This window comes from Plectrocnemia conspersa, unplaced genomic scaffold (genome assembly GCF_051122295.1).
Source record: "Plectrocnemia conspersa isolate PC_06_02 unplaced genomic scaffold, ASM5112229v1 ptg000008l, whole genome shotgun sequence".
Taxonomy (NCBI): Eukaryota; Metazoa; Arthropoda; class Insecta; order Trichoptera; family Polycentropodidae; genus Plectrocnemia; species Plectrocnemia conspersa.
The window spans coordinates 19,421,869-19,998,584 of record NW_028277172.1 but is presented as its reverse complement, the minus strand read 5'-3'; the positions used below and the strand labels follow the sequence as shown (position 1 = coordinate 19,998,584).

The following is a 576,716-nucleotide window of genomic DNA, read 5'->3' as shown; positions in this document are numbered from 1 at the left end:
CCTGTTATAAAAATTTACAAATAGACAAGATTTCTTTGATGCATACGAAATCACATATATCGTACACAAAAATAACCCTAATAACCAAACCGTTTGTTTTTGATTAATGGTGTTTGCAATTGGTTGTTGTTGAAGGTTGTCATATTTCTTTATATATAAAAATAATAAATAATAAAACTTGATAGCAAGATACGATGTTACATTTAACTATATATAATTAGATGTATAATTTATAATATATACATATTCTTCTTCTTCTTCCACGGCACTACAACCGGTGATCGGTTTTGGCATTTCCACCTAATTTCTTGTAGGGCTTCTAGATATATCTTGAGTTTTAGTATTTCTTCCGCTATTGTTTGCATTTTTCCTGGTTGTAATATTGCACATTCCAGCTTCCAAAATTGAAGTCCAATCGTTTATCGAGATTTCGATCGTCTAGGTCATTATGAATCGGGGCGGATTTATTATTTCTTTCAGGGCTGTGGAGTCGGAGTCGGAGTCGGAGTTGGAGTCGTGGAGTCGTGGTGTTTTGGCCGGAGTTGGAGTCGGAGTCGGAGTCGTGAAAAATGAGCGACTCCGAGGATTTTTTTAAATTATGAAATTTATGAATTTTTAATTGCGTAATAATGAATGTGTATAGCGTATGAATATTAAACGTGTAGAAAAACACCAAAAATACCTGATAAAATTAAACTTTTTTGAGTCGGAGTCGAAGTCGGAGTCGGAGTCGGAGTGGAGTCGTGTTGTTGGTAAATATCGGAATCGGAGTCGGAGTCGTGTTTTTTTTTAACGACTCCACAGCCCTGATTTCTTTGTGATTTTTTCATAACTATTTGGATTTATCCACGTTGGTTGGTTTGCTCCATGATAGAAACCCTCCTCCTATATCCGGGCTTGGGACCGGCAAGAGTGCAACATATCTACACTCCAGGCGGAATATGTAATATATATACACACACACACACACACACACACACACACACACACACACACACACACACACATATATACAATAAATAATAAACTTTTCGACCATCGTGACGCATTGGGGTAACCTGTTAGGTCACGATGGTATTAATTTAATGTAAATAAATAAACACATTACAAGAAAATTATAAAATAATAGAACAAGTGAAATAAAATGATTCTACGACAAGGAATCGTTTTTGTTATTATTATTATTATTTAATATTTACTTAAGAGTTAATATTGATATTTTATTAATTATATCTTATTTATATTTATTAATAAGTATTTAATAGTAATTATTATTATTATTATTTAATTATTACAAACAATAAAAACCAATCACAAAAACAGTTAACAATATTAAAACAGTCGAAATAACGTATAAATATATTCACAAGTATTTACAAATCACAATTATCATTGAATTATTAATGACATAATTTAATTTCGATTCATAAATTAAAGTATAAAAAAACGAATTTCCGCGATGCGTTTGTGCTAACCCTAAAAGTGGTCTAAAGAAGCACGATCGAAACCGCGCGCGAAATACAAACGACTAAAATTAAGGCGTGACTTTATAATTAAATATACCACTGTTTCATCGCAAATTCTATATATAAAATCACTGAAATCGTTTACTAGGAACTCTAACTGATTTTTAAAACATATATTGCCAACTTTTACTTTTCCGTTTCTTTAAAAAACGAAGGTTTTAACGAGCGCATCATATCATGCGCTTGGCGTTAGACAGTAGATTTAGTTGCGCATCATATCATGCGCTTGGCGTTGAAAGGATTAAAAAAGCTATGTAAGTTGATTTTTTTCTTACCCGTTAATTTTTTGTATAGTATTAAGAATTCTTTTTCTGTTTTACGTAAAATGTTATTCTTTCATTACCATCTTAAAGAGAGTTATAAAAGAAAAAGACTTAAAACGACAGACTAAAATAAATTTATTTTTAAAATTGTTAAACTAATGATAAATGTCAAATTTTTTTGTTGGACTATAAGGATTTTATTTTATAAGGGTCAATTGAATCCATGTAGTTAGTAAAAGGACTGAGAAAAATTATTTATCTCATCTTACCCATTTCTGTTTTGAAAAAAAAATCTAAAAAAAACATTCTTATTTTGATTAATAAAAGATTCTGGATTTTGTAAATATATCAGTTAATGACATTTTTATCTTGTTTATTTGTTTGTTTATTTTTATTTAAATTGGCAGTCGAAATTTTAAGCTTAGATCTGAACCAATGTTTTCTAATTGTTTCAACAAAAAATTTAAAGCCCCTTCGGCTGTCTGTAATGTAACATACTGCTGTACTTTACATTGATCATTATAGATTTAAAGTCTTCAATAATTGTCAAAGACTCTTTCACATATTACATATATTGGCTAATTCGTAAAAAGCAGTCCAGCAATTGTGTTCCATCTGGTTTTTACATCTAAAACTAGGTTAAATAATATTTTTCAAATTCAAAAAATTATTTTGTAAAAAGCCCTTTTGTACGATAGTTCGTATAATACAGAGATTAAAGATTGCAAAATGTAGCAAAGGACGCGAATTAAAAATTTACAAAATACATATTTAGGTACTAACGGCCAAAGCACGACTGACTGTTAAAACTTATTTAAAAATACGACATTTTTTTCAGGATTACCTAATATATTAAAACTAAGACATTCATATCACATATGATATTGCTCAAACTGTGATTAAATTGAGTTTCTCATGATAATAAAAAATGAATACCTTACCAAAGTTTTAGCCAATCAGCACATTTTGTGAGAAATGAGAGTAAATACCAATAATTTATAGACAACGAATGTTTTACTTAGAGTACCGTAGACATGAAAAATATATGTATTGTATGAAAAGTTTTATGATTCACGTTATTTATTTTTATTATGTAAAAATAAATTTGTCTAGTGGCAATAAATAATAAGTGCTGATGTGATTATTATAATAATTACTTTGAAACGTTATTCCTAATAATATTTAATCGTACGACGAAAATAACGATTCGCGTATCATATAATATTCAAAGTATATAAATTATTACGCATGATCAACGAGCCATAAGAGACGAAACTATGTCTCCCATAAGGCTTTCGCGGATAATCTCACTTTTCAGACACACAAGTCACATTAAGATGCCAACGGTGCCGAGTGAAACGTCATTATCGCCTCGGTTATAGTGTGATAATATCACCGCAGAATACTAATATTAGAACATAATTAGTTTTCATTACTTGGTATCACAAATTAATTAAGCAGACGGAGCAGGTATTATGTTATACATCCAATTTACTCGACTATCCTCTAGCCTAGTACCTATTGCGATACATATTACTTCATAATTGAGTTGTTCAAAAGCAAAAGTAGTCATTTGAGTTTTTACTGAAATTGATTTTGGTATGTGAAAAAAAACATTAAAATATTTGAGAGATTCTTTATTTAAAATTCACATTTTGCACAAAAGAAACGGTATCTATACTTTCTGAATATCTCTTGTAGTATCAATAGAAACATTGACTCGAATTCTAGGCTTAACATTAGAGCATTTAAAGATATAGCGTCTATCCACATAATATATATATGTATATACAACAATTCAAAGGAGCATCCACAGACAATTTTATAAAGCTAGCACTGAAATGCAGATTGGTTTTAAATTGAGACGTTCACTGCATAAATATCGACATAATTAATCAAAGTTAACAAGACCGCGCAGAGAATAGAGTTAGGTCATAAATAATAATTTTCACTGTTAATTGTGCGGTTTCGGATACGCGCGTGCGTTAATTTCATGCCAGTTCAAAACATCACGTGTCAAGTTCCGGTATGAAAATTATGAAATACATTACACGCGGGATAAAGCGACAACCTAAGCATATAAACATGTAGCATGTTTCACCTGCGTACGTATACGATGCGATAATATTAATTAACCTTTGATAATGTTCATATGAAATTAAGACAGCGATAGCTAATCGCATCACTGAACGTATCAGAATATTTTGATGTAATACATTATTATAATTAAAGTTGGTTACCGGGAATTGTCTGTTTTAAATGTATGTTTTATGTAGTAAATGTATGTTGCTGTTGAGATTTTGATATTTAGTTAAAAGCACCACAGTCATTTTGAACACTTTGTAGTCGCTCGTCATTTCGTAGTATTTTAATTGTTGTGTGGAAAATAAAAAGCTTTGCGAGTAACTCAGGGTTGCCATTTTATTAGAATTTTATGCACGCAAGTTTATTTTTACTATTATAAAAAAATAGTTAAAACCGTTAGGTAATAAATTAACATACATTTTTGTTGGTTAAGCTTTATTTAGATTTAATAATTTTTAACTGTGGAAGTGCCAATTTGTATAAATGTGTGTAAACACGAAACACGAGTGTTAATATTCAGCACATGTGTGAAAATTTGGATATTGTTTTCCCGATACCTACTTCTAAACTTTTTTTCGGAGATCGTTATGTAATTCTATCAAGTGTTTTCATATTTATATTATAGTAAAAGATTTTTTCAGATCTGTAGTAGAAAAAAATATATAAATAATATCACATTAGCATGTCTTGGAAACATCTATATAAATATATTTTATTCGTAATTTGTAAAAGAAATAGATTTTATATTTTTAATATCATCTAAAAAATCTTGAAACTTATTATTCTTAACGTCGGTTTTAAAATTTATGAGCTTCTGTTTTTAATTATAGAAAATTTTGCTTAGTTGTACTTTTACAGTATGTTTATAATATTTGTTAAAATTATAAAAAATCTAGAAGTTAAACACATTTAAAATCAAACAGTGCTTTAATTTTCTTGAGTAGCTTTTTATATGTATTTTCAAATATTTTATATTAAAAGGTTGTATCTGAAAATATTTTGCCCAAATTTAATAAATTTTGAGTGTATTATCCAAAATATCTTTAATGAAAAAGGAATTATACAGGTAAAACATTGACAGAGATTAGTAAACATATATATTATTATTTGCTAACTAAACCAGAGAAGCATTCTTGAGAACACTGCGCACATTACTATATTTGCGTTAACATAGTCAGTTCGATAGCACATGATACGGATATATGTATACACGATATACTTATCATTACTCCTGTTTATATTTTAGCAAATTTATTGAAATTAAAATCACTACTATATTTTTATATGTATCAATATTTTTATATGTATCAATTAATCAAAGTAATGCTAAGTATACCGAATGTATATTCGTATCGTGTGCTTTAGAGCTAATAGTAGGGGCGTAAACCCAAACTTGCCACCTCTTCTTCAATTACGAATAAAATGCATACACTGACTGTGTTAACGCAAATATAGTATAAGTGATTTTACAAATTACACAGTGTCCTCGAGCTCAACAAATTATATTGCAAGAAAAACTCGCTTTTGAGGCTTTACTGCATGTGTTTTATATGCTGATGGAATCTGTAGTTCTCTTGGAATGGTTTCTTACATTGTTATCCAATTTTTAATAAGAAAAACTTATTATCAATTGGCGATTCAGATAAATTCATAATATTCTATTTGAACTACTTTAAATGACACTGACACCTGCATTTTAATTAGTATTTGCTATACACAGGACCTAAAACTTTCAAGTTTATAATCGTGCCTTTTAAGATTTTCTTAACTTTTTTTTTATTTTCTGATTTATTTTTTATATGAATTATTATGACTGTAGTTAGCACGCTTTAATGTGATGTTATTGGTAAAGTTCAAGTTTAAGAGTGCATAGTTAAATTGCTAAAACGGTTTATATTGTTTCCAGTCTTTAAGATAATTAGGTTATCCTAAAAGATGCGGTTATTTGATCGTAACTGTGAGTCTAAAAATAACATAACTGTATTCCGTCCGCTCTACTTATCCAACCTCGCCTTTTAATTTTATTATAATTTCACAAATAGAACAGCGACGCAACAAGAAGCATTTTGCTGACATTGACGAAGTTAAACGAGAATCTTTGGTAGATTTTAACAGCATTATAAAAAATTACCAGCATTACAGCGTTTTTATAATTTAAATATATCTCTTACTATAAACCACTTTTACACGTTTATTACTTATAAAAAAATAATATGGAATCTTAACATTATTTAGGTATGTACTGCAGTATTTCTTCCTTGTGTAACATATTCATTTTTTTCATGCGCATAATGAAATAGGGTCCCAGTTCATTAAGAGCAAACGTTCGAATGTAGGAGCTGTCAAAGAATAGTCTGAGAAGTCTCGGTTATATCGCACAGATTAATCTAGAAAGTTATTTTAATTTACGAGCACCAACCCCGCCCGAGTGTTCGCGGTAAACAGCAATCAGGGATATTGCACGGATGAAGGGCCGCAATCCGGGCCTAGGTCCCTAATTTTCTCGTATTCGCCGGATGCTCCAATTAAATAATAAGAATACAATATTGATTAGCATTTTGATTGCTTTCGTTTTTGAAAGTAATTCTCAATTCCAAAGTGCCTTGCATATTTTATTAGCACCGCGAAGAATTGCGAGCAAGAAGCTTTTTATAATATAATAATATTATAATACTGTCAATTCTCTTTAGTCAGTAAGTCGCGAGAGTGCTTTTTAATAACGCATTAATAAAATCTTTACTTCAGTTTCAGACTATGCGATAGATCATAAAAAGTACCATTAAATCTATATTATTGAATGCTCTCTGCAGGTTTTTCTTCGTATATTTTTTTAGCATTTCTGCAATGGTATCTAAAAATGTTTTTAAGAAATTGCACTTCAACATTATTTTATCTTGATTTTCCGTTACAGTTTATTTTAATTTGAAACATATTGCTTTATCAGCTTGCACACAATGTTTTTAAATATCGTTGTTTATTTTTGAAATGATCAGTTGGTTTGATTCTATTTAACTGTCCTTAATCAATAAAAACACTACTACAGTGGCTTAATCTGTGTCTAATTGCCACCCGTCTCCATCTGTCACTAAAATACATTTTTTAAAATCCTCTCTAGATACAGTAACCTTTATTAATTCTTTTTCACATAATAATTAATAATTTTTAATATAGTTGTCACTGATTCCCAGACTTTCAGTCTAGTGGTAAATGCTTTGTTGTAGGTATTCATTATGTGTGATTGACTTACATATTTGGTACAGATTTATTCCGTTGTAACGCATTGGGCAAACGCCTGTCAGGTTACTACGGATTTACGCAATGATTATAATATTTTTTGGTAGCAAAATGGCAATGTTATTTGATTGTCTTGCATTATTGATTGTTATTGTTACTCCACACCGAGCAAGCATATGTCAAAATATTTCTGATAAAATGTTTTTATAAAAAGATTTTATTTTTTGTATTAAACGCGCTTTTTTTGAGGGCCGCAATGGAAATAAGCTCTCTAAAGCTCTCTATAATTCTTAAATATGTTTATTAAATTTAATCTTAAAGTCCAGATGTAAGACTTTGTATTTAACGCTAGATTTTCATTTAACGTTACTACCCCGTTCGCTTTAGAGAGCCTGTGGCAAAGTTTGTATAAGTTATGTGAATATAATTAACTTAAATTCTTGTTGATTTACATTTTTCACCTTATGTTCTTATATGAAACGGTTAATCTTTAGCTAAAGGACTTAAAAAAAAAAAAGCACTAAAACAAGTTCAACTAAAATCCGATAGAAGCACTTCAAGAAGACAGCCATACAATTTTTTTGAACTCACATATTCTACAATAGAACACTGTAATGTAGGACACCTAATAATAATTGTAAATTAAATATTTTTTTATGATGTACTAAAATTTAATGCAAACCATAACATTTTAGTACATCATAAAAAACTTTATTTTGTACTACAAATTTTTCGGCTATTCTGTGATTTTGATATATTTCGCATGTTTCTTTTAAAACCAAATGATTTAAGATTATTTGATTTCTTAAATTATTGGTTGCAATCATCTTGATTAGAATCATTAAAGAGCATTGTAAAAATATTGCTCTGTAGTAAAGCAACTTGCATCGTTTGTTAAGAGTGAATATTCCAAATTTGTTTCACTTATTTGGTACAAAAGAAAGTATAAAAAAAGCGTTGAGTAAGTAAGTGAGATTTGTTATTTCGTTCTTGAAATATTATTATATTATAATACTTACAACAGTGATTAAATCGAGATATTTTAAACTAATTTGTTAAAACAGTTTAATAGCTGTAAATATAATAATTGGAGTAGTATCTTGGTATTACGTTTTACTGAAAAGTATATTATATACAATTCTATTTACAAATGATTTGCGTGTTTTAAGCTTAAGCTTTCTGAGTCTATAAGATCGATCATTATTAAGATATTAGTAAAAAGCTTTTTATTTGTATGCTTTCTAATTATTTCTTAGTCACACTTATTAACGCTTTTCATTAAAAATGATTTGATTGTATCAAAGTTAAATTTAGAATAAATTGTAAAGTATATTACAATAATACGAAAAATATTTATTTACTTTGTAAAAAAAAAGCGCAATAATATAGGTTATATATTTTATCTCAAAACAAAAAATTATGAAATGTTCAATCTTTCTATTTAATACATAAAAAAAGAAATAATGCAATAGTGAGGCGAATGCTCTCTGATGGTCGAACCTTTAACGAAACGACGCCCTTTTTTCATTACGACGCCGGCTTCCAGTAGTTTGACCTTATAATTAAGCGCTACTTTCGACAGGCGAGTGTCGACTTAATTTTATAAAAATGCTTACTTACCGAGTCAGTAAAAAAGTGTTTAATGGCAAGTTTTTAATTAACAAACCGCAACCGAGCGGCTTATAACTTGATCATACGTCGAGAGTCTGCGTCGAAACAAGTTAATTCTGTAAGCATTGAATAAGTAATTAACGTCGAAAGCGTTGGAGGAAAAAAGTTTTTTGAAACTGTTGTTGTTTTTAAGTCAAAGTTTATTCGCAAAAGTTAAGGTACGTCAGAATGAGTAAATTATATTTATATTTTTGTTGTAATGAAATTTATTTAAAACGTGGCAATAATGCTGATATCTAATGAACCGTTAAAAATATGTTTTTTTTTCATTACAAACCCTTTATATTTATGATTTTAAAACAACAACAAAAAAATATAATAGAGCTGAAGCTAAAAAAAATATAAAAATGTATTTCAATGCAAGTTTATCGTTAGTTATAATTAATAATTATCATGATCAAATAAATAATTAAAAATATATAGTGAGATCTTAACCATTTAACTATTTGTTTATGTAACAGTAAAAAACAAGTCTTTTTCAACCCTGTCACATTTTCCCATTATATACACAAAAGCGTGGGAGACAATAACACGCGTGTGTTTTGCGAACGTGCAAAAGTCCATCAGGAATGAAGTGTTTTTTTTTTGATATCCACAGTGTAATGGTGTCGCAGTTTCGCACGTATTTTATATATATATCAAATATTCAAATGTATATTTATAGTGATGCTTAAAAAAAGACTGGCTTAAAATGTAAAATACAAAAATATATTTTCACGGAATAGTGTAAAAGTAAGCTTTTATTACTAAGAGATTAATTTTAATCTACATTTATTCACATCAGATAAAGATCTACTTTATTTTAATTTTGGGCGGTCATATAAATATCACAAAACTTATTTTAAAAGTAGTAGTTTTATATTACACTTGTATGTAGTACAGCAATGAAACCACTGGAATTCGTCGACGATCAAATATTTTCAAATCAACGAATAATAATTTGGGAGCAATTTTAAATGCTAATGTGGAACACTAAAATCAGTACAGTATACGATAATCTCAAGATTCATCTTTGATCTGCTTAATCAATAATTATTCGAGGTTTTAATTTCATGTTATTTATTTAATTAAATTGTATCTATAAAGAGACTCATGGTTATCTTAAAAGGATGCAAGATTTTACAGGTACCCCCGTCACAAAGACAATACGCAGGATACTATGAAGTCAGACTATAAAATCTGGGTTTTTTCAGTTCCGCAACCTTTCCAGCGTCTTTGTACATTACATCTCGAGCGGAAAACTCTTTGGATAATTGATAGCACGCACGGCATACAAATTATAATTTTATAGCATAGGTCGGCGAGACGAGGGTCATTTTGTTTTGTTTCTGTGCGTTTTTGCCCTTGCCCCCCGCCATATGTGGGTCTGACAGTTTAATTAGCGACTGAGCCCCTTTTCAAATAAAGGAAACGTATTAAAAGCTCGTTTACCTCAGACAATTGTTGGCAAACTGTGATGTACGGACAACAATAAAATGTAAATAAAGCATTACCGGTCCGACATACAAATTGCACGCGATTGAGCATCTGGAAAAATAGTGCCGGTCGTGAAACGGGACGAGCAGACTATTTGCAGTGCGATTTATTTACATGGGTCTGGAAATGGATTGCTGTTTGTTAACCCTATTCATTTTAAGAGCTGTGTAAACTGTTCTATTAGTTTATTAAATAGGACATCATAACAATCTCCGGTAATAAGCAATACGGTACAATACAATCAAATACATATTCATCAAAATTCGCAACAATTCCACTCGTGATCAGAAAATAAATCTACAAGATCGAAAAAATCAGATAGTGTGTAAAAATGTATCAATGTTTTTCAATTTTATTTATATTTTTAACCATTTTTTTAACGAAGTTTTCAAATATTTAAATATTCGCTATTTGAAATAAAGATGATAATACTAAATTACTTTAACAACCACATCCTGTTACATTATGTATTTTATTAGAAGTTTTTGTGGATAAGATTACTGCCGTAGTTTTATTTAGATTATTCAAAATTATATTTATATTAAAATATTACTAATTATTTAAGGACGAAATAGTGTAGTCCGTAATGTCTCAGACTAGTAACTCTGAGGTTTCAAGTTCGAGCCCCAGCAGCGGCACTCAGACTTTTATTTATAAAAAATGCGCTATTATTAAAAGAAATCGGCTTCAGCTGTAGTGATATTTATTGATGTTAATTATGATAATAATTGTATTGCACATAATAATTTATAATTAATAATATAAATGTCATTGATTCCTAGATTTTCAGTCTGGTGGTTAATACTTACTAGTGGGTATTCATTATGTCTGATTGACTTACTAAGTTGGTACAGATTTACCCCGTTATAACGCATTGGGCTTACGCCTGTCGGGTTGGACCAGATTGAATTAAATAAATAATTATCATGGCAAATAATCCATTATTAATTTCATTTGTCATCATAGTTCAAAATAAAGGATATTTCGAAAATAAAAAAATATTTATTTTAAGAACACATTTTTAATATACATGTAAATATACAAAACATACCATAATAAATGAACCTTACTTTTTCTTGCGAATTTTTAAAAAAGTAATTTAAAATTATTAGCCCTTTCCACGCTATGCGCACCATATGATGTGCTGCCGATTCGGGTCACCAACGCAAAGTTATATATGACAGGCCGTAAAACTGCATGTTTTTTTAACAAAACTAGAAGAAGATAGTTGTCTATATAAACTTTAAAAATCAGTTCGACTTATTGGTAAATGATTAAATTATTATTATTAACAATACAATTAGAAGTAGAACAATGAAAAATATTAACATATAATAAAACATTTATTTTAGTCCCTTGAATTTTATAAGAGAAAAAAGGCATCAGCGTGTTTTAAATTTGAGGGCAAAAGTGTTTTATAAACTATTTTTTAGAAACATGGTTTATAACAATTTTTGACAGCACTGCAACTGCCGTGAATTTAATTAGTTTTAATTATATAGTGACAGGTTTTTTTCAATAGATCTTATAAATATCACCATAAGTTTGTTAGCCACTTTCATTCGCAACCATGTTTTAAAATGGCAGCTGTTGAAAAATACAGATATATTTTGCATATTAAAATAAGTAATTTTAAATTAACTTTTTTGTAAAAAAAATATTTATTTCTTATAAGCCACCATTTTGAAAAAAACGCTGCGAATAAGAGTTACTCACGAACTTAGCTAAGATAAAAACTAGATTTAATAAAACTCAAGCAGTTATTTTGGCAAAGGACGTTATATCTTAAACCTAGTTGTGTCAGTCCATATATTAAAAATATGGACATTATTGACAAAACGGATGATGCTCTCTAGTGTAAATTATCATTGGTACAAGAATGTTTTCTTTTATGTTGTTGCTCTTTATTTTTTAAATTCATACGCAAAATATTTATAAAAATATAAAAAAACTGTGAGTTCAGTTTAATTTCACGTTGTACGACAATCTTCGTAAAAGTTTGCAGAATGTAAAGCCACATTAGTGAATATATTTTGTATCACACCAAAAGTAATTGAAAACCATATTTTATAACTATGGTTAGGTTAGGTTAGGTTACCAACGTATTTTTTTTTAAGTTTACTTATTAAAAAAACAAGTTTTGCTTATAAATACAATAAAATTCAATATACATATAATAAAGTTAGAAATGTCACAATAATAAAATTTGATTAATTGTGAAAAGAGAATTTCATCGATGCAAATGTTAACCGTTTTTTAAAATTAGTATACATTTTCATAGATACGTGTTATTAGTATAAAACTCCATATAATGTTTATATTTCAAATAGCACTTAACAACACATTCGTCCCTAGGCGTCCGTTAACACAATAAAAAAACTACCCTTTGTTTGTAAAGGATGCGCGTTAGATAATGCGTTCTACCTTGCGCAAAAGTACTGATGTTATTTTTAAACCCTTGCTAACGATCACTATACCGGTTGTCTTGAAATTTTTATTTAAAGGACTAAACATGTTTCGTGGGTGTGTCCAAAATTGACGATGCATTATCCTAATCTGCGAATCACAAGAGCTGTCTTGAATCTGCAATATAAAATATGCGACACTTGGTCGCAGGAAGGCAGACGAAGAAATCCGCTAGGTTCAGTCTTGTCTTGAGTCTTGTTAAATCTTGGAGTTGCGAGGAGTCAAAGCATCATCACAAAAACACGTAACGACAGATACTCGCTGCTCCATAACAAATCACAGCCGACGATAATTAATCTGGTCACTTCAGTAAAGACCATTTTGACCTCACCTCCAACTTTTTATATATATTTAGTAATTATTATATGCTAATGATTTTTTTTCTAATAACTATTCCAGCGGCTATTTTGGCTGCAAAGTTCTTCTTCGGCCTCAAAAGTCAAAACTCCGATACTTTTTTTATGTATGTATTTTGATTATACACACCTTTATTATCATAAATTTATTGTATTTAAACAATTTAAATGTATATTTTAATTTAAATAAAAATTTAATAGGATTTTTATCTTGATTTTAAAGACGATGAAATAATCGCCGCGTTACGAGAGCAAAAGTCGAAATGGAGTGCCGCGTAGATATGGTTAATCATATAAATGAACATATTTTTACTACGAAAATTAAATAGCACTCTTACTATTTCTTACTATCTTTATTTTTTTATGTAAAAGAAAACAAATAGCTATTTATTAAATAATAAAGTAAACATGTCAGCAAATTCTAGTTAGACTACAATATAAATAATAAATTTAAGGATTACTGAGACATTTATTTGTAGTGTTTTTTATATATATTTTTTTCATGTTTTATTTATGCTATATTGTAATAATAATATTAAAAATAAAACTTTGCTCAAAATTAATTTATTATCTACAGTGTTGCATGATAATGTAGGACAAACATATTTTTATGTAGTTTACACAGCAAGTCTTGAAAAATAAATAACAACGACGCGAATATGCACATATTTATGTGCATACTCGTGAGATTAAGATCAGCGATATTTTTACTGTATTTTTCCATTTTTTGTGTTTCAAAAAAAAAATACTTGTTTATTACCATACCATATTTTATTAATATATAGCTTGAAATAAATTTATAAAAAATTAGAGTATTATAGAAAATTATAATATTCATAAAAATCTCAGATAAATATTTATATTGCTATCCGTACCAGTATATTATTCATGTCTCCAATTCAGGAAAATCAGACGCTGAATACATTTTTCCATACGCCAGAGTTATATATCGTATGCAATAAATATTCTGAAAACTCTATATTATATTTTTTTCATTTTGTTAAGAACTTAAAAATACATTAGAATGTTGTATATATTATCAAAACATATATATTTTTAATATAATGTTTATACCATTGGAAACGTGTTACATAGTAATAATAATGCGAGACAATTAGTATGTTATGTAACGTTAAATTATAGTCATGATAAGATGCTACGCTACACAGGATTTATGAATCTGTATTCAAACAATCCGTGATTGTTGTTTGATGTATGTATTTAATCGTTTAATTGTAATATACATATTCATTTAGGTATGCCGGTATATACATATATTCGTACGAAACTATGAGCTACATGTAATTGGTAGTATATTGTTCTCAATCTGCTTAAATAATGTAGACACTTATTTGTTATATATTATTATCGTAGTATTTTGAATCAATGAAAAAGCAAATGTATAAGTATATGAATGTATCTAAGTTTCAGTTTCGAATACTGATAATTTATGTTTGTCTTATATCAAGTTTGAGATTTCAATCGATATACGAATTTGTTAACTGGTTTTTATACGCAATATGTAATTATTTATAAATTTATATTGGAAAAAAGTAAAAAAATGGCGTTACAGTGAATTATTTTAAGTGAAAAATTAACACATGTACATATTTATATAAAAGTTGTAGGGTAAGAATCGCCCCAGACACGATTTAATTAAGAAAGGCTCTTTCTCACAACTGCACCCGGCTAGAATTACATTATGTCACATTCAAAACGGAGGGTAAGAAGGGAAAATACAAGTGAAAAAGTTTTTCACTCCCAACATCACGGCATATTCTCTCGAGAAAATCCGAATTTATTTATATAACAAGGTCGTTGGAATGAATGAAGCTCAAAGACAAACCGTATGGTCGTTTCGGTGCCAAGGAGGGGATGACGAAAAAGGTGACCGTTGAAATAAAAGTTTAAGAGCTGCCACTCTGGTGCTGTGTGCGCTCGTTAAATATACATTAAAGAAAATGGTGCTGGACAATTATGAAGATCAACCAGTGAGGTCGCTCAGTTTTTGAATTGAGTCATAAGCGGGCTCTCTAACTTGAAAAATTTAAATAATATTTTTTTAGGTACAGGGTTTACAAAATAATTAAAAGATAACAAATAACTTATATAGTAGCTTACCGTGAGAGATAGTATTTGAATTTATACATGTTAAAACTAATAGGCTTTCGCAGAGGTCTGCAAATTTAGTACGTAAATCCTCAAAGTTTGCTTCGAGAATGCTTAGCTATGTTACGCCAAGCCCGTACCACTTTATAACTAATAATTAATCAGCGATATACGTTTTATACGATATGCTAGTTTGTAGTGCTCTTGAATCTGTCTTTCTCTGGAATACTAGTGAGGTGAGGTAGAGGCCTTGTTGTTAGATAAAGAGTTTACAAATATCCCTAATATAATACATTTTAAATAAGTTAGGAGCAGTTTTGTGCCTAATTTAGTTTTATAAGGTTCAAGTTTCACTCGTCTTTATATAAATATTATTAATAAAAGTACTTAAAGCCATATAATATACGTTGATGATTCTTAATAAAATTAATGGTTTGTTAAGTTTTGATTGGTTTAATAAATTTACAGCTCAAAAAGCAGATAGTGTATTTAATAGTGAGATCATATTCATGTTGATATTATGCCGTTATTGACTTACTGGCAACTATCTGTTATTATTTTGCCAATTTACTAGATAATAAATATCTGTTTAAGATTTCTGTTTAACATAATTTATTATATGATATCTAATGAACCGTTAATGACATTAAATATAAGAGCCATAAAAAAGTCCATGCATCTCAACAAATATGGTATTTTAAATTACATATATGATATTTAATCGCGTACATTTAAAATTAGCGTTAAAGTTTCTGACAGAGATTTATTCAAAGCTGCGGTTTTCCGCGCACAAACCGAAACTAAAAAACCACAGCAAAAATTTGCGTTTTGCCGTTTTTAAAAAAATATGCTGCAAAATGTAAAAAAAATATAGCAACACAGCGGTATAACAGAGTATATTAAAAAAGAAACAATGTAAATCGAGGAACTAAAAATAACATCCAATTACAATATATCGGTTAGAATGATAACGTAATATAATGTTTACTTTTAAAATTTATATAGAGCAGTGTTTTTTAACCAATGGTCCGTGGAAAACTGGTGGTCTTTATAATTTTTTTAGTAGTCCATAAATATTTGGCGTCCATTTAAAAATGTTATGAAAAAAATACAAAAAAATAAGCAAAACATGTGCACCTGCAAGTTTTGTCATATTTTATAACTAGCTGTCGGTACCTCACTATCGTGAGGTACCGAAGCTAACGAGTGTGCGGATACCGGACCCTCAACTTTTTGCGTTTTAAATATTATTTTTGCTTCGTTCTGATTTAATAAAATTAAAATGAAATGAGTTCTGATTTATAATTATTAAAATTAAAATAATGTTCAATTTAAACAATTATTTAAAAAAAAATTTAATGGTTCAAATTAGACATTTTTATTTAGGATTTTCCATGATAGTAAAAATGGTTTAATCTATAAAAAACTACTTAATATTTTTAATTCATTTGAAAATAAGTTTACAACTTGACTAAATATTTCCAGAAAAAAACATTTTATATTATTTAACGTTAGATTTGAAACTTAGATATTAAATGATAAATCTAAATATTGTATATCATTTATGAATAGTTTTAAAACTTAGCTGGATAATAATAAATTAAAAATTGTACAGTGAAATCTCAATATAGCGAAGCTCACGGAACCAATGAATAAATTTCGGTGTACTGAAGAAGAAAGATAATATATTTTTATTTTATTTTTAATTACCATATTACTACAGCATCAAAATAACCTCTTATAAGGTTGACAGATCGTTTTTTGTCCATGTTTAAAGATTTAAAGAAACACAATAAAATTTGTAAAAAAAATGTTTTATGAAAAAAGTTTGAGGGTCAGCGAAACACCTGTAATGTCGCTTTTGAACACATCTGGCACACACCAAGTCAATGACGAACTGAATTCTTAAAAATATTTTGTCAAGTTATAACGTCATTCTTAAATTCGGATCAAAATATTTCGTTATACTGAGATCAGTTTTCGTTACAATGAAAACATTTTGTATGAAAGTTTTTCGGGGACAAATTAAAGATTCGTTATACTGGGAATTTCGTTATTTCGGTATTCGTTACAAATAGATTTCACTGTATTAATTTTTAAAATAGAATTGTAACTTAATTAAATATTGATAAAACAAAAAAATACCAAAATGTTTTCAACATAAAAATAATATTAAAACGTAACATTTTGTAATATTTAAAAGTAGGTTTACAGTTTAAATAAATAATAATAATAATAATAAATAGCATTGGTTACACATACACACAATCGATCACCTATAGTTGGTGCAATGTGAGCGATTATAAGTCATTGATTGTGTTTTAGTCTTAAATAAAATTTTTCGTGGCATTGTTTTAAAAAAAATTAATTCCATAAAAATTAAATTAAAATAAACAAACATTCTCGAAATTTAATAATATCTTTAAACAAAATATATACTATTTAATAAAATGCTTAAAAATATTTAAGGCTTAGCTCATAAAAAACTATATTTTTCTAAGCTAATAATAATCTTAAATGATATTTTTTTTCGTCAAGTAAAAAAGAAAAATCTCGAAAAGCAGATTTTTTTTCATAAAGACTTTTGATTACTGCTTTCGACAAAAGATTTTTTATTGGTTATAGCATGATAGACGAGTGGTTTAATTGACCTTGGATTAAATCTTATATGAAGCCTTATGTTTTTTTATTTATATCGTTATTTTGATATATAATTATAATTTCGATAATTTTCCTAGATTTTATAAAAAAAAAATCCTTTCCTTTACTGCTTTTACATATATTATTTAGTAGTAATAAAATCTAATTTAATATTACCAAAATACATACTAAAAATAAACTATTATTTAATATTAGAATAAACATTATGATATGACATAGCTAAAAAAAAATTAAGAATTAAATCAAATTAACTAAAACCTTAATAATTTTTCTAGCGAAGTAATACAAACAATATAATACGTGCTTAATACTGAAAGTGTATTATATCATATACTTTATTTCATTTTTAATTTGATCAAACAGTTTTATAATTATTTGTAAAAATCATCATATATATTATAGAATCAAAAAGATAACCATTGACAAGTGTTTCATATTTATTTACCAATTTTGAGATTTTTGTTAAAAATATCATATTTATCAGAGATCATAGTGTCTTATTAATCTTTTTTTTGTGTCGACTAGAATGTTTCACATAAAAGATACAATAAAGCGAGTGTATTGCAACGGTTGTAATAATGCGATTTTCGTGTAATCTCGTCACAAAGTTTGTGACGTCTGACCGACGCACTCGGTCGAAACTTTCTTAATTCTCGTCCCGAAAGGTCACTTCAACAAATTAATTTGTGCCCAACACTAACCATAAACAGTTCAAAGCGCGGTCGTATATAATAAGAAAAGTTTCAGACGTCAGATACTCGGAGAACAACAACAGCGGTCAAATAACGAGTTCGAATATTTTTCTCAAAAGTCACCGCGATCAATCTTGATGATCGCACCTGTCCGAGGGGTGAAAAAATCTGAGGTAAAAAAATGTCACGCATTCGCCAGACGTAATTTCTACATCAATCTAAGGGTTATGGGACGCCTCCAATCTCCCGAATACACTCCCGAAATGAAAATTGATGAAGCGACCCCACTATGCAAAGGGTTTCAGGCCCTCTTTATATATATCGACTTTTAATCTAGCGTAAAAATCGTATTAGCTTATGTAAATACGCTCGCGTTGCTCAATTTTTTATATTGGGTGTCCAAATTGTTTGATATATAAAAAAAACAATTAGGTTTCCATATTTCTAAACATTTATTAATAATAATACTATTAATGTGAACCGTATATTAAATAGTTATTTATTCATGCAAAAATGTTAATTAGAACTAGATATAATATAACATTGGGAAGAGTAATTTTTTTAGTAATATTGATCTGGAGATTTATAACCACAATGTCCCTATTTTTTACATTTTCATTCGTGGTCGATATGCTAGACTACGCATCTCTATTATAATCTTTTGCAAAACATCAATAACTTGAAACTCAATTAAATACTGCTTTTGAACATTTCTTAAAATAATTTAAAACTGTTCTAAAAAAATTAAAATATAGTGCATTTTTAAAAAATTGTAGATTTTTTAGAAAATATCGGCTAATATTATTTCGATTAGTTTTTCTAAAAATCTAATATTATTTTTTTGAAACTTATCGACAATTTTGACAAATCACACGTTTCTGAGTGCTTCGAAAAACCCCTCTTTTGTTGTTAAGCGCTAAGGATATCAAGATTTTTGAAGCTAAAAAATTATTGCTATTAAAAATATCTTTAAATAGCAAAGAAAACAAAGACTTTTGGGATAGATGAAAATATGATAAATAAGTGGCTGCTTTTTTAGAAAATAAATTATAAAGGATTACATGCACTTTTTAGTACTTGGAATACTTCGATTAAATGCAATGTATACTTAATTGAAACACACAAATTTCAACCATTTATTGCATGAAACGTGAAATATAAACAATCAATATCAAGCAAAACCACAATGCTTTTACAGCATCGCTTGATTTATGCGGTAACAATCGAACCGGTCATCGAAACCGTAATTTTAACCGGATTTGAATACATTTGCTTAACCGAATTAAACATCCATATACGAAACCAGGCAATAGTTTTCGGCATCATTGTTTAAAGCATAGAACGAAGAGGAAGTCTTGCCCAAATATCAAATTTTGCATGTAATTCATGTAATAGTACATATATTCGGCTACGCAACGTTCTTTATTTCTCCTTTCGGATAAAATTCTAGTCACGTGTGTTCGCATTTAAGATATATATCACATTCATAAAGAGGTCTTCCGGGCGAATATCATATTTAAATGTAATCTCCAGAGTCACCCACCTATGCATAGGTGTTCCGTGACATTGATATATGCGTGCCCACGTATAGATAATTTATATAAAATATACATTTATGTATCATGTAGGTTAGTATATATTACAATACATTAAAAATATGGTGGGCTAATAAACAATGAAAGATAAAAAAAATAAAAATACAATTTTAACTTCTTATCTCATTCTTGCGGATATTCTACACTAGATTTTTTTATATAATTTTTATTATGAGGAATGCCTTTCACTTTGACGATCCGTCAGTTATTCCCATCCTCTATGACACCTTAGTTCGTGGCAATCTTGAATCATGATCTATAATTTGGAATCCCCGAATAGCCAAATATTCCCTTTTAGTGGAAAAAATTCAAAAAAGGTATTTAAGATACCTTTACAAAAGGACACTTGGTTATTATCCGTACTTATATCCCAGCGCCTTTCTTTTAGGAACGTTGTGATATGATTCGCTGAGTTCTCGCAAAAAGCTGTATGTCGCTAAGCATTTTTTCAAATTACTAAAAGGTGCTGTTGACAATCCAGCTATTCTTGAGGAATTCCAGTTTTGGGTTCCGGAACATTTTCGAGAATCACGATCGCGACCTCTTTTGATGGCCGTTAGGGCTAGGACATCCGCACTTTCCGACTCGCCTATAGCTGTGACCATCCAGCTCCTTAATACGCTGGCATTACAAATTGACTTATTTAATGTTAGCTACGAGGATCTGATCCAGTTTGTATCATTTAATTTTGATATTTTATAATTTTTTTGTTATACGTTTAATACGTTTTTTTATATTTTATGAATTCAAAATTTGTTTTCGACCATCGTGGCGCATTGGGGTAACCTGTTAGGCCACGATGGTCTTAATTTAATCTAAAAAAAATAAAAAAAATAAAAATTATAAAGCTCCAATTATTGATTTTTATATGTCAAAATAAAAAATGCATATACTTCTATTGAGCCAGTTTTAGATGCTGATTCATAACTAATGCATTCGCAGTCTAATTTAGTTTATTAAAATTAAACTGCTTTGCAAGCCTCAAGTCGTCAATGCAGAATTTTTATCCGGCACATCTGGGATGAATTAAAAATATTTACAATTTTACCCGCTTAATTACTTAAACATTTAACATATCTTTGAAAGACGCTCAAACCATATTTACCAAAATTAGATTTTTTGTCAACTTTGATGCTTTTTTTACGCAAAACGTTTTTACAATGTATAAACCATTTGTTTAGACATAATCCTCAGTAAAAGCCTTTTTGTAGGATTTGCGTTACTTTAGCGTACTTTATTTTACTCTTATTAATCATTTTACAATTAATAAATACATCACAGAGAGTAGTACCATATCTAAAAAAGAGCATAAAAAATAAATATAGATTACAGTTAAATGAAATTACAAAGATATTACTCAATATTTATTAAAATGAAATTGCTTCTCTATGTAATTTATTATTATAATAAAATACCCAATGGTGGTAACTATTTTATAAGATATTTCATTTTTTTTAATACAGCGCTCCTTATTTAAATACAGCTGTATTCGAAACACAACAAACGTTCGAAAGATTTCCGCTTTATTTATGTTCTCTTTAAATACATTCGCATTGGCAGTAAGAAGGTTTATCGGCGTTTTGTTTTTGTTGTGTAAATAAGGCTACGAATCAGAATATTGCTTGGCAACGTTCGCAAATCTTTATATATAATATATACATATTTATATATTCCCCGAAAAGCGCAAATGTTCCAATTGCGGAGCCGACTACAAAATGGTATCATATGGCCACATTATCGTCGCATATATCCTGACTTCAATTGGCTATTAACGTCAAATAAAATCCTATGCAGTCGACTACTTCTGGTCTGTATCATCACTCCCAGTTAATTAACGCTTATTAACATCAATTAAAAATGGGTCACCATTGATACAATTTCAAATAAATTAAACATTAAAAAATAAAATAATTTTGACTTAAACAATACAACATACTTATGCCATCACTGATAATAATATTTCACGTCAGTAGAATTGGGTATTATTAATTGTTTAATTATAGAGTTTGAGAATAATAAACCTCAAAGATAGACTTTTAATTATAGCTTTTTGTGTCTATTATTAAACCTTAAAAGCATGGAAGACTTGTGCCAACTGTGCGATATGATTGTTGTCATTTCATTCGCTGCTAATTTGACGATGGCATGCGTTCCGTTGAATTTTTCTCAACGTTATTACGGAAATGAAGGCTTTAGAAAATATGACAAATTGCGGAATCGCGGTTCGGCCGCTCGTAAACCGGCGCAAGTTTTTGAGTTTCTCTCTAAATGAATATTAGAAAGGGGAACGAATGTGCCATTAACGTTATTATTATATACGTTTTTATTGCGCGACCACCAAAAAATATTACCACATGAAAAACAAATTAATTTCAATATATTTTATACATGTACATAAATGGATAATATATTATATTTTAGGGCTATTAAATAATACTTTGACATACATATATTTCAAAGAAAACATTTTTTAATTGCGTATATATATGAGCTACTGTTTATTACTTGATAGGTAACAAACCTAATATAAACGCTTAAATAATTATAAATTGTTATTTCTTATTTTTTCGAAATTTTACTGAATATATTTGTAGCAAAAATAAATATATATAAATTCAATCATTACTGTGGTTATATAACAGTATTTTTTTTAAACGCATATAAAATTTATATTATATAACATCTAATTATTATTTATATATTTTTTAAGAATCTATTTTAACTTATAAGTAGTACAACTAGTAAAAAATACAAAAATAAAACAATAATATATCGTCACAGTATGTCAGCTTGGTAATTCCAGTAGCAAAGAACAATTTAATTTTTTTTCCTCACAAAAAGTGATTCAACTATTAAAAGCAGCAGTAGTCAGTTGATGTAAGGTCTGTAAAATACGGGTTTTGACAAATAGTTGTCATTTTGTCAAATATGTTATAGTAGACATCCGCTGAAAGCAATTGATTAGGTTTTAATAAAGTATATTAAATAATATTACTGCTGGACTACGATACAAACATTATTGGTTTCGATAGTGCTTTCATGGTTTCAGACTTATTTTCGGCAGTTCATTCTTTACAAAATAGAGTGCCAAATTCTTTCAGTTGTTAAAAAAGAACAATTTGTATCATATATAATATTACAATGTATAAATGAAAAAATGAAAAGCTTATTGTGCTATCTACTTAATAATTTCTCCACGACGCAATGAATTTTTGCTTATATCTTAATATTTCATAAAACATAATTTAAAAAATGAAAATTGAAGAAGGTAACAAACATCGTAAACTACATTTAAAGAGGTGATGATGAACCTTTATAATAAATAAGAAACGTGAAAATATTTTAAAAGTTTTAACTATTGAAAAATAAAAATATTTTTATAAAACATGTATTGTAAGCAGTAATTTTAAATAATTTGGACTTTAAAACTGATCAATTGTTTAAAAAAATATTGAATTATTATTATTAAATTATTATTGCGAATCATATCGTTGCAACAAAAATTTTTGCAAGAAGCCTATAGAACTAGTATCGTTTATTTATGATTTTCTTAAAAAAAATTTCATCTCTAAAAATGATCATAGCAAAATATACGGTCGGTGCCAAAATACGATGGAATGGGCTTATATATATTAAGTCTAAACTGGTATATATAAACTCAATAGTATATAAACTCGCAATTGCGACACACAAACAAATTCCATTAATCTTTACGACACATCAGAAAGTTGGTAAGCCTTTGCTATGCCAACTAGTGCATACCGTGCGTGACAATAAAAAGATCGATTTATCTATTAGGTATTAGTCAGATACATAACTGATCCATCGTGCTAATTAAAACAAATAAAATTACATTTTAATAAGTTTTAAATTCCTTTACCTTTCACTACTCTTATACTGATAGAAAAAAGGTAAATGCGCCTTACCTAAAAAGGGTTGAATAAAGGCGTTAATGAGGGTAAAAAGTAATTTTGTATAATGTGTAATAATTAGGGAAAAGTACTCAATATGAGCTTTCATTAAGTTTTATTCAGTATTTATATTATATTCACATTTAAACATGTTTTTGGCAACCTTGCGTATTAAATTTGTCATATGAGAATTAATAATTTAATATTAAAGTCAGAATATATTGTTTTTAAATTCATCCATTTGATTTATATATTATATATGCATTATTGGAAAACACAAAATAGTGTCTTGGAAAATTCTTGAATCTCGCCAGATTATTAGTTTAGTAGATTTACATTTATCAACTGGGCGTGGATCGGCGTTGTCATAAATTATCGTCGAGCGAATTGCGTTTACCCTCCAGGATTGTTGCTAAAATCCCGCAATTCCTTAGGGCTCGGTCCGGGTAGGCCGCAGAGCTTCAATCAATATTGCTAAGTTTTCTTCCTTTCGCATTCACTGATTATCTACTGGGAAAAGTCGCTTCTGTCTTGGAAGCTGTATAAATGCGGTTAGAGCACGCATGAGATAGATTTACAAAAATAATAACGTTAGGATGGAAATATGATTTATAAATTAAAATGTATTTATAAATTAAAAATAATATGTCACATAATTCGGCGTTTTATTATTAAGTAGAACATGAAAGCCCAGTTTTTTTCAGTCAGAAAGACTGTTTCTCATATATCTAGTAGCGTTACGCGCATTGCTGACTTCATTGCTATGGGTTGTGTGGCGTAAACTAGCTGGCGATACGTAAGCCAAAAAATGCATATTGATTTAGGTAGTAACATATCTGCGTTTTTCAAGTCATTCAATAATTTATAATGTAATAACGTAATAAATAATAATCAGTATGCTTAAATAGATATAGGAATTTATTTTTAAATATTATTAAAATAGAGCCATCTTTCGAAATTATTTTATAATAAAATAGATTGTCAAGTTAGTAAATCACCAAAAAATAATAAATTGTTATTAAAAATGCTTCATAAATATTTAAAATAAAAATTAAAAAAAAATGTTCATAATAAAAATGAAGAAAATACAAAATAATTTCCCGTTTATTATTTGATGAAAGTAAATAATATAAATTTAATATTTTATATTATAGCTATAATGTATTCGTTTATAGATTTGTTTCCCTTTTAATGTATTATACATTGTTTATATGACAACAAAAAAGGGACGTTACAAATCTGAAACGTAACAATATTCAGTAAGCGGATTTGAGGGTTCTGCGTTAAATCTTATTGCTCTGGCAGGCGTTGCAAACTTTTTGTTGCCGCACAAATTTACTACTTATCCTTAATGAGACTTTTTACCGAGTCCGTCATGCGGCCCTCGGTTTTTGTTCGCGTCCCCTGGAATTGGAGAGAGGGTACGGCACCTGTCCGGGATCGTATTCGGCCCACGTACACTCCGAGTGAGCAGTAAACCATTTGCAAGAACCTTATCTTGCATGTTAAGAAGACCTGGAAACAACATCCTAAGACCTAACGCCCAAAGCCCACCGCAAAGTTTCCCTTATGAACTGTAAAAAAGGCAGTTGCGTCCCACGTCGAAGGGAATCCAACTTCCGTGTCACTAATTCTCTAACCCCAACGGGATAAGAATAGTCTTTGTTATTTATATATGTATATACTTGTAATCAGTGGCACTTCGTGGTAAAAATGTTAAAGGTGAAATTATAATATGAAAAATATTAAAAAAAAAAATTATATGGATTTATACTAATAAAACCAAATTATATTTTTGATTGCTTTTTTATCTAACGGATATTAAATGGGCTCAATCGATCTAATTTTTTTTACAAAAACGTTAAATATAAAATACTTTAAAATATAGATTATGTATATGTAAAAATATGTAAAATAAAATATAAATATTTTTTTTTAATCTTACTCCTATTTGATTCAGCTTCAAAAAAATATATTTTAATTATAAAAGATCTAGGGTAAAAGTAAACTGATTTTAAACATTATATAAGTCTTATTTTTAAATCAAATTTATCTTTCAGAATTTTTTAAATCATATTACGCACTTCTTTTTAAGAATAAAATTCATACACAGAATTAGTTTTCATTAACTTATAAGGCACGTTTTTTAAATCAAATATAATATAATAAATCTATCTAGTCAGTAAATCAAATTAGTGTTTATTAAATAAACTACCATTTAATTCACAACTGGACCCCTAATGTAGTGATTAAATCGGCAAATATAAAAACAGTCAATACGTTAATAACCAAATTAGAATCTAGGCGTTAGAATCTAAATATTATGTTATAAAATCATGAAAAGGACCAGTTCAGCGTGATATTTATAAAGACAGGTTTTAGTTATCCAAGATATAAAAAGTTTCATTTATAAAATGGAGCACTACCATGAGAAAACTATTTAACAGATAAATCCAAAAAGTACTAACGCTTAATCAGAAAAGATAAGTGACAATTGTTTCAAAAAAATATTAAAGTATAACTAAAATATAAAAACTGGATGTAACGATCTTAATTATTGCAGAAAATAATAAATAATAGCAAACTATAAGTTTGTCTTAAAAAACAGATTTAATCGCACTGACACAAAGACCAGGACAATTATAATGAATAAAAAATATTTTTTTTAGATATAATACATTTAAACAGCAGGTTCAACTTTCATTAGTTAGCTATAATTCAATACTAAACAATTTTTTACTTAATTTATATAAATATTAAATAATTCAATTTAATTAAATATTGATTTTTAAAATACTATGTCATCAACTCCCCGGCACTCTCTGACTCAATCGCAATCTATTGTAATCAACGTTTTTATGGGTCAGATTTCAGTGCAACTTTAGTCAGAGCTTTAACGTTTCTTTCCCTTTTTTCACAAGGGGCGTCTTATGTAATCTTTATTGTGTCATTTAGTAATGTGGCAATCTGAACATGTTTTATTAGTAAAATCAGAGCAGTTGATTTTTTCTACTGATCGCGTGCCATAAAAAACGTTTTGGCACAATAGCTCATATTTATTTTGTGTGATAATAAATCATATATAAAAGTTTATAGACTATAGTAATAATTTATTTTAATTAAATTATGAATATCGTAATCTAACAGGTAATAAAACAAAGGGAAGTGTATATGTTCTTAGCAAGTTTCTATATTTGGACGTTAATATCCGTGCTGTAACCAAGCACAAAACTACCGCAATAAAAATATTTCATGCTTGAGATATTAATTTGTGAAATTAGATTGTAAATCCAATAAACGTTTATACCACACATACAAATCTCACATCTTAAACATTACAAAGTGTATTGTCTGTCGTGTTATATTTCCGTTTATTATTTATTAAGTACAATGCTAGCTTTCTAATGAGTGGTTTATGAGATCAATAGGAGTGAGGATTAGACTGACATATTGTTAAGAATATACAATAATAATATTTTACGATGATAAATAACATTTAAACCACATCTATACGTGATACTATAATCTTGTGCAAAGGTTATGACAGTGGATGAAATATGCAAATATAATATACATAGAGAATATTACTTAATAGTGCATATGGAAATGTGCAAAGGCGTGCGAGTATGTTGCCCTAGGGTATATGCTATATACATATATATAATATATTCCACATACGAACAATACACCCTACAGTGTTATTAAAATTCAAGGTAAAATGCCAGGTATTTGATATTGTCATACATTATTAAAATTAAACAATACTTAATTGAAATTAATATACTGCCAAATATAATATGTATGGATTGAGTAGTACAAAAAAATGGAAGCTCATTAATATTACGTTTATTTATGCATATGAGGAGAAAACAATCACTTCAAAAAAAGGTTAAATTGGGTCGTGTTTTGAATAATTTATTTCACTTTCTTTTCTAATCCATCAGAGGCTGTATATTCGATTACGAGTCCGAAAACTCTGCAGGTTTGGGATTGTGTGCCGGATGAGTCTGATATGAGATAATTTTTGTTTCGTATCCATCGATTTTTAAGGTCAGAATTACTACATTTATTTAAAAAAAAGTCACGATCTTATATTAAATATATTTTTTAATTAAAATTACTATATTCAATATTTTAAAAGTCAGACAAAGCTAAATTATCAATTACAATATGCTTGTAAAGTAAAAAAAATAATTTATGAGCATCATTTTTTTTGCATTTCAGAAAATGGTACCTATACTAAAAATACAGACAAAATCTCCATATTCGCTATGTTAACGAATATTATTAATGGTATTTTTCTTGACACGATCAAAGTTGCAAATAGATCGACTTTTATATTATCGACATGCAAACTTCTGAATTTATCACAATCTCAATAACGAAGTATATATTTAAATATAAAATTTATTCTGAAACGTTAAAACAGCAAACCAAAGTCTTAGCATGTTTTTAAACGAAAGCGGGACTTTCCAATTACCTACAGTATACATACATATATACACATATGCATATGTGTATATACATCCAGTTTTACCCCAAAGTCCTCTAAGTGAATTATGCAAGAGGTCGGAGATTTGAAACGGCCCATTCTCGTGCAGGGTAACCATAAATTCTTATTTAATTTTGTCACGGTCCTATTGCAGCAAGGCGTATCAGAAGTAATATTAATTCAAATTAATATATTATGAGCAGAAGTGTCTCTAGGTTAAGCGAATAGTGGCGGTTGGTGCAAGTTAGCTTTTGTAAAAGGTTCGCCTCCTTTGATTACGCTTGACCTTTTCGCTGGAAGGGTTGAATATTTCAAGCCCATAGTGCCAAGAAGTGCTTGTAAATTAAGTACTTGGCCTAGATTAAGGGGAAAATGTATTCCGAATCAAAACATTCTTTTGAAATCAAAACAACAACTTTGATAATCGTAAAAATGTGCTATATTTTATGTCTCTAGATATTTTTCAATAATATAAATAATATATAAAAATACTACAATCAACTAAAATATTTAAATTAAGCTTAAGCACAAAGTAAAATTGCTTGAAGTAATTAAGTAAATATATTGTATAATCTGTCTTTGAAATTTTTCCAAGTTTAATCGTTTATGTAATGTGAAATAAAGTTTTAACCGAGATAAGTTAGCTTTATTTACAAATTGTTTAGAGAATTAAATAAAACATATCAGCGGTAATTTTACGGCTGTTATTAGCAATGGGGAATTTTACACAGCTTTCATTAAACATTTAATATTTATTTGCAAAGCTGTAATGTGGAATGAGTTATAATAGCGGTTGGTTAAAAATTCATTTATGGCTGTTATTAGCAATGTTAAATTTCAATCGGATAAATAAAATCGTGAATTATTATAAAATATTCCATATAATTTTAACAAAAGCCGCGAAAGATACTTATAAAGTAAAAGAATGATATACAATTTAAGTGAGTTTTGATGTATATTTTCAACTTGTTATATAAATGGATATCTTATACTTGACGGCTAAAAGATACTTAGTCTTATAGAGGGTTGCAATAACCTGCGATATTAATCACAATATACACCATAACAACCACTTGAACAACGAATCTTCCACACTAAATAATCACCAAAGCTTAAATTGCACATCACATGAGTTAAAAAATCCCGTTACTACAAAATATGGGCGTCAACAATATTAAATAATGTGCGAACAAGCAAATAGCAAAATCCATCCAAAAACGTTAACCACATATTATCACTGTAAATAAAATCAACCATTTGTGTGAAACAATACGTTTAATCCTGCGCATATTACCATTGTTATTTAGACTCCCTGACTCCCTGAAAACGCGCGCCAGACAATACATTTGACCCCAAATCTAATACCAATGTTTTTTGAACTCCAATGTTTTTTGAATCGCCGTAGTAGCCACCTGACCAACGTTTTCTCGTAATGTGTGAACATTTTTTGGAGATGGTTTTAAGAAGCAAAATACTTATTTAAAAAAAAATCATCTGCGAGCTGTTAAAACATTAACTGAAATATGTGATAGTTGGTCAAAGAAGTAAACTGCAGCACCTGCAGAGTATCGCACAGACACAGCAGAGAGCTGACCGTTTAATTAATAAGTTTAAAACGGTCGCTAAATATTTTTAACTTGTTTGAATTATGGCAACTTCGAAACCCATTTTTTTGCTTCTCAAAGATATTTAATATAAGAAGAAAGTCTATTGTGACACTTTTAGTTTATTCCATCTATTGTCACGTATGGTCCGCACTGGCCAGCATAAAAAATGATAAGTGAGTTAATGGGGCTTTTAATGCGTAAGAGGTTTTGTTTTTATTGTCAGTGCGTCAATTTCAAAGAAAGCTTTCAAAATTGTTTTGTTTTGAACTGTGATCACTGTGGACCATATAATTTTATTAAAAAAAGTAATTTACAATATATGTAATCATCGTTGGAACATTGAATTATTTTGCAGCTAATAACTTGACTTAATAATTGCATAGCTAACACCAGATGTTGGTTTGGGCTTTCTTAGAAAAAAATAAATAGGAATATAATGAAACAAATAAGTACAAAAATTGTAAATATATTAAAAAATTTCCGCGGAACACCAAAATTCTCTCGTTGATCATCAGTGGTCCACGGATTGGTAATCATTAATTACGAGAGACATTAGCAGATCGTCCAAAAAGCTTAGCTACTTAGCCAGCACACAAAATAATGGGAGATTATAAAAATTTCTATTAAAGAATGCTTTTATTTTTATATTTAATTTTCTGTTTATAAGATTTTTATTAAAATATTTTTCTTATTATAGAAAAATTTCCTTTATTAATTAGCGGTATTAAAAATTCCATAAATTAATAGTAACTAAATATATGGTTCTTCTTTTATTGTATTTAGTAATAAAATAAATATTATGTAATTAATTTTATTTAATGCAATAAAATGGACTTGTGTTGTGTTGTGCTCTGAACCCTTCCATATCTGTCACTGTAGGCCTTAGTCAAACACGCTCAAAGGGTTTCTTTGCGTGCGTTTGCATGTATTTGTCTTCGTTTTCTGTTAAATTAAGTCCTCGCGTTTAAACACCGTATTTGTATTTGGGATTTTGTTGGCCGAGTGAGAAGTTTCCTGTGGAAAAATGAGAAATAAGCCGTCGGTAATGCCCCGAGCTTTGTTGCGAGCTACTACACATTTTTGCAACAAACTTTGACGAATTTTATAAGAGATTTTTAAGTAGTTGCTAGCGAACCGGTAAAACAAATTCGATCGCTGTTCAGCCAGTTCCAGGGTCAGAAAGTTTAAAGGAGAAAGGGCAAAAGATAATATAAATTTATTCTAGCTATAATCATGTTTGCAGTTATCTGGACTGTCGTTAGTGTCTGCTAAGACACTATTTTTTATATATTGACATATATATTTATTTACTATTGTATATCTTTTTTATGTTGTATTATATTTATATAATGCGATATGACATACAACGCTGATTTATCAGTTCAACTACTATATATGACATCAGAAATTGTTATTTTGTATGTTTTAAATAAGACTACCTTTTTCAGGCATCGTAGATTACAAATTAGATTTTATCGTTTTCGAAAGCGATTTTTACCCTATTGCAGCAGCGGAACGAAGGCACTTTGTTAAACTTAAACGCGACAATATCGTTACGCCTGTAAGTGCACCTCGCAACGGGGGAGCCAAGATACTTTGTCCCCAGCTGAAGCTTTCTTCAGTCTTTATTCGTCTAATTAGGGAGATTTCAGAAGGAGAAGTTTTTCAGACCCGGCCTCGGCTCAAGACAAATAGTTCGCGCTCAACATTAAGTGGACACGATTGTTTAGCGTCTGAAGGGACAGAGGCTAAACCCCGACAGACGCTACAGTTTAATTAAGCGTGTGTTTCCTTATTTCCCTGCGAAAGGTCTTGTACATATATATGTTCATATTACGTGTATAATTCTGAAATATATTGTAGCACGTTAACAACACATATTATTATGTGTCAGTGCCTTGTTTAAATATGATTGCGCCGTTATGAGCAGCACGAGTTCTAGGAAAAGGGTTATCACAATGACTGGACGTTGTTAGTGTAAAGTTTTCGAGATTGTTAGTTCCCTAAGCGAATTAACAACACACGTCAAGGTTTATTGTTTGAAAAGTGTTGTATATTTACTAGATTTTTCTGGTGTGTTTTGTGCGAGGCAATTTTTTTGTATTGAATTAAAATAATATTATAATAGTCACATATTTTTTATTACACATTCAAACTTTGTTTTCAGCTTTATAAATTTCATAATACTGAACACTTTTATTCAATCAAGGCTTTTGTAATTTATTATATACAACTAGAAGACTGATTAGTGCAAGCTATTTAGTTCGATGAATATTTAGACTATATGTACAGTATATATACGCCATGTGAATAAAAAAAAAACAATACTTTTTGATGTCAATTGGTTGTGTATGAAACGAATGCAAATACAAATCAATCAAAATATCTATTTAAAACGATAAATTACTAAGTCGCAAGTCTTATCCAAAACCATAGGTAATGAATGGCAGTTCAGAAAACTCCATAATAGATCTTGCTAAAGTAGCAAAAATATGAAAAAATTATTGCTCAAAATTATTAAAAGTAAACTTTTTAAAAATTTAGCTTTGAAACAGATATCTTATATGCAGAGATTTATAAAGCTATTAAAAAACTGAATATGAGCAAATCTTCAGGTAGCGATGAAGTTCCAGTGCAAGGGATTGACGAACATGGAAACAAGGGTAGTGCTGTATTGAGTGATATATGCAACAAAATATGAAAAAGCAGAATATAGCGTCAGAATTGAAAGAAATTCATATTTATTCCCTTGCACAAAAAATATCTATTAAACAATTGCGCTTGTATTGCATACCAGTAAAATACTATTATATGTAATAAAATAAAAATTTCATAATTAAAATGGTTGGCAAATATTGAAAAAACAAGCTAGATTTAATAAAAAAAAGTAATAAATTATAGTGTCTACATATTTACCAATCAAAAATTCAAGAATGCATTAATTCTTTATTTCCTAGACCGGCTGCTAAGCCAGTCGACCGTGATACTATTTTAAGTTAATCTAAAATGAAAAATAGAAAACATACCAACAATGTACCCAAATATTAATAGCCCAATTTAATTAATATTATTAAATTTATAATTATTACCACGAAAAATGGAAACATGATTATTTTTTTTACCATGACTGAAATAAATGTATGCTGTTGCTTAATATGTAAATTTTCTATTGCGATTGCAAAAAAAGGAAATGTCGAACAACATTTTTAGACAATTCATTCCAAATATTTATTATCCATTTTTAGACAATTCATCTATTTGCGGATGACACATTAATGTATTGCATAGGTGATAACATTAAAGAAATTGTAAATAATTTAAATAATGAATTAAGTATATTAGAAATATGGTTAAAGAATAATGTACTTAAATTAAATGAGAATAAAACTAAATGTATGTTTATTAATTATAAAAATGTGTTAGATAATAGTACCAAAATAGTAATAAATAACTCTAGTATAGAAATAGTGGATAATATAAAATATTTAGGAGTAATTGTTGATACAAAATTAAATTTTAAAGAACATTGTAATTACATATTAAAAAAAATTAGTAGAAAAATAGGTTTATTTTCTAGATTAAGAAATATATTAAGTATAAATACAAAAAAAATAATTTACAATAGTATAATATTGCCCCATTTTAATTATTGTGCAACACTGTTAAATATGTTAAATAAATTAGATAAACAAATGTTGCAAAAATTACAAAATGGGGCAATGAGAGTAATCTTAAATAAAAATAGAATAACTAATTGTAAAAGTATGATTGATAGATTAGAATGGTTGAATGTTCAAGAAATATTGAGTATGAATGTTTTAGTATTTATATATAAGTTAGAAAATAATATGTTACCTGAATATTTTAATAAGTATTTAATAAGAAATAAAGATGTACATAAATATAATACTAGAAATAGAGAAAATTTAAAGATAATTAAGTATAAGAAAACGAGTACGGCTAGGGGAATTATGTACGGAGGTTTTGATTTATATAATAGTCTTCCAAGAGAAATCCGAAACAGCAAAAATATAACGGGTTTCATAAATGGAATAAAAAAACACCTTCGTACATATAGAAATAAATTATAATATTAAGACTTTATTATTGTATATTTTTATTTTTTCTTTCTGTTATGTATTTTTTATATATTTTTATATATGTTTACTAAATTTGTTAGATGTAAAGATTAGCTATTAAGCTAAATAAATTAATAAAATAAAATAAAATAAAATAAAATATGCATAGAATATAATAGTTAAGGAATACTGAAATACGCATAGCAAAAATTAAATATTTAAAATTTCATTTATCATTGCAGCAAAAAATGTTTATGAAAGCTATAAATAAACCATTGCATGTCGATACGAAACTTTTGTAGGCTTAACAGAAGTCAATTTTAGAATTATTAGAAAATATAAAAAGTATTTTTTCTGATAGAGGTAATAGTTACAGACAATTAACAAAGAAAAAGAGGTGATTGAATTTAAAATTCTTAGCAGCCTTCAGCCCAAAACACGTTGATTTGCATCCTTAATTACAAGGCAAAGATAAAAATATTAAATATGATAATCACGATAAAAGCTTTTCAACGACTTATATTTTTTTAAGCAAAATTAAAAGTACTTAGCATTTTCCGTGCACTGAAAAATATTTTCGTATATCCCTTTATTGGGCAAAAAGTAAAAAATGGTTAATATAATCACTACGGTCATTACGGTCTACATAAATTCTATCTATAATAATATTACCTTTAACATCTCAATACGTTGCCGAGGAGTGTCATTGGATAATATATTAACCATATGTCGTGAAATTGGCGTTGCTTGCAAAAAATTTATGTTTTTTAGCATTATCATTATATTAACCATCCATGACTGTGTGACGTTGGGATAAACACTTTATCGATCAAGACGATACACTTTGAAGCTCAATTTTTCAAGGGTATTCTGATATTTTTGGTAAAAGACATGTGTTATATCATTTACTATATATAAGTAAATTATATTTAAATGATAAAATGTATAAATTAGTTGCATTTATGCTGTATTTTTTACAATTTGATTGAGGCACAGTAGACATACCATCAAAATTCGAATTCGAAAAGCTGACTTACAAAATTATTCTAAATTTCAATAATTGCTTTTCCAGTCAAATATTTTATTGATTTATTTATGTTAGATTATGTTGTATTATATTTTATTTTTATTATTTAATTATTATACAATATTTAGGATAGAATTAGTTCTTAATTTAAATGCTGAGAAAGAGTAAAAAATGAAAGAGCAAATTTATTTTTTATTTTTTCATTGGAAATGATCGAGTTCAAACTAACTTGAACCAAAGCAGAAGCCGTACATATTCTGCAAGAACCTGTTTTTGTGCTTATTGGGTATTCACTGTTCTGACTGACCTATTTAAATTTTAAAACAAATTTGTGTACGTTTTAAAATTTGAACAGGCTAGGTGCGAACGAGCGGCAGCGAGTGAGCTTTGATCAAAACAGTAAATAACTTTCTAGAACGAATCTACTTAATAAATAAATATTTTTTAGAATAAATTTTCCCCCCTCTAACAGGAACATAGCAGTTTTAGAACCTCACTGTATTATATTTATTTTTCAACCTTTTTTTATTTAATTATACCCTATACGTTTCAGGCAATATTAATAAAAATTAGTATACTTTTAATGCGATACAGAAAATGGATGAGGAAAATCTAATTTAATTAATTGATGGCATAACGGATGAGCAAGCTATCGATTTAGGCATTTGATGAGACTCGAATGCCGACGATATTGTGGAAGAAAGACGAAAAGTTGTTCTTTTGGCTTCAAATGTTTCAGAGCCTAATATAACAAAGAGGAGAATTTAACAATTTTAAGTTCAATCTATATGCTGATATTAATACTAAGGTCAATATAGTAGAGGATTTTTTATTGTATTTTTCATGCATAGTTTTTTCGCTAATTGTAAATGAAGAAATGAAAATCAGCATAAGGGATTACAATTTTTATATGCGAGGAATTGATCGATTTGATTAACGACATTACAAAGAAATCTCGCCGTTGATAAATAAGTTTTTTTATTACCTTATTGATAGTTGTTTATAATTTGCGTGAGTTGACAATAGTCGGCATTTCATAAAGTTTCTGTTAATCCTAAGTAGAAAAATATTTTTGCTGTTAACGATATATTGGGACGGGTGAGTCATTTAACGTGTTTTTACAATAAGCAAATGCATATATTAAAATTATCCCACGCTCACGGACAAAAGCAAAATAAAAGTGGTTCTGAAATATTTCTTTGCCATCTTTTTTATCTTACTTTGGTTTTATGACAAAATTCAATCTTGATTGTGGACAATGTAATACAAGTTATCAGATCGTTTATCCGTTATTCTAGACATATTTTAAAACAAATAAATTTATCTTCCGTTGTAATTAATTTTGAAATACTAATTTTAAGCAAAATTTTATTCTTGAGGTTTAAAAGTTTAGGAACTTCTTCTTCTAACTTATATATTTTATTGAATATTGCAATTTTAAATTTATCTGTATTTTGTAAATAAAATTCATAATTACACATATTTTTCAAGGAATCATAAATGTAGTTGGGAATATGTTGTGGTCTCTGTCTATATGTATGTCATTAGTTGCTAAAAAGACTACACTACAATTAAGTCGTTATGAATATAGGTTGTGGCACTAAATATTATAGAAAACCTTCAATGTTTTATTTATCCATATTTTGGTCAAGGATGTATAATCTAATCAAAAATTTGATTATTTTTCATGGTTGGTTTATGAGCAATATCAGACCTTTTTTTAATAATATAGTCCTCGATTAACAAAAAAATATAATACGCACGTACTTATGTAATGACCTAAAACTAAAAGCCAGACACGTCCGACTTAATGGTGCGCACTTACCCCGCCGTCCGTAATTCGCTGGCTTATTGGAAATTCAAATTTTTCGATCGGTCCGCATGTAAATTGCGAGGTAACGTTATAATAACGTTATTTGAGAGACATAACAGGAACGGAATCGATTCGCGCCGCCTTGGGATATAGGTGCGCCGCTTCGAATTCAACATCATCCATCAAAGTCTTTCAGCGACTGTGATGTATATTTTGCTCTCCCAGGCAGGGAGAGAGAGAGAGAGAGATAGCCTCTCGGCCATGGCAATGTACCGTGTAACACAATTTTCTGAATTAGCACACGAGCGCGGCTGTCTCACTGCGTTTTTGCTCTGTTTCTGTTTCGTTTCTTTGTGCGAGATGTAAATTTAAAATTGAAAAATATAGATACCCCTAATGCATATGTAACTAGAAATGGTATAATTTTGTGAAATTTCAATTTTTCTGTAAATTTATGTGCATTACATATTATACACGATAACGTGATGTGATGGTAAAGACTAAAATATGTCAAAAATATATTTATATTCATAAATTTCACAAAAATATACTGAAATATTTAGAACACAATACTTGACAAATCTTACTGCTACTATTTTTAAAGATTTATTTTATTTATTGTAAATTAAAAATGTATTGTAATTATGTTATATATTTTTTTTAATATATTGTACATTTACAAATAGCATCATAAACTTGTCAATAAAGCAGTATAAACTGATCTAACTTGACTGAAAATATAACAATTAATCGAAAAAAACTATATGTATTTGAAAATAAATATAAACTGAATCGTTATAAATAGTTGATTAAAGAGCTAATTAATAATACCAGAGAAGGGTTGCATGAAATTGAAATAAATTGGTATTCACACAGAACCAGTTATTACGAAATAATAAAAGTTTGTCAAAAATTAAATAAATTAATTCATCCAGATAATGTATATGTTACATTAAATCTTTTTTTAAATAAAATGTATTTTTACTAGTAAAAATATAATTTTGCTGACAGGTGTAGGTGAAATTATATGGTTCTCTAAACTGTGATTAAGCAGGAGTAACGTCTACCGTTGAAAATGTATTCCGATATGATTTTACTAAAATACAAGTAAAAATATATTTTTACTAGTAATACATATTCACTGTAACATAAACATCAAACTGATGAATCTGTTAGAAAGCTATCAAATTAACCAAATCCTTAACTTTGACAAAATATGAAAACAGCTTCAATAGTAAATAATTTGCCTTAATCCATCTTCGTTACTCTACCTCAAAAACTCGCAATTCGGATAGCTCTCTGAAAAATCATAATAATGCACAATCATTGCACTTGTTTATTCAACCAACAAAATATGTTCATTTACATAAAGAAAGTCTTTCGAAGGACGAATTGTGCAACGGGCTAAATGTAGCTAAGCGTTGCTTTTTTGTCATTCAATGGTGTATTGTTTCCGCAACCCTTACATAGCAAAGAAATATTTTTTCTCTGCATCGGAGGATAGTTACAACTGTTGTTTAATTGCTTCTTCCCCCCCTGGATATAACAAGAGTTATTTATTGTGGTTGTCCGTTAAATTACGGTCATATTTATAATAACTGTGAGCAACTTTAAAGAAGAACCCCTAAATGTAACCATTATTGTATAAGAATGTCTGGTTAAAATTGCATATATGTTTTGTAAATTTTCGCTTTCTTAAAAACTTGTATGGTTAATCAAATAGCAATGCTAAGAAAAAAAATTGTTTAAATTTGCTTAGATCGGCGATAAAGAAAGCAACTTATAACAAAATTTAAAGATCACCTGCTACACACATACAGCTAGCTATGTAAAATATAAGTATTACTAGGTTAAACACTGCCTATGATATATTAATATAACATTGATACCCATCACCTATTCATATGTAAAAAGTTAATGAATTACACGATACGAGTATCCAAACTCTATGAAGAAATGAAGTCTTTGACCTTCCTTGCAAGCTTATAAAAATTGTAGATAATTAAGAAGCCATCACGGACTAAGGCAAGGTGATGCCTTAGAATATATCTTATTTAATATCGCCTTTGAGAAATCAATTAGAGTTTTCGAGGTCGAAACGGTCGGCAAAGCAATATTTAAATGAATCTAAATTCTTACAAATGCGGACGATATTGACTTCGTTGTAAGATGCTGAAAAAAGCTTTTCGATGTATTAAACAAGCAATAAATCAATAGTATACATATATATATTCTTCACATAGCAGAAATATATTATATATTATCTACGAGAGAGCGTTTCCTTGACGTAATCAGAGTGCAATCAGTACTACGTCAAAGAGACGCTTTCTTTTTGCTTGTTTAATACAATATAAAAATTAGCTTTTCGTGTATATCTAACATATCTAAGTTCCAATAATATAGGGCTGTATTTTATATATAAATTTAAAAATTAAATTTCTTTACTGTATAAAAAAGTCTTTAGTTAGTTTGGGCGTTTAATTATCGGACGACAGCAAAAGAAGGGAGAGCTTTGTTGTGCTGTGTCGCTTTGGTTGTTTAGTTCGTTCTCAATGGAGATGCTTTCCGAATTCAATTTGTAACGTGCAACGGGAACACTCTGACCCTGATAATTGGAGCGGAGTGTTCTTGATTGCAGATCCAAATTGGAGCTATCGATTTTACCCAATAGGCCACTGTCTTAATAGTGTCAATATTCATCAAAATTATGCGTTCTTAGGCAAGCAAAATTATTTTAAACATTAAGACGAAATATTTTTAAGCACTATTAATTCGATAAATACTTATAATTTTAGGGTTTAGGATAGCATTAAAAATAATAAGGACCAAGGCAATGTTATTAGGAAGTAGAAGTATAGAAGATCACGCATCGCGTGTTGGGTTACAATTGTAGTAAATTTTAGATATTAATATAGCATAGTGTAATTTACTATATTAACCTTGATGTTTAAAGAATATTATTATTTTATAAAAAAAATCCTTGTTGAGTCTGCTTTTAATATTTCTAACGCCTTACATGGATATAACATTTTTTGAATTGTATTTAAGTGCTTTTATGACATTCTTAAAAATATATATTTTTAAGAATGTTCATATAACAAAAGTGTAGTATAAACTATTGATGAGAGCTTTGAACAAAAGAAAGCTCTACTTTAATGTAATAATAACTATAGTATCCATTGTAATGTTTTTTAACCTTCATACATCGTCACTAAAAGATTTAAAATGATAGTGTTTTAGTTCATAGCAATATTTAAAAATATATTTCTTTAAAGCTTTTCTGTATATATTATTTAAATATATTTATTAAAATCAATAGGTGTAATAAAAACGTAAATAATATATCATACACATTCATTTATATCCTATCAGATAATCAATCAATACAAATAATACTACGCTCATCAGCGATTTACAAAAACCAAACCACCATTCGGCTAATTCTTCAATTTGTATCACATCTCAAGGGAATAGTATCCATTGAGTCGCAATTTGTTACTGTCAAACGTATTTATACCCATCGGCGTTGATGATATCGATTTATCACTGCAATAAATCTCAATAAAAATATTTCACCACACAATAACAATTTTTCGATCGATATATACTTTCGAAGCCGCAGTATTTTTTAATGCTCCAAATAAAATTCTTGAATATATATTTTTTAGGGCGAATGCGAAAATTTGGGATACTACCGTTTTCGAGCAGAGTGCCAAGTTATATTTATTATCAATGCCCTTGCACATATTTCAGCAAGGCCTCGGTCGTTCGTTTTTATTAATTTTCTCCACTGCGCCAAAAAGGAAAATTGGTCGATGCACGAATTTTTCCTGGAAATCGTCAGCTCCCTTCTTGTGTATTAAATTTTAAACAATTAGAAAGTTTTTCTCTGGCTCGTTTAATTAAGATTTATTAAGGGTATTAAAGTAAACTCAGCAAATTTGTTTTAAAAAAGTATGAATATCTTCAACACTTTCAAACGTTCGACTAGTGTTGTGTTTGTGTTTCTGTTCTTCTTTTTTAAAATAAAAATATCATTACTAAAATGAGCTATAACTGTCTAAAGCAAAACTAACACATATAAAAGTATACAAATAAGCTAAAATAAAATTAATCATAGTTAATATTAAACAGATCAATATAAAATACTGGCATAATATGAAGATATATTTCTGCTGATATAGATGAGGTAGAAACTGCGGATCCTCTCGTTGAAACTAGCTTTTTAAGTTGCTCGACGATGTTCTTGATCCTATAGATTTTTTGCAGGGTTAATCACAACTTCTTCTAAAAAATTTAAATTATTTTATCGTCCAGCCGTTAATAAGTTGTAGCATTTTGTTGCCACGTGACTTTAAGTATTTTTTTAAAAATGCTTGGCAATGTAAAAATTTCTACGAGATGCTCTTATTTGCAAGATGCCAAGATAGAGTACGCTCAGGATAAGGATTCCGGTTTGTTATTGTGTGTGTGAACTGTGTGGCTCAAAACAATTTTGTTCAGAATATTTAATTTTTTTATTTTAAAAGAAAATATATGTTTATTTAACATACATACATCTGAGCTAAGTTGGAAATTTCAACGGACAATTAAAAATATATTATATAATCGAAGAAACCAGACATTGATGTCTTTAATTAAATATTTGCAAAATTCAAAATCTTTCACTAGTCAAAAAAATAATGAAGTCTTGTATTCGCAGATTGTTTAATGGCTCGACGACTCTATTAAATCATTAGAATCCATTGAATAAATTAAAAAAATATCATTGGTGCAACGATAAAAATAATAACTTTTTAGGCCTTACGTACGGATTAATGGAAAAATATTTTAATCCACGGGTAAGAGAACGAATAACTTACAGTGTATATTTGAAGCCTTGATATCAATTAATCCAGATATGCCCAAGAAATTTTGTTCTCTTAAAATTTCATTTATTAATAAAAAACAGTGGCACGAGTTTAGTGACCTACCCATGGGACAGTGGGCATATCTGGGTTAAACCAATATCAACACAAAATTATTTAAAATAAATCACTAGAGAAGATCGAACTTCTGTGCCACACTGCACTTTAATAACGAATACCAGCGTTGACGAATCAGCGACTGTCCTTAAAAGAGAAAGCGAGACAACGAAGTACACGCTACATCGCTTCTCCCTCTCATATACATGTACACGCACACAGTAACAAACCGGCATCCTTATCCAGAGCGTACTCTACAGAAAAAAATAATTTATTCATAAAGCGGTTCTTAAAAAACTTTTCTGAATCTGCGAGCCCTAATATTTAGAGGATGTTTGAACTAGCAGGGATTCAAAATTGTTCAAAACAAATCCGAACATTTTAGAAAACTTGACAGAAATTAAATGTTATTGTAGAGTCTTAATATAACAGAAGGATTTGCAGCATGAAGATTGTATTTACTTAAACACCTGTATCAAGAGATTTAGTAATTAATGTTGAGAAGGATATAAATTTGTTGCCAGTAGATCAGTGATCGTAAATATCTGAAAAAATAATTTGCGCAAAAGACTAGACTATATTTGTTTGGTTTGAAATATTACATTTTAATGAATCAGTGTGAATTTTTTGCATTTTCACAAATAAGAGAACAATGATCTTTTGCGAAATTGCCAAGTTGATTTTACATTTCAAAATAAAACCTGCAACCGTGATTGTTCCGGAAGAGCACTTAGCTTTATTTTAACTGCAAGTAGACAAACTATGATTGTGACTACATTGCGTGACATCAGAAGAATAAAAAGACAACCATAACTTAGCTCAATTAGGTGACACTTGAACACCTAAACATAGAATAAATGAAAGATTGACAGTATTGATGCATTCGGATACTCGTAGAAAAGATATAAGATTATATGTTACAGTAATGTAAAATTATTTTTAGTACAGATATAATTTCACTAACGGTTTCAGTAAAATCATATCTAAATTAATTTTTACTTGTCAACATATATATTGAGTAGACAAAATTTAATTAAATTAATATGTACTAATGAAATTATATGTTCCTTTAAAATTTCTATGAAACTCAATTTGACAGCTGTAAAACGTCCATTTGCTGTTAAAACCAAAACCCAAAGTAATAAAAGTTCAAGAACTATAGTTAGTCTTAAAACTTTTATTACATATTATATTAGGTCAATTTGATATTGGTTAATTTGTTTAAGTTACGATTAAGTTTAAACAGAAAAGGGACGTTTCGCACCTATTACAGTGATTATGTATTTTTATTGAAGTATAAATATAATTTTAATATCGTAATCATACAATTAAATTAAAATTTAATTCGTCAATATCAGTGAAACTATATATTCACTGCACGCATGATTTGGTACATCTACGATTGGAACATTTTTGCCAAATTAGGTGATGAATAAAACGAAATTTGATGGTGGCGTACAGTATTTAACAAGCGGAATTTACATTTTTCAAATATCAGTTTAGAGCAAAAATATAAATCTACTGGGACTTTCCAGAAAAAATAAAATTTTACTAGTAGAAATAAATATGTACTAGTGAAAATAAATTCTAGTATGATTTCCCTGAAATAGAAGTACGTGTTTTTTACTAATAAAACACATTCAGGGGTATGTACTATTTTTTATCATTTAAGGGTATAAGATAAAAATAGTTTAAAGACCACTGACTCAGCCCGAAAAGTTTTATTTTATTTTTGTTACAAATTCATTGGTATAATAATACGATTATTATATTCAACGATACATTTAACGATAAAACCAAAAGTACTTTAACTGTCATATGCTATCAGTTTTATTTTATTGTATAAACATAATATTTTATGATTAGATTAACAACCTTGTATAAAGAATATTAGATAATATACTTTATGATTTGGTATCCTATAGCATCAAATGCGTTCCGCCTATCGTCTTCTTAATCTTTGTTGATGTCTTAATGAGTTTATTACTAGTAAACTCGTATAATATTGTAACATAGATTATAAAAATATGCTTTGACCTTTTTAGTCACCGTGATAATAAAAAAATCCAAGAAGAAGGAATTAGTATTATAATCGAATTAATCGTATGGCTACTATTTTTTTTGTTATATTAAAGCTTTTCATTAACCTCAAAAAATGCGATTTTTAATAATTGTATTCCGGTTGTTCGTTTTTATTCGTTTCAATCTAGGCCTTAAAAATAAAATAAATTGGTCAATGAAGGAAAATTTTCTGGAAAAGTCATTCTTGGCCAGGCGCTAACTTTGGAAGCAATTTTGAAGCTTTACGACCGCAGTGCTTTGAAAGTCGAATCACTATTTAGATTTCTTTCAATTATGACGCTTTATTATTATTATTTGCATCCGAGCCGAGAGAAAAACGTAGAAATTGTAACTGGCGATTATGCTAAACAGGCTTCGTTCGGGTTTGGGGCACAGAAGCGCCGTTTCATTTCCAGACGTTTTCGTTAATGGCGGAATTAATTTGAATATAATTAATACATTCTCCCAAATTAATAATACATCTTGCCGGAGCGATTACACTTGATAATTCCGAGGAAATTCCGCGTTCCATTTAAGTGTGTATGTGTATGATTCTCTGTGGGAATCCCGTTTTGTCACGGCTTTTCACAAATGAACGATAAGCACGAATTTACTGCTAGTGATTTCTGAGAAATGTGGTGTTTATTATGGGTTCCGAGAAATTCGAATTCGCATAAAAAATATGGAGCAAATAGTTTCTCAATTGATGTAATCAGTTAGATAATTTATATTTGTGACATACCTTTTCGAATTAAATTGCTACTGTAAATAATGTTTGACGAAATAATTATTTAAAATAAAATGTTAATTAATTTTTATATTAAAATCGATATTCTTATTATAATTGCAAAAAAATTGTTTTACCATAGCGTCATTAAATTATACATTTATAAAATGTTCTCTTTAATTATTTACGTTATCTTCTTCTTCGGTATGTACATTTTCATTTCCAGGAATGATATTTAATCTCAGTTGGTAAGTGTGGGTTTGAGCTCTTGAAGCAGAATACATTTTCCAATAAAAGGTTCAAGTTTAGCTTTTAATAAATTATTTATAGAAATGTGTTGATATGTGTTGAATAAGATATAAGTCTATATCATATATTTTAAGATATATTGGTTAGAAACGCAATTTTTGTATAAAAATAAGTGTTACAATAATCAGTAACCAATTACGTGTGATGCTATTCATTTAAATTGCTTGTTTTTATGAAGCTCAAGGTTGTTATATCTTTTTTTTTATATTTTATTTGAAACAAAATTATGTATCTTTTATTTATAAAAAGGTTGATATCAAACGAAAATATATCGAAAAGTAAAAATTGTATAATATTCGTATGGGTTCGCTTTCAATAAAAAAAAATATGATTAATAGTGATATTAAAAAGTAAATATGAACAATGCGTTATGTATCTAAGTATATTATTTTAGAAATTACAAATATATTCATATAAAAGTGCCATAAAGAAAAAGCTTACTAAAATATTTAGTTAATAACGCGCACATAAATACAAAATAAACATAGAAACCGTTAATAAGAATAATAATATTTGTCGCAGGCTATTGGCCTAAGATGCTAATTGACTAGTTGTGATCTCGATGCAGTTTTTGTCTTGTAAATTCAGTGATTATACCCGAAGATACGTGCATTGGAATTGTTCCGGCGTAAATCGATTAAAATTTACAAGAGACGGAAAAATATATTTAGTTTTAAAATATATTTGTAAATATACAAACATAACATTTTCTTTAAATATGTTTTTAAATAATATATATACAGAGGCCTTTATTGATTCTACAAGTTATATTGTAATCCGTCGACGATATATTGTATGTAAGTATGTTAGTTACGTACTTATACGGTCTTAATTCCCCTTCGAGCGGACGGGTTGGTGATTTTGCAAAGTATCCCGTTGCAAAGTTTATTCCTTTGATTAACCTTACTCCGGATTAAATACATCTCCGTTTTTTTATTCACTTAACTGAGTCACTACGCGGCGGCGAAAGCCGAGCAAAACTTTCCCAAATTGGATTAAATACATGGAAAGAATCGGAAAGAGGCGGACTGGCATTTTGTTGTATTGCGAACGAACAAAAAAAAACTCCTACGAAAAACTCTCCGGGCCATTTTGCTTAATGCGGAACGACTTTGATTCGCTAATATTTATAAAAAACTTTAACTAAGTCTATTCTTATTAATACTGCAACGGTGTTTTGCTTTCGAGCTTGTTCGAGCGTGCGGTATTTCGATGGGAAGTTGGTGAACAAATTCGAACAAGATTTATTCCATTGCTAATCGAAGAAGTTCCCTTTTCGTCCTTTGTGCTGCCGGGAAATGCGCGAGAAAAGTTGTAAAAATTGGAATTATTCTGAAAGGAGATGCATTGTGTTATTGCGAGTTGGTGTAAGATATGCTAGTGGGTTCGTGTTGTTAATAGCTAATCCTCTTTGAAAGTACGAAATTCATGCCCGTACTGCTCTGCACTGTTTTGCATTAATCTGTGTTTATAATCTCAAAGGTAATTGCGCAACAAACCGAGTGTAAATATAACATTGTAGCACACAAATAATTTGTTAAGATATATCAAAATATATAATTTATTTTTAAAATTAAAATAAATAATATGTAAAGGTCCTTGCATTAGTTTGCAGCATATTATCTTTTATATACCCAAGGTGTATATGATTATTTGGTTTTCCTAATCCCTATTTTGACTCAAATCACAAAGTATTTTTTATTTGCTTTACCAATAATTAATTATTTTACCAATAATTATTTAGCGATATTCTAACAATTTATAAGATTCTAAAAAAATAATATATTATTAAAGAACTAAAATAGTAACTATTTTAATATCATTATTTAACATATTTTTATAATAATTAAATATACATTTGGTTTTATTCTCATTTAGTTTAGTTACATATATTTTTATTACACTTAAAAAAACTTCAACTTTTTTAATATTATCACCTATGCAATATATTATTGTGTCATCTGCGAAAAAACGTACTTTACATTTTTAATATTATTAATTTTATCATTAATTAATATATACTATAAACAGCATAGCATTAGAATACGCATAATTTATTTTAACTATTTGCTTTCTTTCTTTTGAATAAATATTAAACCATCTTTAAACTATTTAATTTTTACCGATACTATATTTAGAGAAACACACAATTAATTTTAAAATGTTTTAAAACTTAGAGGAACATACTATTAATTTTAATAATTTTAAAGAATAAACTTCTTTGCCGTTTTACGAATTTATTAAATTTACATTTAAAGAAAGAGACTTATAAATAATTTTTAATAGTTTTTTTATACGAATATTATATTTTTCTGCTCAGAAACTTTTTTTTGACAAATATTGCTAAAAACTATATTATATTAAAAATAATTTTAATAAAAAATATTGTTTTTGCAAAAATATACTATGAATATTTAAAAAAAAAGTTTAGTAAACTTTAATACGTTTTATAAATATTTTTTATTTTATTTAAAAGTATAAACATAAATCTGCGTTATTAATACAGAAATTAAAAAAATCCAGATTATTTTTAAAATATGGCATATTTATTCATATAAAATACTCACAATTGATGACCGTGAAAATGCTAAGCCGAAATCGTTTTATAAATTTATATAGTCAAGGTTAAGCATAATCATCATAATATAATAAATAATTGTGCGTCAGAAAGGGTCACGTAAAGAACTCTCTTTTAATAACGTGAATATTAATCGTTTACTTTCTTTAAATCATAAGCATTATTATTTGTGGTTAATAACTATAAATGTCAGCTCAAAACAATATTTACTAGTTAAGGTTCACTATAGATCGAATTAAACCCGTTTACCATAAGTCAAAGCCATGTTATAAAATATTTGCATAAACTTACCACGATCACTTATTTTGAGAGGCATCGACATATTCTTTTCAATGACTTTGCCCTTTGACTTTTATACTCCACGACTTGATCTATACTTATTTAAATTGTGACATCGGATTTATTTCTATGTATCGGTATGTTATTTAAATAACTGTATTTTGCCTTTTTCGTTTATCATTGTAGTATCACATACAATGGATTTATTTTACATATGTTACAGTACATGTATGTTTTATAGTGAAGCTATACTATTACAAATATAATTTTACTAAACGTTTTAGTGTTATTATACCAGAATACATATTAACTAGTAGATGTATATTTTTACTAGCGAAAATATATTATAACTGATGAGCGCTAGTTAAATTATATACTGCTCTAAAATGTCAATGAAAATTAATTTTATAGTTTCCAAACGTCCATCTAACATCTGACCTAAATTAATGCACCAAACTAGATATTAAATAAAGGGTTTGATTAATTCGACACTTGAGAGCAGCATATAATTTTACTAGCGCATTATCAGTTAAATTATATTTTCGCTGGTAGAATTTATATTTACCGTTGAAATGTTTTAAGATATAATTTCACCAAAATGCGAATAAGAATATTACTAAATATATATATATATATATATATATATATATATATATATATATATATATATATATATATATATATATATATATATATATATATATATATATATATATATATATATATATATTTGTTTTTACAAAACTTTATTGCGTATTCTAATTTAAAAATAAAATGTAATTAAAATTATCTCTATACTACAATCTGTTTATAGTTCCCAAATGTAAAACCTTTGAAACACTACAATTGACATTTATTATAAAAGCTTACGAATTGCTAACGATATTAATTAGCAGTAAATGACTTGTAATTAATTTCAGCATTGAAATATCCATATACACACAGAGAGATACGATAGCAAAATGCGTTTGACATAAATGATTTCATTGCTCCCTCTTTTCAGTGTATAGACTCTCATCGAGACGGCGCGAGTAAATATATTTGACCAGAGTCAATTGATTGCTTTTCTTTGAGACGCGAATAAATCTCATTCAAGGATTGATTATATTACCGCGAATCACAGGTACGGACACCTTAACATTCAGCTTCCAAGTGCTACCAATTTGTCGTCGCGAAGCACGGAGGCAATAAGTCGTCCGGATCGATTCCCACGGGAGGAGAGAGGGAAGAGTGAGATCCTGCATCTTTGAAATGCTTTGGCAAAGGCCGGGACAGTTTAATAATGCACCGTTTCACACAGTGCGCTTGTGACCTTTTGGCTCGGTTGGGGTGCACGTGACCCACAACCGGGTTGACCGATATGACCCACGGCGTACTACCGTTTCTGGGGACTAAATTGAATAAAAATCTGATAACTCATATAGTTCAGCGTAGATAATAGTTTATTTCAATTGCTGTTTCCTAGAGCTTAAGACACGTCCTTCTTAATCGGTTACCTCAACACCGAGGGTCGAGATTTATCTATCTTATCACATCTCGTCGCAGATTTTCCTTTGTATCCCTCGACATTTACGCAACTAGCCACTTCACGTTTATTATATTTCCTTCTGAGAACGAAAACAAAGATCTAGAATACCTCTTTCAATAACACTTTAGACAAATATGTACGCTTTATTAATATAATAATTGTTTGTCATTGCCGATTAATTTATTTAGAACATGTTTATATATAAATAAGGCATTCAAAATACTGAAGAATAAATAAACTCATTAAAGAAATCCCATTTTTAGATAATATTAAGGACCGACTAAACATATATGTTTAATCATATTTTGGCAAAGTCGCGTTATAAAGTGTAAAAAATCCATCATATCCGCAGTTAAGGTATATTTTTTATTTTATATGACAAAGTATATTCTGATCGACTTTTTACTTTATCACTCTTTAGAGTCAGTTAAGTTCGTTTCAATAGAATAATTTATTAGAACAAATATTACAAATATTTCTATTTGCTCTGCTTTGATTTTTTTCTTTTTGATTATTTCTATCATTATCGTAATTTACCATTTAAAACACATGATTACCACATTATCTTTTTATTTATTATTTAAAATAAATGCTTAATACGCTTTCTTAAAATGCATGTGCTAATAATTATTAGCACACCAAATAACTAGTAACAGTTAAAAAAACTGTTACTAATTATTTTTATTTGATTTTTATCATAAATAATTATTTATGATAAAAATCAATTTTTTTTAACTGTTCTTAATGATAAACTTTGCTTTGTATTAATTTAAGAGGAAAGCAAATATCTGTTTTAATTTCTCTGCTATATACTTTTTCATCGTTAAATAGACTCAAAATAAACTTTGAAGTTCTTTAATACAGACTATTAAAATATATATTGTTTTATTTTTTAAATAGCTAAATCTATATTTTCCCTAAAAGTATAAGCGAAAAAAATTTTTTTTTATTAAAATTAAATTTACAGGATTTTTATTATTGTTATAAATTATGTAGTAAAACTTTTGTATATGGGCGATTTATTTACATGACAGCAGTAAGAGTAACATGGAATGAGCTTTTTAATCAATCATTGCTTATAATAAATATTTTTAAACAACTGTTATCATCTTTTTTTTATAGGTATAAATAAAAAACAGTATTTAAAAGCTTGGATATATGATTTATTTAATATCTAACAATAATATAAGACAAGCTTTTAGTTTCTACTCAAATAAATGTTATTATTTCTACATTTTTGATAAAACGATTACAGCCATTGAACTTATAATTAATTATTATTATTTAAAAATTTAAGCGTCTAGATAAATACAAACATTATTTATGTAGTTTATAAATATATTTATTTAAAAAGTTAGTTTTTATATAATATATACTAAAAGAAAACTTGAATCTAAAACGACCAGTCTAAATCATCGCGTTATTAACATAATTAATTGCCACAATTAGTTTGTATAACATGCAAAAAAAAAATGCTAGAAATAAAGTAGTCTTTGTACATATAATACGTTCTTTCAGAAAATATTTTCAATGACAATGTATTAGCGATATGACACTAAAAATTCCTTTTCCTACGTAAAATAAAACAATCTAATTAATTAAAAGTGTAAATATAGTACTGCTTAAAATAATCAAAAAAGCAGAGAATAATTTTTCTCCAAATTTCTCCGATAATTCGCAAGTTGGAACCCCGCTTCAAAAAAATCAGTTGATATTTATTTTTAACTTATTCACTACTTTACTCATTACTAATGCCTTTAACTAAAAAAGTAAAAAAGCACAACCTTAAGCTCACTATACACGCACAGACGATTATGTTACAGCCTAGAGATAGTTTGATACTAGAACTTATTAAAAATTGTCTTTGCACTTCAGATTTGATCAGGCCGGTATCATAAGTCACTAGTAGTTTATTTAAGCTAAGAGATGAATAACAAATTGTAAAACATAATGCACAAACGATCATAAGAAATGACTTATGCGCTAGTTATCTTTTGCAGAAGATTGTATTTATTGTGCATATTTTATGTTTTGCGCAAATACACTCTATACAAACCAAAAGTACTTTTATCCTGTTAGCATAATGATAATCTTCATCAATGTGAACAAATCAAATATAAGAGGTCTGCTTCGCTGAATAGCTGAAGGCGGAGAAGGATCAGCGTTTCCGTTGCACACAAAAAGAGGGTTAGAATAACTGAAAATAGGTTTGAAAATTTAGTTAATCGGAAGCCCTACACGCACCCTTCTGATGTTCAGCCGGATAAACGGGTTAATGGTGGTGCCGGTGCAGCTTTTATCCGAGCAAAAGAAATTGAACGCCATAAATTTGGGTCCGATGACACGAGGCCGACGTTTTGGTCGGAATTGGTTGCCATTGCTAAGGCATTAACTTGGATCATCGCCAGTCGACTGGGACGAGAAAAAAAAGAAGCTCCTTCTTGGCGTCTCCGCTCCGGCTTAACCCCTGCGCTACCACAGGACTCGATTGGGTGATAATAATAATTTGGCTCGGTCTTATTGCTGCTCCGAATGATAGAATATGCTCGCCGACCATTGCAGCAGTAAAATTTCGATTAGACAATTACGCTCGAGTTAATCATGATAAGTTTTAATTGGTCGCTTTAAATAGACGATTTGTCAAACTTTTTTAGTCTATTCACAACATTCATATAATATATACAATTTTTTTTAATTTTAATGTTTTTAAAATAAAAAAAATATTATGTAAACCAATTCCTAATAGATCTTATATGTGAAAAATCAATAGATTTCAACAGAAGCTGTATACATTACTTAACATTATTTATGATTGAATCAATAAAAAAACTTTATTCGGTTTGTCAGTTGAATTAGAATTCACGATTTATGACGAGTTGACGTTGTGTGTTTTTTTTACAAGAGATATTACGCAATTTAATTTATTTAGTCTGTGGCGCACTTAACGCCAAGATAATTAAAATAACACTTTCGAAAGTAAGAAAAATACATAGCAACTCATTTAGACAAAAAGTCTAACTAACAAAAAGATAATATTAAAAACCATTATTTAGTTATTAACAGAACCCATTAGTATCTCCGTTAAACGCTTGTTATTACCAGAAAAACTATTTTGTGCGTGTCAAAGAATGCAATAGACAATGCGTCTCACCTGTATAAAAACCACCATTGTGATATACGCCTCTGCAATAACGACATTAAAAATATGTTTATCTTAAAAAATCCCTTATTTAAGGCATTATTTTGTTTGTCGAATATACCATATAAGCAATGCCAGCTGTGTGTATAATATAATATAAGAAATTGAACAACTAATTTTTGCATTTTTGTAATTCACTGGAGACATCTCGAATCAACAATATAAAAGGTCACATCACCGATGATGATCTTGCGAGAGGATCAGAGACAGTCAACCCTTTGATAGCAGAGGACCACGATTCGAGACAAGATACATTATTTACCAAGGTGATCACTTCTTTACTAGCAATCAATCTACAATATACGTTTTTGGTAAATTGTTCAATTTAATTGAATAAACTGTAACCAGGTTTTCGGCGTCTATTTTAGTTGCAAAGTCACAAACATGAGTTAAAATAAATAATAAAAATACTTTAGATTTTAAAAAAAGCTTTGCTTTATTTATGTATATAATTTTTGTAAATTTGCATTAAAGAAAAATATTTATAATAAAATAACACTATTAATATAATTCATATAATACATATATGTATGTAAACATTTATAAATTGATTCGCATTAACCATTTATTCTCTTGTATTTTTATAATTCAATTTTCAAGCAGTACCAGCCAAAATTCAGTTTAAGAAGCTCTAGTCGGGTATAATCTCGTTGGTTGTCACTCTTTGGCTATTAACAGCTAAAATATGTGCGCGGCTCGCGAAAACTTTCGCGATTTATTTTTCTTCAGACGCTCTCGTGTTTCGTCCTTAATTACTTTTGGGTCGTCCTCGGTTAGACAAGCCAACGACGAGTAATTGTCCGTTAAATTTCATTCGAAACGCCAAATGTCACTGTAAGACCTCACTTTAACGATTTAATTCGATTTTAAACTTTTGAAGATTATGTAAAGAGTAATACACGAATATTGCTATAAAAATAAAAATGATTTATTTATAAATCATCTAATAATTAAAAAATATATTCAGATACTGAAATTCATGAAAGGCAGCTGTATTAAATCTCGGCCTATCATTCATGTGAATGGTCCACTTCCAAAGCCTGCAAATCCTCTGAATCCACACAGCACATAATGACGGCAGCCGTATTGCCTGTAAATCTGAGAATATGCATAATTATTAAAGTGCTGGGTAAGCTTGGCAAACAGCCTCCGAAGGTAGTACAACTAAGGTGTATACACACGTCAAACTGGCTACTGCTACTGCTTACCCAATTTGGTCCTTCGCCTTTATGCCTAAGGATCTTAGCTGAGAGTTAAACCCGAGAGTTAGACCCACACGTATAACGTTAACTGCTAGATTTATGTGCAGTTTATTATTATAATAACTTTTAATTGTTTTAGAAATATAAGTTTTGTAGTATAAGCCTCTGTCAATTCAATAATATAATTTGGTATACTTCTGCTGATTGACCTAAATTATTTGTTTCTTGTCTGTCTTTTTTTATTTACGTAGAAGCAATAGTGCTTGGATGTTATAGACCTTGATACATTTATTCACTGAAGGATATGATTTTAAAAGTAAGCCTAATTTGACTCAATCACGATTGGCTTCATCTCTAATTCTTAGAAATATATTTTTGATATTATACATTTACACATTAGCTCAACAAATCGAAACCTTTTATAAAAAAACATTTATCGAAAATATGTAACGACTTTTTAAATATATATTTACTATCGTTAATATATATTTATGACACAATAATGTGTAATATATATAAAAATAATGTATATAATAATATTTTAAAATATCGTAACATATTTTTTTATATTTTTTGTAGCCTAATGCGTGACGGGTAAATTTATAGCAACTAGGTAGTTCAATTAGACATTATAAATACCTAAAAATAATTATTAACTACTAGAATGATAGTCTCCGAATTGGTGGTCATTATATTTACTTTGCAGCTGGGGTAGGTTTTTATTAAAAAATCAATTCTGCTGCGTTGGCTCGAGCCCGCGGCCTCTGAATTACCAGTCTGAGATCTTACAAACTACGCTATCCCAACCTTAATATATCAGTACTATAAGTTTTTTTTTAATAATAACTTCGTGGCTTTTGGAGTTATTTTTACTAAAAAATATACACTAAACCACTTATTTAAATACCCAAATATTTTTATTATTTTTATCATGGTTTATATGGATATAATAATATATCAATCATGCTTTAGGTTGTGGTATAAATTGTGTACAATATTTACTTTAAAACCAGGCGTATTATAATACATAAATATTAAGTAAATATTTTCCTTTTAACGCTAAGTATTTTTCCATTCTAATTAATTATAACAAACTGCAAAGTAAACTGGACTTTTTTTAATTACGGCGATATGAAAGGCGTTAAAAGTAAATAAAAAAATATTTTATTGCTGCCGTAATAAAAAGTTTCTTTGAAAACGCTCTTAAAGGCCTATATACACTCCAACTAATAGATACGAACGAAGAAAACTTTCAACACATTTTTCTCTCTTAATAACATAATATATATAAATATAATAATAATAATAAAATTTTATATTGACGATTCATCAATGATGTCTCGCATAAGAGCGCATATGGTTAATATACCATATAATATATGCTACGCAGCTTAGTAGCTACGGTTATGACCTTAAATATGCGCAGAGAGTTTTACGGCTTGCGGTTTACGATTGCAGAAGATAAACGAAAGAGACCAAATAATCGTAATTATGATGAAACCATAAAACGCGAAAAGATCCAATTTGCATTTGATAACGGTGTGCGTAAAAATATTTTATGGACTTTGTGTGTATCTAGGATGTGTATGCAATAAGTGTTATATTGTTATATAATCTCGCGGGATAACATTCATCTTCGGCTCTCTAAATAATTAATTGTTTCTAAATAGTACTTATGAGATAATGCGTAAGAAATGCAGCGGGTATTATCAATAGATTATGCGTTTGTATAAATTTGTTAAGCGCGATGATAAACAAAGCTCACCGATAATACTGTTAAATCTTGAGCTTTCAACGCAAACTTTGTTCGCTCTTGAACGGAGAAAATTTAATCTGAATATCCGTAGGAAACGGTCAAATTTATCACACGGGATTACAACGTGATTTGGATGCTGGATTACAGAGAGAACTTATGAAAGATAATAAATAATTTATACCAATGCTTCGGAATTGTTTACGGATCAAAGAAAATATATTGTATTTTTATTTATTACAACAATCTATTTCTAATCAAAACAACTATTATAAAGACTTCCTGCAAGCAAACTATCAAAGTGGAAGATCAGATATGCTCAATAACCTTCACGGCTATATATAAACTTCCACCTAAACGATTAAACAATTCCGCTAGTTTTTTTAACAATATGTATATATTTCGTAAAGCTTAGTAAAATAAGTGAAACGAGTAACTATTTTTTATGCTTTTTTTAAGAGTTTTTAAGAGCTTTTAAACAAAATTACACAATATGCTTAAGTTCCATACAGCTACTATTATAAATATTTAATTTGTTTACTAAGAAATTAAAAATATTTTTTTAAATATACATATGTCAAAAATATATGTATATGTGTATTAAAGATATGACAATGTTGTATGAAATTATTTGTTGTTTGTTTGTTGCAATTGTGTTATTTGAAGTTTAATTCTGCACAATCCGATTTAAAGTTGGTTAAATTTTAATGCAGCATTGGAAGCCCAGTTAGAATTTGTCAAATTCTATAAATTAGAACTCCACTGTTCCATTATACGTGTGTAAAATGGTCGCTGGTTTGCAATGCAATTTGCCAAAATATAACATAGGTTTCGTATAAATTTGCATATTATAGAGCTTCTGAATTAGTTGCTAATTATTCCATTACGTGAGCACTGATTAATAAAATGTGATAATTCAATCTACTAACCCGAATATTTTTTCACGGTAAATAATAAAAATAAAAATCTTTTGCACTTTTACATTATAAATAAATCGAGTTGTATGATGTTTGTACTGACAACTTTGCTGTACAGTGTTATTTAGGCAATTTCATTTTCTCTACCACACATTTCCTTAAAATACGTATCACATCTCGCAAATAGGCTTGCAGGAAGTATATCAAGCGATATTGTAATTAAATAAGCGACATAAGGAATAATTATAACACACAACGAAGCGACGCGAGGCGTTTATATAATTGGAATGGAATTTCCACGAAGCGCCGCAAGTCACTGGCAAAAGTTGGTCGCGAGCTTCGCACGCTATGAGATTTACAATAGCTACGGAATCAATGGATAAACGTTCTGTTTGCGTATTATGCGATAACAGCCGAGCTTTATTAATATGGCTGAGCATCCAAGGGTGGATCAGAAAGGAGCCAGTCACCCCCTGTAACGCACAGTGAGTGCATGTGAGTGCAAACATTCATTATTTTATATCAATATAGACAATCAAGCAATTAATATATATATATCTTGATAAAAAACTTTTCTTTTAAAAGCTTTCACAACATACTTTTAATTTCGGTGTTTTCCAACTATCTGGAAAACAAACAAAATTCATACAAACATAAAATCTAGTAAAAACGATAGCATGTTACATATTATTTTCTTTGCTTTGATTTGTTATTAAAATTGATTTTTTTGCACAACTTGCAGTTTTTCTGACTGCGTGCTTGAACATGGAAATGGAATAAACCAATATTTTTTTCATGGAACCGAAATAAACCTATATTATTTTTGATTTAGCTCCGATTTTTGTTCAGACAAAATTATTGTTTTTTTTTGGTTTTTCAGTTTATAGTTTCGGTTTGACGCCCTTTTAAAAATCATGCTTTAAAGAAAACATTTGAAGTTAATTAACGATGTCTATCATGTTCACTGATTTTTTTTATCAAAATAATCTCTATATCTTAGAGCTTCAAAACCGTTAAAAAATTAAAAACCGGCTTAAAAAAATCAGATATTTCGTATGTTTTAAATTATTATTCAAAAAATAAATATGTGAATATTTTTTTTAAATTATGCAAAAAAAAAATATTTTTATTGCTTATAAATATAGATATTTAAGGTCAACTAATTTGAAATATATAAGAAAATGCACGAAAAATATGTTATACATACAGTAGACACCACAATAATACGGTAAATTAGGAACGTGTTATTTGGGCGCGTGTAGTTGGAGGACTAGAACATACTCACAATTTTTGCAATACTAATCAAGCGCGAGATATCTTCCCTTTGGCTCGCTCATACATAAAGTAGCGGGCATCCAAATATCACGTCCTCAATTTACCGTGTTATTGGGGGGTCTACTGTACATATGTATACATTTATTCATTTTATTATTATTTTTGTTTGCAAATGAAATGAACATGAATTTTATTATTTTAATATTAAAATAAATATTATTTTAACATTTAAATAAATATTATTTTAGCATTAAAATAAAAAAAAAATATTGACAAGAAAAATATATCAATTTTGTGCATTATTTATAATTTTTGAGAATAAATATTATTTTTATTTTAATTTAAAATAATCGTAAACTAAGTTAAAAAACCAGTTTTGATTTTTCAAATTACTGAAAAAACCGTTTTTCGGTTTCGGTCTTAATTGGCTTGGGAGCTCTACTGTATCCGCAAATTACAATAGTAAATTGTGTAAGAATTACTTATACATAAATTAAAAATTTAAAAGTGAAGATAAAATCTCATCTTGATACTAGTTTTATTATAATTTAATACAAATTAAAATACCAATTTGGGTCCATTGTTGTTTTTATTGTTCATTATTGACATAGAAACAGCAATAGAGCATTCAGAATTTTTATTATATGCAGATGACTTGAAAATTTACAAGAAAATGCATTCGATTTCTGATTCCCTCGACCTACAGGAGGATCTCAACTCTATATGGAAATGGGCTTGCTATAACCAATTGCCTTTCAGTGTAAAGAAATGTCACACAATTTCATTTTCTAGGTCATTAACGCCGGCAAAATATTCATACCAACTAGGCGGATATTTTCTGGAAAGGTTTTCTTCAACTAAGGATTTAGGAGTGACTTTCGAAGAACGTTAGAAATTTAGCCAGCACATTGCAGAGACTCATAGCAAATCCTTAAAAATGCTCGGTTTTATCTTGAGAAATGCGCGTTACTTCAAGAATACTTTAGTATTGCGCACTCTTTATGATACTCTAGTCCGCAGCATACTAGAAACTAGCTCCATCATTTGGATCCCAGGCGTAATCAATCAATGTAATGAATTGAAGCTGGAAAAAGTGCAACGTAAATTTCTTCGATATTTATACTTGAAGGAATACGGGTATTATCCGTTCTTGTTTCCCAGTGCTTTTATTTTGGGAGCCCTAGGATACGTTTCTTTGTCGACTCGCAGAAGTGTTTATGTGATTAAACACTTCTGGAAATTGCTCAAGGGCATCGTAGACAATCCTTCAGTGCTCGAGCAGCTTCAAATGTGGGCTCCTGAAGGTGGTTATAGTTCTCGGTCGCGTCCACTATTCTTGCCTGTTAAGTGTAGAACTGGAGCACTTGCCAACTCTTCTCTGGCCAAGGCTATTTATCTGCTCAATTCTGTCCATAGTAATATTGACATTTTCTCTTGCACATATGGAGTTTTGGTTCAGTTCGTATGGGACAATGCACCCCTGTTGAGGTGATTTGTGTCTGTTGTTTTGTCTTGTTTATATTTGTATGTATTATGATGTATTAGTACTTTTGACTATCGTGACGCATTAGGTGTGCCTGACAGGTCACGATGGTTATAATTTTAATAAATAAATAAATAAACATGTTTTTTTAATAAGAAAAATCTGCTACTTTAACAATTTAGCTCGCTGTGCGTCCAGAGGGGGTACTCTCTTGAGCTACGTAACTTGAAAGCAGCCCAGGGAAGGCAAACTTTGGCACTCCGCTCACGAGGCGTATTTATTCACGGGGCGATACAAATCGTAACGCGGACGAGCTTCAAGTTAATAATAACACGTAGAGTTTACAACTGGAGGGAGCATAAACGCCAACGATTATTATATGGCTGAAGCGAATGTGACGTGGGAACAATCGGCGGTTGGCTGACACGCGCTCAGATATTATTCGCCTTCGCGAATGGCAGGATGCTCGAGTTTTGGGAATAAAGCGGCCGAGTTTGGATTTAAAGTTATTGCAGGCGATGGAGGAGGTTTTTCAGCTCGGGAAAACTAGGTCAAATGTGTCCTAACTTTTCTTCGACTACGACGACAATGGTTGTGTGTTTTTGAAACGGTGAAACCGATCGATTCGCGTAATCCTAGCGAGTGATCCTAATTCAGAAGGTTCCTGTGTTGTTTTATGTAATGAAATTGAATGCTACAAGATGTCCACCCATCTATATCTTAGATTACCTGCCATTTAACTCCACCACCTGATAGTGACACCTACATTTATCTGATATATTTATGTATGTTTATAAAATAAAATAGAATAAAACTAATTTTTTCGGCGTCTGTTTGGCTACAAAGACATACTTCTTCGGCCCCAAAACCCTACCGAAAAACCGAAAATTTGTAGTGCATTTTAAATGTAAAGAGCAAGCATATATTATTTACTCACATTCAAAGACACCTGCTCTTTGACAAGCATTGATATGATTTAAGATATAGTAGGTGTTTAAGTTTAGAACGTTTAATTAAACAAGTAAACAAGTCAAAGTCATGCGATAGAATTTACTAAATATTTTTAATTAAAACGCTATTTGTCAGATTGTTAGGCAGATTTATAATTATATTGTAAAATAAAATACTAAAAATATATATTTATAGCTATCGTACATCACGTAAATAAGCGTGTCTTTTTGCTCCCGTTTTCCTCCAACTATATCCAACACCTTATCTGTACAGAGTAAAGTAACACTACGGAACACAATACGCAGGGCTATAAATTTTATCCGCGTAAAAAGTTGAAACCAAATTAAAAGTTCTACTGCAATTTGTTCTCGGTGGTGCTTTTTTTTACCACCGGACTCTCCGTGAATTTTTTCACGGTGCATACAAAACAGTTTTCACGTAAATGGGAATTAATGATATGCGAGCGCTCATGCGATAAACACACTTATATAAACGTGCACGCGGTTTTATATTGCATAATTATTTTTGCATTGTCCACATGAATAAAACAAACCGTGCAAATTACTTTATTACTTTTCGAAGAATTCCAAGAGTTCCCAAAGCCCTAGCGCGCCGTAACGCGATAAGCGTTTTATTGTGCGTTTATTAGACAAGTTTTCGTGTCTAGACACGTGTCGAGTCTAAATGCCGAGAATTTTCAGAATTAATATATCTCGCCCTATCCATCAAAGCGATGTCTTGTACACGTGGTTAATGTATGAGCAAACCCAGTGTACACAGAAACAAGATGCTTCAGGCATATGGTAATATAAAAATTGCTTGTTTTTAATCTTAAAATGTGTGTTTTTAAAGTTCCCTAAATAGTTGTAAGGCGTGCTCCGGAATAAGCCTAAAAATTTAAGATGTAAATATTTTTAGAGAAAACTTTGCCTTTATGCTTTAATTTTAGTAAGATAATATAATTCTTAAAATTTGTTTCTATGCTTCTTTACAAAAATACATATTTTATTATCACTTAACATATTTACGCATCTTATTTATAATTGTTCTAAGCCGCTTCCTCTTTAAAATGAAACATTATATGCTCAATTTTCTACTTTGCAAATCGTACCGCTTTGTATGAAAGGCGTATAATAAATAATACGCGTAAACAAAAGAAATATATTTAATTATAATTAATAAAAATAGAGTTAGCACAATGATTTTCGAGCCTCTCTAATATATTCTTTTATTGTCGACTAATAAAAAATAAGCATTCAAATATAAAACAAAATGGCCGACATCAACGTGGCAACAGTTTTAAATAATTATTATTTATCAATAAAATTTTGCTAAGCGACAATAATTTTTATTAATTCGTTATGTGCGTTGTTCGATTTTACTGATTATAAATATCCAGATTGCAAATTAATTAGGCATGCTATAATTATAAACATGAAATATATACATAATGTGTGTAAGGATTATAATAATACATTGATTAAACTAGATAAACAATCATAAAACAATCTTCGTAATAAAATCTTTAAATTTTGAATTTCCGTCGACATGCTCCAAGGCTAAAAAGTGAGTTTTCCTTTTATAATATATACACATTATCATTACTGTCAATTTAATGCACATATACGTTAGACTTGACTTAACTAGGTACGTCTTAAACGCAAACCTGTAATATATAGTACTTAGTACGTATGTAAAATTAAGGTTAATGTCGATCAAACTGAATAAATGCTAATAAACGTATTTTTTTATTAATTGATATTTGGCGATACTATCTTTCAAGACGATCGCGTGATAATGATTGTGATGCAGTTGGTTATTTAGCTGAAAATGTTTGATTACAGCAAAATAAATTAAAACCATTATTGCAGCAAAAAAAAATTCACCTAGATCGTTCCGTTCCGAGCGACGACTCGCAATATACATATGTGTAGTATCTTATAGACTACATTTTACAATGATTATAAATATGTATGTGATTGCATACCTGGAATAATCGATGGCAATATATGTCATGGTTTTAATCAACTTTTGTTCTGTGCCATCATTCCTCTTTCGGAATAGCCAAATTCAAGATGTTCAGTTACATCAATCTTTTGTAGTATGTTCTTTATAAAAAGATAATATTTGCTGACAGTGACTTTAACATTAAAAGATTCACTCTTTGTTTATATATACCAATTCTACGTTGTAGCCATATAGGTCATCAAATTGTTCTATCATTGTTTCTGAAAAATAATTAAAAACAATAAGACTCTACCGAGAGTTAAACATTGAACACATTAATACTACTAATATAATCCATAAATTAAATTTAAACCACAACAGAAAAACAAAATTGACGGAAGTTGCTGTATTGACATCTGTTCTTCTTGAAAATTCTCGTAATATTTTAATTGTTTGCCATACGTAAATGTTAGTAGATCTATCATTGCTTCTGAAAATTAACTGGAAACGATACTATAGAGTGGGTAAAATGTAACTTTTTGTTTACACTAATATGAAATTTTTGTGTTTTGTATTTTTATATGCCAATTTAATTTCCACAATTATATAATAAATTCCGATGTTAAATTATTGTTATTCGATTCTAACGTGAATCTTATTTTTTAAGCATACCGTTAAATATTATAATAATAACCTAATCATGATGAATCAAGTATTAAATGATTTAATTAATCATGAAATCAAGGATGGATGAAAAACGAGCAACATACATCACTTACTAATTCACAAATAAAATAAATAAAAAATAGGAATCAGGGTACAAAACCCAAATTGGGTCGTAGAGTCAAAAAATAAATGTTTGCTTTTTTAATGAATTTCAATTGAACTACCGCATTGACTTTTACCGAATCGTCGCACCACCTGTATATTTAATTATCATCCCCCCAAGCGTCCGTGGCTAAACACGGCCTAATTGTTTTATGCCGCTTTGATTTTTAATTGCGCGGCGCCCGCCCCTCTACAGGGGCGTAGTTAGCAAGTGTTGTTCGTAACGTGGGCGGTGTACATAGTTCGTCCGAAGCGTTTAGGTCTGCGGTCGTCGGTCGCTTTACCCCCATTTAACTTAGTCGATTTGTGGCAGTGTAATTTGTACGGCGCACCCCTGGGACTAGCTGGGGAGGCAGAACTTACGGCCCTTACAGGAAGGCTTACGGAGCTTTTCGGGGACGGCATTAGACGCCCGTTGAAGGATTACGCCTATACGCCTATGTGCGACTCTCTGCTAGAATGATGGATTGGATATGAGACTAGCTGACAATTATAAGTCCTTTTATCCTGCTCGTAATGTTCGGCTCAGCACTGAACTGATCGAATAATTTTCGCAAGACGGGTGTTTGTTTGTTTGCTGCTTTAGACATGCTTTGATTTTGTTAAATGCTTTCAGTCAATCTTTTGAATGTTTTGGTTAGGTACTTAATATATAATTAACAAAAAAAACTTTTATAAAATCTTTAAAGTATTCTGATTAACTGCCAAGTAATCACCTAGAAAAGGCAGTAGAATACCAATAATAATATTTCATCATAATCTCTAATCTTGTACTAATCTCATCATCTTTATTGTTATGTCAATACTGTTTTTTTAAACATCAAAATATTAACAAAAATAGATATAGCGCTTGAAAGGCACTATTATACTATTATTATATTTCATTCCTTTTGCCTAACGTAATTACTCGTACTGTTTAGACAGAAATACTTCGTCGATGACTTGGGAGTAATGTTCGAGCACAGATGATGATTTTTTAGGAACATTGCTAAAGATTTCGAAAGGCGTTGAGGATGCCCGGTTTCATTATGCGGAGCGCGTGTCGCTTATTTTGTATTGTTATCGATAACGAAGCGAAGAACTCATTGATGTTAAAGATATTATATCTTTACAAGAGAAAGTGTACATGTCGTATCCAATGTTCGCTCTAAGATTATTCTTCTGATTTTCAACTATATGAATATTCAAATAATTGATCAAATATTCGTTTAATATTTGTTAATATTTTCTTAAATGAAATTTGAAAAAATATTAGAATAAAACAATTTATATACTTGAACAACACATGTAGTTGTGTTCTGTCCCAATATATCTGAGTGATTAGTGCCGTTCCAAAATTTATACTGCAAAACAATGAGACGCTTCTTCTTAACAAAAAAGTGCTTTTACGCCTTCGAAAAACATTTTTTTATAGAATGTTTATTGGTGGTATCTACTATGACCGAAATATGCAAAATTCGTTAATAGAACGAATCAAATTCTTAACTTTTAACGCTTATTTCAAAAACAGGTGTGCGTCGCAAATTTTTGTAACGTTCGTGTTACGTTTTTGTATTTATAATTTTAAGATGCAAATATTTTATTTCAGTCAATTTGATTATTCGGTCGCAGTAAATTTATTTCTAGTTATTAAATCTGTATGAAAATCCGCAGAAAAAAATGCTGATACAATCCAAATGTGTATCAAACTATTATAAATACAAAAAATTCGAGAAAATTTCGTATTTAAATTGTTTTATCATTCAATCACAGCTGATCTTGATTCTAGTGATTTTAAAAAGCTGAAATGGGTTTTTCAATCAAAACGTATTTATTAATAAATTATTATTTTCATTTTGTCGCCCTAACTGATCAGTAATTCGCATAGCATTGTATTATGCATATTTTATAAAATTCAAAAAGGAAAGCAACTATGAAAGTAATTAATGAATAATTAAAATTATTAATATATACCAATATTTCATTTTTAATTAAATAATATTTACAGACAACAAAGTGATTTTTTGCACTAATTGATTGACTGAAAAAATAATTAAAAACCCTAGTCAGTGCACACTCTTTTAATCAAGACAAGTTACTAAAATTTTAATAATTAGATTTACTATTTAAATATTTTTATAAGTAATTTTTTTTTAAAACCAAGATTTACAAAAATGATTCGATATGTTAGTATTTGTGTATATCTTAAAAATAAGTAGAAGAGCTAGGCATCATTTTAGAAGGTACTAGTAGAAATAACAATAATAAGAGGAACCAACCGTAATCACTTTGACAATTTTTGGAAATGTGCAAAATAATTGTATCCATTTTTTTTAGTATTTTGAGTCATAAAACAATTTGCGAAAAGTCGCTTATATTACTAACGTAAATTAAAAAAATTAAAGCTTTTACCTAATATTTTCCAGTATTTTCTGTAATCATTCAATAAGTTCGGTAATCAGACTATCACCATCAAGATCACAGTTACCATCATCTCATTGAATTAATATTAGAAAAAAAATATATTTTTGCTTATTTCCTAATTTTCTTAAGAAATATGTTTTTAAATGTATCTAAAGTATTTACAGTTTTACTAAATCAATAAAAAAATAATAAAATTAAAAGAACATATAAAAATATAGAAAAAGAAAATTTTAAATAAAAATTAACGTATGCTTGAAAAATAACGTAAATCTCATTTTCAATAAAGTTAAGAGAAAACTATGTATAGGATCAGGGTATTATTGACAATTCTACAAAAAGCGATGTATCGGGGTTAATATTTTAATAAAAAAATCTGATTCAAGACAATTTCGTTTCTATAAAATAATAATAATGATAATTTTTTCCTGCAAATCATTTATTTGCCTTCTTTCTATAAACTGTTTATTTATGCTAACGCTTTAAATTAAAAAAAATAATATAAAAATGTTATATAAAACTTTTCCCTTAAGCGCTTTTCTATACATGAAAAATTAAGCATTTTAAGCCTCTTAAAAATAATACATTATATTTTTATTAAATATTTGTAACGAGTGATTTTTATAAAACCACAAAAAATAAATAAAACTATTTTCTTAGTTTTTCAATATTTATAGTTTGATAACCAATTTACTATACAAGTGATTTTTTTAGACAGGATTTCAATTGGACTAAAAAGCACCCTGTAATTTATTAAAATTGTGCCCTCAAAAATGGATTTATAGAATTTTGCGCCTTATATACTCCAATTTCAATACGTTATGGTAATTTGTGCTTGTTTTTAATTTATTTTTTTAATCTCATTTTGGTGTAAAATTTATATGTATTTATACTTTATTTTATGAACATTACAATTTTTTTTGCTTATCATTTATTGTTGAATTTTATTTGTTTAAAGGACAGTACAAGTAGTAATATTTGTTTTTCATCAAAAGCCATCGATATATCATTATAAATATATATTTTTACTATAATTATCTTGTTTCGATACGTTTCCGACTGAATAAATACAGCTACTTGATATGAAACCACCTAACCCTTCTAATATAATTTAGTACTTTTAAAGGCATATTCAGATTGTACTTTTAAAAGACCGTAAGTGAGAATAATATATTTTATCAAAAACCGCAAGTAAAAGGCGCAAAAATGTGTGTAATGTAAAAAAAACAATTACATATATACTGGTCACCTTATTTCAACTTTACTTTACAATTATATCTAATTTATTTAAATAGCAGGTTATCCTTAGATACGACTCTGCATACATATGTATTTATGTATACATATATAAATAAATTTAGCTAAATGTTTTGTATACCGTTACGTGGTTACGAAGTTGGCCGCACGCCCACTTCGAATTTGACACTCCTGCCTTTCCCGACCCTGTATTTGTTTAATCTTATAATACTGCTGCATAAAAATTACAATATAATATAAACGTATGAACGTGTTTTGCTATTACTGTTGCCAACTTTCATGTATAATGGATAGTCTTAGAAATTCGCGCACAATAAATAGTCAAAATATTCATAAAATCTATACACATTGTAAATAACATACACGTTAAATGACACAATAACTTGAGAAATATATTAAAATTTTTATGGTTTCATAAATTGACCAAATCATTAATCGTTGATATATCAATGGTTTGGCTCGTTAATGAAGCCTATAATAATAGAGGAGTTTGTGGCGCACGACCGAGCGTACGAATTGAACGACAAAGCGCTAATCTTGAAAAGCATACTTATATAATAAGACATTTATATCTTTAAATAGGCGCTTTCATCTTTCGGAAACAAATAAGGGTCGCTTTGTTTCCGACCCTTGGTCCGGTAAAAATGTTTAAATATTAAGAACTCCGGCTCGCATTGTTTCAACCCGGTGAATGATTTAACAACTTGGAGACTCGAACTCTAACTAAACAACGGGAATTAATAATTGTAAACCTCTTTCGCCCGCCAGGCCCGTTTTAATAAAGACGCCCTCGGCTGAATAAATCTGGCCAAAAATTTTATTGTTCAACGCAATAGGTATGCGCCGCATACTCTCGAACGTTTCTGTTCATTTTGTCCGATTCGTACATAATTCAAATAAACGCTTCTCATTTTCTGAGTGAAAAACATACATTTTGCCATTTTCTCGAACTACCGCATTTAATAATAAATGTCTTAAATTTTCTTCTACCTAAATGCTTTCATTATAATATACTTTGCTTAGACTAAAAAAATATTTTATTAAACAATTATTTTATAACAAATGTTTGAAACATTTTTTTAAGAACAAATTAAAAAAACTAGGAATATGTAATATACCTTATTTTATTACAAATTATATTATTTTATGTTTGCACAGGACTAACCTTAATCAGGTCCAATCAATGAGTGAGGGTTTTGAGAGCATACAAAGATATTCAATAGACTTTTCACTTCTATAGAAATAATAATTTATTTAACATTTTTCACGTGGCACTTAATTTCAGCCATTGGTCTCGTAACGTAGACGACATATGACGACAAAGATCTATATAATCGAAATAAATCTGCTAACAAACTTTTTTGATCGTATTATAATTAATATGCCACAAATAAGTAGCGTTATACACACATATTAATATAGACTCACACACGCACACGTACCCATAGGCTGGTATAACCTTATAAAACGTCTTATGATTATTAAAATTATATATATTTAGTACTCGTACAAATACAATTATTAATATACGTTTGGGTTATTTTCTGTGCCTGCAAATCAGAAGCTTTTATTAATCATAAAAAATGATAAAAATGGATGAAAAAATCGATTAAATCATGGCAATGGTTTTTTGAGTAACTAAATTTTGTCTGTAAAGTAATATTAGTACAGATTGACGTGTTATACAAGGCTGTCATATATTTATACAGTATCTTATATGTTAAACAGTTCTTATGAAATTTATTCCCCTTGAGTTTTATACTATTTTTAAAAAACGTTTGCATCGACAAAATTCAATTTTTTTGTTATGATATTTTAAATTCTATTATTAATTGTGTTTTATAATATTTATTTTTAAAATTTTAATTTTAATAAATATGCTTTAAATAAGACGTGCGCTTTCTTTTAGATTTTTTCTACTAAGTCAATCAGACATAATTAACATAAACAACAGACAGGGCTGCCAGTTGCTGGCATGCCAGTTGAATGTTGGCTGGTGGGTCTAGCAAGAATCGAATCATTAGGCAGTTATTTTATAACTATTTATTTAATTTTATGAAATTTAAAGATTCTTAATACACTTTACATCGCAATGAGAATCAATCAATTATATTATCATGTTATTGCTACAGTTAAAATACGAAGAGTAAAAAAGTACATAGTAATTCCATTGTCATTAGTTTGAACGTTTAAGGTCGCACACATTCCCAGTTCAGCTCAGAAAGTTAATTTTCTGTCAAGTTAAAACGCCGTATAAAAATGGTTTAAATGCTCTATTAAGCGAAGCGGGAGACCAGGGAGGTACTGCGCTTGGAAAGTGGCAATTAAGGTTTTTATGCATCAATCTTCCGGACGAGTGAAATTCTGGCCACTCGGCTGAAATTATATTACGGCATTTCGTCTACATTGTTTTCGGCAGGATGCCGACGCGCCATTGTCCCGGGAAGGGCACCATTGTGCAAAATTGACAAATAACAAAATGCTTCGGGGATTAACGGCCCTCCGGCTACGACAACGCTTTGCCGTGTCCAGAACTGGAACTGGAAATTTTTCGATATATTTTCAATCCGATAAAAGCGAAATATGTAACAATTTTATCGAAAAGATATGACGAAACATTTTAGGTTGAATGAAATTTCCCTGAAACGCCTTTCCAGGAACTAGAGTATTTTAAATTTAATATTTTGAAAAAATATTTTTGTTTTAATTATAGGTTCTGAAGCATGATATTATTTTAAAATTCAGGAAATTGAGACTTATTGAAAACATGGAAATCAAGATTTTCATACATATAATTCGGATTAAATTTGATTTTTATACCTACAACACAGAAGGATTATGACGAATCGTATTTGTTTTGGATCTGGTCAGTTCGGAAGGTCAGGTCGAAGAAGGACTAGCTATCAACTAGCTTTTAGGGTCGATCCGTGGTTTATATAATTAGCAAAGTTGATCTGTATTAAGTGGTCAAACACATTGGTTTTCTTTCTGTCTAGTCGATTGTTATTCCATCGAATATTTGTCTTTAAATATTAGGCATTAAATAATATGTTAAAACTTTAATGAGCTTATATAAAAACGGCATTAAAAAAAATAAACTGTACCATTTTTATTCCATGAAATAATACATATTTTTTTATTTATGTAATTGCTGTCTCTTATGTGATATTATAAGTGTTTTATGTAATTACTTTGAATTTTTCCAAGAAATTTCTAATAACCATTATCTCATGTTTACAAATTCGTCGCGCTTCAATAGTAATTGCGTTCTTGGTAAGACTCTGTACATAATTGCTTGCTTTTACAAGTATAAGATATTTCAAGAGTTTCTGGCATATACCTTAACTTTTCACAATACGGTCTTTTGTGTATTGATTAGCTTAATTGCTATGTAAAATCACATTTTTTTAATAATAATAAAATTTATATTACAATTTTATTTGCATTTAAAAATAAATTTACTGTAGTGTACGTATGATTTTTAGGAATATACAGTTGTTATTTATAGATAAGTTAAAATAAAAATAAAATATTAAAATCAATTCAATTTGTATATTTTTTGGCACCTGTGTTCTAAATGAGCAAGGCAGGATAATATTCTGGAACGTCTTTTCTATGTTTCTACGTGTATATACGCGATAAACCGCCCAAGGTTGAACGTTGGAATTTTTCATAATGTCTAGGACATCCGTATTTAAGGGTCGAATATCTCGATGTTTATTTCCGGGAAAATCTTTTTCATAATAATCCCGTCAGATCTCCTGGGAGTGTCGGCGGCCAACGGGAGCTTTCTATTATGTGCGGGAATAAGCGGAACTCATTTTACACACAATATTAAAACATGTAAAAAATTCTGAAATTGGAACTTTTTAATGGATGCGCTTACAAAAAAAGCTGAAAACTTTTTAACATCCCACATGATGTAATTTTATATTTGTTACATTAGCAGAAAGGCGTTTACTACAGCACCAACAAAAAAATGATTAATTTTACATACATTAACAATAGTTTTAATCTCTCATTGTTGGGTTGTGAAATTTGAATTAGGTACTACTCGAAATCACATTATACCGTCCCGCTATGTGTTGATCTCAAGATAAACACAAATTGGCGAAAGCCAGTAGCGCTTTCAAGACGTCGATCTTGGTCAAATGCCCGAACTTTTGACCCTTTCATTAGGGTTAACCCTTTACTTTGTCCTTAGTGTAAATAGAGTGGGGCGCGATTGTACTTAATACTGAATAAATACGTGTATAGATAATGTTTAAATCATACTGCTAGAGAGTACAAGTGGGGTCGGAATATGAACTCTGGACTAACAATCCAGAGTCGTGAGTTCAATTCCCCTCACATAATTTTTTTTTTAAAGTAAAATTACGCCTAGTAATTAAAAGCTATAACACAATAGCTTACAATATAAAATAAATAGATTCCATTTATAACATTTATAAAAAAAAAATATTTTCTTAATAGGCCGTAATTTAACCAAAATTTGACGATAACAATTAAATACTAATGTAACAGTTTGTCATGTATATTAAGTAAGCACTAAAATACTATTTTATTGACTACAAATATTTATATATTAATGTTAATAGATCATATTAAAAATTAAAAAGTTGATACGTAAAATTGTCAGATGATTTTAAAGCTTTATATGAAGTTTTTTTATTATGGCAAAACCAAATTAAATAGTGTGTTTTAGTTTCATCCTAAATAAAAATATATGTTTAAAATTATCGGCAACATATATATCCTGCAAAAAAAAATAACGTTTAATATATATATATAAAAATACTTTAACTTATAATCTCTTCGTTCAGTGTAAGTAAAATTTTGAATAACAAAATTTAGACCTATTAGTTGAACTTTTTAATTATTAAACCTTCAACCGTATAGATTTTCAAGTATAAAGACGATATACAATTACTACAACCGACTAACAACCCTTTGCGTACTATCGAATGTCAAAACCGCATAATTAATTTTGTAACGGGCGAAATCGAATATTTTTTCATTTCCTCCTATTCCGGAAAATAATTTAAACTTTATTACACGAATCCCTGAAACCAATTGCCGCTGATGTAAAAATGAATAATAGTATAATATATGTATATTATGTTATAATGGTGTTTCAGCTTGCGTAACTAATTTTCAAGTTCTCGGTTCTGACGTCATTTTCGTTTGATATGCATCTATACTCACTATACACCCATACCTCGCTATACGGCCGCTCTTTATACGGCCTTTCGCTATAACGGCCCTCTTCAATTAAGGCACGTTTTCGATTTACGGCCTAAAATGTTTCGCTATAACGGTAAAAAAACTTTTTTTCGATGTCGATTTTAAAAAAAATTGAAAAATAGATTTTATTTGCATAATTTTAAAATAAAAGGTGAAGCAGCTAGCGCCGATGAGGCCGCATCTAAGAAATATCCCAACATTCTAAAGGGAATTATTGAAAGAGGTGGTCATAAACCTGAACAAGTGTTTAACGTAGACGAAACAGGGCTTTATTGGAAGCGAATGCCTGATTGCACGTACATTTCAAAAACCGAAAAATCTGCGCCTGGTTATAAGGTGTGTAAAGAACGATTAACTTTTTTACTTGGTGCAAATGCCGCGGGTGATTTTAAGCTAAAACCACTTTTAATATATTTGTCCGAAAATCCAAGGCCTCTTAAAGGACTAAATAAAAATCAATTACCCGTCATATGGAGATCCAACAAGAAAGCTTGGATGACTAAAGCTACTTTAGAGGATTGGTTCAAAAATCACTTTTGTACAGAAGTGAAAACATATTTGCGAGACAATAACTTAAGCGACAAGGCTTTGCTAATTTTGGATAATGCACCAGGGCATCCTACTAATTTATCCGAACTATCTGAAGATGTCATGATTGAGTACCTTCCGAAAAATACAACAGCTCTGATCCAACCAATGGATCAGGGTGCAATAGCCACTTTTAAGGCATATTACCTACGCCGAACTTTCAGACAACTTATAAGGGAAACCGATGGTAAATCTTCAATTAAAACATTTTTGAAAAACTATAACATCAAGGATGCTGTTGACAGCATCAGTGAATCATGGAAGGAATTAAAATAAACAACAATGAACAATGTATGGAAAAAAATATGGCCAGAATGTGTAAAAAGTACTGATGCAGAAGTTAATTGCCTTCCTGAAATTAGGCAAAACATTTTGGATCTGGCACATTATCTCGGCTTTGAAGGTTTGAACGAACGTGATGTGCTTGATCTACTTGAAGCTGATAGGGAACCCCTTTCATATAAGGAACTCATTCAGTTGCAAGCAGAACCGGCATTTGATGAAGAGACAGAGCCTGTTGTATTCAAACAGCTAACATCAAAAAATTTGTCAAAAGCTTTTTCCTATTTCGAACAAGGAATAAACATTTCACTGAACAATGAAAGAGACAAAAAGGCAAGACAAACAACGTTGGACAATTTTTTTAAGCCAGGCCCATCCTTACCAACGAAAAATGAGAACGACACTGATCTGCAGGTTACCATTTCTTCATCGTCTTCAGATTAAAGCCATTTTAAAAAAAAATTATGTGTGTATTCATACACAAATTTTATGTAACATGAAGTTGTTTCATTTTTGTTTATGGATTATTGTTGGTTTTTGGAGTCTGTTATTATTTTATGTACAAATGTATGTACTTGTTATGTATGTATTTTTGATTTAAATGAAATAAAAAGATAAAATGCATTTTAAATGATAAACCATGTTACATATTTAACAAATTTGGAACCGATCCCATTGAATTTGTATGAATTTGTATTAGAATAATTGATTCGTTATACGGCTTTTCGCTTTGCGGCCAAGTTTCGTGGAACGTATCTAGGCCGTAAAGCGAGGTATGGGTGTACTATGTTGAAGCTTACATACATACGCTGCAAGCAGCATTTCCCAAAAGCCTATTCATCTCTTAATGTTGGAAACGGTTTAATTGGATCTACTATATGCACATTTTGATATCTAAATACGATTAATATCCATCATAATATCATTGTATTTTACTTTACAAAATTTATAATACACAGATGTACGATTAATTATAATTAAATTATGTAACAGATGGTGCTATTTATCATTATTGTACCTATATAAAATAATTTAATCCAGTGAAGTTGAGATTCAAGAAAAAATTCGCCAAGAGGAGAAAGAGTTTAAAAATGATTTAAATTATACGTTTTTTGTGTCAACGCCTTTACTTATATATATATATATAGATAAACTTGTCACTAACTTTCGTTAAGAATTTTAATTGGATTTTTTATTGATAATTTTCGTTCTTAGTTGTTAAAAATACTTACATTAATTATTGTGTTATTTAAAATGTATCATTGAATTTTGATTTAATAAGTATTTTAATAACATTTTACAAGTTTGTAAGTTTAAATGTCATAGCGGAGTGTCATCTCATTAAGAGCTTTGAAACCATGAAGTAAATTTATTTATTTATAATACCGATGTAATATTTTTAGTAGTAAATGGTTTTGAACTCATTTCTAGTGCCTGTCATGATACAAAAATTGATCTTTGCACGTGGCAGAACTTGCCGTTACTAAGAAATTGTCTCATGGGGCAAAACTTCGTACGTGAATTTATTTCACTACCCGGTGTGTTAGTTTTGAATTAAGTGTGAATACATAGATATATACTGAACTTCTTTATCAAAATTATTCAGGTTCTCGTTCAGAATAATAGACCTTATTCATTATCGCATTTGGTGGCAAAATCAATATAGTCTGCATATTTATAATTAAAAAATATATTATCTTAACATATTTAAACACATAGTGCTATCATTTTTATTTTTTATTATAGGCGCGTAGTTTTCATTATAATGAATCTATGAATCAAAAAACTTCCTGCTTATGTTTTTTCAAACTATAAATCTTTATCTTAATAAATAAAATATAGAAACTCATTTTAACATTATTACCATAATCGTTATATTATATGCTTTCGCACTTTTTAATTTGTGTTATATTATTTGGTATGTTTTAAATTTTATGTTACACTAAAATATTAAACTAATAGTCAAAATATAAATATTTGAATAAATAGTCAAAAAGCATTTTAATAATTCTAAATTATTATTCACTAATTTATTACTTTAAACTAGAAAATAATATATATTTTTTACGGTGTCCTTGGCAGATCTTTAAAAAAAAAACTATATATTTTCCACGCACACTTTAAAGGTAAATTAACTTATGGCTTCCGAATTGCTAGTTTGTAGTAAAGCATGTTAATCCTTCGGGATTAATTTAACCTACAGGTGAAAGTTCGACATCAAAGATAAAAGTTTGTCTACAAAGTATATATTTCTTATCAACGGCCAGTATAATCCTAATCCTAAAAAGGTTTCGCGCAACTTTTTAATTTATACATGTTAGGCATGTCCAAAAAATATTAAACAATTTAAGAATGTAAATATATTGTTATATAAAACTTTATGGGTAGGGAAAAAGGTTTAAATTTTACTGCACACACGAGTAATGACTATCCACGTATTAGTATAACATTTTATTAAATTTTGTACTATACATATATAAACGCGGTTAATTTTTTTTTTATTAAAATACTAGTATTTTAGTATAAAAAATTCAATCGAAATACTTGGATAATATGTTTTAAAGTTCTTTATCTTATACATATTTTTTAAAGTATCATGTATGAAAAATTCTGACTCAATTTAGAAAAATAGTATTTAAAATCAAAAGCTTATCGACTTTTTAGCTCAAATTATTTTATACTTCTACAGGTAGTTGCATTAAAAAATTATACTTATAGTCGGTAGAAAAAGTTAAATGATACTTGGTTGATGTATATATTTATATGTGTGTGTATGAATATTATACGCTATATCTATACAAATTTCTTTACCGAGACTAAACCCTGGCAGCTTATTATGTTTTTTTTTGTTCTCTTCGAAATTAATTCTCACTTCAAACTTTTGGGCAAAACAAAGTTTAAAAGTAATGTAAGTTTGAGCTTAACCTCTCGAAGTTTTTGGTTGGAACTGGATGATTCGACCCCGAGTCTCTTTCGACTTAACGACACAAAAATTTTCCCTTCAAAAAAAATCATTTACATCAACTTCCCCTTTATCTAATTATAAGATATTTAATAAAAAATAATATAAATATTTTTGACAATAGTTGCAATATGTTGCATGTAATTTTTTTTCTATAAAACTCATGCCCGATTTTGAAGTTTGGCTTTTTAGTAATTCTACCAGAACGTGATACGGTGTCACGATTCCGATTCACCTGCTTGTCATCTTTCACAAAAAGGAAATGAGTTTTGGCTTTCTAAAAAGACCATCGAGTGACACACACGTGCCCCCATTTATATGTAAGTGTGATTTTAAACTGGAACGTTGATGTAAATTCAAACGTTAATGGAATTTTGATTTAGGTTTTTAAAAACTCTTACTTTTTACCTCATTATTATCTAGCTTTATTTAAATAATAATAGAACATCGTATACAATTTTCATAATAAATTATTTATTTATAAAAAAAGCATGAAAACTAATTTATTTTTAATTCTGCAAAAAAAAAATACGTTTTAGTGATTTTTAATTTTAAATTTAGATGAACAACTAAAAATAATAAAGTACGATTTTTGTTTATAACCTAAAGAAAATGCACCTTTCAAACCACTAGAAAGGAATAATATGGTATTATTAAACATTAAAGCAGATTTTTATTTTGAAATACAAAGATTGCTCAAGTCGTCGAGGAAGCTGTTAATCTCTTCTTAATATAAGCATGAAACGCAATCATATAAAAAAATCCAATTTGACCTTTAATTTCGCTTTTAAATTAAAATACACCCTGAGTTTACATCCAGTGGAGTTAACCAAAAATCACCACCTTCAAAGTCTAGTTAAAATCGATTGCTTTTAATTTGATCATTAAATGTGGTTTAACCAATCACATTTAAATTCTTTTTAGGAACACTTACAGACCTAATTACGCAGTTTTTATTTAGATATTTATATAATTTTTTTTTTAAAAATAATTTACAAATATTTAAATTTTAACTAAAAATTAATGTGAATTAAATCTGACAAAAGCAAATCTTGCTTAAACATATTTATAATAATTTATAAAATGTCTCTTCAAATCATTACAAAAAAAGGAGCGCCATAATTGCAAATCACTTTTAATAAACTAGTAAACATACTATGAAGGGTTCAAACTACTTGTAATTCTTAAAATATTTACTAATGTAGCTAATTAAGCAGCAAGGCAATTCACAGATGTTATATTATCATATGAGTCAGAAAGTGTTATAAACCTACAAAATAATTTGTGTAAGCAGTAGTTTAAGATGCTGCAAGAATGCGGTTTACGGTTCTGGTTATTTATAAATATGTAATGTTAAAGACCAAGTAATAGGCTTCTCGTTTTTGATCTTAAGGTTTATTAAGAAAAGCTACGCAAGAGCATTAACAAAATATACTGCCTCAGGGAAATGATTTTATGTCGCAAATAGATAATATAAAATCTTCTTGTAATACAAAAAAATCTTAGATTTTCTGCAAAAGCCTTAAATAAAAATAAAATTGAATTTAAATATATTATAACAAAATTTCACAGAATTTTATTTTGTCTACAAATACGTGACATATTTTATTATATTAAGTTTGATGACTATTAATTTACTGTTATCATTGAGAATCACATTAGTTAAATTGGTACTTTACTGATTTTGTAAAAAAGTTATTATTTTACACAGGTATAGTATTAACATATTGATTCATATATATACAAGGGCCTTAATCATACAATTTAATGTGATACGATCTAGTCACCATTTATCACACATTAATTGTGGACGACAAATTTAGTCTAACTCAATAGTTGCAAAATAATTATGTGCCGGTGAATTAATAACTTAATAAAGTATACAAAAATATAGTGTGTTTGAAAATATGTGTATTACAAATTTTCTATGTATATAATAATATTGGTTTGTTCGTATTATAATTTATTCGATTGCGTTGGCAAATACTTATACTCAATAATAATATAATTAAATTTATTAAATTCTGCGTATTTTGCATAAGTTTGAAAGGCCACAATTTCATGAATTATTTATGTTTTCGTTTTCACTGGAAATGAGAAAAATCACTGAAGAATATTATTTTAATAATATGCAAGAAAAATTTAAAATAAAATATTAAGCTGAATGAGAGGTGACACAAAATTATTATATTTATTTACGTTTGTGTGACTAGTAATACAATATATAAAAACAACACTGTTGTGTAGTAAATTGTACACTGCATTTCCTTGTCTTGCTCTTTGATTATTTTATTTCGTTGTCTTGGAATTTATTTACGGTGTGTTAAACGCGCTTTTGGCGCTTGGTAGCGTTGCCAAAAGAGTACAACAGCGAAGCAACGTTTGCTCAATTTCCGCATCGTCAGAAGTAAAAATTTTAAAATCGACAAAAGGCAATTATCGATAATTCTATACGTTCGTAAAAGTAGAGTGAACAGTTTACGTGGATGGAAAGAAAAACTGCAGACGGTGGAAGGATAGCAAGCTAGACAAATTTAGCACAATATATCACAGTCGCGCTTGCCTCTGGCGTATTGCAGTAAAACGTTCCTGAACGCATGGCTTTAAAATGCAATGGTATAATTTTAATAATACTTTTATTTTAATATATATAAACAGATTTTATTTTTCCTTTTTTAATGGTAGTGAAAATAATTTGTAATGTCTTGAACACGGACGTGCGAAAAAGTTCTAATATAATTGCTATTCCAATCACATTAACCCAAGCCCTCATTAATGTGTTACATAAAGCAATCATTGATATATAATCCGTTCTCTAGTAATTATTGTCAGCACTAAATCCCCTTTAATTTATAAACTAAGCAATTTTCCTACGACAAGCTAAATAACGCTACACTAAAAAATATATGTGAGAATCTGGGATAATATTTTTATAAATTGTTAAATATTATATTCAATTACGAAATGTCATAAGAACCAATAAATGTTCTATATGCTTTGCTACAAATATGATATAATTTAGATAGTGCTATAAATTATTTTTATAGCTTTATTTTAAATGATAATTTTAACTACTGATGTTACTTCACCCCGAGCAAAAATATGTTATTACCGTTCTATAGAAAAACATATTTTCTTATATAAAAATTTTAAGTTTCAGCGTGTTGTAAAAAATATCGATTTAGTTTTTTAAATGTTACATACACCAAGATATTTTACGCTTACTTTTTATTTAACGAAGTTTAAACTCTATTTTATGATAAATACCCTAACTCAGGGTTTCCCAAACTTTTTCAGCGACGGAACACTTGGCAAATCTGAAAATTTTGGCGGAACACTTAGCTTATTTTTTAGGCTGGGTAATTCATAATAAAATAAAACATGTTATTAAAGAAATGTTATTAAATTTATTTAATAAACATAAAAACACAAATAAATAAAACTCCTATTGACTGATGATTTTGGGTTTTTAAATAACAATTTTTTTATATCAGGCACAATTTTGGTTAGTTGTATTTTCATATCTGCCGTGGCGTGGAGTCTATTTCTGTATTTAGTTTTTGTTGCAATATACTTAAAAAATCCCACTTCGCATAAATATGTCGTGAAAAACGGAAGTAAACATACCAGAACTTGTTTTGACACCTTGGGGAACTCTTCAGTCAGACTCGCCCAGAAATTATTTAATGGTTGATATTTTTGTTTCAAATCAGAGTAATGAACTAAATTCTCCTAATCCCTTAAGCCCACTGGTTTTACTGTTACGGAAAATGGATTCCGAACCCAGGAATCATCCTTACTAGTTTTCGGAAAATATTTCGAAAGAGTTATTTTCAAGTAATATAGGTGTTCTAAAAATACTTGTGAAACTTTTTTATCTACTTGAAAATTCAATTCATTTAAACATTCATATCCAAGACAGGAAAACAATCAGAATTATTAGATTCAACTGATAAAATCTGAAATTGTAATTTTTTATCAAAAGATTCAATTTTATCTCTCATATTAAAAATTGTAATACTTTTTTCTTGAAATTATAAGTTAACATCATTTCACTTTGTAAAAATATCCGCCAGATATGCAGATGCATCAACCAACAAGGATTTGTCAAAAATTTTATAAAATGATGTTGCAAATTATTTTGTGCTTTCAAGAAGACTAATAATTCATTTCGAAGTTCATAAAGTCTTAATAGTACTTTTCCTCTGGATAGCCATCTCACTTCAGTATGTAATAAAAGTGCTTCATGTTCACTACCCATTTCATCGCACAAAATTTTAAATAATCTAGATTGAAGTGGTCTAGATTTTACATAGTTTATCATTTTCACGGCTACTTCATAACATTTTTTAAATTTGTGGAAATTTTTTTAGTCAACAGTGCATGCCTATGCAAAATACAGTGACTGCTAGTAGCATATGTAGTCACATAAATAAAATTCGTATAACAAGCACTAATATTGTGTGATTAATTAACAAAAAAAATATTGTTTAAATACGATCAAATTTTAAAGATAAAAAAAACAACACCGACTTATGAAACTTTTCCCTCCAGATTTTATACACATCAATGTTGAATATTTAACACATATTTTCAAGCTTTTTTATCAGATTTATGAACAATTTTTATGTATTAGCAAGACTAACAATTTTTTTAATCTACTCTAAATTTTTGTGAAATATCTATTTAGGCTCCGCGGAACACATATTTTGGATCCGCGGAACACCAGTGTTCCGCGGAACATAGTTTGGAAAACCATGCCCTAACTAATACAAAAGCTTCCTCATACTTAATTAACAGTCGCGCTCCAACAGCCGAGCCGAGCGCCACGTTTGCGCGTGCTCCGCCCGAATCGCCTATAGCAGCCGACAACCAGGGCTTACCCAGCCCAAACTCGCCAGAGAGACAGCTGAGCCAGACCCGAACCGACGAGAACAAACTGAAGCCGATTGGAAAAGGATAAGTCGGCCAGAACGCGGAAGTATCTTTCTCCGGCCCCGCGTCGCGGCCGGAGATCGCGCGCGCAGATTCCCGATCACCGGGCTCAAACACGCACAGTTTGAAGCCCAAGCTAACAATTAACATCGGTTTCGATCCGACCGGACCGCGATTAGTGACGCCAAACCCGCTTACGCGACGCGCAGCGTCACCATCGTTAACCCCCACCAGCCGGGCGACCGATCGCGAACCACCGCGCCGTCTCCGGCACTTCCGCCCCTCGGGCCCAGACAAACTCGGGAGCCCACGTGCTCTCAATCTGCGGCTCTCCAACTAAAGATTGCTTTAAATAATTAATTTAACTTAATTTTTTTTATTTTTTATTCTTTGCTCTCACGAAAATCGTCGTGAACATGAACAAACCTACGGCTCCCCCTAAAAAGGGAGCCGCAAAACAGTCGGCCAAAAAACCGACAAAGATCCCAACTAAAACAGTTGAGATCACAAAACGCCGCCCCAGCCATAGCAGCAGCTTATCCTTAGACTCCACTCAGGAGCATATGGACACCACCTCCGATGTGGTCTCCCGAAAAAGGTCTCAAGCCTCACCTTCTCCCCCGGCACCAAAAAAAAGAGTCAGAGAAGAATTTCCGGCTCTTCCAGCCAAGCGAGACCCACCTCCCACTAGCAGCACAAAAAGCGACGCTACGGCGTCTGACCCAATTTCCCGTCTAAAAGACAGTTTCAACAACATTTTGGAGCTCATCAGCTCCGCAGACCACCTGACGGTCTCGGCTAGACGGGCTCTCACAGCCGCTACAGAGATGACTCAGTCTCTAGTCGCGGAGGAGTTCACTCCCCGAAACGCCACTCCCACCCTAAAAGGAGCTGAAGCATCACTTGCGGCGATACAAGTAGAGCTCGCCCTCAACAGTGAGGCAATTCGGCGCCTCGAGCGCAGAATCTCGCCTCCACAGCCCACTATGGCTAGCATAGTGAGAGAGCTCAGGGGCTCCCCCCCTCAAGCTCCGCAGCCCTCACCGATGACGTCAACATCGGTCGTCCGCATCACCCCAATCGGGGATAAAATAAAGACCTCCAAAGAGACCCTAGCAGCCTTTACCAAGGCAGTCGATCCTTCAGCCGCTAAGCTGCAGGTTAAGCGCATTCTTCCGGCTGCGGGTAACGCAACCGGAATCTTAGTATCCAGCCGCGCCGAAGCGGAAAAAATTATCGGGTACAATTCGGCTCTCGAAAAAGCCGGATTACGAGCTTCGATTCAGGGTCTCAAAGACCCGCGCGTAATTGTTCACGACGTGCCCAACGACCCTGGGGACAATAACGGAGTGGAATTTTTAACATCGATGTTCGTTCAGAACATCGAGGGGGTCGTCCCAGCTATCACCAAAGCTGATTTTCTCAAATCAGCCAAAGTGATAGTCAAACTACGGGCGAAGAGAAGGGATCTCACCCATGTGGTGGTATCCTTACCCGCCTCATGCCGCTCCCCGCTGGTAGACAGCGGACTTGTATATATAGGGCTTCAAGCCCACCGCATCCGAGACCACTTCCGAGTTCTGAGATGCTACAAATGCCACCTCTACGGCCACTCGGCCAAATACTGCAGGGCCCCCAAGGCTTCATGCAACTGGTGTGGCAGCGGAACGCATGAAAGTGCGTCATGTCCTAACAGGGACAAACCCGCAAACTGCGCCACCTGCTGTCGTCTTAAACGGCAGCACGAGTCCTCTCCCCATAGAGCGGGCGATCAAAGCTGCCCGGCTTACAAGGCTGCATTGGCGAGGGAAATGGCCAACACTAATGGCTAATCCTCAGCAGACGATACCTAAGCTGCTCTTTGCGCAGCAAAATCTCCGCAGATCGCGTGATGCAACAGCGGAATTCGGTTATAAAGCCGCCACAATGGGCGTAGACGTAGGACTTCTTCAGGAGCCCTATGTAGCGTTTGGCAGAACGGCGGGCATCGGCTCCGGGGCGAGGATCTTTGAGATCCAACCCGCGGGCGCCTCGATCGCTGTCTTTAACCCGAATCTCAGAGTCACTCTCCTGAGACACCTCTCGGACCAGTGGCGCACAACGGTGCATATCTCGGCCCCGGGCCTAGACGTGCACCTCATTTCAGCGTACTTTAAGTATGCGGACCCCGTTGAACAGCACTTGAGTGGGCTTTCGTCGGCAGTGGAAAGCCTCCGCGGGCGGAACCTGGTCGTGGGTGCGGACTTAAACGCCCTATCCCCTCTATGGGGAGAAAAATCTGAGACCAGGCTTAACCGCAATCCGGCTAGGAACCATCAGGTCGTCGACTTCATCTTGGGCTCGAGCCTAGATGTTGCGTTCGATGAAACGGGACCCTCAGTCCCAACCTTTGCCTCCCCGAATGGAGAATCGTCGCCGGATGCGACCCTGCACTCTCTCGTAGATCCGCTAACAATTAAAAATTGGAGAGTTCATTCCGAAATGTGTCTCTCCGACCACAGATTAATTAGTTTTAATTTACAGCCAGCCTATCGGGATCGGGCCCTAGTGGATCGCGCTACTCCGGCGTCGCTGCTACCTCGACGCTTCAAATTTGGAAAAGCCGACTGGAAGAGCTTTGAAGTGGACCTTCAGAAGGAACTTGACAAAGCAGCTAGAAATCTGGGTCCAGATGTGGAAGCTAAAGCCGAAGCACTACAGATTGCGATACTGGCGTCTGCCGAAGCGAACATACCCAGAAGCAGACCTAGACCTCAGAACAAAAAGCAGCCCGACTGGTGGTCCCCAGAGATCGCAGTCGCCAAATCGGCGGCTAAGAAAGCTTACCGCATCTACGCTGCCGAAGCGAAGGCGCGTGGATCTGGACGCATTGACTCAGACACCCCAAAGGACGACCCATTCAGAGCGACCAAGAAGGCGCTAAGAAAAGCGACAAATAATTATAAGTACCTTATCAGAAACTCAAAGAGGAACCACTGGAGGGAATTCGTCACAAACGAAAGCTCAAACAATGTATGGGGTCGCCACTACCGCATAGTCAAAATGTCAGACAGATCCGCCACTTCCATGTCAGGAATCGTCGACAAGAACGGCATCTGCGCTATAGATTCAAAAGTAGCGGCCGAGAACATACTCGAAGCTCTACTACCGATGGATCCGCCTTCCGAGGACACTCCTCGACAAGCGGAAATAAGAGCAAACTCAGCGGCGCCGGAGCCCGCACGTTCGACCTCACAACCTTTCTCGCGTACAGAGATTGAGCAGGCCCTCGGCAGACTACGCGCCAGGTCTAGCCCCGGGCTGGATTGCATAACGAGCGACCTCATCCGAAAGGCGTGGCCGACCGCGGCCCCGATTTTCGAGATCGTCTTCAACGATCTTATTTCAAAAGGCATCTTTCCGGGCTGCTGGAAGCCCGGTAAGATGATAATACTGGCGAAGCCGGGGAGTAAAAACAAGAACGAGCCTAAGGCGTACAGACCGATCACCCTTCTCCCGGCGATAGGCAAGCTGTTCGAAAAACTGCTGGTGGAGAGACTTGAGAGCCACTTCAGAATGAATAAACCACTGTCAAGCAGACAGTTCGGCTTTCGCCCAGGAAAAAGCACAGACGACGCGTTACAATACGCCAAAACGACAGTCGACACCCTTCCCGGCAAGCATGTGGTAGGAGTACTTCTGGATATATCGGGAGCTTTTGATCACGCCTGGTGGCCCGGAATAATCGACAAGCTGAGGAAGCGAGGAGTCCCTTCCGACCTCACCAAAACTATCTCGTCTTACTTTAAGGATAGACGAGTGGTGATCGACGCAGGCGGAAGCCTAGTCTGGAAGACCCTAGAGAGAGGATGCCCGCAGGGCTCGGTCCTCGGACCGATGCTGTGGAATGTCCAGTTCGACGACGTCCTGGAGACCCCTCTGCCCCACCACTGCGACCTCATTGCGTACGCCGACGATCTGTTGCTCTTAGTGAGCGCCGATAGCCGAACCGGCCTAGAAATTAAGACCGAGACAGCACTGTCTACCCTGCTCGCCTGGGGCAAGGAGAATAAACTCTCTTTTGCCCCCCACAAGACACAAGCTGTGCTGCTGAGAGGATCCTTGGACCCAAAGAGACCCCCCCAAATATGCATGAACGGACACAAAATTAAATTCGAACTAAAAGCCCGCTATCTGGGGATGATAATATCCAGGAACTTTGACCCATGCGTTCACCTGAGAATGGCAGGAATGAAAAGTAGAAATGCAATGTGCAGGCTGCATCGCCTAGGCGGAAAACACTGGGGCCTTAACTTCAGGGCGAAGGTGATAATGTACAAAGCCATTTTCGTCTCGATAATCACGTACGCGGCAAGTGCGTGGGCCGAAAGATCTTCCCGCGGACTACCGAACACCATCCTGCTGAGAACTCAGACGTCGCCGCTGAGGCTCCTCACGTCGTCCTACAATACAGCTCCGATTTCGGCAATGTGCGTGATGGCCGGCGTCGAACCCATCGATTTAACTGCCCAGATGAGAGCCGCGGTCCACCACCTCGGAAGAGGCCGCTCGGCCTCAATAGCGGGCAAGAGGCTCTTCCCTCCAGTGGGAGAGCCTAGCCCAAGTGCCGCTCTGATGACTATCCGGCGCGTCACTCGCGCTGCGGTGCTAGAAGAGTGGCAAAAACGCTGGAACGAGTCCGCAACGGGACTACTGACCAAAAAGTTCCTCCCCCTGATCTCAGGGAGACTCGAGCTCAGGTGGTTCCGTTGTGGATTCCACACCTCACAGTTCATGACCGGCCACGGAGCTTTCCGGGCCTATCATGAACGTTTTTGTTTAAGAGATCGCTCCGACTGCCCCTGCGGCCACGAACTACAGACGTCCGAACACATACTATGGGACTGCCCAATGATGGACGAGGAGAGAGCAGTCCTACACTCCAACCTCGAAATCGAGGGCGATGGCCCTCCACAACACAGACATCTCGTGGCCACGAAGGGAAATCTTCTGGCGTTCGAGAGATACTGCGCCGCATATGGCGCCCGCACAGACGTCCGTCCTCAATAGGACCACCTATTAGCCCCTTAAGGGCCACCCGCGAGCTCTCTTCTCTCATCGGAGTGAGCTAGGCAGCAGGAAAAAAAAATAAGAAAGAGGAAATAAACAAAACAAGCACAAAGGATGAGTTGATGAAATAAATATTTTTCTTTCCAGGATGCGTAAAATCATTTCTCTCCCGTAGAGACCCCAGGTACGCGGAGCGCGACTGCCCGCATACCTTCCCTCCCCCCACATCCCCTATCCAACCTCCGTCTCCAAAAAAGATAGTGATGCCGGAGACCATCAGTAGATAAATCGCGACGGTCTACCCGTCCAGGTCGTTCACGTGACGACCTAGGAAGGAGGCCTGGTCTAGCGCCTGTATGCGCAGTATGCAGGCGCGAAAGCCAGGCTAGGTACATCCGGTCGCTCATGGGCCGAAACTCCTGAGCCTGATGCGACCGTGGAAGGAGGGCGTGGGCCCATGGACCTTCATACTTAATTATTTTCTAACTGGTAAATTCTTAAAAACATACTTATTCAAAAATATATATTTCAGTCCATGAAACGCCTTTCAAAGAACCTATCAAATTTATTTATTTTATAAAATGCTGTTATTAGTTTTTAACAAGCATTCAACTTTTCGAACATCTATTTTGAGCTTTCTCATTTATTTAAAATTTCAAGTAAGCAATTTTTATTATATAGACTAACTGCCAATTTTGATATTTATATTTTTCTAGGACTTTCTCAGTGAAAAATAATATAATTAATTAAAAACAATATTGATTATTTGTCTATTGTAGGTAAAAATATCATAAGTTAAATATTATTAATATTAAATAAAATACCATTTATTGTTTTTTGTATATAATTTTAAAATAATATACTTTTTAAAGGTTTAATTTTGGCCAGTACGAGTTTCTTACAAAGTATTTAATTATTTATTGTATTTAAAAAAGTTGTGTCTACTTAGAAATTAGCAACAGAAAGTTTTGAAATTATTTTTAGTGTGAAAGACAAACATAATGTCAAGTAAATTTAATAATATGTATACATATAAAAAGAGACATGCCACCCAATTGGTAACACATTATTATCATTCACGGTTGCAAACCAGTATTAGAAATCGCTAGAGTCCGGTACACAACTATATCTATCGAGAAGATGCAACTTATCTTGCTCTATGCTAACTATTCTATTCTATTTGACAAATTTACTTGCACGTGAATTCCCGCGTGATTCTACACACTAGTCCCGGAACGCAGGTTGATTTGTAACCGTTTGTTAAATTGTTACAGAGGGCAATGGGAAGCTTTGTACATAAACTCTTATATTATAAAATACCATAGAAATTAAAGCGTATTAAGATATTAAATTGTAAACAAAACATAAGCTGTATACAATACCTAAATTTTAAAATAAAGTCTTTCGGCATGCCCTTAGATTTAATTTTCATTTTGACTTTGTCTTAAGAGCGAGCGTCCCGTTTGTGTGCCCCTTTTCATAGAAATTCAATGAAAAAGTTTTTGTTTACAGAAAGCTTTTATTTCTCACCAACAGCAACGACGAGAGGAAGAGAACGAAAGCGCCGCGTGTCGGCGCCGTATAGAAAAATTAGATTTTCTCACGAAAAGCTCGCTAAAATGCATTTTTATAGTTAAGAAAATCGTTAAGAAAAGACAACCCAATTTCAAAATAAAATATGCTGTGAAATTACAATTATAAAAAATATAAATATTAATCTGTTATAGTGCCACATTCAAGGGTTATGATGATAGAGTGAGCAGCGAAAAAGCCTCAGGTTACAGACACGCAAATAAGTTTCTTCGAATACATCAAATAATATATATAACATAATATAATAATGTTATACTTTACTTATATTATTAAATATTCAAAATGTAAGGTTTTCAAGAATTATAATATAATGTATGAGTAAAATATTATTTGATCTTTACATACTATAAGACAGACTTATCTATTATTCTAGCCTAAAGTATATAATCCAATGTTGTTGTTGATATAGAATAATAAATTGACGAAATTAAGTTATAAAAATCCCAAATGTTTGACCTGATGTGAGGGGCTACGGTCCAACCGCAGTCGTGCATAATTATTCAAGTCTGCCCGATAAATCACTGCGGGCGAAGCTTTTAGGATCTAATTTATTCACGGCCGGGCCACCCTGTAGCTGTTTGTGCCTCGGCGTACAAGGTGGCCACGAAACAAACGGCCCAATCGCCATGAATCAACCGACCGTGAAAAATCCAATAATAACGCAAATAAACATTCATAACGGATATTGATTAGCGTTAACGACCCTGCAGCAATTATTTTTCATTTCAAAACACATCGGACAACGTCAAAAAAACAACACCCACGCGGTATATAAATTGTATGTATCTACCTAGGTTTAATCGTGAGCTGGTAAACCATCAACATTGAGCACATACGCAGAACATGTTATTGCTTACATTTTAATTTGGCACTGTTTTTTTTTTATTAATAATAGTGCATTTTTTATAAATATAAATTTGAGTGCCGCTGCCGGGGCTCGAACCCGCAACCTCAGAGTTACTAGTCTGAGACGTTACGAAATACGCTATTCCGTTAAAACTAATAAAAACATAAGTATAAATAATTTAAATAAAAATTAAATAAATAAAAAAATTATTAAAAATAAATATTAAGCTTAAGATTTGGAATCATATAAATTTATGCCTTTTCTAAAACAACTAATGCTATAGCATTTTTTATACATTAATATTTAATATTGCTTTTAATTGTATGTTTAGAATAATAATATAAGTGGATTATTATTTTTTTAATGTAAATATTGCCTGATTTTAATATATGCTGTATGTTTCTTATTATAAAATGTTTTAATTAAGCTTAGAAGAATGTATTCTATTTTTTATGGTCCAGGAAAATAGTACTATTTGGGTTACGTGTTTAAAGTAGGCTGATTAATTATTTGTTTATTACCATTTAATTTATAATAATAACACATCTGACTTTGGAAAATAAGTAATTTAATATGATCTTGCATAATATATTTTTTTAGTATGATTATGGCAGTATTTCTTTATTTATGCTATTCAAAATCTACCAACAAATTAAGTATAAAAAGGTGTGCTATATATTAGTAATATCGCTTTACTTTTAATGTCTGCGTTTACAAAAAAATTGGTTTTACTCAAAACCTAGCAAGCTAATGTATTCACTAATATGTTATATAATAAAAAATATTTTTATTGACAATAAGCTATTTCTGTTACATGTCGGTCTTCGGGTCATTTGACGGCAAGCTTTTTAGACTCCAAATTTCTAAATATATTCAATACAATTTCTTTGTTTATGTTTAAAAAACGGAATTAAAAATTATCTGTAAGTTGTGAATATTGATAATTTAGTTTTATCTTGCTTGATTTAGTTTTTTATTTATTAAAATAATTAATAAAATTTTGGTAAGATTTTAACGACTTAATTTGAATTGGTTTTCAACTTTGTTTTTAGCGTACAGCAATAAGTCAGTATTAAAAAAATAGGAATAACATTAGAGCATAGAGCAAAGAAGAACAAACTGAGCAAACTACCCTGCTGGAATTTTACGCGGTTTCGAGAGTTTTTTATTTAATAATAAAACTTTGTTTTAAACTTTTAGGTATGAGCATGTTTTCAAGGGCTTTATATTAAGACAAGTAATAAGCTAAGGTGAAAAAAGTTATTGGACTTTTAAAAATACATAAAATCATTATATGTGGATCATAGAGAAGCCATAACAAATGAGAAGCATCATGAAACGGGATCACTCATATTAAAATCTGAGGTAGAATATGCCATAAAATTAAAACCTATTAGTCAACCAGACCTGATATGATACAAGCAGAGCTTTTAAAAATCTAAATGCAAAAAACGTATTCCTCAATAAAATTTACTTCTCTGGAAAAATACCTTACGACTAGTTGCGATCGACATTTATAACCTTACCAAAAAATAACAATTTAAAAGTGTGCAGCAACTTTGGACTTATCAGTTTAATGAGTCACTCGTTAAAAATTCAGTTAAAATTAAACAATGAAAAATTCACACACGTTGAGAAGAAACAATTATCAGGGATTATTATTCATTTAAGAAAGACTTAGGTACACGAGAAGCACTCTTATACATGCAAACGCCACTCTCTTGATTTTTGCAGAGGGTCCAATTTCTATCGGTCTAGATCAAAGGTCTCGCGTACCCAAAAAAAAATAAATAGTGAGTACCCCTAAATATATACTTACATTGGTAAAAAAATCTAATTTATTAAAAATATATTCTGTCGATTCTTCTATGAGTAATTGAATGCATCGCAACAGAAAATTTATCGTTTATATATTGTTTTAAATTGTGTTATTATTACTTGACGTACCAGTTTATAGACCACTGGTATAGATGACAGAGATTTAAGACTTAACAAATCTGTATTGGAAGCAATTAGCAGTAATCAAATCGAAGATATTATAATAGAGAGAAGTGTCAGACTGGATGTGTATTTTATCCTACTCTTTTCAACGCATACTTCATAATCATATTCAAAGGAGCAATATTCGTTATTCTAATGACATGGAGTTATTTGCTGTTGACTGTTGACGATCTTAAAATATCCATTGACAGTTTAAATAAATTGTTTTTAAAGAAATGTCTATGAATAAACACTGGTTAAACCAAAATTACGGTTATAAGCTAGCTTCACATGATCCTGGTAAGCTAATTGTTGGACGGATATAAAATTGCGAGGGTAAAGCATTTTAAATATCCAGGTAATTGGGCCAATGGCGAAATGGACCCTGACGAAGAAATTAAAGCCCGCATTAAAATTGCTCCAAGCCAGTTTTTAAAATTTAAAGCCGGTCAGATCAGAATTAAATTTGTAAAATGGTATGTTTGTCACTGTTAGTACTAGACTTTTAAAATTATCACATTAAAATAAATAGATTCGAAGCGTTTTAAACGTGTCTAATGACCGAATTTTCTTAATGATAGGATGCAATTGCGAACTCTTTTCGACAATTACATGATGGAAGATGGCATTCCTCAGACACATAATTCGAGGTTCAAAATATGAGCTCCTTAATATTCTAATAATGGAATTTTTTTAAGAAATTGTAAAGAAAGAGAACAAGGCGTTCACTAACGTTTGAAATCGGACATGACATTAAAAGAAAAACAAGCATTTCACAATAAAATAATGAAAATGTGCTTAGTTATGCTGTTAAATGTATTACGCGAAAACCTAATTGTTAGTTTATAATTTTAATACAGAAAAAAAATTTAAGACACGGACTATGGTAGGATTGGCCTGGCAATATTCATATTGAAGCTATTTTAAATATTTAAAATTTCTCAATATTAGTTAAACATTAATGATACAACGATGCTAATTAGAGCGTTAGTGTGTTGATTAATCAATATTTGCTGAAAATTTCCACCCTATTCCATAGCAAAGTCAACAAGAATTCTAATGTAAATATAACAACGTAGTGAATAATTAGTTTATGCGCATAAGTGATTTGAGCAATAAAATTGGGTTAATTCAAATATTGACACGTCGATACACGTAGTATTTAAATAAAAAATTAAAAAAAATCACAATGTATATTATCTCTATTTTATTATTTGCTTAACTATTATACATACCTGTGGTAGCTTACTCTGAAATCTTCGCTGTTTACAGCTGTCACCGTCTTTTATGTGGCAAGTAACGTTTTAGCAGCTAGCGGGTATTTACTTGCTGCATAACGAGTTTGAGAATACTTTTAGCATATAATTATGCAAATATTGGACATTTTTTCATCATCCCACACCATTCGTATTTCATTTGCTAAAGGATGAATAAACGCTATTTCAGATTTAAAATTTAAAGTTGTTTAGCTCAGTTGGATGTGAGACACATCATCTTGATTGAAAGGCGAAAGCAAATAGTCTAGACATAGTTAATTAATTTATGAATAGAATAAATATGTTACGAAGTTCAATTTGACTGATTTAGTTAAATGTAATTAGGAGAAATGTAATATAAATCACATATGATACATTAAAATTATTATAAAATAAAATGAAATATAATTGTTTTATAAGCAAATTCGTTTGCAAACAATTTTATAGACTTTAGAGACAGATTTATGCCTAAGGTTTAAATTTAACTACTCAACATTGTTTTTATTAACAGCGATATTAACTCGACGTGAATTTTGCCCAAGAGCACCTGATGCCTAAAATTTATTACATTACATCTAAATTTTAACTTATGAATATTAAAATTAGTATTTGCTGATTAATTGGAAGCTTTGAATAATAAAGTTTTATCGCATTGAATAAATTAGTATATAACGACGAGAGTTATTTATTATTTTAACGCGTAGCAATTTAAAAATCTATTCTTTAAATATAATTATTAAAAATACTTACCATATCTATATATACTTATAAATATAGTATTATTCGTACATATGTGTGTATATTTTTATATTTTTGGCGCAATGCGCGAATATGCAATGTAGCATGCTGAACTCATTTTAGAATGTAAAGTTTGAAATGCTGTAAAAGTTTGGCTATGAAAAGAATATAACAGTTATTCATACAAAAGAACAATGTATATGTTTTTATATATACTGAGATATTTTTAAAAAATGTTTTAGGTCAAAATATGTCTTTTGAATAAATTTGTAAAATAAAACACTAAATAACAATTAAAATATAATTAAATAAAATCCTATTGTATTAAACATAGTATATTAATATTTGACTCAATAAAGAATTGATTCATATTTTTTGTATTTAAACTGTTATCAAATTAAAGTTTTTACGTTTTGTGTGTGTGTGTGTCTATTTATATTTTTAACACAATATACAACAAAGAGAAAAATTAAAGAATTCACTTTGCTCAAAATGAAATACGTGATGGGATTTAATTCTATGGTCTAATGGTTACTTATTGTGTCGCTCCGTGGCTTTATATTACAGTCCTTTACATTTTTATTATTTATATTAGAATAAGGATAATGAAATAAAACAGCACATTGTATGATTATTCATTTTATTATATTGATTCTTTCGGTGTTAATTATATTAACTAATTGTGTGTTAAAATAACCAGGGTATTTCATATTTGGGAAAATATAACAAAATTATGGTTAACAATATATAATATTGTTAAAACAATTTTTGCAATAAATATATATATATAATATAAATACATAGTTTGATGTTAAACCGTTTGTAAAAAAAAAATATTCAATACCCTTGACAAAACTAACATTTGTGATTTGTATATATACAAATGTCTATTACCAGTCATTCTCAACATTCGAGACAGTTCCTGTCTAAAATATTTATATATGTATATAAACTCTTATATATTATTTTTGTTGATAAAAGTCCTTTCGTAACTGTTAAATAATAATAATAATATACAATTTATTTAAATATATTTATATGTACACACAACTATACTTTTGATCTTTTTATACCTTTCATAAATATGCCTTTTATACGAGAACATCACTCGCTTTTTCCTGATCCTATGCTAAATTTGGCAGGAAACTTCGTGTTTATTCATATATAATTAATTAATTTCGGTCGGTCGTGTTATATATTTTCTTTTACTCGTTATGTACCGATAAACAGTAGTTTATTTAGTATATGCGTAATAACGACATAATATTTACAAATTTTATACAAAAAAGTCTTTCGGGACATTTTTTAATGCTGTTGCGTAAAATATAATATTAATCTGTTAAAATTTAATTTATTGCATAATTTTACGATTTTCCTCATACATAAGTTGGTCCGTGAATATTTACATGAAAAAATAAACTTAGTGAAAAAATGTACACATGATAACCAAATATAATAAATTAACGACATATAAATTATTAATATTGAAATGTATTTGCTATGATGATTTTGTGCTAAACTATTATTTTCTTCATATAAAAAAACTAATACAATTCGGTCGATATCGTATAGTATATATTCATTTCATTCTTATCGAAATTATTAAATAAAATCCGCCATGCGTATTTTTTTGCTAATACAGTATATTGATTAGTCTATTGAGTAATGGTATTTACAGGTGGACATCAAAATACAACATTTGCATTAAAGAAAGCGTATTATTTTGATTAAAAAAATGGTGCAGCAATGATTTACCATAATAAAAAAAATATTTATTTTACTGATTTTGACCTTAATCCTTAACTAGAGTTACAAATGTTACTAAATTATGTGTTTCTTGAAACATCTGTGTAAATAAATAATATCTTACATTATAAAAAAACTACTTGAATCAAGTACTTGTAAAAACATAATTGTTTTTTTTTTTTATTTTTATTAGTACTAGAAACATTTTAAAAATAAAATATAAGTTAAAAAATAAATTTATAATAAATTTAATATAATGTTAAAATTTTATAGGGTTTATGAAATTTATTAGAAGTCGAAAATCATGTTAGTTTATTATTTGTTATCTAAAGTTCACATGCAAAAAGAGACTTATTAGTACACTCATCATTCGATGTTCCAGGAAATATAGCATAAATCGAAACATTAACAATCAAATTCACGTGTAGCATTCACGTTTCTTTTAGTTATAAATAAACGAGGAAAATCTTCAGCGACACGTATGTACACAAAAAAAGCAACTCAAGACACTGTAAGTCGGTTCTATTATATTAAAAACTATAGAAAACCAAATATTTTTTCTGCACACCGCTTATTTATATTTAAATCAAGAGCAGTTTTCGTTACTAAAATTTAGTTTGTTCTTTAGTCTCTGAAAATATAAAATTTAGTATATTATTTCAGAGTCACAATATTTAATATATACTAGAGTACGCTCGGGATAAGGATGCCGGTTTGTTATTGTGTGCGTGTACATGTATATGAGAGGGAGAAGCGATGTAGCGTGTACTTCGTTGTCTCGCTTTCTCTTTTAAGGACAGTCGCTGATTCGTCAACGCTGGTATTCGTCATTAAAGTGCAGTGTGGCACAGAAGTTCGATCTTCTCTAGTGATTTATTTTGAATAATTTTGTGTTGATATTGGCTTAACCCAGATACGCCCACTGTCCCATGGGTAGGTCATTAAACTCGTGCCACTGTTTTTTATTTATAAATAAAATTTTAAGAGAACAAAATTTCTTGGGCATATCTGGGTTAATTGATTTATAGGCTTCAAATATACACTGTAAGTTATTCGTTCTCTTACCCGTGGATTAAAATATTTTAAGTATTTTTCCATTAATCCGTACGTTGTTGGTTTTTTACACTATTCTCTGTAAGGCTTAAAAAAGTTATTATTCTTATCGTTGCGCCAATAATATTTTTTAATTTATTCAATGGATTCTAATGATTTAATAGAGTCATCGAGCCATTAAACAATCTGCGAATAATTTTTTCCCCATTTTACATCTTTTTGCTTTTGAAGAATAGCTAAAGACTTCATTATTTTTTTGACTAGCGAAAGATTTTGAATTTTGCAAATATTTAATTAATGACATCAACGTCTGGTTTCTTCGATTATATAATATATTTTTAATTGTTCGTTGAAATTTCCAACATAGCTCAGATGTATGTATGTTAAATAAACATATATTTTCTTTTAAAATAAAAAAATTAAATATTCTGAGCGAAATTGTTTTGAGCCACACAGTTCACGCACACAATAACAAACTGGAATCCTTATCCCGAGCGTACTTTACAATTTTTTTATTTGTGAAGTATCAAATATTCACATTTCACGATTCACATAAAATAAACTAAAAAGTCCATATTACAACAAAAAGTATTTTAAACGATCATTCTGGTTTATTTATTATTTTATTTCGTATTTTTATGGTAACGTAGTTAAAAAGGCCTATAGTATTAAAAAAATATTATTTACAATGAGTCTCGTCAAAAATTAGTATTAAGTCGTTATGATTTTAATAAATTAAAGTAAATGTAAAAATTTATTTAACAAATTATTTAAGCGATCCTTCTTGTTTATTTACTTATCCATTTTGTACTATTAATATTATCGTTGTTAAAAAGTATAACTTCGTCAATAATTTTACTATTGTTCTCCCATGATTGTACGGTTTCTAACAAAGGGTTTAAGTAAAAAATTCATACGTCTTATAACCCTAAAATTGAGATCACAAGGTTAGCAATCGCTTTTGTAAGAATTAAAAATCTGCGATTACATTTTAAGTATATAGTTGTCACAAGTCTTTTCTTACGCTGTGGTCTGTATATATTACATTATGTTAATATAGATTTTTACCTTTATATATGCAAAACTCTAGTTAAGGTTTATTGTATATATTTTATCATATATGCGTTATTAAAATTTAAAAAAATCACTAATGGAGCAATGAGGTTTATGAATTTACGCTGCTTTTAATATAAATTGTAAAAATAGTTTTTTCATCACTTACACCATTATTCATTTAAATGATACGACTGTTTTAAGCACATGCATATTTTATGTCCATCCTGCACATTTTTTTATCGATTCACGCACTTAGTTCATTTAACGTCCTATTAATTTATTAGTAAGTCTCTTTATTCGCGTGCCTTACGGAGCAACTATATCACAGCAAGTTTTCGAATACACTTTTAACATTACCACACAGATTATCGTGCACTTTTTTCTCAGTTCAACAGTAACGAATCCTTGTGTGTATTAAAGGAAAAAGTCCTCTTGATGTCAAACGAGATTTTCGTCGCATCCCGACAGTGACACGCTGCTGTGACTGGTGCTGCGCCGTAATCACCCACTTTGGCGTCACACCCTCAACTCTTCCATGGTGATGTTGGACTTAGCGTTAAGCTGAGTGTTTTTCTTAGTCAAAGTACCCGTATTTATTAATTGTATACTGTGAGCGGCCAACAACGGCTGGTTTTCTGGCAGTTGGTTCGACGTCAGAGTGTTGATGTTGCCTTTGCCTCCCTTTGGCGGTGGAGGCGCTCTCGGCAAAGTGCCTACATTGTTCTGAGGTAAGTCTGCAAACTCTGGAGGCGGCAACTGGTGATGTGAGTGTGTGTGATGGTGCGCTAATATAGTAGCGGGATCGTTTTTTAAACTAGTCTGAAAATTTAAAGCGCTCTCGATATCTCCACAAATATTATTAGGCATCTGTCCGTTCTCTGATCTTTTCTTAGTGTTGTGACTCCCATTGGAATGACCATCGTGCCCGTTCAATCTGGTTTTATCTCTTTGATAATACACTCCAGCAAAAATCAGCACGTTCAGAATCAGCAATGAACAACCGATGGCTATGGTTACACTCAAAGCGGTTGAATACGCAGCAAAACCATCTTCTGGAGTAGATGATGTAGAACCCATTGAGTTATACTCATCTCTACTATTCGTATCTGATGATATATCTCTAGATGGGATCAGTGTGACTCCAGATCTATCTTTTCCATATCCTTGATTTGGATAGCTTATATTAAGGAATGGCAGTGTTGGTACTTTCGGTACTTCAACTGGAAGGACTGCTTTAGGTACCTCAGTTGTTAAAGTTCGCATAGTTCCTGGTACTTTTGGTTGATTTGGTGGACTATCGTCGTCATCTAATTGATGGTGTCCTTGCGGTACGTCGGCGCCGCCTGGTCGGTGCAAATCTGGCACCAGGTTCAGCCAGAATGACAGTCTAGGGACAAAAATAAACGATATAAATTTAAACAGCCATAAAAACAAATGCAAAAGTTTTATTCTGTGGGGTGGACCGACGCAAATTTACGACAATATAAGACATAAGTTTCTCAATGTTACATTTTAGAACGATGTGGTTCAGTACTAATTTTTATATGCATATTATTTATCTATATATAAGAGTATTAGAAACATAAAGATTAATTTGTTTTATTATAATTTAAACTATATAACAAAATTTATAACATGACGATAGAATAATAAAATTTATATGTACCCTAAGTTCTTGTCTATAATCCGGACTCGTATATAAGCCGGAGACCAAAAACCATAAGAATTTAAAAATAAAATTTACTTATAGATAAGCCGGAGAAGATCAAAACAGAAGATCAAATCGAATATGAAATTCCAGAATCCTTTAACGAGATGTTTGAAAATATTATGTTTTTTAAAAATGTGTAACGAGATGTTTTTTAAAAATGTGTAACTTTTTTAAAAAAAAATTTTTTTTTTAAAAATGTATGACTTTTTTTTAATAAAATTGATTTTGTGTATAAGCCGGACTTATGTATAAGCCGATATTCTATTTTTGCATTTTCACAACTTTTTTCCTTAGATAAGCCGCGGCTTATACACAAGAACTTAGGGTAATATTTTATGCTGGTTTCAGTTGTAAAAAGTATGACTAAAAAAAAAATAACAATCTTTTTCAACAAATACTGAAACAAACTTCTGTAACTATTTTCAAATGATTATTTCAAATACACTTTAAAGTAACAAACGTGAAGCCGAGTTTTATGCTCTATATTAAAATTAAAAACTATATTTGGTATAAAAGTCGTTGCTTGGGTTTTATTCTCAAATTATAAATTTAAGTTTTAATGTGTTAAGTGTTTATTAAACATTTAATAATCCCCATAAAAACAAAACATATAACTAAGTCTAAGAGTTTAGCTCAAAAAAGGTCAAGATATAGCACTTATATGCCAAAGAAAATGCTAGATAAATAAAAACTAAAAAAAATAAGATTGGGACTTTTACTAGTTCTGTAACAATTACTGTGTTATTTATATTCTAAGTTAATCAATAACTACAAAAATTAAACTTAATGTGCTAGTTACAATAAAACATTTGTTATGTATTTTTATTTCATAATTTTTTCCTGTTGTAGCAACTTTATACCGAGTTTAATAATAATACCGAAAATAATAATTATTTAGTACTTAAATTATAATATTTTAAAATATTTTTTTAATAAATATTGTAAACAGTCATTTTGATTTATTTACTATTCCATTTTGTACTATTAATGTGTACGTATTTAAGAATTAATAGTTAAATAATAAATATTTAGTCGTTATTTTTCTATTTAAATAAACAATTATTTTGGTTTACGCATTATTCCATTTTGTACTAATAACGTTAATTGTACTAAAAACGTGGTTATTAATAATAAGTACTTAGCAGTAATGATTAAAAAAATGCTAATATCAAAATTACTAAAAATATTTTTTTATGAATACATTTAAAAAAACTCATTTAAAGCTTAATTTTATGCTCTAAATTAAAATTTATAATTAGACTAAATAATATTTTTTTTAGTATAAAATCATTGCTCGGTTTTTAGTCACAAAATAATTCTTTTGAATTTAGTTTTAATATTAAAATTACAGAGTTTAATTCTTTAAGAAGGTTTTAAAAGTATGTTTTTACCCGTTTTATAATTTTTAAATATGACAATTTTAATCCAACAATACATGATTAGATTATTTTTATAAAATAATGTGCTGATTCTCAAACTGTTATCAGTTCAGACGTATTATGTATATTTTGTCGATTTTCTCATTTTTATGGTAAGTGTGCAATATTTAATAATCAAATTTAAAGAAATCATTCCTTAATTATAATTTAAAAAAATAAGGGTAATATATTTTAACGAATCTTATTACTTTAAATGTCAATCTGATAATTGTATCAGTATCAAAAAAATAATATTCAATGTTATATCAATAATTAACATTTTTTTTACATTTTCTATTTTAAAACTATGCATATAATAAAACGAAAATATTTTTAAAACAATATTATAATACAAAATCAATAATATTGCTAATTATGTAGCAATTTTTTGAACAGAAAATTTTATTTCTTAAATATTTATAAATATATGTATTAACAAAGGTGAAAAAATATATTTTTAAATTTATATAATATGTACTTTTTGAAAGGCAAAACAATAAAACGTCTAGTCACTTTATAATTAAACTTTATAATAAATGGTCAATTGATAATTAGCATGGTCAGCAAATTTGCAATAAATGGTCAATAACTTTTTGACAAACCATCAGTAAATCGATTAGAACTGTAGTATTAAAACTAGCTGTCTGCTTTTTATTATCGCGAGGTTATTATTTTGGATTTTAGGTAAAAAAAATAGTTTTTCTATTTATTGTAAAAATTGTAATAAGTACGAATAGAAGTAACATATTAAAAGTTGTACATTTTCGTTGAATTTTTCAAATTTTTTACATTTTCTGTTCTATAACTTTATGCACATATTAAAAAGATACAAAACTAAATTTGAAAACAATATAACACAAAATTAATAATTTTGTAGCAATTTTATAAACAGGCAATTTTATTTGTTATACTTAAATATTTATAAAAATATTATCAAAGGTGAAAAAACGTATTTTTAAATTTATTTAATATGTATTTATACTGAAATTATTTTGAAAGGCATCAAATAAAATGTACAGTAACTTTTTAACCAAACTTTTTAAATAAATGGTCAGCTAAAAATTAAAATGATCAGAAAATTTGCCATAAATGATCATACAGTAAGTTGATTGTAACTGTAATGTTATAACTAGCCGGGTGCTTTTCACTATCGTGAGGTACCGCAGCTATCGGGTGTGCGAATACCGGACGCTTATCTTTTTGAATTTTAAAAAAATTTTACTTTTTGTGTTTATTTGTAAAAATAAATACTGATTGCGTTAGTTCTAAAACACTAAAATATACTGATTGCTCAAGTCTTATTACAAATATTAAATTATTAACATGTTATGACTATACAAAAACTTAACAACTATTTGGTAAATATATTCTGTCAAAACATAGCTGTAAATAAATTTAAAAACTTATCTTTTCATATTACTGAGCATTTAATAAATTTAATTCATTAATTTGACTAATTATCAAAAGTACCGACCGTTCAATTAAATTACTGATTAAAATAAAATATAATTTTTGACATAAGTCAACTATCGATGGATTTTATAAAATTAAAAATATAAATAACTTGAATGAATGTGTATCTATTTAAAGCAATATATATTTATTTTGAAAAAAAGCATTTATATTCAAAAGAAATATAATGTTTTAGATTTTATTATTCGCTTATATAATAAATTAAAAAATATATATTTTATTAAATACATTTAAAAGCTAAAATGTAAATTTAATAATATTATATTAAATATATGTATATACCATACCTATGAGCTCTATAGTGGTTCTTCAGCTTAGGCTTGGTGTCCAAATTAAGATATTTCTTATGCACGGCTTCGTAAGCCGTCCATTCGATATTCTTAAACCTGTTCCTTTCGCCTCTCAATCCGTGCACGAGATCGGTGTCTTGAGGTTCGTTCGGATTTCTAAAAAGATAAGAGAACAAAGAAGAAAAGAGCATTAATTTACGAGCGCAAAGTGAGTGCGTATCTACTACTACTTTATATATATATAGTATGCGAGTTCGTTTTATTCCGATCGGTAATAGACATGTAATCTCTATCGGAAAATTGGAAATGAACAGCGGGACGGAATGGGACGTCGTTTTCCTTTCGTACGGGTACTACAATACCCACGATAAAGATTTTGCCCCAAATCCAATATAATATTAATGAACTGAATCGGAGATATGGGAGGAGGTGCATTAATACCCAAAAGTCCTATTTTAATCAAGTTGTAATGGACGAAAAAATGTCATGTTTTGTATAATGTGAAATTCATACGCAAATATCTAAATAAGAATAGAGAATTAAATCATATTAAATCAAATATTTTTTATCACCTAAGACTTAGGTGACAAAAAATAATTACCTAGGTCCTAGGTAATTAATTTATAGTTTTACCACGTACCTTTATTTTATATAAATACATTAATATAATTTCAAAAAGTAATATTTGAGAGGTAAATTAAATTATTCATGGGAGTTTAACATTTATAATTGTTTAATAGTTTGTTTAATATAAATTTGGTATATGTAATCGAATTACCCTTAACATGTTTTAGGTTAACTGTATTAATTTATATTTATATATAATTCAGAAAGGTAGAATTTTAGTATCTGTACAAAGGTCATGTGTGTCGTAGGTCTTTATTACTTTATTAAGAAAAGCATCTCTTAGAATAAATTGTTTTTATATATTAATAATAGTATATACCTTAAAATAAAAATAAAAGCTAAGCAATATGTTATGTATAAGTATGAAAATTGTATGAATACAATATAAATATATTAAATACTTTATTACAATAACTTATTAACTAATATAAATTTAGTTTTAAAATATTTAGACATTTATTTTTATTTTATTAGTCGAAACAGACCATATCAATGAAATAAAATAACAGGATAAAACACGGCATACAAAATTCTATATTAGGAAAATGTCTATATATATAAGCTCATATTCGCAGTCTCAAAAAATGGCTGTTTATATTAAGTGATTAGTTTTTCTGTGCAAAATAAAAAACTGCGGTCGAAAATGCTTTTAATTTAGAGCAATGACGTAAAGAACAGGCGAAATTGTGTCTCAAATTTTAGGTAGTAAAAAAAAGTGAGAATATAAGAAAAGAAAAAAAATATCTATACTTAGATATTTGTTTTCTTTTTTTTTCCGAATACACTTCTTTGGTAACATTGTAAAACAGGATAATTCAATAATATTGCATTTGCCTGTGAACCCAAATATGTAAGTTTACCTAAGGGTATGTGAGAGGAAAAACTTTTAACATGGTTTTAGTTATAGAGAACCAGTCAAGCGCACAAGCTGTCCAGTCCTCCGCAAGCAAAAAACAATTAACAAAACCAAGCGAGGATTGCTTTCTCGGTTGTTTGACGGGGTAAATATTTGCGGGAATGGCTGTCGCAGAGGTTACATAGGTCAACCTAAAGGGGGTCAGATCGATCTAGGGGGCGGTCTAGGTCTTCATTAGGTAATTCCTCCGCCGAGACCTTTCACGTCTTTATATTGGATTTTCAGTAGTTTCGGTCCTTGCCGCCGCGGTTTTCCAAAGTTGAAAACCGATAAAAAATATGACCGGTAACGTGTGTGTTGGACGATAAGCCGGTAGTGTAATACTGCGCGGAATGTACTTACCCGGTTCGAGCGAAGTTGCTCCAGTAAAGTATTACAGCTTCGGAGAGAAGGGCTTCACCTTTGGTGTAGTTTCTGGGAAAGTGCGCCAAAGGACCCGCCGCCAAAGGCGCCCCAAACAAGTAAGGCAATTCTTCCCCGTGGACACACCCTTGGCGCTGTAAAAGTTTAATACAATCAAACACATGTGTATAAGCTTGCGTCGATAATGCACAAAGAAATATGTAATTATAAATTATGTTAATGTATTTTATTCACTACACACGCATTTTGAAACCATTTTTTTATATAACCATTATATGTTAAAATGTCCTTTATTTTTTAATGTAATTATACTTTAAGATATATGTTATATCATCTGTTTCTATCTACTAATGATACAAATACAATGAGGTAGCGTGATTAACGTAGATAGGGTCAAAGGTTAAGTTAAATTGCCTGCTTCAATTTGTAAATATCATACTTAATTATTTAATAAAAAGATAAAGCGAAATGAAATGATATTTTTTAAATGAGATCATTTGAAATCATTTTGTAGCCGAATGCCATCGAAACCAGTTCTAAAAACCAGAAATTGTAAATAAAGTTTATTAACCAAAATAAATCAGTAAGTTCTTTTGTACCTTCCTCTCTTTTCTTTATCATAAAATCGTTTCTTTTTGAATATGAATAAATCTGCATTGCCTTTATCAAAATTCATTAAAATCTGATTTAAAATATGAATTTGTTCTAAATCTAAAAAATCGTTATAAGCCAAAGCAAAGTCATAATTTATAAGTCAAAGCTTACCAACTGAAGAAGAATGCATATATTAAAACTCTCTTTTAAAAACCTTAACGTAAGTGTACCATAAATAATGTTTTGATAATAAAGACACAAAAATAAAGAGCTAAGGATAAAAATATATTCATCTAGGTATAAGCAGATCAGAATATTATATTATTAAAGCAAAGGCAATTTTATATGCAATATATTGTAAAAAAACATATACAAGAATAAAGGCAATTTTTTTTTTATTATTGCCAATGTTATTAACAATGTTTGTCTACAATAAATATTGAGCCAATACAATATATCAGTGGTATAAGTCAGTAACTAATACATTAAGACTGTTTTTAATTTTTGTTGTTCATAATTATTGATTATTATATATATATCCAATTTATCATATATTAAGAATTTAAAGACTTTCATTATCTCATTGATGAATCAATAAAAATAAAATCGAGCTTTGTCGTTTTTAAAAGCATATATTATTTGTATGTTTTAATTACAGTTTAAGATTATTAAAATATATGTCACTAATATAATGATTTCAGTCTGGTGTCTCACAACTTTAATTCGCTGCAAATAATTTAATTAATAAATATGTAGTAAATGTTGAATAATTTGTATATCACTATTAAAATTAAAGAGGTATTGCAATTTTATATTAGATTACAGTAAAAATCCTACCGTTAAAAAGTGAAATATTTATTAACAAATGTAGTTATTTAGTTACAGTGCTTTAAAAAGTTAACCAAACAATAACAGTTATAGATATCAGAAGTAGATATTCGGTATGAATATAGCCAAATTCTGTGAGAAGCTCTGCTTTGCATTGATGATTGCGTCACTTTAATAATTTATTGGTTATTGATAATATGTATGATACATTAGTTCGTAAAGTCTTTGAAAATTACTTACATTGACTAAAATTCCCGCGAAACAAAATACTCAATGATTTTTTAGATCAAGCTATCTGATTTACATCTAAAAAAGCTGAAACAATCTATGTGTGATCTCTTCTAGATGAGTATATGAGTAATGTATATTGCGTTAATATAGCTAGTTCAGAGAAAAGGATGAATTATACTCTATTTGCGGTAACACAGTCAGTTCTAGAGCTATCCATTTCATTATTATTCGTAATTTAGAAAGATATGGCAAGTTTGGGTTTTAAAAAATAAACCGGAGTATTGATAAATATATCCGTATTGTGTTCAAGGCTGTTAAATAATCTTTAACTGGTAGAAATATATATCTACTGTTGAAAATGTAATCCGATATGATTTTACTAAAATGAAATATTTAAAAAAATATTTTCGGGATAAATTCAAGACTATATCTTGCTATGATTTTTTTTATCTAGTTGGGCCCCTCAAGAATAACGGGCACCGGGAATTTGTCCCCTCTCCCTCCTTCTATCAGCAGGCTCGATCGTGTGCTTTAGTTAAATAATGATGATATGGTAGCTCTCAAACTGACTGTGCTAACGCAAATAGAATGTAGTCGTCTCAAGTGGCTTGGGGGAGGGAAATTTGAAATAAATATCAAGTCCTATCTAAAACTTAGATTTTAAAATTGGCAGAAGATGTTTGAACTCTGGATTAACCACGTTGTACTTCAAAGCTTTTTGCCTGGTTTTTTGTGTTTAAATATCTGTATTTCTTAGACGATTTTCTGAGAAATATTTGCAGTTTTTATTGATCAAATATGTTTTTATGTGATTTATTTTTAGAGCTTTTATAAATTCATAGCGGCTTAAAGATAAGTGCGTCTCTTTTTAAAACAAATTGCGTAATTTATTTTCCGAAACTATTATTAGGCATTCCTAGGTTTTTTTTTTAATGAATAAATATTTGATTAATGATTTGCTTTTCTTTATGTGATTTTATGTTATTGCTGGCTCATTCTTTAAAGCTTATATAAATGCTATTTGCATAAAGCGATGTGTGTAATTAATTTTCTCTTCCGAGAATTAAACATTGCAATAATTTTAAATATTTTATGCAATTATGTGTTATTTTATTTACATAAAACTTAATCAAAAATGAAATTTAGCTTATTATTGACATGCTTAATAAGTTCGTAGAAATTATTTATTATTTTATAGTGCCTGTTTCACGTTTATTTTGAAAATAAGTGACGTCAGTTGAGCATTTAGAAATACAGATATTCATGTATATATGCATTCCTTAATGTTTAAGTGTTCTATTATATTGTATAATCCCTTAACATAAGGTGGAAAAAGTTTTAAAATTTTATGATTAATAATTATGTTCATAGAAATTCATGAAAGGTAGACCTGTCAAAATAAGTAAGCAATTCAGTTTTTTTCTTTCTCGTAAAGCTTATATTTTATACTCAATATCAATGTATTGTATCTGTAATTAACAAATATTTAATTGTGTTTTTTATCTGTATAAAATTATACTAAAAACATGGGTTCGTATGAGGTCTTACGATTTGTAAATTACAGCTTTTTTTTAGTCACTGGTGTGTTATTGTGTATTAATAACCCGTCAGGTTTTCCAAATTTTAAAGAATACAAATCTAAAATATGTACGAAAAAGTATATTTCAAGGTATGATCTCCCTCAAAAAATAGTACCCTCCCACATAATTACAGCTACATATGTCCCATAAATTGCCACGAAACACGTTCACGTATTTATCACATATTTATTATCACGCAAAGAAGATTTTGAATTTCGGCAATGGGGTGCACATCCGTCCGATCGGGACACCTACCCCGCGAAAAGCGCTCCCTCCGCCTCTATCTCTCTGGGCAATCCCAATAAAACGCTGGCCATATATTTCGAACAGGAATCTTCGCCCGGCGGAGGCTCGCCATTCAGAGAAATTGGTGGTATAAATCATAAACCCGGTTCTCGGCTTCCTTCCGTTCGCTCGTCGGAAACTTGGGGCTGTTTCTTAACCCTTGAGAGGTTCTCCTTCTCCCGGCACCTTATATGTATAGGAGCGCAAGCTTAACCGCCTTATCGATGCTTTCGCGGTAATTTTATTACGGCGAAACGATGAATACACGGATAGATTCGAGAGGATCGATTTGCATAGTGTTTGGGTGAGAAATACTGAAAAACTCAGTGTACTAGCATGATATAGCATATTTATTATTATATTGGAATCTTGAATCGGCAGAATTGGGAAAATATATTTTAATGGTAATAGTAATAAATTATTTGAATACATCAATTCTCGTAAATTTCCATAGCCAAATAAATTAAAGCATTCATTGCTTTGAAAGTGACCTGCTAGAGTATTACCAAGTTAAAAATAAAATAAACGATTGAATCAATACGCCTTAAAATAAACGAGTATAATTTTGAAGATACCTTTGTATGTATTCTAAACTATTGATAACGAGAGATGGTGGCAACAAAAACATTTAATTTCGTATATTAACTAAGTAGGGTTTCATTATATCTTAAATAATATCATGGTTATAAAGTTTAAACAAAAATCAAAAGTATATTTTAACACATCGATGAACAATTTTTATCAACGATAAAAGAAAAATTAACTATTTTATAATAAATATTTTTTTTGTAATATAAACATAGCATTTTTATTACCATTATAAAATATTTTTTTTCAACTTATAATTTAACTTTATAAGAAACAGAAAGTTGAAAAGTTTAAAAAGTAAAGAAGGTATAAAGAATATGGTGTTATTATTGGGTCAAAGAAAATATAAACATAATTTTATATTTTAAAAATGTATTGAATTTTATTAAGCAAATCTTCAAAAAAGTTTCTAATCCGCTGATTTATGATAAAATACAAACGAATTTTTTACCTTCTAATTAAAAAGCAAGAAGCGAAATTTTCAGTCTTGAAAAACGATTTGTTAGGTGATGTTAGGTGAGTTGAATTTTCGTTTTTTGTAATAATAATATTAAATTATTTTACATAATAAAATATGAATAAGTTAATTTTATTTTTAAAAACTGTTGAACCATCACTAGAACTGGTTTATAAATTTCCTGTCAAAGCACAAGCATATCAATAATAAGGGTAAGTAAAGAATAAACAAGAAAGTAGTTTAAACCATAAAAAAATAACACCGAAATTGGGCAATTGAAGATACATTAGATGGTTTCATAAATTTTACTTAAATATGAGTTAAAACCAATCTTTTTAAATATGCTTATGGTTAAATCAATGTAGCAAGTATTTGTCGTTTTTAATATACATATATTTTTATTTAGTTTTTAGACGCTTGAAATCTCACCAATTGAATTGTAAACAAAGTGGTAGGAATTGTTTGTATGTGTAAATTCCGTATGCATCATGATACTTAAAACGTTTATTGAGCACATTATCAAAGGGCCCAGCCCCTGGGTGACGCGTCACAATTGCCAAAAGTATAACATATATTACAATTTTAAAATACATACAAATATATACATATATACTTATACAAATATAAATATACGCACACACATACATATAAGTAAGAAACGAAAACAAGATAAAAGAACAGACACAAATTATCTCAACAGGTGTACATTGTCCCACAGGAATTGAACCAAAACTTGCTATGTGCATGAGAAAATGTCAGTATCTCGATGCATAGTATTGAGCAGACAAACGGTCTACAAACACAGCAGTTTCAGAGGGTTACAATGGGGGCTAATCTCCAGAAGATACGTTATAAAGGGCCCGACCGCAGAGTGAAAAGCTCAGTATTGACCCATCTGCGGTAAATTATTCAATAAGGGCAGCCGGCCAAGGGTGAAAAAACTTGTTTATGGTTGGTCTGTAAAAAGCATTTAAATGAAAAACTTTATAAGCCAATAATAAATAAACCCCGGCGGCAAACAAAAAATAAATAAAACGCACTGTCTCTCTGGTCGACGACCCAAGATCAACTGTCTGGCTTGGCTCAAAAATTTTATTATCCCTGGCGCTTATCAAAAGTGAGGAATTTTTTCGAAAGTACTTTAAACGTAAAAAAATACCACAAAATTTCGAAAAGTATATTTAAATTGGTTCCAAAAAACGTTAATAAAATGTTAAAAATTTTGGTCCTAAGAACGTCTTTATCTTGTTGGCAAAGAGTCGCCAATACGATTAGCTTTTTTTAAATAATAATATTTTTAAATAGTTAATTTAACACGACTGTAATTAATAAAAATTGTTTTAATACACACGCATATTAAAATTATATAAAAAAATATAGATCAAATAAAATATCATCAATTGATTACCAATATTTCACAGGATCGAATAGTATTATTTATTTATGTACGCATAAAAGTACTAGAAGTAATTGCTTATACATTTAAGAAAGTGTCTTTAAAACGTTTTAAGATTCTTAATAACTTTTGAAAGATTATAATTAATGATACAAATTATGATCTTTGGTGAATTTTTTTTAATTATGAATTATTATCAAAGTGACTATTTTAAATCGAGCCAGGTATAACTTATGTATACAAAATATAATATTTAGCTTCATAAAATATATATTTAGCAGCTGATTAAAGAAACTGTTACAGGATTAAAACTTACGACCCACGCGTTATTTAAACAAATATGATAACTCGCCTCTCACCTGAACCAAAATAGTAGGCAGTAGTTTCGCTAATTGGATTAATGCAAAGAAAAGCTTTGCTTTTTCGAATTGAAAAGTTTTCGCCGCCTAGCGCCCGAAATAAATGGAATTGTTTGTTAGTTTGCTTGCACACAGAAAAGAAAATTAACGAGCTCACGCCCAAGCACCCGGACGAACAAAAGTGATCGTAAAAAAAGCTCTCAATACTTTCCGAGCGAAAAGCTCTGATTTATCACCGTCGTCGTACGGACGCAAAATAATTTTAATTGTATATTTGCTTTTGGAGAACGGAATAGAAAATAAAACAAAGCCAAAACAATTCTGGGAAGCTCTTTCGGCGAAATATTCGCGTTAAAAGCTCCGAAAGCTCGCAACGATTTGAGTTAATCGCGTTCTTTGTTCGCTGATGTGTTGGATGTATTAGATGTATTTTTTCTACGTTTCCAATTTCGTGTTGTATCGTATACCCTCACTATGTATGTACCGATGTATTTATTTAACAAATACATACTAAGCTCTCTGCTTCAAATATATACAAACAGGAAGTTGTGTTTTACAACTGGAAAACCGAAACCAGAAAACACAGTATTTTTATATTTATTCAAAATCAACAGAATTTAAAAAAAATATAGACAAATATATACCCTAAAAATTAAAATTGTTGCTTCACAAATGTTCTGATTCAATATTATATAAGTTCAATTTTAACATAAAAGCTGATCTTACAAATATGTTCATGTTTATTATTAAAACAAATTTGTTTATGAAAGGAATATTATTTTGGTTCTGTGTAACTACACACATCTCAAAGCTTCGTTTATATTTTAATTCAGCAACGCATCATTCATAATTAAAAGCCAGTTGAATAATATCCATCGTGTTCATGTATGCATTGCAGTAGTTACTAGAGTTGTACACGTTCTGAACTTATAAATACAGTTGGGCCAATGAGTCCGACTCATTTTGCTCATTAATATTTAATGAAGTCTGGTAACTCTCTGCGGAAAGCTCCCTTCTCCACCGGCGGTACATTGAAGCTTCCGCTGAAAAGCTTTTCACCATACACTCGCTACAAGAAAGCAAGCAATTTAGCAACTTTGTAAAATGCGCGGATGACGTGTACACATCGTAAAACATCATCTTTCCCAACTCGACATACAAAGAACGCGATGAAACAGTCAGATCCTCTTTTTTTTAATGTGATTTTGATTAGTATCTTTCAAGAAAAAATAATATTTTTTATTTTATAATTAAACCAAACAATACTTTTAATTATTTTTAAAACTTATATTCTGGTACAATACAAATGATTTTAATTTTAAAAATTGCTTAAAAGTAGTTTGCAGTCTTTTTTTTAATTGAAATCTGAGGCATACACTTTAACTTAATATTTTTAATTTGAAGCAAACATATTATCTTTTACATATATTTTTATTACTATTATATTTTTATCAAACTGGAACAATTTTATATGAATTTATTGCTACATTTCTTTATTTTCTCCCCGTGCGATTTTCATTCCACTGTACTCTATCACTCTATATATTTTTAATAAAATTGTAGGAATTATCTCTCGTATACTTTTATTGTAATTTTTAATATAATTAATTATTTTTTTAATTTAACTTTTCAAATAATTTATGAGAATTAAATTCAACATTATGGTTAATTTACATTATTAATATAGCAAAAGTTTTGCCGTATTTTTTATGATTACTTTTTAAAGCAGCCTTGTGCTACTTGTGCTATGAAAATGCGTGAAAGAGTCAGAGAAGAATATCTCGCCGATTACATTGTACTCGGCTATTATTTAAGGCATACGTGTATAGTATGTTAAATATTTTTATATATAAATTATATGAACGTAATTAATATTTTATGGAACGAAGGATTCTGGTCACTATATATTAGCAAATAAATAATTCTTAGAAATAACATTTCAAACATTTATAAAAATACCTCTAGCATGTCTAAATGGCTTAAAATTATTTATATTTCACATGTATTTAATCGTTATAATTTTGCTTGATTCATATATTTTGTGTAGTAGTATTTTATGTCAAATATGTCGTATATCATCTTAAGGGGGTTTTTAGCTTTCATTTTTATTAATATGCTTGAATAATATTGCGGCTTATGATCTTTAGTTAAAAAACATATATTTCAGTTTTTTAAAGTAAGCATGAAAAGAATTGACGTATAACTTCTAATTATTTACAATTTTATTTTTATGGTTGTAATATTCCAGAGTTCTAGATTAAATTAAAATATTTTAGTTTGGTTCAGTTATCGTAAAGGAATATTTTTATTAGAAAAATATTTGCCAATATCTAAAATGAAGTGAAGCATTTTTGAGCAGGTTTCCAGGACTGTGAAATTTTTTAGACTTTATTCAACAGTCTTTACCTGGTTCTTTTCTACCAATTACGTTCCTGTACATCTTAGAAATTTTCTATTATTTACAGTTATGTACTATGTTATGTCTGTTAAATTTGTCCATATTATCGTTAAAAACTCGTTTTCTAACTCGTTTTTATCTGTGCCTTCCAAATTGCTAATTTTTTGAGGATGAAGAAGTGTGACTATGCACAAAAAAAAAACGTTTATTTTATCTTTCTGGATATTCCGCTGATGTTTCTCATATCAATTGCATCGCTTCTTAAACATACACTGAAATATGTTTACACATTGAAGTCAAAAAACAACAATAATAAGAACAAGATAGAATTTATTATCTGATACATATCCTTTCCAAACAAAGAGTAGTTTTTTTGGCGGTACTTATGAGTGATAAACGTCTCAAGACGAATATGCTATTATGTGGTTTTTTGCAATATTTCAAATTGGTATAACATTTATTTGATCAAGACTTTCGATACAGGTTGATTTTTATTTTTGTTTGTTTAAATTTTGCAGATGGGTAAAACCCCCACACATATTTTTAATGTGCTCTAAATACTTTATTTCTTATGATTTATAAAAGCTGGTATTTTTATCATGCTTAGTCAGTTTTATAAGTCTTTTTCAGGTTTATAATGTGTCCAAATACTATTTTATGAATTTTTGGTTCAAATGACTAGCTGTGTGTCTTATTTTTGTGTCAGACTCCAAGCATGTATGATGGTTTTATATACAATAAAATCATTTGTAAGTACCTGTACACATGAACTCACCTGTTCAGTCAATATGCATATTTTTATTTATTCTTCCATTTTACTTTGGAATTAAATATTAGTTTTAAAGTACTGGAAGTCTTCTATTCATGTGTATTGCGTTCCACTATTAAGTTGACGCGATTAAGTTTTAGATGCATTTAATTGTAATCTTGTTTACTTTTAATTTTTGAAAAACGGTTTAAGTGCAAGGTTAACTATTAAGGATTTAAAAACCCGAGGGTTGTGAATCAATAAACAATGAGACTCAGAGTGGAATCTAGTTAAAAAAATTTACCAATATTTACACAAGTTGCGACAAACGATTAATGGCGAGACGTTTTCTTCAAGCGGTGGTGGAGAAGTTTGCGCAGGGATGATGTCCTTGTACGATCCTCAGAATTCTTGAAGATATCAGCAGCGAGTGTCAGGAGACGGTTCCTCTTGCTGCAATGATCGTATTTGGGGATCTGCTGGTTTCTTTGAGTGGCTGTTGGTAACTTGTGAATTCGAGACTTCGATTGACTCTCTTCTCCATATCGGAGTCCGGGTTTATATATCCAGGGCTTGCTGATCAATCGCAATTATACAGCAATCATACAGCCAATCGGTGCAGTTGTTTTTTAGAACGGCGAAATAAGTTTACGCCTTTAGAAAGTGACGTTTGCTCGTCCAATGTCGTTTTTTCCACAAAGAAAATCTCTCAATGACGGAGAATATTAACTGTAAATGCTCGTGCTGTTTATGAGATTGCAACGAGGTCTATGTTGTCCAAAATCCTTTATGTTGTGTTGTTTCCTTGTGATGGATGATTATTTTGGTTACAGTAAATTACCGTAAGACAAAGACCCTTTCAAATCTAGTCATTTACAACTATTATTATTAATAGTGCATCACACTGCTTTACAAATGATTTAATTTTAAAAACATACGTCACCTATTTTGTAGGCAAACAACAGCATTTTTCTCTTCCAGATTAATAGTTGTACTTGCGGTATGAGTATCATATTTTGGTCCATAATAAAAGCCTGTTTTAAGTTCACTAGTAAAAACGTTTTTTGATATGATTTTTTCATTGTCTGTTGCATGATTAAAATTGTTAGATTTCTAACGTCTATGTTCTTGAATTTTTTTGCGTAGTTATAATTTAACTAGTTTTTTGTTTGATCATATTTATTGAAAAAGGACGCGTAATATATTTTTTATATTCTAAACTTTCATCCTCAGTACGATTATTTATAGAACCTATGTTTCTTAACCCCCACAAAAAACAACACCTACTACTCTATAACCAATTTAAAACTCATACATTTTGTTACATAGTTGAACTTAAACCAAAATTCATAACTGTATTTAATATTATTAAAGCATATACCAAACAAATTTACTTTGAAATAATAATAGTTTACCTGCTATTACTTTAAATCCTAATGACTATATATTTAAAGATTTAATTATTTCAACAATTTAAAAAAAAAACTAAGTTTGAGTTAATACTCGGATGAGTATATCTTATATTAGTTTATTTTATATGTACATTTCGTATTAATTTGTTATCATGTTAATTGAAAAAGCCACTCAAAGTGTATTTACAATGGATCGTTGAAAAGGCATACCATCTTCAAAGTTATCTAGTGTCTCTTTGGCCCGGAACAGGTACTTCGATGCTTATTGTGAAAAGATAAAATTTACAATTTCTATAAAATATACGACGTTTAACTTTGAAATGTAAGCAAAGAGAAATGAAATATAATGCTACATGATATATTAATGTATTATTATAAAATGCAGTAACGCTTATCTTTGAAAATATTCTCAGAGCCTATCAAATTATATATACATTAAATACAACATGTAAAAAACATTTCAAGAGAAGTATTTATTATAAGTATTACGAAACAGTCAGAACCTTTTGTTGTTTCTTTTAAATATATGTGATAAAGTGCTTTTGTATTCAAAGCCCTTATATTATAAGTATATTTTAGCGACAGTCGCGTATCATGATCGTCGTAAAACAGTTATATGTTAAAACGTGTTTTTTTTTCAATATGTAGTATATTATAAGTATGCAATTAATAATAAATGAAGTTGTTTGTTTCATGGTTCAGAGCGTGTGTAGTCAATAAATTTGAGAATGGGTATTTAATTGAATGGAAAATCGCTTACCTGAGGATAGTCCCCGAACTTAGTCTGGTAGTCGAAGACGTACAGGTAGGAGTTCCTCCTCAACGCCGAATGTAGATCCGCAGTATGAACTACAGGGGCCACAACTTGGGCGTCACTTAAGGCTTCGAGGGTCTCGTCCCTGTAATACAAAATTAATTAGTGCAGGTGTACTTAAATATATAAACTTTGTTTGTGGCTTTGTATTGTTCGAGCCCTAAATTGGTCGGGAGGATTTGAATAGATTTAAAACTCATGTAATAATATACGATGAAGATAATTTGAAAATATATAAAAAGTCTTACAATATAAAACATTTGTCATAAAAAGTAATTTTTGACAAAACCTTTAAGATCAAATACATACAATATTATATATTAAAACATAGAAAGATGTAACACTTCCACGATTTTAAATAGTGATTTTAACACTTTTTACGCAAGCATTGCCAAAAAAAGCTTGACTCTCCATTGTATTATAATAAAATAACTTTGCATAACTTCCGAAGCATACTTTACGGTCCCAAAAGCGGGACATAATGTTTGCATATTCAATTTTGATATTGTTTATTTACTCAGTCGTCTTTTTCTTATACTGCCAAAAAATCTCATTTTTAGCATACAATTATTTTATTCAGATATGGTAATAAGTCATTCAGTAAAAAATATTAAACGGAGTATGCTGACAAATAAAAAGATATCATTGCCAGAGCTTTTGAATTTTTAATTAAAACTTTATTGCGATCATATCTACATTTTAACGCTGAAATTCTTGTGTCACGGATTATGCTATATATATAATAATATATAGTAATAAACTACGAATCTATCCAGTAAATATATAAGCTTTGTATGATTTATTAAATAAAATATATACTATCTATGTATATACGTATTTATAGTCACACCTCGAAACAAACTTTATCAGCAGGCAACTTTGCAAGTTTATTGTTAAGCACAGAACCTATACAGTTCGGCATTTAGTTGCATAATGCCAGAGAGATCACGTGCAACTCAAACAAGCATTCTAGCTTCAACCGGACAGAACATATCAAGAATCATACTTATTAGTATATCATACATGAACGTATTGTCAACCAGAAACTCGCATGGAATTAAACTGGAGACATACTAGAGCTGGTGCAATATGCCCGATTGCAGTTTATTCAAAAGTTCACTCGGCTCTGTGCACTGCTGCTTGGATACTAATGAGCTAGTTTAAAGTGAGGTTTAAAGTCTTGGGTATGGAGAATAATAATAAAAAAGACATTAAGCAGAATGTGAAGAAACTAAGCAACGCCAGACAAAGGTAGAGAGTGTCTGGGTGGCTGGACTAAATTATTGTTAATTAAAAAGTTTAGAATATGCTAACGTCGTATGAAAGTAGCGGAGATATGGTTTAAATTTAAATATTTAATATTAATGAAGAAAAAGATACATATTATTGAAAATATTTACTATGACTAAAACTATCCAAAAACATAAAATTATTAGATTTAGGGAATGTATTTTTAAAATTTAATTTCATAAGAAAGCAAAGATACAAAGTCTAGAACATGTCTTAAAGCATGATATTTTGCGAATAATACATATGTTTATATTATTTATGAATATTATAGTATATGGTAGGTTTCTTATTTATGTTTCAATCTACATTTTTTCAAAACCCAATTTAAATATATTTTTGACACCATTTCCTATATAATATAACAGCTCTTCATAGTTATAAAGTTTACAGTTGCTTGTTAAACACATTTAATTTTTTTTTAAATATTTTTAATGAATGGCTTACTTTCTGTTTTAATCAAGAACACTGTTTGTTATATTATTGCCATGCACTTATAGCAGCATTTTTTTTCTTTCGAATACAAGACATAGCCCACTGTAAAACGATATGGCTACTTTTAACAGACACTAAAGGATACGTTGATTCTAATAAAAATATCAGTAGTGCCAACAGAGCTAAAAAAACGAATAATTTAATTCTTATAGTATGTTCTTGGTTATGTTATTAATGTTATAGTGTCATTCAAAATCAATAGAGAGTAGTTTGATGTGTAGTATGATTTCAATATATGTAAAAACTACAGTTAGGTACATTTAATTAGGAGAGCATTATATAATTTAATCAGTTTAAACGTAAGAAAATATTATTGTTGTGTTATGTAAAATAAGTATGTTTAAAATTTATTTATTTACTTTAAAATATAAATCAAGACAGCTATAAAATTTTTAATTATAAATTTATTTTCCTTGAACTATTTATAAAATGTGTTTTATTTCATTTTTAACTATTTATAAGTTATTTGTGTATGTATATAAAATATAGAGAAGAAGCATAAATCACTAGTAAATTGCATAAAAATAGTCTTAAAATATATTGTTTGCGTTAAAATGTACAAAAAAAAAAATTTGCATTAACTTTTCGTCGTCATCAACGATTTAACGTAACTATAATTACGTTGTTTTTAAAACAAAAAAAAATATTTAATGAAAGTCAGCACTTACAACACCCAAAATGCGCTACAACACAATCAATGACCTATAATTGATCACTCGGAAAAACGATATGTGATTTTGTTTATTTGTGTTGTGTGGTAGGTGAGGTAAAACAAAATAATTTTAGTGTCATATTTATGAGTCACTGTGTAGCATATGTTATTTAATATTATTATTTAACTAAGCAGCAAACTTATGTTGAAAAATACAAAATATTTTTTTGTTAATGTGGCAAACTTATTTTTTAAACTATGGATATAAAAAAATGATAAAATATTATTTACCATAATTGCAAACATTAACGTTTTTCTCAACCTCATCACACTTGAAATTTTATTTTTTGTGAATTATTTTATTAAGTAAATTCAAGAAGAATTTTTTTTAGATATTCATACACTCAAATATTTGTTTCTATTTTGTAATAATAAGGTGTACACTGTTATGTATAATACAAACAATGAAAAATTACTGCAAAAACAAGCAATAAAGTTATTGTACATTGCAATGTGCACTGGATCTAAGGAGGTTAATAAATATATAGCCTTAAGTTTTCAACCTTTTTAAAAAAATGTAAAATAGTTTTGTATAAATGGTACTATAGTATTTAAAATGTTCATTATTGTATTGCGCAAATTAACGCAGTAACGCGGTAATGGTAAAAAATGCTCTAGAAACATATCACATATTTAAACACATCTCGTTTAAATATATAATGTCAGCCATTAAATTGCAAAAATCAGAACGAATCAATAATAATTATAAAACTTAAATAGTTGCGGTTTTGTTTTTGCACACACGCTAGGTATTTGTACCTAGCGAGTGTGCAAAAACAATGAGTGAACTACAGTTAGTCATTTTTATAATGTAGCAGTCATTTAAAATATATTATGCTATAGGAAAACATATAAATAAAACTGTATTTTTTATTATTTATTTTTATTTTTTGGACAATATGTAAAAGATTTAAATTTTTCTATATTTTTTAACTCGAATGGTAAATATATTCATTATTAAAATAATGTTATATTCGTGTAAAGTTAAAAATTTGAGCCTGATAAATGATTTCTATCCAGGTGATTACTGCTGATGTACCAGCAAATTTCCAGATAAGTGTTTTTTAAATACAATTATTAGGATGAGGATATTAATAAAAAATCAAATTTTTCATATACAATAGAAACATAGTATTAGCACATTAAACATTTAGAAAATATATATAAAATTGTGTGTTGTTTATATTTATATTTATTATATATTTTTGATAACTTTCGTATGTAGTAATCTAGTATATCACGAGTGTTACAAATGTTTATATGTTTGTATTTTATTCGCAGCATGTGGTTTAATCATAAATAAAATACATACGATTCTTATATTTTATCGCAAAGTATCGATACATCTAAGAATATCATCTCACGAAACGTCTCTCGATACGAAAGAGCGTTAAACATAAAACGAAACAAATAGCGCATATTTCATTATGAAGTTGGGATTGGTATTGCTTTTCCATCTCTAGACAAAGAGAAAACCCACACGAGCGTTTTCTTATATGGAAAGCCTTAACATAAACCATAGTTTGCTGCCAGTTATGACTTCGATGCAAGAAAGAACATTTTCTCGACGGCGTTTATACTGTAAAAAGCAATGCCGTTATGGGTTTAACGCTTAGTATTGCTCAGACGCGTTTTACGACTGAGCTGCAACGTCCTTGGGTAATTGGAAAACCGTGTCGAGTACTTTTTATTAAAAAGCGTGAAATTCATCGTAAATATCGCGATGTGAAAATGCTTTCTAAGAACGTGATGTGAAATGATAAGTAACAGGGAAAACTGCGGAATTATATAATTAACGTTATACGCCTTATTATAAGATCATTTACAAGAAGTTATTCTAAGAATTTAAATTAATTTAATTGTAAAATATTGCTATGTAAATTATTACAAATTCGAAATAACGTATAAACGTATTTTGTAGAGGTTAAGTTGTGAAGTACCTATACTTTCCGCATTTTGCACAAAGCCTGCATTTGAATCGTTTAACTTTGCTGCCCTCTTTGCGACCTCAAAGTTGGCTGCAATGTTATTCTGTGTGGCATGTAAGCGTCTCTCAAACGTTTGTATAATAAATATAGTCTGTCAAAAGTTAACACATAAACATATTTTTATTATTGATTGTTTTTAAGATCGAAGAAATGTACGATTTCAAAAAGGCTTAAACACAACAATCAATAAATTTGTCGTTACGTTTTTATCTATTTTACTATTCAGACATTATAATCAATATCCATTAAAAAAAATTAAAATAAGAAGTGCAGTTGTGCTTATATAATAATTTATATTAAATATTTCGTTAGTCTGACCTTTACCGATTTTTTAAATTTAAATTCGAAACATATATTTACAGCATTAATTTTCCTGGAAAATCTTGAGCAAAAATTCTTAATAAGCAATTAGTAGGTACTTTATACGAATACACAATTAGACTCACTACATCATTACAGTATTATTATTATTATTTAAACACAAAACATTTGACAATCGTAAGATTAAACTGTCTAGCTAGCAATTTCTGTGTTAGATAACACCAAGTTTGTCACGGCTCTCTAGTGGTTGTGGTAGTACAATAGTTCCATCGCCGCATCAAGTGCAAGGCACAAGACCCCGAATTTCATATGCATGTTTAGGGTTTTCAGATTTTATTGCTCGGAAAATATCTACGGTCGTTTACCGCAATTTGCACAATGGTCCGTTGTTGTGTTGTGTATGTAAATGTGTGCCATGTCACTTTGCGACGCAAACCAAAAAGCAGCACACACACACAGTTACCCCTTTTGCTATTGTATTGTATTATTCGGCGTTTATTTAAAGACGCGACCATAAGCTTTTGTGACAGTTGCAGTGTTTGAATTGTATTATTTATTGTCGGGAATTTGCGTTTTGCTCCGCAAGCTGTGAAACACTACTTTAAATGCACTCGAAGGCTTATACAATAAGCTGTTTAATCAAAGAGTTATGCGGCTATTTAGTAGTTGAATTATGTAAAAATACGATACATGCGACGTACACAATAAATACACAAACTATTATATATCAGTAAGTATCTTATAAATAAATAATAAATCTATATATTAACTTTTTTTGTATAAATTTGTAAATTTGAAAAACCTGCTTAGATATTAATGTAAATATATTAAAAAAATCAAAACATTCAATATATTTATATAATTGTGCAGTTTTAAATTAAAATAATTTTTAATTTAAAAAAATATTTTTTAAAATTAAATAAAATATTACTAAATTCTCTTTAATTTATTTTTAAATTTATAAAACAATATTTGTAATTTATAAAACAATATTTCGGCTGGTGCTGCTTCGTTCACCAATCATTCATATCACATTATATAACCATATACCGTAATAAACAACTACTTTAGCGGTTCAATCTGTGTATAATAACCAGTCAGTCATCATTCATTTGCCAAATTTACATTTATTTATAAAGGTATATACTGTCATCTCTTGATAAAATTTACGTTCACACTAAATTTATATTATTTGTAACCTTCGAAAATGCGTTAATTGATTTATTTTGTGGAGATTTATATAATGGTAAAGTACGTTATTATTTTGTTGTATTTTTAAAAATCAACATTGTGTTTTAACAAAGAAATCTACTACTATAGTGATAATAAAAATATTGAAAACAATATTGCTGAATTATTATATGAAGCAAATCTTAATAATAAATAAATCGAAAAAACTATTAATAAGAACAATATTATAAACATAACACAATAATATTTCTTAGAAACATTAAGAAATATTATCTGACCTATATTTTGAATATTTAATTTAATTTTATGTAAATTAAGGAGGATTAAAAATATTGTTTCCTAGCTATATTTTAATATAAAAACAGATTAATAATATATAATATATGAGAAACTATTAATAGGAATCATATTTCAAACAAACAGAACATAAAAAATATGTTTCTTGAGGAACTTGAAGAAATATTATTTTACCTGAATTTTTAATATACGTGGCAGTTATTAAAAGTAAAATAAATATTTTTTTTTTCTAATATGATGCTATGAAATTTTTTAAATCAGTTTTTGTATAAAAAAATGTTTACTGGGCATTTGATATAATTTTTAAAACATATTGCCTAAAATTAATTATTAATTAAATAAGGTGTAATTATTATGTTGTAAATGTTAGTTTATTTAATTTATTTTATTTTTAATTATAGTATTTATTAGTATATTAGTTTTTAACCCAACCTTAATAGTAAGTAGTTAGGTTTTAAACTTATAACCCCAATTACAAAACGATCAAGATGAAGCTTGGAAGCTTTGTAATTAAAATATTGGAATTAAAAAACAATAAGTAATGTTAACTATATGTTTTATTTTTCATAAATCTTCTGTTGTAGCCTGACAAGCGTAAGCCTAATGCATTACAACGGGCAAATCTCTACCAACAGATATAATGAATACTTACAAGTAAGTATTAGCCACTAGACTGAAAGTTTGGGAATCAGTGACATCTATATTATTAAACATAAAAAAGATGTGCTATATAATTTTATATTCAATTGAAGTCACTGTAGCTGGAGCTGTTTTTTTTATTAATAGCGCATTTTTATTTATAATAATTCGAGTGCCGCTGTCGGGGCTCGAACCTGCAACCTCAGAGTTACTGGTCTGAGACGTTACGGACTAAGCTATTCAGTTCTTAATATATAAATAATCGTTTTTATAAATAAATAAGAATATAAATAAAGGAAAAAAACTCCAAACTTAACATAAATTTATCATTTAGTAATAAAATATATTGTTGAAAATATTTTTTTTACATTGCATATAGAAACAACTTCATTTAAAATATACTTAAAAGGTTTAAGAAATACACCTGTTATTATGCCATCAAAAAAAACAAAATGATTATTAACATCTGAAAAAAACATTCTTACATAGATTTTATTAATGATGTGATAAATTGCAGTGCTTTAATTTAATTTTTATCTTACACGTATATATAATTTTTAATAAGCTCAAGTAGCTCACGAATAAATATTTTTTATACCTTATATGAACAACCTAGTGTAATTTAAATTAATGCTTACGATATTCATCCCCGAGATTAGGAAAATCTACGAAAACATTTGTAGCAATCGATTTTAATTAAAATTATATAATAATCATTTATTTCATAATTCACATTTCTCTTCAATAATAAATACCTCTTATTAACTTTTTAAGCAATACATTATTTTATTCAAGTGTTTTAAAATTTCAAAGTTCTGAAATTTTTAACTAAAATTTAAAATTTTACTTTTGGCAACCTAGTTTAAACAAATCTCAACCCCCTACAACTGCTTATCTGAAACTATTTATTAACCCATTTCAATTACTCTCTATAGGGTTTATTGTAGAAAGCATGCAATGGAATTAACCTTTTTTCAATTTACTATTGCAGTTTTTTGTGCATTTTGTCCACTTTTTGACCATAACTCTAAACTTCATATTTTCAGCCAAAATTTAAAAATTGATGTGGATTATACTAAAAGATGATACCATTATTTTTTTTTGGTAAAATTTATGTTTTATTAAATGCTTCAGGGCATGAATTTTTCCACTTTCTGTTATCTGAAAGCGATGGACTGTTTATGTTATGTAAAATTTAATAAATATAAAATATATATTTAGGTTGTAATGAAGTTCGGCATCCACTTATTAGTTTTTTTATTGTCCTAAGCAGTTTTGTAATGTCCAAATCTGCTATATCATTAACGCCTTACTTTTGTGCACGTAATTAAATTGTGCATTGTTTTAATTTAGCCAACAATCTTCAAAAACTGAATAAGGATGTCTACTATATTTTTTTTGTTGCAAAACCTACACAAGCTGATTCTACTGCATGATAACCTGTACCAAACTTTACAATAGTCTAATTATAAGTAAGGAATTAAATAAGTTGTTTTATATATATTCATATTTATTATATAATGTATATCAATATACACATGTTACAATGAAATATGCTTCGTTAGTAGTATTCAATGTTTAATTGCTAATAGTAGTACTATGCATACTCCCACCTTGATTATATGCCAGTGCTCTTTAGTGAAGCTTTGCCTTTTAAATGCCTTTCAAAAACGCGAGCGAAGCGGTGCAATAATATTAATAACACTAAGTGAAGATGCAACGTAATAGACTGAAGAAACTGCTACATTACACCTTCCTTACGAGAGATCTCCTAATGCCTCCAAGAGGACAATGAAAACTGGGGACTTATATAATATAAACGTGAAAAGGGGACCAAGAAACCCTTTTATTATATAATAATGAATGAAGTTGCTTTTATTAAATAATAATTAATGAGAAGTTACTTACATTTAACTATTCTGAAATAATATTGCAATATAAACATATAAACAGATAATTAGATTCAGCATTTATATCAATATCATTGCTTCCTAATGTGAGATTTTTAAGTGGCTACATAAAGAACAGATATCAGGAAATTTCATAAATTAAAAAGAAGATGCAAGAAAGGGATTTAATTTTAGATTGGGCGTAATAACTAGAAGCATGAAATCATATTTAATAAATTCCGGTATAGATTTTTTAATAAAAATTCGCTATAGCTCGCGTGAAATTAATACATTATAAGAATAACACACGAATTAATAAATCACAAGGACGCGAACATTACGTAATTGGATAACACGACGTGCGTTTTGTATTGCGAAAATGCCTTATATTGTGTTATTATAGATATATCATAATATTATATAATATAATAAAAGAAAATCCAGTGTATAAGAATCGTTAAAGCGTGGCAGTCACGTCTCGTAGCGGCGACACTTGGACCTTTACTACGTTATTTACGGATATATTATTTATTGGAAAGCGAAACTTGGTTTTGTCGAGATTTCGTTTGATTTATTGTCAAACTTATTAACCTGATGTAGTAGCCAGCTGGACACTCGAGATATACGCCATTATTGTTCACAGTTTTCTCCGCCGCAAGTATGTGATATATGTACCTAAGTGTACTAGTATAGTAATATAATATTATATAATAACGGAAGTTTCGTTCCGAATGCAAGACTTCTTTCTGACTATTCCTTTTATGAAATATCGCATCGCAAGTGGCGCTTTGCTCGCTTTTAATATTTATGTTCTCGTATATGTATCTAATGTGTGATAGTTAAGTTTAAATATATTCATTAGGATTGTAGAAACACAGATTAAAAATGAATAGTTATGTAATTTAGAACAAATTATGACACAGAAAAATATGTTCGAGCAGCTACTTTTTTTCTCATATTTTTTAGTGGGTAAGATACGCTAATTTATAATTTAATAACATGTACACAACTATTGATTACAATAGACATTTTCATACATTATATGACTGTTATTTTGTTGGAAGGGCACTTTAATATTTTAATGCAAAAAAAAACCTTTAATAAATGCTTATATATATAGTATGGTAATAAAATGGTTTTAAGTGGTATTAATAATTTATTATTACATTAAATATGTAATTTTTATAGAGCTATAAATATAAAAATTATATTTGTATTTTGCATGTCACTCTAACTAATCCTCTGGTTGTCTGTAAAATACGAGATTATGGCGTTGAAGTGCCTTACTCAAATGTCGTTTCGTTTTATTATTATGTACATTTACACAAACAGTCATACACACGTACAGCTGGGAAAAACATTCGGCAACTTTTTCACGAAGAAAATAAAACGACTTGGTCTGTGGAAAAGTTTGCTTTGTTTATTTCCTCTCGCGTTTGCGACGTGTGCTGCAGATTTAGAGAAGGAAAGAACGGTTCATTATGTGCATATTGAAGAAAGTAAAAATGCTTGAAACTATATAAAAACCGAGATGCTGGAAGAAGTTTTTGCTTGGCATAAAAACTTCTCTAACGAGAGAAAACGTTTGATTTGCATAATAAGTACGGAGGCGAAATTTTAATTGTTCCGAGAAAGCGATTTAATTGGCATGTCCAATAGTTTGCGAAGGGTATGGAAGTATGAAACTGGTTTGTAAGTATAATTTAAACATTTATGCTTCAAAAACTTATTATTAGATTGAAATATCAAATTATTAAAATAGCATAAATGATCTAATATTTGTGGAATAAAGTTTATTTGATAGTTAAAAAATATGATTTTGTGTAAATTATATTAAACAGTTATATAAAATGAGCTGAACTACTAAAAATAAAATTCATGCTTCATATGTATTAATATACTTAAAACAATCAAGATAAATTAGAGAATATATTGATTAAAAACCTTCCTTTTGTTTGCTTTAAGTACTTAAATAACATTTTTAATTCATGCTTATCTTTTGGATATTTCCCAATAATCTGGAAAACGGCAAAAATTCATCCGATAAAAAAACCTGGCAAAGCAGATAACATACCAATTAACTACCGCCCGATAAGTTTACTTCCCTCATTTAGCAAATTATTTGAAAAAAATATATTATCTCGATTAAAGGAATCTCTTAATAGCAAACTCATTAATGAGCAATTTGGTTTCCGCGAAAATCACTCGACTACGCATCAACTTAATAGATTAACAGAGCACATATCTGCCGATTTTAATATGAAAAAAAGTTCTGGTCTTTTATTATTAGATATGGAAAAGGCTTTTGATACAGTATGGCATGATGGATTAATGTATAAACTTTTAAAATATGAAACTCCCTATTACATTATTCACATGTTACGGTCTTACCTGAAGAATCGAAGCTATGTTGTTTCGCTAAATAATACATTTTCGACACCGCGTAAAATACCAGCTGGTGTTCCTCAAGGAAGTATACTTGGCCCGTTTCTCTTCATTCTATATACTAATGATATTCCAATGTTAAAAAATACTAAACTCTCAATGTACGCTGACGACACTGCAATCCTTACTAGTTCTTATGGTCTTAAACCTATTGCAGTTAAACTTCAAAAATCCCTTGAAAACTTAAAAAAATATTTTATGAAATGGAGAATTAAAATTAATCAAGACAAAACAGAAGCTATAATATTCACTAAACGTAGACAACCCTTGCCTGCACCCATTAAAAGTGAACAAGGGCATAACATTGAATGGAGAGCGAGCGTTAAATACCTGGGTATACACCTGGACTCCAGACTAAAATTCAATAAACATATAACTGAACTCCGGTCGAAAGGGCTCGGCGCCATTGCGGCTCTAAAATCAATAGTTAATAGAAAAAGTGCGCTTACAATAAAAAATAAATTCTAGTCTATAGACAATTATTCAGACCTGTTTTAACTTACGCTTGTTCAGTGTGGAGTAACGCGAGTAATAGTAATTTTAATAAACTTCAAGTAATCCAAAATAAAGCCATAAAAATAATTTATAATACACCGTTTTATACTAACCTTAAAAAACTCCACACCAAACATTTAATTCCTACCATTAAAGAATACTGTTATTATCAAACCGAAAAATACTATAAAAGTATCTCGCGAGACCACGCAAACCCACTAATTTCAAGAATCGGTGATTACGACAAAGCAAAACTTAAATTTAAATACAAACATAAAATGACTAAGCACATACTGCTTTGATGCAGTTAAGCTCATCGCAGTGTCATCAGTTTCAGGTCTACAGGGCTAGATTTATTTACCTTTGTATGTGTTTTATTTTGTATATTATATATTATTTTGTATAATTTCTTTTTCTCATATGCTTCATTCTTTTCCAAAATTTTTTTTTTTTGGATTTTTTTAAATTTGTAAAAGGTTTTGTGTATTTTTCCTTTAATTTAGTATACTCTCCTATAATTTATTTTTATTTTTATGTTATTGTATAACTTAACAAATTGTAAACAATGTAAATGGTTATGAACCAGTATAGTGCATTTATTATATCTGTATGCTATTATACCAATGCCTATTTAAGAAATAAACTTTTATAAAAAAAAAAAAAAAAAAAAACAATCAAGAGCGGATGTGCGATACGGTCCTTAATTTTTTCAAACATACCAACTGTAATTAAATCACTAAATGTCGATGTTTTCACATTAAATTTTCAAAAACCATAATAAAAGTCAGAAATTGAAGGACTTTTGCTTAAAATAAATTCTGAAGTATATATTTCGAGTGCTTATTGGAATTTTAAATTATTCTTTAATTTATTTATAAACGTTTTATTTTTGTTAAATATCGGTTTTAGGGCCTAAGTTTTTCTAACCTAAGATCCATAATTGGTTTAGATTGATTTTAAATCTTATACTAAACAATCTGATGATTGTTTTACTCATTAATTTGAAAGCAATCTATATGTTGTTCAAATTTTATATTAGCAAACATATTTATTTAATTGTTTGTAATATTATTATTTTATTGCAATCGGTTGGCTGATACTTGAGTGAATAAAAATGAAGAGAAATGGTTTTAGAAAACCCTGCGGGATTTGTACCAAAATATAGCTTTACTAACTGTGATCTTATGATTACATAATATTCTTAATCTTACCTTATGTTGATTGGATGTTGGACAGGTCTCTCCCAATCTGTGTATTCGTTGACTATCGTGGCCAAAATCTCTGATAGATGATAGCTGTAGGTGTTCTTGACAAAAGTTCTTAAAATCTTAGATCTTCTATCAGCTTCAATCCCATATTGAACATCATCACCGCTGAAGGCAAAATAAGCTTCTGCTCTCGTGACTCCAAGCATAAGATCGTACCTAATTAACAACAAATATATTATTATAGTTAACAATTTATGATTTTAAAAGCGTATGATACATTAAATCATTTTAATCGGTTTATTTATCATTACATAAAATGCATGCAAATGAATTTAATTCCAAAATTAAATAAAATAAATTCGAATGCTATATCATCCTGTTAAATATGTATTTATACAGCTAATATTTTACTAAAAAACTAGTTGTATTGTTAAAGTCAAAGGCCATATTATGAAAGGAAATGTACGACATTTATGTCAGATGCAAGGCTGGCGTTAATAAATATAAAAGACGTTCAAGATAATTTTTTTAAGATTAATATATAATAAAATGTTGTACAGTCTGTACTATTTTTAAAGTGTGTCTGTGATACTAAAAACTTGAACGACATTCTTATCTTACTGCGACTTTCTAAGTGTACAGTTTTTTTATTTAAATAATATGTAGGTATGTACTTCTATATAAATTTGATTTTGGATTTTTTAAATCTAAATACACATTTTTATTGTAATTTATTTAGGATTTGACTTACTTGGTAAGCTGTGCCACTGCGCTTTTTCTCAGCAAAACGTGATTCAGTATGTTGATTGCATTCTGAGGTGGTTTGAAGCGGGAATGTGATTGTCCGTTTGATGAACTCATGCTGTTGTAGTCGTAAGCGTTATTTTCTTGCGCTAATAAATCACCAGTATCTATAGAAATATATATAATAAAACCTTAATTATGTTTTAAGTTAAACATTAAATATAGTGCAATCGTTCGGTGTTGATATATCTAATAAAAAATATACGTTAATCTTTCATTAAAGAAACACGCTTAGTTACTTTTGTTACATTTGGTTGCTGTATACAATATATTTATATTCAAGAGGAAGGAGTAGAGTTACAAAAACTCGCTGAAAACGTAACGAAAAAGCGACTAAGAATATTTCTTACGCATTTTGTTCACAAAACATTTTCTGAGTATCGAATTTAATTAGATTTGTAAGACACATGATACGTACATCAAATTTGATATTTTTTTATAAAAGTAATCGTTTGCTTAGATACTTAACCCAACGTATCTCAATTTCTCATTAGCATTTATTTTCTTTCACGTTCATATTCTGCGTAATTCAATACTTTTTTATTTAATTCAAAGAAACCTCCGTGCAATTTTTCATTGTTCGCTTAAACACTTCGATTTACCAATGATAGAAGCAGGAAACTTTGTTATTAGTTATCAAAAGTATTTGATTGAAATAGTAATTAAGTAATGTAGCCGATTTGTACATAGTAAAAAACGATTTTTTTATCTCATATACGCGGTTGTTTAGTTTTTTATAAGTCATATTGAATCAATTGATTCGATTCTTGGACTATTATGCATAATGGTGTTGACAATATACTAACTAATACACCCATACCTCGCTATACGGCCGCTCTTTATACGGCATTTCGCTATAACGACCCTCTTCAATTAAGGCACGTTTTCGATTTACGGCCTAAAATGTTTCGCTATAACGGCAAAAAAACATTTTTTCGATGTCGATTTAAAAAAAAAATTAAAAATAGATTTAATTTGCATTATTTTAAAATAAAAGCTGAAGCAGCTAGCGCCGATGAGGCCGCATCTAAGGAATATCCTAACATTTTAAAGGGAATTATTGAAAGAGGTGGTCATAAACCTGAAAAAGTGTAACGTAGACGAAACAGGGCTTTATTGGAAGCGAATGCCTGATCGCACGTACATTTCAAAAACCGAAAAATCTGCTAAGGTGTCTAAAAAACGATTAACTTTGCTACTTGGTGCAAATGCCGCGGGTGATTTTAAGCTAAAACCACTTTTAATATATTTTTCCGAAAATCCAAGGCCTCTTAAAAGACTAAATAAAAATCAATTACCCGTCATATAGAGATCCAACAAGAAAGCTTGGATGACTAAAGCTACTTTAGAGGATTGCTTCAAAAATCACTTTTGCACAGAAGTGAAAAATTATTGCGAGACAATAACTTAAGCAACAAGGCTTAGCTAATTTTGGATAATGCACCAGGGCATCCTACTAATTTATCCGAACTATCTGAAGATGTCATGATTGAGTACCTTCCGAAAAATACAACAGCTCTGATCCAACCAATGGATCAGGGTGCAATAGCCACTTTTAAGGCATATTACCTACGCCGAACTTTCCGACAACTTATGAGGGAAACCGATGGTAAATCTTCAATTAAAACATTTTGGAAAAAACTCTAACATCAAGGATGCTGTTGACAGCATCAGTGAATCATGGAAGGAATTAAAAGTAACAACAATGAACCACGTTTGGAAAAAAATATAGCCAGAATGTGTAAAAAGTACTGACGCAGAAGTTAATTGCCTTCCTGAAATTAGGCAAAACATTTTGGATCTAGCACATGATCTCGGCTTTGAAGGTTTGAACGAACGTGATGTGCTTGATCTACTTAAAGCTGATAGGGAACCCCTTTCATATAAGGAACTCATTCAGTTGTAAGCAGAACCGGCATTTGATGAAGAGACAGAGCCTGTTGTATTCAAACAGCTTACATCAAAAAAATTGTCAAAAGCTTTTTCCTATTTCGAACAAGGAATAAACATCTTCCTTGAAAACGATCCTGACGTCGAACGTAGCGCTAAAGTTTCTTGAGGAATTAACTCAGCCATTAGCTGTTATTAATCACTGAAGAACGAAAGAGACAAAAAGGCAAGACAAACAACGTTGGACAATTTTTTTAAGCCAGGCCCATCCTTACCAGCGAAAAATGAGAACGACAGTGATCTGCAGGTTACCATTTTTTCATCGTCTTCAGATTAAAACCATTTAAAAAAAAAAATATGTACGTATTCATACACATATTTTATGTAACATGAAGTTGTTTCATATTTGTTTATGGATTATTGTTGGTTTTGTTGAGTCTGTTATTATTTTATGTACAAATGTATGTATTTGTTATGTATGTATTTTTGATTTAAATGAAATAAAAAGATAAAATGCATTTTAAATGATAAACCATGTTACATATTTAACAAATTTGGAACCGATCCCATTGAATTTGTATGAATTTGTATTAGAATAATTGATTCGTTATACGGCTTTTCGCATTGCCGCCAAGTTTCGTGGAACGTATCTAGGCCGTAAAGCGAGGTATGGGTGTAATGTTCAACCAATGTACAAATAACTAGTGGCAGTCAGAATTCATTTTGCAACTAATCACTACTCGAAATGCCATACATGAGTTAAGAAAATGGACAAATGGGTATTGCAAGAACCGACCGTAAGGCAAAATCAGTACATTTATAAGTATATTTCTTATTAGTTCATAGAAACATTAAAGAGTCATTTTATTAGAATCATTACCAGCGGGTATAAATGGATTTTGTACAATAACCATAAGAGATCGGAAAAATAAGACAGCATTATAGTTATAAAATAAAAGCTTTTGATGTTTTCAGAACCTCCAAAAATATAATCAAGATTTTTAATCAGTCATTTTTTTTATTAAAGCGTTTTATATAATATTTTACTAAAAATCAATCATTTAATATAAAATAACCTAGTAATATGATATGTATATATTTAATTGAAGTGAATAATATCTTTAAAAGGGCGTTGAAAATGATATGGGTTTTATACGTCATATTTTATATGCAATGTTTAATATATTTAAATATAGATTGAAACTTGAAACACCCTAGTGCTATGATATATTATTAACTATTAGTAACGTTACAAATATTATGTTAATAATTATGAAATGTCATATTTCCGTTATTATTCAGTTTGAATATCCGTATCTCTAAAATTTGACTTTGACAATTTTTTTATTTACTGTGAAGGTACATTACTTATGTTTCAAGGATAAGTTTTGGTTTTTATTAATCTTTTAAACCAATTTATTTTAAATTGTTGTTTTTAAAACTATAGTTAAGTAACAAATTCGCAGACAATTCGAAATTTCTAGGAGGTATTTGTTGAATATATATTCTGGAAATGAGCCACGTGGGCGACTAAGACTAAGCTGTGGAGGAACCGGATACATCTTAAACTACGCGTGAATTAGCAACAAGGTGACTGCCGAATGAATTAATCGAGCATTAGAAAATAATTTATCTAAATTTTTATATAGCTGCATTTCATAAAATAGTATGTTTTGGACAATCGCAAGAATTTGACGCAATGGTAGGATAAAAAATAAAGTGCTAAAGTACGGTCTGAAACCAAATAAGCACAAAAAATAATGATGCTTGTGTAGTGGTCCAGCACTAGTATTTTTCACATCAGACTTATGAAACGTGATTAATAGATTCTAGTGGATGTCTAGAGAACTTGCGATTAAGGAGTTGAGATTGGTCGATACTCGATCTTGACCACCGTATTCATCAGCCAACTGACTACCACTGATTCTAATAATATCATCACTTCAGATTTCAACAAGCTCTCTAGGTTTCTTTACAGGCGGCATATACTATCTACCTTTAGAATAATAAAACTGCGCAAACTTTGTTTGATGATACTGTTTTTTATTATCAATACAACAAACAATTTTTTTAATTGAAAATCAGACAATTTATATTTAATTACCTTATATTTGTTAATATCTAAAAATGTTTTTTTTAATGAGCTCGAATCGAGTTTTATGTAATATTGATTTAAATAAGTATCGGTAAAAGCTCAAAGATATTCGCATCAATCATACACGATACGTGTATGGGTCGCGTTGTTATGTTTTATTGATAATAAATCATCGTTTAACCTAATGAATATTAATCGATCGCGATATAAAGGCCATTTCGGATGAATAACGCAATTATCCACCGAAATAAATACTCGTGTAACGATCATCGCATATTATATAATATATGAAAAATAAACGTCTAACCTAAATATTATTACGCACATTATGTAATTGATTGATGAGCGGCCATTGTGCTTATGTTGACGCGTGTGTGCATCGCTCGTTAGGCACCCCACACACGTTGAGCACACGTGAGATTTATGCGTATGTGTACACACGTTTATTGTGCGCAAAATGTGAAGAGTCATATTGTAACAAGGCCGAAGCTTGTCAGACAAATTTAAGACGCGTTAAAATTTAATAACCCGAGATGAAAAGTTTTTGTATGAAACGCTGAACTTGGGTTGGTTTTATATTATGAATACTTTTGATTCAAATTAAAATAAAATCGATCACCGCATTAAAGTATATCTACACACTAGCTTAGAAATAAGATAAAAGTTCACAATTTTAGTCAAAGCTGATAAAGTAAGGAATAAGACATTAAAGAATTATCAGTTAACGAGAAACATAGTTTACTGATGAAGATACTCACTTAGAAAAAAGGGGAGCTAAATATGAAAGGAAATATGAGCACAGAAGTTTTTCTGTTATCAGAAGATAGTACATTTTTGTTTAAATTATTTTCTACGTTATCAATAAAGGTAAACTTAAACCTGAGCATATTTTAGGGTTTTTATTATTTTTATAAAAAAAAAAAAAAATTAAATGCATATTACTATCTTTTAATGCAGAATAATAAAACAATAAAATAATAAGACATACTTTAAATAAATACAACAATAATTGCCTTAGATTATAGATTACGCAGAAATCTGCGAGCTTTCATGTGGATTGCGTTTCGAGTTTTCTTCATTATATTCTTACTCACAATATATAAAAGTAGCAAGATAAATTATTTGAGGAGCTTTGTGCAAATCTTCGTTTCTCATTATAGGGCAAAATACAAAAGGAATTCAATGGATCATTTGTTTTCATTAGTACTACGTTTTGCTTAGTAATCCATCGTGAATAAATATATATATATATATATATATATATATATATATATATATATATATATATATATATATATATATATATATATATATATATATATATATATATATATATATATATATATATATATATATATATCGAATAAAATAAATATAAGTAACTTACCTATTACAACGCCATCCACGCTAGGTCCAAAAGCATAGGCGAAATCCGGAGTTTGAACTGAAGCCGAAAGCAAAGCCTCCAGTGGTCTATCTCGTAAGCATTTTAAAAGATGAGGTGGTGGTAGTTCTGCATGAAGGACAAATAAAAAATATATATGAGAAATTATCAATTGACAAGTCTGTATGTCATAAAGGCAAATTTCCCTTTTTACTTCCTTTGCACGCTGACGTTTGACTGACGCGTCATAAAAGAAAACGTATCGTAAAACTCTTTTGATCTTTGACACCTGTCGACGAATTGAATTACGGTCATCTCCTTTCTGTCATTTATACGTAAATATGTATTTGTATATAATATTACAAATTACTTTTTAGAATATGTCCTTGAATCGCATTATAAAGATTTATAAGAGCAATAATAAAAGTTAAATACTAAAAAGTTGCACTTGAAAAATCAATTAAAAAAAATTGTATTATATTTTATATGTTAACATAACATTTCAAGAAGAACAAAATTTTAACAAAAAATTAAATTTTTATCTTATAGAAAAAAGTGATTTTATCGGATTATCTCGAAAATAGTATTATTAAATCCACACATTCGTTCTAAAAATTAATTAGCCGTTAATAATTTATTTCAAAAAAGTGCTTTTATATTTAATGTTTATCATTAACATTTAAACTAAATGGATTATTTCTGTATCAGATAATAAAGATATTGTACATTTTTTGATGTGTAAGTGATGTATTTGTTCGACAGACTTATTATACAACAGAACCATAAAATAATTTGGAAGGTGAAGTTTTCCATTTGAGTATTTAACTAAAATTGAACTTTCGACCTCGATACATTAATTAACGGCGATCATTATTAAACCGTGAAAGTGGTATGGTGGTCAACCTGAGGTCTCGGGGGGGTTAAGGAGAGGTTTTGAAGAGAGTTTTCACTTGAGCTTTATCGAATACGAATGCCTGGAAATGGCACAACGGTAAAAAACTTAACATTCAAAAGGAAAAAATGTAAAATTTTATATAAAATTCCACATATATAAATAAATTTATCTGATATAATTTACTAACGTTTATTATACTCGCAAAAAAATATTATGTGTGAAAAAGTTTTTAAATACAAACAAATTTTTACACTTTTTATATATAAAACACTTTTTATATATAAAAAATATTATATTTAATAATACGTTTAACTATATTTAAAATACGTTTAACACGTTACAAACACATTTAAACCGTTACTATTAAATTTTGTCAAATTGTTGGTAGCTAACATATGATGTAATATCAATGGTTCTTAAAAATATGTAATATGAAGCATAAAATATTATTGATTTATCATTAATATTTATTATTTTATAGCAATAATAAATACATTATTATTTACATACGAACCGATCACTGTAAATTGATATTAAAAAGGGATTGTTGCGACTTATGATGGTAATATTTTTATATATTATAAGTAATTATCGATATAAACTAAGATTATTTTATTAGTTTTAAATCAATGTAAAAATCTACTAAAAATAATGAAAAATACTGAAATAAATCATAAATCCGGAATACAATTTGAATTAAATGTTAATATTAGAAATAGTTTTTTTTTTAGAAAAATAAATAATAAATGCATTACCATTTTTTAAATTATTTAAAGGATTTGAGAATTGTTGAATTAAAACTATTTTACTGAATTTCATAGGTATTTAGATTTTTTATATTTTTTGTCTGTAATAAGAAAATGATATATTCTTAATATATTGCTTGTACAGTTATTTAGTTGTTTACATTGTATCATATTTTTATCGCAACAGTATTATTTGCTTAGGTAGCGTAGCTAATATATATTTATTATTTTATTAAGATTAAACTTAATTAAATATTTTTATCATAAAGTATAGTTATCTTGATTTATATATAAAAATATGTAGATAATAAAACAACTATACGTACAAATAGTAATATATGGACTACACTACGTTTTAATTGAAATATGTTTAAAGTAAGTACTATTGTATATCTAAGAGTTCTTTGCTAATATAATTTATTTATTAATTAATTAAAATAAAATATACGATAAATGTAAACAAAACAAATAAGATATTTTATTCTTTCTTAATTCGGTTCCAATAATTGAACCACTTCTCCATTCATATATGGAGGGGATTAGCGCACATCATAATTATAAAAAAAAAAACAGTTTGACTTGCGATAAAAGCATTTTAACAGTTAAAAATGGTCTTATTTGTCTTAAATGAAACACCGTGGGAGACCACTTAACAGATTAAGGTATATTACATTAAGAATAAAAAACGCGCAAAATAGTTTTTACTCAATTTCGTAGGCCATTTATTTCAAAGAAACTATGTAAAATACTGAAACCCTTGAAATTACAAATTATTTATAATGAGACATTTTGTTTGAAGACTTCCACTCAGACACTTCCGATACACAACTGACACTTGAACATCCATATCGGAGTTCAAGACATATAACTTAGACCGCAAATAAGAGGAGGTCGACTAAACTTCAGAGCAGCAAAGATCGCAGAAACCGCCGTTTCTCTTTTCCTATCCATTGGTCCAGCTAGACGTACGAAATCTAGAGCAATCGATTTAAGAGACACAATTTCTGATCTTCAGTATGGTTTTCAAAAATTGAAGGCAAAAATTAGCGGTTCCTGATTTTATTTCAGTTGTGTATTTATAGCGAATTCGCTGTTGTTTTTTTTTAACCTTTTGTCGAAAACAAATACTTTTTCCGGTGTATGTAAAATTATAAAAAAAAATATCATACATAAAAAGGTACACAAAAATTACAGGCAAAAGTTATTTTATTAAGTACTAGCCAAATTATTCAGAATTGTACTTCATAAGTATGCTCCCAACCATTTTTATGGATACTTGATTGACCAGCAGCATTATTTTTGTATATCGAGATCAGTAGCAAAAAATCTGCTGTGTTTTTTCAATTTTATGCTCAAGAATCTCGATATAGGTAATCAAAAAATAAAACATTGCTGGTTATTTAAGAGAAAAAAAAACTAGAAAACCTTTTAAAATTTAAGCAAAATTTAAGATCTTAAACTATTGATGTGTATTTTTTAGCCTCTAACTAAAGCATCTTGTGTTTTAACATTTTGTTTAGTATATTCTAATTTAAGGTTGTTCTTATAATAGTCTCCAATACACAAGATTAATGAGCTAGTGTGGATACGCAAAATATTGTTATAGTATTTTCTGGTATGAAAATGAAAGAGTTCTTGGATTGTTAATATTTGATTATGAAGTATTTTGAGAATAGTGTTTAAAGGTATACTATATATTATTTTTATAGCTTTATTTGGGTTGACTAGAAATTTAGAAAAAATATGAATTACTGGTATTACTCCACACCGGACAGGCATGTGTTAAGATGGATCTAGTATTTATTTTGTGTTCAAGTTCAGGTGTAAATCCAGGTATTTAAAGATAGATTTCTATTACTGCCCTATCCCCTGTTTGGAAAGGCAGTGACAAAGTTTGTCTAGGCTTCGTAAATATAATTGATTCTGTTTTATTCTGATTGATTTTAATTTTTCTAGTTTAATTATTACTATATATATAATAGATATATAACAGAATTAAACATATTGAGTTTTTCTGTGCATTAGCGTAAATGGATCAATAAATAAAAATAAATTTACTATAAATATGTCATAAGTAGATGGTAGAAACATTAAAAACAATTTTAATAAAAAACATACATATGCCAATTTAAAAAGTAAATAAACTTTTTTATTCTGAGTTCTTAAAAAAATACTTGAAGACGATCAGCTTTACAATGAAATCAATCAATCAAAATATAAACAACATACATACTAAATTATGCAACATATAATTTATTTATAAATAACAAATTCTTACCTGGTGAACAATTAACATTTTTTGCGACCATCGCCGCATATTTCGCAGGATCGGGGACGATGGCCCAAGGACTCAGGCCTGATCCTGACATGAGCACAGCTCTGTGAAATAGAAGTCCTGCGAACAAACACACAAACACATTACATTATATTGATTCTGGAAACGTCTACGGTGGATACTGCTGTTCGTAATCCACTTTAGCCATTTGCGACTTTGACCGGCTATACTATCCAAGTCCGAGTTGTGCAAATCGAGTTAGTTCTGCATTGTGAATGAATTTCGTCGTCTTTCGAATCCAGTCCAGAGGGGCAGATTGAAAATATAACGGACACAATGGAGGTACAAAGAGGATCGTGTCTTTTGAATGCAGCGTATGGTTCAATTCCGCGGTCGGCGTTGGCACTGCTGCCAGAGGTGCGCGCAATAAACTGAAGGGAATTCACTCAAAAGCTGCGATTGGAAAGTGCATTGTACCAGCAACACCGACGACGTGTCGTGGAAGCAACGATTGAGCCATTGTTACACGGCTATTGTCGACTGATTGAAATGGCTGGGCTCATCAATCAAGCCAGCCGGCTACATGGCGTATAGTAGCGCTGCCATTAAAACGTTATAGACAATCGGGTTTGATTAGTTGCGGCGGTGAAGGGGTGTTGGGTGTATTGTATCCGAGGGAAATTTAAAGTATCCTTTACTTGAAGGGATATTGTATTTATGCGCACGGAAGCTCGGTACTTGATACTTGGCCTAACGAACAATTTATATGAGGCATTGATAACATTAATTGCCTACTCAACGATGTGTGTTTTTTATTTCATAATAATACTGATTAAAGCTCTGAGAACAATAAATTCTAGAATAAACCTATGAAACAATAAGTGTAATTGACTCTTCATATTAATATAATTCTTCATATTTATAAGCTTCAAGTATTTTAAATTATGTATTCTATTATAATATAATGTACGCTCGGGATAAGAATTCCGGTTTGTTATTGTGTGCGTGAACTGTGTGGCTCAAAACAATATCGCTCAGAATATTTAATTTTTTTATTTTAAATAAAAATATATATTTATTTAACATACATACATCTGAGCTAAATTGGAAATTTCAACGGACAATTAAAAACATATTATATAATCGAAGAAACCAGACATTGATGTCATTAATTAAATATTTGCAAAATTCAAAATCTTTCACTAGTCAAAAAAATTAAGAAGTCTTTAGCTATTCTTCAAAAGCAAAAAGATATAAAATGGGGAAAGAAATTATTCGCAGATTGTTTAATGGCTCGACGACTCTGTTAAATCATTAGAATCCATTGAATAAAATAAAAAATTATCATTGGCGCAAAGATAAGAATAATAACTTTTTTAATCCTTACAGAGAATAGTGTAAGAAAACCAAAAACGTACGGATTATTGGAAAAATAATTAAAATATTTTAATCCACGGGTAGGAAAACGAATAACTTACAGTGTATATTTGAAGTTTTGATATCAATTAATCCAGATATGGCCAAGAAATTTTGTTCTCTTAAATTTTCATTTATAAATAAAAAATAGTGGCACGAGTTTAGTGACCCACCCATGGGACAGTAGGCATATCTGGGTTAAACCAATATCAACACAAAATTATATAAAATAAATCACTAGAGAAGATCGAACTTCTGTGCCACACTGCACTTTAATGACGAATACCAGCGTTGACGAATCAGCGACTGTCCTTAAAAGAGAAAGCGAGACAACGAAGTACACGCTACATCGCTTCTCCCTCTCATAAACATGTACACGCACACAACAACAAACCGGCATCCTTATCCCGAGCGTACTCTACAAACAAATATGTTGCTTATTTGCTTACTAAATGATAAATAAAGAATGAAAATTTGATTGTTCCATAACAAAAATTAGTTTTGGTAGCAATATAAGTTTATTTTAACAATGCAGATAGATGTTTACTTATCCTCCATTGACTTAAAAGGGCCAAAGTACAACATAGAAGAATGATAGAAATATAGCTGTACAATAGGGATAGTAAAATTGCGATTTTTTTCCAATAGCACTTAATGACGCCTTTAAATATAGCTGGTTAGTTTTGCAAGTAAAAGGTCATTTATATTATTGCAAACAATGAGCAAAACAAAAAATGGGACTCGGAAATTATGAAATCAGGTTTGCCGAGAGGAGATCAATTCCCGGGAATCATTCTCCTAAAAATCTTAACAAGAATATATTTATAAAAAAAGTAAAAACCGATCTCAAATAATGAATCTGAATTAAACTACAGTTATTTTAGATGTACCTTTATATTAATGTATTTTAGGTATATGTTCCTTTAGCCATTTTTTATACATATTATACATTGCCTTCAAAAGCACCAACTTTCTAGGTAGTACTTGCGCTATAAATATTATTATTTAAAGGGACAGATTGTTGTTTTTTTGATGCGGCTCCGCTTGTTCTAAAATTTGTTTGTTTGTTTTGACTTTTGAACGTTTACAAAATTATAGATATAAAAGTATTCATCAAATATAAATCAGTAGCAGTAAATTTAGGAATTTTATTTAAAAATTCAAATCCAATGCCTAAGGAAGAAGAAAAGAATTAACAAAAAATCAACAACAGCACCAGCTGAATCATATAGATTAAATTATCGGTAGTTTTAGAACCATATTTAATGCAGAAAAATAAATAAATAGTACACTTAGTTTCATGTGCTTATTATGAGAAGAAAATTAAAAAAAAATACTCTCAATTCTATCCCAAAAAAATATTTTTTTAAAATATGTAATTTCAGTAAAATTATATCAGAATACATTTTACTAGCATATACATATACATATATATGTTTACTAGTGAATATATAAATTGCAAAGCAGGTGCTAGTAAAATCATACGATTTAAACTTTTTTATATGCAGTAATATATATATATATATATATATTTATATATATATATATATATATATATATATATAATATATATATATATATATATATATATATATATATATATATATATATATATATATTTATATACTTTTCATTATTTATTTACATTAAATGTTTAAATGTTACAGCAAATGTTTATTTACACCAATACATTTTCACCAGTAGATATATATTACTACTAGCGAAAATATAATATAACTGATAGGCGTTAATATGCTGCTCTAAAATGGCTATGAAACACAAATTTACATTTGCGAAACGACTATTTGTTGTTCAAACCCAAACCTAACAAAATAAAAGTTCTTAAAATAATTATAGTTTTAGAACTTTCATTAGATCAAGTCCAAAATACAAACTAACCAAACTCATCGCTCAGGGGAAAGTAAGCGGAAGAATAAGTACAGACAGACACTGCATTTCACATATTGTTCCACAGTGTTCTGCATTTTGATATTACACTATGTTGTAAAAATGTGATAGCTATCCTGACCGATATTACTATATACTTCTAATATAAGAGGACTGATCAAAGTAGTTTCAAATCAAACTTTAGTCAATAGGAGAGCTTTAGTCAAAACAATTATCACTTTTTAGAGAGCGAAAAATTCGCAGTGGGAACGCTCGGTTCTCATTCTCACGACGGCACGATTTTATTGCTTTTGACGTGAATTTTTCCGTAATCGTTAATATCGCATCACTAAAATTTTAACACTCGTTCACATGTAATTTTAAATATATATAATTTAATTTATTTGTCAATATTTGATTACATATACTACTTATAATGAATTTGCAGTTTAACCCTTTGGACGCGCTAATCAAAAATAATATTTAATTGTTTTTTTTAAAAAAATGCAAATTTTACCTTAATACTGTGTTTAAATGCTTTAATTTTTCAATTTTTATTGATTTAAAATGATATTTTATGTTTATTAAAAAAAAAGTGTTTTCTTAAAAATCTTTTTTTTACTGATTTTTGCGTAAAGAGATAAAAAAAATCAATTGGGCGACTTCAGTCGATTTCCGCGTTCAAAGGGTTAAATAAAGACTCGATTTAAAGAGTTTTTGTAGAGTACTAAATAATTGAAAGTGTCTTAAAATAATATAATAATTATTAGACTAAGAATTACATTTTATGGTACATTTGCAAAAAAAAAATTTTAATATGTATTAAACTCCTACTTTGATTGCGCTTTTCATAGAATGATAAGATGTATTTCAAACTTTATGAGGATCCCAAACCTATAAAATCTATAGTTTAATGGTACAAATTGCGTAGATAATTAAGTAAGGCAAACTACAAAGATAATTGTGATAATATAGAAAATTCCTTATAAGCTTTTAATGTTTAAAATATAGATTGTATATATTATTACATTAAATGTGTTTTACTAATAATATTTATTTTTACTGGTGTTTTACTGAAATCACGTTTAAATACATTTTCACTGGTAGATATATACATATTTATATTTCTACCAGCGAAAGTTTAATTTGACTGAAAGGCGATTGTGAAATTAAATGCTAGTTCTATTTGTGGTTCAAAGCCAAACGTAACCTCTACGCTTTTGCACTTTAGTTAGGTTTATTTTGGGCTAATTTATTTTAAATATTGTTATATTAGTTGAGTGGTGTGATGTCACAGTTCTGCGAATCTCTGATAATGTGAAAATATGCGTAACAAATCATTCGTTTGTAAACAAATTCAGTTTTACTGATATTGAGCAATATAATTGTAAATAAATTGATTAAAATGTTCCAACTAGTGTTAGTGAAATTATATTCATACTAGTGAAAATATAACTTGACTGGTAAAACATTAAAGCAAAAAATACTGTATTATATTCTATAAGCAATATACCAGTCAAATTTTGTTTTTTAAATAGAATGTATGTAAAAAAATATACTATTTGTGATAGCATTTTATGTAGGAGATCAACGCCTTATCTCAAAAGTAAAATCTGTCCCGATTTAGGATAAAACGCAAAACAGATACAATGTCAAAGAAGTTGCCAATGGTTATTGGGTATGGAATCTAAATATAAGTAATAAAATATATGATAAAGAGTAGTAGTTCATGATACATTTATTTATGTATTTAAAACAAGAATATGTGACGTTAATTGTGACTGATGTTTTGATGAGTGATGAAGATTAAGTGTTTAACGATTAATGCACTTCAAAAATAACGTTAAAAGTGTCCAGAATTCTTTTTTATTAAAGTGATGTACATATAAGTTGAAAAAATAAATACAGGGTCTGTTTTTTTGGTATAAGTTATCATAAAAAATATTTTCTTACCTTCAGGCACTGCTAGTGAGGTCAAAAGGAAGTGGACGCATGCTGCCCCAGTACCATGACCCACTAAGGTCACGTTGGATGCATCACCGCCGAATACAGCTATGTTCTCTTGGATCCAATGCAGGGCCGCTATTTGATCCATGAGGCCGTAGTTCGCCGGTGATCTGGGATATTCGTCTGATTTTGGATTCAAAAAACCTGAAAAGAAAAAAAAAATATTATTATTTATTGTATGTATGATGGCTACACATAAACATAGGATCATCGTAGAACTTATACTCATAAAACTATATTAACTATGAAATATATTGCCAATATGGAATAAAGTACATCATAACCAATTTTCAATAGATTTTTATTACATCAATTGTATTTTATCCGTTAGATAAAAGTAAACAAATAAATTTTGCGTCACAAATTATTGATTCTTATATACTCAAACTCACTTATGAGATTTTTCCACCATCACCGTTCAGGAAATAAATTAAAATAGAGCGCAAGGGGTTAAATTTGAATATATTTAAAAACCGATTCGAATAAATAACACATGATCGGCCACCTGAAAAATTCTGAGGTGAAAAGTTGAGGTGTGAGTGAAGGAACGGGTTAAATAACAAAGTGATTGGATTTCGCGCAAGCCGCGGGTCGGGAAGGGGTTTGTTAAGCGAGACGTGAACATGTCGATATTGGTCTAAGTGAAAAAAAAAAAAAAACGCTTTTATCACATACGTTGTATTAAGAATTTATGTAAATAATAATTTCAGTAGGTACATCTTTTATTTGGGTTCTCTTAATCAGTTTTATACATTTCATTGAATAACCACAGCACGCACTAAATCTAGGCATTTAATCAAGACCCAGTGATTCGATCAAGGAGATAGTGGTTTGTAAGATTAATGGCACGTAAACCGTGTTTTGAAATTAAGTGAATTAAAACTGCGAATTGGTGAAGTTAAATAATAAGTTTGTTAATCAATTTTGATATAAAATATTATAAATAACGATTTAAGTCGTGCTTTGGACGATCATAGTACGTTTTATGCTACATTTCTGTTTATGGACATCTGGATTCTATATTCTAATAAATAAAAAAAATATTTGGCTCTCAAATTGACGATAGCAGAATTTTCATTAAGTAAATAATTTATACAAAATTTTATGTTATATGGATTTTTTTGAGAAAAATTCCGCAACTTCGGCCACTAAAAACATTTATGAAGTAGTATGTGATTCATATAATGATGCTCTAAAATAATTCGAACAGGAAATTACTGAGTCGCCTTTTCACGAATATTTTATAAATGAAGATAAGAAATGGGTGATATACGATAAAAATCATTGTAGAAAACAGTGATAATTCACAGAAAAGATAGAAAATAAAATAGTAATTTTGTGTGTATGGTTAGATTTCAAAGATATTGTGCATTACCGCACTCCTTAACTTAGCCATATGATAACAACAAGCATATTTTATGATCAGCTAAGAAGTTAAAAATGAATTGCACTTGTTAATAGAAGTCGAATAGTTTTACAATACGATGCGTCATCATGTGGCAAAATTTACTCTAGACAAAATCAAGAAATTTGGCTAGAAGATTTTACCTTATCCATCGTTTTCTTCAGACCTTGCTCTTTTTAAATAAAACTTATTTTTATCATTGCACCAAAACGAAAAAAAAATGAAAATATAGACGATGTGAAAATTTTAAAATCATTTTACTCTAATGAAATTAAAAAAAAATACCGAAAGGGAGGAGAAGGTTATATCTATAGAAGGAAATGATATTTTTTTTTCAAAAATGAAGGTAGTAAATTTTTCGTTTCATTGAAAAACGACATACATTTCGCGATTACTTAATATTAGATAATCCATAAAGTTCTGTAAAAGTTTCATATTATTTAATAAACAGTAAATGTATTTATTTATAAATATGGTGTTAAATATTGCGCATTTTTTTTACTTACAATTTATTAAAATTACATTTATTACAACAAAATATATATTACGACACAAGTTTTAATATACTTGATAGCATGATTGTTACATAGCCAGAGAAGCAATCTAAAATGTCTATACGATCACTATAGCTAAAGCCATTACCACATTAAACAATCAATGAAATATTCATAGAAACGTGTAGCACGGTAATTAATTATTCCAATTTAAGATTAAAGCTACTAAATATGATAGACGTAATTGTTACATATATATATAAATTCACACCTGTGAGTAATTGTTATGGCATAAATTGGGCAATAATAGCATCTTTGTTATATATTTAGATTCTAATACTTGATTGTCCCACTTCTTTAAGATTTATTGAATTCTAAGAGATAATATTCTGAGAACAGATTAATTGTTGGTTATGTGAGTACTTCATTTTTTATTGTAATGCCATACGTTCTGTGATGTTTCTGCAAATAGAATATTTATTGATGTCTTTCTGAGAATAATAAATATAATTTTATTTAAATATAATGTATAATTTTATTTTCAGATGAAAAAATATTATTGAATTTCAACTTTATCCGATCGTGTTATTTTTTTGTGTGCGCAAAAAATAGTAAGAATTCTTTACAAAGCACACTTATCTTATTTTTTGCGCTTCTTTTCCTATGTGCTGAATAATGTCCGGAAGTCTGCGTATATAAATTAGCAATATCAATGGATTATATTTATAAACGCGCCTATAGAAAAGTCTTAACGATTACACGCATCGCTTAACATGTAGCGTCTACAAATATAAAAATAAAATATTATATAATATAAAAATACAACAAGAAATGTATAGTGAATAATTCATGATATGATGAAATGAGAGATTTTATTGTGTATTTATTTTAAAGATATAAATACATGTGTATAACAAATCTGGCTGTAAATTTAAGCGAAGATAACACAATCGATAAGCAGCTTTGGTCTCATTGGCAAACGTTCAGATGCAAAGTGCCACCCAAAACGCGGAGGATTCGGCATAAGCTCAGTATTAAGAATCGAATGGAACATTTTGGAGAGACGGCACTGTGTGCACAGTTTCCCTAAAACAACATTCTGTGTTTTCTGTTCAAACAATTGTCGGCAATGCACTTAGAACTAAAGCTAAATACTAAGCCGTGATCTTAGTCTCTTGACTCTTGTTTTTTCGCGGCTAAGAGATAAAAATATTTTTAAAAATACACTCGATTCCAAAGAAATACTTATGTATAAAGTATATTAATATTATTCTAAACCTTTCGTTAAAAACAGATGTTTTTCCATATGCAAGAAAAGTTTTAATTTATATACACAAGCTTACTTTAAATGAGACTTTCTGGTCTCTAGTGTAATTTTTTATTTCTCAAGATGCGGGTACTCTTATTTTAATTTATTGATTTTCTCGAAAAATTTGATAAATAAAAAATATATAATTTATAGTATGTTATTTTAATAATGCAGTAAAGTAGATATTTTTATATTATTGCAGCCTTTATATTGCAGTATTGTAGATGAACATTTTAATTATGTACGCAAATAATCGATCAATTTACTGCGATTGATTACAGAGCGTCGAGTTTTATTTATATCAAAATAGATTATTTTTATAACAGCTATTGCTACTTTTTTTATTTAATTTACAACAAAATAAACAGTAAAAATCCTCTTTTGGATTATTTAAAAAACGATATTCGACAATAAATATGTCAGTTTTATGGCGTAACTCTGTAGTAAGCCACCGCACATTTTTGCAGTGTTTTTTCATATCTGATTATTGATTAGAAAATTGTGAAAAAATTGTACTATTGAAAAAATTTCAACATCAAATGATTTTAAGAAAGCTTTTTCCGCAGTTGAAATAATGCAGCAGTCGTAAAATATTTAAAAATATTTGTGTAAATCTCATTTTCAACAATATAAAACTTTTAAGAAAATTTTCGATTTGGCATTTTTCTCGAGAAATAATTCTTTAAAAAAAACACTGTTTAAAATTACACTAAACGATACATGATAAATTACATTAAAAATCAGTTGCAAAGATTTTTTCAGTTTTATTAACTTACGCTACAAAACATCTTTATGTGGATGTTGTCTACACTAGAGTCTCCAATTACTCGAACCATCAACTACTCGAGTATCGAATATTAAAATTTTAAAACACTCGAGTACTCGAGTACTTTCGAGTATTTACCAAATGTACCAAAATAGCTATTATTCAAATTCGTGCACAAATAAATAAATTAATAAAATACTTAGTATGTTAATTTTTACAATTATTTTAACTTCACGAACATACTTTTTAAAAACAATAATGCAAAAAGTGTCTCGAATTTAATATTACTGCTAACCTTTGGTTTTATTATTCCCGTTATGGAAAAAACCCTTTCCGTTGCTGTTGATGTTGGTCTTATTGTCATTAACGCGTTGGATAAGGCTTCTAATTTATATCTGTTCGCTTTTTATAGATATAAAATTTTTTGAACTCTCTTTTTATGTTCTCTTCTTTCATTCCCTTCTCTGCTTTTCTCTTATTTCCTACAACTATTGACAAAATAGCATTTTGTAATTCTTCTTGAATAGATTTTTTTTCTTAACAATATACAATATTCTACTCATTCTGATTAATGCGAAGAATTTAAATCTATATCCTTCGAAGATGTATTTGGGTGAATCCCTTTCACTCTAGAGCTAAACGGTTCGCAAAGAACTGACTTTACTTTAAATGCCTTTAAAACACACAATTGTTTTGATTTATATTTTAAGCTGAGGGATCAGTATAAGCAATTTACAACACTTGACGCTACAACTGCACAGTCATAAAACCTAAAAATTTTTTTTTTGATATTTCATATTGTTCATTGCCATAAATTAGATAAGTCGGGACTGTCGAACAGAAAACACAAAAGAAAGTTCTCCGTCGTACCCACTAACATAGCCGACGACCGGAACTATGCAACTATGGAACTATGAAAAAATTATACCTGATAGTAACCGCTCTAACTCGGGACTTCGGGCATAAACGCCAAATAAAAGCAAGACGTTAACCTTTACCGGACCGAGTTAAAATTATTTTTGTTTCTGAAATATTTCAAATTTTTTTAATTTCGAGTATTAATCGAGTAATTTTCAAAATACTCGATTATCACGTACTAGAAAAATAGACAAGTATACTCGAGTATCGAGTACTCGATTACTCGAATTGGAGACTCTAGTCTACACTAATTTAAAAAGGCTTTGAACAAATTATATTTTTCCTTAAGCTTTAAAAACGATTAATTAAAACTTTTATGTATAATAGTTTAATGATCCTTTAAAATCATATGTTAACTTCTTAATTATATATATTAATAAGCTATTTTACATTTCTAATTTTATATATAATTAATTCTATGAACTTATAAATTTATGATTAAATTTTTGCTAACAATAAATTAAAATTTACTTAATTAATGTTTTTTTACTTATAATTAGAGTAATTTGAAATGATCTTAGTCTGTCCATATTTTACTTAATTCTTTAAATATTGATTTGTCCAATATAATAAATATTATTATAAATATATGCATATATTTGTGTTGACCTTAACAGCCTTTATTTAAATCTATTTGCATCATGACATGTGCTAGCTAGATGCGTTATAGCAAGATATTATAGCATAATTAAAACCTATATATTTTATTTAATAAATAGCTTTTAACCACTAGATGTCAAAGATAAGATTTATTTTTACAATATTTTTCTGTAAATATATACTCACTGTTTTCCATTCTATTAGTTGATTAAAATGAAAAGCTATATAATAAAGAACTATAAATATTAATAAAATATAATATTTTTGAAATAATGAAAAAACCTATAATGTCATTTACGTCAAAAACAGTATCAGTAACACAGTGAGATTAATATAATAAATTAAAATATAGTTTTACTACAATAATATAAATAAAAAAAGAATATTTTGAGATTTTTTAGTATTATGTTTTCAGTAAAACAATAATATTATGTAAATTAAATATTTTTTTTATTTTGCTAATTTGAATATATTTATTATTATACTTTACTTAATGGAAACACATCCCGTTATTTATTTGTGAGATTAAGAATAGCCAGGAAAACCTTATCTGAGGTGATCGATCGGAATTGTAATTATATTAATCACCAATTCCTATCTTTAAGCACGATAGAAATTTATAAACGTCGTTGGTTCATATGGGATTTAAACCCACGGCTTTCAATTTGATAAGCATGATTTATACCATTGTAATATAGTGCTGGTCAAAAGCTAATATAGTATAACTGAGTATTACAAACAGGGCCATCGAGAGCAAACCCAAGTCCTGGGAAAAGAACGTTTCCGAGCCTCATGAAAAAAATGCTATATTATAAATGTTTTAACATCGTAATACAATTTATTGAATAAATATTAATGTGTACGATTCATAAAATTAATATATAATTTTTCGTAATAGATTCGACATAATATATTATTTATTTTTTTATATAGACATAAATGTATTATTTATTTATTTTGCTGCAATAAATTAAGTTGTCCAATTACTGTTAATTCATTCTATAAACACATTACATTTATATAATTTAGCTAGTGTTGTTGTTGATTTTTAGATCTGAATTTTCAGACTGAATACCTAAATTAACTGCTATTAATTTACATTCGCTGAATATTTACACTTATATATAATATTTTTTAAATGTTTAAAAAGCAATAAGGTCAACAATAGTATGCAAATAAATTGTAACACAAGTAGAGCCGCCTCAAAAAAAACAACCTGTCTGCTTATTATGAAAGTACTAAATAGAAAATGGGTACTTTAGAAAGCAATGCTTTGCTCCTTTTATTTATTGTATAATGTGTATAAAAATGTATAAGGAACTTATACCTAAAATACATCAGTACATAAGTACATCTCAAACAACTGTAGTTTAGTTCAGATCCATTATTTGAGATCGGTTTTTACTTTTTTTTATAAATATGCTCTTGTTATGATTTTTACAGAGTTGAGCTCCTCACGAAAAAGGGCGCCGAAATTTATCCCCTATCCTCCCTATCTCGGCAGACCTGATTAAACATATATTTAAAAAATGATAAAACCTAATTTAATAAAAAGCTTTACATTCCAGCATAATTAAATTAAATTAATGTCTTGATTAAATTGAAAGAAAATTTTTCATACTTTATAATAATAACATTTATTTAAAAAAAAGGAAATAATGATTATATATATTTTTTAATTAAGTAGAAGTTGCTGGATTACTGCCATTTATTATTTACGATAAAATATGACCTATAGTAATAACAAGATAAAATAAAATTAAGTACTAATACAAAGGTAAATAAAAAATAAATTAAAATAGATAAAGTGATTATAAAATTATTAGGCCAAAAAATATGTAATTCACTTTAAATAATTAATATACAGTAAAAGTAATTTATTTATTGAAGCTTGTTATTTGTATTACTCCTGTGCTTTTCATGATTTTAGTGACTTTATTTTTTAATTCGCGTTTTTATTATTACTTTCTATTTTATAGATATTTTTAGTATGTGTATTAAAATAATATAAGAAATGTGGCACCTAAAAGTTCAATTAGTGGAATAATAATTGCCAAATTAATTTAAAAATGCGCTAAATGCAAATATTTATAACCATCTATGTTTGCAATCAGTGCATGATTTGTGCTTTACAGAAAAATAATGGAAATACACCATGTTCATAAATTTTCTAGTTAATAGTTTTAAAGGCTTTTATTTATAATACAATTTACATAAAAAAAACCTTTAGCTATTGTTAGGATTAAAATTTAACGCATTTTCCTCACAAATTTTCCTAAGAATTTTATCTCAAATTTCAAACAATCAAGGACTTATTGTAAACATTAATTAATCGTAAAAAATATGAACGTAGCATTATTAAAAACATTTTTTCGGATAACGAGAAAAATTAATAATCCGCCTTAATTGCGATACCCGTCCCTTCCGCGTTTTGGAACACGATTATACATCAAAAAGATATTTTTATTCAATTTCTATCCGAAACACAAACAGAGCCCTTTGTCTTCGAACGCAGAAAGGCTGATCGTTTGCACATTAATAATTCAAAAAAATGTAAGAAAGAAATGAAAAGAAAGAATAAAGTTTTCCTCGAAAAGCTGATAAAAGTTAAAATCGATTACGTGTGTACGTCGCGATTGCTTTTATTCTTTATTTGGATTTTTATTTATTATTTAATTATTATACAAAAATAAGTTCGAGTCACAATGTGCCTCGGTAGTTCATAACGGAGAAGCAAACTCTCCCTTTGTAAACAATTTGAAAAGTTTGTTCAAGAGAAGCAAATATAGGTCCACTCTTTAGGTCATCGTGTTCTTTCATACGCGCACAAGCGTAACATCGTTCGTTGTAAATTATGTAGCTTGCAAAATTTTTTTTAAAGTCACTTTGAATAATAACAGACATTGAGGGATTTTTGTTGTTCAATACATAATAACATATTTCTTTGTTGTATAATGACGCATACTTAGAAACGAAACTAATATAAATATTAAAGACGTGTTTTTAATGCTTTGTTGTATTATGGCATGAATTAGTATAAGCTTCTATAATTATACTCCACAGTCGAATTCAATAAAATACTAATAGAATTCGCTTATTTACAATAGAAAATAAAAATAATCACTAGTAATTATATGTGCAGGTATAATGAGCGCGCACAATACAATAGTGTTTTACTGAAACATATTCAACAGCAATTTATTTTCTCCCTTTTTTATTTTTGTATTTCTGAGACGATAAAGCTCTAGAGCAGAAATGCAAACACTCTATTAATTTTCCCAAATAAAGTAAAAATAAAAGTTTTGTTTGCAACAAAGGTTCAATACAAATATAAAAATATTTTTGCGCACTTATTTTAAAAGTATTTTTAAATTAGCCATACATATGCTTTGCTGAATTAAAAAAAAATATCTTAAATCAAATATTTTTTTAATTATTAAAATTATTTATTCAAAAATAAAACATGTTTTAACTGTGGGCGCTATCAACTAGAAATCAGCAGGTATAAATCTCTCAATAAAATTACTGCATTGACGTTGAGAAAAGATACTTGTCGCATTATTACGCGTTAAAAGTAGAGTAAACAAAAACGCCATTGTTTTTCTGATGAATACATACCGTACGCAAAAATATAATACTACAAAGAATTATCAGAAAACATTCTTTTAAACATTACTTTACATAGACAGGTTGTATGCAAAATACACAATTGCAGGGTTGCCAATCCAAATATTTCAATTGAAAAATAGTTAGAAATAAACAAATCTAATTACGCACCCAAATCTCATCGAAATAAGACGAGCATATAAATCTTTCTCCAGACGCATACACAGCGCTGATATTTAAATTTCACTAGAAATTTGCTCCTGTCAGCACTTCATTGAGAAATTCCACTTAATATCCTAGACTCAGAACACTATAGAATTTAACTGAACTTGCACAATAGAGTATTGACATAGACTGGGGAGAAAAAGAAAGCAGCTGCTTCCCTCTTTATGTCAACTACAACTAAGATACGACGTTTAAAAATCAGAGTTCAAGACGATCATAAGAGATGAATTATTTAGACGCTGACAAGATAACAATACTTTACGTTTATAAACAATAAAAACACAAACTATCACGTACAATTTGTTACTCAATATTTTTGCAAAATAGTAATAATTTATACCTTACATTTCTTAACATATTTTGCACTATTTTTTAAGAGTGTAAAAGGCGTAAAAATATTTTTATAAATTTTGTATGTTACTATTTTAAAATATCATGCAGTTTCACATAAAATATTTACATACTTTAAAGCCTGACTCAAATTTTTAAAATACAATTTTAATAACAGTATTAAGCTTTTACTTAAGGGTAAAATTTATAAAAAATATATTATTTCAAAAATTAATGATTTTTAGTTGCACAGCCAGATATATTTATTTAAAATAAATAAATACTACTTAAGTAATAAAATAAAAAATATTATTTCATGCACTGTTAAAGCTTATTCGTTACAAAAAATAATATTTTATTCACGAAACATCAAAAATTTTCAAACTACGCGGCTTACCATATTTAAAGCGCAATAACCTATTATAGTAATTTACAAGTGAAATATGACGAGCTTTTTCAATGCTAAATAAACACAGATATTTGTATCAAAACATTTTCTTAATTAAAAATGACTTAATATATAATGCCGACGGATTCTTACGCTCCAAAAAATAATGGTTTAAGCCTTTGATTTTATGAAAGATTTATAACCACTAATAGGACATGAGTTTGATATTACACATTAGTCAAAACAATAACAACATAGTGAATTTATAGATATATACAAGAACGAGAGACCAGTGGTGTAAGTTGCTGACTAATAGTTGAAAGATCTGGTTTCAAATTCCATATGAACCTTAGCTTATCTGAAAGATCAAAATAAGTGATCATCACGGGTTGGATTTTTTCTATCCTTAAGTAATCTCATGGGGAATATTGTGATGATTAATTACAATTAAGCTGGTCGTACATATTATATGTATACAATTTTTTTAGCCCATGAAGAATACTTTGTTTGCAAGAAATGTTGTATTTTCTGGAATTATTGATTGAATATCTTCCTAAAGGTTTAACAAAAAATGCCAAACTAGACCATAAAATAAATAAATAATTTAATGCTATTTTAAGAAGCTTACGGAATTGTACCACTAGTATATTTCTAATGTAGTAACTCTTATTTTTATTGAGGTGTTATATGACCAAAGTTTACTACGTACACCATTCACTGTAACAGTATCGCTAGAATCCCATACGAAATTGAATTACCTGACCATCAATAGATGCGGTAATGTGTACACAAACCCTTACTGTCTCATATACGGATGACCCAAAAGCGGCTATATCCAAATATTCGTCTGGTACTAAAACAGTATCAGTATGTACAGAGCAAACTCGGCTTTAGACTATACAATGGATGGTTTTACGAGCGCAAATTATGATATAATGAAATATAAACATTAATTATAAGTATTACGAATACATAGGCCCAAGCGCTCCGTAGTCACTCTTGAAAGGCTGAAAGCTAACACACCATTATTCAAATGTATACATTAGGGTCGGTATAGAAAAATTCGCATACATATTCAGGAGCGTGTAACGTTTTAAATAATCTAGATAATTTTGTATCGCACGCACGCTTCATATTGGTAACATTGTGTGAATGCGGAAATTCAATGTATAGATAACGTTATGCGTATAACGTCGATATTTATTTATTTAGTATCGGAAGCAATTCGTAAGAAAATAATCATATAGCCATTAATGGTTGTATTGTTATAGTACATAGTGTGGCAAAAACACACTTAAAAATCTTTGAAAGTGATATTTTTATTAATACACCCATACCTCGCTATACGGCCGCTCTTTATACGGCCTTTCGCTATAACGGCCCTCTTCAATTAAGGCACGTTTTCGATATACGGCCTAAAATGTTTCGCTATAACGGCAAAAAAACTTTTTTTCGATGTCAATTTTAAAAAAAATTTAAAAATAGATTTAATTTGCATAATTTTAAAATGAAAGGTGAAGCAGTTAGCGCCGAAGAGGCCGCATCTAAGGAATATCCCAACATTTTTAAGGAAATTATTGAAAGAGGTGGTCATAAACCTGAACAAGTGTTTAACGTAGACGAAACAGGGCTTTATTGGAAGCGAATGCCTGATTGCACGTACATTTCAAAAACCGAAAAATCTGCGCCTGGTTATAAGGTGTCTAAAGAACGATTAACTTTGCTACTTGGTGCAAATGCCACGGGTGATTTTAAGCTAAAACCACTTTTAATATATTTGTTTGAAAATCCAAGGCCTCTTAAAGGACTAAATAAAAATCAATTACCCGTCATATGGAGATCCAACAAGAAAGCTTGAATGACTAAAGCTACTTTAGAGGATTGGTTTAAAAATCACTTTTGCACAGAAAAGAAAAAATATTTGCGAGACAATAACTTAAGCAACAAGGCTTTGCTAATTTTGGATAATGCACCAGGGCATCCTACTAATTTATCCGAACTATCTGAAGATGACATGATTGAGTACCTTCCGAAAAATACAACAGCTCTGATCCAACCAATGGATCAGGGTACAATAGCCACTTTTAAGGCACATTACCTACGCTGAACTTTCCGACAACTTATGAGGGAAACCGATGGTAAATCTTTAATTAAAACATTTTGGAAAAACTATAACATCAAGGATGCTGTTGACAGCATCAGTGAATCATGGAAGGAATTAAAATTAACAACAATGAACCATGTTTGGAAAAAATATGGCCAGAATGTGTAAAAAGTACTGATGCAGAAGTTAATTGCCTTCCTGTAATTAGGCAAAACATTTTGGATCTAGCACATGATCTCGGCTTTGAAGGTTTGAACGAACGTGATGTGCTTGATCTACTTGAAGCTGATAGGGAACTCCTTTCATACAAGGAACTCATTCAGTTGCAAGCAGAACCGGCATTTGATGAAGAGACAGGGCCTGTTGTATTCAAACAGCTAACATCAAAAAAATTGTCAAAAGCTTTTTCCTATTTCGAACAAGGAATAAACATCTTCCTTGAAAACGATCCTGACGTCGAACGTAGCGCTAAAATTTCTCGAGAAATTAACTCAGCCATTAGCTGTTATTAATCACTGAAGAACGAAAGAGACAAAAAGGCAAGACAAACAACGTTGGACAATTTTTTTTAAGCCAGGCCCATCCTTATCAGCGAAAAATGAGAACGACAGTGATCTGTAGGTTACCATTTCTTCATCGTCTTCAGATTAAAGCCATTTTAAAAAAAATTATGTATGTATTCAAACACATATTTTATGTAACATGAAGTAGTTTCATTTTTGTTTATGGATTATTGTTGGTTTTTGTAGTCTGTTATTATTTTATGTACAAATGTATGTACTTGTTATGTATGTATTTTTGATTTAAAAGAAATAAAAAGATAAAATGCATTTTAAATGATAAACCATGTTACATATTTAACAAATTTGGAACCGATCTCATTGAATTTGTATGAATTTGTATTAGAATAATTGATTCGTTATACGGCTTTTCGCTTTGCGGCCAAGTTTCGTGGAACGTATCTAGGCCGTAAAGCGAGGTATGGGTGTAATTTAATTTAAACATAAATAGACATTAATACATCAGATAAATAAATTGTTCACGTGCTCAAAATATTACGTTGAAATGGCTCATACAAAGCGAAATATAAAAAAAATATATATGACAATTTTAAACGAAGACGGATGTTGCATTGCGATCCATTAAAGATCACTGAAAGGTATTCTTAGAGCTATGTAGTAAAATGTGTACAAGCGAGAGGTCGCCCATTTTATCACAAACAATGAGTAGAAGGGTCAAGGAAGTAGAACTCAGATTTTACAAAGCTCTAAATAAGCAATGGCTTAAATAGATGGTTGAAACATGTTTTGTAAGACCAATACTTGTCACTAAAAATAATTTCTCCTTAAATTCCACTGCCATAAATGAAGCACTGTGTTTAACATATGATTTTTGTATGATTTTGCACCCGTGATATATCTACTACATGGTTTATTTTATCATTTATTTTAACATAAATATAATATATATTTTTAAGCTCATTTTTGGTTTTAGTTTTAAAATGATTTTTATCCACTTATAATCTAATAGTAAAAAATGTTATTTGTATCAATAGTGTACTCTTCTATCTTACAGATTAGAACAATGCCCTCGAAACATTTTTCTTCCGGTTTATATAATATATTCAAACCGAATTTCACCACAGTCACTCGAGAATTAAACATGTCTAGAACCCCTTCAGATATATGTATTTTACTCTTGTAAATGTCGTAAAAAGAAAACATTTTTAACCACTCCATTGCTAACTTTACATTCGTATGTATTTTTTTTCTCTCGTCTGTATCTCTTCGGTTTGATAATGGTATTCATTGGACATGCCAGATGTCGCTGTAGCTAACAATGTTTGCCCAGAAACGGTCGGGGCTTAAGCTAATCGGCTCAGTGCTGAACCGCGGCGAGCCTAGGGACGAACGGTTACGGTTAAAAATCCTCGTGTTGAATGTGACGGTTACTTAATGTCGCAAAAGTTAAAATTAACAAAGTTCATCTGAATCCGAAGCGAATACACCGACATACGATGCGATAAGTTAGGCTGCGGTTATAGTGAAGCCGTTCGGATAATCAGCTTATATATTATACTCATCCCAAATTCATGATTATGAAGTGAATCGAAGTATGCAGTTATATTATACACAGGGGAAGAGGGGACATAAGTCCTCGACTGTATAAAATTTGATATAAATTTTTTAGGAAAATTTGTAAGGAAAATGCGTTAAATTTTAATCTTAACAATAGCCAAAGATTTTCATAAGTAAATTGTATTGAAAATAAAAGCATGTAAAACTATTAACTAGAACATTTATTATCATTGTGTTTTCTAATTATTTTTCTGTATAGCACAAATCATGCACTGATTGCAAACGTAGGTGGTCATCAATATTTGCATTTAGGGCATTATTTAATTAATTCGACTAATTGAACTTTTGGGTAATCAACTAATAGTGTCACATTTTTTTGTATCATTTTTATACACATACACAAATATGTATCAAATAGAAAGTAATAATAGAAACGCGTATCAAAAAAAAAAACAACTAAAATGACTAAAAAATCTTTGAAAAGCACAGGAGTAATATAAAGACCAAGATTAGTTTTACAAAGTACTTTTACATTATATTAATTATTTAAAGGTACATTTTTGCCGCCTAATAATTTTATAATAATTTTATCTGGGACGAATTCCCAGGGCTCAACTCTGAAAATAATTATAGCAAGAATATATTTATAAAAGAAATAAAAAACCGACCTTCAATAATAAATCTGAGTTAAATTACAGTTCTTTGAAATGTATTTATGTACTGATGTATTTCAGGTATAAGTTTAATTTATTTTTAATTTGCCTTTGTATTTGTTTTTAAATTTATTTGATCTTGTTTTTACTAAAAGACATGTTTTATCTTTTTAATTTCCTTTTGAAATTATAAAATAGTTATAATCTAGCAACTTGTACTTTAATATTAAATATATATTATTTAAAATAAACGTTTATATACATAAAAATAATAATATAAAGTATGCAACAATTTTTTCAATTCTTTAAAGAGATTAATTAAATTAAATTATGCTGGAATATATAGTCTTTATATTAAATTAGTTTATTACTTTGAAATAATTTTGTAATTAGGTCTGTCGAAAGAAGGGAGGGGACAAATTCCCAGGGCTCAACTCTGAAAATAATCATAGCAAGAATATATTTATAAAAAAAGGAAGAATCGACCTCCAATAATAAATCTGAACTAAACTACAGTTCTTTGAAATGTACTTATGTACTGATTTATTTAAGGTTTAAGTTTCATTAGTCATTTTTATACATATTAAGCAAGAAATAAAAGGAGCAGCACATTGCTTTCATAAACACCCACTTTCTAGGTTATTATTCAAAGGGACATATTATAGTTTTTTGACGCAGCTCCATTTGTCATAAAATTTGTTTGCAAATTATTGATTTTTGAACGTTTACGAAATTCTAGACACGAGAGAAAATATTCAACGAATATAAATTAATAGCAGTAAATTTAGATATTCGATCTAAAATTTAGATCGAATACTAAGGAAAGAAGCAAAGAAATAACGAAAAATCAACAATAGCATATTTGAGTTATATAAATTTAATGTTTATATAGATTGTATTATCGCTAATTTAATAACTAGATTTATTACAGAAAAATAAATAAATAATATATTTAGTTTCATGTCATTATTACTATTAGAAAATTTAGTAAGAACAGTTTCAAGTTTATTTCGAAAATATTCCGAATACTTTGATAAACTAAAAAGCAAACATCGCGAAAGAATAAAATGTTACTCGAATCCGTTGATAAACAACTTATATAAAAACTACTAGTTAAATGCTAAATAATAGGAAATACAAACAAACAATAAAAGGGAAGAAAGATTGTTTTTTTTTTCTTTTTCTTTCCCTAATAAAATAAAGTAAACGAAAGGTGAGAGAGGGAAGGAAGAAATCGATAAACAGGTAAATGGATTTATGCCAAGGAACTGGGAAATAAAATATTAGTCACTGTATTCCGAAAATATTTTGTTAATATATGTCATTTAGGTAAAATTGCATCGGAATACATTTTCACTAGTAAATATATATTTTTACAAGTGACAATATATATTTTTACAAGTGACAATATAAATTATCTGTCAGATGCTAGTAAAATTATATAATTTCAACTTTTCTATATGTAGTAATATATATATTTACATACTTATTTACATGTGATGTATAAATGTTACAGCGATGTGTATTTTTTGGAAAAATTATATTTTCACTAGTTAGGTCTAAATACATTTCACCAGTTGATATATATTTCTACTAGCGAAAATTTAATGCAACTGATATGCTGCTTTAAAATGTCTATTAAAATCAATTTGACAGTTGCGAAACGTCCATTTGCTGTTTAAACCCAAACCTAACCTAATTATAGTTTTAGTACTTTCATTTGATCAAGTCAAAAATATAATCTAAGTCAATATAATAAGAAAATAAGTGGAAAAAAGCGCATCTCACATATTGCTCTAAAGTTTGCCTGCATTTCGATATTACACTATGTTTCAAAAATATGATAGCTATCCTTACCGATATTTCAATACGCCTTTAATATAAGAGGGCGGATCAAAGTATTTTCAAACCGAATTTTGGTCAATAGGAGAGCGCAAAAACAATTATCACTTCTCTGAAGGCAAAAATTCACGTCAAAAGCAATAAAATCGTGTCGGCACCGTCGAAGTGGGAACGCTCGGTAACGAGCGTTCCCACTGCGACGGTGACGGCACGATTTTATTGCTTTTGACGTGGATTTTTGACTTCTGAGAAGGGATAATTGTTTTTTTGCGCTCTCCTATTGGTCAAAATTTGGTTTAGATGTGTTTTACTCGATTTTATTGTTTTTGATCTGCACTGGAAATTCATTATATGGCAACACTGAGCAGCAAAGAAAACACGATCAATTATTATGTAAATAATATGAGTAGATATTTTTAATTCCTATTTAAAATATTTCACATAAAATATGATTTTAAAAAATATGTAGCAAAGGTGGCTAATTTTTATATTTATTTGTATCATAAAAAGGGTTAACTCATACCTATTATTATTTATTCAAAAAATTATATTGTGATGTCAAAATATGTATAAAAAGGCATTTTTGTAATGAGGCCCGGAATCATTTTTTTCCCAGGGCCCGGGAGAACAGCGCAGTCTGATCTGCAGTCAGAAGTTCTGAAAGCCATTATGATAATTAAAAACTGTAAAAAACACAACTAAAATAGAACAACGCATTCTGATCTCGACACAACATAGTCAAATTGATTTTAGTTCTGTTTTTTACAGTTTTTTAATATGATAATGGCTTTCAGAACTTCTTTGACTATGTGCTTGGGCTTAAGCTTCAATTTCCGCCTCAGTATGACACACTATATTATACCCAGGAAGTAATTAAAATAGTTATTTAATATCTAGGTTATTATTTAAATAGGTTTTATGCTCACATCGGCAGAAACTTATGCGTGGTCCGATTTTTTTCCGGATAGCATTTATATTATTTTAGATCTGTCTTTAATAGTTATTGGAGTTATATGTATTTGATATCAGTATTTTGGCTAAATAATTAATATTAAAATACTAGTATTTCTATTGAGTGATATTATCTTAATCCTCAACTCTTCATTATAAACAAATGACAGGCTGGAGATTAGTGTTTAATGTAACTTATAAATTGCCGTATTTTCGTAGCAAAAAAAGTTTGTTGTACAGTGTAATTATAATATGTCGTTGAACAACTTTAATTAAAATTGTGCCCAGAGAAAGCTTTTGACGACGTGCGTAACTTTTTCAAAATTTTCACAATTTAACATGCAAAATGACAAGTTGAAACGAAATTAATGTTCAACAAAAGGTAAGTTTGGAATTTTGTCATCATACCCCCCGCGCCGGCAAATTTTCACTTTGTACAAAGTTGGCATTGATAAGGCGACCGTACCACAATACATACATGAGAAACCCATATTTTATGATTGCTACACAAACTTCGCGAGTTTCGTCGCCTTTGACGAGTCGCATAGAGAGAAAGTAAATATATCGAAAATGCTTAAAAGTGCCAAGGGGAGCCCTTGGAGGAGTTCTCCTTGATAAGTTGGCCGACTGAGAAACACGAGCAGTATATTGATTTTTGTCCCCGTTACCTCATTCCATGCCATTCAGACGCCGTGGGTCAAATCACGTGAAAACGTTATATATACAAAAGGCATTCATAAATATTATATACAATTTTCGGTGATTTGATTGGAAGAAATATATTGTGTTACGTACAGCGCGGACAAAAAAAGCTGTATAAGAATTAGGAAAAAATAAATAAATAAATACGCAGCTTTTTCTAATGTGATTTCTTATTTTTAGAGTGCCGAGCACGTACACCATATGCTTTCATTAACTTTAAAAATAAATACATTGCAAGTATAATCAAATACTGTAAAAGCTAAAAATCTTCTTGCAAAATATACAAATCATTTAAATAACAGCTTTGTTTATTGGCAATTGGGTAGATAATATCAATCTTACTGTTGAGACAATAAATTATTTTATTATTTACAATTTCCATATACTTTTCGGAATATGTTTCATTTATTTAATATACTATTAGCATTGAACCATAAAAACAAAGCCGTTTCTCTTCATCCTGTATAAATTTATACAAACAATATTACAAATTTAGAACATACGCTTTTATCTATTTACGTTGACAATACAGTCATTTTAACAAGTACTTACAGTGCTAAGAAAATTGCAAATACATTAAAAAAATCTATCAAAGCCTAAGTAATACTTTTGATTATAGAAAAATTAAAATAGCCTCTAATAAAAAATGGAAATTTTAATAATGAAACGTCAATAAACGTAGGAAACAGAACAGTAACTTGGACTAAAAGGCTTACTGACATTGCGGCTCTTATACCAATATTTAATAGAATTTATTTCAAATATAAAAACAATCAAGCGATCCTTCAAATGATACGTTGTGTGTACCTTTGAAGGTTTGTAAAATATATGGCAAGAAGGAGAGCATTTAAAATAATGCAGATTAAATTATGGGGTACCGCTAATTAAAAGTAATTTTGAGCTAGCTATACGCCGTAAAAGACTAGCAACATTTCAATGTTATTAAGTGAAATTTAACATTGATAAATAGTGATAATTGTAGACTGAGTGCTAGTGGAGAAGTAACATCATCTGGATGATCCACTGATCGTCTCTCGTGTAATACGGTTAATCTCGTATTGTCTCTGATGCCATCTGATGTCTGTCTCAAATCACGTAATTCTGCTTATGTGACAAACCGTCACATATATAATACTCCTAACTTAAAACACTTCTGCTGATCACAGATGTGGATGTGGGTGCGCCAATTGCATCGCGTGATTTTTCAACGAACAAAATATGTTTACTGCTAGGTAAAACTTTTAAAGATCGTAAATGCAAGGGGTAGATAAAAATAGCGACTTTTTCGCATTGTCTATTGCACATCCTTTACAGATAAAAATACGCAATTGTGGTATTTAGTATTCTTTTATATTGTTAATATGCCTTTTGGCAAAATATTTTTAATCATTGAAATGATAAATTTTATAACTTCAGTGCTAACGGTGCAGCTGGTTAGACTTAAAAAAATATTAAAAAACATAATAATAGAAACAATTAAAGGGCATTTATTAAGTCATTTGCATACTAAAAAAACTATATTATATATCAGAGACTACCTCAGAGTCTACAGAGGCAAAACAAACAATCTTATTTTTTTATATAAGCACAAATATCTAAAACACATATTGCTATAGAGCAGTGGTATTCAAAGTTTATATTAGAGTACGCTCGGGATAAGGATTCCGGTTTGTTATTGTGTGCGTGATCTGTGTGGCTCAAATTAATTTCGCTCAGAATATTTATTTTTTTTTATTTAAAAAAAAATTATGTTTATTTAACATACATACATCTGAGCTAAGTTGGAAATTTCAACGGACAATTAAAAATATATTATATAATCTAAGAAACCAGACATTGATGTCAATAATTAAATATTTGCAAAATTCAAAATCTTTCACTAGTCAAAAAAATAATGAAGTCTTTAGCTATTCTTCAAAAGAAAAAAGATATAAAATGGGGAAAGAAATTATTCGCAGATTGTTAAGTGGCTCGATGACTCTATTAAATCATTAGAATCCATTGAATAAATTAAAAAATTATCATTGGCGCAACGATAAGAAAAATAACTTTTTAAGCCTTACAGAGAATAGTGTAAAAAAACCAACAACGTACGGATTAATGGAAAAATAATTAAAATATTTTAATTCACGGGTAAGAGAACGAATAACTTACAGTGTATATTTGAAGCCTTGATATCAATTAACCCAGATATGTCCAAGAAATTTTGTTCTTTTAAAATTTCATTTATAAATAAAAAACAGTGGCACGAGTTTAGTGACCTACCCATGGGATAGTAGGCATATCCGGGTTAAACCAATATCAACACAAAATTATTTAAAATAAATCACTAGAGAAGATCGAACTTCTGTGCCACACTGCACTTTAATGACGAATACCAGCGTTGACGAATCAGCGACTGTCCTTAAAAGAGAAAGCGAGACAACGAAGTACACGCTACATCGCTTCTCCCTCTCATATACATGTAAACGCACACAATAACAAACCGGCATTCTTATCCCGAGCGTACTCTACCATGCCTCATATTTTAAAATAAAACTATTGTCCCTTCCCCTCCTGAATATATTAAATAATTCAAGCCAATTTAATATTGGAATACTAAAAATATGTATTCTTTTTAAAAATGAAAATAAAAACACCTAAAATAGAAAACAACAATAGTAATAACCATTTTCATGTTTATAATTGTATAAACATAGCATTAAAAACTTGATATGATTTAAAGAACGTATCATTTAATAATAATTTTATAAACATACATGTATTGTATGTTATGGTATGATTAAAAAGTTAATTATCGTATTGCAATAAGCATTTTATATGAATTTTTTTTTAATGAATACTGTATATAATTGAAATGTTTAAAACAACTTTTTCTACAGCAAAATTCATAATTGGAACGAGAAGTATTATTAATAGCTTTAAATAATATGTATTAGTAAATCAGGATTATAAACATTTTAATAGAGCTAACTATAAATATGGGAAATTAGCAATACTTTTAAAGGTCATGTATATCTTATTCTGAAAAATAAAAATTTTGGATTTAATTAAAACCATTTTTTTATTGCCTTGCGATCTTAAATATTTTATTGACTAATCTAATTTTGGTTCTAGTTTATATATAGTTAGGGTAAGAAGATTGTTTAAAATATAGCTAACCCTCCTTACCAGACTATCTAAAATACCATTTTTTTATTGGTAAGCTTGTTATTGAAAAAAAGAGTTTCTAGAGCATGAAACGATAAGTCTCTTCAAAAGCATAAACTTTCTAAAAAAATAAAATTGTTTGCTCCAACTTAGTAACGTAAAAAGGTCTGACTTAATAACTTAAATATTAGGATTTAACAAAAAGGTAAATCGAATTCAATTTTTGTATAATTTATCTGATTTTCAGAATTCATGCAAATTGAAAATTCAGGTGATGTGTTGCTCTCATGACACAAGTAGATTTTGTTTAGCAAATAACAACGTATACCCAAATTAAACGCTCATAGGGGTCTTTTGTAGTATAACCTAAAGTTTGACGTGTAACATTCTGAATTATGCCAAGCTGCAAATACCATTACTATAGAAAATGACCCAAAGCGAAGTATTAATGAGATCATATTGTGTACTTTTATAAATAGTAAATAATGATAAAATAAAACTATGAAAAAAATGTGTATTATATTAACATATGCTACTATTGATATCAGTAACTTAATCTTTAATGAAATTTAAACCACGTTTTCATATTATAAATCCTATCTAAATTAAATCAATTACACCATCACTAATTATTACGAACAAAACAAAAATGGCAGAGATAAACACATTCGGGTGTAGCACTGAAATATGTTATACATAAAATTGAAGCGCCATAATTATACTTATATTGGGTAGAACGTGGTTGTTAATATTCGCACTGGTCGCCGGTTTCGACAAACAAATCCGAGAGCTTTCGGGAATAAAAGCTCATGGAAAAAAAGCTTGTAAGCTGTACGTGAATCGCGAGCAAATTAATTTTCAGGCTATTCGCTTTACATACGCGAGCACAGCACGAAGCAAAAAAGATAATTCTAACGTGATTTCGAAAGAGTTCTTTATACCAAAAGAGAAAACGAAAATAACCGCATATTAGCTTATCGATATTTGATTTTTTCCTAGCAATTGAAATGAAATTGTATAAGTAAAATCGTTATTTCAGAGAGCTTTAATCGTTTAATTAGATTGCCTCAAATATAATCTAAGCTTCTTATTATCTTATTAAATTAAAAATAGAATTTTGAATATATTATATTTATAAACTTTATAGCAGATAATGTTGGACCTTAATCCACCTTATCCTATTAGTTCTTAAAGCGAAGGCATTTGCCGTAAACTGATTTTCCGGTGGTCTCTCAGTAATCTTGTTTAATCTTCGCCAGAAATAAATATTTTGAATTTTCTTTTTAAGTCCTAGCCATATAGAAAGGATATTTATATTTTATTAAATTAATCAATATTTACCTACTTTGCTACCATTTGATAATTAAATCTAATATATATAGTGAAATATTAAAAAAATTACACTTAAGATAAATGCAAAACTACTACACTAAAATCTAAAATACAGTTGCAAAAAAAAATATTAAAAAAAAACACTGTATTTGATAAAATTTCAGAAATTACTCATATATCCGAGTTATAAATTTGCAGCTGTGGATTTTCTTTATTACAGGAATTCATTTTTTGTCACATTTAAATCAATACAAATAGTATTCAAATAATTTATTATGGTAATATATTCTTAGCATACTGAGTTGTAGTTGCAATAACACATTGTTGACAATAAAGCCAGCAATTACATGTGTATTTTTGGCAGCAGAAATAGTTAAAACAAAACTGTCTTGATATTTTTCATATTTACTGTAAATATATGTATGTATAAATTAATATTTATTATTTAAACTGTATTATTCATTTTTTTATAACCATAAAAATATTTAATTTAATATTGGAATATTTAAAAAATAAAAATTAATTGATTTGCCATTGCCTTAAAAACTTTATATGTATTCATACAAAGTAAGACTCGTTTTATAAACACAAATTGGTTTATATTTATTTTTATTAAATCTTTCATTGTAACCTAACTGGCGTAAGCCCAATGCGTTACAATGGGGTAAATATATACCAACTAAGTAAGTCAATCATATTTAATAAATACATAGTAAATATTTACAACGAGACTGAAATTCTGGGAATCAGTGACATATATATTGTTAATTATAAATTATTATGTGTAATATAATTTATAGCTAATAGATTGCACTATAGCTAGGGGCGGATTTTTTTTTGAAAAAAAGTGACAAATCAAATCATTACTTTTACCACCTGAAAAATCAGTTGTTCAAGTGGCGTTATAATATAAATACAGATATTGAAAAAGCGTTTGATAAAATAAATCACGATTTATTTAAAAATATATTTATTAAAAATAGGATTTTCTAAAGAGCTCACTTAGCTATTTTTTAATTATTTGACAAATATACATAGTATAAAAAGTATAAAAACTAATATTTCTAACGATATAATATCTGTAAAGCAACTTAGGTCCATTGCTGTTTTAAATGTTACTAAATGACACAGAGACGAAAATAAATCAGTTAAATGCAGATTAGTAATTTTAAAAGACCCTTTTTTGGATTTAAAATTAAAGGTAATTCGAATTTAATTTTTATTTAATTTATCTGATTTCCAAAATACTCAATTCCGTAAATATATTTCATTGTCATAGTTATCGATTATTACAGGGCTTGCTCTATTAAGGACTGTAACTAATAAATAGTGTTTTAAGGAAAAATTGCGTCTAATTCTTAATCAAAATTAAAACCATAAGTTCATTAATTTTTGTTAATATATAAAAAACCTAATTTCAAGTATTTTTATTCCATCGCTAGACCCTTTTTTATTGTAATTTTCATGGTATTGATTCGTTGCATTTGGAGTGATTTTTACGATCCACTCTTTATATTCCTGTCATGGAGTACTTTATATTCCTACTGGGTATACGACTTCAAGTCAATCGAAGCACTGAGAGATTTGACCAGGGAAAGAAACACAAAAAATATAAAATTTAATTTACCGACGCATAATTCTGCGTATGATCGCTGCGTTGCATACTACAATATATTAAATAATAATAATATTAATTTGGCAAATTTAATCCGTCTGATCTATTGACCTTAATTAAATTTGATCATCTGGGTTTGAAGGAATTTAATCACCTTTCACTAATGAGATGTTATGTATAATACGTATACACAAAGATGCTTCACTTATTAATAAATAATTAAAAATATACTAATAAGTATACGGTGGGTTAATTGATAGATTAACGTTACTGATCTTTTTGATTTTTGTTTCAAAAGACACATAATTAAATTATCAAACATATAAGATGCTCACATTAGTGGAACTACCAATCAATATGAAACACGTCATCAGGGGCTTTGACGTGAGAATGCCCACTGAAGCATTGCTCTCGGCCATCACTAAAGCTCTTGATCGTATTTGGCATAGATGCATAATATATTAATTAATTAAATCAAATTTTACGGTTCTGTTTGCATTATTAATAAACTTAAAAATCATTTTTTAATCCCAGATTTTTATTTGCTAGCGGTCAAAATCCTTGTTATTTACTATAATACAAAGATTTCTCAAATCACGTCTTATGCATAATGTTCAAACTATACACACTAAACCCATTATTGGTTATTACTACTGTCTAACTTTAGATTCCAATTTTTCATTAAACAATTCACTAAATTGAATTTCCTGTATCTTTTTGATATTAAACATACATATATAATGTATTAGTAACCAATCAATATTTGAACATGCTACAGAAATTTTCACAAGACATCGCCACGTCTCACGAAAATTTATATTGACGAATAAAATTCGAGACGTTAATACCACGTGAAATATTGTCAGCGTCACGTTACGTATTTTTGAAATACGTTTCGAATACTTTGTCATGTCGAATCGCTAAGCGACGCTTCACCGTCGAACACGCAACCACTATCACTATATATAAAACGACAAACAAACACTGTGCGTATAATAACTCGAATGTCACACAAACGCACCGGGCTTGTTGATTTACTGCTTCGGGGCCGCAAGCAGACTCGACCATACGTAATGGCTCCGTCGTAACTTTTCACGAGTTGGAAAGCCCCTTAACGCCTTTCCTTTTTTAAGTCGCGCGTTGCATAGTAAATGCGGTGTGTGAGCAAAAGGCCCAGGTGAAGCCCCACATCTAGGCAGCAGCAAGTCCCTAAGGTCTCACGATAATGGAAGCCGAAAGGTCAGTTTAGTTGCGGCTCAGCTGCCCTCTGCGATAGTATAGATATATCACTAAATTTTGAATATACTCAATCATTTTTGACAAGTGTGTGATTTTATAATGAATTTATTCATTAGAATTATGGTGATCCTGGGCCTCTTTTGAATAGTGTCGATAGTAAAAATTGTTAGGTTTTAAAACAGGGTATCTTATTATAATCCATCATCACTTTACTTTTATGCGTTGATCTCATTGCAATATTTCTTTTTTAGTGGTGTGGTTTCTCTCTTTTTATTAATCATCACGATATTCTTCTGTGAGATAAAAAAATATTAGAAAAACCTAATCTGTGATGTTTTGAATTACTAATCTTGATCTTTCTAGGCACGAAAGAAAAAAAACTAGTTCTGATATTTGATTCAAATCCAGATCAACCAGATGTTATTGATCAAATAATCTATAGATGATCAATAAAATCAAGAAAAAAATTCTCTCATGCCTTTTTTCAAGAAAGATGTTGAGTAATATCTGAATAGCTTCCTGGTTAATTTAAACAAAAGGATCTCCTATTTTTGCTCACTGGTGAGTTTTAATCTTTATTTTACTACGTTTTTTGTGCTAACCGCCTGTTAGTTAGATCAATGTATGATTTTTAGCATTATGCACAAATTACTTGGAATTAAGTAAAAAAGAAATGCTTGCTTTTTACATTTAACTGTGAAATAGCATTCTGACTTTTTCTACAGGACTATGCTGATTATTTTTTAAACTCCTACTAATATATATTATATGATGGTATAAACATATTTTGCGTATGTGGAGGGTATTTTTCATATACTGGCGCAGTGTGTACCATAACCAAATGATAATAACAATATTGTATATAGATAATTGTATAATATGAACAAGGAACAATCAGCAAGAACACGATAGAAATGAAAAAACGATCCATTGTTAAAAACGAAAAAATACAGTTAATATATAACTCATTGCATTATTTGACTCAAGCAAATTTCACTGTTAAAAGGCATAAAAATATTTCTTTGGTCGAATATACAAGCGAAACAATTAGTTAAAAGATTTCTGTATGGGTATGATTCGCTGGAGACGTACCCAATCTACGATACATAAGGCTGATATCCAAGGGAAGAAACGACAAATAACTTTTAACAATAAAATAAAGATCTCAAAAACATTAATAGGTGTAACGGTAATATTGAATTTAAAAATTATGCAAAAGATAAGGCGATCTTAAAATCAATAGGTTGCTCATCAATGATTATAAATGAAATCATGCAAACGATAATAATAGGGTTTGGAATTAGTCATATATATATACATAGACATTGTGCAGCATACACAATATTTCACAATAACCACAACTTTCAAAAGTCAATAATAATCATTCTTTAATGGCTTTTTATTTTTTCTTAAATTGTTACTACCATCGTTTAATATTTAATTTTAATTTTTATTATGGTGTAACTAATAATAATGTAAACATGAAAATAGTAATGTATAAATTATTTTGTTTGTGAAATTTTATGTGGAATTAAAACGAACCTCTAATAAAAAATATTTGTATGGGCGTTTTCTGGGTGTCTTAAAAAAAACGCGACTACTTCTCAATTGTATAAAATATGTGACATGTAATCACATCGACACACACATCACCAGATCACAAAATTAGTGTAAAGATAAAGATGCACTTATTTGCTAATAGATCATTAAAGTCAATCCCTGAAGATCAGTGGTTGATCTTTCACTGTTTTGAGGCACCTCAGGTAGTTATATATTCACATATATAACTTAAGAAATAAAAGCATTATAGTTATATATTATTATTTTAAATTTTATTTACGGTAAATGATTTTATAGGAAATATTACCAATAAATTAATGAATACGAAATAAATTAACATAACAATATAACTGTTGTTAATGTTCGTAATTTTTTTATATGTCCCGTAGAAATGTACAAAATGTCTAGTTTTGATATTTTCGCCATTTTTACCATGTATAGAAAATCATATGATTTAATATCCTCGTTCAACCGTTGCAGTTTTATAGCTATACATATTGCAAGATGTTAAAACGTCTATTGCACTGACAAATGGTCAAAAAAGTACTCTTCTACTATGAAGTATAGCTATAAAAATAATCGTTAAAGTCTTCCACGTATGATATCATATATGAAATGGCGGTATTTTATCTGGCAATTTTTCATTTTTTTTTCTAGCCAAAAAACAATAAATCCGCTTTTGCTACTTTGACGAGAATCTTATGCCTGCACTAAATTACCTGGAAGTTGGCCAAGGTTGGCCAAGGTTGACGGAGAATATAGTGGGTTACTTCGGTCGAGCTCGGTCTAAAATCTCTCAGAAGTTGTCCGAGGTTAACGAGAACGGAAGGTAAAGTGACATGGCCAGCTTCGAGCGATTTCGAACACTGTCGGCAAACGGACTGAAGTCGGAGCTGCTCTTTCGAGCGCGATCGGTGAGATACTTGCCCCTTCGCTCTCTCGCGTGTTAAGTGACGAGAGTGAGAAAGATAATGATATGGTTTTTCGCAAACTGATATAGAACGAGTAACTCGGTTCAATTTTAGTATACGCATAAGCGTCCCATGGTTAACACGCACGTCGAGCGCTGCATCGTGGTCACGTGGTCAAATTATAATACCACATGCTATCGGGATCTTCAACAGACTCTTACTGACATCTTTGAATATTTTAGGGCACCAAAAGGGATTAATTATATTTTTAATAGTATATTCTTCTAACAAATATCGTTATTAAATTTTTTTTCATATAAAATTAAATAATTAGTGGTACTAGATTTTGTTAAAAAAATCGTTTCGAATATCCTTATATATTTTCCTAGATCGCTTTATATAAATGTCACACCATAACGAATTCTTATTTAGAATCGATGGCGACAAATTCTAGGATAGTCACAGATGTGGTGTTCGTATTCTGAAGTATCATTTTTATGCCTAATGTCATTTTGCAAAAGCCGACAAAGATTTTGCGTAAATTGAATATATACGACCGAAAAGTTTTCACTGATATTGTATTGGTGAGTGCCCGCCCACACTAACTTTTATAATTACCAGTAGCGTAAGTTTAATAATATGACAATTTAATAATTGCGATTATTTGGCACATTTTTCGATCGCACGCATATATGCCAGCTGCCGTGCGTACGTCATTCACGCCCGCCGTTCGGACGGCATATGAAATTTGTGACAGTGTGGCCGCTACTCGCTACGCTTCAGTTGAACTTTGGTTTGGACAACTTCCAGAGAGTGTAATGCAAGCATTACATTGTCTTAATTACATCGTATTTGCTTCAGAGTATCAAAATACATTTTTTAGAAATATTAATTTGAATTAGATAATACAATCATTTTTAACTGGTATTCTTAAAAGCTCGACAACCAGATCATTAGCTAATTACTTGTTATCGCATCTGTTGATATTATAATTTTAGAACTATGAAGTGTAACAGTTTTATTGTTTTTTTTTTATTATTATCTAAGCAGCATTTTTTTTAGAAAAAAAATAATGGAACAATAAAAAATTAAGCAGTGAAATCTCATGAATTTATGATCATAAAGTGATTCAAACAATAAATTAAATATAAAAATTTTTAAGTGTAAAAGTAAAGATAAAAATATTTAAAGTAAATGCTAAATAAAAATTAGGATTTCCACCCCACAATTCTTTTAAAATAAATGACAGCCCAGGGGTGTTTTTTTATGGGCAGAAAATTTTCGTTTTTCTCTACATCTGATATATAAACACAAGATCCCTTGGGTAGTGTACATGTTTCTATAAAGGAGTTTAAATCTCTATAGAACGAGACGGCGAGTAGCATGGATGAAACAATATAGTGTCACAAGGCGAGGATCGGAGCTTAGATCTGAGGAGCACTTCCATGGTCATGAATTTTAATGGTTGCTCTATTGTAATTTTGTTTTCTTTCAACCATGAACACACAAACATACACACCGTCTAGTAAATATATACAACTAAAAGGTAAAATCTTTAACATGGCTACGTTGTAAAACGCAACGCACGAAACATAATTAAGTATAAGGGTTAATACAGTTCGACTAATATAACTGTTTAGCTATTATGGCGCTTGGGTTACGCTCGATTTAATAATCATCGCGACCCTTTGGTACGATCACGCGAACGCCATTATATGGACCGGTATTATTTGAAAAGTCCTTCCTATATATTAGAAATGAAAATAAATTTCTTATTACTGCGCCCTAATGAGGTTTATGGTGTCTTGGAAACTAGCAGCAAACTAACCGAAACATTAACAAAACCCACGGGGTTTTCGAAAGTGAAACAACTAAGTGTTTGTGTGTAGTTATATTTTAAAGTTTTCTCGCTAGATGAGTGTTTAATACAAACAAAACTAAAAATTAGTTTTAAAGTCCATATTTTCGTATAATATAAAAGATCATAACCCTCATGATAAAGTATATAAACTTCTGCCTCATCTTTCTTAGTGAGAAGAACTATCAAGGATGTGACGTCAGAATAAATACAATAAATCAGAGATTAGATTTTTTACTCGTTTAGAATTTATTATTTAGTGAAATAAAGATTATCATTTAAATGAATAACATATAAGCCTTTCTAATCAATACACGTTTATGAACTGGGTTTAAATGTGCGCATTTATTAAACGGATCGTCCAGTTAAATCGTGCATATAAACTCTGCTGTCATCAAAATACAGTTTCTAAGCGTATAAATGCCACGTTAAAATCAATATTTGCCATATAACACACTGGCAGCTCTGCCGGAACACAAACGTTAAGCTCCGTACTATATATTAATTATTATATACATTTTAATATTACGGCCAAGTCTCTCTCTCTCTCTTCGTATCAGGCAAGCGATTTGTTGCCAGAAAACAATATAATCAGAATTAAACAGTTTCGCTTTGTGCACCCCAAGACAGTTGTTTGGCTTGTAAAATATTAACTATTTGGTTAAATTTCATCTGTGGCTATTGTTTTCGGCTCACAAACGCTAACGGGGACTGTTAAATCCGCCATAGGATACGCTCAATATGTCCGTCGGGGACCTTAAAATTAAGACCCACGAGAGGCTGGACCAAACAATGGGGGAGCTCTGCTCAATGGTAATAATGAATACGTTATGTTAATAATATATCCACAGGGGTATGGGGATGTGCTTGTAGATTTAGCTAATGAACTTTAACGAGTAAAATAAAAACAGATAGGTAAAATTTTTTTTTGAATTTTCACTCATATGAAAATGCTGTTTCCGTTAAGGTCAATGTGACGTAAAAGAGTTTAACAGGTTTTGTTAATATAGCCGTGAAAATTCATTAAGTATAAAATTAAAGACGAACACAAACAAGCTAAATATGGAAAAGTTAAATAGTGAAAAATCAGAGATAGAAACGTTTACAAAAAAAAATCATTTTAAAAAACGATGTATGTAAGAGTTTCAATGAAATATCACTTATTACTTTAGAATCGTTTCCAACGACGCTGTTACTGATTTAAAAAGCTTTAAAAATAACATAGAAAGTCATACACTACTAAAGCATTAAAATTATAGTTTATATAATATAATAATTTAAAAAATCGATAAAGATATAAATTATTTCGCGAGCATTTCAACGAATAAACATATTCCTAATAAAATTAAAGTATCTTTATCGATTTTTGAATATAAAAAATATAGATATATACATTAAGAAAGCAATGGCTAAAAATATTAGACTGCAAATATAAACTTTAATAAGTAAATTGAATATATCGTGTTGAGATTAAAAAATTAAAAAAATTCTGATATACCACCGCTATAAAATAAAAACAGTGGGCATTAAGTGATAACATTAAAGAAATTGTAAATAATTTAAATAATGAATTAAGTATATTAGAAATATGGTTAAAGAATAATGTACTTAAATTAAATGAGAATAAAACTAAATGTATGTTTATTAATTATAAAAATGTTTTAGATAATAGTACCAAAATAGTAATAAATAACTCTAGTATAGAAATAGTGGATAATATAAAATATTTAGGAGTAATTGTTGATACAAAATTAAATTTTAAAGAACATTGTAATTACATATTAAAAAAAATTAGTAGAAAAATAGGTTTATTATCTAGATTAAGAAATATATTAAGTATAAATACAAAAAAAAAATTTACAGTAGTATAATATTGCCCCATTTTAATTATTGTGCAACACTATTAAATATGTTAAATAAATTAGATAAACAAATGTTGCAAAAATTACAAAATAGGGCAATGAGAGTAATTTTAAATAAAAATAGATTAACTAATTGTAAAAGTATGATTGATAGATTAGAATGGTTGAATGTTCAAGAAATATTGAGTATGAATGTTTTAGTATTTATATATAAGTTAGAAAATAATATATTACCAAAATATTTTAATAAGTATTTAATAAGAAATAGAGGTGTACATAAATATAATACTAGAAATAGAGAAAATTTAAAGATAGATAAGTATAAGAAAACGAGTACGGCTAGGGGAGTTATGTACGGAGGTTTTGATTTGTATAATAGTGTTCCAAGAATAATCCGAAAAAGCAAAAAAATAACGGGTTTCCTAAATTTGAATTAAAAAGCACCTTCGTACATATAGAAATAAATTATAATATAAGGTCTTATTAGTGTATATTTTTATTTTCTGTTGTGTATTTTTTATATTGACTATCGTTATATTGACTATTTGACTATCGTGACGCATTGGGTTTGCCTGTCAGGTCACGATAGTTATAATTTTAATAAATAAATAAATAAATAAATATATTTTTAATATATGTTTATACACTTAAAGTTGTTTGATGTAAAGATTAGCTATTAAGCTAAATAAATTATTAAATAAATAAATAAATACTACTAATTTGGAAAAGTGTGTAGATAGACCTATATTAATAAGCATGATGAAAACAATAAAACAAGAAATGAGAAGAAATATATTAAGAAAGTAAAAATAATATTTGAATTTTCACTCAGTTGAAAATGCTGTTTCCGTTCAGGTCAATGTAACGTGAAAGAGTTTAACAGGTTTCGTTATTATAGCCTTGGAAATTCATTATGTAAAATTTTTTTTCTGTATAAAATTAAAAACGAACACAAAAAAGCTAAATATAGAAAAGTTAAAAATAGTGGAAAATCAGAGATTAAAACGTTCACTTTAGTAAAAGATCAACGATGTATGTAAGAGTTTATATGAAATATCACTTATTACTTTAGAATCGTTTCTAAAAAAAACATAGAAAGTCATACACTATTAATATTTTATAATATATAATAATTTAAAAAATCGATAAAGATATAAGTTATTTCGCGAGCGTTTCAACGAATAAACATATTCCTAATAAAATTAAAGTAGCTTAATCAATTTTTGCATATAAAAATAAAGATATATACAGTAAGAAAGCAATGGCTAAAAATAAAAGACTTTAATAAGTAAATTGAATATATCGTGTTGAGATTAAAAAAATAAAAAAAAATCTGATATACCACCGCTATAAAATAAAAACAGTAAGCATACTACTAATTCGGAAAAGTGTATAGTGCTAGTAAGTTATTTTTTAATGTCTTATATCTTGACACAAATTAATAATCACTAGCAAACGCAGTAAAAAGTTACATTTGTGATTTGTAAAATCATCAAATCAGTGCTAAATAATTTGGAAATTTACGTAGTGCACCCACTATAAATTCTATATTGTATAAAATATATAAAAAAACATTTTTTAGATAATATATTTATCAAAAAACACATTATCTATCTAACATATTTAATGCGTGCTTATTGGTAAGACATTTCGACACTAACTAGAAAACAGTCATGATTTGTTCAACTGAAAAACCCTAAAAATAAGATAGCATTTAGAGCAAAAATATTTTCAATAGACTAATACCATCGCTTAGTAAAATATTAAAGATAATAATCTTGTCGTGTTTAAAATTGTGGCCACCACACACAGATGCCTTATTTTCAAAACTCACGTTAATTCCCTGTGACCAAAATAATAATCTAGCAACAAGATAACAAGACAATAGCGTAAAGAATGGGATAACACACAAATAAGAAAAAAAACAAATAAGTGTTTTTACTGTAGATATTCTCCGTCATTAAGAGAATATTTCTTTGTTGCGAAACAGTCACGGATATAATAAATCACCTGATCCAAATGATTCTCAGTGCAATGCAACACGACCTTGGACAAATTCCATTATGCGAATGTCGCTTTCTAAAGGCGTATTTCTCTGTTCTAAGAAACGAGTACATCTATTGGCTAGATGATCGCTGCGTGATTGTGATTAGTCAGCAAGCTCTGCAGCCCTGCATACTTCAAGAGAGAGTAATCGCAAGCAGACACTCGAAGGATCAGCAGATGTCAACCACCCGCAGACAACATACTGTCATAGGCGCTCACATCCCGAGAGGAACTCCTCCATACGAGTACAGGCGTAGCAAAGAGGGATCAACTTCCGCTGTAAGCTCGCTGTCACGCCAACTACTAGACTTTTGAGGACCTGTCACGGATATCATCCCAGCGCCAGCTTCTTTACCAGCACCTGGAGAAAACATCTTGCCATTTATCGTCTATCGCAATTGTAATATAATCTAATAAAACTTGAACTTGATTCCACTAAGCGCCTCACTGGCTCCGAAATCACACCCCCCTGGTTCCCAAACCATTTGATAGTTAAATTAAAAACAAAAAAAACTATATTTTTGCTTAACTATATATAAAAAGCACAGAAATATTAATGTAAGACATAGAAAACTTATTCAATATGCCGTGGTAAGACAGCTTGATTATCTTAATCGCATTCAATGCTCATACCTGAAAGGTCGAAACAATGATGCTTTCCTAAATAAAAGCTGAATATCACCGAAACTTCTATGTGCCATTTTTATTTATTTTATATACCAATATATATGATATTTAAAAAAATACTGCCTTAAATAAATTGCAATTAAGTAAAAAAAAATATTTACTAAACATTAATAACTATGTATTTTATTGAATAAAAATATTTAAATAAACCAAGAGAAAACAAGAAATAATTTCACAACTCGGGAAAAGCCCTTGACATAACCTCTTAAAAGTAAATGATGAAACTGCATTAAATATAGAGTGGGCGGCAAATATGTGGGTATACATTTGGATTTAGCTCCTAATGACTTTCTGCCATCATAGACTTTAAAAATATATTACTTTATAAAATTTTACCAGAAAATTATGCCGGTAATAAAAAACGCTTGCAAGCTGTGGAGTAACACGAATAAATATTTTTTTATACACTACAAGTTATTTAAAATAAAATGATAAAAATATAAAACACAGCTTTATAGTATTTTTTTATTATTATCAATTTATAATAATATTTATAAATATTAAACTACTAATTCAAAGAGCAAACTTAAATAAGTCTAAGCATAAAATAATTGTATTTATACTTTCTTATGATTTTATTTATTAAGATCAATTAAAAAAAATCTAATAAAGAAATTGGGAAAATCTCTAGAGTAGTGAAATGAAAGTTTTAAACAGAACCTACATAAAATTGACATGATAATATATGTATAATATCAATTGGCTTATTAGTGTATATAATATTAAAATATCTAAAATAACATTTTTTTAACATAAGCAAGCAAAGTTTTTCTGTAGGTTTTTGAGTTTTTCCAAATTTTTTGTCAATGCTTATTGCTGTGGTGTTACTAAATTGTGGTGTAGCTGTAATTAAACTACTATAAAATCAAAGCTGTAAGATTTTTATATTTAAATAAAGAAATTTAACTTTTGTGCCACCTATATTCCATTATTATTATTATTACCTAACTCCATCGTTAACTTTTATTCATATAAAATTTAACTCACACCACTTTCATGAACGTTTGACATATTTACGACATAACACACTGCGACGTTTACAATGTGGCGTAGCGAATGGTTTCTTAAAAAAATAAACGTGGAAACGATTGAAAACACCTGAAGTGAAAAAGTAACTTGAAAACTAAGTAATTTTTGGTTTAAAATCGACGTTGATTTAATTCAACGATTGTGCGTGTCAAACTCGAGCAAAGTTCGCATGACTTGTGGTCTTTATGTAATTATTTCTTTATTTGCTTTCTTGAATGGAGAGGGTTGGTTAATGGTAAAAAAATTATAGTTCAATTTTTATATTGAAAATCGAACGCTTACAATGATTAATAACAAGTAGATTTTATTAAATAATATTAAATATGAATTGTGTATGATTTATTAAGCAGTGAATATGTACTACTAGTAAAGTGATATTTTCACTGGCGTTTTAATAAAATTATATCATATTCTATTAAAACCACTATTTAACTGATGGCGCTAGTGAAATAATATGGTGCTCTAAAATGTGACAATGACGAAACGTCCTTTTAATGAAAACTAACCTTTCAATTTGTTCAGGTTAGTTTTGATTAAATATATGAACATTTGATCATGTGGAAATATGCGATACTAATTAGTGAAATTGTAAATCAGTTGTTTAATTACATTTCAATTGTATTTATCCAAGTGAAAATATTAATCTACTGGTAAAACACATAATATATAAGGATTAATGCGATAAAGAAGGAATATGGATTAGGCCATTTAAAAGCAGTTATATTATCTAAAACATATAAGAATCATATTTAATTATTATGATAATGCTTCAGTTCAAACTTGTTTATTTATTTTTCAATTTTGGTAAAAAATAAGGATTGAGTAAATTTAAAGCAATTATATCATCTGGTTTAGATTATATATTTTATTTAATTTGAAACCATTAAAAGTAGTATCAATAGCATATTTTTTTAAAAGGCGTATGAGCTGGTAACACAAAAAATAAACAGGGGCTCAAAAATGAATAAAATCAAAATATGGCCAGTCATTAAATATAGATTTTAAGCCTGGAGTCTGATCCAAAAAAAGAGTCTTTTCAGTGAAAGATATTGAGAAAAATATTTGGACCGAAATAAAACGTGAATGGAACTTATAGGATTAAAATGAATCACTGTAAGAGCATGAAAAAATCAGTTTTTATAAATTAGAAATGCTAAGATGAGAATGGCACGTAGAAAGAATGCAAGCATTTAGGGCCCCAAAAACATTTACATAGAGAACAATGGGCTAGGATATGACCCAAAAAATGTGAAACGATGATACGAACAAAATAAGGGTTAGAGACTAAAAAAAACCATGGCGGAAAACCGGTGAAAAATGAGTCAGGCCTGTGAATAGTAGTCTAGAAAAAAAATTATGTAACTATTAATAAAAATAACTAATAATATTTCTTATATTATGTATGTTTTCAACTGTAATAGCAGTTTTCTGAGTAAAATGAATTTAATACATCAACATTAAAAAAACTTTGATGAGTCTAATCAAATTGAGTTGTTTTAATTTATTTTATGATCAAAAGTAAATATACTTTGACTGTGAAACAAGCATCACGTTTAATAAACATAATTATAAATATAGCTTTCAAGTCGCAAACTATTTTAATTACCCATAACTTTCAAAGATGGTAAAAGTTAGTCAGACATTTTGCATGCTCAGTAAACTGACATTAAGGTGTTGAGACTTATAGCGGGAAGGAGCTTTTACGATTAATTGAGTTTTTCATGAAACCCAACATTGTTAACAAGTATTTTTTTTATTTATGTATACACCTACAGTAAACTTTCAGCGATAGATTTAAACAAAATAAAATGACGCGTCATAGGAAAGGTTCTACTTTTTATGTTTTTAAAATATAACGACTCAATAGATAGTAGTCTTGACAGTGAGGTTGTTTGCGGTAGATGTTTACTGAATTTGTACAACGTAAAATCCTATCCGGTTATCGCTTATTTATCGTCTCAATATCGGGCTTTGCTCCGCTGTCCCTGATTTACGAGTATACACTCCGTGTAGTGGAAACCGGCTATTTGCATAGTGGACTATAGTCAGCGCCTAGGTTATTTGCACTGGGTTCAAACCGAACTGGATAATTTTACATATTATCCGCAGATGTGAATTTCATAAGCGATACACAAGCAAATGTAGTACCCACTACATAATAAGCTAAGAACAATCGGATTATCCATTCTGCAAATTGTGGCCGTCCTTGGTTTCGCCTTATCGATGTTGGCGTTTGTTATTTATGATTGTGCTCTAATTTGGAAGAGTATACACTTTTGGAATAATACAGGGTGTAGCATAGAAACCAATTGAATAGATTATAAACAATCTAAAAAGCAATAAAAAAATAATGCGCCTAAATAAATATTGCGGATGTGTGGATTAATATATAATATATTACATACAATTTGTATAAAATAAGCAATAGTGAGTTTTCTGAGAAAAATAACAATACACCTTCGATTTTTTTTGTATTATTGTAGTTATAGTCAAGTCAGTTGAAGTACAACAAAAAAAAATACCTCACGCGCATTATTTTTGGTGGCCATTCCGTATTCGTTGCGTAACACAACACATAAGAAAAAACCGTTTATAACAAATATAAAATAGCAACGCGTATGGGCCGCGCATATAATATCTGTATATACACATGTAAATGGCGGTCACATTCTGCGCGTAAATTTCAATGTTTATTACGTTTGTCGGCCGCGTTATTCACGAGGAAAAAAGTTATGACGAATGATATATACCGGGCGCTGGTACGGATCGGAAAAAAGTTTAGCTTTCTCTCTGTTTTATATCGGAAATTATGTAGACGGCGCTTTTGCACGCTCTCGAATAAAATAAATTCACCAAAGTTGAAGAAGTGGAAAAAAACGGATGGAAAGGAAGAGCTTCGAAAATTTCGCGCAACCTACATTAAATTCTAAACCCTAAAATAGCATTTTACTTACACATTACATGCAAGATGTTCATTCAGTGAGCCCCAAAAAGTCTTTGTTCCTCAAATAAACATTGAAAAAAATAAATTATTGTTAAAATATGTTTTTAAATTTAGATCTTGAAAGCATGACATTTTTTAATATTTCAAGATTCTTACCATGAGGGGTGTGACTTTGCAGCCAGTGAGAATTTTATTAGATTATATTACACATTGCGACAGACTATGATGGGCAAAATATTTTCTCCGAGGAGTGGTGGAGAAGCTGGCGCCGGGATGATGTGCGTGGAAGATCCTTAGAAATCGGATTGGTATAGCAGCAACAGTATAGCGAATAGTATATAAGCATCCATAACCGCATGTTGTCCACGGGCGGGTGGGTATCTGCTATTCTTTGAGTCTCTACTGGAGTCTGCCTTCTCCTCATTGAATACGAGGCTTAAGTATTCAGGGCTGCAAAGCATGCTGACCAATCATAATCATGCAGCGATCATCCAGCCAGTCGTTGCACTCGCTTCATAGAACAACGAAAAATATATACGCCTTTAGAAACTAACATTTGCTTGATGGACATATCCGAGGTCGAATTGTGCAACGGGAATGCTGTAGCCATACTGTGATTTTTGCTTTCCAGTGATATATTGTTTTATTTGACCGTTTCGCAACAAAGAAATATTCATTCAATGCACTAGAGGATCGTTGCGTGTTATTTATAAGAACTATTTAGTTTTAGTCGTAACGAGGGTCTTTGTATGATCCCACTATTGTCTAGTTTATCCTTACTGATTAATAAATTTTTTTGGTAGCATATTTTAACGCAAGTTTCAAGAATAGGATTTCCCACAAATACAAAATTAGTTACTTTTTGAATTATAATTAAAGTAAAAGTTTTATTGCTATTCATATGAAATATGTAAAAATAGTTCAGAAGAATACTAAAACATATTAACAGTAGATTAACATTAAAGACTATAAATACAGTCTGTTAATTGTCAAAAGTCAGTAGACAATATTATATAAACGCGTGATCAATGCGTGCTATTCATTTCTGCCTTGCGATTGATTGTTCGCCGTGAGGGATGCAAAGGTACGTGTATGGACACAAGCCTGTTCGTTTATTATTCTCAAGATACGATTATTGTAATCGTTGTTATTGTAAGCCTTTCACTTTATTTTTATACATAAAAATGTCTACTGCGAATTTTTCATTAAATTTGTTTAGTGCAAAAAATAGTGCGATCATTATAAAAATATAAAGGAAAATCTTATTAAAACTGTTTTTTAAACAATTTATCAAAGTCTTATTATGTAATTTTTATAAAGTATGCGATTTTTATTACACATATGTTCTATTCATAGAAATAGTGTCTTACCAACGATTTGACAAAAAATAAATTTCTTATAAATAATAATCTTTATTTTTAGAAATTGTAAGGTAGTTAAAGGCTTTCATAATATCACTCTGATTATTAAATTTCGTATTCTAAATAAATATGTCATAATATTTGTGAGAATGATAATCTGTAGGGTAAAGGCCAAGGGAATATGGGGGGATAAGGCATACTTTCCTATCCTAATTTGTTTAATTATTCAAAGGTAATTTAAAAAGTATTAGGTTTAATGTGAGATGTTTTACTGTTAATTTTCTATGCAAGACTTCTATGCACCCTACAACAACTGATTTAAAAAACGTGCAATAAAGAACTTACAATTGATTTGATTTTTTTCATTTCTAAAAAATCAGTTTAAATGTTCAATTTTTTGAGTGACGAGGCAAAATTTCCAATTCATATTCTTTTAATTTTGCAACAAAAAATAGTAAAGTATGTGGTCTCATAATATAATTGATGTTTAATGGTTCATTTCCATTAAATGGTTTTAATTTCTCTACAAAATGACTATGCAGCTAGTATGAGATCAAAGTACATATTCACCAAAATATCACAATAACGTTACCATACTTTCTTGCTGTCTAACCATTTATCTAATATATTCTATATAATATATAATAACATGGACAATATATTTATTATCGCAGGTAATTAATTAATGAATGGTTCCGGATTGTTTGTGAGACCACAAAAAATTGTAGTTTTTAATTTTCAGTCAGTTCGTTCGCTACCCATTAGTCCTAATTTTACCATTACTATGCCGTCCTAATGCTGTGAATCTGATTAATCTGATTGCAGAAAAAACTTTGAGGGCTGATAAATTGTTAAAACAGTGAATTTGTTTAAACAGTGTTAAACAGACGATAAAGTTGTTTTATGGGACTTATTTTAAGGTTATTATCGCCAATAAGAAATTTATTAAATCAACACTATACAGTTCCTTAACTAACATTACCTTCACTAAATCTTAAATATATACTTTTTAAAATAAACAAAAATATTCATTAACACAGCACACAGTCAATAATATTATTAAAGAGAATATTAAAAAAAATAAAGGGGCATTAAAATGATTTATTATGATTTCTTTACATATTTTTCTAATAAAAAGCCATATTAAAAATTCTTCATTTTTGTATTAAAGCAACTTTTTCAATATTATTAGGTCAGTTTTTTACCTTTTGTTTAAATTTTATTGCATAAGTAGAGAGTAAACATATCCATTCTGCTAAAATTTTTTTAATGAAATGAAAATTGAGTTGCTCGTGAAAGGGAAAAAGTTTTTAAGCCATCGCCGAAGAGATATTAACTTATTGTGGTAAGACATGGTCGCTTTAAATATAGTTATAAAATCATATTTTAATTTATATAATCGCTATGTAATCGTTTAATAATTTCACAGCAACGCTGTCAATTCGAAAAATAAATATAAGACGCAATTAGAAATAATCAATTACAAAAATAAAAATTCGCCACTAAAACTTTAGCATAACAATTGGAAATTCAAGGTTATTATCAAAAAAATAAAATGCCCCTGTAAAAGCAACGATTTGTTGATGCATGATAAATAAGATTTAGTGTTAGCTATTGTAAATATGTAAGTACGAATACTGGTAATAAATATTATTGGCAATAAAGCATGGGTTCATCAATATGCATGAGTCAATTCAGTGGCACTAGAATCGCACACAAAAGGCACATCTTAAGGTCACACCTTATTGTGTCAACATAACTCAAGTAAACTACGATAAAAAAACATTTTATGCTAATTAAAAAAGCTTTCAAAGAAAAACGTCGGGACGTCGGGGAAACTAGAGCGAAGCTAAAAAATATTTATATGCTTCTAAATAATCTTTTATTATTTATTAATTTAAATAAAAATCTATTTGTGATAAAAAATTCTGAGATGGTAAAAATTAGTTTATAATAATTGTATTGAAAAATAAAAATACTGTGCTTAATTAACCCCTCACCTTGAACCCTCTTATATATTATTAAATAATCAGTTGTGACAATAAAAATTCCAAAATTTTTGAAGAAAAAAAAAATGTTTTGCGTACAATTTAATATAAACAAGATTTTATCTATCTTTATATTTAATGTTAAGTGTATTTTACGTTGAGCAGTGAACCATTGTTAAACATAAATTTGTTGGAATATAACTTTTTATCAAGATTTGTTTTAATGTATTATTTGTTTACTTATAAGTATATTTTGATAAAAAACTACCTACTACAAGGGTCTGTGATACATATGAAATATAACTAATAATCTGATTTACGTTAAACTATTCCAAAATATGTATGTTGTTAATATTTTATTTAAATTTATTATTAAGCTTTTTCTTACATATGGTTTAATAAAAAAAATGTTAGTGAAATTACGATACCAAGAATAGTTCTGGAAGTAAGCGATTAACAAAGATAGACGTAACGTTCTAACTGCAGAAACAGGAGATAATTCTATTTAAACTAATTATCAGCTGGACGAAAAACTAAACTGGTCTGATTAAACAGTACATAGACAAATTGAGAAGATTGGGAAGGCTTAGTAATAAGGTTTATAGTTTCCACACGAATTGAGCGAAAAAAAATCGGCACGGATACGCACATCCATAGAGCTTATGCATCTTTAAGCTGAGTCGCTTTTTCTTGATCATTTGATAACCGGAGATAAGAAATTGGTGTTGTACCACAACAGTCGTCGTAAAAGACAGTGGTTACTCAAAGGCCAGGTAGATAAATCGACCTCAAAGCCCAGGCTCACTGTAAAAATAAATATTTTGTATCTATTACGAAACTCTTATACCTGGACAAAAAATTACAGCAAGGCTGTTTTGCAATAAGTTAAATCGTTTGCACGAAAAGTAAAAAAAATAGACAGTGCTTCTTTAAACTGACATTTTTTCGATCGATACAATACTTTCTAGACCAAAAATAATTCAAAATGCAGACGACGAGAAAAGAGTGCTATCACAATATTTTGAATCAGAGCATCCGATATTTTATGCTAATGGAATTCAAATATAAATCTACCTGATTCTTGCAGCCAGTGCTATATGGATTTATTGGTATAAATATATATGTAGTATATACTTATAAGCTAGACATCTTATTCCTAAGTTTTTAAGTACTCTCTATTAAAAAAATAATTGAGTACGTCAAAGCAGAAACAAATTGTTTGATAATAATGCTATATATCTTTTAGAGAGTATGTTATAATATATACAATATATAAATCTACTATCAATTATATTCTTATATAATAATTTAAGTATACATACATATAATAATTAAGTTACATATTCAACTAATCACAAATAATTTTCTTGCGATTAATTACTATTCATTGTATTAAAATAATATTAACTTTAACATACAATACAACATTTTAGTCACTTAATTATGTCAAGCAATTATATGAATGATAATTTTATAATAAGCCATTATCTTTAAGATTGCAAATATTTAGGAAAGCTAAAAATATATTATTAACTTTATGCTGCCGGCTATAATTTTTAAGCTAAATTCTAGTAATATTTACTATTTCTAGCAACTAACTTATTATGTTATATAAGGATCTATAATTTAAGATGTAAGCAGCTGAGAGATTTTTACCATGTTTTAAATATATAATAAAATCTAAAACAGTAATTTGAATACCGATATTTAGTTTTATTTGAATAACTTTTGACGATTATTTTAATGATGTAACACTGTCATTAAGAGGAATACAGATCGCTTTACTTCAAAGAAGACTTAATTAAAATAAAATCCCCGGATATTTAATTATAAAGGCTGGATACTTCGCAGCCTACCGCTATGTTCTCGTACCTATCATTATTTAAAAGCGAGGTGTTGTGTACCTTATAGTTCATTACATAGCGACTCTTTTATGGTAAAAAAGCTTCAAACAAAATATCGAGTATTTTCTACCTACGTCAGCTGGTGAAATTTAGTCTCTGTGCAAACATAGGCACCCATATACAAACATATATCTAAAAAAACGTTGGAACAACCAGTGGAGCAGAATTATCGCAGATGAGGTAACAGCACCTGTGTCAAAAGTGGGCGTTGATTGAAAATTCAAAGGTTTTCACAGACGGAAAAAAGGGAAATGCCGGGGTTTTCAGCCTGGTCGAATGAAAAAGTCCTCTCTCAGACCGGGGTCAGTGTTGCCATATGTCGCCGTGGCAACAATTCGTCCCGAAATAATATAAGTGTGACGAAATTTACGGTATTCGTCTTTGTGCGAAAAATCTGTCTAAAAAAATAAGACAAGGTGACGCCATATTACGCTGACGTAGCAATATCGAAAGGAGATTTTACGTCGTCGCGAGATGTTTCATTATAAAGCAAAAAAAAAATAAAGAATTTAAAATCTGATATTTAATGAGCATACAATATAATTTGTTGTTTATATTTAACATATATTAAAAATATGTCAAATAAAATACATATTTTAATCACATAACCATTGAAAAAGCAACGGAACATCGACGTAGTATAAATTACCCAAAAATATTCTATAACATTACAAATTTAACTACAATATATATTTTACTTTAAAGGTTAATAATCAAATTTAAAATATTTAATAACTACTAGAAAATATGTATGTATTATAAAATTAAAAATTAAAAATACATAAGACGAAAGGTGTGTCGTAGATGAAATTTTCAGTTACATTTTTAAACTGGAATGCACTCTACATTTTATTAACTACACTATCAAATTTCGTAATATAATTCTACGATTATCCAAACAGTAGATAAACAACTATGACATTGATTGTTTGATTACATTTTTGTAGTAAAAATATCAAAATATCGTTATACTTAAATTTAACAATTTTGCTCAAGTTTAACTCGAACGAGACACGTGCTACTGAAGCTTACGCATTATGTTTTATATAATATATAGATGAATTTTTCCCCTAAACTGGGTATTCGCCGTGATGATGTAGGGTCGTAAAAATATTTCCGCATACCCACTTTTTTTCCTTCTCTCCCCTACTGACCTCAATTTTGACGAGGCGGAGACATGTTGAAAATTAATTTTTAAATATTTAATATAAACAAGGTGGCCTCGTTGCGGCTCTGGATTTTTTGGCAACCCAGTAATAAAACATGTCGCGGCGTCATAAAAAAAATTGCTTCGATATTGCTATTTTGGTGTGGTATTGGGTTACCTTGTTTTAACTCTCGCACATATGCACGAAGTTCATATAAGTGATGTATATATCATACAATGTATTTTTTAATTGTGATACTATTATGTATTCTGTTTTGCATAATTCTACGTATTAAAAACAGTAGTTATTATTTATTTAGTAATTTACATATACAGACTAAATATGCATTTACCAAATACTGAGAAAAGTTATGTCGATTTTATCGATTGAACCATTCTTTTATCAACAATGTAAAAAATTAACCTTTACAATTAAATAATAAAAAGATAAATTCAGCGCGTGAAGAAGCGTTTTAATATTAAAAAAAAAAAAATATTTAATAAAATAGGGCACTACCACGAAAAACCTTTAACCAGCTTAAGTACCAAGGTAAACTGTCTTAATATTTGTCACCTTATGAAAAAATAACACGTGGATTCAGGATTGGGTTTGAAATGGACAATCGTAATATGTTTTAGGGGCCAACGGTAATTTGTTTCGAAAAAATGCCACCCTTTTGTAATTAGCTAGCTGGAAAAATATTAGAATAAAAATAACCAAAACAGATAAAATTTTAAATTCTTCGTTTTAAAGAATTTGAGAAATATAATATTATTATGTGAAAGTTCTATTGACACTTAGACATCATTTAAAACGCCATTAATTTAGCTTAACAATTAATATTAGAGATCAAAAAGCACAATAAATTGCACAATAGCCACACTGATCTTAACAAGCTATAAATTACCACAATTTATTTAATAAACTCTAAGAAATTTTATTTATGGCAATCACAAACAGATGCTCACGTTTAAAAGGGTCTTATTCTCAAAACTTGCGTTAATTTACTATGACAAGGAGATAAGACAATAGCGTAAAAAATATACCACACAAAAGCCCTCGTTATGACTAGAAAATTACATAAATAACACGAGCTTTGTTCTTACTGTAAATATTTTCCGTCATTGAGAGATATAATAAATCACCGGATCCACGAGATTCCCGTTGTAATGCAATACGACCTTGGACAATGCCCATCAAGCGAATGTTACTTTCTAAAGGCGTATATCTATTTTTAGATTATCGCTGCATGAGTGTGATTGGTCAGAAAATTTGGCAGCCCTGGATACTTAAGTCTGGACTCCGATAAGGAGAAGGCAGTCACAAGCAGACACAAAAAACTAGCAGATTCACCTCGCCTGGCAGACGACCTGATACGCCCGAATACGATTATCGCAGCAAGAGGAACAACCTCGAGACACGCTCGCTTCAGGCATCTCCGAGGATCTTTTGCGGACATCATCCCTGCGCCAGCTTCTCCACCACCCCTCGGAGAGAACATTTCGCCATTTATCGCCTGTCACAATTATAATATAATCTAATAATACCCTCATTAGATTCACACGCGTCTCACTGACTACGAAGTACAACCCTGAGTTACAAAACCTTAAATAATTATTCTTTGTTATTATCGAACGATCGCCTAATGTAGGCTTATAACATCTCTACTCAAAAGTTATTTTTTCTCAATTGACCTCATTTTTGGTCTATGCCTTCTCGAAGGACCATTATAAAATATGTAACACTAAGTCATATCACTAATCACTATGGATGGCAGCCATTCATCACCAATCAATTCACTAATAGCTATTCAACGAAATTTAAAAACTCCACTGCTTGCTGTTGTAAATATTTTTGGTTTAATATGTATTTGAAACAATCACTTTTTACAACTTTTCCAGCGTATAAATAGTTGTAAAAGTCACATCAGTCACTAATCTCGCAGTTCCATTAAATGCAAAATATACAAATGTGTGAGTGTGAATACAATGGATAGGTTTCAGTTCATCGGTATTTTAACTTTAACTTTTAAGGTACAGTCTTTTGGTGAATTTAAAAAATTTATAAAGTTTAAAATGTATATTTCAAATGATTTTAGAATACATTATTTATGAAGTTGTTATAAAAAAGATATTTTAAAAATCTCAAATTCATAAATCGAAATAGTATTTTTGTATAAAACAATACATATTTAGAATGTGAAGATACAAGACTAGGAAAAATAAAATATTTTATTTACTCTGTAGGAAACACAAGAGTTTTTGCATATGCAGTCTGCATGGCGTGACAATATTTATTATGTTTAAAATAAACTGTAAATATTTTATATGTATCTAAGTCAGTTCTTAATTCCGCAAAATACGCGGTTTCTTTAGTTATTTGCTTCTTTAGTATAACATATATTATTAAAAGCATATCTGACAAAGAAGGGAATGCAATACAACTTATTTTTTGTTTTTGTTACAACAAACTATCACTAATAAACTCACATAAAAATATAATAAAAAAATTCCTCTCTATTTATTTTAAAAACTATTTTTTATGAAACGATTTTCAAATGATGTTTGGTTTGTATTCGATAAAGAGAAAAAGCCTGAAACCGAAGCTCATCAAATATATTTTAAAAGTAAATTATGACTAGGTTGAAAAACAATTAAATGCTCTAGAAATATTTAATGGACCTTATATTCATGACTTTCTAAATATTTTAAGTAAGAAGCCATATATAGACCCTGATCTATTGAAGAAAAAATATAAGGCTAAGAACCTTACTAGATAAATATTCAATTTGACGAAGTAAGATCTTGGATCTTGGGTTTGTTACAATAATACATATGATTGTAACTAATAAGTAGATAAACACAGATTAATATAAATATAGACTTACCTAAAATTCCTAATCTGTAATTGATTGTTACGACTACTAGTCCTCCGTAGCTGGCCAACACCGATCCATCATACGGATTCCCCGAGCTCCACTCATAGCTCTCTCCGTGGATGAACACCATGACTGGAAACCGCGAATGCGAATCACGTGCTCCGACTGAAAATACAAAAAACGAAACACATAAACATTTTTTCCATTTCCGACGACCGAAAACAAATACACGTATGCGAAAAATCAAGCATTTTCCGAACGCGTCGGGCGTAATGCGATTGTGTCATAAAAATAAATATAGCCCTTTTCGCAACGTGCGCGTACCTGGAGGCTTATATAAACATCCATAATATAATCTGTCATATTCATCACAGTACCCAATTTCCAAACCAGTATGGGCCACCTGGGTCCCGAAACAAATCGCCTCCGACTCGCCCCCGGCTCTAATGTACTAGAAACCCGAGATTTTTTAGGCGATGCGAAGAACTAAATAGTCATCCTACGATTAGCAAACGAGAGAATAAAAAAAAACAATATTTTTAACTCATCAATAACCAATAAAATTAGTTCTAACAAAAAGATTTTGAGTCCTTAACATATTATATATTCTTAAACCAAATAATAACATTTTCCGTAGTCGAAATGATATTTCAAGCAAAAGTTTTGATGACAATGATTTCCTATGGAAAATATACGGCTAATAAACGATTAGGATAAAGGGAGGAGATCAATGTCTTTACTTAACCTCGATCTTTCAACAAAACATTGTATTATACATTTATAATACATCTATAACTACTTAAATATGCAATTATATGATAACCCGAAAATTATTATTTTGGTTATATGTGAAAATTACAGAGCTTTTTAAATGGAAATCATATATTTTTAATTACATTTGATCACATGTTTTCACTCAATTGCTATAAAAATTTCATTATAGTCTATATATAAATATATGTAGTATTTTTACAAAGCTTTTTCTTTTAAGCTTTAGGTACACGTGGACTTTTTAAAAGCTTTCACATCGAACACATATTATTTTTATAGAAAATATTATTTTTACACAATCGTAAGAGGAGCAAAAACGGATGGCGAATAAAAAATACAGGCCACACGTCAAACTATGCAGATTGGGAATTGCGAGTGTGTGAAGAAGAAGGAAAAATATAAAACGCTGAAAGAGGGAAAAATATTATAATGTGTATGAAAAGAATTTTTCTATAATGGATGTTTGTGTGTATATATTTTTTGCGAATTTCCAAACCATTTAAATTATATACGAGAAAGGTAATTTTGGCAGTACTATGAGTACCTGAATATCTTATTTTACACATATTGTAACTTGCTGATTTCTAATATATCAGTGTATTACTGTATAGTTTTAAAAAATGCCAATCCTATACATCTATTTTTTTTAAAATATCGTTTTAAATAATTATTTAATTTTATTATTAAATACATAATATGTTATTTTAATGTTCCTATATTTGCATATCCCTAGCAAAATTCTCATGAATTAAATATGTCGATCAAATTGTATCTGAATAATACAATAAATATTTATTTTTCTTCAACTATCATTAAAAATCTCTTTTGAAGCAAAAAATGTTATTCCAATAATAATCATTATCAAACCTTAAAAGCTCAAAGGCATGTATGTCATGCCCAAAATTGTTTCAAATACTATTGCAGTTCAAAGACATATCTCATACTAAATTAAATTTTAATTTTTAAAAGCATTTTTCAATTAATTGATAATGAAAACATTATTCGAATATTACAGTAAAAAAAAATGGTCAAATTAAATAAATTTACGTTAAAGCGATGACTTTTATAAATTTTTTTACCAGTCTGTTCCAACCGTTTGTCAAGGGTATTATTTCATGAGGGTCCAAACCACATATATAATAAATTTAAAAGTCATTTTTACGAGCATTTTAAATAAATAACAAGAAGTACTAACTTGTTTAAATCCCTTGTTATTATTAATTATTATCGATTGCGCTAATATTTATTATTAGCACAGCAACTATTAGTACTGAGGCGTAAATCACTCTTAAGCACCTAGAAAACTACTTTTTATTTAAAAAGGGTGTGCGATAGACATACGTTCTACCATACGCAAAAAGGATGATTGATATTTTTGGGTCTTTGTTAATGATGCTCAAAAATTGCAGTTTTATTTTTAACATATCCAAGAAACGATGCAATTGGCCCGCTAGCGTCCTAAACTGCGATTCGCCAAAGCTGTCTCGAATCAGCAATATAAAAAAAGCGACAATTAGTTAAATAAAATCAGACAGAGAAAGAATGATAACTTATTCGTTACAGAAAATTTCTGATTCATTGTGAAAAAATATTTTTGTTTGTGAATATAATCAAAAATTATGCAAATATTTTTAATAAAAAAAAACATAATACCTAATTAGATTGTGTCTGTGTCTCTATTGTATTCATTTATAAACTTTAAAGAAACGCTCTTGGATTATCGCAATGAAATTATGTAAATGTGAATGGTAGCGATGGCATTCTAAGACAACAACCATTATTCTTAAGTGATGAACGACTCGAACCAAAAATGCCGTTCAAAATAATGTTTTCAGAATTGCTTAAAAATAAATGCAGTGAAATAATTATAGGGGCAATATTACGATTAAAATTTTGAGTCTTTGAAAATTATAAATCAGCAGAAATTAAAATAAGGTAATAATTACAAAAATAAAAGCAGTTTTTGGGTCATTAATTAAAATAAATCTAATTCTCTTAAATAATATGTCTAATCTAAAAATATATTTTTAAAGTTCTTTTTTTAAAAACATCTAAAATATTAATGGTTTTGATGATATGATGTAGGATGGACAAATTTAGTCAAACTTAATGTTTACAAATATGTAAATAATTTTATTGTATTTTTTTGGTTGAAACCTCTACGTATAAATAGGTAAACAATATATAATGCAAGCAACTGGATCACAGTGAATTTAATATAAAAAAATTGCCTCGTATATAATTAAAATAAAATATATTTTTAAATAAGTAAAAGAAAATAATCAAATATATTATAAATATAAATATAAATATAAAGCTACATATGATGACAGTCTGCTGCAGAATCAAAAATAATTTAATCTTACTTAAATCAGCTGTGCATTTTTTCCTACTTATAAATAGCAGCATTAAAGACGTTTAGTTTATTGTCGTGACCTTGTTTTTCAGCAACGAAAGTTGCTTGCCGTGTTCGGGGGGCACAAAATTTGCAAGTTCAACCACCGCCAGCGTATTATGTAAATTTGCAAAATGATTAATTTGCACGTGACAAGTCTAGGGGGTTGCGGTAATCCCCGTGGGGACGAGTAACGAATTTCCGAAATGGAAAGGAGGATAATGCCTGGCGGAATCCTAAACGAAAATATTTAAACGTCACGATTTCCACGCAACCTATAAATAATTCACATACTAATAAGGATATCTGCAAAATAATAAATATTTTTTTTTTTTTAAATGATTCAAAATTTAAGTGTTTTAAATAAATTGGTTGCGCGCAAAAATATTGATTAAAAATATGTTAATATTTTAGAAATTCGCGTACGCCGTCATATTTTCAAAAGTGTATAGTGGATTTTTGAGAAACCGAAAAGTTCGCAACAAATCCGAAAGCTTTCCGCAAACTTTTGCCCCCGAGCGAAAACGAAAAGTTAGCGAGCGAAAAAATCTATGCATTGCCCGTATAGTTTGCGGGAAAAATTTTATATTCCATCAGAACGTGACATGTTCATATTTACATAATAAATTCCGTACACTTCCTCGTCCAAGACGAAATTAGTTTTTTTCCTTAAATTTTATTCAGAATGTACACGAGATTTACAGGTGGTTTCACGTTGCTTCTACATTATTTCGGAAGCATCTGAGAAAATTACATTGCTACGTAGTCTCATCTGAGTTCATATTGCTTCAGTAAGTCCAAAGATGCAATACACTTTGAAGTTTGGTAAACACAGCGTATGTGAAAAATTTAAGACATTAACAACTAAAATTAATACTGATTTAATTGACACTGTTAAGAAGTCTGTCATAAATCTCACACCATTTCGGAACTTTCTAGTATATTTATACATTTAATAGATAAACAACATCATGATGTTGATCAATCAAGTATCTTTCGGCATAGTTTGAAACATACTTATGAAAAATAAATACTTTGGCTAATGCTATGATAATTTACTTCAGCCTATAATGTATCATAGATTTGCTTTTCATTAATACATATGTATGAGAGTCACTTTCGTAATTTTTCATATATCAGAGAAACTATTTATTTTTAACAAAAGGTTAAAATCAAACACAGCAAATTTGCAATATGGTCATGAATTTATTAAAACCTGCTAAATGCTTCATGAGTGGTTAATGTCAGAATCTGAAATTGTCGGAGTTGCGTTAAAAATATTACAAATAACAGCGTGACTATTGTTATGTGAAATACCTTTAAAATTATGAGTCAATATAAGTCATATGCCTGCACTACACTCTCTGTAAGTTGGCCAAGGTTGGCCAAGGACGGAGAATATAGTGGGTTACTTCAGTCGGACTCGGTTCTGCCCGCTCTAAAATCTCTCGGAAGTTGTCCGAGGCTACCGAGAGCAGGAAGTAAAGTGGGGGTAATTCAGTCGACTTGGCCAGCTTCGAGCGTTCCGAACATTGTCGGCAAAAGGACCGAAGTCAGAGCTGCTCTTTCGAGCGCAAGCAGTGAGATACTTCTCCTTTCGCTCTCTCGCGTTTAAGTGACGAGAGTAAGAGAGATAATAATATGGTTTTTCGCAAATTGAGATAGAACGAGTAACTCGGTTCAATTTTAGTATGCGCGTAGGCGTCCTATGGTTAACACGCATGTCTAGCGCTGCATCGTGGTCACGTGACCAAATTATAATACCACATGCTTATCGGAGACTTCAACAGAATCCTACTGACATCTTTGAATATTTTAGGGCACCAAAAGGAATTCATTATATTTTTTAAAGTATATTCTTCTAACAGATTTCGTTATTATATTTTTTTCATATAAAGTTAAATAATTAGTAGTACTTGATTTTGTTAAAAAAATCGTTTCGAATATGTTTTTTCCTAGATCGGCTTATATAAATGTCACATCATAACGAATTCTTATTTAGAATCGATAGCGACAAATTTTAGGATAGTCACACATGTGATGTTTGTATTATGGAGTATCATTTTTATGTCTTATGGCATTTTGCAAAAGCCGACAAAGATTTTGCGTAAATTGAATATTTACGACCGAAAAGTTTTCACTGATATTGTATTGGTGAGTGCCCACACAAACTTATATAAATATCAGTAGCGTAATTTTAATAAAATGACAATTTAATAATTCCGATTATTTGGCACATTTTTCGATCGCGCACAAATAAGAAGCCACCGTCCGGACGTCTATGAAATTTGAAATTTGCGACAGTGTGGGCGCTTACTCGAAGTCGTAGGTCTGGGTCGACTTCGGAGTATTACAAAAATAGGAATTTTATTGTTTGTAATTGATTAAAAAATATTAATTATTTTTTTACAATTTTTACCTAAAAAATAATTTTGCATAGTTTATCTGCTGTCCAGATTTTAAGATTATATTTTTTTTATTTGGTAGTCGAAACACATCAGCCAGCTGGATGGGGAGCGGTCCGGAACGGCGTGGTGCCGCTAGATCGACATGATACAATAAAACCCCAGGTAAGCCAGACATATTCGCTTTATTGCTCATATAAAATTTAACTGATATTTGTGATACGATTGGGAATCGTCGGCGCGTGCATAACAATCATTTTTGGGCTGAAGATTTTCTCCTTTAGCACTGGTAAATCTAGCAATAATGCGGGAAAAACCGGCACCATTATCTTTTTCGCGTATCAAATTTTCCGTCGTATTTGAAAACCCATTTTTATGTAAGCCGTAATATGGGGGGTGGAACGATCTGTGTAACGCAGGGAAATTCTACACCACCTTTCTGTGTTTGCTCACTTTGATGGCATTTTTGCCAAAGAAAAATATATTGTTTTATATTATAATATATTGCCAAAAAATACGTCTTAGCATAAGCTACAAGGTTATTTTATCTGTGTTATACTTAGCTTGCCTTTTTCATTAGCTAAAAATTAATTAAAATACTTTAAAGTTCAAACTGTAAAATCAAAGCTGTAGCTGAGATCCAAAAAAAAGCTTTCTCTCTATAAAAAGATAATTTTATTTAATTATCTTTTGAAACCAGTATATACTGAAACTGGTCAGTCCATCATTTTTATAAAAATATATAAATTACTTATGAAAATGTCCATGTTAGAAATGTTTATGCGTAACATGGTAAGAAAATTTAATCTAGTGGTTTCATACGATGTCACCACCGACGGTGCATGTTCGAATATATGAGTTTTAGTTTTTAATATGATAGGGTGAGACTACCGACAGGGCATTATTAAGATGAAACATCCTTGGGTATGAGATTTGACGGCGATATTGACATTTTCTCTCTTGTGATGAAGGACGTGTCGCAATATGTAGTATTCATATTTATAAAAAAGGGTAAACTGTTCTAATATTTTTATTTTTGCAAATACAAAATATTATTTTTAATTTAAAAATAATATAAGACGCTAATTTTGTTGATATTAATTTAATTACACATGCGGTATATTACCGCATGGCTTATAAACTTTTGGAAGTGGATTATGAAATATACAATAATATGAGAAATTTAGTTAAATATATTATTCATCAAGGACTTTGAGTAATAGATATATCGAACTCGTATAATATTTAATATATGAACTAATAAATCATGTATTAACATTTATTTTTGTCAATTATTATTTATTAGTACAATATTAATATACATATGTATATGATTAGTGTATATTTTTAATGACACATTAATTGTAGTTGTATTAATGTTTCTTTAAAATATAAAAAATGTGTGTTTATATTTACATTTCTAGAACTCAGATAAAAAATTATTTTGCATGTACTTTATAATATATTATACACGTGAAATATGGTTTAAAGTATATAAAATATACTTTAAATCATATTTAATTTTACAAAATAAAAATTAGTTTTACTGTATGACTTTCATCTTTAATGCAATAAAGAAACAATTTATTTATAGTATTCACGACATAAATATTATCATAATAATCCCGCGACAGTAAATATATATTTTTGTACTGTAAAATACCAATAAATTATCTTAAAATTAAATTGATAGAAATTTTGCATATGTATGTTATCAATAAAATACCAAGCATCTGTAAAAAGTGAAACTTCACAAATTTCTATAATATATAGAAAAAATGTATAATGGCAAAAAATACGTATAAATGCTATAATACATATTCATATGAATTTCCTTCGTGCCTGAGACATCAAATATTCCCGGCAGGGCATAAAGGAAATATTGGCCATTTTTCGCGAACGCTGATTCGAATTTTTTGCCTACCGAAGAGTAAACGGGCCTGCCCTTGGTTGTGCCGGAATAAAGGTACGGGGCCAAAGCCTACAGGGCTAAGGGTAGATAAATATAGGGGCGAAACGAAGTGACAAAGTCGATATATATGTAAAATAGACGCGGTGCCATTCCGTCGTTACCTTCGCTCAGGTTTTACAGCTATTCAGATATGCTTTATGGTGACCCGGGCGGCTACCTACACATGCATATAAAGAATGTCTAAAAATTAAATTAATAATAAAATATAAAACTAATTAATTAAATTCCTTACTTTATCAATATCATATTTTATAAATATGTTATTAAAATACTGTAATTCGAATTGTTATATTTTTAATTTAATAACCTCTGTATTCATTGCTGAAAATTGTATATGAAATTCATAGAGCTTCTTATTAATAAATAATATATATCTATTCAAACTAAAACCCAATTTGGCAAGGTATTAACACCACACCATAAATAATTCATCATTAAAACTTTGATCCGTTTACTTAGTTCACTACACAGATACAAAGCGGCAACCTTCAAATGTTGTTGTTTGTTCAATAGGGACTTTTGTATTTTGGGAAAAGTTTTGCGTTCTATTCGGTTCACAAAGTATGCGAAAGCTCGCGCTGGAAGCTGTCAGATGCTGGATGAAGAGTCATCAATCTCGCAACGAGGCACGCGATCAAGTGCTCTTGAGCTCTCCAGAAGAATCTTTCGCTGAGAAGAGTTTAGCAGATTTCACTCAAAATTAGTGCCCATCGCCATATGCTTATACGAGTATGAATGCTAAAAACATATCTATATATAATTTATTACGCATCCGCTATCATACGCTATTTTTATTAGCCATTAATTTGATAGCGCTCGGATAATATATATAGATAACTGAGGAGATCTTTATTGTCGTGAACGACAATGGATAAGTGGCTTTAAGATGATGCTCTTAAGATTTTTTAATATTTTGATCCTTTTCCAATTATTTTTGAATGTACATACAAAAATAAACAGAGTGGTTCAATTAAACTGAATGATATTTTTAGTACTGAAATATTGTCCTTTAAGAAAATAAATAATTATCATATATTTAATAGTTGAAATACACAATATGATTTGCCACCATAGAAATATATTATTAACCAATAAAAATATATTAAAATTCATAGCAAAAGTGAAACATTTGAAAAAAAAGATCTGACGATTCAATATATGAGTCATAAAATCTATTTGCTATTTATAATCATACATATAAATCATGTGCCTATGCATATGACATATTAATTGCATGTCGATCCAAGTCACTAAGGACGTCATATATGTACTTGAGCTCAAAGCTAAATGCCCAAAATAAAATCAAATAAAAGATAAAAATTCGATTAATGGCTGGTAATAAATGTTTTCAATCGTATACCTGCTGAGCTTCAAAAAAAATAAGTAAAATAATCATAAAGCAAGGCTTTATTTGATTTAGAATACAGTTAATATTTTTTTAATACAAAAAGATACACGAAATAATATAAAAAATATGTATCATAGATATACGATTGTACATTTTTTTATATTTAATTACTTCTAGCAGTACACAGTTGTAGTAATTAAAAAAAATAAGAAATAATATAAATATTATTTACAACGTATAAATACAACGCAGCTTTCTTACCAACATTAAAAAACTTAATAGTTGATTTTAAACACCATAAATTATAAAACATTGTCATAAACATGTATAAGTACTTATTATGCGTGAAAATATTAATACACTAATCTTCAGAATTAATCATTACCATAAGAGTAAACTTACATAAATTTAAGTAAAAAAATAAAATTCCTACGCGTGTTTTGCTTTGGAGGCATAATTATTTTTTTACAGAAAGTATCGAGTTTGATATTTTAAATAACTAATTTATATTTTCCTGTTGTAAACTGGGTAAAGGATATATTATAATTAAAAATTTAAATATACATTCTCTTCTATTTAAACTTTTGAGAAAAGCTTATAAATGCTCAAAATAAAATATTGATAACAATTTCAAGAACTGATTATTAATAAAAAAGGTATTACAATTAATATGTATGTTATTATTAGTTTAATTTAAAAGAAAGAGTAAACCACGAAGATACAGTCAAAGAAATTATTAAATGAAGTAAAATTTGGTTCATTAAAATTTATTTATTATTCATAAAATTATTGCTACTTGATTAATAAAAAAAATCAATATTTAGTAAATGAAGGCCTTTTTTTAAATTAATAAGATAATATTTTAAGAATATATCTTAAACTTTTTATATTTAAATAATAAAATAAGTACATACAACTATTGAAAATTACGTAAAATTTACGCTTTTAATTATTTTTAAAGAGTTCTTCATTAAACATCTAACGTAAATAACATAATTAAGTTTTTTATTAGAAAAAATGCCATATTCTATAATTACACTTTTAAAGATGATGGTATTTTAAAATGATTGTTATGTATCTAATTTTATATTATTTTATTAGTTTGCATTATCAGATTTTTAGATAAGCTATTAATAACAATCAAAATAAATACAAGATTTTTTCGATATGATAATTTAATAAGCATACTAATATAATATATACAATATTTTATATGCAATATAATATATGCATTATTTGTATATAATGTTAAAAAAACGTTAATGGTTATAATTTTTTGGAAAATATAAAAACATTTTACAATATTTTGTAAAAAGAAGAGTAAAAAAGGAAAAAACAACAAATCAGTATTAATTTAAATATATTTAGTTCACGATAAAAGTATTTTAAATGTATTTTTTAGTCCCAAATTAAAGCCCCCAAATGAGATTTATCACATGAAATTGTATTCTATTCGCGTAAAATTTTTGTGAAATATTAATTTGTCATCTTTAGTCGCTAATCAATTCTAAATCGGCTCGTGTTTTTGTAGTTCTCTATAAAGCCACACATATGTCTGTTACTATTGACGAGTAGTTGTATTACAGGTATCTAATTTATTATTCAATAAAATATAATTTATTTAAAAAAAATATTAGCATTGAGTATACTTTTTATCATAATAATATTTATGTATTTTAATACGATAATATTTTGACAAACATACTATTATATGCAAAACATGGAATTAATGTATAAGCATTTCGTTATTGGCTATAGTGTAATAAAAAATAGGATAAAACAAATCAAGTTAAACTAAGTAAAGATCTCAAGGCATTGATATGTGTTCGGCAGCTTCTAAAGCAAAATTGTATGTGTCTTGGCAATTTAGGGTTATGTTGAAATTAAGGTTTTTCTATAATTTTCTATCGCAAAATATATTTTATTTCATTTTAACTATATTTTACATGATTTGAAATTTAAAAAAATAGTATTACCTGTGTTACTCAAAATAGTAAAAGTATAAATTAAAATGGGTCTTATTAATGGTTTGTAAAAAAATTATAATTACAAAAATGATCAAATTAGATTATTAAAAACAATAGTTTAGATATAACTTTGCCACAAACTTTCCTTAAAATGTATATTTTTGTAAAAACACAAATTTTATGTTGGGATTTCTAACTAAAACAAATCATTTTAATCTAAAGCTAAGACTTTGACTTTATCGAATAAAATCTGACGAAGCAACTAACAAAAAATTAGAGTAGCATAGATTTTTCAAAATATAGCAAGAATTAATAACAATAATATATATATTTATATAAATTAAAACCATTTAAAAAAAATATTGATATACATAAAAAAAATTAAAAATTATTTTACGTGTGCTTTTTTCATTTTCATACACGTTAAATATGGGTTATATTATAGTAATATAAAATATTGTTTATATTATAGTAATATAAAAAGTATAAATATATTTAGGATTAATAATTTTTGTAATATTAAATACACATTTTTTTAATATTATTTTTGTGAAAAAAAATTTCGATTTTCAACTAATACGAATCACTAGTTTCACATCTAAAATTTATCATTTGAATCAAAAGCAAAAACCGAGACTTTATAGAAAATAAGCTGACGAAGCGACTAATAAAATATTAGAGTAGCATAGAATTCTTAAAATGTGGCAAAAAGTTTTTACAATAATATATATATATATATATATATATTTAATTTCTAACTATTAAAAAAATATTAACATATTAAAAAATTTAGTATAGAACTCAATTGAAAACTTATTTTAAATATACTTTATAGTACATGTAAAATATGGTTTATTTTATATTATATACCATATTGTAGTAATATAAAATAAAAAATTGAGTTTTACCACATACATATATTTTATATTTAACAAAAACTACCGATAAACATTGACTTTGATCTTTAATTCAATAAAGTAACAATTTATTTGTAGTATATCATGACATACATATTTAGAATAAATATTATCATTAATATATACGTATTAAAAATTAGTATTTTATTGCGATTTTTATATTAAATAACGGTCGCAGGGTCTCAATGGCAGTAAGTTCAAAAATGTGAGAGGCAGTGGAAAAAATTGTCTACGTTTCATCAATATATTTAACTCGGTTTATTCTTGTTTGTTTTAAATTGTCACTAACATAGAAATATTTTACTTGCAATTGTATTGAAATCGTTGGAGTTTAGATGAATATAGATACAAAGTAATGGCGTGAGTAAACTTCCCTAAGGAACACCTTAATATTTAAAAAGCAACATAGCTTCTACCTTTCAGACAGTAACGTAGTAAATGTTGTATACAACAGGTGCCGTATTTGCATAGTTGAATACAAAATCATTTATATAGCAAATAATCTTTTAACCTAAACAATATAACATCATTAATATTGGTAATCAACAGTAGCAAAGGCTTTGTTGAAGTCATACAAAATCATCATTACAAAAGTGGTTCCTAGTATAGATTTAAGAAAATAGACTAACAGTTATGCAAGAATGCCGATGCAAGATGGTGAAGCCTTGATGATTTAATTATTGATAAAATCATATTTAGGTTATGTAAGTCTCAGAGATTGCGTTAAGTGTGTCATGTTGAAAAGATTGATGAAGGAAGCGCACCTAAGACAATGACTAATTGCGCTCTCAAAAGAAAAAGACCAGAAGGCACACTAAGAAGCAAAAGACTGAATATCAATGGGAAGATAACGAAAACTAGATAGGTATAAGAATTCCGACTGTCGTTTAAATAAAAAATACATAAAAAGTAAAAGTTTAAGATACCATATGTATATGGGGATCAATATCAAATCAGTGATGTATATATGTACATATATAAAATACATTAAGTACTGTTATTTGACCTATATATTTATTTTTTCAACTGTAATGATGAGTAATGAAGCTCAGGGATTGTCTTTGTTTTGGGTTTTTGATTTAGGCCGTGCAATCGAATCGATTTAAGGACAACGTCCACGAAAGTTGGTTAGCAATTTATTGGGCAGTTAACGCCAAGCCCTATAGTTTGGCTCGAGTTTATTAGAGCAATCGCGTGTTCGGTCCCGGGCCAGGGTTCAAATCCCGCAAGCCGTAAAAGCGTGATTTAAAATTGTGGGACTGTCGGGACAGGAGACACACCTACACACTATATATATATATGCCTAATAAAAATACCCATCCCTTCAGTAAGCTGCAACGGTGCGATCGGAGGTGTGCGATAATTGCCGCCAGAGCTTAAAGTATAATTTGCAGGAAATTAAATTTTCGCGAGTCGCAAATTGCCGCAGGCGACTTTTCCAAACGTATACGCAAATGCTGAATATATAGGTACGTATGTATAAATATTGAATTTTCATTAGTTACCCGTATCATACACATTTTTGATGTGGTGGAAAACCAAATAAAACATATTTAATTAAATTTGTAATTACATAACTTTTTATCAGATTTTAACTGATTATATATCTCTTTAGTAATGATACAGTATGGGGGAAATATATAGCAGTAACTTTGTTTTTAATTATCATGTTATCTTATCATTAAAACAAGCAACGTCTGCATTAACATGATTCCAGTATTTCACAAACATTCGGATAAAAGTTTAGCCCGACACGAAGAGTGGTTACGGTTTGGTGACGCCGCCTTATATCTACCTATGTTTATAGACATACCTTCAAGGTAGTGTATAGTAGTAGTCCTTGGCGGATCCGCGGCTGCTGTGGCATTTCCCCGGCTACAAGGATTTCTACTTTAACAAATGGCGCTTTTACACTTCTACACGAGTCAAAGAGATTGCTCAGTCCAAGTGATGCGCCATTTCTTCGAACACGTACCCGTCGCTATTTTATTTTATTTCTAGGCGCCAACGCTAACTCAAGACTTAACTGCAAATTCACACAACACAAAACACAGAGTTGTTTATATTTGTTACAGTTAATAGTGTTTTATTATAAATAATTATAATGCTCAAACAATTTTTTTTTGATTCCTAATATATACAATAAATCTATCATTCTGTATGTTTATAAGATTAATACCGGATGGTATATTAAAATGTAACAATAGCGATTATAAAGCACGGAGCTCAAAAAGCAATTCAAGAAGAAGCATATGTTCCTCTTTTATTAATTTATTTTTATTAAATGTTTATTTACTGATTTAAAACTTAAGTTTGAAATTAGTGTATCCTCTAAGTATGAAACGGTACACATCATATTTACCCAATCTTTTTAATACCGCATAAATTCCCTCCAACATTTTTACCACATGACCGTTATTACATAATCCTCTTATTTAAAGTTGAGTATGCTAATGCGAAACTGTAATAAATTTAATACGGATAAATTGTTAAACATTCAAACAACACCAAAAGTAAAGTAAGGTACACATGTATATATGCGGCTCAGCAAAAAGCCACTAGCATTTATTATAAACAGATATGTGTATATCTCAAAACGCGCTTTATTGTGTGTTTGCCTCTTGCTCCATTGAATTAAATCGTACACGCGATATAGCTTGTGTGTACAGCGGTATACAGAGGTATTTCGCCGTAATTGCTTGGGCAACGTCTGACGGTTCGTGAAAGTGCTAATGTCTAATTTATCCGTGCGCGTCCTAAGGGCTGAAATAACACATAGTAGGGGTAGTATGTTGTTGCAGAAGGCACCGGTTTGCTGTATGTATGGAAAACTGTAAAACGTGTGTCCCTTTGAAGTTATTTAGCCCGCGGGGCGCCTAGCGTATAAAGCCCCTTTTCACAAAGTTGACCCCTTGTGCGCGCGACCGGCGTCCTTTATCCTTTATTTATAACTTTCTTCTACGTCGCCGAACAAAAACAAGTTTATGAATGAAGAATTAACGTTTTTCCGATAAGCTACAAGCGAGAATTAAACGCGCGTATGAGGCGTGGATGAAAATTTGAATCTTTCCTGGACATGCTTCGCCTTAATCGAAATTAAAGTGAAGTGAATAAATTTTATATATAGGGGCACTGGAAAGATATCCATTATTTTATATTAAATCTAAAGAAAACCTTTTTTTTATATACAATAATTTATTCCAAAACATAACCTAACCTAATTTTTTAATCACTTTCTTATATAAAATTGCAGCTCTAAATTAAAAAATAATAATAGGTGATCTTCCACATCACGCACGCTATTCGTTTTTTCCCTCTTAATGTGTATTTCATGGATCTAAATAGGTAATAGTCCGAAAGAGGAAGGTCTAGTGCAGTGAAAGTCATAGTTTCCACTTTTTATCCAAAACAGACGGACGCTGTACTAACACAATCATACGTTATTACATTCTTTTTTGTGCGAAATAGGCCGAAATATTTATTTTTATAGCCGGATGTGACCCAGACGAAAAATCTTGAAATAAGCATTGCCACTTTAACAAGAACGATTATTCTTAAATGCATGCATAGCTTTTCCCTCGCATACATATGTAAAGGTAAACAATGCATTCGAATGTACATCAGGACGAATGTTTTAGTTGCATTTTTAAATAATATAACATACGCGTTGTAGTGACCATGTTTGAAAGGGTCATTGCTAATTACTGTAACCAAAACCGATAATTTATTAACAATGGTGACAAATACCATAATGGTGTAAAATAATTTGAGGATCGCACAACACAAGCTCACAGTAACTATTCTCCGTCGTTAAGAGAATTCCTTTGAAGCAAAACGGTCACGGATATAATAAATCACCACATCCGTGACCGTTTCCGAAAAATACAATACGACCTTCCACGAGCGAACGTCGTTTTCTAAAGGCGTAGACGTATTTCGCCGTTCAACAAAGCGACTGCAGCGATTGGCTGAAAGATCACTGCACATATGCGATTGGCCAGCAAGATTAAATCCCTAAAAGATATAAACCCGGACTCTGATGAGGAGAAAGCAGACAGTCCGAGACGGTCAGGGGCAGACGGTCAGAGAGGAAGACAGCCAGAGAGACAGACAGTCGGAGAGTGAGAGTCACCAGTAGGCACATGAAGCGAATATATGTGTATAAATATTAGAAGCTGTGACGTTTACTAGTAAATTAAACTTCTCAAACCAACTCAGTTTCATCACGTGTCATTTTTACTTTGTGAGAGCGTGCATTGTCGTGCAGAAAGATCACTCGCTTTCAATTGACCAAATTCGGACGTTTTTCTTGCAATTTTTTATTCAATCCTATCAATTGTTGATAATTAGCTTCTGCGCTAATTGTTAATACCAGTTTTAGTAATTCATAATGAAGTATATAGAGTAATTATCATAAAGATGCAAGTCTTTGTGATAATTACTCTATAGTTTGGCGAGGAACTGATTCCAACAGAGATTTTACCAGGTCATCGTCACGTTTCAAAGGGCGTGTTTTAAATCCCTGTTGCCTGATTTGAATAGTCTAAACCAAAACTGCCATCTGTTTACTGTCAAAACTATCCCATAAACTTATGTAATGAGTTCAGTGGCCATGGTGGCATTCAAGCCCCGATCGAAATAAAACAGCATACAATGTCTAACGTGTTATTTACGTGCTTCGGGCTGCGACATTTCACCCTTAACAATAAAATAAAATTTATGACACAAAAAATAAAGTCAAGAAACAAAAGTATAAAAAAAACTATACAAAGACGTTTGCTCCACTGTGTCTGTGCACAAATTGTCCTCAAATGTACAACATGTAAAACTAATGGATTTTTTCTGGTACCCCTATATAAACATATATTTATAAATATATTTTTTAATTGTTTAAATATCTCAATCATGTATAAATATAAGGTAATCGAAATACTCTTGTTAAAAATAATAAACCTCATCAATTTGGGTACCGAAATTTACATTCTACAATCCACCAGGTGCATCGCATCACTGATTTAATAAAAAAAAGCGCTAGAAGAAAAATATATTGGTTCGACTATTTTATTAGATGTTGCTCAAGCATTTGATTAAGTATCTTCAAAAACTCAACACTTTACTACCGAAATATTATGCAAAATTACTCGAATCGTACATTTCCAACAGATTGTTCAGAATTAAAAGAAAGAACAAATATTCTGAATTAAAAAAATAAGGGCTGGAGTCAAACAAGGAAGTGTCCTAGGGCCGATACTGTTGTACACGTACGATTTGCCATAAATACAGAAATAATGGCAGCGGGAAAATAAATAGAAAATACTACCGAAAAACTTCAACAACAAATCGATTGGAACAAAAAATGGAAAATAAAATTGAATAAATTAAAATCGGTACATATCAACTTAACTAATAAAAATATGCCTGATCAAATGCAAATTGTCATAAACGGCAACGCTATCCCATTTAGAAAACATTTGCATGACCTTGGGTACAAAACTACGGTGAAAACAACATATAAAAAAAAGAACTTGAAATAAAATATAAAAAGCTATATTGGCTAATGGGAAAAACTCCAAACTATAAATATAGAATAAAATCAAGATCTAAAAGCAAATCCAAAAACCATTTTGGGTCTACGGCATACATCTATGGGCATGTGCCAATCAGTGCCATGTTAAAATGATTAAAAATATTCAAAATAAACGTTTTGCTGCTAAATATGAAGCGAGGCTCCAACAGCACGTCAACATCAAGGCAACAAGCTCCTCAGTGTAGACAATTTGAAAAGACGGCTGAAGCCCTTCGAACTGGTCTAGTTATCATATAATGAAACTCATTTACCATTTGTGATTGTGTAGTTGTAGAACAGAAAAGTTTTGGACGCCAATGGACAAACCTAGTGTTTAAATACATAAATTATTAAACATTGAGTAAAATTAATTGTTTGTCATAAACAAGACCAATTTAAATATATATATGTATAAATCAATTTAATAAGCACATAGAAATAATCGCTAATAAGGTTACTGACTTAAGCCTCTATTCCAGTTTCGCTTCTATTTTAGAGAAAAATATTAAATAGCAAACATGCAAGAGAAACTCCTTGCCTCGATATTACGTTTGTGTCTCAGACATGTGGGAGACCACATATCATAGTTAATGAGCCCACTTTGCTTGCTGTTTGGCGTCTAAATGATTCCAAGCTTAGTCAAAATATTCTAGTTATTTTAATATATTTAAGTCGCCTTACTTTCTTCTTTAGATTAATTTATATTACATATACAAAAATATCCGTCGATCCTAATTGTTATTTAATATTAATTTTAAATAAATATTTTAAAATATATTTTTTTAACTGTCTTCCACAATATCCTTGTGTATTATTTTTAGCATTAAGTAATCCCTTTATTCTTTTATGCACAGTCAAATGAAAATAACCCGCAGGCAAAAAACAAGGGCAAATGCCTTCAAGTTAAGGGTTATTTTTAAATTGAAATTGCCACAAAGGTAAAAAAAGAGGCTTATTTAAAAATTAGTATTTTATTTTAATCAAAATCTAAGAAATAAATCCTAAAATTAGTATTTTATTTTATTCAAAATCTAAGAAATAAATCCTATCTAAATATAAATTGATTACTAATTCAGATTTTTTCAGTTAATGTTTTGCTTAATACAGAAATAATGATTGGTTGACTTTTAACAATTTAACTAACATTGAGATTATATGTACAGTTTTAAATTTATGAAACATAGATTTAGGCTATGAATACCATAGCATATTAATAATATTTATAGTCGCAAATAAATGTCTGTTTTTCTCATGTTTTCTTTTTAACTATATCATAATCTATCCGATTGGAAACTTGACATGTGAGATGGGTTGTCTATGGCAATTTGACACGTAAAAGTCAAGCCACACTAACCACCACAAAAGCAGAAATCCATGCAAAAAGGTAATGCTTTGTTTTATTTACAGAGGAATTTCAAGGGTATTGTGTAATATGAACTTTTGGAACGCAACAAAATTCAAAAACACCGCTTTTAAAAAGGTTAGACCTTAAATGGTAAGCAAAAAGAGTTTGGTTTTTCACTAAGACAATTTGCAACAATTGCATTTGACAATTTAGCTATATTATGCACCACCATATTTAACAGATCCTGCTCCTTCTGAATATTATTTGTTCTGAGCACTTTACAGTTGCTTAGATAATAAAAAATAGAAATAAGGACAAGTAAAAAAATTTAATTTATTTTCTTGCATGAAAGGTAAATAAATTCAATATTATTTGATTAAATTAAAATTAGCATTTAACATTATATAAATAAATTAATGTATATGTATCTTTATACCTTAAATACACGGTTTATTGTACTGATTAATTAATGTTAGTATATAAATAATTGAAATTTGTTACAGTAATTCGTTAATAATTAGATATGCACGTCATTGGAATAAATTGCACACAGGATTTATATAAATGTGGATATGAAATTGCTTTTGCACGCGAAACGTTCATTATAACCTAATCTGTTTGTTTTATAATAAATAATTGGTTTCAGGAAAACGAATATTGTTACAAATGTTTTAAGAAGCTACATGCAACCTCCAGCATAACTATTTCTGTGTTTTGAATTGTTTACTACAATTTCAAGGAATCATATATTTGACTAATTTAATTACTTACAAATATATTGACAACATATAATATACATATAATATGTCTTTGGCTCTTATCGCAAAAAAAAATTCTATCGCGTCTGGAATTAATTAATTATATACAATTTTAATTCAGATCCATCAGCATAATTTTTTTCTGAATTTTATTATACTCAGGGATAAATATTTCGTTGTAATGCATTGGGCTAACGCTCGTCATAGTACAGAAAATTTAATATAAATGTAGTGTTATTCCTCTCTATTATTCAATTACAACAATTTCTTTGTATTTTATATCTATGCATATTTTCAAAGTCCCTCAAAATTTTGTTTACCGTTACATTAAATATTTATTGTAACTGTAATTGTAACGTCATATTAAAACTATTTAAATGAGTTTATAATACTGCTAATATTTTCAATATTAAAAATATTCAGAATTAAAATTTCTAAAAATTGAAACAGCTTATTTTATCAAATAAATAATAGCTCGAGAATAACCGAGTTAAATCATCCGAGCAACCGATCGATTTATCGATTTATACGACATCTACTTGAATTCCCGGATCAAGATGTTATTATTTCAAAATATTTTTCTTTATTACGAAAGTTTATTAAACCCATATTTGATAAGAAAAAATGTGCAATAAAAACAAGCGATATACTAGAAATAGATATTTTAGATATATATATATATTTGATATTAAAAAACATTTAGTTTAATTTAATATTTGAACATAAGTCTTTTAGGTTTTAGTCATTGACATACCACGTTCAACGAATATTCTGTTTTATGTATTAAAAATTTTCATTGGATTTTTTTTGTTTGATTGTTTTTTTTATATGCTAAAAATATTCTATATTCACAATTTTTTTAATGATAACTTATGACAAACCTTGTCCAAGGCCTTCTCAAAATTTATATACAATACACATACGACGCACTGTGGGGTATTTGCCCGATCTGGGCGGCCAAAATTATTTCTTCACTTTAGTTGATTCCATAAGTGCTATTAGTCAAATATACAATATTATAAGTGTTAAAAAATACACTATAGAAAAATAAAATTTTTTTTTTTATTTTTAATGAAATAATTTTTACAATTTCATTTTAATAAGTATTTAAAGTATTTATTAAATTATAGGCCCGAGGAAGAGGAATTCCGTGTTGAACAGTCGTGCGAATTTCGCCGCGTCAAGTGTTCAAAATAAAAAATAAATTGTATATATCACAAAGTTTGATATCTGTTGTTTTTTAACAAGAAAAAGTATTTGACTAGTATTTTATCACACTCGGTATTGTTTTCATTTTTAAATATGTGTATATTTGGTGATTCTAAACAAATTTTTATTTTATTTTATTAGTACGCGATCCACAATTTTAAGTTTACTGATTTTACCATGGTGTTTATATTATTAAAAAATAACAATCATTATTAAACTGCATTTTAAATTTGACGTTAACACGTCACCTAATTAAAAAGTTATAATAGTTTAAAACGCTTAGGTCCTAACTTTCGCGACTGAGCCCCGTCCCATTTTTAAGAATAATAGTATGCAATGTGTTAAAAACCGCAAAAATCCGCAGCCAATTTTACATGTATCATAAAGAGAAATACCTAAGCTTTATATTGTATATAAAATCTACATAAAAAGTGGTGGGAAATATAATTAATGAACTCAAAATTAGAAAAAAAAAATAGGAAAAAACCCTAAAAAATGGTACTTATTCAAAACAATATTGTGTGTTTAATATCATATGACAGCAACTGCAACAAAGAGCTATGAAACATAGAAACACTTACCTGGTTTGGATTTTTAACTGTACTCAAATAAAATATTAATAATTGTCCAATGTACGAGTGTGCAATCGACGCCGAAAAAACGATGCGTGCACTCGAAGGGATGACTGACTTCCGACCGATCGTGGGGGCGCTAGCGTTATTCAAGGAGTGGGGGAATTGTTTATTATGCGCAAAATTATCAGCTTTACAGAGCAACTTTTATATTTTACCTGCACTTAAATTTTCATAATCGACTTTTGGCCGCCCAGATCGAGCAAATACCCCACCGTGCGACGCTACTTGAATTACCGCATCGAGAATAATAGATGTAACAATAGTACATCGCGACAACAGATGTAATAAAAACCAATTAATTTTAGTAAAATTAAATGCTTAAATTAATTACGCATTACTAAAAAAATAAGACAAAGGTTTAAAAATATTATTTTAAAAACACTGTTTTTTTATATGAAAAAAAAGCTTAATCAAAGAAATCAAAAATAATTCCATATGCAAAATATAAAGGTTTTGATCCTAGTGACAAGACGAAGGCCCAAAGATTAAGTTCTAGAACTTGCGATTTATAAACATCTTGAATCTCAGGATTCAAAAAAGTACTAAGCATCAGCATCTCTAAGTACAGGTAAGTATGCTACGAATTGTAGCTACTGTCTGTATTCGCTCGAGTTTATACATAATACATAATGTACTGTGTAATTAGTGAAAATGAAATTTCGCAATTTGTTTCCGTATTATTATGACGAGTCAACAAATCTCGTCGAATTTCCTACAGAGCCTACGGAAAGGGAAAATCTTTTACGCGAGAGAGAAAAAGGCGAGAGGGCCCTCGAGCTCTCGAATACTACCCGTCTCGTACTGCTGCTAGCGTCATAAGCGTGTAGCTCTTCAGCCGTGAAGAAATCCGTTTTTACACCGAAAAACATCGACTTTCGTCTATTTTCAGCCGAATAGTGCCCTCGACCTGAGAGTGGGGCACTTTTGTGCGGACGTGCAAAAATTATCCCGATCCGGGCGTAACGAGAGAGAAGTTCGTCTGGAAACCAACACCGGTTTACTACGTGTAAAAATATATACAAGAGGTAACTTTGAAAGCTTCTCGTCAGCGTAAGAATAATGTACCTTATTAAGGATTAATATATTTAGTACGACCAAATAAGTCTGAGCAATAAATGATTAGTAAAGAGCTTAAGAAGAGGCTTTATTAAACATGTTTCTGCATATGTTTCAGCATATACAAAAAAATATATTGTCAGATTTTTACGTGTCAATGTAACAACAATCTATATTTATATTTGTGGGCTACTAGTAATATTCTAGCTGCTTAAAATTATTTATAGTAATTTTGTGTCTGTAAAGAAAAATAAAGCAATAATATTCCTTATCTATCCATGACCTACTGCTGCATACAATGTTATTGTAAAACGCTATTTATATCGCATTTTAAACTAGCTTTATTAAAAACCTTAATTTGTGTACATTTTCGGACCCTAATACGAAAAAATCATTTCCATTACGACTAATACGTTTTGTTTGTAAAGCGTTTACGGCTCGAAGAAAAAATGGATTTTTAACGAAACGAGATATCTCCACTGTCCAAATTGTCGCGCCGGCCGTCCGTCTGAAGTTTTTAAATTAGCTTTAGAAACGAGAAGACGCAGAGTAAGAAGAAGAAGACGTAGAGGAGGAGAAAAAAACGTAGACGTATTCCGCTCAGATAATATTTTCATTCAGCGCAAATTGTCTTTCGGGAAGAATGGGCGACGGAGACGCCGAGAAGAATAGGACATTGTTACGCTATTAATTTTTCTTATCTTGATCTCAACATCCCACTGTCCTGGGAAATGGATGGAGTAAATAAAAAAAAGGCGAAAGAGAGTGAGGGAGAAGGCACCGCGATGAAAGCATGACAAAAGATCAAAGAATCACACAAAAGGGCCGGCGGGGGTGAAAATCTGAATTTTTGCACATCCCTACACCATCGAGGCCACCCTTACCGGGAGGCGTAGGAATTATTCTTTTGTGGTATTTGTTTTTGTAAAACCGGACCCTGGGTGTAGATTAATTGAGAAGCCGTTCAATGGAAATTGAACCAATTTTCATTAACGATGCGTTCGCAAGCCTTTACGCTGACCGGAAACAAACGGTCACCAAATGAAGCGGTTTGTTTATATGGTTTTAATTTACACCACAATAAAGGTATTGTGTTATTTTTAATGAAGCAGACATCTGTATCCATTTTATTCACGTTTTATAGTATTGATTTTTCATGTTTTTATAGACTTTTAAAATCCTATCATATTTTATTTAAAAAAAATGCGTGAATATTATTAATTTTTTTTTAGTATTCATAAACTGAAAATAAAAAAAAGTAATTTTCACGGTGTTTTAAAAAGTACTTACATATGGAAATGTAAAGTTGTAACATCAATTTTAATAATATCCCAGCCCGGAATAACAAATTACGACCCTCAGGCAAGAACTCTCCCCTGCGATATGTCGCGAGATACTTTCGCCGAGAAAAGTTTCAAACAAATCACACCGTATCTGACCGAAGTTGGATTTTAGCCTGAGCGAAATTAGAAAAGGATAATTTGTGTGTTTTCACGAAAGCAGGAGAGCGACCAATTTAGCTACTAACTCGAGAACTAGGTCACAATGTGTGTCGGTAAATACACAAAAAACCAGATCCATCACTTTAACAAAAAAATAATTTACGACTCAATTTATAATTTGAAAATTATTATAATATTAAAATTATGTATATTGTAAATTCTATAATACTAAGATAATCAGCTTAATACGTTAAAAAGAAAAGCTCTTAAAATGTCAAAATTATAATATAACATATTAGCTTTTCTTAATTAAGGATATAAAGTAATAACTTACATTTTACATTCACTTTGATACTTGTAATTTTGTACGTAAAAGTTGCAAGGTATATTTAAATATATTACTGAAACATACATATATAAAAAAATTATTGCATAAGTATATTTTATTTTGCAAAGTTATGACACTTTTAATTTTTACATTGACCGATATTTTGTAAAAAAAAATTATATATTTTTCTTACAAAACGTATAGGGGGTGCTCGGTAGTTCTATACGATACTAAAAATTTAATTTGTAATCTTTAAAACCATGCAGTTAAGAGCGTTAACTCTTCTGAAAGTCTTAAAATGGCTCGTATGGGGGTCCGATCGAACTAATACATCGCTTGTTTTGAAGCAAAAATCTATTTTTTTTATATTTTATTTGGATGTCTTTTAGGCTTTTAAACGTTTCATGTAAAGCGATCTTTTCGTTAAAATATAAACCTACTGAGCTACGAGTGTTTAAAATTTTATACTTGTCGCCATTTTGCAAAAAATTGACACATTGGATTTTGCTAACAAACATATACAGGATGCGCAAGAATTCTATACTGTCACAAAAATTCAACTTTAAATATGTATAAATGAGCTCACACTAACTTTAACTATATTGCAAGTCTTATGAGCGTATGTATGGTGAGTCGATCAACTTATAGCACTAAACGTGTTTTGGAAAAAAAAACTTTTTTTTTTATTTTAATTTTTTTTAAACGGTATCGTAAGTATATTCGAAAGCTCTATTTCGTATCAAAAATTCAGGTCTATATTTTTAACAGGAACCAAATACGAGCGTTAACTATATGCTAAGTCGCATAAAAGCTCGTTCAGGGCCCGGTCAATTTAGCGTAAGACTTAAAAAAAAAAAATTAAAAACTGTTTTTAAATGCAAATTAAGCTTCTAAACACTTTTTGCTTATGACATTTTTTTAAAGTTTTTAACAGACTAATAGTTAAAAACTAATGAAATGTAGAAGGAAACAAAATTAACAAATTAAACCATTGTTAATTGTAATTTTTTTCTTTCTAATGAAAATATTTTATACAGATTGCATCAATTAAAAAAACGCTATGAAGTCGAACTTATTAAGGTGTAGTTCTTATTAAACTAAACCATTGTCATTTTAATGATTTAGAATGTTATTGATAAAAACCCTGAAACTGATATATAAAAAAAAAAAAATATTTTTTCATGCGTTGGCAAACAATGTTTTTCGAGTGTTAATCAGAAATATGTTCCTTAACTTTTTTAACAACCTGATCTTATTGCAACTTTCAACTACTATTATTTTAAAAATAATATTAGTTAAAAGCCATTAAAAATGTGCCTATAAATTTAATTCATAATAATAATTTGCTAAAATTTCTAGAGAAATCAAATTACAAAAATTGTTCTTAAAAAGAAGCACAAGTTTTGCTTTAATTATATATTATTCATTACACATATCTTTATTTAAAAAATAAAGTAAGCAACACTAGATTAGTAGGATTTAAAAAAAATAAAGTTAGCATATAAATTAATTCGAAACCAATCCACTAAGCTTTTTAACTATGAATTTAGTTACCTTAAATATATAGGTTTTGACAAATGAATCATTATATTAGTAAATATTTGTTTGCCTTTGTGTATTCATTTATAGCTACCGCTATAAATAAATACAAGGGTAAGATTTTTTTATCAGTGAAATTGTGACGACCCACACAGATGACCACGTTCGAAAGGGTCTTTCTCTCAAAACCAAAATGATCATCCATCAACAAGGAAACAACATAATAGCGTGAAGGATATAAAGCACACAAGAGGTTACGATCAGAAGAAATCCCACAAATAACACGAATTTTGTTCTTACAGTCATTGGGAGAATATTTATTTGTTGCCAAATGGTCAGAGATATTTGAAATCATTAGATATACAACATACCCGTAGCAAAGAAATAAGACCTTGAACAATGCCCATCAAGCGAACATCGCTTTCTAATGACGTATACCTATTTCACCGTTCTAAGAAGCAACTGCAGCGATTGGCTGAGTGATCATTACATAATTGTGATTATTTAGTAAGCTTTGCAGTCCTGGATACTAGAAGATGGCAGTCACCAGCAGCTATGTAAAAAATAAACCAAATTCACCCCGCCTGGCAGATGCAACTCACCAACAGACGCAAATATACGATATGGGACTTCCAAACACGATCATCGTAGCTAGAAGAACTGCCTTCAGACATTCGCTGACTCCCATGGACATCATCCCTGCGCCAGCTTCTCCACCACCGCTCGGAGAAAACATTTTGCCATTTATCGTCTGTTGCAACATATGTAAATATAATGTTATAAAACTCTAACTAGAGTCATCACCCCTAGGGTTCTCAACCATTTTTTTAATAAAATAATTAAGAAATGTTGCAAAAATATTTTAAAATATTCAGCAGCAGTTTCTTTATTTACACTCAAAAACAGAGCAATGAAAGAACTGAGAACTTTAATAATAACTAGCTGCATTTATTATTATATTTGGATTTTAAGAAATATGATTTTTTTTACTAGGATATAAAATATAAATTACTCCACCTCACAGCAGTTCATGTTATTTATTTTAAACATCATTTTTGATGTTTAAGAATGATCTAAAAATAAAGAAACAAGATTTGTATTCGTGATAATTGACCCATAAAACAAAAATTTCAATGTTTTACCTAAATACTAAATTATATAATACATTTCAAATTTTCCAAATAAGTCTCCTCACTTTTCGATTCGCTCTGCTCCTGATATGTTGCGTGTCGATTATAGTAGACCCGAGCACGTACTATAATAACACAACCGGCACGTACATATATACCTATATAAGGCAGTGGACGATTTTCGGTCTAATTTCAATTTATAATAACGCTTTAGAATATTTATTAGTTATTATTTGGTCGATTATCGTCGATCAATCAAGCGGCGCTGGAAATATAATATCGCTATCACGCGAACCGCCGTGGAAACGTTTCCCGTTATTTATTGCAGCAAACCCATTGGCTTCCACTCTTAATGCCGAATATATGAATACATTACGTGTATGCACAGGGTGTCCCGTAAAATATGAAATTTAATAAATAGCATTCGGCTCGAATCAAGCTTAAGTTGTTAGATAACCATCGCGAGTTTCTTATAATAATCCTTAAGTTCGTTAATGAGATTAATCGGAATAATTAATTATAAATATTAGTTAATTGTCTAACGGTAATCTTTCGATCATTCCTAATCTTACGATTGTGCGATTTACCGAAGTCGAGCTAGTCTCTATGTAGATGTTTACTTAACATATTTCGTTTAATACATACATTATTTAGTATGTATGTATATATTATTTAGTATGTTTATTTGTTTTCGAAAACAATGTGGTCGATCTAACCGCAGATAAGCACCGCCGAAGCGAATTTGTGAACGATTTATATTGCAATTAATGTGATTTGATTTATCTGCACGGGAAAGAATAAAATGGCCTACTGCCACTGGGCTGCCAAAATTTGAGAATGTTTTCGGGTTAAATGTACTCATAAATAACCGCGATATTGGAATGACGGTTAATATGTGAGGGTCCTTTTTTATGTACCATGGAATGTTGGTTAAATAAACCGAGGTAATTCAAATATGTACTTTTGTTCTTTATATAATTTTTGTTAAGTATATCTGATCAAGATTACTTAAAATATATATTTATTTACATTTAGACTTATAACTAACGACTACACTCATTTTTTTAGAAATCATAAAAAAATTGTAAATAGCCAGTAATTTAATAAATACACACCTAAAATAAAATAATAATTAAGTAGATCGTAAAAGTTTATAGCTATGTATATTACCTTAAGTCTTTAATATAGTTTGAAACAGCGTTTTAACCAATCGAGATGCTTTGAGACGGTAGATTGTATGCTAATTGCGAAAATGTCAAAGATTTAACAGCTCGAATAGTTGAATTAACAATTCAACTTACAATAAGTATTAAATTTAACTAACAGTCTAGGATAATTAATCGTATTTTATATATATATATTAATTTATTTTTGCTCAAGTTTATGTATAATTAATTAGCTATAAAATATTTTTTTAAATTTATAATTAAGCTTCAAGGTAAAAAAAATGTGTACAATAAAAATACTTTCATGGAAAACCTTTTTTCTATTATTGTGAACGTGTACAGATGAGATTAGGTAACTATTTTATTATCATTATATACGTTAAGTTTAAATTTATATACAACTAATAAAAACAATATAATATACGCAAACTATTTTTTAACCAGTTTAATTAAAATACAGAATTTTTAAGAACTACTACTATTCTCTAATATGCACATTTTTAAAATTCTTATTTTTTTAATAGTTAAAAAAATCTTTTCATTGTCAATTGCATACAAATTACAATTAGTGTAATGAATCATCTTTATTACATTACTATTTTTATAAAATAGGACAATGCAATAAAATAAAACCTAATTTAGTTAAAAATAATCAATATTATTAAATATACATCTATTTATCTGTATTGGTTAAATTTTTTTTAGCATAAGCTAATCAACGCTTTTATTAAATGCTGCTTATTTAATGATTTTTTTTTAAATTATGCCTTTTCTGAGAATTTCAATATTTTTCACAAATCCTCTTATAAACATTAATAGTTTATAACCAAAAATATAAATACTACCGTTGAAATTTTGAAAATGAGTACTCTCTAAAATCTTAAAAAATCACAGCTGCATTAAGAGCAGGGATTCTATGTCGAGACAACCCGGGAATTCAAAGATTTTTTGCTGTCTCGAGTAACGGGAATTAAAAAAATAACCAGGGAATTAAGACTTTCCGATTCAAATCTTATTTAAATTACGAGCTTATGAAATAGCAGGTATTTTAATATCGTCGTTCACAGTAAAAACGATATTTTTAATTTAGGACTTTATATCAGAAAGATGTGATTCTTGTGAAATCCCAAGAATTGTTGAGAACCGGTTGAAAGATTTTAAAATTATTTATAAAACCGACATTGTGACAGTAACAACTGATGGAACTAGCGTTAAGAAAAAATTTGAACGTGAGAGTCCTGCCTAAATCATGTAATTCATCTAGCCGTTATAAACGTTTTATACCGGAAATAGGATGAATGTCAAACACATGAAGATTCCGATAAAAATGACAACGAAACCGAGCTTTAGTAAGGCTCTAAATGAGACTCGTAAAATAAACAAATTATTTCGAAAAAGTCCAACGAAACGACTTTAATAAGAAATACAAAAAAAATAAAAATGATTATTATTTGGCAAGGCTAGTTTCATAAAAACTAGAAAAATACTAAACCGACTGAATTATCGTCCTATTGTACTAGCAAGTAGACTTAAAACGAACTAACAGATTTAAATAGCATACTTATAATACATACTTTGTTTCCTAACAAGATATATTTACTGAAAACCTCTAGTAAAAGGTTTTCTAAGTGATGTTTTTTATTTTCCCGGTAAGCCATTAAAAAAGAAAATTATAAAAAATTGCTTGTTGTCCCTGGACTGCAGAAAAATTAAAAAGAGCTAATTGAAAAAAATATTTTATCATATAATGTATCTGCTATGTAAATCATACTATGAGACATTAATATTTTTTTCTAATTACGTTAAAAAATAATGTATTAAAAAATACTCTAAACAAAACTTAAATTGAAAATTTTATTCGGAACTATAAATAGCACCACGCATATTTTTTTTATTTTTAATGTAATGATTTGCTTTACGTTTTAATAATTACTTAAATATTTTTTGTGTTCTTTAATATTAAAATTAATTACTTGAATTTGATATAAATTCATAAATATTACCCTAAATTTAGTATAAGTAAAATTAATAATAAAAAATAAATGTATATTTATTTTATTGGCAATTTTTTAGAGTAAACAACGTAAAGTACATTAAAAAATTTAAATGTCAAATATTTTTTATTAGTGGAAAACATCGAGAAATAAAAATCCCTATTAACTGTGATTTATAAATATAATATAGATAAATCCTAGTTTGCTCTTTCAAACAATAACTAAAAGCTTATAAAACTAAAATTTTAAGTCTAGACCTGGAAAGTCTATGAAAAGTCAAAAGTTAGGTGGAAAGTTAAGCTAAACAGCGACGTAGTGCTGACAATCGATAACGTGCTACTGCCAACAGCTGAAGGAACTGAACAGCGACGCGCACACTGTGAAACTAAACATATTGTATATAGCTAAAAATAAAAATCAATTTCTAATATTAAAATAAAAAAGAAATTAAAATGAATAAAGGATGAGTTTGAATTTTTCTCACAGAGAAGAGTAATAAAACTCTTACACTAACATTCAAAAATGATATATTGTTGTAAAATAGTTACGTAAAAACCAAGTTTCGATAAAGCAAAATATGAAACGTAAATTGAAGGGCACAAATAAAATATTATGTATATTTTTTTTCAATAATACTTTGTATCTAATTTTGTTATAAATCATAAAAAAATATTTATTTATTTACATATAAGCTTTGTTCAATTGTATTTTTACAAAATTACCATTTATGTACCTCAAATTGTGAGTGTAAGAAAATCTTTTTTTTTTGTGAATTTTTTTATATGATAATATAGTAATTTTATAACACTATGTTTATTATACGTACAACATAATTGCTTTAGTGTATGTTTTACATTTATAATAATAATACTGTTTTTTGTAGTGACTTTAAAAGCCATATACATATAGTCCCAGCGCTATTTCACGGCATATAATTTTAGCTCAAATAGTTTTTAAATAATTATGTACATACATTTACTTCAAAAAGTAAAATTTTTGCTAATGACTTCAATTTTTTTTATTTCTTAGTGACTTAACATGTATTATATGTTAAATTCAAGCTTAATAGATTGTTTTATTTTTCGTAAAAAATAAAAACAAATAAGATCGCTTTACAGTAAGGTTAGCATATTAAATTACCGAGCAGGTAAAATAAAATGTTGGTAAATGAACCCGTCACTTTTTTCCCCCCATTCTCTTGGACCACGTTATGCTTTACACAAAAAATAAATAAAATAAAAATATTTTTCTAGGGTTTCTTATTTATACGCTATATTAAATTGCCTCTACGACATCACGTCCAACAAATTTCCTCGGCATACATATGTCACCCTGTAGCGGCGGTTGTTATTGTTTACTCGGTGATTCGAAAAAACGTCGAGTTCGGAAGTTAATCGCATTATCTCGTATTGTTTATTTTCGCGGTGCGGAAATATGGAGGAAGAAAAAATTACAGTTTCATCCGCCACCCCCGACGTTGGAAGCGTTCCGTATGTGGAATTGTAGGGGTGGTTTTGGGGGTGGAATAGCCGCAGATCTATTAACCGCCCGGAGGTGAGTTTTTTGGGATCGGGCCCGAAGGGCCGCGGTGGAATTGGGCCCGAAAATAACGGTGACCCTTTTATTGCTAATAAATTGTGAAGATGGGGTCATTCTCTGAAATATATAACGCGTCGGAAAATATTTATTGGAAAAGCGATGACGTATTTATTGACCGGGCCCAGTTTACGGATTATAACCTGCGTGCCTTTCCAACGGAATTTTGACCTTAGTTACGAGGGCTCTAAGCGGAAGCTTGGCGTTGTTCTCAATTCCTGACCTTTGCCACATATCTAAAGGGAAAGGGTGGCGTAGAAAATTAATTTGTTTGGTATTGGTATTTCAAACTCTTAAACGTTTCGGAAGATTTAGGGATTAAAATTTATTATATATCGATTTAGTTCTGACTATATATGGTATTTTTTTTATTAGGTTCATTTCAATAATATAATTAATTTTACAGACATAGTAATTAAATATAATATTCATATACATGTTACTGGTTTATAGCCATTCCCATGTTTATAATTGGTTATTAGCTAAATTCAATAAAAAATAAGAACATAAACCTGTGGTTATAATTTAGGGAAAAAAAATAAAAAACCTTTTACAACTTGGGAAAAAGAAAAATAAAAATACAGAAACCAAACAAAAAAACCCAATAAATTTACGGATGATTTGAGTACATAACATTAGAGAACTGGAATTATTCGTATGTTGTCTTTAGCCTCTAAAGCAATATTTTTTTTACGATTTTGTGCTTGTATTTAAATTTAGTGCTGTTTTTATCGTAGTCACCGATACACGAGATTAGTTGGTTAGTGTGGTTTCACGAGATATTTTCCAGGTACAGTCTAGTCACTCTATGCCTCACCCTTGGTTTTCATAAACGTTATTTTATTAATGCTTAGGCCCGGTCGCTCTAGATCAGAAGCAATATCGTCGGTGGGGATCTCGGGTAATCCTCGGAAAACGTATTTCACCATTTTTTCTTCTTTCGCGGAAAACGTGTGAAAGGCGCGTTATCCTAGCAGCCCCTTCATTAAGAACGCTCTATTTTCGAGCGACGGGCATTGTACGGAACGTTGCCTTTTCTGTTGTATCTTAACATGAAGTTAGCTGACTTGAGAATCGACTTAATCAAGTCAGTCGTGTGGACGTTTGTTCCCGTAATCAACATTATTATGGGAGGGATCTTTGATCGATTTGACGTTCCAATCACTTCTGGAAGCTTGGTGGATAGTCTCGCCGTTTTCTTTGGCAGTTGCCATTCTGAACACTTTTAGCATGTCCACTGCACCCTTGCAACTTATTCATGGCGCTGATAAGAGGCATCTCTTCTGTATTTTGTGATGTGGCTTAACTGCGTGAAGAGCGAGTCAGACCGTACGCGAGGCGCGCGGAGCGTACGTCCGCTTTCTACCGAAGCACGCAGCTGAATATCAATATAGTAGTATTAAAATTATTTATTCTAATCGACATTTCAAATTATGCAAGTTAAAACTGATTGTTTTAGATAAAATTATATTTTTGCATTTAAGAAACATAAAACAGCGTTTAAATTCAGTTCCCATTGATTTTTAATATGTAGTGTTTAAAATACATAAACTTTTTGCTATTGGTTTATTATTGTATTTTTTCTGTATATAAATTATTTTTAGTACAAAATAACCTTACTGATTTAATTTATAGCTAATTCATTCTATTGTGCTCGATGGTATAATATAAATTTGAGGGTTCGCTTGTTCCATAGGACAAACCCCATGAGAGTAACCATGAACAATCTCACGGATAAAATTGATCTCTCGTAGAGCAAAGACACACCCATACACAACTATCATGTTTATCGCCCTCTCACCGCTTCCACTCCCATAATAAATATGACCGTCCATAAATTCGTTCTCCAGAAGGAAGACAGAGCCGGAAAATTCGTCTTGGGAGCGTTTGAGGCGACCCAGGGCCAATTTATTCGTGCCGTCGTCGTCGTCGTGTGTTTCGTTAAAATTTACCGAATATCATATCTGTCCCGGTGAACACGGGTGAAAATTGTGAAAAGTGGCTCCGGCGCCGGAATGTGCCCGATAAAAATTCCCCTCAGCGCTTTTCTCTTCCCGGAAAAACTTACTGAAGAGAAAGAAGTGTTCGCGACGATAGCGAATTTCAATGGCCGGAGCATTTAAGAATTGTTGTTTAATACAGGAGAAAAAGGAAGAAGAAAATAATAAACGAAAATTGACTCTCGTAAGCGGCTATCACTCCCGCTTAATCGTAATTGGTATTGGGATTTAGGGGAACGAAAGCTATCTTGTAATTTATATACGCTAATATAAATAATGGTAATAATATATTTTATCTAATGTGATAACAATTAAGATAATTTGTAATCTACTTTGTAGAAATGGAAACACACGGCTGAACAATGAGCTTCTTGTTTGATCATTATATGTTGGCGTCAATGATAAGCATTACAGTAAATTGCAGCCAAAGTAAAAAATAAGCTATAGTATAAATCAAAATAAAGGACTTTAAGACTCAAAAATGCATTGATTCTTAGTATTGCGTAATTCATGATTAAGAGATCCAAAATAGCAATGAGTATTGACCTAACTAAAACAGTTACAAATAAAGCTTTCTTCTATATACAGATAATTTAAAATTCTTTATAAATAAACTCATTTTCTTTACAGTGTGATTTAATTTTTTTATCAAGATGGGCCCCTGAGTGTCGAAAAGTACAATATTATGTAATTTTCCTGATTTCGCATGGCTCTAGATTATTCCTATAGTATTCATAAAAACATTTTTTCACATAAAAAAAATCCTTATTATTTTCCTATATTTTATTTGTATTATAATAACACAATATATATTTTTTAAAAACATAGTGATGCATTGGGGTTACCTGTAAGGTTACGATTATCTTAATTTGATTTAAATAAATTAATATTTGAACAATAAAAATATTTAAGATAGCCATATAATAATATTTACCCATATGCCTGATAAAAAGAGTTTAATATCTTATTTTATAAAATATTATACCTTATCTGGAGACGACACAACATTTTAACAACTAATATTTTAGCTTCGTTTTCTCAGAACTCGTAGAAGTTAACGATTTGCGGCGACTCTTATCTGAATAATAAAATTTTCGCTTTCATTTCTATTTATTACATTTCGATGATTTTACACCCGGCCCCAGTGAGCAGATTTATGTTGGCTATTTTTATTATCGCAATGGAAATAAAAAATATTCAACGCACGCAGAAATATCCATTCGACTGGCGATGAATAGAACGAAAGGGTCTCGTCACTATATGACCATACCGCGACTATTTTTATTGGGGCCTTCGTAGAAACTTTCATGCGGCCATATGTAGTACATGTTTTTTAGCGTAAAACGCGTTAAACAAAATATATGCGAATTCAAATTACATTATAGTGATTTACGGGCGGCCATTATGACGCCGGGGAAATGCTCGGAGCCAAAAAGCTCATTTTCGTCGAAAATCATTACTAGACAGATTTTTCCGGGAGAATATTTTGCACGGCACTTCGCGTTCGCTGCGTGCGATGAACGAAAAATGTATTGTTTTTGTACCGAGACGGGAGAAAAAGGAAATTTTAGGGACTAAGATGTGGTCTTAATCAAGTTTTATAGAAAGTGGCTTCAGTGTGAAAGCAAAATATTCAGTCGCAATTTTCAGAAAAATACCACACAAAACAAGTCAATATGTTTTTATCGCATCTAAAAAACATTATTATATTTTTTCTCGACTAGAGCTTTAATTTTTTGTGATCTTAAGCGCAGTGAATATAATAAGAATATGTGAAATTAAATACAGTTTAACACGATATTTATACGATAATATTTGTACTTCAAAAATACCGGAGGTAATTTTTTAACTGAAAGAATACTTTTTCTATTCTCTTTCGATCATCATCTCGAATCTCGAGATAAATAAATAAAAATATAAAACATTAAGCTAAAATTTTGCAAAGTGAAAATGACAAAAACAAGTTGCTCACAACTGCGGACCGTGATCGTACCTGAACTAACCAGACGCGGCTCGAGAGACATGTCAAATAATAAATAATTGATGACTATAATGTTTTGGGGGTTGATTTTGCGGCCAGTTAAAACGCATGTAGAAACTAATGAGAATTTCGTTAGATTATATTACATATTGCAGTAGACTATGAATGTCGAGATATTTTCTTCTAACAGTGGTGGAGAAGCTGGCGCAGGGATGTTGTCCGTAAAAGATCCTTCTGGTTGGTATGGCAGCGACGGTATTGCAAAGTTTGATGCCTTTTATGTTATAGTGCTCGTATGGTGAAGTTGATCCTTCTCTGGTCCATGACAGTATTTTGTCAGCGAGCGGGCGGGCATCTGCTGGTCTCTTCAAGTGTCTTCCGGAGTCTGCCAGGTGACTGCCTCTCTTCATTGAAGTCTAGGCTTAAGTATTTAGGACTGCAGAGCTTGCTGATCAGTCACAATCATGCAGCCAATCGTTGCACTCGCTTCTTAGAACAACGAAATAAGTATTCGCCTTTAGAAAGTGTCATTTGCTTGATGAATATTTTCAATTTTGTGGCCTTATGGTGCTATTTGTCTTCCAGTGATATTTGCTTACCATGACCGCTTCGTAACATAGAAATGCACCGGAGAATCCTTGCGTGTTATTTATGGGGAAACCCTTTAGTTTTAGTTGTAACGAGAGCCTTTGTGTGATCGTACTATTGTTTAGTTTATCCTTATTGACAAATAATCACATTGCTCACATATTTTAACGCGAGTTCAAGAATAAGATCCCTCACAAACAAGTGCTCTGTGTGGTCCTTACAAATGAAAGAATTACATAATATTCCAATTCAATAAAATCAATTGAAAACAGAAAATAAAATCAGTCTTTATAAATATTTAGAGAAATCGTTTAAAGAAATAGAAGAAGCAACATTCTCTAGCGTTATAAAACAGACAAAGTACAGCTAATCAAAGAATGGACAACACAACAAAATTAAAACGGTAAGCATCAAATTCACTACAAACATATACTCAAATCACAGAGAAATAAATAAAGCTTAAAAACAGACCAACAAAAATACCAGCAATATTCGTGGAAAAAATCATTATTCATAAAAAAGATGGCTATGGGGAAAAAAATATACCCTAAGATCTCTCTGAACGTTGGACTGAAAACAAGCACGTAAAAATTAAACAAAATATATCTATTCGAGTTACAAGCCTACATCACTCATGCCCAGAAGAGGATATATTAAATGATCTGCACAGAAGATTCAAAATTAAAAAGGCTGAATCAAAACTATCATGGAAGGAGAAAAAACTCTTGATATGTTAATACTAACATTCAATTAAACTGAAAATGTAAACAGCATTTATAAATTCACAAGTATATACAACACTAAAATTAAAATACACCCAATGAAGGGCTTTAAAATGATCCCCCAGTGCAAAAAATGTCAAGCTTTTGAACACACCCAAGTCTACTGCAGTAAATATCCAAAATGCGTAAAGTGCGATGAAAATTAACTAACAGACAACTGTACTGTAAAGAAGATCGCCCATCAAGTTGCATAATAATTGAAAGCAATGCACAATAAACAATACAAAAACACAATAGAATTTATTTCTAGAACTCCGAAAGAATTTAAGCATCAAAACAGAAACAAAAATACAGAGAAAGTCGTTGAATAACCACGTGCATCAACTATATATAAGCAGCTCAAATATGTAAATGTAATAAAGCAAAGAATACCCGTAGCAAATTAAATAAAAAAAATGTTTACAGAAATCATTAAAAAACTTGACTGACTAAAATATCAATATAACACTATGGACCAGCAGAAACTTAAAAATCAGTTATAAATAATCTTAAATTATTGGCTTGGAACGCCAATGGACTCATGCACAAACGCAATAACAAAAAGATATTTGTTTTATATCTGAAACACATACCACACAAGATACAATTATTAAATTTAAACAATATAAATTATATCATGCTGATTACCGTGTAAAGGGGTAAGTGGTGTCCTAATAAAACAAAATATTTGATATCATGAAGTAATTAAAATTCAAACAGAACGTGTACAAATCATAATTATAACTAGCTAAACAAAGAAATTTCCCATTACAATTGCGAGCATATACTGCCTTTGTAAGTATAAGCTAGAAAATCGTGAGTATTCAGAAAGAAGAAAACTACTTGGAAACTGCTTCATACTCGGAGAAGATTTCAATGCAAAACATAAAAACTTATTTATTATTCAGTAGTCAGTACTAAAAATTACCGGAGAGTACTTAAGTACCACCGTTATAACTATGATATCATAAAAAAAGTGATAACATTCGTGCATCTAGATGTTTTTGTGGAATTTGAATTGAAACGATTTTGTTTGGCGCAAATCTGTCCATAACGTGACCAGACCGTTTAATTATATTATTTTCTAAAAGAACGCCGTTATCAGCTAAATTACATGATTTTGAACCGTTTGTTCGTGGAAATTAACCGACGTCATCTCATGTAATCGCAGCTAAATATTTATTAAATTTTATGCGCGTATAGTGTGCGGTCTTTATCCAAAGGCCGCATTTTTAATTGTACATAGCCATATTTTGTCTCAGGATTCTTTTGAATTTATATAACCTAATTTAATTGTAGATACCCCTATCATGATAATCTCATGAGCTTGGTTTATCTTTCTGAATTATTAAGTAGAGAGAATTGATGTTGCTGCAAAATAAATTGCTGCTGCTAAGAAAATTGCATATATTGTATTGATTGGTATCAAATCTCGCAAAAAATGTATTTTTTGAAATAGATATAATATTAAAAAAATATATATAATAGCTAAACGCCCGTGGATTCATATATGAGTTTTTAAAAAATGTTGTTTAATGGCCGTGAACTCAGACTTGAGTCATGCGTCATGCGTTTTATTTTATAAAAAAAAACGCGATACCATAAAGTTTGCCTCTATATGATAATAAGAGATGAAAGTATAATATCAAACAAAAAATATTTATATTTTACTTCAAATTTTTGTAAAAAGATTCTTCTTATCGCAATTTTAATTACATTGATAAAAAAGTTTTTCAACCTAAAATTCTGTATATTATTGCAAAATTTATACAGAAGATTAGTAAAAGCGATACAGTATATGTATCGAAATTAGATAACACAATAATCAAAGAACTTCCAAGAAATAGAATTAAATAATTTATGAACATTTTTACCGGGTGTTTGTAATTTTGATATAACCTCACTATTACAGATTAAGAAACTAGGGGAAAAAAAGTTACAATTCGGATAAATTATCGCCGTATTAGTTTTTTGTTAAATATAAAAAAAAATATTATTGCACTTAAAGGAATAAATTCCTAATATTTTGTGTAAATTGCAAATGGTTGCAATGGTTACGAACCAGTTAAATGTAATTTAATAATATTCTAAATGCTTCTTTAAATTTTTGTATATACAATATATGGAAAATATCCATTTTTAATATAATATCATATAATATGCACTCACCAATTTTTTCGGCGTCCATTTTCTGCGTACAACTATCACTGACACATTTATAAACTACACTATAAACTACACTATATCCTTATTGATATTTATTTTTATTATTTACACTTTTATAAAAACATTCCTTAATATGAAGAGGAATTTCACAACTGCACATGTATGCATACAGAACAAACTTATTACACGTACACAACAAACACAACATTTTCTTCTCACATATTTCTCCTCACTTTTTATTTTAATTAACTGATGATTTTTTAGCTTATCCGAAAGCCTTTCCGGTGGATTAATAGCACATGCACGGCAAAATGTGATAGAAACCGGTTAAATGTTTTAAGATTCGATAGATTGCACTGAATTATGTATCCATCCTTTAACCTCACCCAAAATAAAATCAATAAATTTAATTTTACTGTTACGATTAACATTTTGATAGACACGGAACGAATTAAACAATCACATTGAAATAAATAAAAAACAACTTCTTTTGTTTTTTTTTCATTGTTTTTCAAAATAATAGGTAACTAGGTGATTCAAAGGGCAAAAAGAAAATTATTTTTTAAATTTCTCTAATAATGAAAAAATGAATTGAAAGATTTCGAATGCATCTACTGATTTAAAAAGACGAGAAGAAAAAACATTAAAAAAATTAGATCTATGGAAATCGCAATTAACAAAGAAATATGTTTGACATTTTTTCTTTTTAAATTTACTTCTGTATTAAAAATTATATTAAAGTAAATAATATGTAATCTTTTAATTTAAGATTTGCAAGGTTTGACAATGCACTTTTCACATTATTTAAATACAGTTGATTACACAAAGTTTGCATCGGCATAGAATTTGTCGATCAACTACTTTTGAATACGAACACCTGTTATAAATATCTTATGATACTTTATTTAAATGGCGCGTCTCTGAGGGTCTGCGCTCTTAACTAATATATGATACATACCTGCCCGTGGTATTTGAGTATTTCATTTATTATATACCATAATGTAAATATAATTTAAAATGAAATGAATTGCGTCTGCTTTTGTAAATTTAAAATCCTCACATTCGTGTTAATATTTAAAATGTTAATTAATTTATATATCAACTTTGGTCAAGTTATTTACGTTACCAAAATCGTTTTAATTAAAATACCCCAGACAAAGCCATAAAAATGCATGACGCTAAGTATGTATTATTAAACTTCGCTGTGCGAATTATACGTACTCAGGTATACAGTGTACATTTTTGGTGGCGAGGTATTATAATGAATAGTCGGCTGCCGCGACCACTATTCCACGTGAAAAGCCGGTGTAAAATTTTCCTCTATTGAAAAGCCAAGAGGAGTTTTTCGCGCAAAAATCTTTAGACTATTTTTCGTTCTTAGAAGCGGAAAGCGTAATACTCCGTGTACCGTGCAGAAACTTGTGCCGGAATATGGTGAATGCGGAATATATGAAAGGGCGTCTTTGTGCTCGTTGAAAATGACTTTTTATGGCGTGCACTTCATTTCCTGACCACCCCATGGCTTCGACTATAAATCATAGCAGTATAATATTATCTAATAAATACACAATGTCAAGAATACTTCGCTTTGAATAAAAAAAAAGAATAGATTAAAAATAAATAAATTATTATTTTATTATAATTAGGAAAACAATAATAAAAAAAATTTTGCGTAAAAAATCATTGTCATATTTGTTTTATTATCACTTTTTACTAAGCCTTTCACCGGATTATTATATTATTTTCCGAAATAGAAAATCCTATTTTTCATTTTAAAAACTTTAAGCTTTTCTGCAAATGTTCTGCAACTTTGAAAGCGAGCTAACGACTCACATAAATCGACCCTTACAGCGTTACCGTTAAACCGTGTATCTTAGTCTTGAGCGGAAGACACATACCTCGCGGGATTATGCGCATCTCGAGTGGGTTATTGAGTGAAGACACAGATTAAAATGCATTTTCTATCGGTCCGCAATGCAGACCGGGTGGCAGAAAAACAACCCTCTCGAACGAAAGGCGGAAGAAAATGAGGGATGCAGAACGGACGCCAAACAATGAACTCTTGCTTCGCGAAACATTTCCCCCTACTTTTTACCCTTATTTTTTCACTTTTTTCTTAACGTCTCTCGATTTTTATAATATTATGTGTGTGTATGTATAAAAGCTTGTAATTAATTTCTGAATGCTTTTTCTCTCGGCGAACGTTTGACGTCAATCAAAGACAACTGTTCACGTCCTTGTTCGTATATTGTTTATTTCTTGTTGGCAATTTACAATATAGTTTCGACGTCACTTAATTAAAAATCAGTTTATAGAAGCTATTTCTAACAAAGGGTGTTTCTTGCTGTTGTCATAATTTATATTAAAAGTAATAAATAATTGTTGCAATACATATATTTAATAATTTTACCTCTCTATAACATATTATATGCAAATTGCTCATGTTACTATGTATAAAAGGTAATTTAAAACTAAAAATAATTTGGACTTTTCATACGAAATTATATTTTTATAAATGCTCAATAAAAAACTAATTTATTACTAGCTGTCAGTCTCTCACTATCGTGAAGGACCGCAGCTGGTGTGTGTACGAATACCGGACGCTTAACTTTTTGCGTTTTACAAATTATTTTTAATTTGTTTAAATTTTTTCGAATCTAGTTTTAGAAACTATTTGTATAAGTACACTATATTGTAAAGTATACGTAGGATAAAAATATATATATTTTTTATTTTCTTTATATTAGAAAGCTGTAACTATTTCAATAATACGATATAAATATTATATATAAATACTTACTAGGCCATTTTCTTACATTGTGCATCTTATAAAAATAATATTGTCTATTTATTACTATTGTACACAAAGAATAGCACATTAAGTTTCAAATTCGATATAAATATACAGATGTTTAATAATGCAGTAATTTAGATGTGATTATACAGTAGTTTATCTTAATTTAATTATTTTTATTTTTTAATTACTATATAAAACGTAACAAACATAGCTGAATTTTATATTTTAAATACGTTATTAAAAATTTAATTCATAGAAAATAAAATTGATTATAACCAAAAAGCTGTACGTGCTATAAAATCTAAAAATTGCAGTGAAAATATAATAACAGTGACTTAAAACTGCAGCAAAATTCTAAAAATAACAAGTCCGAATCTCAATTAGACCTGAATTAAATATATACGAGAATACAAAATACTGAAACAATTATAAAAATGTAACATTCAAGAATTGTATAAAAAAATAAATAAGTTTAATTTTGTTTAATTTCAGTAATCTTTTTTTTTGTATTTTTTCAAGTTGTGAGAAAAACATTTCATCATGTATATGCTAACTTTTTTATACAGTATTTTTTTGTGCGATCTATTGACAACCAGCATACTATGACTGAAATAGATCGCAAAAACAATTTTTTTACGCGTTAAAAGCAGCATAAATCGTTTTTGTACTGAGGCGCTCAGACAGTGTATCTCATATTATTATTATTGTGTATACAACTATTACTATTGTATACAAAGGATAGTACATTGCGTTTAGAAACGAGATCTACAAACACAAATCAACATATTCCAGTAAAAAAACATAAATATTCGTATTTGGGCATTGCAGTGAAAAGTAAGTGAGCAAACACTTCTCTTAGGCTGTATAAAAACAGATACAAAGCTTCTACTCGGAACTCACTTCCGACAACATATCAAGAGCTTCTCATCTTTGACATACAAGAGTTCATCAAAATTCCGTTCGTTATATTGAGAAGCCTGAAAAAGCCGCTCTTCTATTTTCTTTATTACAACTCTGGTCTAACTATTTTGAAGAATAGTAAATATTTAAGACGCAGACAAAGCTACGAGGACTTACTTAAATTAGTTCCTAATTTATTCTTATAAAAATTAGCGCCCTTAAATAAAGGTCAGGATTTTCGATAACTTTGTATTTGCTCTGAATTTATTGATTAGGTTTTGAACCAATCATTTGAATTAGAATGAAAAATATGCTAATAATTTCAAAAAAATAAATAAAAAGCAGTGGAAAAACAGCAATACTGCTCATAAACTAAAAATTGTTTGAGTTGTAGGTACTGTTAAGAAAAGTATAGTTCAATAACGAATTTGCAACTATTGTCATAAATCTAACAAATAAATGTACACTTCCATTCGGAATTCACTTCCGACGACACATTCAGAGTTTTTCAATTTGGCCACTTCTAGCTATTTCGTTAACGACTGGATTTTTTAGACGTAATATTCTCACATAATACAGATTTCTGAAATACAGGTCAGGATTTTTGTTAGCATTAGATTTTGTTGATAGATGTTGTAAAGAGATATTTTGAATTAAAGAAAAAACATTTTTTTTTGTAAATATCTTAACTAAAAAATGCCTTATGTGTGGGTTCTGGTAGGAAAAGTACAATGCAATGATGAATCTAAAACTATTGTGCTGGCGACAAGAGAAGGTCTTTAGCGTCCTTTGTCAGCCAAATTAAAATTAAAAAAATTAAATTACGCACAATAATTTATGAGCATGCACAGAAGTATGGTGTAGTATGCTAATAAATGGCTGCATTAATTGGACTATAAACTAAAAATCGCAGTGGATACCTCATGACAATAGAAAGAAGTATTCATAATGATTCGAGCAAAATGAAACACAAAGCAATTCGTAAAACTGTAATTCCACTAAAATAAAATCAGGACTAGAGCTTTTATCAATCCTGATAAAACCACGACATCATAGCCATTGTCAAAAAACCGCAACTTCTGGTCAATTTAAAGGATTTTTTTTGCACGACAATGCCGAACTATACATTTCGTTGTTATATGCAACAATGCCTCATTCATTATTATTTTTAAAATAATTCGCTCGTGTAGCATTTTGACAATTTCTTACAGACTTAAAAATTTATACCACATACATAAATAAACCGTTATTATTATCACAGCAACCTTATATGTAAATATATATTATTTGAATCAACGAACTTTAATTGTAAAACCACGGTTTACACAACTAATCTTTTGTGTTGGTATAATTATTAGTATGAATAATGTTTATATGAACAATCTTAACTATATAATATATATCATCTGAGTTTGAAGCATAGCATTTTAGTTTTACAAAGTGTATTTAATATTTTAATTGATCATGAAAATAAAGTTTAAACTATTTTTTCAAGCCAATTAATTTTACTAAATATATTAAGAAATAAATTAGTTATATGTATATTGCTATATATAAAATTTAAATCCACGGCCTTCAATTGCCAAGCCATGACTTATATAACTAATCTATCGTACTGGTTATATTAGTGAGAGTTAATGTTTATGTTTGCAAACTTCACGGTGGCATGGCACAAAGTCTACGGTATTAACTTTCGCGTATCGGGATAGGCAGACGAGAGCAATTTGATAGTTGGTGAACCGAAGCGAAGGTGAGAGAGGCACAGAATCAATATTCAGATTGTGTGATTTAAGCGGTGGGAAATAACAATAAAGCCTTTTGTGTGTATGAGCGGTTGAGTAATGATCTCGCAACTTGTCCGCCCCGCCTAGCTGTATCCATTTCGGTCGGAGGAGGTTTAAGGGTGGTCGGGCGGCGCTCTAGGGGTTGTAATTGGAAGGGACGAAGATAAATTACAGAAGAAAGGGCGCGGCGAACTTCGTCAATGTTTCTTGCGCGATAAGATTTGATGAACTTCGCGGGATGCGTTACATCACACATATAAAGGTAGTATCACACGTTACAACCAAGGTACGAAAGGCCATTAATTAAACGCTATGGCGAGTAGGCGTGTGATGCTGTTAGGCAATCTGAAGTCAACGAGCTTCCTTGGCAATGATCATGATTATTAAATTATGTATGAAAAATCTGTGTCGCGAATTAATCATAATTGGGAATATAGTTAGCCTGAAATTTAATTTATATCTCAAGTCAGGGATTAGTAAACATTTAGATGGAGATCAGCAAAACACCTTTTTATACTAATCTATATAATATTCAAATACCAACAACCAAAAATGTATTTCGCGTAATTACACTCACACTCTAATGTCGTGTTTAGAAGACTACGACATAAAAAATTTAAATAGAGATGCTGCCGACTATCATTAGTTTTACCTGTGGTCTCTTCTGCGAGGGACATGCAAAAAAACACTGAAGGATTCGCTTCATGCACATGGTTGAACTTCTTTCTTTAATATTAATTTATTCCAGAATAGAGAAATTCATGCGTCGTGCTTTTCTGAACTTCCTACACTACATTTTGAACGCATCTAATCTTCTTATATCTGCTGCCTTCACGGTTCATGTTTTAAACGCATTAAGGGATATGAAAAATATTAGGGATCTTACCAAATGAATTTTCGTTTTTGCTGAAGTACCCGTCTTTCCTAATTTTCACAAGGCATTGGACATTGCTGTTTGCTTCCTGATTTTTTCCTTTACATTATTTACCTAAAACTTTATAATTTAAATTTATTTAATGTTACTTTAATAATAAAAAATATTGTTTAAATATTGTATAAAAATCGTAAATGTGCAATAATTAAAATAAAAATGTATAAATATTATAAATCACATCTTAATTATATAAACTTAGTTACATTTAAAAAAAATATGTTGCATTTGAAACAAACAGCTTTTAAATTTAGTATGCATGTCTTTTTCTGAACTAACTTAAAATTAGTAAAATGGGAATATATATATTTATAAATATAAATCGGTAGTGGTGCTGTGAAAGACAATGTTTTGGGAGAGACGATGTTTTCTTAGATCTAGAAAATAAAAGATTTGTGATCCACATTTTTATTTAATTTTTTGACAATGTCTTTTTTTGACATTAACTAATGAAAGTATAAAAATAAATGGGACATTTTTATTGCCATAGCACAATAAAGAATCAGCGTATAAAATATTTTTAAAAGAACCTGAATGTAAAGAAGATTGTTTAAACGCTTCTTAGTGGTTGAAACACAAAATATTTATAAAGTCAGACGGATCATAAATTTCGGCAACTGAATTAAAAATTTGACATTCTTGTTTATATTACGAAAATAGTTACTACTAGTATTTCTAATCGTGAATTTCCCGAGAAAAATCTCAGAGAAATTTTACAAAGCATTTTTTATTATATAAAATTAAATTTGTACGAATATTTTAAAAGGTTCACAACCACTGCCTTTTTTATAACATAAAGGAGGGTTTAAGCTTAATGTGCATACTTTTTGAAAGGTTTGAATATGGGTCTGAAAATGTTTTTTTTTTTTTAAATATTAGCATTCGAACTTAGTAATAAAATAAGACACTAAGATAAGAAACATTTCTGAAAGTGTTTCTGACAGATGTTTAAAAATATGCATCCTTTCTCAAAAAATGTAAAGTATTTGAATGACCAACATTTTTTTCAATTTTCTTTCACTCTAACCGGCCGGCGGTTTTATCTTTGCGTTGGTGATCTAAGAACCCGCTCTGATAAGAATAAATTACGCATGGGAATCGGCAAAATGCAATGATTTAGGACTCTATTTTTAGGGTTTTTATATTATTTTTGTAAAGTAGAAACAGCTGATGTTGACAAAAATTTTTGTTGAAACAATTGAAAAATATCAATTTTGAACTCGAAATTTCTATGGGCAATTAAAGAAAAATTATTAATTGAAGAAAGCAAATTGATATCATTTATTAAACATTTGCAAAATCTAGAATCTTTCACCAGTAAAAAAAATAATAATCTTTGAAAGCAGAAATATGTAAGAAGAATAAATTATTCGCAGACTATTTAATGACTTAACGAATTCTAATGACCCTGGTAGTTCCAATAAATCGATTAATCTATTGAAAAAAAAAATTTTAAGAAGAAAATTTTTTTAACAAAAAAGATCGAGAATGTTAGATTCTACTTTAGATGGCATATGTTTTTTAAAGGGTTATTTTCAGAATAACTTTTTTTACATTCATCAAAATTTCTCAAGAACTCTTAAGAAATTTGAGCAGTGAAGTCGAGAATTCTCATTTTCAAAAATAGAAAAGAAATCATAATACTTAAATACTTAATTTATTATCTTGAAAAAAAATTTTCAATTTTTGAATCCTAGTATCTTCTTGCAAAATTCGCAAGCATGATTTAATATTCAACAATATATAACAGCATAATTTTAACAATAAAGCATATAGTTTGACTTTGAATGAATGAACGATACATACAATCAATAACACTTTAAATCATATTTTTTGCTATTTAATTGGGTATTGATGTTATTCACAATGTGCTCTAAACTTCTAAGACTCATAAATTAAAATTTATATATTTTATCAGAACATGTTTGCAACAACCAAACAAAAATGAATAAATTCTTCATTTAAATTGCTGTTTTAAAAAAATAAAAATTAATATGTTCATTCGGTTTAATTTCAGCTCAGGTATCATTAATTATTAATTAACTTTTACTTTTAATTTATAAATATTATATTTTTTTTAATTATAATTATATTCGAATAAAATTCTTACACAAAAACATATTTTAAAAATGAATGTATTTTTTGTTCCCCTAGCAACAAACAAACTAAAAAATCGATAAAATAACAAGTTACAAGAGCAAGTCGACGAATTAATTTACAATGACCCATATATGTAAGATCTACATTATTAATATTTATAGGGACATATTATATTAGGACTATGGTGTAGCATAAAATATTTCTTAAAAATAAATATGAGGAGAAATACATAATTTAATATATTAATGTGTTATTTATAAGTTGTTATTATTTACAGTTGCCTTTCGTGCTGACCTACTCGTTAAAAATATTCATGAAGCTCAAATACTTGAAACAGTCCAAAATCACGTTAAGATGATCAGGACTAGCATAAAAAATTGTAAGGTAACAAAACAAATTATGTATATAAATAATACATTTAATGACATTGCTACGGTACACTGAATCCCTAATCCGTGAATGATTTACACTTGAAAAAAACAGTTTAATTCTTTTTACCGACTATTTCAATTTTTTTACAAATGATCTTGGCTATTCCTGATTTTTTACATTTTTTTTATGGGACAATGCTCTTCTCCTACGGTCGTATTAAGCTCTGGAGCTTAGGCCCATGGGTGACCGGTTATTACCCAGCCTATAGTCTATTTATTTTCAAGAGTCAGTGCGCAAGAACATTGTTTAACGCGTAATCAAAATGTGCTCTTAAATTTCTGCCTTGTGCTTGGTCGTTCACAATGAAACGATTGATCTTACGGCGAACGACCAATCACAGGGCAGAAATTTAAAAGCATGTTATGATTACGCGTTAAACAATGTTCTTGCGCACTGACTCTTGAAAATAAATAGACTATAGGTATACAATTATTAATAAATATTATGTAAATACATTTGCTTGAATGCTATTTACATGTATACCAGTGGCGGTCGGTGAAATACTTTCCCTCTCGATCTCACGCGTGCTAAGTAACGAGAATGAGTAAGAGATAAGAGCATGCTGACTGCATGTTCTGAGCTCTCGCTCACTCTCATCACTCAACACGCGCGCAAATGAGAGGGAAATTATTTCACCGCCCGCCACTGATGTATACAAATATATTTTATTATTTTTTTTATAAATAATAAAATAGGATTTATGTTATTAGTTTCTTTATAATATATGTGAGACGAGTCAAGGCTACCGATGTAATAAAATTGCGTCACATCACGTCACACTGCGGCGGTGAAATCGTCGCGTTTCCGATCCGAGCGATACGTGTTGTTGATTGAAGCAATTAGTGTTCGAATGCCGATCACACGGGATAAGCTTGCCCAACAAATTACAAACCCTTTGTACCAGGGTCAAAATTAACATAATCCATATCTCCCCGGTGCTAGATAGCGTCTGATCACGTTCGACACGTACCGGCGCGGACACGACTATATTAAGCAATATACAGTAATTTATTATTCGTATATACGTGTGAAAAGCGTTAATAGTAATGTAATAATTCATAAATGGGTACAGATTATAAATATGGAGCCAAAAAATTGGTTTAAAACAGTAAAAATTAAAAAAAATTGTAGAACATGGTTTTAGCGAAATGGGAAGAATTGTAAAGCTATAATACATTGGGGGAATAATTATCATCATAAATACTCGATAATGTTATTCATTATTATATTAATAAAAAAAATATTTTATTTTATTTAAGCATGTTGAAACTATTATTTAAGTTTACTTCAATGTATATACGGACTATAAAACTAAAACAGTCAAATTTAACATGCTAAGCTAGACGATAAATTGTGATTTTAAGATTAATTATGAAAAACTTAATCACACTTAAGAGCCAAATTAAACAGCACGCGATGACGCATTAAGAATTCTAGACAAAATTTTAGCTGTTTTACATTATTTTGCTAAGCAAATATACAAAAGAAAATGTGACAGCAAAGTTTATTAATTACAAATTAAGTTTACTGAATTTATAACTACCAAATAAGCTTTAAAAATTATCTAAAAAATAGATGAAGCCATAGACAATATTAGAATATATAAAAATTATACACAATTAAATGTTGTGTTAAAATAAATTAATCAAGTTTTGGTTTCATACCAAAGCATTAGGCATCTTATGTTTAATAAATATAGTAATTAAATCATTCTCAACACACATGTTACATATTTTTAGAATAACTAAAAATATCTTTTTGTTAATTATCAATTTTACTATTGATTTTATTTTTTTATAAAGCGTTTATTTCACATATTTAACTTGGCTCATAATTAGTGTTTATCAATGAGAACAATTTTTTTAATCAATATATATTTATCTCTAGCAAAATTATTATTGCATTTTTTTCTCCCCAAGTGTCAATGATTTTTTCTGCAATAAATGCATAAATTTAAAAAATATTATGATACTCAAATTCTTGTAAGTTGGGGTTAATGCTCATGCTAATCCTTCAGACCATTTAAAAAATAAATTTTAGTACATTTAGATCAAGTCTTTTCATCCCAATACCACATCATTACTATAGCTCATTGAAATTCAAAATGCTTTACACAAATCATTATTTTACCTAACTTAAAATGACCAAAAGATACAATTTTATTTTAAAAGACTTTTGGATAAAATATTTCCACAATCATCGATAAAGCATGGGGTGGGTTTACCAAGGGAATCCTTAATTCTGATTAAAGAGTCTATTTTAGTCTATTTTTGTTGGTGGGATCGCTCATAAACAAGAGGCGTTAATTGTCAGTGGAATTGTGTTGAATGATGATGATATTCATGTAACTAGAGGAACATAGTTGGGAGCTTACCACTAAAGAACTAATAAATCTGAATCGCAGGCAACGGAGAAAATCTCGTCTAAATAATAATAAAAAGAGGCTCAAAAACCCCTCACTTCAAAAGGGATCAGAGATATCCGTGAAATGAAGAAAATAGTTTGAGAGACTGTAAAAATAAATCTGCGTTCATTCAAACAAAGATTTTAAATATTATGTTTAAAAATTAAGCCACTTGTTTTGACGAAAAGCTTAATCACAATATGAGTATACTTAATATCACGATTTCGTAATTATACAGACCACCCACTTACTAGCACTTTAACTACTTATAAGCACCATAAAAACTACCATTTATTTACGTAAAAACGCAGCATAAACAATGCGTCTATTTGCATAAAAACCGCTATTCTTATCTATCCGTTGCATTAACAATATTTGAAAGATGCAGTTTTACTTATTTAAGGAGTAAACATATTTCGTTGCTTGATTAATCAATTGGCCCACCAACATCCACGTATGTAATTCGCAAAAGCTGTTTCGAATCAAGATTTTATAAGATCTGAAACTTTGTCAAATAAGCTAACTATCACACGAATTAAAACGCGATAAGCACACTATTTAATACAATATTTTTCTTTGCATAAACCAATATTAAATTTTTACTGAAGCTGAAAAGTACCGGTATAAATATAATCAAGCACATATTTTTGGCTATCTTCATGTGTTGTTGTTTTTTATTGCCATAAAATACGAACCCCCAAGTAGTCAAATATTAAATATCAGTACTAAAACATAGGGCAATGAAAAATTTCATAGTTTTTATAACTATTTTTACAATTAAATTGCACTTTCTTGTGCAACTATTTTTATATATTGATTAAAATTTGACGATTTCATTATGTAATTTAACTTTTTATATTTTTTGCATAAGTAAATAAAACATACATTGACTTAAAAATGTTTTACAAAAAGATTCTTATAAATACATTAACATTTTCTAATCTTGTTAGACTATGCATTTAAAGATAAAATTTTCTCTGTATTGTGATTCGTTTTTATTATATAATACCTAATCTTTAAACCTATTTTCTTTTTAGTCTTTTTTAAATTTTACTGTGCAATGAGCAAAGTTATAAATAACAAATTTTAAATTTACAACTTGTAGATTTTTTTTTCTAAAAAGTCCACTGTGCATTATTTTTGTTTCTGTGAACTTAAAAAAACTAAAGAAGCTTTAAAATTGTAGTGTCAAAAATAAAAGATAGTGCTTAATAAAGTGCTAATTTAGGCACATTAGATTGAAGATCTAGAATCATTATTATTAGTGTTAAAGCTTCTAAATCCATATGAGCTTATAATTAAATTTAGGGTTGGTTTAATCATGAAGTTTTAGCCTTCCTAATTTCACATCTAGTGAGTAATTTTTTTTAAAGGTCTTATGTGGATTTTTGTTGTGTACAATCTGCAGGTTATATTTTATTACCAAGTTATCCATTAAACTACAGTTCTTATTTAATTTAACTATATTATAAGGATTATATATTGTATTTTAAAAATTATTCTAACTAACACTTATTAATTTACACATCTTCTTTATAGTAAATTTTAGGATGATCTTTACATTTTTGACATTTGATTAGCAAAGTTACAATTATTTGTTATTTGTATTTCTAGATTTTTTTAATGACCAAATAAAGATAAAATGGTTAGATGAGCTTAAAAATCTACCAACCATTTTTCACATTAACATAATATAGAACGAAAAAATTACATATATTATAAATACATTTTTTAAAAAAAACATAAAATTTGAATATTTGCTAATGTATGTCAAGCAAGTGACAGTTATCTTGATCTTCACAAAATGTTTTTTTTTTACCATTTTCCATGACATTTGGAAAAGTATCTTACCCAAGGGATAAAATTTCGACTCAAATTTACTCTTGCAGGTGCTTAATGATAATGGATTCTCTTTTTTAGCTTATACACATTAAATCATACTCTCATAAATCGAGAATTACAAATAAGTTAACCGTATCTTAAATATCTAAAAAGTTTTTTATTTTACCAAAAATGTTTATATAATATATAGATATATAACTAATAAATAAATATTTTGTGACGTATTAGTACATTAAACTGTAGACTTGATTAAGTAAAATTTTGGATCATAACTTTCATTTAAGAAAAAGTATCGTATAGTCAATCTTGGTGTGCACTGTTGCTAATTATTGTCGTCAAATATTATTTTCATTAGGTTTATCATATATCAAACCGAAGTAAATGTCTAAAAATATATTTTTCTTTATAGATTAACAGCATAATGAGATGAAAGTTTGCATATTACATTTTTCTCTACTAAAAAAAAAAAGAAAATATATTCAAAATTCTCATTTTTAGTGTAATTTTAAAAACTTATATTAAGCAAACTTTATGCGAAATGAAACGTTTGAGTTTTTTTAATAGATATTCGATCTGATGAAAGCATACTTTTAGTAGAGTATGTAAAGGATATACTATTATGGTAAATAAACAAGTATACAGATCCATAATCCAGTGATTGGATCTTGTGTTATACGATGCATATAAAAACGATTTTATGTATTTAATAACTCTGTGTTAAAAAAATGTATGCCTCATGCGACTTAATAGTTTTTTTTTTACTGATTTTTACTCGTTTTTATAATATTCCACATATATAATAATCCATAACCAATACTTTTTTTATTCTATTTTACATATATAATAATCAATAAAATTTCTAGAACTAGATTTATCAAATTGGATTTACCAAGAATAAAAGAGCAAACACGTAACTCTATATATTAATTGAATTTAACATTGCTGTTTGACACGTATACATTATACAATGGAACCAATTGTGTGTGGTTTAATTTATGGATTAGCTATTCAGGTCTCTGACGTGTAAATTAACGTTTCTTTTTACATTTGTTAAATCGTTACTTTACATTGACTTTTAAATAAAATATATATACTGGTGGAAGTAAATGAAACCCGTTTTTCAAATATGTTGATGATTTTTCGCCATTCATATATAAGGCATCGTTGTAGGTTTCAATGTAATTAAATTTTTAATTTTTAATCCATTTTCATCCAAAGTTTATAATTTGTTAATGTTTCCCTTAAATATTTTACATTATTCGCTTCAGGTCTTCCGAAGCTAACAAATGGCTTTGCGGCGTTTGATCCATTAATTTTAGCTCGACGCCGAAATAATTGTAGTGTGAAATTGACAAACTTGATAAACCCGACCTGTAAAGGTTAAGAACTCTCAATCAGCTGATGGCAATACAGCGAGCGCTAAAAACCGCTTTCTCAAGGATAAGAGAAAAATCTCCAGCTCAATATCCCTGGTAACCTTCTGAGTCGGGGCTAAATGATTTTCCTTCCTGGCGGAAGGGTGAATGAGGGAGGAGAAAAAATCTGAATAGAGAGTTTCGCCTTATCAAGCGACACCGAAAAGATTAACAAAAGCGAGCTTTTTATTCAATTCGCATCGTTTCTTCTTCACGGTACATAATTACAAACCTTTAAGATGTTAATTGAATTGTAAAGTCGAGTAGCTTTTTGTGAAATTTATTTTTTACAAAAAGCGCTACAATAATTAAAAACTTGATGTTATTCATGCAGTTAAATTTAAAAAAAATAATATTATTTTAAAATAATCCGACGATCTAAATATAACGAGATTTAATTTAAAATATTATATTTAAAAAGGGTTTTGGCTTGGAATTGCTGTACAGTCAAATAATATTTATTTTAATAAAATAAAAATTAAATTTTTGCGCATTTTATAAACATTTTATTTAAAAAATGTTAATTAAAATTTAGTCAAAACTTTTTAAGCTAGAAGCTAGATTGGCTATTAAATTAAGCAAATCAAACTAGAGAAGTCATATATATATATATATATATAAAGAGAGGTGCAAAATGAATTGCAGTTATATGTTCAGGCATGGACATAACATTGAGGCACCCCAATAAATGTGTTAGTATAACTAAAAAAATCGTGAAAATATAAATATAAACCGTCTATGGTTGTTTAAAGTTTACTTTTATTATTTAATAGGCCCAAGGTTAGCTTTAATTACAGCTGCAATCCTTTTTGGCATACTAGCAACTAATGACTTACAGGAGGACAGAAACAATTTTCTCCATTTCATCTGAAATTTTTTTTGCAGCCTAATTTTGGGTTGGCGATTGTGATTCTCTTTAGAATTTAGGTCTGGTGACTGTGTAGGCAAACTAACTTCTGCTTTTTTGTGAAGTATGGCATGAAGCACTTTCTTGCTGGAATCGGATACTAGTGACATTTATATTGTAATGTTTAAATCGATTGGATTCCAAGATTGAAATATAAATGTCACTATTCATACTACTAAGTGTACAGGTTTCCTACCCTTGCTGCTCCAGAACTTAACGCTTCCGCCACAATATTTGACTTTGGGTACTACGCAAGCAGTGAGATATTTTTATCTAATTTTTAAACGGCAACCAAAACTTAAAAAAAAATGTTTAAAAAAGTATGATTATCTTAAATTATTTTTGCTTTAAAATTCTAAACACAAATTAGGTTTTAGTTTAAAATTATCTTAAAGTTGGTTTCATCGGACCAAAGGGCTTTCACCTAATCTTAATATGTCTAATCTCGGCGTTTTCAGGACCACTCTAACCTTCGAGTTTTATTAATTTCTGAAAGCTACGGTTTGTGTCAAGCTTTACAACACTGACTCCCATATTATTAAGCTTTTTTTCACCATCCGCGAAAAAATGGATGGCCTCCGCTTGCATAGACTTCAGCAGCCAGTTTGAAGACATTTTTATCTTAAAAGACATCATAGATGTCGTGTATGTATAGAGAGAACCTCCACTTGCTCTCAAAAGTGATTTCAAGATCTTTAATGGAAGTTTCTTTAGGCAAAATGTCCCCACCGAAATTGTAGGAATTAACTGATGGCAAACAGGATCAATAAAATGACACAGTATGGATGTTATAAGAAAATTTTAATTTGTAATTGCCATATTTATGTCATTAATAATTATTATGAAAAGCAGAGAGTCCATATTGAAACCTTGGGAATCCCACAAAGAGGTGAAATACTCTTTATATGATCGCTCAAATAACTCGAGAATAATATTTTTATTAATAACTCAAAACAAACCTTGTCAAAGGCTTTCTCAAAATTTGTATATATGACGACTATTTGTGCCTCGGCATCGAAAGATTTTTTAATATTTTATTGAAAGACAAAAGTTTAGTAACAAACTTACAAAAAATTGGTGCAACAAAACTTACAGAAAGTAATTGGAGACCTATTAATAGATAATTACTTAGCAGGAGCTAACAACACTACAACGGGTCGCTTCATAAGATTCTCATATCGTCTGGACGAAGTACCGTTACACGAAATAGCATGCTTTATCTCTTTCTTCGTTGCGTGCGACACCCCTCCTACTTTTATTTCCAGGGGATCGGCGTCAGTTCTGGATTGTTAAATGAATAAATTTGATTAACCTACAATACCACTAACTTCATTTCATAATTTTGCTACTTATGTATCTAATTTTTTTAATTTTGCGCAGAATTTCAACGATCTTTTAATAAATATAATTATTATAGTCATTATTAAATGTGTTTCTACTACTTGTGTTCTTACTATGTTTCCAAAAGCAATAAAATATTTGTATTTATTATAAGAAAAGAGAATTATTATATAATAAAAATAAAATGGTGAATATTTCTTTAGAAGCGCAGGGTAACACCCCCACGGTGTATGGCTGAGAGGCAAATAGTAGTGGATTCTAATTAGAATGTAACGGTAAACCGTCGAGCTCGATAGGGAATCTTATGATGCCAACGGGTCTATAGTTCATATGCAAAATTTACGACTCTTTTGAAAAAAAAAATGATTTTCGCGTATTAGCAAAGTTAAGAATATGCTTATGTCTAAAAAAGAAGCAGCGAGCGCAACCATTCAAAATTTAATCGGGAACCAAATCAACCTAGTTTTTAAATTCTTAAAGCTGTATGTAAGATCTAAGCGTCTTTTTAGGTCAATATCGAAGTCCAAATGTACAGCAAGAAAGGATTATTGACAATATAATGAAAATATTGTGCGAAACCGACAACAAAATATATAGGATACCTGATGAAATCACAAATCACGACGCAATTTGCTTCGAGCTAGTTACAAGGCGTCATGACAGGTGAATTACAAGCTGAATATGATCCAATAGGACGTTTCAAATGAACCAGTTGTCAGGAGTCCCACGGGAAGCTTTTCCAAGAAATTGTGCCTTCGATGGGCAACGACGTGAAATACTCAACTTGACAACTTCTAGGCGGTAGCAAATTGAATTGCGAACGCTTCTATGAGACAAATCAAAAAAGAGACTCGACGACAGATTTTTAAAACATAGACGCTTTTCTTTTTGAAAATATATGGAATCTGTAGATAAGTTAATATATTTATCTTAGTGAGCAAATTGTGACTTTTTTACAAATTCTTGGAATATTCCAAATCGTAAAACACAGTTTTTTGCGTTCACACATACATATATTCCCATTTTTTATGAAGTTTACGATGCATTTACATTGTATGAGACAGATTTCTATTTCATATGAATTGTGCGTACGCTTTATGGACTTATGTGGGGTGGATTGTTGCGAAAATGTGAAAATAAGATCCAACCGCTTTATAGCGCCTTGCATCCCTCCGAGCGAGAAACACATGCAATAAAAAATAAAATAAAAACAACATATTGTATAAATGTAATAGAGCGGTCCCTGTGTAGCCTTCCGCTAATTCAACACAATGGTTTCTCGGAATGGGTCCGGGGAGATATAAGAATTGCACGTTGTATATTCAGAAATTTCATAGGGAGTATACGCTAATATAATAGTTCTCTTCATCGTTTTATAAATGTGTTTTTTACCAAGAAAATAGAAATATATTAGTGACCTTTTTTAGCTGAAAACAGTCAAAGCCCCTGAGAATGTATATATTTTTTTATAAAGAATAAACCTTCTAAAGTAAAGCTGTAGAATCATCCAGGCGTAGACAGATATTTTTTAGCCTTAAGGCAAATAATTCAGTTTATTTTTTATATCCATTTATTACGTCATAAATAAAGCATTTTATTATACTCTGATAAATATTATTATATATTATGAATTTTACATTTAAAATTTGCAAGCAAAAATATATTAATTTCAAGATGATTTTTAAATGAAAACCATAAATATAGAGAAAAAAAAAGCAAATGAAACTGTTGGAAAAACTGATTTTAAAAAAATATTAATAAAGTAGATATATCTAATTTATAAAATTTGATTTTAGTCTGGTGTCTCTCTACTTCCATAGCCTGTCATGCTGTCAAAAAATCCTATATTGTGTTTTGGGAAGTAACACAATAGTGCTGTTTACTAAACACATAAATATAGACCGAGTATCATGAACAAAAAAATAAATTTGCTTTGACATTTGACAAAAATAGTAAATACATTTGCATATTTTATTATTTTTTTATTTATTTTTTTAATGGATCAGATCATTTTTATTGCTTATAAATTATTAATATAATGTAAGTTAACGTTGAGGTTAAAACATGTTATTTTAAGTGTGAAAATATACGTTGAACACAGCAGTAATATAATCTTAAACCACTTAACTTTATTAGATTCTGTTCCATACAACATAAATGTAAATGTATTATAATAAAACATTGAGTAGCATGGACAAACAATATTCATAATAATATTTATTTTAAAGCAAATACAGCAATGTTAAGTTTAACAAAATCATACTGTAAAATATATAGTGTTTTTATTACAAGTAACCAGAAAGTAAAATGCACACTTCTTGACAATTGTTTAACATAGCGTTTCTGTTTTAATGAATATGGAATTGTATGTTAATGTTTAAATAAAGCATTTTCTTGCACTTGTTTCGTTGTCGTGATAATCTGTCAATGCTCGACGATTTTCAGCTGCGAGTTTTAGAGAGCTAGAGTCGTGATCGCGTCCCTCATTCTTACCGATGCGGCCAGGATGTCAGCTGTTGAAAACGCTCTTCTTGCACGAGCCATCTAGCTTCTCAATGAGCTTGCCAAACACTTGTTTTTGGTTATAGCTATTATGAGCTAAAATATATGTTTTATTTACATTTAATAATTTTTGCTCTATTTTTCATTTAAATATTTTTTTTATAATATAGCAGTTTCTTTAGTCTGGTTTAAAAAACACCTATACAGCTTTGCTACTCTAATAAATTTATGTTATGATGTAATTTTTTGTATATGTACGTATGTAAATATATGTTGATAAAAAATATTAAAAATCCTTTTTTATACTATATTTCACAGCGATAACTTTTAACTAGATTAAGCGCGTTTACTTCATTTTTTATGTAAAAAAGTTTTTTTCTAGAATGTCGTTGGTTTTAAGTAATCAGACTTAACTGTGCAATAGATAAAAAATATTTGGAGAGCGGAAGGAAAATTTGCGAAAGCCCTGCGGAATTTAGATGAGGGCCTCGGCCCAATAAAGAACATTGTCCCTTTCCAGTCCGAAGATAATGACAGGGAAAGGCTCAATTTTTCATTCCTTAATTCTCGTAACAGTTTGGCAATTATTTCTCCACTTCACTTTAGTCTACTACTACTAATACTACTAAAAAAAGAAAGCGAGACAGATACGATGGCGGACAGGGCTTACACTCGTTAAATGTAAAAGTAGATAAAAGTTTTGTAATCCCGGTTGTGCGGTTGCGTAATTTACTATAAATGATTTACAAGAACCGGCTTCGGATTAGCGTACATACGTAAAAGTTTCGTCTGTGGGGGGTATAAATAAATAAGTGAAAACGAAACAAACTCTCGTCGAAAGCTCAAAAAATTGCGTTCACCGAACGCATCAATTATTCAACAGATTCATCAGATTTGGTTTTTGAAAGCCTATCGGAATGGGGGCGCTAGAAAACTTTTAGCAACAGTAATTGAAGACGTTATATAGAATTTAAGGTTGCTTTATAAATCCAATCCATCAACTAAAATAAGATTTTTAATACAAATAAAATATAATAAAACTTCAAATTTATTTATCAATATTTTTGTGCTATAAATTATTCTTTTTATAAATAATAAGTAAAATTAACTTTTGCTCTGATTTTGTAATTTTGTATGACTGAATTAATCTGAAAGATGTCGTGCCGGAGTGTCGTCAGAAACTATTAGCTCGGATATCATTATTTGAAACAATGTGTTTTATTATTCATCGTAGTAAAAATATGCATGAATTTATAGATGATATTATATAAACGTAGTTGAATACTAATATGATTCATAAAGCTGCATTGTCCGACTCAAATTAATTGCTTGAATATTCATCGTAAAATATTTGAAGTACAAATAAGTATACGCCTCCGCCTGGAGACAAACGAGCTGAATATTATATACGTATATATTTTATTTATATAACCCTAAATTTATTCCCGGGGAGCTCTCAATGTTTTAATATTAATAAATACCGCCGTAGATTGCAAAATCGGCATCGTTATTAACAAGGATTACATGTAAACGAATCTCTTCGATAATTCAATTTTATTTCAATAATATTTAAAACTTGATACTATGTAAAATTATAAATTCCCACGAAATACAACTGATCCAATTACTCGAAGCGCCATGTCAAATTTGATATAAAACGAATCAAATTAATGTCGCGAATTCGCGAAACGTGCTTCGAATCGCGATGGGAACAAAAGGACGAAGCTGTGAATAAAAAAAAACAACAGTTTGACAGGAGTTGGAATAAGTAGACGATTGGCTTATTATTGTATGCTTTGAAATTTATTAAATAGCAAATTAAATAAAATAATCGATAAAAATAATTTTAGATCGAGTGAATCAAACGCAATTCAATTCAATTATAATATTGATTTATAAAAACTGATTTAATTACAATAGAATAAAATATGTAAAATAAACATTTTTTAAATACGCTACTATACACACAGCTTACTGAGAATATTAATTGGGGTGTAGACCCTCAGCAACGCGCGACTGATTTAGTTCTGTATATGTTCGCTAGCGAAATCCAATGTGGCAATTTTTTGCAAAATAGCGACAAGTCTAAAAACTTAAGCACTCTTAACTGAGTAGGTTTAAATTTGAACAAAAATATCGCTATATATGAAACGTTTATAAGCCGAAACTTCATCTAAATAAAATATTAAAAAAATAGTTTTTTGCTTCAAAACAAGCGATGTATCAGTTCGATCGGACCCCATACGAGCCATTTTGAGACTTAAAGAAGAGTTGACGCTCTTAATTGCCTGGTTTTTAAGATTTAAAATTAAAATTTTAGTATCGTAAAGAACTACTAAGTACTCCTCATACATTCTGTATGAAAAATAAAAATATTTTTTTTACAAAATGGCGGCCCATGTAAAAATTTTTAGTGTCATAACTTTTCAAAATCAAATCCTACTAAAAAATGTAATTTATAAAAAGTGTTCATAAGCTTAATTTGCATTTAAAAAAAATTAAAATATTTTTTTTTCTTAAAAACAAGTTTTATGGTAAATTGACCGGGCCCCTATACGAGCTTTTATGCGACTTGACATATAGTTAACGTGAGTAAGTGGTTCCTTTTAAAGATATAGACTTGAATTTTTGATACCAAATAGAGCGGATGAATAGATAAGGGCTGTTTTTAACGACAAGACAAAGTAGCGCAGACTCCTAGCTGACTTTCTATAAATGGTCTTGCTCTGTTAATGCAGATTTGGAGCTGGATCCATTTCTCACATACAAGTCTTGACCGGCCAAAGTTAAAAGCTCATACAAACTTTTCAAAAGCTTGACAAATTTCGTCCTGCTTTGATGTTGGTTTGCTAAAATACCTTCAATTAGCGATTAACTAGCTAAGAATTTTGGCCCTTGTCTCATAATTGAGAAATAAGCTCTCTTCTAAAAAAAATGTACGTTGTCTACTCTGGTCGACGACTCAAGGTCAATTGTCTGGCATGGTTCAAAACTCTATATCTCTGAAACCTTGCAAAAAAGTAATAATAAACGTATTACTTATCGTTTCTTTTTAAATTGTACCGTGTAACTATTAAAGCCGCACAAAGTTTATTCCAATAAGCGTTGTTATCTCGTTTGGCGAACGGTCGCCACAAAATAATATTATTTTTGTGAAACTCGGGTTAAGTGTGTTTTAGCTAATAGCTATGAAAAGCTAAAAAAAATATTTGGGATGGTGCTCATCTATTTGAAAACGTCGAAAAACGGTTAAAAATTATGTTCCAATAAACGTCGTTATCTTTTTTGGTGAACGGTCGCCATAGAATGTTCCAATGTTCTTCGAAAAAAAGCTGTTGATTTTTTCAATATTCTTCAAAAGTCACACTTCAATCCTTAACAAAAGACGATTTGTCTAGAATATATCCGCCGAGATGATAGGAATATTTTGCTGGCATCGATGACCTTGAAAATTAAATTGTGTGTTTTCACACTGAAAAGCAATTGGTTATAGCAAGTCCATTTTCATAAATAATTTGGATCCTCCTGTAAGTCCGAAATAAATTTCACTTTTTTGAAAATTTTCAAGTCATATGCATATAATAAAAAAATGAATGATTTATTGCTGTCATTAATAAACAATAAAAACAGCAATGGACCCAAGTACTTCAGTAGATGTCTTACTATATCGTTCTAGAAAAAAAAATTTTACACTTGACGAACTGATATCTATTGATCAAGTAATTTGAGAATAGGTTTATAAGACCTTCAGAAAGCTCGAAATTAAATCATTTTTAAGAAGTGAAGCATGATTAACTTTATCGAATGCCTTTTCAAAAGCTGTGTATATAAAATTTAGTAAAAATGATTTTTTAATTGTAGCAGTTATAGATCTTACACTGCGACAATAATCTTTAATGCTTTTTCTTCCACGTTTAAATTTAACATAGTTAAATTTTAAATTATATCTTGAATAAAACGAAGAATAAATTCTCTAGCTCAAAAACAGATTGTCTGATTTCATACGATTTTTTCATTGTAATAAATTATATATCATTCCAATTAATTGTAAACAAGTAAGCAAATTAATATTGCACATAGACGAGAGTTAGTAAACTGTAACAAGGGCTAAAGCAATTCTAAACGTCTGGCTATTCAAATTTATACACAAACATTTCCGCGTCTTCAAATATAAAGCTCGACGAGCATTTCAGGCTAATTCATTCAATATTTATGTGTCCCCTCAAACAATCTCTTCTCTGGATTCTTCACTTTGCATTAAAACAGCATTAGAATAAGACAAGGGGTTCATAAAAGAACCATAAAAATATTAGACTTCCCAACCCCAGCATAGTCGAGGTACTTCTGAAACGCGTCGCCAAGATAAATTTCCGCCATTGTTCCTCGGCTGGGTTGGGGAAGATTTTCGTTGAGATCTTACCATATTTACCAACGCAGAGCTGTGACGTCACACATACATTGATCTCGTCTCTAGAAGGTTGTAATGCCATTCACGGATGCGTGACGCAACATATCAATGACGTAGAAAAACAGCCGCGACACTGTAGATAAGTTTATCTACGAAGCGTAGATAAACATATCCGGATGAGGATTATGCGTTGTTGGCACGTAGGGGAAAATTTTGACATGACTGCCATATTTTATAAATATTTGACTTATAATAATATAATATTTATAAAAAAAGCAATAAATATTATATTCGTAAAATCTATTTTAGCATATCATGATTCAAGTTTTATAAAAAATACATACATATTATTTTTTAGGCTTAATCAAAGTAATAGTTTTTTTTATGAATCAAACTACTGCAAAAAATTCAACTGTACGATCATAAAAATACGTACCTTCATATTTTCATGTATTTAAATTTATACACACACGAACCGTGAACAAATCAAGTCTTTTTGGGTCTGCCCGCAAAGTTAACAGCACAGATAAGTAAAATAAAAGGCATCCGGGACCCGTACGTGATATAAAAAAAGATAAAGGTAAAAATCTAAGTCTCTCTATACATCTATGTATATACATATGAACATACATATATAACGTCCCTAGTTGGATAGTCGCTGTCTCCGATACGGAAATAGGCCGAAAAAATCGACATCGATTGATTGATAGATAAAAAGGGGTACCCCAGCTTAGGGTCACCAAGATATGGATTCAGGCAGAGGTCGAGTTGACTGGATGGAGATAATACTGGCTCGGGTAGTATGTCGTGTCAAATTGCTGAAAGTCTATATAGCAATAATATAGCTACAAACATATACTATTTTTTTGTCTATTCTTTTATAGTATATTTATATATGTATATATAAACTGGAATGAACAGTTAATTTCCAAACTTTTTAATTAAATGCACGCCGCTATTATTTTCATGATCGGGTGAGCATTAAGTGTTGAGTCCAAGTTGATTGTATAAAAGTAGCTGGAAGGCTAAAAAAGGGAAAGAAGAAAGAATGCCAAGCTTGAAAGAATGCAGACGTTACCAATTTCGCAAGGGTGCGGTTTCGATTCACCGACTAATTTCGCAGGTCTCGAATTAAGTCCAAGTTGAGAAAACTATTCCTACGCCCTCGGAGATAGAGTCTAATTAAAACATTCCGATCGCCTGGTGGAATTTTCAAGTAAACGCAAATCGGGTTTTTTCGGCCTTTGATCAGTATTGAAATATCTAAAAAGGGTCCGATAATTTTGTAATAAACAACTCGACATAGACGCATCTATTTGCCAATTTTTCGGATATATATAACCTTTGGATATTTTATGCTTGTATTTTAAATATATAAATTAAGGTGACTCAGAAATAACAATGTAGTTAATTAAATTATATACCTTGACTCTTTATGTAATTTATTCATTTGACATATTTTAATATAAGCAGTATAGACTTTGGAAAAGTAAACATTGAATTTTTACATTTTTCACAATTTTTTTTTTACTTTAGGTTGAAATTTTTACAGTAGCATCATTTTTAATAAGCAATTAAGACTTATACATTTAGATGCTCTTAAATGTTAAATATAACTCGAACAAACAAATTATCTGTGTGTCTATAAAAGTAATAATAATCCCAGCTTGTCAATAAGACTTTATTCTTGTCCTTAAATTGAGTATTATCCGTATTTTGCACAAATATTAAAATTTTAATCTGTTGAAGATTTAACTAATAACTCTAATACATATGATGTATTATATAAATCGGAGAAAGATTTTATACAAAAGTAATACTTTTTTAATTGTGTTTTTTTTGTTTCGCCTATTTAATTATTTTTTAATTAGTTTTACATTACATAGAAATTAAGAATATCAAGGGCGAACTAAGTGTCATTTGTTTTATTATTTTCCATATTTTTTAAGGCAATAACGATTTATATTATACCCTAAAGGATTTATTATATAACAAATAATTTACTGCAGGTAATAAATAAAATCGAGCAAAATTTAAAATATAAAGAAATGCATAATCTTTTATGTTCAACCTACTTATTATCGGGTGTTGAACTTTTCGTGTTTGTAGCAAGTCGGGGTCCACCATTTTCGGGATTCTAAGCCAGTAAGACGCAAGTGGAAACTAGTGAGAATTTTATTAGATTATATTACATATTGCGACAGACCATTTGTGGGGGAGTTTGTTTTCAACATTATTAATACCCTATATCCACTTGCTTTAATTACGAATGCTCTTTTAATACATAAGAAATAATTTCTTACAATAACTATTTATTCAAAATCAAAATTGATATAATTTTTGTAATTTTGCTGTAATTTTAATTGATGTAATTTTTGCGCTTATATAATATTTTATTATAATAACCTTCCTAGAAGTATAAAAATATTCTATTTTTAATGCCTTGAATATATAATAATTTATCCAAGGTATAGTTTTTTAGTAAAAAGCATAATAATGCGAGTTATTTACAAACGTATACATAAATATTTTGAAGCAAGTTTTATTTAATGTATTATGAGTCTATATATCTCATTAATTAAAATATAAATATTTTTTTGAATTCTCTGAAAAAGTTAGTTAGATTACATTATACAAAATTAAGTGCCTAGCTAAGTTATTACATAATTTATCTTTTATACAATAATTAAATTAGCTACATTGTATATGGCTTATGTTTATAAGAGAAAAGTTAAAAAAAACCTTTTCGCGAATGTGCAAACCCACGTATATGTCTGAGAATAAAAGTAATTTCACTCGACTTGTTTTACTTATAAAAAAAATAACATTATATTCAGTGGCGTCATGAAAACAACTCAACTCTTGTTGGGTTGTTTTTATTTATATTTGTTAAATATAAATATTATTGAGCAACCCTGCATTTTTATTATGTACTATTTTTTTAAATAAATCAAATAATTCATATGGATATATTTTATTTATTTATTATGACAAATTCATCATGATTTGACAGATTTTATTAATTTGTCATGATGGCTTTTATATATGTACTCATACATAATATTATGCACATCATATAAATATTGAAAAAAAATTGTGCACACTATTACACATACATTCTCCAGCAAGCTCGTTGAGGAGCTGATTAGCTTATGCAAGAGAAGCGTCCTCAAGCGTCCCGGCCGCGATATCAGGAATAAGGGACGCGATCGCGACTCTCTAAGACACTCTTAAGCTTGAATTTGAAATGGCAAGTAATAATGAATTGTTGATACTGTCTCTTAACAACGCTGTTACAAAAAAGGCACTAGGATACAAATTCGGTAATGACCCGTACTCCTTGTATCTTGCATATACATAGTTTTATCATTAATTCTTTTCGTCATAATATATTTTAAATTATGTATTAAAAATATTATAAAAATAAAATTTGGTATGCAATTATTTTGAATATTATAGATCTATTTTTCCTCTCTTTTATAATTCACACCCCTAATTATATCTTTGTAGATACACAAAGGTGTCCGTTTTATACAGTATTAATTAAACTTAATGCGCAAATAATACAATTTTCACCATAAAGTCGTACCAATTGAAAGCGGACTTTCCATCGTAGCAATTAGCGTTTTCGCTCCTAATGTACCATCTCGTGGGTCGAGTGACCCCAAACAGAATTTCGCTCTTTTATTTCACGCGCTGGATTTCTTTGAAGTGGAGTCCAAAAAAGACGTCGCAGGGTGTTCATGGTGTCGAAACATTGGCTCGAGTCGTTCGTTGTGAGTAAGAGAGGAAAAACCGCTGGGAAAATTGTAGGGATAAGGACGCCGCTACGTCTGTCAGTTTCCCGGCTGTGCGGGTCAAATCGATAAGGCCTCCTAGTGTCCCACATGCACGAGCTTTGCCAAGAGAAGGGCGGGTTTACGCGTGTACATTTTGTGTTATATTACATTATTTAATATTTGTTTTATGCACGTGTGTACATATAAAAAAGTATACAACTTCAAGTGTCGACAACTTATAAAATATTTTAATCAGATGCAATTTATGTTTATCTTTTATTAAAATATTTAAAAGATAACATACTTTGCATTTATATAACTAGTCTGCTAATAAAAATATTATTATTTATTTAATAAAATCACACAATAAAAACATGTATATGATATTTATTATTAAGAGTAAATCTCAAAATACATACACTTACTTTCATATTGTATCTAAATGTTCCCTTTAATTTGCAAGGGACGAAATATTCGATAAGTTTAATGATCTGCATCCAGGTGATTACTGATGTGATACCAGTAAATCCCCCGAGATTATGAGCGCTTAATGTTGCTTCAAATCCGCTTGCCGTTAGCTCTGGAAAGTTTAGAATAAAACGTTTTTTGACACAATAACTGGCATAGTTTTAATCAGATCGCTATCAATTTTAACAAAAATAGATTTTTTAAATATTTCAGCTAAGTTAATTACTTATTATTACGCGCTATATTGTTTTAAAATTGCGGCTAATCGAATTTAAAATTGACTAATAAAAAGTTGAATACAAATTGCACATTTTTTTGGCAAGATATTATACATTTTTGCCATCTGCCATTTATGTCACATTTAAATATGGCAGAAGAGGGTGGCTAATAAACTTAGCTGTGATATTCACAAAGTATGTTTTTTTAAAAGTGTCATTATATATTTGGAACTACGGCAGTTGACGTACCATAAAAAATCAATATATATCATATTTTATAAATCAAAATATTTTTTTTACTTTTATAAGACAATATTTTTTTAAGTGTTTTAAAGGCAAGTTATATTTTATATTTTTTTATATAGCCGCCATCTTGAACTTAGCTGATATATTTAAAATAATTCTAAATAAATTATCACTTCATAGTCAATATTAAATTAGTAAACAAAATTTGATTGTAGCAGCCCTAAGTAACACCCTTTTTTCTTACGCAAAATTCGAGTGACTAAGTTAAATGCTTAATTTTATATTTATATTTTGCATATAAAAATTATTATAATAAAAATAATAATAATGAAATATTTTACAAGTCAAACTAATTTTCAAGGAATATATGGACAACTATTTCTTCCTAGTTTCAGTAAAAATATGCAATTTTATATGATGGACATATGCGTGAAAGAAGCTAATAGTAAATATGTATCATCTTATTTCTATATTGTATAAACATGTTTGTGGCTCATTATTTATTGATTAGTTTTTTGTCTTAATAATTATAAAATAAAAATATTTTATTATAATGTTCCATAATAAAAAAACTAGTAAGAAATATAATTTTGTCAAATAAAAGCTGTTTCATTAATGAATATTAAGAAGAAATTTAAATGAATATATTAATTACAGTATGAAAAATGATCATGAAATAAAAATATTCTTAATATAAAATTAAAAATATGTTTATTATTTTATATAATCATAAAGCATTTTAATGATTATTATCTTCTTTATACAACGTTCTGCTGTGTAACAGCATTTTGTAGGTATGTATAAAAAGACATTCTCGAAAACACTAATACAAGAAAAAAACGGTATTGTAATGTGTCCTTTGACGACTATTCATCACAGCGAAATTACAGCGTCCTGTTTAAACATTAACATAAAAAGGTGATTTAGACCCTAAACCATGAAATTACCCCCCATCAGCTTTTCGTCGGCATTTAATAATAAAAACGCTGAAAATTTGCATATTATTTTCATTTTATTGTAAATTTTCTTACGGAATTCGTATTAAAATTCTACTGATAGAATTTCTCGAAAGCCATTCAAATAAATTGGCGTGAATAATAATTAGTATTAACCTTTATCTTTTATATACTCTTTCATGGGCATGTAGCGCAGTGTAACAATGATTTTGTTATGCCACAATAAGTCCATGGTTTGATTCCCGATTGGGTTTAATTAATTTATTTATTTATATATTACATTAAAATATTTTTTATATAAAAAAATAATAATTAACTTTGGCAAAATTCATTATATATACAATATACAAATAATTTTTTTTATAAATATTCAAGACTTGTCTTAGAAATAAAACTATTACTTTTAATTTATTTTCCAGAAAAACTCATTCGTATGTATTAAGTACAAAAAAAAATTGTCTTTTATATTTTAAACGAATTTTTAAAATTCAGTTTTTTTTTAAATATGATTATATAGCAAAACATCTTTTAAGAATTTTCAGATTTTACCTAGACCTAAGTTTTCTAAATCTTCAATGAAAATCTAAATGTACCTTAATAAAGTAGGTGCGAGATAAGACCCAAACTTTTTTCATCATCAATGCGTGAACTTGTGTAATAAGCTTTTTTTTCTATAATGGGAATTAAAAAAATAATAGAGTCGATTTTAACAGATAAATATACTATAGTTATTCCTAATCTTTCCTAAATAAATTTAATAGCCTCATTTTAATATAGGGATAAAAAATCAAATTTTATATTTACTAAAAAAATCATATTTAAATATTTTCTTTATTGTATAGCGAATTTTTCTATTTAACTATTAAATTTATAAGATTCTTGTAAAGAAAACATATATATTATATTACAAAAGTCGCTAGTAACAAAGGCAGCTTCTCAGAAATATATTATAAATAAACCTTGACTAAAATATCTAATAAATAAGGCATTACTATTTTTTTATAATATATTATGATAATATAACTGATATTATAATAATTTATATTATTTTTCGGTGAAGTTCACTTACAATAGTTATATTGTTTTTTATCCTACTGAATGTATACAAAACAATAATTGGTTACTGACATGTAAACTGATCACATTATATTTAATATATGGACTGATTTCAATGTTTGTATTAATACAGGATTAAATAAAATATATATATAATAATATATACTACGTTTATATATCATATACACACATGCATATATTATTGGTTTGAAAGTTTTCGTTGGATTTGGATACAAGCCAAAGTGGTCGTGCGGAACGATTTTCGGTGACATTCCGATGAAGGGTTTAAGCACCGCAAAAAATGGAGTGTCTTTAGAATTTATACAGAGTGGGTTTCAAATTAATCGCCCTTGTGTTTAATCGCTTTGGTCTTTGAAAGTCGGCCAAATTTTCTAAGGCGCAGCCTTCATTAAAATCAAGAGTATTTTTAATACACTGATTTCATAAATTTGTGCTAAGAAATATATTATATAGAACTATTGCCATTAAAATGAAAGCATTGAAACATTTTCAAAATATATACTAACCCTAAAAATCAATAGGCAAATTATAGTTATAACCGTTAATGGTTATAGTAATATTTTTTGCCGTTTTATATGGGATCAAGGCCGTATCGTAAGATTTTGGTAGGCGCGCGATGGGACCGCCAGATACGGTGCTCGTATTTTACTCGGAACGGAGTTTGGGGGGTAGGTAACTGAGTTTTCGTAGGGGTGGCCTTAAGGGCAGATATCGGCAGATGGTATCCCGTAGGCCGTCTTGTTAACATTTTCTTAGGAGCGAATAAATCTGGCATCTATAAAAAAATACCGAAAAAAAGTGTACCATTTTTACTTTCTTTCTTCAGGGCTCACCTGGCGAAGGAGCAATCTCGCCGCATGTGGCCTTAAAGGGGTATTAAAAATATGAGACGCAATTTGGAGGTCTTAATAACATAATGGAATCTCAGCGAGTTTTTCTTGATGAAATTGTCCTATGGAGGCGGACTTCCGCTGCGAAATCCACCCGACCCAAAAAAACAAGGGATGGGGGAATTAAATTAATTAATTTAAACGCAAAGAAGAGCATAAATATTGTTTGACCTACTTTTAAAGGTCATTTATTTTTAACTGAATCTTGATGCTAATCTATTCGATTATTTAAAAATAATATTAGACCATGACCAACATAAAAAAAACCTAACTTATATGAGGTAAATGAAAAATCCTATATTGTTCATTTCTGACTCATAACAAATTTTTGTTGTCGTGAGCTTAACGACCATTTACTCAGATGGTACATGATAAAGTCGTTAGATACATTTTATATGCTATTACTTTGATGAAAAATGATGAAAGGCTGAAATTTAATAAGTTATGTATACACGAGAGCGGTTAAATAGTTCATGGAAACTGGTAAAATAAATAATAAAGTGTAATAAAATACAATGTACACAAATATTTTTAATGAAATAAAAATAGTGTAAATATTTTTCTTTTTAGTATAACATATTAAAAAAAATATTTTTAATAAGTTTGGTTTGATAAAATACGAAACATTATTTTTATGATTATTATAAAACTGACAGACAAAATTTATTATGATTGAAAGTATTAAATTCATTATAAACTGAGTTTAGGCTTTATTTATATAGTTATAATATTCTAAAAATTCTCTTAAATAGTTTTTTTATTAATAATAAAATATCTTTAAGTGTATTAATTTGTATGCTAAAATATTTAAATTATTAACGTTTTTATTGACTGTATCATTTTTACGCTAAAAAGTAAATGAAATAGTTTTATTTTACAAACGCATTTTATGGGATAATATTTTATTTTATTAAACTAAATACTGTTTTTGCATACAAATTAAAAACCTGATTTATATGTAAATTTAAGCCATTGCAAAAATATTTTAATTTTGATTGTTTGTATTTTTTTTTACTATTTTAGTTTGTTAGTGAATCAGATGCAACTAAAACACAATCAACTGCACCTGGAGCCTACTAATAAATTAAGTTAGGTACATATTATTTTAAAGAAATAATTACATAAAAAATAGCTTAAATTATTTTTTCTTAATTGTTTCAATATCAAAATCTTTGTCTTAATTAAATAAACCTTCTTACCCTTAGGCCAGAAAAAACAATTTAAATTAAACATAAATCTGAATTATTTATATATAAATATTTATGTAATATATAAGTTAGTTAACATTTTTAAAAGTAATCTATTCAAAAATAAATAATATAGTAAGCTGCAAGTATATAAACTTTAGATTTATATTAAAAATTTCAATTATATTTCTTCCGTTTTCTGGAAAGAAAAAAACGTGAACGTATAATTTCCTACGATTGTAATACACTTTGCCAACTGGTGTTTAGCTTTGATTTATGACCGGGTAAAAGGTCGAATAACAACTTCAAAAATCGAAACTTTCCACACGCTCCATTGCGTGAATGCAACTCCAAAGTACTAAAAATAAAATAATAATCCGAAATAATCAAACCCATATATAAGGGTAAGTCTGAAGGTATGATAGAGATGTAGTTCAATAAAATATGTTTAATTATTTTTTTTACACATCTTCAGTATTATAAATGTATGGATCATGAATCATGCTATCATGTACATTTTTTTTTCTTTGAAAGTTCAATATCAAAAAAAAATAATATTGTTTAAGTGATTAATAAAAACTTCATACCGTTCACTATTTTTTTATTACGTGCAGTTACCGGTTAATGGCTAGATTAGAAAAAAAACAGTGTTATACAGAAGCGAAACAATGTAGACATAAATGTTCATCACTCCATTATGACCGATAAGACGTTATAAACGTCTGTCGAGGTTTAAAAGGTGACTAATAACTCGGAACCGCCCTCATGATAAAGGATAGAGGTATTTAGAACGTAATTAAGATAAGGCAAATCCGTATATAGCGTGAGCAAGTGCAATATAGCGGATCCTCCTCATGTGCAGTGCTCTGAGAAATTCTTGGAGAGTTTGCCTCGTATAAAATCCACAGGTTAAACTACGTTAGTAGTACGTGTTGGGAATTAAGTGAAACAATATTTTAATGAATTTTCAACGGAAACCATGCGATTACTTCCCTTCGTGCTGAAAATCTAATACAATTAAGTGGAATATGCATGCAAAAGGGAGTGCTCACACATTTTTAAACCAACAATTTTGCAAAAGTTAAGGTTGTAAGTGCTTGCTTGGAAAACAATAATTCGTTCATTAAACAAGAATTTGGAAACAACTACATATACAACGTTGTTAAAATAAATTTTATTTAAGAAAAAATATAAATATTGTGTTGATATTTGATTGCTTTTAAAATGAGCTAGATAAATAATTGATTATAAAAAAAACTGTATTATTTTAATAAATTTTGCTTTTTAATAAATATACGCTAAATGGGTTGAATTATTTTTATGTATATTTTCACCACGTACACCACAAATATGTATATTCAAAATAAATGTAGTCAACAAACGTCAGTTAGCAATGAATATTAAATAAAAGTAATATGGAAATATTTGATTTTATCTGTCGACAAAAAAAATGCTTTTAAATATCCAACAATTTTGGTTAAATAAAATACTATTTTTTATAACCTGTGCAATCAAACTACAATTTATATTCATGATTTAAAGTCCATATAAATAAATAAAAAACATTATATATTTGATTGACAAGCGTTATACATCTATAATAAATATGCATCATAAATTTATAAATATAATATATAAAATAATATAAATATATAATACAATTATATATTTTAATAAATTTTGTCAGTTAATTAAATAATATCCTCTGTTTTATATTTTTTTATCTGAATTTAATAACGTATTTTGAAAATTGGATGTAGCTAATTGACTAAGATATAAATAAAAAACATTTTTTGTTAAAGTAAGCTCCAAAGGTTTCAGTAAAATTTGCTTCGGAACTATGAATGGATTTTTTTTGTGTCTACAAAAACTTTAATTTTAAATGAATTCGAGGTACAAAAATAATTAAGTTGTATGTTCTCTTTAACAAGGTTTTTTTAACTGCAAGGTTTATTTAGTAATACATTTAGCTTATTAAAATATCTTAATAAATAAGCAAAATAAATATAATGCTATCCCTTTTCACTTATAAACTAAAGAAAGAACATAATAAAAACGCGGACAATAGACTTTTATGATACTAAAATTAGAAAACTCGTATCAATGCTCCTCTCATTAAGGTTTAAGGTTACTAAATAAAATCAATAAATGTGCGTTCTAAAGATAGTAAATTTATAAATAAATGCTTTAAAATAATCAATTCTTTACTTGATAAATATTTATTTTATTCAGTAACAATTATTGTAAATATCTGGCTTATTAATTGAACCACTACTCTTTTATTTTTAATTAGAAGGATTTCCTCATGGTTTTAATTCATTTAAAAAAGCAGTTCCACTTATGATAAAGTGTTTCAATCGTTTAAATGAAAATGGGTTTCTTTGTTAAAATATGACACCACCGTGTGAAACCTATAAACAGCTTAGTTTAAAAGGTATTTTATACTAAGTTCTAACTGAATTTCTCGTACCATTATTAAATAAAAATAAATAACAGTAAATTTGGAAAAGTAGTTTGCAGATTTATGATACCTGCTCGGCGAAAATATACGAAACTGACCTTTTTATAATAAAGTAAGGTCCAACGGTTGTACACAAATTTGTTTCACTATAAATGGATATCGTTAATGAACATCTGTTTGTGATTATTTTGTAATGTAAATGTATTTTAAGCTCGATTTATTATGGTATATATACTTTTATTTAAAAAAATTAAATTGTATGAAATCTGTATCTTTAAAATTATTGCTATTTACTTATTTTTAGATTAGTAAATACGACTTTAACATATAGTTCTAAAAAGTAAAAAATGAGGTATTTATGCTAGTTGTAAAGATTGTTACATCCTAATTGTATTAAGATGTGTAGTAACTGTTAAATCAAACATTCAACAATGTCATTAAATATTACTTCATGATTCAATTTTGAATAAATTGTATTTTTCTATAGTAAATCACAGTTATATTTCTGTAATGCTTATTGGTTCATATTTTATTATCACCGTGTATTTTTATATAATACTCGGGTAAGTAAATATTCGTCGCCAAAAGTGCGTAACGACGCCCTTCGCAAATGAGGCTCCTTTCGAAAGTAATCTGCATTTTTAAATACGTCGTGGGATTTTCATTTAATTTCCCGTCGTCTTGGGCCGCGGTTTGCGTTTTCCAAATTGACTTTTCAAATATTTTTACGCCTTGAATCTCTATATAATTGCATTACGCCCACTTAGGAAAAGCTCGCCCAACGTCCGCTATAATTTTATTTGGATTCCCCTCCGAAAAGTGTTGTATTTATTTTTTGTCAGGAAATATATTTGAATAACTTGAAAGCAGGGAGATGTTGGATAGTGGTAGTATATAGACGCACCGTAGTAATGATCTTAAAATGAGCTATAATTTATTTTATATATATATATACGTTTGTATCACTAATGAGGGAGCATATGTTTTGTATATATATATATTATCAGCTCACTATGAATTGATTAAAATTGCATTAAATATAGAATTTGCAAGGTTTGTTTTACCAATTGTGTTGGTTCGATCACACTATATTATATAAATATATCCGAAACGAGTTTTCCGACGAAAAGCGACGCTAGTACGGAAGGCGGCACTTGTGCCGCTTATCTTTTATCACGAAAACTTGAATGGCAAAACTTTGGGGCACAAGTTATTTTGTTTATGCGACAGCAGTTCGCAATTGTTCTTCCAAAGTGGCAGACTATTAAGGATCAACTGGGGGATGCTTCATATTTTTGACAAAAATACAAAAGCATTTATCTAGACATTTCAACTGCTGATTGACTTTGTAAACAATACATTTTTTACAAATCAGGCAACCGCGTTCTCTATGTGAAATTCGTGTTTTATTGTACGATATACTCTCTTGTAAGATTTTCGTTAAACGGTTAATTAATGAAAATTCCGCTTAATAGGATCACGTCAGATTAACTTGCTCCGATAACGTCTTAGGGTCGACAAAGGTTTTACGGCTACCCTCTATTTTAATTTCGAAACGTTCACCAAGACGCTGGTGTATAGCGAACTCTCGGCGATAAGAAGAATTTCGTTTGAACGCAAACATGCGCGAAACCTCATCTAGTTTATTTTAACGCGCATTCTTGTTTAAAATATATTTGGATTTTAATTTTTATGACTTCATTAGGAATACAAATAAATTAAGATTAAAAGCAAATTTCTATAGTATTTGCCTACAATCGTCAGACAATTATTTCTATATGATAGATTTGAGTATTTTGTGCAACAAGGATTAGTCTTTTTAAGTATGTTTCGTATAAAATCACGTTTTTGTTCATTGGTCAAATTTATTTTTGTAAAAAAACTCGAATTTTATGTAACATATTTAATACATTTAAAGCTATTTTTTGCGCTTTATTATAATTATGATTTTATTTGCAGAAAAAATTAACTTTTTGTATACATTTTTTATATAAGATGTATTTTTTTTTGGGAAATAATATTTGTCTTTATAGTTTAAAGATTAGCTTCAACGAATTTATAAATAAAGCTGTGTTATAATAATTCTTAAGCATTACAAAAATAATAAAACTAGTTGATGCTACTCTACTGTGTTCCTATAAAATTAAATATTTTGTAAAAAAAACATGCGAGAAAATGCCGTGTAGAATTTTTTTACTGATATATTACTTTAAAAATAATTATAATACACTTGAGCCTAAAACTTATATTTTAAAATTAATTACGGCTACACAATCATATCATAATCATAAAATAAATATTTTTGTCAAGAAAATACTTGACTCATAATCATCCTTAATATTAATTATTTTAAGCATGATTTTATTTTTAACATTACTATAAAAAATTCAATAAAGAAAAATATTTTATATCACACTTTGGTAACTAACGCAAATTTATACAAAATCATTGCTTATTAAATCGTCAGTTATTTTTTTAACTGAATTAAATTGGGTATTTTTTATTCTATTTTGTTATTGTTTCGATTTCGGCTTTATTTTTTTTATATTTTTTAGAGAACTCAATCAATCACGTTATTATAAGTAAATATTGCACGGACACCTAATGGCACATCCTACCTGAGACGTAAATACACCATTAGTAATACCAAAAACACAACTCTTTGTTTGGAAAGGACGCGCGATAGACAATGCGCCATCTGAATCGTTGCTTTCAAAGCGAAAACCCATTTAGGGTTGTGTCTAAGAAGTAATGCAATTGGCTCGCAAAAAATTGTCTGCTATTCGCCAGAGCTATTTCAAACTAGCAATATGAAATGTGTGAGATTTAGTCACACATTTCATATTGCTAGGAGCAAGAACGAGCCAGGAGATCATATTTATACAAACAAAAAACAGCAACGGATCTCCATAGAGTAACAGGAGCAGAGACGAGCTAGGAAACTCTATCTACACGAAAGATATTAGCGGATCATCTAGAAAACATCGCGAGTATACATCACGACAAATCCCAGCTGTTCCAGCAAAATTTAACCCGACAATAATGCAACTTAACACTCCAGCGAAGAATCGCAACTACAATAAAATTCGATAATTTATTTTAATTATAATATAACCAAACCATTATTACCAAATATTTATCAATATTTTCTCTAACGATAACAAAAATTATATTCCCGCCCAGAATCATCCTAAAGCATTTTCCAATCGATGTGGAGCTAAAAAAATCCATACATGTTCAATGGTTAAATAAGTTATTCATATCATTTAGAGCTGATTTTAAATCTTATATTAAATTATGTATCTGAAAGATACAAATTATTATTTATAGTTATAATTTCGATCGATCGTCACATATTAGGTTTTCCTAGATTTTCTAAATCTCACGGATAAATATCGTAAAGACTAATTTAAGTCGAGTTAGACGGAACATAAAAAAATATCTTATGATAAGCTATTTTGGCTTTTAAAATATATATTATATGTACACCAAAAAAGAAAAAAAATTAGAACCACCACTTTGCTCCTAATTTGGATTATAGAAAAATGCATCTAAACACGCACCGGAATTATAAGAATAAAAACATGATCTTTCAAGACGACTTGAAGAATATATGACGGATTCTACAGTAATGGACATGTGTGTATATTTATTATTGCAAACATTTTAGGGCAAATTTTAAAACTGATGTTTTACAAATAATCTCTAATATAAACTTATAAAATATATACGCATAATATACCTATAGCATATGCATTATATTTTATTTAATTAATATATAGCAAGACATTTATTTAATTTTCTGCTATAGTGTGAACGATCGATCAAGATTATGGAAAAAATAATTAATAATCACTAATTAAATATTCATCAACTTTTAGGCAAATTTCATTGAAAAAAACAATAAAACAAATATCATTTCAAGCTTTTTATAAAATGTTTTTATTTGTATATTTTTTTTTTGAGTTATATGCTACTTAACCCTAACAATTTTTTAACAGATAATTTATATTTTACCTTTATGCATTATATATTTAATATTAATTATTAATTACTATTGGATAGCTTAATTAAATTTTGCGTCAATACAACGTGTGCTTAATTAATGTGTTGTCTCTGTAATGAATACAACAAATATTGAATATATATTAATAAGTTGAAATATGTTATTTTACGCATTAAAATAATTCATCATATGTAAATTTGATTTTTGTTATTATATTTAAAATTTTAAAACATTGCTCTTACAAAAAATATTTTCTATCTACACAATATATTTTTTTTATACTCATGCAAAAATAATACGGAATTTTTAACCGCGCGATACCTTAAAATATTTTTATAACAATTTGTTTTCTAAGTTTGCAAAAAATAACAAAAAACTGTATAATCTAGAAAAATACCAAGAAAAATCTTCATTTACTAGTAATAAATTTCTATATCTAGCGAAAAATGGTAAAAACTAAAATTATTACTATTTAGGAAAATATGTGAATTAAGCGTTAATATAGAATAATAATTGATTGAATACTGAAAAATATGTTTTATATATATTTTTTTTATCAAGCTCAAAATTAATCTAAAAAAATATAAAATGATTTGCAACCAATTTTTTTCATTAAAAATGAGTATTTGTCATATTTATATTAAAATTTTAATTGCAAAAATATGCTAATTAATGTTATTTGATTGCCTTATGCGTAAACTTTGAAACGCTCCCATAAAATTTGACAATATAACTATATTTTATTTGCAGGAGTTTTGCAAAGCCTGTGACCCTCATAGTCGTGGGTCTAAAAAAAGGTAACAATTTCGAATCATGAAGCTCTGTGGATTTTATCTCGCCTTTGAGGCGTTTGTTCAAGCGGGTCAAAAACGAGCTCTCCCTTTCCTTGAAAAACGTTACCGAGGCAAAGTTTCGCAAACTTTGCAGAGGTTATCAACGTAAATTTTGCATTGCCCCCCTTCTCTGAGAATGGATTCATCTGGAATGATTAATTAGATTTAACAGAGAGCTGAGCTGCCCCTTCGTAATTTGACATGTCCACAATGCCGTGCAACGATAAAGGAATTTATTTTACAGCTGTAATCTGATTTCATCGAAAGTGTCGCCTTATTTCTGGTGCGGCAAGGCGACAGGGAAGGTTCCAAATTTAACCTGATTACTGACTACAATTTAATAAGTAAGAAGGCAACTGAGAGAAGTCACAGAAGACGTAACGATTGAGCGTGCGATACACTAGCAGAAAAAAACGTATGTTGGTAATGTAATATTATATAATGTATATCTACAATTTCTTACTAATATAATTTTATTTTAAAAATGGAAATGATTATGTAAATATTTTATGCATTAATTTTCCTAAGATTAATAATTCTCTTGAAGGTAAAAATTCTCATATAGATTTTTTTTATAAAGCTCATTATAGTCAACACAAAAATTAATAACATTATGAATTATTAAACACTGATTTATACATTTTTTTTTGTTTCAGTAATTTTCAAATTTAACAATTGGTATCTTTATAAATAAAAAGTACTAAAAATTGCGATCTTTTACTTTGTTATACAACAAATTATGTGTAATTTCTAGAAGAGCGCATCTTTAAAAGACCTCTGACTTACGTTTACTACATTAAACGCAAACTAACATTATAAAATACATTGGAAAACTTAATCTGATATTTTGCATTGAGAGACTTCTTAGGAATTAAGAAGTAAAAAGGCTGCAAATGTAATCTATTTATATTTGTAATTTCATCTAAGAAATTATTATTATATTTAAATAAATAAATAATAAAATTAATTTCTTAAATACAAATTGAAATTCTATTTGATTTTTTATTAAAATATTTTTAGTTATGCTGGGGTATAAATCTATAAAGTCGAGTCGACTTGCATACATGTAAAATAATCAGTTGCTGGTAGAAATTTTTCACATGAAACCTAGTTTATGAATTAAACTGAATTATTTAAACTTGCTATCATACGTATTATTTTAACTAATATTAAAAGTAACCTTAGAATAATATTGATCTGTTCTTAAATAAGTATTAACATTTGATAAACATATATTGTCTAATCATGATATTTTATTAATTTTTATCATACTATTTTTTTGTTATTGCATATTATTTAAAAGACTAATATATTTACATATTTTTAATCTAACAATTATTTAGTTGCAATCAGATTAATAACACAATATAACAAAGTTGCCCTAACTTATTTCTTAAATTATCAATGGCTAATTATATAATTTATTTTTCTTATCAATCTCCATTACGTGTATAAATTTGTTCGTGCCTTATTAAATTAAACATAAACTATTAGATTGTACAATAAATTATTTTTTGCCAACTCACACAACCAACCTTAGCATGATTTATATATCAAAGTTGTATCGAAGTTGGGCGAAAGCTCGAGTGTGTTATATATAATATAATATAACTAACGCGTTATGGGTTGACGTGCACACAATTTAACGTTAATTTAACAAGCGTATTAATTATGAAAATATTATTGCCAACCCTGAGACCACCCTACCTACATGCCTACCTACCCCTAAGCTAGTACATTTTCCGCGGAAAATTCTCGAACAATTTACGCGGAATGACATGACATAGACTAGGGTTTTGGGGAGCGCATAGGTGCTATATATAATGTAATATATGTGTGTGTGTATGTGTAACGTACAAAACTTTGAAACGTTTCCACCCCTTAGATAAAACACTAATTAAGACATCCTTCCGTATAGCCTAAACAAGACGAAACACGAAAGTGACTGTTTTCATAATTTAATATTACGCGGCGAAAGGATTAATCACTACTATTGTCGGTGGTACGATAAGGAATACTGCTAAAGTAATTCGACATTAAATTATACTATGTAAATATTTTATTGTGCTAAATAAAAACTAAATAGCAATATTAATAAATTTATGTTATTCTTACGAATATAAAATTATAGATCCAATAAAAATCTGGTGTACAAGTATTTTTTAAAAAAAAAAAATTTGCTTTGCAAATCAATATTTCAATAATTATATGTAACTAACATATATTTTAGTTAATAAAGTCTTGTGATATATTGTAGACGAATAATAAAATTGAATTAGGAAAAATAACCTAATACGACTGAAAGCAAAATTTAATTAACAATACTAATTTTATATTAATGATAAGCGAAAAGTTTAAATTCTATTTAAATACAGAATTTCGTATTATGTATACGCTTATATATTACAAACCAGAACAAGCCTAAAATTCTATTGAATTTTATGTTATACAAGTTTTATCCCCAATGCTTGAATCGGCGATACAGACTTCCAAATTGGGTTTAAGCGGAAATAAAGGTTATTAAGTGTTAAACTGAATGTTTGTAACGTAACAAATTTACGCATTAAAATTGTAAACAATTTCGACAATCTAAAAGCAAGAAATAAAGTTTTATATTTATAATATTACTATGCCTTATTATTAATTCTGATCGATTGTTATTTTTTCTCTTTTTTATGTATTTTTAGTGGATATTTATTACCAGTAAATTTATGTTATCACTGGCGTTTTAGTCAAATATATATATATTAAAAATAAAAGTTCATGGCATCATTTTTACAGTAAAATGATGTGGAAAGAGATAAGAAAAATATATCGAAATGTTAGCTCAGGAACATATGTAAAATATGCTACAAATTTTAGAACTAGTCAATATGTCATATGTTAATTTATCTTAAGTCGTTTCATCCAGAATTGGAGCCTTTGTTAATTGAACAAATAACGATATTAGGTCCAAAAACATTTTAATCGATAAATATAAATCATATTTATAATAGCGAAAATATAATTTAACTAATTATGCTGCTCTAAATCTCGTTCAAACTAAATTTAACAGTTGCTAAGCGTTCATTTTCAAACTCAAACTTAACTTAACCCTTACTTAACCTTACTATTGTACCATTATTAATTTCGATATGATTAGATTTAGGTTTAGCAACTGTGAAATTGAGTTTTAACTAATATAAGGCGATGCATCTAATGTTACGGTTAAAACGTTCCGATCGTACGTGTACTGGTAAAATTATATTTATTTTAGTTAACTAACTTGTTCAACTATATTTCGACTAATAAAAATATAACTAAACTAGAAGATTCACTGTGATAACAAAAATAGTTTTACGGTTACGTTACGTGACGTAGTTTTATCCAAAATTTCACTGATTTTACACTAACGTTTTTTGATTACGTGTCGATAATGATTTTTTTACTAAAAAATACAATTATCTTATTAAAGCAAATTTAATAACAAAAAAAAGAGAAATATATAATATTTTATTATATAGGCAATTTAGTATGTTACCAATTATATCTTTGAAGAGATGATCAACTATTTTTATTTTATCTAAGTAACGAAAATGTTTTACAGCAATTATATATACATGTTTCACAGAAGCTGTCAAAAATACATTGTAATATTTTATAAATACACTTCAAAAATAAATTTATCGAGCCTTACAAACCATTAGGACAATAATTCGTCTCGCTATAAAACAATTTGTCACATAAATTATAAATTAAATTAAATTAAAATCTAGAGAGCAATAATTAAATTTCGATCGCGATTATTTATGAGTCCACAATTTGCTCGAATCCCGGTCTCCCTATCTAGTATATTTCCGGCAACGAGCAAAGAAAGAGTACTTCCGGTCGCGAATTCTTGAAAGTATATTTTATCTCGTATAAATAATATCTATGGCGCGTATCGAACTATGAAAAATCAGTAAGTTACGACCGTAAGTAAGTAAGTGAACCAATGGAATTGTGTTTCGTCCACCTTTCGACTTTTTTCTATCGCCGGAGATAGAATAAATCAATTTTCGTAAATCCTTTCGCGCGGACGCACAACTGCCATAAATCTCTGGTAAAAATCTGCTGAATCTGACAGCGTCGGGTTGAGCATACATATTCCAACTTTTCAGGGAAAAGTTTGTTCGATCAATCTTTTTCGCAAAGAACAAATCGAATCGGGTTCCCTTGCATTGTTTGGGTTATTCGCCGTGGAAGTTATTTCGACCTGGTTTCAAATGCTAAATCTGTTTTAACGCCAGCATAAATCCGAGAATACCCGAATTGCAAAAGTGTTAATATTTTTAAAATTGAATTTTCGAAGAGAAGTGTATATTTAAAAATAGCAAAGTAAAAAAAATATTACGGGACGGTTCTGATTTAGTAACGAAAAAAATGGATTAATTATTAATGTCATATCTGACTGAAGCTTATTTTTATTCATGAAGCATTCATTTGTGCTAAAATAAAAGGCAAATAATACACAAAAAACGTATCGGTATATATATATAATTTATTAGATGGCGGCCATATTAAAATTGAATTAAACAGCATTGTAAAAATAAATTATGACTTGAAGCCTGGTAGCATTTTCCAAATTTAACTAGCGGTCCCAACAAAAAAACGATGAAAAAAATAATTTTAACTACATTTTCTTATTACAGAGTATAATTAAAAAAAGATTTGAATGTAAGACTACTCCTTGGGTTTTAATATATTTTTAGTAAATTGTCTGCTTGATAAAATATATTAAAAAAAATAGTATTAAAATAAAAACGGTCATATACAGTAACATGATAGTCGTAAGTCGAGAATTAATACCAAAAGGACCTTAGTTTGAATCTTATTTAAACTTAATGCCTGCACTACACTCTCTGGAAGTTGTCCGAACCGAAGTTACAACTGATGTCGGCCGAGACCTACGACTTCGAGTAAGCGACCACACTGCCACAACTTTCATATGCCGTCCGGACGGCGGCTTCCGTCACGTACAGCCGACATATTTGCCCGCGATCGAAAAATGTGCCAAATAATCGCAATTTTTAAATTGTCATATTATTAAAATTACGCTACTTGTAATTATAATAATTTGCGTGGGCACTCACCAATACAATATCAGTGAAAACTTTTCGGTCGTAAACATTTAATTAACGTAAAATCATTGTCGGCTTTTGCAAAATGTCATAAGACATAAAAATAATACTTTAGAATACGACCACCACATCTGTGACTAACCTAGAATTTGTCTTCATCTATTCTAAATAAGAATTCGTTATGGTGTGACATTTATATAAACCGATTTAGAAAAATACATAAAGATAATCGAAACGATTTTTCTTAACAAAATTAAGTACCACTAAATATTTAATTTAATATGAAAAATATATAATAACGTAATCTGTTAGAAGAATATACTATAAAAAATATAAGTAATTTCTTTTGGTGCCCTAAAATATTCAAAGATGTCAGTAAAAGTCTGTTAAAGTCCCCGATAAGCATGTGCTATAACTTGACCACGTGACTACGATGCAGCGCTCCACATGCATGTTAACCACAGGACGCCTACGAGCATACTGAAATTGAACCGAGTTACTCGTTCTATCTCAGTTTGCGAGAAAACATATCATTATCTCTCTCACTGTCGTCACTTAACACACGATCTCACGGCTCGCGCTCGAAAGAGCAGCTCCGACTTCGGTTCCTTCGACTTCGGTCCGTTTGCCGACAATGAAAAACAGAATTTGTGATTATTATTATATAATTAAAATTAATGGGTTACTTTTTTCTGTGTTTTATTATAATCTCACAGATAAATAATTTAATTTATTGTCATGCATAATAACATCTATCAATTAAAGTTAAAATAAGTACGTAAAAATGTTAAAAAACAGCGCTTTGCAAATCAATACTTGCAAGATAAATTTGTTATTTTTTTGTATTGTAATTCGTAATTTTTATATATTTATAGTTCCGATACGGTTTTCCTAGATTTTCATAATCTCATGGATAAAAATCGCGATATATAAACGATTTTAATGTAACTAGTAATTGTAAACTGTATTATTAATTTATCAATAATAAAATAGATATCACTGATTTTAGTGGTAGTTAATTTTGTGTGTAGTTGTTAAGCATTAAGCTGACGCTTGTTATGTCGCAAAAAATAGCAATAAAGAAATACTAAAATCTGAATTAAATTAAAATATATTTTAATAATCTAGTTTACAATATTAGTTGTTATTGTTTTAATGTAAAGTATATTGTTACATTTTGCTAAGAATATATATTAAATCGTAAAAAACCTTTAATGATTAAAAATTATATTAAGTAAGTTAGGAAATAAAAATAGTATATATTACAATTTAAAAAAAAAAGTATTTTTTTATTTTTGTACACACACTGTTTAAAATTTTTTATTTCTTTTTATTAATAATATATCTACATAAAAAATACTAACAAATAAATTAAGCCTTTTTGAAGAATAATATAAAAAATATTTTTAGATCGAATAATGAAACATTGAAATTTTATTTAATATAAACATTAGACTTTCTGAAGTGTTTGTTAATAATTCATTAAAAATTAAAAATTTATCAAAGCCATTCTTAATTTCGTCTTATAAAATAAATTAATTACAAGCAAACAACAAAAATATATATATAAAAATATATTTTTCATCAATATTTATATCCGTTCTTTACCTAACCCGAAACTCGTCCTTTCGTTTGTTTAATTTCTGTTAGTGAAAATCAAAAGCGTTCACTTGACTCAAATGTACATATATTTACACACATATGCCTGACGAAAAAAGACATAAATAGTCAGATAAATTCATGGGTATCATACAGAAAATAAAGACTGGTCCATCCGTATATCATGCGTAATTTATACTCGCGCCGCATAAGCCCTTTAGCGATGGCAAATGCGCCCCACGAAAACCGCATAACTTAGCCCGGGGGTCGCGGCCCTTCTTCTGCGCGGCTTTCCTGCGGCCCGTCGGCATTATTTTTGTTTCCAAAAGGGCCGTGTTCTGCTACGTTTTCGCGGTCAAAAGCCAAAGTTTATCTACGTGCGCGACCGACTCCGTCTTGGCGAGGCGGCCCTTTATCCGGCTAAAACCTATGGAATGAGGAGGATACGGGGCGTGAATAGAGCTAAAATACACATCTGTGTAAGGATGTATTATATGTGGTAAGAGTGAAAAATCTATAGACTGAAAATTGAAAAATCGTTTGATAAAGGTTGAAAGTGCTTTACGCATTTTAAAATGAAGTAGGATTTTACAACACTAGCGCCATAAAGACCAAACAACTCAACGGCAGTTTTATCCTGAAATGGGATAAAATGCATTGCAGTGTTCAGTGACGCTATATTTACTTTAAAGTAAAAATTCTATGAAAAACATTTTGGTTTAACTTGAGAGAGTAATAATGTATATGGAAGGCATGATATAAAGCAATAGTTGACTTTCTGTGATAGCTTTAAGCTAAAAAGTGTTTCGAGAAAAAGTTTATAAAAAGTATTTGTATAACAATAAACTATCATTAACTTTTTTTAAGTACTCTTTCAAAAGTATTTTAATAAAAAAGTAGATTTGTTATGATACTATCTTGAGAAAATTGATTTTTAATATTATCTTTATCATTATAATGACACATTTATGGCAGGGCTTTGGCTTCATTGAGAATTAAAATCCACCTTGCTCTGTACCAATATTATCTTTTTAAAAGCCAAACAGCTTAGCCTTAAATTTAGTCTTAAATTTAAAAAATATAAGTAAAGCATGAAATAGCCAAGAAATCAAGAAAATAATTTTTGAGCTTTAAGTAGTTAATAAATATAATGCAATGCATACATATATTTTTTAGAATATATTTTCAACAAGCATTGTTTTATTTTATTTACTAATATAATCAATATATGTAAAATATTTAGTATTTTAGGGGCCTATTTATTTGGCCAAAATTAGGGCGGCACTCTGGAAACACTGAAGTGGCGACGGCGAGCGCAACATTTTTATGGCTACCACGGTGGCCGGCGGGGCCTTGTCTACCGATCTCAATATTATAAATATTACTGCGACAGCGCGGCGTCATTGTCATTGACATTTTTAATCTGACTCCATTATGAGTGCATTATCACGTCATCGGTTGCAGTTTGGCAAACACAGACGCCGCTGCAGTGGTATTTATTAAAGTTAATTGGTAATAGTTGCTGGATGTTATGAATTAGATAGGCGAATAGGATCCTGCTGGCCGTCATGCTCCCGTCGTGGTCGCCAGAAAAATATGTTGCTCTCGCCACCGCCATATCAGTGTAGCCAGAGTGCCGCCCAGTTTGTGGTCAAATAGATCAGCCCCCACAATATCATATTCTATTCCGTTACCAAATAAAAAAAAATTGAAAATGGTTTACTTTGAACTGCTCAGTAATAAGCACATATAAAAAGTTGTTGTGTTATGGCAGAAAATATTAGTCTTAAGACAAAAAATACCCTTTTCTTAGATTGGCATCTTCTCAGAAAAATATCTAGGGAGCTATATATTGCATTATTTCATTTCAAAATAAATTTAACGGCACTGAAAAATTATTTGTGTTATTCATACTAGACAATGTCAAAGATAGTTTTAAAAAAATAGTGTTTATAATTTTATGGATGATCCTCAAGGTGGTCCACACAACTTGAGAGATGAAATAATCATACGACTTGAAATAATGAAGCATATATAATAGTCCCTAAGGAATAATTATTAAAGATAGACAATATTTTGTGGTCCACTATTAAAAATATAAGCAAAAACTGGAGTTTCCTATGAATTGTCTGACCACTACAGAACATCGAGGATCAACACTTCTATTCTTTAAAAACTTACATAAATTTCTAAAAAATCAGATCTTCAGAGATTAAAAGCAATTTGAATACCTGCATTTGGATTGCGCCCTATACAATATTTTATGATATATTACACTTTACGTTGATTAAGTAAAAAGGGACTAGCTCTAGTGAATAGACAAAATATTCTCTATTATGACAACACACTACCAAATTGACTCAGGATAAAATCTGCAGCAGTGATTAGGAATTTATATTGTTTCGTTCAATAAATAATTTTTTGAGTAAAAAAATCATAAATTAGAAGTAAAATCGGTTCTTTTGCAAAATTTTTATTTAAAAAAATAAATAAATAGTATATAAAAGAAAGTAACTAGTTAGTCATTTAAAGGTTAAAAGAAATTAAATACAATAATGAAAATTATATTAAAAAAAAATATCGAAAATATTTTAAAATATCTATGATTTATTAATAAAAACGACTTTACTTTTGGGTATTTTGAATACTTATGTAGGTACAAATAACTTTATTTTTTATTATATATATATTATTTTTTAACATATGCTTTAAACAAGCATATGTTTAAAAATAATATTTCTACATATTTAATATAATTTAATATTCTAATATTTTTTTATTGAAAAAAAAAACAGTACTAAAAATGAGTTTATTTCTCTCTCGAGAATTGACTGCCCTGTATTATTGTAGTACTCTTCAAAACTCTATTTAACCTACTTATTAAAAGTTAACCGATTTGCAGACTGCGGGTCGTCCACGCAGGACAGTTTTTTGGTTCCAATGCGTTACTTTTTAGACCTACGTAACATTTATACAACTATCGATGTTAGATAATTGCGTAAAAAATATACAATAGTAAAATAAAAATAAGATTAAAGTGAAGGTTGTTGGATTTTTTGCCTCTAAAGACATTTTATAAGAACTGATATTTCGTTAAGAAAGAGATATATGCTTTGAAAATATTAATTTTAATGAATAACACTTTTACTGAAAACTTCTGTACTTGTTTGATTTTTATTATACAGAATCATACGAACTATTTTTGGTTACCTGTATAATTTAAAAAGTTTAAAAAAATATATAGATAACTCTATTATTATATTTTTTTAAAGTTCTAGTGTCTTATATAATGTCAAAACATTTTTTCGTTTAACAAAATATTGAGTTTTATTTTTCACTATAATTTATAATTACTTTTTTTATATTATAAATGTAAATTAAATTTATTTAATGCTTAAATTTACGTTCTATAGAATATATATTTTATAATATAATATAATCACAAATTTTTACAACATAAAAATCGCTATAAAATTCCCTTATTAAATTCAATGACGCGGTTAGAATTCAGAAGTTTAACGCCATAGGCATTATGAAAAAAAGTAGGTACCTATATATAAAACTTTTCACAAATTCACTCATCCATAAAAATTCACATTGCTCACATGCTCAAGTCGAAACTTTCATTCTTCATCAAATTATATTACAAGCCATATAAAATCAAACTGCTCATTTACCCTAGAATAGAAATCCCACTCGAGGCCGGTGTCATGGCACTAAACCGAATCGGTCCTCAAACTTTTCGATCGCACCCCACGCGTGTATCACACTCGCACGTTCGTATAATATAAACTTTCTTATTTGCGAGTTAAACGTAACAAATTGCCCGCCATTCAGTGTTTATCGAGATCCCGGCTAGGTTCAGGGCCGCTCCGAGGCCAATGGGGTGCAGGGCAGGGCCGGACTGGCCGGCCAATAGGCCGCTTAAATCAACGCCTATTTGTGCAAGAGTCGGCGGATTCTTTAATTAAGACAGCGATAGTTGCAAAAGATAGTTCCTGGCAAACCGGGATCAATTCCGGCTTGCTGAACAATAACTTCATAAATCAGTTAACTTCGGAGTAAAATTCATAAGTCGGGCGCCCGGACGGCTTTCGGTAAACTTTGCGTAAGGGTAGCTCTATCATGTTACTTATACAAAATATATATTGTACATAGTGATTAAATAAATTATAATTACATTGAAACATAATCATAATAAAAAAAATACATATTAAAAATCAATATGTAATTTTACAATTTAAAAACATATTGGTCCATTTCAATCAATTGATTGTTTATCAAGTATATTTTCAATTATAAGTGAATAGAGTGTTTTAAATATAAATATTATTAAAGTATACATAACTCTTTAAAAAAGCACTTCTAAATTAGTTATAATGTATAAACTAATCTAATTAGGTTAATACTCACAGTCGCCTCTCGCGTTAACGCACTCGTTAAAAATATTCATGAAGCTTAATTACCTGAAACAGAAAACAAAGATCACGTTAAAAATTATTAGAAAACTTTCGCAGACCGGTTCACCGCCAAAATACCTAATGTCCCCTTTAATCTTGCGCTTGTGTCGTTTTTAGCTGGGCGTTTAACTCCGAGTCGGTTGTTACAGGGTTAAAATTGAACCCCGCCCTTACAATGTAGTATATCAATAGACGAAGTTTCCCTGGCGAAATTTTGTAACCGACTCAAGACTTTCGACCAGCATTAAACAAGCACTGGGGCGCACTATTCACGTTAGCTTATTAAAGGCGGGTTATTTTGTTCCGTTTAGTAATTTAATATTAAAATTAAAATCTAAGATTCATCGATATAATAAATAAAATTTAATCTATTGAAAAAAAATGTTTTCACCACTTCCTGAGTATTTAAATTAGTGAAACTGTAGATGACGTTTTTTGTTTTACCTCTTTCATTAAAATTTATACTTAAAAATACATCACTTTTAATTTTAAAAAATGCTTTAACCTTTCAGTTAAAAATGTATTATGCGGACAGGATAATACTTTAACTTTGAATTACTCAGCAAAAGTGATTTTTATTAAAACGATATATGCGTTGAAGTGAAATTAATTCTAGAATATATATATATATATATATATATATATATATATATATATATATATATATATATATATATATATATATATATATATATATATATATATATATATATATATATATATATATATATATATATATATATATATATATATATATATATATATATATATATATATATATATATATATATATATATATATATATATATATATATATATATATATATATATATATATATATATATATATATATATATATATATATATATATATATATATATATATATATATATATATATATATATATATATATATATATATATATATATATATATATATATATATGTGGTTGAATGCGTTTTCTCGGAGAAATATTTGGTTAATATTTCTAGGAGTCGGATTACTCCGCGTACTTTTTTGATTCCGTGTGGAATCATGGTCCCTACGTTTCGGCCAGATTCGCCCAGCCATCCTCAGGGGAAAATTGTGGGCAAAGCCCAGCATGTGGTTGTTCAGATCTGAACAATGATTCCACACGGAATCAAAAAAGTACGCGGAGTAATCCGACTCCTAGAAATATTAACCATATATATATATATATATATATATATATATATATATATATATATATATATATATATATATATATATATATATATATATATATATATATATATATATATATATATATATATATATATATATATATATATATATATATATATATATATATATATATATATATATATATATATATATATATATATATATATCATATATATATATATCATATATATATATATATATATATATATATATATATATATATATATATATATATATATATATATATATCATATATATATATATATCATATATATATATATATATATATATATATATATATATATATATATATATATATATATATATATATATATATATATATATATATAATTATTGTACTCAAGTTCACTATGCTGAATAGACATGGGAATTAAAAAGCAAAACTATGGATACTTAAGATAAAATACTATCTCAAATTTGAGTTTGACGACTCTAGTTTAACTTTCTCTTATTATTCTAAAACACTTGAATAACAGTAGTCGATTGACTCGATATAGGTATTTTCTAAGTTCGCCCTTCGCTTTATTCTAAATAAATATTTATCCCGATCTATGAGAAATTATGAAAGTATTTTTTTATAAATGAAAATAAAGTCCTAAGTCTACCTCTCAGTACTAGTCAAAGTATTGAAAATAATACTTCATTAGGATGCTTGAAACCATTTCGAAAAATATTTGGTTGATCAATAGCATAATTTTCGTGTATCAAAATCAATACCGACGAATCTGCTCTGTTTTTTAAATTTGTAACGAAAAATCTCAGTAGAGACAATTAGGTAGATATCATCCATACTGATTTCAAGAAGACTTTTGATGAAGTTTGTCATTCCTTACCTTATAAAAAAAAGCTAAGATTTTTTCTATGAAGTAGTTAAATTTTAAAATTAATATACACGTTCTAGACTTAATCAATATTTTTACTGATAGTTATATAATTAATAATAATAAAATTATTAACAATTTTAAAATTTTTGCTGATTTTTTTATAAATGGATTTATTGATGATTGTAAAATATTTCAATTTAATAGTAAAAAATATTATTCGTGATTATCCGGTAATAGATTACTATTTTGCATCTAAAGATGTCTTTCTATGACCTATTCTAGAGCTGTAATTCCTGCACTACACTTTTTGGAAGTTGACCAAAGTTGACCAATGACGGGGAATATAGTGGGTAACTTCGGTCGAGTTCGGTTCTGCCCGCTTTAAAATCTCTCGGAAGTTGTCAGAGGTTACCGAGAACGGGAGGTAAAATGGGGGTAATTCAGTCGACTTGGCCAGCTTCGAAGGCTTCCGAATATTGTCGGCATTTTTTCCGAGTCAAAAAAAACGAAGTCGGAGCTGCTCTTTCGAGCGTCAGCGGTGAGATACTTATTCTTTCGCTCTCTCACGTGTTAAGTGACGACAGTGAGAGAGATAATAATATGGTTTTTCGCAAACTGAGATAGAACGAGTAACTTGGTTCAATTTCAGTATGCGCGTAGGCGTCCTATGGTTAACACGCATGGCAAGCGCTGCATCGTGGTCACGTGGTCAAGTTATAATACCACATGCTACAGTGGGACGCATGTTAACATGCTTTTATGAAACACGATCTTCAATTTTTGACATTTTTGAATATTTTAGGGCACCAAAAGGGATTAATTATTTTTTTGACAGTATATTCTTCTAACAGATATTATTATTATATTTTTTTTCATATAAAATTTAATAATTAAAAATATTTAGTGGTACTTGATTTTGTTCGTATTCTGAAGTATCATTTTTATACCTTATGGCATTTTGCAAAAGCCGACAAAGATTTTGCGTAAATTAAATATTTATGACCGAAAAGTTTTCACTGATATTGTAATAATGAGTGCCCACACAAACTTTTATAATTATCAGTAGTGTAATTTTAATAATATGATAATTTAAAATTTGCGATTATTTGGCACATTTTTAGATTGCGCGCAAATATGCCAGCTGTACGTGACAGAAGCCGTCATCTGGACCTCTATGAAATTTGAAATTTGCGACAGTGTGGTCGCTTACTCGAAGTCGTAGGTCTTGGCCGACTTCAGTTGTAACTTTGGTTGGGACAACTTCCAGAGAGTGAAGTGCAGGCATAACAAACCTTAAATTTAAATATAAAATTATCACATATAAATGAAGACTGATTTACATCTTACTATTAAATACTTTTTCGTGTGAAGGGTGCATTGTTATACATCAGTTATTCCTGCATATATTTTATATAAATAAATAAAATATTAGCATTTTGGTTTTTATATAATCAAAATGTTAAATTTTTTTCTTGTTGTTGGTTTTAAACACAGTATTTCACAACAAAATATTATATATGTGTATAAAAAATATATATAAAATCTTTCTATCTAATTCTATTTCATCTGGTTTAAATATGTGCTGAGAGTTAATAATAACACGTCACTAGAGACAAACATTAAGAAGGATTTGAAGTATTTTATATGCATAAAAATATTTAGTATAATACAACGTCAGTAAAGCATTAAAACAAGAAGTTTTAGGTAGCAGTGCAAAAATCACATTCAAGTCAAAAGTAAAGAAAAAACTAACAATTGTACAAAGACTCATTAAACCCTGTTATATTGAAGAAAGTAAAATTTATTTTGATTCATATTGAAGATTTTAAAATAAATTATTTGAGATCACAGTAAAGTAAAGATTTAAATACTATATATTTATTTTATCTTAAAACTATATATCAGACATGCCCATATACGACATTTTGCATTTTTCTATTGTATTCTCTTTAAGTTGATTACATCAAAACTAATTTTGTATTTTTTTGATTATATAGTGTACTTAAAACTACGACAAAATATAAATATTTTATAAAGAAAATATTTTTTTTTAGACTAAAAAACTAAAGTGAAAAATGTGTGTGGGGTTTGAACGGACGGTGCAACTGTTATGATAGGGCCAAAGTCAAGATATCGAAAAAATATTAAAAGAACACCTTTACTACATAATTTATTCATATGCTTTTGCCGAAAAGATTACGCATTATCGAAAGTAAATGTTATAAATCAAATCTTTGAGTTGAAAGTTTGAATCAAGTCGTTTATGTAAGTGTAACCAACACATGACCAAGCGGCTTAATATTATGAAAAAACACGTTATATAGCTAGTAAATATATTTTAACAGTAAAATAGGTTTATCCTGCAACTAAGCCAAGAAAAAAAAATATTATCCCAATTTTGAAAATCTCAGGTAATTCTTAGATAAATAAATATTTTAATTTTTTTTTTGATTAAAGAACTATGCAGAGTGATCTATGCATCTGAAAGTAAATGCAATTACAACTTAAAAGAAGAGATTACTATATATATGAATCCTTTAAGAACAAACTTCAGTGTTTATTTCTTTGAATTGATTGATACGAAATTGATTATCTGCTTCCAGCATTCTCACTATAGTACAAAAATCTGTCAGAAAAACTTAATTTTGCTGCTTTGCTGATTCTTTGACACTTCTATGTATGAATCTGCATAGTTTTTTGTCAGTATCACAAGCTTCTAATTCATTTATCAATAAAACGCCTTAACTGTTTTTTATTATTTACAAACTAGTGCTAATATTATATTTGATTTATGATAAATTTAAAAATAATATTCTTGTTAGAGGGTCTTTTAAAATTAATAAACGTTAAAAACTGCTATTTAAAGTAACATGTAGATAAGAATAAGAATCTAAAAAAAAGTTTTTACATAAGATATATGTTACTTCAACTAAAATTCAATTTGCGCTCACTGTGCGCACATCCGTTTCTCCCGCGGGATTTTTATATGTGAACTCTCGCATTCTCCATTTTAGCATTTCTCGACCGTTTTATTTTATTTCCCGATACGTTATTATTTTCGCCACCATAACTGAGTGCGAACACGTACGTAGGCGAAACGCAGCAATAATAAAACATTTTTCTGTCACGCCGAACCGGGGAAATCAGAAGGCGAAAATTTATTCGCGCGCGAAGCGCCATTTTTTCATGCTTTTATTTTCCTATCTGACAAATCGCGTGTGTGAAATTTGCGACTGCAGAATTTAGCGAGGTCGAATTGCCGTTGCGGATGATTAAGTATTGATTGAAGCGTTTATGTTCTAAAGTATATAGCAATTCTTCAACTTTATACGATGTTATCGTGAGATCAATAGTATTTTTTCGTATCTTTCGGTGCCATGTTCATGTAAGTATAGTTAACGACAAACTGTAGAATTGACATTACAAATACAGCTAACCACTTTTTATTAAATTTAAGAGAATATTTAATTTCACACAATTATTACTAAGTCAGTAGTGAGACACCAGACATATATCATATTTTTTTAAAACCATTATTGTTGTGTGGAAAGCCGGAAGATGTTGTGTGGAAAGCCGGAAGACACATTGGCAATACTGTCGTAGCAGCGACAAAAGCAACACAATTAAAAATGACGGAAAAACGACGACTGGTGGCGCCTCGATCACCGATCTCATTCATAACATATAAATATTTATGAAACTAAAACTCAATAAATACTATAGTAAAGTGTTTTACAATTTAAATCGATTAAATTAATTGCGTAGTTTGTTCTCAAGCGCGCCCAAAACCGGGATTTCCCTTAACTCTCAAATTTGCTTACATGTGACAACTCTTCTGTCATCTGTCAAGCGCTCGCTGCGCGCAGTTCAGTGCAATTAAATAAACACTGAAATATGTTATAATCACCGCATTTTTCTTACAAAGTATTAATTGAAGATAATTTAAAATAATGTAGCACTTGGAATTAAAGACAATATAATTAAAACTATTAATTATGAGTGTGCCAGTAAGTGTTTGGTTATATGAATAATAAATTACGGTTATTCTAACAAAATTACCATAGACTTTCTATGATCAAATATTAAAAGACAAACAGTAGTGATTTGCCAATTAAAGGTATAAATACTAAAGTTTTGTAAACATATTACAATGGTAGTAATAATGAATAATGTCATATAAGTGTAAACAAAAAGATACATTTTACCCGTTGTATCGTTTATCAAAATTCTTAAGCTAAATAACTGACTGCATCACAATCAGTGTCACGCAAAGATTGTATACCCAAATATCAAATGATAAAAAATACGCTTTATTAGTATTTATATGGTTTGATCAATCTTCATACTAAGTATATGTTAAATGTTCACGTTTACAACGAACCTGGTTTAGTCAAATTTAATGTATATGTGCATTAAATCAGAAGCAATGATAATGTTTATGTATTATAAAAGGCAAAACTCACTTTTCAGCCTCGGAACCCGTCGACGGGAATTCAAAATTTGAAGATTTCATTACGATGATTGCCATGATTGTTTATCTAGTTTAATTATTGTATACTTATAATCCTTACACGCGTTATGTATATATTTCATTTTAATAGTTATAACATACCTAGTTAATTTGCAATCCGATGATTTATATTCAGTCTAATCGAACAACGCACACGATTTTATTAATAAATAATAATTATTTAAAACTGTTGTCATGGTACTGTCGGCCATTTTGTTTTATATTTGAATGCTTATTTTTCATTGGTCGAAACAACAAAATGAATTACCGGTGGTTCGAAAAGCAATGGAACAAATTCAATTATATTTAAATTATTTCCTTTGTTTACTTGTTTTATTATACAAGATGTATGATCATTAAGATAAATCAAGGGACCAAATGCGTTTGATACCACTGCCATGCATAATCTACTTCTTCAAAAGTTCATCAACTTTTCGACCAGTTTATTTCGAACTATTTACTTAGTAGTTGTCGATTGTGACATTAAGAAAACGTTATACGAAATACATCCTCACATTGTCGTCTGCATACAACTGTAAGTGTCAATCTAGTTAATTATTTACTAAAAAAAAGAGTAACGGAATAAATCTTTATTATATTTTACGTTGTACTGTATATTAATAAATTTTGATTTATTAAATCTGCAATCTGTTGTCAGTCAGAGAGATTGATTTAATTTTTTAAATGTCGTTCCAATACTGTGTCAAATGTGAGATTACAAATTGAATATTATCTAATCATAAATAAAATAAATTTATATTCACCTGGAATTTAATTTGAACCCACCGTATCGTAAGTCGAATAGCGTGACCGCGGCGATAATTCAAAACTGCCGTTATTTAAACCCAACGATTGTTGCTTATAAGCGACGATTGGAGGTCAAACGTGACCCTATTAATATTTAGCCAAATTGGCTTCAGTGTATCGCTCCATATATTTTATTTAATACGTGCGATCATGCGAATCGATAATTAATTTTCATGCGTGATAAAGCAGCGATAAAAAATATTATTTAAATCAAACTAAAATTTATTAGTATTTTTTTCAAAGCATTATTAATAGTTTTGCATCATAATCATACGTTGCGTTTTAAAGCATGTTTATGTATGTAATTTTTTAAATTAAATTCTGATGATTTTTTGGATTATATTGGTACACTTCAAGTTAATGATACTGTTATCCTTTTTACCTTACAATAAAATGCCAATGCTTAAATTTTATGTATTTTGTCTTTCAGTGTGACTGCACACTAAAAGCTTAAAATGGAATACCCTGAAATATAAATTACTAGGTTTATTTTACAGCTTCGCATGAAATAAATTTAACTTTGCTCTTTATTCATTTTAATTAATTTTATTCATTCTGTCATTAAAAAATATTTCAATACTTGGCTATATGCATTTTTTTAGTCTCTTGTCTATATACAAACCCTGTGACCTAGAAATATCAGTCAAATGCTACGTCGTTCTTGTGAAAGACAGTGTTTGTCTGTTTGAGTGTTTTTGTATTGCCTTAATCGTATACTTGGTGATTATTTTTTACATTACATTTAATAATATTTACATTTAATATATACTGTATGGATGGAAGTTTAGGGAAGTGGATTTTGACCACCTCAATGGTTTGCTGTCTCGTACGGATTGGACACAATTGTATCAAACAATTGATGTTAGTTCTGCTCTTGATGTTTTTTATAAATTCATTTATGGTATTTTTGATGAATGTTTTTCCAGAAGATATCCAACGACTAATAGAATTTATCCAATATGGTTCTCGAATGAGGTAATTACAATTCTTAGAAAGAAACAGGTCATACATAAAATCTGGAAACAAACACGAAATTCTCTCATCTATGAAGAATTTCGTACTCTGCGATCGCGTGCAAAATTGATGATTTGCGATTGCCATCGGAACTATATTGGAGACTGTGAAAAGTCGATAATTTTAGATCCGAAAAAATTTTGGAAATTCGTTAACTCAAAACGCGATGGCCAATCTTTACTGTCATCGATGAGTTGGAACAACATCAATTTTGAAGGTTCTGAAGAGATTGCAGATGAATTTGCTAGGTATTTTCAAACCGTATACCATAATGATGGGTCACATTTAGAGTTTAATTCTAATTACGATGAGACTCATCGTTCATGGTCATCTTTGTTATCAATCAAAACCTTTAGTTTGGTTGATATGGAATATGGATTTAGCAGACTAAAGTCCATTTTTACCTCGGGACCAGATTTTATTCCAGACTACATTCTGAAAGGATGCAAGTCTGGTATTTTACAGCCTCTAAAATTTATATTTAATTTAATTTTGAGATCCTCTTGTTTTCCAGAATTGTGGAAATGTTCAAAAGTCACTCCGATTCATAAAAAGGGTCCCAAATCTCAGATTGACAATTACAGGCCAATAGCTTTGATCTCATCACCTGCAAAATTATTTGAAATTGTTTTGCATAAATACATTTTTAATCATTGCAGGTGTATGCTTCTCGACCAACAACATGGTTTCCGTAAATCTCGATCCACTGTCACTAATCTAATGGTTTTGTCTAACTATGTTTCAAAATCATTGGACTCTGGTGTACAAGTGGACGTCATATACACAAACTTTGAAAAAGCATTTGATAAAGTTAACCATGCTTTACTTGTAAAAAAGTTATCTAATTTTGGGTTTTCTGAAAATCTCATAAATCTATTCTCAAATTACTTGACCAATAGATATCAATTCGTCAAGTATAATAACTCTTTTTCAGAACGATATAAGACCCCTACTGGAGTACCTCAAGGATCCAATTTGGGTCCATTGTTGTTTTTATTGTTCATTAATGACATAGAAACAGCAATAGAGCATTCAGATTTTTTATTATATGCAGATGATTTGAAAGTTTACAAGAAAATGCATTCGATTTCTGATTCCCTCGACCTACAGGAGGATCTCAACTCTATATGGAAATGGGCTTGCTATAACCAATTGCCTTTCAGTGTAAAGAAATGTCACACAATTTAATTTTCAAGGTCATTAACGCCGGCAAAATATTCATACCATCTAAGCGGATATTTTCTGGAAAGGTTTTCTTCAACTAAGGATTAAGGAGTGATTTTCGAAGAACGTTGGAAATTTAGCCAGCACATTGCAGAGACTCATAGCAAATCCTTAAAAATGCTCGGTTTTATCTTGAGAAATGCGCGTTACTTCAGGAATACTTTAGTATTGCGCACTCTTTATGATACTCTAGTCCGCAGCATACTAGAAACTAGCTCCATCATTTGGATCCCAGGCGTAATGAATCAATGTGATGAATTGAAGCTGGAAAAAGTACAACGTAAATTTCTTCGATTTTATACTTGAAGGAATACGGGTATTATCCGTTCTTGTTTCCCAGTGATTTTATTTTAGGAGCCCTGGGATACGTTTCTTTGTCGACTCGCAGAAGTGTTTATGTAATTAAACACTTCTGGAAATTGCTCAAGGGCATCGTAGACAATCCTTCAGTGCTCGAGCAGCTTCAAATGTGGGCTCCTGAAGGTGGATATAGTTCTCGGTCGCGTCCACTATTCTTGCCTGTTAAGTGTAGAACTGGAGCACTTGCCAACTCTTCTCTGGCCAAGGCCATTTATCTGCTCAATTCTGTCCATAGTAATATTGACATTTTCTCTTGCACTTATGGAGTTTTGGTTCAATTCGTATGGGACAATGCACACTTGTTGAGGTGATTTGTGTCTGTTGTTTTGTCTTGTTTATATTTGTATGTATTATGATGTATTAGTACTTTTGACTATCGTGACGCATTAGGTTTGCCTGTCAGGTCACGATGGTTATAATTTTAATAAATAAATAAATAATAAATAAATAAGTCACATGTGCAGACATTTATTGTAACATTTTTTTTTATTAAATTGGCTTAATAAATGCTCCATGAAAATTATAGTGCTCGATTTGTCGGCAATTTTTGTTTCTGTTATCGTGTTATATTATTGAAATTGACTTAAAGCTTTATTTTATTTTAAAGCTGAAAATATATTGAAAAGCAATTCCAAAGCGATGTAGACTTTTAAAATGAACTCAGTAAACATTCAATATTTTGCATCGCTATCATGCAACATGGAATAGTATCGGCGTATCATATACCTGGATTTTTAAATTAAATTCGCAGCTTTCGTGCCACGAACGGTAAAATTCGATAAAATACACGTTCGTGCGTTATATCGAATTTTAAAAATGTAACCAAAAATTTCATAGTATTATGCTCGCGTTGCTCGACGCCGCAATGATGAAAAAGGCTTAAATGCGTAACGCGCTCTATCATCAGCGAAACACGCATTATGCAAATACCTGGGTTTATTACGCGCGATTTAGCCGATTGGTAGGTGTAAAATATAAATTTACATAAATATACTAAATTTTGGTGGCAGTGTTTCTATCACAGACCAACACAAGCGATGCCGCAAAGGAAATATTATTGTAGCATTTTTATTTGCAGTCATTTTATAAGGAAATCAAAATTACAGAAAGTATTATAACTGCTATTTTACCCTATGCGTCATGATTGACAATAATCTAATAATTATTTAAAAAAAATATATTGTACAACTAAAAATATTTGCACCATCCCTCAAAAATATCTTCGGATTTTCAAAGCTATCGCCGAAAACTCGTTGAGAAGCTAAATGGTTTGTGCAAGAGATTCGTTTTTAAGCGCAGACTTCCTGGTCGCAATGGACAAGAATAAGGGACGCGATTACAACTCCCTTAGCCACTCTAAAACTCATTGCCGAAAGTCGCCGAGCACTAGCAAAAAGTTGAGACTGACCGTTGTTAATACGACACCTTGTAAATTTTTTTTTTAAAATTATTTTAAATAACAAGTAGTACTTGGCTTTATTAAAATTCCAGACAATAGGAATATTCTTATAACGCTACAAACTAATGTATTTTATTATACAGACTTGATTTACAGGCGGCCCTCGACTTTCGCACATAATTGGTTCCTGAAAATGTGTGCGAATGTTGAATGTACGAAAGTCGAGGGAAGTAAAAAAATTGAAATTGTGTGTATTTTAAAATATTTATTTATTACGTAAATTAAAGATGTTTAAGAGGTGTTTTAGAGACACGTTTAAGTGGGGTTTGCGGGTGTTTCCTTTGAAAAGTTACCAAAAGTTAACTGTTTTCCACTATTCTTTTTCTTTTCTTCATATAGTATTTTATAACATGCTATGTTTTTATTGATCGCTCCACGCACTTAAGATATGCGTTCTCCATTGGGATCACAATCTTCCATAATATTTAAAAATTTGTCAAGGTGCGTGAAGGCTTCATTCATATTTTTCATTGTTAAAGAGTTTTCCAAAATAAACCTGTCTCATCTACATTAAATATTTGGCTAGAGGAATATTCTACATCTTTAATAATTTTAGATAATTAGGAAATAAATTCTTTTGCAGCATCTTTATCCGCATCAGCCGATTCTCCAGTCAATTTAATATTATGAAAAGAATACCTCATTTTAAAATTGTAAAACCAACCGTTACTTGCTTGAAAAATCGTGTTAAAATATTTTTTTAGTCTATCCTTCCAATATTTGTGCAAACTAAGAGCCTTTGCTTGAATAATTGAAATACTCAGAGGGACATCTTTTTGATGTTAGTCATCGATCTACGATGACAAATATTTTCCATTTCATCCATGTTTTTTTTTGCTGTGTTTTTTTGGAAACATATCATTAAAGATTGTGGAAATATATCTTTATATTTCACAATTTTGAACGTATTCTTTAATTTTATTTTTATTTTGCATAATTGAACATATCGTAGACCTATTTGTATCATTCAAACGTCCAATTGAAGCAAAAGATTCACCGCTATCAGAACGTTTAAAAAAAAAAAAATTAAAATTGTTTTTTTTTTAATGTGCGAAATAGCGAATTGTGCGAAAATCGAACGTTCGAAAGTCGAGGGCCGCCTGTATTACAATAGCATGAAAATTAATATTTTTAAAATTATTGCATCATCGCAGCTAACAAAACAAAAATCTGGAATGCAGAATCAATGCTAAAATTATTATTATTTAACATGCACATCAAGACTACCATATAAAACCCATCAAAGACGCTTTAAATATATTCTAGGGTCAGCATTTAACATAAAATATTTTGGGTTAAAATGCGACATTAAACATTCAATATAAAATTACTTTTTCACAGACTTTTACAAATTATCGGTTGATGAGAGAATAATTTTCTCGTCGACCGACCCTAAAAGTCAGCTCAGACGCTACTTACATATACAGCCTAAACAATCCGCTCACTGACTTAAAAAAATACTCTTAACCAGTAATTCTTATATTTTTTTTGACACCCTCTTGAAACTGAAAATTCGTTCTAGCACCCCCTTGGCAATTGTGAATGGATTTATTTATTTAAAAAAATACATTTAGTGAAAGATAATTTACACGTACATACTAAGCAATTACTTAATTTTTAATAGCTAGTTTTTTCTTTTTCATTATCGTCCTTTTTTGTGTGTCATTACTTGTATTTATGTGACTAACAGCAGCAATTCCTGTTGATGTCAGATTTAGTGTCTCACTTATTATTGTATTACACACATACCAAAAGCGGACTGTAATTATCAATACTAGTTGACTCATCCTTCTTGACATGATCTCCTGCAGCTTCCCCGCTACGAAAAGCTCTAACAACTAAGACGGTTCATAAATTAAATTTAAAAATATCTTGTGAACATAAACGTAGTATATTCGATGCATACAATATTTTTCTATGGTACAAGATAATCATATTTCCATTGACATTTTTTAGGCATTATGTATAATATATTATTAGCTTACTATATACTTTTTAAATTGATAATAAAAAATATTATATAATGTTCACATTTTTTTCTCGTAATTGAATAAAAATGACAAGGATATTGATGATTGATAAAATAGATAAGACATGAAAGTATATCGTTTCATAAAATAATAGCATATAAATGATATTATTTTTAATGAAATACCAATGTAATTTATTTACGGTTACTTTGTATAAATTAAAAACTCGTTTTGAAATGAATCTTATTATTAATATTTTGGGTCGGACCCTCGAGACGAAAATTTGATATAATTGGTCTTAAAAAATAAAAATATATAAAACCTGTCCAATTCAGAGTCACACCAGGTGATTCAATTAACGTTTACCCTGTCACGGTCGATGTGCTCCAATTCGCCCCATGACCAAAATATAAATGTAAATTTTTCTCTCGTCTGGTGCAAATTTTCTTGGGGGTTGGAAAATCTGACCGGGTCAAAAGTAATTTACGCATTTTTGTCCGTTCCTGCGCGGCGTAAATTATGGGCGCGGATTAACAAAAAAAAATAGGGAACGCGGAGGAGTGTGAAGAAAGGATGAAGCATGTTTATTCGAGCAAATAAAATATACACCCTATCTATAGGGTGATATTTTAAAACATGTTGAAAATTAATTATAAAAATAATAATATTTTGCTTTTAAAAATCAACTGTATATTTTATTTAGAACCTGTTCATTTTTTTACTGATATTAATTGTCTTACTCTTAACAAATATATTTCTTTAACCACTAGTTTTGTTAAGTTGTATGGTATTGAACAGGCAAATAAACATAACATTAAAAAAACATTTAATACGAAAGATTTTATTTATTTTTGTAGTGAAAAAGTTACTTTTTCATTGTAATATCCACTAAGTACACCCACGTTTAAAAATTGATTATGCTATAATTTTTTTTTTATTATGTTTTTTAAAGGAATATATTTATTTAATATAAGTCTATGTTCAAAAATATATGAATAGTTAACTAAATTATTATTATTACATTTGGGTAACATTGTAAATAAGGTTATGGTTTCAAAAACATCAGAAGACATTTTTACTTAAGACGTTTCAGAAAAAAAGCTGATTGGTAAATACTAAAAAATATTGTGATATATATTAAAATAGTTTTTATTGTTTCGGATCATGTCGTATTAGGTCAAGTCAAAAAATATAAAAACAAGTTTAACATTTCTTTTGCACGTAAAAGCACTTTTGCTAGCTTTTATTTCCAACCACAAATATAATCTAGTTCAGAGTAACATAATTACGAAAAAACTAATCGTTACGTACGCAGGTGAGACATATACTTTGTCAGAGGGTAATAATGAAAGAACATTTGAACGAAGGGTACTTCATAAAATATACAACCCGTCGACAAATGACGGCAACGTATGTCGCTTTAATATAAATCATTAATTCGTTTGGGGAGTTAATTTTGGAAGTGGTGTGTTGTTAATTCTTGAATACTAAAACTAAATTCAGAAATATTAAGTCTAAAAATATGTTAAGATAATATTTAAAAAGTCACAAGAAAACCATTTTAAGAGGAATAATTTACAAAAAAAAGAATATTCCTATATAATACATTTTTGTAAGTCACTCTCTATATATTGCATTATAATTTATTAATAGGGCTTTAAACGATCCCGAGCGTAAAAATCTGTGGTCCGAGGAAAATACGAGGGAATATTACATAAAAAATGTTACATTTTTTGTTTCAACGTTATATTTACGGCATCTGCAAGCCAAAAATGTGAAAAAGAAAGATTTATACTTGGCGCAGGGGAATCGAAGAGATTTTTTTATAGGTTAGTATCGGCGAAGTTTAAAACGGCTTTATGGGTCATTTGTTTGAGAATCGATGACAAATTTCTTTCTGCGAAATAATAAAATACTGTTTAAAATTGTTATTAAGCCCTGTAGAAAGTCGGCCGCGGTCGTTATATTTATTTTTTACGAGCTTTCCGATTCCGTGAAGTATAAAATACGATACGCCTAATGGCCAATATATAATACAGATAATCTAGAAATAAAACGTATTACATTATATTGTATATATAAAAAATAAAATATAATAAAAAATCGCACCAATATGTATTGATACTTATATTGATTTAATTGCCAATTACCCAGAAAATATTCAAAAATACAGGGTTTGGTATATACTTTTTAAATAATACTAAAATTGGGTTTCTTTGCATAATATTAATTTAATAACAGATTAACCTTATGTGTTTAAGAGCAATAAAAACTGATTAATAGAAAAGGGGAAGAGAAACACAAATCACTGTCCATTGTCCTATACAAACTAAACTACAGTTGCAGTTGGACGGCTGCTGCCAGTAAATATTTTGCAAGTGCTTCACTACCAGTCTTTACAGACAATATCAGAGGATGCTATCGAGAACTGTGACGGAATTCTAGGGCCCACATTTGAAACTGTTCGAGCACTGAAGGCAATACAAACACCTTTAAGCAATTTTATAAAGGGTTTAATTACCTTAACATTTTTGCATTTTTGCACAATTATTTATATCCACCGCTTCCATATTAAAAGTATTGGGAAACAGTAATGGATAATACTTATAATTCCTTAAGTATAATTAGCAAATTAAACTGACTTACATTACGACAGGAATCTATTGAGTAAATCTAGTTTCTAGTATGCTGAAGACTAGGACATTTTAATGAGTGCGCAATAAGAAAGTATTTTTATAATTTCGCATATTTTTCAGAATAAATACGAGCTGCTTTATAAATTTACTGCGAGTATTTTCAATGTGAAGGCTGAATTTTCAATAGTTTTTAAACGTCACAATAATGTCCGTAGTAATGAAAGGTATGACGAAAATATATTCATCGTAAATGTAAGAGTATTTTAACGACTTTAATGACCTTGATAATGAAATTGTATGATATGTAATGACACTGAAAGGCAATCGGAAATCAAAAGTTCACTTTTATAAATAATTGAGATCTTCTTGACGATCAAAGAAAAACGAAATCAACTGCACTCTCTAAAAATATTTTAAGAGATCTGCATTTATTAAAAAGATTGTGTGATTAATTGCCGTTTCTATGTTGTTTATAAATAATAAATAATAGAAACAGCAATTGACAAAAGTTGGTACCATGTAACGGTAAATGGTTATTTTTTTATAATATTACCAATAAATATAAACATGGTAAAAAACATTAAAATACCTGCAAAAATGTTATTAATCTATTTATTTATATAAATAATCATAAAGCAAAATATCCGCGTGACGTAAACGAAAACCGTGAAATGCGACGGAAAATTCCCTTTGTTTAATAGATTACACAATTTCACCTTTTTTTCCTTATTTACAATACAAACCGCCTACCCTAGGTGGTAAGGGGCGGGGTCAGGCCGCGTTGCGAAAAAAATGTTTTGATTAATGACCGCAAACCAATGGTGTCTGAAATTGCCAGAAAGGGCGCCTCTACCCTCGGTGCACCCCTTTTCGCCCCTCGATCGGAACGTGGACCTTCGAACCGGCATATTGTGGCCCGCTTCGAAGATACGATCGCAGGTATGATCTATACGTAAGGGACGCTGGCCCCGATGGGGGCAGGTGTTAATTTAGGAAATGAAATGTAAAAAGATTCATTGTTCCGGCCGGCGGCGAACGGGTTATTAGGGGATTTAATTAAACGTAACAATATGACCGGCGATTTACGTTTACTTCCTTTTGCTACCTGTAATTTTTTGCAATTAAGTTATTAAATATTTTTTGTAGTAATTATATGTTTTTATTTAAATACTGATTTTTCATTGACTGCCATAGCTTCCAATTAAAAACAGGATTGATCAATTTGGACTTGGAAAACAATTTTAATTTTTATTTATTAAAATCAAACATGTATTTCTTGTTTACGTGTATTATTTTATAATAACTATACAAAACACTTCAATTTATAAAATGAAAAAAAAAAATTAATATTTAAATGAAAATAAAATATTAAAAAATCGATATTTTAGTAAAAAACGCTAGATTATTAAATTATTAAATTTAGTAATTATAGACGAGACTATCACCTAACTTAAAAAAATTAAATACGGACTAAAAGCATACCAAATTAAAATGGTATCAGCTCTGCAGCCTAAGTACTCGCGCCAAGCAAGTGAGTATATTAGTTTGTTGACGTATGTTACGATCGAAGATTAAGATAGCTTAGGTAAACGCATTCTCAAATGAACTATAAATAAACCAAGGCCGTTTGTGCCTTTACAAATGCTTGTATTTACAAGGGCCTACAAGCCAGTGAAATGCGATACATGAGATTCAAATGGCCAATTACAGTAATGTACAAACTATGTCGCAACCGATAAAAAATAAATAAAATTTCAACTCGATGAATAAATAAATTGTGTAGATCACATACATTATTAAAAACTTCCACTAGAGATTCCTGGCTTAGCTAAACATCGACTGAGACTTAAAAAACCAAGGAATCAGCCGCCTTCTACTTCACGTCAACCCAGAGTGCACCTTGATTTTCAGAGACGACTGGATACTACAAAACGCAGTTCAGGATATAAACACTCACACATTTTAGACGGAATTTAAAATTGGCAAGAATTTATTGTTTACAAAATAAATGCGTGATTGCTAGATTATAAATTGATTAAATAGTAATATTATTTTAAATAAATAAATATTTTACTATCCGATAAGTTAGGATATTTGCTTTAGTATTTGACGGATATATCTGCCATAGGCCCTATTTAGAGATTTGACTTTCAAAAGTTCTGTATTTGATTGAACCTAAATACTTCTATTGACAATTTTGTCAGATTAAAATGAGTTTGGCTAAACAGTTATAATGAATAATATACATACATTTTTAGAGGCAATGATATGCATAGGAAGTTAAAATTAAGACGTACAATTTGTAAGGAAAAATCACACATATGCTTAAATGTTTCAATAGTGTATAAATATATATTATTTTAAAGACTATTTTAGCAATGTATTAGTCATAACCATTTTAATTAACATATATATTTTTTTGACTTAATGGCTTATTAAATATATTTAAATATTTTTGCAAACAATACTAGAAAAAACCGTATGTCGAATTAGTGTTTGATTTTATATAAAATAATTACACATAAAAAAGTTTGTAAAAAAATGATCACATCTGCCATTATTAAAAATAAATATTATGTCTTAGAAATAAAATAAGGCACGTAGTTTGCCAAAAGAACAATAAATAACCTGATAATTATTAGAATAAAATTTTATGTGTTTTATTAAGTAATTTAAATATGTATTTAGTCTAACATGGTCGTGGCTAATTCTGTTTTACATGTTTGCTTCGATTTAACCCAAGTTTGATGGAAGGATTACGCTTTAAGCTCGAATAACTTGTACAAATAGAAAGTTAATTTAATTCCCTAAAGACAGATTGACAGAGTGGCTCAAAAAATCTAAACAATACTATGTAAATCGGTAATTCCACAGTTGTTTTTTTCATTAGATGATGTATTTTTTAGTCAACTTGTATATAATTAAATAATGTATGTATATATTAGACATATTCAATATTTATATATGTACATATAATGTATAAGTAAATTCGACTCGAATGAGTTTTATATTCATAAACACCAATTACGTATTGATTTAAACAAATAAGACATATTTAATTAATATAATTAATGCTATTATCAGATAAATTTAATGGTATACCGTAAAATAATAGGTTTGCCTTGGTAAATTATTAGTTTAATAGAAAAACGCTTATCAGCGTAAAATACGACATTTAAAAATAAAACGCTGTATATTTTTTCATATAATACTGAGTGAATCTAAAATAATGAAAATTTATTAATTGAAAAAGATCAAAGAATCAAGTTTTTTTCACGTAAAAAATACTTTATTGGTATTATATTATATATATAAAATATTGAATTTCCAACATGAATATGAAAATGGTTTAGTGAAATATTTATTTCAATTAATATCGATTAAAAAAAATATATATTTTATTTTATGTGAAAAGAAAAAAATAATTAATCCGTATTTAGGTCACAGAATATAAATTTATTTTCCCGTGCCCAATCCTTCAGAAAAAATTATTATCAATAAAATTTCATGTTATACGTATATTATTATCAGCATATCGTTTTATGTTGTCGTCAATCGATATTATTTTTTGCTTTGATCTATTTATATTGAACGAAAAGCGCTTTTTTGGCAAATTTGTCATGCGAACTCAATTTAAATACGATAACGAATCCCAAGCGAACCAATCTGTTATTATTGTTATAACGACAAATTGCCCGTGGATAATTTTTGCTTGACATGAAAATTTACAAATATTTCGACAATAATTATTTTAGAAAATATGAACGCGGTTTAGAATACTGTCATTCACAGAATTCATGAATAGCGTACAATGAAAACATACCGATTATTAATATTTTTTATTTTACCATATTTTTTATATTTTAACTTCTAAATCAATAAACGTCATGTCAATATATAAAAATATTTTTTTGTTCTTATTAAGATTAAACTAAGCTAACAAGATATTTTATTAAAATATTAAAAATAAATAAATTTAAGACGTTAAGACGTTGTGCATGAATTTTTTGTTTGCTTACTAAATAATGTAACTGACTCATATTTTCACATGGAAAGACTATGGAAACCGTTCTCTAAATAAAATAAGCGAATTCTTTTATTGCTTTTCAACGTTTTTTGAAACCACTTTTCTAAGATAATATAGTATAATTTAAACATTTAAAAAAAATATAGAAATCAAATGTTTTTAAGTGTCTTCAGAAAACCCTTGTTTTTCCCCAGACCCTTGAAACATCGAAAGTTTTAAGTCACGCCTCACAGTTGTTCTAGAATCGTCAACCAGAGTAGAGAGTAAGCGTAATGCCTGCACTACACTTTCTGGAAGTTGGCCAAGATTGGCCAAGGACGGAGAATATAGTGGGTTACTTCGGAGCTACTTCGGTTGAGTTTGGTCTAAAATCTATCGGAAGTTGTCCGAGGTTACTGAGAACGGGAGGTATAAGTGGGGGTAATTCAGTCGACTTGGCCAGCTTCAAACGCTTCCGAACATTGTCGGCAAATTGACCGAGGTCAAAGGAACCGAAGTCAGAGCTGCTCTTTCAAGCGCGAGAGGTGAGATACTTTCCTTTTCGCTCTCTCGCGTGTTAAGTGACGAAAGTGAGAGAGATAACGATATGGTTTTTCGCAAACTGAGATAGAACAAGTAGCTCGGTTCAATTTTGGTATGCGCGTAGGCGTCCTGTGGTTAACACGCACGTCGAGCGCTGTCAAGTTATAATACCACATGCTTATCGGGGACTTCAACAGACTCTTACTGACATCTTTGAATAGTTTAGGGCATCAAAAGAGATTCATTTTATTTTTAATAGTATATTCTTCTAACAGAAATCGTGATTATATTTTTTTTCATATAAAACTAAATGATTAAAAAATAATTAGTGGTACTTGATTTTGTTAAAAAAAATCGTTTCGAATATCCTTATGTATTTTTCTAGATCGGTTTATATCAATGTCACACCATAAAGAATTTTTATTTAGAATCGATGGCGACAAATTCTAGGATAGTCACAGATGTGGGTTCATATTCTGAAGTATAATTTTTATTCTTTATGGCATTTTGCAAAAGCTGACAAAGATTTTGCGAAAATTAAATATTTACGACCGAAAAGTTTTAACTGATATTGTATTGGTGAGTGCCCACACAAACTTTTATAATTATCAGTAGCGTAATTTTATTAATATGACAATTTAAAAATTGCGATTATTTGGCACATTTTTTGATCGCGCGCAAATATGCTAGCTGTACATGACAGCAGCCGCCGTGCGTACGTCATTCACGCCCGCCGTCCGGATGGCATATAAAATTTGTGACAGTGTGGCCATTATTCAGAAGTCAGCGACCTTGGCTGACTTCAGTTGAACTTCAGTTCAAACAACTTCCAGAGAGCATAGTGCAAGCATAACGATTTGCCTTTGAAACTAACTGTGAAGTAGCGTTTATATTTTTTTCACTTTCGTACTTATAGTTAGATGCATTTTGATTAGAGACTTCAGTCCGAATATTTCGATATGTATTAATCAAATTTATTTGCTAGTCTTTTAAACTATTTTTTATTCAAATATATATGTTCGTCAAATATTTGTTTACAACTTAACGGAATATTATTAAACCGAACTTAATAAACATGGTTTAAAAGTTCAGATAGTCAACTTTTCTTCCGATGTATTACTGCAGAAATAGTTACATATAACTGGTATTGGAAACGAAGAGCTTAAAAAAACAATAAATCGCATACAATATAATAAAAAAAACTATTTTAATTGCCAAAATTCTAGAAATTACTTATAATATATTTCAAAAATTGTTTAATGGCTATAATATTTTTTTAAATAATACAAATATTTTATCAATTCTGTATAAGGTTGTTAAATATGATAACATTACGCATTTGTAGGTACCTTAATTCACTACTGATAATAAAGACCATATCAACATAAATCCAACGAGTCTCTTTGGTTGCAGAAAAACTTAAAATTAAATATTGTACTTAATAAAAGCTTAAAAAATTAAATAAACTTAAAAATATGTATTTATTGATTATTTTAACTGTATTTTTTTTATTGATAAATTTACAAATATATCCAAATATGTTTAAGTTTACGATTGGATATCTGAAAAGTTAAAGAAATATTTAGAAACTCAAATTCGTGGTTTAGACGTTTTGATGTTTTATCTATATTTATTACTTGACTTTACTAATTTTAATATATTAAAAGTTCGAGCTTTTATTGTAATTAAATGCAACTGAAAATAAATTTAGTTATTCTTTTTATAAATGACGTTCGAAAAGTCGCGATTTAATAAAGAAGTTTGTAAAAGGAACAAAGTTTTAAATACAAAATAAGTCAATCGAACAGTAAAAAGGAAGCAAGTTGAAAGTAAAAATAAATCTAAATAATTATACAATATCGCTTAGCGTAAAAAATACATATCAGAAACTAAATGCATCATTGTTATATATTACAAAGAAAATTATAGCGCATGGACATGTGTGTGAAGAAATAATTTTTAAATAAATATGCACCATGATACAATAACATATAACACTAATAAATCCAGTTATTGCAAACCTAGAACTCTAGAATTTGGAACCAATATAGTCTGATTAATCATAAAGATCCAATCGACCCCCAGAGTTTGCCTATATTTGACCCTTCTCCGACCTTACCTTCTGATCTTCATTGTCGCAGAAATACCACCACCATGGACATGGTACTCTCAATATAGTATCTTTAACTGTTTAACTACCACCGAAGCACGTATCTTAACTTCGACACTCAAACTCGAATCGCCTTATTTTACAAAGCCGATCCATAAATAAGTCACAAGAGAAGCCGTCAGGCATGCTTAGAGTAAATATGTAACTCTATTTATAGTTTACAACTTCATCGACAGTCCACCTTAGCGAAGTTACAATAGCACTAACAACCAGGCTTCAACTCAAGTTTTTGTATATGACAAACTTCAACTAGTGATTTGAATCTTGGGGTATAACTTCCTCACTCATGTGAATTATCATTGGTCAGCTTATCAGGACTCAGCGCAAGCGATATAACGTTTATTTGAAAAAAAAATTAAAATTAGTAATTTACAAAACAAATCTGCGTAAATTTTTTTTTGCGTCAGTAATGTCTTGATAATTTTTGATTAAAGAGCTTTAAGTTTTACTACGCTTAGAAAAGATCTCCCTAGAAAATTAAAAAAAAAGCATGGCAATATTTTTCTTTCCAGTCGTAAAATCATTTATGCCGACAGTTTTCACATATTTGAACACCTGGTTTCTACATATGCGACTTTTCAGCATTATAAGAGTGGAACGTTGAACGTCCGCCGATAAATAAACTTTTATCTACCGATGAGCGAATATCGTCCGTTTTTGTATCGCTGCTCTCACCCTTTGGGTCATTCGTCGAGATTTATGGATTCGACATTTATTATTCAATGACCTGTAAATTATCGACATTCCACTTCCTTCCATCCGAAGCAACGGTCTTCGCATTATGTTTCCCTTTTTTGTCTGCAGCCACTGCGGTGAATGTAAAAAGTGAGAAAATAAAATTGCGGAAAACAGCTCGCGCGAGTCTGCCCACAAATCATGTCTATCTCAATTTCGACGTGTTAAATAAACAGATTTATAAGTTTGCTCGTTCTAGGTAGAAACGCAATGTTAACAAATGACGCTTTGTTGGAAAAAATAATATGTAGGTATATATAACACAAACATAGGCAATGAATATTAATAAAAACATTTTTATAGGAAGTGTATAGAGGATGGCTCAAAATGTAATTTATAGACGCTGATATCACATATATAATTTATGTTGTAAAAAATTTGTATTTATGATAAAAAATTATATTGCATTTTTAATTATATATCATAAGGATTTTTTTCAAATTTAATATAACACATATTTCAGTTATTTGTTGCTGATTATGTAATAAGTGAAACACCATTGCGAATATATATATTATATGTACTATATACATAACAAACGTTGAAGTATTCAATTCATACATTAGACTGGAATAAAATGTGCTATGAAATCGGTTAATTCCGCTGGGTTTTGGAGGAAGTATAAATCCATATAAAAAATATATATAAAATAAATGTTGTGCACTTTGCAGGCATTATAATTACAGCTTTCCATGTAATGGTTGCGGGTAAATAAACTAAATAAACAGTATAAAAAATTGCTATCGTTTTTTGTTATAGAGATCACAAATCTAATAAATTTTATAATGTAAGCAAAAAAAAATTATGCTATTTATTTTATTTTAATGAAAATAAATCACATTTGTCAAACGTAAGACGTGACAAAAATATTTAACAAACAGGTCGAAAATTACGCTTTGAATATCGCACTTCATCAGTCACAGTCTAATTGCTTTAATTAGTTGAATTACTTTTACAATATCTTTTGAATCGCCCAAAAGTGGGTCATCAAATTATATAAGATAATTTCGGATTTTTAGTTAAGAAACTTTAACAAAATATTACGTTGAATATCAGTTACTTTTTTATTTTTATAATTTAGTTATCTAAGCAATTTTAAACAATGTATACTTTTGTGATTTATTGTCACACAAATGGTCCGAAATATAATTATACTTTAATATTGTTTCTTAGTGTATTTTTATATTATATAACATTAAAACTTAATGTATAATAAAATTCAGTTAACGTGTAGCACAGTTAGCATTTAAAGATATTGATTTTAACATGATCAATTTTATGTGTTTCAAGTAAACAGTTATAGACACAACTTTAAAATCATGTTTTGTAATATAAAAAAACTATAAAAAAAAAATTGTAAATTTTTGTATTTTTAGATTCTATATTAGAGACATTCTGAATAAATTATAATTAAAACGAAAATTTTCTAACAAAATATATCATATTTGTTTTAAATAAGGTCTTTATCACACGTAATTTTTAATAATATTTTAATAATAGACTGACTGTTAAAATTTAAATTTTATTAATTTAGAATGCTGAAGCTACTTACAACTTACAGTCCATCCAAGATATGAACGCTCATCGTCACAGAATTAGTGAGAAAAAATAATAGGGTGACCATGTGAAATTACAAGTGCAATTAATTTTTACTTTTTTAATTTAATTTGTTGGGGAAAGTGTAAAATATCACTTTCTTACTTATTTTGTTTATTTATATACATATTTAACTCAAAAAAATAATTTTTGGAATCACTCTCCAGGTTAAATATCTGCTTAATATAATATTTTAAAAATACCAATAGAATTGTTTCATTGATTACAAAATTACATAATATGACAATAATTTATATTAAAAATAAAACACATTATAATTTTTAATTTAATTTTCAGCGTATGGTCATCCTACCCTTAAAACCGTCCTGATTTAGTATTGGTAACGTTCTCCTATCGGTGTAAACAAATTCGCGGAAAACTGTATATGTATGCATGCATGCGTACACGTACCCTTATTTCCAACACAAAGATGATGAGCGCTAACATCTTAGATGGACTATAAATGCCTATATGCAGATCACTATATTTATTGGACGGTTCGTCTCTCAATGCAATTTTAATAAACATACGTTTGTATCTGAACAGTAAGGCGTATAAATTTGATTCAACAAGATCAGTGAAAAATGTTTATTATTTTAATATTTTTATAAAGAGTAAATATTTATATATGGTAAATCTTTTTATATTGCGCACTTATTTAGAAAAACGCCTGTTTATTGATTTGCTGACTCATATGACAGCTGCAGTTGTAGCTTAAAGCTTTGAGCGGTCTGGCCGTACATGTACGGCGGTCGATATTTCACTGTTTTGAGGTACCAAGATAGTTACATATATACACATACATATAACCAAGAAAATAATAAATTAAAAAAATTATATTTATGTAATATATTTTTAATTTAATTCAATGTAAATGATTTTTATAGAAAATCATACACATAAATTAATGAGTATGTAAATAAACATAGCACAAAATATATTATATTAATATTTTAATATAATGAAAAAATATTGAGAGCATTTGAATTGATCCATAAAAGCTGAAAAATATATAAAAAATATAAGGACAGAATAGCGTAGTCCGTAACGTCTCAGACTAGTAACTCTGCGGTTGCGGGTTCGAGCCCCAACAGCAGCACTCGAATAAAAAAAAAATATACGCTTTTTTTAAAAATAAAATAAATAAAAATAAAAATTGACTTGAGTCAGTTGGTACGCCTGATAAGTTACAACGGAAGATATAATAAAAAAATAAAAAGAATATGTAAAATAAATCAGCGAAATTTAATATTAAAAAAGTGTTGAAATAAATTATTAACACACTAATACACAATAGTAGTAAAATAAATCAAAGCAATTACATGTTGGGAAACACTTATTTTTTTATATAATTGGCTATAAATGCAATATCAATAATAATAAATATATAACAAAAAAAATTATGGAAAAATACATATAGGTAACTTACTTAATGTGTTTAAATTTACTCACTACTCAAAAGGTTAAGGCTACAATGAGATATTTTCTGGCTTTTAAAATCGGAAAAACTATGAGAGTTTTTCTTATTATATATATTATCATTTTATTATGGCTTTACAATAATATATATTTTATCATTTTATTATGCATTTCTAAAATTACACATAGTAACTATTTTTCAGATTTTAAAAGAGCTAACCAGAAAATTTTTATGGGGATTCTCTTTGAGAACTATATCATAATTTTTATTTTTGCGAGTTTTAACCATTAGTGGTGACTAACAGTGAAATATTGAATTTTTACGACATACAGATTTTGCTAACAGGCAAATGCGGTCCTATCAATTTTCTGCTTCTGGTTTACACTGTCCAGATTATTTTTTATATATTGAATATGATAAATACTATTAGGTTTGTTTCGATCATGGTATTCTTACTTGTTATACATTTTGTTATTAGAAAAAAAAAAAAAAAAATAATATAATATAAAAGTATAAAATATGTCTGTTGGAATTTTCTTTCAATAAAAGCTACAAACAAATACTTATATTAATATATTTATTATTATTTTACAACAAAATAGAATATTTAAAACTTAATTCATTCGCTCCAAGCTTGGCACAAATTTTGAGAAAATCTTTTAAAGACAGCCTTTCCGCCGTGATTAAAGTGTTTCCTGTTTTTCATAATTAAGAACAGGTACACGAGCGAGCGAGCCGAGCAGAAAATCTACCCAAATTTGCATTTTGAAGCCCAAGCGACTTTTCTCCCTAAAATTTATATTGAAATTATCAACCGATTTAATTGGCGCGGAGAGAGTGAGACAGGAGAGAGGAGGCGCGCTCGAGAAACTATGTAATTGATACGATTCCGGAAATTGCGCCGTTCCGAAGTCAAAACTCTAAAACTTCGATGTGGGGGGCAATTTAATCGAATTTATAATAAGAAGTGATAAAACACTGAACAGCCGAAGCAACTTTCCGGGATTTGATTCAATTTTAAGCAACGACGGCGGTCTGCGTTTTAATCCGATGCAAATTTAATCGCAGCATGCACTGCGATTGGACGGTGGGAATACCGCACCCGGATTTCCGGGAAAACTACCGCCCTCCGGGCTTCATGCATTTCCCTGCTTACTAACTTTTTCGAAGATTGCTTTAATGGGAAAACCGCGCCGCGGCGCCTTAGGCTGTGGCGAAAAATTAAGTGCTTGTCAGCGACGGTTAGTGAGTAATTTGCATTTGGATCGCTAATCCGGATTTACCGGAAAACGCCTCCGGTAACTACACGCCTCGATGTTGTAATTTACGAGCTCGGTGTGTGTTGTGGTTAGAGGTTAAACACACAATTTAGAACGCTATGGTTCACGATACTGAAGGTGAAGATTGATTAGGCTACTTTTCATGCGTCTTTCCTATAGTAAACGTGTATTTCTTTACATGTTTAATACGTGTATATTTTCTGTTGCAAAAAAACATGACAGGGGTTATCCCGATGGTTACAACCGAGTGAACACAATCAACAACTACTAAGTTAGTACAAATACACTTTAAATCAAAATCTGTAAATGTGTAACATCAATTTAAAGTATTATCACGACTTAAATTCATTTTAATATACATAATTATATATGATTCATTCAAAATTATCTCTCAAACTCGATAAAATTTAGGTTTTAATCATAGTCAATTTTTCTAGTCCAAGTTTAATGCATATGCAATGATAAATTACAACTATGTTTATTTAAACTAAATTAAGACCATCGTAACCCAACAGTTTATCCCTTGGATGGTCAAAAACAATACATTGTATTATTTCAATAACCAAAAAATATTTATTACAAATATTACATAGAAAGAAGCAGATAAAAAAAATCGTAAAATATTAAAATTTTATTATATGAATCGGACCAGCTCCTCGTATCTGACATCAAACAGATCATTGTGCAATGCCAGCGTATTAATAAATCGGATGGCGACTGTCTAAGGGTCGCAACGTATTTAACACCATGTTTTAATAGACTCAGTTTTATTTAAATTTTACAATTTTTAAGTAATTAACTAGTAATTTAATACAATAAACACTTATTAATGTGTCGTCTGCGTACATAGATATAACATAGCTAATAGCAAATATCTTATTAAAAATGTAGACATTAATTAGCTATTTTAAGTACAATATCCATGTTGTTTTTTATACGATTAAAAAATACTGTCGTTAGAAAATATGATATATATATTATAGTTAGATAGCTATTATTGTATAAATGATATTGTCATTTAACTAAATTTTAAGAATAACCACTATAATTATTTTTAATGTGTATTTATTAATATTAAAAAAAGTGATCAACTAATCCTGATTAATATTTTCACAAAAAAAAAAACAATAAAATATTAGACTTTTTATGGCAAAATTTGCGCCATTTTGGACGCTTCGTTAGCGTACTAGCATATTTCATCCCTTCTTTAAAACATGACTGCAATAGAATTAATCTAAATAATTATTTATTTCAGGAGGCTTTCGTAATAATGTTATCCACGGTCGGCGCTGCTAGTATGACCCATTTTTTCTGCGCGAAAAATTTGTCTTCTTTTTTCTTCCTTCTTCTTCACTCGTGCTTCAGACAAAGCTGCTCGCCCTTCGCTTTCACCCTTAAAGTCGTTCATCCGTTCGCTCCTTTTGTACTTTACGCCGAACGCACCAGGGCGGGGCTGGGGTGGGTATCAATTTTCTGTGTAGAAAAATATCTTTCACGGCCACTAGAACCTGATGATGCGAGATCGTTATTGTTTTTATACCTGGAAATTTTTATGCCGAACAAAAATCACTTATTAAAAAATAGTAATATCTCCTCATTCGTGAAATAAGCGACATAATTTTATATTCTGTTCATTAGGACCTTAAAATTTATTAAATGTACGACATGTTCCATAAAATACGCTATAAATTTACAGTCAATTGCATTGATTCACATACAAATAAATAGTTATTTTAGAAATGAATACACATATTATTTCCAAAATTGATATGGGTTTTTAATCCAGATATTAGTCACTGACTATTAGTTAAAACTTAAAATTAAAATAAGATACTTATTCGTTAAAGAGCTGTTTATCGAATAAGTATCTTATAAAGCTCCAAATAATTCACTTGAATCAAAAAGCTGTTCTCCTATACTTTTAAATCAAAAATAATTTTATAAACACGAGTATATAAATCTTGCAATATTAACGTAGTTAATGCATTCCTTATAGCATATTTATAGTAATTTTATGGGACGTTATAATAAAGTAGTTAAAAGTCGGTCATTATTTTTTCTGTTCAATTAAGAAAAACTCAATATCAGAAGGTGATAATCGAGAAACTCGGTAAGAGAAAATATATATGATAAATATTTCTAATCATCCACATTTCCTGTGTTATATATTGCGGTAATCTCTTATGACCCGTTTCCCTCGTTTCAGATGCCATTTCCACTCTCATCCTTATGCCGCAGACACTCTCTCTATATATTGTATTATCTAACATCTTTGATTTCTTGTTCAACATCCTATCCAATTATTACAATGCGCACGTGTGAAAATACTAATATAATTAATTTTTGGTAATGCTAGTTATTATTTTAAATTAATTATTTCAAAGATTAATTTGACACGTCTGATAATTTACCATTCTATTTCTAGGTGTGAATGAGTTTATCACAGAAATAAGGTGAAGGGGATTTATTACTTAAGGAGCAACTCTGACACTTCTGACTTAGCTGGACAGTGGCTTTCACAATAAAAAATAGTTCTATTAAGAATAAGGGATTACCACAACACACTCGTCACGTTTCATCTAATTATTAAGTTACTTACAGAGTCTAGTGACTTTTATTATATTTTTTAACTAATTTTACTTATAATATTAATTTCATTAAAACCTTAGTTATTAAATTATATATTTAATAATTTTAGTATAAATACATTTTTACAAAAAATAGATAATTCAAGAAAACAATAAATTGAATGAAAACATGACTTATATAAATCGAATGCTTGTGAAAAGCACACTTAAAACTTTACTTATATGTGACTTTTGTGAGTGCTGTAATTTATTACGTTCTAATATAAAAAATATATAAAGTTTTGATTTATTAACTTTATTATGATAATAGTTCATTACTTTAGCTGTAAACATTATAAGAGAGTATAAAAAAATCTCCCTCGTTTTGAAGAGGCGACAAATACATTTTTATATGTTACTATAGCACCCAAACTTACGGCTGGGGCTCGAAAACTATAAATTTTGGGGTAAGTCGGTCCAATTATGGTACGAGTGAGCTTTTGTGGAGAGTTGGAATTCGGCAATGTGTCTTGTGGGCGGCGACTGTTAGTCGAAAATTTAGACTGACACAACTGGTAGCAGTAGTACGATAGCTAGCTAGTGCGATCCACACCGAACATTTCCTACAAATCCCCGATGGATTTAGGCTAACACGTATGTATGTATGTATGTACAGGAAGAACATGGAATGCTGAATTGGAACAACCGGTTTTCATAGACCGCAATTAGTTATGGAAGCACATAACGTTTTCGTTCATTACTCGTATGTGTTATTAATTATAATATTACGTTTTCATAATTGTAAGAGGTATTACAATAATTAAATAAAGGGACAAGTTTTTAACTTTATGTGTAAGTGTATGTAAAATTATGCGCTAAATATTAATCATTTATAAATGTTATAGTATGATGTACAGTGTATTTAAATTACATTGTACTTTATAGCAAATAATTTAATTATTACAAAGTATTTTTTATTACATATATATGCTTAAACACAGATATGTAATTAATTACCAAACTTTATAACCTTCTACATTAGGAAAACTAAGCGCTCAGATCTTTAAACGGCGCTAAGAAGTTAAAAACGGGGCGATCCTTTCAATCTGATTCAGTTCCAGATTTTATGTTAAAAATTTGTAAAGCCAGTCTTACTGTTCCTTTAAAACGTATTTTTGATCTGATTCTCAAGACGTCATAATTTCCTGATTTTTTGAAATGCACATTAGTTACCCTTTTTATTTATTGAGAGGTGGCAAATTGAGCATAAATAACAATAAAACGGTCGTAGTTTTTTTTTATAAATATTTTCAATCACCCCAAAATTTACGAAAGAGATGAAACATTTAAGAAGCGTTGTTCAACGCAGCCACGGCGTTTGATAAATTTTCTTTCATTCAGTGATAGTGATATTATCCCAGAAGAGGAGTGAATTTGATCCATCGAGCGATAATCAAAACTTCGAAGGGGTACAAGTTTTTCCCAAATATAGTGAAAGCATCGAATAAGTGGCAAATTTATTTATTAGCGATGATTTGTTTTAAATAATAATTTCAGAAATAAATTTATGTCACCGGCAAGCATCTCACAAATACAAAAATATAGAAAAAAATGGCACAATGAAACGATGTGCCAGTAAGTGAACTAAAAAAGTGATTTAATTTACTTACTATAATGGGTATAGTTCATAAGCTTAACAAACCCCATAATCGAAACGCCGTTATTTTCGAGAAACTATACCAAGAAACAGATTTAGACAAATTTTAACTTTTTTGCATTTTGTTAAAAATGCAACAATTTAAAATAGTACAGATAGCCTGGCGAAAGTGAAACTAATTGTTGATTATTTTTTAAAAAAATTCGAAAATTTTGGCAGGTCAAAGCAAAACATTTACCTGGATGAGGGAATAATTTCACGGTTAGGTAGACTTATTTTTCAGGTATTCAGTAGGGATTCTGTGTCGAGACAACCCGGGAATTTATTCCCGAGAATTCAAAGAATTTTGGCTGTCTCGAGTCCCGAGAATTTAAAAATTAATAACCCGGGATTCGAGACTTTCTGAAGTGCAATTTTACAAAAATATGTAAAGAGCGAATTTGATGTCGAACTTAATTTATATCTCGATATGAAGATAAGGTGGAATTCCTTATTACCCATGATCTCGTGATTTTGAATGTTACGAAATTGCATTAGAAAATCATTAATTGATCTTGGCATCGGCCAAATTTGGAATGAATCGAACATTCACGTATTGGAAAATATTTGTGAAGTACTCACTCCTATTAAACTGGCAGTTGAAGCTCTAAGTCGTCGAGATGCCACTATTAACTTCCGAAATTATTGTTAATTACCTTTTAAAAAAAATATTTAAAATCAACACAACTCTGTCGCACGAACCACCAAAATATTTCAACGACTAGAAATAAAAAATTAAACTTTAAAAAGGAGTTTCAGATATTAGACTCAACTATCAAGCAAACTCCGAATCTAGAGCTTTTATTCAAATCATTGCTTACAATTAAGCCAACATCTACAGAAAGCGATAGAGTTTTTCTACATCTGGAATATTTGCCACAAAAACCAGGAACAGGGTATGTGATTCATCATTAAACGCTTTGGTGTTTTTAAAAAGATATTTTTCCTTACGAAAGTAAAGGTTTTAACTTAATATTGATATAAATATTTCGATTAAAAAATTGTAATAAATTAAATTTAAATAAATATCGAATAAAGTGTTTTTAAATTGTTTCAATAAATTTTCACATATCGTACCTATAACACAAATAATATAAGTTAATAATAATAAATTAAAAAAAGTTAATAATAATAAGTTAATTAAAGTTAATAATAAGTTAATTTTTAACATAATTTTTTTTCATGATTATACGAAAAATAATCAAAGTCTCGAGTCCCGGGAATTACCGGGACTTTTAAAATTTGGGTTTCGAGTCCCGGGAATCGAAAAAACCCGAGACTTCAGAATCCCTAGTATTCAGTCCTCAACCAAATATGCAATGTTGAATAAAACGATTTGCGGATCAGATATCGGTAATATTTGTAATTTAAAATTATTTACCTGAAATGTAAGAATATTAGTAAACACATACATATCTAGACAAGTGGCACTGACAATTTTTTAAGTAACGTTTTACTCGCAAAATATTTATTTTTACGGAGAACATAGTTTTGTGTAACAATCCGGTAATATAGGGGTCTGATAGAATCGCAAAAATATAAATTAAGATCCCTACAGATGAAACATGGCAGAAAAGATAAAACGCTTATTTTAATAAGCGTTTTATCTTGTTTTCTAAATTTTAATTTAGAAAACAAATAAAAAAATAAATTTTAGAATGATATTTACTTTTCATAACAGCCAGATGATGGACACAGGATAAAAACCAGCACGACGGGCCTTACAATATATAAGCCTCAATGTATAATGGAGTGTAATAAATATATGAAATTTGTTGATTAGTTACCGAATATTTCGAAAAACAATGGAATAAATTAAAACTGTTTTTTATTTATTTTAATGCGTATTGTTTTATTCGTTCAGTGTCTATCAAAATTTTAATCGTGACAGCAAGGCTAAAGGATGGATGCAGAATTCATTGGAATCTATCGATTCTAAAGACAGTTCACCAGTTCCTAGCACATATTGCCGTGCCCATGCTGTCGATTCACCAGTAAGGCTTTCGGATAAGCTGAAAGACTATAAAAATAAAATGTGGGGACAAAAATTTAAGAAAAAAGTGTCGTGATTGTTCTGCACATGAAATAAGGAAAGATGCATACATGTGCAGAAATTGTGAAATTGAAAGTGTTTTTATACGTAGCAAAAAATATTGAAATAGTTAAAAAGTGTTAATAATAAAAATAAATATAAATAGTGATATAGTGTTGTGTATAAGTGCAATGATTAAAATAAATGTGTCTGTGAAAGTTGTATGGAGAAAAAGGACGCCGAAAAATTTGGTGAGTGCAAATTATATATATTTTTTACAAATCGTTTATACAAATATTTATATAAGCATTTGATCATACAAATTATTTAATTATAAATAACTGGTTTGCCACTATTGCATTTTACACAAAATATTAGGAATGAAAAATACATTATTATTTGTTCATGATTTTATTCTTCAGAAATTCTTTTAAGTGCAATAATATTATTTTGTTTTAATTATCTTACAATAAAATAATATGTTGATAATGAATCCGAATTGTAGTTTTTTCCCTGGTTTCTTAAATTTGTGAATCATTGCGGTTTTCCAAATGGTGATAAAATTTCAAAATAACAAACATCCGGTAAACATGTTCGTAAGTTAATGGATAATATTTTTTTGAAGCTCTTTGATTTATGTGTTATCTAATTAATATACATATACCGTAACGATTTCACTTTTTAATTTTGCAATAACATACAGAATCTTAGGTTGAAAAACGTTGTTAATTCATGTACTATCAACCGGGATGTTTCGATTTCTTTTGATTGGATTAGTTTGATGTTTACCTAGCCAGACAGTTTGACCCTGAAATTTATTTCTGTTGAAAAAGTATAGCATGAAATATTTTTTTTATGAAAAAAATAATTTTGGTTTATACATTTCATAAAATAAATTTACGTGCCCCAAATAAGACGACACTTTTTACAAAAAATTTAAGTAAAATATAACTTATTTTTTATTTGATAGTACATAGAAATATTATTCTACTATTTTTGATTATCATATAGAGGCCAACTTGATGATATCCCAGTATTTATTTATTAAAGAAAACGCATGACGCAGAACTAATGCCCGAGTTCACGGCCACTAAATAATGTTTTTTCAAGACTCGTATACGAGTCATCGGGCGTTAAGCTGCTAAAATTAATAATAAAATAAAAAATAAATCAATAAGTAAACTAAATACATAAAACGTATTTTTAATATTTCATTTATTATGTAAATATCTCTATTTAATTTAAAAAAAAAATAACTAATTAAACATTTCGTGTAAATAATCTGATAAGATTTATATTACTACAATTTTTCAATAATTAATATCAATTAAATTCCGTTCAATTATAAAAATAAAATTTTTATACAAAAAACTCTTATTTAACAATTAATAATAATTAAAATCTAGTAATTTATAAATAAATATTTATAGTAAAAGTATATAATTTACCTTCTAAAATTAATTATACCAAAATAAAATTTATTTAATATAATATACATACAGAAAGATATAATATAGAAGGAATCGATTTTTTTTAATAAGCATTTAATTCTTAAATTAAATATTTTTATTTAAAATTGTTCGGACTTAAAACACTTATTAAAAATTTTGGACAAGGGGATGCATTAAATTTGTCTCTACGTAGTGATTTAGATTTTCTATGGAGATCAAATTTCGTAAACTGTCAGCCATTTAGTGTCATAAATATTGTGTTATTTTATCGATGTTGTTTGTCATTAGATTATTTATAAGATATTGTTGGGAACGTTTTGGCTTGACAAATTTCCAGTAAAGACTTTGGAATTACTTTTGAGAATAAGTGGAGGCTCTGTATACACGTAAACGACGTCTGCAAAAACTCTTACAATATCCTTATCTTTGTTATGAGACACTTTAGTTCGCAGCATTCTTGATTCAAGATCAAAAATCTGGATTCCCAAAATAACCAAAAATTCCCTTAAAAAAAAATGTTTTTGAGATACTTTTATAAAAGGACGTTTATTTATTTTAAATTTAAAATTCTAACATCACTGTAGAGGTTTTTCTGGTGCGTCATAATTGTCATTGTACAGGCAATAATTATACAATTAAATATATAAAAATTAATAATGCTATCGCAGTTGTGTTTGGCAAGCTCGTTGAAAAAGTGAATGGCTCATGTAAGAAGAGGGCTTACAATCGCAGACGTTCTGGTCGCAACAGTGGAAAATTAGGGACGCGATCGCGACTCTCTAGGGCATTCTCAAACTTGTACTTAAAATTCGCTGAGTTGTTGACACCACCCCTCAGCAACTTTAAAACGTGCTTCATTAAGAAGTCCGTACGCTGAGAATGCAATAATATGTATCTCAACGCTCTTAGCAAAAATACACTAGGATATACATACGAATATGACCCGTACCCCTTCTTGTAAAAGTGTTTCAAAAAAATTCTTTCAACTCTTTTCAGCAACAATAACTTTGCATTATTTGGATTTCAGACAATAAAGTCATATTTAAGGACACTGTGTAGTAGCGTTTTGTATACACCACGAATTACCAATTTTATTTGTTTTTGTGTATACAAAATTTTATCCTTGCTCGAACGATACTTTAAAGACATTTACCATATTATTTTTTATTAAAAGACCTTCATCTAAACTGTAAGAGAAATTTTCTGGGCAAAGAAATCTAGAAAATATGACAACGTGGCACTTAACAATACTGAAATTCAGTCGATCGCCAATCGATCACCTCCACTGCAACTCCATGTCTTTTTGTAAAGAGAGTGAAAGCAAATTTGTGCGAATATTTGACAAAAGTTTTAGGTCTTCAGTCTTTAATAAATATTTCGAGTTATTAATTACCGAATGTATGTTGTTGATAAGGAGCAAAAGACCAAGATTAGATTTCTGTGGTACTCCAGAATGAGCAATTTCCGTAGCTTACATACTGATAACAAAAATGTTTGATAAACCAAAGTCGCCCAACTTCCAAAAAATAGCGTATGACAAACTTTGTCGAATGCTTTTTGCAGTTCAGTAGAGATTTGATCAAATTGAATTTTAAATTCGAGGGAAAGGCATAAGAGGTTAGTGACAATGGATCGACGTGGACAAAATCCATGTTGATGGTTTACTTACAGGTGGATATATTTGTAAATATTTAAATCTAACAATTTATTATGTGCCGTAGAAACCGCGAAAATATTTTTGCGTTTAAATAATTTTGTAGCTAGCATTATACAGATTTATGTATGATTATAATAACAGTCGTCTTAGTTTTGACTTTTAAATATTTATTCGTACAAAAAAAGAATTTATTAAATTACTTACATTTGTCAGTTGTAATATTAATATTAGGCGATAAAGTACCAAGCACTGCATTTGAAATTAGCCTAGGGCCTTTTAAAGGTCGAGTTGAAGGGCTCTCTTCCACCTGCCTCCTTGGGTTGTATTAATTTTTCAATTTTTAATTTCCCGCGGGCGTACCCGTTCTTTGACCCTGTTCGTTGGCCGTCGGGGGAAAATTTCATCATTCTCCCCCGAGGATTGATTTATTTATCGTTCGACAGCCTGAAATATGAACGAAAACCCGACGGCGATTTTCTCGGTTCTCTCTTTCTTCACATCTCCGCTTCAAGTTTTCCAATTATTCACTACGATGTTTTGGATGATGAACTTTTTAACTTTAACTCCTCATTATCGGCAAATCCGTTTTCATAACTTTATCAGGTCTAAAAAAAAACATAATAAATAGGACCTCTGCTTTAAAATACCAATTTGCCTGTTTAAAATGTACAAATATTTGCCATATTAAAAAAAAAATTGAATTATAAAATTGAGTCATTTAAGCATATATTTGACAAGTATATTATATTTTTACTCGCTGTATAATTTAAATGCTTATAAATCAGTATTAAATTAAATCTAGTTTATTGTTTAAGCTGTATTATATTTTGTAATAAAACCGAAAAAATCTCTTGCTTTGACAAAACATTTTTATTATAATTTTTATAATTAATAATAAAGCATTAATTATACAATATTTCGATTTGAGTTTTAAATGCTATATTATATTATTTCAAAAACAACGACAAGCTTTCAACCGCATTTATAGGACAAATAGGGTAAAAAATAAATTGGAAATTTAGCGTTAGATACTTAGACGTAAACTTTGACTCAAAGTTTAAATTTCTTAACATTGCTCTAAAAACTTTGTCGCCATCGCATCTCTTAGAATAGATATTTAAAGAAATCAAAACATAAATTACAATATTCAACTTAAATTTCTACTATGATAAAAACATATTTTTTTGAACGTTTATTTCATAATTTTAAAAACATACTAATTATAATAACTATACATGTACCTGGTTTATAACCATTTTCCTGCTTACAAGTTTTTATTAGCTACAATTTTATTAAAATAAGATTATTAAATAAACAGTTAGCGAAAAGCGTTAAAAAAAAAACAATAACTTAAGTAGCAATTAGAGAAGACTTCACTGTAGATCTGATTGATATGTTGTCTTTAGCCTCTATAGCAATATGATTTTTGGCATTTGATGCTTGTATTTATTATAAACATAGGGTTGTTTTTGCTAGTGTGGTTTTGCGAAATATTATTATAATATTTTCTGGTATGAAAATTACAGTGTTCTTTAATTGTTTGTATTTATAAACGCATTTTTTTAAGATTAATATCAATAAGTGTAACTGTATTATATGTATAGCTTTATTTTGATTGACTTGCAATTTAGAAAAAAATATAATTATTTTATATGTTAAAATAGGTTCAACTAAAATTTTATTTTTTATAGTTAGCGCGCTCTTTATATTAAATATAGGTCTAAGGATCGCATTGGCGGCAAGGCCTATAGAGATAAAAAGGTTAAAAAATATATATATTAAATTCAGCGCACATATAAATATAAACGCGTATGTTTTCATATTTCGTGTATCGTTCGTATACAAAATAAAGAGAAATATAAAATACACTGAGGAGCTTCAGCTGAAATATAACGTGGTATTGAGGTATCATTATTTAGTGAAATAAATAATAAAAACTAAAAAAAAGTTTTTTTTTACAAAATATATTCTTTAAACACGTGTTTCTTTAAAAATAGAAATTAAATTTTAGTAGTTTTTGGTCCTTGGCTAAATATATAGGTAACTTAGGCTTAGGATTTGTAACTTAAATCAATATTAAAAAAAAATGTTTACTCTTGTTTCTATTACTTAATTTATCCCGTCTTAATATTACTATTATTTTTATTTCATTGCGATGTATAAAATGATTTTAAATTACTCTTGGCACTTAATTTAAAGTATGTGTTTGTTTAAATTCTTATCTTTTTATTACAAGTCATATTTTATTTTATAATATTCAGAATTTATAACTACTAAATATTTAGTGTAGTAAAAATAATAAGAATATTGAAATATTGGGCTCATATTAAAATAACTTATATAACATTATTAGGCAATTAATTAAGTTGCGTGATGCCATTTCTTTAAAGTTTTAACCTATTGATGGATATAAAATCAAATTATATACTTGATCCTTATAAACAAGATTTTTCTCGACTTAAAGTAAATCATTATTAAAGTAAATGCATATATTAAACACAGTATTGATCATCAAATATATTGTAATATTTAATATTGATAATTTAGTATTGATAATATATAAATCGATAATATGTATTATATACATTTTTACATCATAAAAATATAGGCGAATTAAAAATAATCTGCTTTTCTAAAATACAACAATACAATATTTCAATATTTCTTAAATCAACGTTATATTTTTATTAGCTAAACTTTTTTAATGTGTGTTATATTATTAAAAGTTTTAGTTAATTTAGACCGATGGTTGCAAAATATGATATTTATCGACATTTTTGGTGGCTTATGCTAATTGTACTTTTAAATTGCGTATGCTACCAAATGCAACATCATTGTGGTAAAATTAAAGATACATTTATTTATTTTTTAATTAGTTAAGTAACGATTTTTAAGTAAGTGCTAATCAAATTTTAATTAACTGTCAGTATTTGAAATAATTTTACAGGATGGTCAATATAAATTCAAATAAAAACATATGCTTTGTACCGGGTGGTTAAATAAAGCATGTGTATTTTTGTAACAAGTGTAAAAAAAATATCTGTTTGCTTAATAGGTATAAAGATTACATTTTTTCAATATGAATTTACTTTTGTTGATTCAATGGATACGACAATATTATTTTTCTATAAATATGCTCTATATTAGGGAATATAAAGTTGGTTTCGAATCAAGTTAGTTAATATGGCTAGTTTTACATATAAATCAGTTAATAGTATGTAGCAGAAAACATGGAAATTGAGCCTAGTACTCTGCACCATAATCAGGGCGTTATTCTGGCCCATAGAAATATAATTTTCAGTGAACATAACATAAATTAGGTCTGGCATATAATAAGTGTGTATGTGTGTGTATTTTTAAACACGCATAAATCTCGCCCTCTTTTCTTATGGCCAAAGTGATGGTGGCCGAAAGAAAAACGAAATATTGTCGAAAGTTGGGCCGGCCGGCGAAAACTTTTGTCCGTATTTATTCGAAAGTTGGCGCTGAGTTGACAACCCCTACCGTTAGCGACCATATATTTTTCTCGGCCCATTTACCGAAGCACTGGCGAATCTGAGGCCGAGTAAGCCGCTTAATCTGGCCAACTTCGAGCGGGCGAGGGGAGGCGGCGAAGGGGGATATAGCAGATAAGCCCTTCGGATCAGGTACATTCGAATCTTGGCCCTTTAGGATTTTATCAGTTTCCCAGTTCTTCTTCGGCGCGGTTCCTGCTTCTTTTTTTTATCTCACCTTCGCAAATCCCGTGCGTTCGATCGATTTCAATATGCAAATCCGTAGCGAAATTTCAATGAAAAAAATGTAATATAAATAGGAAAGATCCGCGATTTAGGTATTGTGTTATATGTGTATAAGAGGCGCAATATCAAGGCTTAGCTGTCGCTTTAATGATTATGTAAAATAGTATAAAAAAAATAAAAAAAATTGCTATACAATACAGTACTTTTCACATACTGCTTTTCATAACTATAAAATAAAAAAAATACAAATAACCAAATTTGTATATTAAAAAATATCGAAAGTTTCCATTTCGCTAGCAGTGTCTAATCTGTACAGAAACTTAACCAAGTTTACTAATATAGTGTATATAAATGCAATTTGTCCATTTGATACATAAAATAATTTATATTTTATATTTTTTATTCTCTAACCTTTTTCCCGGCAACTAGATAGTTGTAAAAGAAAAAAATAAGAGTATCTCATTGAAAGCGTCCTTTAAGTAATTAATATACAATTTTAATATGTTTAGTTATCTCTATCTAAAATTATTTTTTATTGTAGTACTTTAGTTAATTAAAACTATTGTTAGTTTTACCATAATTACATGCTGTGTGTACGTTTGTTTAAAACATTGTCTGTTAGCAGATTACTTGCCAGTACTTAAGGGTGGATTTTTAACCTGTTTAAATATTTTTTACTTATCTTTTAAATTGTTTTTTTTTACACTGACACAGTTGCAGTCATATAATATATAATTATTAGGCACAAACCAAGGAGCACTGGTCATCAATCTGAGCTGGGACTGTTTTTGTATTAATAGCGTATTTTTTTAGAAATAAAATTCGAATGCCGCTGCCGGGGCTCGAACCCGCAATCTCAGAGTAACTTGTCTGAGACGTTACGGACTACGCTATTCCGTCATACCCAAAATCTTCATAATATTTATGAAGATTTCTTCATAATATGGCTCACAGAACTATTTTTTTAATAGTTCTGTGAGCCAGTACAGCGTTAAAAGTTAAAGCCCCAGATGTTTCCTTTTGTTCTAAATATGAATTACTCAGATCAGTCTACTGTTAAGGCGAAGTATCTATTGTAGTACCTATTTACCGTTAATGGTTACTGAAGGACAAGTGTCTTTGCTTAGCCTAAATGTTATAAATGAATTGATTCAATTTGATTAGCTCTGATTCGATATTTAAAGGGCCGAGCTTGAACTTTTGAGAGATAACCTTGCAATCCCTTCGATGCCATTTTTGGGTCAGTATCAGACGCCATTATTTTAGTATCATTTGAAAATGTAGCAATTTATGTTAAGTTAGTCTGAGGAAGATCTATTGTTTATTTAGAGAGTCAAGCTTTAATTTCAGAAATACTTACGGTTTTATAAAATAAAAGACGCTCCCCATGGTACATAATATTTATTTTATTTTATTATTTATTTAGCTAATATAGCTAATTGTATATATTTAAACATTGTATATTATATATATTTAAAATATTTAATTAGGTGAGCTTATTAATAGTAAAATATGCAAGTTTTCTTGAACAAATTTTTAAAAATATTCCACGGACTACTTATTAGCACATCCATCCCAAGACGTTAATCACCAATATGGACCGTCAAAAAGTACTCATTGTTTGGAAGGGACTCGCGGTTGACAAAACATTATATCTTGATCTACTATTGTTAATATACCCTTCGCCAAAGTAGTTTTCACGCGATGCGATCAGGAAGCGATGCATTTGGCGCACAAACATCCTAATCTGCAATTCGCCTAGTCTGCCTTGAATTAGCATTGTAAAATATGTGACACTTGATCACATCGGGATAGACCCACGGAGTCACAGCAGCAAAGATGAGTCAAGGGACTTGGAGGTTAATTGTACCGATTAAAATAAATTTTACAACTTTTCTAGTGTCTACTTGGATGCAATATTCATAACCATTTAGCCTCAAAGCCCATAATAATTGTTAATTTGCATTTTTCACAGTATTTTTTTTCTGGGATACACATGAGATTCGAATCTTGGTCTGATTGAGTTTAAAATTGAGTTACTGTCTGTCTCTGATCAAACGTTATTAAATTAAATGTGACTTTGAATATCAAATTTTGAATAAATTTGATAAGCTTATGATGGATATTTAAATAAAATGCTAAAACTGCTCTTTTACGTTTAATAAATGTAATTATTTTTAGTGTTATCCACTTTAAGACAAACAGCCTTTCATTATTTTGTATGTACTTAAATGATGTTCGCAATAATAACATTGTTAATACTAACTTCTAACGCCTTTTGTAAACCTCCGTGCGTATTTTCTTTCTCTTTTTAATTCATTGAAATGTTTTTTTAACATTTATTTAGCACAGTTATATTTATGGTGTTATATTTTTAATTAAAATAATATATATTTTTTATCAAGAACGAATTAAAATAAATAGACCGGACACCCCTTATTCAAAGAAATGGATAGTATTAATTATGGCAATTAAAAGACTATAGACGTTTATTTAAAGATACATTAAAATGTATAGCCGCTTTTGATTAGGTAGTAAAATAGCCTTTTGAGTGTTTCATATGTCAGCACGTTAATGACTTTAGTCTTATTAATTGCGAATTTTGCTGTTTTCTTCGTAATGAGAAACAACGTAATGCAATTATGGTTGTAATGTGATTCTATGGAACGTAAGCAAAATTATTTATTGTTCAAAAGCGAGAGTTTGACTGAAAGAACTATTTTCAGAGTACTATTTACGTGAACAATATATTTGCGTACATTTAGACTTGTTGCTATTTCAACCCAAAAATGCGTTAGTAAAATACAAATAAATTTATATAGAAACAACTTAATACGTATACAATTGATTGATGTGTAATATTAGTATATATTATACAATGTTATTAATTTTAAATTAATCAAAGTAAAGCAATAAAAATCACAATATTTTATATAAAACGTAATACTGACATTGAATATTTACCCAATAACCTTTTTAATCTTAATTTAAATAAATATATTTATATATCTATATTAACTTTAATTTAATTCGCTCATACCGCATCTAGGCATGCCTGTGGTTGTTTTAAGTAAAGAGCTTCTGTGTTTGCCTGTTTCAATTGACTATTTAATTTAAGTCTCGGCGATCGATAAATGCCAATGTAATTTAATACTTGAAAAAACTATAGTTGTATACAATAAATTTATAACTCGTTTTACAATCAAGATTGTATACAGATGGTGAACCATTCAATGTTCAATGATCATTGTCTCTAGAGATAAAACGCAAGTACCCAAATAAAAATATATTTCTCAAGATTAAAATTACGCAAAAGAAACGAAAACAATAAGACACCCCGAGTAAAACTTTATTATATCCGCTTTTATTTGAGTAATCCGCAATTCGTCCGACAATAAAAAAAAGGGGACGACGGCAAAGGAGAAGAAAATGTAAAAGGGCGTTAAACGAAACAAATCGGAAAATTTACGACCACTTTACTCGCACGATCCACTGTGGAGAAAAGAGTGATGTACGGATGAAAAACGAGTCTCCCGAAAAAAGAATGGTTATAAACGAGGTCGTTCCGATCGGGGGCGAACGCCTATTTAAATATTTTTGCACCGCGAGAGCTTTTCGTGGAAACGAGAAAGAAGAAGGCTGCCCGGAGAAAGAACTCGGGCAAAAGTGTTATGATAGCGTGGGAAATGAGGAAAAAATATTGAAAAGTTTTACCAGGCCGCGGAGAGGTGTGGTGTAGTAAGCACGCAAATAAGGCATTATTCCGAACCAAACTGCGGATTTTTATTGCTGGGGAATGTATGAAGTTTGTCGAGAGGCATTCCGAGAATTCGGAAAACGTATCGTAAATATATTCGCTGCGTTAAAAAAAGTAAATAATGAGTGAAATCGGGGAGAAAATTATTTCATACGCGCATTCTCACGCGAGCGGAGAAAAGTTTTTGAGTGACTGCTCTTGAATTGTTTTTACTCTTGTTTTTGCGAGTAATGAGTTTGCGTCTTTTTGATTTGTATTTTTATTTATATTTAAAACAAGTTGAAGTTCAAAAAAAAAGTATTTCGTATTGTATTATATTATTCTCAAATATTTATAAATACATACTGGGATTATTGTTGTGGTATATTCTGGATGATCCGCTGATGTTTATCATGTCTTGCCTTGAATACCGTTTGCCTATGTGACAAATATGTATACTCTTGATTCGAGCCAGATAAGGTGAATGTTAGTAATGCAATTACATTGCTTGATAATTCGCCTAACAAAATTTGTTCACGCCTTAAAGTAAAACTGCATGATCGTTATTATAAAATATGGATAACAATAGCGGTTTTTACTCAAGTAGACGCATCGTTTATCGCGCTTTATCCGATAGTGATGATTATGGGACAAATGTGCTAGCCTGGGTGGTCCGTATTTTTTTTGATTAATATGCAATTTTTTAGCCTTGAGCATTCCATTATATTGTTAAGCTTTTATGAGGCGAGTTGCTTATTTTCTTTTTGTAATATTTTAATGACCTAAGTTAAATGCGTAGCTGGTTGGACCTCCCACATTCCTTATTCCAAGGTCAGGACAGTTCACTTAAATTCATCAAAATGAATTTAATATTTTTTTATTTTATCAATGGGGGCCCGGGGGCCTAGTCAATATACCATAAGACTCGTTTTTTATTAAAAAAAAAAAATTTAACAATTTTTTTAAATGTAAATTAAGGTTTTAAACACTTTTAACATACAACATTTTTCAGTGAGATTTTATTTTGCAAAGTTATGACACTTTTGATATTTACATTGGCCGCCATTTTGTAAAAAAAAATAATATTTTTTTACAAGTAAGTATAGTTAAGCTCACACTGACCTTAACTATATAGCAAGTCATATGAGCGTATGTAGGGTGGGTCGATCGACTCATAACACTAAACGTGTTTTGGAAAAAAAAAACTTTTTTTTTTAATTTTTAATTTTTTTAAACGGTATCATAAGTAAATTCGAAAGCTCTATTTCGTATGAAAAATTCAAGTCTATATATTTAAAAGTAACCAAATACGAGCGTTAACTATATGCCAAGTCGCATAAAAGCTCGTTCGAGGGCCCGGTCAATATACCGTAATACTCGTTTTTTATTAAAAAAAATAATAAAAAATTGTTTTTAAATGCAAATTAAATTTCGAAACACTTTTTACATACGAAATTTTTCAGTAGGATTTCATTTTGCAAAGTTATGACACTTTTGATTTTTACACTGGCCGCCATTTTGTAAAAAAAAACTATATTTTTTTTATACAGAACGCTCGGTAGTTCTATACGATACTAAAAATTAAATTTTAAATTTTTAAAACCAAGCAGTTAAGAGCGTTAACTCTTCTAAAAGTCTCAAAATGTCTCGTATGGGGGTCCGATCGAACTGATACATCGCTCGTTTTGAAGCAAAAAACTATTTTTTTTATATTTTATTTAGATGAAGTTTAGGCTTTTAAACGTTTCATACATAACGATCTTTTCGTTAAAATTTAAACTTACTGAGGTCCGAGTGTTTAAGTTTTTATACTTGTCGCCATTTTGCAAAAAATTCACACATCAGAAAAACATGCAAAGTATTTATGAATATTTATTAGCCTACAAATTTTTTTGAAACAGATTTTGATTTTGATTAAAACAAATTTTCTTAGAAATGTGTATCGTTTATTAATTACGTATCAGATTTATATATGTACATCCATATGTTTTACACAAAGCTGCAATCACCATTTTTTTACTTAAAACCATGGACATAAATATGTGTTATATATCATATTTTAATTACTCGTTTTAGTAGTTCAATTTTAGCCCTATTTTTTACTTTCCATTTATGCCATTTTTATGTTTACTTTAATGGCAAAAACTGACAATAAATTATAAGTATAATATAACAGAAATCTTGGTAATTTATATTTTTTTCATACTCTTACGTAATTGATTCAATTTTATAGCTATAAAGAATAATTTTTAATTTTCCTGAATATGAGCTTAATATATCAGTATTATTATTACATAAAATATTCAAGGTTACTTTTCTGTATTAGAAAATTTCACGCTGTATCGAAATTTTAGAATTTAGTAAAATAAGTATTGCCGAATTATGTGAGAGAATATTTGGGAGTTTACTTAAATATATTATACAATATATTGAAACCTCGTGTCATATACATATGTATATAAAAAATCATAAATGAGCATATCGAATCTAATAATATATACATACTTATGTGACAAAGTAATTATTTATTATAAAGAATATTTTAATACATAAAGTTAGAAACAAATTAAGCTTAGTAAATCCATGTTTTGCGACAATTAGCTGTGATGTGTTAAAATTTAAACTAGTATAGCTATATTATAAGATATTTTCTTATTTTATAAACCTTAATGAAAATATTCTAAAAATCTTTTTTATTATAAAGTAATTAATTATTTTATTTATTATTCTAAAATGATTTCTATTTCAACTATTTATTTTTATAGAATTGTTTAACTAATTTTGATAAAATTAAAGAATTAGATATTTATCCTCACAAAGTTATTGACGAATACATGAACCAACAAATGTGTTAAATATACGTTTTCTTGAGAAATTTTTATCTTATGATTTTTTTTTTTTAATATTTAATTTTCAATTTTTGTAAAATAAATATGTAGTGTTTAGAATTTAAATACCCAGCAATTGAGTGAAATAATTCACACGAAAACCACACTCTATTGAACATTATATAAAATTATCGGTTAATTTTAAGCTCGAGGCCAGAGCGTACGCCATAAAATATACCATACACGCATTTTATACTCACATAGTTATCGCTTTTCCATAACGAAATGCGAAAATCAATACGCGGAAGTCGTTTTCGCAGTTGACCCATAAATATTTTCGACGGTGGATTTGGAGTTTGGGTAGCGTTTATTAAATCGAACCTACTTACTCCGCGGGACGGCCAAAGGACGCTGGGTCTAGGACCACGTAAGGAATCCCGATTACTGTCCTCTCCCCTTTTCAAAGGACCGACGGCCGTCGTGACGTAAACGGATGAAAACTTTCGTGTTATGAGCAGATTATTCCGTACGTGTTTTGGTTTGCGAAACATTCCTTCGGCTGACGAGTCATTGATCAAACGCACCTAACTGGAAAAGCTTCAAAAAGTTCCTTTGTGCCTTTTGCGGTAGGGTGCCGATACATGTCTTTGAACTGGGAATTCTGTCTATATATACCAGATAGTTGCGGATCCGTAGCAAAACACTGGCCGTCAAGACGCATAGTGTGAATACCGAACGTGTACGTTATTCATAATATGGACATTTTTTTATCCTTTTCGGGTTTAGTAATAAAAATATTTTTTAATTTGTCTTATAAACTAAACAGGAATTTTAAATCTGACATCAAAGTAAAAAACGTAATCATGACCAAAAACATTACTATTTTTAATCTATTAACAGTTATACAATATTTATAAATCAATTAGGTATTTTATTAAAAAAATTAAAGCATATTTTTATTCAAATATTTTATTAGAACTCTTAAATAAATTACTTTAATGAAAAATATAATAATGTAAATATTTTCTTTTCTCCTTGTAATATTTCATCTTGAATATTTTCTTTGACTCGGACATATTTTCTTAGCTTTAATTTAAACAAGATACGCACATAAAGTGAATAAATAAACATAAAAAATATCACATTTTACCTTAAATCCTGATATACAATTTCAATCGGCGAGCACTAAAGCTAATTTCTCCTTAATGAATGTTTTAATAATACAAAGTTAGCATCGTTTGTCATCTTATCGTCGATTGTCTGCGCTTTGATTGACTTCTTTCGTTGAGAAAGGGACTGTGTCTTATCTCAGTCTTCTTCGTCTAGAATCAAACGCGTCTATTCTCTCCATTAATCTCTCCATTCAGCTAGGGGTATTCAAGGACCGTGGTGTGGGGGTGTGGCGTGGCAAGTAGCGAGGCGAACGGAAGATGTGCCCAGATCATTATTGGATCGGAGTCTGGTCGTGAAAAAAATACATAGTATATATGTATACCTCGCAGCGAACACCAGACGTAGGTTAACGTATTTTCTCTCGTTAACGACTGACTGATGAACCATCTATCTTTGTTACGTTTTTCCCTTCCTTTTTTTTCATTTCAAAGTCCCTAGCTCGCATTACAACGTCTAACCGGCCACTTGTCTCATTTCGGCGCGGAGATAATCTGGGGGAGATATTTGCGTCGACGTGATGATTTTTACATTACTGAATGCGTACTGTATGCATTTATGCACATATAATTTATTTAATTCTTGAAATATATAATTTATAATAATGTAGCGCAATGCAAAGCTTAAATTCTGATTAGCTATCATTTGATAAAATATTTATAACAATAATCCTTGAATAAAATAAAAATATATATTTTGGCTTCCGAAAAAAATATTGTACAAAATATCAAGTTGATAATTTGACGGAGCATAAATGCGCAAAATTTATTATTAAAAAGAGTAGAGGCATTTTAATGTTAGATATCGAAAAAGCTTTCGACACGTTATGAATTTATTTTTGATTTATCATATATACAAATATAAGTACTCTGACTATCTGTTACGCCTAATACGCTCATATATTTAATTAAAAGCTGTTGTTTTATAACGATAAACCCGCGTAAAATTCCAACTGGAATTCCTCAGGAAAGTTTTCTCGGGTCGCTGCTCTTTTTCTTGTATACAAACAATATCCCAAAATTTTTAATTACGCTGATAATACAGAAAAGTCAATAAATATTTTGTGAAATTTAAAATTAAAATCAACTAGAATAAACCGCCATTTATTCTTTATTTGTACTACCTTAAATCGAATATACACTTAATTAATGTAGTTTTTGCTTTAAATCAAAATAAAAAAAATATTAGTATTTATTTTATTAGTAACATTATATTCTCAGTAATATAAACAATAGTAATGTATCAATTTATTTATTAAATACACGTATTAGATATATTTTGAGAATGTGCCTTAAAAACAATCTTACCATTGTAATGCATGTTTATAAACACGTGTGCTTACTGCTGATGATTCTAGAGATTTTTATATTTTATTTTGACTACTAACTAATCCCTCTTGTCATATGATATTTTATCAATAATTCGCATTCCAATGTTATCGAAAGCAAGTTTTCATCAAAACTAAAAACAATTTATTGAAAAGTCGCCTTAATCTAAAAAAACATTTAATTTATTAATAGGTGTACCGGAAAAGAATGTCGTTTTTTTTGTTATCGCTTTTAAGTGGTCAGTTGTGCTTCATCAGTTGAACTTTTACAACGTGTTCTGTGTTGTTTCTCTGACTACGTATACCTGGAGGTAGGATTAGGACTTTTAAACAAAAAAAATTACAACCCTATATACAATGGAGAGCTTTGTACCGAATGAGAAATTTATTCGAAATTTTATGCTTTACCATTTCATGAAGAAAGAAAGTGCAACACGTGTTACAAAAAAATATTTGTGATTTACTAGGAGATATTTTGAATGTTCGTAAATGCCAGAGGTGGTTTAAACAATTTAAATCCGGCAATTTTTATCTAAAAAATAACCCTGGAAGTGGTCGACCTGTTAAAGTGGATAGTGATGTTTTAACTGAGCTGATTCAGCAAAGTCCATCTTCAACGATTCAAGAACTCGCGGAGCAGCTCTGATGTTTATGGTCAAGCGTGCAAGAGCATATCAAAAAAATCAGCAAGACGTGGAAACAAGGAAAATGGATACCTCATGAATTAAGTCAAAAATCTAGGTGAGCGTCTAAACGCGTGCACTGAGTTATTGGAATTAAATAACAAAACTCCATTTCTACAACATCTTGTAACTGGTGACGAAAAATGGGTGTTGTATTCAAACCAAAGACGCAAGAAACAATGGCTTTCAAAGGGCCAGGTACCAAAACCCACCCCTAAGCCCGGGCTCACTGCGAAAAAAGTTATTTTGTCTGTTTGGTGGGACTGCAAGGGAATAATTTATTTTGAAACATTAAAACACGGACAGACAATTAACGCCCAAATGCATTGTGATCAACTAGAGCGTTTAGATGCAGAAATAAAAAAAAGACCTGCACTGGCTAATCGTTAAATGCACCAAATTGTTTTATTAAAAAAACGACATTCTTTTCCGGTACACCTATATATTAGTGAAAACAGTATTTCGCCATTTGTCTGTTCTTTCTTTTAGTTGAGGTTACTTCAGAATTAGCTGGCATTTTTCTGGTTTAATGGAGAGTGCTCTGAAGAACAACGCATTTATTTTTTATAAATGTATAAAACTAGAATGTTAATGCAACTCTCGATTAAGCAATATGAGTAAAATTTATGTTTTATTATTTTAAACAGTGCCAATCATAAATATTTTTGACTAAGTTCATAAAACGTGAAAAAGCTTTTAAAAGTTGCATTTCCTAATTTTAGTTGTTGACACAGATCTAAACAATCAAAGTATTTCACTAGCTACTTTTTCAGCATATAAATCTGTATTCCATACAAAATTTGTGTGCCATACTTTTTAGCACTAAATCCAACCTGCACGTCAAAATATATGATTTAAAATAATAAAAAAGCTTCTATAATATATTTTTCAGATAAGCACTTACCTGAGTTATATTTTTTTTTAAGTTATGAGATAAGTGGAAATATAATAAAAAAACAAGAAGGTATAAAAGGGCAGCACAAATATATCTAAACTCTTCTTAGCAACTATTATAATCTTTAAATTGCAAAATTTTGCAAAAAAAAATTATTTATTTGTCAAAACTATATAATCTCTTAAAAACTATACTTTTAAGAAGCTATTTTTTGCATTTGAAATATCAATGTAAACAAAAAATATACTTAAATTTATACGTGAATTCCAATGCGTCATTTTTAGCCCGAAAGGCTAGTGTTTCTTTTTTCACAGGGGTAAAACCACTGTTCGAATTTTTTCGCTTAAAAAAATGAAACATTTACAATTTAAATACAAAAATCACAAAAATATAAACATAAAATATTATTATTTTTAGATAAAGTATATGCCATACCAAAATCGTTACGGATCACAAAAGATCCGAGGAATGGATGAAGGTTAAGAAATGTAGACAAATTTTGCCACTGCCTCTTTAAAATGAAAAAGGCAGTAAATCTTAATGGAAATATAACTTATTATACATAAGCTAAGACCTAGATTCCAAGCTTAAATTTAACAATTTCATTACAGAAAATCACTGTAAAGGGTTTGCTACCATTGTGACCCTCAAACCGATATTTATTATTTAAAAGAACGCAAAAAAGTATAAAATCCGTATATACAAACATATGCTTTCCTTGTGTGAATTAATACGAAAAAAATATTTAAAATAAAGCTTTACAAATTAAATATTACATCGCTTTATACTAAAATGAAAAAAAAAACATAATAATTGTCTACAAATACTAACAAGTAAAAGACATGGTTATTTTCATACCAAAAACTACTATATAAATATTTTGCATAACCACACTTACCATTAATCTTATATATCAAAGACTACGATTAAAATAACCATAAATTCTAATACATAAGCACAAAATGGCAAAGCACATATTTTTTAAGAGGCTGATTAGCACATTTTAATGGTTTTAGATCTTCACGTAAATATATCTAAATTAACTTGATTAATTGTTTTATTTTTAATCTTAATAACTATTCCCCCATCAATTAATTTTAAATTCATATTTTCATTACATTGTAGCTATTAACAAAATTGTATAAATATATTTTTAAACCAGTAATATATTTATTATCATATTAAATCACGTCTCGAATATAAAACAACACACAGTCTTTCCCACAGCAATATAAAAATTGCGTCAATAATTGAAAATATTGTATGGACAACTTGATTGCATATGCACTTTGTAATGTCAATAAGTACTACTGAAAAACTACTATTTATTTGGAAAGGACGCTAGAGAATACTTTTGACCCTGCGCATTATACTCTTATTTTTCTTCTCTTTGATAACCTATTGCCAAAGTGATTATTTAGATCGTTTCTCATTTAACTATTTGAGTGTAAAAGAGCGCGATCGCGCTCCTTGGTGCACATGACAAAATTAACAGAAGCGCGATAGCGCTTGCGTTGAGCGGTTACATGTTTCAACATGTTACGTCAGTATCTCTTGACAGTTCCCGCAGTTGTTTTAGGTTATAAATATATTTCGCTACTGATTTTTAAGATAGCAAAATAAGTTTAATGACAGAAACAATTGAAAATGATGACGATACACTGAAAGATTTTGCGAGTAGTGCTGATATTAATTAGGAATATGAATCCGAAGATAGTTTCATTGCTACTGTTCGAAACAAATCCAGGGTCTTAATTTTCATTTAAAGTTCAGACAGCAATGAAATTGACACAAATACAACTTCCGGGTTTAATGATGTTAGATACATATTATCAATTAACCTCTTAATTTTTTTAATTGTATATAACATGAATCGATATACAAAGCAATTGTTATTACAATAAATACATAAGAGGTGTAGATATATCTGACTAAATGTTCTTATTTACTGAAACATACCGATGAAAAGGCCGACGATTTATAGTATTTTTTAATAAGTAAAAAATTGATAATATAGACACATATATTTCTTATTTATAGAGATGTAGACAATGAATTTATATTGAATCACTTTAACCAAGTACAAATAATTTGTCAGTTTGTGTGAAAGATTGAAATATAATTTTTATTATATATTTTTACCATTAAAGTGTTATATTTACAAACGTTATACCTGTATATATATTTATAGTTATTTATTATCTAATAGAGACCATAAAAAAATTATAGCGAAAGAAAAAAAAATCAATTAAAATAAGAAATGTTGTACATTAGGTATCTCCGTTGAAATATAGATAAACATTAAATTTAGCAAGGATCTTAAAACTAGAGAGTACTTATAGTTCAATTATGTGTGTCTGTTTTTGATACTTTGGATACTTACACAAACTAAAGTTATTTGAAAATGTATTCAACGAATAATACACAACTAATAATAACAGTGATGTAAAGATAAGATTTAAATTGTTGTATTATATAAGACTTGTTGTTTGATTTCATGGTAGGTCCGATTTATCCTAAGTATACCACACAAACCCCACACCACGCGCCGGCCTAGGCAATATATTTCCTTTATCAACGCATATCCTGAGCCCAGTTTTCTCATTTTTTCCCCGCGTCGGTCGCAAGCGTACAAATTACCCAGGCGCCTGTGACGCTTTTCCACTTACGCGAGCGTTTTCTCGTGTATTTTTCTCTCTCGGCTTGAGAAAAGCGTAGCCTCCTTTTGCCGTGTCACGCGTTGTCGCACATATCCGCCGATGAGGTAGTATTTTAACGGGATACACTTTTTTGTTCTTACGGATAAAGCCTCCGTGAATAAATCTTCTAAGAAAACAAAGCCATTTTTTTCCAAAAATAGAAATTTGAAAGGTCCTCCTTCATGGCACCAATCCAACTTATACATTTAGACGTGCATTGGATCTTTTATTTGTAGCTGTTTATTTTTGTGTCGACGATAGCGACTATCCGCAGACTTCTTTGATGAATTTTGTATACTGCGCTCTATTATTAACAAGCTTGAATAGGTGTTCTGCGCTTTGATCGGTCCATTTATGTTTCGAAGTCAGGAAAAGGTATTCTTTCCGACTCAGCGATTTTATAATTAGCAACTGAAAGATTCTATATTTAAGTCTTTCAAATGAGTTTGAAGTGTACAATTTCTCTGCATATAAATTAATATTATTCAATTAATAATTCCTAAAATATTATATTTTAATATAACTTCTATTACAGTGCAATAATAATTTTACAAACATACTGTTTTAATCTTACAATTTTTTTCTTAGCTTACAATTTTTAGAAATGTTGTTATCATTAAAATATATGAGAGTTTATGTTTAAATCAAAGCCTTGTCTTTTAGGTATTAATCACTACTGTTATGTGATTCACAAATTTTTATTTTAATTATTATATATTTTTTTAATTTACTTTAATAGCTATGTATATTTTTATTAATTTATTCAGAGAATGATTTTACAGTATTGTGGGTGGTTCTATGCTTTATCAATATTGTACTATGTGTGTAAAATAAGTAATTCCAAAAGGAGTGTTATTAGCAATGTCACAACCATTGTTACATACTAATCAATAATAATATTTTTATATTACTCTCGCTATCGGGTACATTTCCTCCCTCACACGTTTTTCATTCTCACACCCGAGAGGTTAAAGCGAGAAAATTGTGCTCGTGATATACGTTGATAAAGAAAATATATCGCCAAGGCCTATACATCTATCTGCGTGGATGTGGTGTGTGAGTTCCAAATTCCGAAAGGCGGCTCGTGATGGCGGTGGGTAGGGAAAACGGCGATGGAACCAAAAGTCGGCGTCTGAAAAGATTAATGAACCGACGCGACTCTATCCCGACGTACTAACGAAGACCCGTTTGCTTAAGACCCCTTGATTTCCGCTCTGAACCAACCCCATGCCGAAGAATAAACTTGGGTATGAGGTTATAAGATTCGAAAGGGATCGCTTAAACTCGGTTTTTATTCGCCTCGGTGGCTGGCGCGGAAGCCTTCGGCCTCTCTTGAGAGGGAAATGCCGCGCGTGTAGAATAATTGTGCATTGATCACTCGACTGGATGAAAATGTATATAATTTATTCAGGAATTTACTTGAAACTCGATCTCTTGAACCTAAACATTCGAGATCCAATCGATTGAAATACATAATAATTTCACTTTTTAAAAATGGTATAAGATGAACTTAAAATTATTTTTAGTTCCATCTATGATAAAAAATACTTTCGCCCAAAAATATTTTAATTGATATTAATAAAATATGTAATATTATATTAAAAATATACCAATAATCAGATTAAAGACAAAACAATGTTTTTATGTGGCAATGTTGGTTCAAAAATTTTTCTGTGGTGTCTGTAGTGTTCTAAGTATGTGCTTTGCTAAATTCGACAATGGTAACTAATAGAAATAGCTCATACACTGTAAAATGACTTACGTTGTCGTTCTCTTAAAGGTGGTGTCTTCAATGGGGCAAGCTGGCTAAGGACAAAAATTTAGCAAAGGGGGCCTTCAAGCCGAAAGTTAAAAAACTCAAAACAAAAGCTTTACTACGTAGTTAACGGCGCAAAATAGTTGCTATCTCAGCTAGTGGCAGAAAAAGGGAGTTTCTTAGAACTTTGCTATTACATGTAATTAAAAATAAATATTTTAGATTTTAGCTTAATGTTATTTTATACATAATTTAAAATTATGTTCATATAAAAAATATATAAAGACAATAAAATAAAATTATTTTGTATAAAGGTAAATATAAATATAAATCTTATCATTAGTCACTCTGTTGTCTCGCCTTGTTATTTGTGTGAATAAAATATATACACTACAACCCTTTAATAAAATTAATGTTAGGTGATTTGATTCATTAATTGAAGCCTTATATAATGGAAAAGGCAGGGGGTTCGTGATAGGTTGACGAAATTAAGAAGGTAATAGGGTTACTGACATTTTCACAGACGCGCGATTTGTTATTATGTGATTGCTTAAGAATAAATCTTTTTAAGTAATACATTTTTTGATAAATTATGATAAAAATATTATAAGGATATTGAATTCTATGGCTGCTAAAAACATACATATTGAAATATTTAAACATATTTTGTGTCGTTTTGTCAATTTGGGGCTTTGATACAAAATATTAAAAAAATAGAGCTATTATACATAAAATAATATTTGTCGGCGCTTCTGATTTTATATAAAGCAGAGTAAAATAAAAATGCTTTGTATGTAAACTATAATATAAAAATATTATTATGTATTTATTATATTCTTATACCTAATTTTTTGTTTACATATGTAAGTTCAGATACATTTTTATCTACCGGTGATTCAATTCACGTATTGTTTTGTGCACAACACAGAAGGCTGCCGCTTTTAATCTGAATTGTTGCCCATTATTTATTTGCCCAAAGTTTCCCATAGCAGCTTCCCGAAAGAGAACATTCTCAAAGAGATTAATTTCAGTTTTGCGTTTATATCGCGCGGCAGATTTGGAACAATAACGACCGGCAATTAATATTTAATTTAATCATTAAGCTGGCGAGCAAAGTCGAAGGTAAGCACTTTGAAACTTTTCCCATCTGTCGCCGCTTGCCGTATAATTAGCTCCTTTTGAAATATCGATGACGAAAGCAATAAATCAACAAAATACAATAGAGATTTTAGAGTGGATTGAAACGGGTAGTTATAGAAGGCAATCTATTTTGTAGTTAAACGCTGCATAACAAATTGCAAACATAATTATGAACTAAAGTAAAATATTTTAAATAGCAACACAAAAATGCATACACCCCCGCACCCACGATTTTTTGTTTTGACAATATCTATCTTTAAGGTTGGTCCTTTTTCTTAAAATACTTTGTCACAGACATCTTATTACTTAAATAATAAAATACAATTTTTGATAAGGTAAATTTTTTTGATATAATACTTTATGATTATTAAAAAAAACATTTTATGGTCTATGGTTTGACGCATTATGTATATGGATTTGCTGCTTGCGAAACTCAACAATCTCAGTAGCTCGTAAATAAAACTAAGCAATCAATCACAATAAAATGACATGATAAACGGTAGATTACTTGTGAATATTAAGGCAAACATACGCTCACTGTTATGTCAATGTCATATTTTAAAATAAGCTATATTTCTTAGCTAAATATGAAACTTAATATAATACAAAAATAATCAATGTCAAACATAGGGTTTTAAAATAGGATCATAGCTTTGGTATTTCTTTTTAATAACATGATTGATACATTGATATTTAAAAATTCTCAGTTTTTTTAAATTTATGGTTCATAAAAAAAACATACAAAAATAGATTTTATTTTTTAATATTTTTAACTGATAATTGCAATAGAACTTTTGATTTTTTGAATAAAAATGTCTTGTTTTAATAATTCGAAAGGACGATGTTTAGTAGTGTATCATATTAATTGATCAAAATATTTTTAATATAAACTTATTTTAAAGACTTCTTCTAGGTAGAAATATTTTTTTATTATTTTTTGTGTTCGTATCTAGTCTAACTAAAATCCAAATGCAGAAAACTTGTGTCCTAACCGTTTAAAAGAAAACTACAATAAATTAAATTCAAGCTTAAAACACGATTCAACGATATGTTGAATCATGTCCAAAAGATTTGCTCACATTGTGTCCCTGAAACCGATATTTAAAATAAACAGAATTTTAACTATAAAAATTGAGTTAACTATACATATATACAAATAATTAGATTAATAATAACACACGCTTGTCCAGTATAGAGAAACACTAAACTTTTTTTTTGTCATTAAAATAAAGGCAATACAATTAATATATAAAATAACAAGACTAAACTTAAATAAATACAAATTATGTTCTAGACTCTAAAAGAATACTTTTATTTTTTAGTTGCTTCAGGTTATAAATATTTATAACCTTTCTATAGACTATTTATTTTACCAATTTTTTTTTATATTTTACTTTCAACAAAGTTTTTTTTTTGCACTTTTTAGTCATTATTATTTATTAAGAAATATAGAAAAAAAATATTAATAAAAAGCGATCGGAATTAACTGGGATCTATACTTCTCACTGATACTTGGTAGAATACTTTTGTGCGTAAAAAAGAAAAACTTTTTTTTTTCTTAAGAAATTAATTTTTTAAGAAAAAAAAAAGTTTTTTAAGTAAAATAACAATATTATTAAGGTAAAAATAAAAATATAATCATTTATTATGAAAAAGATCAAAACATGGTGATATTTGTTCACAGTGGTACATCGCAACCTCTACACATGCATTTAGTATGTTTCGCCTTCTTTTTTACTCTACAAAGTCTACACCTTCTGTAAGTTTCACTTTTTAGAGGCATATGTTTACTTACAGATTCTAGGGGTATATTTTATGGTACTCAGGCATTATTAGCCATAAAGCTTGATGGTCTGCCACGGCGTTTCAGCGAACAAAACTTGCCGATCAACTGATTTGCTAGAGATATCCTAAAGGCTAATTTAAAATTTAGATCAAATCACCCCTAATGTATCACACAGTAAAAAAATGTCTTTATAACTCAAAATGACCGTCAAAATCCTTATTGTCCTAAAAATTTTAAAGTTTTGTTACAAATTCAACTTATCTCACATACGACACTCAAAATAACACAACACGTTTTATTTTAAACTCAACTGCCACTTTTAAGTTCAATCGATGAAGTTAGTATATATTTTATCGTAATACTCAATAATAATTCTAGATGGCAGTAGTGAATAAAATTGGAGAACGTGATTCCCACTGATCTTTTAAAGGCAATTTCGAAAGTTTGAAACCTTATTCCCACCATATTTTTAATTTCCTCTTATGAAATTAAAAAAAATATACCTTAACAACCCAATTTGATTGTATTTATCTTGTGATAAACGTTTATTTAAAAAATAAGCCATACGCTAAGCATCGGATTTGAATGACTAAGAAAACAGCCGCTTTCCTCTTCACTTTAACCCTCAGCTACAAAGTCCAAAATCTAGAGTTCTTGAAACTGATTTTTACAAAATACTATATTTTACGGTAACAGACAAGGCTTTAACTATTTATATTAATTACATTAACTATACGTGACTTATTAGTAATAATTTATAACATACTCTTGTTGCCTTATATAAAAATAAACACGCTAACGGAGGTGTATAGCTTAGTACAATTTTAATTTTAACGTGAATATCGTGATTTATGTTATTTGAGAAAAAATATTTTATTGAATTGAATTATATGGTGTTTTTACAGTCAACATATAATAGGGTGAAATTGGATTTCAACCACTTTTTATCTATATATTATATAAAAGTCATCAATAGCAGACCTTATATCTGTTTATATTACATTTTTTTATATGTGATATTATGAATTAGATTTGGTATTTAATACAAAATATATTTTGTATTAAATACCAGACTATTGTAAATTAAAAGTTTGTGAAATGAAACATTGAATAATTAAATGTTTTAATTCAGAACTGATATATTATGGATGTTTTTTATAATTATTATATTGAGTGAATATTAAAAACGTGAAGCCTTCTTTATACAAATATTATTATTGCATTAGCTTTATTTTAATTAGTATAAAAGGACTCAAAATTTTGATAGTTATATATATAAATATATATGAAAATAGTTTTAACTAAGAATACATAGTATATTTTTAACAATTTGCATATGAAAGCTTATCTTTTTAAACAAAATGGTTACTTGAACATCTAGCCACTGATATAACACTTGCAAAACAGTCTGTATATAATAATAATGTAGCGAAGATGTCCCGGCGTTGTTGATGGAAAATCGATAAGCGATTACGAGCGTCTTACGAAAATATGCTGCTAAGGGTGAGCTCGCCAAAATTGATTTTCAAGCCTCATTAAGGTTGTAAAATTTTATGCCTTATAAGTAACGAGCTTTTATACGACACGCGCGTATACACGTCATAAAATCCATATTAATATTTTCACGCAGGCCCGCGGGTTAAAGTTAACCGCAACGCTAACCGAATAGTGAGCGGCGGCGTTTGCAGAATAAAGTTAACGACACTCTTTGGCGACAAGACGCTTATTGCCCAATAAAAAATATGTTTGAATATGACGATAATAAACGCATATACGTTGTATGTATTGTTTTTCAATACCAGTTATAAAGTTTTATTGTGCGATAACGCCGAGTTTAACGTCATATATCGATCGGTAATACGCGGAAAAGTATAATGTATAAAGTAGAATGACTTTATTATGCGTTTTTATATTATTCCAATATTTTGGAAAGAGTGACAGCAGTGTAAATTAATAGTACAGTGATCCATTAATTATTATGTGTACTATAATAAATTACTGTTCCATTTTAAGCTAGGGAGAGATTTATAAAATTTTGATGGAGTGTAGATTTGGGTAATATCTTTAGTAATGTAGAGTACGCTCGGGATAAGGATGCCGGTTTGTTATTGTGTGCGTGTACATGTATATGAGAGGGAGAAGCGATGTAGCGTGTACTTCGTTGTCTCGCTTTCTCTTTTAAGGACAGTCGCTGATTCGTCAACGCTGGTATTCGTCATTAAAGTGCAGTGTGGCACAGAAGTTCGATCTTCTCTAGTCATTTATTTTAAATAATTTTGTGTTGATATTGGTTTAACCCGGATATGCCCACTGTCCTATGGGTAGGTCACTAAACTCGTGCCACTGTTTTTTATTTATAAATGACATTTTAAGAGAACAAAATTTCTTGGGCATATCTGGGCTAATTGATAATACACTGTAAGTTATTCGTTCTCTTACCCGTGGATTAAAATATTTTAATTATTTTTCCATTAATCCGTACGTTGTTGGTTTTTTTACACTATTCTCTGTAAGGCTTAAAAAAGTTATTATTCTTATCGTTGCGCCAATGATAATTTTTTAATTTATTCAATGGATTTTAATGATTCAATAGAGTTTTCGAGATATTAAACAATCTGCGAATAATTTCTTTCTCCATTTATATCTTTTTGCTTTTGAAGAATAGCTAAAGACTTCATTATTTTTTTGACTAGTGAAAGATTTTGAATTTTGCAAATATTTACTTGATGACATCAATGTCTGGATTCTTTGATTATATAATATATTTTTAATTATTCGCTGAAATTTCCAATTTAGCTCAGATGTATGTATGTTAAAGAAACATATATTTTCTTTTAAAATAAAAAAATTAAATATTCTGAGCGATATTGTTTTGAGCCACACAGTTCACGGACACAATAACAAACCGGAATCCTTATCCCGAGCGTAATGATAATTAATATATATTATTTTATATTGCTATATATTTTTTTTATATATTGAATATGAGAGTTTGTTTTAGTAAAAATCATACGGAGTTTCTCTCATTACCAAAATAGTTATAAAATTAGATTTTTCTTTGAAAAATATGCGACATTCTATAAAAAAGTCTGTAAAAACGTGTACGAAAATATAAAATTTTGCTACGTTAGTTATATAAATAATTAATTTATATACATGTGCTCTATGGGGTAAGATATTTTTTATAATAGTATTTATTTTTAATTATTGAAATTGTAACTAATATAATTTTAAATATGTGCCATATTTAGATGTATTTTATTCTAATTATTCGAACAATTATTAGATTCATATAAAATATATTTAATAATATAAAGTGTAGTGATATACGATAAGAAAGAAATTTATTATTTTTACTCACGTTTCTGCAGTGTAAAACGACACACACACACACAAGACGATAAAAGTGCTGTTATATTTACCTGTAAGAAGAAAAAAACGAAACATTACGTTTTTATTATGTAAGCAGTATATTTCGAAAAGTGTAAACATGATAACATTAATGGTAGCGGGTTTATAACATTTTTAGAACAAACTGAGCGAGAAAGTATCGAAGAAGTCATTCTAAGTTGCTGCCGAGTAGATATTGTTCAAGTTAAATTGCTCAGCGATAAAGAAATGAGTGCTTTCTGTATTTATACGTATCAGTTATTATTATGTACACGAATAGACCACGTAATGTTTGTAATACAAAATAAAATATATATTATAACAGCGTAATAGAATATATTTTTGTTAACGGTTACGGCTTTTAAAATAATAATGTATTTACCTCATCACATTGAAAAAAATATAAACATTAAGTAAATTAAAAATATTTTTTATTTTTTTGTTAAAAATATAAAAACATGGAGGCTGGCGTTGAATTAGTAATTCAAGGGAAATTATATCGCTCGAAAATTTGAATAAGGCTGTATGTATATTTTCAATCCTCTTTGTGTTTTGATTAATTAAGGTAATTTGAATTCTTAGAACAGAAATTCACAGTCGCCTCTTTTTTAAATTAAACCCTTTATATATTTTTTTTGGCTAAAGATATTTATAACTTGGCATAGTTATTAGTTAATTAATTTTAACGACGTTATTTAACCGCGAGCGTGTTGATAAAGCTTGCGAATTATCAAAATTAAAGTCACGTAAATTGGACGTAAATATATATATAACATTTAATTTCCTTCATTCAAAGGTTTAATATATTTTCACCAAAGGTCAATTTTGGATTTCATATGTATATAATTTGTTGTGCTTTATTGAATTAAGTCTCGCTTAGGGAATAGTAGATGTGATACATTACTGGTATTAAATGAAGATTAACATGGTTATAAATAAACTTTTCAATCAATGTACCATACGATAATTTAATTTTGCTAAGCTCTATTATATATTAAATAAAATATATTTATGAATTTAATTCAGTGCTCTAAATATATCTAAAAATATATTTAATCCACTAATCTCTAAAATAACAAGCTACGACAAAACTAAATTTAAATTTAAGTATAAGCATACATTTTAATTAGTGAAATAACACATCTTACTAAAGAGGCATATATTTGTTTATTAGTTGCTTCAGATTTTTAGTTACATAATTAATTAATTATATTACATAATATCAGTTATTTATTTATTTATCTTATCTTGTTATTACTGTAACTTTTAAAGAAGCAACTCACTCAAAGCTCATATTTTAATATATTCTGAATAAGCTAATAAACAACTTTATATACAATAAATAAAGCTTAATGTTTGCTTAAATAATATTTTCAAATAACATGAACGTAATATTATTATATTAAGTATGATATATGTCAAGTAGCTGAAAAGTATTAAAAGCAAACATTAATCATTTTATATCGTATCTGAAAAATTTAAATACATTTTAAATATTTTTTAAAATCAATTCCTACTAAAAAAATTTTTACAAAACATATAAAAAATTATCTAAATAAATCAAACAAATATATATAGATAAATAGTACATATTTAATTTATTTAAAGAATATTTCAAGAATTAAATTTATTTGTAGATGTTTGGTAGTAATATAATTTCTGAACCATTGAATTTTTTTTGTTGTAACATATATTTCTTTGGTGTTTGATTTAATTTTTTTTATTACGAGTTCTTTATAATTTCTTTGCTATCTTTTCTGTCTTCAGGTTTTATTAACATTATTTATGTTTCTTTAAAAAACATTATTTTTATAATTAATTTTATTATTTTTACCGCTAATAAATATAAATATTAATTTAAATTTTAGTAGTATATTTATTAAAAAAAAAAAAATTAAAAAAAAAAATTAAGAAATAGCAAAAAATACAGTAAAAGGGAAAACCGAGTAAACATAAAATTCATTAAAAATAATATTGCATAATCTACTTCGAGTTAAATAACTAAAAATGTTTTATAGTATCATTACACTATAACTTACTAATAACGTTTTTAATAAGTGATTTTATATATGTAATATAAATTAACTGGATTTTTTTTTATTTGTCACAAATGAAAAATATAGATATTTCATATTAGGTGTTAAATTTAAAACCCTCAATGTTGAGATTTTTATGTTCATATTAAAATGTGACAAGGTATTTTAAATATTGTACTAATCATTTTCGATATTTTTAATTCTTAAGGTAAATCACAATTTTATAACAATATGTTAAATTATGCTGTTGATTGATATATACTAAAAATCAGTAACAACCATATACATACATATTTGACAAAAAATAAAAAAATGTATTTTTATTTTTACCTACATTAAAAAAAATATCCCTCTAAATTTTATTAAATAGTCACATTCTTAAAAATACAGGTTAGGTTAGGTTAGGTTAGGTTAGGTTAGGTTATTTTATGCTTGTATTTTAATTTAACCGTTAAATGCATGATTTTTCCAAATGCAAAAATAAAAATATTTTTGTACTAAGATTATGCTGAAAATGACAGCAAAAATAATTAAAATAATATTAAGGCTTATTCGTGGATTATATTTATAAAAAATACTTGTTGAAAATATGCAACATCATGCAGAACGCAATCAAAGTATAATAAAGTTAAAAATATACAAAAAAATATTTAAAAGTAAAAATTCTTAAAACAATTTTTCTTCTTATTGAAACATAAGACCACACACCACATTTTTCACACATTGTTTGTAAAGTTTCATTGCATTTCGGCATTTTTCATCTGTTTCTCTTGGTCAATATGGTCCAGTGTTTATTTTATGCAACTATTACGAAAAATAAAATTAAAAAATAAATAAACAGTGGTAGACTAACCTTTTTGGAGTATATAAAATAATTTAACATCGTTTTATATCCACTATCACCAATAAAAACAAATGTTGAAATTCCCAAAAATGTGAAAAATTTGCACCCAACGAATTTTTGAAAAAATGGCAATATCACGCGTACAGACATCTATCGGAATAATTTGTAAACACAATGGCTCGGCATTTGTTACACATATGTAACATTATGCAATAGAGTTCCTTTATTGAACGCTTAAATAAATGGTTGCAGATTTGTAACACCATACATTTAAGTGTTAATGTTGTTTTTATCATAGTCATTGCCAAATAGGTTAGTGTGGTTTCGCGAGATATTTTTATAATATTTTTGGTATGAAAATGAGTGTTAATAAATTGTAAGCATTTGAAGGCATGTATGCAATTTTTATTAATAAGCATTAAGAACTGTATTATATATTATTTAGTCATAATTACTGTCATTAAGTGATTGCTTGAGAGCTTTTTTTATATTAAGCTAACCCTTTTCGTACTTGTATTAAAAATAATGCCACTTTAGAATATTTAATCTTCAACTTTTGTTTTACCATAAAAAGTTATACCTATCAGCCCACTTTAAAGTCTTCTAGTTAATAATGCTGCACTCATCATAAAGCACGACATAGTAAAACGAAGACAGATCGTAATTCCACTTTGCTTCCAGACAACCGAGGGAACAAGCGTTTCCACGCCATGTTTCGCCGTTAAACTTAACGTTAACGTTATTTAAGCTTGTGAAATATAAACTTAATGTTAAAAATCCAAGTTCAAAACGTCGAAAAACAAAGGAGAGAGCAGCCTTATCTTGTTTTACCCGCCGACGAAATGGGAAGTGCGCGCGCGGGGAAAAAACAATGTTGCGAACATTTTAAATGGCGCCATTCTCGCTCCGGGTGTTAATGGGTTAAGACATAAAATATTCAAACCAAAGCTCATAAATACCGCTATCTTTTGAGCGGCCCCTCGGTTTGCTGCGCCTGCGAATTTAATTTGTTCACGGCAACTTTTCGTCGAGAATCGGTACATTTTTAGCGTTAACGTAAATTGGGCTTTGTGCCGGCGACGCGTTAACGGGTTGGGTGTCGACCGGGGCCGCACTGGTGTGTGTGAGAGTTTTTAATAAATATAATTACGTTATGCTCATTTGGAACTGTGCGACCCAGTGCGAAAACAATTGTAGAGATACGTTGTTTTCGGGTGCGTTTATGTTCATTTCCCTTTATTTTAAAGGGAAGTATTGGCATAATTTATTCTTGAATTTTAATTAAGCATAAATAGTTATGATATCTTTACTTTTTAGCACAACATAAAAATAATATTTATTTTTGTACAATTGTACAAAAGCAATAAGGAAAGCCACTTGAAAATCATATAATACGCAGGAAATAATGGCAGATATAATAATACATACATCATTAGCTTTTATGTTGAAAAATAAATATATAAGGAAACTTATGTGAGAAAGATATTGCTGATTTAAAATATATTATTATTTTTTTTTTAATTTTTATAAAAAAGTTTTTAAAATATATTTAAAATTATTATCTGTGTCTGTATTAAAAGTGTGAAAATTATTAGTTTATATTATTTATTATTATTATTTAAAAATTATTATCAAAATGAATTATTATGGTTTCTTATACTTAAGAAGAATAAGAAACTTTTGCTTAAACATACATTTTACAAACTAACTTAATTAATTGTTGAAAAACTTAAAATTTTTTTCAAAGTTCCTGTAATAAAAAAAAGATATAATGGTAAAACTTGATAAAATAAATAGATGTAGTATTTTAAAATAAATAATAATTACACGTTTATTGAAACAATATTGCTCTAATTTGACTATTTTTATGTAAAAAGCTAAAAAAAGTTTTTATAAAAATGATATTATTACTAATGAAAAAAATATTTATTTATTTTTTATTAAAATATTGAGTTGAGAAATTATTATTATTAAGTATTGGAAAAACTCTGATAAATAATTTATATGCAATAAAATCAAAAACAAGGCATATATAAATACGCGAATCTTGCAATCTTTTGTATGTGCTTATATTGGGGAATTACATATAATTGTAAGCTTTTTATCACGAGGAATTTGTATGTAGGCTTTATTCGCAATTTCTCTTGAAATGTAAAATAATGTTTGTGTCTTGATTTACGGAAAGTAAATCAAGTACGTATGACTTTCAAAAACCCTTTTAAAACTGTCAATAACAATAAAAATAGAAAACAATAAGTATTTGTTCTAGAAATAAAATTAATTTTCATATCAAACCAAAAAAAAATGAATAAGAAACCATCCAAACATTTGGTTCTGGTTAATTTAAATAAAAAAAATGTTTTTTGATTAAATAAACAATTTTTTATATTAAATATTATACTTAAAACTACGGTTTTTATATAAATAAAAAAAGTATATTTAAGTTGTTACATAATATGTACTAAATTATTTTCTGAAATATGTTTAAAATTCAAGATTAAAATTATTTTTGCTGTGCAATAGCTACCATAGCTGCAATAGCTGTGTATTCCTTTCAGATTTAATTTTGTAGCAATTGTATATTTATTTTATCATATTTTTGGCTTTGAATATCGTAAAAGTATGTCATACATTGTAGTATAAAACGTATTTCTGGGGTGTTTAAAAAAATATTATAAATTTATTTAGACATTTAAATTTGGTACCGATTTTTATAATAATGACAGTAAGTTTAATAAGGGATATGAATTTTTCACTAATATTTATACTAGGATAAATACAATTTCACTAACAGTTTTAGTAAAATCATATTCGAATACATTTTTACTAGTAGATATAAATTTCTATTTTTTTATTTTTAATTGTGACTTAACATAAACACTTTAAACCTTAGTTTTTGAAAGAGTAAAATTAATTAACAACATTAAATTTTATGCAATAATATACTTAGTGATTTAGTTTTGCCACTTTGGTGAGTATCAAAGTAATTCAGTATAAAAAAATATTGTTATTAAAAATGTAAATACTAGTGTAGTACTTCAAGGGTTGTCAAAAAGATTTATGAAGAAATAAACAAGGGTGTATTGGTTTTTAACTTTATATATGTTATAGCAAAGATATATTTTTACTACTCTAAATATATTTTTCTCCTGTTATACACTGACTGGTAGATATGTGTTTTTACTAGCAAAAATATATATGTTAACTTATATACCCTATTAAAATGATATGCTGCTGTGAAATATCTATGAAACTAATCTTGACAGTTGCGATTCGTTCATTTGCTGTTAAAATCTAAACTTAACCCAACTAAAGTTACCTAAAGTTAGTTTTAAAACTTACATTAGGTCAAGTTTAGTTAAATTTTTTTTCAGGTATGGGTAAAACAACAAATATATGTTTGACACCTATTACAGTTAATATCTTTTTTAAATAAAGTTTAGTTTTTAATAGATTAAATATAATTTCACTAGCTAGGCCAATTAAAATGTTTTAAATACTAGATTCTTGATTTCACTAGCTAATATCAGTAAAACAGTATTTATTTATTGTGCGTATGATTCAACAAACGTTCTTTATAAATGTTACTTATTTTTTTGAAAGAAATTAACTGGTTTTGTACAAGATTTAACAACTCTTAGTGAAAGATCACCAATTACATTGATTTTTAATACGTTTAGCACTAGTCAGATAAATTATATTTTAACTTTTATTAAAAACATTCCATTGAAAACATATGTTTACTGGTAATACACACTCACTGTAACAAATATAATATTATAATACGTAATGTAGCACTTTTGTGTCACACTGCTATCTGCCTGGTATTCTTTAAGTCATTAGTATCAATACTGTCATATACATATAATGGCATATCGATTACTGTGATACGTTATACTTCCAAAGAGAGTAGCAAATCTTGGAAATAATGTTACATTACATATAAAATATATTTTTCTGGATACCTAAATAATCTGTTTAAAATAATGGACTGTGGGTTTGTATAAAAAAATACACATATTGTCAACAAATACTTTGTTATTTATCTCAATATCTCATTTCTTAATCTTCTGTCTAGATTTTTTTTAAAGCTAATCTTCGAGTGAAATTTTAATATTGAGAGAAAATTGGCGTTGTTCAGTCTTGTTCACCTAAATGTCAGTCAGACCATAAATATGTAAAACATGTCGTTTTCTCATAGAGCAAATACTTAAGTTTGCAAGCAATGTAGCTAAAATGAATAATACGCAATTGCTTATGACCGCAACTACGTGAGATGAAGCTCAGGGCTATATAAAACGGAATACAGGCTTTATATTTAAAATAATTTAAAAAAATTTAAATTGAATTATTAATTACTAGAGCTTGCTGTATATTCAATAAGCTGGATTTGTTGCCTTAAAATACAAATACGACCAAATCCGACGCAAGCCTACGAAGCGTGGTCGTCAGAATAATTCCAAATATAAACAATGCTGACCCCAAGCAAAGCCTCGTAAAACGCAACTTGCTTTACAGCAAACGCCTAAATTTCGACGCAAATTCGAAAGTGCAAACCGTGCGAAATAATCGTAATTCGATATGGAAGAAGAGATATGTACTATACACATACATTATTACACACGTATGTCGGCCCAAAGATAACGCCGAACCGCCAATAAATATGCAATATACACAAACGAGGGACCCCAGGGCAAATACGTAAAACCCCAAATTAGATTTTAATGCTTTCGTAAATAGTTGAGCACGTGAGATTCGGTCATGTGGGGAGAGAGAGATATAGAGCAATGCGAAGAAGTATACCATATACGTATGTGTGTATATTACCTATAGGGCGTCTTGCGGAGTGGAGAGCTTTGTGACGCGTAAAGTTCGACATCGAGAAGCTTTCAGGGGCGTAATGCGCTTATAAGCATCGAAATTGGAAACAGCTCAAAGCTCTTGGTACACTTTAAATTCATCGATGATTTAGATATAAATTTAATTTATTTCTTTGCGCGGCTCAAATTATTTGTGTCTGTGTGTTATCCAATTGTTATCGAATTAGGCTGCTCGTAATTTAATTCCCCACTTTTGATTCAGACGTTTATTGATATTGCTTATTCGAATTTTAGTTATATATATATATATATATATATATATATATATATATATATATATATATATATATATATATATATATATATATATATATATATATATATATATATATATATATATATATATATATATATATATATATATATATATATATATATATATGTGTACATTACAGCAATACAATTTTATTGTAAAAAAATTAGTGAAAAATATATTAAAATTTCATAAAGGAACAGCAATAATATTGGGTACAAATTGTTCAACTTTACAGAAACGACAAAAATCGATTTATTGTAGTTTATTTGTAGATTGAATAAAATAAGTAATATAAGTATAATTTGAGTTTATCTATTTTTTTTATTTCATACTGCTTTAAAAATATATTTGTTTAATTTTATAAAGAAGCTTTGTAATAATTATCTTAATTTTTTTAGATGGCTTAAATTATAAAAACAAAAAAAAATAATAAACGACGTTGACAGAGTAGTGACGCTAGTGAATTTATATTGAAAATGTGCAAAAGCTTAAAAACTCTTTCTTTCAATATCGGGTTTTTAATAACCAACACGATAAATCATTGATATATTATTTTAACGGTCGGGCTTTTAAATTGAACCACTTTTCTATTCAATCATGCTACTTAATTATAAAAAAGTCAATTCGCCGCGTTTTAATTATCTGAGAAAAAATGAGTTTCTGCGTTAAAATGGAACACCACCGTGGTGAACTATTTACTTGTTCAAGTCAAAAGGTACACGTTATAAAATAAAATATCAGAAGCGTGCATTTAGGCTTATCCCTAAAACTGTTGTTCATAATTTGTTTATTTTTTAACGGAAATTTTAAAAAATCACTACTTTTCTGTAATAAACCGTCTTACCTGAAAGAAGTAGACAATAAAATCTCTCGTAAAGAGAACCATGTATATAAATACGGGATCGCAGGCAACCAAAAATCATTTCTCACCAGACAACTCCTCTGAGATTTTCTCAAAAACTTCTACTGGCTTTCACACTTGAACATCTACTTCAATACCTGGCCGACTTAAGATCAGTGAAGATCGCATAAGCCGCCGCTTCTCTCTTCGCATCCACTGGTCAAGCCTGACGTCAGGAATTCAAAGTTTAGTTCGAATGCCTGGAGCCTACGGACGCACACATGCGCAACATATTTAATAATAATAACAATAAACTGTGTCTTAACAAAATAAGCCTCCTGATGTAAGGACCAGAATTTAACAATTTCTATCATATTTGAGAAATCAAAATTAGTGATTAATATATAATTACAATTTCGATTGATCATCGTTGATTAGTTTTCCCTAGATTTCCCTAATCTCTTCAAATCAAACTAGGTTGTATATTCAAATATTGGTTAAATATTGTTACTGAAATATATTTTTAAATATGATTATTAATTTTTAGTTAATATAAACATTGATAAATTAAATATCAAATACAATTAAATTATTTTATTATATTTATATATTAAAATTATGTATTTTTTCTTAAATTCCAAGTCATACTTAAGTTGTGTTTTGTCTTAATACTTATACTATACGACACAAATCTAACTTAAAAATTTCATCATTAATTTTTCTAAAACATACAAATGATATTTTTTATGAAGTAAAATAGATAATCATATTTATTTAATATGTATGACTTAGCTCTATTTTAATTTATCATTACTATATCCATCCCTAATAATAAGAAAATCTTAGTAAATCTAATCTTTATTGATCAATTGTGTTTTTAAATATTTAATAATCACTAATACGATAGAAATTTAAAAAAATCCTGTAGGTTTTTATGGGATTCGAATCCAGGTCTTTCATTCCAACTCATTTATATAGCACATCTTAATTGCTGTTAATCATCCATTATTCTTTAACAGCTTTTAACCACGTTTGCCCTGCATTATTTTCCATTACAAAATATGTTAATGAATGCCTTTTTGTGTAGTGGCTTTTTGTTTCATTCATAGTATAAGGGCCCATCAAGTTACTGTAACTACACCCACATTAATTTGCAGTAGTACCACAGGCGAGGTACTTATCCTCACCACAATGAAGTACTAGCAAGTACTGCTTCCTTCCTGCTAGTTGAGTATTAAATTTATCCAGGTACCCAAGTTTGTTGACTGACTTCAAGTTAAAGTCCTCTCTATTCAATTGGTTAGCCAATCACGTATATTGAGGTGTAATTCCTCGACGACCGATGGCTAAGCTTATTTGATAGATGTTTTTTCAATGTCACGTGATGTATTACACTACTTTATTTTTATTCAATAGTGACTTTCACATATAAAGCTGATTAGATAAAAAATCTTTCATTCAAAACAATCATTAATCAATTAACTTCTTCCCTAATATTAACAAGGATTATATGTACATATATCATTTATAAACAAGGCTTTTGATTAAAGACGACAATTAGCGAGAGACTGTAATGAAGTTATCGGAGAAATATAATCACTCTATTTCATAGTATGCTGAATATTACATTAAATTTTAATACATAAAAAAATAATGTATTTTTAGGTACTTTCTTTAGCTCGAGCTTTATATTAAATAAAGTCAGATTTTTTCAGAGCAACCTTACGTTTATAAATAGCTTTAAATATCCAAGCATTTCACTTTACTCAGATGTGTTTAGCAAGAATTAGGTTTTGGCAAAAAATACCTTGGCACGTTATTCGAAATGCCTATGGTGGTTAAGCGGATGGTTTGCGACGAAGGGTGCTGAAAAGTGGAGTGTAAAATTTCAGGTATTTTTTCAGAGATAAATCTACAGACGTATCTCGATGAATAAAAGAACAAGTTGGCCCCTTTTATTGTGGTGACTTCGCATTCCAGTCCGAATATCTCGTTCTTAATGGAAATACCACGATGAATCGAAACACGCTTAGTTTCCTTCCAAAATATACCAAGATATATTTAATATATATGTATAAAAGGGTAACATGAATACGATAAATTGTATGTATGACCAAAATAGCTTTAATCATTGTGGTAATTTACTTTGTGGCGTTATTTTTACTATATTACTTGAGCAAAAGTAAAACTAAATGTGATGAAACGACGTGAAATTTCTTTACATTGAAAAAAAAATTGCTGTTATTTTAGTGTAGTTTTACAGTGCATTTTATATTAATAAGTACATTATCTTAAGTTAATAAGTTTAATCTCAATTTAAATCAGAGATTTGTTTATTATTCTTGTTTTGAACGTCAAAAGTTATTCTGACAACTCTGTAATTACGTATTTCTTCCTCGAATACTTGATGAAAATTACTTTGAGGAAAATCAAATTTATTTTGGATGTCCTGACTTGCTTTCAGCGTTTTTAATATCATATATTAAAAATACATAAATGATGGGTTCTTATTTACCAGTGACTAATATTTTAACTGTATATAACAAAATTTAGCACAAAAATAAAATTACTTGAATAGTCATATTGATTGTTTAAATTTTTATACTATAACCTGAAGTTTTTTTAAACTTCTGTTTTCTAAAAAATATTTAGAATATAAAATGTTTACTTTTTATATTTGTTTTTACGCCCAATTATAAAATACATAAGTAGTCTTTTGAATACTTTAAAAGGTTGTATCGCGAACCTCTTTTAAATAATGTAATTTGTTATATACATATTACTAGCGTATATAATATTATATAATACATTACTTCTCATTTATAAGTTTGTTATATAAGTAATATCAGGCAAAATAAATTATTTTCCATGAGCTAAAGAACCTACTTTGAATTTAGATGTTTTAATATAATTGTAAAATTTATTAAATTATCGTTTAAAAATCATTCTGGCGATTTATACTTTTACTTCTAGGTTTTATTACTTTTAATATTATTTAATTATTTTTTTCTAATATTCTAATGACGTGAATGTTTTTATTGCCTAAATAATAATTTATGCGCAATAATATATACGCAAATTTAGTATTTCTGTATGCGCAAATGTGAATAAAAGTTTTTGTTTATTGCTGGATTCTAACTATATGAAATGGGGTATATTGATAAGATTTAGTAATCCGTGAAAATAAACATGTTATTCAGAAAATGCTTACAAATGCACTATACAAATTGTGTTTTTTTTCTGATGACAATAAGTTAAACTAGCATTGCTGACATCGGGCTATTGATAGATTATTGTTAACTTTTTAAAGCAAAAATCGCTAGTTTGCGTTCCGTGGATTTTATTTTTATACCGCTGTGCTCGGATGCTTTTAAAAGATTTTGATTACGTGTGTAATAAATACTAATTTTTAACTGAATTATTTTAACTGGTTTATCCCGAACGTGCCATATAATTTCGGTATTAATTAAAGTCCCAGTAGGTGTTATCTAAATTTAAAATTATACGCGAATGATACGCCGTGTCGTGGAATATGGGTTAGTTCGTGTCGTGAATATTTATGGCGGGACGAGTGGATAGTGAGGCGAAACAATGGACCGGTGGGGTCGTGGATGGAAGAAGACGAGATGAAAAATGAAATAGGGGGCGAAAACCACCCTCAAGCCCACTCACAACCGCCCCGAGATAATGTTATCAATTATTAAGGTACGCGGCCGTAGTGCGTTGTTCTGCCAGCCCTTCGATTATGGAATACGTACCGCGACTTTTGGATTTATGGACACTCTGAGTGAATAACATAATGATATTGGATAAGTTATTGTTACTATACAATACATTTTTTCCTGTAAAAAATAATATGTAAAACTAAATAATAATAAAGGTCTTCATCAGAGATAAATAAATTTTACTCCATTACATATGCTTTAAGTAACTAATAATAGTGGTTTACTTTGGAAAATTCAGTTGTAAGGATCGAAATGGAACAATTTTCCGTTACTCTAATCAAGGAGACGTCGTATCTTCCTTATATGCTCCATTGAACATGGTTCAGGATCAAAAGGAATTTATATCTTGAGATGTATGCTGCATGCATCTCAAGATACGACAGAGTACATCTACGAGCAGGTATGAGCAAAAGGATCAAAGAGGAGAACAACTTTATTGAACGTATTTTAAATCTCACTAATGTACTCAATTTTACAACTGAATTGTTATCCTTTTTCACTTCTAGATATTCTACTATGTATCTACCATATTTTCATATCATCAGTACCGAAACAGCGTTTCGATTTCACCGTTACACGTTTCGGTGCCACGTCGAGCTTTTCGAATTTATTAAAAATAGCATTGAATTCGTGCCGAGCATGCAATGTCTGAAATTTTGCTATATATTATATAACAGCCAGAGGGGTTGTGAAAAAAACTAAACGATTCTAAATGCACTGTGTCATTTTGTCTAGGCGTGTTTCGAACGAACGTGACTTTTGTTGCTAACAAATGCATTTGACAGTTTTTCCGAAAGCGTTGTTTCATTAAAAGTTAAAAAAAGCTTTTTTTTAAATATAATTACAATTACCCTCAAAATTTTATTTCTTAACTTTATTAAAACATTGAATTTTGTATTATGATTTTAATATTAATTAGAAAATGAATCATGGTCTAAAATCAATATTAAAACTAGCTGACGGTACCTCACTGTCGTGAGGTACCGAAGCTAGCGAGTGTGCGGATATCGGACCCTCAACTTTTTTAGTTTTAAATATTATTTTTGTTTCGTTCTGATTTATTTAATTAAAATTATGTATGATTAATTCACGTAACATTTTTATTTTATCTGAGCTTTTATTATTTTATTTAAAATAAAATAAATATTCTTGGTTATTCTATATAATCACTTGAATAAGGGTTAAAACAACTAGATTGAATCAAGTGTATAAATATTTTTAATGTATTTCTACAGTATTACACTTTTTAATTCCATATTTTGATATATTTTTTTTTTAATAACAGTTTCTTTTAAAACATAATAAAATGTTTTCTTTGAGTTTTTAATTTATTAAAATTTATATTTTTTAGAATAAGAATAAAATTATTTGTATCAATAATAAATATGTTTAGTAAGTAGCCTAAATACAGTCAGGTTAATTTAAAAAATAAATTATTTAAACCTAGCTCATCTAAAACAAAACTTTTTGCTCATATTTTTACAATAAATTCAGTTAGCATTTTCTCAAAAAAATTTAAATTTCAAATACACTACATTTTTTTAATATAAAAGTCAAGTATTGTGCGTTCAATAAAAGTGTTATTTAAAATATTGGAATAATACTGTATCATTTAAAATTCAACATAAAACACTGGATTTCTATGTTTTTTTTCAACCAGAATAATAAAAAATATGAAACTGCTTTATTCTGAAATTTCACCCATAGACTGAGAAACTGCTTTATTAAAAGAATAAGTTGTTTAAAACATTAGGGAAATACTTTACAAATAAATTTTCTTGTATGTTTTAAAATTTAAATTAATTTATTTTAAGTTAATAATATTTTAATTAAATAAAGTACGGTCATAAAATAATTTTATAACCCAACCACATTAGGATTTGGGGTCGCTAGTATGCGTCCACGTAATAACATTGCATACGGAGATATGAATAAAATAAATATAAAACCACTCGCACGCAACGACCCGTTTTTGACGCAAACAACCCTAAAATTTAGACTAATGTCTGCGATATATAACTCAACACGTAAACACCCTGTAGTCGGCGAAACATAATTTTGCGACGTCGCTCCTCCTCCGGACGGGAAAATGAATTGCGACGCATAAACACGTCATCGAATAAATTTTGCACACAATTTCTTTATAGTGGAAAATACGCGCTTATTTATACATATGTACATGCATACGTGCGGAGGAAAACGTGTTTAATTAAAAGGTTACGCTCGATGGTGTCATAATGTAAATTGCCCTCGCTGCGTGAATCCAGACGAAACTTAATATTAAATTAGAAAATCTAAAAGCGACAGACTCGTGTACAAACACTTTCCGCATCGGTAAATTGAATTATATTCAGAAAACAGAAGGAATTTTGAGATGTGAGATATGAATGTTAGAGAACAGACTATTTGACTTTCTCTAAGAAACGAAAGTTATGCATTTGCTAGACGGGCATTTGAAATTTGCATCACATTAGAAAAACGTCGTAAAATAAAGCTCAAAAATAATAATAAATGTGAGACAAAATTTATTGCTAATATTTTATATTTCAATACAGATATTAGCATTATTTTACTGCATATACATATATAATATATTTATTAAATTTTTACTTAAGTTCAATTGAATTTATCAAAAAAGTACTCTAAATCCCAACCGCTTATATTTTCTACGCAGTTTATGGGACGTCGCTTAAATTTAAATCTCTGAAGTGTTCATAAAAAAATTTTTATATGATTTATATCTAGCGACTCTAACAAATAGTAAGTTTTCTTTTCTAATTAGTATGTATATTATAATTAAAATTTCTTTGGTATACCGCTGGATTAAAACTGTGCTAAGCGTGAAAAAAATTGTAAGGTATTTTTAGGGGTGGATAGACATAATGACATTTCATCCATATTTCAACAAATATTTTTGTAGGAATCAGAAGCATGTGTCGATTTGTTTAGCACTAGTCAAAGTTTTCAAAATCATTCCTCATAAGTATGTTTCAAATCACATCAAAGGGTATTCGATTATCGACAGAATGATTTGAGTCTGATTATCAACAGGAACGAGTATTGATAAAATCATCTTCACTAATTTTGCAAAAGATTTTGATAAAGTTTTTCATACTTTTTTTAAAAAAAATAGACAGCTTTGGTTTTTCCCAGAAAAAATGCATAACGATGTGCTAAATTCACAGAATTATTGTTTATTCTCGATAATTTGTTGAAAAAAATGACAAATCAAAAATTTATATTTTATTTAGATTTTTTTGGTAAAAATTCAATTTACACAAATATTTTACAACTGCTGCATAAATAGAGGAAGATCCGCGCTGGATGCTTGAAAATATGTGTTCTTAAAATCTCTTATTTAAGGTTAGAAATATTTGCATGGCAAAAAAATGATCACGATTTTCTCATCTACTCTAATGAGCCTTATTATACTTGAGTTTTCTAAGACTTACATAAATAATCATATTTACAAAAACCGCTTTGCGTGGGAATCGTCAGATTTTGTAAATGTTTGAGGGCTTTAACGACAGTAAATTTGTCTGTCGTAGAACTTAAATCGCGTTTTTTCAATCCAAAGAGGTTTCTTAATTTTTATCTTGTTCGAAATATATAAAAAAAATAGATGTACTTGACTATTTTCTGGATAATTCAGGAATAAATACAGTAGCATGAAATTTCTTCGTCACTCGATGATCTGTAATCAATTAAATTTAATCGATCTGTTCTGATTCTTCGATTATTTGCATCCATTATGACATATGATCATTTTATTGAGGTTTTTCTTCTTTAACGAAAATATATCTAATCTGTTAAAATTAAAAATATTTTTACAATCTTATACTGTATTCATATAATCACATATTATAAGTAAGAATCAGAAATCTCATTTATCGATAAATGAAAGACATCTAGAAAACAGAATGCCCATACAGAAATTTTATTTTAAGAATATTCATTAGAAAATCAAAAAAATATGTAATAAAATGTTGCGATTTGTATTGAAATATGGGCTTTAATTAAAAAACACAAAGGCATTTGTGCCTGTTTAATCACATAGTTTGTGGTTCCTTCAAGCATGCATCTGTGGTATGCTTTTCAAAAAATACAATTGGCTTACTTTTGATTTAAAAAGTCTATTAAATATTTCAGACATTTGTACGTACAAGAATAAAAACATGATTAATTTTTATTTTTAAAAAACTCCTACAAGGAATGGTATATGATTCTTTCGAGTCGCGTTGACCTTGAAACTTTTTTAAGTAAACTCAAAAAAGCACACAAAAATGCAGAGGTTCTGGAAGAACATCATAATGTGCACTAATTAATTTCTAGTGGTTAAGTTCCCAACTATTACTTAAAGTACTGCATGAATAAACATGAATAACAAGCCTTAATAAGCAATACAGATTGTGGCTAAGCCTTTTTAGCTTAGCTTTTTTAATTATTTAATATTGTTCTTGTAAATATATTTTTTATGTACTTTTTAAGGATTTATTGCTTTTTTTTATATTTTTACTTTAAAATTATTATTAAATATTGTATCAAAATATAAGTAAATATCTTGGTCCTGTTATTTACAAAGCTGTAAATATGCTCTACATTGAGACTTTTTTTAGCAATATAAATATGATTTGTGAGGTATTTGGTTTAATAACTGTTCATGTTTTTAAATATTGTTAATTGGTTTTTTATTCATAAGTTTTGTTTTGATTTTAAGAGTTTTACTTTTAAAAAAATATTTATACAAAACTGTGAAAGCGTCATGACAGTCTTGCTTACAACCCTTTCCGCACTGAAGAATTAAATTAATTCTCGTAAATGATTTTAGCGATGGTGACGTGATGGAAAAGTTAGGGGTGGTTTGAGGGTTATATAAAAAGTCCGGGCCGTATCCCTTTGAAGGATCTCGTTATTGGTCCCCGGGTGCCCTGGAACGAAGTATCAAGCACGCAACGCTGATAAGTACTATGACTCAATCTTCGTTTTGTCTTTCTTCTGGACAAGAACGATGGTGTGAGCGGCGCGGATCCATTTGGGAAATTTAATACCAGCACTTTGAAGCAAGCTTTCTTTGATGGACCATTCAAGCATTTGATATGCCCTTCTATCTGATGTCAATAAAGCTGCGAGAGCACTCGAACGGTTGTACCTAAGCGGCTTTGGCATTTCGAAAAATTTTACAAAAAAAAAATATTCCAGACTATCATGGATAGTGAGAAGATCGCGTAACAAAACACTGTTATTTTAATATGCCACGAGTGATAATGGAAAAAATCTGAAGGACTTGACATTTGATATCCTTAAATCTTAGAAATTTCTAATATCTTTCACTCTATTGCATATACTATAAAATAGTATACATTTTAAATTAGATAATATAAAATTTAACAAAATTTGTTAAATGTATATATGTATTTATTTCAATCTATTCACATAAGATTTATCTTATACCATATCCATATGTCTTATCGCGTTCAATAATATCGATACACTTTTTCATATATATATTATTATTTGAGTATGTACTCATACGATCCATTATTAACCTTTCGAATCTGTCATTTATAACATATCTATCATATTTTCATCAATGGCATATTATGTCTCATAATAAATCCTATCGTATTCCAAAGGATTGCCTATACGTACTAATATAACATTGTGATGAACAGAAATTACCTCTCTATAAGGATTTTCATAGTCTCTTAAATATTGAATATATAATATATTCTAAAAAGTATTCTCTGTATTTAAAATATGAGTGACGTCTCTCAAAAGTAACCAAGTTTTCCATTAAAATTCGCATTCCGTAATATTCCGAGTATACATTCAAATCCTAATTGTTTTTCGAAAGTCTCTTTCTCAACTCATATTTCTTTGCATAATTGACGGATACTCGCAAATTTCCCAAATTCCAAATTCTCTGTTATTATTTCAGTTTCCACGGACTTTATTACAATATGTATAATGTATTTTGATATACATAATATATATTAATTAATGTTTATTATATTTATATTGTTGAAGCATTTCTTATTAAAATGTGGTAATTTTAATTGTCTGACATTTTTTGTACTAACAAAATAATAATAATAATATTACATTAAATTCATTTATAATATAACGCATTCCTAAATGTTATTGAATAACACAACAATAATATCATTTTATTTCATCTATGACGAATCATATTAGCTTATCTTGTCGTCCGTTTCAGCAATAAATGAAGTCGACGTTTTCGATAGGAAGTACAGTTTTGATTAGCTCAAATAGTTTATCTCCACAGAACCTCACTTTATATTGAAGGGTCATCAGGTAAATCTTCTTGCACCTTTTTGTAGCATAAAACTTCATCGTTTCCTGATTTGTAGATATATGAAAGTCACTACTATCCACAAAAAGGGTGATAAATCGTGTATTGAAAACTTCAGACCTTTCTCCGTTCCTTCGGCATCTGCTCAGTTGTTTATTATATATTTTTTAATATATATGATCATTGACCAACCCGGACTTCGTATGCGTCGTTCCATGGTCACTAACCTCTTGTACGTTTCGATTACATTATCCTTCGATTCAAAAATCTAGGTCGATGTAGCGCACACTGGTTTTTAAAAAGCATTGGACAAAGATTGACATTAATTTATAATTATAAAGTTAATCGTCTGTGGTACTCCAGAATGAGTATAACGCTCATTCTGGAGTACCACAGGGTTCTAATTTAAATACTCTGCCCTTTTTGCTCTTAATCAACAATATACAGAGTCTAATTATGAACTCGGATTTTTTATTATATGCTGATGACCAGAAAGTTTTTTAGAGTATTAGTTCAAATTTGGTTTCTTGAAGGTGGTCACGTTGTTACATTTTCCAGACTTACTTATCCGGCGGAATACTCACAGTTAAGAGTGACATTTAAGCAGTGATGAAGATGTAAGCACATTGCCTAAGTTTGCAATATGGCGTCAAAGATGCTCTTTTTTGTTATACGGAGTACGTGTCACTTTAATAATTTATTGCTAATTTGTGCTCAGAACAATATGCTGGTTTATAGCATCTACGACTATGGCTTTATTGTCTGAAATCTCATTGAAACGAAAAGAATTAAAAAAAATCTTTATATCTCAGATACAAATACAAGTATTTGTAGCTTAGTGCCTTTTTGTTATGAGCTTTTGTATTCTCAGCGTAGCGTTTATTTTTTTTAAGTAACTAGAAAGTGATTTTAACAATTCGTCAATGCTCAGATACATTCGCTATGAGCCTTAGAATACGTTAGAGAGTTGCGATCGCGTCCCTTATTCTTGTTTGATCAGGACACTTTTCTTGCACGAACTATTCAGTTTCTCAATGAGTTTGCCGAATACAAATATGTTTTTGGTGATAGCTATGAGGAGCTAGAAAAAAGTATGTGAGTTTGTGCTTATAACTATTTTTTAATTATTTTAAATTTAATGGTATAAATTAAAATTTCTTTTGAATCTGTATTGATATTTTTGATAAAGAGTGGGCGTATAGATACGTCTGTATATGAGTTGATATATTGTATATGTATGTATGTATATGAGATGTTAAAAATACATTTTTCTCTATAATGGCCATAATGACGCATTAAGAAAAGCCGTCAAGTTAATCTAATAGCCGATAAATATAAAAAAATGTACGTCATTTATTTAATAAAATCTCTAATAACTAATATTTTATTAACAAAAAAGGATATTTTATTAACAATTTTTTGTTATTAAAATAAGATTTTGAGAAAGTCTTTGAAAAAGAATGTCATAGATTATTTAAAAAAAAATAAAGTGGTTGCTCTGATCATTTAATATTGTTATTCCTAAGTTATTTTAGCGATCGTACAGTTTGTAACCTATGGTGACCGATTATCGAAAGAGCATTTCCTCAAGGGTTCAACATGGGCCCTCTGCTTTCTACCTTATTTATTATTAACACAAATACGGCAGTTAAAAGTTATAGTTTTTTTTTCTAAATGCAGATGATTTGATTTTTTTTAATTACTTTAATCTGTTATGCACTTTCTTAGTGATTTAGATTCTGTATTTTTGTCAACAGTCTGCTCTTTAGTGTCGGAAAGTGACATATTGTGTATTTTTCTTGCTCTCATTCGTCACCAGATTATTCCTGCGATCTTAGTGAAAAAGTTTTAACTATTGATTGATGCATAATCCTAGCAAAAAAAATTCTCTGAACTGTTGATGATATCTTTTTTTAATACGCTCTACTTTCTATAATATTTAGTTTTGGTCTAGCATTATTAGCATTTATTTGCATATATTTTTTTAAAATGTCGGTTGATAAAGTGCATTTACGTCACTATACTGTATGAATATCGTAAAGACAATACTGCGATATGTATGGAGAAGATTCCTGAAAACATATTTTAAGATCGTTTTTTATTTAATTAATGAATTTTCAGATTTTACAACATGTGTAAAATAATTTAAGAAAGAGCTTTCAATTTCTCTTAATCAAATAGAAATCTAACGCACGTTATCGTGAGATAAAAATCAGCGCTCATCGTTATCTTAACACTTAGCACACGAAAGTGTTGTTTGAGCCGTTTTATTGGGATGAGATTAAGATTCGAACACGCGCTAAACGATCACGTTCGCATGACGTAAGATGTAGTAACAAAAACGGATTTGGTGCGTATTAATTTAAGCACGTTCCCGGGAAATCCGCACGAAATTGCCCCGAGGAGGACTACTGCTTACACAGCGTTAGACTCCTTAATCCTGATATTTTTTTGTGTGTTACTTCACTTTCATCCTTGGGGCAAAGTCGCGATCGGCACGTGCTAGACCTGGCGCGAGCTGCGAACAAAGCGGCTGTGTATGGTCTTAGTCATTTTTCAAATCAAACAGCACAGTGGCAGAATGACAAATGACACGCAGACTCTTTCCGAAGTGTGGGTGGCGGGTGAAAGAAAAAAGTACCCGCCGGAAAAATCCCATCGCGGAAAATTAGATGGCGCTCCCGAAAAACACGGAAAATGCAGACGGTTAAAGTGGCACTTTCATATAAAATTGATGAGACCGACCTCCCGGAGGCTGTTTACACGTACGGTGCACGTGGATTCGTGTAGACGTACGTACGTATGAGCGTGACCCAGTTTTTTCCTATGGGATGCTGCTGTAGATTGCGGAAGATGGAAATCTAATGCTAAACGCAAGATGACGTCGCATGCTCGATATTTATTGTCGTCGGTGAGAATACTTCAAAGTTATATGATAGATGGCCAAGGGGGATAAAAATATGCTTGTTTAAGTGGCATATATTCTCAAGTTTCAACTTTGTCAATTTATCGCGGCGCGAGATTTAATAAGAATAAAAAATGACAGAAGTTTCCAAATTTCTATGTTCAGTACTAAAAATGTCGTTCCATCACTTGGAATTTATTTTTCAATATTCTTATTGCGCGGAATCTGACAGTTCACGTGTTTATTTTTATATGTAAAAATAAATATTTTTGTGATAATGAATACACGTGTCGTTTTCTATGTAGTACTACATATTTGTATTCACCAAGTTGTCTCGAAAATTGAGTGAGATCTCTTGAGATTCAGGAGACTGCTTATCTGGATCTGATCGAACGGTAAAAGTGAAAAATGAATACTTTTCCGTGCTTCTAAGGGTCGTCTCGGTCGATTCAGAATAGTACTAGTTATGAATGAAGATTCAATACGGCTTGTAGGTATTCTTGCTTATATATCCTTAAGAATTCGTAGAAATTCAACTTTCATATATTAACCCTCTGTTTTGATTTTATTTTTTATATATAATTATCTAAAATGCTATTTAAAGAAACTAAATAAATAAAAATCCATAAGAGCAAGGTCAAGCCTAATTGAGGGATGCTTAAGAAATCTACTCTTTAATACTTTTACATGCTTTTCTTTCGTTCTAATGATTTCATATAAACGTGTGCTTTCGTGTGTTTTAGATAAGGCATAAAAAGCAGTTTTATGTTATTGCGTTAGAGTGAATCAATTTTTATTTTTTTATATTATGTAATTTTTTAGATTTGGAATACAAAAAAAAAAAAAATAAAAATTTTTTTTTTGATAAATATTAAAAAAGAAACATAAAGTAAATTAATAAAAAAACTACGAAAAAAAATTTTACAAACTATTATTATGAATACGCAAATTTATTACTAAAATTATAAAAAAATTGACTATTTATTACCGTTAACTTAACTGAAGACTAAGGCTTCTAAATAAAAAATAGTGCAAATGAAGCAGTATGTGTATGGAAATTTTTTGTTTATACTTAAATTTATGTTTGGTTTTGTCATAGTCACCGATTCTAAGTGAAATGTATAATTTTTTAATATTTATCAGTATATTTATAGAGGCATTTGGCATTCTTTTATTCTGGATAAAAAATATCTATTATTAAGTTTCTAAAAGTTGGTATTTAAAGGTGTGGTATATATTATTTTAGATGACTTTGATTGGGAAAACATGGCTGGTGTTACATTATCCGCTGAAGAACGGGTCCCGCACATGTGCGGGATTTTCGATTTTTAAAGATGGAAATATGTATAATAATTTTTTTTATATTATTCAGATTTTATATTATTATATTATGAAAAAAATAGATTTTTTAAAAAAATGTTAAATTATTTTTTTATATTTATTATTCATACAAAAAAAACTTTAAAAATATATTTGGGGCATGAAGTGGTTTTACTTGGCTAGCGTATGTTATTTGCTATTTATATAGTAAAATTATATTTTTTTATGGATAATGCAATTTTTTTCTTAAATCTCGGTTTTATGGCCGCAATAGCAGTAAGCTCTTTGGACATAAGTATCGAGATATATTTAATGAATTTAAGCTTTAAATGTATAGAAAAGTATTTAACGCTTGCACTGCATTAAATACAGTTTCCTTATTTATTTTTAAGAAGTATAGGCAAAGGTTGTATTCGTAACGTAAAATAATTTTTCTTCAATTTTCTCTTGGTATATTTTATTTTACATTAAGTAAAATAATTGTTCAAATTTTGTAAATATTTTTCCTACTTAGTTGTAATAAATTAAAAAGCCTGTTTCGTCAGCGTACAGTATTAAGTCAGTATTTTTTAAAATAGGAATGTCATAAGTATATAGCATAGTTCTTCAACCCGTGTTCCCCAAAAACTTTTGAAAGGATTTAAAGTTTATGGATTATTTATACAAATATCCCTAACTCTGGATAACTGAAAGCTGTTTTTAATGATTGTGTTAAAATTGTAAGCTTTACTAAATCAAGGCCATTGAATGCAATAATTTTCATCTTAATATGTGAAAATATGAGTTGTTAATATGACACATTTTAAATTGTTATTTAAATTAAGGGTTCCTTGAAGAATAATATAAGCTATAAAAAAGTTTAAGACTTATTTTATATAGAATGAAAAAAAATTGTTTGAAGAGATTAACCTGCGGGACTTTGGTTGGAATTTCACGTGATATAAAGAGTTGATTATTTGTCAAAACAACAAAACTCTGAAATTCAGGTATGGGCATATTATAATATATATGTAATATATTCAGAAGCTTTATATTGAAATAATGCCAAGCCGTGTCCCATGCTTTTTCTATTTCTAGCATTAATGAGTACTTTTTTCTTGATTGTTTTTTTTTTATTTATAATAATTTTGCCTGTGATGCAAATAGTATAGAACTATCTAAATGATAAGCACGCATTGCATATTTTAAATAAATATGCTATGTAATATATGTAGCTTAATAAATTTTTTATTTTTTATTTTCTCATATAGTTCTGATTTTTAATGGCTTTTCTGCAAGCAGAATATTTACCTTTTATGTATGTAATTTTTCCAACGATTGACAGTATTTGTTTTTAATGTTTGTTTATCAATCAGGTTTTTTTCGCTGGCAAATATAAGCGAATGATGTAACGGAAAATGCTATCAATATAAGAGCAGTATTTATTTTTAGATCTCATTTCTGACAGACTACTTTGCTTAGTAAAATGCGAAAACGATTAATGCCTAATTAAGGCATAGTCATTTATAGTAGCAACTTTTATACAACATTTTGTACAATATTTGTTACTTAAGCCTTATTAATGTACTACATATAATTATTTTATAAAACTCTATATATGCTAACGCATTAGCTTAAGAAATTCGTAATATATATTTAGAAAAGCATGTATTATATTTAAATCATCTGACATGTCAAAAAAAATCTTTATAAAATATTTTTATTAAATCACGTTTTGACTAAATAAAAGCTTAGATTTTAAGTTTAATTATGTAATTTTAGATTCTTTAACTATTTCAGAATATTTTTTTTAAAATACGATATTTTTTATGTGATAAAGCAGGTTATTTATTATTTCTTGTATTAAAACTAAGAACGTCATTTAAAGTTGAATACAAATTTATTACCGTTACTATAAAGGTTTAATGTTCTTGCAATTCTGGATCATTGTTCATCACTTTAATAAAAAAAAATATTTTACTATATTATTCTTTAATATTATAATATTATATTATTAGTTAATGAAAAAATATGATATATTTAATGCTTTTTCATCGAAATAAATTGTTGTATAATTAACTACTTTTTATATTATAAACATGTTTTCAATTATAGTATTATATTATCAAAAATAAATAAATGACTTCATCGGAATCTATGATGACACAGCTATTTTTTCAAAGAAACAGGTATACAAAAAATGATAAACATAATAATATAGCTTCAAAAGAAAACGGAACCTTATTGGTCAAAAGAAAATCAAAGACGTTAGAAACATATCAAACGTCCGTAATAAAAAAAAAGAAATGCGCTGAGCACAATCCGAATCCAAAAACACACATACAAACATTGTCTGAACCCAAAAAAAATGAATTGTTTGGTATAGATAAACATGCCGAATATCTTGCACGCGTTTCCAGATAATAGATGCGATAAGAAACAAAGCGAAAGCGAACGTAGAAAAGCACACTATTGAGTTTTTATCAAGAATTGTGGGGACGGGGTGGAAGCACGATACGTTGCCGAAAACAGTAAATAAATTCTCTTCATATTACCAACACCCCATTGTCTTGGTAATAACGAAATATGTGGTGGAGGATATAATGGTATAAAGTTCGGTGGGAAATTATTGAGCCTTTCTGTACGTACATATGTGTGTGTATTTATCCATATATAATATAAATGTATGTTATTTTTTAGCGATCGTCTTGTTCGGCCTTTGTTTGATTTTTTTCTTGAGGATCTGAAATATTTGCAGTCCAATCCGGGATTGTCGGGTTCGGTTTATGTAACAAAGAAAACTTCCGACGTATATCAGCGGGAATAAATCTGCCGTAACGTGGCACTTATATTATACCGGTAGGTTCAAAAGTATCCGGCCCGACATGTTTCAACACGTGTAAACAAAAAAATAAATATATCATTGTACAGATCTGTCTTAGAAAGGGAGACTGAGGTCAATACATTTTTTTCATATTTTTTCAGTATATGTTTAAATCATATACATATACTATTTGTTCAAACTAAACACACAATCCATCATTGTCACTATTTGCCTTATGTTTGTTATGTGTTAATTAACCTTGCTACATTTTAAATAAAAAACAGAAAATATGTATTTAACATTTAACAAATTTAAATACATTTGCACATTTATATTCATTAATGCAGACAGATTTTTTGTAACGATTAATTATATAATTTTAACATCAAAACTATATTTATAAAATAAAATATATATATACACACTTGTGTAGGGTAAAGATGCTATAATTATTCAATCTGTTCTTGTTTTTTAATTACAGATAAAATATTTTTATTATAGTTTGATAAGATCTGATTATCACAAAGCTAAGATTTTTTAAAATATGGAAACTTCAATATCAATCGTAGTAGCTTAAATCTCACTAAACGTTTAAATGATACGAATTTATATTTATACTATAATCGTTTCCTAAAGATTATATATTGGTTATAAAATAACAAAAACAATTTACCTGTAATACATGACGTCTGAAATTGTATTTAGTCAAGATACTTATTATTTAGAAAAAAAAATATGTTTTATAATTAAATTTTGAAGATCGAAACTATAAAAAAATATGTCTACGTATTTTTTTATTAAAAACAACAATAATAAATAACAACATTGAATTGATTGCTACAAAATATGCTATCATTTTTAAAATATTCCATGAAAAATGCTATTTTTGTTCAAGTACTACTGAAAAAATATGATGTTTTTATTATATTTTTTCATGCTGATGTTTTTTTTATATTTTTTCAATAAAGTATATTTTAATATCTATTTTGAGAAACCCGAGAAAATCAAATAATTCGTCATTTAAACATTTAGGTACTTGTTTATACCACAACTAGGGATTCTGTGTCGAGACAACCCGGGAATTTATTCCCGAGAATTCAAAGAATTTTTGCTGTCTCGAGTCCCGAGAATTTAAAAATTAATAACCCGGGATTCGAGACTTTCCGAAGTGCAATTTTACAAAAATATGTAATGAGCGAATTTGATGTCCAACTTAATTTATGTCTCGATATGAAGACAAGGTGGAATTCCTTATTACCGAAAGTTACGAAATTGCATTAGAAAATCATTAATTGATCTTTTCATCGGCCAAATTTGGAATGAATCAAACATTCACGTATTGGAAAATATTTGTGAAGTACTCACTCCTATAAAACTGGCAGTTGAAGCTCTAAGTCGTCGAGATGCCGCTTTATTAACTTCCGAAATTATTGTTAATTACCTTTTAAAAAAAATATTTGAAATCAACACAACTCTGTCGCACGAACCACCAAAATATTTCATCTACTAGAAATAAAAAATTCAACTTCAAAAAGGAGTTTCAGATATTAGACTCAACTATCAAGCGAACTCCGAATCTAGAGCTTTTATTCAAATCATTGCTTACAATTAAGCCAACATCTATAGAAAGCGAGAGAGTTTTTTCTACATCTGGAATATTTGCCACAAAAACCAGGAACAGGCTAAGTGATTCATCATTACACGCCTTGGTGTTTTTAAAAACATATTTTTCCTTACAAAAGTAAAGGTTTTAACTTAATATTGATATAAATATTTCGATTAAAAAAAATTTAATAAATTAAATTTAAATAAATATCGAATAAAGTGTTTTTAAATTGTTTCAATAAATTTTCACTTATCGTACCTATAACACAAATAATATAAGTTAATAATAATAAATTAAAAAAAGTTAATAATAATAAGTTAATTAAAGTTAATAATAAGTTAATTTGTTAACATAACTTTTTTTTATGATTATACGAAAAATAATCAAAGTTTCGAGTCCCGGGAATTCCCGGGACTTTAAAAATTTGGGTTTCGAGTCCCGGGAATCGAAAAAACCCGAGACTTCAGAATCCCTAACCACAACTATTGTGAATATTACTGTTAATAAATTCAGCTTATTAGTTATCTAATATTAACATTATTTTTTGTTTAATTATTCATAAAATTACTTTAAACCATATTTTATGTTTTTCCTTAAAAAATTTCTGCCAAAAGTTTTCAACGAAATGCTCTGATTTTTTTGCATTTTCATTATTAATTTTGATATGAATTTTACCTTACATTTATTAATTTAAAAAAATTGTTTTTAACTGTATATATGTTATTTATATAATTTCATTACCTGTTTCTGTCCAAATTTATCTGAATATATTTTCACTTGTAGATATAAATTTTAACTAGCAAAAAATTATTTTCTCTGATAGACGCTAGTGAAATTATATGTTGCTCTATAATATCTATGAATCTCAAACCATTTAAATACTATTCAATTCAACCATTCCCATTTTTTTATTGTAAAAATATCATATATTGTTTGCTACTATTCTAACGCATTGGGTTAATCTGTTAGGTTACAACGGTCTTATTTTAATTAAAAAAAAATTATAATAGGTTTGCACTTTTTAATTATATTTTTTTAAAAGCTGCCAATTTAAAATATTTTGTCAAACTTTTAAATGATCAATATTTCAGATAAAACTATGGCATATGTATCATATGTATATGTGACAGTGAATATATATTTTTTAGTAAATTTATATTTTCACTTGAAAGCATTTGCACAAACTTTATTAGTTAGATCATACCGAAATTAATTTAAACCAGTATATATATATATTTTAACTAGCAAAAATATAATTTAACTGATGATGAAATTATATGCTGCTATAAAATATCTATAAAACTTAATTTGACAATTGCAAAACGTCCATTTGCTGTCAAAACCAAGCCTATTCTAAAAAAAATTATTTGTATTTTTAAATATAGAATTACTTAATAAAAAATTAAAAACCCTTGTTAGTTTTAAAAATCTTATTAGATCAAGATGGGTTGGTTAATATGTTTTGGTTAGGCTTAGAAGGTGGAATAGTAATTTTACGTTTCACAACAGTATAAAGCAACATATAATTTCACTAATTTTATTTTACAACTAGAAATATATATCTACCAGTTAAAATGTATTTTTATATGTTTCAGTAAAAATATATTAGTACTGGTAATACACATTCACTGTAACATAAACATATATATTGTCTTATTTGCGGTTAAAATTTCAAATTTTTTTGTCTATTTTTCTTAAAAACTTGAATAAGTTCAGACAATTACCCTTTGCTACATTTTAGAAAATTAAAAAAAATATTTCAGTTGCAGACAATATAATATGCATTGGAACTACTGCGTTTTGATGATTTCAACCAATACATATGTTTCTTAAAAACGTAGTTTCTAAAAATAGCATATATTCTGCGCTCAAAAATAATAATAATATTAGTCGATACTATTTTTTTCATTTTTCATCGACGTTCTTATACAAATATATATATATATATACATATATTTGATGCAGGTAACTTTCGACGCCACAAATAGCCCATCGCCCAGGATCTTCAACGTCCTGTCGTGCGGAAATAAGCTTTTTGCTGATTCCCCAAGGGATGTTTTCTATTTACTATCTATTCTTCATGCACGGTGTAAAAAGTATAGATTTTTCACCGTGACTTTGTAAAATATCATTCATACATATATACAGTATACGACTAAATTAAACAGATGTATATTGACTCGCTTTTGATATAATATCAATATAAACTTCAATGGAGTTGAATTATAAATAGCTGTGTATAAATAAACCCTTTCAAGCTTTATATTATATATAAGAAGAAAAATGATATATAACATTTCAATATCCGGAACAATTTATTTGTATTTAGTTACAAGCTCGCATTATATTTTATAATAAATATTTTCATTATAATTTGATGATGGTAGATTCACGGTTGATTTTTTCTGTCGAAACTCGTATGACTCACGTCACCGTTTTGAAAATTTATCGGAACCACCTTTTTTGGTTCATAAATCGCCATTTGTCAGATGCAAATATACCAAAGCGGCATTGTGACAAATTTATGATGAAAGCTTTGTTCGGAGCGCTTGTACAAAAAAATATAAGAATTAATAATAAATCACTAGGTGCGCGCTGAATATTTTAGATGAATTTGAGCGAATTATTCATTATCATCACCATTGTGTACGAAATAAAAATTAGGATGTATTGAATATTTTTAATGAAATTTGTTTGATCATAGACAATATCAAAGAGGCGACGCTTTTTCTCAAAGTTTAATTTTGCAGATCAGATAATTTAATTAAATTTCACAGATCGGATTACACTACATAATTTATTTTATAAAAAATAGTAATATAACTTTATTGATATACAAGTGGTATTTAAACATAATGTTATTTTTTATAATCATATACAATGATTGTAACGCAACTTAATTAAATACACATACATTTAATAATATATTCAATTATAATTGACTGATTTTCAAGTTTTTGTTGCACGAAAAAATACGATACAGGTTCTTGAGGTCTTTATTTTAATTAAATTTATACTTTATATACAAAAAAGAGACACCAACTACATTAGAATCAATATTGCGTTTGTAACGAAATAAAAATTAGGTACTTAAAATTAAAGAATAAGAAAAGATCTATTGCAAATTTTAATATAATAATAATAACACAAGTATAATTTATACATATTGATTAAAAACAAATATAAACTAAGAATTTAATTCCATTTGTGATAACGTAAAATCATACGACCAATTTTGCTATCAGATTTCATCTCGCAAATACGCGAAATATGGATTAAGTTCGTCGAAGAGCATAGGTTGCATGAACAATGGAAGGTATTATCGCAATATCGATTGGTTCTCTGAACTAATTAAAATATGGTAACTTCATCAGGAAGCGTAATAGACTTAATGTGGAGTCAGTAAAAGCCCTAATACTTATAAAACAACCCTAAAAGTAAAATTTGCTTATACGTATGTGTATAAAACAAATAATATAGCTTTTTAACAAGTACACAAATAAGTAACATACGAAAGTTCATATATAACATTTCATTTTAAATTAATTCAGAATATTACTTGCATATTGTTGCCATACTTTTGACTATGCATAGTTTAATAATTAATCAGTGTTTTATTTTTAAACCTGAAAATCATTTTAACGTATACATTTTAATGCAAGTTTTTTAAATTCACTGATAAAAGTTGTATATAAACCAATTAAGTTAATGTGTATTTTTTAGTAAAGTTATATTTTCACTAGTAAGAATATAATTTTATTAACTGTTTTTGTAGATCATATTCTGATTAATTTTCTACTTGCAAAAACATATTGTCACAACTTTCAAATTAAGCTTTATAGACAGTTTAGAGCAGCAAATATTTCATTAGCACCTGTCAGATAAATTATATTTTTACAAGTATATATCTTAGGGTGAAAATCTATTCCGATATAATTTTACAAAAATAGGTATTTAAATATGTCATGAAAATTAAATGTTAAATATTATTTATTAGCGTTGATTTACAATATTAATTATTAGCGTTGATTTAAAAGTCTATTTTACAATGATTTAATTTCATTTTAACCATAATTTTTTTTTATTTTGTATACCTCAATCTTTTTAAACCATCCTGTATATAAAAAAAATAGTAATGTATCACATAATATATGTAAAACACGCACATACAAAATCGTACATAAACAGCTCTAGAATGGATCCGAATTAGCGCAACGTCACGCAAAACTACTTTAGGTCGTCCGAAACGAATAAGGGTTTCGCTGAATTCGAATATTTACGGTTTGGAGCCGGGAACCCAGGCTACATGAATTACCGACAAAACTTCACGTCACACAGGAAGGAAGGGATTAGCAAATAACGGAATCGTGTAAAACCGGAGGCGCTAGGGCTAGGGCATAGTAAATTCTAAAAATGTCCCACAAGAAGAGCTTTAAGCTCGCGCCTATTTTCAATTTAATTGCGTTGAGCCCGGATTTGAACCGACATTAATGAACTGATATACTATACTTTCGCAAAAGGGAAAATTTGCATACAAGTTTGTCATATCGCGCAAATTTCGGACGGAACACGCGATTTGAATTGTTAACAGTGTTTGGTATAATGTTTGGGCCATGTTAAGGACAAAGGCAATTAGGAAAGGTGTTCAGTTATTTGTTTATTTACCTCAGCAACTTTACATGTATATTACGGCGCAATGTATATAATAATATATATTTATAGTGACATAAGCATTTAACTCTTCATGTACTTTACTTTACGGCTTCTTATTTTTTTTAAATGTATTTTAAATAAATACATATTATATATGTAATATCACAGTAACTGATTGTCAACTCTTACAGTATGATTGTGTTAGTTTAGCGTGCGTGTGTTTTGGATAAAAAATATAAGCTGTGAAGTTCACTGACCTAGACCGTGGTGTGTAAATGTCAGATGTGTTAAATCTTTCATGCGGGTTACATTATCTGACGAGAAATTTAAAATGTTATTAAAACTTGAAAAATAAAAAAATGTCCTGGAATTGGTAGGTTAGATTAAACACCTTTCTGGAATTTAAATACATTACTTAACAAACATCTTTATATATTTCATAACCGTTTGAAAAACCGCTAAAATTTATCCAAGAAAAAATCGATGAGTATCTTACAAATCCAATTAGTTATCATTCCATTATTTTATTACCGTTATATGGTAAAATATTTAAGAAAATAATCTCTATGCATTTAAAAGTATTTTTGGAAAATAAAATTATTATTAAACATATGCGCTAATTTCAATATAAAAAAGAGTATGGGACTTTTAATGTTTGATATAGAAAAAGCTTTTGACACAGTATAGCATGGTGGTTTGATTCATAAACTACACAAAAACACAACTCTTCATCATCTGCTACGCTTAATTCGCTCATACCTGAGAAGTAGACGATATGTCGTTTTACTAAAAAACACTCAAATATGTGTACAATTCCAGCTGGAGTTCCTCAGGGAAGTTTGCTTGAGCCGTTCATCTTTAACATGCATAAGAACGATATCCCAAAAATAAAAATACGCGTTTATCCATACACGCTAACGATACAGCTATTTAAACTTGTGCTTACGGTCTTAAACAGATAGTGAACAAATTATACAAAAGCTTAAATAAATATTTTGAGAGGTGAAAAATTAAATTTAACCGAATTTAAAGAGAAGCAATTGTTTTCAAAAAACGTAGACAAACTTTGTTACGCTGTCCAAGCTTAAATTCAATTAACATATTTTGTAACTTCGCTCTAAAGGGCATGCTGCCATTCATTATGCCTCCATTACACTCTCTGGAAATTGTCCGAATCGAAGCTACACTACGACTTCGAGTAAGCGCCCACACTGTCGCGGATCTCATATGCGTGAATGACGTTCGGACGGTGGCTGCTGTCACGTACCGCCAGCATATTTGCGCGCAATCAAAGAAAGTGGCAAATAATCGCAATTTTTTATTTGTCATATTATTAAAATTACGCTACTGATAATTATTAAAGTTTGTGTGGGCATTCACCAATACAATATCAATGAAAACTTTTTGGTCGTAAATATTCAATTTACACAAAATCTTTGTCGGCTTTTGCAAAATGTCATAAGGCATAAAAATGATACTTCAGAATACAAACATCACATGTGTGACTATCCTAGAATTTGTCGCCATCGATTCTAAATAAGAATTCGTTATTGTGTGACATTTATAATATATAAACCGATCTAGGAAAATACATAAGGATATTCGAAACGATTTTTTTCAACAAAATCAAGTACCACTAATTATTTAATTTTATATGAAAAAAATATATAATAACGATATCTGTTAGAATAATATACTATCAAAAATATAATTAATCCCTTTTCGTGCCCTAAAATATTCAAAGATGTTAGTAAGAGTCTGCTGAAGTCCCCGATAAGCTTGTGGTATTATAACTACGTGACCACGATGCAGCGCTCGTTATACGTGTTAACCATAAGACGCATACGCGCATACTGAAATTAAAGCGAGTTACTCGTTCTATCTTAGTTTGCAAACCACCACATCATTATCTCTCTCACTCTCGTCATTTAGCACGCGAGAAAGCAAAAGGGGAAGTATTTTACCGTTCGCGCTCGAAAGAGCAGCTCCGACTTTGGTCCTTTTGACTCGGAAAAAATGCCGACAATGTTCGGAAGCGCTCGAAGCTGGCCAAGCCAACTGAATTACCTCGGTAACCTCGGACTATTTCCGAGAGATTTTAGAGCAGTAACTCACTATATTCTACGTCCTTAGCCAACCTTGCCCAACTTTCAGAGAGTGTAGTGAAGGCATTAGACTGATATTTATTAAAAAGTGGGCGTAACTGAGTCGCTTTCTGTAGGCTAATAAATACTTTGGATGCTTGTTTACCGGGTTCAATTATATCAATAATATCGGCGTAGGTCAACCACTGAACAAATGGTTGTATCCTATCTACACATATTTTTGACTCTCTAGGAGCTTTTTCTAATGTAAAATTAAATAATAAACATGGCAGATAATCACTTTGCCTTGAACGATATGAAAGCTATCAAAGAGCTTATCCTATATGCGAACATTACATTTGACCTTTCTCATTGCAAATCTGGTGATGTTTATGAGCTCATAGAATTTGCTTTTATGACACTATAATATGCTGTTTTAAAGCCCACAAATATACGATAAGTGGCAATATTGTACTTATCGGATTTTTATTTTATCTATCGTAGCGAGTGAATCTGGTCGGTTGTGGAGCGACATACAAACCCACATTAATATTTTCCGACTGAGAAACGGCCCGAGAAAATTTACTTGAGGAACACCAGCTCAAATTTTATGCGGTATAAAGTATTTAATTTTTAGTCAAACAATATAGCTTCTAATTTCTAATAATATATTACAATAATTGTTGCTAAGTGTATTAGAAACTTTAGTGATAATAGCAAATGTAATGTATGTATGTTCAATATTTTATTATAACTGTATTGACAAATAGGTTTAATCAGCTGCTAGGTTAATTACATTTTATATATGATTTATAGCATGTTGGATAAATTTTCGTTTATTTTTCAACGTGTACCATTATTGAGTTATTAACCATCACTATTATAATCGCAATTTTATCAAACCGCTCGAATAGCAATTTTGTTGAGTGGTATTCATTATTCTGGAATTGCTTCACTTTAAAAATATACGATATACGTATATAAAAAAAAAGATTTACGAGTTTATATTACAAGCTGAAATATATTGTGTATACAAACAGTCGGTAAACAATCTGAATAATTCAAAAGCTATCGTAGGTGTGACTTGCTAAATCGAAGGCGTGGCTTTATTCCACCATGCAAAAATAACAACGTATCGATCTAATATTTTTATTAAACGTGTCTTCGATCTGAACACAATGCATATAAAAAAGTTAATCAAGTTGTATGTGAAAAGAGGCTTGCCATAAAAGTGTTGTACGATATTATATGGCTGGGGCGAGAATCAAAAATGAGAATCGAAATCAAAACTTGTGTGTGAATAAAAATACCAGAAACCTTATATGCTACAGGATGGATCAAATATACAGGTTTGCTCTGTCTCTTTCTCTATTTGTATACCTTTATAATCAATATAAAATATGTCCATTTAAATTTTTTTTTTTTTTTATAAAAGTTTATTTCTTATATAGACATAGGTAAATAGCATACAGATATATTAAATGCACAATACTGGTTCATAACCATTTACATTGTTTACAAATTGCTAAGTTATACAATAACATAAAAAGAATAATAAATTATACGAGAGTATACTAAATTAAAGGAAAAATACATAAAACCTTTTACAAATTTAAAAAATCCAAAAAAAAAAAAAAAAGTTTTGGAAAAGAATGAAGCAGATGAGAAAAACAAATTATACAAAATACATAATATACAAAATAAAACACGTACAAAGGTAAATAAACCTAGCCCTGTAGACCTGAAACTGATGACACTGCGATGAGCTTAACTGCATCAAAGCAGTATGTGCTTAGGCATTTTATGTTTGTATTTAAATTTAAGTTTTGCTTTGTCGTAATCACCGATTCTTGAAATTAGTGGGTTTGCGTGGTCTCGCGAGATACTTTTATAGTATTTTTCGGTTTGATAATAACAGTATTCTTTAATGGTGGGAATTAAATTTTTGGTGTGGAGTTTTTTAAGGTTAGTATAAAACGGTGTATTATAAATTATTTTTATGGCTTTATTTTGGATTACTTGAAGTTTATTAAAATTACTATTACTCGCGTTACTCCACACTGAACAAGCGTAAGTTAAAACAGGTCTGATTAATTGTCTATAGACTAGAATTTTATTTTTTATTGTAAGCGCACTTTTTCTATTAAATATTGATTTTAGAGCCGCAATGGCGCCGAGCCCTTTCGACCGGAGTTCAGTTATATGTTTATTGAATTTTAGTCTGGAGTCCAGGTGTATACCCAGGTATTTAACGCTCGCTCTCCATCCAATGTTATGCCCTTGTTCACTTTTAATGGGTGCAGGCAAGGGTTGTCTACGTTTAGTGAATATTATAGCTTCTGTTTTGTCTTGATTAATTTTAATTCTCCATTTCATAAAATATTTTTTTAAGTTTTCAAGGGATTTTTGAAGTTTGACTGCAATAGGTTTAAGACCATAAGAACTAGTAAGGATTGCGGTGTCGTCAGCGTACATTGAGAGTTTAGTATTTTTTAACATTGGAATATCATTAGTATATAGAATGAAGAGAAACGGGCCAAGTATACTTCCTTGAGGAACACCAGCTGGTATTTTACGCGGCGTCGAAAATGTATTATTTAGCGAAACAACATAGCTTCGATTCTTCAGGTAAGACCGTAACATGTGAATAATGTAATAGGGAGTTCCATATTTTAAAAGTTTATACATTAATCCATCATGCCATACTGTATCAAAAGCCTTTTCCATATCTAATAATAAAAGACCAGAACTTTTTTTCATATTAAAATCGGCAGATATGTGCTCTGTTAATCTATTAAGTTGATGCGTAGTCGAGTGATTTTCGCGGAAACCAAATTACTCATTATTGAGTTTGCTATTAAGAGATTCTTTTAATCGAGATAATATAATTTTCTCAAATAATTTGCTAAATGAGGGCAGTAAACTTATCGGGCGGTAGTTAATTGGTATGTTATCTGCTTTGCCAGGTTTTTTTATCGGATGAATTTTTGCCGTTTTCCAGATTATTGGGAAATATCCAAAAGATAAGCATGAATTAAAAATGTTATTTAAGTACTTAAAGCAAACAAAAGGAAGGTTTTAATCAATATATTCTCTAATTTATCTATACCTGGAGCCTTTCTATTTGATAATCGTTTAACAATACTAAGAATTTCTGATATGCCGACTTGGTTAATGGATTTTTTATCTATTGGAGTTGTCCATTTAAATGGTTTCTATGCTATATATGTATACAAATAAAAAAAATCAAAACTTATAAAGCAAAATAATTTTTTTAAACTTATATATGTAAATACATATTTGTTTATTATTTTGAATCGCACTGTACACAACATATATATGAAAAGCATCGGTATAAAATCTTGGTATAAATCAGAGTAGCAATAAAAGGAGAACGGCAAGAAAACGAAGAGGAGTTCGACTGTATGTATGTATATTCAAACATACAAATACACATACAATATACACACAGAAAAACGAATAGGTTTTGCAAAATAATAAACAATATTTTATTTGGCCCCGTGTCATCGAAAACGCGGCGTAAACACGAAGAATGTATGGAAATGGAAAACTGTAAACACGGCGAAATAAAAACAAACATGTGTGAGTATATCTGTTAGTATATTTCAGCGGTAGCCAACTTGTTTGTCACTTGATTTGATCGTTTTTTTCTTATAAATAGGAGTTAAATGAGTGATATTTGAGTATTAGTACATTAAATTAAATTTATGTTTGTGGTGACTAAAATTATTGATTCTGGACGTCGAGTTGGACCAGGGAATGCGAAGAGAGAAGCGGCGGCTTTAAAGTTGGTTAAGCCTTTTATGAGTCTTTGGATTCCGAAGTGGATGTTCAAATGTAAATGTCAATATAAACTTCAAAGAAAGTCTTGGAAGAGTGTCTGAAGAAGTGATCGTTGAGTGTCTGTATTAGTACCCAGGCTTCCTTCATAGACAATTCTGTTTTTCGCCCCTTTCGATGAAACTGCTAATTACAAAAGGGGTAGCCAATCAGCTGTTTGGATGACAATCCCGAATGCGCGTGTTATAATTTTTCAAGTTATTTGCAACGGATATTTGTAATTTTTCTAATTTATGGTAGGCATTTTGGCGTAATTTATAAAAATGTTTTTTCACGGTGGTGTCCTATATTTATTATATAAATTATTTAATAGCATTATTTTTAGATTCTCACGCCCGTAAATATTCCAAAAATATTTTTTTACCTGCCTCTTTAATTCCTTCATTGAGTGGTCCAATTATTGAATCATATGGTGTTTTAAAAAAATAATCTGACAATTTATTTTAAATATAATTATTATTCTATTTAATTTAAAATACACTATATATTTTTTTTCCAATATATATTTTTTTATTTATATATTTAGGTAGTATATATGTATGTTACTATATATGTAAAATACTACTTCTAGTGCTTGCTTTATTTTTAAATTTATAACTTAGAAAAATATTTTTACATGTGTATGATAAACTACAACATAATGCTTATAATAATAAAAAATGTATAATTTTTTATTATTTTAAGCATTTTCTATTATCATAATATTTAGATTTGATGCTTAAAACAAGGTTTTTATATCATGTTCTATTGCTGAGGAATAACCAAAGATTACCTCTCATTATGGTAATTAGGACGAATTCCAGTTTGGCTAAATAGATATTTTATACACCTTAAACTGATTTTATTAAATAAAGTGGTATATGTCATAAAAACAATTTTTAATAATTACAAAATGCTTGAGAAACTTGTAAGAAAATATATTCTTGACTTGTGTTTTTTATGAAGTGTTTTTTTTTTACTGAAAGCTAGTTTTTTATGTGAAGCTTTGTGGTTCTATTTATAAACGCATCTTGCATAGTAACAATAACGCTTACAAAGCAAATAGATTAACTGCACTGTTCAGAATATAAATTTGATTTATAAATAACTAATTTCTATATCATTATGAAAGTCCTTTAAATGATATGTATACAAAACTATTATGAAAACTGGCCAAATTATTGACGTCAAATATTGGTGGCTTACAGCTAAACTTTTCCAAGAAACCATGTATGCTACAATTTTATTTCTATAAATGCTTGTTTAACAATATAAACTATTTGACATAAATAAAATATCTTACATTAAACAAGGGTCATAAAATGTCAAAATAAAGCCACATAAAATAAAGTTAGCATTGGACAGCCTTCGAACTTATATATATAAATATATAATTTTAAGCGAAACTTTGTTGATATTATGATTCATTTTATTTCACATCTGCTTCACTACTTTTAGTACATTCTTTAGAGACTCGTGCAGACGATCTGTAACAAAGTGTTGTCGGTGAACTACGCAATGAATACAAAATACTTCTGGTACAAAACCTTTCAAATATTTATTGAATCCTATGTATCTACATTTTATAAAAGCAGCATCATAATGTACGCAAAAAATAATATTATTTTCATGTAAGTACATCTTTACTTTTAAAAGAAAAGTTTTTTAAAACGTTTTTAAAAAACTTTTCGTTTTGTTGACCTTGTAATTTCCTGTAGTAATTTTGGTAATTATATAGGGTAGTCCAAATAAGATTAAAGGTTCAAAAATATGTTCTTTATTTTTATTTGTAGAAAAAAATTCATGTTTCTTATTTCAGCATAAACGTTTTGCTCGAGTTATTGAATAGTTTAAGGTATGTTGACATATATGACCAGCCCTTTTGAATAGCCCAACTAAAAGTCATTAGGAGTTATCAAATCTAATAAACGACAAGGCAAAGTGAACTTGAAGTTTTTAAATTATTTTTTCATCAAAAAGTTCAGACATATCTTCATTATAATTTGCTTCATTATAATATATCATATATTTGGAATATTAAATATTTTAATATTCAGGTAAAACTTGCGACAGAGATGTTCTGAAAATGACCAATTGGATGAAACGATGACAAAAAGAGATCAATAGATTATTGTTTACACTCTGCCTTACAACCTCCCTAATTGCTTCAATGCGCACAGACACATGAGTACCTCTTTCTGAAAGATCTGCTACTGGGCTCTGTTCTTTTAAACTAAAAACTAAGTGTCTAATCAAGTTACCACTGGGGGCTATTTTGTCATAATATTCTGTCGGCCGAGCTCGCACCATTGGAGCTACGCTGAATCGACCGAGATGCCCCTAAGAAGAGCCCAAAAAGAGCAACTCACTTTGATCGTTCGATCTGGTCCAGAAAATAATGACGAAAAAATCTATAGAAATTGCACAGATTGTAAGGCTTTATCTTTAACATTTGATATTTAAAAAAAATATAAACACGTGTGGCAACCAGATACGGAATTTAGGTTTTCTCAATAAATATTTGTATTTAGAAAAAAAATATCTTCTAGGTGCTTACGGTGAAATACATTACCTTTCGCTCACTCGAGTGTTAAGTGACGAGAGTGAGTGAGAAGAAGTGTGCATGCAAAACGCATGTAACGCACGCCCTTATCTCTCACTCACTCTCATCACATAACACGCGAGCGAGCGAAAGGGAATGTGTCTCACCGTACGCGCCTAATGAGTATACGCTTTTTATTTGTAATCAATAGGTAGGGTCGCTCATTTGCAAGTTATGTAATAAAAGTTGAGTCAGTGATGAAAAACCTCACCGGTCATTGAATATTTTTTTTAGCATGCGAATGGCATTAGGCTAAAGTCGCGAAAAACCGTGTTTATGGACACACCGGATGGGTTTTCCAGGTTTTCGGGGTTGAAATTTTATACGACGCGGACACTGGCTGTTTTGTGCAGATGTGCCTAATATTTTATGTATAAAACGCGCCGCCGCGATTTTTTTTGATCCGGTGCCGGTATGTTTTACTTTAATAATACATCGAAAATTGCGGGTTTCCGTATTTTCCGAAAACCTGCTCTGTTTTTACCTTACCCACGTTTTTTGTTATCTTGTTGAGGTTCAATCGCTACGTTATTGTTATTACATATTCAGGAAAAAGTTCAGGAAAGCACTGTTACAGGTTCTGGTTTTGAACTTCATGCATATTAAATTATTTTTAATAAAGTAAATTTAAATATATGTATGTTATAAAAATAACTTATGCATTTGAAGGGTGGTACACTTTTAGTGGTCACATGTCGTAGCGGAGATTATTTTCGCTTAGAGAAAATTTTCGTTGCAAAAAATTCACACAATGTCACCTTAGTAGACCCAAATGTACGTTCGCTGGAAGGTTTATTATATTCGGCTTAGTATTTTTGCAAAGAGCCGAATTAAAACTTCACACGCTCGTCAGGATTAGGGCGCAACATCAAAAAGACTCGCGTTCCTTTGTGTCGCAGTTGCAGAGACTCGCAGAAAAGAAACAAGGTCAATTGTTTGAATATATAATGTTTGAGGGTCCATAATTTGCGGCGGCCCTTTCCATAGAGCTCTTGTGATGCTTTGCAGAGGGCCTATAAAGATGAGTTACGGTTTGTCGATAGGACCGAAAGGTGATGAATAGCCGAGTGTCAAGTTTCACAAATGGCTCTTGCATTACGTTCCCTACTAGGGCGTAGGGCGGTATGGGCATGCGCCCCCCTTCGATAATTTGAAAAATGTATGAAAAATGACGGGACATTTCTCGTATATTTTTTTTTTCTGCCGATGCCGAATCATTACTTTCGACCTACCCTGCTCACGAATGCCGCTTGGTCGTTACAATAATGCACGAATGGATGTTTGACAATATGTCAACCGGGATGAACTTTTCTTTGGTCCATTGTCAAGTAATCTGCCACTTCAATTTATCAAAAAATACAACACATGATTTATAATTTATTTGATTTAGATTCATCTAATGCTTCTACCGTGCTTAAAAATATATTTAGCTTGTCTACAGACTTTTTGTTACGTTTGTTGATTCAAGTTCTGATAAATATGATTAGTAGAAAGAATACAGCTCCTATAGTTTAAGCAGCATTATTTGTATAAATGTGGTTAAGCGTTTTTTTGTTTGATCAAATATTTGCTTCTCTTTATCGACACAATCTGGCTGCTTAATTGCAAAATTTTATATAATTTTGTGAAATTGTGTGGCGACCACACATATAGGCATATTTAAAAGGGCGATTGTCTCATTGGTAATGACCGTGACCAAAAACGATCATTCATTAACAATGAGACAAACATCATGGCACAAGAGGGATTTTTTTGACCACACACAACACGGTCGTTAAGAGAATCCTTTTGTGACGAAACGGTACGGACACAATCAATCACCACAATGAAAACCCTTTCCGAAGATTTCGAAAGTCTGGAGGCAATCAAAAAACTGGCTTTCGAAATACACATACGATTTCTCGAATTCTAACCACTGCAGCAATTGCCAGCTAGCGTGCATCCCCCTAAAAGATATAAGCCCGGACTCAGACGAGGAAAGGGCAGAAGGCCCAAGGCAGACGGTCCGAGATACGAGACGGCTGAGGCACGAGACAAGAGACGTCACCAGACAGCAGAGCCAGCGACGCTGATAACCAGAGAGCCAAGATCTACCAGCAGCCATCCGGAGGAACCAGCCACGCGCCCTCACCGACAGACTTGAAGATCACATGCAGCCATAGAGCCCTGAGACATCATCACCTGCACAGCTTCATCACGCCGTAATCGTTCATAGTCAAAATTGTATTTATAACTTAATAAACAATCTAATAGGATTCACCGAATAGTCTCATTGGCCGCGAGGTCAACCACCCCTAGGGCTACGTCCCCTAAAATTGGTTTCATGAAGCTGTAGTAGAAATTACGATTAAAAGTTGATCACCGTAATTTATTAAATATTTAAAAAATAATAAATTTGAGTTAAAAAAACTTACGCACGGATCCTTAAATTTATATTTTTACTTAAAAAACATCTTTACTGCTACTATTTAAGAAAACCTCAAAATTCACCTGATATAAATATTACAATTTCGACAAGTTATCGCCATATAATTTGTTTTCTTACTGTAATTTAATAAAATATTTTGAGCCATATTTTCTTACGCTTAAAAAATCTTTGCGCAATGAAATTATAAACGAACAATTCAGCTTTAGCGAAAATCACTTGACAACAAATTGTCGCTCTGATAAATATTTTGATTATTTTGGAGTACCACAGGGATCCAATCTGGGTCCTATACTTTTTATTAACGACATGCATGCGGCAGTTAATATCTCGGAATATTTATTATAAATGCTGATTTAAATGCAATAACGATAGAGTATATTATAATAATTTATTTTATAAGCAGTCGTATATTATAAATATTAGTATTAATATAAAATAGTCACATTGAATGTTTTATCATATATATTTTAAGTCAAGTTGTAAATTCATAACATTTTCCTGGAAGAAGTTATTTTGATATTATTGCAACAATCTTAATTTAAAATTTTTGGCCAATTTATAATATTTTGACTAAAGGTAATTAAGATGACTATACTTTTGTAATATTTAATAATTAAAATACACTAGAGAGATTAACTCATGCTAATTAATCATAATAAAATGTCAATTTCACTTATGATAAAGCGCCTTTACAGTCTAAGAAAAATAAGTCTTTGATAAATAGGACAACACAGTGAAAAACTTTTTCAAAGCTTAAGTAGCAAAGTACCTGGCATACATCATAGAGGATCGAAATATTCGTTGCCTATAGAAAAAAACGAGTGCATTCAAACCGGCCGTTCATTTTAATTTTAAGTTATTGAAAATTTTAATAATTTATTTAAAAAAAAACAAACAACCGGTAATTTATTAAAAAAAAAACAAGACACTCTTTTATAATGCCCTTTTGCCAAAAAGAAGCAGAAAATCAAAATCCCTTTAAAGTGGGTCATAAATATAAATATAGGAACGCGGGCGACCGAGAATTACTTCTCAGACGCTTCGTCAAAGAGCTCCTCTGAGTCTTTCTCAGAGATTTTTTCAATTGACATTCACACTTGAACTTTCACTTTGGAGTTATAGGGATCCGAATTTGTAGAGCTCTCTAACCTTAACTTTGATCAAAAGGAGGCTGACACAACATTAAGCCATTAAAGGTCGTAAAAGCCGTCGCTTCTCTCTTCGCATTCTCTGAATAAAAACAATGTTTTCATAACGATCGATGAACTTTATGAATAATTTTAGCTGCTGCCAGATATCTGTGAAGCTGAAAGCAAAAAACTCAATCACAAACTCACCAAATTTATTTTAAATAAATATAAGGCCATCTCAAAATAAAATAAATATAAGACCATCTCGAAGTATCAAAAATATTTTTATATGCATTTGAAAAATCACAAAATAAACTATTGAAAAATATACAATTTCATAGTGAATTATATTTAAACACACACTAATTTTAAATATATATATAAAGTTAATTTTCACTTTAACCCATATAAACCCATTAAAATTCACCAAGCGTAAGCTCTAATTTGGACCGGCTCCGTCGATTTCTATACAGATTGGAACCGTCTCAATAGAAACGTTATACCCTCAATAGCAAAACTGATTAGGCGAATAGTCAATGTTTCAAATCACGTACCCACACCCTGAAATTTCCGGTGAGCAATAAGTACAATTTGCGGTACGTTTACCGCAGGTTGCAGTCAAATGCATCGTTGCATTTTCAATGCACCGATTGACAACACGCCATCAAGTCAGCTTGTTTACTCCAATTACACTTAACTGACAATAAGCATTTACTATTATGGACATCACTACTCATAATTACTTGGTTAGTAGATACGCCCAGAGTGACCGAAGTCTTTTTAAGCAAGTAAATTTTAAGATATACTTTCATACCTGTTAAAAAATCAGGCAGGAACAAAAGTAAAATAATAAATCTTATAACTGATATCATTATTTAAAAACAACATCAATCTAACCTTACTGACATTACATCATAAATGCAATTGTCAAAGGCTAACAACCTAATAAAAACCGGTGTCCTTGTTACTGTAAGTCATCTGGACGAAGTACCGTTACACGGAAGAGCATGCTTTATCTCGCGCCACCACTCCCACTTTTATTTCTAGGGGATCGGCGTCAGTTCTGGATTGTTAAATGAATAAATTTGATTAATCTACAATACCACTAACTTCATTCCATAATTTTACTACTTATGTATCTGATTTTTTTTAATTTTGTGCGAAATTTTAACGATATTTTAAATAAATATAATTATTTTATTAATTAATAAATGTATTCCTACTATTTTTGTATCCAAAGGCAATAAACTATTTATATTTATTATAAACAAAGAGCATTATTATATAATAAAAATAAAATAGTAAATATTTCTTTAGAAGCGCAGAGTAACACCCCCACGGTGTATGGCTGAGAGGCAAATAGTATTGGATTCGAATTAGAATGTAACGGTAAACCGTCGAGCTTGATAGGGAATCTTATGATGCTTACTGTAAGGGGTTGACGAAGTGAATCCTCTTTGTTTCTCTTTTCTTTTTCTTTAATTGTTCACTATTTTATATCTTATATGAATGGACCAATGCTTATTAAGAAGTATTTTTAAACTCTATATACCATATCTAATAAAATGTGGGTATATTCTTAGGTGATCCATTATATATAAAAACATCAATATGACTTTCTTAGGTGATCCATTATATATAAAAACATCAATATAAAATAATTTTCGTCGAAGCAATGTTTATTCAACAGTACTCAATGTTTAGTTAAAACAAACGGTTAAAAAGTTTCGGTAACGGTAGTTAATGTTTATGATTTTTAAATATCTGTCACATTTATTGTTTACATCTTACGTCGTATCACTTTTTCTTGTAAATATATTTACAAGGCATTTATATGAAACTTCTTATAACACTATTTTGTAGTACTTTAAAATTTTGCATGACACTCAATTTGTATTTTAAACCTAATTAAAATACAGTTGAAATTAAGCTTAACAGATATTTTTTATTTATAAATATTAGTTGTATTTTTTTTGGATAACTAAAATATTTAATTTATTGTAAAAGAGTGTTGTTTAATTACATTTAATTTTAAAATTAGATTGTTTTACAGTGAAATTATATATTTGATAACAACTTTCACCTAAAATGGTATCTATATACAGGTATTATTATTTTAATTTAACTACCGCGTTGAAAGCAAATATTGAACATAGAAGCGAAACAATACAATTGGCGCTTAACAACTTAGTTAACGGTTCATTGATTTTAATTACGAATCTCAACATTTGCAAACCAAAGTTTCAATTTAAGTGTGTAGTTCAGAATGATATTAAATGTATAACTTTGATGATACTGCTATATTAAAATTTAATAAAATTAAAAAAATATATATATCTTCTCAATAAATTAGACATTGTATTAAATTGTGTATTTTAATTTAGATTTGATACCTTGCTATTTGTATTATATAGAATTCTACATTTCGAAACCGTAAATCTGCCGTATTATTATTCGCAGCATCCGCACGACGAAAATTTGTATTCACGCTCTGATCGTTTGGAAGTAAGTCGGTCGAGAGAGATTTAATACTGTCGACCGATTTGGAATTGTCATCACGCTCTTGCCGTAGTAGAATCCTGGAATACTATCTATCCCACGGAGGATTGGACGGTTCGAACTAGGGCTTAATAATATAATTCTACCGACCCTTTAACCAACCACCGCCCTAATACCTACAGTTAAAGAAATATTTTATATACGAGCGAGTGGTCTACCGCAAGGATCTTGATTGGTGCCATAATTGTTAATACTATATATAACAATTTCGCTTTACTGTATTTAAAACTTTCGAATTAAATATATACAGTACTTAAAAAGAACAGATAATCGTTGATTATGGTCCTTATATCTACTTTTCGATAAAATAAACTGCTTTAAAATTATAAAAAAAACTTACTGTTGACTTGATTGATTTAAACAAAATTACTGATATATTTAATAAAAATGTACTTTATAAAAAAAAAAAAATTGTACCTTACGTGTCAGTTTGAGAAGTCCAAGCCTAGGCTTAATTATAAGCGTTTCTATCCCTCGAGCGTCCACCCAGACACACACGCCATGTAATCAGTTGTTTCTTGTTTGTTTACAGGTGAAAAACAGAGTAGTGTTCTAGTGTCTAGACGGATACCTGTCGCCCTCACTTTGTTCTTTGGAGTGTGCTTTGTTTGAATGTAAACCAACGCGCTCTCGGCACTCGCCATCAAGTGCATTCACGGTGAGAGCATTTAGCGGCGACGAAAGAAACTGTGACTTGTGTGCTAAAATTCGAACGTGTGTGGGTCTCGAAGACAGACGGTATAAACGAGACGGTGAAAAAATATATGAAAAATGCTGAAAAGACGATAAACTAGCGCTGGAGAGAAAGCATCTCGTGTTAAATTTTATAGTAATGCATATACTGTGTTATTTTGTAGCTAACGAGCAAACTAAAGTTGTTATTGAGACTGTGTATGCTCAATCTTAAACTATTTTTTATTAGACAATAGAGAATAAAACTGATCTTTAATTTTGCTAATGACCAGAAATAAGGCATATGGCTATGTTCTTTCGCAATGGGTGGTCCAAAATTTAAATGTTATTCGTCTCTGAAATGGAAATGAGCCAAAAAGTTAGTATAGGCAATAAACTGAAAAGACGGGAACCGCATATTTAACGTTTTCGTGTAGGTTTTATAGTCATGAACATAAAACTACGCCTGTCACTTTTTTGCTTTATAACTTCTGTGCTAACAAACTATTGCTTGCAAAAGAAACATATTATTAAATGCAATGTATACATATTGTTATCATTATATAAATTTATTTACCTATACTCAACAATCAGACTATAGAACTTTTATAAATATAAAAACATACAATGAGCTTAAAAATAAATTTCGAAAGCAAATTTATTTGTGTGATTGTGTTTACACATTCGTGTACATGTGTTTTTGACATTCGCATATTACGTAACAACGCATAAAAAGTATTAAATAAGGAAAAACAGAGTTAACCTCTCGTACGTATAGTATAAACATATATAATATATATATATAGTTAAACGGTTATCACGGTTTGCTAAAAATATGTTATATATGATTAAAAAAATAATATTAGCAGATATTTTTATACATTGTAAATAAATTTCAAAATGCAGTCTAGAAAAAGCAACCGTTTCGTTTATTACGTGTCATATTTTAATGATATAAATGTATTTTATATACAACATACATATTTTACGATTAAGGGCTCAGACCTTAGGAATATATCGCAAGTATCTTATAAACTAGTAAAAGATGCCGTTAAAAATGGCTAGAGAAATGTCTGCAATTAGAGACATTTATTTTATCACAGACAGTAAGAAAAGGGTCAAGGAACTGAGATTCAAAGGTACCAAAGCTTTATATAAATTGTGGTTTTCAGAAAAAATAAAAAAGGTTAAACTTGACTCGGCATTATTAAGACTGGATACTTGATGATAGGGCGAAAGTAATTTGGTCTGACAAATTAACTTTTAAGATACGGTGAAAATAACCATTGTTCTTATATTCTAAATTAAGTGTTCTAAACCTAATTCCTCATATGTTTAAATTGAATTGATATTTTTTCTAAGTATAGTTTATGTGACTCAAGAGTCTAAGAATAATATTTTATTATATAAAAGGTCAAACATGAGGGTCAAAGCCTTATAACTGACAGTGTATGGCAGCAGCAGTAGCAGAAATCATAATAATGTGCCTAAATAACTATCATCAAACTTAAAAAAATATATTTATTAGTTAATTAAGCTTATGTGACTTTTAAATACCAGAATGACCCTTTACATGACGAAAATTACAGGGTTAAATAATTGTTTAAGATTTAAATTCAATAAAACCGTTTTAGCGATTTTTTTCCATAAAAATTTTTACGCTAAGAAAAATATATAAATTTGTAGCAACTGCTCTTTTAAGATAACTATGTTTTTCGGCATCAAATTTAAAAAAGTTTTTAACATTTATAAGAACCTAAAAATTACTTTAAAACTGCTTTCCGATAACGCTTTTTGAGAAATAAAAATAATAAATGCATTACGTTTATTATAGGTTTTCTAAAAAAAACTGCGAACTGCGCCAAGCCTTAGGGATATAAATGGTTCTTAGTCATATCCTGATACAGTGAATCTTTTAGTGCTCTCATCTAATGCCTCATCACAACAGCCCTTGACCAATCGCTTGTGTTATTTAAAGACTCCATTCAAAAATAGCATGCATCCAACTTTTTTACATGCGCTAGTCGGGCTCACATTTTAGGCATATTCTAGAGATGATCTTACTCGGTGACTTTTTGAGACTGGAGTCTTCAAAGCTGTATTTAAAAATTAAATCCTTATTTAAGGGGCAGTCAGGTGTCTTACTTTGTTTTCCTAAGAACGACGACAACTCGCAAATGGTGCGTCGCTAAGGGTCTGCGTTCCACAGATAAGATTCTATGTGAACAATGTACTCAGTGGTGTTATTATTATTAAATTACCAGTGTCTTTTTTATGTATATTTTTATACATGAATTAAACTTTAATGTAATTTTAAATAATTAAAGTGACACCACTAAAATTATTGCGATTAATATATATTATAATTTAGTGCCATTTAAATCGTTATTTTGTAAGGTTTACTTATAAATAAGTTTAACGTTTGCCATTTATATGTGAATGTGTCATATTTAATTATAGAAGTAAAAGCAGTCTATTTTCTATGAAGTTCGGAGATGTCTTTCTTGAGCTGTGGGAAAAATTGTAAATGCATGTCACTAGTTTTAACACTTACATGTACGGCGGTTGATCTTTTACTGCTTTGAGGTACCTCATATAGTTATATATTTACACATTTAACTTAAAAAATATTAAATAAAAAGCTTTATACGCATACATTATATTTTTTTATTTAAATCAATGTAAATGATTTATATAAAAAATAATATCGATGAATTAAAGAGTACGAAATTTTTAAAAATTACAAGAAAAATATATATTTATTTTAATAACAGTATTGAGAGCTTCTGAAATGATATAAGAAATCCATAAAAGCCGATAAATATATAAAAAAATATGTAAAATAAATTAAAAAAATTTAATAATAGAAAAGTGTTAAGAAAGTATTAATCATACTAATACAGAAAAGTAGTAATATAAATCAAAGCAATAACACGTTGAAAATCACTGTTTTTTTTTGATAATGCACTATAAATGCAATATATAATAATAATCAATAAATAAAAACAGAAATAATTATGTAAAAATACATAAAATGTATACTAACAAATTAACAAATGTGTATAAATTACAACTCACTACTTAAAATAACAACCAATGGATAAAGTTTTAAAAATATGCTTAAAATAACATTTTTTTTAAGTATTAAGATATATTACTTATATTTTTATATTTCACTGTAAATTCACAGGCGTGAACCCAATGCGTTGGAGCGGGGTAAATAATTAACAGCTGAGTAAGTCAATCAGACATTACGAATACCTAATCTATTTGACTGGGAATTAGTGACATTTATTTATTTAAATATAAACTATTATCTATATTATAATTTACAGTAAATATATTACACTTTGGTGCTGGTTTTTAATTTTATAAATTTATTAGAGTGTAACAAAATTTTGTAAAATATCTTACATATATATATGTAAGATATTTTACAATTTATTATGAAATGATAATCGAATCAATTGATTCAAATTAAAGATAGAGCCTTCATGAATTATCCCTTGTCAAAAATGCTAAATCAACTGATACATAAAGATGTACGTTCCCGAAACAAATCGGCAGAATTTTCAATAGACCTTCCCATTTATGAGGCGCACCTAAAACTCATTTATCATAATATTTCCCTTTTATGGATGTGTCCCATGACGCTTAAGTCATAAAGCCCGAAAGATAAAAATTATATAAATTATTTTACTAAAATAATTACTACATATGTATTAAAAAGATTTTATAAAAATAATAATAATCAAATTGAAATTTATTGGCAATAAAATTTTCACAGCATCTATTTATTTGTGTATTATAAATATTTGTATTTAAGAATTTATTTTATATATTTAATGTTTATTATCTATTTTTTAAATATTTATATATATATACACATATTGAAAGTGGGTCTTTCACATTTTTTATTGTTCGCATTTGCTAGCGTTTATTTAATCGAAAGAATATCAATTTTCAATGATGACAAAGCGCAAAGCACAACGAGTAAAGCTGTCAAATTGTATACAGAATCAAGGTATCAAATATTTACTTTAGGCGTTGCAAAAAATCGAATTAAAACATGTGAAAATATTTTATGTGTCACACCGGACATTTGTCAATTCGAAAGCCTTTCATGCGTGTATATTATAAATGGGTCATATATAAGAAAAAAAATATGATTTATTTTCTGAAAAAAGTGTTTATTTAATATAACATATTATGTTTTAAAATAAGCTGAGAAATATTCTTTACAAATAAAATACAAGGTTAGTAAAAATAAAAGTAAATTTATATTATATTAAATATGCTTTAGTCGCAGCAACTTTGTGCTCGTAGTGTGTTCTTAAAATAAGTGTTGAAATACCTAATCCTGTGTTTAATATCAGCAAGATTTAATAATCTTTTTTTAATGTATGAAAGGGAAAACTGCTCTTAAAATTTATTGCGAATATAAATTGTTGATATAAAAAAGTAAAAGAATACCGGTTATCGCTGATGAATCACGGTTAAAAAAAAGTTCTTGAAACTATTTTTTCTCAGATTAACCCAAACAAAATAAAATAAGCTAAGACCTATATGATAGTTGAATCAAAATTCAGATCAACGCTAAAGATTCAGTCGTTCAATACTATTTAAAACAATGATGATTTTTTTATGCCACCCTCAGACATTTTAAATAACTATTATTTTTTATTAAATTTTAAAGTGCAGCTTCAAACAGTGTTTCAAGCATCCAGTACCATTCAAAGAAATCATTTTACAAAAAATCCTTCTTTTTTCTTATTTTTAAATGCATTAAGAGTACTCATAGGACGTCGATTCATTAACGTCCGATGGACTCGGCACCACTTTAACATCGTCCAAGTTCAATTATATGCCGGACCTGAAAAAAAGGTATTAATGGAGAGCTAAAAAGCCGTCGAGGTGTTCAATTGTCCGAGGAGACCACCTCACCCCACACTTCAGTATACAGCATGGTATGAATGCTGGAGCGTACAACACCTACATTCCATCGATTTCTGCGGTTCGGTTTCAATTTGCCGATCGCGGTATTTATTGTGCCTCCCGCGGGCGTAATTGCCGCCCAGCCACCCACTTTCGAGATGGATCCTTTAATTTTTCACTGGTGTAACCACCCTCAGCCAAAGCGTAGAGGTGGTATCATATCTGACAATATTAATAAATATAAAGATTGCAGACTTTTTATTTAATTCAATAATAGAAACTAAAATTTAGTTTTATTTAATCTATAATAAATTAAACATCTCGAACTATTTTTATTTTAGCTGTTATTTTTTTATAGAGTTATTTGAGACACACTTGCTGATTATATTAATATCATTAAAAAGCCTATTTAATAGATAAGCTAAGTAAAAATTCAAGATAGACGTTACACCATGTCAACACAACCAATACATATTTTTTTAATTAGTATAAAAGGAATGCGATATATTTTAATATTTTTAATTTAGTTTTACATAGTACAATCAATAGACGTTCGACATATAAATAACACTATTTTTTCCCAAGCTTAAATTTTTAAATTATGTATAACGGTAATTATCAGTAAGATTAAGAAAATACTAAAATCAATCTAAGATAAAATTATATAATATTTAATAATTCGATCTTCCAGAAATAATATCAAATGTAAAACATTAGGGGCAATATAAAAATATAATTTATAGGATATTTGCTTCGCTGATTTATGTTGTATGGAAGATATTACTACTTAGTTATAAAAATAAGGCAGTTAAGTTTAGAGATAATTCACGCAAGCATTTATTTTTAACAAATATAACTGTGCTTTACCAAACTATATGTAATAAATATGCTATGAAATATATACGATGGGTTTCAACCTACTGCATAATTTGTTATAATTTAGAGTTCATTCTAACGACCGTTTCAAACAAACAAAAAAGGAAATCAACACGTCGCAAAAGCATTGCTAATCTGCTACACACAGTATTTCACACAACAATAAAAGATAGATCTTATCTTTATATTAATAATATTGTACAAATCACTTTATAGCATATAGGTTCCGAGACGGTAGTCACTCACAAATACTGTTGAAAAAATAATCTTTATTTGGAAAGGACAACACATTTTATTATGCGCATAATAATATTGTTGTTTTACAATTACGTAAATAATTTAATTTTAATAAGAACTCTTGTGAAATAAACCAAAAATATTTTGTTATTGTAAATTTTATTATAGATTACTTATTTTTATACACACAATATTATAAATATGTTCCTCTATCTATGAACTAGAACTACAGTAGAGTATCCATAAATAATATAAAACATCAAATACATTTATATTTAATACAAATAATGCTAATCTTAATAAGCAACCTCAAAACCTATTTGTTAAAGTTTTTTTCAACCACTCTTAAGACCGCAAAGTAAACCTAATATTACTAATTTAGTAATAAAATAGTTTCATCTTTGTTGAGTCTGTCTAAATTACTCAATGGCTTCTATCTAGTTATTGATCACAAATTGTGTACCTGTATTTATGTATGTAGATATGTACATACTACGTTGAGATTTTTTAGACATACATACGTCACGACGTCTGATAAAAATATCTTTTTGCGTGGATGCATTTTGTATGTATTTTTATATATTGAATAATTATATTGTATTAATAAACATATTTGCATTCTAAGACTAGTTTTTTGCAATATTTGTAATGCGTTTAAAACATATCTTTTGAATCGCGAAAGGTATTTGATGTGTTTGCTCTACATAATTTTTCATGGAATCTTATGTAAATAAAAGAGTTTCTAAAATTACTAATTAATTAGTAATTTTAAATAATATTTATAAACGATATATTACGCGCCCTTAGAACTGATTCCTAAGCCATGCCGCTAATACGCCACTGGATGAACTCACCCCATTGCTCCCCAAAATGCTCCTCATCACGCCTGGCGGACCCCCCCGGAACGGGTTGGTTCCGTATGCTTAAATATGTGAAGCCTCCGTTTTAACAAGGGTCGGCACAAGAAGAGAGAGAGGAAAAAATCGAGCACATTAATGCATAATATGAATATAAAAACGTTTAGATGGAACACTCTGCGTGAAAGAATAATGTTTCTTAATGATGGATCGATCTTGGAGAGCTTCGCCTGAAATATTGAGATAAAATTCATAATTTGGATATATCATTCTCGAAGTGTGCGTAATCGCCGCGGTTATGTTGAAGCTTCCGAGAGAGAAAGAAAAAAAGGTTTGTATAATGTGATGTATTCAAATAAGACGAATTTGAATATCTGTTTGAGGGCGTCGTTAAATACATGAGAATTTTTTAAAAGACCTGAATCAAATTATAATGATTTTATCAATTCAAATCAATTTAAACTATATCTATATTCTATTATAAAATTTGCGTAACTAATGAGTGTTAAACAGTTAATTAGGATGATTATTGTCTTTACGTCGCTTCTTTCCAATATTTATGATTGTTGTCTTATAATCTTGAGTTATATAATCCTGAATTCACTTTAATGTTTTTATGACTCTGAATCGAAGCTGAGTATTTAAGCTGGGTCTGATTTATCTAAAGCGTAATATTAGTTAATAATTCCTAGAATCTCTGTCTTTTAAAAATAATAATATTTAATGCTTATTATTATTGTTTTTTTTATAAATTAAAGCATATGATGCATTAATGTAATTTTTCACAAATTTTTTTAGTTTAATCAACCAAACCACTATTTAATTTACAATTAGACATAATAAAGGTTAGGCTATATACAATAGAAAAAGTTTTAAGCCAAATTTATTGGAGTATCTTAATATTACGCTAATTAATTATAAAAACTAATGATAAATCCAGCCTTGGCATGATAAAAAAAAAGGTTTTTTTTAGAATTGGACACCATTGTAAGACAATTTTTTAGATGAAGTAAAAATTCTCGTCATTAAACAGAAAAAATAAAAGTATGTGGCGATCATACACAAACACAAAAAATAACACGCAAGTGTTTTTACTGTAAATATTCTCCGTCATTGAAAATAGCGTAAAGGATTGGGACTACACAAGTCTTCGTTACAACCAGAAAAAAGGCAAGACCTTTTGAGGACCTTCCACGGACATCATCCCTGCGCCAGCTTCTCCACCATCGCTCAGAGAAAACATATCATGGTCTAGTGGCCTAAGATAATATTCTTTTGACACAATTGATGCTGATAGTGCATCTAGGCACATTGCTTATCGCTTTGCTTTCTTTTGAAAACTACTCCCTTCTAGGTCTTGCATTAATAGATTACCAAGATTAGAGTTTGTATAATACTTACAAAATATATAGCAAATCACATATATACATACTGTTTTTGATACACTATCGCCTATAATATATTGGTATTTAAAATAATAAGAACTTTTTTTCAACGATTTTTAAAATTTTCTGTGGCTTGTTTTTTTAATTAAGGAGTATTTATAATCAATAAAAAGTCAGATGTAGAATTTTTTTAGGTATAACAAAGATTATTAAACAGGCGTACTAAAATGTAAAATGCAAAGCTGGTTGTGAAGCTTTTACACTAATGAAAAAAATACCATAACTGCATATCTGTTTATTATTTTGCACGCTTTTACTGCTTTGGAATAATTAATTTATATTTTAATGTTTTTCTTATATTTTAAATGAAAACTTATATTAAAATGACTCATATTTACTGCTGTATATAAAAGAAGTTGAAATTATAAAATATTTATTAAAACTGAATAATATACTAACACTTTAATTTAATATTTTATTTAGATACACATACATGTGTGACATCAGTAAATATGAGTTGAAATTTATATTTTTAATTATATATATTATTATTATTGTACTTTTTTTGTGTATATGTAATCAATAACATTATATTTCCAGGAAATATAATTACATATATGCCATATAACTGAATAACTGAAAGGCAATCGCAAAATAAATAATTGGCAACAGATCCAAAGATTGAATTGGACGTTAAATTTTTTATTACTACTCGATAAATTATTGGACGTTTGCCATCGTTACAGAACGGAGGTTTTTTAATACCAATTGAAATTAATAGAATTTTAAAGCTTTATCAAACATTATTTTATTTAACTGTTTGATTTAATTTTGCCTTTACTTAACTGCCGTTAAAATACATGTATGTATACGATACACCTATATTAAATTTCGCATGTAATTATTTTAGTGAATGTCTAGGTATAATATAAAACATATTAGAGCGTTATCATCTCGCTGTCAACTAATCCGGGTCAGCAAAACTCTAATGAAAGATTCATGCTTTCATGTTAAATTAATGACGGCACATATGTGTTTAGTCACGACCGTACAGGAAAATCGGATTGAGTTTCAGAGATGATTTATTTAACTTGTGTATGTGTACCCTAATTTCGTAATAATATCATAATACATTAAACGCTACAAAGCAATTTGTGAGATACTATATTTTTATTTAATTTATATTTATATTTTTTAGTCTGAGATTGTCGTGTTTATACTAACTTACTGGTACCAGATCAAGTTTTTATATTTATAATAATATATATATGACTCAATCTTTAAAATCGAACGACCGAAAAATCGAAAACTTCAATTTTGAAACTGTAGTCTTCAAACATTACGGTGGAAGTATTTTCATTTCTTCCTTCAGATTGTTTGTCGTTCTGTGTTATTGCTTCTGAAAGTCACTACAAATAGCGTGCGCTTAGCTGTCTGAATACTTAACACAACTCATGCAATTTCGCAATAAAGTTTCGTGAGATTAAATTGCAAACGTCCATTGCCAGAATCTTGCCTTAATTGTTCCTTCGCAATAAACTTCGAGAACATTTGCTCGTGAAATAATTTCAGTACAGAATGTTTATCTCAAAACATAGTAAATAAAAAATGATCGTATGTGCAATAAAACATTTAAGTGTTAGGATGGTGTTTAGGGATTATAAAGGTTTTACCGTTAATAACATTCTGAATTATAGTCCAAGATTAGTCCATTCATAGTATGGTATTGTCAAGTAACTGCAGTACTGTTCCATAATTAAATTCGTTTAAAACTCTTGCTAGGTTCGGTTAATATGGTCGTGAATAAGGGATACTCAGACACTATGGACACTTAGGTCGTAGTATAGCATGGCGAGGGTCACATCCCTGAAGTGTTTAAATATTTCATCGTGCGATATGTTCATACTCCTTAATTTAAGAGCGTTGTGTTAATGAAATTTTGTGTCTCGTCGTGTAAGGCGACAGAAAACGTGCTCTGTCTAGAAAATTATGTATAATGACATGACGTCAAGATTCTAGATTTGAGCGTATAAAAGTAATATATCTATTTTTTAAAAGAATTGATCCTATGTTTCTATATAATTTACAGCAAATTAAGTGCCACGGAAGATTCTGCAGAATTATATTTTAGGATATTTAATATGTATTTATTAATTTTAATTAGTACTACTAAGACCTAAAACAGGTCATGATAATGAAAATAAATATTATTATATACATGAATTAAATATATAAACTTCGGCAATTTGCTATTAATAAATCTTTAAAAATGCTCATTACAATTAAAATATATATTTTTGCTGTTTAAGAACTATTTTGTTATGATTATAAAGATCTATATATTTGAAATAAATCTGTAAACAAACGCTTTTGATCATATCTACTCAGAGAAACGACATGATAAATATAAAAATTGGTGGAAATACACATATGATCCACATATAATAGTAAAAAAATAAATAAAAATAAAAACATTGCGAATTTAATACATCGGTTTAATAATTTAGTATAATACAAAACTGAAACATAAAATGTAAATCAGTAACTTGAAAAAAAATATCTTAATAAAAAAATGAAATAGGACTGATGAATTAGATGTAAATATAATTAAAGAAACTAGGAACCAAATTATATTTTTTGGTAAATAAAACATTCTCCGAAAAAAAAATACCTGATAATTTGCTACTATTATACATATACCAAAAATAAAAAATAGTGAAAAGATTGAGTTAATGAGACTAATTAACATGTTGTCTTGTATAGAAAATGTGATGTAGAAAGTAGTAATCAAACAATTAAAGAATTTTAATATTACTCAAAACATTCTATGTGAACAACAATCGAATTCAGAGTAAAACATTTCACTGAAGCAACGTTACAAGTACTTATAAATGATTGGTTGTTAGCCAAAGATACAAACAAAATCATTGAAGCGGTTTTCTTTGATTTCACGAGAGTTTTCGAAACAATAGACAGAATATTAATGTTGAAGAAATGAAATAATATCAGTATAAAAAGAGTTTAATAATTATTTAAAAGAAAGCATTAAAATAAATTACGCGTATTCCAAATATAAAATAACATCTCACGGTGTACCACAGGGTCTTTATTGGGACCATTGTTGTTTATATTATATATCAATGATATAATTAATAAAATAAAAAAATGTATAATACATCTCTTTGCGCCCGACACATAAATATATTGCAATAAAAAATAGATAATTTTATTATTAAACTAAGTTTAATATAAATATGTTTAAAAAATAATGTATTAAAATTAAATAAAAATAAAATTCAATGTATGCCTAATAATTATCAAAAATATGCTAGATAATCATATAAAAAAATAATAGATAACTTAACTGTAAGAATTTTTAATAATTAAATAAATTTAGAAGTGATTGTAAATAAAAAAATAAATTTTAAGGAACATTGTAATAACATTTAAAAAAAATTAATAGAAAAATAGGTATATTAATCACAAGAAAAAATATGTAAAGTATATTATTATAAGCACAAAAAAAATAATTAACAATAGTGTTATATTGCCCCCATTATACTTATTGTGCAACAATATTTGATATGTTTAATAAATTAGATAAAATTACATTACAGAAATTACAAAATAGGGCAGTGAAAGTAGTTTTAAATAAAAATAGATTTACTAGTTGTAAAAGTCTAATTGATAGATTGGAATGGTAAAATATTTAAGAAATATTGAAAATGAATTTATATGGATTTCTATTTTGCATACTTTTGCCAAAATTTTCATACAAAGCGAAATTTTGTTGAACTTACATTTTTTATGTGATATTGTTATAAATTGCATATGAATTTAACTAACAAAGGACAACAATGTGAAAGAAATCTTTATTGTACTACTTTACTCTTTTTCTTAAATAATTTATAATAAACATCTTGATGTATATTTTTATCGCTGCTTATCATTTTATTATATGAAATGATACAAATATTATATAAAAGACAGGAAAATAGTGACAGTAAAATAGGTAGGATGAAAAATAAGCTGCTAGTCCATTTAAACTTTGCAAAAGTTATTAGCCTATAGTTAAAACAACCCTTAAATAATCAAAATATTTTTTTTGTATTCTGCTGCAGTCATTTATCATGCTTTAGTCTAGAGTCAACATTTAATTTTGTATGATTCAACATATAACTTTAAAGAATTATTACAAATAGAAGAAAAATGAACACATTCAAGACTTAGATAAATTTTACTATTTTTTTCATTATTTATTCTGTCCATAATACGTCTCACTTTATTCTTTATTTACTTTTAATAAGTAATAAGAAATTATTTTTAGAACACTTTCAACAGAATTTGCATAAATTAATTGCAACTACGCGAATATCGGTGGTTGCAATAAGATTATTGATTGACATTACACAAACTAATATTGATTTAGTTACATAATTACGACTTTAGTAGTGACGCAATTAATAATTTTGCTATGACCAAAAAGTTGTAAGTATGTTATAAACTGTATTTGTTCAATATAAAGCATTATTTTTTTTATAATTGTTATGTTTATTAATGTAAAAAACTAACTCTTACTAAATATTTACACTGAGGATTAACTAAAATCGCTCAAATTGTTTTTCAGCAGCACTGTTAATTTCCAGCCCTTTTTATACAATAATATTATAACTTTTGTTTAAACAACAAATTAAACGCTTGTTTTTAATTACGTAACCCACCAAAACCCCTAACGAGCTCGTAAATCACGCAACCCTGGGAGGAAATTTTAATACTTTGAAGACCATAAAACAAAAACGAAACCGCCGAAGCCCGTTTTAGATTTGTTAGCAATAAAAGTGATTTTGACTTTGCGTGACGCAAACGCTTATTAATAGTCATTGCAAATTATTGTCGAACGACATGTATTTACGTTTTTACCCCTGAATATGAGAAAATGGCACGAAACGCGGAACGGTGAAGGTTAAAAGCGACGATCAATTCTCGGAGCTAATGCAATTACACAATGAGGATAAAAGGAGCGAAAAAAAACGTAATAAAAGAGATATATGAAGAAAAAATATACAAAGGCAGAAAATCATATTCTGGTGCATCTAAATTTAACCTTGACACAATGAAGTTATTTTTAAAACACTCCACAAAAAAAAATAATGCAAACATACAAAAGTAAAAGGATAAACGCCGCCGTGATGCCAAGCGAAAGAAAAATTTTAATCTAAAAATTCTTCGCTAAATAAAGTTTTCTCATAACTGATAGTAGACGAGTTGGAGAATTTAATAATCCTTAAATGGAAAAAGGTTTATTTTATTTATTTTATATGTAAAAAAAATAGTCTGGAAACTAATACGTGCTAAGAAAAAACAAGTTATTAGCGAACGTAATTTTTCCTCTACAAAAGTGGCTTTGTTGTTAAAGCATACACCAAAAAACGCTTTAAGCATTATATTACGATAAAGCGTTAGTGGTTGAACCAAAATGTGGCTTTAATGGCTTATTCATAGTTTGCACGCTATATTTATGTGTTTTCAAGTATAATATTACAAAAAAAAATATATAAAAACATTTCGACTAATTTAAATGTTTGCTGATAGGAAAATAATCTTAACTAATTAGGAATGTAATTTGTATTTATATTTTGATTAATTTTAGTAATTTTTTTTAATGAAAATGTTAATAGAATTCATTAACTTTGCGATTTTGTATACAGTAACAAGCACTAATTATAAATTAAATATCTATATTGTTGTATATATATATATTGTTTATAACTTTATTTAGGTTTATATAAGAAGTATGTACTTATAAAAAGTTTATAAAAAAAAATATGTTAGGTCCGACGCAATATCAACGGATAATTTTTGGCCTGCACTACACTCTCTGGAATAGTTGTCCTAACCGATGTTACAACTGAAGTCGGCCGAGACCTACGACTTCGAGTAAGCGACCACACTGCCACAAATTTGCCGTGAATGACGTCCGGACGGCGGCTTCTGTCACGTACAGCTGGCATATTTGCGCGAGATCAAAAAATGTACCAAGTAATCGCAATTTTTAAATTGTCATTTTATTATGTTTGTGTGGGCACTCACCAATACAATATCAGTAAAAACTTTTCGGTCGTAAATATTCAATTTACGTAAAATCTTTGTCTGCTTATGCAAAATACCATAAGGCATAAAAATGCTACTTCAGAATATAAACACAACATGTGTGACTATCCTAGAATTTGTCACCATCGATTCTAAATAAGAATTCGTTATGTTGTGACATTCGTTATGGTGTGAAATCTAGGAAAATACATAAGGATATTCGAAACGACTTTTTTTAACAAAATCAAGTACCACTAATTATTTTTAAAATATTTAATTTTATATGAAAAAAAATATAATAACGATATCTGTTAGAAGAATATACTATCAAAGATATTTTTAATCCCTTTTGGTGCCCTAAAATATTCAAAAATGTCAGTAAGAGTCTGTTGAAGTCCCCGATAAGCATGTGGTATTATAACTTGACCACGTGATTACGACGCAGCGCTCGACATGCGTGTTGACCATAGGATGCCTACGCGCATACTGAAATTGAACCAAATTACTCGTTCTATCTCAGTTTGCGAAAAATCATATCATTATCTCCCTCGGAATTCACCTGGACTCCAAGCTTAAATTTAATAAACATATAACCGAACTTAAATCTAAAGGGCTCACAGCCATTGCGGCGTTAAAACCAATTTTTAATCGAAAAAGTGCGCTAAATACTAAAAATAAAATTCTATTATATAAGCAATTAATCAGACCGGCAATGACTTACGCCTGCCCAGTGTGGAGTAATACGTGTAATACTAACTTTTCTAAGCTACAAGTTGTTCAAAATAAAGCTATAAAAATAATTTATAATACACCTTTTTATACTAACCTCAAAAAACTTCATAATAAATATTTAATTCCAACTATTAAAGAACATGTTCACCACCATACTAATAATTATTATAAAAAAATACCGCGAAATCATACTAACCCGTTAATCTCAAGAATCGGTGATTACGACAAAAACAAACTCAAATTTAAATATAAACACAAAATGCCAAAGCACATCTTGCTCTGACGCATAAATTTTATCTATTAATTTAACAGCTCCAGGTCCACGAGTTTTATATTAAAAATATATATTTATAATTTATAATTTTTTTTTTTTTGTTAAAGGTGTTTTTGTACTTTGACCTAAACTTAACGTATTTTATGTTCTTTTATTATTCTTATTTTTGTAATTCCTCTTAATTTAGCTAATCAATCGTAAATTGTGATAATGGTTATTAACCAGCAACCAATGAAATGTAAATATTTATGTTTATAAAAATGTATTATTTAATTATGTAATAAACAAAAATTAAAAAAAAAAATATCATTATCTCTTTCACTGTCGTCGAAAGGGAAAGTATCTCACGACTCGCGCTCGAAAGAGCAGCTCCGACTTCGGTTTCTTTGACTTCGGTCCGTTTGCCGACAACGTTCGGAAGCGCTCAAAGCTAGCCAAGTCGACTGAATTAGCCCCACTTTACCTCCCGTTCTCGGTAACCTCGGACAACTTCCGAGAGATTTTAGAGCGGGCAAATCTTGACAAACCTTGGTCAACTTTCAGAGAGTGTAGTGCGGGCATTAAAGTGTACATAAAAATATTTACATATATAAATTATTTTATATATAACGGGTAATTATAAATATATATGGAACTAGGCTTATGATGAAAATAATACGGATTAAAATGCCTAGCATATTCTGGATTATATATCCTTACTTTCCGAATATCTCTCGTATTAAAGAGTACCTACCTTTGGGTGACATGTGTCAGCACCATAATAATAATATGTGTCAAGTTCTAGTTAAAATAAAATGTGTCATATATAATACATAAATATTTTAACGCACAAACAAAGAGCCATATTAAACAGAGTGCCGGATATAGAGCAGGTCTCAGGGGGTTTTCCCTGTTTTTTCGATAGTTAGACCAAACTGAGTTATTTTTGCGCTCATTAGTTAGAAACTAGGCAAAAACTCGTCAGCAAAAACCTTTTATAGCACAAGACATTAGTAGAGTTTCGTAAAAAAAATCCATTCTCATGTCAGAGACGCATCTGCCGTGCGGGAAATTGGCGTCGAGTTTTAAACTTGCGCAATATCACACAGTCTCATGGCTCAAGCGAAAGCTCAAGAGAAAGTTCTCAGGCCGCTTTATTAGATTCGAAACTTCATCGACAACCACGTTCGAATCGAGCGAAAGATTTCCGCGATTTGCCAGGATACGAGGCAGCGAACAAACCGACAATTTGCCATATTGAATCGTTTAGCGAGAGTTTATGGAATTGCTTTAAAAAAATTGAAGAAGAAAACCTCGTCGATTGCAAGTTGAGAAACGGCGTTAAAACTTTCGATAAGAAGCAACCGACAAAATTTTAGTTTTGTTACTTTGCCTTCGATAGATATAAATTCGTTAAAATGAATTGTGAACATTAAACGATCAAAATTAAATGGAGTTTTAACATTAATTATTCACAAATCGTTTTTATATTAAATTCCGTAACTAGCTTTTTATTTGCTTAGAAAATAGTTTTATACTTCCTATATTTTTTTTGTGAGACTATTAAGGCATCAATAATATATTCAGATTTAGTTTTAATAAATAACACGAATAAGTAAAAATACAAGGTGTAAGATAGCGACGTTACTGATGAGTTATGGGTGAATTAAGCTAGTAAGAAGTAAAAGTGGATTTATGTTATAAAATTTATTATTAATATATATATATATTATTTTAATAATAATTTGACAATAATGTTATAAACAATAGTAGACTGAAATTTATTTTGTACATAACTTAATTGACGAATACACGACTTTAAAATTAATTATAAATGAGTTGCCATTATTTTTGTTTTATAAATATTTTCAAAACATAATAAAACGGTCAATTGACTGACCATTTAAAACAATATAGCCGTACTAACAAGTAATAAGTAGCATTTTTTATCGATATAGTATATGTTCAAATATTAACATTTATGAATTAAAATAATAAAAAAATAAATATATATTTGGTTAACTTTAGAAGCGTTCCAATGATTATATAGTAAGCGAATAATTATATTATTCAGTTAAATTTTATATTTGCAAAAAAAAACTACATTGCAAAAGAGTTTGGTAAACTAATATATATAAATACAAAACTTTACACATCTATCGTTTGTTTATTGTATACAATCCTTTTGAACTCGGCCCATTTTGACCGACGTAATCGCGTGGCATTAGTCTCCGAAAAACAGCCAAAAAGAAAAATTCGATCGTTTGGCAGCACTGGCCAGTATGAGGAAAAATTACCGCATTTTCTACCCAAAGTAAAGTTCAATTTGTCAACACGGCCGGACAATGGGCCCAATAGACCCGAGGCGACACGCACGCCGCAATTTAGCAATCGGTCAGACATGTCGTTTTCTCGTTTCTTCTTATTTTCAGAAGCCTCGCGGGGAAATTATCTTAGTCCTGGCGGACGCACGCAAGGGTCGGTCTTAACAATAGTTAAGGAATTGAGGGACGAGAAATTCACGACGACCCCCAGAGTCCGAAACAGTCAAGATATAGAACACGGCATTTGCTTCCGAAAGGTCTAGATTTATCTTCGAGAGGATCGAGATAAATTTCTGGCTCAGTTCCACCCCCTCAAGAGTACTACTATTGTTCTAGCCGTATGCAAATCGACGCTCATTATCAGTCTTGCTAATTTAAATTTATCATAGAATACATTTTAATATAAAAATATAATAATACAGCAAAATAACCAAATCAAACTACAAAATTATATAACGTTATTATTATGCAATTTTTCACTAAAATTGTTTTACTATACACATATCGTACGTATGACGTAATATAATTTATTATGAAAAATATCGATAAACCATTACCGTTTTGCACCACAGAATTCAGAGTCAGCATACAACACACACACACATGCGATTTTCGACAGATAATTTATAGTCTTGAGACATATGATATGCCAAATGTCAGAAAGGACGGGGCCAGAATGTAAAATCGGCTTTCAGGATATGAATATTTCATCAGGACACGAGTCAACAGTGTTTCCACACGTTGGCTCTCAGGACTTTTATACACGTAAAGTTGGCAAGGTAGAGAGAGAGAGAGAGAGAAATTCACGGTTGGAAATTTAATACGTCTCATAGCCGTGGAGGCATTTTGCTCACCTGCTTGACAAATGTTGCCCGAAAAGCGAGGGCGAAAGCTCGAACCGCGTTCAAATTCCGAATATCCTCCCTCACTTCGTCTTTTCGGTTCCGTTCTTGTTAAAGTAAAAAAAGGGTCTAAATAACACTCGTCACGTGTTGTAAACTTACTTTTCGCCTAAGAAAATGTAGGCCTATCTCTGAACCAAAGTCCGCAAAGCCTGAGATAGACCTATCGTTTGTTTGCAAAATCGATCAACCGGAAAGCTGTCCCCCTGATGTGCGTCAAAAACAATTTGCTCGACTTTAGCGTAATTGAATTTAACCATGGATTAAATTAGCGGTCAGATTAATTATTTTGGAAATATAGTGAACGCTAGGTGAGTTATTGTAATAGCACCATCAGTTTTTTACAAGTTTTAAATGACCAATTTAATTTGGCGAGTGCGTAAATGTTAGCTCTAAATGATTTATTAAGTAATGTAAATATACAACAAAGAAACCCTGAATAATAAGCGCTGCAATGTATTTCAGTAGTACCTTTTTAAAAAAAGTCACATTTTTTGTCACCACCATAATGCATGCATTTAAAAATACGAACAAAATCATTAGAGCAGTTTTCTTGGATTTCGACAGAGCTTTCGAAACAATAGAAATTTGAGAATATCGTTATAAGTGAAAGAGTTTCAAGATAATTACTTAAAAAAATAATGCAAAAAGTTAAAATAAATTATGATTATTCCAAAGAGAAATTAATATCTCACAGTGTACAAAATTAGAGCAGTAATGGTTATTTATAATATATATTAATGATATAGTTATTATTGTTAAGTTTTTTTACTATGAACATCACAGTTCGTTTCGGATTGAGTAAAAATCGATAACTTTTTATAAAACATTCTTATATATTAATGAAAATATTAAATCTTTTTAAAAGAGTTTATAAATATAAATTTAAGTAACGCATACTTTATAAAAATAAAAATAAGACAATATATTTAAATAATTTAGCATTTTTTATATAAATAAGAATTTATTTTTAGTTACATTGATTTTTGCTGTTGTAGCTTTATATAATTTTTATTTTGAAAAATTAATATTAAATACTAAAAAAGTATACTTTACAATTTTTTTATTAGAAAAAAATTAAAAAAGACTTAAATTTTATTAAAAATAAATAAAAAAACATTTTTTTTTATTAAAATTTATGAATTTAATATTCATAAATGTATATTTATTTACTTATGATTTTAATCAATTTTTAGAAAGTATTTAATATAGATCTATAAATATATTTATAAATTAAAAAATAATATCAAATATATAGTGAATGTATAAAAAATAAAATACTACCATAATTTATATTAATGTATATTAGTTTAATAAAAATTTAGACTAAATAGTCAGAAGTAATAATATGAAGTATTGCTTTTTTTTTTAATTTTTTTTGCTACATGTATTTATGTAGAAATAAGAAAATAATTTAAAATAGACGTCGATGTATAATAAATAAAATACTACCTAAATTTGTAATATTATAATTTTTTTTTTTTAAGACTTAATTTTCGCTAGTTTAATGTTTTTATGTTTTTTTATACAATATTTTTGTTATATGTAAAAACTATAATATTAGTAGTCAATCGCAAAAAAAATAAAACACACCATAATTTTTTGGCATCTAACAATAATAACTTCACACCTCATAATTTAATATAAGGATTTATAAAATTTAACCATTTTTTTGATATGTAGGGTAAAATAAATATTTCATTAATGGAATTATGTGTGATATTAAAATATGAAACTTTTATTGAATATATATTATACCTATAGTTTTTTTCAACGATACAGTAAATAGTTTTTCATATTGTAAGCAAAAACATGTTTTATAATGTTTAACTGTTAGAATAAAATACATATATAAAATATTATAAGGCAGAACAATTACCATTGCAATAATAATTAACTATAATACGATCTGGAATAAATTAAATTAATTAATATCATATTTTTATTTACCTTCAAAATAAGTTTGCTAATTGCTTTCAATCAGATCAGATCAGATCTAAATGACAGAATTATACAGAAGTGTGTTAATGGAAGTTAAAAATAATGCATATTAGAAAATCAGTATTTTACGTTAAAAAATTTATTAGAACTTAATATATTTATTAAAATTTCTTGCTAAGCTCTCAGATTTCCCTTAGCAAGCTTTTTCCTAGCTGTAAGACTTTTACGTATAAATTTTTATTTATTCGCCGCAAACTTTGTGCAAATATTGGACTCACTTATATTCATGTCCTGACTGTGTGTGGAACAGAAAAGCTTTCGCAGATCCCGATCCGTTTTCTTTGTTAAATTTCGAATTGTTAGCCCCGACTCGGTTCTCTTTGCGGAATTTAAAGACTATTTTTACAATCTCATTGTTTTTTCTGCTTTCAGCCAAAGTATCCGCAGATATTCAACGGCGGACTTCTACTTTATACCTTAGCTTTGAGAAGCTCTCAAAGGAATCGGCGAGAGAGCGGTGCGCGATAACGTTTTGACATGCTGGAGGGCTTTGGAATTACACTGAATCGACTCGATATGTTTTAAGAAAATTTTATTTCAAACAATGAAAATATTATTATGGACGTTTAAATTTTGCCTCTGCGAGATCGAGGGGAATAACTTATCTCTTTATTACCGAGGAAAGCCATCAGAGCTTTAAGGTAGTGTTTAAAACTGTCGCTGGGGAGCGTTAAATAATGGAGACTCTCCTTCGACAAATTTTGGCAAAACTTTTTTAAAAGATCAACCGCATTTATCAAACTTATGTCAAAAGAATATTTTATTTTATGGGACAAATTTTTATTAGCATATTTTCTAAGAAACTCCTCGACTGTTTCTATACATATTTATGTATTATATACAATGTTTAAGCTGCTACGTAAATAATTATAAATTACAAAACGGATGAAGATATTCAAATGCGCTCTTTAATACAGTCCTTTAAATAGATTAATTCAAGTCAGAAGATGGAAGATGTTTGCTTATTAATAAGGGTTGTGCGCGTCTCTCATATTTATACAACGATACGATCGCAAAATACAATAACTCTGTATTCGCAGAAAGGTATTTTCCTAATAATTTGCCTTGAAACATTTTACGCCAGTTGTGAAAAATTGTTTTTTTTTTCTATAGCACACATTATTAAACGCAATTTCGGTTATTCGTCCTTGAAAAACGAAATTCTGCTATATTCGGGATCTTCAAACGCGGCGAGCATACAACTGTCACTCAAAGTCGACGCAATAAAACTCATTTCGAGCTTTCGCTAAGGGTGAGAGAGCTTTCGCGATTGGAACAGGGAGTAGATACAGGGACGTAAAGGAAAATCGATTTTGTCGAAATTTATTTAAAATATTTTTTTTACTGCCAATACCAACCATATATGTATTGATACGAAACGCCACCAACAAAACCCATAATCAAGATATTTAATAACCGTGTCATTTGCGCATTAAAATAATAATTTACTATTTTCAGACAATTTATTAGCAGAGATGCTAAATATAATTGGGGATACTCTTATATTAAATTATTATAATAATACAAAATACAGAAATTAAATGTTTAATACATAAGAAGAGTGAATAATTGATATGCTTAAACTACACAGGTATAACATCATTAAATACAAATAATAATGATGATGATGTCATCTACACATCTTTGTTTGTTCTTATTTAGTTAACGTTACATCATTAATCAATAAACCCAAACCGTTACATCATTAATCAATAAAGATTTATTGTTGCCTGCTTATATTAAACCAAATACTTGTGATAGATTACTAACTTTAATCAATTTACAACATATTATTTATTTTATTTTTTAGAATAACGAACCAGGAATACGTTTGTAATCATAAATAGATTTTTATATGCTATCTTAAATATTTTATATATTTTTAACAAAATGTTTTATTGTTACATAGCCATATAATATTAAATCATTAAGTTATTCCTATGTTATTTTCTATATAACAAATTTTGATTAGGAGAAAGACAATAAATAAGAATATGATACAGCAGAAAAGTGTAGATATTTTAATGTTAAAATAAACTATTTTAATCTATAGATAGTGATTGTGACAGTATATGTTGTCAGTCATTTTATATCAACATTCTAAGTAAAAACTTTACACATGAGTTTTGCCTACAATTGCATTTTTTTTAACCTTCAATAATTTGTTATGATATATTTTTTTTATATGTATAAATAAAAAGATTTAACTTTATAGTTCAGCAAAAAAATATGATTACCATCTAAAAAATATTGAGCTTTAAATATTGTAGTTGCTATTTGTGATTAAGTAGCTATGTAAGAATTTATCCTAATATGATTATTTATATCAATAAACAGTTTAAAATTTAACTGTACATCAACTAGTAAGTCACAAAGTTAGTTGTTATGTTTGGTATTAAACAAGAGGAAGAAAAATTGTTTTTTTACATATGGTATTAACTGATGAGCTTAATGCCAATTTTTATCTTTTACGGTTTTTTCGCATACTAAAAATATTTAACGCTTAATATGAAATATAGTACATGAGAATAATACTTATGATTATATATTTTTTCTTAAGCAATATGCAATGCCTAGTGATACTGATATTTTTTAATTAAAAGTACAGAATAATTAAAATATAATAAATAAATAATTCAAAGATTAAATAATAAAATAAAGGCAAGTAAAGATACACATAATTGGATAATGCATAATACTTCTCAGAATATAAATGTATATAGAGTCTGTGTAGCAAATAATCTCAAAAGAGAATATTAGAGATCCTATAAATCAATAATTCCCTTTTTTATAAAAAAAAATGTTTTTTTATAATATAATACGGATTATATATAAAAAATTACAATATTATATTATATTATATAAAATATAATAATATATGTTTGTATAAGGGTTATGTAATATCACCGCCAGAGGTCACTCGTTACGGTCGCAAATATTAGACAAACGCCTTACCAAAGAATGGTTTTGTTTGTATGTATCGAAATCCCTTCTTTATGACGTTTTCGAGACCAGGTTTATCCCGCAGGGTTAGAATGGCCACCCGGACCGGTTTATGTGGGTATTCGCGGGTTAAAGCAATCCTGGCACGAGTATTCTGTTCCTTTTCCGAACCAAAATCGATTATATTATATTATAGATGGTTAGATGTGTTTGCGGCGTTTAGATTACCTTTTTTTATTTGTGAATGCTATTTAAATATAATTTTTTTTTCAGTTTTCAGTCGAAACTTCAAGCGAACATGAATTATGCAAACGTGTTTAAATTCATCGCGCGCGATCAAATATTTTTCTTCTTAAAAACATTCAACTTTTGGTATTTCATGTACAATACAAACATGAATTACGTACATTCTGTTTGTTTGCCTTGGTTTTCTGTGTCCAAGGGCTCTATTATGTACGTAGGGTTCAATTTTTGTGATTAAATTATTCGGTGTAACTTTTTATACCTGAAACAATATTAGGTTATCTTTTATTTGACGCAAAGCACTATGGTATTTTAAAATCTTTTTCAGCATAGTTATTATGCTAAAATCGCTAAGATAATCTTAATGTAACTATCGAGCTAATTTTATTGTCCTGACTCATGACCATTGCGTCAGTAATGTTAATTTATATTTTATTAAGGACAATGATTTTTGGTGCAACAATTAAAGTTGTCAAGGACGGTTTTTAAATATGTGTTTTACATGTAATGCAGTTTTTTCTGTGAGTGCGTCCTTAGGTTCTATGCGTTTATAAGGTGAGTTCAAATTTAGATTCCAGGCGTGAGTTGGACAACGGAATATGAAGAGAGAAGCGGTGGCTTCAGCGTTCTTCTAAGGTCCAAAGTTGGGTTGACTGAGTTTTGTTTGCACTAAGTGAGTTTAAGTTGAAGAGCTGTGGCGACTGGCGACCACCATGAATAGTAACAGACAAAAAAAGGGCAATTGTCTCATTGTTAATGCCCGTAACCAAGAATGTTCACTGTTAATAATGAGACAAACATCATGGTACAAGAGGGATTTCTTTTGACCACACAACACGGGTCGTTAAGAGAATCCCTTTTGTGACTAAACGGTGCGGATGCAATTAATCATCACAACAGCAAACCCTTTCCGTAGAATTCGAAAGTCGGAGCAAACAAAAACTCGCTTCTAAATATGCAACATCCGATTTCTCGAATTCTACGAAGCGACTCCAGCGATTGGCTAGGAGATCGACGCACAAGCGTGATTGGCCAGCAATGGTGCATCCCCCAAAAGAATATAAGCCGGACTCCGACGAGGAGACGGGAGTTGATCAGCAGTTGATCCGCAGTAGGTCCACAAGACCCAAGGCAGTCAAGCGAGAGACGAAACGCTGAGGCACGAGACAGAGACCAGACGCCAGAGAGCGGAATCAGCGGAAATCGATCTACCAGCAGCCTTCCTGAGGAACCAGCTACGCGCCCCCACCTGACACTCCTGACACCTGTCGCATGCAGCTTGAGCCATCCTGAGCATCATCAACTGCACGAACTCCGACATCACGAGAAACGTCACGCCGTATTCGTCCATAACAAACTTGTAAATATAAAATAATAAACAGTCTAATAGGATTCACCGAGGAGTCTCATTGGCCGCGAGGTCAATCACCCCTAGGATTACGTTCCCTAAAGAGCTCTTAAAGTTTTGTGCCTCAAATTTATATTTGAGACACAAAACTAATCGTGACCGGGATCACGGCCTTAGGTTTGGATCGTACGATGTGAAGAACTTCGTTGATGCACAGCTAGTGCTTTTTAATGGCCGGTGGTATAATTTTGCCTCCTCTAATAGGAGATTTTTAGGACAATTACATAATAATGGCGAGTTTTGGACCAGATTGAGGTTTGCTTTAAAAGCAGATTACAATTAAGTCATTTTCTGTGGTAAAGTTAAATTTTTGTTTCATGCTTTGAACTAATCTGCAAAATGGTTTTCTCACTATGGTGTCCCATTTTAACAAATAAAGCTTTTTTTGTCTTAAACGTTCACACCTCATATTTGTATATATCACATGCCGAAACTGGCTTTGTCACTGGGGCTTATGATTAAATAGCATAATATTTGGATTCCTAGGCCTATTAGGATTTTTTTTGTAAGTCCAATTATTGGATAGAAGGATGGTTTAATTGATTAAACCGACAGCATTTTTTTGATAAACACTATTATATAATTTAAGCACACCTTATCTCAAGCCTAATTAAATAACTTTTCGATGCTGTGGATTCTTGTAGTATGTGTTTTACTTTTGATAACATAATATTAGCTTAAGCTATCTAAACAATGTACTCACCTTGTGCTGGAGCGTAGATGTTCAAGTAGAGGCAGTCTTCCGATTGGTTGACCAGAAAAGGCAATATCCTTTTTAGGTACTCCAACCTGCCTTTGGACACCCTCTTCAACACAGCCGTTTCGTTCCTTATGTCCGGCAACACTTGCGGACACACCGGACTGAATCGATCCGCGACTTTGATACCGGACCACAGAGCACCAGATACCGGCGGCATGAATCTGAGCGATGCCAATGGTGGCGAAGCGTATGGGATACCGCGGAACACTTCCACTGGGTCCAGGTATCTGGACTCTAGAGTCACTATGACGCCTCTTAGGTCGCCGTATTTGGTCCTGACCACCCTCGATGAGAGGGTGCCTGATCCGGAGCCGGTCCGGTCCGGGCCGGGCCTCTGGTCCGATCCGGACCCGGACGCCGCCTCGCATTTCACAATGAAGTACTTAGAAGTGAACGGAGGCAGGGTCAGAATGAACACTATGTGAAATAGTAGCATGGCGAATGGCGAACGTTGATGCATTTGAAGGGTGTACCGTTCATGCCATCAGGCCTTGGTGCGAGTACGCGCCATTTCGCTACTTATTTACTAGACCATTTTGCTCCATCATCTCAATGCTGAGATCGGTGTGATTTTAGGCAATTTGTTTATTAGTTTTAGTATAAAATTGATTTTATATTTAGTTTTACACATTTTATTTATATTTTGGTTTACATCTTGTCTACAAAATCAGCATCTGAAACAAATAAAACATATATGGTTAGTGATTTAATAATTAAGAGTCAATTCTTTATTATATGTATTTTTTAAATTTACTGATACAAGGATAAAATATTCGTCTTGGTGACCAGATTCTGTGTACCACGGTAAACAGTAACGACGTGACATTTGCACATGTCATTTTGGCTACCATTTATAGGTCAAATGTGCAATTTTATTTTTTTAAGATTTAGTCGAAAGTTATTATAACATAATAAAATTAGCATTAGACGTGTTTTTAAAAATTTACTTATTGTTTATTACGCCAGTATCAGAAATTTTATTATTTTAATAACATATTTTATTATTATATTAATTTACACAATCGCAAAAAGTTATTTTTAAAAACGTTGCACGTACATAAATTTGCTTATTATTGTCAACTGTTGTTGTACAACACTAATTTCCCATCTCCCATGATTAATTAAATATATGAAAAGCATTTTAATAATATCGACAGATTTCACGTGTACGTTGCAATTATAACCAATTCAACCTTTTGCTGTAATAAACATTTAGTCATCGTTCCAGCAAACATTAATAAGACAAATATCCAGCTTCTTAGATCTGACCCAATAATTTGCCCGAGCAAAGATTTTATTCACCCCACGTTAGCTTCTGTAAGGGGTTGTAGGCACTGTGTATGTAGCACACAGAATGTAGTTAAGTGTTACTGGGCGCTTTAACCTTATCTTTGACGTCGGCATACCCCCGACGAAATTCAGGATACCATTCCCAGCACTAGAGGGGACTAATCAACATTACACATGTGTCTTTCGCCTTAGGGCGGGCACGTCCTATGGGCAAATCCCCCGAAAGCGTACGAGTATGAGTTCAGAAATACATCGTCAAAGGATTTTCATACCACTTTGATAATTACGATGAAAATTTTCTATTGTTACTCGTCCGCTTAACGAACCCAAAACAACTTTACAGGAAAATAAACTTTTTTTCGAAAGGGACTTTTTGATACGCGACCCGGTTGGATGTTTTTCAATTTTATGCGCGTGGGGCGGGAGTCGTTAGTTATGTTAATGACTTTTAAATGGTTTGTAACGTATTTTTTGTAACTTTTATTTACATTTAAATATATAGTTATTTGTAATAAATAAAGATTAAATGCTACATATGTTCACAAAGATTAATTTTAGTGCACACTTTCAATAAAAAATTGCATAATCTAATAATTTTTATTCAACATAATAAATATATATATATATATATATATATATATATATATATATATATATATATATATATATATATATAAATATATATATATATATATATATTTATATATATATATATATATATATAAATATATATATATATATATATATATATTATATATATATATATATATATATATATATATATATATATATATATATATATATATATATATATATATATTTAAATATTGTTTTGCACAAAAAAAAAAAATTTATGGAATAATATATGCATATATCTCTTAAAATAATCCCTGTTAAATCAAACCAAATTATATCTATGGAACATAGAAAATCTTTGCTACTGCCTCTCTAAAGTAAACAAGTTAGTATAGTATAATGGAAATCAAGCGTTAAATACCTAAGCTTTTACCAGGATTTTATTAACACATTTTAGAACTTTGCTTTAAATGTCTTGCTCCTATTGCAGGCTTCAGAGCAATTAAAAAATTGCTTATTACAAAAAATAATATTTTAATTTACAAACAATCAATTAGACCTATTTTTACTATATGCTTGCTCGGTGTGGAGTAACACCAATGATTTATTTTGTGAAGTCACCAAAAACAAAGCTAAAAAATCTTGAAAATCAACCTTTATATAATTGGTATTAGGCTTAAGTACTACAAAATATTTTGGGTAACTACAGTATCATACTAATTTCATGTATTGAAGACTACAATATATGCTTAAGCACAAAATACTCATGCATATATAGAAATTAAAGAACACATATCAATGATTAGAGATATTTACATAAATTGCTAAAAGATTTTTATTTATTAAATTGTAAATACTTATTTTACTTCTTGTACTTATTTTTTTTATTATATTTTATGTAATAACTAAATTATGAATACGAAAATGGTCATAAATCAATTACATGTATTGTATGAATTTGAAACTGATTAATTGTAATAAATTATAGGTTTTATAAATAAAAGTATTAAACTTAAGTAAATTAATTTTCTCTATCGATATTAAAGCTTGTAGCTTACTTTTAAATTTATTATTTGTTATAAAATTGTTTCACAGTAAATTAAATTACAATGACACTATAAATAGTACTAATCCTCATAACAATATGTATGTTTTACATTGTTACCCCAATGAAAATTATACTTCAACTTTTTATTGTTTCCTCTGCATGTGTAATAAGCGTATAAACCTATTGTTCATATTATTATTTTAAATGTATTTTGTGGAAATAAAAAAATTGTAAAAATATCCAATTCTGTATTCGGGTTTTGAAGTCAAATGGGTGTGATTTTGCAGCTAAAATAAACGCAGGAAAAGCTAATAACAGTTTATTTTATTATTTATGTATAAAATACCACATTTAAATGGAAATATCTGTCAGTAAAGTCTAAATAGCTGTTTTTGAAAGTTGAAGAGTTTTTAATGGAGTGTTAAGTTGAATTATTGTCGGCTGAAATCTATTGTAATGATGCTGATTTATACGCTGATGTGCTACGTGCAGTGACTCCTTGAGATTAGGTCTCTGAAGCGTGTTCCTCCATCATCCTGTCTGCCTCCTTGTGACCAAATTTTATATTATTATGTTGAATCAGTTCAGATAATAATGTTAGTAGACAAATTGCATCGTTTCTTAAACACACATATGTTTACGCCTTAAAAGTAGAACGTATACTGTGTGTGTTCATTATTAAATTTAGCAAAATAGCAATAGTTATTTTTGTGTAGGATAAAATGCATTGTATATCACGCATCCTTTCCAAATAAATAGTAGTTTTTTTGGTGATTAAGAGTGAATCACGCTTTAATGTGAATGTGCTAATAGGTGTTTATTATAAACAACATTTGTTTAGCCTCGAGATTTCTCTTCCCGATATTACATTGATATGTATTGTTTTGGAGACGAGTGGTTATCTCTTTTTATTTGTTTTGAATATTGGTTAGAATGTGAAGGTGGTTGAAATCTTCACAACGTTTATTAAAGATAGATTGGAAAACATTTAACACTCAATTTGAGCGACAAAAAAATTTTTATACATAAACATTATCTAAGGAGAAAAATATTTTCTTAGTAAGATACTCTTACGGTTATAATATCAGATAATAGTATAACCTGATGTTAATGTAACTGCACCCATGATTTTGAATGTAAAATTTTTTTCTTAAGTCAATGGTTTAAATATAAAATTTATTAATGTAATATTACATTAAATTTAATTTATAAAAAAAAAATGTACTTTCTTTGTAATAGTAATAAATAATAATCTTATTCGTATTTATCTTTATTGGATTTTGCATTACCTATATAATAATAACTATAAAATATTGTTGAAAGAACTTTTTTTTAAATAGAAATATTATTTTATTTTGTATTTTTTTATTCAGGATAAAAATAAATAAGTTTATTTTATATTGATTAAACATAATGAAATAATTAAATACAACTGTACAAAAAATGCATTTTTTCACTATGGTTTAAATTGATAACCAGATTTAAATATGTGTAAAATATTAAAGTACCTAATTGTTTACTTTATTTAAGTAGCTAATTTGCAATGCTAATAAATATTATTATATTTAATAAATCGTCGATAAAACTAAATTTATATGAGCTATTATATTTAGAAACAAAGGTCTACGATTTAAATGCAACATATTATTTTACTATATGATCCATAATGCAGTTTTTTTTCAGAAAAACGAAAGATATCAAATCAAATATAATTAAAATTATAAGTTATGTGTTAATTAAGAAAAAAATATACAACTTATATATTATTTATATTAGGCAACATACTATTTTATCCTTAAATTTTTAAATCATATTTTGATAATAATATAACTGGAAATTTAGTAATAAAATTAATCAGGAAAAAATATATTTTATATTCTCTTAAATCAAATTAAATTCGGGTTAAATTCATAACTAAGTCCAAAAATCATGTAACACACTATTAAATATATTTACTTTAAAACCTGCATTTAATAAATTGTGGCTATATGTGACTTCAGTTAATGACCTCATTCATGAATAAAATAACTATAACTTTCAATCATGATTTACAACTTTTATAATTCTAGTTTAAAAATTTAGATTACCAGTTGTTTTTTGATCAAAAGCAACCATTAACCTCCCTCCTTTTTCTTGTCCCGACCTGCTTATGCGCATATGTACACTGGAAAATGGCCGTTGAGTTTTCCAACTTTTTACGGCATTATTAAGTGCTTTCGTGTTGATATATGATTCGGGATCATATTTCTGAACTTCTCTAAATTGATTTTCTCCATAGTCGTAAATAAAAATACAGAAAACGTGATCGTTTGCGAGAGTATATGTGAACATACATATGTAAGGGGTGGTTGGGAGGTGGTTGAAATAAAGGCTTTCACGGCTTGACGGAAGCATATTTTTTATATGAACGACGTGTTTATGTGAAACGCTTTCGGGATATTTTTTTCTTACCCCCACCCACCGTAGATGGTTTGTTGCCTTTACCGTTTCCGTTTACATTGTCCTTCGAAACCCGATTCCCAGCTTTTACTGCTGTATATTTATTATACATTTTATAATACGAGTGTGTTCTTGCTGCTCTCTTTCTTTCCTTTTTTATTATTTCATTTACGATATAATGTTACGTTTTTCCCCAAATTCTATTTAGACCAAACGTAATAAATTATATCTCGGTTAAGTTATTATTATTATTGTTATTATATATTTTGATAAACGTATTTTATAGATGCACATTAGAGTGCGTAATCACATTCTAATTTAAAAATATTTTTTTGTATATATATTTTAATTATCATTAAGGTAAAGGTCGTTATTTATTTTATGCTAGTTATATTTAAACAAATAAATAAATCTTTTATTACAATGGAATCGTTAATCTAGTTCCTAGTCTTACTAATAAAAATACTAATTTGTAATTATAATCTAAATAGAAAACATAGTAAATAATTTAATTTTGTAAGAATACAAGTGGTTTTGTTAATTGTAATAATTAAAATTGCAACATAAATTAAAATATTATCTACATATATATTTTTGTAAAACAGAAACGATTTTTAAGATTACATTATTCAAAATAATCGCGAGAATATAGATTAAATTTATCAGCAGAGATTTTAAGTATCAATTCAACGTTACAATTAAGGTACTTCGTAAATGACGGAGATCTGCCAAGTAACAATTCCGTTTCTACATCTGTATTTGAAACACCGAAAACTTTATCAAGGAAGTAATTATTAATTATGAAAGTAATTAAACTAACCCCTCGTGCTAGCAGTTAAATCGCTCCGAGTGATACAACCATCGACCGGGCTCGATGGTTGTGGTTTGGGTGTATTAATTCTGACGATCGTTGTGCGTGTATACAGGTTTATTATTATGGATATTTAGGTTTCTAAAGAACCTTTTTAAAATACAAATAGTAATCAGATTAATATGAGTTTTATGGACAATTATTAGGTTGAATAGTACAAAACTGGAGCAGTTTTTTTTTAATTTCTCAGAATTTTAAGCACTGTTTTGTAGTCCTGTGTGTTGTAAATATTGTCACTAATGTCTTATAAGGAATTAATGTACTCGCTTAATCACTATTTTAGTTTATTAAGGTACAAAAAAACTATATTAGGATTTTTTTGCATATTTTTAAATATTACAATTTTTTTATAAAGTTGGAAAGGCACTGTAAATTATTATTGGGGAGTTGTATACAACTCTTGTTCTTGTATGCTTATTTAAACAATACTTAAGAACACAACCACATTAAAAGAAGTCATAATGTATACAAACAAATTAAAACATAACTCAGCACCTGGTATTAATGGTATAACAGTGAAAACAATCAAATCAATTAACAGTCTTATTGCTCCTATAATAACAAAATTATTCAATAAATGTTTAAAAGAGGAAATATTCCCCGAGAGCCTAAAAATTTCATAAATAATTCCCTTATATAAAGGTGATAATAAAAACAACACTAATAATTATTGCCCTATATATATTTTATCAATCATATCAAACATTTTTGAATCAATTATAGCTAATAGAATTAATGTATTTTTAAAAAGTATAAATTTTTTATCTCATTTACAATATGGATTTTGCAGCAAATCTAATACAAAATATGCTGCTTTTGATTTAATTAATGAAATACAACAAAATCTTAATGATAAAAATAAAACTTCAGCAATATTTATATATTTAAAAAAAGCTTTTGATACAGTAGACCATAACATATTATTAAAGAAATTAAATCATATTGAAATAGTTGGACCAACACTAAATTTATTAAGAAGTTATTTAAGTAATAGACAACAAGTAGGATTTATCTGTATGCTGATGATAAAAAACAAACTATATAATATTTAATGAAGATTTTAATATTTCTATTAGTGTGAATAACTCATAAATTACAAAAAGTGATAATATAAAATTCTTAGGTCTATTTTAAGATAAAAGCTTAAATTTTTATAACTATATTGATTATATAATAAAAAAAATATTACCAATGTCAAAAATTTTATACAGGTTTTAAAATATTTTATCATATAAAACTAGACTAAGCATATATAATTCATATATTCATAGTCATCCAACAAATATGTCTTGCTTCTGGGGGTTTACAAGTAAATTAAAAATAATAATCACTTCAGGTGATTCAAAATAGTGCCATAAAAAATTATTGAATTTGCCGTTTGAAACTCACACAAAAGACATATATATCAAAACATAAATTTTACCTTTAACTATTCTTCCAAAATATGAATCAATAATGGTAACAAAAAAAATGTTAGAGGAAAAATCAAATATAAATACTAAATCTAAATTAAGAAAAGAACAACATAATTATGAAATTAGATCTGCATATGATCTACACATCTCTCAACCATTTTCAGTAAAGTTTGGAACAAATTCTTTAAAATTTATAGCTTTCAAAACATATAATGATTTACCAATATAAACTAAATATAACTTTACAGAAATTAAAAAATATTTTAAAAAAAAATCATAGAACTTTAAAAAAATATGTGTATATTTGTATGTATATATGTATATGGATGTATATATGCATATGTGTATGTACATTGTTATAATTTTTTAAGTGTTTAAATGTGTTTATTATTCTTTATAATTATTTACGTTTTCATTTTTCATTTATAACTTAAAATTACAGTGTAACCGCAGAATCAGTAATTTTATACTCATGCGGAATTACGTTAATAAATAATTAAATAAAAAAAAAAACAAGTGACGCCCAAAAATTAGTTTTTTTAAGGCTTTTTGCAATAAAATACATTGTTGTCTATCTTATAATCAAATTTAAGTTGTGATTTTGCTTTTGAATATGACATAAGAGGACCTTTTTCGATGCTTAATGGTAATCTATTAGTGTATGACCACACATAGATTTTATAATCCGCAATGGAATATAGTTTGATAAGCACTTTAAGGTCATAAGTAAACAGTAGGAATTACGAATTACCAACAACTTGAATTATATCATAAATAAAAAAAAACAGTAATAGACTATGATCAGAATGTTGAGATTTTTATAATGCAAAAATATATTTAGACGACTTGTTTTGCATATTTAAAAAATATTGACGACGATTTAAAAAGTATATAGAATAAAGAGAAACGGATCAAGTATACTTCCTTGAGGTACACCATCTGATATTTTACGCGGTATGAAAAATGTGTTATTTAGCGAAACAACATAGCTTAGATTTTTCAGGTAAGAATGTAAAATGTGGGTAATATAATAGGGAGTATTCTATGTGAACAACAATCGGGATTCAGAGAAAAACATTCCACTAAAACTGCATTACAAGTAGTGATAAATGATTGGTTGTTGGCTAAAGATACAAAAAAAATCATTGGAGCAGTTTTCTTGGATTTCAAGAGAGCCTTCGAAACAATAGACAGAAAAATAATGTTAAAGAAAATGGAGAGTAAAGGTATAAGTGATATAGTTTTAAGATGGTTAAATAATTACTTACATAAAAGAAAACAAAAAGTTAAAATAAATTATGTATATTCTGAAGAGAAATTAGTGTCATATGGAGTACCACAAGGGTCTAAATTGGGACCATTGTTATTTGTATTGTATATAAATGATATAGTTAATAACGTAAAAAAGTGTAAAATTAATCTATTTGCGGATGACACATTATTGAATTGCATAAGTGATAATATTAAAGAAATTGTTAATAATTTAAATATTAAATTAAGTATATTAAAAATATGGTTAAAGAATAATGTACTTGAATTAAATGAGAATAAAACTAAATGTATGTTTATTAATTATAAAAATGTGTTAGATAATAATATCAAAATAGTAATAAATAACTCTAGTATAGAAATAGGGGATAGTATAAAATATTCAGGAGTAATTGCTTATACAAAAATAAATTTTAAAGAACATTGTAATTAATATACATATTAAAAAAAATTATTAGAAAAATGGGTTTATTATCTAGAATAAGAAATATATGAAGTATAAATACAAAAAAAATCATTTACAATAGTATAATATTGCCCTATTTTCTTTATTGTGCAACAATATTAAATATGTTAAATAAATTAGACAAACAAATGTTGCAAAAATTACAAAATAGGGCAACGAGAGTAATCTTAAAGAAAAATAGACTAGTTGTAAAAGTATGATTGATAGATTAGAATGGTTGAATGTTCAAGAAATATTGAGTATGAATGTTTTAGTATTTATATATAAGTTAGAAAATAATATGTTACCAGAATATTTTAATAAGTATTTAATAAGAAATAAAGATGTACATAAATATAATACTAGAAATAGAGAAAATTTAAAGATAATTAAGTATAAGAAAACGAGTACGGCTAGGGGAATTATGTACGGAGGTTTTGATTTATATAATAGTCTTCCAAGAGAAATCCGAAACAGCAAAAATATAACGGGTTTCATAAATGGAATAAAAAAACACCTTCGTACATATAGAAATAAACTATAATATTAAGTCTTATTAGTGTATATTTTTATTTTCTGTTGTGTATTTTTTATATATGTTTATATACTTAAAGTTGTTTGATGTAAAGATAAGCTATTAAGCTAAATAAATTAATAAATAGTAAAATAAAAAAATAATAATACAATAATCAAAAGCCTTTTCTATATCTAGTAATTAAAAATCTAAACTATTTTATAACATATAATCGGCAGATATATGATCTGTCAACATAACATTGGAAGATAATCGCACGCCTCGTTGATAAATAGAACCTAGATAGCGCGTCTCCAAAGGTCTGTGGCCCCAGGTAATGTGCTCTAAAAACTGTGTCTCTAGTGACGTTTTTATGCTCCATATTTCATTTTAAAATGTCAATTATTTAACTATTATGCGAACATAAGATTATCACAGTAGCATATGAATTCGATGAACTATTAATATAAAAATCTCTGATATAATAAATAAATTATGTATTATATTTGTATTTAAATAAATGAGAATATGCAATTGCATTTAAAAATAAACCCCTTCCCCCCGCATGTGTCCTTGCTTCTTGCGTCAAGGGCTTTTGCACTGCGTGGTTTTGTTACTGATGATACACGAGTGGCTACGCACGCAAACTTATTTTCTAAAGTAAATAAATTATGAAAAATGTATGTATAAGATTTTCATTTGACTCACCCTCTTATATGCAACTTTGAACATAAAAGAGAAAAACGCGATGATTTAGTACTTAACTTATTTATAAGACGCGAGTTTGTTCTTATTTTATACATATATGTTATATATTGTAAGCATAAACATACGCAATAAGTCATTCTCGCGTGATTTTTCCTTCGACTCCTAGAAATCGGCTCTATCCGCAATTCCAAATTGCGTATCGATAAAGAGGCAGTAAAACTTCGACAAAGTTATGGTTGTAGCAGCATAAAACGTTGAGAGGTTTACGGACGATAAGCGGTATACGACATTATTACTATAGAGCAAAGTACCGCCGACGTAAAATTTTCAGACACGCCCCTGACAACAATCGGTTAAAACCACCCCCAACCGCCACTCTCGAAGTAAGATATTTAACAGAGCCGCTTACTATGTGGCGCGTAATGCGACTTGAAGATTGCTCCGATGAATGAATTAGTTGTTGTTGGGAGAATAGGGGAAGTGAGGCAATTCAGAGGCATTACGGATGATGTTCAATGTTGATTTAGCTCATCCGTCGGATTGAAATGCTGGCAGTTTGATACGAAAGTTAGGCTTAATAAGGATTTCAGATAATTTATATTGCATTAAGACAGCAATAAAACTGCTGTAATATAGTAAAACTTAGTTCTGCTAATCGACTTGTGGGTTAACTGTAGTGATTGATAATAAAATATGTTACATTTAAGAAATATTTTTATGGTATTATATTTATACACTATAAATATATTTTGACGTATGAAAAATACTTTTAAACTTTAATTGAGCTTGGAGAATAGCCAAAAGTAACTGAAAATTAAATCAGGCGAGTAGAGTTGAGTTTTGCCAAAATATAGCAAATGAGTGTGAATAAAAAATATATTAAAATTACTACTCTTTTACCATCGTAATATTTGATAAGGGTTGCTCTAAATTTTAACAAGCATAAATCATATGATATTTATATATAATAAATAACAATAAATCAAAGTCAATAAATTATTCATATTAAGATAACATTGATAACTAAATTTAATCATGAAGCTTAAAACCAAGTTAGAGTTACATTTATGTGTGAAAGTCTATATAATTGTATTTTATATTTACACAATTGTATGTTAGATTATATTACACATTATTATGAACTAAGGTTTATAAATGTTAATTGCGCATGCTGTTTATTTTCGACAAGTAATTATAAATTTATAATAATCCTGCGATAGTTCAACATTTTGCTTTTATACGCATGAGCGCATATCCAATTATAAATTTAGTGCAACGCAAAAGATAAAAACAGCACACACATAAACATACTATATGTATGCATGCATAAACATACATACATACATAATCATACAGCGTTATGTAATATGTACATACGCGAGGGATGTTTGACCTACATGTATGTATATGAATATGAATAGAGTGTTCCGAAAAAAAGGTGAACACAGTAGAAACTACATCATCCAAAGGAGCAGATTCAATAATAGAAGCCATAAATGTCTTTTTAAATTTGTTAGGTCTCTTAGATTATACATAGAGCTAAATCATTGTATGACTATAGCTGATTGAAAATAAAGAAATTTTTATTAAGATTTTTTATATCACACAATTTATTGTAAAAATTGCTCCAGCAATAACTATAAAAATACTTGGTTACTTGCTTCACCTGTAAGTTACAAATTAAGTTGATTTATTATGTTGAATCGATTTATGTTTAATAATACTGTACTTTTGTAAATTATTTATTTATATTTAAAAAAACACATAAATAGGATGTTATATCATTGTAACATTATGTACATACATAAAATTCTTAGGAAGCGAGTTCTCACATTTTTTCATGACACAGCTCACTTGGGAAAATTGGCACATATTTAAATAAACATTCGTTATCGGGGGAGCCCAAAGCGTTTGCTTACAAGCTAAGGTTTTTCCTGAGCTTTGTGAACTCGATGACAACGGAGAGTATCGGAAAGGCGGAATACGCAATAAGCACCCTTCCCGAGTGCCTATAAACCTGTCCTTAAGTTTTTCCGAGAGTTCTGATAACAACAAATTGGATTACCCTGAGAGCGCGGGACAATACTGGGAGGATAGGGTGGCACAACGAGAAAAACAAGAAAAACACCTGCCCAGAACAACATTTTAAAGCAAATGAAAATGTCGAAAGTCTAGTTTGGAAATTGAATTTTTCAAATTATTTTCCAGTGACTTTATTATTATTTTTCATGTAAGTAATAATAATTTAAGTTTTCTATAACACAACTAAATTAAAGCATTGTTGTGGTTAATATCATATTTATATATGTATGTATATATATATAGTTTTAAACATTTGTAAGAAATGTGATAAAACTTTTATCCTAAATTGGAATATATTATATATGAAGTTTATTATTGCAAATTTTTATAGGGAATTATAAAGTTTAGTACAATACTCGTCCGATAATTTTTTTTGACGCATTTACTTGCTGTTAGTATCTATGCCTAAATATCGTTCTCTAAGTAACCACAGATCAATATACTTAAGGATCAAAATGGTTCGACAAGTTTAATGAACAGCAGTGCTGAAATTGTCTTGGTTTTTAAAAAGCCTACTGTTGGAATGGCAATTAGATTTATCTGCAGAGATCTGCGTTAATATTTACTTATTGAAATGGTTATGGTATTCAGAAGAAGTAAATATTTTTTTTAAAGAACATCTGAACCATTAGACACTTTAAAGTAAGGAGTCAAATCTTTCTTTTGTGGTTACTTTTTAAAGTTCTACCAAGTCTAAGAACAAATTTATCAGTGAATTTTGTGCAACACCTTCGATACAGTTATCTGTTGAAAAAAGAACCAGCAATCTTACTTTTTTAATAAAATATACTTTTACTGGAACAGGGTATTTTTATATTGATACTAATATGCTTGTAAGATGTTAAGAAATATACGTTAATCAAACATGATATTAACCATTTTGATCATTGCCAATATCTTACATAGAAAAACATAATCAAATTTATCATTTCTATTTTCTAATAAATTTAGTTAAAAGTAGGTAATATTTTATGTATATATATATAAGACTAATTTTAACAATTTTTAATACATGTCATAATTAAGTCAAAAAAATGACAATTAAATTTATTTTACTTCTCAAAAGTGTTATATTATATATTAAAAACTAATTATGAAAAAAAAAAAAATTTTTTTTAAGAAATTTATGATTTTATAAAAATATTATTATTACATAGTACAGTAAATTTTCTAATAACGCGGTAGATTATGAACGTGCTATTTGGGTGCGTGTAGTTGGGGAGCTATAAAATACTCATACAATATTTTGCAACACGTACGCACGAATCAGGTAGGTGTGGTGAGATATTCTCCCTTTGGCTCGCTTACATATAAATTAATGGGCATCCAAATAGCACATTTCCAATTTACCGTGTTATTGGGGGGTCTACTATACTTAGTATATATACATAGATCTCTCATAGCTTTACCTTATAAAAATAGGAGCATCTATTTAAAATAAATCAATTTTATTTATACAAATATAATTATTAAAACATAATTTCAATATTCTATAATGGTTTAGTTGTAAAATAAATATTTTATATTTTTAGATAAAACGTCATATGCATTTTTAATGTTACCAAAAGCACTTTAAGTGACATGTAATTAAGTATTTAATTGAAATTTAAATAATGCAAATATTTTTCTTGACATTAACTCATAAAATTGATTTGTTAAAATAAATAAATTAAATTAAAAATATCATGGTAAATTGCCATAAAGACTTTTTTTAATTAAGTTACAGTATGAAACTAGTTACTTTAATTACCAAGCTATATCTTATATTTATCTAACTATATTTTAAATAAAGATAATCTGTATCGTGTATCATATAAATCTATATATTTCATCTTTAATAAAATGCTGTCTCAAACAATATGCTTATAAAATAATATGTATATCGTATAGCTTCCTCATTTCCTAAACCATGTTATACAAATACAAAGACAACATATTTGATAATAAATTGAATAAATCTGGAACGTTTTATTCCGTACTTCCGTAATAGGTTTGTGTTTTTATATGAAATATGCCTGTTTTCCTGATCTTTTTTTTAAAGAGAACAGTCAATTTACTACAAAATGGTAGTTAACCCTTTGGCTACCGAAATCCGATATATCGGCTTTTGCTACACTAGCGAGAACTGCCGGATCCGACGGCTCCGAAATCGTAGTATCCAATACATTTGCAACCGTCTGTAGGGTAATTGATTCAGGGGTTTATAACATTTTTTCAAATATATGTTATAAATATATTATAATCATTATTTTTATACATATACACACACACACATATATATATATATATATATATATATATATATATATATATATATATATATATATATATATATATATATATATATATATATATATATATATATATATATATATATATATATATATATATATATATATATATATATATATATATATACATATATACATATATATATATACATATATATATATATATATATATATATATATATATATATATCTGTATATATATATATATATATGTATATATATATATATATATGTATATATGTATATATATATATATATATATATATATATATATATATATGTATATGTATATATATATATATATATATATATATATATATATATATATATATATATATATATATATGTGTGTGTGTGTGTATATGTATAAAAATAATGATTATAATATATTTATAACATATATTTGAAAAAATGTTATAAACCCCTGAATCAATTACCCTACAGACGGTATATATGTATATGTATATATATATATATATATATATATATATATATATATATATATATATATATATATATATATATATACATACATACATACATACATACATATATATATATATATATATACATATATATATATATATATATATATATATACATATATATATACATAAATATATATATATATATACATATATATAAATATATATACATATATATATACATAAATATATATATATATATATATATATAAATATATATATATATATATATATTTATATATATATATATATATATATATATATATATATATATATATATATATTTATATATATATATATATATATAAATATATATATATATATATATATAAATATATATAAATATATATATATATATATATATATATATATATATATATATATATATATATATATATATATATATATATATATATATATATATATATATATATATATATATATATATATATATATATATATATATATATATATATATATATATATATATATATATATATATATATATATATATATATATATATATATATATATTCAACAGTCTGTATGGTATTTTTACTTAAACCATTATTTAAAAATATCATATTTTATTAATTTACGAAAAGTTTTATTTACATTTTAAAAATAAATAACATATTATATATCATTGTTATGGATTCCTGGTCGGAGTTCGGCCGCTCAGATCTCGTAATTTTTAATACGTCATGCGATAATGACTCTTATTACAGCGCAAATAAGAATTAAAATAACACACAATCGCATATTCGTCATTAATTAGGTCAAGTTCACTGCAGACAGCGTCGCACGCCGCGACAGCATGTTTACAAACTAAAATACACATTTGGACTTTTTAATTATTTAATAAAAAGTCCCGGCAGTTCTGGAACATTTTTCCAAAAATGCCCGGCATCCAAAGGGTTAAGTATAATGGTTATATTAGACTAGTGCTTGTTTAAATATTTCAAACTATTACATATGTATATGAGGCCATATTATATATTTTTTTTTTTTTTTATTTACTGATTAAAATAAATAAACACTAAATTTTTAATAATAGCAAAATATAATATACAAATTTTATTTTATTCGTCTGCTAAGCAACTTCTATTTTAAAAACAACACACAGGATAAGATAAAATAAATGTTTAGTTGACGATAAGCAGAAAATTCAATGCATATTTTTATTGCATACGACATATAAAAATATATTTTTTCAAAAAATACCTATAATTTGATATGATGGTAGTAATTTGTCTGATACGACTATAAACATGTGTTACATATTACAAAAAAAATAATTTAATCCATTTAGATTATTTATTGGTCCATTTAGATTCATTTAATTCGTTTTTGCAAAAATTTACAAATTTTATTTGCTTTTTCATATATATAAAATTTGAATAAACCATATAATTTTATATATTAAAACAACTTATAATAGTTTATAAAACCAAGTATTTACGCAAGTAAACGTATTAATTCGGTTTTAGGGCATCATAAATTATTTAATTGCGTCCGAGTGATTCTCCTTAGAAAGAAGATTTAGAACATTTTTCAAGGCCTAAAAAAATATCTTTACCCATAGAGGGAATTTAATATGAGCTCAGATGGCCATCTGCGGCGAAATGCATCAAATTGAATCGCTACGCTAACGAGATAAGTCCCTGATTGAATTCACGAAAACGTATTGTATTAACCGTATAAATCCTTTTAAAGTGATTCTTAGCGTTGTTAAATTAGATTTTATCTACTGCCGAGATATATATTAGCAATTTCGGAGCACGCTCCCGAGCAAGATAAAATAATATCTTATAAAGAAAAGACGAACCAAGGCTTTAGCGGTTTTGTCACATAAAGAGATATATTACACAATATTATATATGTAATGAAAATCTTGATTAAAACTTTCCTACACGCTTCTAATGTGTATTATATATGCGGTATGGAGACGCTGAAAAACGTTAAAACGAGTGTTTATTGCTGTATTATATTAAACGCATAATGGCATATTAATATATTATACAATATCGTGTATTATAATATATAAATAAAACATTCTCGGAAAGGTCCGAATTTTTATTTGATACTCTCTCGTATATAACCGAGGGTCTTTTTATTCTTTTACAACCACACTGACACGAATGGAATTTCATCGAAATTACTTTTTTTTTAGAAGACTTTTTTGCTGGATATTATTTTAAATAATTGCAAGAGAGTCATTGTGAGGGTTGACGTGATAATACGTAATTACGAATTGTTATCACGTATAACCGTTATGAGAACCTCTGTAGGGATATTGTTTTGGTTAAATATTTTTTTTAGTCTAAATTACCCTGACCGTATTTAATATTGTAGATGATAAGGATTTTTTATTCTATGTAATTAATTAGACGTTTTTTATCAAAAATATTTTTATATAGTAAATTAAAGCAAATTAATAAAAAAATTATTTAATACCAATTAAAAAAGTTACTTTGATACATATTAATTAAAAAATATAATTTGAGCTCGTATTTCAATAAAAGTAATTAATTATATAAATTTATGGTAATATAAGTAAATTAATTTAAAAAAGTACAAATATATGTAAAACTGAATTGATTAGATATTTTTAATTTTATTATCCTTTTAAATATGTAGCTTACAAAATCATACAGGCTTTCTAAGGTATTAGCCCAAAGAGTAAAATATAAATTATTTTCATAAAAAATATAGTATTACGTCTTTTTTGTTCACAAAAACAAAGTTCTCTTATATAATTTATGTTGGTTTACTTTTTACTGTTATACATTTTGAGTTCTAGTGACATTAAATAAGATGCAAGATATTATTGAGCTTTTACAAGAAATCTAATTTATAACTATTACGAATAAAAGTAGATTATAAATTAAACACTAAGGCAAAACCATAAGATAATATTTCAAAAGCCAAATCTGGGATAATTTTGCAGTATTCAAAATGATATATTAAATATTATAATTAACACATAATTGAATGCTTGCTTAATTTATTTAATGTCTATAGTTTAGATATAGTGTAAATTTACATTATCTAAAAATTGTTAAAGCTTTTATAATTTTTTCATAATTAAGTCATAGTTTCTGGTTATAAACCAGCAACTTATTCTTTGATTTTAATCTTCTAACAAACCAATCGTCCCAATAAAAATACTGGAAAAATAAAAAACAAATCATTGAATAACTACTGTTTTTTTGTGTAAATATTTTGCTGCAATATGACAAGCGTAAGCCCAATGCGTTACAAATGCATCAACACAATCAACTATTATGTGAGTAGTAAGACACAAGACCTAAATCGGTGACATATGTATATTTAAATAAATATAAACAATGATTATAGATCAAAATCAATAAATATTTTAATTATTTTTTTAATAAATTAAAAAAATCTTTGAAGACCTAATCTATGATGATCGATCGGAATTATACCTAAATATAATATCACTTATTTCAGTCTTTTGAAGTTAATAGAAAATAAATAACAGTTTAAATCCATATATAAAGTGAATTTACGTATTTTAAAATATTATTCACTGGTCTTTCGAACTGGTCAATTACATTATGTAAAAATGGAATAATATTTTTTTTATTATTGAGTTTGAAAAATCGCAAAGTATTAAAATATAAATGAAATAAAAACTAAAAATCGTTTACAATTAAGCGAAACAAATAATATATAACCTAACATTAAATAAATTAATATTGACGTTAATTAAGGAGCACTGCTATTATCATATTTATAAATAATATAAAAACAAACATTAATATGTATACCAACACAAAATGCACAAGCATTAGAGATACAAATTAAACTTTTAATAAAAAATAACAAATTTATCTGTGATATTTTTTATTATATTTTGCAGAAAATGACATATTATTATCGTATGATTTAGAATCGTATCTATCTTAAAAACACATTAATGCTAAGTACTGAATAATATAAGCATTTTAAAGGCATTGATCCTTGTATTTTTATTTTTTCATTGATCGAATATGAAATGTTTGTTAATCATCATTCCTAGAGTCAGTCATAAAACTTATATTGTCAAACAGCAAAAAATTAAAATTTGAGAGTGAAAAATAGGCATATTATTATTTGGCATAAATTTAGAAAGAAGTTAAATTTTGAAGCAATTTTATAAATAAAAAAAACCCTAATTTTATAAATGAAAAAAATATAATATGTTACACATATTAAGCATACATTTATTTTACTTATATATTGAAAATATTTGACTGTAGAAATAAGTATTTCTAAAAAAAAAAATTCAGATTGAAGTTCTGTCATTTTAATAGCATAATTTTTAAAATTAATGAAAAAATATTGTTTTTTTTAAATATAAAAAATTCTCAGAATACACGCCTCACATAAACCTTTTTGTGAATTGTGTTGGAACAACACAGTTTCAATCGAAAAGTTGTTGGAATGAAAAATAGGAACAAACCGTGTTTTTCAGTCGTGACGTTCGTGACGCACCTCAAAGAGAGCTTTTGTGTTTTCTAGTAGTATATTTTATAATATTGTATGAAAAACTACCGTGGCGTTCAGATTATCAAGTATCATAAAAAATAAAACCAATATACAACACTTTTTATGAATTTCTATTAATATACTCTGTTAGTGCATGTATTTATATACATGTGTAAAAAATAGTTTGGTATATGTGTATCCATATAAATCAGATAGTTCCAGGTACGCGGCGGTATAATGTGTCTAAATTATTGCTCGAACCGTTTAATCGAGAACGAAGGCCGATAGAAATAAAATTATATTACTTTCTACTGAATGTTTGACGGTTTTTATTTGCGTTCCGTTGTTAGTATTGATTGAATTTTTGGTGCCTATATCAGTTCATATACCAGGTCACAGATAGATAGATTAAAATATTGCATTTTATGAAATTTTTATATTAAATAATAATAAAATAAACTTGATTACAATTAATTATAAAGATACAATAGAAAAACATATATTTTTTTTATTTAGATTGCAGTTTTATTTTTTATAACACATTGTTTATTTTGGCTTTTTATTTTATCTTAATAATAAATTGACTATTCCAGATTTTTTTCTGGAATGAAAAATTGTAATAAATACAATACAAACTATATACTTGTTAGAAAAATACACGTTGTATGCTAAATACATTATGACAGTAAATAAAAATATACAATAATATTTCTTTTAATATAAAGAATTGTGCTTTACTTTATATTAAAAAATTATAAAGGAAAGCCCAATTCCAATATAATTGTAAGCAATTTGAGCTCAATAGTATATTTTTATATTCACGGTGCACAAATATTTCAGATGAAATTTGCATTTCAAACAAACCTTTTTCGCACGTCTCAAAACAAATATTCAACAAATATTTTTAAATATCGATGCTCACTTTATAAACTTTACCATTGATATGGTAAAACAAATAGAATAAAAACTGTATCATTTTTTAATCTGATTTACAAAAACATATCAAACAGTTTACAGTTAAATTTCTGTTTCACTGACTAGCTACTTGTTAACATAAAACGCAAAATATTAATAATTAAAAAAGATACTTAAAAGCGTTTCATAAATACAGATTAAAATGAGATCAGTAACAACAAAAAATACTGTAAGACAAAAGTTAATTGCGGCTTTAGTTAAAGAAACGCCATTTAGAGCAGCAGATATCGCCCTATATATTTTAATTAAACCAACATTACCGGCGCCCTCTTTGAACTCTTTTTCATTTATAACCAAACATTAATTACTCTGACCGAGGATTCCAGGCAGAAATGCGGTTAATTTTTAAAAATCACTCCTACGACCGTGGGTGGTTCGAGGAGGCCGGGAGGTTGAGTAGGACCAGGCGAGAGTTTTGTATGTAAAAAATAAAAACAAATAGAAAATATTTTTAAAAGCTGAATGGGCTTAATTCGTGTTTGTTGAACGTAATGGCGCCGCTTCGGACACGATTTTTAACTCAAACACTTTTGGATTAAACGAACAAATCTGGGGCATGCGATCAGCGCGTGTGCTTATTTAACTTCAGGCTAACACGTAACAATTAAATAGGTACAACTGTACGTATGTGTAATGAGAGAAAAATCTGATGTAAAGCTTTTAAAAAATTTTACTGTTTTATTTATGACACAAGAAATAAATTACATTCAATAAACTGAGAAAACTCAGACCAAATTATCGAATTGAATATCCTCTTGAAATGCAATGAAGAAATAGAACAAGCAGTCGAACACTTAACAAAGGAAATTCAAGCAGCAGCTTGGAATGCCACACCCAATCTAAGTATAAATGAAAAACTTCACCCCATAATATTACATAACATAAAAGTAGATTACAAAGCGACAAAGCAAAATTCAATAAAGCTATTAAAGAATTACGGGCTTTATTGGACCACTTAATAATGATTCAATTCAAAATTGTTGGCCTCAAAAACCAACGATTATACGACATGAAAAGCTACATAAAACACTACTGATAAGATAAAGACTAAAGCTGCAAAAAAACTTTCACAGCTCACTTAAGGGCAGAATCCTGTAACAAAAACGATAATAGATGCAAATAAAATCGTATATTATCTGAAGGCATCCATTCAAACAAGTCAAATAATTAAGAAATTGAAAGGGGTAGTACAAGTGCTTTCAACATCGCTATCATTCAAAGATTCGAAAACAAGGTTTTGTGAATGAGAATTTTTACTTCCTGGTTTGTTACTAAGAAATCTATACACAGTGATAAAATTTAATTAATAAAAGACGAAATAACAGATAAATATGTGACATACGGAGATATGGCAATTAAAATACTCAACTGTAGATATCACAACATTAGAAGATTTAAAATATTTAAACCACTAACCAAAGACAACAGAAATGGCAAACAATTATTAAAAAATAGTGAAAAATTAATTAAATAAATTAGTTTTTGTATAAATAAAATTAAAGAAGCTTTCAATAAATTGTTTTCTCTACAAGACAATATAACAAACATAGAATAAACTTACTGTTACATTTATAAAAAGATCGTAAATAAATAAAAAGACATAGGTTTTAATTCATATAGATCACCATATTTATAAATCAACTAAATATAACTCAATAATGTGACTTTCTTACCGCTTCAAGAAAATTGTCCATCATTATTAAAAAAAAAGAGATAAATTTATTCCTTAAGAATAAGCTTTGATTTAATGTGGTACATATAATAAGTATTTTATGTTAGTACTGATGGACTAAAAATATAATTTAAGCTTAAAAAGTAGTTTATAATAAAGCTTTTTTGCAAAAATACACCGACGTTTATTTGCTAGTTAGGATTATAATAAACCATATTATAATTAAGTAAATAAATATGATAATAAAGGTTATACGTAATTTTCTAAGCTCGGGAGAATAGATTGGAGAAAAAAATGTGTGATTGACGGATAGCTTGAAATATAAAAATAAATAAATTCTATAATAGATTTTCCCTAATCATTTTTATATTAATAGGGTCAGTGTTAAATAGTATTAATTTTCCTGTACTTGAGCAATAAATAAGGTAAGTATATATTGTATTGATTATTTTTTAGCCTCAGACATAAAAAAATATAATAATAATATTATGTTTCTACATTAGGATATTGTTAATTAGGTAAAATTTTAGATATACATTGCCTCTTTAAAAAACTAGTGTCAAAAACCTGGGTAAACTAATAAACATATTGCAGTAGTCATATCCAAAGGGCTTGCTGTAATTAAAGCCTTAAAACAAATATTAAACAAAAAAATCAGATTAATAGTTAATTAGACTAATTTAATATAACATAGGTTTGACGGGTGTAAAGAAATACTAGTAATCAATATTTTAAAGTTATTTAAAGTAAAGCGATAAAAAAATAAACAACAAACCTTCCTATTTAAATATTAAAAAACCTAAAAATACTGTATAAATATTACGCAAAACCAAAGTAATTTCGCAATTTCTAAATTTTGATCGAATTTAAACTTAGAAATCTTAATTTAAAGGCAAAAAAAAAATATTAGTAGGTTTAGGTTCCTAGTTCAATTAAAAGTTATACATATAAAAGTCTTTATTTTATTAGAATAAAATATTTAATTTGTGTATTTTTTATTTTGTAAGATGTTTGCGTACTTTTCTTTGTTATATTACAATATTTAATTAAGTTATCTTATCTTGGTAATATAATTATCATTTTTTAATTTTTTAAATTTATTTCTGTATATAAGAAAATATTTTTTCATCTGCAACTTCTATTCTACTAATTATAATGTATGTACATATGTCCCTGTATCATTATTTTTATTCAACGTATATATAAAAAAATGAAACCCTTCAAAAAAAAGTCTTTCAGTTATCTTTTTTAATTGTTAGCTCTCTATTCATTTAACTTTAATAATAATTTATCATATTTTAGTGATTTTTAAATATATCATGAAAATTTAATATCAATAGGATAATAATTTAAAGATACTGTTGATTTATTTCAGACAAATTCAGACAAATCTCACAAATATTCAACATTTGTACTTTAATAATAAAAATACTGAAATACTTATTTACTTTATATAAGATTAAGATTATAAATATCAAAAGTTATAAAATATGTTTATAAAAATGCTCATTTATAGTGATTTAAAAAGTATTAATTATAAACACATTTTTAATCAATTAAAAATAATATTTTAGTAAAAATAATTTAATGAATACACTGAATACAATTATTAGCGACAAATCATTAATAACCAGTTTTATGTTAATACATTTTTGTTGCAGTAATATAATTTTAAAATTGATTATTACAGAAAAACCCTATTCTTACTCAAAGAGCATTACTAAAAAGGATTTTGTATCAACGTGTAACATCACATCCAAATCATGTTAGTTAATGTTTGTGAAAGTATCATCTGTAGTTAGGCAACTTAGCCCTTAAACAAATACGAAACACTACATGTACCAAAAAAACTATTATATAAATCGAAATTAATTAAAATAATTAATTTCACTAATATGCCATAAAAAATATGATGTAAGTGTATAATAAGTTTTCATATTAAATCTAATAAAAATTATGTATAAATATTAAAAATGCACTTTATAATTCGCAGCGATTTTTACCAATTTTTTTTATACAAAAGACATAAAACGTTAATAACATATTTAGATAATATAAAATCTCTAAGATTTTATGCTAATGAAATTATAAAAATGCCCGGAAGGTAAATATAGGTTATATCTTAAAAATAGAAAATATTTTAAATCAATAAAATAAAAATGAACATACAAAAATAATTTTTGTAAATTTAATAAAAACTTTTGAGATTACCTAATATTTAGTATAAAGCTTTTTAAAATTTTAGAAGTTTTAAAACAATTAATCATTCTTGATTATTTTATATACATTATTTATGAAATGCAAATAATATGTAAGTGGCTCAAATGTGTAATATATGCAATAATTTTATAAAAAAATGAGTTTTAATGCAAACATTTGATATAATAGATACCTAACATAAGTCTCTAATTTTTTTTACTATTCTCCCGTTTTTAGCTGACGCGTCATTTTAATGCGTAATAATGAGGAATTTCTGTACTAACTAGGTAAGTGTATCAGACATATTGAATACCTAAGTATTAAAACCACCAGACTCTTTAGTCTGATGCTCAATCGCATCGATATAATTAATTATTAATTAATATGATTATTTTAATTTATAATTATTAGATGGCATTTTAAAGCTAGACCTAATTTTTAATAATAGTGCATTTTTATAAATATTAATTCGAGTCTGCTGCCGTGGTTCGAACCCGCGGCCTCTGGGTTACCAGTCAAGTCAGAATGGATTACACTATTTCGACCTTATGCCTTATTATTCCGACATATTTACACTTTTAATAACAAGTTTTCTCTATAGGCGATATATAATGCATATACCAATGCTAATTAGTTCTGAAAAAGTGTACTAAAACTCTTTTAATTGATATTCAACTGTGAGTACAATGGTTAAATTAAATTATTGCGATCGCCTGCCTACAGGCGGTTTATTTTATTGTTGGTATTGTTATAAAAACTGAATAAAATTCAATGAATACATATTTTTTCAGTGAATGCACACCTACACAGTGGATAGTTTGTACGTAAATGATAAAGAATAGCTCTCAGGTGCTCAATATCGAAAATATAAAATCTGTATGGAATATTAGAGCTGGTTTTCCTCCAAAGTTAACAATCATTCCTATGTTAGATTTTTATATAGGTTAGTTGCTATATAAGTTAATTATTTTTATCAAACGATGTTCCTTATTGTACATATACCAGTTCGGAATAATAATATTAGGAACAGTTATATTTTATTGAAACTAATGAGTTGTTTTAGTACTCACATATAATCGCATCTTACACAAACAATATTTTTTTGGTAATGAATTTTGATTTAAAATTATAAATTTTTCTAATTATTCGTAGAATTTTGGAATAATAGCATACTAGATTTAATCTAACTGTAAAATATAACAACAAATCAAAAAAGATACATATCAAATATATTAAATAAATATTAAATATCTTAATTTTTCTTTAAGTGTATTTATAGAAATACCAAATATAAAAAAAGCTAAATATAATTAAATTTAAAATATCTTTCTCCTTGAATATTTTCGCACACATCTCACATTATGTAGATCGGTACCCAAGGACAGGAAGAACAAGGGGAGCGTCTTATCTATAGTGCTAAAATGCACGTATCGCAGATTCTATCGTCTTTATACTCCCTTAGCTACCTACCTTAGGGTCCTGCGGGAGGTCTTTGTCCCAGATATCCGCCGAAGTCGTTTCGGCTCGTGCCAATGGCACCGAAATTTCATATAATTCATAATTCGACCATAAATTCCCCGCGAGCAGAGTGCGAATTTATTGCTAACCGGAGGGATCCGTTTCTGCATTTTAATGTCCCCGACCGCTTACTACTACTTGGTTTCAGACTTGAGGCAGTTCTTTGGGGGAGCTAGAGAGTTACAATGGTTTGACTGTGCGGGCTAAGTTCAAGCCGATATTACGGCCTTAAAGTAGCCTTAAACGGTTTCTCAAGTGCACTTGTTAGAATCGAAAAACTTTGCGCGGCGTCGCTGTACCTAGAATCGTTTAAATAAATTCCAGGTCCAGGACGAAAACTAGCAATAAACGATTGCAGGTTTTAGTTGTTTGTAGTTGAGAATTAATTGCTCGATATTGTACTAGATGAACACAATTTTAGTACCTCATTTTCGTCGTAATTTTGCCCTATTTTTATTATATAGTAATATATTCCATACATACAATACACGTTTGTTCTATGTTACACAACCAAGACACAATGCGGTGTCCACCAATTCTGGAACGGAATAGGTTTATTGCTACTCCAAGGATAATTGTTGTGTGCGATTAATGTGATCACATTTATTAGGCATTTTTATTAGTCGGTCATATATTTAGTAGATACGTAGTAAAGTGTATTATCAGAAAATATGGGTTAAACTAGATATATGTTTACATATTATAAAAAAAACTTATCAACGGGAGCAAAAGTCAGGTAGTTTTTTGTATTAAAACTGTTTTTTATTTTAGTTTTTATTAAATTGAAAATTTAATTTAAAACATTTTTGACTTTTTCTCTATGAAAGATTTTTTAATAGTCAAATAGGATAATAAATCATTTATCTTAGACAGTTTTATGACAGTTTTTATGTTCTCAAAAACCCATTTCTTATATATTATATTAAAGATTAAAAATACATCTTATTTTTTTAACAGTTTTTCTTAAAAATTTTCTAATAAAGTTTTAAATAGCAGCTATCAAATCAATATTAGTAGAAAGTTCGTTTTTGGGGTCTTTTGATGATAGTCAAAGATCATGAATGTCTTATGATATGTTCTTTTGTAATATTTTTACTATAGAATCTACTTTAAAACATAATTGATTTAAGCAGATTGGAATATTAGTCAAATTGTTTTCACCTAAATAAATATATTTAAATATTATTGTGGGACGTTGTTCAAATCGATTTTATTTTATAAGGATAATCTTAATATTATTTTTTATCAAATCAAAGAAAAGACAATTTTTTAGTGAGAGATTCAATACTTAGTAATGTAATTTGATAATTGTTTTTAATCAAAACATTAAAGAACGGTGGAGTAGAGCACCCAGAGTTGCACAATAACCACGCATATTTTCAAAAGCCATAAAAAATATAAATACTTTAAAACTCAGTTTAAAAAAATATTGACTTTGGATCGAATAAACATTGAAATTATTGCACGTTCGCTAAATGCGATATCTTGAGACAAGATTTTACTAGGGGTGCATTAGGGGTATATTGCAAATATCTGTCAAATTTACTTATATATTATTTGTTCAAGCTTCTTAAAAGGATCATTAAAAAATATTGGATAGTACGTTATCGCATTGACTGAATACTCATCACTAGAGATTTATATTTTGAGCAAATTGTGGTAAATGGTGAAATTCATAAAATATGTAACCATTATATTTTTTTAACTATTAAGCTCGCTAGCTTTATTGTGTAATAGTAGTAGATATATAGACAAAATATTTCAGCCTATATACAAAATTATCGTTGCTTCAACAATAGCGCACACCCACCTTATCATGCTCTGAAGGCATGAACACTTTTGATCGAAGCTCGCGCATAGTACAACGCAACATTTAGCAATAAACAAACGTTTTACGACGTTTAATGGCATATCCGAGGGCGTGTGTATTTTTTTTTACTTCGAAATTGTATACATCATGGCAGAATGTGCCGTGACAAGTGGACGTTTCGCATACGGGAAACGTAAAACGGCCCGACCGGGATACGTATTACGTACAACGTATATAGTTAGTACATATATACGTACGTGCATTCGTACGTGGAAAACGTAATTGCTCTATAAAGTCGGCTAGGCGGATGAATTATTTAAAATATTATTTTAAAACCACGTACCGCCTTTTGCGCGCCATCTGAACGGCTCAATTGCTTTTTTTTTTGGGAAAAAAATTGTATTACATACATGTAATAGCGACTGAAACGGGATTGAACTGGTAAATGTGAGCGCAAAAGAAACAGAGGGCGTATGAAAAATTTAATATGATACAAAAATATGTTTAGCTTGTGTCTAACATCATCTGATATATTTGTAGTGCAGCTTGATTTTTTTGTAAAATGTAATACAAGAAAATAAAAAAATATATTTATAGAGGCTAATTTTGCGTAGCAAATTAATTTAATAATCATTCATTTTAATGTATAACATATAAGCATAATAATTTAGTTGTAATAAATTAAAAAAAATATGTTTTAACCGTTCCTAATTTGGGGTAGCTTCTTGAACAATAATTCTGTTAATATTTTTTATTTACAAATTAGTGGCGACCAAAGTGTAAAAATAGCAAAATTTCAATGCGAAGCAATAAAATATGACCAATCAATGAAAATTCTTGTGAGTCACCCATACGTTAAAATTAAATTTAAAACTCTTTCCAAATGAGACAGAAAAATACATAGGTAATAGTGTAAAAATAATAATAAAACAATTATCAGAGCTATATCATCAAAGAAAGAAAGCAGTAGCATAAAAAACATTTATTATTTTATATTTTAATAATTAGAAATAAGCACGCGACAATAGATCAAGTACATATAATAACTGACGATATTGAAAAAGCTCTTGAATAGAATATTTATAATTCAGAAGTTTTGAAGCGAGATTCTAAAACTGAATAAGAAGTCCCGCAATAATACCGATTGCAATATTACCGAAATTTTCAATACCGGTATTTTTAATTAAATTGACCGAAAAAATAATCCCAATACCGCTAGCATGATTCACTGCGTTTTACTGATAATAGCATAAGCAAAGCATTCGAATGCCCCGGCAAATATTTTTTCGATAAATAAAATATTTTATTTACAAATTATTGTAATTAAAAGATTTTCATTAATTACAGAAAAAATATTTTCGAAAATTAGCACATCAAATCTTTCTTCTTTTGGAACAATAAATTTAGGACAAACTCGTCTTTGATTGACCGCTTTTGAATGCCTCCTAAATTAGTATACAAGGGGCCAAAGGACCACTCAGAAATTTATTGCGTATTATTTTATTATATCACTTAATAATTTGTCAGTTATAATTATTCGTAAGAATGGGAAAAGAGTGCCTAGAAAATTATAAATCTAATTGTTCAAATTGCGAAATATTTTTTTATAAAAACATATTTATATCACTAATGATATAAATGTTATTAAGATGTGATTTATTTTATTTATTTTATTTTAGTTTTTACATATCATTTATTTTGGAATATCTCAATTATGTGTATTTTCGAAATAATAATCTTTTGTATACTTATTTTTTTATATACATGTTAAAAGTAACATTAATTAATTTTGAGTTATAAATTTTTATATCAATATTATAGAATAAAAAATATGTAAATATTACATAACCATTTTAGTCCCAGACAATTTGGCCCAACATATGCATTTTTTGTATAAACAATACATCATTTTTTCCAAAACTTTAAACATTTTTTGTATAGTCTCAATAAAGAGTAATATTATTTAGTTGTTACAACAATTAAAAATAAGATAACATTTTTCATATTTTTTTACTTAAAAAAATAAAAGATCAAGTTTGTTGTAAAAAAAAACACCTGTCACTACATTTTAAATATATGGTTTAGTACAATATATTTTCAGTTGGTAACAGAAAAAAATTACACTGTATTATTTTCTAATGAAAAATATTATTTTTTCAAAGAAAAACATACATTTTATGCAAATTTTTAAAATAATTTTAAACTTAAAAATAATTATTGCGATTTAATTTTTGCTAATATTTAACTACTATGTTAAGTGAAGCATACTCTGTGGTCTATTTGGGGAAATATATATCTGAATGGAGATGAAAATAGAAGATAGAATTTTTGTATGCAAAATCTAAAAGTAATGTAAAAAATGTAAATACTACAAGAAACAAATAAAGAATAATGTTATTTTTTAGGCTTTTAATAATGTTTTATTAAACCAAAATTATTTAAATTAATCTAAATATAATATATTTACGATAAAATATTCAAGTCATAGTAAACTTGACTTAATATATTTTTAGAAGTAATATCTTGTATTAATAAGAACAAAAAAAAAATTATTTACTTTAAAAAAAATATACGTCAAAAAATTTATTGTGAAGATAAATTTTACATTAGATTAAGAAATAATTATTAATAAAAATACAACACACTTTATCGTTAATAAATATTATTATTAAGCGCTTAGAAGGAAGCTTTTAATATTTTTATTAGATAAATTTCGATAAGAATAATTGTGTTGGTTTATTATGAATAAATGTTAAAAACATTATATAATGAAATTTATTAAGTTCCTAGAACTGCAATATGCACTTAAGTTAAACGAAATACTTTTCACTATTGCATTTAAATTTATGTTGCTGAATAATAATAAGTATTAATACATTTTACAATTTTAGATAGTATTTTTAATGATAGCTACATTTTAATTACACAGCTTTTAAATAATACATTTCGTGTTGCTAAAGTGTGCGTGCTTAACATAGACACTATAAATAATATTCATATCTTTTAATGTAGAAAAATATTATAATTTACGTTAGCAAGCTATTACACATTTTATCACGTGATATTGACTCATTATAGGATTGTTTATTTCTTAATTTTATGTACATAAATTTCGACCACTCCCTTTATAAATTCATATAAAAAGCTCACATGATTTGTTTTATTTGATAATGGTGTAATTCACTTTATTTTATTTTTTAAAAATAAACGATTCAATCAAAAAGTTATTTGCCCAAATCAAAATTATAATACATAAATCGATTCCCAAACACAATGTATTGTACATAAATAATTCATTTTCAGCGATTGTTTGTTCATAACCGCAGTATATACAAACGTATATTCATTACATGATTGGTATCAATATCCAAATATTTATTGTGGCATTAGTTATTTCAGTAAATTTGGTATAAAATAATTTATACGAAGAAACTAAGAACAGAGTTAAAAATGATAAAACAATTTTGTAATTTAACTTAAATCAGATTTTATAATGAATTAAATAACAGTATTAAAGCATGTGTTTTATTAATATTTATGTAAATAACAAAGCTGGGATTTTATAATTAAAATTGAATCACAGTAGAAAAGCAGAAGATGGCTTTACTTTAAAAATACATTTGAAAAAATACTCTCGATAGAATTTACATATTATTATTTAGCTCCGAGAATTTTTCCTGTTATGTAAATTGTATACGCGAATGAACCTTTATTTTATGTCAATTAGGAATAAAATAAACTGACGCTGACATCGAATAAAATGAAAATAGCCACACGAAGTATGGTATTTTTACCCTTTGCATATTTTATGCATTCCGTTTGCATTTACGTTTGATGCTCGAAGCATCGCTCATCATATATTTAGAAATTTATATTTATACATTTTAAAATATTACCTTTTAATAGTTAATTAATGTATGTTGAAATAAATATGTTTTTATTAAATGTAAACTTGCGATTTTTTACTAATCAGCAGTGCAGGATTATAATATACAACACTACTCAAAAGTCATCTAATTTATAATAATAAAAGTATTAAAGTAAGTTCACAAAATCTCCTAAAAAAATACCGATGTGTATTTAGGCAGGATAGATTAACTATTGACCAAAAATATGTGGTAAAAGCCGACCTAACATTAGGTTTTGTTAAAAAAATAACTTTCTTTTGAACAATGAAAGTCAATATTAAAACGCCTGACAGTTGCTATTGAGTAAGACATTGTCATACAAAATGTCAATGCTTCAACAAGTAAGAGTTATTTTTGGCGTAATTTTATTGCAAGAAGATTATCATTTATGAGGTATATCAATTTTATGGGATATACATCCAAAACATTTTTTAAACATAGGGAGCATGGTTTTACTGGTTGTGTGGCAGTTTTTCTTAAGCTAACGATTTGTAAAGATAAAGTATTTGGCGAATATTAAGTATTTGTTATTTAGTTCCTATTTCTTTAACTAATCCATCTCGTTTTGTTGATATTTTCCAACCTCTATAATAATGAAATCGTCCTTTTATAACATATAATATCATTTTACTGGTATGTGATATACGCAATTGTTCTACAGTGCATTTTTTGTTGAAATAAAGTTCATTAATAATTTTAACTCTAACTTCTAGAGATTTTTTTATCTTAGATTTTTTATAAATCTCTGCAGAAAAGATATCAGGTAAGATAAAACTCGCGACTCGTAATTTTATCGTTTGTAATAAATATTTAGTTTAATTTGTATTTGTATTTGATTCTATTTCAGCGCAAAAATTATGTATGTATTTTTTCTTGGCATGCTTACAGTTTTTCTTAACTTTTCTGTTAAGATTTAGATCAAATATTTTTTTATAAATATAAGGGGGTAATTTTGTGAGTCTATCTGATAAAACTGTTTGTCTGATTATAGATAAAATGGAATTTGTAAATGCAGGATTACAAAAGAGAGTAAGGGGTTGAAATGTACTTACAAACGATAAAAAAAATCACTTTTAAAATACTGGTATATTATATAAAACACAACAATAAGATTGTAATGCAATTTGTAATAAATGCATATATCATTACTTTCTTTTCCATTAATACAATATTACTTTGCCATAGTTTGAAAATATAAAACGAGGCGAAAATATTGCATTCGTGAAGGAATTTTGTACATCATTTACCGTCTTGGGCAAATAATAAAAAAGTTTGAGCAAAGGGGCAAGTACTCTATTGAAGCATCAGACCTAAAAAATACCACCCTTTCTAAATCTCCATTTCATTAAAATTTTCATGAACTTCCCTCTACTCCCTATTTTTTTTTAATATAAATCGTACATTAGATACATGCTAATCAATAAAATCGTTTTATTTTCGTCAATGAAAATAAAAGTAAAACGTTGCAGGTAACCAGAGAACCGAGAAAAACACTCACAGTTTCCCAATCTTTGATTCGTCCAAACACTGACTTGTTTTCCCTGTGCCAATTTGTCATGTGACTTTTTCAACCGGAGCACAAATCTAATTTATAGTTTGTTATTATGTTTACCAACCGCCGAGAAAATATATGGCCAGTTGACCAGCGGTAGGTAACGCGCCATCGAATAATAAATTACGACCTATACAGGGGGCGGCGAAAGTCGAAAGTGAAGACCTCAGGGGACGTGGATGGAAGAAAGGGCGAAGAAGTGAAAAAAAGTTAAAATTACTCCGGTCACGTATCGAAAACAAATGATGTACAATCGACCCAAAAAGAATACCCCTAGAAGGAGGTATCGGCGTAGAGAGATGGAAAAATGGGTGGTGAAGGAGCCGATCGGACTCAGATCGATACTCTAATGTATGCTAATGTATTCCTGTGTATTCTTGGATGTATACAAGTGCGTATATGTGCTTTCGGAATTGCATTTATTTGATTAATCGCGATATATTTAGTACGTGAAGAAAAATAATATTTTACAGTAGCTTAAAAGCAAAAATATCTAATATATATTGAATATTTTTTTTAACCATTTAAAACAAAATCTTAATGGTTTTCACCTAAACATTTTTGTAGTGATTTTTTTTCAACGATTACAATATCTACGTTGTCAGAATTATAAATAATAACAGGAAATAAAAAATACTTTTAGTTAAAAATATAGCTAGATCATATTGTAGATATGTATATATATATATACATATTTTATTTAAGTAAAATCTGCCTCAAATTTTAGTATATATATATGTTTTGTTATTGAATAATAATCGATACCTAACGTAAATATTTAAAATCATGCTTATTTATTATAAAATATATTAAAGGAAGTAAATTATGGATAATTATCTGTTAATGTAGCTGTTCATTTATAATTTATATATTAAAATTCGTTTATATATTTAATAGGTATAATACAAGTCGTGACACATTGTTTCAACAAATTTTGACATATTAATACGGCGTTAATACAACTAACCCAATTCAGAATCACGATGACAAGTCAAATAAACGTTTGTTGTTGATTTCTCACTATTTGTTAAGTTTATAAGAAGCTTAAAAGATAAAATAGGACTCATGTTTTTAAAATCCTACAAAAAAGTCAAATAAAAAATAAATTTAGTAATTATTTAAATTAATAATATATAGACTATTCATAAATTCACACTTTAAAAATATATTTTTAGTTTTTAGTGTTTATACTTAAATTTGAGTTTGGTATTGTCGTAGTCACTGGTTCTTTGAATCAGTGGGTTAATATTGATTCGCGTAATATTTTTTATTGCTATCTGCTTTATTTATAACAATGTTAGGAATTTAATAGAATTTTTTTGAAGATATGTTACATAATAATTTCTTTTGTTAAATATTGGCTTTCTGGCCGCAATAGCAGAAAGCTCTTTGAACCTAATTTACGCTATATGTTCAGTGAATTAAAGCTTGTCGGGATACATTGCTAAGTATTGAAAAAAATAGAAATGTCATTAGTATATAGAATTAACAGAAAAGTCTTAAATTTTACACTGTTTCGAGAAATTATTTTTTAGTGAAACAGCATATGTTGACCTTTGAAGTATGACCGGTTAAAATGTAGATAACTTATAAATTAAATAGTCGGACCAAATGGTGTCGAATGCTTTTTCTATATCTATCATTTATAATCCTGCACCATTTTTCTTTATAGTCGTTAAAAATTATTTTAATAATTAAACAAAATTATTTATTAGAAATTTAACCAATAAAATATTATTTCAGGCACGATTAGATATTTTTTGCAAGAATATTTGATTAATGGAACGTTAATTGTTCGAAATTATATTTTTTACCAGGTTATTCATATAAATGGAAAATACCCAAATATTTACACTTATTAAATATTTTAAATAAAGAGTAAAAGCTATTAAAAATAAGTTTTTGTATCCTGATGATGAATTTGTTTAAGTATATTTAAAAACCTTACATTTTTAATACATTAAATATATTTTTTAAGGTGATAAAAATAAAATAAAATATTAAGACTTCGTAATCAAAACCTTTATGTAAAAAAATATTTTTAGTTACTTATTTTTATAAATAAGTTTGCCTTAAATTAATTCATTATTTATTTTTCAAGCTATATATGTAATATATGCATTATATAAAACAGGTTTGCTTACGAACAGCGTTAAGAAGTGTTTTCTCAAGTTAGCACGTTGACGAGACTCAAGGAAATTATATCCCAGCATACCTTGTAAGAATTTTTTAGAAGGTATGAAGTAAAAAAAGATAGTATTAATATTTATAATACCATCTATCTAAGGTATCTAAGAAACATTTTCGGACCTTTTTCAATTAAAGTAATACAATTGCATAATTTGGCAACTAGACCAGAGAAGCATGCTCAAGATATTCTAGTAATATGCACTAGAATATTAAACAATATACATAGTGCCCTCAAGCAACTCAAATTCCTAAAACTTTAAGTATTGAGCGTATATTTTTTATATGCTGATGAAATCTGTTGTACAATTGAAATATAATATCTAAATTGATTATCACTTATGTGCAATATAGTATATTTATATTGATTTTTTTTAACATATTTAAGAGGTATTTTATCATTTTTGGCTGCTAAATAATAATCTATTGGTGGATGATCACATATATTTTAAACATCAATTAATGTATTTTACAGGCGAAAATTAGTAATTTAGATTTACGAATAACTTTATATTTATTAGCAATAAACATAACAAAAGACATTTTGGCGGATGGGTGATGACGCGTAGCAATTACTCACAGATTGCATTGCTGCTGTTTATTTTTTTTTAATTGATATAAATGATAAATATGAGAGATTGGCGGACGAGGCACCGCTAGTAGTCGTCTTCTCGTTGAGGCCGCCAAAGATTGTGCTTCTCCCGTCAGTGTTACCAGATTGCCATCTAGTTTTCGCCATAATAAATAAATAAATAGGCTCCCCAAAAAATAAATAAGACAAGATTAGAAATTTGAGTAAGTATGGATTTACCAATGTACATATTTAGACGCCCTTTCTATTTTTTTAATTAGGAAATGACTTTCCCAAAAATCTTTTTAAAATCATTATAGATGACATTTACTTGATTGCATATATTAATATTTTTCGTCACAAAATTGGAAAAATATAGCATATTATTTGCTACTGATCTATATACAGGTATACGATTTATTTTATTAATGAATTATACTTTGATGTGGTTAGAAACATATTTTATGAAGTAAAACATATTATTATTATTATTATTATTAAACAAAATTCCGCTTTGAATTACCGAATCACAGAACAAACCTCTCATTTGACAAAATCACAAAATATCAAAGGCATTTGAAACACACTGCCAGCACAAAATTGTTTAGGTTAAAGTTTGGTATAATTTTAGCGGAGATAAAAATATATTTTACTTAACAAATATCTCGCATTATTTTTGAGAATCGGTTTTATTTCATGTGATATGATCACTTATTTATTCTAGCTACAATATTTCATCAGGTTATTTATTTATATAAAGATAATTCTCAGGTGAAAACAGTTAGCGTTCAATATATATACAGAAATTTTATTCTGTGAAAGCATTTTTGGAATTCCACAGAGTGTACCGAAAAGGTCACCGATTTTTAGTATTTTTTCCCGTTGATAATACCCATTCCTGTTAAATTTCAAATACCCTAATGGTACCATTTCGGAAATCTCGCAAGCCTATTAAAAATAATCGTCGGGTCCGAGAACGAATATCACTTTTAATTAGGGTTCATCCACGCAAATGGCCCATTGAAAATGAGCAACACGAGAAAGCTAAGTGATATCGCGCCAAAATTAAATTGTGAAAAAATGTAGTGGCGTATATAACCCAGAAACCGCGAGGGCACCATAAGCGTGATTTATGAATGCTTTTTTGGATGACGTTTTTTTTTTTTTTTTAAAAAGGGTCATAATTTTTGGTATGAAAAAATCTTCGTGGCACGCCAACAAAACGCGAACGCTTTGTACAATACAATAAATTAATGTGCATACGCTGCGGTTGTGCAGATTATGTTTGCTTTAGTTAATGTTGTGTGTACGTAAAAATGTATTCGTACATGTGAAAATACATGTATGCAAGGTTCAGCTTGCTTTTGTAATAATATACTGTATAATGTGTACGAATACATTAAAATTATATTTAATTTTTTTTGCGTATTTTAGAATATTTCATTAGGCTCATAATAATTTAATTAAATATAAAGAACTCTTAAATAATTGAACTTTTTATTATTTATAATAAAAATTAAAAGTCGTTATGACTATTCCTTACATGTTTTAATAAAATAAATTTGTGTTATTTAGTTGTTGGGATCACAATTAAAACGCTTTGCTCAAATACGGATCATTATCGATTGTTATAAAGATTGAGTCAAATAATTTTTATTAATAAATTTGGTAAAATAAGCATCATAAAATAATAATAAAATAATAATCATAAAATAATAATCATTAAAATAAATTTGGTAAAATAAGCCTCAAAATTTTTAAAATGTAACTTGTCTAAGATAAGGTAAATCTGAGAATAAATCCTTGATTTGGAGGGATAGCAGCACTAATCACACAATTGTTTTAATGCTTAAGATTATGGACATTGATAACGATTTAAAATAGGCATTCACAGACGGAGTTGTATCAACAGTATGGCTGTGAAACTGTGGTACAAAAGGTGAAGGAAAACCACTGCACTAATCTCCCGAAAACATCCAGCATAACGAGTAAACCAAAAACTATGGCCCTGAGTGGACCCTTAAATGGGACAAGGGTGCAAAGAATCCCGGACTTGAAGTGGTGAATATTCAACGAATAGATACCTGAAACGTACGAACCATATTACAAGCGGGTAAATTACAAAATTTTCAACTAGAAATGACAAAAAATAAAATACAAATCCTGGGCGTAAGTGAAGAAAGATACTAAAACTAATGGATGTTTAACATATTATTTAGGACACCCAAAGAGCAAACATATAAATAGTGTTGTCATTATCTAAGGAGAAAATCTCAAAAATGTGTTAAAAATTTTATACCATTATCTGAACGCGTTATGATAATACTATCAATGTCAATAAAATACAGGTAAACGCTCCTACAGCTTATAAAGATAACGGGGAAATGAAAAAAATTATCAGGAAATCAGAGATTTATTCGAATATACTAAAAAAACTACTAAAAAAACATAAGTATAGGTGATTTTAATGCAAATTTTGAAAATAAAGCAACTCCGGAAATAACAGGATGTTTTAGATTAGGAGATAGAATTAAAGAGAAGAGTGATCAATTAAATTTAACCAAGAATATTTTTGTGGCGACCACACAAACAGGTCCACACACAAAAAAGGGCAATTGTCTCATTGTTAATGACCATGACCAAAAATGTTCATGCAATAACAATGAGATAAATATCATGGCACGCGAGGGATTTCTTTTGACCACACAACAAGAGTCGTTAAGAGAATCCCTATTGTGACAAAACAATCAATCACCACATTGCACACCCTTTCCGAAAAATGTGCAAGTCTGGACAAGCAAAAAACTCGCTTTCGAAAATGAAACATCCGATTTCTCAAGTTCTACGAAGCGACTACAGCAATTGGCTAGAATGCCGATGCACAATCGCAATTAAACAGCAAGCGTACAACCTCTAAAGGATATAAGCCCGGACTTCGAGGAGGAGAGGGCAGACGGCCTGAGGCAAGAAATGGGCAGAGACAGCCAACAGCCATCCGGAAAAACCAGCCACGCGCCCTCACTGACAGACCAGAAGATCATTCCTGGAACTCCCGAAACTACCAGACGCTCAAAGAGTCACACCTGACACTCGCCGCACGCAGTCACAAGAGCTCAGAGCATCATCTACGGCCATCACCCCCTGCGCCACCTTCACCTTCATCGCGAGTAATTGTCCATTTGTCACATGTAAATATCACTTAATAAAAAGTCCATCTAGATTCACACAAGAGTATCATTGGCCGCGAGGTTAACCACCCTTAGGGCTACGCCCCCTAAATTTAATTTTTTAATATGACACCAGAAAAAAAAGGAGAAGACATTTATTTCAGATTTAATAAAGACAATAGCCTATAAAAATCTTTGTGTACTGAATAATGATGCTTGTAAAAAGCAACGATGTTTTTTTACACCATTTTCATTAAAAAAAATATTAAAGACCATGGCAAGGTTTTCTGAAGGTAATACTTAAGATCAAATTACAATTGACAATGTATTGAACTACCACAATTTGTCACTGATTATGCACTATAGACGCTTAATTTGAATGTTATAAGACATCACAACTTCCTTCGATTCTCATTGATATATTATTTTATAAATTATCACAAGTAAATACATGAATTATTTATTCTAATATGTTTATTTATTTGATTAGCGTATATATTACACGCTGTATCAAAGACTTTTGATGTTGAAAAGAAGTAAATCTATACCTTTTATAATAAACTAGTCGGTAATGTTCAGCTGTAACACTGCTAAATACTTCTCACGAAAATTTAATTAAGTATTTTAATATCAAGAGAGGTATTTAATCACTTAAATATTATATTAATAATATTTTATAAGTAAAGAAGTAAATCTTATTTTTTATGTTTTTTTATAAGCTGACTTAAAACTTTCATTATTAATTTTTAAATAATAAAAGTCGGTATCAAAAATATTAAAATAAATATTTTATCTTTGGTAATGGCCAACAGTCAGAATAGATAATAGAAAGCTCTTCGAGTGTTTGCTTTTAAAGAGACGTTATCGTTTCTCGTTATTCGTTCGCAAAGGGCAAACGACATTGGCCGATAGTCGTAACGTGATATTGTTATCCTTGTTTTATATCACTGACAGACACACATCCCGGTCTGTATCTAAAGGACCTCAGAGGCCGTAAATTGACCCTAATTCGGTCGAAACGAAACTTTAATACGGGTCGATGTTATATAACAATTTTTTACGAATACGAAATAGCAAGCTGCTCTACGAGCTTTGAGCTTTGAGAGCTATTTATTTTAGTTTAGAAAAATACTCGAAATAAAATGAATTTAATTAAAGATAAATTAATTTAAGTGTTGAATTACATTGGTGTGTGTATAAGTTAATTTGTCACAAATATAGACATCGGTAAATAATCATAAATCACGCTAGTATATGAGGCATAATACGATACAGAATATTCATGCAAATTGCTCGGAAAATTTGAATGAAATTTATACATAAATTATGACAAGTTTCCTCGCGAATGTAACGACTGAGAGTTATAGTTGAACGAATGTAACGATTCGAGACATGAAACAAGAATTGTAAATGCTATTTTATTATTATTACGAGGATAATCATTGATCGTATATATTGGCAATTTAATTATATAAATTTATACTGTTTGCGTTGTAAAAAGTAATGTAAGTAAATGTTTATTTAGCATAATAAGACGCCGAAAAAAACGCATAACCTCTTACGTAAGATCCTTATTAAACATAAACGAAAGCAAAAAATACATATAAAATATAAACGTTTAAGGACAATGTTACATATGTATATGTCGTTTATTGCGATCCTAAAGGCTCGCTCACAAATGGCTCTTTGGGTATTTGAGTCCCTTCAATTCAACATTATAGTCAATAAACTATTTATTTATAGTTATTCCTATATTTGTGTGGAATGTTTTTGGTCAAATATATAGGACTGACACAAAAAGAAAACTATAATAAAGTAAGGCTATTTAGAACACTATCTTATTTCTATTTATAGAATGAACTTAAATAAATATCTTATATTAATAATATGTAATACAAATAGTTAGGTATTAATCACTTTCTATTTACATATGTACTCGCAAATAATATTTATTTTGGATTTTAAGTGTTAATTTAAATTACTTTACATTAATTTAGTCTTTGCAAAAAATTTAAACCTTTTTGTACATAACAGCCACGTGATAACTAATGAAAACAAATTGTTTTATTGTTAATACAATGCCATTAATGCTCATTAATTTATAAACATTATTTCGCTTGGCAAAACTTTGCTGTACATTTTTAATTTTATGTTCGCGTATGTGTGGTAAAATATGGTAAAAATAAATAAATTAATACCATACATTATAATTAATAAAAATATTAAATAATTCTTAGTGGCGATTTTTCTTTATATATTTAAATATTTATAATTTTAATACATAGCCTTAAACTTATTAAATATATAAACTGTATTTTAAAATTTATTAATAAATACTAAAATTTTATTTTTAACTAGTCATCTACATTAAAAATAAGATTATTATTTAATACAATATACAAAAAGTAATATTTACTGTAATATATAATAAATAAATTTGATCTAATGTTTAAAAGCTCAGAATAATAAATTAAATATTATGGAATTTTTTCTGCATAATTCTGCACAGTTTAAAATAAAAATTAAAACACAATAGAAACGTCAGATTTATAACGAAAATGGGAGAATTCAAGAAATATCTCGACTTCACTCCGAGTATCCAACAAAGTTAAAGTAGCTCAAACAATATCTCATCCCAAACAGTTAAGAGGTTATAAAGGAACGAGTGTCGTGCATCATATATGTATAAGTACTGAATCACTAACACTTATATAAAAATAATAAGCGTTTTATATACATGTGTGTATAAAATACAAAGCTACATTTTAAACTTCTGCGACTCGTTACGCTTAAGCTTTTATTTATTAAACGTAAACGCCAAAGTTTGGCACTTTAATTTTTCCGAGTCACACACACACTCTCTCGGGTTGTTTGTTCGTATATATTATAAAATACACCTACACAAATACACGAGTGGAGAAAATATTTCATTTGTAATAAATCAAGCGAACCAGCGTGTTCGTTTGGTGAGCGAACTTATTTTTTTCTTCGGGTATATTCCTTCGTTGAATCCCTTGAAGGGAATGCTCGCCGGCGGCGAAACGAAATGTAATGTATTCTAAAAACGTTTCAAAACGGCAAAATATTCAATTACGTTTTGATTCTGTAGTATGTCTTACGTTCTTTTCGTATATACCGTATACCACGCGGAGAAAAAGAAAGGGCAGCGTTGCGCTTTAATTGAAACGGTACGAGAACACAACGCCGAGAATTGAGAATAATAAAGTTAAATTCAACGAACGAAAGTAAATGCAAAAGTCAGAGTAAACCCTATTCACGCGTTTATGTGTATATGTGTGCGTATAAGTGTATGAATACGCTTAAGGTAGAATAAGCAGAGAATATTTTGCGCTAATACCCATAATAAAACAAGCGTTAAATAAGCCTAGACCAGGAGTCGGCAAAATGCGGCTCGTGAGCCATTTGTGGCTCATATGTTTTTTTAAAAAAAATTATCTAAATTTGAAATAAGCGTATATTTATTTAATAAATCATATATTTACTTATATTTACTAAAAAAAAAAATTATTGTCAAATTATGAAATTTATTTGATTACTATCTAGTCACTAATTGGATTAATTAAAATTCTCACGCTAAAATTTTTTCTCCCCTTCGCTCTATATTTAGCTACGCAGCAACAGTTGTGATGCTAAGTATTGAAAAGTCTATCTGTACCCATTCTCACAAATCCAGTCATGGCCTACTTGCGATTTTATATTTTTCATTTGTATACATATATGTACAGAGCATAACATCGCAAAAAAAAATACACATTTTTTTCTTCAATAATACCATGATGGTTTGACTATAAAGCGGCTACTAAATTTAAGTACCTGGATGGTTAAAAAGTCGTTTTGCTTTTGTATGTGATACTTAAAACAATTATATAACAAGCACTAATGATTAGATTGTACATTTGATTTTGTATGTAAGTTTTCTAAATTTCGGGATTAAATTTTTACTTTCTTAAGTATACGCGTCGATGGGTCTCAAGGAAATCGTATCACAGTATATATTCCTAAAATTCTAATAAAAGTAAGACAGTTGCGTTATTTGGCAACAAGAACAGAGAATCATGCTAAATTATACATGGACTGCAGTGCCCTTGAACTTTCCAATTAATACGCGTTTTGCAAGATGAATCACAACATCTTTAAGGGTTTATTGTATGTGTTTTCTATATGTTTATAAAATTGGTAGTCGATTTAAAAAAATACACCTAGGGCCTTTAAAACTGCTTAGCAATTTACTACATGGTTTGCTATTCAAAGTTTAATAATCTTTTTGTTTTAAAATATGTCATAAAATGGCATTTTTGAAGCTTATTTGTAATTTAATAACGATTTTCAGTAGCAATTTTTTTTTACAGTTCACAATGAAATATTTTTAAGGAATTAATATCATCGCTGAAAAATATATATTTGTAACTATAAATTGCCATATTACTTAATAAAAGTTAATGACTTTGCAAGATTCAAAAGTCATCACTCTGGAATATGATGTATGGTTTTTAGTTATATATTTATTGACGCCTATAAATCAAGTTTGAAATTTGATATATAATTTTAGAGACACTAGAAATCTGTGTTAAATTTACACGCATCAACCAGCGCGATTAAGAAGTATTATAAATCAGTAATTATTGACCTGAAATACCTGGGTTAGAATCCCATATGGAACTTAGTGTTATTTAAAATTTATATAGGGTCTTTATTATATACATATTATTGTGATATATTAAGGTCACTAAATAAAATATAACTTTCTGTTGAAAAATTGCATTTCACCATCATATCAGTTTCTGACTATTTAAAATAAGAAAGCAAATATTTAAAAAAACAGTATTTGCCGACAAATTATCTTTAAAATTCACTTATAAGAAATTGGTAGTTTTTAAAAATATATTAAGAAAATTGGTGTTAAGTTCTTAAGTGAGCTTTCACTATCAACAATCAACATAAATAATAATTATGAAATAAATAAAAAACATAAAATGAAACGTAAAGCAGTTAAACGTATCTATTAAATTTCAGTATTAATAATATTTTAAGAGCAAAATTTTAATTAAATATGTGCTAAGCAATTAATCAATTCTAGCAGATTTCAAAATAAACCGTTATTACTAATTAAACTTTAAAATAAACTATGTTTTTTAAAGCTTTAAAAGCAACTGACCTTTGTATTAAATTAACCTGATTAATACATATTTATGCTACGCATTTAAGCAATCTTAGTTTTGTAATATTCATTTTTGGTTAATTTAGTCAATACGACTTTTAAACTTTACTTCTGTATACAAACAAGGTATATTTTTATTAGGTATTTGCGAGTAAAAAATAAAACATCCTTCAGTGGTAAAAATCCTGCATCTCAGATAATACTAAATTCGTATTTAGACATGGCAAGCATTTTAAATAAATCATGTCTAAAATACTATGGAATGCAATAAAGATGATCATCTCATGGGTCCTTAAACTACTTTTATTTACAATATATTATAGTCATGACAGATAATCGAATCTACATTTACGAAATATGTAAGAAATGAGCAATATGTAAGAAATGTTTAAAATTGCTTCAAGATTTTTCGGTTGATCAAAAATGTATTTGCTTCTAGGCGTCTTTCGATTTATTTCTCTGCTATTAAACTGAACCTTATATTTAAAAAAATGATTTATTAAAACAGTTAAGGCATGACTTTACTATTATAACCCTAAATCAAAGTTAAAGCCTCAATTAAAAGCAGTAAATAAAATAGGGTTTAGGGTATATACTGTTTTTTGAACGCAAAGATATTATTGCTCAAAAAAAATATATTTATGAAAAAATATATAAATATATTTAAAGCTGTATGTTTTGTCAGGATTACGTTCCTGCTTACGATGGCTAAAATTTGTCAATGCGGCTTTAAAATTCTACTTCATTCTTTAATACCACCACTACAGAAAATTTCACAGACCAGAAAATAATATTTTATCATGACATTAGAGCATAGATGTATCAAGTGTCTTAGACAATCTACCCTTTATACTAACATATATTTCAAACTAAATTAAAGCTTATCTTATTAATTATATAAACTAATCTAACCAATAATTATTTTTAAGGAACTACATTTATTTATATATTTCGAATAAAAGTAACGGGTTTAGTTTGGTTTTTACTACTCAGCAATAAGTTAAGGTTATGTTTTGATTAATCAACAATATATTTATATATTTAAGTCACGTGCTTCAGGTAGCGATCTAATAAGTGTGTTTCTTCTCTATCTTACAAAAACGGAATGACCCGATATGTTTCCGACACGATGCTAATGTAAAGATACGTGCAGAATGAGACGCGTTTATTTAAACACTAAATTTTCATTTCATCTCTGATGAGTGAAACATGAGTGACTCATAAAAAAGTAAGATCGCTATTGCAAATGATCGCAATAAAAGTATAATAATATTCATATATGTACATATGTATGTATACAGTAGCGTGCCAAAAAAAAATCATATTTTGTATAAAACTATTGTTCGTGAATTATTATGTTTTTTAAACTGTAAATTTTTTTAATAAAGAATCATAAAAAAATTAAAAATAAAGAAAATTAAAATGAATGATATCACAAATTAATTTTTGTAATGATTGAAAAAAAATATAAAATATTATATGATATCATATACCAATAATAAACAGTAATTTTGTGAATTATTATTATATTTATGCACCCCCTTTAGCCTTTAGTAACGCTAAGACAAAAAAAGCACGGAATAATTAAACGATTCAACAAAATTTGTCATGATCCTTTCGATCACCTATATATTTTTTTAATAGCTCGTTTTTAATCAGTTGTATTGATTTTTGTTTAATATGATCTAAATATATTCTATTAATTTCATTAAGGACTTTTATACATTTCTGTTTAATTCTGAAATATTTAAGTAATGGTTACCTTTGATTTAATCAATAGAAAAACAAATATTTTTACTATTTTTACTTAATGACAAGATTCAAAAACAATTCTAAATTCAAGCGTGAGTACAAAAACCACTAAATAAATGAAAAAAATACCTGTTTTATAATTCAGCGACTTTACTGTTTCGTCGGTGAAATAGACACCTTCCATTCCGGAATAAAAGCAACACACCCAAATGATTGGACGGTTTATAAATTGCGCAGACGCTTTTTATCGGCTAATATTTTTTTTTACAGGTATACGACTGCATTAACCTTCTTTCCTAAGCCACATATAAGGATTAACCAATTATTTTTATCAAATGTTTTGAAATTATTTTTTTGCACTTAAGCAAAAATATGGATGATTTAGTATTATATTTTAAAATATTTAAAGGCCTCAAAATATTTTTTAACATAGTATTTAAAATCCTTATAATCTTGAGAAGTTATTTTTTTGCACCATAGTATTTTTACATTGACTATTTTACATTTAAATGGAACACTATTTTAGGAAAGATATAAAGCATGTTTTATCCTCACTCAATTACCAAATGAATATACATTAAAAAAAAAATCCTTATCTATGCATGTCTGCAATTATTTTATAAAAATATTTTTTAATCTTTACGAGGCTTTATTTATTTTCACAAAAGGTTTTTTGCTACAGTTAATATTTATGAGACATTCGCACAAAAAGTATATACTAAAATTAAATATGATCTAATATATATTTACATGCTTAGTCTTGCGTGTATCTAAAAACGAACAAATATGCCTTAATTGTTGTATTTTGCTTGCCTGATTACGAGCGACTAGCACGATATTATAGGCGCGTATGTGTTATTGAAAAATAAGTGTACATTTTGATAAACATTTTATCAATTTAACTAATGCAAAGCCTGGTGACTCACTGTATAAAATTTTATTTATTTATTACATATGCTTTTCTATATAAATGTATAAATACGTGATTGTATATGTATGAATATGCTTTATATATATACACATACATACATTGTATGTATTTGTACATTTACAGTTTTACCCTTCCTGTCCAAAAGATTTCGCAAGTTCTATTGTTTCATGTGAATTTGCCGTGACCATATTCTCTACATCTCGTTTTGGCAATGAACCAAATACCAGAAAATGTATAAACCAAATTTCTTATTAATGAAACCTTAAGCAAAATACTACACGCAAAATGTTCGTACATAATAAATATACCTATCTAGCTTTCAAGTTAAACTACATATATGTATGATACTTACGTATGCTGTAGAATTTATATGAACAAAAAGTAATACATTAAAAATATAAAGCTCATTACTTATGTATTTATGTGAATTTATAATAAGATTGATGTCAAATATTACTTAAATATTTTATAAAAACTCATACTTTTAAAGTCTGCATAATTATTATTAAATCTTAAATAATAATTTTATCATATATCTTATTTTACAAAACCTATATTATGATCTACCTTAAACTTTAATATACGAAACCTTGACTTTGCGTAATAATGAATTAAACCCAATGCTAACTGAATTATTTAATTTATAATTTTATATCTTTTTTAAGAATTACTACATGTATTTCAATTCCTCCTTTTATAAATTGACGCTGTCGTAGATAGGTTGTCCTACAAATGGTTGGCTGGACTTCTGATTGAAAGGGGATTCTATTTTACTTACAGCGTGAGCAAAAAAACCAAAACGATATTTCAAATGCTGAATTTTGTGAACTTATATAATTTAAAAGAAATCATAGAATTGAGTATGCAGAATATTCTTAAAAAAAAAAGTGTTTGAGTCAAGATTTTGTTAATATTTGTCAGGTAATTTTACGCGTAGATACGTCAAAAGCATTTTTGTAAAAATATGGAAATAATATCAATACAATGTTAACAATACTACAATACCAGAAACTTGCGTTTTATAAAAAAAAATATTAAAACATTTTTCCTTTACAATATATTTCGCTATCTTAGCTTAAATATTTTATTACTAGATGCAAGATGAACTTTGTATCACACTCATACAATCAATACTAATAGATGGGCTTAATTTTGTAAACTTAAATAGGTTTAGAAACGTAAATTTTAATGCGTTTTATGTTTTGCATATATCATATAACGTTAAAATCGAGTTATTATGTGGCAAAAATTGATCAATAAAAATATAAATATGCCTAAAATAACGAACCAAAATGTCAGCTATTAATTTGGTTACATGAGCCTAAATGCATATATTCGCTTAAATATAATTATATAAAGTTGACGTTGAAACCGTTACATACATATTTTAGAATTGGCAGGCATATGATAGGTTATGAATTTAGCAATTGCCTGTGGCGTTAAAGCACTTGCTCTGTTTCTAATATATACATATGTATACATGTAGTTTTTCGGTGAACTGATTTTTTATATATATTTTAATATATAAATATACATTTTCGATTAATCCCTATTTTTATTAATTGAATTTAGAAAAGCTAAGAAAACTTTATTCGTCGTGATCGATCGGAATTTTAATTGAATTATTTTCTAATTTCGTTCCCACAAATACAATATAAATTTAAGATTAAAACCCAGATTATAGCATATCGTTTGTATTTATTATCACTTATCGTTTTATAGAAAGTAAATAAATTAAAAACTCCGCCCCGCGATCTAAAACTTTGACGCTGAATTTTAAATACCTAATTTCATAATCACCTGATAACGTGCGTGTTACATCCAAAAGGTCCAAATTCGATAATCCTTAACGTTCAAGCGATAGCACTTTTAATGAATATTTTTTACGTATACAACTGCTTTCGATTATTAAATAACTAATTGAAAAGAAAAGAAAATACTTTCAGATTCAGATTCGACACGAAACACACACAGAGTCGCACAATTCGATACGCACTTTCACTATCCACGCTTTTTGTACTATTTATGTTTTCATGCTGCCAATATCGGATGTCACACGCCAGGGGTTGTGAACCGGGGGGTCGCGTTCCGAGACCCCCAAACCGCCGGGGACGCTCAGCGCGACGGCCGACGCCAGACTGGCTAAGCTGTGCGGAAAAACGCGTCGTTTGCGCAATCTGAGGCGCAGCCGTCACTTACTACCCTTCGCTTTCGCGGAGGAGCGTCCCTTTAACCTTTTCGACTAGGAAGAAAGTGCGTCAACTTTTAAGGGCCGTCTTCATTATTGACACTATAAAATCTTCAAGGGCACCACAGTCGATGGCACTCGAGGGAAATAACGTGTTGAGTTATCTGTCACCGGATGGTTAGCATTCTGAGGCTTTACATCCCGTTTTGATTTAAGAAAAAAGTAAGAAATATTTAAAAAAAATAATATGCGCTACAGAAAATAATATATTGACAAAAAAAGTATAAACAATATGATACTAAATAGATGAATTTAATAACATACAATATATGTATGTATTTTGAAAAGGCATTCGACAAGGTTATTAGTGAAAAGATTGTTAGATCTCAGTTGCTCAAATAACTCGGTTATTCTTGATCGTAGATAGTTCGTAACCAATGGCGTCCGATTGTCAAAATAATATTTCACCCCTTCCGGTGTTTCTCAATGGGAAAACATAAACCCTTTGATCTCAACGATATTTATTAATGACATAAATACGAGAGTTAAAAATTCAAGTTTTATTTTGTATGCAGACGATTTAAATGTTTTAAAATGCATAAGACCTGATGTAGATTCTCTTTCTCTACACTGATTAAGATTTTCTATGGAAATGGACTATCGTCAACCCTCTGCCTTTTAGTGTCGGAAAGTGCATAGTGTGACATTTTTTCGATCTTATTCGCTACAAAATATTTTTACGATCTCAGTGGGAACATTTTGATTTTAAAAACTTCGACAAAATATTTTCAGAATCACTTTTAAACACAAGTTAAGCTTAAGACGTTAGCGAAAAAAATCAAGATGCTCAGCTTTGTTAGGAGAAACGCGTTCCACTTTTAACGTTATGTTAGTTATTTGTGTCCTCTATTCTATGACACTATAGCTTGCACCATTCTGAATGAGAAAATACTATAGTTGTTTATTATCTATTCCTGTATCTTAGCGCCTTTTTAAATAGCATCATGATACTAATAAAGATTTTATTTAAACTACTGCAGGTTACTGTCGACAGTCAATTTATTATCGAATACTTTTGGGTTCCGGAACGGCTTCGAAAATCACAATCACGTCTTCTTCTGTTGTTTGTTTGAGCTGGGTCTGACCCGGGTCGACCCGGGAATACATGGGGTTGTCGATGCATCGAGTCCCGGGATTAGTAATAATTTTAGAAGAGTGTAAATAAAATAATTTCGTCCAAATTTTTTGTCTTACGACATCGACTTATAACGTCGGCGATTAATATTATGAAAATGATAACTCTAGGAATTTTTTTATGAGACCAAAATATGAAAAAATTCTTAAAGATACACGAAAAACCATAAAATTATTTAGAAAAGGTTCAACTAAAAATATAATACTTTAAAATTATGTCAAATTAGAGTTTATTATAGAACTAATATTATTATTGGGTATTAAAACATGGTGAAATTCACTTGAAATAAGCGATTTTTAACCCTGATTTAATCAATATTATATTAAAGACATTATGGAAAAATATTTCAATTTAAAGAAAATATTAGACGTATTTAAACTGACAGGAACTACTTTTGAAGCTTTAAGTAGAATATATACTAATATTTTACATACTACTTTTAAAAAAAAAAGATTTCTGTAGTATATACTTTGGGAAAAGAGGAGCTGGTTCTATTCATAATATTTGTTTTTAATATAATATGATTTTTTCGTTCCAACTATGTTCTATTTTTTGTATTGTAACAGTATATTTTTTTTACCAACGTGACACATTGGGGTAATTTTTTAGGTCACACTGATTAAAATTGCTTTTAAACAAATAAATATAATACATTAATGTAATGTATCAATATAGTTTAATTAAATAAATATAATATATTAATGTAATGTATCAATAGTTTGTATCAATTTTAATATTCACACAAAAATACAGTAAAAAAAAACCTGCAATGTCTAATTTGGTAAATTGTGTATCTATATTAATTTAAGATTATTTTAATTGTTGTCTTGTGCAGTTATATAAAATATTTGCATATTATATAATGTTGTTAAAATAACCATGATCTAATCTCAACTAAAATATTATTTTTGCTTTACTTTAGATGACCTAATGTCACTGATTTTTTTGTATATATTATGTTAATACTAAAAATTACAAATACATATATTTAAAAATAATATTAATGTTCCTAAATAAAATAAAACCATTATTAAAATAAACATAATAGATTAACAAATATATATTATATTATTACTTTAATTATTAAGTTTAAGACTTTCTATGAAAGTTTACTTAACGAGATACTGGAGCTAATAAAAATCAAATTTATGCTTCTAAAGCAGGGGTCGGAAAACTTATTTTGTATAGGGCCAGATGGTAAGTATTTTAGACTTGGCTAGCCAGGAAGCAAAAATTAAAGTGAGCTAAAAAAAAGTAAGTAATTGTTATATATAATCATTGTGTTTCCTTTTTTATTTTAGTTAAATAAGTGAAGAAATCCAATCATATTTACAGCAAAGGCGAATATTTAAAGCCATTTAGTATTCGATATTGATAGCTAAGGGCAGATTTTTTGCTTAGAAATATTTTAATCGCTCTTTTGAATTAAAATAATCTTAATTAAATTAAACCATGACTAATACATTAAACTGCTCATTGATAGAGTATGCTATTGGGCTTTTATTTCTAATACAAATAGTACAAGCCAATGAAGTTCACTGCTGATACAAAAAAAAAACTAAATATGTGTTATATTTGCTTCTATTTTTTTGCATAATATTTGATCTTGTTTATTTGCATGCTTATAGTTTTTGCCTTGCTTTAATTTAAGTAAGTTAAATTTTACAGTAAAAAATAAAATAAAAATATGTCATAAAAACACTCAATTATTCTGCAAATATAAATTTCAAAGAATAATCATTTATTTTAAGAATAAGGGACTTTACATTTATTTGTAAGTAAAATACTAATTAATTAATATGAAAAGTTGATAATTACATGACAATATTAATTGTTTATATACCGACAAAACGACGGACAGACGTGTTATATGAGAAAAGCAATGATGAAAAATTTTATATATACACATTCTATCAAAAAGCATACTTTGGACATTTTCAATTTAATCAACCCACAAAGAAATCAATTTTATGAATACCACAAATAAAAATATTAATATAAAAATATTTTCTACTTTTAATATACGTATACGTATCTTTAATGTTTTAGCTCTTAATATAAAATCATATTTCTTAAATATGATTATATATTTTTATATTTTATATATTTCTTAAATATGATTTTACGTCTAAATTATTAATTTTCAATTGTAATTATGGTTTAAGGTCACTAAAAAAAATGCTAAATATTTATTTAGGATTTTATTTGTTAATGATTATTTTTGATAAACTAAGTTTTATGAAAAAAATGCAAAAATATAATACAGCTGTTAAGCAATATTTTAAATTGATTTAAATACATATATTTAATAATTAAACTTAGGATACGTGCAAAATATATTATATTACATGCGAATTATTTTATATTATAACAATTTTATTACGTTTGTTATAACTTTTTAAAAAAAAAATAATATTAAGTAACAATTTATTGTATACTATCTAAAGTCATTATTAATAAAATTGTAAATATTATTAATTTAATTTAAAAAAATAACTAATGACACATAATTGCTCAAAGTGATTATTGATTGATATAAAAAAATGGTAAATGTATTCGGTTTTTTACAATAATTTAAAACTTTAAATCTAAGGGATATTAGGTATATCATTTATTTGCTGCACTCATCCTTTTTGTTTAACATAACGTTTGGCTAGGAATTGAAGGTTTCAACCTTTAGGATCCATGATCATTATTGACACTATAAAACCTTTAAGAGCGTCAACGTTGATAGCACTCGAGGGAAATAACGCGTGGAGTGTACCTTATCTATAACCGGTTGGAGGATGATGTGCTTTTCTGCTACTCAGAGATAGTAAGAGGGACGAAAATTCAATTTAACAAGTTACTTAACATTTAAGTTTAATAAAAAAGACGTATGAAACTTCGAATAACTTTACACTTTTATATAGTCATAAATCTTTAACGTCTCAATGCAACATAATTTTCCTGAAATTTAATTGTAATTATTAAATTTATGACGATAAAACAGACAATTTTATTATATGTCACAGTAAAGATAAAATATTGACTGGATTGAATTGAGAATAAATTTATTCACTATGTTAAGAATCGATCCTAGTACTTAACAAGCTATTCCAGATACAATATAATTGGGTTAATTATAGTAAACCTAATTCAGTTAATATAAAAATATTGCTCACGAATGTAGCATAAAATATATATATAGAAAAATAAAAACATATTTCAATACTACCGACAAGCATCTTGATCGCAATAACTAAAAATTTATTACGACTTGTTTTTTGCAGATTTATTACATCGCAAGTTACGCTCAAAGTAATAAAAATAAGTAAAAAAATTAGAGCGTGTTTTCAAGTAAGATTTTAATACGTCTTGCGTATTATAAATTCTTTTCAAAACTATTATGTCGCATTTTTAATGTAAAATGTACATAGAAGTCTCATTTTATACAATGATTGCCTTGAGCGTATAGAAAACAACTTTCAAAAGAAATTTTATTATGAAAATGAATTTATATAATAATTGTTGAAAGTGTTTTTATCTTCATCCTGCGTTAGATAGCATTTATATTTTTCTACTTAATTGAAATAAAATAATATATAACAGATTGATTTTTTAGAAGGTAAGGAGAAATAGACTTGTACTTGTATTTAAAACCAAAAAATACTAAATAAAATAAAAGGTTATAATTGATAAGCTAATCTAAAAATTAAATTCTGTAACATTATTTTTTTTACTTCGTATCTTTATTTCCTGTTTCGCCTTTGCAATAGCAAGCAACAAAAGGCTAACCAAAATCTTACTACATGATAATTGGTGTGTACAAAGGAAACAATTACAGAAACAGTGGTCACTGCGAGTTTTCAGCTAACAATAATTCCACTTTACGATTTTGTCTCTCTCGGTGAAGATAATCAAGTGTGAGCTTCCACGCTCGGGTACTTACGCGCAAAGGTCAAATGTCGGCAGAATACCGAAAACGGCTACAGACACACACATAGAGAGCGAGACCCACAATTTAACCGTGTCATATTTGTAGCTTCGGATCGTGCCCGGCAGGGAAAACTTGGGCGAAAATCGCGGTGTGTAGTAAGGGACTTAGCGGTGGCAACGAATAAGGGTTGGCCGGTAGGCAGGGGGTTACGGGGCGTAGGTTGTGCAGCCGACGAAAGAAAACGGGAGAAGAAAGCAGGGGTGGTGGAAACAGGTGAGGTGCCGCACGAAAAGCGGATGAAAGCAGAATGCCGAGTGAAAGAGATAGGAAAATGCATATTGCTAGAACTTTGGCGTGACGCTCGAAAAATCGCACCTTTTCTACCTGGCGAGTGTTTGCTTTCGGTGGAAAGTCGGATTGTTACCTACATAAATAAAATAGGGTGTTAGTGTAGAGTGCAAATCATTTAATGTTGATTTTGGATTTTAATTGTTAAATATAATTTAGAAGGTTCTTAACAATTATATTTTCATGTAAAACCAGAAATTATCTCACTATTAACCCTAAGTAAAATCTATTTTTTTAAATTAATTTCACTAATGTAACCTAACAAATACTAGCTGTCGGTACCTCACTATCGTGAGGTACCGATAGCTAGCGAGTGTGCGAATACCGGACCCTCAACTTTTTGGGTTTTAAATATAATTTTTGCTTCGTTCTGATTTTTTTAAATATTTTTTAAAATTTAATGGTTCAAATTGGACATTACTATTAAGGATTTTCAATAATAGACAAAATAGTTCAATCTATAAAAAACTACTTAACATTTTCAATTCATTTGAAAATAGGTTTACAACTTGACTAAATATTTCCAAAAGAAAACATTTGATATTATTTATTAGATTTACAACGTTAGATTTGATCGTTATATCGAAACTTAGATATTTAATGATAAATCTAAATATTGTATATCATTTATGAATAGGTTTAAAACTTGGCTAGATAATAATAAATTAAAAATTGTACTATGAAATTTCAATACAGCGAAGCTCACGGAACCAATGAATAAATTTTGGTGTACTGAAAATTCGTTATATTGAATGTAAGGAAGATGATATATTTTTATTTTATTTTTAATTACTATATTACTACAGCATCAAAATAACCTCTTATAAGGTTGACAGATCGTTTTTTGTCCTTGTTTAAGGAAAATGTATGAAACACAATAAAATTTGTGAAAAAAATGTTTTATAAAAAAAGTTTGAGGGTCAACGAAACACCTGTAATGTCGCTTTTGAACACATCTGGCACACGCCAAGTCAATGATGAACTGAATTCTTAGAAATATTTTGTCAAGTTATAACGTCATTCTTAAATTCGGAGCAAAATATTTTGTTATATTGAGATTAGTCTTCATTACAATGAAAACATTTTGTATGAAAGTTTTTCGGGGACAAATTAAAGATTCGTTATACTGGGAATTTCGTTATTTCGGTATTCGTTACAAAAAAATATCATTGTATTATTTTTTAAAATAGGTTTGTAACTTTACTAAATATTAATAAAACAAAAAATATCAAAATGTTTTCAACATAAAAAATAATATTAAAACGTAACATTTTGTATCATTTAAAAGTAGGTTTACAGTTTAATAAATAATAATAATAAATAGCATCGGTTACACATCCGCTCAAAAATATTACTGTTATGAAAAAATATTTTGTTACACCTTACTAACGCAACAACACAATCGATCATATATAGTTAGTGCAATGTGAGTGATTATAAGTCATTGATTGTGTTTTAGCGTATTTTAGGTGTTTTGAGTGTTAGTTTTAACGCTGCATAACACAATTTTATCATAAATTTAAATTTTCGTAACAAAAAAGTTTTTTGGTGACACCATAAGTTACTTTATAATTAAAAAAAAAATTCTATGTTTTATGTGTAAATATAAAAGTCAGTTTTTATTTACATTTACTAATTAGAAAGAAACAATAAACTAAAAATATCAAGCAACTAATCTGTTACTTTAGACCAAAAGTGCGCTTTAAAAATATTAATAATTTTGAAATCTTTGTCTTTTTTGATTAAAAAATATTTTGATTTACATATTTTTTAAAGTAAATGTTTTTTTGCGCAGCATTATATATTTTAATAATTCATGAGTGTAAAAAGTTTTCACTATATTTAAAATTAATACTAACCTAAAGATATTTAAAATCTATAATAAATTATTAATATTTAAAATCCATAATAAAATAAAAAATATTTTTAATGTTCAAAATAATATTTTGAATAAATCTTGAAATTTTATTCTGAAACTTTTAATTTAAAAAATATTTAAATTAGTGTTATACATTTTTGTGTAGTTTACTTTCAAAGGCGTCAGTAAGAGGGATTTTTGCAATATTAGTTGGTTGGTAATGAAGAGTACTTATTTTGCAACTTTGCCCCTTTTTGTTGAAAATATTTTTTAAAGCAAAGTTTTAAAAATTCTCTAAAAACTAAAACTTTAAATTGCCAACGTTCGCCAAAATTTAGGTACATATTTTTTCTGTATAGAGAAGCTAATACATATCCATATTATTTATATTATATTTTAAATCTATAAACTAAAAAAATATTTTAAAAAACATTTTTTTTAGTATTTTATGATTTTTATACATATTTTAATATATGTTATACAATTTAAATCGTTAAAATCAATTTCGATCGGTAAAATAAATTTAGTTCGTTCTCAAGTGCGGGACTTCCCAAATTTGCTTACATCTGACAGCTGTCACATCTGGTAAGCGCTCGCTATGTCGCTGCACCCGCTGCGAATTATGTTGTAATCGCGGCACTTTCCTTTCAAAGTGACAATTGAAGATGATGCAAGTGATGCAGCATTTGAAATTATAGACAAAACTATAAATTGTGGGTGTGCCAGTAAGTGTTTGGTTATAAATAAATAATATAACACGGTTATTCTAACAAAATTACTATTGACTTTCCAGGATCTAATATTAAAAGACAAACAGCGGTGATTTGGCAATTAAAGGTATACATACCGAAGTTAATTAAACATATTACAATGCTAGTAATAATAAAAAATATATGACATATTGTGACAATTTTGTAGAAGATGAAGATATGCCAATCTACGTGTTTAATCCTCTACAGTAAATCCATCAATTTTGTTCTTCGGTTGTCGTTTAAATTTAATTTATGGATTATATTAGTAGTAATAATGTGTTTAATGTTTACTCTTGATAAGAGTCTTATTGTTTCTTAATTATTTTTCAGAAGCAATGATGGAACAATTTGATGACCTATATGGCTACAACGTAGAATTGGTATATATAAACAAAGAGTTAATCTTCTCATGTTGAAGTCACCGTCAGCAAGTATTATCTTTTTATAAAGAACATACTACATAAGTTGGATGTAACTGAATATCTTAAATTTGGCTATTCAGAAAGAGGAATGATGGCACAGAACAAAAATTGTACATATTTTGCCACATCGGAATTAAAAATAACCCACTCTTAGATATTTTGGCTATCGATTATTCCAGGTATGCAATCACATATTTATAATCATTGTAAAATGTCGTTTATTAGATAACATCCAAGAAACTACACATTTATAAGCTGTCCGACAGCGCCGATTTGATCGACATTAACTTTCAATCCTCACATACTAAGGATATATTACACGTTCATGTTTAAAACATAACTGGTTAATTTAAAATTCTTAAAATCTCTCGTATATGTGTATTAAATCGGAAAGCAATGATAATGTTTAGATAATATAAAAGAAAAACTCACTTTTCGGCCTCGGAGCCCGGCGACGGGATTTCAAAATTTGAAGATTTCATTACAAAGATTGTTTTATGATTGTTTATCTAATTTAATCAATGTATTCTTCTCATCCTAAACACATTATGTATATATTTAATTTTCATAGTTATAACACACCTAGTTAATTTGCAATCCGATTATTTATAAAAGCAAAAACTCACTTTTAGGCCTCGGAGCCCGTCGCCGGGAATTCAAAATTTGAAAATTTCATTAAGAAGAGTATTTTATGATTGTTTATCTAGTTTAATCAATGTATTCTTCTAATCCTCAACACATTATGTATATATTTAAGTTAAAATAGTTATAACAGACCTAGTTAATTTGCAATCCGATTATTTATATTCAGTCAAATGACGAATTAATGAAAATTATTGTCGCGTAGCAAAATTTTATTATTAAATAAAAGTGTCGTCACGGTACTGTCTATTTGAATTCGAATGCTTATTTTTCATTGGTCGAAGCTATTTGAATATTTGAATGCTTATTTTTGATTGGTCGAAACAACAGAACGCATTACCGGCGGCTCAAAAATCAGTCGGAGCAAATTCAATTTTTATTTTTATTATTATTTATTATTATAATTAAATATATTTCCTTTGTTTACGTGTATTGTTACACACCGTTCATACAAAGCGATACGATTTACAGAGTAGAGGATTGAACGGAGAATGTTTCATTGAAAGTTATGCGCGTCCGGAAGCGACGACGGCTTAGAACAATTATATATAAGATTATTTACTAATAAAAGTAGTTTTTTTAAATAATTTAAAATTGCTAAAATTCCGCATAAAGTAATAATTCAATATAATAAAAGTTTTACTATTAAATAATTTTATGTCTGTAAGGAGTTTAACTTTGAGGTCATTCAAACGACCATTTCAAACTTATGAAAAGGAAGTAACTAACTTACCAGACAAAGGGCCAATCGAAAGAGGAGTTCACATGACGCTAAACAATTGTGTAATAATTGAAAGATTTCACGGACCTCCCGGGTTAGCTCATCCGTCTCGTTAACCACCTACAATTACCGGAAAACTACCCTTTTGTACGTCAAGGTCTATCCTGCGTATAATATCGCTATTGGCATCTACCTCTTGTAATAACAACTTCGGGGCGTAAACATATTTGTTTGGATCATTAAGCGATGCAATTGGCCCACCAGGATCCTTATCTCTGATACGCAGAGCTGTTTCGATATAATATTATTAAATATGTGACATTTTTTCACATCAGCAGACGATCAAACGATTTGAGACAAGAGATACTCAGAGATGAGATCGATACAGACGGCATTCGAGGCAGACCGAGAAAGATCCGCATTGACACGAGGGATATCAACGGATCGTCTAGACTCTAGACTTTAGAGGGTATCACGACGACAATTCTAGCTTTTCAGTCTACGGAATACAACATGACACTATTTCTCTACTGTGGTAAATCGTACATAATAAAAAAAATCTGTTACCAGATTTTACAGCGTCTATTTAACTTGCAAAGTCACACCTCTTCGGCCTTAAAACCTGATATTTCTATATTTTTATATTGATCTATAATATTTTATAAAAAAGTTAATAATATATATTATTAAGCTTTATATTAAAATTTATAATTAATACTACATTATTATAAGCCGATAGTTAATGATAGATTAAATTTATATCATTCATTAAATAATTGCTTTATACTAATTTCTCTATTTATAATTGTTAAATTAACAGTGTTTATTAAAGTTGTAAATAAAAAATGTGTTTAAAGTTTATTACTATTTTATACAAATATACTTATAAATACATCGTATATTTTAAAAGCTCGGTAGTTCTATAAATTTAAATGTGATAGCAACTCGGGAGATAATATAACAGTTGGATAGCTTTGATTTGACAGTTAAAAAATGTCACCAGCATGACGTAAAAAGTCATATAGATAATTATATAACTAATAATTTTATAAAAACTAGTCATTTAGATAATTCTATAACTGATGAGAAAAATTAGGTTTTTTTTTGGTTAAAATAAATCGAAAAAAATAAATGCTGAATTTTAAAATAGTTTTATATGAATAAAGATTAAAAAAAAAATATTTTAATTGAAAAAAACATTGTATAAAAATGTGTAAATGTAAAAAAATCTAAAACAAATATAACTTTAAAATAAGTAGGAAAACGAATTGCGAATAAATGTAATGGTAAAAAATTAATAATCGCCATAAGTCATATTATTCATAATAAACAGTAAGGGTGTTAATATTACTATTGTGGTGCTTATAAAAATAATAAATATATGTTTGTATAGTTATCAACAAAACACACACATAAGTACATTTAGTATATAAGAAAATATAAACTTAAATTCTTAAGTAAAAGTAAAGTTTGGTTAACGATCAGAATATTGCAAAATCCTGCTATAAAAATTATGACATTTCTTTCCATTTTCTTCTGTAGTTCATATAAAGCCACATAAAGCAATAAAAAATGCCTGACCTTGAAAAAAACAGTACTTTATTAGTGTAACATATTTTATTGGTATACATTTTCTTTGGATTTTTATCTTTGACAAAAATGTAGTTACATTGTAAGATACAATACACAACCGTGTTATTGTTCAGCTCTCCATATTGCTTTATATCTTGAATAATATTGAGAATACACAGAAAAGGACTAGTATATAAAACGTTAAGGATTCCATCCTTGTGCAATATTTCCATCGTATTAAAAAAAGGTACGCACCGCCGTGAGCCCATAAAGGTCTTGTATTCACCGCGTAAACAGAATGTTAAAAAAAATGAAAACCTCTCATCTTAATACGGCGTCCGGGCTACTCTACCTTGTTATATCATATTTAAGCGGGGCTGGAAAATTAAGAAGGGTAGCAAAAAAAAAATAACATTCTCCCATCCAGTTTTACGACATTCTCTTCGGGGCCCGTTTAACGGACACTCGGCCAAGGAGCGGCAGGGCCGAACTCGGTAAACATGGGTATCCTTCATAATTAAATTGTGGACGGGGGCGGTTTAATAAGCGAAAACGTGCAAGCAACTGGGGACTGTGTGACAGTTATTGCTTTTTAACGTAGAACTGGTAGGTGGAATTTTTTTTAACCTAAAGCACCTTCTTCACTTGTCTCCTTCTCTCTCTTTTCCAAGTTTATTGTGTTGCCCAAAGGCGAAAAGAACACGTTGAACGCGGAGAGAGCTATATAAAATTTTTAACTTTCGGTCTGGATGACTTTTCAAAAGATTTTATAGTGGTTGCGAAGCGGGGTCGTTACAAATTTTACAGTTTTATTTTTAGCGATCATGTCGTGGCAATTTCGCAGTTTGGCAAAGAGAATTAAAGAAAAATATGCTTGAATATAAAATTTTAAAATATATTTAAAGTCATGTACTCCATCTGTATAACTATGTTATTACAATTCTGTAAAATAGCTATACAAATAGTATTCATTTTTAGTGGGTTTATCATATTAGATGAAAAAAAATACATTATTTCATTGTTTATATGACAGTCTTTATTTATGTGACCCTGAGTTAATAGTACAATACAGGCGGCCCTCGACTTTCGAACGTTCGACTTTCGCACATTTAAAAAAAAAAACATTTTTTTTATTTAATTTTTTAAAAAATTAAAAAAAATAAAATATAAACATAAGTGAGAAACGGAAAAACTTGTGTTGATACGAATAAAAATAAATCAAGGAGTCATAAACTTCACACGATTCAAGACAAAGATGGAAATTATTAGACGTTCTGATAGCAGTGAATCTTTTGCTTCAATCGGACGTTCGTATGATACAAACAGGTCTACGATATGTTCAATTTTGCAAAATAAAAATATAATTAACACTTTACCGACCGGCAGTTTCACTACCAGACTTACGCTAAATACCGGTACCTTTTCGCAAATCTTCGCGAATTTTACCTTTTTTATTTAAATTTATGTATTTTTTGATACGGTCCGAATATTTAGTTGAATTTTTCTAAACATGTTAAAAATGTATCAATGCATCAATTTAAGTCATTATTAGGTGGTTCTCAACATGTGGATCGCCGGAAATAAAAATGAATTATTACATTTCCTTAGTATTAGATTTTTAAAATGATTATCTTGATTTTAAAATTATAAAAATGAATAACCTAGAAATTTAAATAAAAATAATTTAAATTGAGTCATCCAGCGGTTCTCAAACTTTTTCAAATTTAAAAAAACTTTTTTCAAGCACACTTTTTTTTCGTATTGTGATATTTTGTGCAAATGATTATCTACAAAAATGAGAAATGACATTTTTACTAATATGAGTTTACTGATATATAATTCAATTGCAATAAAATATTCACTCACCATTGTAATTCGCTCCATCGTAATGCGAAATCTTCCAGGCACATACACAGATATTGTACATTGTCTTTCACGTGTAAATCACTTTTCACAATAACTATTTATATAATGCAAGTTTAAAGTGCACTCACCATTATAAATTTCTCCACACTAATACGGAATATTTCAGGCACACACTTTATTATTATTCAATGTCTTTCCCTTGTAATTCACTTTTCACGATATTTAATTCTAAAATAATACCAATACGAATTATCAAAAAAATAAAATTCAAAATTCACAAACGTTATTTTTATTATTTACCTAGTAATGTTTCTTCAAATGATACGAGGAGAAACATTCACCAACATGTAAAGCTACTTTACATTCTTTGCACATGTAAACAGAATCTTTTCTTATTTTATGTGCGATACAAACTATGCATCTTCTTCTTTTACGCTCATTAGTAGATGATATCCTGACTAATTGGTTTTAAACTGCCTGAAAGCCTTTGAAAAGAGGGAGCAGTGGCGAATTTGGATGTCGGTTGTGAATTTTCAGACATTTCTGAAATTGTTGGTGTTTCTGTTTCTGGTGTTTTTTCCTCTATCCAATATTTTGCTATTTTCATTAAATAATCATAAAACTTTATATTGCTGTTTGAATTTACACTTCTATACACTGTAAATGCATTGAATAATGCACAGTTAAATAAATACATGGCCACTTTTTTCGTCCATTTTTTAGTTTTACGATATATTGGATAGTACGAAAGGTATTGATCAGCCCGATCTACTCCCTTCATGTATTTATTGTAATCAATTATACAAATTGGTTTTTTTATACGCAGCCCAGTTCTTCTGTCAGTTTTTTCAGTGTTTACAATATTTGTATTATGGATTGTTGATATCATTCGAATATCTCTACTCTTTACTGTTTTCCACAATTGTAATAAAATTTCCCCGTTTCGCTTATATTTACTTTCAAATATTCGTAGTTTAGCCTTTTTTAGAATATCCGGTAAGCCCCACATATTCTTATTTTTTTCTTGTATAATATTTTTAACTTCTTGTTTGTACTTATTCCAAGTTTGAGCACTGTATCTATTTGTTTCTTCTGCAATAATGCGGAACAGGTCATCACCGATAAATTTTTCGGCGATTTCTTCAGGGCGCGTGATATCAACATCAAAAGTTGCTCCCGACAATCCTTCAAATGGCTGGTTATGCCTAGGTGTATCAGTTTCACACCAATCTAATGGAATATCATCATCCTCAGTATCTTCTCCATCGCTAATAGGCATCATTACTCGAGGACGATTTCTTTCATGAACAATCGAACTTGTATCACTATCACTAAAGTTTTCGTTATCACTGGGAATATTTGAATCATTGTCCGCGTAATTTTCCTCTACAAAACTATCTTCTGCCATTTATTTATTTGGGTTATAATTATATTTAAATAAAAACTATATTTTTAACACTTTGTTATATAAAATACACTGTATTTATATTTTTATAGACACTATATTTTATAAAGAGGAGTAAGCGTAATATTTTTAAAGAATCACTGCAGCACAAAGTTCCTTTTATTTATTTTATTTTTTTATTATTTTTAGAATATTCACTCGAGCACACGAAAACAAGATGCGATTTACACGACAGCGTTAGCTAAACTGAATTATTATTCATATTTTTTTAAGTGCATCATTTTATTTCTTATCTCAAAAGAAATTCCCAATTTCAAAAAAAGAGTCACTTCTGAGAATCACTTCCAGTAAATCGGTGCTATCTCGTGATAGATAAAATTCACTCAATAAAATAAACGGTCGAAATTTCCAAATTACAGGACAGAAAAAATACGATATAATCTCGCTAATCTGTCAATTTATAAATTCGGGAAACCGGTACTATCTAATAGATTAACTCACAAAAAATGTTAGTGTACTTAAAAAAATGCAAAGTAGAAAGAATTTACAAAATATATTTGATATAAATATATATTTTTTAAATGGATTTTCGAATTTGTATAGATAAACAGTACCTGATTATATTATAAGACACAAGTAAAGAAATACAAAGGCAGCTCAATTATATTTAAACTATATCTTTATTATATATGATTTTGTTGTTAATTTTTACTGATAACACTGGGAAGATATTTTGCATACTTGCAAAACAAAAATACCGTCGAGAATATTTGGGAGCATTTGAAGAAGAGATTGATAAAATCGAAATAACCACTAAAAGAGAGCTAATCGAGAAGGTGATTCGAGAATAGAATCATACTTTGAACCTTCAAAAATTAAACAACGTTTATAAAGTAAATTCAGGCACTTATTTAATCTAAAGAAGGACATACAAAATATTTTAAATATAGTCCCGAATTGCATAGTGAAAAATATTTTTATTTTTGTTTTGAATTAAAAAAATAGAATTTATGACTTCTCACGACTAAATTAGTTCTTTTTCAATAACTAATGCTATAAAAAATAATAAAATAGCAAAAAAACGAATTTCTGCTTTAAAAATTATAATATATAAACAAATTATAATATATAGACAAACGTGTCTAATAATAAGGCCAGGCACAGTAATTAAATATTTTTTTTCAATATCAAATGAAACTTCATACTAATATTAAATTTTTTTCAAAAAAAAATCTTAAAAAATCTCTAAGCATATATTTTTAATTTGATAACGAAATCATAGCTACCGCTCACTCCATATGGCGTGCGCGGTATTTAACGTTCGGCAGGCTCGCACTCCATATGGCGTGAGCGGTCGGTAAAGTGTTAAGAAATACGTTAAAAATTGTGGAAAATAAAGATATATTTCCACTATCTTTAAAGATATGTTTCCAAAAAAGCACAGCAAAAAAAAAACATGGATGAAATGGAATATCTTTGTCATCGTGGATCGATGACCAACATCAAAAAGATGTCCTTCTGAGTATTTCAATTATTCAAGCAGAAGCTCTTAGTTTGCACAAAGATTGGAAGGATAGATTAAAAAAAGATTTTAGCACGGTTTTTCAAGCAAGTAACGGTTGATTTTACAATTTTAAAATGAGGTATTCTTTTCATAATAATAAATTTACTGGAGAATCGGCTGATGCGGATTAAGATGCTGCAAAAAAATTTATTTCCTAAAAACCAAAATTATTGAAGATGAAGAATATTCCTCTAGCCAAATATTTAATGTAGATGAGACAGGTTTATTTTGGAAAACTCTTTAACAATGAAAAATATGAATGAAGCCTTCACGCATCTTGACAAATTTTTAAATATAATGGAAGATTGTGATCCCAATGGTGAACGCATATCTCAAGTGCATAGAGCGATAAATAAAAACATAGCATGTTATAAAATACTATATGAAGAAAAGAAAAAGAATAGTGGAAAACAGTTAACTCTTGATAAGTTTTCAAATGAAACACCCGCAAGTCCCACTCAAACGTGTCTCTTAAACACCTTTTAAACATCTTATATTTACTTGATAAATAAATATTTTAAAATACACACAATTTCAATTTTTTTTACTTCTTTCGACTTTCGTACATTCAACATTCGCACATATTTTCAGGAACGAAAGTCGAGGGCCGCCTGTAATTAAGTATTTTTACTTTTCTTTGAATCACTAACGCAGACTTTAACGATATTGAAATCAGAAGTCTCTTCTAAGATAACGTTAAGAGTAATTTCCTAAAGCCATTCTTTGTATTTTATGCAAGAAAATACTTTTATTATGCAATGACTTATTTTAATTAAAATTAATAATTAAATATGAGTTATTATAAAATGTATGCATAAAAGTACAGTATATAAAGTTTATTTGCTCAAATTAAAATCTACAGTAAACAATATTTTAAATTAAATTTGCATATTTTTAATAATTATACTCTTGCCGCAATCACGAAAAATTTGATTATATAGAAATGTTCATCTGAAAATAATAACGATATAAATTGGCTTAGGTATATTTAAAATATTATTTTTATCAAACCATAAATATTAAAAAAGCTTGTATAAAATTTAAAATCATTTTGCAATAAAAACTATAAAATAAGCATTTAAAATATATAAATTGAATATCAGTGTTTTGTAATTTAAGCAGCTTCTCTGTGGTTATGTGAATAATATATTTTAGATAGCACGCAAGCAGCATACATTTTTAATAATTTTAAATATGTTACTGTAATAAATTTAAAATGTATAGGGTTTAATTACGTCTCATTCTTCATCACATTAGGAACTGAATATAGAAGAAGACTTTTATAGATATAAGAATAGAGAAGACTTTCATTGAAAGTGTTACTAAGAAATACCAAAATTTCCCGCCGCTCTTAGGTAAAAACATTTAGATCTTGTGACAAAAAAAAATATTGTTTTACAGATACGTTTTTTTTTATCTTTTACTTAAAAGACGTTATAGTTGATATCTTATTTTACATGTAAATTCTTGTCCATCGTCTATATTTTTAAGACCTTGCTACCAGTTTGAAAATATTATAAAAATTCATGGCAATGAGTAAATTTTAAATCGTTGAAAGTTTGTCCATACCTGCTTAATAAAATACATACACACATAATCGTCTAGGCTCTTACAGATTTTACAATAGTAGCTTCTCCTACGTCACATTGGAATATTTTTAATTATCGCACTAAATTAAATGCGATTTGGACCGCTTGTGTTTACCATGATTATATATCGGAAAACCATTTCGGGGACGATTTTTAGTAAAACTCCGCCGCAATTAAGGCTCAACATCTTGGGTAGTTAACGGCCGAGGCGTAATCGAGAGATATATTGGTGGCTGTAAATTTTATTGTTCAGGAAGAAGGCTTCGGAGGCGCAGTTAGCAGAAGGAGGAAACGCGGTGATAACAGGATACGTCAATTAATGTGGCCTTCCGACAAGGCCACTGCTTCCTGCTCTAACCGTATACACGAGCGCGACGGGAAAGGGACGAGAGCAGAAAACAGGAAAGTGCCCTTTAACGCAATAGACGGGTTTACGCACTCGGAACATTGACAATGTAATATGCGACCGGGACTCGGTGACCTAAATATAAAATAATATATTTTCGCACGCTTAAAAGCCTTTTATATAACTTCAAGTATATTTGTTTAATTTGATAATTAAAAAAATACATAATAACAGGATCAAAGTATTTTAAAAGTATAAGACTCTTAAATAAGTTTAAGTACTAAGATAATTTACTTGAAAGTAATTTACGTGTAATATGTAAAGATCCTATAAACCAGTAAACAATAATACCATTATTCAATAAGTGTGAGAAGAAATTTTATACTTTTTGTAAAGAGAAAGCAATTACGCATAAAGATATATGATAGTTATTACAAAATATGTATTTTGCGGGTTCTGTACTATGTATCCATGAGCTTCGGAATACGTTCTAGTGTCGACTTCAGGAGGACGAGGTGGCACATAGGCAAAGATAAGAAATCTTAATCGTATATGCTCTAACAGAATTTTGCGTTTAACATCTTCTAAAAACAACACCACAGAAAATTTTAAGACGTAACATTTATATGAGATTTAACCCTCAAATTATTTGTACCCTATTTAGAAAAAGCTTTAATTTAATAATGCATTGCATTGCGTATTAACTTATATCATACAACGTGACAATATTTGAAGGTCATTACCTAGAAAAATTTTAACCAAGTTTTCTCAGTGGCGTGTAGATTAGTGTATATAGCGAGGGTGTCATGTTCTAATGACGTCATGCGGGTAACTTTGAGCACGTACGTCAGATAGTACCGAAATACGTGCTCAGCAATACACAAAGTTACCAAAGAAACAGCTTTAAACTCTACGCTCACTCATTCTCTTTTCTCCCTCATTTCGTCTTCCATAGAGGATTTTGTGTATTGTTTGTTGAATTATATATAAAATTGTGGTGCGTTGTATTATACCCCACTGCCGTTGATGTTTATTATACAAACACAACTGTATTTGAAAATTCACAATGCGACAGTAGGAATTAATAATTTATAGCAGTATTGAAATATAATGCGGGCTGAAACAAATTTCATGCATAGTGAAATGAAAAAAAATCAAACTTTAATATTTAATTTATCTAATATGTTTTTTTTGCATATCCTTGATAAAATAATAAATTTAATAAATACTTATATAAAAGAAAACCAAAAGTTAAAATAAATAATGTATATTCTGAAGTGAAATTAGTGTCTTATGGAGTACCACAGGGGTCTAAATTGGGACCATTGTTATTTGTTTTGTATATTAATGATATAGTTAATAACGTGAAAAAATGTAAAATTCATCTATTTGCGGATGACACATTAATGTATTGCATAGGTGATAATATTAAAGAAATTGTAAATAATTTAAATAATGAATTAAGTATATTAGAAATATGGTTAAAGAATAATGTACTTAAATTAAATGGGAATAAAACTAAATGTATGTTTATTAATTATAAAAATGTGTTAGATAATAGTGCCAAAATAGTAATAAATAACTCTTGTATAGAAATAGTGGATAATATAAAATATTTAGGAGTAATTGTCGATACAAAATTAAATTTAAAAGAACATTGTAATTACATATTAAAAAAATTAGTAGAAAATTAGGTTTATTATCTAGATTAAGAAATATATTAAGTATAAATACAAAAAAAATAATTTACAATAGTATAATATTGCCCCATTTTAATTATTGTGCAACACTATTAAATATGTTAAATAAATTAGACAAACAAATGTTGCAAAAATTACAAAATAGGGCAATGAGAGTAATCTTAAATAAAAATAGATTAACTAATTGTAAAAGTATGATTGATAGATTAGAATGGTTGAATGTTCAAGAAATATTGAGTATGAATGTTTTAGTATTTATATATAAGTTAGAAAATAATATATTACCAGAATATTTTAATAAGTATTTAATAAGAAATAAAGATGTACATAAATATAAAACTAGAAATAGAGAAAATTTAAAGATAATTAAGTATAAGAAAACGAGTACGGCTAGGGGAATTATGTACGGAGGTTTTGATTTATATAATAGTCTTCCAAGAGAAATCCGAAACAGCAAAAATATAACGGGTTTCATAAATGGAATAAAAAAACACCTTCGTACATATAGAAATAAACTATAATATTAAGTCTTTATTATTGTATATTTTTATTTTTTCTTTCTGTTATGTATTTTTAATATATTTTTATATATGTTTACTAAATTTGTTAGATGTAAAGATTAGCTATAAAGCTAAATAAAAATAATAAAATAATAATAATAAATAATAAATAAATAATAAATAAATATCAAAGTGAGGTAGATTTGTGTACCAGTATGAGTTTTTTGTAGCATTACCAAGATTTGGTATAATGTATACCGTAATTATTCATGATTTTGTTTTGGAATTTCGGTCAAAAGAGCGTGCATCAAATGAGCGCCGTCATATAAGCGCTGCATTATAATCGCTGCGTCATAAGAGCGTTTACCAAAGTACTGTTGTAACAAAATAGCGCGCGTCAAATGCGCAGACAGTCATATGAGCGTTTGACAAAAGATAGCACGTCATAAGAGCGCAAAAATACTTGGAGAATATCAAGTAGTGAATATTTTAGGAATTAGGTATACAAAATATATGTAAATTGTGCGAAATTTACAAAGAATAAAAATTCACGAGATATAGGCGGTAAAATTAGTATTTTATGTGCCAGAGCGTAATGACGATTAAAATAATTAGCTAATGAAAGCATTATTATTTATTAATTATTACGTACACACAAAACTATGGCTCCCCATCCCCATACGTACGATATACATATATTTTTACTAAAATAAAACGCTGATTTTAAATTTATCATTACATTTGTTCTGTAATGTTTCATTAAATTGACAAATAATTATCGACTCGACTTGCAATAAATGCGTGCAGTCATTGGGCAGGTATATGGCCCGCCAGACCTTTTTATCATTTATTTTCTGAATGGCGAAAACAAGCACAATATTAATTTTAAGTGCAAAGTGTAAGATAGCTAAAATCATCTAAAAATAAATGTGATTACAAGGTATTAAAAGATTAATTTTGCTGAATTCATTTTAATCATATTGTAACACTATTAAAAATTAAGCTACCTATGATTTTTTAAATACCTAGTTGCTAAAAATCACCGCTGTCCAGGTGCATACCAATGCATGACACGGACGATACGCACTTCTTTAAAATTATTTTTATAAACTAAAACTTAAAGTAGTAATTGGTGAATCTGTATGTTTTTTTTAAATACTTTTTTATTAGTCTGATATTTAGTTTTAATGTGTTATTACTAGAGACCTAAATTTTTTGCGATTACGATAAAAATATTTTTTTGTGAATTTCGTGTTTTATCCATTCCAAAAAGGGTAGTATTTATACAAATAGAACAGTTGGAAAAAAAGTGATTTGTCTAATATTCTAATATTTTGTCCGGTTCCTTGGTATGGCCTATTTACCTGGTTATCGATAGCATATTATTTCCCCCTTATATTACATATTTACTAAACTCCAAAATCTATTTGGCGGCAAGCAAATTGAAAAACAGTTATATATTAAATTGTTATCTATTTAAAAGATTAATCTTTAAAGATAGTTGTAAGTCATTCGTGGTATTTTATATGACCAATGAAAGGGTTTAAAGTGGGTAAATTTAATAATTAAATTAACGTGATAATAAATTAAGTATATAAAATATATTTGTTTTATCTTAGACACCTTGTACATGTAAAAGCCTATATTCTCACGTGTGCCCGCCTTCTGAGATGATCAGACTTTAAGTTTTGTGGCATCTTCGTGTAGTAACGAATAGAAAAAATACTAATTAAATTTCCAAAAATTTCTTAAGCCGAAGGAGCCCAATAACCAACCGCGATGCTGTGAAAATTAAATATTACATTTATTAATCGCATATAATTAAGAAACGATTTCGAAAAAAGTGTTACGATATTTTTATATGTTATTTGCTTATCTGCAAATATATACCTTTCACTGAAGTTGTAAAATTCAAGTAAAAAAGCTCGAGAAGATCCATTACGACTAATAGATACATATTTATAAGTAAACAAAACACAATAATTGATTAAAATACTAAATTAACCTAACGTTTTGGCTCATTTCTGACTATAAATATGGAAATTTTCAATATACAAACATATATGTATGTGTTTAATAATATAATAATTTTCTTGCAGTTTTAAATATAAAATATTAATCGTTTAATTAACAAAAATGTATTATATATTATTCGTACTCAGCCGATAAAGTGTAGTTGTCTAAAATAAATGATTAAAAGGTCTGGCAGGCCATATACCTGCCCTATAACTGTACGAATTTATTGCAAGTCGAGTCGATAATTATTTGTCAATTTAATGAAACATTATAGAACAAATCTAAGAATAAATTCAAAATCAGCGTTTCATTTTAGTAAAAATATATGTATATCGTACGTATGAAGATGGGGAGCCATAGTTTTGTGTGTACGTAATATTTAATAAATAATAATGCTTTCATTGGCTAATTATTTTAATCGTCATTACTCTCTGGCACATAAAATACTAATTTTACCGCCTATATCTCGTAAATCTTATTCTTTCTAAATTTCTCACAATTAACATATATTTTGTATACCTAATACCTAAAATATTCATTACTTGATTTTCTATTTTTGCGCTCTTATGACGTGCTCTTTTTGTCAAACGTTCATATGATTGTCTGCGCATTTGATTCACGCTATTTTGTAAACGCTTTTATGACGCAGCGCTTTTAATGCAGCGCTTTTTTGACGCATGCCGATTTGTCCGCGCTCATTTGTGACGTTGCCAAATTAAGCTATGTTAAAATCAAGCAATTTTACAAATCATGGTAATGTTGCTTATATTGATAATAATGATATTTAAAACCAAAATGGTAAATATGTAAAATATTCTAACGATGAAAATTGTCACAATAAAGAACTCCAGAGTTTACCCGTAGTATGGAATATGATATATGTTTATATTAAATACGATATTCTATAAAAAATAATAATTTCTTCAGGCAAAAATATTACAACGACTAATTTATATTAAATAAATAAAATATCACAAACTGACTGAAATTCTAATAAAAAAAGTAGAGCTGAATAAACCAACTATTTTTCTTCTTTATTACATAATCTGTCTATTGACAATAAGTGAATTTTATTGCTATTTTTTTTCACGACTTTTAAGAGGCTCATGAACTAAGATTTAATCTTTCTGGGCTATTAAGAAGTTTCATAAGAGACCACAAATTTAAGTTTAGTAGCACAAAAACCTTTGCTAAATTTATAAAAGTAAAATGTTTAATATGTTCTTATTTTTATAATGTATAATAATATTAGGAATTTTCATTTTTAATTAAAATTTACGGATGATCCTTAAAAATAATTTATTAAGCAATGATCTCTTATATGTATTTTGTTTAATACCACGATGGCTTTAACTAAAAGAAAACGAAAATTTCAACTATTTTAATTAAATAAATATACTAATCCAACATAAATAAAGCAATAGATAATAAATAGAAAATATCGTAATTTTAAAAAATAGAAACGGCAAGCGAATCCCAGTGCGAAGTGTTTGCGAAAATAGACTATAATTTATTTGTAAACTAACGATTTAGAGAGCACTCAAGTTAATTTCCTCCGGGAGACAGAGCACACATGTGGGGTGGTACAAAAGTAGTGCTCCAGCGGAAAAGTGTCGTAGATGAAACCGGTCAAAACTACCTTAGGGAGCATACACGTTCATATATAACGTGCACTATGCACTCACCTGACATATTTATCGATTTCTTGCATATATATCCCGATCCGCATCGAATGAGATGAAAACTTTACCCGAGTGCATCTGAACCATTTGTATAATTGTGCCAGTTTCGAATTGGACAGCTTAACTAAGCATCCGAGGTTAGTTCGAGGCTGCCTCGAGTGTAATGTCGTAGGATATGAGGTTAAATTTGTCAGTCGGTAAAGATATAGCCCCATAGCACCGAGGTGCAAAATCATTATTGTATGATTTGTCCCCACGTATTCATGTACGTGAACTCGTGTGTAGGTGAGCATGAAAATTGTCGTGGAGAACCAATGTAATTCGACGAAAAGTCTCGTAAAACCGGTGAAATGCGACATAATAACCGCACTTAGAGCTATCTCGCCGGCAGAATCACGTTTTGACGCTGCAAATCGTAAACCGGTGGGAATTTTAAATTATGCCGTCGTTTCATTCCGGGCATGGGTGTCCTAAACTTTATCGTTGCACATGAAGCAATCTTGTTAATCAGCAAAATAATGTAATGTATAGCAGTGTTTTCTTAACTACAAAAGTATTTATGTAACAATATTAAATTGTCTGTTTGCTTATTTAAACTACAAGCATACTTTTAGATTCCGCTTTTTTATTAAAAAAAATTGCAGGAAAACGTAAGTTACGCAAAAAGTAGCAACAATCAAGATTCCTATTAGACAACTTAAAAAATGATTCAGTACAAAATGACTTAAAGAACTTGTCAGTCTCAAAAAGCAATGACTACACGTACACAAAGAAGCTTAATTAATTTTACAGCTCACTTCAAGGAGCTATTCATACCATACGATCCTGCGACAGAAACTACAATAGATCCAGAGGAAATTGCAGATTTTCTTAAAGCACCTTCACCCTTTCAAGCGAGTCCAATAAATAGGAGGTTTAAAATAAAACAAATAATATTAACAGACACAAATCCAAAAAAAGCGCTGGAGTTTGAATTATTATCAGGAAAATTACTAAAGGAATTATCGGTGAAAGGAATGAAAATTATTACAATAATATTTACCGCCATATTAGGGCTCAAATACTGTCCTTCGTCATGGAAAGTAGCAGATGTAATAATTATACCAAAACCAGCATTTGAAGAAACATCGTCATATAGACCTGTTTCGTCAAAAATATTTGAAAAACTGTTACTTTAACAAATAAACCCAATAATTATTTCAGATCACTAGTTTGGATTCAGAAATCGACACGGGACTATATTTTTTATTTTTTTTTTAGATTAAATTAAAACCATCATGGCCTAACAGGTTACCCCAACGCGCCACGATGGTCGAAAACAAATTTTAAATTTATAAAACAAAAAAAACGTATATATACATAAATATAACAATACTTAAACATAACAAAAAAATATAAAATATCATAATTAAATGATCAGATCCTCGTAGCTAACATTAAATAAGTCAATATGTAATGCCAGCGTATTAAGGAGCCAGATGGCCATAGCTATAGGCGAGTCGGCAAGTGCGGATGTCCTAGCCCCAACGGGCATCAAAAGGGGTCGCGATCGTGATTCTCGAAAATGTTCCGGAACCCAAAACTCCTCGAGAATAGCTGAATTGTCGACAGCACCTTTTAGTAATTTGAAAAAATGCTTAGCGACATACATCTTTCTGCGAGAACTCAGCGAATCATATCCCAACGCTCCTAAAAGAAAGGCGCTGGGATATAAGTACGGATAATAACCAAATGTCCTTATGTAAAGGTATCTTAAATACCTTTTTTGAATTTTTTTCACTAAAAGAGAATATTTGGCTATTCAGGGATTCCAAATTATAGATCCCTATATATCCCTAACTAAGGTGTCATAGAGGATGCGAATAACTGACGGATCGTCATAGTGAAAAGCATTTCTCATAACAAAGCCGAGCATCTTGGAAGATTTATCACAGACGTCGTGTATGTGTAGAGAGAACCTCCATTTGCTCTCGAAAGTGATTCCGAGATCTTTAGTGGAAATTTCTTTAGTCAAAAAGTTACCATCGAGATGGTAGAAATAATCTGATGGCAAACGGGATCGAGAAAATGACACAGTATGGCACTTTCCGACACTAAAGGTCAGACGGTTAATGGAAGCCCATCTCCACATTGTAAAGAGAAGGAGTCTACAACAGATCGAATGCATTTATATAATTTTAAATTATCTGCGTACAGAAGAAAATTTTTAATTGCTGTATTTATGTCATTAATAAATAACACAAAAAGCAGAGGTCCCAGATTGGATCCTTGAGGAACCCCCGAAGGGATAAAATATTCTTTTGACAATCGTCCACCATAGGTTACAAACTGTCTACGATTGCTTAAATAACTCGAGAATAACAGAGTTAAATTATCTGAGCAACCGAGGTTCGACAATTTTTTAAATAATAACCTATGACAAACTTTGTCAAAGGCTTTCTCAAAATCTAAATACACAACGTCTACTTAAATTCCAGCATCGAGAGAAGTTGTCACTGTTTTGGTGAACGACAGAAGGTTAGTAACAGTGGAACGGGCAGGGCGAAACCCGTGCTGTTGGTCTAACAAAACTTGCCGAAAGTGATTATAGAGATATTTATGAATAATTATTTAAAATAATTTAGCAGGAGCTGGCAACACTGAGACTGGTATATAATTTTTTAAACATAATTTGTCACCCTTTTTATGAATAGGTGTGACTTTTGTGCATTTCCATAGATCAGGAAATGATGATGTTTTGAGAATCAGATCATAAATACATTTTAGAGGAGCAGCGAGACTGACTTTGCAATTCTTCAAAATAAAATCGGGAATTAAATCAGGTCCAGAAGAACGTCATTAACGATTTTGAGGCCGAAAGGTGCACCGTTGCGTCTAAAAATCAGTCAGGCTTTTGACAAAGTCTGGCATAAAAGTAAACCAGCCGAACAAAATTTAAAAAAATATTAAATCGTATGTAATAGATACATAATTTTGCGTAAAAGTCAACACGGAGTGCACGAAGCTGAAAGAAATCAAATCAGGAGTTCCACAGGGAAATGTATTGGGACCGGTACTCTACCGAATATATACAACTGATCTTCCAAAGATATGTTCAGCAATAATAGCAATATTTGCAGACGATATAGCTGTGATCATCACCCATTGAAAGCTTAAGAAAACCTCCATAGAAACTTTCACGGAATCGAACAGTAGATGAAGCAAGGAGAATGAAAACAAACACGACAAAATCAATGCATGTAACGTTCACATTAAATAAAAAGTCCTGCCCAAATACTTCAACGTTTAACTTCAAAAAATATACTGGATGATGGGATTACTAATGTACAAGTCAAATATCAAGCCAATATGGACATACGGGATTCAACTTTAGGGTAGTGCCTGTGTTTCTAGATTCTAAAACAAGGTTCTACGAATGATAGTCGACGCTCCCTGGTATGTTCTTAATGACGTAATACATAACGACCTTAACATTGAATTCATAAAAGATGAAATAATGAAAAAATACACTACATACAGAAACAGACTAAAAATCCACTCAAACAAAATGGCAACCGAACTACTTGACCTTAGATATGACGACACCAGATGACTAAAATGATTTAGACCATCTGACATACCAGACAGACATAACAAATAATAACTGTAAAATAGTAAATAAGTACATACAAATAAATTAGTATTATAAAAGATAAATTATATATTTTATTAATATAATACATGCAGATATCGTAATAAAAAAAAATTGTAAATATATTAAAAATAAATATATTGTAAATATATGAATAAAAAAAGGTTAAATACTTATTTAAATTAAACAATTTTATTTTGTAGATTGAAAAAGTAAAGTGTTTTTTTTATTACCACATTATTACTGAAAATTTAAAGATTGCTACTATTGTACCTATACCTAAAATAAAAAATAGTAAAAAAGTTGAAGAAATGAGATCAATCAACATGCTACCGTGTATAGAAAAAATAATAGAAGAAGTAGTAATCAAACAATTAAAGGAATTTATTACTTCTCAAAACATAATATGTGAACAACAATCGGGATTCAGAGAAAAGCATTCGACTGAAACTGCATTACAAGTAGTGATAAATGATTGGCTGTTGGCTAAGGATACAAACAAAATCATTGGAGCAGTTTTCTTGGATTTCAAGAGAGCCTTCGAAACAATAGACAGAAAAATAATGTTAAAGAAATTGAAGAGTATAGGTATAAGTGATATAGTTTTAAGATGGTTTACTAATTACTTATATAAAAGAAAACAAAAAGTTAAAATAAATAATGTATATTCTGAAGAGAAATTAGTGTCTTATGGAGTACCACAAGGGTCTAAATTGGGACCATTGTTATTTGTTTTGTATATTAATGATATAGTTAATAACGTGAAAAAATGTAAAATTCATCTATTTGCGGATGACACATTAATGTATTGCATAGGTGATAACATTAAAGAAATTGTAAATAATTTAAATAATGAATTAAGTATATTAGAAATATGGTTAAAGAATAATGTACTTAAATTAAATGAGAATAAAACTAAATGTATGTTTATTAATTATAAAAATTTGTTAGATAATAGTACCAAAATAGTAATAAATAACTTTAGTATAGAAATAGTGGATAATATAAAATATTTAGGAGTAATTATTGATACAAAATTAAATTTTAAAGAACATTGTTTTTACATAATAAAAAAAATTAGTAGAAAAATAGGTTTATTATCTAGATTAAGAAATATATTAAGTATAAATACAAAAAAAATAATTTACAATAGTATAATATTGCCCCATTTTAATTATTGTGCAACACTATTAAATATGTTAAATAAATTAGATAAACAAATGTTTCAAAAATTACAAAATAGGGCAATGAGAGTAATCTTAAATAAAAATAGATTAACTAATTGTAAAAGTATGATTGATAGATTAGAATGGTTGAATGTTCAAGAAATATTGAGTATGAATGTTTTAGTATTTATATATAAGTTAGAAAATAATATGTTACCAGAATATTTCAATAAGTATTTAATAAGAAATAAAGATGTACAAAAATATAATACTAGAAATAGAGAAAATTTAAAGATAATTAAGTATAAGAAAACGAGTACGGCTAGGGGAATTATGTACGGAGGTTTTGATTTATATAATAGTATTCCAAGAGAAATCCGAAACAGAAAAAATATAACGGGTTTCATAAATGGAATAAAAAAACATAATATTAAGACTTTATTATAGAAATAAATTATATTATATAGAAATAAATTATAATATTAAGACTTTATTATTGTATATTTTTATTTTTTCTTTCTGTTATGTATTTTTTATATATGTTTACTAAATTTGTTAGATGTAAAGATTAGCTATTAAGCTAAATAAATTAATAAAATAATAAATAAATAAATAATAAAATAACATCAATGTAGAGCCTGTCTATTTAGGGTTCGATTACATTCTGTACTATGAAATGAAATTATGGAACTTTTGAGATGCAATAATAATTTTTAAAATAAAATATTAAACTACCTAAAATTTCATAAGGTAGTTTGTTATTTCATTTACATGAAAAATAAGATGCCATAGAAGACAAATTTCACTTATAGATCGTCGTAGTGAAATGCATTCCTTATAAAAAAGCCGAGCATCTTAGAAAAATTTTCGTATAAGCTGTTTACGTGTAGGTATCTCCACTTGCTTTTAAAAGTTATTCCGAGATCTAAAGTAGAAGTTTCTCTAGTCAAATCGTTCTTACCAATATCATAGTAATAATCTAATGGCAAATGCGATTGGGGAAATAATATGTCCCTTTAACAATAAATAGCCGATGGTTAAAAAGACAGAGTTACACCTAAATTTGTAACTGTCGTTTATGTTACGTTAATAATAAATCATCCACAAATCAAAATTATTAAAATATTATAGACTTTTTTTGTTGCAAAAAATAATATATCAAAAATATATACTGCGTATGTGAGAGGTAAAATAATCGCTTCAAAAAGTTTTCTGTCAACGGATCCGGTTAAAATTTAACGCCCGTGCTATCACCTCGCCCGCAAAGGGTTACCAAAGTCAATATTGAACGTTGGTGCCGCGACTGGGCTTATACGGGATTTTCATTCATCACGAGAAGTGAAATTGAAATGGGCTCCAATTCGCTAAGTCCGATCGCAAATCCCGATGAAAACAAACTACCGCCACACACACGTCGCGCTACTCCAATAAAACCTTTTTCGACCGATAGTATCGATTTTGTACAGGACGGGTCATTAGGTTTCCATGTGTGCAAGGGTATGGCGTGTTGAAATCAAATTACCCTACGAATCATAGCTATGTCTCAATCAAGCGCGATGAAACGCCTGCCATGTCTTGTTTTGTCGAGATTACGAAATTTCTGGATTAATTTGCTGTATGAGACTGAGGTTTGATCGATTGGGATGAAATTCAAAACACCGTGTGGAAGTTATGTAAAATTTCAAAACTGAGATGGGTAAGTCGATATTAATCAATATCTATTTATGTATGTGGCAGGTTAGTCACTACGTACATACAATACCAACTGTTCTGTGTGTATTTAATGGACTAATAAAAATAAGTTTAGCTTTTCAAATGATGATGTAACTAGATTTTGAAATAGTGATGTAACCTTTGCAATATTTGAGCATGTGTGTAATGAAATTAGAGAATAAATAATCGTGAGAAAGCCATCTTAAACAATTTATAATAAATCACAACATCCTCACATGAATTAGCAAAAAAAATCTAGGATATTTATTTTATTGTTACGTCCATAATATATATATATATATATATATATATATATATATATATATATATATATATATATATATATATATATATATATATATATATATATATATATATTTATATATATATATATATAAATAATATTCCGGAATATATGAAGCACCCCAAAATTATTTAAATGTTTGAAATGTATACAGTTGTCTAAAGACATTTTTTCAGCAAACGTAATAGTTCTGATCTGATCCGAATAAATTAATTTTACTACAACCAAAGAGAGCCAATCAAATTTTTATACCGAAGAGTATAATTCACTACTTAAAAAAATAATTACAGAGCATAGCTTTTTTTTTAGGTATGTAGCAAGTGTCACAGTCATTTTAAAGTAATGCAATGCCCTTGTGTTGCATGCTTAATTCGTACTGCCATACATTTGTGACAATTCTCAAGTTTTTTAATTTTTAATATTATTTTAATGATTTATATTTGCTCACTTTATATTGTATTTTTATTCAGTATATTTTAAATAAATATAACTATTTTTATTCATGTCTTATTTAACGTTACGGTTCAAGCTTATATAAATTAATAATATACATTAACCTTTGTCTGGTTCTATAGCCATATTCATACATAATGAATACTGGTCATAACCATATCCATATAGAACACAAAACGAGTATTGCCCTCTTGACCCACGTATTCAACATGTGTATCAGTCGTACAGATAAGAACTACAATCTGATAGCTGTAAATTAATACTTTGACATACTTAGATAGTAATTTGCTCCCGAGTAAATTCGCAGGCAAAGTTACTACGTGTACGTGGTCGGAATACGAGCGTCTATTTGTAACTCCCTTTCTTTGGTTTTGCTCTCGCGTGTATGGCTACATTTTTGTTATAAATTGTTATTTATTTTATCGGGTTTCGCATAATGTGAATATCGAATTTCTATATGTTATATCATAACTTTGATGGTGTTACACAGGAGGTGCATTTTAACGTGAAATTGAAAATGATATGTATCACAATATTAACAACGAATCAATAATACATCGTATATTTGTTTCATTCTCACCTCTAGCACAACAACATTTTATGTATATTTAAATAATATTGCGTTCAATAAACCTTACTGATGCTGCATCAGTGGTATTTATTATATACAAATGACTTTTTGTGCTACAAACCTTTTTTATCAATTAACTATCTTTAGTTTGACCTACGGCACTGAATACGTTTGTCAGCCATTTTCTGACAGCTTAATAGCGTATGAATGATCCTGTCATTCTGCCTTAGAAATATCCTTGTTCGGGCTTGTTTAGGGATTTAAGACAAGTCTTCTTGATCCAAACAGAACTACCTCTCCTAAGCCACAAAGTCCAGCGGAACCGCACCAGCAATCACCTGCAACTCTGCGCTGGATTTCGTGCGATATATGTACAATGTACATATAAACCAAATAATATGTAATATACCGATTATTTACTAAATTGCTTAATTAATTTTAACAAAATCGTATTATTTGTAGCAAAATATTGTATTTTTATTTTACATCATCAAAATAATGCGTACCGACTCATAGTCTCACGCTTCTTGCACACAGTAATGTAATTTTTTTCGTTACCAAAATAGACATTATTATATTGAAAAATAAATATACTAGTTATGCATGTTAAACAGGTACAGACGTAAATTTCCGTTCATGTAATACACACAAAGAGCGCTACGCTTATGTAAGTGCAAGGAGCAATTTAATAGTAGCCTTTGTGTGACGCGAACCACACACGCTCATTAGAGTAGTGCTCTGTGTGTGCATAACACTGCTTTAGCTTCATCGATTTTAATAAAAATCCAAGACATGTAATAAGCCACAATTTTTCTATATTTTAATATTATAGAATTGAAACAAACAGAACCTAAAAAAAATATCTTGTTTAATAATACTTTTTGATATTGTTATTTACCAGTAAAATATTTAATACATATTATTTTATATAAAAATACATACGTTTGCGACATAAGATTTTAATGGTAAGCTAAGGGCTGATTGAAACGTTTAATCCGTGTAAGTTTGGCCCTTTAATATTAAAAAATCAAAGTAAGGTAAAATAATTTTATTAAAAATATTTTAGCAAGATATTTAAGTGTTTGTCTGCCATATGACTTTTTCTACAGAATGACGCAATGGTCTCTTTTTTTTTAAACGAAATATTATTTTTATTCCTAATTTTTAATATTTTTTTAGAGATATGTAATAAATATTTTAAAAGATTTATCATGAACTAATACACGGCTAAGCATTTATTTTAAAATAACCAGTAAATTAAACTTGAACCAAAAGCGTATTGTCGAAATTTTAATACCAGAAATATTTCCTTAAGACCAACCATCCGAAGTGCCATTCAAGATTTTTCAAGAGCTTTTGATAAATAATAGCAGAAGAACCGTAAAAATCAACTCAAAGACATTCTACGCAGTTGGGCATTTCCCATAGATAATGGCAGCGAATTTTGCAGTAATTACATTTTTCGCCTCATAAGATTTAATTTGTTCAAGAATTAAAACCAACTTAGACTTTCTAGAACGGCTTACTTTTCCTATCCGTTTTCAGTTATTAGCAAGAACTAAAAACATATTTGTCAACAAACTGATTACGTCAGAATAAGCCTATTTTCACTTTGATAGTGTCATTGATAGAACTGCAAAAATTTTAATTCTGAAAATCAGCTTCAAATGCACAGCATGGTGAAAAATAACAAAAAAAAACTATTTAACCATACTTTTATGAAAATTATGAAGGTTATGCATTAGAGGTAATGGGAATAAAATACCAAGGATTGATTGAAAATTTTCTTCGCTTCAGCAATATAAGGCAACTATCTGTAAAAGCAAAAATAGAGCTTCTTTGTCAAATATTAATTGTCTGACTAATTTCACGTGAAATAAAAAATAACTTGCTTTCGCGTTTGCCTGATCAGACAGCTCTAGTTTTTTTCCTTTTTGGTGAAAATTAAGGATTTTTGATTATTTTAGAGACGTGTGATCAAATAAAATTGTTTTTAAAAATCAATGCTTTCCACATTTCTAAAAAAGGTTTTAATCACAATATTTTATCCAAAATAAAAAGCAGAAGTGGGTCAAGAAATGTTAAAATTACGTTAAAATTTTTGCTTAAAAAAAACATTTAAGGGGAATGTTTACATGGGAGCTTTCAGGAGCTGAAAAATAATATTCGAGCATTAAAGCCAAAAACATTACAAATTGTCATGATACACAGATTAAAAAAAGCTCGACTTAATAAAGTGAAAACGAGGAGGCTTTTGAAATATAAAATATTCTAAAATTAGTATAAGTATAAATTAATATAATAAAAAAATGTATATTTTTTTTTATTGAATAGTTATTTAATTTTTCAAATAAAAAGTGACTTTTGCACGATCCTGTTTTATAGCGACATTATTTTCACGTTTTTTTAAACTAACATAACTTTTATCGTTTCTTTACCCACTTCTGCTTCTCAATTAAGATAAAATAAATGTTTTAATGAACATGAAAAACTAATTTTATATAATTACACGTTTTTAGCATAAGCGTAAAAACAAAAAGGATATTGAGGAATTTGACACACGCCACACAGGTTTCGGGTCATCGACCAGATCAGATGTTACTGCTCATTTCCTGTATATTGTCCTAACTCTATTTTTATAACACGTTTAAATAGCTAAATTTCCAGTAAGCCGCCATTCGCCAAGCTTGTGTCCTTGACCGGATGACCCCATTGAATACTTCACTGTTAACTGGTTATTTTTATGTCAATTATTAGGGTGTTTCATTAAAATTTAAAATTGTGTAAATTACATCTGTTCATCAAAAACCAAAGATAATCAAATTGGTTTTTGAAACACACAAATCAATTTTAAACTTAAAAACGAACATTATAATTAGTCGTATATACTCGTAGTATCATATTATAATATGATTAATTCGAAAAGGTTGAATTATTTATATGGAAACATGAAACCTTAATAATAAATTATTCATCAAGTTATCCCAATATTATGGCAACCTATTTTTCTCTTCAGTAATATTGATTTAATAAGACAAAATGGTAACGGATATTTTTATTAAAAATAAGTTTTTACAGCACAAAGTTAACTAAACTTAAACGTAAGTGATCGATTGAAAATCTAACTATCAAAAATCCTTATTTTATACAATATAAATTCATGTGTGATTTTAACTAAATACAACCAGTTTCATGAGCAATGTTTATTGTGGAAATTTCAATATGAATCACCAGGGTAAAATTTCCATAGACGTGTATAATTTTTTTAATTCTTTGAATCATGTTTTTCTTGATGATTAAGAAAAAACAGGAACTCAGTGCATTAAAACATTGCAACGGTAAAAATTTGTGCTGATTAAGCTGCGTAAGTTAATCAGAAATTAGGAATACTACAAGTATTAAAACCACCAGATTTTTTAATCTAGTTTTCAGTGACATTACAGACATGGCCATAATTATGGGGTGCATAGTCTGACCGAAATATTTTAGAAGCTGACATGAGTTTTATAATAGGATTAAAACTCTTATTGTTCAATCTCGTCTATGTGACCATTATGTTTAGTTGCGTGATTTCGGCATTTTATTTCTCGTTATAATTTTTTTATTTATTGATTTGCTATAGATATTAAAAAAAACATTAAAAAAATAATTTGAGTACAGCTAAGAGAGCGAATATAATTTTATTGCATTCGCATATTGCATATTATTGATTGAACATATAGGAAATTAAAAAGCACAATAATTGCTTACGACACACAGCTAAAATTAATTTGAAATGGTTCAACAAATGTGGTTCTTACAAATCTAAGCCAAAAATCAAAAGACAATGCCCAGAAAGGTCGAATCTTGGTTCGTGAGTTCCTTAAAAATGGTTAAAAAAGTCTTCAAAGCTGGCTACTGAAGTCTTTGCAAGCAAATAGCCATCCATTTTTTCGCAGACGATACGAAGAAAACTCAACGATGTGAGACACAGAGGTTGTAAAGCCCGAAACAAACTGTGGTTTTCAGAAATAAATAAAACTAGAAGGTTAGAGTGGGCTTGAAACACTGAGATTAGACATCTGAAGATTGTGAGAATGTCATTTGGTCCAATGATTTGAACTTAAAAGTATTCTTAAACTAATATTAGTTGAAATAAAAAAATATTAAAAAACTTTACAGCAATCATTTTTTAAATAATCATACTTATTTTTAATATTTTTTTAAGTTGCAGTACACGTACGTCAAAGAGTTGGAGAAGAATATATAGCTAATTGCGTACTACCCAAAGTAAAATAGAATGGCGGAAGCGTTCTGATCTGGGGTTGCATGGCATCAGCAGGAGTAGGAAACATGTACTCTTGCGAGGTTAGTATGAATAGTAATTTTTATATTTCAATGTTGAAATTCACTTTAATGGACAATAAAATGTTTCCAAGCTATCATCTGATTCGAACAAGATAACGCTCCGTGCCATACTTTGTAAAAAAGCAGGAATTGGCTTGCGTTAGAGAGTTTGGCGCTTTTAAAATGGCCTGCACAGTTACTAGATCTAAATTCTATAAAGAATTTATAAACAAAATCAAAAGGTAAGCTTGCCCACCACAATTTCAAATCCAAAATTGCGCTGCGATAAGAAATGCAGATGGAATAGAGAAAATTGATTCTGTCCACCCGCAAGTTATTAGTTGATACTATGCCAAAAAGGATTGCAGCTGTAATTAAAGCCTACAAAATGTGGGTCTACAAAATAATAAAAATAAGCTTAAAATAAACACTTTAAACAATCTTCATTTATATTTATACGATTTTTTTAAGATATATCAAATTTATTAGGTTGCCTCATTTTTATGACTACGCCTGTGTATTTTTTTTTCATCAAAATATGTCACTTTGCAGCTAAGACTGTTTTTTATAAATAGCATATTTTTATAAATAAAAATTCGAGTTTGCTGCCGTGGCTCGAACCCGCGGACTTACTATTCCAAAACAAAGTTTGCAAAAGATATTTTAACATCATGCGTATTTTTGATAGCGATATTTTGATTTAGTTTATGGGAATTAAATTAAGAATGAATAGAATGACTTACTATAAACAATTATTTATAAATATTTACACACATAGTAAATGGTAACAATATAGAAATTAAATAAAACTAATTTGTGAATATCTTGTAGATAATATTTAAAGAAATATGTATAAAGAAATATTTAATTTTTATTTAAGATTCTTTTTAAGTATTATTGAATCACTCTTCTATTCATCCGAAGAGACAGGAAACCAGGGAAAGCAACTAGTCCCGCATCATAAAATACAATAAAGCTCCAAATCAATGGGGCAAGTCTCGCGCTTTAAGAGCGGAATAGACGTTGTATTGTCAAGGATCATTAGGGATTTGCAGCAAAATTTCCTTTCTTGGCAAACAAGATGGCTGCCGCATGCAATTCTCTACAGAGTTGTTACATTTCCGGCTTGTTAGCGCCACTGTTCCGTTGCCGTTCGCGCAAACATTACACGGCCAATGCCGGACATCCTCGTAAATTATCAACCTGACACTCCATAGCTAAACCTGGTGTGCATGGTCGAAACATCGATACAGAGTATGCGCAAAAATGCGCAAATGTTTGCTTTTACAAGTGAATAAATGCAGTTCATTATAAATTTATGCCAATTAAATGCTATTTTCAAGACTTCCCATACTGCAAAAACTTTTCATTGAATATGGAAATGTCATTATTTAATACCATTTCATAAATATTTTATATCAGGATAAAATTTTAATTTCGATTAAATTTTTTTTTTAATATAACTGTAAAGTATAATATGATTTATTGTAATATTACGAATGATTAAATTTTTTTATTTATTTAAATATAATTAAAAAATATGCAAAAATCTCATCCGTTCCCGTTTAATATAAATTATAGAATTTTCCAGTCGATCGCGGATACTAACGCACCTTTTTAGCCCCGCAGACGAAATGATTTAGCACCGTCTTTAATGGCCGGGAAATAAATTTAGCGGCCAGCTTAATATGCGCGCTAATGCACCAGTAAACGGCAGCGCAAGTTTTATGGGCCAGCGATGGCCAAAATGCATTTTCGGTCGGTGCGCTTCGACTGCTGCAGTGAGCAACTTAGCGCACCGAGCTATGGTAACTTTGCACGCGAAATAAAACTTTTATTTTGTTATGTGCCGTATTTGACCCGTGGCCCATTAGCGACGCCATTAACGTGCGAGTTTGTCTGTTTTGAACCAATTGTGATGCGCACTGTTTGCGCACATTACGCGTCACAATAGCGATGGTTATAAAACGCTTGGGTTTAGGTCATAATCCCGACGGCCAACTTCCCACCAGCCGAAATCCCGACAGCTGAAAACCCATATAAATAAAACGAAAGATTTTCAGAGAGTAAAGATACAAACAATATTTTACAAGCAAATATTAACTAACATCTAAATGTATTCAGTGAGCTTACCAGCAATTTTCCTGATCGATTTATAGAAAGCACATAATTTCTCGTCCTTATCATAAAAATATGAAAATTTACTGTTGGCTATGAACGTTGATGAAAAAGAAAACATTCGAGAGCTTGGATTTGGAAGAATTTTAAAAGCATGACAATCTGCCTCAATAGGGTAAATATTAAAAACTTCGTATCACTTAAGTTAACCTTTGAAACTTCCCATTAAACTAACATTATGGACTAGAATGCTTGCCTGTTGTATCCTCCCCCAATGCTACGGGAAGTAGGTATGTGAAGATGATACCAGAATTTCTAATATTAGTATTACTATGAGAAAAAACAGTCAATACCGATATAACCGGTATTGGCTTCAGAAAAGTTTACTAGCTGCAATTCACCGAGCGAAAAGTTACCGACTAATAAATTTGCCGAATGAAAAATTCACCGAAAGTTCACAGATTTTGTAGTTAATCGGCGATGATTTATTTATTAAATATAATTATTCATACTTTTATTTTATAAATACTCTAATTTAATTTAATATATTATATTGCAAATTAATGCAATGTATTTCAATATTATATAGGAAATTACTTAAAAGAACTTGTTGGTCTGCAAAAGCAACGATTACACACTGTGAAAAGCTTTGAAGAAGCAAAAAATCTATAAAATACTTATCACCAATTAGAAACAGAAACAATAAATGGGCTAAAAGTGATAAAGAAAAGGCTGATACTTTAACAGTTCATTTAATGGAGGTATTCACATCATGCGATCATAGGACAGAAACTAATAGATGCAAAGGAAATCGCAGATTTCAAAACCAATAATTAGGAGATTTTAATTTAAAAAATAATAAAGACATAAATAAAAAAATAAGATTTGACTTAATAATAACATAAAATAAAATAAAAAAAACTAAGAGCTTAATTACTAAGAGAACAACCTGATAAAGAAATAAAAATTAAAACAATAATATTTACCACCATATTTGGGATAAAATGCTTTTCTTTGTTCTGAAAAGGAGCAGATGTAATAATAATACTAAAACCAGGAAAACAATTCGTGTGAATTAGTCGTATTTTCCTAACATTTTTACAATTTTTTATTTTAGGTACAGTTATAATAGAAATATTACAATTATCAAATATTTCTCTATCGGAAAGTGCGCTACTTACTAAATAATGTAATTTATTATTTATTTATTTATTTTATTTTATTAATTTATTTAAAAAAGTCTTTAAAGCTGGCTACTGAAGTCTTTGCAAGCAAATAGCCATCCATTTAGCTAATCTTTACATCTAACAAATTTAGTAAACATATATAAAAATATATAAAAAATACATAACAGAAAGAAAAAAATAAAAATATTCAATAATAAAGTCTTAATATTATAATTTATTTCTATATGTACGAAGGTGTTTTTTTATTCCATTTATGAAACCCGTTATATTTTTGCTGTTTCGGATTTCTCTTGGAAGACTATTATATAAATCAAAACCTCCGTACATAATTCCCCTAGCCGTACTCGTTTTCTTATACTTAATTATCTTTAAATTTTCTCTATTTCTAGTATTATATTAATGTACATCTTTATTTCTTATTAAATACTTATTAAAATACTTTGGTAACATATTATTTTCTAACTTATATATAAATACTAAAACATTCATACTCAATATTTCTTGAACATTCAACCATTCTAATCTATCAATCATACTTTTACAATTAGTTAATCTATTTTTATTTAAGATTACTCTCATTGCCCTATTTTGTAATTTTTGCAACATTTGTTTATCTAATTTATTTAACATATTTAACAGTGTTGCACAATAATTAAAATGGGACAATATTATACTATTGTAAATTATTTTTTTTGTATTTATACTAAATATATTTCTTAATCTAGATAATAAACCTATTTTTCTACTAATTTTTTTTAATATGTAATTACAATGTTCTTTAAAATTTAATTTTGTATCAACAATTACTCCTAAATATTTTATATTATCCACTATTTCTATACTAGAGTTATTTATTACTATTTTGGTACTATTATCTAACACATTTTTATAATTAATAAACATACATTTAGTTTTATTCTCATTTAATTTAAGTACATTATTCTTTAACCATATTTCTAATATACTTAATTCACTATTTAAATTATTTACAATTTCTTTAATGTTATCACCTATGCAATACATTAATGTGTCATCCGCAAATAGATGAATTTTACATTTTTTCACGTTATTAACTATATCATTAATATACAAAACAAATAACAATGGTCCCAATTTAGACCCTTGTGGTACTCCATAAGACACTAATTTCTCTTCAGAATATACATTATTTATTTTAACTTTTTGTTTTCTTTTATATAAGTAATTATTAAACCATCTTAAAACTATATCACTTACACCTATACTCTACAATTTCTTTAACATTATTTTTCTGTCTATTGTTTCGAAGGCTCTCTTGAAATCCAAGAAAACTGCTCCAATGATTTTGTTTGTATCCTTAGCCAACAGCCAATCATTTATCACTACTTGTAATGCAGTTTCAGTCGAATGCTTTTCTCTGAATCCCGATTGTTGTTTACATATTATGTTTTGAGAAATAATAAATTCCTTTAATTGTTTGATTACTACTTCTTCTATTATTTTTTCTATACACGGTAGCATGTTGATTGGTCTCATTTCTTCAACTTTTTTACTATTTTTTATTTTAGGTATAAGTACAATAGTAGCAATCTTAAAATTTTCAGGCATTTCTCCTAAGGAGAGTGCTTTATTTATTAAATAATTTAATTTAGTTCCTATTATTTCCCATGTTTCTTTAATTATATGTATATCTAGTTCATCAGTACTAGTTCCTTTTTTAAATTTACATATTATGTTATGAATTTCATCTAATGATACTGATTTAAATTTACTAAATTTTACAATTATTGCTTTATTATTATATTGTACTAAATTACTAATCCTTGGTATTGAATTCACAATTTCTTCTATGCTCTCAATGTAATATGTATTTATTTTTTCTGCTATTATATAAGGAAAATAAACTTGGGAAAAATTCCTAATATTTCCCATGTTTCTTAAATAATATTTACATCTAATTCATTAGTACTGGTTCTTTTTTCAATTTACTAATTATATTGTAATTTTTTACTTAAGATACTAATTTAAATTTACTTTAAATTGTACTGTATTAAATTATTAAACTGAGGTATTAAATTCACAATCTTTTCTATACTCTCAATGTAATTAGTATATATTATTTTTTCTACTAGCACATGAGGATATTTATATATATTTCCAGAAATCTTAATATTGTGCAAACCACTTGACTAATTAATGTGTTAAATTATTTGTGAATAAACAAATTTTACACTTGCAGGTAAATTGTACCATAAAATACTAAAAAATAATAAAAACAGATATGGTGTTCACATAAAATAACTATCCCAAAAAAATTTGGTCAGCTATTATTAAAAACATAATAATGTTTGGAAAGCTGGTTAAGAAGCGTTTTTAAGCGCTGATATCCTGGCCACGATGGGCAAGAATAAGGGACGCGATCGCAACTCTAGGGCATTTATAAGCTCACAGCTTAAAGTCACCAAGTCACAACAACTTCTAAAAGTGCTTCATTAAATAAACCCTACCCTGAGAATGCAATGAATTGTATACCGCCGCTCTTATTAAAAAAGGTACTAGGATACATTAAATAAATTGATAAAAACACATCAGATACTAACCAATAAATATTTGTAAAATACATATTTCAAAAATTGCACATATTTAAAAATTAATATTATACTCTAAAATAATGAAAGTAAAAACTCTTTTTATGTTTTTTTGCATATTGTTCTACTTCTGTACAAATTTTAGGAATCAATAAAGTAGATAATTCAAGAAGCAATTTCATGCTAAATTTATATTTGCAAGATTTATGGTTATACTAATTTATTTAAGTGTTATAAATAGTCTAGTTTTATATTGAGGTGATTTAAAAAAATCTTGGCCCCCTACTTTAAACACCCTAATTTATTGTTGTCAGTCTGCTTCTTTAAATATTTTTTTTTAATTTTCTAATATCATTGTGCAGTTATTGCTTTTACAGTATTTTCTATCAATTCTATGCACATCATACAAAATATTTCTGCAGCATTTGATTTAAATCTACATGCCTCAATTACACTTTAATTAATGGAGTGTAATTTGCATAATGACAAATTAAGATACATTGTCGGTCACGATTGAGTGTTTCAATTAACTGACATATAGCTGTAATATGTGATGTAGATATACACTTGAACTTTACAATAAGTAAGTCGTTGAATTGAACTTTAACATGAACTCTTGGTTATCTAACAGGTGCATCTTTGATCAGTTTGTATCAATATTATAATTTTTATTATAAATATAAATTTATTGTGATGCAAAAAATAACTCTATGATTCTGGATATTTAATAATAAATCTTAATAAAATATATTATGCATTGAATAAATACCGTGCGATGTTTTATTACAAACAGATATAATAACAATAAAAAAATAATACATATTTCCCATACAAAACTTTGAAGATATGTTGATGATAATTAATCAGGAAATATCAAGCCATCTTAATACATTTATACAGAGAGCAAAAAAACATGAGATGCATTCAATATATTGGTAAGACGCTATTTGTCATTTCTTATAATACTGATTATAATTGATCCAAAAAATGTACAGTAACAAATTGTTTCAAATTTTTCAGTTAAAAATTTCAAGATACCCGATATACTATTCTTCCGTTATATGTTTGTTTTATTTTGGTTCCGAAATACATTTATAAAATATAAAAAAATAGGTTGCCAGCGGTCGCGCCAATAAATATAAATAAATATGAGACAGGGGTAGCGACTGCGGGCCGCAAGTGTGTCCAGGGTTAACGGCGTCCCGGCCGTATATCACGGTGGCAATTCATCGGTTTCCGGCTACAATAACACGCAGATGACTGGCACTATGGCCCACAGGAGGCTGTTAGCGGCCCGAAGGGCCGGATACCCGAACAATTTGCAAAAAGGCTCGCCGGAGAAAAGGTAAACGCGGAGGTTTCTCCCCGTCCATTTCTTGTTTCACAAACGCCTTTCCGGCGGCGGTTGATTTTTTTTCTACGAAAACCTTCAACGGATATTGTACAATTGGTGCTTTTGGGACTGTCAAACTTGATTTGCTCCAAGAGAGCTACGATTTGGAAAGAACGACACCAACACGTTAAAGCGTTAACGTAATTTATTTTTGCACACGTGTATCTGAATTTCATAGCAATTATGGATTAAGAATATAAAATATTTTGTATTTAAATACTAATTAATAATCAATGAATATTTAAACAACGCCTTAGCCTTTATATATAAATATAAAAAAAATTGTTAGGGTTACATATTTGATCTAAATCATATTTATAATATTCATAAGAACCCCGGTGGCTTTAATTACAGCTGCAACCCTTTTTGGCATACTATCAACCAATGGCTTACAGATAGACGTTGATTGATGAATTTTCTCAACTATGTACATATGTATATCCACATTTTTTTACGTAGCTCAACTTAATTGTTATATAGGCAACATATTTTTATAAATTTTCTATAAAACAGTTCTTTGAATTTCAAATTAAATTTTATGTATTTCATACATTTTTTAATTGTGTATTTTTAAAGCCTTGCCTACTTTTAAATAATCCAGTCGTTTTTAGAAATAGGATTAATTTTGGATTTCGGACGTCATAGCATGATCATGCTTGACGTGAAGAGGGAAGCGGTTGCTATTTCGGACTTCTACGTCTGTGTTCTGATTAAGTTCAAAGTCTTTTTGCATTATCAGATTATTATATAAACATTTAATATTGAAATATACCAATTCAATATCAGTACCTAAACATTCGATCTGTTTTTATTCTATTAGCATACCTGTTTGTTAAAAATGGAACATTTTAAATAGTGTTCCATTAAAATGGCGAAGGTATTATACGGAAACATATGCATATATAGTGTGATAATTTAATTTCCGGATTGACGCTGCATCACTGGAGCTACGTGAAATTTAATCAATCGAAAAATATTTAGTATCTCGCAGTTTTATCAATAGTATCAATAGGCAAGTGTTTAAACAGGATATCCATATTTTAAATGAATTTAAGGCTATTCGTGTATATGGTATAATAATATTCAGAGTTTGTTCGCACAGCGAAGCTTTAAATTGTGCAATTTTGTGGAGGACACCGAAAACTGTATTGCACATCCCAACGGCACTATCACATCGCACCAGAGCTTATATGGTGAAATTGCAACATAGCCGTAAATGTCCATGATCATTGGATTTTATTTTAAGGACCGCAAAGACCGTTGCAACAAGGCAATCGCATCAGTGTACATATTACATCACAGGGGCAAAAAACGGGTGATTTTCTGTAAGAAAATATATTTTTAATTTAAATAAATATATGGCGCAAACATGCTACTTCTTGTATAATATGTAAATATATCAGTGGAAATGATTTAATGGTTGTTAGTTTGACACGCACATAATAATCGATTTATGGCGTGGTATATCATTTACCCTTTACCTGTGCATGACAATGTAATAAAACATAATAGCATTACCATTGTCAGTAGAACGTAATAATCAAATTGTTGGCATGCATTGATCAAGAAGCGATACAAAACCATTATATAATTGTGTGAAACTTGGTCATGTTGTTTACAGAGATATGATAGTAATAGACAAAGAAAACCAATAAGTGACATTAAGGTATACCGAATAATGTGCAATGTTAATTGTATTTGTCGAAAGTAATGTTTTTAAAGATTTTATTGTTTATATTTATCTCCACTAGATCTCTTAATTTTTTTTTCTTTTTCTCACAATGATTCTACGGCTTTTAAGTGTTCATATATCCAACATGTTAGATATAGAAAAAGCTTTCGACACAAATGCACGGCAGCTTTATTCACAAACTATGCAAATATGAGACCCACGACTGTCTGATTTACCTAATATGATCATATTTAAGAAGTAAAAGCAATGTTGTTTGACCAAATAATCATGAACAGCACAATTTATATTTTAGCATAATTAGTGCAATTGTAAAAACAACGTTCACATATAAATATAAGTACTAAATGAAACTTAAAAAAATATTTATGGACATTAGTTAAATTAGTATTTTTACGATCAAGACTTTATAGAATAAAATTAAAAATTAAACATTAAAAATTAAATTAAATACTAGTTTTTAATTTTTTATATAAAATTGCGGTTTAACCCATTATTTTTTTTGAGTTAAAACACTTCATAATCTATTTTTAGGGTATTCATGAATCTTTACGTAATTAAATTGTAAGATCAATATTCAACACATCAGCAAACTAAACTCGTTTTAAAATGCTGAAATTTAATACATTAAATAATACGATTTTATATAGAACGGTTAATAAATGTACTAATCCTGATTATTAAAGAGATATTCAACACCGAGCTTACGGCTATAATAGTTATTAAGACCGCAGTTAAACTTGAAGTTCATGACCTTGCGTTCTCCAAACAAGTAGGTATCTAAGCCTCTAACCAAGCAACCACCAAAGTCAACTACTAATGGCCCAGGTTTCGCACTAGATAGCGCCATCATCCGTGCCTTTGCGGCCAGCCACATTCAAAATTGTACCAAGAGAGAAGACAAAAAAAAGAGTAGCGTTTTGCGGGATTTAGCAGGAGGTCTAAAGCACACACTTCGCCAAACCGCATTCTCACCAGTAATTAGTTCTCACAGTTTTTATTTTTGCTAATGATAATTATTTGAGAATTTAATTTGTATTTTGTGTTGATAAATAAAAGTGCTTGACTTAAATAAGGGTTAAATAATGACGGTGTAATTTTAATGCGACTTGCATTCTGTCTTAAGCAGGATAGAATTTTGAAATTACCTCACGTTTTAAAGACGACAGAGACAAATTTAAAACTATGCTTAGGTCTCTAAAGAGTTTCTTGAATACGTGACCAAATTTTAAGGTAGAGTGAGTGTTTTATATTTAATACGAATATATAAAAGAAACATTATCATTGGCTTTAAAAAATCCTAAGCCAACTTGTATTCATTGTCTTAGAATTCTTATATACTGATCACTTTGCTTTGAACTCCAGAAAAAATAAAATTAATCAGATGTATTGCAAATCTATCTTTTTATGTATAAAAGCAGGGTGCATAGCAATAAAAATACACCTGTATTCTAGCATATTTTCAAGTGATCGTGTCAAAATATTTTTTTAATACATACTTCGTTTTTCTGTTATTTATAATAATACCATACTTAGTAACGATCTGAACTAGTGTACCTTACAGAAAAAAAATATAATAAAGTCGAACATCCTCAACATATAATGGCAAACTTTTGCAATGTGATTACACAATATCCATCCCAGATTGAATGTCACTTCAAAGTCATCGACGGAAGGATTTGTGTTTAAAAAACTTTAGCCTAAACTGTAAGAGAATTCCGGCGGGCAATGAGATCTGGAAAATGTGACAAAATGACAGTAGTCTATTATCGATTGAGCACTTTACAATGACTTCAGGTCTTTCAATAAAAAGAGTAAATCTGTATTTGCGCGATTACTCTAAAACACTTATTAGCATATAATAAATATTCCGAGTTCTGAATTGCAGTACGTATCTCATTGATAAAGAGCAAAAATAGCATAGTACCCAGATTAGATCCTTGTAGTACTCTAGAATGAGCGAAATACTTAGCGACGACGGTGATTTAAATAACTCGAAAAAAACAGCAAGTTTAAGTACGAAGAAGCATCTCATAACAAACTTTATCAGATAGTTTTTGATATTCGTTAAAGACTACATTGACATGGATTTTAGAATCAAGGGATTTTGTCACTGCCTATATATTACTAGAAAAAATAAAGAGAATAACTTATAGGGGTAATGAGAGTGATAGTAGAAACATATATTATAAGATTATTTTAGCTCTCACATGTGTACACTTAAATATGTATGCAATATGCAACGGTTTTTTTGTAGGTTTCGCTACCTGCTCTTGATTTTAGTTCGATTCTGTATTTTAGTGAATGGCGCATTTTTTATTATTTGCACACATCTTAAACCAACAGATAAAAATAAATTAATGCAAAACAGAAGTTATCGTTTTCTCTCGTAGAACAAGAGCGACTTTCTTGTCACAAATAAAAATAAACGATGAGGCGATTTTATGGAAAAAATGTGTCAAAAATTTGAGTTAATGCACCTGGATTTCAAAAACAAGTTGAAGCAATTAGACCAAAAGAAAATTTAGCCATCTCAACTATTGCTCTAATTTTAAAAGTAGCAAAAATAAACTTTTGTTATATAAATCTATGATACGGCCGCTAATAACATATGGAGCTTCTGTATGGTCCATAAAATCTCATAGGCAATAGTTAGTTTGCAAAACATGTGCTTAAAAATCACTTTTTATGCCCACCCTAAACAAAGAACTTCACTAGCGAAGTGAAAGTTAAGGGACAATAAAAGACTTTTGCCATAGACAGACGTTTATCTTATACAAAAGTTCAAAAAGCAGAAAAATAAATAACATATATTTTACCGATCTTAGCAGATACAACCTTAATAAGTTACCGGTTAAGGTATAAGCATAAGCTATAAGTTTAATGATCTGCATTCAGGTGCTTACTGCTGTGACACCTGCATGTCCCCAGAAAAAGTGAGAATAAAAACCCCTATACTTAAAACTAAAAAACATTTTTTAGCAAAATTTTTCATAGATTTCAATTCTTTTTTGTCCCTGAAGTAATTATTTAAATATGGTTCCGAAGTGTAAATTAAAATGAATGGAAAAAAGAACACATGCTTGTTTGACACATATCTGTATTGGAATTATTTTGGAATTGTTTGTTCTCCCTCAATGCTTATTACTGCTGATTGATTACAATATAGATTATTGAGTAGTACTTCATCTCTATTATCTAGGCTATAAGATGATAATGTTTTCAATTACGCAACCGACTGTTTTCTTAAAATTGATGAAGCAAATGTAAACAGGTTCACGAACTTCGCAACGTCTTTGAAGTAGCGGTTGCATGCAAAAGAGCGCTATTTGTGTACCTATGTCTTTCCCTAATCTAAATTGTCTTCTGCTAATAGCTTCTTTGCAACGTCTGTGAAATCTACTAGTATAATCTTAAACAGAATTTTCAGCGAGTGACTCATTTAGTGGCACACGTTCAAATTGGTATGGGAATAATTATTTTCCACTTGATGGTATTTTTAACAACCATGTCACACTTGAATTGAATATAATTTCATACTTCATAACTGTTTGAAAAACCCTTTAATTTTTTTATATAAAAAAATTGTCAGTTTGTATATTTCTGATCCTAGCAAATTCACAAGTACTATGATTTACAAAAATAGGTAAAAGTATCTCATCCGTCACAAACAATCGTATCGCATTTCCATCGCAGAAAATCGATAGACCTTTCTATCTCGTCGCTGATACGCACATAGGTGTATGCACACGTAATTTTCGTATTGGAATTTCCACTTAATATTTCCCGCGACGATTTTCCGCCGCCAATTCATTTTTCCGCCGCATTACTCATCGCCGCGGCGAAAATTCACGTCCGCCTTTGCATGCCCCGAGCAAAAGGAGAAGGCTTCTCCGGGAAGTTTTCCACGACCTCCTATTTTTTTCTCATTCTTCTTCCACCCGCCCATACCCATCCAGACCTGTAATACCTTTCTTTACTGCGCCGCCAAGTGGATTACTTATCTGAATGCCGAACGTGCGCGCCGCCATTACCGGCCTCGCCATACATCGCCGTTTCATTTTATGGCAGGAAATGATTCAATTCCAATTGCGAAACTGTTTCCTTCCCGTTTTTGTGAATTTTTTAACAGTGGAAAACACAACAAAACGCAACGCTCGTAGGCGAGTGCACCATGGGGGTGAAAGTTTTGTAGTGGGAAAGTTTTGATAGCATCTGCTACTAGCTAGCTACGATGGGAAGTGAAGAGCTGCAAATCAAAAACAATTCAATGATAACATTGTTGTGAGGCATGGAATGTTGTGGGTTAGTACTTGTGATTCGAGTGTTTCGCTGGTGCTCAAATATTATGTTGTTATAAAATATAAACACACTCTGATATACAGATTAACAAGAATAGATATATTCAGATAAACATTGCATATTTAAATTATTCGACTATTTGTCTGCTTAAAATACAAAATACTGTTTAAATTTAATCAAGACCATTTTGATCTAACAGACTACTTTAATGCATCACGGTAGTAAAAAAAAATACTTTGTAATACACAAAAAAGTACATTGTAAAAAGAGAAAAGGTGAATAAAAATATATCATATTTAAATTAGATTATTTTTTTTTTTTTTTTTATAAAAGTTTATTTCTTAAATAGACATAGGTAAAATAGCATACAGATATATTAAATGCACAATACTGGTTCATAACCATTTACATTGTTTACAAATTGTTAAGTTATACAGTAACATAAAAAGAATAATAAATTATACGAGAGTATACTAAATTAAAGGAAAAATACATAAAACCTTTTACAAATTTAAAAAATCCAAAAAAAAAAAAAAAATTTTGGAAAAGAATGAAGCAGATGAGAAAAACAAATTATACAAAATACATAATATACAAAATAAAACACATACAAGGGTAAATAAACCTAGCCCTGTAGACCTGAAACTGATGACACTGCGATGAGCTTAACTGCATCAAAGCAATATGTGCTTAGGCATTTTATGTTTGTATTTAAATTTAAGTTTTGCTTTGTCGTAATCACCGATTCTTGAAATTAGTAGGTTTGCGTGGTCTCGCGAGATTTTTTTATAGTATTTTTCGGTTTGATAATAACAGTATTCTTTAATGGTAGGAATTAAATGTTTGGTGTGGAGTTTTTTAAGGTTAGTATAAAACGGTGTATTATAAATTATTTTTATGGCTTTATTTTGCATTACTTGAAGTTTATTAAAATTACTATTACTCGCGTTACTCCACACTGAACAAGCATAAGTTAAAACAGGTCTGATTAATTGTCTATAGACTAGAATTTTATTTTTTATTGTAAGCGCACTTTTTCTATTAAATAATGATTTTAGAGCCGCAATGGCGCCGAGCCCTTTCGACCGGAGTTCAGTTATATGTTTATTGAATTTTAGTCTGGAGTCCAGGTGTATACCCAGGTATTTAACGCTCGCTCTCCATTCAATGTTATGCCCTTGTTCACTTTTAATGGGTGCAGGCAAGGGTTGTCTACGTTTAGTGAATATTATAGCTTCTGTTTTGTTTTGATTAATTTTAATTCTCCATTTCATAAAATATTTTTTTAAGTTTTCAAGGGATTTTTGAAGTTTGACTGCAATAGGTTTAAGACCATAAGAACTAGTAAGGATTGCGGTGTCGTCAGCGTACATTGAGAGTTTAGTATTTCTTAACATTGGAATATCATTAGTATATAGAATGAAGAGAAACGGGCCAAGTATACTTCCTTGAGGAACACCAGCTGGTATTTTACGCGGCGTCGAAAATGTATTATTTAGCGAAAAAACATAGCTTCGATTCTTCAGGTAAGACCGTAACATGTAAATAATGTAATAGGGAGTTCCATATTTTAAAAGTTTATACATTAATCCATCATGCCATACTGTATCAAAAGCCTTTTTCATATCTAATAATAAAAGACCAGAACTTTTTTTCATATTGAAATCGGCAGATATGTGCTCTGTTAATCTATTAAGTTGATGCGTAGTCGATAAATTAGATTATTAAAACGAGACTAGCAAATTGTAGCTAACATTAAATCAATGTGCAATGCCAGCGTATTGAGGAGCCGGATGACTACAGCCATAGGTGAGTCGGTTAGTGCGAGCGTCCTGGACAAAACTGGACTTTTTTTTTTTTTTTTTGCCGGCAACTTTTAGTTGTTTAAAAAAATGTTTAGCGACATAAAAATTTTTGCTTATCGTATCCCAACGCTCCTAAAAAAAAAAGGCGTTGGTATACAAGAACGGATAATAACTAAATATGTTATTAAAATGTATTTGAAAAATATTTTCTAAGCTTTTTTAATTAATATGTAATATTACTCAGGGATTCTAAATTATAGTTCTCGATTCAATAATGCTGCAAGATAAGTATTTGAGAATTCAAGAATGTTGCGAAGCAAAGTTCACTCTAAAATGGACACAAATTGTCAATATTATCGCAGGAAATATCCTTTTACAAAAAGTATTTGTTTCTATTAGCAAAATTCTGGTAATTTATTTAAGTTGATGGGTAAATAGACGTAGGCCTAAGAAAGTATATTTTTAAAATATTTTTTTAATCTAATAATTAAAACTTTGGGGAGTAACCTAATCAGAAAGTATATTCACAATCATTACTTATAAAATTATTTTGCTCCCACCACCCAATAACCTTTGACTTGCTCATGCGTTTAGTTTGTCCTCAATCTCTAACACAAACTTTGAAGCCAGTTACATTGTGCGATTAGGCGAACAGTGAATCAATTAAATTTTACAATAGACTAGCGAATTTGCTAGTGTTTCACAAACTTTATATGTTATATATTGTATATATTGCGTTGTAGCAAACCAGGCGGAATGAAGAGCTGTTCTCAAGGCTTTCGCAGTATACTTTAGCGCCGATGTTATCATTATTAATACTATATTTTCTTACTAAGATAATCCTTTAACAAATATATTTAATACAAAAACTAAATAAAAATGAATTTAAATAGCCGTAGAAGATTTAATGTAAGACTCGATATATATTAATTTAAATTAACTTTAAATCAATTAAACATATGTATTTTAAATAAAACGGACTATTGCTCACATGCCAACTCGTCACAAGAAGATTGTGCATGCAGATTATTAGTTACATAGCAACTTTCTCATACGAAAATTGGTCACAAATCAATCACTCACCGGCGATTATTAATATAAATATTGCTCACACAGAGCATCACTTAAGTGGTTCAAAGAAAAGTAAATTTTTTGAAGAATGTTTCAAAACCAAGATAATAAAAATGTATTTTGTGTGACACAGTTATTTACAGCGCGTTAAATGTAACTCTTATCGAGCTTTAGAGTTTTTTTTTACCGTGTTCCCTATTCCCTTTGAATCAATTCATTATTAACATTCCCCTAATGTGTGCATTTGCAATTCTACGCTTTTATCTCGCCACAAAGTGTGTTTGTACTCGTTAATTTCGCACAAATCCGAAAATTATCATGCCAAAAACGAATATTTACAAAAGGAATAATGATATGATAATTCCGGATGATGAGATTACGGTCCGAACGCAACGCAATATAAATAGTAAACCGTTCATTGCCGCTATCTGATTATTAATGCGTCACAAAATCTGGTTATTAATTGCATAATTATTGTTTATCTAACTGTTTGGAGCGTCTGGCGTTAACTAAAATAATTATCACATATGAATATATAATTTTATAGCGGCAATAAATGTCTGGAAATTGAAAAGCTGAGCGTTTTAAACGGCTACGTAACACGATTAAAGATCACGAAGGATGATAATTAATTTTATATCATTATTAATATTAAGAAAATTTGACATTTAGTTAACAATTTGTCATAGCTTATCGGCTGGCCGTGTAACATAGAACACGTAAACGGAATTTCTAATCTTGCATGCATGCCACAGCTACAAACACTGTAGGTAATTTAATATTGATATTTACACGTACGTGTATTGAACGATCTTCTTTTACATAAGATGCAGACATCTGACTTTATTAAGTATACAATAACCATTATTTTCAATAAATACTTAAGATTTTATGACAATTTATTGTGTTTTTCTTCTACATGGAGAATCGTGTCATTGCCGATAGTAGCATAAATATTATTATTAAAAAAATTCATACGCATCTTTTTAACCAGATTTTTACCACCAGCAATTGTATTAAAGAGGTTGATTTTTTCAATTTGGATTATTCAGTTGATATATTGTATAATGTCAATAATGTGTTTAAAATTTATCAAAATTAATTAAATTACAGAATGTAATACAAATAGAAAGATGGAGATTTACATTGTTATTGATTCAAACCAAAATTTGTTGATTCACGTTTCGTTCTCTGTTTGTCCACTGATCACGAATCCTTTGTCGTATTTCCGCGGATAAATTAAAGTAAACATTTGTTAGGACGAGTATCTGCTGCATCATCTCAATGGTAAAAGGAAACTGCAATCTTTTCCTTAAGGAGATTTTTGTAAATAGGTACTTATATACCTACATATATGTACAATACTGTAATGTGGCAATACGATATAAAAATCGTTGAAAAATATTTTAAAAGCGCTCTTAAAATTTTTATCGATATTAATTGCAAAAAATAGTAGTATAAAATTATATTTTTTCTTTGCCCTATTAATATGTTTATTTATATTTTTACTGTCTATTATTCACAATAAACAGTAAAATTAAAAAAAAGACAACTCTATAACCGACAAGGATTACTTAAGAAAAACATATAACGAGAGAATATGTTATAATCGAACACTAAAAACTCCTGATGATATAGAAAATGTAATTTATTATAAAAGTATATAAGATGCAGCATCAAAAGCATCTCCTATTTTAAAAATCAAAATAAATTATACTGGTAATGTTCAAAAAAGAAGGCTTGAAAAATAATAACTTTATTTAAATAATGACTTTCGCACAATTCGCTATTTCGCACATTTAAAAAAAACAATTTATTTTAATTTAATTTTTTTTTACAGAAACCTTTTGATAGCGGTGAATCTTTTGCTTCAATCGGACGTTCGTATGATACAAACAGGTCTACGATATGTTCAATTTTGCAAAATAAAAATATAATTAAAGAATACGTTCAAAATTGTAGAAAATATTTCTACAATCTTTAATGATATGTTTCCAAAAAAACACAGCAAAAAAAAAACATGGATGAAATGGAAAATCTTTGTCATCGTAGATCGATGACCAACATCAAAAAGATGTCCCTCTGAGTATTTCAATTATTCAAGCAAAAGCTCTTAGTTTGCACAAAGATTGGAAAGATAGATTAAAAAAATATTTTAACACGGTTTTTCAAGCAAGTAACGGTTGGTTTTACAATTTTAAAATGAGGTATTCTTTTCATAATTTACTGGAGAATCGGCTGATACGGATAAAAATGCTGCAAAAGAATTTATTTTCTAATTATCCAAAATTATTGAAGGTGTAGAATATTCCTCTAGCCAAATATTTAATGTAGATGAGACAGGTTTATTTTGAAAAACTCTTTAACAATGAAAAATATGAATGAAGCCTTCACGCACCTTGACAAATTTTTAAATATTATGGAAGATTGTGATCCCAATGGTGAACGCATATCTCAAGTGCATAGGGCGATCAATAAAAACATAGCATGTTATAAAATACCATATGAAGAAAAGAAAAAGAATAGTGGAAAACAGTTAACTCTTGATAAGTTTTTAAAGGAAACACCCGCAAGTCCTACTCAAACGTGTCTCTTAAACACCTCTTAAACATCTTATATTTACTTGATAAATAAATATTTTAAAATACACACAATTTCAATTTTTTTTACTTCCCTCGACTTTCGTACATTCAACATTTGCACACATTTTCAGGAACCAATTATGTGCGAAAGTCGAGGGCCGCCTGTACGCGATCACCGTACGACAAAACCAAGTTAAATAAATTAACAAAAGTATTAAAAAACGAATCATTCAAGAAAAGAACGAGACAATCTAGAAACTATGAAGCTTCTGGTGATCCTATACTTAATATATGAAAATCATTAACCAAGTAAGAAACTTGTAAAAAAGTATCAGAATAATGAAAATGAAGTTCGTGATTTTTAAATGCATATCCTTATATATTACCTAATAGAAAACCGTATGACCTAATAATCGACAAAGGGATGCAGGAATTGTCGGTGAAAGTCATCAGATCATAGTTATGAGATTAAACTATATTTTAACTCAATATAAGATTTTACTGAAACTATAAAAAAATCAGATAGTTTTGACTTCTACAGACCGATAAATAACATACTAGTTATGTTAAAAATAATAAAAAAAATTGCAATTAAAAATAATTAAGCCAATAATGAAGAATATTTATATCTTGCCAAATTATTTTTTTTTTGTTTTTAGAAATAAACATTTTACAATAGAGAAGTGCAAAGTTTGGCAAAATATATCAAACTAGACTTTAAAAATATAAGATATTGCAAAACAATATTCTTAGATATAACCCAAGCTTTTAACAAAATGTTGAACGCTAGACAACTTTACAAAAATACAGTCTCTTATTATCTTTCACACAACACATTCTTCCTAAAAAATTGACGCCTCAAAATTTAGATCAGGGTACACACAAAACTGTACTGTTGTTTGTTATACACGATCAATCTTTACTAGACGAACTTAACAAGAATTGCTACATTTGCTGACGATACTAAAATTAAAACGTCTGATACTGACCCATAAATAGCGTCGAAGAGACTGCATCTCTTCAAAGCCATGGTGAATCAGAACTAATGATACTAAATCAATCCATGTCTCATTCACGCATAACAAAGATACTTGTCTTCCGGTATCTCTTAACGGGGTATATTATATGTATAAACTACAAGACAACTTCTCCACTAATTTTGAAATTTATCTCGACAGAAGACTGATTTAAAACAAAAGGAAACACCTGGGACTTAAACTTTGCAAGCTGTACTGGCTCATAAAAGCAAATTTAGGCTTATCATTGAAAAATAAATGAATGATATATAAATTTTCAATAAAACCAGCGAAAACATATTAAAAACTCACACAAACATACTGGCAAGTAATCTGTACTTAACTTAGACTTTAGCGTGCAGATATGTTAAGTATAACAAATAGATTAACTTACAACTTCATTACACTACAATCCAACCTAATTTTAAATACTAAAAATTATTAAAAGAAATTATTTTGTAATAGACTTCCTACGGATTATTTTTTCTTTTTTCTTTCTAAATGCCCAGTCTTTGGAAAAAATGAGAAAAAGGGCAATATATTGATTAAAAAAATTGATTATTCGCTAAGTAGATAAATTGTATTTTAATTAAAAAGGTAGCTAATAATTTCGTATTAAATAGTGATTTTTGAATTAAAATTTTATTTAATAAAAAATATTAATAAGCTTATTTTATTAAATACTTATTAGGGATTCTGAAGTTTTGGGTTTTTTCGATTCCCGAGACTCGAAACCCAAATTTTTAAAGTCCCGGGAATTCCCGGGACTCGAGACTTTGATTATTTTTCGTATAATCATGAAAAAAAATTATGTTAAAAAATTAACTTATTATTAACTTTAATTAACTTATTATTATTCACTTTTTTTAATTTATTATTATTAACGTATAATATTTGTGTTATAGGTACGATAGGTGAAAATTTATTGAAACAATTTAAAAACACTTTATTCGATATTTATTTAAATTTAATTTATTACAATTTTTTTAATCGAAATATTTATATCAATATTAAGTTAAAACCTTTACTTTTGTAAGGAAAAATATGTTTTTAAAAACACCAAGGCGTGTAATGATGAATCACTTAGCTTGTTCCTGGTTTTTGTGGCAAATATTCCAGATGTAGAAAAAACTCTCTCGCTTTCTGTAGATGTTGGCTTAATTGTAAGCAATGATTTGAATAAAAGCTTTAGATTCAGAGTTCGCTTGATAGTTGAGTCTAATATCTGAAACTCCTTTTTTAAGTTGAATTTTTTATTTCTAGTAGTTGAAATATTTTGGTGGTTCGTGCGACAGAGTTGTGTTGATTTCAAATATTTTTTTTAAAAGGTAATTAACAATAATTTCGGAAGTTAATAAAGTGGCATCTCGACGACTTAGAGCTTCAACTGCCAGTTTTATAGGAGTGAGTACTTCACAAATATTTTCCAATACGTGAATGTTCGATTCATTCCAAATTTGGCCGATGCCAAGATCAATTAATGATTTTATAATGCAATTTCGTAACTTTCAAAATCTCGAGATCATGGGTAATAAGGAATTCCACCTTATCTTCATATCCAGACATAAATTAAGTTGGACATCAAATTCGCTCTTTACATATTTTTGTAAAATTGCACTTCGGAAAGTCTCGAATCCCGGGTTATTAATTTTTAAATTCTCGGGACTCGAGACAGCAAAAATTCTTTGAATTCTCGGGAATAAATTCCCGGGTTGTCTCGACACAGAATCCCTAATACTTATGCAAGATATGCCAGAGTCAAGAAAAACACACTTAATTTGATTTTGCAACCTTTCGGCTTTAACTACGAACGATTATGATAAAGTGTAAAATAAAAATGCTACTGTCAAGTTATAAGTCATTGTTTGAGTTTATACTATAGACATTTTTTAGCAGTATATAAAATTAACGCATATTATTTAAATTTTATTTTCGCTAGTAAAAATAAATATTTTTTTGGATAAGATTTCTCTGAAGCGCTAGTGAAAATATATTTACTTGCGCTAGTGAAAATAAACTATACAAAACATTTATTCGACCATTGTGACGCAACAACAATTAAATGTAAATGAATAATACTCCCAAATATACATCTATGTATGCGAAAATTATTTATTAAGAAGTGTTTTACTCTGAAATAGGATTTATAAATCTTTTTTACATATATCAGTACGTTCGATTGTGCTTTTTTATCTGTTTTCTGCTTTGTTTATGCCATTATATATCTTAGTAACATTTTTTAACGACAAAATACATACATGTTTTTTTTATAAATAGTTATATATTAAACTATGTAATAGTATCATAAATAATTTATATTTAATCAATATTATCCATAGTAAATAAGTAAGTAAAAATCCAGCTATTTTTGACTTGCGTCCAATATGAATGGGTTTTAATAAAAACGTAATGGCATTGTCAAAACTTTGTTACGTTCACATATCATAGAGTAAAAAATGAGAATTTTCCGACATTTGATTTATCGTGTTCACAGTCTTAATTGGTGGCGCGGTGCAAGAGTTATGATGGACTCCCGAGGGTGTCCGACAAAAGGTGGACGTTTGATTAATAATATGGCCTCGTACGTGTACCTCTCTGTATCGGACAATGTGTGAATTTACGTTTTTTATCGTCGGATAAAAAAATTCGCGTGCAGAAGCACATATAGATAATTGGCCTGGTGTGTGTGTGTTTGGTATGAGAAAAGTTCTGGTTATGCTTTTACCACTTGCGTTATTTATATATTTTCACGGCCCGGAAGTTTCAACAAAAAGATAACCGAAACAGCGGTAACACTTCATCTTTCCGTGAAATGCGATGGGGGTGTAACGTTAATCTAGCACGGAAAGATATGCAATCGATTCCGTGTTATTTTTAAACACTCTCGCGTTATTACGTTGTTACGTCAATGTAATTGCTTTTTAACGAGAGTGTAGGGTGGAAATGTTTAAGAAATCCTATTGAATTCTCAAGTTACAGAAGGGGAGAGTAAGGGTGATTAGGACGCTTGCACACTGACCAGCAACTGCCTTAAAAGGTTTAAGGCGCACAGTGGCCCGGATTGACAATCTAAGGGTCACACGTATAAACTCTAAAACTACTTTGTTTAAATACATTTAAGCTCCTTAATTATTTAGTATAGTTCGTGGCTGTAACAAATTATCTAAGCCTCGGACAAAACACTTGACAGAACAACATTTTGTTTTACAGTTCACCTAGATTTAAGGCGTTTCTCTAAGCCAAAATAGCAAATATTAGAACAATTCGCCATTATTTTTTCATTTCTAATATAATATTTTATGTATCTGTAATAAGATTGGTTCTTTTGTATGTAGTTGTTGATATTTTTATACATTTACAGTTATAAGACAAAAAAAATATTCTGTGTGGCTTCAACAAATTTTTAACATTTATTCGAATACAATAATAAATTATAAAAACATAATATTTAATATTTAAATACAGGTTAGTAGTTTATATTAATTTGCAAGTTTATAATATTTGTATTCTAGCAGTTTATTAAAAATATAAGAAGATAAAATAAACTTAAGGTATAAAACTAAAAAATAAATTTAATAACTCCTAATTTAAAAACAATTAGGTAAAGATCTAAAAACATTGAAATTTGTTCTTTAAAATATAAAACAATTTTTGCTTTACAATTTTGTGCTTATATTTATACTTGCAATTTAAAAAAAGTTTTGATGCTATTACTCCACACTGGTTAGGTTAGATTAGGTTCTCGTACGAGTACTAGTACGAGCTCTATCATATGATTCAAACAACTAAGTTGTAAAAATAACTCCTTTGAAAAAAAATTAGATGTCTATAAAGTATTTAACATATTTTGGTTTTACTTATTGGTTAAATATAAGAGCTTAAAAAATACAATATTTGTATTTTTGATTGCACTAACATCGTTTTCCTGGTCAACAAATATGTTTTTTGTATAACAACAGTGTCATTAAAAATAAAGCTGTAAAATACTTTTTTAGTCAACCTAATATGTACATATTTAACGTTTTTTTTCAGAATTACCATCATGCTCAAAACTCAATAGCTTGCCACTAAACATGACAATTAAATAAGTACTTAACGTTTTTGATAAAGCAATAATTAAAAATAATTGATTATGCAATGAAATCCTTGAGAAAAAATTATGAAAATAATATTTTTGTGTAACAATTTTTTTATTTAGGTTAATTAATAATTTAATAATTTAAAATACATGTGCAGTGTATGACAACTTAACACCAATCGTTTCTGCAAAGAAAAAAACTAAAAATATATAAATTTAGATGTCACCATCTGCGAGTACATTAATAAAATCTGACAAGAGGTGAAAAATATTATATCTTTACTTATTGTAAATTTGTCAAATAATAATGGCTATTTAATAAGTTATTTATAATTCCATAACGTGGTAATTAAAACAATACTTGTAGATGCAAACACTGATAATTATATGGCCTACAAAACCACTCACCAGCATCTTTTAATAATTTTATCTCAAATACAATTATCGATGCGACTCGAGAAAACATATCGTAGCATTCCTTGTAGAAATTTTGTGGAAAATAAAAATTCTCAAGTCCAGGTATCTGAGAAGCCTTTCATTTAAAGAATATTTTATAGTACTTCCACTAGCTGAATTAACATAGCATACAATGTCTTCCAACTCCGCAATTGGTATATTTTTTGGTAAACAGACTATTGCTCTTATGGCAACTGGTCACAGAAATATTAATCACGCAGATTATTGCTTACACGAATATTGGTCATAAAGCAACTTACTCACACGAAAATTTAGAAAACATGATTTTTACTTTAATAGCAATTTAGTTAATAATATTGAATACATATCTTCATCGCAATATGTATGATATAAATTAATTTAATATGTATTTTATTTTAATATAATTAAATATATATTTACAATTTTTTTTCTTTGCTGTATCTTGAAACGTTTGCTTTGTTGTTTATTTATTAATTTATGAAAGTGGGAAAATTATTTATTTATATACGTATTTGAACATTGCAAATAGAACAATATGCTCATAAGAAATATAAGGATTGCGCTGAAACACTTTTCAGATTAGTTGTGAATTATTTATTATGACGGGGGTTAAAAAAGCATATTTCCTACATACTTTTTAAATACATTGCATTAATTTGCTTTTATTATCTTTTAAACGATCACTAGTTTTCATAACGTTTTCATAATTAAAATTATCTATATGCTTTTAATTTTTAAGTCAAAAATATTTAATTGTCACATTATTATTTAACCTGAATATTTTTTTATAAAAAAACCGATTAAATTATCAAAAAAATAGTATACAAATATATATAAATATCTTATTTCAATTAACTAAGTCTTTTTCACTTTACGTCCTTGTAAAATTGAAATTAAATAACTTTCCTTAAAAAACTCCTCTTTCCTTAAACCGTGTGAGTAATATTCGTATGAGCCATGAGTGATCGATTTATGAACAACTTTCGTGTGAGCAATGATCACTGAACTATTTTTTATATGCTAATATACTACTTCTGGATGATTTAAAATACCATATTATTATCCATTTGATATCAAATTTAAGTAGCGTTTTGCTTAAGATATTTTTATGCAAAATGGTAATCTAATATCGAATTATCACGCACATACATATGCAATACTGGATTAAAGTTTTTTAGAATGCTTAACGTAATTTTAATTAAAGAATGCTTTCAGGTCATACCATTTAGAATAATGAAAAACTTTATTAATAGCATTTAAAAAAAAGTATTAAGACCCTTTTCTATATCTAGTAATAAAAGACTAGAACTTTTTTCATATTAAAATCAGCAGATAATAAGATAAAAAAAATAAGATAAAGGAAAAAATAAAGACGTTTCTTCAAACATTTTTTCAGAACTTAAGGTAGGTGTGTTACAATGTAATGAGCAAGTATTTTTTTCATAATTTTCCTATTTCCTGATTGAGTCAATCGAACATAATAAATATATACAAGTAAGTATTAACCACCACCCTGAAAGTTTATGAATGGGTGACATCTATGTTTAAATTATAAATTACGATGTGTAATATAATTTATAAGCAATAGATGTCACTATGCAGTTAGTAGTGGTTTATAACAATATTTTTACAAATGAACTCCCAGCCTCTGGGTTACTAATCTGAGAGATTGCGACCTCATATATGTTATAATAAAACACTTAGAAACGAATAAAATTTCAATAGGTAATGCAAATAAATGTTTTTTTTTTCATTACAAATTGATAATATATTAAAACAAAATAAACGTAATATTAACATTTACATCACATTAAATTATATTTGTAGATTTTATACCATATTAAAATATTTAATAAATGATTAAGTATCTTTACGGGGGACCCGACAAAGCCGCGCCGGACAATCCTGCGCCGACTAAGCCGCCCCGACATTGCCGCGACGATAAAGCCGCGCCGACATTGCCGCGCAAATCAAAATTATAAAATTGAATAAAATGAAAGAAAATGATTTTTTTAAATATAATTATTTTGTTTTGTGGACCGCTCTATCACTAGTGATTCGCTTTTTGAACAGTTAGTCATAGAAAATAAATCAATACAATATCATTAAAAAAAGGTTAGGTTGTTTGGTTCTACAGTGAAAGTTGGTGCGAGCGATAGCGAGACGCCTCCCTTTTCCTATATATATATTTGTAATTATTAATAAATAAAAACCATGTTATTAAATGAATTTTGTTTTGACTTTGCGCGGCTATGACGGCGCGGCTTTGTTGGGGTGCCATCTTTACGAACCTAATTTCGTTATATTACCTCTACTTATTATTGAACAAATATGATGCAATTATAATATTTAGGAAAATTAACCAGTTAAAATATAAATCAAGAAATTTACATTTTCATTTCTTAAATTTTTTTTTTTTTTTTTAAAAATATTTACAGTTTTTTAACTATTTTATTTAAAAAATGCCGAAGTTATTCTACAATTTGATAATCGAATTGCGATTATTAAAAAGTGTTGTTTCACCATAAATTTTGAGATCGCTAAATTTATTCTAGTGTAATGAAAGATGTTACAAACGTTACATAAAAGCAGCCATCGACGAGTTTCAGATTTCAGATTTTTTGACCAGAAACAGCGTGCAAGTCTCCACAGTGCGGCGTTTCGGAAGCCGTGTTCACGACTCGTTACTTTGTGCGGACGATCGTTATTTTTAACAATCTCAATTGGGATCATGTTTAGTAGTTGGCGTCGGTATTTGGTAGTTAAACGCCTAGCCGACGGCCGATAAATCGACAAAAGGTAGCGTCCGTCCGCACTGCTTCCAAGCAATTTGTGTTGCTCGCTCGGGTGTGAAGGGCCGAAAGAATGGAAGGGACGGGATCTCATTCGGATCAACGATGAAACCGAAATTGATTGCTTCCGAGGCTTTGTATACATTCAAATATCACTATCGCTTACACTTTGAGGGCGTATTTATGTTGTATTTCAAAGAGGGAGGCATAAAATGCCTTAAGCTAATTATGGTAATCCTCTGTATATAAACTATATTTATAGAATCTAAAGATTTTTCGATTCAAAAAAAGCAAGTTATTAAAAATATATATATAGAATTTAGAAAAAATAGGCTCAACTCAAAACAATTGTTCATTTGTTGTAAAACTAAGTTTTAAAATAAATAGAAAAATACCCTCTAAATCTGATGCCACACACATCGCACTTGAAATACGATTCACCCTACCCACGTCAGTACTTTCATCTCCCGGTAAAGATCAGTTTGTATGCCAGTAGCTGGCTTCCTCGTTTATTTAAAAAGCAATTAACATGGGCCGCAATAAAATACTTCGAGAGAACGAAAGGGGGGAGAGACAAGAATACGGCCTCTGTACCTATCTCGCCTAACGAATAAATCCTCGGCCTTCCGTTAACCGTTGGCGTAAAATTTGTTTCATAGCTGTCGGTTACATGTAAAAATACTTTGTGTTGCTCTAATTAATCACCCAAGATAAATAGTGACCTATAAAAAGCGTTTTATTGTTACTGGCTGCCGCTGCGTGTATCGGGGATGGTTTTTATTCAGTTCAGATCGTAAACTCGATCGAAAGCATCCTGGAGGGGTGAATCAGTACGTCGTGCATTACGTGCTACAATCTAAACCCTTTTTTATTGATGATTGATCGAATGCGGCAGCCGATAATTAAACCAATTATTGGCCACAAATTAAACTGTGATTGTCGTGGGACTTTCTCGGCCAACTTCTGGACTAGGTGATTAATGAGCGGCTTTATGGTTGTTCAGGAACTATTTTTATAGTCGCTCAATTATATTTTTTTATCTAAAGCTATTTTTATCGAGCCTAAGGGTAATGCTTATTTACAATAACTTTTTATATCTTTTTTTTAACAATTTTATTAATTATAATATATTAAAAACAATGCTTAAATATATTTTTAGTAGTAATGATATGCTTCAAAAATGTCAAGATTTTTACTCTACTTGTAATTATAAACTCAAATACAGTTTTTTTTTATATATTTCTGCTCTTGACTATTGACGTGTAATTTAATCATTATATTGAAATTAATTTTATGGTCGTTTAATTAGCTTCAAATTGGACGATGTAGGGTCTCGTGGGGTTACCACTGGACGCACACTGATTCGATCCATTTTTAATGAATGTCAATAATTGCGCAGAGATGGGTGGTTGTGCATCGAATTGTTGTGACATTAATTGGTTATCAGCTACATAATAATGACAGAACTAATTTAATACAATTATTTTATTAAATTAAGCATTTTTCTAATTTGTTGTAGACAAATGTTTTTGATGAAATTTAAATTTATTATTCAAAGAAGTATGTATAATATGAAAAAACCCAAATAAACTTATATTTTAAAGCTAATATTAGGTGAAAACAATAGTATTGCAATCATATTTAATACACCGTTCCAAGCTTATGTAAGTTTGCAGTTTTGTTACGATAACATTAAGAGCTCAGCCATGTAAAGTTATAACGATTTATTATATATATCAAAAAACCATTTTAATGATATGTAAAAACTTAAACTTATTAATATTTTAGGAACAAAGCCATAGCAAACTTTTTTTTATATCAGTGCAGATAAAATATTTTTTTTTAACGAAACGGTACAACAACGTAAATTTGTTGTCGTCTTGATTCACCAAAACTATACCATTAATAAATTAAATATTATTTGATATGCCCCTAAACTTCAGACCATATCAAAATATTTATAGACTAAAAAAGCATGCTTATGAATTATTGTTTTGATTATTATGACTCTTGCCAATAAAATCTATCTATCATAGATTTATTTTTTATGTATGAGAGTGAGTTTCTCAATTTTTAAAATATTGAAAACAAGTAACAGCAGATATGCAATAAGATACTGCATTTTTTAACATACCAGCTTGAATGAAATCAAAGTTTGCTTATTTGTATGCTTTCAATTCATGAAAACTATACTGAAGTTCAGAAATTATTAAGCTATCGAACGACAAATATCTCAGTGTATAAATAACTTGAAGGAAAATTTACGTATTCTTTATAGATTGCTAGTGTTTAACTTATGATTAATGTAATATCACTAGGAAATCAAAAAGACGTGTTTTACTTGTAAAACACGTATAAAAAATAATATATACATACATAAATTTTACCCATTAGCAGTAAAAACACATATATTTTGGGATTCGCCAATTGTTCAAATATGTTATATTTTCAAAGTAAAGCATTCTCCTTTCTTTGAATAAAAAAATAAATAAAACTCTTATGCAGTATTTAAGAGAAAAATATTTTCAAACTAATTTTAAATTTTAAAAAGGTGTGGCGACTGTCGACCACCATGAATAGTAACGGACAAAAAAAGGGCAATTGTCTCATTGTTAATGCCCGTAACTAAGAATGTTAATAATGAGACAAACATCATGGCACAAGAAGGATTTCTTTTGACCACACAACACGGGTCGTTAAGAGTATCCCTTTTGTGACTAAACGGTGCGGATGCAATTAATCATCACAACAGCAAACCCTTTCCGTAGAGTTCGAAAGTCGGAGCAAGCAAAAACTCGCTTTCAAATATGCAACATCCGATTTCTCGAATTCTACGAAGCGACTCCAGCGATTGGCTAGGAGATCGACACACAAGCGTGATTGGCCAGCAAGGGTGCATCCCCTAAAAGAATATAAGCCCGGATTCCGACGAGGAGATGGCAGTTGATTCGCAGTGGACACAAGACCTTGGCAGAGAGCCCGAGGTAGTCAAGCGAGACGCTGAGGCACGAGACAGAGACCAGACGCCAGAGAGCGGAATCAGCGGCAAACGACGACCAGCAGCCTTCCTGAAGAACCAGCTACGCGCCCCCACCTGACACTCATGACACCGGTCACATGCAGCTTGAGCCATCCTGAGCATCATCAACTGCACGAACTCCATCACGAGAAACATCACGCCGTATTCGTCCATTAACAAACTTGTAAATATAAAATAATAAACAGTCTAATGGGATTCGACCAGGAGTCTCATTGGCCGCGAGGTCAACCACCCCTAGGGTTACGCTCCCTAAAAAGGTACGGTTATTTTAATATCAATTCCAGTTAGAGTTTCTTAGAGAAGTATACTTCTGTGAGGAATAAAAATCAAAATAATACGCGTTTATCTATTATATATACTAGGCACGTATACAGTGAGATATACGCGTGTTAAGTGACGGGCATGCGTTACTTGCGTTCTGCACACTCTCGTCACTTAACACGCGAGCGAGCGAAAGGGAATGTATCTCACCGTACGCGCCTGCTATATACGCTGACGATACAGCTATTTTAATGAGTCTTGAACTGATCGCGAATAAATTACAAAAATCTTTTAAAAACTAAAATAAATATTTTGGGTAGTAAAAAATTCAATTAATCAGAATGATATAAAAGTAAATTATATTTACAAAGCGTTGATAAAAATGAAATTAAACGTAGTGTATAAGCTTAAATTAAATCAAGACATTTTGAAACTTCATTTTAAAGTGGTTACTGCCATTGCGGCCCTTAGATTGATATTAAATAGAAAAAACCGGCTAACCACATAAATAAAATCATAATATATGAACAATTAATTGAACGTGTTTTAACATATGCCAGTCCAGTTTGAAGTAACATGAGTAATGATATTTTTTTTTAATTGATAGTCATCTAAAATAATATATACCTAATAAACTATTTTAAATTAATTTTAAAAAATCCGTATAGCTTTAAAATACTAACAATTAAAGAAGATTGTCATTTTAATACAAGAAAGTAGTATAAAAATATTTTGTGTACTCACATAAACTCACAAACTTCATATTTTGAAGATAAATTATTAATAAAACCAGCCTTGAGATTTTATATAATACATATAAACACAAATTTCTAAAGCACGTATTACTTTAGCAGCTAAAAAATAAATAACAATGGTTAGATCTTTAGCGAAATGTACTTATTTTAGCACTTATTACATTGTTAGTTTTTGGCCTTTTTTTAGTCTTTTTCCTTAAATTGTGAACAATTAATTATCGTATTGAAATAAACGTTTTATATAAAAATAAATAAATACGGTATTCATGAAGGGTTAAAAATAATTTAAAAAAATATAAATTACCTTTACTATATATTTAGAAAATATGTTAAATAAAACCTGCATATTTTTATTAAAAATAAAACGAATACCGGTATATATTTATTCGATAAATTAACTGTTTTAATTAACAATACATAACTCGATTCACAATCAATGAAATACCTATCGCTTAATTACTAGTCAAGCGAGTTATACACAGTTTAGCATATAGACATCTCTACGTTATAGTACAATGATTTAACGTCGAGGCTTTCCATTATTATATTAATGCTAACCTTATCGCCGTTGTCAATGGAAATAATAGATGTTTCTCCTGAGACACGCCGATAAGGAGCGTTCGGAGGATCGAGTCTGAGCGTTAACAACCGTCGTCTAATCTCCATCCCCATTCCCATCCTCGTTTACACCTGAGAGTGAATTTGGAGTTTTACGGCCTAGTTTTGGAGTGAATCGGCCATCTAATGCTATCTCAATGATGAATGTTCGCGCAGCAGCAACACTGCCCCGGGCCTGTCCTACTTAACTTGAATGACATTATCAGTCAGCCCGCGGACTCGTGACGGACAAACTTGCGAAACTTTTGCCTGAATAATGGAGTTTGTTTTAGCATCAAAGCAATTTGCAGGGAGGTAATCTCTCGTGGGAAGGTGTAGGTGCTAGAAAAGTGCCGTTAACTCGTTGCGGTTAGAATATGGTGACGTTTAACGCTAAGCGGTCGCTAGGGCACCGAGTTTGTACACCCGAAAAGCCTTTGAAATTAATTAAACCAGCTGCCAATCGGCAAATGTTCTTGCGAAATTAATTTAGACCGCGATTGATACCGCACAGCGCTTTAACGCCATAAAACAAAATTGTCAATGTTGTTGAGCTTGATTAATGCTAATTATATTTTAAACTTATATTAAAGTTAGATTTGTTTTGAAGAAGTTGAAGTATCTTTAAGCTCAAATACTTACATATATAAATAAAGATTAAAATAATATTTCAACAAGCTTTCTGTCGATAATTTAATGGCGTGTTTGTGTGCTGCTGAGTTATATTATTAAATAATAATACAAGTGGACGTCATATACACAGACTTTGAAAAAGCATTTGATAAAGTTAACCATGCTTTACTTGTAAAAAAGTTATCTAATTTTGGGTTTTCTGAAGATCTCATAAATCTATTCTCAAATTACTTGACCAATAGATATCAATTCGTCAAGTATAATAACTCTTTTTCAGAACGATATAAGACCCCTACTGGAGTACCTCAAGGATCCAATTTGGGTCCATTGTTGTTTTTATTGTTCATTAATGACATAGAAACAGCAATAGAGCATTCAAATTTTTTATTATATGCAGATGACTTGAAAATTTACAAGAAAATGCATTCGATTTCTGATTCCCTCGACATACAGGAGGATCTCAACTCTATATGGAAATGGGCTTGCTATAACCAATTGCCTTTCAGTGTAAAGAAATGTCACACAATTTCATTTTCAAGGTCGTTAACGCCGGCAAAATATTCATACCATCTAGGTGGATATTTTCTGGAAAGGTTTTCTTCAACTAAGGATTTAGGAGTGACTTTCGAAGAACGTTGGAAATTTAGCCAGCACATTGCAGAGACTCATAGCAAATCCTTAAAAATGCTCGGTTTTATCTTGAGAAATGCGCGTTACTTTAGGAATACTTTAGTATTGCGCACTCTTTATGATACTCTAGTCCGCAGCATACTAGAAACTAGCTCCATCATTTGGATCCCAGGCGTAATGAGTCAATGTAATGAATTGAAGCTGGAAAAAGTACAACGTAAATTTCTTCGATATTTATACTTGAAGGAATACGGGTATTATCCGTTCTTGTTTCCCAGTGCTTTTATTTTGGGAGCCCTGGGATACGTTTCTTTGTCGACTCGCAGAAGTGTTTATGTAATTAAACACTTCTGGAAATTGCTCAAGGGCATCGTAGACAATCCTTCAGTGCTCGAGCAGCTTCAAATGTGGGCTCCTGAAGGTGGATATAGTTCTCGGTCGCGTCCACTATTCTTGCCTGTTAAGTGTAGAACTGGAGCACTTGCCAACTCTTCTCTGGCCAAGGCCATTTATCTGCTCAATTCTGTCCATAGTAATATTGACATTTTCTCTTGCACTTATGGAGTTTTGGTTCAATTCGTATGGGACAATGCACACTTGTTGAGGTGATTTGTGTCTGTTGTTTTGTCTTGTTTATATTTGTATGTATTATGATGTATTAGTACTTTTGACTATCGTGACGCATTAGGTTTGCCTGTCAGGTCACGATGGTTATAATTTTAATAAATAAATAAATAAATAAATAAGACAAAAATCAAGTGAAATCCATGCGATCAATAAAGCAAAAAAAAATTGTGCAATTCACCCAGGGAACATCGTCCTTTAGGGAATAGTATTATTAGATTGGACCACAATGTAAATACGTTTTTCATTTTCTCTGAATTGCGTTTCAAGTCAGTCGATAACAAATTTCACACGTCAAAATTCCCGCTACTGAATCAAACATCAATCGTGTATTTTTAGAAATATGAATCGACTTGAACCCGTGAATCAGTTTTAAATGCATTTTTTTCTAACCCATATAAAAGTAACTTGGTCGTCACAGCGTGCACTTAAAAACACAATAATTCCGTGACTCGTGATTGACGTTAAAATACGTCCAGATCCTTGGCGTTAACTCGAGCTTTGACCGTGTCGTTGGTTAAGAACCGCGATTAATTAAGATCGAGTGACTCGTTAATGCGAAACGAACCCCCGGCGCCAGTTTTGTGCCAAAAGACTATAAATCAACGTTTGTGAATTGCGAGAAATTTGCCTCACGTAAAAGCTCAACGGTCAGCGGGTAATTACTTTTACGATTATGATTGTAAATAATAAATTAGCAATGGCTCAATCAGCTTCGAAAACTTCAAGATTCATTATAAATCTTAAATATTACTGCCGGTTCATTTTCTATAAAGATAAAGTTATAATCAAGATTTGTGAAAGTTCAACAAGACTTTAGTAAAAATGATTAAACGTCAAGATGTTGTGCTGGTGTAATAAAAGCAAATGTTATTAAATTGAATCGAGCTAATTTTTGACTTTGCACTTAAATTCTCACTATTTTTTTTAGCTTAGCTTCTGTTAAAATAGTTGTATCTATTATCAACACATATATGTTTTAAATCCTTTGATTGCAATATGAGAACATTAAATTTAGCTCTCAACTTAATGTCATTTTTATTGTCATGACGAAGGCAAGACAAATTAAGAACTATATCTCCCTAAAGCGTTAAAGCAAATTCACAAACATATATAATAGTATCTTAAACTAAATCATTAGTTTTAATTACTTAAATTACAAGTAAATCATCTAGTGTGGACGTCCTGGCTTTAACGAGCATCGAGAAGATAATATTCTGGACCTATTAGTTAGATTGCCAACAGTAGTTTAACTATTGTAAATGGTTAGCGATGTACAACTTTCTAAAAGAAAGGCGCTGGGATGCAAGAAAGAATAATAAATAAATATCCTCCAATAAAGGTATGCAAAGAACTTTAAATTTAAGAGCGAGTATTTGGTATCCGAAATCATAGATCACAATTCAAAAATGCTGCGAACTAAAGTGTCATGAAAGACACTAATAACTGACGGGTCGTTAAATAAAACGCGTCACATATAACAAAGCCGAATATCCTGGATGTTTTCTTGCAGATGTCGTTAATGTGTAGAGAACCTTCTATTGCTCTCAAAAGTGATTTCGAGATCTATAGTTTTTCTAGTCAGAATGTTCTCACCGAGATAGTAGGAATAATTTTATGGTGAACAAAATCGATCAAATGGCCTAATATTTTACTTTCTGAAGCAGTTTATAAAAGCTCATCTGTGGCGACCACACATATAGGCACATTTAAAAGGGCGATTGTCTCATTGTTAATGACCGTGACCAAAAACGTTCATTCATTAACAATGAGACAAACTTTCTTTTGACCACACAACACGGGTCGTTAGGAGGATACCTTTTGTGACAAAACGGTATGGACGCAATCAATCATCACATCGTAAACCCTTTCCGAAGAATTCGAAGCCAAGAAGTCAAGAAAAAAACTCACTTTCGAAAACGCAACTTCCTAAGAAACCACTGCAGCGATTGGTTAAGAGATCGATGCACAGTCGTGATTGACCAGCTAGCTTGCATCCTCCTAAAGGATATAAGCCCGGACTCCGACGAGGAGAGGGCAGACGGTCAAGAGACAATCGGAGGCACCATACGAGACGGCCGGAGATAGCACCATAGGAGACGACCAGAGAGCGAAGATCTACCAGCAGCCATCCGGAGGAACCAGCAACGCGCCCTCACCAGCAGACCAGAAGATCACTCCTAGAACTCCCGAACCACTCGCCGCACACACAAACAGAGCCCTGAGACATCACCACCTGCACACCTTCATCGCGAGAGACGTCACGTCATAATCGTCCATAGTCAAAATGTAATTATAACTTAATAAATATTCTAATAGGATTCACCGAAGAGTCTCATTGGCCGCGAGGTCAACCACCCCTAGGGCTACGCCCCCTAAACATCTAAAAATAATATTTTAAACACTGTATAAAAAAATATTCGCAGTAGATTTAATATATCCATACTATTTTTTATCATCTGCATAAAGAAAAAAATGCAGTATTTATTAATATCAATAATAAATAAAATATTTTGAGCCCTTGAGAAATTCCCGAAGGGATCAAATATTACCACCGACCACCATAGACTACGATCATCTTCAATCGCTCAACTTGTCAAAATCGTAACAGAATGACGTCATAAATTTTAAATATTGCGTTGGTTAAGTGCAATGTGTCCTCAGATCACCTTCCTGTGTTTTTTGCACTGGAGGGTGAGGCTGAAGCTAGCTATAAAATTGTCTTTGATTATAACAATGCTGATTGGAAAATTTTTAAAGAGTATTTTCGAGTCTTGTATAGTGGCCGAGCGACAGAACTATGCCTCAACTGACAATACAACGTAATCGAACAAACTAAAATATCATCAGTACCGACGCGTAAAAATTTTCATAATTAAATCAAACATACTCCACCGATTATTAAATTATTTATAAAATGAGAAAGCAGTAGCAAAACACTATCTGCAATTAAAATTGTATGAAACAAACTGACAGAGCTAGAACGAAAAATACTAAAACCAGTAGATAATTCATTATGGAAAGTAACTAAATTGCTTAAAAATAAATTTACAGAAATACCACGGTTAAAATCTGGAAATATAATGACAGACACGGATCAGGATAAGATAGAAGTGTTAACTGAAGATTTTTCTGTATCGTACGAACTTACTAAAAATGTTACACACACTAAAACTGTAAACGATGTAAATAGACTAATAAGAAAAATAGAAGCATCTGCGATATATAAAAATTCAATTCGTAAAATTAACTCACGGGAAATTTTAAATGTTAATAAAAACATTATTATTAAAATAAGTTCTGGAATTGACAGATTATATACCACGTTGATTAAACACCTTCCTAAAATTTTCATACATTTTTTATCAAACATTTTTAACGCCTGCCTATTTTTTGAATATTTTTCTACCGTTTGGAAAACACATAAAATTCATTCAATAGAAAAACCCAATAAGACGCATACTTATCGCCCCTTCAGCTTAGTAAAATATTTAAAAAAATATTCTCTATGCGTTTAAAAGAATCTTTGGGGAATAAATTAATAACGAAGATCAGAAGCCATCATAATTTATTGAGATAATATGTCAAGTCATAATGGTTTGATTTTTATTAATAAACAAATAAAATTAATTTATTATAAATGGCATCATCCATTGAATTCTACAATGACACAAATATTGCTTATTTATGTTCATTCGTTATAGCTAGTACGAAAATAGTTTAAGTCGCGTGTGCTTAGAATACAATATTGTAATTCAAACAAATATTCAAGTACCTTTCTATTGTATTGACAACGGACCAAGAAAAGGCGACGCTCTTTCATGCCAGCATTTCAACATAGCTCTTTGAAAAGGTTATTCTTAAAGGTAAAATGGTCTGAAAAAGTAGCGTAACAATAATAAATATATAAGTAAGTTAAAATTATAACCTTATGCAAGCACTAACACAAACTTACCACTTAAAGTTACAGTCAAGAATCAAAAAAATTAATTTATTTATAATACAAAGAATAGGTTCAAATACTGAATATAAATTGCTAGGTCGATAAGGTCAGAATAATATTAATACAAATAAAAAGCCTGCCTTTAAAATGTAGTGTCTAGATCTACCTACACGACACACGGGATCGTAGTGCTTCGCGGTGTTTTAATCCCTACCCACGTACGTAGTGGAGATTCGGCGGGTCTGCAAGATTGTGTATAAAACGCGATGCGCAAACCGCAATAGAAGCACTCAAGATTTTACAGCACCTTGATGCTTGAACACCAGTAATACTTTCTTGCTATGGAATTCGAATTCACATATTGATAAAAACGCGCATAATACCATCAATACTGACAACTCTAAAAATAATATCTAGCGACTACTTTTGAATTCACCACCACATGTGCGTTTCAAGAATAAAAATGGTATTGTAATATGTTATTAATATATCCTTAGATATGTCCTTAGACAAATAGATGCTAACATCAAATAATAAAAAAAATAATTTTAATATTTATGAAATCAGTTAATATCAAGATACAAAAAATAAAAATAACATCTTGATTCAAGAACCTCTGGTAGTAGTTTAGAAATAGTACTACATTTTTATTAAAAACAGTAAATAAAATATATGGTTCTATATGAATCGTCAACGTACGGTTACTGATAAGCCGTTAAAAAAAATATATTCAGCGGTGTTAAACCGTTATTTTTATTGAACTCGTTATTATGTCTTTAATAAAAGTTTCTGAAGTACATATAAAGTTTTGTTTTGTATTTTTAATCAAAAACAGAACGTATGTATTTATAAAACAGATTTAAAATATCTGCTTTATAAAAACATAAGTTTGTGAAACATCCGTTATTTTTATGTGCTGCTAATATTTCCTTATTTTTATTACTGGTGATACAATAAGATATCTCTTTTATATAGATATATATATATATATATTTATACGGAATCATTTTATGTTTTTTATGTTATGAAACATTTTATGTTTTGATCCATTAAATTTATATTATGTTAGAATTATAATGCCTTAATGTGAAATCGTAATAAATTCGCAATGTTATGTTATTCTATAAAATCAGTGAGCTAATAGTTAAATATAACTCTAAGTAAAACATACAAACTTTGTGAATTTAATTAAGGTATAATACTTAATTACAACTTGACTATTGTTAAAATACGTCACACTTTTTCAATAAAATTTTGAATTGATTAAAATAGCAGGGAATAAATCCCAGCTCATTGAGAAATTTACTTCTATTGTTGTCCATATTAAGCCAATGGTATCTCAAGAATTTGAAGAAAAAATTTAATTTAAATCATAGAAGCTATGCGTATATAAATATACCTAGCTTTAAATTAAAACATCAAGGTATACATCAAAATTGGGCCCCACCCACATTATCCACTTTAACAGGATCCTCGAATTCAGGTGAGGTATTAATCATATCCTACCGGTTATCTCGCCTCGGTCCCTCAAGCCACTGCCGCGCTTCGGACCTCATTCTTCAACCTTTTCCGTGGATAATATCCGACGGTCTCGGCGATAAATCTGACCCGATCTACCACCACCCCTAATGGTCCATGTCGTTGGCGCGTTAACCCTTTGTTTGCTTGTTTGCCACCCTATCGGGCCGCGAAGATGACAAATGCCCCGTGACCGATCCGTAATTCGGCAAATCCACTGTCATATTTTCTAAGAAATTAAAAATAAAATATCGCGCAGGTGTGGTAGTATAATACATACTTGTAGACGATATAATACGTCTTCGAAGTGGTGCTGTGATTTATTGCCCAGTATTTTTATCAAGAGGTGCCCGGGCAACGAGCCGTAACCAATTTTTACGTCTTCATAATGATCGAAAGGCGGATTGTTTCAAAAATGGATTTGTATGAAAAAGCTAAAAAAAATACTACAACTCAATTGGCTCTTGTGATTTATTAGGCTGATTTCTAACGACCCTTGAATTGGTACAAGGGTACGTCAGAAAGTATTACTTCAATTTGATTTATTACGATTTTTTTAATAATACATATATATTCTTAAAACTAATTAGGCGTATTTAAAAACTTAATATTAAGATCTTTAAACTTATTATTAATAATTCAATAGCTGATAAACTGAAGATAATTTATTTAAAACTCACAACGGTATATTTGCATAAGACTAAAACCAATTGAAATATTTTAATTTTATAAAATTAATGCAAAAGTAAAATATAGCAAAACACCTAATTAATGCAATTCTATATTTAATTACAATATTTATTTTTTTAAAACTTATGAATCTTATTTACTATTAGTATTAAACATTTTTAATATATTATATTGTACACATTATTTTGATGCTTGAAGTTTATTTATTTAAATTTAATTAAGACCATCGTAACCTAACCCTAATGCGCCACAGGGGTAAAAATCGATACATTTTACATTATGAGGTAAATTTTACTCAATTTATCTCACTCTTTTAAAATACCTTACATATATAAAATCTATGTTACCTAAAATATATGCCAGTCTTAATAAAAAACTTCAATGTTCCCTAAGAATTATATATCTTACATTATTTGCCCCTAATAATATTTTTAATAAATATTTGTCCAATGACAATAAAAACAGTAATTAAAAGCCAATAATATAGTGTTTATTATACAATCCTATTTTTTTTTAATATTTAAAAAAAAAGCATTGGTAGTTAAAAATTAAAAAAAAAATCGCCTAGAATTCTCAGAAAATTTATTTTTGTTTTCCGTCTACCAGGAAAAGTCAAAAAAATTACAGGAAAAAATTAAAACGAGAAAGCTGTATTTTGTAGACGTAATGAAAATCGGTTATATCTGATGAAAATTAGTTTAAGAGAGTTGAAGAGTTTCAAATTTTACGTAATCAAACAAAGATATTGGGTCTAAAATGTATTTAAATACTAGTGCAGTAATCTATTTCTACAGAATAATTATCTTTTATCACTAAAATTTGTAATTGCTTGTTCTTCTAGTAAACTTTGTAATATGTTATTCAACAAAGACGTTTAATTCGATTTTAAAGCAAAAAGAATTTTCTCAAATAAAAGCGAAATATAGTCTGTTATTTTTGGAATAAATAAAAAATTATTTTGAAATGTTATTTTTTATCTCTTTGTAAATTATATAATTTATTGTATGTATTTTATATTATTTTACATTAAATTTAAATTTTAAAAACATTTTAATTTTATTTGCACAAGAATTCCAAGAATATACATTTTAATTTTAATATTTTCAGGGAACAAAAAATATCGAAAAAATGTAACCTATTAGAAATTGTCAATACAACTATTCTTGGTATAATTGTTGTTGAAGTTATTTAAACAAAAAATTGTTTTTTAGAATTTTTAATTTAAAAAGTGTAAACGCAGTGAAATTAGTATGTCTCTTTTCATGTGAAATGGGAAATTAATTGAAAATTTTTAAGAATTATTTAAACATTTAGATATACATATTTAAAAATACATATTACAGTATATATTTTTGTATAAAGCTAAATTTTTTACAACAATTTTGCTCAACTTTTATTCTTGTAAAATAAATATTTAATATAATTTAAAAATAAGTAAATAATATTATTATGGAATAGAATATAAAGTGCATGTTTAATTAAATGTCAATTTCCATTACATGATTATTTTTCTCGCATTTAAAAAAAAATAAAACTTGTATGATTTATGCAGTAAAAAAAATATTTTTTTTATTTTAGTGCAAAGAATTCCTGCTGAAGATTTATCATTCATATGTAATTCATCCTTATATTTTTATTTTCTTTGCTCTGCAAATATTAAAGAGAATCAAAGCAAAATGTTTGCTAAGCGTAATTACTAGCTTTGTTATTGCAACTTATATACTTAAACAATGCTTAGGGAGTGTTAATCGGAAATATAAGTTTCATTCCCTACTACCTGCTCTGGATAAAGCTGTCAATTCAGCAAATAAAACAGATAATTTAAAACCGTTAAGAAATAATTGTATAAAATAAGTTTTTTTTGACAAAACATTTTATTTCTCGAATTACAGGTCTCTTAGGAAACGAAAAATTATCATTTTGCATTTTTCACACAGTGAAGCGATATTGAAAGAAAAAAATGGTTTTAATATTAATATTTGTGTATTTAAGCAAATATTTTATTTCGAACGTATAAGATAAAATATTTATTTGATATTTTTATTTTATTTTATAATTTACATATTTTTTTCCCTGTTAATGACCACAAATTGCAATTATTTTGTTAAATTTGTAAAGTATTTTAAAATTATCGCTTGCAATAATGCATATTATTTTAATACGTAATATGAAAATATATTAAATTAAATTATTGATTAGCACTATTATATATTTTTTATCGATACTATTCGATATAAACGTGATATAGGAATAACTATGCCAATTAAAATCTGTCGCTTTCTGTATAGTGTAATAAAATATAAAATAAAATTTCATATATTCTTCATTATTATACGTTTTAATAGCATTGGAAATAATAATTGCTTTAAATAGAACCAATTTACAAATTAAGCTAACAATTTTAAATAAATAGATGATACATTTTACTAATTAAAATCATTCAAACATAATCTATTCATGTGGAAACATACAATAATATTTGATATATATGCGATAACCATTGCATCATTATTTATTAACACATAATAGAACAATACATAATGATAATAAATAGTTATTGGCTTATGCTGGCGTGGTAACACAAGTAAAAGAAAAAATGTAGTAATAAAGAATAATGACGATCATATAACTACGGTTTTCAAACGATACGTAGTTAAAGAAACCCATTTAACATTTTAATATTATTTAATTTATTTTGTATAATCGCAACTAAATTATAAATGTATTATTTAAATATTTTAAGTATTTAGGTACAAACGCATTTATAAAATGCATATTTATTCAATGAAAAAGGAATACGTGTACTTGTGTACATGAAAGCTTGAAACCAAAAAGACACTTTAAACGATGCTCGTTAGTTAATGGATTAAACGTATGGTCGGTTAAATGTATACGTCCACATTGAGTGATCATTTCGCTCAAACGTCGCGCAAACAAGAGCTTTCGGAAAGTCCGAGCTTTTGCGCGAGCTTTACAGGTGCGTTACCTACCCAGTTAGTCAGGTGATGGATGACCGTTCTTCATTCTAAATTTTCGGTTACACTAACCAGCTACTGGCCTATATAAGTATTAGTGTATGAATGATTGTATCGCGTGCCGAGTGAAGCTCAACGTCCCTACCTAACTTTTTTTTAACACATGTTAATCTATCACATACGTATATTTGTGTAAAGCTTTTTATTATCGCATATAAATTTATATATCCAAGTGCTTACAACAAGATTAATACTCAAATATCGTGGCGTGTTTTAATATTAAAATACTAGCTTTTTTTAATTTAAAATTACTGATCTTCATTAAATTGAAGATAATATATTTAGCGTAAGAAATGAAGCTGGCAAATTTCTGGCGCTCAGTAAAACTATCCAAAACACTTTCACTTGACTTGATTCTTAGTTGATCCTTATTGTGAAGATGGAATGAAGCGCGATCGCAATAAATTAAAAGGAAAAGTTTAGGATCAAAGGCGATGGTTATACCTAGTATCCGACTGCCTTTGAAATCGCTTATAAATTTGCAAATATCTTAGCAATGAAAGGAAAATATTGGTTATTCAAAGAATGTACGGTTCAAGTAACAAATATGTATTAATAAATATGACAAATATAATAATATTATAATAAATACTGTACAAACAAAATTATCAAACTAATATATTCAATATATAAAAATATTTACGAGTTAAAGTAAGAGCTTGAAATATTGGTTTTGCTTTTGATATTTTAATTTTCATGAAATTAGTTATTATCATTTTTATTATTTAATATATATATATATATATAAAAAATTATAAAAAATATGATGTGAACTAAACTAAGCGCCTTAGCCGATGTAACAACAACTATATCAGTATCTGACGTTTAATTTACTCTACCCAAACACGCCAAAGCAATTTATCAAGAAAATTGCACACTGAAATGTGCATAGAGTTCACAATATATTCATATGTATAAATTATATATTAATTATACCATTACCCATTAGATTCAATTAGCGTCAATCACTGGCCGACTAAGTGTTTAACGTGGTCAGATATTATATCCCAGGCGGTGTTCATCAATAAGAAGTCCATTAGAAAATGATACAGGGTGGCTTGGCGGAACGGCCTGTAAACGACCTTAATTACAAGTTGTAATAGGCCGCAGGCTGTAATTAACAAGTGGACTATTGAATCGTGGACACGGTGCGGTACTGTCCACCGACGTATAATGTGAGTTACGGCTTTCAATTAAATTACCACGGCAATAAATATTATAAACACACATAGAGCGCAGGGAATTAAACGTGAAACGAGCATTAGCATGTAGTGGGACATAGATATAACAGATAACTGAACGTTGGATAAATATGTAATGAGTAAATAATTTCAAAGATTTGTTTATAGTCCAGTCAAATAAGGGTTTAACCTCGGAATGAAAGATAACAAGCTAAAATTTTGCACAGACCTTTGTTTTGGCGTTCTAAATATATGGTAAAAAGTCTCAAAAGATATCGTGTCTGCTAATCAAGATATTAAAGGTCAAAGGTCATAAAAATCGTTTTTTTGCAAATATCTCGCCTCTTTTGAGTCGCATGTCATTAAATGTTTAACACAACTTATAGAAAATAAAATTTTCTACAAGTTTGTTTTAATTTATTTCTTCGTATGGTTAATGGTTTTCGAGATATAGCGCGGGGAGTGGGAAGCGCGCATCCGTTTATAGGATAACGCTATGTAAACTACGGAGCCAGAGTTACCTGTACATTCTTCCACAGTTTCGTAGAAAACATCGCAAATTGTTATCTGCTGAATGAACCCATCTAAAGCATTATAACTTTCAATCTCCATATCTTCAAAAATCATCATCGATAATGCAAAAAGTAATACGTATGGCCTCTGATACTTCTTGCAAAAGCGGGACCATCCAACATTTTGTCGACAGAATTCGATGCATAAATTGTACTGAGAGCTTTCTTGATTCCGCTTCCATTCATTATATACCCTATGCATCCAATAAAAGACATAAGCATATGAAAGCCTCCTAGTTTCACAACTACTCTGGACAAGTCTGAGCTAGCATCTGAAGCTGCTACGATTTCACGTGCTTTTATGTACAACGGCTGATCAAAAGTTATTAATCATGTTCTTTGTTCATGTTTCTTGGCAGTGTTTATAGCACACTGTAATGTAGTGTAAATTGTGTCCATATTACTCACAGGATGATGAATAAAAGTAAGAAACAGAATCCGAGAAGTTACAAAGTTCTCATTGTTTTTTGTAAGCTGTTCAATAAATCCAATCCACCCTGGCAACGGTGAGATATTTTTCCACTTTCCGTACTTCCACAACAAATCAACTACATTAAATATTTGTTCGGTTAGTTCTTCTACATCATTAAAATTTTGAACTTGAATCTCTTGCTCAATCCGGGTACGACATGATTTTCATACACTAGAAGGGGTATATGTGATAGTGCTGCTAACTCCTTTGCACTTGGTTTTGTTGTAAATTTCTTTATGCGGTCATCAGATATAACTTCAGATTTTGGAGTTATTATTTTTATCATTCCCATTATATGAACAGTATTATAGCCATCAAGAGTATAAATATTTTTCTGCATTATCTGCTGCATACTGTACTAAGGCACTTGACTATGATGGTTGATTACGAGGTTGTGGGTGATAAACAGCTGAAATTTAACATTTTAGAGTATCACTATATGAAGCGAAAAAACCTAAACTTGACAAAACATCCAAAAGTCTTTTTGGATGTTTGGCCTATCTGTATTTTTTCTATGAAGAAATACAGATAGGCCTATTCATAACTGCGAAGAAAAGGACCGTTTTCGTATGGAAGTCATTATAGCATGACTTATAGCTGTGTATTTCGTTTTAAAATGCCCCGTCTTTCCTTTTCTGTTCTTTATAATAACTTCTTGTAGAAAATGTAATAAAGTTTTCGGAATTTCTTTATTAATATTTTACTCGGGGGTGGATAAGACTTGGTCTCAACAACAGAAGATCGAATATCTTCTCTAATAATCGCCGCAGCAGCTTCCACTACGCGCAAGTGTTCTTCTTCCGAAGTGCCTTTTTTTTATTTTCATACGAAGCTATGGATAAAACTTAAGCTTGAGCATCGCGAAAAGAAAAAATAGGGAATGATCCAATCTTCGTTATAATTATAATATCAGTTAAATATTTTTCTCTTAATTTGGAAATGATCTTCTTATCATCTGGTACATACTCCGTAAGGACATCTCTCAGCTCTTTCAATTTTTTCGCACAAATTTATTATCGAGCAATATTTCATTTTTAATTCCTAATAATATAATGAAGAAAGTAATAAAATTATGGTTCAAACGACTTGCCGAGACCACTTTTTTCACGATTATTTACTTTTTCAAAGCTTATACCAAGTTAAGCAGGTAGAAATACTCGCTGGATTCTATAAACGGATGTACGCCTCCCACTCTTCGCGCTATATCTCAAAAACGGTTAATGATACAAAACAAATATTATAACTAAACTGGTAGATCATTTTATGCTTTACAAGTTTTGTGAAGCATCTAATGACGTGCAACGCATAAAACGCGAGATATTTGCAAAAAAACAAATTTTGTGACCTCTGACCTTTGATATTTTGATTAGCAGACACGATATTATATGAGACTTTTCACCCTGTCCTAAGAACATCAAAACAAAGGTTTGTGCAAAATTTCAGCTTGGTATCTTTCATTCCGAGGTTGAGCCTTTATTTCGCCTTATTTGACTGGACTATTAGTTCAGATTTTCAATCACAAAAAAGCTCCTTGAATTTATCATGTATTTTAATTTGGTACTTTAAAATATACTGAAAAATGGCCGCTTACTCTGTTAAATAGTGAATTTAAAACTATAAAAAAAAATATAGCGAAAAAAACCATTAAAGGTTTATATACGTTTTGTACAATATGTAAGACCTAATTGTTGAAAATATGGAAAAATGCTATTTTGTGAGCTTTAATAAGCAGCTCATCACATTTGGTGGCATACTTTATAAACATTTAAGCTTCCAAAGAACCTTCTAGGAACACAGCTGTTTATAGTGTCACGATCAGGCGAAGGGCGAAGCCACGGCGGTGAGCCTGTTGATAGCAAAACCAAATTGATTTTCCGGAATCAGCTTCTCTTCGTCTAAGATTAGTTCTAATCTTTTCAAAAGCAATTTTCAAATACATTTGATTAGATCGACCAAAGACTAATGGGACATTTGTAAGAAAATACTTTTTTATTGTGATAATAAAATAACATTTATACCAGTGAAAATATATCTTCACTAAAAATACACATTCAGATTATTTGAAAGGTCACACAATCAACGAATTTCCCTCGCGCTTTGTCACGCGCGAACTTCATTCAAAATCGTCAGCTCTCGAGTGAGTCGATCACGAGCACCTGCTCTCTGAATTAAGCCGATTTATAATTAGTAAATTGCCACAGTTCATGAGCTCGCAGTACATTTCGCTTCATACGTCACGTGGAACGTTTGATTGGACCACGACGGAGTTGGGGGAAGCTGGGGTAAGAATCTAGCGGAGTTGGGTTGAACGAATTCGGTACAATTTTCACCCCCATCTAAAATCGGCACAACCGATTGCACACTCTAGCGATTAGTAAACGGTGTGATGGCACATGCGACAATAGCGACGAATACCCCTTTATTGGATAAATCCTATATATATATAAAGGGATGATTAAACAATTAAAATACCTTCTTAGTGATAATTAAATCCCAGCGATTTTCAAATGTCTGCTTAATGTGGTTATGTTTGTTAAGTGAATTACAACCACGCGGTAATAACGTAATAAATCATTAAATTAGAATGCTAACAATAGATGTTTATAATTAAATAACCTTTATAGTACCTTTCAATAAAAACATTATCCTAATTACCTCGACGCGGTGTCGTTATTCATCAAAAGGTAAAAGCCATAGATTATTTTTCATTGTCTTGCATAACGCAATTGTTCATGGTACTTAATAAATTCAAAATTTAACTTGAAAAATATTGTTTTTACAAATTATAAAGTTGTTTTTAAAACAAGATAAGGGTGATTTAAGACAAATCATATTTACCGAATGTATGTAACTTCTAACAAGATAGTAATGTTCTTAGTAGTATATGTATAGTTGTATGTCTACATTCATTGTAGAAAATCTATGGTGAATTCATATATGTGTTAGACTTAGTCTGGCTAAACTCCTGCCTGATTCGAACCATTTACTTGACGTCGTTGTGCGTCATTTGATAACGCACCACCGAATGAATTGTAGCCGACGCCAATGCTAGTTTAATCAAGATCTATGCTCTCGATCGGCCACATTTACAAACAGTGACATGCTAACGCGCCAAAGGTTGGCCACCGCTGCACGGGCGATTAACGACCAAGCGGTCATAATTCATTATGGACGCGACGTGCAAAAACGCAATCTTGCAATGTTTATAGTGTGGTTCGTGATCGATGAGCAAAAATTTAAAACACTATGTATAAAACAAACTGGTATACATTTTGAAAATATACAACGTTAAAAACTATAATAGTTATTTTTGACACGACAAATAATGTCCTAGCTCATGGTTCATCGAATCTTTATTAAAGTTGACCTAATAATCAACAAAGTTGATTATTAGGTCGACAGTGAATAAAATAGTCTATAAAACCAGACAACACAGAAAATTGTCGGTAAATAAAAAAATTGTGATTCACAGAATTTCTTAAACATACTAGTAACAAAAATAATAAAATGATGAACCTTTTTAAATTAAAAAAAAACTGTATGTATTCTTGCTAGGACAAAGTAATTGTTTGCAGTGCGATTAAGAAATTATTATGTTAGTGCGTTCGCATGGGGCGGGGCGTCTTCAAAGTGTATTTACTCCGGATTCCAGACGTCGAAGTGTCAGCGGATGCGAAGGGAGAAGCGGCAGCTTCTACGATCTTCGATGGCTTAAAGTTAAGTCGGCTTTTTATCAGGTACAGTACAAAATAACGGGATCTTAAACTTTAAAGCGGATGTTCAAGTATGAATGCTAGTAATATAAATATACTCTCAGAAGAGTTCTTAAACTAAGTGTTTGTTTGAATAAAATAAGTTTTTAGTTGCTCGCGTTCTCGTATTTATATTTAAGGTCGCCTATATAAAAGATTTTGTTGTCCACCAATGTTGCAGACCAATTACAAAAGACTTGAATTTTTTTAAAGAAATGGTCATTGCCTTATAAAAAATACGAAGAGCATTTTTGAAAATAAACACGAGTGCACGCGTTATATTTTTCAAAAGCAACAATTATGTAAATAAATTTTGATTTTGACCGTGTACCTTGCAACTTGCGCTCTTAAAATATTTTTCATGGTGGTGTCTTATTATAACAGAGAAACCCTATTTTTTAAAACAGACGAATATGCATTATTATGATTAAATGTCGTTATTTTTTAATTTTATAAAAAGAAGATTGATTTAAATTAGGAACCCGATACCCTATTTAAAAAAATATTAAGACTTTTAAAATAAATTCGCATGACTAAATAAAGCTATGAAAATCTGCTTTGCTAAAAATATTACCCAATACCAAATTGCCTTAAATCGCTATAACAGTCTTAGATTGTTATTTAACAAGTTATTTTACAAGCAGTTAATAAAACAAAAGTTGACTAGCCGTTTTGAAATTTATAAAAAAAAAAATTTTTTTTATTTTTTTCACAAAAAATATATAACAAAATATGTATGTAAAATAAAACAATCTATAAATTGTGACTAAAATAAACTTAAGAAAAATACGTCTTTTGAAATAAATATATATAATCTTAATAAATTAATTGCCTTTATAACTGTAATTTTAATAACTACTTTTCTGAAAATATCATATTCTATTTGTTAAAATTAGGTTAAAAATATCTCAAAAAATTGCTAACTTTAAAAATCTGCAAAAAAATATCATGACTGGAATAATAAGTAATCTGTTGTCTGCAAGGTTTCGAAATAAATACTAGATAATAATCCAGAGGCCATAGGTTCGAGTCTGCCAGCTGACTTAAATTTATATTTAAAGTAATGAGCTATTAGTAAAAGTTAAATGACAATTGTTTAAAAATAATAATTTATTAGTAATTAAATAAATGACATGAAATGCCACGCTCTTGGTATAGTGTTTTAATACTTACGTATAGGTATTATTTATGTACTAACTAATTAATTTATTACGTTTGGACTTTTGGACGAAAAAATATATTAAGAATGAAGTAAGAAAATAAGATTTGAAAATAGGTTAGGATTAAAAAATGTTATAAATCCTAAGAACTGCTAAGCAAAATATATCGTTAAAAATAATAGCTGCAAAATTTACTTTAACAAAATTACAGTAAAAAATATTGCAAGGGAAAAAAATGCACTTAAAAACACAATTTTTAAGATAATTTCAATTTTGTATTATATCCAAGCTAAGAAATATTTAAAACAAAACTGCAAATAAAACGCAGTTAACTTAAAAACATGACTTTAAAAACATTTGACCCATCTTTAAAAAGTGCTTAGCAAAAATTAATCGACAATTACGTCTAAAAAATTTGATTAGGGTGTTAAAAAAATTAGAAACAATCCGCTAATATTATTTGAGTAACCTAAGAAATTTGCTAAAAAATATACAATTTAAAATAAGTGTTAGCTTGAGAGCTGTAAATTTTCAAACAAATTAAAACAAACCACTATTACTAAAATACCTAAATGCTACTTTAAAAAAATACTTTTATTTATTTATTCCAAGTGCACTAAAAAGGCCATATTCAAAACAGTTATTGAGAATAACCACTATTTAATTACGGATATAGAATATTTAACACAAAACTGCAAATTTAAAATATATATACTTCTTTTTTTAAGCAGCGCTAAAAACGAAAAATGTATTATTCACAAAAACAGCTGTAAAATTTATTTTGATAAAAAATAAAAACGAATCGCTAATGAAACAAAGTTACCCTAACAAACGTGAAAGAAAAAAACTAAAAGATTTTAGATAAATAAGCTTTAAAAGTATTTAAAAATTGTGACAGAAAGTTTGTACATTGATGTTATACGATATAGTAAATTGCTTAATAAAATAAAATATTTATAAAAACACAAAATAAATCATCGTCTACTTCAATAAAAAAATAAATATTTATATTCAATTAATAGAATGATAGTGTTTTCAGCGTCTGTTCAAGCAGTCTTCAAATTTTATCTGATGCCAAATCATATATTGATGTAATCAATCATCCTTGATTCAAAAATTGTAAATGTGAATTATCCCATTTTTTATATAATAATAAAAATATTTATATTATGTATCTAATCTTGTTAGTGATTTTATATTATGAGTTGTATTTTTTCGATAAATCTCATTACACAAAGCGATCGTTATCGGTACGTGTCAAAGTTTAAACGCATTCCGTACATAAATTGCGGCGACACCACTTTGAACCGGTCCAGTGGTGGTTCGCGTGTAACACGAAACTTTGCAACCCTTGTGTACTGTTCAAACGAGTCGAAACGAACACCTAGAAACGACGCAAATTAGTTTAGAAACTAAAACGTGCGATCGTTTGAGGCTCGAACAGGGTGTGACGCGCCTGGGACGATTGCAGTGTCATATTACATCTGCATTATTGACGCGTTTGGTGGCATTGAACCGAGAATGAATAAATAAGTTTCATGCTTCAAATCCCAAAGTAAATTCTGTGCGAGATATGTTGGTATGCGATGCAATATGCAGAATAGAGCTTTGTCCGCGCGGAGTATTTGGTCGTGGGTGCAAACATAGGAGCGGACAAAGCTCCCGCATCACACAAAAACCTTTAATTTGTAATTATTAGTAGTAGAATTTGGCACTTGCGTAACTTATTCACAACACATATGTATTATTATGAATTTAATATTTATTCAAATATGTACCAAAAATATTCTAGACGGAAGTAGAAGAAGACAAATAAATATCATGTCAATCTCGGCTCTGAGTCAGCGCCGAGATAAAATGATCTCAGCGACGCTGAGATTATTTATGCGTCATGCAGTAATATAAGTCAAAATTCAATAAGTTAAGCAAGAGAAAAATCAGATAAATTAGATGAAGAATGTGTTTAAGTAACGAACCAAAAAAAAGACGCTACAAATCGAAATAAATGCAGGAAAAAAACTTATACATATATACCAGAAGAACTTCTTAAATACAGCAGAGGTAACAATCTGAACATCATACATGACATAATAAAAATACAAATATGGAAAAAAATAAACATTGAAGCCTGGAACAAAGACATTATATGTCCTATACTAAAAAAGGGAGACCCACTTCTGTACGAGAACAACCAAGGATATCAGACTACTCCCAAGTAAAACTAGCGTATTATTTTATTTCTTAGTACAAACGATCCAGCTGATCACAGATTATAATACAAAATATTGTCACGTATACTTTTCGACTCACGTTTCCTCGATTGTGGGAAAATATCAATGCGGGTTTATACTAAGCCGCTTCACAACAATTATTATGTCTTTTTAAACTTCATAGCAGCATATGATAGTATTAATAAAGGCAAACTCTATGAAGCGATGGCAGAGTTTGAAGTACCAAACAAGCTCATTAACCTCACAAGACTTGCAATGACAAAGGTCGAATGTAATGTTCGCATATAGCCAGGTCTGCCAAGAGGGGGGAGGGAAAGGGGAAAAATTCCCGAAGTCTGTTCTCATTGAAGCGACCAGCTCTGGAAAAAATCATAGCAAGAATTTATTTATAAAAAAAATAAAAACCGACCTCAAATAATGAATCTGAACTGAACTACTGTTGTTTGAAATACATATACCGATATACTGATGTATTACAGGTATAAGTTCCTTTAGCCCTTTTTATACATATTATACAAGAAATAAAAGGAGTGGAACATTGCCATTAAAAGCACCCATTTTCTAGGTAGTACGTTCACAATAAAGATTAGTATTCAAAGAGTCAGATTATAGTATTTTGACGCGCTTCCAATTTTGTTACAATTTGTTTGCAAATTATTGTTGACACTAATTATTTTTGAACTTTTGAAAAATATTAAAAATAAGGGTAATATTCAATAAATGTAAATTAGTAGCAATAAATTTAGGTATTCGATCTGAAAATTCAGATCGAATACCTTAGGAAGAAGCAAATAAATAACGAAAAATCAACAACAGCATCAGTTGAATTATACTAATTAATTATTTTTGTAAGTTGTATTATCAGGTAATTAGGCAACTAGATTTAATGGAGCAAAATTATTAAACAATACATTCAGTTTTATGTGCTAATTCCTAAATAAAAATCTAAAAAAAAACAGTTTCGAATCTATCCCAAAAATATTTTTTAAAATGTGTCATTTCAGTAAAATCATATCAGAATAGAAGAGCGCAAAAACAATTCTCACTTTTTAAAAGGCAAAAATTCACGTCAAAAGCAATAGAATTGTGTTAACACCGTCGCAGTGAAAACGCTCAGTAACTAGCATTCCCACTGCGACGGCAACGGCACGATTTTATTACTTTTGACGTAGATTTTTGACTTCTGAGAAGGGATAATTGTTTTTTGTGCTCTCTTTTTGGTCAAAATTCGGTTTAAATGTGCTTTATTTAATTCCCACTCGTAATATTGTTAAAAGAAGTTATAATTTTAAACTCTCAATAATCGAGCGCTTCCACCGCGATGGCAAGACCTGGGACTAGAAATCCACTATATGGTAAATATTATGAGTAGATGGTTTTAATAATTTTTAATGCCTAATTAAAATATTCCGCATAAAATATAATTTTAGAAATGATGTCGCGACTGTGGCTAATTTTTATATTTATTTGTAGCAAAGAAAGTTTTAACTCGTACCTCTTATTATTTATTCAAGAAATTATATTACGATGTTAAAACTATATAAAATGCCATTTTGTCATGAGGCCCAGAATTATTGTTTTTCAAGGGCCCAGGTTCGCTCTCGGTGGCCTTGCATATAGCAGAGATTCCCAATCCCGTGCCCGCGAGTGCCATGGCGCCCTGTAACCGCCGCTATTTGATCGCAACATAATTTTTTAATTTAAATTTCCTGTTTTATTATTTTTTTTAATATATTTTAAAGAGATTCTAAAATATTTATTTAATAAATATGTAAGCTAAACTCATTTTTTTGTCTAAATCGATATGTTTATATTTTCTGACTGTTAGAACACTGGATGGGAGAGCGAGAAAGCAATTTTAACTCTGACCTCTTGTTTTTTTATTTCGCTACTTTTCGTTTGCAATTTTGTGATTGCGATTGTCGCACCGATCGGATCGAATCGGAACCGCAATTTATTCTTCCAAACAGCTGATGTATCGTCCGAAGACATATCTTCGTCGGAGACAGCGTGAGGATGCACGATTTACGAAATTAGATATTTCGTCCTTAAACTTTAAATGCACTGCAGCCATATAAAAAGCCATCATTGCTGCTATAAAAAATTCTGTCATACTAGCAAAAAAGAATAAAACCGTTTCAGGATGGTGAGTTGTTAAAAGAAGCAGTACTGACTGGGTTCGATTGTTTATTTTAGAGATCTTATAACAAACGTGAGATTAGGTCCGCAATACACAAAATTTCCGAGATAATATTTTTTTCAACGGACTGCAAACTCAGTTAAAGAGTGATTTGGAAATACTCACTACAATTTGCCAAGTCAACAGATATATCAGACACAGCAAAGTTAGCAGCTATGGTAAGAATGGCATTTAGTAACTTCACAGTAAAATATCTGCTGCAAATATTATGCATGAAAGGATGAACAAGGGGTGAGAATATTTATAATACATTCAGAACATATATTCGATAGATATGTCTGCGAAAACTATAGTAGGGCACCAGCAATATTTGGTAAAATCAATGGATTTATTGCTCACTGGCAGAAAGATAAATTATTTTTCAACTATATGTTCTACTAATGTATTTGCCATAAAAAAGCTATGATCCGCAATTAAAAACTTTAACAAACAAATTGACTGATGATATTCGCGGTAAAATTCAAAGCATTAAAAATAAAACGCCGTCGCGTAAATTTATAAACTTAAAAAGAGCACATAATTTATTATGGCTTTTTAAAATTAATTATTTGCTAACTAAATCGCTTAAAAATAAATACACAAAATACACAAAATTAAAAACTGGAAAAAACATAGCTGACACAAATCAGGATAAGGTTTGTTAATGCTTTTTCTGTATCGTAGGAACTCACTAAAAATTTAAACGCTCTAAAACTAAAAATAAAGCAAATAGACTAATTAGAAAAAAAAACGAATCAGCGGTAGTTAAGAATTTAATTCGCATAATTAGCTCACGGGAAATTTTAAATATTATTAAAAACTTAAGAAATAAAAAAAGTTACGGATAGATAGATATATACCACGTTGATTGAGCTCCTTCTTAGATATTGCATAATTACTTAACAAACATTTTTAATGCCTGCCTATCTTTTAGGTATTTTCCAACTGTTTGAAAAACTTCTAAAATTCATTCAATAAAAAAACCCGATAAGAATCCTACAAATCCGATTAGTTATTGCCCCACCAACATATTATTTTCATTTAGTAAATGTTTAAAAAATAATCATTATGCATTAAAAATTATATTTGGGGAATGAAATTATTTACAAACAGTTTTCGCGTAAATCTCTCTACAACACATATGCGCTCATTTTAATATTAAAAAGAGTACGAGACTATATGTTAAGATATAGAAGAAGCATTCGACACAGTATGGTATGACGATTTGATTTATAAATTACATAAAAACAATAGTTACGCTTAATACACTCATACCTAAAAAGTAAAGGTATGTTGTTTCAATATTAATGAACACTCGATCCCGCGTAAAATTGTAGCTGGAGTTCCTCAAGGAGGTTTGCTTGGGCCGAACGATATTCCAAAAAAATAATACGCGTTTATCTATTTATATATGCTGATGATACAGCTATTTTAAATACTGCTTACGATCTGAAACCAATCGCGAAAAGATTCCAAATTTTTTTTTAAATCTCAAACAAATATTTTGAGAGGCGGAAAATTAAAATTAACCGAATTAAAACAGAAAAAAATATTTTGCCAAAACGTAGACAAACTTTAGCACTACCTTTCCTTAATAAAGAGGGATTAACGTCAAATACATCTAGACCACATGCTTTAATTTAATAAACATATTTTAAAACTTCGCTCTAAAGGGCTTGCCGACATTGCGGCTCTTAGACCAATATATATAGCAGAAAAAGCGTGCTTACATAAAATTAGGCCTTTGTATAAATTATTTACATAACATAAGGCCTATATACATAGGCCTAATGTTATGTAAATAATTTAAAAATAGTTTCGATTTAATTTTATATGAATAAATTTAAACTCTTACTAGTGAAATAACTAATATTCCCGCAGACTTGATACCATAAAATTTAAACAGCGGTATGCTGGACGTATAAATGTATTTTCAAGGTGTTTTTTTTTTCACTTTTAATCCGATCAAGTGCAGATATTTAAAATAGTACGTTGTTCCATATAATATTTATGTAAGAAATATATTATTAAAAGCAAAGTTTTCAATCGTATACATATATATGTATATTCACCATTGTGTATGTATAAGTAATTTTGAAGAAAAAAATAAAAGCTGTACATAATCATTATCGAAGCATTACTCTCGACTTCGTCTTGAAAGAAACTTTCAAGCTTCACGATCTGCGCAGATTTTTTATCGCTCAATATTTCTAAATGTGTACGTATATTATATTTTATGCTTTCACGTGCATACACATTCGCAAATGTATGAATAATCTTAAGGATTCGCGTGAACAAAACACGGTCGGTTTGTGAGTGTGGCAAAAAACAGTCATAAATATAGAGGGCCGCTGGCAAAGACGTCCGATAACTGTGCCAGTGATTTATTGTACTTTAAACACAAGGCCCCTGGGTCATGGAATAAAACGGCCACGACGAGCCAAGAAATGGGAAAGCTGAGTCCCGTGGGGAAATTATCCCGATTTGTATTCAATACCGTGGAATAAGGCTATGACGGGGCTTTAACAGGCTTCTAGATTATGGTAAAAGTACATACATGTATGGATGTGTGATGAATACATATTTTTTAATACATCTAATCATATGTATCTAAAATAATGCATAATGTCTTCAGAACATATTTAAACTTAGCTAACAATAGCAAAAAATAATGCATATAATGAGGATTTACCTCTGAGTTTTCAGATGCCCAATTATTTAGTAGTTGCTTAAAAAGAAACCTTTAAAATACAAACAGTTTAAAAATACCGTCATTTTTATACCAGAAAATATTATAAAAATATTTTGCGAAACTACACTAGCCCACTAATGCTAAAATACGTATTGCTTTAGAGGCTAAAGACAACATATTAATAATATATGTTCTTCAATGAAATATACCCAATGAAAGAGATTTTTTAATTTTTTTCTTAAATTAAAACTACAAAAGTTTTATTTTATATTCCCTTTTTTTATTAAATGAAGCTAAATACTAATTTTAAACATGTAAATGGTTACAAATCAGTAACATATATGTTATATATAATTAGTATATTCGTAAAATTATTTATTTTATTAAAATAAACTTTGTAATATAAGAAATTCATATCCTCACATTTTAATTTATGTAAAAATATTATGTCTCGTAATATTACTAACTATTAAATAAATTTCTTACTATTTTTAATTACTTTTCAAGAATGGTGGCTAGCGGCCATTTTGTTTTATATTAAAATGCTGACTTTTTATTAGTCGAGAATCAGAGCCTTCGATTAAAAACAAAATAATTTAATACCTTGGGGCTCGGAAATCAATAAAGCATACTCGGATTTGATTTTTAATTATTATAATTAGCTTGTTTTAATATAAGCCATTCATTCAGAGCGATACGATTAAAATAGTAACAAATTGAACATAGAGCATTTCAATTTCGTCCAAAAGCGACGTTCTAGAACAATTCGATATAAAATTTACAAGGTAAAATATCTATGTTTATCAACATGAAATATTACTTCTCAATTATAAATATGACTGTTCAAACGTTGTTTTTATAAAAACGTATTCAGAACCAAAAAGTCGAAAATAACATATAATTTTCCCAGCAGAATAGCGCGGTGTCAGATAAAATTTTGCAACATAGCTGATATGTTTGTTATCGTTTTAGCTTAGAATATCAAATGACAAGTTCTAAGAAATATATTTCTACATGCATAATAATACAAATAAAGTATATGCAAGTTTTTTTAATCTAACAATTTAATATTACACGAATATTTATAATTTACTTTGTCATTATTGATAATGTACTCAGTATGGTTTTATATTATTTTAGTACCCTTTCTATGTCCTTAGTGAAAGAACTTGTTTTTTAATAGTAAAAATATTTGTTAATGGTTTGATTCTCGAATGATTTTAAATGAAAAAAAATCATTATTAGGACACTTATTGAGGCACGATTATTAATTATTTTAATTAATGAAAACCAATATAAACATATTGGGTAGATAAAAAATTATTCTTAATAAAAAATTCAGTGTTAATTTCATACTATATGCATAATAAATATCAAGAGTTTGTTCTCTTTTTATAGTGGAAAAATATGATAAGTAGAGAATATTTAAGACAACATATTCTATAAGTACATCAATAAAATAATTTGCTCAGAAAAATTGTGTTTGATCAGTTCATTGTTTATTTAGTTATCAAAAAAAAAGATTAAGATTAAGATTACATTTACATATATACTTTAAAAATTTAGTATTTTGTTTTCTCATTAATTAAGAACACAAATTTAATATATGCAATGAGATTTTACTGCAAATCTTATGTATAAAAATAGAACTACTTTTATAGTTTATGTATTAACAACTATTATACAACATAAGCTTGTAGTGAATTGATTTCATTTAAAAAATTGTACTGTAACTAGTTATATTTTGGTTTAAATTTGTATCTATTGGACAAACTAAATTTTACAGATTTTTCAAATTCTGACTTCTAAACAGACGTAAATACAGTAAACTAAAGTATAATAAAAACCCAAAAGCTTTATTGTAAACATAAAATAAAAATCAATCATATATATTAAAAATATATTGTATCTATATTCAATTCCAAGGGTTTAAAAACTTTTAAATCTTTTGTGTCACATTGACACATTGCGACCACTTAAAACTTTGAAAAATAAAAAAATTGTGTATTTTTTATATGCTAAGCTTAATGTTTCGACATCAGTGTAATAATATCTGGTTTATGTATTTTATATATTTCGTTTATTTTTTTTTATATGCTTCATACGGGAAAAAATAAATGTACCATTCAAAAGAAAAACCATAAACGGGACATGTTCTTAGAGTGCATAGTATTTTTCATTATGTATTATAGTTATAAACTTATACAAGTCTAATAGACACTACTTCGAAAACTTATATATTTGATTTTAAATTTATACATTATATCTGAAAATTCGCAGAAAAAGTGTCGATTTCAACCGAGAATAGATAAGCAAATATAAACTTAAAATTGAGTTGCTGTCTTTGTAATTTTGAAATCTACTTTTAAAAGCATATTTTTTTAAAGCAGCACCTTATTATCTGTTTATGTGGTTTTATCCAGATAATGTTTCAATGTCAATTACGTAACTGTTCTTATTTTTAGATAAACACAATTTTAGTTTAATTTAAAACGCCAATGTTGTTTAGAACATTTAATTCAACAACTGATTTTGATATCAGAAATGTATATTTAGTGCATTTTAATTAGCAGTGATATGCACTAGAAATGTTTAATTAGACATTTTAAATTTTATGTGCATGTGTTTCTTGTAAATTTATGACTCAGACATTTCACTGCAGTAAAATACAAAGTATGTTTGTAGGTAGTTTTCAGAGGACTTAGTAACTTAACAGCTTAACGCCCGAGTACTCGTATACGAGTCTTGAAAGAACATTGTTTACATGAGTCCTGCGGCATGCATTTTCTTTTAATAAAAAATACTGGGATACTATTAAGTTTGTCTCTATATGACAATCAGAAACGGTTGTATATTATTTTTACGTACTATCAAATAAATATTAAATTATATTTTACTTTCAAATTCAAAGTTGCGACGCAATGCAACGAAACGTTGCCTTTTTGGGGCACGTCAATTTTTTTATGAAATGTACGAACCGTAATTATTAATTTAATTAAAAAAAAATATTTAATGTTACACTTCTTGGACAGAAATAAATTTTAGGGTCAAATTGTGTAACAAGCTAAACATGAAACCAATCCAATCAAAAGAAATCGAAATATCCTGGTTATTAGTACATCAATTAATAAAGTTTTACAACCTAAAATTCTGTATATTATTGCAAAATTAAAAGTCAATAAACTAGATAACACAATAATCAAAGAATTTCCTAAAAATTCAATCTATTTACTTACGAACATTTTTACCGAGTGTTCGTTATTTAGAAATTTCCTTATCATTTGAAAAACCGCAATGATTCACAGATTAAGAAACTAGGGAAAAAAAGCTACAATTCGGATAATTTATTGTAAAATAATTGAAAATAAATTATATGATTGCACTTTAAAGAATCTCTGAGGAATTAAATCATGAACGAATAAATATGTATTTTTCATATTATTTTGTGTAAATTAAAAATAGTTGCTATAGTAACAAGCCACTTATTTATAATTTCATAATATGTATGTAAAAATGTTTCTATACGTTTTTGTATAAACGATTTATATAAAATATCCGTTTATAATATAAAATAATTTGCACTCACTAAATTTTTCGGCGTCCTTTTCCTGCATACAACTTTCACAGACACATTTAGTTTTATCATTGCACTTATACACTACACTATATCACTATTTATATTTATTTTTATTATTAACACTTTTTAACTATTGCAATAATTTTGCTACGTATAAAAACACTTTCAATTTCACAATTTCTGCACATGTATGCATTTTTCCTTATTTCATGTGCAGAACAATCACGACACTTTTATATCACATTTTTGTCCCCACATTTTATTTTTATAGTCTTTCAGCTTATCCGAAAGCCTTACTGGTGGATCGACAGCATAGGCACGGCAATATGTGTTAGAAACTGGTGAACTGTCTTCAGAATCGATATATTCCACTGAATTCTGCATGAATTCTTTAGCCTTGCTGTTACGATTAAAATTTTGATAGACACTGAACGAATAAAACAATGCATATTAAAATAAATAAACCAGTCCACTCTGTGCTGTTGACGCGAGCGGTCGCATTCGCGCTTCGCTCCGTTATCGTACGAAGGACACCCCCGCTACCGTTCTGCAACGATAGACACGCCCACTGCAATTAGCTACAAAGACAGCGCCATGAAGAAGGCGCAGACGCGCAAGCGTTCTCTTGGAACGTTGAAGGCGTACCTAAACGCCTCACAATCAACTTCAGGCCTGCCAGACCATGAGTGGCAGGTACCCAAAAAGACATCGAAAGTTTCCCAGGATGCTAAGATGCCTCCGACCACGAGCCAAAACAGGTATGAAAAGCTTCCCGAAGTGATCGAAAGGAAGCAGCAGAGGATACCGCCTGTGATCGTAGAGATCACGGGAACACACCTCCAGACGATCGACTTAATTAAGTCGATCACAAAAACATCGAACTTCTCGTTGCGATACACGGGAAGTGGCAATGTGTCAGTACTTTGCGCGTCATTTGAAGCACGCGCGTTGTTAATGGATGGACTGAAGGGCCAACGCGCCTTTCACACGTTCACCGCCGACGACGATAAAACAGTGAAATCCGTGCTGAGAGGGCTCCCAGAGGTCCCCACCGAAGACATTGCCGCTGATCTCGAACGTCAAGGACTTAGCGTCGTCAAGGTGACGGCAATGAAGACCAAGACCGAGAAACAAGGAGACTCCAGGCTCTACCTTGTCCAGTTTCCGGCTAATACAACAACGAGCACTATTAGAAGCATCCGGTACGTTTGCTTCACCAAGGCCACGCTTGAAAAGTACAAGCGTAATAAGTTGCATTTAACGCAATGTTTCAGGTGTCAACAATTCGGCCACGCTGCAAGAAATTGTCAACGAGCTCCCAGGTGCGTCAAATGCCCCGGAAACCACGCCACGAACGAGTGCTCTAAGAAGGACCGAGAAGCACCCGCCATCTGCACTGGTTGTGGAGGAGACCATCCGGCCAATTTTAAGGACTGCCCTCGTAGGTTAGAATACCTACAGAAAACTCAGAAGAGACAACAGAGACCGACTCCCACTGTTCACTCGTCGCAGCCGAACAACATATTCAACCTCGAGCAAGCGCAATTTCCTGCACTGAAACCAACGAAACCAGCGTTGGTAAAAACCTCAACCACCCCAGCAGTGATCTCATCAGCCACTTCATGGAACGCCCAGGTTGGCGCCGCACCAGCACCAATAAACAAGGCGCCACAACGTCCCCAAACCAGGCAGCCTGAGGAGCCCCTCTCAGACACAATGCCAACTTCAGAGCTACGCAGGATGTTGCTCGTCCTTCAAGAAATCAGGACCAAGGCTGGAAAGTGTGCCAGCAAAATGGAGATCGCCTTGATGATGGTCGAATATCTCGATGTGCTCTTCTAAGGTGGGGCTCAACGTTTTGACGTGGAATTCACGCGGATTCCGAAATAAAACTGGAGAACTGGAACTGCTGATCAGTGAGTACAAAATTGATATTGTCGTAATCACCGAATCTTACCTCAAACCACACGTCAACATTTTTATACCAAACTTTGTCTGCCTCCGGAGGGACCGTCTCTCAAGGCCAGGCGGAGGGGTCGCGATATTTGTAAAAAAATCAATTAAACACGCGCGCATTACAACAAACACGACTAATCTTGAAACTGTCGCGATACAAATTAAACACGATAATAAATTAATAATAATTGTCGCGGGGTATAATTCTCCCGGTGACAGGTTGCTTCGAGGTGACCTTGATGATGTGTTTCGTCTTGGAGAATCCGTGATATTAACTGGAGACTTTAACGCGAGACACATGCATTGGGATTGCCCCGGTGCGAATCGATCCGGTAAATTAATCTTTGATTATTTACACGATACGGACACTACTGTAAATTTTCCGAAATCCCCAACGCATTATCCTACCAACCACACGACTCCGTCAATTCTGGACATAACGTTGGTCAAGGGTAATTCCCGGATTTCAAACATGCACTGCATCCAGGCTCTGTCCTCGGACCACCTTCCAGTATTCTTTACGTTGGACGGTGAGGTCGATATGGTGTCTGAGGTCGTTTTCAATTATGCAAAGGCTGATTGGAAGCGATTCAGAAGCATAGTAGAGTCTCGGGTATTGATTAAACGACAGAATTATACCTCAAATGACACTAAAACTATTGACGATGATATTCATTACCTAACATCCGTGATCGAGCAGGCCAAAATATCATCAATTCCGTCGCGTAAAAATATTTGGAATAACATAGAACTCACCCCAGAAATAATTAAACGTATTAAAATTAAAAATAATATGAGAAAGCAATGGCACAAAAATAAATCGCCCCAACTTAAAACTCTAATTAACAAACTAACTGATGAAATTCGCGTTCAAATTCAAAACATCAAAAACGCTTCGTGGTCGCGTAAACTAAAAGCTTTGAAACCGGGAGATAATTCCTTATGGAGAATGACGAAATCGCTTAAAAATAAAAACTCAAATATACCACCTTTAAAAACCGGAAACAACGTAGCTAACACGACTCAGGAGAAGGTCGAGATTTTAGCTGAGACATTTTCTACATCTTATCAACTTACGCAAAATTACATTGACCAAAAAACCCAAAATAAAGTAGACCGGGCAATTAAAGATATTAGTAAAACTCCAATAGATAAAAAATCCATTAACCAAGTCGGCATATCAGAAATTCTTAGTATTGTTAAACGATTATCAAATAGAAAGGCTCCAGGTATAGATAAATTAGAGAATATATTGATTAAAAACCTTCCTTTTGTTTGCTTTAAGTACTTAAATAACATTTTTAATTCATGCTTATCTTTTGGATTTTTCCCAATAATCTGGAAAACGGCAAAAATTCATCCGATAAAAAAACCTGGCAAAGCAGATAACATACCAATTAACTACCGCCCGATAAGTTTACTTCCCTCATTTAGCAAATTATTTGAAAAAATTATATTATCTCGATTAAAGGAATCTCTTAATAGCAAACTCATTAATGAGCAATTTGGTTTCCGCGAAAATCACTCGACTACGCATCAACTTAATAGATTAACAGAGCACATATCTGCCGATTTTAATATGAAAAAAAGTTCTGGTCTTTTATTATTAGATATGGAAAAGGCTTTTGATACAGTATGGCATGATGGATTAATGTATAAACTTTTAAAATATGAAACTCCCTATTACATTATTCACATGTTACGGTCTTACCTGAAGAATCGAAGCTATGTTGTTTCGCTAAATAATACATTTTCGACACCGCGTAAAATACCAGCTGGTGTTCCTCAAGGAAGTATACTTGGCCCGTTTCTCTTCATTCTATATACTAATGATATTCCAATGTTAAAAAATACTAAGCTCTCAATGTACGCTGACGACACTGCAATCCTTACTAGTTCTTATGGTCTTAAACCTATTGCAGTTAAACTTCAAAAATCCCTTGAAAACTTAAAAAAATATTTTATGAAATGGAGAATTAAAATTAATCAAGACAAAACAGAAGCAATAATATTCACTAAACGTAGACAACCCTTGCCTGCACCCATTAAAAGTGAACAAGGGCATAACATTGAATGGAGAGCGAGCGTTAAATATCTGGGTATACACCTGGACTCCAGACTAAAATTCAATAAACATATAACTGAACTCCGGTCGAAAGGGCTCGGCGCCATTGCGGCTCTAAAATCAATATTTAATAGAAAAAGTGCGCTTACAATAAAAAATAAAATTCTAGTCTATAGACAATTAATCAGACCTGTTTTAACTTACTCTTGTTCAGTGTGGAGTAACGCGAGTAATAGTAATTTTAATAAACTTCAAGTAATCCAAAATAAAGCCATAAAAATAATTTATAATACACCGTTTTATACTAACCTTAAAAAACTCCACACCAAACATTTAATTCCTACCATTAAAGAATACTGTTATTATCAAACCGAAAAATACTATAAAAAAATCTCGCGAGACCACGCAAACCCACTAATTTCAAGAATCGGTGATTACGACAAAGCAAAACTTAAATTTAAATACAAACATAAAATGCCTAAGCACATATTGCTTTGATGCAGTTAAGCTCATCACAGTGTCATCAGTTTCAGGTCTACAGGGCTAGGTTTATTTACCTTTGTATGTGTTTTATTTTGTATATTGTGTATTTTGTATAATTTGTTCTTCTCATCTGCTTCATTCTTTTCCAAAATTTTTTTTTTTTTTATTTTGGATTTTTTTTTAAATTTGTAAAAGGTTTTATGTATATTAAAATAAATAAAAAACCTTTTTTGTTTATTCAATTGTTTTTCGAAATATTAGGTAACTAATCAACAAATTTCATATATTTATTACACTCCATAATGCAATAAGGCTTATATATTGTATGGCCGGTCGTTCTGTTTTTTTCCGTGTCTATCATCTGGCTGTTATGAAAAGTAAATATCATTCTGTATTTTTTTTCTTATTTTTTTTCTAAATTTGGATAAGCGTTTTACCTTTTTTGACATGTTTCATCTGTAGGGACCTTAATTTATATTTTTAAGATTCTGGCAGACCCCTATGTTTCCGGATTGTTCCACAAAGCTCTGTTTTTAGTAAAAATAAATATTTTGCGAGTAAAACATTACTTAAAAAATTGTCAGTATAAATTCAGTACCATTTCTCCATATATAGGTTTATTACTTTCATCGCTGTGCTTACCAATCTTCTTGCATTTTCGTTGTATAATTTTAAATTGAAAATTTAACCTGTATCTGATTCGCAGACCATTCTATTCAATATTCCATATTTGGTTAAGGTCTGAATACCCGAAAAATAAATCTACTTAACCATGAAATTGTTTCATCATCCAGGGAAATGTTTTGCTTTGACTTGTAAACATTATCGAATTTTCCTAAAAAGTAATCGACAATTAGTTTTACTTCCGCCAGGCTATCTGTACTATTTGAAATTGTTGCATTTTTAACAAAATGCAAGAAAGTTAAAATTTGTCTAAATTTATTTCTTGGCATAGTTTTACGAAATATCGGCGTTTCAAATATAAGGTTTGTTAAACTTACGAACTATACCTATTATAGTAAGTAAAGTTAACTTATTTTTCAGTTCACTTACTGTCGCATCGTTCCTTTGTGCGTTTTTTTTTATATTTTTGTATTTGTGAGATGTTTGCCGATGATATAAATTTATTTCCGAAACCATTACAGGCGGCCCTCGACTTTCGCACATTATTGGTTCCTGAAAATGTGTGCGAATGTTAAATGTACGAAAGTCGAGGGAAGTAAAAAAAATTAAAATTTTGTGTATTTTAAAATATTTATTTATCAAGTAAATATAAGATGTTTAAGAGGCGTTTAAGAGACACGTTTAAGTGGGATTTGCGGGTGTTTCCTTTGAAAAGTAATCAAGAGTTAACTGTTTTCCACTATTCTTTTTCTTTTCTTCATATAGTATTTTATACCATGCTATGTTTTTATTGATCGCCCCACGCACTTGAGATATGCGTTCTCCATTGGGATCACAATCTTTCATAATATTTAAAAAATTGTCAAGGTGCGTGAAGGCTTCATTCATATTTTTCATTGTTTAAGAGTTTTCCAAAATTAGCTTGTCTCATTTACATTAAATATTTGGCTAGAGGAATATTCTACATCTTCAATAATTTTAGATAATTAGGAAATATATTCTTTTGCAGTATCTTTATCCGCATCAGCCGATTCTCCAGTAAATTTATTATTATGAAAAGAATACCTCATTTTAAAATTGTAAAAGCAACCGTTACTTGCTTGAAAAACCGTGTTAAAATATTTTTTTAATCTATCCTTTCCATCTTTGTGCAAACTAAGAACTTTTGCTTGAATAATTGAAATACTCAGAGGGACATCTTTCTGATGTTGGTCATCGATCTATGATGACAAAGATTTTCCATTTCATCCATGTTTTTTTTTTGCTGTGTTTTTTGGAAACATATCATTAAATTTTGTGGAAATATATCTTTATTTTCCACAATTTTAAACGTATTCTTTAATTATATTTTTATTTTGTAAAATTGAACATATCGTAGACTTGTTTGTATCATACGAACGTCTGATTGAAGCAAAAGATTCACCGCTATCAGAACGTTTTTAAAAAAGAAAAGTAAATTTGAAAAAAATGTTTTTTTTTAAATGTGCGAAATAGCAAATTGTGCGAAAGTCGAACGTTCGAAATTCGAGGGTCGCCTGTATTTTGAACAAATCATCGCCAATAAATAAATTGGCACTTTTTTGATGCCTTCACTATTATTGAAAAAATATTGTTTCTCTGGAATACCTTCGAAATTTTGATTATCGCTTATTGGATCAAACTCACTGTAAGTCTTGTAGAATAATATCACTATCACACTCACCATCACTGATTGAAAGTAAATTTATCATACGCGGTCCATGTTCAAGTACACTTGAATTAGAATCACTTTCGCATATATTCACACTATATTCACAATTACAATGGGCAGTGGAGAACGCGTCTTGGAACTTTTCTAAAAATCTCTTTCGTCCATTTTGGGGTGATTAAAAATATATTTTTAACTTAAATCACAATCACAAAAGATCACTGTGTGAAAAGAAATTTTCGCGATACGTTTCGGTCAATTCAGAATAGACTAAATATACTGCATTGCGTAATGGGAGGACTTAGGGGTAACTAACTTTTGAAATCTTAAAGAGTTTGAAAATATATAACTATTTCCAGCTAGTTTGTTGAATTTGTCTCGCGTGCTTTAAATTACCACAGATGAACCAGTTACAGACTTAACCTTGAGGTCATTTAAATACGAAGAGAAGCCTTATTATTTTAACCGTTTTATAATTCACTCAGTTGCATTAAGTCAAGTTCACCCTACTCTCTTCAAATTTTGATAAGATCGCAGGATCGTTGCATTTACTATTGCTTTAAAGCAATGACTGTAGAATACGCTCGGGATAAGGATGCCGGTTTGTTATTGTGTGCGTGTACATGTATATGAGATGGAGAAGCGATGTAGCGTGTACTTCGTTTTCTCGCTTTCTCTTTTAAGGACAGTCGCTGATTCATCAACGCTGGTATTTGTCATTAAAGTGCAGTGTGGCACAGAAGTTCGATCTTCTCTAGTGATTTATTTTAAATAATTTTGTGTTGATATTGCTTTAACCCAGATATGCACACTGTTCCATGGGTAGGTCACTAAACTCGTGCCACTGTTTTTTATTTATAAATGAAATTTTAAGAGAACAAAATTTCTTGGGCATATCTGGGTTAATTGATATCAAGGCTTCAAATATACACTGTAAGTTATTCGTTCTCTTACCCGTGGATTAAACCATTTTACGTTGTTGGTTTTTTTACACTATTCTCTGTAAGGCTTAAAAAGGTTATTATTCTTATCGTTGGCCAGTGATAATTTTGTAATTTATTCAATGGATTCTAATGATTTAATAGAGTCGTCGAGCCATTAAACAATCTACAAATAATTTCTTTCCCCATTTTATATCTTTTTGCTTTTGAAGAATAGCTAAAGACTTTTAAAAAAGTCTTTTAAAATAAAAAAGTTAAATATTCTAAGCAAAATTGTTTTGAGCCACACAGTTCACGCACACAATAACAAACCGGAATCCTTATCCCGAGCGTACTCTAAAACATAGGCTTTTTGAATGTAAATAACTACGAATAAAAATGGGCTGAAATATGTTATTTTCATTTTCCACAGCATACATAGATTTTTGTCTGAAAATATAATAAAACAGAGCATATTTATGCATTCAAGTTTCGATTTACGAAAACATGGAAAAATATCTAAAATAAACGCAATTTACAACATCCATATATAAACGTTATTTTACTAGTATCTTTCTTAAACATTTTTTAGAGTTTCCGAGCGGAAAGTGCGGCGTTTTACCCAGCAATAGGTATATCACTTGGGGTGGTGGATACTTAGGTATACGCTCGAGAAAGTTGACACGCCCGCGAACAAGATTACTTTGGTCTGATGGAAAACAGCCCCCGGCTCGGTGCCAGTGCCTGAGAGACCTACCGCCGAACCACCGCCAATCTTCAACCCCATCTACCACTCATCTGGGGGACATCTTTCCAACGTCGGAAGGGATAAATCATAGCCAGACGACGCGATCGTCGCGCCGATAAGGGCGTGCTTAAACCCGAGGCTTAAAAGCGACAAGCCTACGCCTAATTACGCTCACTTGTGCAAGGCTGTAGTGGAAAAGCTTGAAATTTAAAAAAAATGTAAACACGGGCAATAAAAATATTATGCGAGACAAATTGATGATCCAATAATAAATAGCGTTTATGTTCCAATTTGACACATAATTCCTACAGCTTTGTTGAAAAAAGCATAGAATAAGATAATATATATAGACTAAGAATTTTAGAGCTTCTAGAAAAATAACAATTAAATCGAATTATTAAAATATTATATATATATATATATTTTTATATTATTTTTTCTCTATGTAATAACAACAAGTTTAATTAAAGATGTGCTAAAAAAAAAATAATTTAAAAGTAGCATACGTTAAATTTTATTGTAAGTTTATTTTATTATGTGCTTTTAAGTTTTATGTACAATTTGAGCTGACTTTTAAATCGCAATAATTTTTAGAACAATACTTATTTCGGTAAAGTTTTGTCGTATATTTCTATGGCGCACGAGTAGGGATTCCAATCCCGGGATCCCGGATCCCGGGATCCCGGGATCCCGAACGATTTTCAATACCTGATGAGTCCCGGGATTATAAAACATAATCCCGAATTTTTCGGATTGATTGATTTATCAAGCACAATCGAATTATTATTGACAACATCGTTATATTTCGTGTACAAACTTGCGCGAGTTGCACGTGTCATCTGTGAATCTTTGAGGCTGTGAGTCTGAACGTGCTTTTTCAGCAGCAGGCTGCTTAGGAACCAAAATCAGATCAAGGCTAAATGATAAAACACTTGATGCTTTGATGTTACTTCGTGAGTTTTATTCAAAATAATGTTTTCAATTAATTGTGTCTATGAATGTACATATGTACATACATTGTCAAAAGTTCATTTTTTTCTTCTCAAATAAATATATAGGACCTTCCCTTTTTTGTTTTTATTATATTATTTTCTATTTTAAGCCCAAGACTAAAATTATACGTACTTTATACATTGTACGTTATAAAAAACAGATGTAAAAATATATTGTATTATTCATTTTAAATTATTTTTATCGATAAAATAACATGAAAATTATCCCGGGACTGGTCCCGGGATCCCGGGATCGGCTAATTGCAATACCGAAATCCCGGGATCAAAATTTTGGCCCGGGATTGGAATCCCTACGCACGAGTAACGCCAGAGCATTAGGCGCGCCGTGAAACACGCATCCATATGCGTCCCGGGCACTAAATAGCACTAGCTATCCGAAATGAAGTAATAATATTTGTGTGTATTAAACGGAAAATTGATGTTATATAAACTTATGTATAAATATATTTGGGTATAGACCTTGACTATAATTACTGTTCTATTAATAACTCAAGATGATTGTTTTCATGTACACACATCCATATACTACACAAGCTCATATATACAATCCTAATTAACGTGTTTCCGTAGACTTGTGTGATTCAACATGGATTCGATTATTTAATTAACCCGTTCGTAGATATCGGTTCCGCTCGAGCAACGGGATAATGCATTAATAAATCGTGAAATAGACAATTGGCCAGGTGCCGGTGTAAGGTCCGGGCCAATCCCTGAGACCCTGGACACGTGGCTTAGTTTTAGACCGCCGGAAATCGATACACATCCCCCCGGAGGGATAGGCGCTGCTAATTCAATTAGTGGACTATATAAAATGTATTTACCCGGCCCGCAAAACCGAACCCTTCTCACCTTGAGACGTGTCCTAATGGAAAAATATTTAGTCGGTATTGGATTAGCGAAAATTGCCCACGGAAAAGGACCAATTAACACTCTTGGCGTAACTCAATCATCGTCGTCGACGACGACGCTTTTTCGCGAGCGAGTTGGGTATTGAGATGAAAAACGGCGGTTATTATTATTATATATATTTTTTTATTATATCTTTATTATTTTTTTAGGTCCTTCGTCACTTTTGGTTGTTTGATCTTTTATGACGAAGGTTCAATTTTTATTTATATAAGGTATGTCGCCGATCATGTATGATTTTTATTTATGGTTTTCAGGTAAATGTGAATCAATACACGTTGATGTTTTATTGATAAAATTTATATAAAATGCTTCAATGTTTTACTTGTAAAAATCCCATAATAAATATATAAGATATGTACTAATAAAATGTCTAGGACTTTTTATAAATACTGCGAAATATATAATAATAAAATAAAATTATTAAACGTAAATGTGTTTAATGTAAGCTTATAGTTTTCAACTTTACACTCAAAAGTTCTATAATGATTACAACTTATTAATAATTTCGTATATTAAACATTATTATAAATAAATGTACTAACGCGAAATGTTAGTACTGTGAATCCCTACTTGTAATTATTGAAACTCAAAATATATTGTAGAAATCTGAAGCCAAACACAAGACTTTAAAGTATATAAATTCACTACATTAAAATAAAATACTTCACTCTTTGATGAATAATTGGGTAGTGTGGCTATATCAATTATATATTTTATTGATTTTGTGAAAGTACAGATAAGTTTAATGATATTTTTGATATAACAGTAATCAAGAAATCTAGTGACACACCAAAGTAAAGAGGATCAGTCATTCGTTTTTGAGTGTTGAAGGAGTAAAACCATTTGTAATTTTTTGTAAAATAATATTTCATGGTTGCAGTTATAGTAAGGACTTTTATACAACAGAAACGATCGATTTAATGAATTTATTGTAACGCACAATAAAAATTAATAAAAACACAGAAATATATAAACAAAATTAAATGTCAAAAGCTGTTTTTAACTATAATAAATTAACTTGTAATTAATTGTCAAAAATATGTAATTTTAATGGTACTTATTTCAATAAATTAATGCCATAAACTATTTTTTAAGCAACTTACTATTACGGAATACTAGTAACATAACATATGCTCCAGAAAAAAATCTAAACTATTTTATTTAAAGGAATACTACCATTTTTCTGTTAAATGTAAATTTATTTTAAGACTGAAAATTATTTTATATGCTATAATATTCTACCCAGAGTAATGGATGGATTTTATTTTATTTTTAAAATGGATTAAATAATAATAATTAATTTATAAACTTAGATATATATGTATTAAAGTGCAGCGGTGGTAACTTTTGTGGTGGAGGGGATAAATGTGTAGACGTTCTCGTTAGTCATCAGTCATTATCGACTGCGCTTGCACAATGCAAGCATCGAAGTCAAAAGACGATCGAGTAACTTCCAATAAACATCCATCACGAATAATTCAAAGTGGCAGAACACAACGAAGGATGAGATTCCTTTGTAAGCATTTGTACCTGGTGCTGAAGAACCTTCATCCAAATCTCAAAATCTCGCGAAAATCCTTGGCGATAATGATAAGCTTTATGGACGATATGTTCGAGCGGATAGTTACTGAAGCAGTAATGTTGATGAAGTATCGAAAAAGAATTACCATGACTTCCAATGACTTAGAAATTGCAGTGAAGATTATATTTCGCGGTCAATTAGAAGCTTGCGCGCACTACGAGGGAATCAAGGCTTTGGCCAAATATACTATTAATCTATAGTTTTATACACTTGTGTTAATGTAAATTTATAAGAATCACTAAATTGTTCAATGATATAATAAAAATAAAATAAAAAAGGTCCTTTTAAGGACCAAAAAATATTCATATCGGTTGCGAAGGATTTTGCAGCTAATTTTTATACTACTATTTTTTTTTTTTGTATTTACAGTGATGTCGTATTTTTGTAGGTTATTTCTATTTCAATAATATTTGCAGTTAAACATAATAACACTTATTTAATTTAATTACAGTATCAAATACATTTTAATTTTTGATTAATTGTTACTCATATTAGATCAATAAAATCGCAATAAAACATTATTTAGCATATATTTAATTCAACATATTATCACACACTTAAATAATCTAATTTATCTAATAATGTTTACCTCTGAATTTGTAATAAAATCGCTTTCATTGTTATTTTTCTGCAAGACTCGCAATCAATTCAATTAGGAACTAAGCAAATGCTTTTTTTTATCTTCAACTAAACATATGATATGTCTTATTAATATAAAATATTTTTTTTACAATTTACTTTATTTTTTAGACATACGACTAAATACAAATTATAAATATGTATATATTTTTTATTGTAAACAATAATTTTATTTTTTTATTGATACCTAAATTTTTAACGTCTTTTTTACTCTATTTACGATAAGGAAAAAATTGTATTAAAGTAAAAGATTTTATTAACAAGTATTCATGGCGTTACAACCGGTGAAATTCGTTAAATTCTCCACCCATTCCTATCCGTTGCCTCCCTCTTTCAACTTATTATGACCAGCATCCTGCAATCTTCATCCACACACTCCATCCATCGCCTTCTTGATTAGCTATTTGAACGCTTACCCTGTGGTTTCCACAGGGTCATTATACTATGTGTTTGCTAGTTGTCTTTCTCATCAAATATCCAGCCCATTGTATTATTTATCTTTATTTAATATTTATCTTTATTCAATCTCTTTAAGATTTTATTTAAAAAGGCGAATGGTTTTACCGAATATTCTTCTCATCTTTTTACCTTTAAAGACTCTGACCTGGCTTTCTATTTTCTATGTGGTTGTGTCACTTTCACTGCCATATGTAATGATGAGACAGATAATCGTTTTATACGTGGTGAGTTTCGATTTTCAGCTGAGTATCAGTGAACACAGAACCTTCGAGCATGCATAGTAGTATTTGTTTTCTAGTAAAATACGTTTCTCAATTTTTTAGTTAAATATGTTTAAAGCATTAAGTGAAGATCATAAATAGATTATGCTATTCACGTCCTCATATACATGTTCACCCATTTGCTTGACTGATCAAAAATTTCGTCTTGTTATGGTTTATCTTCAGTCAATATTGATTAGACACATATTTTATTTTTTTGCTCTGTTTGCTCTTACTTGTTGTTACTGCGTTATCAGTATATGCAAACACTTCATGTGCATTATATTATAATCTATATATCCATTTAGTCTTAGATTATTTTATCACCAAGTTGAAGTCGAGTGTGAATAAT

At 29.2% G+C, this 576,716-nt stretch overlaps 2 protein-coding genes and 1 long non-coding RNA gene across 4 annotated transcripts; 2 read left to right on the top strand and 1 right to left on the bottom strand.

Moving 5' to 3' along the window:
- Positions 1-95,797: 95,797 nt before the first annotated feature.
- On the bottom strand, positions 95,798-466,106 carry Nlg3 (Neuroligin 3). The gene is made up of 12 exons (XM_088189294.1): positions 465,790-466,106; positions 416,585-417,315; positions 190,797-190,952; positions 142,851-143,048; positions 137,598-137,714; positions 133,682-133,807; positions 128,257-128,416; positions 127,509-127,721; positions 114,485-114,623; positions 102,828-102,982; positions 100,940-101,098; positions 95,798-97,437 (listed from the first exon to the last, which is right to left on the bottom strand). The coding sequence occupies exons 2-12, from the start codon at positions 417,099-417,101 to the stop codon at positions 96,567-96,569; spliced, it is 2,811 nt and encodes a 936-aa protein (XP_088045420.1). The 5' UTR covers positions 417,102-417,315; positions 465,790-466,106; the 3' UTR covers positions 95,798-96,566.
- A 7,923-nt stretch (positions 466,107-474,029) lies between these two features.
- On the top strand, positions 474,030-475,850 carry LOC148233284 (uncharacterized). 2 transcript variants are annotated; one of them, XR_015810424.1, is made up of 3 exons: positions 474,030-474,222; positions 474,291-474,334; positions 474,416-475,850. It is a non-coding gene; the product is annotated as an uncharacterized LOC148233284 (long non-coding RNA). The 2 variants fall into 2 exon arrangements; XR_015810423.1 differs by having other exon boundaries at positions 474,291-474,680; positions 474,752-475,850.
- An 87,639-nt stretch (positions 475,851-563,489) lies between these two features.
- Positions 563,490-566,413, top strand: LOC148233283 (uncharacterized). Its single transcript, XM_088189293.1, has 2 exons — positions 563,490-564,221; positions 564,294-566,413. The coding sequence occupies exons 1-2, from the start codon at positions 563,614-563,616 to the stop codon at positions 564,859-564,861; spliced, it is 1,176 nt and encodes a 391-aa protein (XP_088045419.1). The 5' UTR covers positions 563,490-563,613; the 3' UTR covers positions 564,862-566,413.
- The last annotated feature ends 10,303 nt before the right edge of the window (positions 566,414-576,716 follow it).

What these genes read in the sequence shown, in the direction of transcription:
- LOC148233283 (XM_088189293.1), top strand. Translation starts at nt 563,614, where the DNA reads ATGAAGAAGGCGCAGACGCGCAAGCGTTCTCTTGGAACGTTGAAGGCG. An exon ending in AGCACTATTAGAAGCATCCG is followed by an intron (nt 564,222 to 564,293) that starts GTACGTTTGCTT and finishes GCAATGTTTCAG; the next exon opens with GTGTCAACAATTCGGCCACG.
- Nlg3 (XM_088189294.1), bottom strand. Translation starts at nt 417,101, where the DNA reads ATGCATCAACGTTCGCCATTCGCCATGCTACTATTTCACATAGTGTTC. An exon ending in CGTGGATGGCGTTGTAATAG is followed by an intron (nt 128,417 to 133,681) that starts GTAAGTTACTTA and finishes ATATTTCTATAG; the next exon opens with ATACTGGTGATTTATTAGCG. An exon ending in AACCACTATAGAGCTCATAG is followed by an intron (nt 97,438 to 100,939) that starts GTATGGTATATA and finishes TTTTGTCCCTAG; the next exon opens with ACTGTCATTCTGGCTGAACC.